Source organism: Bombus pascuorum, chromosome 4, assembly GCF_905332965.1.
Source record: "Bombus pascuorum chromosome 4, iyBomPasc1.1, whole genome shotgun sequence".
In the NCBI taxonomy this organism is placed as follows: domain Eukaryota; kingdom Metazoa; phylum Arthropoda; class Insecta; order Hymenoptera; family Apidae; genus Bombus; species Bombus pascuorum.
Window position 1 is genome coordinate 12,793,661 of NC_083491.1, and position 576,716 is coordinate 13,370,376.

Below are 576,716 nucleotides of genomic sequence, written 5' to 3' on the forward strand. Positions count from 1 at the left end.
AAACATCTAAAATGTAATTCGAATTATTTCGAGAGATTATTATCATTTATATATTCTTTTTCTTTTCAACGTTTAACTTATTCGTATTCATTTAGACAGAATTAGATATTTTATCCTGTGTTGCATTTAGTTTCGAATCCTTAAAACATAGAATGTAATATAATAATATAAATGAAATATGTTTGTAAAAAGTTAATTATGAAAAATAAATTTTTATTCACATTTAGTGTAAAGGAATATTTCTACAAAGAAACTGTAGTTGCTTCGTATAAAGCAGAATATTGCTTTAATTCTCTTCTTTACCTTAAGGAAAACAATGTTATGTTTGCACGGATGAAATTTTATCTATTTCATTTTTCTACCTTTATTTCTAGTCTTCACGTTTATTAAGGACGCAGTTATGAACATACCATTATACACCATTATTTCCAGGAACTCTATTAAGAAAGTAATTAATATTTGCAATTAAGCCAATTAACAAACTCATATGAAACGAAGGAACGAACGTAAATGCAGCGAAGGCAAATGTATTCTTTTATTTCATCGGACGAAATAGAATTACATGAGGATTTTCATTGGCAGCTTTATGACATTTTCGTGAATAAAAAGTGATATTTCTGAATAGGAAAGAATGTATTATCGTTGATGCTAATTTATCTCTTGTAACAAAAGATTTAAGAGTTTTAATGATATTCGCGCTCGATAGCTTCAAACGCGTTGTCGTTTGGTATTTCAAATGGATTAAATAAAAAGAAGAAATTGTGTTAAAAATCTTTTAAGAAATAAAAAATCTTCTAAATTTAATAAGAATATTATAAAATTAGAATGAAAAATGTTATGAAAATTGTTAAGAAAATTGTTTCAATCACGCAAATTAAGACTAGTATAAAAAGTCACTAGATTTTTTACTAATGAATGGGCCAAATTCAAGAAAAACAATGTTTTAAAAAAAAGTTCAATTAAACGTAAAAGTTACCACTTATAAGAGGCTATTATTTTTTACAAGAATAGGACGATGTAGAATTTATTTAAAAACAAATAAAAAATAGCTATGCAATAAAGTTTCGAAGCAGGATTATTAAGTTTATTACCATTCATTATTTCAAAGTTTCCTCCAAACGCTGTAGAACGGTACGTTTTCGGGAGAACCGCTAACGACTCGAATTTACGCACAAACGTTAAACCCACCTAGAAGTTTGTACATGCTAGGCGCAAGCAGTTGTCAGGATCATTTATTACAATTAAGGCACTATTTGACCGACTTAACATATTGTTTAACTGACAATAAAGCCAAGCTATTTTAGTATTCGAATTCCTAAATAAACACGAATATGAAATTAACAAAATATTATTCAATATTTTAGACTGACTCATTTTTATTTTAAGGAACAATATTCTTATATAATAATTCTTAATCGGTAAAAAATAAAATGAAAGTAAAGTGAAGAAGAAAATAAATTACACGTTCAAAGGAAAATTAATAAATTTCAAAACTTAAAACATTCATAGGAAATCTTCCGCGATGTGGAGAATTTTCGCCCAATTTAATATTTACAGTTAATCTACTACTATCATGATATACAATTTAATTTCTAAAGCATCACCTTCAAAAAAAAAAAAAAATTTTGTTTTCAACGTAAAGGACCATTCAAATAAATGTTATTCGCAAAATATTTTACTTTGACTGGGTCGTAAAAACTTTATGAACTAGGCACGTCAATTCCATTCCCTCCGCAGAGTTTATTATCGTAACATTCGCTGGCTGAAAATTATATGTGCCTGCTGAAAATTGATCGCCGAATTTTCCACGGTAGAAGTTTTCCATTCAGGCTTGGAGATTGTTAGCGCACAAAGCATGGATAGCTACGTCTCGATACTTCTATCCGCTTGCAAGTCCAGAAATGTTTCTCTATAAACTTGGCAATGACCCGATAAACTCCCTTGCGAAAGTACGAATTTCAAGTATTTTTCTAAAACTTTTGGTTACGTCTCTCCAGTCATTCGGAATTTCCCGAAACATTCTCCAATATTGCACTCTGATTTTTAAAGAATTGGATGCGACTTCTTTTAACAGTTGAAATCTATTTATTGTTAGATATAGAATAATTGCTGAAATTGGGTTTATTTTTTTCTTGAAGATACCTCATTGAATTCTTCTGGTTTATAATTATATATATTCTTTAAAACTGTCAATTTGTGAAATTTTAGCGTTTTATTATTTTATAAAAAGGAAGAGTAATCTTCGTTATCAAAAATGCTATATAATTAATAAATAAACTGCAGATTTAAATAGTTTGCCTGGTGAAAATCTAGTTCGCTTGAATTGATCAGAATTTTATTAAATAATGAAAAAATATACACGATAATTATTCTCTACCTTCCATTGGAACAATATTGGAAAAGTTAAAAATTTTCTGTCTGCATTTATGTCTCAAAGAATATTTACGATATAAACATTTATGTCTCGATGAATCGTTTAAATATTTGAGATTAATTATTGCACACGAAATATTTCTGGTCGTAGATATATCAAATGGAAAAACTGTTTCTCGGTGATTGTTTGAAATATTTCATAATTTTAATGGAAAACTCTTTACCCTTATCAAAAACTCTATTTGATAGACACAGGTAAAAGTATTTTGTTTAAAATACAAATATCCTATAGTGTTTATTACATTTGATACACAAGCTTCCAAATTGTTTAAGGGAAATTCTATTTATATTCAAATTGTTACTTAAGACGCGAAACAAATCTTAATATTAATTGATATCATGATATTCAAGAGGCTCAGATAAATTGCAGGATTCTGAGATTATATTTAGAAACAGTGGAGGACGACTATTACTATTGTATAAATAGTTTTGTTTGATTAATTTCTGATTTGGGATTTCACCTCCTAAAACAGACTTTGTAAATATCTAGTCTCTGAAACGTCAAACTTGTGTTCTCTGCCCCTTTTTCTTTCAACTTGTTTCACAATTTATTTAGTAAATTTTTGCTGATAGAGATAGTTGACATATAATTATTTTCTATATTATTATCTTTAATAGAAACTTATTTCTCACACCTATCAGAAATATTAATATCACATGTTTACTGAACAACGGTTACAAAAAGTATTTTTACTCAGTCGTATTTATTATATGTAACAAGTGTATTAAATTTTGTACTATTCAGTAACACTCTCATATGGCTATATAAATTTCATCTTATGAAATGAAATGTGATAGAAAACTCTTTGAGAAATAGGAGTATGTAAATACACAAACTTACAAATATTAGTAGATATCACTATCACATTGTTTTTAAATAAACTTTCAAGCATTAGTTAATAATATTACTCTACTGATAAAAAAGAAACACCAACGAACAGCCACAAAATTATCTACATTTACAAAACGATATTACTAGATATCACTATCACATTGTTATCACATTTATATTGTTGTTGTAATTAACGAAAGACACCAAATAAGCTACCATAAAACCACCATCAAAATGAAATTATATGCGCATACCATTCGAAATGCAGCCTATCCACTTATTTGGCCCGATGCGTCTAAGGGCAAGGAAGATGTATATAAGTACACCAGCAACTTATCGTCCGCTTAGCAGTTAATAGATGGAACAATTAGCTTGCTCTTCTACTCGACTGTTGTACGACATTTCGGAGAATTGGCTCTCTCCAGTGGCGAAATGTAGTGGCAACGTAACTCTAGGGTCGATGCAAAACGGAATAAAGTATCCTCTGTTTCCGCGGTATTCCCAGGGAAACTTATTACCGTACAATCGTGTGCCCGTGGATACAATTCATACAATATCCTACCGTGGTGGAACACAAATGCTGCCAGCGTACGGCTTGTCTCGTACACCACACCTTGGCTGGCGCATAAAAGCGGCACGTGTACGTCTATCGTGTATCGTACGAGTAAGTGGCATACTTACATAAATTGAGGGACACCGAGAGGAAAACCGGCGACCTCTCTCTTTTCCGCGTTTGCACATTTTTCTCTCTATCCCTCTATTTCCCTCTCTCTTTCTCTTTCTATCCACAGTTCGTTTCCACGTAGAATACTTTTGTAACATGTTTGCGAATAAACAAAACGACGGTAATCCCAGTGAACCGCTCGTGCGTGCAGTTCTCCTTTGTCGTTGGAACACCGTTTACCCGTTTCAATATCAGTCCGTAAACGAGATCCCGAGGGATCCGCGGGGCTCTCTGAATTTTTCCACAGCCGCTTGCAGAATTCCATTATGAGATGACTTCGAACAAGTACCGTTTCCACGTAGATTCCAGAAATCCGCACGGCCTATGCTAAATTAATATCGCCTAACTAGGGTAGAACTAGCTGAATCCTCGACAAACAGCGGCCAAGCTGTCCACCCGGAAAAGATAAATTTTATTCTTCGTTAATACGAGGGTTGTGAACGTTTCGTTTAAATTAAAAATACAAGAAATTGGCGCCCTGAGGTGCAAATTGAGAGCTTGTTTGATGTTATACGTATAAATTGTAGCGAATTGTGGAGAACTTGGGTTAAACTCGAGTTGAATTAATCGGTGCATATTAAAAAGTATAGCGGGTAATTTTTATTCGCCGCAAGCTGTTTTCATGGGTTTAATGGAGAACATTTTATGGACCAAAGTAAAGAGACAGGTAGTAGCTAGTTCGCGAACGAGTTAATGGAGTTGTGTGTGGCATTTTTAAAACTTAGTTCAGATGCAAAAGTGAATCTGATTAATATTTCTCTATTTATCAATAGTTAACAGATTTGTTTCGTGTATTTTTTTTATTTTTTAATAATTTAAAACAAATTTATTAAAGCTGTAAAGTTAATAATATTTTAATAATACAGGGTCTTTTTATTTAGTTTTGAAGTATAAACATATTTGAGAGGCAACAGAATATTTTCACGAAATTAATTAAATCAAATTATTCTAATTATGAAGAACATGATAAGGGTGGTTTAACTGCATTCATTATTCCTATTGTATTTACTTTCCTGCCTTTCAGTTATGTAAATTTAATTTTTTTTTTTAATAAATTAATTATAGAGCATATGCACCGTTTCTCATTATCAAGTTTTTCGTTTAAATACAAAGATACAGATATTGGCTTTAAATTATGTACGAAACATAAATTAAGCTCTACATACTTCTGTTAAATCGTTCCGCAATTACTGTCTCACCTATCATTCAGTAAATTTCCTCTAATAATTCAATTTTTACTGATTTTAGTTTTTAAACTTTTTATTAATTTTTTAAATTTTTGGTTTGTAAAAGTCTTTCTCAAATTTTGTATCATCTGTTATCGAATATCCTTCACCAATTATAGTTTGCTTCTTCTTTTCATGTTTCACAATATATTTATTTCTAAATATATTACATTTCTTTCTTTATAATCAATTGTTAATGGTTGATACATAGTTGATACGTAGTTGATAGAACGTACCTGTATATTAATTAACAGTTCCTTGCATTTCTAGATAAATTGTAAATATATATAATAAATCAACCTTGAAATTGAAATATTATATTAACCGTTATTAAGAAACGCCAAATTCTTATCATATCAAGCGAATTTCTGCAATCTTTCAACTCTTCAGATTTAATATAATATAATATAATTTTCTTTATAATTTTCACTATTTTAATGGATTACAATTTTTCCAAAAATTAAAGCAATTTTCATACATTTGACACTTCAAGTTCGTTCAGACCAGCAATGCTATAAGCCCAACAGAAATCACTTTCAGGGAATTTGATCACAGCCTGTGAGAAATGTCTTTGAAAGTGTTAACCGCTTTTTGTTCCTTTCTTTCGCGTCCCTTTGTCGATCATTCGTAGATCAAAAGGTTGATCCATGAACCCAACACCCAATGTGAATAACCTTGTCACACCCAATCTGCGGCAAGGATGCCTATACTCTAAAAAATTCTTTTTCGTCCGAAATTGCTGTACATTATTCATCTCTGCTAACAATAAGATACCGATTATCGTGATCAAAGATCGATAATAGGAAATAACGAACCTTCTGACTGTTGGAAAAATTGCTTTTCTAAACAAAATTAATTGTCGAATTTTTAAATCAATTAATTTGAATGAATCTTTTCAGGTGAAATTTTTAAATAAACTAATGAAATTAGTGTAACGAAAGAATGGGTAAAATTATTTATAACATTGTAAATAAGTATTAAGACGTTCGATTCGTTTAGTTTAATAGTTTAGTAGTGATCAAATATACAATATAAAATAAAAATTTTATATATGATTTCTTCCACAAATTTGTTTTCGTTTTTTCCCTAAGTTCTGCAGTTCATATCGATCGTTTATTAGAATTACGTTTCGCGATCCGAAAAATTTTGATAGTAGGTCTCTTAAGTTTTGATGGCAACTTTAAACTTCCTCTTACTGCTGGCTCGCCCGTTATTTGTAGCATCCCTAAATCACCGAGCTGCACCTTTCTTACGTATCCGGCCATAATAAACTGTTTCTCGCCTCTGATCTACGACAGCATGTTCCACGACATATTGTCTAAATGATGCTAACAATAAGCCCAACCGATTTAATTCTTGCACCACATTTTTAAAAACATACGATAAATATGGTGCCAACATTTTCCTCTTTTTATATGCTGAATTTTATGCGTTACCTTTCTTCGACTATTACAAATAGTTTGAAGATAATGAATATTCCAATTCGCAAATGAGAGTACGTGTTAAAATATTAAAATTATATTCATTTTATATAAATTTTGTTCATATTCGGCGCACAATTACGCAGGATCTATGTAACATTGATAAAAATCTCTTTCTATTCTTCCACATAAGGACACATTTATTATTAAGTAAGAGAAACTTCGAGTTTTTACGAGATTCTGTCTATTATACATATAAATCAGTTCAAGAATTTTCGTCTGCACGTAACACGAATAAAATAGTTGCTATGTCATACAGTACGATGAACGATTTCACTACACAGTTCTACAAAATGTTAATTAAACGATGTTCAAAAGAATCGTGATAAAGTAACGATAAATTTCATGAAAATACTTGAAATCCAGATAATGTGAAATAAATACTGTTGAGAAAAGCGTACTTGAAAATCATTGATTAATTGATTACGTGTATATAATTAATATCTAATTTACGCTTATACATCCATCGTGATCCAGTGTATCCAAAGTATTTAATTCAGAAAATTTTCTTCAACTTACAAAATCTATTTCCTTCTTGGTGGTATTAAACGCGTACTAACAGCCGAGGTATCTCCGCTCCTTCGATGAAATACGAGAAATTAGAGAACTGACCACGCTGATCACGTACAGTGGCCGGGACAATCTGTTCGTTCACGTTTGACAGTTTATGTCAGCCGCGTCATGTGTCTACGCGTGATCTTTCCTACTAACTTCGACACGATGTCAATCATGCTTGCTCACCGGGAATTCGTTTCCCAATTTCAAATCTCTTTATCGAATGTACCTTTAACGTTCAATCAAATGTAGAGATTTCAGATTAAAACCTTTAAGTCACCTTACGATTGTGTTATTAATTATTATAAATCGCTAAAAGTGTGTATATTAAAGAGTGAACATGATTTATACACATATAAATAGATATATAGACTGAAACATATTAATTACATATCAAGTTGTGACATATATTGTTCGTGTATGTAATAAATATGAAAACCGAAGAAATTTATATTACAATCCAATATATAACATAAGCATTACATTAATCTTTCTTGTTTTCAATTAATATTTTGCTCGAAATTTATTTTTATACAATTTTGTGATTATGTCATATAATGTTCGCTTTGATAGTAATTGGAATGCATACATATATAGTTTTATAGTTAATGTATATGCATTAGAACTATCGTATTAACCTATTAACTAGGGAAGACGAATTAAATCGTCGATCATAACAATATCTTTATTTAGAAATTGTCAATCATAATATTTTCATATACGAATCCTGTATTGTTCATACATGTCACTTAATTCCTTTTTCATTTGTAAAAATTAAACTTTAGTAGTAATCAAAAACGATAAAAGCACAGCGTTCAAGTCAATAAATTTAACCAATTTGATACATTGTTTACCATTCATTTCCCCTCTAAATTTACAAATATAGCAGACACCAATAGTCCATAGCGTTCAAGCAATAAAATATTTCTTCTTCGCTTGATATTTCCATCGTTTATCATCTCAGTTCCTCAACTCCAGTCAAAGCTCGAAGAAATTTGATAACTCCGACAGTCCTTTAGTTGTATATTTACACGAGTATGCGAAAGTCTCCGAAATGTAGAATGATATCAATAAAAAAATGTAAAATTTTTTTCATCGTACCAGGCTCAAGCTTTTCAGGTTCACTCATGAAATTCAGGTCCACTTGTGATGAAATATTGGTATTGTCTGTTTGGTGCGCAGCAAGCGAACGTTTTCTGCCCTTCCTACCCTTTCTGTTGCCTTATCCCCTTCCCCCTCTGCATTTTCCCTGTAGAATCGGTAAACGTGATAGACAATTGGGGGATGCTAGTTTCAAAAACGTTCTCTGCATCGCGTTCCAGTATAATCGAGCGAACGACAAATACAAAACAATGATGCATTCTGTTGAAGAGCCGCCCGTGATTTTTGAAGCATTTACAACGGATGCCCCGTTGAGCAACGCCGATACGAGAATGCCAACAGATTAATGCTAATTTACTCAATATTTACGTTCCTCCTCGACGCTACTGGCCACGCAACATATTTCCATTGTTTCACTCAGCGGCGTGTCAATATTGGATAGAGTCGGAATGGACTATTCGGATGTTTGCCACGGTAGTCCGCGTATATGCCTCAAAACCTGGCCCAATACATACCTACGAAACCTTCGCTTCCATGTTTTTTTCTCTCGTCATACGATGTTGTGTTCCTATCGAAACGTTGCACTGGCCGAACCAATCGAAATCACTCGGTCGATCATTTTTAAAATTACTATCTTGTCCATTTTATTCATGAGGGCTCTAAAGCATTTTACAATTAAGAATTTTGTATGTTGTTATTGAGAACGTTTCTTGAAGAAAAGAAACTATCTTTTCCTTTATTTTAGTATATATATAAAATATAAATATAAATGTATTTTATTGATTGAGTTACCTAGGAGTTTAAGTTGAAGTATTTTCGATATTATTAATTATAGTTTTACAAAATGAAAGTTAAACTACCTACTAAAGTAAAGTAACAGTTTTTAGACATAAGTGGGTTAATAATTTTCTCTAGAGAATCTCGAATTGCGTCGATTAATGTACTGAAATATATATATGATTCCATTTAAAACAAGGAAGTTGATTTCCACATGATCCCTACGCTCCCACCAACGTTAAAGTTAATAACATCAGTATATGATACCTTTAAAGTCATTCGATATTTATTTGAAACATTTTCCGATGTAAGTAATGTTTGGAAAAACATCCTGGGAAAATTAAAAAGTTAATTTAATAGTATTAAGGAGCAATACGTTAAATGAAACGGGATATGACGAAACTAAAAACGCAATTTTACTAACTTCTTTTTAAAATTTTATTCGAGATTTAATTTCTGTGCTATCTTACGTAGAGAATAAAAGTAGTCATCTTCACTGATAAATCCACCAAATTCTAAACACTTAACCCGGCTACTATTTTGTAGGAAAAAGGAGTACACCTATCTTAACTATATGTTCTATGTGGCATGCTCTCTGCAATAATTTATTCTATTTCACAACAGAATAAAAAGTTATTCAGGCGATGTGGTCTTACCTATCATAAAGAATCTCCCCCAATATACGCGAAGAAAACGAAGAGGAAATTTTTTGTCTAGGTCGGCGAACTTTATTACCTGTAAACAAAACGAGACAACGCGTTTTAACGCTCGGATGCTACATTGAAAGCAGGTAAGCGAAGGTAGAGTATAGCATAGGCGTATAAGATACTTAAACGTCAGAGATACGGTAAGCAATAAAAAGGGAATCATTCTAAGTACGAACCCTATAAAGCTTCAAATGCAAGATTAGCATTCGCGGAAAAACGTAACAATCGTTGTTTTCAAAGACATCGAATGAAATCTTCAAGCTACTAAAATTAATCCGTACAGACGCGACGTATGTATGCGATTCCATGAGTGTTCATAGAAATGGCAGAAAAGATGGGAGAAGCATTACCGTCTGTAGCAGGATATACTGCATACAAGATACAACTCCCGAGGGCGAAGTCTTCGATGCGCTCGAATAATTCAGTATCACTATTAACACGTGGTTCCCATTCAAGCTATTGATGTGTGCAAAATAAGTGACAGTGTCCATCACGTAGCCAGACGTAAATAGATTAAGCCTCGTTAAGAATAATTATGTTGCTTGACTATAAGACACTTCTATTTAAGCAATTTGAATACATACCACATTATATTATGATATGTTATATGATATTATGTTATACTATATTACGTTATATTATACCACATTAAATTATATTACGTTATGTTATATGACGATATAATATATTACGTTATATTACATTACCTTATATGATAACTCGTTATATTGTACCACGTTATATTATATAACGTTATATGATATTATATTATATTACGTTATATGATATATTATATTACGTTACATGATATTACATTATATGATATTACGTTATATTATATTACGTTATATCACATCACCTTATATCGTAACCCGTTATATTATATGTATAAATTATTCTGTTTCTTAGATTTATTAATATTATTTTCCCCATCATTAACATTTAGATGTTGTTACTTAAAAAAAAAATAATATACATAGAAGATTTGGATCCGGTATAATAGTCCCGTTTATTCGTATACACGCTATTATGTTTTTAAACTATTAGAAATATGAAGAACTGTATCAAGCGAAAGCTGTTCTCTTTCGAGGGACAACTAACTTAGCGCAATTGATCATTTTATAGACTATAACATAAAGAACATACGAAGGCTAGCAGCGTTTCCATTTCAGCATTTCATACAAAATGATATTTAAGCCAATTATATCGAGAAACCATTTAGGAGATACTTCGCTTTGAAAATTACGAACTCGTACTATTAGTGCACGAATATGACAATGTGTATGAAACAGATATCTTCGGGGATTGGTATCGTTTTGCGCAGTAGTATAGGAAAGTGCTTTTGTACGTCGTAGTACTTTGTTTCGTCTTAAAACATTTAGTGATAGTCCAAACTAATTAGTGATAATGTTATTTACAACTAACGAGAAAGTAGAGTTTGTACTCCATTGTTGTGACGAAAGTTTATCTTATTTCAAAGTTTGTGATAAATTTTATGAACGTCATTCTACTAGATCAAATTCGTTTATGATACTGAGAAGACATTTATAATTTCTTCTTACCATTAGTAGATATCTAATAATTGTCTACACTCCAATGTAATATAATATAACGTAATTTAACGTAACGTAATACAATATAACTTAATAAAATATGAGGTTATATAAGAGAACGTAACGCATTATATCGTAATACAACATAACGTAATACAATATAACGTGATACTATATATCGTAATACCATATAACACAATACTGTATAAAGTAATACTTTATAACTTAATACCATATAACGTACTACGGTATATCGTAATACTATAAAACGCGGTACTATATAACGTAGTACTATATATCACAATACTATATAACGTAATACTAAGTAAGCTAAAACTATATAACGTAATACTATATAATGTAATACAATATAACGTAATACATTATAACTAAATAATATATATCGTAATTCTATATAACGTAATACTATGCAATGTAATCCGTTATATCGTAATACTATATAACGTAACACTGTATAACATAGACTGTTATAACGTATTATAATTTATCGTAATATAATATAACCTGATAGGAAATAACGTAGTATAGTATAACGTGACACATTATAAAGTAATTGAATACCAACGGTGTCCAACGATGTCCATCGGTGTCCATCGGTGTCCAACGATATCCAAAGATGTCCAACGGTCTCCAACGGTGTCCAACAGTGACCCGAATTTTTTTTTGTGCGCGAGGAGGGGAAAATGCTGTCACGCATGCCCAGCGACCCGTATCGCTGGGTTATGTGGGACTCGGACAGATATCGTCGCCATATCCACTAAAAACCTCTCCTCCTTCCTCTCAGCTTCTTGGTCAGGCAACTCCAGCAGAACCGTTCGGCATTCATCAGGGTTGCCTTGTCCTGGCCCTATTTCTCATTCTGTGTTTAATTACAGTCGACCTCCTTTAAGCCAATTTGTTAGTTTTCTTTGCCTTCCATCTGTGTCTTGAAACTGTCTTGCGGAACTGCTTTCCCTACTCCGCGCTGTTGTTGCGCTCGTCCTCTTCCTAGCCGCCTCCATGGCCTTTTCCATTTTCCTCCTGTGACACATGACTGTTATGCAGAACTGTCCGAATTTCTTCCAGTTCTCGTCGTTGGCGGTCACTGTGGCCATGAGGTTGTCCACGTCTATCTTCTCGCCAAGGCTGTTCTCTAGTGCGGTCCTTCTCTCGGCCCATTTTTGGCACCCGAAGAGGACGTGCTCAGCGTCGTTGTTTGGGTCTGCGCAATCGTAGCACTTGCAGTCGCTATCTTTGCCTATTCTCTTCCTAAAGGCACCAAAGATTCCATGACCAGTTAGTAGCAGCATGGTGTGATGGTCGATGTCCCTCCTCTCTTTGGCAAATAGGAGCGCGTTGTGTATTAGCTTCCTAGTGAAATTCTCTTTCCTGTAAGCACCCCATTCCCTTTGATTCGTCTTGAGCCTCCTTCCAAATTGCCTCCAGCTCTTCCTTCAGTGCGCTGTCGTCTCCTTCGCCGATCCTGGTTTTGTGGATCTTGGTTCTCTCCCAGGATTCCCTCAGCAGCTTCACCTTTATGTAGATCGGTAGATTGCCGGTCAACACGCAGAGAGCCGCATGAGAGACAGTGCGGTAGACCATGGTCGTTATGCATAGGGCAGTTCTTTGCGCCCTTTTCACTATCTTCTTGTTCTTTCCGATTTCCATAGTGTCCGCCCACACCGGCGCACCGTATGTCACGATCGACTTCCGTACGTTGTAGTAAAGCCTACGAGCTAAGCTGGGCGGCCCATTGATGTTCGGTAGGATGCCTCTCAGAGCTCCGACCATCCTATCAGCTTTACCACAAACCGTCTCGATGTGTTTATCGAATCTCCTATTGGTGTCAATCGCGACACCCAGATACTTTATCTGCTCGACCGTTTCGATGACCGAAGTACCCAAGTTGAGTTTGATCACTCTCGGCACACGCATCCCGGTGATGAACATTATCTCCGTTTTATCCTTTGCCAGCGTGAGGCCGACGTTCGCGCACCAATCGTTGACAATCTTCAGCATGGCATTGACTTTGGCGGACGTCTCTTCGTTTTTCTCGACGGCACACGTAATGGCCAAATCGTCCGCGAAGGCGGTTGCCCTGACCATTCTCATGTCGTCGAGCCTCTCGAGCAGCCGGTCGTACACCAAGTTCCACAGGAATGGTCCGAGAACAGATCCCTGCGGTATTCCGGCCGCCACTTCATACTCCACCGTGCCAGGCTGGTTGCTCACTATTATTCTCCTCCCAGACAGATAGTTGCCGATCAATCTTCCGATCTTCCACGGGAGCTTCCTTCTATCGAATTCATTCATTATGCTTTCCCAGCTCAGCGAGTTGAAAGCATTGCTGATGTCCAAGGCGATCCTTACGCAGATTACTCGCATCCGTTTTCAGGTGTTGGCAAACTTCATCACGGGCGATGGCATCCACCGTGCTCCTCTTCTTTCTGAACCCGTACTGCCTTTGATGGAATGGATCCGCTCCGATGCATCTTTAGATCATTCTTTTTAAGTATTTCTTCCATATCTTGTTCATAGCTGGGAGTATGCTTATCGGCCGGTACGCGTTTGGAAGCTTAGGGTCCTTACCCGGCTTCCTGAGCAGTATCACTCTGGCCGTCTTCCAGCATTCGGGAATCCGTCTTGATTCGGTGATGCCGTTCATCACCCTGGTCACGAGCTCGCTCCTACGACTCGCTATCAGCCTCGCGATCTCGCCTGGGACGCCGTCGACTCCTGCTGCCTTCTTCGTGTTCGTTCTTTTTGCGATGTCCACGACGTCGCCTTCGACGATGATAGTGTTGTTGTTACCCTCCTCGTCGGTCTCAGCCTCTTCGCGTCCCTCGTAACGGGAAGGTCCGTGTCCTATGGTGAACAGCCTTTTTAGGACCGCTTCCACCATGTTGATTGGCATGTCGTTGGCTGGCCCTTTGTTCTTGCATCTCTTCATAACCGTACGATAGGGTTTGCCCCAAGGGTCACTCTCGAGGATCTTGCAATACTCCGCCCTTTTCGCCGGGCAGAGTGGCTCGTTTCGTTGTTGGGGTGGGCATCCCGACTTCCCCGATGATCTTCGCTATGTCCTCGTAGAACTCCAAGTATCTCCTCGTAGTTATCTTGGGTCCATTCTCCTGCTTCGCAACCCTGGTTGCTATTTGGTCCCCGGTCGTGGTTACCGAACGAGAGGAGGCCCTGGGATCGACCTTCCCCTCGTCGTTCGTCCAGTTGCTAGATGACCGTCGGGTCGAGCCTGGGACGCTACTCGAATCACCGACGGGGCCTGGAGGCTCCGAAACCCCCTGAGCCGTAAGTTTATTTCCCTTGATTGTCTTATCCATATTGTGTTTGTTTGATAAAAAGAGAATGTCCGTTAACGTAGCCGGTCGTCGTATAATCACTCTGTGTCCTTCCAAACGTATCCAAGCCGTATCCAAGGAACTTGTCAATGTCGTCGTAAACTCGTCGGTCGGGGTTCTATAGTCTTAATTTAATTTTTTATCCATGTGCGCGTCGATTATGTGTGTGCAAAATCCAATTTCTTCTGTCTTAGCTCGATACTAGTTAATTAAATTACGTTTAAATTATACGTTTATAGTATCAGTTTTACCGTCGAGTTCGGCTCTATACATCGAGTACTCCGCGACCCACTAATTTCAGCATCGCTACGAGTCGTCCATCTTGCGACTACTCGTAGCTTCAGCCGGCCCACCACTAGCAATATGGTGTCGCTTCACTAGCATCATGGCGGCGTCCAGAGTTCCTCGCACGCGTCGCGCACCACAATTACGGTATGCAAGAATGGAAATTAAAAGTACTCACAGTGGTGACTGGATACTCGTACAATTTTCACCGTGTCCTGTGCGCTCCTTCCTCGCCTCGATGCGTTCACTTCACTTCTACTAAATAAACTTCTAACTAAATAAAACACTTCTAATAACTCAAAATGGCCGCTCCACGTGGCACCGCGTCCACCTGGTTCCTCGTTTCCACATTTTTAATAATTATAGTTGTTTCAACTGTCTTTGCACAGTCACCGTAGGAATACGCTGTGTTATTATTTTTAATTGTTTTTAATTTGGTAGCCACGCACATGTCGAGTACTACCCTCGCAATTACCAATGGTTACACTTCACTTTGGCGTTTTTTGTTATTTTTTCGCGAAATTCAATCACTTCTTCACATTTGGCTGTATATTGACCGTCCACTAAACGTTACCTCACAGAAAAGTTACAAGAGCACACGCATAATTCGCGGATTACGCGCACAGGTACTAATTTGGGGAGCAAACCGAAAACACGTGCGCTCGCCTCCGCGTCTCCAACGAACTGTGAACGGTGTCCAACGGTGTCCCACGGTGCAGTCCAGTCTAGATCATCCAAAATTCTTTTCGCGACTTTTGGTGACCCAAACTGGACTGGTGCGTAGTTCTTAGCTTGGTATAGTTTTCCAAAGGTTAATCAACTGATTAATTTTTGGAAAACGATGCCAATTACCAGGTCTCACCACGTGGAGGTGACTACGCACGAGACCCGCCCATGATTTATTTAACATTATGCATCGGTCTCGACGTTCAACCTGTTGGCAGGAATGTCGAGTTCTGACTCTACGTGATCATGGGCCTGCGTATAGAGATAGCTGTTTCGTAGCCTAACTGCGAAACATATATCTTCAACGCAGCGGTTACACGAATCTCTACAAACGTAAAACAAAGCTTACACGACGCAATATCTATCTCACACACAACGATTACATCGATCAGTACAAACATCATACAATAATTCGCAACCCTATAGGAAACATTCCGTATCAAAGATACATTTGTCTATCTCGGTACGAAAGAAAAGAAATGAGGCTACTATGGAAAAGGAGATCCAACAATCAGACTATGAAAGAAAACGCGATCTCTCGATTGAACTAACAAACTTACGCGACGTACCCCCGTGCACCAGATAACCCTAAGGTTCAGCCTAACCCAAGCATTGACCTTCGCCCGATACCTGTCACGTAGTTTGGATCTTATCACGGTCGATGGTACATAAAGATGATACCAGTGACCAGCAAATGGGCCTGCGATTTAACACACTCCAACGGAAAATGTTGAACTCTGGGAGGGACCGCCGAACAGTATTACAAAGGCAAGGCCCCAACAGCACAGTGGGGTCCACCCCCACGGGTTCGATCAGAATTACGGAGGACGTGAAATGCAGGTTCCTGTTCAAGTACCGAAGTACCAATCGGACAGCATTGCGGACCCGAGACTCAATCGTCAACAGATTTACAAGTATCACCAGCGTGATCACGGTCGATGGCACTTAACGATGATACCAGTGACCATCAAATGGGCCTGCGATTTAACACACTCCAACGGAACATGTTGAACTCTGGGAGGGACCGCTGAACAGTATTACAAAGGCAAGGCCCCAACAGGACAGTGGGGTCCACCCCCACGGGTTCGATCAGAATTACGGAGGACGTGAAATGCAGGTCCCTGTCCAAGTACCGAAGTACCAATCGGACAGCATTGCGGACCTGCCACTCAATCGTCAACAGTTTCACAGGTATCACCAGCGTGATGACAACGCCCGTGATTCGAGGCGAACGACGAGCAGTCGTCGAGACAAAAGTTGTCCTTGGGCGACCTACGAATCCAAAGAGTTGTCCAGTGCACGTTGACCCGCACGTACCAGGGATACGCTCGAGCGAGTACGCCACGCCGCAGTTTGAAAGAACTGAGCGATCGCGAACAGATAAATCGCGGGAACAATTTTTCCAATGTGGTAAGTGAGGGGATCAAGAGCGACGAGATTTATATTTTTCGTTCCAAGATAGATAAGTATCTTTGTACGGAATGAGCTTGCAATGCACATAACATAGGTATCTATCTTATGATTAATTAAGGCTAAAACGCACGCATCCCACGGTGTCCTATGGTGTCGCACGATGACCCACGATGTCCCACGATGTCCCACGATGTCACTCGGGGTCCAACGTCGTCCCACGGTGTCCAACGTCGTCCCACCGTCGTCCCACGTCGTCCCACCGTCGTCCCACGTAGACCCACCGTCGTCCCACGTCGTCCCACCGTCGTCCCACGTCGTCCCACGTCGTGCCACGGGGTCCAACGTCGTCCCACGGGGTCCCACGGGGTCCCACGTCGTCCCACGGGGTCCTACGACGTCCCACGGGGTCCCACGTCGTCCCACGGGGTCCCACGTCGTCCCACGGGGTCCCACGTCGTCCCACGGGGTCCCACGACGTCCCACGGGGTCCCACGTCGTCCCACGGGGTCCCACGTCGTCCCACGGGGTCCCACGTCGTCCCACGGGGTCCCACGTCGTCCCACAGGGTCCCACGTCGTCCCACGGGGTCCCACGGGGTCCCACGTCGTCCCACGTCGTCCCACGTCGTCCCACCGTCGTCCCACGTCGTCCCACCGTCGTCCCACGTAGACCCACCGTCGTCCCACGTCGTCCCACCATCGTCCCACGTCGTCCCACGTCGTGCCACGGGGTCCAACGTCGTCCCACGGGGTCCCACGGGGTCCCACGTCGTCCCACGGGGTCCAACGTCGTCCCACGGTGTCCAACGTCGTTCCACCGTCGTCCCACGTCGTCCCACCGTCGTCCCACGTAGACCCACCGTCGTCCCACGTCGTCCCACCGTCGTCCCACGTCGTCCCACGTCGTGCCACGGGGTCCAACGTCGTCCCACGGGGTCCCACGGGGTCCCACGTCGTCCCACGGGGTCCTACGACGTCCCACGGGGTCCCACGTCGTCCCACGGGGTCCCACGTCGTCCCACGGGGTCCCACGTCGTCCCACAGGGTCCCACGTCGTCCCACGGGGTCCCACGGGGTCCCACGTCGTCCCACGTCGTCCCACGGGGTCCCACGTCGTCCCACAGGGTCCCACGTCGTCCCACGGGGTCCCACGGGGTCCCACGTCGTCCCACGTCGTCTCACGTCGTCCCACGTCGTCCCACGTTGTCCCACGTTGTCCAACGATGTCGAACGATGTCCAACGATGTCCAACGATGTCCCACGGTGTCGCACGTTGCAGTCCAGTCTAGATCATCCAAAATTCTTTTCACGGCTTTTGGAGATCCACTCTAGACCGACGTTGTCCAGCGTTGTCCACCGTCGTCCAAACATGTCCAGCGGTGTCCAACGGTGTCTGACGGCGTTCCGCGGCGCAGTCCATATTAGATCACCCAATATTCTCTTCGTAGCTTTTGATGATCCAAATTGCACTGTATTAGCGTAGTTCTTAGCTTGGTATCGAATTATTGTACAATGTCTGTGCTGATCGATGTAATCGTTTCCCAAAAGTTAATCAACTGATTAATCTGCGAAAGTTATTACATCGATCAGTACAAATATTGTACAATAATTCGCATCCATACTGGCAGCATTCAGTAACAAAGATACATTTATCTAACTTGGATCGAGAGAAGGAAAATGAAAATACCGATACTGCATATACAATTTAGAATCTTGCAAAATGGACATACAACTCGTTGTGCTAAACTTTTGAAGATATCGAAAGTTATAAATTGTGACGATGCCGTAATATACTTCTCTTAATAATGTGATATCAAGAACAATCAGACTATGAAAGAAAAATCATTTGGGACTCTAGCATATATATTTAATATGCTATGAGACGTTGAAATATGTAACTGAAATGTATTCTCTGTAAATTAATAAATCTGAAACAAACTCATTTACTGAATTTGATACATATAAAAGAAACAGGCATCTTTAAAACGAGAACATTTTATATATGAAAAATAAACTACTAATAATGGTCAATTATAGATCAAATTACTATTGATTAAATTTTAGCAAATATAGAGAATCATTTGTATCTTTTTAAACGAAAGTAGGGTTACGTCGAGAACAAGAATTTTAAGTAATTGAATTTAAACTGAATTAAAACTTGAAAATTTCATATGAAATAAGTAAGACGAGAAAAAATCCGATTATTATAAAATCACTTCTTTTGTCTTTTAACTTTCAACGGTATCTGTTATTCCCTACAACAACATAGTGACTTGCAACATAGTGAACCGAAAGATATGCGCATAAATCATATTTTGCAGAATTTTTGCTACAAACGTGACGATGATCGCGAATGAACTCTTGTTTCATGCAAATGAAATTCGAATATTTATAAAAATACTGTTACTCTTATGTTACTGTTAAAAGATAGAAAATATCGCCGCCGAAAGGATTCGAACAGCTATGGTTCTAAGAACGAACAATCATCAGCATTAATTCTAACAGCAATGAATTACATTTTTTAAAATATTTCAAGCCTTCGTAGCAACATTAAGATATTTCATTATAATACTTCGTTACGTGTTAAAATCGTTCACAATTTCATACATGTATGTATATATATTACATTCGTAATAAAGTACTGTATTTTAACAGACATGGTAACGTTAACGCTTTAATCTTTTAGCAGTATTACAGAAGTCTTTTAGCAGTATTTTCACTAATAAACGTACTAATAAGGGGCGCTGAAAAAAAAAACAAAGCAGTAGCCAGAAGGGCTACAAAGATTCGATCGTCTTCCACTCTATATAAACCCGATCAACACGCCGAGAGTGGAACTGAATGTTCTTGTTTCGCAACGCTAATTTACTACTAATATTTATGAAGCAAAAGATTCTCAAAATCAAACGCGAAGAGTGCTTTGTTATATCTGCAATATCAATTAATCTATCATTAAAATAAAAAAAAAGAAAAGTCTGAAAATTCCCGAAACTTGAGACGCAACACTAATAAATTTAAATCTACGCACTCGTATTTAAACAATACGCAACACTAATAGCGAGGGATCGTACTGCAACCATTTAGGAGGTTGCTGATGAACGATCACACTTGCACAGCTCTTGCAGCTGTATCGTGTGATCCAGGAACAGTGTCCGACAAATGCAGTCGGAGGGTTTGGGTATTTTGTAAACGCAACTCTACTTAACAAAACGCGTTCATTCGTTGTCGCAACGCTAAAGGGAAAAATAAGTAGAACTCGCGATGGAACAATATCGCAATGCTAACTCTTAAAGTGAATTTAATGAAAATAATTATTTAATATATGAAAAAGCTATTTTAAATATTCTGGTATTGCTACTTGCAATACTATAAAATAAAGTGAACACTTTTATAATCTAATTTTAAACAATAGAAAACAGGAAAAATTCTAAAATTTGCAAAAGGCAATCGCGATATCGTAATTCGCAACTCTAAAGCAAACGCGATTATCATTTTATCGTAACTCTAATTCAAACCGTAATCATATTCTCGCCACACTAATGCAAAGCCGCGATGTTATTTCGCAACTCTAATACAACCCGCAATTAATTTATCGCAACACTAATAAGAAAAATCACGAGTGGAGGGCTGACATATCGCAGTGCAACCATTTAGGAGGTTGCCGATGAACGATCACACTTGCACAGCTCTTGCAGCTGTATCGTGTGATCCAGGAACAGTGTCCGACAAATGCAGTCGGAGGGTTTGGGCATTTTATAAACGCAACTCTACTTAAGAAAACGCGATCATTCGTTATCGCAACGCTAACAGGAAAAATTAGTAGAACTCGCGATGAAACAATATCGCAACGCTAACTTTTAAACTGAATTTAATAAAAATTACTACTTAAAATATGAAAAATATTCTGGTATTGCTACTTGCAATATTATAAAAGTAATTGAAAAATAACATTTTTATAATCTCATTCTAAACAATAGAAAACAGGATAAATTCTGATACGTATAGTTCTATAGGAAATTCTAAAAATTCATAATAAAAATTGCAAAAGGCAATCGCGATATCGTAATTCGCAACTCTAAAGCAAACGCGATTATCATTTTATCGCAATTCTAATTCAAACCGTAATCATTCTCTCGCGACACTAATAAAAAGCCGCGATGTTATTTCGCTACTCTAACACAACCCGTAATTAATCTGTCGCGACACTAATAAGACAAATCGCGATTTGCCCAATGGGACGATGGACCGATACATACATCGGCCAAAAAAGCAAAAACTACTACTACTACTACTACTACTACTACTACAAATACTAAAAGCGAGCATAGTGACAAAGTAGTAACAATAATGACTTCCCATGCTCTGGATGACCCAGAGGATGGGGAGCCATTAGTAGTTGCCCTCTTGAGTGGCAGTTTGCCGGGCCTCTTCGGCTTATAGCCTCTTCTTTCTTCGGGCGCAATGCCCGCTGAAACTTAAATCTAAGCTCGAGTCTTCTAAATCGCAAACAAAAAAAAAAACTTGAAAATAAAAATATAAACCGCGGAAGCTGATTGAAGTGCACATGGACTGACCAACGATCACAGCGGTGATCGTTGCTCACTCGCATGTGCGTGCTCGAGCAATAAACGTTCGTTCGCCCACTCGCGACCGCGACCGCGAAATTCGAAAAATCGATAGGAAAAACCAGAGACGAGAGCATGCTCTACTCGTGCCGGTTTCACCGTCGATTTTTCAAATAAATTTCCAGAAACAGGTTGGTCACACGAAAACGTGCCTACCCGACCAGAGACTGTGCCAACCTGCCCGGCCCTACCTACTTATAATTAACAGACATACCAGAAAGTATACTACCTATCCTACCTAGCGCTATATTTAAAAAATGGCAAAACAGGCACACCAACACACCCGCTCCACGGTTCTCACACAAACGCCCGGGTGCAAAGGTCCTACACTAGAGAGGACGTCCCGGGACGCCTCCGACACCCGAGCTTAACACAACATGCATACTCTAAGGTACGTACCGTTTTCCTGAAATCGACTGACGAAGGCTAGTGACCATTGCGTAAAACGTGATAAACACGTCTGAGGAAATGATATCGTTAAAATAAATGTAAGTAAACTTGGAATTATAATTGTAATTTATGGCAATATTAAAAGCGTGGTTGCAGTTAATCGCGTGGATGATATTATCAGAAATTATGATTGTATCGAGACGTAAATTGAATCGATATATGTCTCGACATTTTTAGTATTTGAGATTGTAACGAATGAGAAAAAACGACGCAATTCCACGGCCTAACAACACACATACATAATGTGGAAAATACGTCGTGCACGATACACTAACGCGTCGTCAGTCGCTGAGAAATTATTACATTACTTAATTCTAGATCATCGTGCCCAATGTCTTTCTCCCATTCAAGTAGCACCTGGGCACGTGAATGAGATCCTGACAATGGGCACGGAAGGGGTTAAACCTGAAAATCCTGATCTAAAAAGATGATTAGTTTATGTAATTTTTATTTAACGGACTAACGTTCTTTGATTTTATATTTTACTACTTCGTTTCTGATTAAATCTACTTTATTAATTTAATAGTAACTAAGTAACTCTACTTTATTAATTTAACAAATTAGAGCAAAATTTTAATATTGCAAAAAAGGTAGCGTTAATTGAAAAGGATTGAGGCTCGATCAAATGGAATTATTAACTCTAAATGTATTATTAAAAAAGAAATAATCTCAGGCGATCTTTTTATCAAAGCATATATTCGAAAGTGCAGAAGCAGTGTTCAAAATTATTGCTTTGATTCAAAAATCTGCCTCTCGCGATGTGCCTTCTTGCACGTAAAATATCACACATTCTTGTACGGAAAAAATGAATTTTAACTCATATTTTAAATTCTAGCCAAAGTGAAATAAACGAACGTGATTTAATATTGTCACGATCGATTCATTGCTAAAAATCAAGTATATTTATGTCATACAGGTATATTCGTGTAGATATTTGCCATTTGAAAATATTCATACGGAATATTAACATGCATATTTATAAGTAACACGAATATATTCTCGAGTGTATATGTTTAATCTAATTATTAAAAAACTAATTATTATAATCGCGCTGTGCAAGAAGACCTATCCTAAATTAATAAATTTGAAAAAAGAATGTTACTACTCACGGGTATGAAGAATACCCGCGGTCACTATGCTCGCAAAAAATTCTACGTAATACAACCAGTCACTCGTGCCGATTCGGACCTTTCATCCTACGACATGATTGAGTGACCGGAGGAACAGAAACGCATGCGACTCACCGTTCGAAGCGGAGAAACAGAGGACGAATATCATCAGGAACTGTGTAGGGTCCAGTGGTGGAAATGGAGGTGGCGAAGAATCTGTTACAGAACAAAACACGATGAGTGATTGCTGATTATTTAAAAGGTTGGAGATAATGAAAAATGAAAGTTTATTAACTGTAGTAACTTTAGTAATAATAAAGATTGAAGTACTAATAAACTTTGGTAAGTATAAAAACTGAAACTCTAATATGAAAGTAAAAAATCTAGAAATTAAGAATCTAATGATTTCTGAAATACGTTAGTCATTTGTTTCATAATTCGGTATTAAGACTTTAACACTTATTTTATTTTAATGAAAGAATTACCCCAGAAGATTCTAATCTGCCAAATTTTCAATCAAATTGTATTTCTTAATTAATAGTGATCAAAGAAAAATATACAGAATAGACATAATTGAAGTACGATATGTAAAGATACTTACATTCCTGGCTTTTGAGCTACTGTTAGAAGATTCCCAAAGAAGGTAAAGAAGTTGAAGCAGTGGTATGTCTATAACCAAACATAAGATATCATTAATATCGTTAATACATAATAACAAACTCGAAACTTTACCAATAATTAAGAATATACTCTAATAGGTATGTAAATTGGGACTCTAATATAAAAGTTTGAGAACAAAACATTCAATGATTTTTTATGTGTATCGGACAGTTTTATTGTACTTTGATGTTAAGACTTCTTGTTTCAATTAAGGAGGACATTTACAGCTTTCTAAATTATCAATCATGTTTATTTTATAATTAACAGTATTTCAAACAAAATATACTAAATAGAACAAATTGAAATACAATATATAACACTACTTACATTCTTGAGCTCCTGGAGAGGCTTTATCCTCTTGAGGGAGGCACTGACTCTAATACCGAAAACGAATATTCAACAAAATAAATATATAAAAAAAGAAAAATAAATGACTACGTTACCGCGACCGCTTAAATTATGATCGGCGAACAAGAACTCTAATAGCGCGTACAAATTTGATTGATAAAATTCTATTATTTTCGCGTATGATTATTCGATCGAATTTGATCAAGACTATCGTGATTTTAAAATATTAAAAAGAAGCTATTACGTAGCAAACACTGACTCTACAACCGCATTGCGCGCGGTCACAAATATTCCCTGAAAATAAAGCAGTTTAGGGGTGGGGATGGGGGGGTGGAAAAGAAGCGAAATGTCGTTTCGACAATTTTCTTCTTTTCCCTATCGAACGTTTATTTAGAAAATACTGCTATTTTTTACATTTAAAAATTACTATTGAGAAATATCAGGACAAGTATGACAATATTAGTTGAAAATTGTGAGATATTTCTCGATCGCTAACAAATGCTTACGAATATCGTGAATGCAATGCAATCGCTTTCAAGAATTATACTGTTCGCAATTAGAATATGTACTGTGAATTTTCGTTATTAGAATACGAAATATACATTCCACTAATACACTATACTCGCGAGTTATAAATATTGGAAAATATTTGTAAGAATTCAAAAGTTTGCCACTAAATATACTTAAGGAATACTTGACAAACGCACGCGAAATCTTGTTTCGAAATATTTAAATCTAACTGTTACCAAGTTGCAAGTTTATGACGTTAGCAGTAGCAAATTCACATAATACAACAAAAGAAATTGAATTTCATAAGTGATTTATTGAGATATAACTCAATTTGAAATAATAAGACAATTCGTTAAAAATTCGTTTGAAATAAGAGAATGATTTCATAAATCGGAAATAGAACAATAATTTATTTAATCGAAGCTATTGACACAGCATATATAATTCTGCGTCTTGCGAAAGAAACATTCGAGTCATTGTACTAAACTGTTTAATATTCTCCAACATCACTATAATAATCTTCCCTTAAAAATGAAAAAATAAAAAGAAGCTCGGACAAAGAGACAATGAAAGACAAATCGCGACTCGTTCGTTCGCGATCTTTTGAAAGAATCAATGGATTCACGCGACGCACTCCCGTGCACAAAATAATCGCAAGACTCAGTGGCAAAGAAGAATCGATTTTTATATTTCATTACAAGTCAGATAAGTATCATTGTACAGAATGAACTCAGAATGGATTTGAGAGTCAAGACATATCCCACGTTGTCCCACGTCGTCCCACGTTGTCCCGCGTTCTCCCACATTGTCCCACGTTGTCCCACGTTGTCCCACGTTGTCCCACGTTGTCCCACGTTGTCCCACGTTGTCCCACGTTGTCCCACGTTGTCCCACGTTGTCCCACGTTGTCCAACGTTGTCCAACGTTGTCCAACGTTGTCCCACGTTGTCCCACGTTGTCCCACGTTGTCCCACGTTGTCCCACGTTGTCCCACGTTGTCCCACGTTCTCCCACGTTGCCCCACGTTGTCCCACGTTGTCCAACGACGTCCCACGATGTCCCCCGGTGCCCCCGCGGGGGGGTATTAGTCCAGTCTAGATCACCCAAACTATTTTGGATGATCAAGACCAGACTATATTCAAGTAGTTTTTAGCTTGATATCGTTTTTCAAATAATAATACTAATATTTAAGATAGTAGTTGGTGTATTATTATTTGGAAAACGATACCAATTACCGGGACCCACCACGAGGAGGTAACTACGCTCGGGTCCCATTTACATAAACAGTTTTTAAGCATTGGAAGCAGAGAAGTCAAATTATTTTAGAACAAAGAAGTATCGTGTATTGAAATTTATTAATTAGAATGGTTGTAGTACGTGGATTTGCATAATCATACTTGAATATTGAACTTATCATCAAAGAAACGAAACCATGCAAGATACCAATTGTAGTGCGTATGGATGAATTGTAAGTTGTCGCTGCTTTCGATTAAATTGCACTTGCTTCCTTCATTCCACGAATACGGTGCTGTTTCCTTGATTTTGAGCAGACATGGAAAATTACATCCCATCCATAGACACTCAATAGGTACACTCTGCGTTACCATTGTTTTTATATGAAATAGTGAAATGAGAAATTATATACTATATTTAAAATTAAAAAATAATGCTATATAGAAATCAAATCGCACTTCAGGGACTTGAAAGATTTCGTAAATATTAAATAAAACGAAATAAATCATTAATTTACTCACAACGAATTGATGGTATTCATTTAAATCAACGAATATAGAGTTGCTTCCAATTAATGGTACAACTGTTATAAATTAAGAGCATAATTACTTTGAATTAATGGGAGGATATGGTTATAAATTATTGGTATAATTGTTAAGAACTAATGGAGTAATTGTTTTAGATTAATGGCTTAAATATTAGAAATTCATGGCTTACCTGTATAAAATAACAGTTTAAATGCTATAAATTAATAGTTTAAATGTTGTAAATTAATAGCTTAAATTCATAAAATAACAGTTTAAATGTTGTAAATAATAGCTTAAATGTTGTAAATTAATAGCTTAAATGTTGTAAATTAATAGCATAAATGTAGTAAATTAATAGCATAAATGATATATATTAGTAGCTTAAATGTTATAAATTAATGGTTTAGATGTTGTAAATTAATAGCTTAAACCTTATAAATTAATAGTTTAAATGTTATAAATTAATGACTTAAATGCTATATATTAATGGCTTAAATGTTATTAATTAATTATTTAAGTGTTGTAAATTAATGGCATAGACGTTACAAATTACTAGTTGCAATGTTATTGTTTGGCTTTTTCTTTATTTACCTTATATTCAAATTCTTCTTCGACGTTCACTCTTCGGGAGTTCAAGCACCAAAGAACTCGCGCGCGACTTGCGTGTTCCTTATATAACTTGACAAGGTGTGGGGGGGGGGGATGTTAATCAAACGATGTTAATCAAGAGCGACGAGATTTATATTTTTCGCTCCAAGATGGATATGTATCCTTGTACGGAATGAGCTTACAATGCACCTAACATAGGTATCTATCTTATGATTAATTAAGGCTAAAACGCACGCATCCCACATTGTCCCACGTTGTCCCACGTCGTCCAACGACGTCCCACGGTGTCCCACGGTGCAGTCCAGTCTAAATCATCCAAAATTCTTTTCGCGGTTTTTGGTGACCCAAACTGGACTGGTGCGTAGTTCTTAGCTTGGTATCGTTTTCCAAAGGTTAATCAACTGATTAATTTTTGGAAAACGATGCCAATTACCAGGTCTCACCACGTGGAGGTGACTACGCACGAGACCCGCCCATGATTTATTTAACATTATGCATTGGTCTCGACGTTCAACCTGTTGGCACGAATGTCGAGTTCTGACTCTACGTGATCATGGGCCTGCGTAAAGAGATAGCTGTTTCGTAGCCTAACTGCGAAACATATATCTCCAACGCAGCGGTTACACGAATCTTTACAAACGTAAAACAAAGATTACACGACGCAATATCTATCTCCCACACAACGCAACATGTATCTCCCACACAACGCAACATGTATCTCACACACAACGATTACATCGATCGGTACAAACATCGTACAATAATTCGCAACCCTATCGGGAACATTCCGTATCAAAGATACATTTGTCTAACTTGGAACGAATGAAAAGAAATGAGGCTGGTATGGAAAAGGAGCCCCAACAATCAGAGGATGAAAGAAAAACCGCGGATCGCCCGGATCGAAAGTAATCGCGATCTCTCGAAGGAACTAACAAACCTACGTGACGTACCCCCGTGCACCAGATAACCCTAAGCTTCGATGGAAGCTCAAGCATTGACCTTCGCTCGATTCCTGACACGTCGTTTGGATCTTATCAAGGTCGATGGCACTTACCGATGATACCAGTGACCAGCAAATGGGCCTGCGATTTAACACACTCCAACTGAACATGTTGAACTCGGGGAGGGACCGCTGAACCGAATTACGAAGGCAAAGCCCCAACAGGACAGTGGGGTCCACCCCCACGGGTTCGATCAGAATTACGGAGGACGTGAAATGCAGGTCCCTGTCCAAGTACCGAAGTACCAATCGGACAGCATTGCGGACCTGCGACTCAATCGTCAACAGTTTCACAGGTATCACCAGCGTGATGACAACGCCCGTGATTCGAGGCGAACGACGAGCAGTCGTCGAGACAAAAGTTGTCCTTGGGCGACCTACGAATCCAAAGAGTTGTCCAGTGCACGTTGACCCGCACGTACCCGGGATACGCTCGAGCGAGTACGCCACGCCGCAGTTTGAAAGAACTGAGCGATCGCGAACAGATAAATCGCGGGAACAATTTTTCCAATGTGGTAAGTGAGGGGATCAAGAGCGACGAGATTTATATTTTTCGTTCCAAGATGGATAAGTATCTTTGTACGGAATGAGCTTGCAATGCACATAACATAGGTATCTATCTTATGATTAATTAAGGCTAAAACGCACGCATCCCACGGTGTCCTATGGTGTCCCACGATGTCCCACGATGTCCCCCGGTGCCCCCGCGGGGGGGTATTAGTCCAGTCTAGATCACCCAAACTATTTTGGATGATCAAGACCAGACTATATTCAAGTAGTTTTTAGCTTGATATCGTTTTTCAAATAATAATACTAATATTTAAGATAGTAGTTGGTGTATTATTATTTGGAAAACGATACCAATTACCGGGACCCACCACGAGGAGGTAACTACGCTCGGGTCCCATTTACATAAACAGTTTTTAAGCATTGGAAGCAGAGAAGTCAAATTATTTTAGAACAAAGAAGTATCGTGTATTGAAATTTATTAATTAGAATGGTTGTAGTACGTGGATTTGCATAATCATACTTGAATATTGAACTTATCATCAAAGAAACGAAACCATGCAAGATACCAATTGTAGTGCGTATGGATGAATTGTAAGTTGTCGCTGCTTTCGATTAAATTGCACTTGCTTCCTTCATTCCACGAATACGGTGCTGTTTCCTTGATTTTGAGCAGACATGGAAAATTACATCCCATCCATAGACACTCAATAGGTACACTCTGCGTTACCATTGTTTTTATATGAAATAGTGAAATGAGAAATTATATACTATATTTAAAATTAAAAAATAATGCTATATAGAAATCAAATCGCACTTCAGGGACTTGAAAGATTTCGTAAATATTAAATAAAACGAAATAAATCATTAATTTACTCACAACGAATTGATGGTATTCATTTAAATCAACGAATATAGAGTTGCTTCCAATTAATGGTACAACTGTTATAAATTAAGAGCATAATTACTTTGAATTAATGGGAGGATATGGTTATAAATTATTGGTATAATTGTTAAGAACTAATGGAGTAATTGTTTTAGATTAATGGCTTAAATATTAGAAATTCATGGCTTACCTGTATAAAATAACAGTTTAAATGCTATAAATTAATAGTTTAAATGTTGTAAATTAATAGCTTAAATTCATAAAATAACAGTTTAAATGTTGTAAATAATAGCTTAAATGTTGTAAATTAATAGCTTAAATGTTGTAAATTAATAGCATAAATGTAGTAAATTAATAGCATAAATGATATATATTAGTAGCTTAAATGTTATAAATTAATGGTTTAGATGTTGTAAATTAATAGCTTAAACCTTATAAATTAATAGTTTAAATGTTATAAATTAATGACTTAAATGCTATATATTAATGGCTTAAATGTTATTAATTAATTATTTAAGTGTTGTAAATTAATGGCATAGACGTTACAAATTACTAGTTGCAATGTTATTGTTTGGCTTTTTCTTTATTTACCTTATATTCAAATTCTTCTTCGACGTTCACTCTTCGGGAGTTCAAGCACCAAAGAACTCGCGCGCGACTTGCGTGTTCCTTATATAACTTGACAAGGTGTGGGGGGGGGGATGTTAATCAAACGATGTTAATCAAGAGCGACGAGATTTATATTTTTCGCTCCAAGATGGATATGTATCCTTGTACGGAATGAGCTTACAATGCACCTAACATAGGTATCTATCTTATGATTAATTAAGGCTAAAACGCACGCATCCCACATTGTCCCACGTTGTCCCACGTCGTCCAACGACGTCCCACGGTGTCCCACGGTGCAGTCCAGTCTAAATCATCCAAAATTCTTTTCGCGGTTTTTGGTGACCCAAACTGGACTGGTGCGTAGTTCTTAGCTTGGTATCGTTTTCCAAAGGTTAATCAACTGATTAATTTTTGGAAAACGATGCCAATTACCAGGTCTCACCACGTGGAGGTGACTACGCACGAGACCCGCCCATGATTTATTTAACATTATGCATTGGTCTCGACGTTCAACCTGTTGGCACGAATGTCGAGTTCTGACTCTACGTGATCATGGGCCTGCGTAAAGAGATAGCTGTTTCGTAGCCTAACTGCGAAACATATATCTCCAACGCAGCGGTTACACGAATCTTTACAAACGTAAAACAAAGATTACACGACGCAATATCTATCTCCCACACAACGCAACATGTATCTCCCACACAACGCAACATGTATCTCACACACAACGATTACATCGATCGGTACAAACATCGTACAATAATTCGCAACCCTATCGGGAACATTCCGTATCAAAGATACATTTGTCTAACTTGGAACGAATGAAAAGAAATGAGGCTGGTATGGAAAAGGAGCCCCAACAATCAGAGGATGAAAGAAAAACCGCGGATCGCCCGGATCGAAAGTAATCGCGATCTCTCGAAGGAACTAACAAACCTACGTGACGTACCCCCGTGCACCAGATAACCCTAAGCTTCGATGGAAGCTCAAGCATTGACCTTCGCTCGATTCCTGACACGTCGTTTGGATCTTATCAAGGTCGATGGCACTTACCGATGATACCAGTGACCAGCAAATGGGCCTGCGATTTAACACACTCCAACTGAACATGTTGAACTCGGGGAGGGACCGCTGAACCGAATTACGAAGGCAAAGCCCCAACAGGACAGTGGGGTCCACCCCCACGGGTTCGATCAGAATTACGGAGGACGTGAAATGCAGGTCCCTGTCCAAGTACCGAAGTACCAATCGGACAGCATTGCGGACCTGCGACTCAATCGTCAACAGTTTCACAGGTATCACCAGCGTGATGACAACGCCCGTGATTCGAGGCGAACGACGAGCAGTCGTCGAGACAAAAGTTGTCCTTGGGCGACCTACGAATCCAAAGAGTTGTCCAGTGCACGTTGACCCGCACGTACCCGGGATACGCTCGAGCGAGTACGCCACGCCGCAGTTTGAAAGAACTGAGCGATCGCGAACAGATAAATCGCGGGAACAATTTTTCCAATGTGGTAAGTGAGGGGATCAAGAGCGACGAGATTTATATTTTTCGTTCCAAGATGGATAAGTATCTTTGTACGGAATGAGCTTGCAATGCACATAACATAGGTATCTATCTTATGATTAATTAAGGCTAAAACGCACGCATCCCACGGTGTCCTATGGTGTCCCACGATGTCCCACGATGTCCCCCGGTGCCCCCGCGGGGGGGTATTAGTCCAGTCTAGATCACCCAAACTATTTTGGATGATCAAGACCAGACTATATTCAAGTAGTTTTTAGCTTGATATCGTTTTTCAAATAATAATACTAATATTTAAGATAGTAGTTGGTGTATTATTATTTGGAAAACGATACCAATTACCGGGACCCACCACGAGGAGGTAACTACGCTCGGGTCCCATTTACATAAACAGTTTTTAAGCATTGGAAGCAGAGAAGTCAAATTATTTTAGAACAAAGAAGTATCGTGTATTGAAATTTATTAATTAGAATGGTTGTAGTACGTGGATTTGCATAATCATACTTGAATATTGAACTTATCATCAAAGAAACGAAACCATGCAAGATACCAATTGTAGTGCGTATGGATGAATTGTAAGTTGTCGCTGCTTTCGATGAAATTGCACTTGCTTCCTTCATTCCACGAATACGGTGCTGTTTCCTTGATTTTGAGCAGACATGGAAAATTACATCCCATCCATAGACACTCAATAGGTACACTCTGCGTTACCATTGTTTTTATATGAAATAGTGAAATGAGAAATTATATACTATATTTAAAATTAAAAAATAATGCTATATAGAAATCAAATCGCACTTCAGGGACTTGAAAGATTTCGTAAATATTAAATAAAACGAAATAAATCATTAATTTACTCACAACGAATTGATGGTATTCATTTAAATCAACGAATATAGAGTTGCTTCCAATTAATGGTACAACTGTTATAAATTAAGAGCATAATTACTTTGAATTAATGGGAGGATATGGTTATAAATTATTGGTATAATTGTTAAGAACTAATGGAGTAATTGTTTTAGATTAATGGCTTAAATATTAGAAATTCATGGCTTACCTGTATAAAATAACAGTTTAAATGCTATAAATTAATAGTTTAAATGTTGTAAATTAATAGCTTAAATTCATAAAATAACAGTTTAAATGTTGTAAATAATAGCTTAAATGTTGTAAATTAATAGCTTAAATGTTGTAAATTAATAGCATAAATGTAGTAAATTAATAGCATAAATGATATATATTAGTAGCTTAAATGTTATAAATTAATGGTTTAGATGTTGTAAATTAATAGCTTAAACCTTATAAATTAATAGTTTAAATGTTATAAATTAATGACTTAAATGCTATATATTAATGGCTTAAATGTTATTAATTAATTATTTAAGTGTTGTAAATTAATGGCATAGACGTTACAAATTACTAGTTGCAATGTTATTGTTTGGCTTTTTCTTTATTTACCTTATATTCAAATTCTTCTTCGACGTTCACTCTTCGGGAGTTCAAGCACCAAAGAACTCGCGCGCGACTTGCGTGTTCCTTATATAACTTGACAAGGTGTGGGGGGGGGGGATGTTAATCAAACGATGTTAATCAAGAGCGACGAGATTTATATTTTTCGCTCCAAGATGGATATGTATCCTTGTACGGAATGAGCTTACAATGCACCTAACATAGGTATCTATCTTATGATTAATTAAGGCTAAAACGCACGCATCCCACATTGTCCCACGTTGTCCCACGTCGTCCAACGACGTCCCACGGTGTCCCACGGTGCAGTCCAGTCTAAATCATCCAAAATTCTTTTCGCGGTTTTTGGTGACCCAAACTGGACTGGTGCGTAGTTCTTAGCTTGGTATCGTTTTCCAAAGGTTAATCAACTGATTAATTTTTGGAAAACGATGCCAATTACCAGGTCTCACCACGTGGAGGTGACTACGCACGAGACCCGCCCATGATTTATTTAACATTATGCATTGGTCTCGACGTTCAACCTGTTGGCACGAATGTCGAGTTCTGACTCTACGTGATCATGGGCCTGCGTAAAGAGATAGCTGTTTCGTAGCCTAACTGCGAAACATATATCTCCAACGCAGCGGTTACACGAATCTTTACAAACGTAAAACAAAGATTACACGACGCAATATCTATCTCCCACACAACGCAACATGTATCTCCCACACAACGCAACATGTATCTCACACACAACGATTACATCGATCGGTACAAACATCGTACAATAATTCGCAACCCTATCGGGAACATTCCGTATCAAAGATACATTTGTCTAACTTGGAACGAATGAAAAGAAATGAGGCTGGTATGGAAAAGGAGCCCCAACAATCAGAGGATGAAAGAAAAACCGCGGATCGCCCGGATCGAAAGTAATCGCGATCTCTCGAAGGAACTAACAAACCTACGTGACGTACCCCCGTGCACCAGATAACCCTAAGCTTCGATGGAAGCTCAAGCATTGACCTTCGCTCGATTCCTGACACGTCGTTTGGATCTTATCAAGGTCGATGGCACTTACCGATGATACCAGTGACCAGCAAATGGGCCTGCGATTTAACACACTCCAACTGAACATGTTGAACTCGGGGAGGGACCGCTGAACCGAATTACGAAGGCAAAGCCCCAACAGGACAGTGGGGTCCACCCCCACGGGTTCGATCAGAATTACGGAGGACGTGAAATGCAGGTCCCTGTCCAAGTACCGAAGTACCAATCGGACAGCATTGCGGACCTGCGACTCAATCGTCAACAGTTTCACAGGTATCACCAGCGTGATGACAACGCCCGTGATTCGAGGCGAACGACGAGCAGTCGTCGAGACAAAAGTTGTCCTTGGGCGACCTACGAATCCAAAGAGTTGTCCAGTGCACGTTGACCCGCACGTACCCGGGATACGCTCGAGCGAGTACGCCACGCCGCAGTTTGAAAGAACTGAGCGATCGCGAACAGATAAATCGCGGGAACAATTTTTCCAATGTGGTAAGTGAGGGGATCAAGAGCGACGAGATTTATATTTTTCGTTCCAAGATGGATAAGTATCTTTGTACGGAATGAGCTTGCAATGCACATAACATAGGTATCTATCTTATGATTAATTAAGGCTAAAACGCACGCATCCCACGGTGTCCTATGGTGTTCCACGATGTCCCACGATGTCCCCCGGTGCCCCCGCGGGGGGGTATTAGTCCAGTCTAGATCACCCAAACTATTTTGGATGATCAAGACCAGACTATATTCAAGTAGTTTTTAGCTTGATATCGTTTTTCAAATAATAATACTAATATTTAAGATAGTAGTTGGTGTATTATTATTTGGAAAACGATACCAATTACCGGGACCCACCACGAGGAGGTAACTACGCTCGGGTCCCATTTACATAAACAGTTTTTAAGCATTGGAAGCAGAGAAGTCAAATTATTTTAGAACAAAGAAGTATCGTGTATTGAAATTTATTAATTAGAATGGTTGTAGTACGTGGATTTGCATAATCATACTTGAATATTGAACTTATCATCAAAGAAACGAAACCATGCAAGATACCAATTGTAGTGCGTATGGATGAATTGTAAGTTGTCGCTGCTTTCGATTAAATTGCACTTGCTTCCTTCATTCCACGAATACGGTGCTGTTTCCTTGATTTTGAGCAGACATGGAAAATTACATCCCATCCATAGACACTCAATAGGTACACTCTGCGTTACCATTGTTTTTATATGAAATAGTGAAATGAGAAATTATATACTATATTTAAAATTAAAAAATAATGCTATATAGAAATCAAATCGCACTTCAGGGACTTGAAAGATTTCGTAAATATTAAATAAAACGAAATAAATCATTAATTTACTCACAACGAATTGATGGTATTCATTTAAATCAACGAATATAGAGTTGCTTCCAATTAATGGTACAACTGTTATAAATTAAGAGCATAATTACTTTGAATTAATGGGCGGATATGGTTATAAATTATTGGTATAATTGTTAAGAACTAATGGAGTAATTGTTTTAGATTAATGGCTTAAATATTAGAAATTCATGGCTTACCTGTATAAAATAACAGTTTAAATGCTATAAATTAATAGTTTAAATGTTGTAAATTAATAGCTTAAATTCATAAAATAACAGTTTAAATGTTGTAAATAATAGCTTAAATGTTGTAAATTAATAGCTTAAATGTTGTAAATTAATAGCATAAATGTAGTAAATTAATAGCATAAATGATATATATTAGTAGCTTAAATGTTATAAATTAATGGTTTAGATGTTGTAAATTAATAGCTTAAACCTTATAAATTAATAGTTTAAATGTTATAAATTAATGACTTAAATGCTATATATTAATGGCTTAAATGTTATTAATTAATTATTTAAGTGTTGTAAATTAATGGCATAGACGTTACAAATTACTAGTTGCAATGTTATTGTTTGGCTTTTTCTTTATTTACCTTATATTCAAATTCTTCTTCGACGTTCACTCTTCGGGAGTTCAAGCACCAAAGAACTCGCGCGCGACTTGCGTGTTCCTTATATAACTTGACAAGGTGTGGGGAGGGGGGATGTTAATCAAACGATGTTAATCAAGAGCGACGAGATTTATATTTTTCGCTCCAAGATGGATATGTATCCTTGTACGGAATGAGCTTACAATGCACCTAACATAGGTATCTATCTTATGATTAATTAAGGCTAAAACGCACGCATCCCACATTGTCCCACGTTGTCCCACGTCGTCCAACGACGTCCCACGGTGTCCCACGGTGCAGTCCAGTCTAAATCATCCAAAATTCTATTCGCGGTTTTTGGTGACCCAAACTGGACTGGTGCGTAGTTCTTAGCTTGGTATCGTTTTCCAAAGGTTAATCAACTGATTAATTTTTGGAAAACGATGCCAATTACCAGGTCTCACCACGTGGAGGTGACTACGCACGAGACCCGCCCATGATTTATTTAACATTATGCATTGGTCTCGACGTTCAACCTGTTGGCACGAATGTCGAGTTCTGACTCTACGTGATCATGGGCCTGCGTAAAGAGATAGCTGTTTCGTAGCCTAACTGCGAAACATATATCTCCAACGCAGCGGTTACACGAATCTTTACAAACGTAAAACAAAGATTACACGACGCAATATCTATCTCCCACACAACGCAACATGTATCTCCCACACAACGCAACATGTATCTCACACAAAACGATTACATCGATCGGTACAAACATCGTACAATAATTCGCAACCCTATCGGGAACATTCCGATTCAAAGATACATTTGTCTAACTTGGAACGAATGAAAAGAAATGAGGCTGCTATGGAAAAGGAGCCCCAACAATCAGAGGATGAAAGAAAAACCGCGGATCGCCCGGATCGAAAGTAATCGCGATCTCTCGAAGGAACTAACAAACCTACGTGACGTACCCCCGTGCACCAGATAACCCTAAGCTTCGATGGAAGCTCAAGCATTGACCTTCGCTCGATTCCTGACACGTCGTTTGGATCTTATCAAGGTCGATGGCACTTACCGATGATACCAGTGACCAGCAAATGGGCCTGCGATTTAACACACTCCAACTGAACATGTTGAACTCGGGGAGGGACCGCTGAACCGAATTACGAAGGCAAAGCCCCAACAGGACAGTGGGGTCCACCCCCACGGGTTCGATCAGAATTACGGAGGACGTGAAATGCAGGTCCCTGTCCAAGTACCGAAGTACCAATCGGGCAGCATTGCGGACCCGCGACTCATTCGCCAACAGATTTACAAGTATCACCAGCGTGATCACGGTCGATGGTACTTAACGATGATACCAGTCACCAGCAAATGGGCCTGCGATTTAACACACTCCAACGGAACATGTTGAACTCTGGGAGGGACCGCTGAACAGTATTACAAAGGCAAGGCCCCAATAGCACAGTGGGGTCCACCCCCACGGGTTCGATCAGAATTACGGAGGACGTGAAATGCAGGTTCCTGTTCAAGTACCGAAGTACCAATCGGACAGCATTGCGGACCCGCGACTCAATCGTCAACAGATTTATAAGTATCACCAGCGTGATCACGGTCGGTGGCACTTAACGATGATACCAGTGACCATCAAATGGGCCTGCGATTTAACACACTCCAACGGAACATGTTGAACTCGGGGAGGGACCGCTGAACCGAATTACGAAGGCAAAGCCCCAACAGGACAGTGGGGTCCACCCCCACGGGTTCGATCAGAATTACGGAGGACGTGAAATGCAGGTCCCTGTCCAAGTACCGAAGTACCAATCGGGCAGCATTGCGGACCCGCGACTCATTCGCCAACAGATTTACAAGTATCACCAGCGTGATGACAACGCCCGTGATTCGAGGCGAACGACGAGCAGTCGTCGAGACAAAAGTTGTCCTTGGGCGACCTACGAATCCAAAGAGTTGTCCAGTGCACGTTGACCCGCACGTACCAGGGATACGCTCGAGCGAGTACGCCACGCCGCAGTTTGAAAGAACTGAGCGATCGCGAACAGATAAATCGCGGGAACAATTTTTCCAATGTGGTAAGTGAGGGGATCAAGAGCGACGAGATTTATATTTTTCGTTCCAAGATAGATAAGTATCTTTGTACGGAATGAGCTTGCAATGCACATAACATAGGTATCTATCTTATGATTAATTAAGGCTAAAACGCACGCATCCCACGGTGTCCTATGGTGTCGCACGATGACCCACGATGTCCCACGATGTCCCACGATGTCACTCGGGGTCCAACGTCGTCCCACGGTGTCCAACGTCGTCCCACCGTCGTCCCACGTCGTCCCACCGTCGTCCCACGTAGACCCACCGTCGTCCCACGTCGTCCCACCGTCGTCCCACGTCGTCCCACGTCGTGCCACGGGGTCCAACGTCGTCCCACGGGGTCCCACGGGGTCCCACGTCGTCCCACGGGGTCCTACGACGTCCCACGGGGTCCCACGTCGTCCCACGGGGTCCCACGTCGTCCCACGGGGTCCCACGTCGTCCCACGGGGTCCCACGACGTCCCACGGGGTCCCACGTCGTCCCACGGGGTCCCACGTCGTCCCACGGGGTCCCACGTCGTCCCACGGGGTCCCACGTCGTCCCACGGGGTCCCACGTCGTCCCACAGGGTCCCACGTCGTCCCACGGGGTCCCACGGGGTCCCACGTCGTCCCACGTCGTCCCACGTCGTCCCACGTCGTCCCACGTCGTCCCACGTTGTCCCACGTTGTCCAACGATGTCCAACGACGTCCAACGATGTCTAACGATGTCCAACGATGTCCAACGATGTCCAACGATGTCCAACGATGTCCAACGATGTCCCACGGTGTCCCACGGTGTCCAACGATGTCGAACGATGTCGAACGATGTCCAACGATGTCCCACGGTGTCCCACGTTGCAGTCCAGTCTAGATCATCCAAAATTCTTTTCACGGCTTTTGGAGATCCACTCTAGACCGACGTTGTCCAGCGTTGTCCACCGTCGTCCAAACATGTCCAGCGGTGTCCAACGGTGTCTGACGGCGTTCCGCGGCGCAGTCCATATTAGATCACCCAATATTCTCTTCGTAGCTTTTGATGATCCAAATTGCACTGTATTAGCGTAGTTCTTAGCTTGGTATCGAATTATTGTACAATGTCTGTGCTGATCGATGTAATCGTTTCCCAAAAGTTAATCAACTGATTAATCTGCGAAAGTTATTACATCGATCAGTACAAATATTGTACAATAATTCGCATCCATACTGGCAGCATTCAGTAACAAAGATACATTTATCTAACTTGGATCGAGAGAAGGAAAATGAAAATACCGATACTGCATATACAATTTAGAATCTTGCAAAATGGACATACAACTCGTTGTGCTAAACTTTTGAAGATATCGAAAGTTATAAATTGTGACGATGCCGTAATATACTTCTCTTAATAATGTGATATCAAGAACAATCAGACTATGAAAGAAAAATCATTTGGGACTCTAGCATATATATTTAATATGCTATGAGACGTTGAAATATGTAACTGAAATGTATTCTCTGTAAATTAATAAATCTGAAACAAACTCATTTACTGAATTTGATACATATAAAAGAAACAGGCATCTTTAAAACGAGAACATTTTATATATGAAAAATAAACTACTAATAATGGTCAATTATAGATCAAATTACTATTGATTAAATTTTAGCAAATATAGAGAATCATTTGTATCTTTTTAAACGAAAGTAGGGTTACGTCGAGAACAAGAATTTTAAGTAATTGAATTTAAACTGAATTAAAACTTGAAAATTTCATATGAAATAAGTAAGACGAGAAAAAATCCGATTATTATAAAATCACTTCTTTTGTCTTTTAACTTTCAACGGTATCTGTTATTCCCTACAACAACATAGTGACTTGCAACATAGTGAACCGAAAGATATGCGCATAAATCATATTTTGCAGAATTTTTGCTACAAACGTGACGATGATCGCGAATGAACTCTTGTTTCATGCAAATGAAATTCGAATATTTATAAAAATACTGTTACTCTTATGTTACTGTTAAAAGATAGAAAATATCGCCGCCGAAAGGATTCGAACAGCTATGGTTCTAAGAACGAACAATCATCAGCATTAATTCTAACAGCAATGAATTACATTTTTTAAAATATTTCAAGCCTTCGTAGCAACATTAAGATATTTCATTATAATACTTCGTTACGTGTTAAAATCGTTCACAATTTCATACATGTATGTATATATATTACATTCGTAATAAAGTACTGTATTTTAACAGACATGGTAACGTTAACGCTTTAATCTTTTAGCAGTATTACAGAAGTCTTTTAGCAGTATTTTCACTAATAAACGTACTAATAAGGGGCGCTGAAAAAAAAAACAAAGCAGTAGCCAGAAGGGCTACAAAGATTCGATCGTCTTCCACTCTATATAAACCCGATCAACACGCCGAGAGTGGAACTGAATGTTCTTGTTTCGCAACGCTAATTTACTACTAATATTTATGAAGCAAAAAATTCTCAAAATCAAACGCGAAGAGTGCTTTGTTATATCTGCAATATCAATTAATCTATCATTAAAATAAAAAAAAAGAAAAGTCTGAAAATTCCCGAAACTTGAGACGCAACACTAATAAATTTAAATCTACGCACTCGTATTTAAACAATACGCAACACTAATAGCGAGGGATCGTACTGCAACCATTTAGGAGGTTGCTGATGAACGATCACACTTGCACAGCTCTTGCAGCTGTATCGTGTGATCCAGGAACAGTGTCCGACAAATGCAGTCGGAGGGTTTGGGTATTTTGTAAACGCAACTCTACTTAACAAAACGCGTTCATTCGTTGTCGCAACGCTAAAGGGAAAAATAAGTAGAACTCGCGATGGAACAATATCGCAATGCTAACTCTTAAAGTGAATTTAATGAAAATAATTATTTAATATATGAAAAAGCTATTTTAAATATTCTGGTATTGCTACTTGCAATACTATAAAATAAAGTGAACACTTTTATAATCTAATTTTAAACAATAGAAAACAGGAAAAATTCTAAAATTTGCAAAAGGCAATCGCGATATCGTAATTCGCAACTCTAAAGCAAACGCGATTATCATTTTATCGTAACTCTAATTCAAACCGTAATCATATTCTCGCCACACTAATGCAAAGCCGCGATGTTATTTCGCAACTCTAATACAACCCGCAATTAATTTATCGCAACACTAATAAGAAAAATCACGAGTGGAGGGCTGACATATCGCAGTGCAACCATTTAGGAGGTTGCCGATGAACGATCACACTTGCACAGCTCTTGCAGCTGTATCGTGTGATCCAGGAACAGTGTCCGACAAATGCAGTCGGAGGGTTTGGGCATTTTATAAACGCAACTCTACTTAAGAAAACGCGATCATTCGTTATCGCAACGCTAACAGGAAAAATTAGTAGAACTCGCGATGAAACAATATCGCAACGCTAACTTTTAAACTGAATTTAATAAAAATTACTACTTAAAATATGAAAAATATTCTGGTATTGCTACTTGCAATATTATAAAAGTAATTGAAAAATAACATTTTTATAATCTCATTCTAAACAATAGAAAACAGGATAAATTCTGATACGTATAGTTCTATAGGAAATTCTAAAAATTCATAATAAAAATTGCAAAAGGCAATCGCGATATCGTAATTCGCAACTCTAAAGCAAACGCGATTATCATTTTATCGCAATTCTAATTCAAACCGTAATCATTCTCTCGCGACACTAATAAAAAGCCGCGATGTTATTTCGCTACTCTAACACAACCCGTAATTAATCTGTCGCGACACTAATAAGACAAATCGCGATTTGCCCAATGGGACGATGGACCGATACATACATCGGCCAAAAAAGCAAAAACTACTACTACTACTACTACTACTACTACTACAAATACTAAAAGCGAGCATAGTGACAAAGTAGTAACAATAATGACTTCCCATGCTCTGGATGACCCAGAGGATGGGGAGCCATTAGTAGTTGCCCTCTTGAGTGGCAGTTTGCCGGGCCTCTTCGGCTTATAGCCTCTTCTTTCTTCGGGCGCAATGCCCGCTGAAACTTAAATCTAAGCTCGAGTCTTCTAAATCGCAAACAAAAAAAAAAACTTGAAAATAAAAATATAAACCGCGGAAGCTGATTGAAGTGCACATGGACTGACCAACGATCACAGCGGTGATCGTTGCTCACTCGCATGTGCGTGCTCGAGCAATAAACGTTCGTTCGCCCACTCGCGACCGCGACCGCGAAATTCGAAAAATCGATAGGAAAAACCAGAGACGAGAGCATGCTCTACTCGTGCCGGTTTCACCGTCGATTTTTCAAATAAATTTCCAGAAACAGGTTGGTCACACGAAAACGTGCCTACCCGACCAGAGACTGTGCCAACCTGCCCGGCCCTACCTACTTATAATTAACAGACATACCAGAAAGTATACTACCTATCCTACCTAGCGCTATATTTAAAAAATGGCAAAACAGGCACACCAACACACCCGCTCCACGGTTCTCACACAAACGCCCGGGTGCAAAGGTCCTACACTAGAGAGGACGTCCCGGGACGCCTCCGACACCCGAGCTTAACACAACATGCATACTCTAAGGTACGTACCGTTTTCCTGAAATCGACTGACGAAGGCTAGTGACCATTGCGTAAAACGTGATAAACACGTCTGAGGAAATGATATCGTTAAAATAAATGTAAGTAAACTTGGAATTATAATTGTAATTTATGGCAATATTAAAAGCGTGGTTGCAGTTAATCGCGTGGATGATATTATCAGAAATTATGATTGTATCGAGACGTAAATTGAATCGATATATGTCTCGACATTTTTAGTATTTGAGATTGTAACGAATGAGAAAAAACGACGCAATTCCACGGCCTAACAACACACATACATAATGTGGAAAATACGTCGTGCACGATACACTAACGCGTCGTCAGTCGCTGAGAAATTATTACATTACTTAATTCTAGATCATCGTGCCCAATGTCTTTCTCCCATTCAAGTAGCACCTGGGCACGTGAATGAGATCCTGACAATGGGCACGGAAGGGGTTAAACCTGAAAATCCTGATCTAAAAAGATGATTAGTTTATGTAATTTTTATTTAACGGACTAACGTTCTTTGATTTTATATTTTACTACTTCGTTTCTGATTAAATCTACTTTATTAATTTAATAGTAACTAAGTAACTCTACTTTATTAATTTAACAAATTAGAGCAAAATTTTAATATTGCAAAAAAGGTAGCGTTAATTGAAAAGGATTGAGGCTCGATCAAATGGAATTATTAACTCTAAATGTATTATTAAAAAAGAAATAATCTCAGGCGATCTTTTTATCAAAGCATATATTCGAAAGTGCAGAAGCAGTGTTCAAAATTATTGCTTTGATTCAAAAATCTGCCTCTCGCGATGTGCCTTCTTGCACGTAAAATATCACACATTCTTGTACGGAAAAAATGAATTTTAACTCATATTTTAAATTCTAGCCAAAGTGAAATAAACGAACGTGATTTAATATTGTCACGATCGATTCATTGCTAAAAATCAAGTATATTTATGTCATACAGGTATATTCGTGTAGATATTTGCCATTTGAAAATATTCATACGGAATATTAACATGCATATTTATAAGTAACACGAATATATTCTCGAGTGTATATGTTTAATCTAATTATTAAAAAACTAATTATTATAATCGCGCTGTGCAAGAAGACCTATCCTAAATTAATAAATTTGAAAAAAGAATGTTACTACTCACGGGTATGAAGAATACCCGCGGTCACTATGCTCGCAAAAAATTCTACGTAATACAACCAGTCACTCGTGCCGATTCGGACCTTTCATCCTACGACATGATTGAGTGACCGGAGGAACAGAAACGCATGCGACTCACCGTTCGAAGCGGAGAAACAGAGGACGAATATCATCAGGAACTGTGTAGGGTCCAGTGGTGGAAATGGAGGTGGCGAAGAATCTGTTACAGAACAAAACACGATGAGTGATTGCTGATTATTTAAAAGGTTGGAGATAATGAAAAATGAAAGTTTATTAACTGTAGTAACTTTAGTAATAATAAAGATTGAAGTACTAATAAACTTTGGTAAGTATAAAAACTGAAACTCTAATATGAAAGTAAAAAATCTAGAAATTAAGAATCTAATGATTTCTGAAATACGTTAGTCATTTGTTTCATAATTCGGTATTAAGACTTTAACACTTATTTTATTTTAATGAAAGAATTACCCCAGAAGATTCTAATCTGCCAAATTTTCAATCAAATTGTATTTCTTAATTAATAGTGATCAAAGAAAAATATACAGAATAGACATAATTGAAGTACGATATGTAAAGATACTTACATTCCTGGCTTTTGAGCTACTGTTAGAAGATTCCCAAAGAAGGTAAAGAAGTTGAAGCAGTGGTATGTCTATAACCAAACATAAGATATCATTAATATCGTTAATACATAATAACAAACTCGAAACTTTACCAATAATTAAGAATATACTCTAATAGGTATGTAAATTGGGACTCTAATATAAAAGTTTGAGAACAAAACATTCAATGATTTTTTATGTGTATCGGACAGTTTTATTGTACTTTGATGTTAAGACTTTTTGTTTCAATTAAGGAGGACATTTACAGCTTTCTAAATTATCAATCATGTTTATTTTATAATTAACAGTATTTCAAACAAAATATACTAAATAGAACAAATTGAAATACAATATATAACACTACTTACATTCTTGAGCTCCTGGAGAGGCTTTATCCTCTTGAGGGAGGCACTGACTCTAATACCGAAAACGAATATTCAACAAAATAAATATATAAAAAAAGAAAAATAAATGACTACGTTACCGCGACCGCTTAAATTATGATCGGCGAACAAGAACTCTAATAGCGCGTACAAATTTGATTGATAAAATTCTATTATTTTCGCGTATGATTATTCGATCGAATTTGATCAAGACTATCGTGATTTTAAAATATTAAAAAGAAGCTATTACGTAGCAAACACTGACTCTACAACCGCATTGCGCGCGGTCACAAATATTCCCTGAAAATAAAGCAGTTTAGGGGTGGGGATGGGGGGGTGGAAAAGAAGCGAAATGTCGTTTCGACAATTTTCTTCTTTTCCCTATCGAACGTTTATTTAGAAAATACTGCTATTTTTTACATTTAAAAATTACTATTGAGAAATATCAGGACAAGTATGACAATATTAGTTGAAAATTGTGAGATATTTCTCGATCGCTAACAAATGCTTACGAATATCGTGAATGCAATGCAATCGCTTTCAAGAATTATACTGTTCGCAATTAGAATATGTACTGTGAATTTTCGTTATTAGAATACGAAATATACATTCCACTAATACACTATACTCGCGAGTTATAAATATTGGAAAATATTTGTAAGAATTCAAAAGTTTGCCACTAAATATACTTAAGGAATACTTGACAAACGCACGCGAAATCTTGTTTCGAAATATTTAAATCTAACTGTTACCAAGTTGCAAGTTTATGACGTTAGCAGTAGCAAATTCACATAATACAACAAAAGAAATTGAATTTCATAAGTGATTTATTGAGATATAACTCAATTTGAAATAATAAGACAATTCGTTAAAAATTCGTTTGAAATAAGAGAATGATTTCATAAATCGGAAATAGAACAATAATTTATTTAATCGAAGCTATTGACACAGCATATATAATTCTGCGTCTTGCGAAAGAAACATTCGAGTCATTGTACTAAACTGTTTAATATTCTCCAACATCACTATAATAATCTTCCCTTAAAAATGAAAAAATAAAAAGAAGCTCGGACAAAGAGACAATGAAAGACAAATCGCGACTCGTTCGTTCGCGATCTTTTGAAAGAATCAATGGATTCACGCGACGCACTCCCGTGCACAAAATAATCGCAAGACTCAGTGGCAAAGAAGAATCGATTTTTATATTTCATTACAAGTCAGATAAGTATCATTGTACAGAATGAACTCAGAATGGATTTGAGAGTCAAGACATATCCCACGTTGTCCCACGTCGTCCCACGTTGTCCCGCGTTCTCCCACATTGTCCCACGTTGTCCCACGTTGTCCCACGTTGTCCCACGTTGTCCCACGTTGTCCCACGTTGTCCCACGTTGTCCCACGTTGTCCCACGTTGTCCAACGTTGTCCAACGTTGTCCCACGTTGTCCCACGTTGTCCCACGTTGTCCCACGTTGTCCCACGTTGTCCCACGTTGTCCCACGTTGTCCCACGTTCTCCCACGTTGCCCCACGTTGTCCCACGTTGTCCAACGACGTCCCACGATGTCCCCCGGTGCCCCCGCGGGGGGGTATTAGTCCAGTCTAGATCACCCAAACTATTTTGGATGATCAAGACCAGACTATATTCAAGTAGTTTTTAGCTTGATATCGTTTTTCAAATAATAATACTAATATTTAAGATAGTAGTTGGTGTATTATTATTTGGAAAACGATACCAATTACCGGGACCCACCACGAGGAGGTAACTACGCTCGGGTCCCATTTACATAAACAGTTTTTAAGCATTGGAAGCAGAGAAGTCAAATTATTTTAGAACAAAGAAGTATCGTGTATTGAAATTTATTAATTAGAATGGTTGTAGTACGTGGATTTGCATAATCATACTTGAATATTGAACTTATCATCAAAGAAACGAAACCATGCAAGATACCAATTGTAGTGCGTATGGATGAATTGTAAGTTGTCGCTGCTTTCGATTAAATTGCACTTGCTTCCTTCATTCCACGAATACGGTGCTGTTTCCTTGATTTTGAGCAGACATGGAAAATTACATCCCATCCATAGACACTCAATAGGTACACTCTGCGTTACCATTGTTTTTATATGAAATAGTGAAATGAGAAATTATATACTATATTTAAAATTAAAAAATAATGCTATATAGAAATCAAATCGCACTTCAGGGACTTGAAAGATTTCGTAAATATTAAATAAAACGAAATAAATCATTAATTTACTCACAACGAATTGATGGTATTCATTTAAATCAACGAATATAGAGTTGCTTCCAATTAATGGTACAACTGTTATAAATTAAGAGCATAATTACTTTGAATTAATGGGCGGATATGGTTATAAATTATTGGTATAATTGTTAAGAACTAATGGAGTAATTGTTTTAGATTAGTGGCTTAAATATTAGAAATTCATGGCTTACCTGTATAAAATAACAGTTTAAATGCTATAAATTAATAGTTTAAATGTTGTAAATTAATAGCTTAAATTCATAAAATAACAGTTTAAATGTTGTAAATAATAGCTTAAATGTTGTAAATTAATAGCTTAAATGTTGTAAATTAATAGCATAAATGTAGTAAATTAATAGCATAAATGATATATATTAGTAGCTTAAATGTTATAAATTAATGGTTTAGATGTTGTAAATTAATAGCTTAAACCTTATAAATTAATAGTTTAAATGTTATAAATTAATGACTTAAATGCTATATATTAATGGCTTAAATGTTATTAATTAATTATTTAAGTGTTGTAAATTAATGGCATAGACGTTACAAATTACTAGTTGCAATGTTATTGTTTGGCTTTTTCTTTATTTACCTTATATTCAAATTCTTCTTCGACGTTCACTCTTCGGGAGTTCAAGCACCAAAGAACTCGCGCGCGACTTGCGTGTTCCTTATATAACTTGACAAGGTGTGGGGGGGGGATGTTAATCAAACGATGTTAATCAAGAGCGACGAGATTTATATTTTTCGCTCCAAGATGGATATGTATCCTTGTACGGAATGAGCTTACAATGCACCTAACATAGGTATCTATCTTATGATTAATTAAGGCTAAAACGCACGCATCCCACATTGTCCCACGTTGTCCCACGTCGTCCAACGACGTCCCACGGTGTCCCACGGTGCAGTCCAGTCTAAATCATCCAAAATTCTTTTCGCGGCTTTTGGTGACCCAAACTGGACTGGTGCGTAGTTCTTAGCTTGGTATCGTTTTCCAAAGGTTAATCAACTGATTAATTTTTGGAAAACGATGCCAATTACCAGGTCTCACCACGTGGAGGTGACTACGCACGAGACCCGCCCATGATTTATTTAACATTATGCATTGGTCTCGACGTTCAACCTGTTGGCACGAATGTCGAGTTCTGACTCTACGTGATCATGGGCCTGCGTAAAGAGATAGCTGTTTCGTAGCCTAACTGCGAAACATATATCTCCAACGCAGCGGTTACACGAATCTTTACAAACGTAAAACAAAGATTACACGACGCAATATCTATCTCCCACACAACGCAACATGTATCTCCCACACAACGCAACATGTATCTCACACACAACGATTACATCGATCGGTACAAACATCGTACAATAATTCGCAACCCTATCGGGAACATTCCGTATCAAAGATACATTTGTCTAACTTGGAACGAATGAAAAGAAATGAGGCTGCTATGGAAAAGGAGCCCCAACAATCAGAGGATGAAAGAAAAACCGCGGATCGCCCGGATCGAAAGTAATCGCGATCTCTCGAAGGAACTAACAAACCTACGTGACGTACCCCCGTGCACCAGATAACCCTAAGCTTCGATGGAAGCTCAAGCATTGACCTTCGCTCGATTCCTGACACGTCGTTTGGATCTTATCAAGGTCGATGGCACTTACCGATGATACCAGTGACCAGCAAATGGGCCTGCGATTTAACACACTCCAACTGAACATGTTGAACTCGGGGAGGGACCGCTGAACCGAATTACGAAGGCAAAGCCCCAACAGGACAGTGGGGTCCACCCCCACGGGTTCGATCAGAATTACGGAGGACGTGAAATGCAGGTCCCTGTCCAAGTACCGAAGTACCAATCGGACAGCATTGCGGACCTGCGACTCAATCGTCAACAGTTTCACAGGTATCACCAGCGTGATGACAACGCCCGTGATTCGAGGCGAACGACGAGCAGTCGTCGAGACAAAAGTTGTCCTTGGGCGACCTACGAATCCAAAGAGTTGTCCAGTGCACGTTGACCCGCACGTACCCGGGATACGCTCGAGCGAGTACGCCACGCCGCAGTTTGAAAGAACTGAGCGATCGCGAACAGATAAATCGCGGGAACAATTTTTCCAATGTGGTAAGTGAGGGGATCAAGAGCGACGAGATTTATATTTTTCGTTCCAAGATGGATAAGTATCTTTGTACGGAATGAGCTTGCAATGCACATAACATAGGTATCTATCTTATGATTAATTAAGGCTAAAACGCACGCATCCCACGGTGTCCTATGGTGTCCCACGATGTCCCACGATGTCCCCCGGTGCCCCCGCGGGGGGGTATTAGTCCAGTCTAGATCACCCAAACTATTTTGGATGATCAAGACCAGACTATATTCAAGTAGTTTTTAGCTTGATATCGTTTTTCAAATAATAATACTAATATTTAAGATAGTAGTTGGTGTATTATTATTTGGAAAACGATACCAATTACCGGGACCCACCACGAGGAGGTAACTACGCTCGGGTCCCATTTACATAAACAGTTTTTAAGCATTGGAAGCAGAGAAGTCAAATTATTTTAGAACAAAGAAGTATCGTGTATTGAAATTTATTAATTAGAATGGTTGTAGTACGTGGATTTGCATAATCATACTTGAATATTGAACTTATCATCAAAGAAACGAAACCATGCAAGATACCAATTGTAGTGCGTATGGATGAATTGTAAGTTGTCGCTGCTTTCGATTAAATTGCACTTGCTTCCTTCATTCCACGAATACGGTGCTGTTTCCTTGATTTTGAGCAGACATGGAAAATTACATCCCATCCATAGACACTCAATAGGTACACTCTGCGTTACCATTGTTTTTATATGAAATAGTGAAATGAGAAATTATATACTATATTTAAAATTAAAAAATAATGCTATATAGAAATCAAATCGCACTTCAGGGACTTGAAAGATTTCGTAAATATTAAATAAAACGAAATAAATCATTAATTTACTCACAACGAATTGATGGTATTCATTTAAATCAACGAATATAGAGTTGCTTCCAATTAATGGTACAACTGTTATAAATTAAGAGCATAATTACTTTGAATTAATGGGCGGATATGGTTATAAATTATTGGTATAATTGTTAAGAACTAATGGAGTAATTGTTTTAGATTAGTGGCTTAAATATTAGAAATTCATGGCTTACCTGTATAAAATAACAGTTTAAATGCTATAAATTAATAGTTTAAATGTTGTAAATTAATAGCTTAAATTCATAAAATAACAGTTTAAATGTTGTAAATAATAGCTTAAATGTTGTAAATTAATAGCTTAAATGTTGTAAATTAATAGCATAAATGTAGTAAATTAATAGCATAAATGATATATATTAGTAGCTTAAATGTTATAAATTAATGGTTTAGATGTTGTAAATTAATAGCTTAAACCTTATAAATTAATAGTTTAAATGTTATAAATTAATGACTTAAATGCTATATATTAATGGCTTAAATGTTATTAATTAATTATTTAAGTGTTGTAAATTAATGGCATAGACGTTACAAATTACTAGTTGCAATGTTATTGTTTGGCTTTTTCTTTATTTACCTTATATTCAAATTCTTCTTCGACGTTCACTCTTCGGGAGTTCAAGCACCAAAGAACTCGCGCGCGACTTGCGTGTTCCTTATATAACTTGACAAGGTGTGGGGGGGGGATGTTAATCAAACGATGTTAATCAAGAGCGACGAGATTTATATTTTTCGCTCCAAGATGGATATGTATCCTTGTACGGAATGAGCTTACAATGCACCTAACATAGGTATCTATCTTATGATTAATTAAGGCTAAAACGCACGCATCCCACATTGTCCCACGTTGTCCCACGTCGTCCAACGACGTCCCACGGTGTCCCACGGTGCAGTCCAGTCTAAATCATCCAAAATTCTTTTCGCGGCTTTTGGTGACCCAAACTGGACTGGTGCGTAGTTCTTAGCTTGGTATCGTTTTCCAAAGGTTAATCAACTGATTAATTTTTGGAAAACGATGCCAATTACCAGGTCTCACCACGTGGAGGTGACTACGCACGAGACCCGCCCATGATTTATTTAACATTATGCATTGGTCTCGACGTTCAACCTGTTGGCACGAATGTCGAGTTCTGACTCTACGTGATCATGGGCCTGCGTAAAGAGATAGCTGTTTCGTAGCCTAACTGCGAAACATATATCTCCAACGCAGCGGTTACACGAATCTTTACAAACGTAAAACAAAGATTACACGACGCAATATCTATCTCCCACACAACGCAACATGTATCTCCCACACAACGCAACATGTATCTCACACACAACGATTACATCGATCGGTACAAACATCGTACAATAATTCGCAACCCTATCGGGAACATTCCGTATCAAAGATACATTTGTCTAACTTGGAACGAATGAAAAGAAATGAGGCTGCTATGGAAAAGGAGCCCCAACAATCAGAGGATGAAAGAAAAACCGCGGATCGCCCGGATCGAAAGTAATCGCGATCTCTCGAAGGAACTAACAAACCTACGTGACGTACCCCCGTGCACCAGATAACCCTAAGCTTCGATGGAAGCTCAAGCATTGACCTTCGCTCGATTCCTGACACGTCGTTTGGATCTTATCAAGGTCGATGGCACTTACCGATGATACCAGTGACCAGCAAATGGGCCTGCGATTTAACACACTCCAACTGAACATGTTGAACTCGGGGAGGGACCGCTGAACCGAATTACGAAGGCAAAGCCCCAACAGGACAGTGGGGTCCACCCCCACGGGTTCGATCAGAATTACGGAGGACGTGAAATGCAGGTCCCTGTCCAAGTACCGAAGTACCAATCGGACAGCATTGCGGACCTGCGACTCAATCGTCAACAGTTTCACAGGTATCACCAGCGTGATGACAACGCCCGTGATTCGAGGCGAACGACGAGCAGTCGTCGAGACAAAAGTTGTCCTTGGGCGACCTACGAATCCAAAGAGTTGTCCAGTGCACGTTGACCCGCACGTACCCGGGATACGCTCGAGCGAGTACGCCACGCCGCAGTTTGAAAGAACTGAGCGATCGCGAACAGATAAATCGCGGGAACAATTTTTCCAATGTGGTAAGTGAGGGGATCAAGAGCGACGAGATTTATATTTTTCGTTCCAAGATGGATAAGTATCTTTGTACGGAATGAGCTTGCAATGCACATAACATAGGTATCTATCTTATGATTAATTAAGGCTAAAACGCACGCATCCCACGGTGTCCTATGGTGTCCCACGATGTCCCACGATGTCCCCCGGTGCCCCCGCGGGGGGGTATTAGTCCAGTCTAGATCACCCAAACTATTTTGGATGATCAAGACCAGACTATATTCAAGTAGTTTTTAGCTTGATATCGTTTTTCAAATAATAATACTAATATTTAAGATAGTAGTTGGTGTATTATTATTTGGAAAACGATACCAATTACCGGGACCCACCACGAGGAGGTAACTACGCTCGGGTCCCATTTACATAAACAGTTTTTAAGCATTGGAAGCAGAGAAGTCAAATTATTTTAGAACAAAGAAGTATCGTGTATTGAAATTTATTAATTAGAATGGTTGTAGTACGTGGATTTGCATAATCATACTTGAATATTGAACTTATCATCAAAGAAACGAAACCATGCAAGATACCAATTGTAGTGCGTATGGATGAATTGTAAGTTGTCGCTGCTTTCGATTAAATTGCACTTGCTTCCTTCATTCCACGAATACGGTGCTGTTTCCTTGATTTTGAGCAGACATGGAAAATTACATCCCATCCATAGACACTCAATAGGTACACTCTGCGTTACCATTGTTTTTATATGAAATAGTGAAATGAGAAATTATATACTATATTTAAAATTAAAAAATAATGCTATATAGAAATCAAATCGCACTTCAGGGACTTGAAAGATTTCGTAAATATTAAATAAAACGAAATAAATCATTAATTTACTCACAACGAATTGATGGTATTCATTTAAATCAACGAATATAGAGTTGCTTCCAATTAATGGTACAACTGTTATAAATTAAGAGCATAATTACTTTGAATTAATGGGAGGATATGGTTATAAATTATTGGTATAATTGTTAAGAACTAATGGAGTAATTGTTTTAGATTAATGGCTTAAATATTAGAAATTCATGGCTTACCTGTATAAAATAACAGTTTAAATGCTATAAATTAATAGTTTAAATGTTGTAAATTAATAGCTTAAATTCATAAAATAACAGTTTAAATGTTGTAAATAATAGCTTAAATGTTGTAAATTAATAGCTTAAATGTTGTAAATTAATAGCATAAATGTAGTAAATTAATAGCATAAATGATATATATTAGTAGCTTAAATGTTATAAATTAATGGTTTAGATGTTGTAAATTAATAGCTTAAACCTTATAAATTAATAGTTTAAATGTTATAAATTAATGACTTAAATGCTATATATTAATGGCTTAAATGTTATTAATTAATTATTTAAGTGTTGTAAATTAATGGCATAGACGTTACAAATTACTAGTTGCAATGTTATTGTTTGGCTTTTTCTTTATTTACCTTATATTCAAATTCTTCTTCGACGTTCACTCTTCGGGAGTTCAAGCACCAAAGAACTCGCGCGCGACTTGCGTGTTCCTTATATAACTTGACAAGGTGTGGGGAGGGGGGATGTTAATCAAACGATGTTAATCAAGAGCGACGAGATTTATATTTTTCGCTCCAAGATGGATATGTATCCTTGTACGGAATGAGCTTACAATGCACCTAACATAGGTATCTATCTTATGATTAATTAAGGCTAAAACGCACGCATCCCACATTGTCCCACGTTGTCCCACGTCGTCCAACGACGTCCCACGGTGTCCCACGGTGCAGTCCAGTCTAAATCATCCAAAATTCTATTCGCGGTTTTTGGTGACCCAAACTGGACTGGTGCGTAGTTCTTAGCTTGGTATCGTTTTCCAAAGGTTAATCAACTGATTAATTTTTGGAAAACGATGCCAATTACCAGGTCTCACCACGTGGAGGTGACTACGCACGAGACCCGCCCATGATTTATTTAACATTATGCATTGGTCTCGACGTTCAACCTGTTGGCACGAATGTCGAGTTCTGACTCTACGTGATCATGGGCCTGCGTAAAGAGATAGCTGTTTCGTAGCCTAACTGCGAAACATATATCTCCAACGCAGCGGTTACACGAATCTTTACAAACGTAAAACAAAGATTACACGACGCAATATCTATCTCCCACACAACGCAACATGTATCTCCCACACAACGCAACATGTATCTCACACACAACGATTACATCGATCGGTACAAACATCGTACAATAATTCGCAACCCTATCGGGAACATTCCGATTCAAAGATACATTTGTCTAACTTGGAACGAATGAAAAGAAATGAGGCTGCTATGGAAAAGGAGCCCCAACAATCAGAAGATGAAAGAAAAACCGCGGATCGCCCGGATCGAAAGTAATCACGATCTCTCGAAGGAACTAACAAACCTACGTGACGTACCCCCGTGCACCAGATAACCCTAAGCTTCGATGGAAGCTCAAGCATTGACCTTCGCTCGATTCCTGACACGTCGTTTGGATCTTATCAAGGTCGATGGCACTTACCGATGATACCAGTGACCAGCAAATGGGCCTGCGATTTAACACACTCCAACTGAACATGTTGAACTCGGGGAGGGACCGCTGAACCGAATTACGAAGGCAAAGCCCCAACAGGACAGTGGGGTCCACCCCCACGGGTTCGATCAGAATTACGGAGGACGTGAAATGCAGGTCCCTGTCCAAGTACCGAAGTACCAATCGGGCAGCATTGCGGACCCGCGACTCATTCGCCAACAGATTTACAAGTATCACCAGCGTGATCACGGTCGATGGTACTTAACGATGATACCAGTCACCAGCAAATGGGCCTGCGATTTAACACACTCCAACGGAACATGTTGAACTCTGGGAGGGACCGCTGAACAGTATTACAAAGGCAAGGCCCCAATAGCACAGTGGGGTCCACCCCCACGGGTTCGATCAGAATTACGGAGGACGTGAAATGCAGGTTCCTGTTCAAGTACCGAAGTACCAATCGGACAGCATTGCGGACCCGCGACTCAATCGTCAACAGATTTATAAGTATCACCAGCGTGATCACGGTCGGTGGCACTTAACGATGATACCAGTGACCATCAAATGGGCCTGCGATTTAACACACTCCAACGGAACATGTTGAACTCTGGGAGGGACCGCTGAACAGTATTACAAAGGCAAGGCCCCAACAGCACAGTGGGGTCCACCCCCACGGGTTCGATCAGAATTACGGAGGACGTGAAATGCAGGTCCCTGTCCAAGTACCGAAGTACCAATCGGGCAGCATTGCGGACCCGCGACTCATTCGTCAACAGATTTACAAGTATCACCAGCGTGATCACGGTCGATGGTACTTAACGATGATACCAGTGACCAGCAAATGGGCCTGCGATTTAACACACTCCAACGGAACATGTTGAACTCGGGGAGGGACCGCTGAACCGAATTACGAAGGCAAAGCCCCAACAGGACAGTGGGGTCCACCCCCACGGGTTCGATCAGAATTACGGAGGACGTGAAATGCAGGTCCCTGTCCAAGTACCGAAGTACCAATCGGGCAGCATTGCGGACCCGCGACTCATTCGCCAACAGATTTACAAGTATCACCAGCGTGATGACAACGCCCGTGATTCGAGGCGAACGACGAGCAGTCGTCGAGACAAAAGTTGTCCTTGGGCGACCTACGAATCCAAAGAGTTGTCCAGTGCACGTTGACCCGCACGTACCCGGGATACGCTCGAGCGAGTACGCCACGCCGCAGTTTGAAAGAACTGAGCGATCGCGAACAGATAAATCGCGGGAACAATTTTTCCAATGTGGTAAGTGAGGGGATCAAGAGCGACGAGATTTATATTTTTCGTTCCAAGATGGATAAGTATCTTTGTACGGAATGAGCTTGCAATGCACATAACATAGGTATCTATCTTATGATTAATTAAGGCTAAAAAGGCACGCATCCCACGGTGTCCTATGGTGTCGCACGATGACCCACGATGTCCCACGATGTCCCACGATGTCCCTCGGGGTCCAACGTCGTCCCACGGTGTCCAACGTCGTCCCACCGTCGTCCCACGTCGTCCCACCGTCGTCCCACGTAGACCCACCGTCGTCCCACGTCGTCCCACCATCGTCCCACGTCGTCCCACGTCGTGCCACGGGGTCCAACGTCGTCCCACGGGGTCCCACGGGGTCCCACGTCGTCCCACGGGGTCCAACGTCGTCCCACGGTGTCCAACGTCGTTCCACCGTCGTCCCACGTCGTCCCACCGTCGTCCCACGTAGACCCACCGTCGTCCCACGTCGTCCCACCGTCGTCCCACGTCGTCCCACGTCGTGCCACGGGGTCCAACGTCGTCCCACGGGGTCCCACGGGGTCCCACGTCGTCCCACGGGGTCCTACGACGTCCCACGGGGTCCCACGTCGTCCCACGGGGTCCCACGTCGTCCCACGGGGTCCCACGTCGTCCCACAGGGTCCCACGTCGTCCCACGGGGTCCCACGGGGTCCCACGTCGTCCCACGTCGTCTCACGTCGTCCCACGTCGTCCCACGTTGTCCCACGTTGTCCAACGATGTCCAACGACGTCCAACGATGTCTAACGATGTCCAACGATGTCCAACGATGTCCAACGATGTCCCACGGTGTCCAACGATGTCGAACGATGTCCAACGATGTCCAACGATGTCCCACGGTGTCGCACGTTGCAGTCCAGTCTAGATCATCCAAAATTCTTTTCACGGCTTTTGGAGATCCACTCTAGACCGACGTTGTCCAGCGTTGTCCACCGTCGTCCAAACATGTCCAGCGGTGTCCAACGGTGTCTGACGGCGTTCCGCGGCGCAGTCCATATTAGATCACCCAATATTCTCTTCGTAGCTTTTGATGATCCAAATTGCACTGTATTAGCGTAGTTCTTAGCTTGGTATCGAATTATTGTACAATGTCTGTGCTGATCGATGTAATCGTTTCCCAAAAGTTAATCAACTGATTAATCTGCGAAAGTTATTACATCGATCAGTACAAATATTGTACAATAATTCGCATCCATACTGGCAGCATTCAGTAACAAAGATACATTTATCTAACTTGGATCGAGAGAAGGAAAATGAAAATACCGATACTGCATATACAATTTAGAATCTTGCAAAATGGACATACAACTCGTTGTGCTAAACTTTTGAAGATATCGAAAGTTATAAATTGTGACGATGCCGTAATATACTTCTCTTAATAATGTGATATCAAGAACAATCAGACTATGAAAGAAAAATCATTTGGGACTCTAGCATATATATTTAATATGCTATGAGACGTTGAAATATGTAACTGAAATGTATTCTCTGTAAATTAATAAATCTGAAACAAACTCATTTACTGAATTTGATACATATAAAAGAAACAGGCATCTTTAAAACGAGAACATTTTATATATGAAAAATAAACTACTAATAATGGTCAATTATAGATCAAATTACTATTGATTAAATTTTAGCAAATATAGAGAATCATTTGTATCTTTTTAAACGAAAGTAGGGTTACGTCGAGAACAAGAATTTTAAGTAATTGAATTTAAACTGAATTAAAACTTGAAAATTTCATATGAAATAAGTAAGACGAGAAAAAATCCGATTATTATAAAATCACTTCTTTTGTCTTTTAACTTTCAACGGTATCTGTTATTCCCTACAACAACATAGTGACTTGCAACATAGTGAACCGAAAGATATGCGCATAAATCATATTTTGCAGAATTTTTGCTACAAACGTGACGATGATCGCGAATGAACTCTTGTTTCATGCAAATGAAATTCGAATATTTATAAAAATACTGTTACTCTTATGTTACTGTTAAAAGATAGAAAATATCGCCGCCGAAAGGATTCGAACAGCTATGGTTCTAAGAACGAACAATCATCAGCATTAATTCTAACAGCAATGAATTACATTTTTTAAAATATTTCAAGCCTTCGTAGCAACATTAAGATATTTCATTATAATACTTCGTTACGTGTTAAAATCGTTCACAATTTCATACATGTATGTATATATATTACATTCGTAATAAAGTACTGTATTTTAACAGACATGGTAACGTTAACGCTTTAATCTTTTAGCAGTATTACAGAAGTCTTTTAGCAGTATTTTCACTAATAAACGTACTAATAAGGGGCGCTGAAAAAAAAAACAAAGCAGTAGCCAGAAGGGCTACAAAGATTCGATCGTCTTCCACTCTATATAAACCCGATCAACACGCCGAGAGTGGAACTGAATGTTCTTGTTTCGCAACGCTAATTTACTACTAATATTTATGAAGCAAAAAATTCTCAAAATCAAACGCGAAGAGTGCTTTGTTATATCTGCAATATCAATTAATCTATCATTAAAATAAAAAAAAAGAAAAGTCTGAAAATTCCCGAAACTTGAGACGCAACACTAATAAATTTAAATCTACGCACTCGTATTTAAACAATACGCAACACTAATAGCGAGGGATCGTACTGCAACCATTTAGGAGGTTGCTGATGAACGATCACACTTGCACAGCTCTTGCAGCTGTATCGTGTGATCCAGGAACAGTGTCCGACAAATGCAGTCGGAGGGTTTGGGTATTTTGTAAACGCAACTCTACTTAACAAAACGCGTTCATTCGTTGTCGCAACGCTAAAGGGAAAAATAAGTAGAACTCGCGATGGAACAATATCGCAATGCTAACTCTTAAAGTGAATTTAATGAAAATAATTATTTAATATATGAAAAAGCTATTTTAAATATTCTGGTATTGCTACTTGCAATACTATAAAATAAAGTGAACACTTTTATAATCTAATTTTAAACAATAGAAAACAGGAAAAATTCTAAAATTTGCAAAAGGCAATCGCGATATCGTAATTCGCAACTCTAAAGCAAACGCGATTATCATTTTATCGTAACTCTAATTCAAACCGTAATCATATTCTCGCCACACTAATGCAAAGCCGCGATGTTATTTCGCAACTCTAATACAACCCGCAATTAATTTATCGCAACACTAATAAGAAAAATCACGAGTGGAGGGCTGACATATCGCAGTGCAACCATTTAGGAGGTTGCCGATGAACGATCACACTTGCACAGCTCTTGCAGCTGTATCGTGTGATCCAGGAACAGTGTCCGACAAATGCAGTCGGAGGGTTTGGGCATTTTATAAACGCAACTCTACTTAAGAAAACGCGATCATTCGTTATCGCAACGCTAACAGGAAAAATTAGTAGAACTCGCGATGAAACAATATCGCAACGCTAACTTTTAAACTGAATTTAATAAAAATTACTACTTAAAATATGAAAAATATTCTGGTATTGCTACTTGCAATATTATAAAAGTAATTGAAAAATAACATTTTTATAATCTCATTCTAAACAATAGAAAACAGGATAAATTCTGATACGTATAGTTCTATAGGAAATTCTAAAAATTCATAATAAAAATTGCAAAAGGCAATCGCGATATCGTAATTCGCAACTCTAAAGCAAACGCGATTATCATTTTATCGCAATTCTAATTCAAACCGTAATCATTCTCTCGCGACACTAATAAAAAGCCGCGATGTTATTTCGCTACTCTAACACAACCCGTAATTAATCTGTCGCGACACTAATAAGACAAATCGCGATTTGCCCAATGGGACGATGGACCGATACATACATCGGCCAAAAAAGCAAAAACTACTACTACTACTACTACTACTACTACTACAAATACTAAAAGCGAGCATAGTGACAAAGTAGTAACAATAATGACTTCCCATGCTCTGGATGACCCAGAGGATGGGGAGCCATTAGTAGTTGCCCTCTTGAGTGGCAGTTTGCCGGGCCTCTTCGGCTTATAGCCTCTTCTTTCTTCGGGCGCAATGCCCGCTGAAACTTAAATCTAAGCTCGAGTCTTCTAAATCGCAAACAAAAAAAAAAACTTGAAAATAAAAATATAAACCGCGGAAGCTGATTGAAGTGCACATGGACTGACCAACGATCACAGCGGTGATCGTTGCTCACTCGCATGTGCGTGCTCGAGCAATAAACGTTCGTTCGCCCACTCGCGACCGCGACCGCGAAATTCGAAAAATCGATAGGAAAAACCAGAGACGAGAGCATGCTCTACTCGTGCCGGTTTCACCGTCGATTTTTCAAATAAATTTCCAGAAACAGGTTGGTCACACGAAAACGTGCCTACCCGACCAGAGACTGTGCCAACCTGCCCGGCCCTACCTACTTATAATTAACAGACATACCAGAAAGTATACTACCTATCCTACCTAGCGCTATATTTAAAAAATGGCAAAACAGGCACACCAACACACCCGCTCCACGGTTCTCACACAAACGCCCGGGTGCAAAGGTCCTACACTAGAGAGGACGTCCCGGGACGCCTCCGACACCCGAGCTTAACACAACATGCATACTCTAAGGTACGTACCGTTTTCCTGAAATCGACTGACGAAGGCTAGTGACCATTGCGTAAAACGTGATAAACACGTCTGAGGAAATGATATCGTTAAAATAAATGTAAGTAAACTTGGAATTATAATTGTAATTTATGGCAATATTAAAAGCGTGGTTGCAGTTAATCGCGTGGATGATATTATCAGAAATTATGATTGTATCGAGACGTAAATTGAATCGATATATGTCTCGACATTTTTAGTATTTGAGATTGTAACGAATGAGAAAAAACGACGCAATTCCACGGCCTAACAACACACATACATAATGTGGAAAATACGTCGTGCACGATACACTAACGCGTCGTCAGTCGCTGAGAAATTATTACATTACTTAATTCTAGATCATCGTGCCCAATGTCTTTCTCCCATTCAAGTAGCACCTGGGCACGTGAATGAGATCCTGACAATGGGCACGGAAGGGGTTAAACCTGAAAATCCTGATCTAAAAAGATGATTAGTTTATGTAATTTTTATTTAACGGACTAACGTTCTTTGATTTTATATTTTACTACTTCGTTTCTGATTAAATCTACTTTATTAATTTAATAGTAACTAAGTAACTCTACTTTATTAATTTAACAAATTAGAGCAAAATTTTAATATTGCAAAAAAGGTAGCGTTAATTGAAAAGGATTGAGGCTCGATCAAATGGAATTATTAACTCTAAATGTATTATTAAAAAAGAAATAATCTCAGGCGATCTTTTTATCAAAGCATATATTCGAAAGTGCAGAAGCAGTGTTCAAAATTATTGCTTTGATTCAAAAATCTGCCTCTCGCGATGTGCCTTCTTGCACGTAAAATATCACACATTCTTGTACGGAAAAAATGAATTTTAACTCATATTTTAAATTCTAGCCAAAGTGAAATAAACGAACGTGATTTAATATTGTCACGATCGATTCATTGCTAAAAATCAAGTATATTTATGTCATACAGGTATATTCGTGTAGATATTTGCCATTTGAAAATATTCATACGGAATATTAACATGCATATTTATAAGTAACACGAATATATTCTCGAGTGTATATGTTTAATCTAATTATTAAAAAACTAATTATTATAATCGCGCTGTGCAAGAAGACCTATCCTAAATTAATAAATTTGAAAAAAGAATGTTACTACTCACGGGTATGAAGAATACCCGCGGTCACTATGCTCGCAAAAAATTCTACGTAATACAACCAGTCACTCGTGCCGATTCGGACCTTTCATCCTACGACATGATTGAGTGACCGGAGGAACAGAAACGCATGCGACTCACCGTTCGAAGCGGAGAAACAGAGGACGAATATCATCAGGAACTGTGTAGGGTCCAGTGGTGGAAATGGAGGTGGCGAAGAATCTGTTACAGAACAAAACACGATGAGTGATTGCTGATTATTTAAAAGGTTGGAGATAATGAAAAATGAAAGTTTATTAACTGTAGTAACTTTAGTAATAATAAAGATTGAAGTACTAATAAACTTTGGTAAGTATAAAAACTGAAACTCTAATATGAAAGTAAAAAATCTAGAAATTAAGAATCTAATGATTTCTGAAATACGTTAGTCATTTGTTTCATAATTCGGTATTAAGACTTTAACACTTATTTTATTTTAATGAAAGAATTACCCCAGAAGATTCTAATCTGCCAAATTTTCAATCAAATTGTATTTCTTAATTAATAGTGATCAAAGAAAAATATACAGAATAGACATAATTGAAGTACGATATGTAAAGATACTTACATTCCTGGCTTTTGAGCTACTGTTAGAAGATTCCCAAAGAAGGTAAAGAAGTTGAAGCAGTGGTATGTCTATAACCAAACATAAGATATCATTAATATCGTTAATACATAATAACAAACTCGAAACTTTACCAATAATTAAGAATATACTCTAATAGGTATGTAAATTGGGACTCTAATATAAAAGTTTGAGAACAAAACATTCAATGATTTTTTATGTGTATCGGACAGTTTTATTGTACTTTGATGTTAAGACTTTTTGTTTCAATTAAGGAGGACATTTACAGCTTTCTAAATTATCAATCATGTTTATTTTATAATTAACAGTATTTCAAACAAAATATACTAAATAGAACAAATTGAAATACAATATATAACACTACTTACATTCTTGAGCTCCTGGAGAGGCTTTATCCTCTTGAGGGAGGCACTGACTCTAATACCGAAAACGAATATTCAACAAAATAAATATATAAAAAAAGAAAAATAAATGACTACGTTACCGCGACCGCTTAAATTATGATCGGCGAACAAGAACTCTAATAGCGCGTACAAATTTGATTGATAAAATTCTATTATTTTCGCGTATGATTATTCGATCGAATTTGATCAAGACTATCGTGATTTTAAAATATTAAAAAGAAGCTATTACGTAGCAAACACTGACTCTACAACCGCATTGCGCGCGGTCACAAATATTCCCTGAAAATAAAGCAGTTTAGGGGTGGGGATGGGGGGGTGGAAAAGAAGCGAAATGTCGTTTCGACAATTTTCTTCTTTTCCCTATCGAACGTTTATTTAGAAAATACTGCTATTTTTTACATTTAAAAATTACTATTGAGAAATATCAGGACAAGTATGACAATATTAGTTGAAAATTGTGAGATATTTCTCCATAGCGAACGAATGCTTACGAATACCGTGAATACAACGCAATCGTTTGCAAGAATTATACTCTTCGCTATTGGAATATATACTGTGAATTTTCGTTATTAGAATATAAAATGTTACAAATTAATGGTTCAATTGTTATAAATTAATGGCTTAAATGTTGTTAAATAATAGTTTAAATGTTGTTTATTAATAGCTTAAATGTTACAATTTAATAGCGCGAATGTTATAAGTTCATAATTTAATTCGTAAAAGTTAAATTTTCCGATCTTCACGGTACGATGATTGAAATGCAAATGACCTCGCGCGCGGGTTATGGATTGCTCACATACCCGTTGATATACCTTTGGAAAGGTGCCAACAGTCGATCAAACAGAAACAGTTTGCTAATGTCATAAATATGGTTTTTTTAAATGTTATAAATTAATGTTCCAAATGTTTTCTTAATTAATAGTTTAAATGTTGCTAACTATTGCTTTAAATGTTATAAGTTAATACATTTAATGTTGCAAATTAATGTTGTAAATTAATGTTTTAAATGTTAATATAATATAATAAATTAATAGTTTTGTTAAAGTAATACTATATAACGTTTTATTAAATGCAATGTTTATATAGAACAGAATAACTATTTTACATATAACATAATAACTTGAAGTATCAACTGTAGAATTGTGCTCTGTTCTCTTGTACATCTCAAACAGGAATGAATTTGTTTTATTGCACATTCATTCATTCAACACATATGCGCTCGTCTCACGTTTTTCTACGTTTTCCTTTTGTCTTCTTCTCTTTCATTCCTCGCTCGTACAATATAAATGTACACACATCTATTTTCTAACACACCTCCTTATATTTATATTGTACACTTTGGTTTTACATATTTCTTTTCGTTTTACGTTCAGTAGTTGTCAAAATTTTTCATATTTTTCTCTGCACAAAGACTTTGTGAATATGTCCGCAATATTCTCATTAAATTTAATTTTAATTATATCAATTGTATTTTCTTTTACATACTCATGTACATAATGGTAATAAATTTCAATATGTTTTGAATTTTTCGTAAAATTTCCATACTTCGCTATATTAATAGTTCCGGAATTATCTTTGTAAATCTTTATTGGCTTATCTATCCGTACATTAAATGTTTTAACCCACTTCCTTTATAAATATTAATTCGTAATCTGCTTCTGATAATGCTATGTATTCAGCAGATGTCGGGGCTTTTGTTACACATTTTTGTTTTTTTGATTTCCAATGAATTACATTGCCATATAATCGAATTACATAACCAGTGGTAGACTTCCTATCATTAATATCACCTGCAGAATAATCTAAATGTACATAACAATCTAAAGTTTCAACCTTTTCATTTTTCTTATATTCTAATTTTAAGTCTTTTGTAAAATACGAGTATTTAAGTATTCGCAACGCACATTTATAATAAATTTCATTGTAACAGTTTTGAAATCTACTTAAATAGTTAACGCTATAACGTATATGAGGTCTTGTAGCTGAGCTTGCATATAATAATGCACCAATAAAATTTCTATACATAATATTACTCTCACATACATTATTCTTTTCAATTTTCAAATTCGTTTCCATAGATGTATTATATAATACCATTTTACAACTTATACTTGCTTACTAATAATTCAATACATTTTACTTTATTACTTACTAATTACTGTATAATTATATTCAACGTTAATTCCTAAATATTCTTTTATTTCACATAAATCTTTCATTTTAAATTTATCAGCTAAAAGTTTCTTTATATCTTGTATTTTCTCTTTGCTCATGGTACAAATCAATAAATCATCTACATATACAAGTAAATAAACAATATCTATTCCTTTCTTAAAAGTATATATACAATAATCTATATTACTCCTTTTAAATCCTAAATTTATCAGAAATTTATTTAAACATTCATAACAAGCTCTCAGATTCTTTCTTAAACCATATAATGACTTTTCCTATTCGTACCATCTTCGTATCTTTCGGTTGATTGACAAATATGTCAGAGATTACTTTACCATTTAAAAATGCAGTTTCTACATCCATTTGTTCAATAACTAGGCCCACTTTACAACAATAAAATAATAATATTTCTAACGTTTACATTTTTGCTATAGGAGGATATATGTCATCAATTACATCTGTTTGTTGAAAACCTCATACGGCTAACCCAGCTTTATACCTACCATCTGATTTTCTTGTGTAAACCCACTTTACATCCAAAACCCTTCTTTTTCATCTTATCAACTAATTTCCACGTTTTATTTTTATTTAGACATTCTATTTCTTTATCCATAGCCATTTTTCAATTTTTACAGTCATTACATTCAATCGCCTCCTCAAATGTAAAAGGAGTATCTACATTACAATAATTTACATAAATATTGTTCTATATATACTACTAGATATTTAATTGGTTCTTTTCTCTCACGTTTTGATTTACGTGGTATACGTATCAATTTTAGATTTCGAATCATTTTTATTTCACTTTAATTTTTTTTTGTTCAATTTCATCAGCGCTATCGAAGCCATCATACGATGATTCGTCATTTACACAATCGTTATTTTCTTCGTCTGATTCATCTAAACCGACGCATTTTACATCTTTGTCTACGATATCAACATGTCTCGCAACTATTATTTTATTATTTACAAGAACTCCATAACCGACCTCATTGTAATCTAGTAAAATTCCTATATCTGTTTTTTTCTCAAATTTAGAAATTCTTTTCTGTTCTAGTCTTCTTCGTAACAATTTCGTAACAATTTTTAATTAATCAGTTATGGACAATTATCGTACCAAATATCGTGGCTAGCGCGATAGAAGTCTGCGATTTTTCATATGTGAAAATTCTTTGCGATATCAATTCGTTCTCTAAGGAATTGCAGAAGATTCCTTAGATATTGTACTAAATTCTTGGTGCATAAATGTTCATAAATTAATTACGTGTGGCGAAAATTATGCGAAAATACGCCACGGATACTCGTTAAAAATTGAACAATTAGGCACAAATTCCAGTCAAAATCGACATAACAATATTCTCAGCGATCCCGTCTATACTATTCAACTCAGAAATGCGGGATTTTGTCCCAGAAACGGAGCAACAATCAAAAATTCGATGTATTAGAAAGAGACGTATGTCTGTCCGTGCCGCACACTAGTGCGCCCCTTACTACGATCGATGCTGCCATCTGGCCGATCTGGTTAAAACTGTGATAAAATAACAGCACTATAGAATGTGCGTGGAGGTATTTATCTCAACTCCTATTAGACAAGGAGAACTATATTGTGCGACAAGGACAGTTGCACTTCTCCCTTTAATTTTAAAATTATTCATTAATTACGCGTTTCCCTAGTAAAAGTAAAGAACACTCAGGATCGCAAGACGAAGGTAGAACCTCTGCTAAGATTCACGCACCGATTTCGACCGGAATTTCCCTTTAGTTATTTAGTTATGGACAATTATCGCAGCAAATGTCATGGTCACCGCAAAACGTGTCTGCGATTTTTCATATATGACAACTGTTTGCGATATTAAGTCACTCTCTAAAGGATCGAGGAAATAATTACGTGTGCGAAAATTCGAGGAGTCCTCCGTGGGTGACGAGGACGCCGCGGTACATGTCTGTGATTATGGATATGTAACAACTGTTTGCGAAATTAAGTCACTCAATAAGAAACTGAAGAAGCTTCCTTAGATCCTGTAGTACATGCTTCATGCATAAAAAATCGTAAATTAATTACGTGTGGCGAAAATTAAGCGACATAAGATAACGCGATACAATATAACGTAACATAACATCACGTAATACAATACCATGTAATACAACATAACGTAATAAAATATAACGAAATAGAAAATAACGCAATATAATGTAGCGTGATATAATATAACTCAATATAATACCACGTAACATAGTATAATGTAATATAATATATGGCAACATAATATAACGTAGTACAATAGAACTGAGGTGTAGAACGTGAATATGAACCTGATATGAATACTTGGTGCTTCGCTAAACAGTTTGCTTATTAACTCGACTCGCGACTTCTACTGACGACTACTAACTGACAACTGCACTGCTTATCCACATTCTGACACTTGTCACTTAAGATAGAACGTAATATAATATAACGTGATGAAACATAATGTAATATAATATAATTAATACAACGTAATATAATACAACGTATTAGAATACCACGTAATATAATATAACTAGATACAATATAACGTAATATTATAGAACGTATTACTATATAACGCAATATTATGTAATGTAATACTATATAACGTAATACTATATAACGTAATACATTAGAACATAATATAATATATGCTATTACAATATTACTGAGGTTCAGAACGTGAAAGCACCTCAACTGAGTACGCGTCGCCTCGTTCAACAATTAGTATACTTTCTTAACTAGCGACTTCTTCAGAACTCTCAACTCGCAACTGCTGCTGACGACTGATTACTGACAACTGCTGTGTTGATCCTATTGCTTCCCTTTGTCACCTTTCGATATCCCCACTATGCCAGTGTACATCCGCAATCATTGCAACGTACGCCAACAGTTCAGCATTTGAAAGAATGTCAAAACATAATACTATATAACATAGTACTATATAACGTAACACTATATAACGTAATACTATATAACGTAGTACTACACAACGTAATACTATATAACGCAATACTATGTAATGTAATACTATATAAAGTAATATTATATAACGTAATACCATATAACGAAATGCTATACAACGTAACGCGTTATATGGTAATACTATATAACGTAATGCCATATAACGTAATACTATATGATGTAGTACTATATAACGTAATACTATATAACGTAACACTATACAACGTAATACTATATACCGTAAAACCATATGGCGTAATACCATATAACTTAGTGTATATATTGTGTAATAGTATATAGTGTAATACTATAATATGTAATATTTTATAAGGTAATACCATATAGCGTAATATTATATAGCGTGTTTTGTTACGTTATAATGTATTACGTTATATTATAATACGTTATAATTTATTGCGTTGTATAGTATTGCCTTAAAATTTATTGCGTTATATATTATTACGTTATGTAGTATTACGTTATATAATATTACTATATATAGTATTTCGGTATTATGTGTTACGTTATATAATATTACGTTATAATGTGTTACATTATAATGTATTACGTTATATAGTGTCACGTTATATTATATTACGTTATATTATATTACGATATATTGTATTACTTTATATTATATTACGTCATATTATATAACGTTGTTTTGAAATATGTTATATCATGTAATGTTATTTTGTATTACGTTATTGTATTACGTTATTTTGTATTACGTTATATATATTATAGCAAGTTATGGTATACAACGTTATGTTATATTACGTTATATTGTTTTGATCCATTGAAAAAATTTGGGAGTAAAGAGGTGAATATCTTGCGGTATTAAAAATGGAATCTTTCCCGCTGCTTTGCTACTCAATTTTGTTGCCCTTTCAAAATTCATCAATCTCTTTTTGATTGCTTTTCATTAGAGCTTTTTGCTACTTTTATTAGAATTTCGACCATCTCATTAACTATCTAGTTAATACAAAATAATGGAAACTACGTATGCTTGATTATATCAATTCATATTATCTACTAATTTTTAATTTGTTAGAATTAACGAATAGGTATTATATAACAATTCTTTCCCTTTTCTATGTAAAGGAACGTGTCTTGGAATTTAAATAAAAATTTCACGTCTTTCTCCCAGTCAATGTACTTAATGTAGAAATTTCAGCATGAAGAGAATGAAATGTGTTACACATTGGGGCTCGCCTGAGAGAAATTTTTATGTCTTGGTCGATTTGCATTGTAAATTCGACCGCAGAAAACCCGCAGTCAGTTGCTAAATGAGATTTTAATGTCATAATGCAAGGCTAACATGCGATTGCATTCTAATAGCTTGCTCCAAGTACTGTATTTATTTCTTAGAAATAGTGAATCTTTTAATAATATATCAAAGTTGTTTATAATAAACTGCTAAACTTCCACAAATGTCTGTAAACTAATATTTTTAATACCATTAGGAATTTTTTAGAATAATATCGTTCTTATATAACATAAAAATATATTAAGTATATTATAAATAAACATAAAGATATCATAAGTAAATTAATGTCAAGATGATTTATAAAAAAAAAAAAAAAACTTGAGGAAAATGAAAAGCAAAGATGGCGTGAATAATGAAATTTCACGTTTAAATTAATGCAATATCTATTAAGAATCACACGAAGCAATCACATCCGATTTTATGCATATTTAAATCAAATGTAATGCAAATCAGCACCGCAGGCGCATCAAATGCTTTAAATTCATAACAATAATATTCATAACTTAATATGTGTCAAATATCTGGTCTTCTTTTTTTATCCAAATAATGCGTAAACTGAGAAAATGAATATTGAAAGAAAATTTTAACAAACTGAGACAATAATAATTCTTATAAATAAACTAGGACAACGGTGGAAATTACACTTGCAATTAGAAGGTGTTGAAAGTGTCACTTTTTGACGAGACAACGTTTTCTCTTCATTCTTCTTTTATTCTTCCCCTTGTGTCTTACGGCTTTGTCTCGTGCAGTCTCGTTGTTCTGATAATAATTAAGACGTGTACTGGAAAAAATAACGATTGTATTACAGTAACATGCAACTAAATTTAGAGTGTATTAAAGATATGCAAAGTACTTTACTTCACACGCTATTATGTCTTAATTTCTATAAAACTGCTTGTTGAAAAACAGATAAATTAAACTTTGCAACTTAGCTTCACTACTGTCAATTAGTGCTCGTTGTGTTTCAATCGATATTTTAATAGATATTAATGATTATGTCATAAACAGTTGTCAGAACTTGGCAACACTAATCAGAGTTCCTTGCGGCAATCTAGGTAAGCTCATAAATCATCTTCCAAAATATCAAGTTTATCTTACTTTCCACGTGAATACACCTATACTCACTAATAATAAAGCTCACATAATTATAAAATCACATCTTAACCGTCTAATTCTCGAACTTTATATTGCGATATGATACAGGTAATTTGATGGATTTTTGTCTCTATTGATACAAAATAATGGGTTTCAAGAGTTTATTTTGAAATATCTTTTTGAACGTAAAATATCTTTTGCTTATATCAGAAATTATTAAATTACTTTTAGTGTATTTCATAATTTTACTGGACGGTAGAAAAGTTTAATTTTGCAACGCAGTTCTTCGTTAAATCGAAAAACAGGAAATCTTTAAGACGACATTGCGTCTAAGACGCTTCTCCAAAATTAGTACAAAAGATCGACAAACGTAAACTGAAAACAGAGTTTAGACCCAACAAGAATACTATCGAAGCAAACGGAACAGATTCAACTAAAGGTTTGTTACAGTAGTATAACGATAAACCAACAACCATCCGAAGATCAGAATTATTCCAATCTCAGCCAAAACACAACTCGCAGCATCAATTTGTGACAGAGATAGCGTATCAAAATTATCTCTTGCCTTAGCACGCTGCAATATTGGTCGAGTTTACAACTTGCTACCTCTCAAGACGTACATACTTACAGCACGATAGTTACAGATTATATGTTACAATTGTACATTATAACTTTGGAAGGAGTGAAGAGACGATCATAGAAAAGGATGTACCGAATATATATGATGGATTATAATTCAATATTATTATAATTTGGCGCACAACATATGTATACGAAGATATATGCGCATATGTAGTTAATCGAGTGCTGGAAGTTTATCCACAGACTTGTTGACATTCTATTTAGGTATTTGATTATGCATCGTATGTTATATCGATAAATATATCATGATAAGGTTGAGCAAAATACTACTCTATATATACGTCCTTTATTTTTCGAAATTATAGGAACAAGTTCTTTGTTAATTCTTATAATCACGAAATAGAAGGTTAATTGATAAATTTAACAATATGTTTCACATTTCTATCGATTGCTCTATAAAAATAACGTTATGAATACCGAATGTATTGTAAAAATTGTAACCTTAGGAAAAGTAGAGTCTGAAGATAGTTCGATGCATGAATTCATATAAAAATATAAATAAATGCATTACACGCACACGAAAATCTTTAGATATACAACCGAATAGAACAATACGAGTCAACACACAACACGAAACGACTATTCCAATTCCAATTCCAATTCGCTACTTCAATCCATATTCCAATTCCAATCAACTACTACCCCGCATACGCATCTTCCACACAATACATACGTAGTACTTTGCGCCCCCCCCCCCCTATATGCCGTGTTTCTCTATTTTACAATCTCTTTTAGTCAATCCAGACAAACTGTGGAATTATTCTCAAAACATATTCGATCCTATCCGTTCAAAATCTTACTCTTTCATCGCGCTCTAATCTCTGGTATTCATTGTTAATAGTTGCTCGTATTTTTATTACTTAAAACGAGATCGATAGATCGTGGATATTTATCGAATATAAACTCGTATGTTCATTTTTATATTCATTTTTATGTTCATTCTTATGAACATAAACGAAGGAACGGAAACTGAATGGGAATTTCTTTGAACCTCTGAAATCTTATAACTCGTAATACGAGTGAATGTTTAGGATATATATGTATATTATGTATATTCTGCTTATTTTCGGGTATTTTTCCCGCAACTGCACAAATATCCATACTAAAAAATGATATATTCTCCGTTCACACATGATATGAAACGTGAACGAAGTATGAAAAAGTAAACTCCGAAAAATGTTGTGCACTTACTATTTGTACCAGGCTGAATAAGTGCATGGAACATTACGTTATTAGTAAATACGAATTATTAATTATTTAATACATCTATTCACAAATACTTCGTTCGTAATGATATTATACATCATCTCCTTTAAATTTTCTGGTCGGTAATAAAATATGTAATCGGTAATAATAATACGAAATATTTGAATACATTAATGTCACGAAATACAGAATAACTAATATGAGAAATTATTTAATTAAGTTGCTTCTATGTACTGTATTCTTACACGTAGTTCAATTTACATGCTTACGTTTATACTGAAATATTTTCTATAATTTATATGGTTTTTATTGTGTAAAATTTATTTTATTTATCAATCATATCACTGACTATAATATTACAATATACGATGCAATAAAAGTTATAGAAGAAATAAGCTCTAAACGAATTTTACAAACTCTATATCTGTCAAAAATCTCTATATTTTGTATAATGAATATTTTTTCGATATTGTATATTTACCTTTTATTTTTATATTTATCTTATTGTATAGTAAACTCTTTCGATTCCCTCTAGTACATGCTATTATGTATAAAAAATAGCAGTAAGTGAATGATAAATTTCCTTGATCCACTTTACGAAAGACTTTAATCTAACACCTTTTGTCATTTTAAATTAATAAATCCTATTGATCATTCATGAATCACGATACATCCTTCCGAAGCGAAGTTTCCTACACGTACATACAATAAAAGTCAGTATGATTTATCAAGCATTATTGCCAACAATCCTTTACAATTCAGGATGAATATTTATTGGTTATATTTTTGGTACCTTTCACTTAAATATTTCAGTATAGGATAAATTATTTTCAAAATCTCAAGCAAACATACATTTTGTATCTTTTTCGAACGTTTTCATACTCTTTTGACAAATATAGAATCGATCAAATTTATTTGTACACGTTATAAACGTGACAAATGATTACGGAGAAATATTTGCCACATCCTAAAATCATAAAATAGAGATTTAAAAATTATGTTATTCCACGAGTATTATTATTTTAAGTTTTAAAGGTAAAATAATTAACAAGAAATATTATGACATATAATGCGTCTAGGGAATAGATATGTAAGGATTAATAAAAATACTTCAGAACTTTTTCCTCTATTATGACATTTTTTACTGTAAAAAGAGCAACTTATGACTTCGTCTATTCATTGTGAAAAATTGTAATTTAATAAATCAACAAAGAATGATGTAACATTAATTTTATCATTTAAAAATTAAATAATTTATCAGTATATTATTAATTCAAGTTACAAGATATTATTCAATAAAGCACAAAGAACCCTTATAAACTGATACTACACTGAATCTGCTAATCATTAGGCGTTCTTATTGATTAATGTATTAGTGATAACGATTTAATGATCATATATATTATTAGCTAAATTAATTAGATAATGAGCAATCAAACACATCGATCATTTTACATATTACCTAGTTTGGATTTCAGTCTGTAGTACATCTACGTTTAACATATTCCACAAGTTACAGCAACATTTTCTGCTATAAGCAATATGATACATTGAAATGTAATATACGTATCATGTATAAATTGAAACATATTTCAACAAAATATACTGGTAATACGCAATAGATACCCAAAATATCATTTTAAGATTACAAAAAGACAATACTAGATATCAGTTTTATCTAATATTGAATCAAGCAACAGTAAATTTGTAAATGGTCAATCTATTTTTAGAGGTTTACCTATTAAATTTCAATGCATGGAGTACGCCAAAAAATTGTTTACCGCGAAAATAGAAAAGAAAACATCAAATTTTACTCTGGCGTGTGCAATCACGTTATAGAAAGTAAAACATTTATACAGACTGTTTGTTGAAAAAGGATCCAATTTCTCGTATGTACTATTCGAAATTCATTAACTGATGACTCTTAACCAGTTCAGTTTCCGCGAAACAATTAATCTAGTTGCAGATACGCGTTAAGTATTTGCATGACACTGACTCGGAAATATGCTAGCGTAAACTTTACGTTTTTTTTCATTTCCATTGTATAAAATATTCATCACGTACAAATTGCAACTGCAGAGGACAAATAATCACGTGAGAAGTTATTTACACTAGTTAAGGATTTTCCAACAATGATATATTCCTTTCCTCTTTTCAATTTATACCGGACTTATTTAAGAAGTTTCACAGCATCACGTTAATGAAGAGAATATGCCGCGCGCGAGCTGGCAATCCGAAAATTTGACGAGGAGCAAAGACGACGTCGATTCATTTGCAGAGAGAGAACGATAGGGAACTCGGTGCTTATAAGCACCTAGATCCTCGAACACCTTCAGACGAGAAAAAAGAATACTTAACAAAGTTCAGCAGGTCCCGAATTTTTTTTCGACTTCGTAGTATAACGCTCCTCGGGGGAGCCGTGGTAATTAGCGGGAAACGCAATTACGGGCATTTAATTAAAGCAAGTCGTCGTCGTCGTCGTCGTCGTCGTTCTCTCTTACAACCTCACCCCTTCCGACCCACCCCCAGAATCCTTCAACCCCCACCTCGGCCGAGTCGTTGGAGGTCGCGCCCTTAGAGGCCACTACCGAAATTTTAGCATTTTTTCAGTAAACGATATTTCGAGTCGCGAGAAGTTCGTGCCAACTCTCTAATTATGCGTCTGCGGCCTTTTATTCTACTATTTTTAACATTTCCTTGTTTTTCCTCGTTTTCTATATCGTCTGTTTTTGTCTTTTTTCACATTGCCCGAGGTGAACACACGATGAAGTGAAAACGACACTGGCACAACTAATCTCTAAATTCACTCTAAAAAAGTGTTCTGCTTAAAACGCTGCTCTACCTAGTTTTATCCTTTACCCGTCACCCCGCGCAGCGAAGGGAAACATAGCGCAATTGATTTTTAACCGAGCTACAATGTTTGTTTTCCCGAAAAAAACCACAGCTTTGTTATTTGCTCTTCGAGTGGCATGTTTACGCGTGATTAATCGCCCGGATAAAATTTAACCAATCATAAATTTAAAGACACGTACACCACCGTTCGCGTATGCCTCCGCGCTTTCGTCGATTTGACGTTACAGTATATGGATTTTATTAAATTGTATTTAATAATGAGAAATTAATGATTACAAGTGATATTTATCATGATCTTATGGTACTAACGGATTGTAAATTTTATTCATGTAATAGGAAGCTTGCGAATATACGAATTCTTCCGAACTTTAGCATTTAATATATCTTATCCTTGGGCATTTAATTTATTACAATAGTACTAAAATTAGATATTTATGTAAAAAGTAAGATAGAAAGAAATATAATATACAAATAACGTATTAGGACTAAATACTTCATTTTTTACTAAAATAACCAAGATGAAAATATGACGTATTACGTATATTGTGTATGAATCTGGTCTAATTTTTAATTAGAATTCAACAAATTGGTTTACTCTTATTCCATAGAATTGTTTTAATCTATGAAAAAGTAATATCTAGCGGCTAGTGTGGATAAGGGCAATTGGATAACAATAAAACGTGCCCTAGAGCCTTTTAAAAATTTTTTAAATATAACAGGCATGGCTTCGTCGTTATTTCATATCCCATATCAAAAATTTTCCATTTTCCTAGCTGTTAGTTGCGTTCTCGAATCTGTTGGTGAATAGCGAACTTTTCAAAACTCTCGTTTGTCAAAGTTAATTTGAACTAGTATAACTTCTGTAATTGTTTCGCTTTTGGTTACCTAATTGGATTAGGTCAGATGTCATATTTTATTTTCAAGTTTGGAGGACTTTGAGCCAATTTTTGCATGGTCGCTCCAAAAAATATTTAAACACTAATTTAAGTTTGAGTTTCCTGGTAATGTATCTTGGTTTACTCGTTAATATTATTAATCTATTAAGCACGAGCAAATTTTTATAAATAGTTCTCTTCAAATGCATAAAAAAGTGGCAAATGCAATGCAATTATCAATACGTGATGTCGCTCATTGACGACAGCCGTATTTAAAGGATTAAGTCACCTTCCGATTGTATTTCGAAATTGAGATAAAATAACAGCAGAATATGTTACGTTTGAACAGTATACGCGTTTCATAGAAAATCTACTGCATATTACGTATAAAACATAAATGTTGCGGATATACTACATATATATTACTATATTATTAAACAAGTTAGTGAAGTAAATTATCGTGTGAAACGTTAAAAATTCTATAATACTTTATACTATATAAAATAAATATAAAATGATATATACATGTATTTTATTTATAACTACGCTCACTTTACGTTTTTAATATCAGATGCAAACAAAATGAGGTTAATAAAATATGGGTGTTGAATATTAAAGTGTATTGTATATTTGGTTTTTCAGTCACGATAGGAACAACTTCCCACGTGAATACACTTCTGTACACGGAAACGTATTCATAATTTCATGTTACTATATTCTCATCAGAGCAATTCGCGGGAAAGAATAAAATATCTGTTGTTCGGTTTTTCTAACGCGGATTCCTAAAATTTATCGAAGCTTTTTAGTAACGCTAATGTCCAAAGTCACGATAAATTGTCATTTAGCGACCGAGATTATGGATACGAGCATGCAAACACCGGGATAATAGAGTATTACGATAATTACGAATGTTATTCATGTTGTTAAGCTCGTGTTAAGCTTTCTCTTTGTTCTCAGGTTGAAAGGTACGAGTAAAAAGCGATTACTATCCCACGCTGTGTAAATGTGAACTGTACGCTTAATTGAGCGATACTGATATATGTTTTTACACATCAAATATTCTATTTATATAAACTATACGCGTGGGAAATTGACACGTTTATACGAAACCATGTACATCTGAAGGCACTTTTACCAAAGTTAAGTGGAAAATACACGAGCAAAATGAAAATAATTTCTTTGATACTGTTTTTATGGTAGTAATATTATTATATTAAAGTAGTATTATATTAAAGATTTTTACTATTATTTCTATATTGATTACTTAAAATTAGTCAAATTATATATTATTTAAAATATTTGTATCCGATGCCTACATTCTGCGATATAAATATTTCACACGATTCGAAGTGTCAAAATCATAGAAGACATACGATCAGTGATTTCAGTTTAAGTATTCGATCTCTACAAACAAATTTGCGTGGAAACTGAAAATTATTTACAAGGAAAATTAATACAAAACTTATAATGTTCGATCCATTACTTAAGGAAATTCGTATTTCAAAAATCGGTTATCAATAAAAAAATATATAGGTAAAATATTTTGTTAAAAAATACACAAGTTTCATCAAGATCAACTGTTCGAAAAACTTCCTTACAAAATATCAAAATAATGATCGGTAATAATTTGTCATCATGAGAAATGAAAGTCACATCGCAGAAGTAAGAAACGGAAGGAAATAAAGACAGCTACTTATGCATGAATATTCATAATCTAGATGTTCTAATGTGTTAATTAACTAGCCAAGAGAACGGTGACTTAAAAATATAAAGCAGATTCTTGTCCACGAACATTGTCTTAGTTCATCGAACTGTTGTAATTAAGATGACTGAATGAAAATGCATCGTCACATTGGTAACAAATTCAGTAGTAAGCACCAGCATAGTCTCCTACTTATAACGCTAACGGAGAAGTGGGAAGCTGAGGGAAAACGGAGTATGTAACACTCCAATTAAGCTGAGGCATCAGTCTACAATGTCTAGAGTACTGAGCTTCACAATGAAGTCCTCCTGATGCCAGACACTGTAACGAGTTATAACGTTATAATGCCAAATACCGTATGCGGGTTCTCGCAACGTTTTCCTCGTTTTCCCATGGATCCTCCTTTGATCTTCTTACGTCCGATGAGAAATCAACAGAGGTACGCAAATACAGCTAATTATCGAACGATAATCTTGTTTTAAGAGACTATTGATTCAGATACTACATCACAGATTCAGATACTAGATCAGTTTCCCTTTGCCTCGTCTGGATAAATCGCAAATTACTATACGTCACGTATAACATGTGATGTAACATCACGTGCGAAACTTATTCACTGTAATTTCTGCTCATATATCTTCTGGCATAAATGAGTGGAATTTTGATAAAATGGTACACGTAGGTGCAATTTTACTGTGTAGCTATATATATACTTTCGGTTTTCATAAAACGTACGCTGTTCAAAAGCACAATATCGTTTGGGAGGTATAAAGTTTTTATTGTTAAAGGAAGTAAAAGAATTTTTAGTATTTTGTACTGCCGAAGCTTGATTTCAAGATCTGAGCGATTAAAATTTTTAGACTGAATTGCTGACACGAAGCGCTTAAATTCTACGTGATTGAATACTAGTGTTTAGAATAGAAACATGTTTAGAATATAATATTTGTGGTGTATCTATCATCATTTTTCTTATAGCAATGATACGCTCTAACGTTTTTGGTACTTTATCTAATATTTCGCTTCACACTGTCAAACAAAGCAACAGATCAAGATAAAAAAATTAATTTAAGACCAATATCTATGATTTCATTTTCTAATGGAATAGATAGAATTTTAAATCATCTAAAATATTCTTCATTTAATTTTGTATTTTAATATTGAAATAATTGCATTATAATGCAAATTCTTTAGAAAATAGCAATGCATTAATGTACTAGCGCTATGATTCTTAAACAATTAATTAATAATTGATAAAGTATATTTATAATCATAAAGGCAACTATGTACGGCTATGTTATTGAAAACAAAATATTCAGTTATTTCAGTATTAAAAAGAAAAAAGAAAAAATGTTCGATTGGATTGCTTGGAAGCTTCCATAAAAGCTTAGTTTGTCCTTGTTCTGTACAAAGGAAAATCCGCTCAAATTGTCAAAGCGACGAGACATTCGTCAGCGGCTGGTTGGGCGTTCATCAGCGCTTCTTATCTTGCAGAAGAAGAAAATTTTCGAGGAGGTAGGGAGACAAAGTGCTTTTTAGTGAGTCGTTTCGAGGATTAACGCTTCGTCAATCACGATGGTTTCGCTGAGACGAAATTTTTCCAAGGACTCTTAGCACGAAATCCAAACCAGCTACTTGAACAGGCCCAGGAATTTGTTTCCCCTTTTTGGTTTTCTTCCCTCCATCGTGTTCATCGTATCAAAAAGTTGTACTGTAATGTTCCATGGTATGTATATACCTCAACCATATTTTAAATGCTTCTTTTACATCATTATGCGAAATAACGTGCAAGCGGAATTATAAAGTGTATCCATACGATAGTATTAAGGTTTATTTCTATTAATTCTATTGTATTCTGAAATTTCTGTTTTCTTCTAAGAATTCAGGAATTAAATGAACATTGAACAATATTTAACATTTGTAATCGTTTGAAATATCACAAAATCGTTTATGACCAGCATGAATGTAAGAATATTCTTGTAAAATTACCAATTTCGTCATCGACATCTCAATATTGTTGAAGGTACAATTTAATTAATCCGCCCTGGAACTAGCAACTAGCTTGTATTTGTCGAAGTTTCGGATTCGGGAAAGTTCGTACTTTTTAAAGCGATTGCGAACCGATACAAGTTTGCGAGTCGCGTTTTATGTCGCGCTCCTTCGTTTTCCACTCGGAATTCATTTCGGTTATGGAGCAATTCCAGGAATTGTTGGCAATTTACGGAAACTTGTCGTTGTTCCCAGGAGGGGAGAGGCACATCGAGCCGTGAAAGAGAACTGATAAAAACTAGAGCTAAAACATTCGTAAATGCCACTTGCACCGAATTGTTGGATGGCGCCACACATTTTTATATCTGAAAACAGTCCACATGCTTTGGTACGTATGGAATTAAACAGCGGTGCAAACAGTTGGATTAATATTGTAAATTACTTTCTCTGTTATTAGTCTCTTTATATTTTTCGTGTTGAAAGTGAATTCGTGTATATTGGAGTAATTCCATAACGTGGATTGTTGTTTCATTTAAAAAATAAATACGTAAAGTAAGTAAACATTAAAATTGTATCTTAATTAATGGATATAAGAATATTGTGTACATTTTTTTGGCCTGGCATAACAATTCTTATGTTATGAATGTGAATCTAATTTATGCCAAATGTAACAGAGATGTAAGAAAGTATTATAAATTCTTCAAAACCTTTCAAGATGGACCAGCATTACTATTATAAGTCTCTCGAATAAAAGAGTTGAAACAGATACTTATAGTAGTTATTTCAGGATATCCAGGGCATATACATACAATATACATAAGTATACAGGAAAAATTTGTTATCTTATGTAAGTATTACTGAAAATGCTATTATATATATTTTAGCATTTACATATTTTATATATTATATTATTTTATTTATATAATTTTTAGCATTTTATAAATGCTATTATATATATTCTACGAAAGTCGATAACATACATCGTTAGGAATAATAATGTACCATTGTCATGTTTCGTATTTTTAGATATAAATTATTGATAAACACATTGATTTCACAAACATTTTACTTTCGTGCTTTTATTGTAAACACGTAATTCAATATTATGAAATGTTCGGTATTAAAATATATTATAAAATGTATTTTTCCTTTTGTCTTAATTAATGAAATCTTTTCTCCGCTAATTGATAATAATGTTGGCACCTTTTTTTTACAAATGTTTCCACGTATGATGAGTTTTTATTTTTCAATTCGATTGTGAATCCATTCGATGGTAGTTCTACTTTCTTAAAACATTAATAAAGATCTGTTTGGTTCCTTGACTCCATGATGAGTCATCATCTAGAATCCAAAAAGATTCTATGATTACGTGACCCGTTTGGTTACTTATGATTCAACAAATTTCATGACTTTCTACTGTAATAAATCGCGTTGACGCTATCTATTTCACATTGCGTACGTAGAATATCACATATATACACTATATATTTAACTTTGATATTTATTGACATTACTTGAGTAATCAAGAGGCTCATTAGAACGACATTACTTATCATATGTATACACTATATATTTAACTTTGACATTTATTAACATTACTTGAGTAATCAAGAGGCTCATTACAACGATTTAACGACAGTTAAAACTACCTAACAAAAAAATCGACTAATAGAAATACGTGTTTTATTACTATAGCAAATTAAATACTTCTAAGTAACAATTATAAAGCGGAACATTACGGTATTAATTAATTTTTTGTCACCAAAATTTGAATTACTGTAATATATCTACTTTGAACCGTGCAACTTATAGAATATTAATTTAATTTCGCAACATCATAAAAAACTATTTCATAAAACTCATAATTATTTTATTTTAGCAATACGAATTTATACTTTAACGGTGCCGAATATTTAATGACACTATTATTAAAAATGACTAGTAATATAAAAATAAAGTGGAAATCGGCTCGCATATTTGAGCGCTATAATTGGAATCAATTTTAATGAATCAAAAGCTTTGGAATAAATTTAAAGTCGAAGTACTTTTTACCAGCAAACCGCTTACTTCGATTCCAATTCAACGACTGCGGAGGAGTTCCTTGACGAGAGCTGATCAGAAATTCACCCGGTGTTTGTTTGTCAGCGAAACTTTTTAAGCAAAACGATCCTGACAAGGGATTCTCGAAACTACTAGGACTTTGGTCCTTTCTCGCCGTATTTCAACATAAGATCATATTCGTTCCGAATATACATTCTCTGTTCCGTCTCGTTTCAAGTCTCACGACTTTGAGACTTTCTCGCGAATAACTTTGATTGTCGATAGTTCCAATTTGCCTACTATCTCATGGACAAAAGTATCGATGTAAAAACGTATCTCGATGTTGGTAACTTTGTAGGGAAACTTTTTTTATTTTGTTTTTCCGAGGGAAGTCGTTTTCATACCTGTTTAGTACTTTCCACTGTCTTAAGTATATTAAAGCAACGTAGAAGGTGAAACCGACAAAAGTTATAGTTACGTGTTGGCGAATTTTAGAATTAATTTCTTATTGTCTCTGGTTATTGTTTATTGTTGGTTTATTATATTATATCTGGTTATTGTTTCTAAGTGTCTCTTGGTTGTTTTTACTTCATTATTAAACTTAAATGTACTTGCTAAACTTAAATAAATCCATTTCTTTTCAAGAATTTAATACTTATTTTTCAATTCTTTTTTATTTGTTACTTCAAGTTTGTCGCTAATCGTAATTACATCATTTGGTGAATGAGCTCTATGCTCTTAGAAAGTATTAGTTGCTATCGATATTTCAGAGGATTTATTTCTTGATGGGAAATCAACCTCCTTCTGCTACGATAATTGCAACGATGTCTTATAGAAAATAAAAATACATTTGGAATGCTTAAAAATATAATACGTATGCTAATAGTATATATGTGTCATTTATACAAATATGTTAATAAATTTCCACTTGAAATAATTATCTTTTTTGAGAATTTAATGTACAATGTTTCTTTATCCAACAAATAAATTCATATTATTTCGAAGGCTGGTTTCTATAATAATTCATTCTGATTCGATCACGTAACACTGTCAATGCAAATGACACTTTTGTATCTGATTTACAGTACAAAATTATTATCACATCTCCATATTACAGGAGAAAGTAGTCCTAGATTACGCAGTCAGTTAGGAAATACCTATCTTAATTACATGCGGAGCAATAATTTTCGAAATTTTCAGAATACCAAACGACAGCTATTATCTTCCGTAATTAGCTTTTGACATTCGAAATTCACCAATTAAATTCACTGCTTGGCGTTTCATTTCTATATGTACTTTCTCTAAACTGATTGACACGCAGTTTCAAAATATGCAGACTCGTTTTGTGTGAAACGCATGAATAATTAACTCAGATGTCTTTTCTTCGGTACACTTTGATCTCATAAATTCGATACAATCTACGATGAAACATGAACCCGATTTCACTCGTCGGAAATAAATCGTGACGGTATTTGCTCGATCTAGAAAATGTCTGAATATTATCTTACTTCTCTACATTGATACAATCGATTTCAAAGATTTGCCATGTTTATTTATATTTAATTAGAAATTTTAATATTTATAATTTAAGCACGAACTAAATTCAACCGCCTTCACACGATTCCTGTTGTTCCAGCTGTGTTTTTATATTAAATCGTATGTGCATAATTTATTTAAAAAAATTGAAGTTATCAAGGCGGAATAAGTTCTTTGACGTAATTTTAAAGAAAAAAATGTATTATTATATAACACAATTTTGCAAGATTGAAATTAATATATCTCGTGAACTAATAATTCTTTTACCATAAATAGCTTAATATTTTTTATAGTGAACGATGGTCTATCTCGAGTAATCCATTGAAAAGATATATGACTCCATTAACACAAAAAAAAAAAAAAAAAAATTGGCCTTCATATATCCTCTACGCATTCAATTTTTATCTGAAAAATTTTTCATATAAAAAGCAGTTTATAAGTAATTTAAGCTATACGAGTTAAGTGATTCACACCATAAATTTTATATAGTATCAATTAAATCTCTGTTAGCCTACAAACAAAATTAATATTACACGCAACGTCGTTTTGTATACATCAGCCTTCAAACTTATCCCAAAAATTTTAGTATAAGAACACATTTTTTGCAGAACTACAGGAAGTCAGTAAATATGCAAAAAACTTGGAGGGTTGTTCTTTTCAATTTTTCTCAAAGATCGCTAGGGGAAAGGAAACAAAAGCTGAAGTATTTATAAAAAAATCTTAACGAGTCTGTAATTAGTGTAATTACCGTTGCCACCATGCACTTAAGAGCTTGCGCAGTCTTAATGTCTCTGTCACTCGAAACACTGCCCATAATTCCTTTTAATATATCCTGTCTAGGAAAATGGAGAAAAGGGGTAGAAATGTAAAAAGTGGCAGTGCCGGTGCAGTATCTAGATCGAAGCTGTGAACGAGGGTCCTCTTCGGCGATTGCCAGCCAGAACGGATTACCTCTAATCTCTGACATTAGCTCCCTTTCTGCATCGACCGTGCTTTACACGTTTCTATGGGAATATGTCTCAATTTACTTTCTGCCTCCTTCTCTTCTCTTTTTTTTCCTTCTTGCCTACAGACGTTCGTCCGTGAATACCTGAATATAGAATGGAGGAAATAAATCTTTGTAACGCCTGTAAACGAGAATTCTTTGGAAGCTGCTAACTAGAAAATCGTATTAAAATAGGGTCTGAAGTTCTTGCACCCTCCTTCCCAGCGTATCCCATTATTTCATAACAAATTATGCTCTACTTTAAGTAACGCGTTTCGTATAAACTAATGCATTTGAAACAAGTTGGAAAGATAAATTGCTTCTTTAATTCAAACATAGTTTTTAATTCATCATAACTTTAATAATAATTTTAATTAATTGATTAATTAATCATTTAAAATTCAGCGAATCACACACGCAACTGATTTCCTTTTCTTAAATAATGAAGGTAGGTGACGAATATGTTCAAGATTTGAAAATTTGTCGATATCGATCGAAACTAAGTGTTATCGATTTTGCAAGGAACCAATTTCGGAGGAAAGCGGGTAAGACCAAGCGATTCATTGTCAAACGTAGTTACTACTGATTTGATAATCCAGGCTGTCGTAACGATAAGCATCAATCACGAAGTCGAGTCTCCTGTATTTGTACAATTGACAAATTTATTCTGACAAGGATTGAAAACGCGTTTATACTGTCGTGGTTTACTTCGCATCTTTATTTAGTATATTACAAATTTTATAATTGTTTCGTAATATTTATTTATCTATATTATTTTGTCATATCAATTTCAATATTCTTCTCATTAAATTGAATTATATTGTACAATCAATTATTTTATATTCTAAATTGGTTGCAGCTATTACAAATGTTCACAGTTCGTTATATTAAGTTATATAACATCTCATTATATTAAACTTAAATGATACGATCATTAAACTTAACATTTTCATATTTATTATAATTAATTAGGAATGTAATATGGAATATTATCGAATATATTATTACAACATATAATATTATAATATTAATTTATATACAAACTATGTTGGTCATTTAAACTTGTTAATTCACTGAAAATTGACTTAGTAAGAAACAGCTCCGAAAATCTTGCCACATTGCAAGGAATTAACTAAAGTTTCAAAGTGTGTTGTTATCAAAGACAGTTTGATACACGTGAGTCCTACGTACTACGTGAGAGGGATGAAAGAAACTACGTGTCTGAAACAGTGCAAGCAAGTTAATGCAAGAAAATGTAATGCAAATACAAACGACGTTACAAAGATAGATAGAATCCAAGATAAATCTGAAACTTCTTATGGTAATCTTCTTTATAGAAATATGAATGTATGATAATTATGAATAATTAATGGTTTATGTGATATTTCGTTTGCTTTCTCCAAATAATTTTTTAACAATGTCATTTTGTACTTTCTTTCATCTCGTTTCCTAGTATTTCAAGTTTCTAATTTCCTTTCTCATCTCATCAAATGACTGAATATAAATCTTCTAAAATTTAGGTCACGGACCTATTTATTACAGCATTTTGAACAAATTTCTAAACTAGAAAGAGTCATAGTCATAAAACTTTTACAGATTTCGTTCTATATAACATATATATACATATATGTAATATATATTTAATGATATATATGTAACATAAATTGCCAATTTTACGTATCACAATACCTTGGATGCAATGGCACATATAAAGATTAAAATATATTTCGAATTTTTATTTTTCTGAAATCGTTCACAATATCAAACAATATTTATAATATCCTATAATATATAGTATGCTAATATCATTATAATGTTTTGCAAAATATACATTTTACCAAAGAAATTCTACATAGTGAAATAATTACACCTGAAAAAAACTAGCCTTGACCTATGAAATATTTTTTTCGCGACCTCTCGCTTGTTTCGTGAGGACGTCTAAATGGCTAATGAAGTCTTGAATGGCTGTTCATTAATTTTATTTAACGAAATGGAAAAGATCGTGATGGAACGAGGTTAATACTACGCGAAACGTTGCGTAATTGGAAATATTAGAGCGTAAAAGATGATAGAGAAACTTTTACGGCTAATTACAGCAAATGACATTGGTGAAACGTAGATTTGGTCAATATATGTGACATTGGGTAATCGCTTGTTGTTCTTTTTAGAAAGACACATATGCGAGGACGATCTCGATCGTCAAAAAATTTGTACACCATCTTCACTCTGCCATAAATTTCGAATAAAGAACACAAGAGCGAAGGCGCTGAATCATTTTTCACGACTTTTGCGTTTATGTAACAAGCTTAACACATAAAGACGAGAATACCTGATTGCTTAGTATTACGTGGAATGCGTGGAACTTCCTGTAGATGGCCAATTTGCATAATTTAGTACATATGTTTCTATTCCTTACGAATTGTACACAAATTTTGGGTATATTGACATGATCCTGTGTTTGTGTTGATTAAATAATCGAATAACAGTTATCAATTTTGCTTGGCTATTAATCAAAGAGATTTGGGCAGTTACACGAATACTAACTTACAGTATTAGAATAACAGTATTGTAAGCAGGCGAATTATATAGGCAGGCGAATTATATATCGAAATTTCTTATATGATGATATTTATTGGATGGAAGAATCGTGGATTGAATAAATTTCCTTGAGATAGCAATAAGTATATTATAGATTTCTTAAAGTCACTAAAGTATATGCTCTGTGAATATTGGATACAATTTTACGTAAATTATAACTTATAAATATAAATATAGAACTAAAATATAAAATTTAAAAGTTTTAAATATAAAATCTAATTAAATAAAAATATAAATAAAATCATATCTAACCATAATGATCATTATTGTTATAATTGTTTTATGAACAAATTAACAGCGATTTCCGATTCGCTTCACATTAGCAGCTTTGTTGCACATTATGTTTTATGTCAAAATTTATAGAATTAATATAACCTTTTACAGATTAAACCATAGTAATAAATATTTCTCTTTCCTTTACGAGTGAGTTGACAAGTCGATTGAATTGTTGGAGTAATTATGGTACGTGTGTATGACATTTCCGACTATTGGAAACGGTACGTCATCATTGATGACATTGATTGTTTCCTATACAGATATTAAATTTGGAAGAAACATGTGAAAGTATATCAAAAAGTTGAAAATTATATTCTTTCATAGAAATTGAGAGCAATATCAATAATGTTTATTTGAAACCTCTAATCACCATTCTTTTTCTTTCATTTAACAATCATAATTTTGAACAAAAAGTACAATTTTGTTATCGAGAAAAGCAGCAGATTTGCACATAAAAATTCTCATAAATGGTAAGAGAATATATACTTAAGTTGATGTTAATTATCCTATCGTTTACTAAACAATTATGCAAAATCTATTATTCAACCATAGACACCGTAAATATCGAACGAAATATAATTTTAATATTTTACGTCAGTATAAAAGTTTGGGGGATTTTGTATCTTGCAAGTGAAAGGAGTTCTCGCGTGGCGTGTCACCGTATAAATACCGACGAATTTTTCCTCTAAGCCACAGTTCGATTCCATTTCTTAACCCAAGTACATCATGAAGACCTTCGTAGTAAGTAACAGCACCTTTATCCACATAATGAAACTAATCTAATCTAATCGAAACTAATCCAAATAAGCATTTTCTAACATACTTTCAAACTTGCATTAATTACAAAATTAATTTTCAGTTACTTGTTCTCTTCCATGTTCCCATTTAACTTTCCGTTAACTAACAGCTAAACACTTATTCGTTTTCATTAATCATTTAATCCTTTATTACTCACACACATTACATTCATTTAATCGCGCAAAATAACTATTTAGATAAAAAATGCGATAACATATATTTCCTTTCAGGCTTCTTTACTCGTCGCTTCACTTATCGTCGTTAGCGCAAGTGAATCCGTAAAGAAAGTGCAGAAACGTGGTCTTATCGGTGGCAACCATGGCTTTGGCGCATCGGGCGAAGTAGCTTCAGTTGACTCCGGATACCTCCCACCTGTATCTTCCGTAACATCTGTCAAGAAACCCTACGTGGTGTCCTCCGCTCCAGCCTCGTCCTATGGTGTCCCAGCGTCAGTGTCATCTTATTCTGCTCCAGCGCCAGTTTATGACGTTCCAGTCTCTGCACCAGTTCCATCCTATAGCAGCTCTGTTTCGTCAGTAGTTCCATCCTACACCGCTTCCGTCTCCGCTCCTGTTTCTATTCCAGTTCACGCTCCTGTTTCTGTTCCATTCCACGCTCCCGTCTCTGCCCCAGTCGCATCTTATGGTGTCCCCGTTGCTGCACCTCTTCCATCTTACAGCGCCTCCGTCTCAGTACCAAGTTCAAGTTATGGTGTCCCTAGTCTGTCACCAGCACCAGTTCACAGCAGCCCTGTTCTAGCTGCTTCGGTACCTTTGTCCGTGGGATCCGTCAGTGTACCTAGCACTTCTTATGGTGTACCAAGCTCCGTTGTTCATTCCGTGCCCTCTGTGGGAGTCTCATACAACTCAGCCAATTATCCAAGTAGAAATTATGGAGTCCCGTCAAGCTACGTTTCTGGAGGTGGACTTTCATTGGATTCTTTCAACGTGCCCAGCAAAGTTTATGGAGTACCTAGCTCAGGTAGCTATAGCAGTGGATACTCTAGTGGATCAGTATCAATTTCATCGTCGGGCAGCTTGGCATCGAGCTCTGCTCACGCAGCTTCCAATGATGGATATTCGTACCCTGCACCGTCGAAACAATTACTTCTCTAAATTGAAATTATATTGTCATGTGAAGTCAAAATGCAATGCAAAAGGAAAGTTTTATGAAGTTTTATATTGCATTTAATTGGTCGCAAGAAGCTCCACAATATGTAGTGTTATATATTTCACAATTAGAGATGAATCGTTGAGTTCCTTTACAAAATTATGATCGTAGTTTATAAATTCGATAAATAAATTGACTGTTCGCACGAAATTGTATTCTTCGTAAACTTTCGATACATGTGGTTTACGCAAACGATTGTACAATTCTTTATATATTTGAATAAAAAAAGTTGTACTATTTTCAATTTATGTTTCAATACTTTCCAGATCCTCAAATATAGTTTCCGTGTATTCATTTTGAACGAGGAAGAACGTTTTACCCTATCACGTAATTTTTTATAACTTTGTCATTGCTTGTCATTCACATATTATGATATAATATAATGTATAACTTACACGTTTATGGATTACTTTAATTTTCATCTCGCTCTTAAATCTTTATACATAAAGATGCAAATAAGTTCTTTCTTAATATAAATTTGAATGCTAAAAACGATAAGATAATCAAAGAAATATGAAATCCGTAAGATTCCATGAAGTTTGTATGTTCATTGAAATTTTCATTTAAATTGAGACAGGAAAATATTATCTTTTAGTATGATTTCATATGATCAGATATCCTGTTGGGAAACACTCAACACGTGTGAGAACTTTATCCTACAAAATCGTAATAAATAAGATTACTATTAATAGAATTATTATCGATTCTATAATCTTATTGGAAGGGATATAAATTTTGTATGCTCAAAAATTCCATGACATAAATTTTTATACAATCTTACATTACAGATCTTCTCAAGTAAACGGGCTTAATTCTTAAACTTTAAATCGTTAAAGATGGCTATAATCGTGCGTCGACTAAACCTGAGTATAGTCGATGAAATTTCAAATTAGCTAACCCTCATCACTCCAATACTGTCAGTTGGAGTAGCAAGCTTGCGTTTGGCAACATTGCTGCCAGTTCGAGTGATAAGGGTTAACAACCCTGCTCGAACATAGCATACTTTAGTAACCTTAGGCTAACTAAATATTTTTCTACGATTATTTTGTCCAATTTGCATATTATTACACTCTGTTTACTGCAAAATGCAAACTGACGACTCAACTGCCCTGTACAGTGACTGACAACCAGCTTCATCGTAGCAAAAGAATTAAACCGCAGACGATGATGGCTGGAACATTTCTGAGTTATATGTATAATTTTTGGTTTACGTTTGTATCATTATTTTACACAATTATATACACAGTTTTATTTTTTAAAAGACAGATACGGTTAGGAATAATTTGTAGGTACGAGTTCTATTTAAAAAATATAATTTATACATGTAGTTTCTTTTCTACCCTAATTTCAAAAACTGCAATTATTTATGTATTTTTGTGTATCTAATAAAGAAATCTTATAAAATATAAACCATGGAAACAGAAAAATGTGACCCAGTCATCCATCATCCACGATTCTCTATCCAAAAAATGCGAATAGTCAGAAAGCAATCTAGAGTTCAACAATCGTAATCAGACTTCGCACAAAGTTAGATTTTAGACGCGTAGATTCACGACGAAACAAAGCGAAATATAACATCAATTAGAAGTTTCAATTCAGTTTGTATTAACTAGCTTATGCGTATATTAGATATGCTATTACAAGCTATTTCAAGTCACCCTTAGTTCTTCGTCCCCACTTCTGGCAATCACCCTTCGTATCCCACTGGAAAGCCCGCGGTTGTGTACTTTTTCAGTTGCCTACCGCCATCTTCGTAACAGTATCTGTAGTCATGGGAGATGTATGTGTCACGCTCGTACTTCACCAACTTCTGCGAGTTGCCTTTTCCGCGAAGCTCAAGCGCGCACTCACACGAATGAACCCGCGCGTGCACGCGCGAACATCGAGGCGAAAGCGCGAGAATATACTTGTCATGTGTACTCCTGTCCACTTTTTGCCAGAAAACTGGCAGTCACGCACTATTTTACGACTTCTGCCTGGTATCTGAATTAACCGGAGCTTTTCTAGCTACGAGGCCAGCCTTGTATGCATCCCTTCCAGAAACGAAGAACATTCCTTGTATGTTGCCCCCGGGTTTACAATGTCGTTAAACTACCGTCTCTGATATCACTTCGTGCGCTCGTACACACGTGAAACTGGCTCTATCCGAGCTTCGAACGAAGAAATTGCGAGATTAGACGTAGAAGCCGGAAGTTTGTTTATAAACTGACCTGAGACGAGAAACGAAGCGGGAGACATTCTCCTAGAACGGTGTACTTCTGTTTGCACAATTTTAAATAAGTCTGTTACAGATGCGCTATAAAATAGTAGATATGGATTATTACCATACATTTCTAAATGCAGGCATTAAATGTCAAATATTTTTACATTTTTGAAAAAATTAATTATTTTTAAATTTGATTATTTTTTGTATGAAGATATTCAAATTCTTGTCCATTATACATATTGGTTAGCTATTAGAAATTTGATGAACATAATGAAAGGAAAGTTGTCATTTAGATCATTTATTTCTAGTATTTATATACACACGTACATACATAATACAGTGACAATAATATATTATTATGTTAATGATTAATGTATGCATATTTAACCACTAATTATTGAGTATAACTAATATATGGTTGTAAGGATTGAAATAACGGTTGAAGTGTGGAAGCTACTTTATTACAGATTCATTAATATGTGCTCATTAAAATAAAGCCTTTCCTCTTTCCTTACAAATATTTGTACGTCATTTCCAATTCGTCTGCGATATTTGCAGCAGTAGTTATAATTAAGAGAACCTGCATGTAGAAGATTCGAAAATAGGTATCTGGCTATAGTATACACGTAATGTATAAAATACAAGATATTAGTAGTCAATTATACTTAGCAGTTTTTGTTTTCATTGTTTCTTTTTTTTTTTTTTTTTTTTTTGTTTGAAAAACCTCGATGAAGGTTTATATATATATTCATATATTTAATTATATAATTCATATATTATATATATATATTCATATACATTACAGAAATTGTAAATTGCAATTTAATTATTGAAATAAACACAAATAAATACACCGTCGTAATACAATTTATTATTATGGTTTATGGTAATTAATGAATTCTTTCTACCCTCGAAAGTATTTAGTGTCCTATTTACATTAATATCCTTAATGTTTATCACGCAGTAAATTTTACTTTAATTATACTATTAATACATTTTCTTTTGACGTGGTCTTCTCTGATAATTCAGTTCTTCAAATTCTTCTATTTATGTCCTTCGTTGATCAATCCGTATCTTCCTCTTGTAATATTTTTAATAAAACACGTATATTCCACGTTTCTGTATTATATGCTTTTTAAATGATCATTTGCAACTTTCTAACCAACATTTTACTTTAAGTGATTAAAGGGGCACTACGTAATCTAGTTAAATTAGAGATAACTACACCCTTGGACAAAAAGATAGCACATGTGTGCTATCATTAATTTCTCATAGATAGAGTCCGAATTTCCCAAGTTTGACGAATGGCATATAAACAGTACCTTGTAGTAATAAGGTATATGAGCTTGAAACTGTATCTTCGCTATTCCTCTTGTATTTATCAACAATGATTGTGAAATCCGGTCGGCGAAATGATAGCACACTTTCAAAAGTTGTAGTGTTTATTATCTACTAAATTGTACAAAAATAAAAAACCTTTTAAAATTTAATAATGTGTGGATCCTCCCTTATTCTCCACCACCTCCAGCATTCGTTTCGGCAAAGAACGATATAGTTTTCTAATATAATCCAGCGATATATTTCTCCATTCCTCTTCAAGGCACTTTTTTAACTGATTAATACTTTCAAATTGCCTATTTTCTCTATAAACGGCATTGCTTAATTTACTCCAACAGTTTTCGATTATGTTTAAATCGGGGGAGCATGCAGGCCAGTCCAAAACTGCAATATTTTCTGTTGAAAAATATTCTTTCACAACCTTAGCGGTGTGAACTGCAGCATTATCTTGCTGAAAAATAAAATCTTGTCTCGCAATATGTGTTGCGTACTTTGCAATTTGATTTTGTATCAAATTACGATAGGTTATAGCATTCATCTTGCTGCGAATTGATATTAAATCAGTCTTTCCGTTATACCCAATACCTGCCCAAAGCATAATGCTACCTCCACCCATTTGACGCCGTATTTGTGACAATTTTTTTTTTCTTACATCATGATAGTAAAAATTGAATCCATCTGGGCCATCTAAATTAAATCTTTTTTTATCTGTAAATATAACTTTCCTCCACTTCTTGTTCCACCGTATATGTTCTTTTGCAAAATATAATCGATGCTCCTTGTGAATCTGCTTTAGAGCTGGTCTTCGTTTTAATTTCATCCGCTTTATGTGCGCGGATTGTTGTAGTACACGTCTGACATTCCGAGGATTAGTTTTTACGCCAACTTTTTCTGCAATTTCACGTGACGTGAGAAGCGAATTTGACGCGGCACGTAAAATTGCACGTTTTTCACGAGTACTAATCGCGGAAGGTCTCCCACTGCTTTTTTTTGTTCCATAATTATTTACATCTTTCAGTAAATTATAAATGACTTTCCGACTTCTACTGAGAACTTTTGCAATTTTAGAAATAGTAAAGTTTTCTTTCTTTAATTTCAAAACTGTTTGAATCTCTTCACTATTTAGCTGTTTTCCACGTCCCATTGTTTGAATCGAAATTTGTAAGGTTTCTAATGAAATTCTTCTACTTTTCACTACGTCTACACCACTCAGAATACACAGAAATACTAAGGAATGGAAACAAAATGCTTGGTGTGCTATCATTTCGCCGACCGGATTTCACAATCATTGTTGATAAATACAAGAGGAATAGCGAAGATACAGTTTCAAGCTCATATACCTTATTACTACAAGGTACTGTTTATATGCCATTCGTCAAACTTGGGAAATTCGGACTCTATCTATGAGAAATTAATGATAGCACACATGTGCTATCTTTTTGTCCAAGGGTGTACATACCCAATGGTAATGAATAAATACTTCGCTAACAATATTTGCAAAGGCATTATTTTATTACTTAGATGGAACAGACATTGGCAATTTGAAATGCGTACATCGTAGAAGCTAATTGTAAACATTTATCTAACGTGAAGGATTTAGGGCCACTGTAAATTTATTCGCAAGACCCCTGCTTAATTACACAGATTCCAAAGCATCATTAGCACCCTCAGTATTTAAGCTACACTGGAGAAGGCGAAAGTTTCAACTTCGGTCTAAGTTTTACAGATTTAGCTATACAAGTTGCCGGGCGAAATACTTTCAATATAATAAAGTTTAATTATTAATCCATCTGTTTTATTTAAATTGAATCTTTTCTATACATAAATGAATTGTACTTTCGAAATTTGAACGCGTTTGGATCAGGATGATGCTTCTCAAATGGTAATAGCAATATTACAGAAATTATTAGATTCGCAATCAGACTAATTGAAAGACTAAACATGAAGGAAAAGGACTGTAATTTCGGGACAAGTTAATATTAATTAAATTTACTGTGGTAAAGACACAGATTTGACTCTATCTTATTATTATATTCTAAAATTATGTGAATATCAGATTTTAATCTCTCTTTTTAAACAAAAACATTACTTCAAAATTACATTAATTTAATTTCAACTCAAAAAATTTCAAAAATACATACATTCCTTGGCCACTTACATATACATAGATTATTAAAGGATTCATTTTGATCCGTATGTAACGCACGAAATTATAAAATTCCGTATATCAAGCGGGAAAATTTGAAATGATATGTAATGTAGCAGAACGAAGGTGAAAAATTGTTACGGTAACGAGCGTGAGCTGATACAGCGAACTGTGCAGTGTAAAGTGTTAATGACACGAAATGAAAACGATTCGTCTGAGACTAGTAAATCACACCGGTGAAATACACTAACCGCCTGGCCATTTAATTACATACAACGTTGCCGTAGCATCGCAGCGTCAAACAGCCTGGCACAGTGGATCGTGCATCTAAATTTTTGCTTTGGACTTTATATCGGCAGTTAACGCGGATGATATACACGCATAACGCTCATCCAACGATGCCCACTAGCTTTTTGTAACCGGCCACCGGCTTAAGCTGTAACTACTAGCTCAACTTTTATACTGGTCCACGAACCTGCTATTTACGATCGCTATTTCGCAGCATCGCTAAGCGCGTTATTCTATGCTTCACAGTCCGACAAATCGCCAGTTAATGTTGATTTTTCTGACGTTCTTGTTATTCCATGATCGAAGTTACAGCACAATAAATATCCAGTAGAAGACATTCTCTGAATGGTCATCATTGATTTTTATGAAAGTTTCAAGATTTATATATCAAACTGGCAAGAATCGAAGATGCACTTTTTCAGTAGTGATAACTTGAGCTTATAAAATGAAACTTGTTAATCCTTGATTCATGGTTATTCTGATTTTTGTTTCTAAAAGTAGCAGAACCGATATACGTAAAGAGGTCTAGCAAGATTATGATGCAAAAGGTAATAGTTCCCACCCTGACGAAGAATTTTAAACGTAATTTTTTGTTTCGTCCAGATTGCTAAGTTATTACTACAAATCATGGTTTCGAACGTATATTAAAAACTTAGGTGCATAAAACACATATATATATATGTTTATACAGTATATACATAGTGTATATATATGTACTATATATATATATTCGTTGAATTTTTAATTCATACATAGCTATGTATTAGCGTATACGTATTTTAATATCCATAATTTTTAGTAGGTGAATGATATACATACGTATATAAGTATGAAAAATTAAAATAACACGAATCAGAATAGGGATATGTTAATAAATGTGTATTTAATATGCATTTAAGTGAACTTTATTAGTTCTTTTGTTCTTAGTTCAAGCATTGCAACATTTGTACGTAATTATTACGTTTATATCAATTTATTTTCTCATTAAGTACGAATGAACAACGTGGAGTAGATTAAAGGCAAGTAGAAATACAAACTAACAAGATAGTTGCTTGTAGGATAATTGCCTTGTAGATTGTAAACTAATGAACTAAATTACTTCTGAAATGCAGTTAGATCGCTTAACTTTTACTTAAGAAAACTCATTTTTTATGGCCTCTGCTGTTCCCCAGCTTGTTTTCTAAGTTTGTTTTAGTTGGCGACAGCGTGAATCACTTTCCTTGGAGATGTTGTCTGTTTACATCCTAAGGAGAGAAAGAGCGTTGAAATGAATTAGCTAATTACTATACTCCGTTATGACGTCGAATTAATGAAGTATTGGCTGTTATTTCATCGTCATAGGAATAGGCAAGCTGACAAACATAAATTTCATTACGGATAGATATCTAATTAATTTTGTCTAACAACATTTTCATATATACTATATAAATAAAAAATATTTTTGAAAATATGATTCAAGGGAAACTCTAAATACAGGTAGTGTCTAATTGTAAGATACCATTAGAGATCTGTAAGATGTGATTTGCAATATGTGATGAGTTTCTAGAAGAAAAATAGAATCTAATTATTGTGCAAGAATTTAACACCTCGTAGAAGTGACTAACAGATCGGATACGCAACACTTGAATAAAATATATATCAATTCATGAGGTTATGAGTATTCTGTGAAGCTGCAAGGAGTAAGAATATATCGAATTTCTTTTGTGGAAACGAAAATAAATTTCTGCATTTCAAACTAAAACTATTGATTTCCCGTTCTACCTTTATTAAGCATTTTTCATTACTACCAGTTAATATCACATGATTTCAAGATTCTGAATCTTTTCTTATTGAAAGAACTTGTACTTTAATTATGAAAAGTCGGAAAATCGATATTCATAAAATTTATTTACGGCACCTCGTGTTATATAAATCTAAAGTCGATGATATATTAGAATGACTGTTGAAATGTTTGTAAAACGCATAAATAACGTGAACAAATTATAAGCTCAATAGTATAAAAATATTGTAAGTATAAGATATGAATGAGATATTATTATAAATTAATAAAAATTATATTAATACATCTTAAATAATAATTTGAATAAAATATAACGTATCATCCATTAAAATACTATTTCGTAATTGATTCTTTCGCATTGATGGATATGATTGCATGTAACTTGTTCTGGCCTTTTAAACGTAGATCCTCGACCAATAGATGTCGCCAGCTGTACAAAAGAGTATAGTGCTCCAGAGAAGTTCGATAAAAAGATTGAAAAATGCATGTGTCTAAAACCACATTTTATTAAGTGAAAGTGACGAATTCTTTTAACATATTAACGATTACTATTAAAACAGAACAAAAATCATTATAACTTGGAAAATATGTCGTGCAATCAATAGCTCTTAATACGTAAACATAATTTATAAAGTAATATATATGTAAGGATGTTGAAATTATCAGATCTTTAGCTTTAAGACGAAAGTATATTATCGAAAACATATTGTAGCTCTAATTCTTAATAAATTGCGTCAAAACATTTATTTTCTATGCTATCGTTATGTAATTTCTACCCAAATACTGACATCTAAATGGTGTTATTGATAAACTATCACTGCCTAATAAAAAGCTGTTTTTTACTACTATTGGCTTACACGTAAGGCTGTAGATCTAGTAGCAGCGACACAGGCGTTTTCGAACGACATAACGCCACATGGGAACAGAACGCATGGTTTTATTGATTGTTTTGAAACAGTAAAATACACCGTAAACACCACGTCACCGTACTCGTAAACAATAGATCGGTATTCGTATAAGAGTTGCAGGATAGAACGACTGACGAACCAATCTGTTTAAATTTATTTTCGAATGGAATCAGCGTGGTGCGGAATGCGTGAACGTGACAGGTAACGTGATACAAATTCAGAATGGTAAGTGCACTTGAAAAAATCTGCCGGAAAAATTGATTTCAATCTCACAGGGAGAAATGAGCACGTACATGAAATATCGACGAAATTATGTCACTGCTTATCACCTTTCAATTTTCTGCTCTCTGTCCTGATACGTGAAAACGTAAAAGTAATATTAATATTTTATATTATCTATATTTTAATTGTGTACTATTTTATACGTATTAAATTTAATGTAATGTGAAAGAGATGTAGATGATTTATTAAACATGGGGACGAGTAGAGAAATGGATGTTGTTTCTCATTATCATCGTTTCTGATAAATTTAATTTATTATTATATTATGATTTTGCTATTAAACTTCTTCCGTATAAGCTTTTATTTCCACTACGCTCCATCATTGTACAGATTAGAGATAAAACAAGCATTTAACTAGAATCCACGGGGAATATATAAGTTTTACCCTACTCCATACATATGTAGTGATTGCTTAGGTTCAGAGGTCACATTTTATCATACGCAGTCAACTATCACAGTGCACGAATTCTATATATTCAAAAGGAAACCCCGAGAACACTTAAACAGAGATATTGCATTAAACCATTTATTTGTGCAAAAATGATTTAACATTTGACAATCATATCGTTCAATTTAATTTACATAATCCATTTTATAATTTTTATAACTTAACACAGAATAGTCAATAAATTTATACCATTAAGTCTAATCTAAGCCTATCTAACTTCCAATAGAAACACTGAAAAAGTATTGTTTACTATAATTGTGGATTTTAGTACAAGTTATACTGTTACGATTTTTAACATAAATTTTATTTTTCTTTTTTTCGCACAGTGAATAATCTACGAACATTTCAAAGTCTCGAAATTACAATAAGAATCATTGTTTAAAATTATAATCATTAAATATTTAGACAAGTGGAATTTTGTAAATTCTAAGTTGCCTAGTTAATTTTTTCGGAAGTTTAATATATTAGACGTCATCACAGGATCATATAAGCACATCGAAGGTGTCACACGAAGCAAATCCATTGTCTGTCTCGTAGTAATTTCCCATATTGCGGAAACGAGTTAATATATTGACAGGTAACTCATCTTTCAATCTCATCCCTGGTCCAAAAGCAAATTACTCGACCGAAGCGAGGAAATAGCGAGGTCTGCATTGAGGGGGTCCTTCGTGTCCATGGCACGCGATGTCATATCACGTTATTGAGAGCTACTTGTCACTCCCTGCTTTGGCGTCATAGCAGGACAGGACGTCCATGCGGATCATTCAATTAATTCCATCTTTACTCGCATAAATACCGACGATAACCGTAGGAAAGTTCTGTACGTCTACCATTGTCACTTGTCATTTGAGCACCATGTTATGAATGTGAACGGCGAGACATCTAAACACGAATGCATCTAATTATATCTGATATTTAGAAATCACCTACATATCAGTTGTGTTAACGGATCACTATTCACACGACTGCATTCATTAATTATATGTAAAATGAAAACAGTGACATTTACCTATTCTGTTCCTAATTTCTGTAATATGAAATGTTTTAGAAACTAGTAATTAGTCCATTTTCTATTTATATTTTTTATTAAAAATGACGAATATAGCTAACTGATGTACATAATAATTAAAAAATTTATAATTTGCAGAAATTTGTCGTGTGTGATGTATAACATCGGATGTTCTTAAGAATGATTTTAAATAAAATTAATATAATTTTCTAAATGTTAGTATACATTTAAAAAGCAATATGACTCCAATCCCCTTAAATTCACTACGCCATACATGTAATTTTTCTATGTATATGTTTGATATGTTTGATGCATTATGAAACATGAAAATCCGCAAAGCAGAATCTTTGACATTCTATCAGTTCATTTTTATGAAAAAGTTCCTATTAAAAGGCTTTCCTAGATTTTCAAAGTAGCAAGTTACTTTCATACATTTTATAAACTGAATATTGCATTAAATATGATAACTACATTATTATTAGTAATACCTTGCTCTTATCCTATAACGTTACGTATTATAACAATTTCATTCACAAAGGAATTTTTGTGAACTGTATCAATAGTACAAATTCTGAATATCATTCATCATCAATAGATAATTTTGAGAAAAAAAAAATCTATATTTCTATGCAGTGGAACGTTGGATAATGGGCTCTTTCCCTGTCACATTCACTGCTTGATGCAATTTAATTTTGTTTGAACGTAATATAATAGGCAGTGTGCGAGCCATTTATGTGGCAGGGTGTTATAGATTATTGGCTCGACGGGTCGTGAGTCTCATACCATTTCTGTTAGGCATTCATTTATAAATGCCACAATTCTAACAAAGACCCTGATTGCGATGTTCGTAGATAGTCATCGATGCTAACTCTCCTTCTCCCTAGCGTAATGCGTTCTGGGCGTGTGCACGGCACGAACATCGCTACTTGAAATCAACTTACCGCTCTATCTGTTCAGCGCCCTCGTTAAATTCAAACAATAGCCTTTCTTTTATTTGTATACGAATACGATTTCTGGATTTGCACATATAAGAAGGTCCCACAAATGAGAAAATGATTTTTACCGAATACTTTCTACCGTATCAATTTATAGTTACCGTATCAAATATATAGTTTTGAAAAATTATCTAAGAATTATTCAACTATATTGTTTTCTAATATTATTACGCGATCTATTGGGTTGTGACATAAATGAGCCTCTCAGAAACCAATTCTGTTTATTAATTTCGTAATTTCATTATACAAGCATATGATTAATATACAATTCACAAGAAACAAATGGCCATTCTATTCCTACGTTGACCCTGTTACGAAATTATCAATCACACGGTGCTCAATAGTTAACAAAGTTACAAACTACTAAGAACCATTAATACCACTTTTATTACTTATCTATATTACGTTTAATTTGACCCTAGTCTATTACTAACTTTCCAAAACGATCCAATATTATTCCGTGAAATTTCATCGTTCGAATTATAGAATTCTTACAGATCGAATATATTTTAAGGCAACGTCTTTTGCTGGACTATAAAGCTACCGTTTTTGCAGTGTAATGTACCCGTGTCGAACTAGAGAAAGAACGAGCAGGAGAAAAGAAAAGAAAGAGAGGAAGAAGAACGCGGCTGTTGCATCGTGGCAGCGCAGGAGCGCATCAACAGGATCTCGCTGGTCCAAGTTGCTTCAACTACCAGTAGTGGGGATGATAGAACACGTGGTGGGGATATGCCGGTTAATGGAGTGGGGACACGGCACGAAGAGACGAGTGGAGCTCCCTCTGGCGAATGCCTCGCGTCAGTCGAGCCGTGTATCGCGTCGCGGTGATGTCGTGTTGTAGTTGCGTATTTCGCGTATCTTGTTTCGAGCACTGATGACGCTTTGCTTACCGTGATTATGAGCGACGTGAATTCAGTGAAATCAAGTTCGACATATTGTTCCCGATATGTTTTGAAAGCAGTGAGAAGGAGCAGCGCGCGATAGAAATAACAGGCAGGTTTTATTGTGAACGCTGGACCGCGTGCTTTCCGACCGTGTCGGTCTTTCCTCTTTCGGAGTTTTCAAGGTTACGGTTTCAATACCGGCACGAACGATCCCGAAGACCGCCGTTTCTGTCTGCGGTTTCGGTCGTCCTCTCTCTGTCACTCACGTGTCCCTGTCGCCCATTCTAAAAAGAAAAAAGAAACTGGAATATAGCAACTCGTGTAATTTTAACGTTCGTCGATTTCTATTTCACGCGCGTAACTTGATATTTCCATGAATTTGTATCGTTTTTTCCCACCTGTACATACGTGATGTGTTTCTTGTTTACTGCTCCATTCAACTAGTTCCTCGTTGAATTTCATCGGAAACAGTGAAGTTTTACTTGTAAGCAAAAGAAAGTATTTCTAACAGGAAATCGAAGAGAGGTTACGTTAACGATATAACATTACTGGAGCGAAACTGTTGGTAGTTTCGTGAGAAGAGACTTCAAGGTCAGGAAGGAATAACCACAAGAGGGACGTGTCGGTATCATAATAGTGTTGGAAGAAAAGAATTCTTACGATTCGACTGAATGTAGATTAGTGTATGTTCTGTGATTAAAGCCATATTGTTTGTTTGACGTCTTCCATTCTTCTGTGAAAGGTACGCCAGTATACATTGAAAACGTGCGAGTTTGTATTATCCTTCGAACAAAAGTGCTACGAAAATCCCTAGCATTCGAAGTACGTATAAAGTAATAGTGGTAAATATCTGATAAATAAAAGATTTCTTATTGCGCGTGCTACATTATATAGGCTATAAACAAAGCCAATACCTAGCAGGTCGCGCGCAATAACATTCGTCAGTTGTAATTTGGTGTTCCGAATCGAGACACGTGCGTTTGAATCGATTGCGTTTAAAAGGATTAATACCTTGGATCGGTTGAATTTCTCTGCTATTCTCTCTTACCGACCGAGAAGCGTGCTTCGTGAAATAGAACGAGGCAGGGACACGGAGTACAATTACCCGCGTTTTTCTTTTAATTCTTAACTGTGCAGCGAGAGAGAGAGAGAGAGAGAGAAAGAGAAAGCGACTCGTAGCAAAGCAGAGGTTCGCTTAGAAGCGTTCGAAACGAGAGAGAGATCGTATCGGCGCGTCGAACCAGTTCGATCGTCCGCGCCTCGTAATGAGCCGGGGCACCGCACGTTGAAGATCGAACGTGACCAGTGCAGTAACCCTCCTCCCCCTCGCGCGCGTAGTCGATCGGTATTCTCGAAGGAGCCGTTAATCGAGGGTACCGCCCATTACAAGAAAAAGCAATCGGACCCGGGATCGGTTTCAGGCCGATTCGATAGCGAATATCATACGTGACTTCGTTCTTTCCCTGAAGACGTCGTCGTCGATCCGCATTCTTTCGAAGATGTCGCGGCGCGTAGTTTCGAGACAGAGCGCATAGGCAAGGAGGAGACAAGGACAGAACGGGACGAGATCTCGGAAAGGAAGTCGAAGGGAGAGACACGTGTACACGAGAAGAGAGAGAGCGGCGGGGGCGTGATAAAGCCCTCGCACTCCTCGCCAACGACAGACATGACGATGGCTAGCAACATTGTGGTTGAGTGGCTGCGCTCGCTTCACTTAGGCCAATATTCCGAGTCGTTCATCGACAATGGCTACGACGACCTTGAGATTTGCAAGCAAATCGGTGATCCCGATCTGGATGCGATCGGAGTGTTTAATCAAACGCATAGAGCTAGATTACTTCAATCGGTGAAGACACTGAGAGAAGAGGGTGCTGCGAGCGTTTACTTCACCTTAGAAGAAAGCAACGATTGTTTGTGCGACAATGTCAGCTCGAAATCTTCTAGAACGTCTTCTGAGAGACCGCTCAGCGATAAAGAAGCGCAGAGGGCTTCGCCAACTGCCAGCTCTTCGAGCGGTGGTCAGGAATTAACCAAGTTCGCGGACGAGTACGAGGAGGGAAAGGCGGAGCTCGTCAGAATCCCAAGGATGCAGCTACGGGTGCTGCTGCAGGAGAAGCTGAGGCACGACGGCATCAGGCTGGCTTGTCAACCTTACACAACACCGGTAAGTCAGCTTGTCCTTTTTTCCTTTTTGTTCGTTTTTCTTACCCTTTCTCTCCCTCTTTCTTTCTCTTTATGGACGTAAATTTTCTTCATCGCTATACCTGACTATTACGTTTAAGACAAAGTTAGTTATTTGCTTGCTATGGTAAAAAATGCCGCGAAAAAATTTACGGCTAGAAGCTCGGTACGATATAAGATGAGTTACATGGAATTCACGGAACTTTATCATCCTCGGAAGTATCTCGCTTTTTGATTTCTTTCTCTTCTTCCCTGAAATTTCTTTCACGTTTTTATTTTTAATTCCAACCTGTCATTGACTAGCTCATCTATAGCTTGTTGTAATAATAACTTTGCGATTTTTTTCACGGACGTTTACGAGGTAGTTTATTTCTTTCCTAGTTTCTTTTTTATGTGTTATCTTATTTTATGTTAGATTATTACGATATGCATTGTAATCTCGTATTAGAGATATTTTGTTACAAATGGATAAAATAGAACTTGACGTACTCTTTAGAAACAGAGTATGTTGAGCGAAAGAAGTAAATTTATAAGGGAAGGCCGAATTTGTCATCCTTATTAATTGTACGCAAATAACAAATCTATTTTTCTGAAACGATTGAAATGACTAATTCTAACAATAAATATAATTTATGGGATAAAATAATAAATTTAATGTATATATCTATGATTCTATGATCGAAGTTAATAGAAAAGGCAGATTTATAAATTATCGTTAATTATATTAACGCTATAATATTTTTGGTTATTTATGATCAATATCGGAAATACGAATCGAATTATCAAATTGTGAAATAACTATATGAATCAAGAGGATGTTTCAGAAGAAAAGCAAGATAATTCAGAAAACTCGTAACCCTTGTAGAGACACGCCTTGAGAATGTAGATAATTCTCTGATTCATTATTTCGTTATAGTAACCCCACTGCTTCGGATAAGACGCGTACTATAATTTTATACGTTCTACGATGTATATATGTATTCATTATATTTTTCCGAAGACACCGTGTAGTTTATACATTTTAATGAAACGTTTCATCATATTTTTGTTTTATATTTTTTATGAAAACAATGAATTAAAATAACAATGATTGGAAATAAATAAATATATATATTTCATTAAGGAAATTCTTCGTTTTTGAAATTCGAATCGTTTATGTACTTTTAATATATGATAAATAATATATGTAGCTTTCAAGCACGATTGATTAGCGATAAAAGCCTGTCTCAAATTTCTTGAAATTTAAATATGATAAAATTAAATATAATAAAATAAATATAAATGCGCGCAGTCGTCCTAAATACTGTATCAAAATTATATATTTATTTTGATAACTAGTATAAATTTTATTGAACGTTGGAGAAGATTCATTTACATAAATCGATTCCAATTAATATTTATAATCGGTTCATTTTTAACTATTTAACTGAATCGCTCGATGGTTTACATTTAAGTCTTATAGCGAATGCTGGAATTAAAAGAGAAATAAAGTTTGAAGAATGTAATCGTATTGATTTTTAAACTTTTATTCATGACTCGCACATTTGTGTTATGTAAATTTAAGCAGAAAAAAAGTAGAAAAGTGTGTGGTTCGATAATATTGTTTCAAAAATTGGAGTTATGCGACGACAAAGACAAATAACCGCATCTCATGCGTAATTACATTTTTTGTTTGTGAGTACAAACCACCCGGAATAACCACAGGCTTTACGTTTTAAAAAGCAAACAATTTTAAAAAAGCGTATCATATTTTCATGCAGCAGTAGTTGGGAACGGTATTTCTGAAGTTTCAATTGAAAAACAGCTAGCGAATATGAAACATATTTTCTTATCTAAAGACTGCGCATTGAGCGTTATCGGATCCATATACATGACGTCCGATTAAATTGCACCAGTTTGAATTCTATTTTCGATGTTTTAATCGTCCCTTTGTCTAATTTTTAGATTAGCAAACATAGATAATTATAAATTTGTACTCTTGTCGTAAGCAAAAATGTATATGTGTAAGTTATAGTTGTATAGGTTTTGTTTCCTTAAAGTTATTCTTATTATCTCATCAACTTTCATAGGACAAAATGAGTGGAACTTGTAAATTCTTCAATTAAAATGAATTATACATTTTGTTTACCTAAAATGTACTTAAAATTCGCTTGTTATTTTTTATAAAACTTTTTCTTGTCCTGATAATGTGAGGAATCATGTAAAAGAGTACGTAGTAAACGTAGCAATATATGTATATTTACAAAATGGACGTTAATGTTACAGCTACTTGTATAAATGTACAAAACTTCTTTGCGCGAAGATTCAAAATCTTTTGTTACCACGATTGAAAAAGGAAGGGAAATAAACAAAAAATTCATTCGACAATCACGGTAACAGAAGTTACGTCGATCATAGTGTCGTAAACTAATAAATTGTATTGTCATAGCACGTATTACCAACCCGACTACTAACGAAACTGAAATTGAGCTAAAGACAAAGTACACAATTGAAATGATTATTAGAACGTGACTGTACCAACGCGTTGTATCACTGTCATGAATATGAAGCGTGGCCATATTATCGATTTGAAATAGCTTTAAATATGATCGTAGTCGCTAATGATTCACATGGCTGGACAACGTCTTTCCAGTATCTGCCTGTGTTAATTAATCGCGCGAAGAGCTGAGTGCACTTTGAAAAAAGAAATACACGTCTGATATTGGTACATACTGTATAAGCGTGTGGGTAATTCTATCGTCGAGGATAAGTCTGCCATTACTTACGTCCGTTCCTTGACATTATGACCTCGTATTTACACGGCTGGAGCCCTATTTTACTGGTTTATGGTCGTGATGCTTAGCGCATTGGTAAAGGTACCGCGTAAACAAATCGTGGCAGCCGTCGAATTTGAATGACAAAAGGCCAGCTTTTGCGGAGACTGTAAATTACGTAGCAATTACGATTGTACCGCGGCCGAAAATTTACGAGCACGTATGCTACGTTTCGCATCCACACTCTCTCCTATTGGTTTCCGAATTTTAATTCAATCCCATCGCAATGGATTAACCGCTGTTATTCCAGTATTATAATCAATTTTACGAGTTTACGAAAAAATATTTGGGAGTTTTATGAGATGGATTTTATTGCTCGAGACTGTAAAAAGATTATCTTTATTATCCGGCCATTAATAAAGTTACTAGCTCGTAGAGTTGCCTGAGTGCAGACTGATCGATAGATAGATATACGAATAAATTATTGATAGGAACATCACAAAAGGTTTGTTAGCTGAGAATACTTGAGATAATATTCGTACGAAAATTCAGGTAGGAGAAGTTTCGCAGATTGTGTGTTTCGTAATTAGTAGTATATTTTGAAATGTAATATTGATTTTGCTTGTGAACAAATATCGGTTTAAAACAAATTTGACAGTATTGCAAATATGCATATTTAAATATACAGAGAGTTACAAATATTTATTACGCATAATGCATACTCAAATATTTTGATATTAGTTTGATGAGAAATAAAACAGAATAAGTGTGTAAATTCTAAATTACATGGATTAATATATAGGTCAAATGTTCTTTACATGATACGTATACAAAATTTGATACACAACGAGGATGTGAGACAAATAAATATTATTTTCGAAAAAAATTCGAGAACGCAAGTTTGTCTTTCAAATATAAAATACACGTGAGAAACATTTTACTCGTGTTCAAAAGAGCAAACGAAAAGTGTTCTAAACATCTTTTTTCGTTTCGCTGTACCATTTTTAGAGAAAATTCATTTTCTATATTAATACAAAGTAAATGTTATCGAAAATAGTACTTGAATAAGTTGTTTCGAAATATTAAAAAATATTACAAAATAATAAAAATAATAAAAATTTAATAAATATAAATAGTTAAATAACGTAGAACAATAAGGAAAAATACCCTTTATATTAAATTTTCCCTCGTGGAAGTGCTGGTGCTTGCGCGCAAATGATTGCAAAAGGGAAAGGAACGCAATAAAAATACCTGTTCTCTCTCAGAGCACGGTGGTCCGGTCGTCATCTGCTCCTTGTTCCCTCTCGATGCAGAATGCACATGTTCCTGTGGGCGTGCGTGCACGCGTGTAACCAAGGCTCTCTCGCGAATATATCGACCTTCGGACAAGTGATATGTAGGTACTACCTCCGACTTGGAAGCATACTTTCGTATTTATTGGTCCAATCCGGAAGGTTGGATTTGTTCGACGCCTCAACTGGGTATCTGGTCAATCAACATTCCAAGTATAGGGACCACGTAGTCAATCACGGCACCCGCGATACAATCAGTGCCACTATGCGCCTATTTATTTGTTGTTAGCTGCTCTTTCATGGTACAACTAGCAGCTACACTCGAGAGCACCGCAAGGCAATTTAAGAAAACTTTATTCTCGGAGAATAATGCAAAAGTGTGCAGTACAGTTGTAGAGGTTACGAACGAAATATGTACTTCCTTCAGAGTTAGTGAAAATTGGAGACTCTGGAATGAAATTTATTTTGTTTTTAAAAGTTCTGTTTATCTTGTACATTTTGCATATTTGTTTAAACAACATAGGTACAAAAGAGTTTATTTTATTTTTATTTGTATAAGTTTATTGCATGTCAAAAATTGTTTAGGAGAGCCGAAGTCGAGGTACCATTTTCTGTAAATAAATGTATCTAGCACGATTAGTAGTGTAGGATTTGATTCATTGTTTTATATAGTATAAGATCGTTTTCATGAAAAATATTGTCGTTTAAATTAGAATTTATCTTCATTAAATCCATACTTGTATTTTATACAACAACTACGAATGGTCGATCTAATTTGAGAATTGCAAACGAGAAATCTTTTTTATTTCGTTTTGACCAAATATTATGTACATTGCTTTAAGATCTAGTCTTCTATGCCTCTTAAGATCTGAACGAAGAATAAATTCAAATAACAAGTTGTAAAAAGTCGGAACATGGATTTAATACAATCAATTTCTAACTAAATGAAAATCATCTATTTATTATGAATTATTCATTGTTTGCTTGCAAGCACAAAGAGAGCTTTCATTGAAATCCAGCTTTGTTATCTCAGCTTGTATTAATGCATAATCCAAACATGGAATAATCAAGTGGTTGAAGTGTCATGTTGAATTGTATGGTGGGATAGCATAACGCGTGATTGTTGCTGAGACGCGAAACAGGAGAAATGCGCTATGATCGAGCAATTTAGTAGTTTCAGCTATTCCAGACAAGAGGAGAGAGTATGGCGACCGAGTTCATCGTATAGTATAACTGTACGCAGACCAGCAGTAATAGCGTTTAAATATTTGAGCAAATGTTCAATCGATATACCTATCCCTTAGCCAACCCCGTCACAGCTCTTTCTGAACCGTCCGTTTCCAGCTCCTTTCCTCTTTCTAACCCGTTCTACCTTGTAGGCGGCCGATCGAATACGTTTCCATGAAATATCAAACGCGACGAATGAGATTCTCTTATTCTATGTAGAAATAGGACTGTGAAAGAAAGGAAACACTATGTTTTAGATTTTGGACGATGAATATCGATATTCATCATTTTTCTTTCGTATAGAGAATGCAAATATAGATATCCCAAAGTAGAGATACGAGCAATTGTCGGATTTTTTTAAATGTTGTAATGTAGCCTGTTCCGATTGCTTATGTTAGAATTAATTTTGGGTAGGATACGATTCACCATTTTTAAAAGAAGTCCTTTTTATGAAGATGTGGAATTATTTAATTATTTTTAGGATATTATGATAGTTATACTAATTTTGCATTGACATTTTCTAATACTTACTTTAATATATATGCTCTTTTTTATGGGGTGTACGAAGCTTTTGTAGATAACTGTATATGTATATGGCGTTGCCTCATGTCATCATAAGAAGTAGATAACAATCCATTGCTACACATTGATACACGCTCTACTTTTAGAACACTACAATTTAACGGTACTCTCGTTTCATTAAAAAATTTAATGACGCTCTTATTACATTCTGTGGTGCACGAGAGAAACCATTCTATTCCAATCTTGGAAGGAGAAAGATATATTTCGTGTGATGAAATATAAATGAATATTTCCATGGTATATCACCCGAAGCATACATAACACGCATCTAGATCAGGAAAGTAATCAGGAAAATCTTGGATATTTGATAGGGCATACTGTACGTGTAAGAAATTTATGGTTTTCGCAGAAAGAGCCATTAATAATCTTTCGTTTCTTTCTCGATCTTCGCCTTCCTTCTCCCGCCTTCGTTTCGTTCCGCGATTTAACGATAAGATTTCTTCTTCTTCTGCTCGTATACGCGCAACTCTCCTGCATCTCTTCCCTCTTTTCCTTTCTTCTGTCGAAAGGAAGAAACATAGCTTTCCTCGACACCTGCGAAAGGCCAAGTTTGCCAAAACGTTAATGAAGTAGCATCGCTGCAAAGCGTCCTAATAAAGCACCAAGCCGTTCCGTTTCATTATAACTAACATTGTCCTCGTTGCATCTTAATGGTGCATAAAGAAAAGTATTAAGCATGATATTGCCTTCCAGCTGTACGTACACTATGCTTAGCAGAGAATTTAGTTTCAAACTAGATGCTGGATTTCGGCGTTTATGGCGTTACATGAAACGTTTTTATTTTTATTAGGACGCGTTAAGAGAAATATATGGGAATGTTACAATAATCTAATAGTTACAATATTACGATAGGTCAGCGGATACGTAGTATTTTTTTTATTATCATACCAGTTACACAAATTTGAGTATTGGTAAAAGAGATGTAAGGTGGTTTTACTTTGAGAAATTAGATTCTGTTAGATAGCCGGGTCCCTTAAGAATGGAGATACTTATGATTTTTATGCAAGACCACCATGATTTTTGTTTAATTTAGATTTTGAAATGATAATAGTTCTTCCAAGATACTTCCTGTAGTCTCAAATTCGTGATTATTTACTAATTATCTTGAAAAATTGGATGATTCATTTTAAAGATCAATATCTATTCACTTTTACCATTTTTTTTATTTTCCTTGTGTAGATTTAAAAAAACATTTTTTACATTTATATCATGCTATTAAAAAGGTGCAGCTATGAATTAAGATACGGGTAATAAAATCGTTACTTTAATCAAGTCAAATATAAAGTAAGCAGATACAGTGATTGGATTTTATTTTAGACGAATTTAATCAGATATTAATCTGTAAGTATTAGATTCGACTAGGAAACTAACAGAAATTGAGATTCGAAGAAGCACGAAATTGAACTTCGATCAGTGGCTCGAATCTTCAGCAGAGTGGCTCAAATCTTGATTAAAGCACCTGTAATTTAAATGTATAGACTTCGTTATTTTTCGTGCTGCCGAGAACATCACAGGGACACGGTAGAAAGAACGTAGCAGTGAAATTGATCTTTTTTATCTCTATCTTTTTCAAACGATGTCAGTCTATTTTAAATGAAATTTATCTTATTATATATGTTAATGAGATAAATATTCAATTATCGGGACAAAATTGCTTCCTCACTCATAAATATAGGAGTCTCCGATTACACACTCTGATAATCATTGATCAGGAAATCAATGTCTGTGCAATCGGGAGATCAGATAATTGGCGCCTGGATAATTGATCTTTAGATCACTGACCTTCTGGTACAATCGGTCCAACGTATTATACTATCTCATTAGCAAATAATTAATATGCAATTTTCATTCTACGTTATTTCAATATTAAAGAAATTTCGTACGTGGTATGAAGCGTCGCGCTGTTTAAAATGATATTTGTACAATAATATTTGTAAGGGATCCAAGCATTTGAAGTGATTTCATTTGTAACAGCTATAGGTAATTGTAATTTGTATAAGCAGCAAGGTAGTAAATTACTTTAAAAGTTAAAGACCGTATTATAAGGAACATCAACAGCTGTAAATTATTAATAATTCCTATTACTGAAAAATACATTTGTAAGAAAAATTAATAAATATCCTCGCAAAAAATAAAATGAATATCCCTCAATTCATAGGAAATTTGTTCATAATTGACGATAGAGTAGTTTTTCCATGAAATGAGAATTGAGTTCGCACATTATTTGTATTATCAACGAAATTCGGAAAATATGTGTCAGCATGAATAATTTTAACACTACTATATCCATAGCGCTATATCAGCATTATACATGTATTAATTATTACCACACGGCATCGAATGTGCTATTGAATTTTCTAATAACCACATTTTATTAATTCCTGACGCGATCGAAAGTAGCCAGTCGTCGTGCTATTGAGATTATATATTCTCTAACTTAAAAAATATCCGGATAGTCGTAATAAAATGCAACAAAATGGACGAGCAACGTTATGGAGACGGGACGATGAAATTTTTGTTTAAGACGAGCATTACTTGGCACTCTAAAAATCTGTTGTATTTCGAGGTAATTTAATTGCGTGATAAAACGTTTTCCTCAGGCAAGTGTACGCGCTGTTTGTTGGTGATGCTTTCAATGCACTTCTCATTGCCATTTTCTTCCTTTTATTCGTGCGTATGACAACGACACAAGTTTCGCACGAGTGTCTGAAAAATGTTTAACATCGTAATGTCATTCTGCCTCGTTCTCATGATAATCCAGCCGCGAAGTAGTGCATACACACAAGCATTTCGCATGCTGAAGCGAGACATAGGGAGATGGGAGATGAGAACAGGATTACGTTAGGTCAACCGTGTATATACACACATATACATCGAGCGTGCTTTGCCAGAGTTGCGCGTATATCTCTGAATGTCCACGATGAGAGTAGAAATCCCTTTGGACAGAGAGCCCTCTTTGATGTTTCTTTTTTGAACCCTCTTTCTCTTTCTCTTTATCTCTCTGTCTTTTTCATTTGCTTTTCACTTGAGTGTGGTCGATGTCCATCTTGCCGGTTTAATCTCCAGTAAAGATTCCTTCTCACCTATGCGCCGTTTAAACCACTCGATTTAAATAGACATTCAGGTAGTAATTTATATCTATTAGGATGAGTTAATCATTCTTCTATTTATTCATTCAAATACCTGTTTTCACGCTTCATTCTTAAAGTATTTCAATCTTATTCGGTTCTAACATCAAAAATAAAATTTTGAGTCACGTTTGTATGATGATATTTGTTACATGTTTTTTTTAACTTCATTTCTGTCAATTATGTAATTATTGTCAGATACATGTTCGATATTTTATATGTATGGTATATGTAGAAGCAGTTAAATTACGCCTTTCTTATAATTGAAAAATATTTTTTTCAAATTATAAAAGTTTCGATTACAAGGAATATAATCTGATGAAAGAAACTGATCTTTTGGGCGGAATCGAGGTTTTTTTAAAAAGATCTACATATGTCAATCTTTGTGCTAATATGATTATCATATTAACACTGCACAAGTGTAGTTGTGATGATAAATTTGACAAATACATGATATATTATTTATTAATTCATAAATCTCGGAGCGAATTACTATCCACATGATGTATCATGGCATATTGAAGTTACAAATTGAAAATTAATTCACGAGTATTGTATGACGCACAATAATTATAAATACTACCTAGGTATACAATATGGTTTAAAAATGTTAGCCAGTTTTTCTGCGTATAAATAAAACGCGTAACCCATCTCGTTAGAAATTCAAAAGGTTTAATCAAAAATAGCTGTATAAATTTCCAATTCCATTTTACCTGGATCAATTTCACTGGGCTTTGTTTTCAACGATGAATCAAAATCCGCATATCGAAGTAGCACAATGCTCATCAGTTCTGGGTAGGCTATACCTTCTTCGAACAATTTGCTCACTCCGCAAATTGGGTGCAATGCCTACTTATAGAATCGTAGTTCACTGTCCGTTGGATATCCTAATATTGGGCTTTGCAGCAGTTAGAAAATCAGATAGGACTGAAAATAAAACAGGGAAAACATTAGACGGATAATAAGAGGGAAAGGTAGGGGACAAAGGGAAGGAAATGAAGAGGAAAGAGCGCGTAAACGTACTGTAAGAACGGAATGCTTATTTACGAATGCATTATCTCGTCAGTAATAACCTTAGGTATATTAAATTGCATTACGCGCAATCACTGAGGGAGATAGAGGAAGTTTGTTCTTCCGTGTATGTCGTCTTTGTGCATTAATAGAATTTATTCGTTTCCTAGCTATTCTTTCACCCATTTTCTTTGTTAACTAACGATGACATAGGAAATAATTATGCGAAAGTAGAAAGCAACAAACTGTTTCTTAACTGTTACTTAAAGTTCGTTAATAAATGACATTGTGTAATTTCATATCGTGTATATGTGTAATTTTTGAAGCTTTATGTATAAAACAACAATAAAGGGGTTGCGATACGTTCATGTTTCTCTATCTTAATAATTATAAAATGGAGTAGGTTGAATTAATTCCTTTAATTAACAATTCTCAAATCATATGTAGACCTGCGTTTGCTCTAACTAACTTTGCCATTTAAATCGCTATAAGGAAGCGTAGAAATTCGAGTGCAAACATATGGTTACATTCTTTCTTCGCTTGCGTACATCTACGAAGTTAAAACACCGTAGAAACATTATATCTGTAGTGTTATATTAAGAATATTTCACCTCTAAAAAAAAAAAAAAAAAAAAAAGAGAAGGGGCTTATCAATAAGGTAAATATCACAGCTGATCGAATTAACAATCCACAAGACATGCATATGTAGAATATAACTAGGTTCGTGTCTCGGTCTACTAACTTTAACCACCTAAATCACCATACTAATACGTAGAGCATTCACAATGGTACCTATACAGAAAGACGAATCTGATGTCTGATAACCATGGGATAACATCAAAATTTAAGTGTAAATGTACGAGAACAGTTTTTCCACCTGCATGGATCTACATGAATGTAGCTAACTAACAATAAGTAGAAGCATTACCGTACGGACTATTCCCTCATCGAGTTGGTAGGCTGGCACGCAATGTATGCAGCGCTATCTAGGCAACATTAAGGACTCGCCGGGTTGTATTACGGTTGCCTGGTAATAAACATGTTTAATTGCAACGCTAATGGTGCAGGCGGGGAGCGTAGCCCAGTCTCTTGTCCCTGTAACAGTCTAAAGCCATTGCGTCGGCTTTGCTTTCCGCCAGAATGCCATCGTTATTGGTAAAAGGAAAGGAGGAGAGAGGGACATCGTTCGTCGATGTTTCTATGGGCGATCGATCGCACCGGAAAATACGATCAAACCGATCGGTGCACTGCGTTCTTGTTCTAAAAGCTTCACCACCACGACGTTTGCTCGGTTATCGAGGGGGTTTATGGTTCGTCGAGTGTTTGTATTCGTGGATCGTTACCAACACCGGAAGTTTCCTGTAACGATGGCAATAATTGTTTCGATAGAAGCTGCGGTGAACTTGGTGGCCACGCTGAAAGTGAAAGGTGTTCCTCAACTACGGTTAACTTTAAGTTAATTTCCTTGCTAATACGTTATCGATATTCGTTAACGGTACTTGACTCCTCGCTTCTTCGTTTTTCCTTGTTAAACGCTTTATTAGGCCAGACTTAGAACGTAGCTACCGAGTTTTCAACGTTTTATCGACTGTGGTCGTCTTTATTAGAAATAATGGTTACTAGCGGAATTTTGTAAAACGAGAGAGAAGGTTGGGTCGGTTTCTTCGAATTATTGTTTCTTTTAGATCTATTAAGATGTTATAGAGGCACTTTTTAACTCGCTATTTATCGTGAGCACCTATAAATTGCATTACTTATTTGTTTTTAGCTTTTACACAGACATTATTTAAATAGGTTCAGTACTTTTCCAAATCTGAGTGGTACACGTCTCTACATAGGAGTATATTCATGAAAGCAAGTTAGGAAATTTGAAATGAATTTCTCTTTTAGAATAAATTAAACCAGGTTTTTTCTGTGAAGAATAATTTTACATAATGTATCTACATGCTGCATTAAAAATGTTAGTGCTGGGAAAGATACAAATATAGCAGTGCATACTGTACTCACAGTTGTGCTCAGTGAAGTGGAAGAAATGCGATCTTAAGTGATTTGGCTTCATAGTGGTCGACTGTTATCGGGTCCGGTATATCAGTAGCGTTACGCACCGAATGCTGATAAAATCAGTAGCAGACATGGCACTCTTATCAGCAATGACCGATCGATCGTCCAAGAGGGTAGGACAGTCTGAGGTCTGGATCCACTGTGAAACAAAAGCATAGTCTCGTTAGTGGGGATTAAGCGAGACCCAAAGTAAGGAAGCAAAAAGCTCGGTGGACTAATGCCGAAAAAGGGGAAAACGGAACGAAAGAGGATCTTATGGCCAATGGATAGATCTTTTTGTAACAAAGGTTCCAAGTTTCGAGCGTGATTGCGATATATAGCGAAAAAGAGATGACAAAGAGTCGACTAATAGCCGAGTCTGTAACTTTTTGCAACCTGTAGGAGATTCAATATATAGTTTAAACTATTCGATAATTAAATATAAATATTTAGAATTAACGTATAAAATATATTAAATTTTAGTTTAGAAGTTAGAATAGTTCTAATTTGGAATTTTGAAATATTATATTGTGTTCTACGCGATAAATGATATAGATGATCTTTATCACGTAAAACACAGAATGTGGCGTAAAATAAAATATTCTAAAATTCTAGATTTGAAATATAAGACTTTGAAATATCAATTGTGACATTTTTATGGAAATTTTGACTTATAACGCAATAATATATAATAATACTAGTTGAGACTTGATATGAAGGCAGCGCGTATTTACCTTACTTTCAGTATAGATGATCGATAATTTTCAAACAATTGTTTCGAGTATTTGATCGGAGTTTTGTATTATGATCTGCTAACGATGTGTTTCATGCATATCATTTGTATGCTGATATGATTGATTCAGTACTCCGGAAGAATAATTTCCTCTATCGCATCGATGTTTTATGTATGAAGTAATGTCTGTTAAATCAACTCGTTGCCTGTTTTCATTGTAATCAAAGATCATCTTCGATCATTCTTCTTGCTGAGTATTTTTCAGTATAAAATTCTTAGTAAGAAATCCAGAGAATTGTAAAAACTACAGTCTACTATTATTTCAATACAGCACGCTGCTATTCACATTGAGGTATGAAATGAAGACAAAGAGTGCACGTTATATTTCACAAATATGCAATGTAGTATTAGAAATATCCATGTCAAGTACAGCTCTACATCCGAGAACAAAGGATTAATTTACCTTTGATATAAGACCGTTTTACTGTCATAAAATTCAAAAGGCATTTCTGGTTGAAGTCAAGCCCATGAAAATGAAATGTAGAACCTAAGCTGAGATTGTATCATTAGAAATTAAATATTTTTGTGAAGAAACTGTAATTTAAAAGGAACTAAAAATCTATTAACTAATTTTATAGTTAGACAAGTAGAAATATAAATATATTTCTCATATATTTCAGGGTAATAAATATCTATAATGATTGCAAAATTTTGTTCAGATATTCAAGTTTTAAAAATCGTAAGACAATTAGTCATTGATTCAAAAAATATATACCGAATATCTTTACAATACAGAGGACGTTTAGAACCAAAATAGGTGCAAAACTGACCACATTTCACTTAATAAAAATAAAACAGAAAGATATCTATATATACACGAAATTTTATAATCGTGCTTTGTTACGATACATTGTTAGAAATGCTTAATTAAAAGCGTTTAAAGTATTTTAAATGAATGCACGAAACGTACGTACAGCCGTAAATACGTATCAGAAATTAAACTGTAACTAAATTATACACTCGCAAACATTTTGCATTTTCTTTCCTAAATCCTTCTACTGCTGTATAGCTTTTCATAGTTATTTGTTTAAGCCTTCCATAGATTATTCCAATCTTACCCAAACTCTGTCTCTTTACGTGTATAAACTCGTTTGTGCAAAAGAGATGGGGGTTGGTTGTAGAAGCGAAATTAGACATTGCTTAGAAAACCTAAATAGTTTGACCCAGATACGGAATGCCTGGTGGCAATTCGTGCGGGATATGAAGTCAGATTATGTACTCTGAAAATTTCGCCTCGTTCGAGGCGTATCGAGATATACGTGTAATGGCTCCATTGTGAGGAGGATCGAATTGGCGCGTAACGGCATAAGAATAGTAGCAAGTCGGGAATCTTTAATGCCATTCCGTTAACCGGCCATGAATTATTACCGTTTCCGGGATAGTTTCGTACGAGGCTGCACACAATATATCAAGCTCCTTTAACTTCGTTTCGCGGGCAAAGCATCGACCAAAGACTCAGCTGCTACTGCCTGGATATCTCTCTTACCAAGCAAGATTTCCCCCGATTTGCGAACGAGGCAGATTTACTTCCGCCTGCCGAGCCGTGGCCCGCCAGAAAAATGGCAGTGTGGAAATCGGCGCAACTGCACAACCCCCGTCAGTCCATGCAATTTTTATCGCTCCAACAACCAGAGGAAGACGAAGCAGAGCTATTACTCGACTTCTGGCGAGCGAGGTTCTCCGGCTGTTTAATTACTTCCGTCAGGTTTTTTTTTGTCGTCCTCATAGTCAATCGCCTTTTCGTCTTTAACGAAGGAGAAAGAAATTTCTTTAGCTCTTAGAATACGGAACCTCAAAGGCTGTATACAGGGTGTTGAAATAAATGGAGGACGATCTTTGATGTTGTATTCTGCTCTTCAGGAATGAGCAAAGGTTAACATCTTCAATGCTAAGATTTCCGACAATCTGGTTACTTACTGTACATTTTATTGTATCGTACATTGGTTAATAAACTTTAATGTTGTTACAAGATATATCGATCGCGCCAGAAATTATTTTGGAATCAAAAAGTTAAATTATTTATTCGTTGAATTATTTATTTGTCACTTCTACATCATTTATCATAGACATTAAAATATAACCAATTATACAGGGTGCGCCGTTAGAATCCGGACAAAAGAAGTTTTGTGCAGAAAGTTGTTTATTTAAGTCAATACACAAAAACACATGAAAATGTTGTTATATCTCATTTAAAGGGTCCTTGCTGAGAACTTTTATTCTATGTAACCACCCTCTGCCTCTATGACCTGCTCTATTCTTGCTCTAAAGCGCGAGCACGCTGACTTCAACTGGTCGCGTTTAATTGTCGCGAATTCTGACTCGATAGCAGCTCGTAGGGAGTTGACGTTGGGGTGCCTGCATTTATTAGTTTGTCTCTCGATAACGCCCCACACGTAATAGTCCAATGGGTTTAGGTCGGGACTGTTAGGAGCAGCTTCGTGTTTTAACGAACACAGAATCAAATGACAACGGGCAAATCTTTTAAGCTTGGCGGCCTCGGAGAGCATCTGACGGACTTTGAGAACGTAGGAGGCATATCTAAGATCCTCTTGAGCTATTCGACGGACAATCGTTTCACTCACCCCCAAGACGGAGGCTAATTTTCGGAGAGAAGTTCCCGGATCTTCCAAAATCATGTCTTGGGCCCTTTGAATAATTTCTGGCGTCCTTGTTGATTTTTCCCTAACCTGAACTTTTCTCGCCGGAGAAGGAGAACCCTTCTCGAACCACTCTGAGGCTGCGTATCTCTTAGCAATGTCGTATACCGTCGATCTTGGGTAGCTAAAGAATTTTATAATTTCGACCGGCGTTCTCCCGGCGCGAAGACTTTCTATAATCGCCGCTCTTCTATCGTATTCCGGGTTTTGCTTAACGAGTTCTGTCATTTTGAGGTTATAGAAGACTTATTGACATATTTAACTAACTTCAGAGTCAATCAGCACAAACATCTGAATTCTAATATGGTGGGAACTACAAATTGAATTCTGTCCGAATTCTAACGGCGCACCCTGTATATCCTTTATCCTTAAACAATTAATTACTTTTCCAAGTTTATTCAACAACGATTAGGATTGGTTGTGATACGTATATCTACATGGACACATGAACGTTCATTGCGAGTAATGAAGAATTTTTTAAAGCTTATGCGTATATGGGTTTATTAACGCTGAAATAATTAAACGATCATTTTGTAGTTTTGAAGTGAATTGACTATAAACCTTCACATGAACATAAAATTACAAACAAAGAACAACCTAACATAAAATTTGCACAGTTTAATACACTCACTATAATCAGTATCATTATATGTTTTATGAAAATGCTCTTTTTTACCTATGGAAAAAATAGAATATACATAGTATGAAAGTTTGTTCTCCTATTTTTATGTCACAGCGTATAAATTGTATTTGCATTTTAGCGCGACAGGAAACTGAATGAAGTGTACGTTCGATGTCCAAACAAAATACGAATTACCGCGAATTTTCGATTCGTTCAATCGAATAATATACGAGCGGCACGATTTCGCCATTACGCGAACGTGGTTTGATTATATCTATCGCCTGCTATCGATCCTGCCTGATAATCTTCTTCACTGGAAGATCGTAAGGCACAGGGAATACGTATTGCTGGCACGCGTGAGTTCTCCCTGCGGCTCACAGCGGAAAGCTTTCAGTTAAAAGATCGTTTTTTCTTCACTCTTCGATTCTACTATCTCGTTTCTTTTAAGTGCTCTATCTCTACGAAAATATGTCGCTGAAAGATCGTACATTTGACAAATTTTCAAACCCCGGATCATAATTATAATGCTATTTCGGTCATCTAAATATCCTAAACTTATTTTTGTTCGTTTAAATTACTCTTGCTGGTTATTTACATTCTATTATTTGACAGAGTTGATTATTGGGTAATTTAAATTATCCAACCTCTGGTAGTCTTCAAATAAAGTTGTTCTAGTTTTTCAATAAGCTTTGCAAAGTTGAAATTAGTAATTTATTAAGTATAGTTGAACTGAAATATTTAGTTTTGACGATCAAGATTGGATAGACGGATGGTTAAACTCGTGAATTTCGTGTATATTCGTAAAATATTTTTGGTAACCTGTAACACAGTTGTCCTATACCAAGCGGTATAAGCATGGAGATGGTGATTCTACGTGAAAAAGCAAAGCGAAAACGCGAAATAAAATTTGTTCGTTTGGCGCTTCGCTTCCGAGAAAATCGAGTTTCAGAATTTGTTGGATACACGTGCATTTGATCGTCTGTATGTGACGGTAGTCGAATACATACAATGTAGTTAATATACGGTAAAATTCGTCAAGCAGGTGTACACGCGAATGCGTATGAATATTCAAGTTCAATTTTTTCAGAGAATCAAAAATTTTAATGATAAAATTTTATTGTACGTTTTTTATTTGTTTTTTTTTATAAATTTATTCATTTGTTAGTTTTATCACCAATGTATTGACCAAAACAGTAATATACCTCCCGTATATTCGATTACTATATCTATAGTAATACGAAAGTCGTCACAGCTCATAGAAAAAAAACATCTTTTTGGACATTTATTTGTTAATATATCAAGCGATAATAAAAAAAAGGTAGGTCGTAGTAGTCGTATAAAAATTTTATTTTATTAAAAGTAGCCTCTTTACAAGATGTACGAAGAATTTTATCTGCTGTTATATATTTGCTACATGTTCAATTTTTATCATTTATCCATCTAGTTTTATCAATTGAAGTATTTAATTGTAAAACGCTCTAAACACACACGTTGTCATAATTCACTTTCAAACATGCTCTCAATAATCTTCAATTAAGTTGTACCGTATAATTACAGTGGTTATATATTATTATATTAGAAAAAGTATCGCCACATATATCCTTATTTGCAAATGAATCATTCTTTTATTAGGTTCCACATTTCATTTTCATAAATGCTTGTAGTCATATAAAAGTATATATCGACCGATTTGATTAGTATGCAAATAACATAACGAACGCAATGATGTGCCAATACCGTTTTTAGCCGCTGTATAATTCAGCCAGTATGAACCAGACTTTACATAAAGTATGCATGTCACAGCTTACCTGTACGAGAAATATAGATATCTGAGAAGTTTGACGCATGAAAGTTTGCGAGTTCGTTGAGAGAATAGAAAGCCACAAACGCGCGAATTCTAGCTGCAAAACTTCTAAGTACCATTCCGCGCACGTAGAAATTCGTTTTATACCGTTTCATTCTTCGCCTTACGTACGAGTTTGTATAGTAAGGACATAATTAATTCTCGTAGATCGCGTTCACGGCTTCCGAGTCGAATTGATGTCGTTCGTATCACCGGTGCGCTTAATTTCAACGATATGACGAAATGGCGAATGACTAATTAGCGTGAAATACTATATAGATTATTCTATGTGAAGAATGAGAGACACAACCGTGGAAAAAAAAATAAATCGTTCACCATCGAACGTGATTCTTTTGTATTTATGCAGTTATGATGGTGATACACAAAACACGAACAATGTTACATAATTTCTTTTCGTATCAAAACCTACAGAATCGTCGCAACAACGATACGACAGCTAACAATAGTAGCATTGCAATAACAGCCATATAAACTTTTGTGATTTCAAGCTTTATTATCTGATTTTCGTTCAAGTTGTTAAGCTTAACAAAGATAGGGAGGTTCCACTAGTATTTTCATATTGATCCCGTCCTTTCTTCTTGTCGTTTTTTATCCTTTCAGTCATTCGGAAACAATTGCCTTTTCTTTCACTTTGATTAACTTTGCTTTTCTGTCGTTGCCCTTTAGATTATCTTGTTTGCCTCCGAATAAATTCCCGACATTGAATGAAATTTAATGTACGTAAAAATTGATAATGTGTTTGTTCAATTATCTTACGCACCACAATGCTGATTACTTGATAATGAATACACTTGAAGTTTATTTTCTAATTATTTATAATTAAAAGAACCGCGCCGAGTGTGCTTAAATTGATTTGAAGAATTTTACTTTACAATTATACATATAATACAGAGAGTTTTTAGTCTACTTTTACCGAAGCACGTCACATATAAAATGATAGCACTTGCTTACAATAATAGAGTAACAGGAAAAAACATCTGTTACTAGCAGACATCTGTTAAAATAACAGAATAATCGTAGAATTAATATTCAGATAGTAGGGTGTTCGGATAGTAGAGGTTCGCACAAGGAAGGCTCTACTATATTTGTTGAAAGCTAAGGAGAAAAGCCAGAAATGTCACGAAACAGCTTTATTGGGAAAATTAAATTTTGATACTCCAGTTCATTAGAAAAGGAACAAGATCTAATGAATCTAACTGTCTCGTTCATAAAACGAACTTCATATCTTACTTATCGTAAAAAAGAATGACTAATAAAATATTCATTGTTTTGCGGTAATTGTATTCTGTGCTTTATTTCAGTACAGAGTAGACATTCCATTGTTTTTAATCAACGCGCCAAATCGTTAACGCTATCTTGCACAGACATATTGAACATTATAATCGTCGTGATTGATAATTCCAGTTCTCAAACGAAATATGTTGTAAAATGGAAATGTTACCATGAAAAAATGGACGTTCCTCGTTTTCCCCTTTATTCTTTGTTTGAAAAGCGTAGTACTATCGCGAAATAAATAAAGCAGAGTGATTTAAATAGGCTTTCCATAAGTGGTAAGGATAATCTATACGGCGGCAGGTGTTGATTGTGCTCTCGGCATAGGAACGTGGAGACTGGTTTCACGCGTTATTGTGCCCGCGAGGAAACGATAATGGTCCTTTAACCTGTAACCTCAAGTAATTACGGAGTTAACTGATGCAAATTACAATAATTTGCGCTAAAGAAGTAGCGGTTCCTCTACCTTAGATCAGGCCTCGATGGCCTGGCCCTCTTGTACTCTTGCCACGCTTTTGTGTCAGTTCTAGTCGTTAACCGAGTCGCTTCCGGCACGGTTCAAACGTTATCTGCATTCTTTATGTGGTTCGGAGCTTCACCTATCGCCTCCAGCTGAAAACTTTCCCCTAACCATCCTCTATCGCGTTTCACATATTTCCCATATTTTTAACTACACGTTGTTTTAGTATATCTCCTTCCGAATCTGATAAAAGCAATTCAAGTTGCTTCTTTGAATATATTGATTTCATCTATGCTCATTTACGTTTATATGACATGTTTGTATTGTGTGATATATATTTGATCCTTCGATTTTGTATAAGTTCTTTGTATTTCTGAGCATTTTCTGTCGCTATTTTTTACTAACATATTTCTATCCTGTGAATTGGATCCCCTCTTAAAAGGAAGTTTATATTATTTCTCACTATTAGATAGTAGATTTTAGAATGTATTCAGTGCTAGATTTGTAATTTCGGTATGTAATTTTAGACATACCTACGACTATTTATGGGAGTCCTATCCTATAAATATATCCTATCGTACGCTATAAATTATTTTGACAAAATTACTTGATCGATGAGAGCTTTCTCAAGAGCATTCGCACAAGACTAAAACCATGTTATTCTAATCTATGTTGTACAAAGATCAACTGTACGTTCGAGTTATCAAATGTATTTCTTAAAAGATGTATTAACTAGATCTATTATATATCTAAGTCCATTAGCTAGCTCTGTCATAGTTTTGAATATTGGGTTGCTGGAGAAACAATGTTGACTTTTGATCATATTAAGGAAGTCAGACTCAGATGAATCATAATCACAGTTTACGATCAGTTCATTCCGTATCGAACAATGTTCTGCATTTATGAAACACTTGGTTCTTGTCAGACATTGGTATTAATACTGATTGAAAGTCTCAGCATGCCAGATCGACTAAGCACATACTCTTTGAGCAATGAATTACGCGAACGGAATGCGGATAGAAGGGATGTTATCGCGATAAAACGTTTCGCAGGCGATAACTTTTGGCTCGATGGTTGCTGAATAGTGGCTACGATGCGTATCTTAAGAACAATGGCCTAATATATCTGGTTACGTATGCGTAAACACTTTTCTGCGTTTCCGGAGGGTACTTAGCATGCTCGATATCGCTGTGCTGCAGACGTACAACGATAAATTGCGTTTTATAGCCACTGTGTACGTCACGATCGCTCCAACCGTCCTACCGATACGTGAAAAATGCTTGTTAAAGAGCTTGTTGCGATTCCTGTAATGATTTTTCGCGCGAAGTAACCGTTTAGCTATCTCTGCACGCAGATAAAATGTCTATATTGGTTTTATTTCAATTATTATTAACTACGTTATACTTTTATAACGAATTCATTTACATATATTCATTTGTTTTTTCTTTTTGTGAAATTGAACGATTATTGCTTCATCGATAAATTGGTCTTATTATTATATATAAACAATTGTGTTATAGTTTTGGTTGGTGGGTAAAATCGAAAATACTGCATTACATATGATGTTAGATTCTATTGGTTATGACTAAAATATAAATATTAAAAAATGAACCACTTCAATACTTATGGAGTTAAATCATAGTCGATAAAAGCATCGTGCGAATATCATGAATTATGGACGCAATTACGATCGAGCATTAAATGTTGAATTAAAAAAATATTTGTTAAGTGAGTATCAAGAATTTGAGTGTCAAGACGTGACATAAATTGTGGTTCTCTTACAAAAGTCTTTATGCAGCAGAACAAACGAGTTAGTTACGCGTTGAATCTACAGGCGAACAAGTCTGTGCTTTTCACGTTTGATTTGTAAACCGTATCGTGAGTTTCATAGGATGTTATAAGCCAAGGGTTAATCTGGTAGGCAACCTTCACGAGAAAATCATACACCATGTGCGCTGCACTTAAAATTTACACGAGAAGGGATTAATTCGCGTGATTCGATCACAATATCATCGAAAAATTTCAGAAATATAATAGTTCGATGTTGCCAAATTAAAAGAATATGATTATATAAATTATAGCTCCCAATTTAAATAAAAATAATTATAATTAAGTAATCATAATTTCCCGATTCAAATTATAATGAATAAATTATAGCAAATGAATTGATATGATGATTGTGTTGTGAATATATTGTGAATATAATGATGAATTATAGCGAATAAATTATAGCTTCTCAGTTCCTGATTATGAATTTTGATATGCCAGAAGAGTATGGTTATTTAAAAATTATTCCAATCTTTTCAACTTTTGGCGATGTATCTTTCGTAATTATTCGGTCGATAGAATAACAGCTTACAATGGATAATTCATTCGTATTCTACCGAGCAACTAGATCTCCTTTGGATGGAGTTCTTGCTTTGGTTATGGAATTGATATCTCGTTGCTGTCAACCTATTGTCCGCGCCGCATAACATTCTCGTACGCGATCCATTTCTCATCTCTTCCAACAATTCGATTGAGAAATGATACTTTCCCCAATTGACAGAGATGAGAGGAGCTGTAAATTGCCGATGCTCCATTCTCTTGGAACTTTTTTCGTGAAAATGACAAATACCGTATTGTCTATGGAACAATCCAATACTAGAATAATTAGAATTCTAATAATTTAGCTTCCATGAAGCGAGCCATTCGATATCGATATGGTCGAATATTCAACGAATTTAGTTTAATTAGCTAATTAATAGCCGTAGAACCGTCAAAATATTCTGCTTCACGAAGAAACAACGTTTGTTCAACCCATAACTGCTACAGCGAAATAGAAGTATACATTAATTTTCTGTGGGGTCACGAGAAAGAGTAATATAACATCGGGTTTGATGCAAATGAAATGGAAGAAGAATAAGTAAGACTATCATCGTTGAAAAATAAAATCCGCTTGCAATCCAATTTTTTAAATTTACTGCCTTAATAATGCGTGCATCGCCGATTCAAATTATTTGTCAAAGATACGCGTTATACCGCGTTGGCAAACGAAACGATTTATGAAAAATATGCATTATACTGTTGCTAACAAATACAGTGTTCGTTAAAGCAAGGAATAACTATATAATTGTGGAGGCATACATACGGAATGTTCGAGAAGATAGATATTAAAATAATATCGTATCCCAGGCTCTGAAGTTCAGCTGTCCAGTGAACTTTGCACTTCATACACGGGATTCAGCAGGCCACGGGGGTAATTAAGGTATACGGTCGATATAAATCACAGAGGAAAAGGGTAGTAAGGTCCCGCAGACCGTTTATTAATTTGTAATTGCGAGAGCTCCGCGTGTAGCTTTCCGAAAATTACAGGTCTGTCGGGACTCATTGCTACCACGAAGATTTAGTACTAACTAGATAGCTTCTTCCGGTCTCCGCTACCTGCAATGTAACCAAGTACACTGTACCCAGGTTAATATCAATACAACGAACTGATCCGTTGATGCTTTCGCACGCTATGTTGTAACAACCTTTTGTGCTACCTGTCGATCCCGTTCCCATGTCGTTATCGTTCTCGTGCTACATCATCGAACCCGATTAACCGAACCACTCGAACGTGACGACTTTTATGTTTCCCGATCGCTACACTTACCACAGGGGTGGAGCAACGAAACAAGCTGAAGTCATTATGCAAGATGACCCGTCGTGACTCTCGATACGAACAGCTGACTAGTGTTCTAGTATTTTCATTGTAGAACGAGTGTAATTTCGATGAGTCGTAAGTCACGAGGTTGATACTCCAATTTTATGTTTTACAGTGTGAAAGCTTTGAAAGGTTTCGATTAAAGCGATTGCCATTCTCTTTCCCATATACCGGATACGACTTTTCTTTCTTATCGTTAATTATTTTTCATATGACAGAAAAGTGAGATTGCGAAAGATAGCTTTACACGCGCCATTCAAAACATTTAAGGGATCGTTATTAACAAATTTCACTTTTTTAACTGTAATATTATATCGTAAATAGCAAATTGTCCTTGACTGTTTAAATTATTATTCAATGGATAGATAATCGAGTACCATAACAATTAATTTATCCCTGCATCACGTCACAAGGCCAAATCAGTTACAGAGGTGCTTTCATCCAAGAACATCCTCGTATTCCCATGGCTATGCAATTCATCGGATTTGAATGCCATTGAAAATTCGTGCAGCTTGATCAAATCTCTTGTATACATACATATCCTCAATCATCGCGTGTTATCCGATTTAAAGGTAAAAATCCAAACGGGGATAATTATTTAGAAAAATAGTAAGGACATAACTAAAGTGTATGATAGAACACTGCGTACAGGCTATACTATATTAAGGTTAAATATTAAGGTTAGTAAATAATAGCTTCTACAAATGAATAAGACGTATATTCAGTAATTTTAACGATGAAAAACAAACGAGAACATACTTTTATTAATTTTCTTTCATCGTGTATAATTATATAGCGAAGCGAGAAGCTGAAATGAGGTTTTGAAACAGGGTCAAGACAAGAAAATGTCATTAGATGAGTCGAGTATCTTCCATACTAATGATTGTACAACTATGCAACGCTATGCAATTTCAATCCGGCACGACACAGCGAATCTTGTATCGATTTCTCTTAGTAATCGAAACGTTTCGTAGAATTTCAATTTGCCGAGCGAAATAGATGAATGACATATCCTTCGTGATTTTTTAAACATATTAACCTTTCCTCTAATTGCCTGAGCGTGATAAATGTGATAAATAGGAAATAAAGAGTAAAGGAAGTAATATTTTCAAAGATAAATACTGTCGATATTGCATTTTGAAATCAATGAAAGCATTAATTATTATTTTATTCCTTTTGTTATTAAGCGAATAATGAAGGATCGTGGCAACCAACTTTAATGGAGATTTCTTCTTATATTTTTGCGAATATTTATCTGTTACATGGCAGGTATATAGAATCAATACGTATTTGAAATACCAGTCTTGTCATTAACTTAAAAGAAGAATATTTTCTGACTATTCAAGAAACGAGATACTTGAATCGAATACAAAATGTTCAAGTACCGTTCTTTCTGTTTGATTTATTTTCTCTTTCAATCTTCGTACTGTTTAAAAAGTCAAATATTTAGCTTGCTGGTAAAAGTAGATTCTCAGAGTTATCTTGACTCCAAGATTTCAAGCTTTCGTGAATGTCGTAAACATTACTACAAGCACTGTTATTTTTGAGATAGGGATAGGAGTTTATGTCGATGTTTCTGACTGTACGGATTGTGTGAACGGGTACGGAGACTGATACTCATTGTTTGCGAAACGTCGTCATAAAATCGGCATAAAACAAAAAGGCCTATTTCATGTGTCAGTGTTACTGGTATAATGTCTATGAGAATTGTTTACGAACATAATGGCTGTATCTTCTGTCATTAATATTATGATTACTTATTTAACAAGTCCATTTATGAAAATGACGATTAAAGGAATATTTGCAACTTTATAATTTTATGTTTATGGAATTTGCTTTATTGGAATAATTAAATTGCATATAAAATGAATTTACTCAATGTAATACGTTTAACTGTATATATTATTGCAAATGTATTTATCGTGGTTGAACTTATAGTTTCGAACGAATTAATCTCGCAATTAGAATAAAAAATTCATCCTGTCGTGTGAATAATATTTTCATATGCAACAAAAATATATGAAAGAAAAACAATCAAGTTAATTAATTATTAATAAAGAGAACATAAATTTAATTTATTCGTATGAATATTAACTCGATTCTGGTTTCAGACGTTTAATCGAACATAATATTCACACATATTATTGACCTGAATTTTAAGCAGCTTTCAAGTGCAATTGACTCTTTAGGAACAAATAACACTGTATTATTTGTTATTTGCTTATCACGGTATTCTGCCTTTTATTCCTTCTCTCCATATTTATTCCACTTTAATTTCTTTTTATAAAGAAGGAATAAAAATCTGTGAGCGCTATTTTATTTCTGAAACTCTGTATCAGATAACACTTGAAACGTACATCGAGATTGTAAACGGAGGAACAGTTCGTTCACTGTTAGGTAAATGGTTTGGAATAGTCGATTGATTTTGGACATAGAATGTATGAAAGTATAGAATTTCTAAAAGATACTTCACATTTTATCAAACACTCTTTGTCCTACGATTTATAAATTTGTAAAACTATTTATAACTGAAATAAATAATTTCTATATATCAGATATTGCCTGATTAATTTAATTAATAGCAGTGTAACTTTACATGAAAAATAATTCGTAAATATGGAATAAAATTATTTTCGTACGAATCTTTGTTTTCGAAAGAATTAATTTTTAATATTTATATAGTCCCTCTGCTTCTTGTACTAATTAATTACAAACCAGTAAATTATTAACTACAGAATATCCTATACAACTAATATGAAAGAAAGATCTTTTTTTTTCGTCTTCAGTACGATATTTTTACAAAAGGTACTTTGTGAATGGAGCACGTCGATCACTGTACTTTGATCAACGTGTATAGTGGTGAAAGCAGTTGTTTGAATACCGTAGTGGTAGCCGATAATGCAATGAAATCTAGAAATTTAATTAAGCACCGGCATAATTTCTCGTTAGATGGGAACGTTAACAACGTTCTCGACTGCGTTTTCGCCCTTTCATTATTCACCGTCGTATCAGCGGCGACGCCTCGAATGAAAATGTCACCGACCTCTTCACCCTTCGCTTACCACGCCTCTATCCTTCATCCTGTTCTCGAGTTTTACTATTCGCATCCTTAATTTCTTTACGACCACTCGTTCCTCCCTGCTTTTATATCATGATAACCGCAGGTCACTCGTTTTAACGACTTAAAGGACTTGATTATCGATTAAGGTGCCTCTTCGAGTCATATTTCTTATTCGTCGTGCTTTTTGATTAAATATACCTGTCTCTTTTTTAATCACGTTCCCGACTGTTATGACGATTGGTAATCTTAATGGAAAGTTTAATCAACTTGGAGATGAGATCAGCTTTTAATGTCTGATTAATTAAAAAATTTGTTCAACTATGATACCTATAGATTAATGTATTTGTATAATTATAGATTTAATGTTTAACTCCATTTTATGCGAGAAAACAAATTGTGTGAAAAGCATATAAAAAAATATATAATGCAAGCAGACGAAGAAGATTTTATCTGCATATTTTACAAAAAATCATTCAAATCCTCAGAAATGCATCGTTTGATTGTTCAACATTAATTGATGAAATTCGATGCTAACATTCAATTATTGAATATACCTAGTCCAGAACGAATTTTAGAAAAATACCACTTAAACTAAGAATAGATCGCTTTGTCATTATTCGTCATTTCAGTTACATAGGCGAAATAAAGAAAACAAGCAAATGGATCTTGCGTGACTTAAACAATACCATGAAGGCTTTAGACCAATGACCAATCGATATATGTAAAATTGAGAATTTAATAGATTCGCTAAACTGATAATTTAACGTATTTACAATTTTGAAATTTTTAATGTAACGTTGTAGTACAATTTATGATCTTAGATTACAACTCTACAGTACTCAAATTTGTTATTGACGAGAAACATTATTATGGATTGTAGACCATAGAATGTACTGGAATGAAGTGTAATATAGTCGTATCACGTGATCATTACTTATTATCATTTTCCAATGGGTGCACAGAATCTGTAATTTAGTTGGACATTCTTGTTCGTTGTAATGGTAGCTTCTATAAAGCAGATTGATTGATAGTCCAATTTCTCGCAATAAATGGTAATCTATGGTTAACAACGTCTCTCGTTATCTATTTAATAACTATAACCGAAGTCGATTGGTGGACGTAGTGTATCTACATCAGAATATCATAGTTGATTTTGCGCTATTGTACAGAAGCCAAAAGCTAAGTAACTATCCAATATGGCTATGCTTGCAAGATAGTAATTATCAAATAACAATACCCTATGAAGTTAGATGCATTCAGATTAATACTTTCCACTTAAATTTATCCATAATCATACATTTTCAAAGCAATATTTGGAAAAAGATACTAATTATGGACTACTAAGCAGAAAAAGTAAAGACGTTGAAACGTCTCTCAATAATAGAAGTATTATAAATAACGATATTCTTTAGAATTTACTGCATCCAGACTTTTATATTTTTAAATGATATCGTATACAATATTTACAAGCCGATACCAGGAAAGCAGGAAGTATCAGAATAGTAGAAGTATTAATAATAAGAGATGATTCTTTCCACTCGAATTTTTTTGATAATAATATCAGAAGCAATATACAAGGTGCTTCAGAAATTTTCCATTTCTAAACGGTATCGGTATGGCTTACTGGTAAAAGGATAAGAAAAAATAAAGTCCAGATTGGAAACAATATTTCATAAAAAGACTGTGAGTGTTTACGTTGGATAGTTTCAACGATTTCACGCCTATGGTTCTCATGAGTGTCGTTATCAATGTTTTTTTTTTATTTTCTTTTTTTGTTCTCTCCTCATCGTTAGTCTAAGCTGAAGCTTCCGTTCCCGCAGTGTCCATACATCCCTATTATAATATACGTCTCTATACATACAATAGCATACATCATGTTTATTGTCTTACTTTCCTTTCTTTCCGTATCACATATGTGTATACATATTCATTTTAAAATTAGTTATCCTATTGAATAAATTAATTGACAAAAACTAACAGTATACGATTATACAAATTCATATTTTTATAAGCATTAGCAGAGTAATTTTCTATATGTCTGCGTACTATGTACATTCTACGTATATAAATTTTTTATAGACGCACCATTAGGAAATTGGAAAAGAAATTTTTGTATATAGAGATACAGAAGGAGAAAAAGTTTGTTCTATTTGATGATCAAGTCTTTAGAAAAGGCTGTAGGTATATAGCGAAGCAGGTGCAAGTAAGCAGCTTGCACGATTCGCCGGTGTACCAGACAGATGTTACGGTTATGCAGCCAGCTCATCAAAGCATTACGTGCTTTACTGCACAAACTTCGTAAGAAAAGATGGAAGAATTTGGTACAGGCGAAAAAGCCATCTTCCTTCTTACGTTTTTGTAACTTGCCATCCTGTCTTAATTGAGATCATGATGAAGCATCAGAGAAAAATGCCCAGCTGCATTGTACGTTACCTTTATGTCTCTTCGCCATGGTTGTTTATAAAAAGTTATTAAAATAAAAACTCGCTTGTCACGTCAATGTTTTATTTGTACGTGTAATATGTTTTACTTTCGGCTATTTATGCGTTTTTAATTTGTACGTGGTTTGTTAAGAAATATTCATATGGGAATAGAATGAAGCTATACGTGTGGTTCTTCTGCGGTTTACTTTCGATCAAAAATACAAAGTACAAAAAGAAATTTTAATTAACGAACGTTGCATAATTTTATCTGAATACATTCTCCAATTATACTTTATTTAATGTAAAATGGAAAAATATTGGAGGAATGTTTAAATTTCGAAATTTCTTGCCAATTAGAAAGGAAAAAAAGAGATAAAAGATGGCTCTTAACCCGAATAAAACGATTTCTTTACATTCATTCCTTAACTGTACTTCATTTGATATAAAATGAAAAGATATTGCAGGTATGTTAAAAAATGTCCGCATTTATTGTCAATTAAAAGGCAGAAATAAAGAGACAACAGATATCGTTGCATCTTAAATTGCACGAAATAAAAAATTGCAGTACACACACACACATATAGTATGCAATTAATTCATTCTTTTTTAAAATGCATGTCTCAGTAATTGGAGTAAGCAATTTCGATATGATTTCAACCGCTTGACTTGAATTCTCCATTTTCATTAAATTTTTACGAAATAAAACGATGTGATAAAATTTTACCTCCGATATTTGGATTATTATTTGGATAATTATATCGAAGGCAAAGATATATATATATATATATATATTGAATCGATTTGGGAACAGAATGTTATCTGTTGCACTGAAAATTTTCTTGGCACGCTAAAAAACAAATTGAAATTGGATTTTTACACTTTTTATTTTGTACCACTAGCTTGTTAATTACAGAGTGACCGTCATGCATGTAAATCTCGCGATCTATAAGAGAATTTCACAAATTATTGCTTGATATATTTTACTAGATTAAAGCCATCTGTTGCATATAAATAAAATTATTTATTTGAACACAAGTGATAAAATCACATAAATATTTATATGTATAAATATAATGTATAAATATTTATATTACATATTTATGTAATATTGCACTAATATTCGGATTCTTTACGAAATACAATAGTTTTGTACAATGTGCAATTTTTCTTTTATTATATTGTTCTACTTTTCACATTAGATCTGGTATAAATTTCCAATGATATCTAAATTCATGCTGTCATTGAACTATCCGAAATTTGTTTCGAATTGCTGCTATATGGATTTTTCATTTTATTAAATATCTCTGAAAACGAGATGTTTATTTTTATTAAAAATTTCATCAATATTTACTAAACGTTATGAAATTTTTTGGGCTATATTGTCGGACGTGGTTTTATATTTTATTTTAATTTTTTTTTTATTTATGTTGCTCTACGACAGTTTTTGCTCGTTAAGTTTACAAACGCGCGCTATTTGTTGTTACCTGTAAGAACATTATTCTGCTACACTTGTTATTTACACTTTTGTTGACCATCATGAATCTCTTTCTTCAGCGAAGAACTCAGTGAACTGTTTGCATTTTGTAATAATTTCTTAAAGTAATATTACAACTTATTTTAAAATCCTTTATGGATTTTTAACAGTAGTAAATTAAATTTTTAAGCTGATCATTTTTGCGATTTCATAAAGATCACGATATATATATTTACATTCATATTATATATATTTACATTCAACTCTCGTTTAAATAATTTCATAGTAATCTTTGATACATTAAAAAATTTCCATGTCTAAATATTTTTGTCAACTTCTGAAAAATAACATTTAATCCAATACAAATTTGTTTGTAATTTCTTATTAGATATTTTATTATGTTATTTTATATATTTCTTCACAATTTTGGTAATCTTTATTTTCAGATACAATTTGAGTTAAAGGGTTAACTTTTTATAGCAATGTGTTTCTCGAGATTCTCGATAAATAGCAGACTCCAATTTTATGGGAACAGGTATGGGATAGCCCATACGTGACTTGTTGCTCGATGGTTATCCTAAGTGACCATGCAACACTTTTGCAATTTTAACGAGATCCGTGTATCTTCATTTATCGATATTGAAATGCGTATCCCAAAAATTTGTATTTTCTAAACGATAATCAAGCCTTCAGGTTCTTAACAATTCGGAAAGAATTTTTAAATTCCGCCGACTTATTTTTTATACTCTAATGACTGTTTCAGTCCCATTCACATTCGATATTTCATCTTGATTAAGCCATACTCGCTAAATTCAAAGACTGTTTATAATTTCGTTACAATCATAGATTTCTATAATCTACAACACGTCCGCGTTCACGTTTCTGCTAAGTTAAATTTTGATATAGAAGAGTTTATTTTATGTGCTGAAAGTAAAAGGAATGGAACGAAATACAAAGGCTCGTCATTGGAATCGTATTCTTCTCGGTTCAAAAGGAAATTTTTGTCTTCGTTAGACTTTCACCTTTCGGATCGCCTTGAGCGCGCATCGACGCGATTAGTAAGTGCAGTTACCAGCTGGCAGACAGATACTTTATCGAGCAGGTGGAAGATTGTTTCGGGGGCCGCACGTGCGTAAATGGTTAGGACAAGCCGCATCTCATCGTGGACCTGGAAAACACCTGAGCCGTGAGCTCGCTGTCCGGAGACATTAGTCACGCTTAAAAGGAACGCCCCAAGAGCCCCTTGCAACCGAGTAATCTGTGATCTTCCTTTGTCTCGAAATGCTCTTTGTTCTTAGTAAACTGACGTAATCAATGTCGTTGACCAGTGATGATAGAATTGCTCGTCACTGGTGCATGCAGATTTCCTACAGGGTGGCCCCATCTCTTTGAAATCTCTTTGACAAGCCTGTCAGCACAAATCTTTCGCAACAATTCCAAACCCTCCAGTTCTTTTCTGTTCTTTTCACCAATCTCAATCTCCTTTACTTGATACAAAATATCAGTGGTATTTAAGAGCCATTAATCAAACGATGTATTAATTTAATTGAGCTAAAAGGAAATACATACTTTTTTCTATTTACGAATTTTCGAATTAGGAATATTTTTTATAATAGATTTCACTTCAAATACACGACAAACTATATCGAACGTGCAGTAACACTTTCGTCAATGTTAGGTTAATTGGTTCATACAAATTATTTCAAATAATGTGAAAGGTAATAATGACAGACGTCTTTTATTTAGAAATTAAATCGTGCGTCATAAGCATGGCAAAGCGAGGTAAAAAATACGTATTGACATAGCTGGTCATCATGATGTCATGAAATTGAATATGGATATTATTTATGATAAAAAAGAATTATAAGCTTTTATACCGCTATGAACAACAAATCGAAACAAGGATTATTTAGTTGGTAAATTAAGAACCGTGGATATTTTATTCTCGTAAATACGATAAAAAAATCCAATTTAGCTTTCAACGTAAATCACACAAAGTTATTCTCAAATGTTAATATTCCAACAAGCTAATTAACTTTTAATCGTACAATGAAAAACACGAGTATTCCTCATTTTGTTAGACTGTTTGGATCCAAATAGACCACCCTGTATTGTCGAAGCAATGCAAGTAATATCTTCTGGCATTCTGTCTTATTAGCTACCATGGAACACGCGATAACACAATTGAATCGAGCGCTAAGTGATATTTATTGAAGAAAGCGCTTACTGTCTTTTCTATGGGGTCTTGAAATCCGCAGACTGCATTGAAACCTTTTTCAACGTTGTTCTCCTTTTTTGTTTAAGATTCATTCGTTTGCTTCTTTTTCATTCAAAGATTGACCTGCTTTTTTTCATTACGCCTACGCGCAGGAGAAAGCTTGTGCATTAAACACGCGTCAGAACGTTTCCTCATAATAAAACGATTGTTTTTTTTTTCCTCCCCACTAACCTGTTTTTCTCAGTTGAAAGGTATAAAGTGCGAGAGGATGAAAACCTGTGTTAGTCGAATCGGCATTCAGACAGGTGGGAGCGATTCTTTTGAAAATGCAATGCCTAATGAAGCATTTGCATCCTGTCGGGCTCTTTCGTGTACACGCTGACCCGTTTCTTTTAGCCGCAAAATTTACCGACAATTCTCAGTACGTATTTCACGCGCGTTAAAAGCAAGATTTTTAGCTTCGCGTTAATAACGTTTACGTAAAGTGAAGATGGCTGACGCAGAGTGTTGCTGCTTTTGACGATCGCTAGTAAAATTTATGAAAAAGACGACGAAAATATTGCGTAAGAAAAATTTCGATGCTTATAATTGATATAACAATTATGAACGTTATACACAGACTCGTAAACGCGAGAAATTCATTCCCGCGAGATTTTTAATGATTTAGGAAAATTGATTATGTATATTTATCCAATAAATTTTAATAAAACCTCTGCGTAGCTCAATCTCTATCTATGTTTGTACTTATTATATATGCTGAATAATAGAGAACACATAATGAAACAGGCCAATATTGCTTTATAATAACGAATTTCATCGAAACTCAGTATGAGGAATAAAATTATCTATTCAAATTACAATGAGGGATATTTTCAAAAATTTCTAAAGTAGTAAAATTTATGAATATCGTGTTTCATTGTGTAACCATCATTATTCAGTACACATCATACGCGAAAGATGTTAGATTTTCATTCAGCGGTATAACGTTAACAAACTTTATCTTAAATATTCGATTCTACGATTTTTACTTTTAAATATTGCGTCTGCCGCTTCATAATCATTGATTAAAACCTCAGCTCCCTTTGATAACACGCTAATAAATTCTTTTTTACGAAGTATTTTCTGTGTAAAATATATTTCTAATAGTTCCCTCGATATTTTGTTCTTTAATACGTAGTAACCCAGATAATGAAGCAGGTGAACACTTTGTAAAATATGTTATAAAAGCGTAGTAAAACCAAGCAATATTACGCACGATGTATTTCACATGAAATGCTCTATTGCTCTCTAAAAAGCTTGAAATTAAATTTCACCGTGGTTGGATAACTGACGTTTTCAGTTAAAGAAACCTTAGATCTCCTTTGTTTTATATGGTAGAAAAGTTTATCAGCGTTGCATCTAACGTGACTCACGTTGTCGTCACGTAACAACATTAATGAGAGTTCTTGCTACTTAAACGCACGAGCAACGTTTACCTGGTGTGTTGGCTCGTATTATTTTTTTAACTAGGCGCAGAACTTTTTCTACCTCCTTCTTCTTTACGATCCCTTGATGCAAAGAACGATTGCGTGGCATAAGGATAGTTAGAGGGTGAAGTGGTTTCGCTCACGGAGTCAGGGAATGAGGACGAACGAGAAAAGGGCGAAGATACGTGTACAAGGAGCATGCAAACATGCAGAAACCTCTCGTGCGGATGCCTTGGAGACCAGGTCGGATCACACTAATTAAATCATAGTCGCCGCTATCGTGCTAGCGAATTTCGACGTGTGTGTCATGTTTTCCGATCCTTTTATCTTTCCCCTGTTTAAACTCCTCTTTTTCAAGTCCCTTTCGTTCATTTCCACGAATATTCTTAGCAAAGTCTGTGAAATTAAACGTATCTCTATATCGAAATACTGTTGTACTGTTGTACACATCATGTACAACATGATGCTACAATATCTTGGAATTTCATTAGTAATGTAATGAACGACTATCATAACTACATTGGTAAACTAGTACAATAATTATATCGGTAAATTGTTTTTTCTTTTTTTTTACGGTCAAACATCCGTGAATTTTCGTAAGAAGAACACGCTTTTCAAGAAATTATTATTTCCGTTTTATCTTCATTTAATTATACACATTTAATTACGAAATACAAAATATATCTCATCATCTCATAACCGAGCACAATTAGTTTCATTAATTATCTTTTTTCATTTGCTTCGATTTAAAAAGAAATATTAAAGTTCATTACTCTCACATTCTGTGCATAAAAATCTCCCTTGTCTATTTTTTCTCCTGTTATAAGACTATTTCAAAGAGGCGCATTTAATATTCTAATAGCTGACACTTGGGAAAAAAGCTATGGAAGGAAGGAGGTTGTGCTGGCGAATACGTCAGAAGCAAAGTAAATAAGCTAGCAAAGCGGAAAAAGTAAAATCCTCATTGGTGAATCACGTCTGTGTCACCGTGTATATATATTCGTGCTCTGTGACTTTTTCAATTAAACCATCGCTACAGCTAGCGGTTAAATAAGCCCAGTAGGTGCCCTCTCGTGTATCTAGCTTCTTCCCTTTTGGCTCACGGTGGATTCTGCCAGAATCAACTAACCCAAATTAATTAGTTTTAATAATTCATGAATCGCGTTCAAATGATACATCTCTCTGTTCCACGGTTCGTTTCCGTTCCTGTAACTGAACACGGTATACAGGCATTGAAACTAGTACATTTTTCTCTTGATTGACTATTCATTTCGCCCTGGCTTTTTCACCGTTCTTTGCTCCCATTTCTACTTCCTCTCTCTCTCTCTCTCCCTCTTTCTCTCTCCAGTTCCGCCTTCTGAAGTGCATGTTACGCGGACTTGTCACGAGGCATTAATGGAACACGAGTCACTGGGACCGCACAACCTCGAAAAAATAATCCCTTGAAAATCCTGGCGCAGTGCGTCTGTACGAAAATTACGCGGCCAACGGACCGTGCCGAACGCACTCCACACTCGTATATTCATTCAATGTCCGAGTTCCAATTACGGTCGCAATTGCACGTGCCAGCTTCTGCTAACCAAAAGAATCTTCTTTCTCCCACTCTTTTGCCTTTTAAAGATTTTCTCCTGTTTTGCTTTTCCGCGGCAATCCTCTACAAAGTTATCTATTAGACTGTTGTACGAGGCACGTCACTTCTTAGTTAGCAAATTCGATTTTTAGAGATAAATGGAGCGAAAATTTTCAAAATTTACAATCGACTATAATTCAAAGGATTAGAAGGAATATGACAAGTCGCATTCCCCCTGTTTTATTGTAGAGCAGTTTGAAAATTCAATATATTATCAACCAATTTCAATTCTAGTTTACTAATTTATCTTAAATCCGTAACCTTACAATTCGCTAATATTGTTAATTAGTAGTTATTGCGCAAGCAGGTGCTTTTAGATTTCCAGTGTTTAATTTTCTAATTCATACATTGAAATTAGCATCCTCTATAGGTTACAAGTATTCCATCTTTTACGTATTGCACAACTCGTACAACTTACAAATGCTTCTTTTATAACTTCGCTTTCCAAGATACCGCTTATGTATACAGTTCATTTCTGCCCCTTGATTCGGGTTGATTTTTCTCATTTTCTCAACGTTTGCCGGATTCAGAATTCTGTTTGTACCTGTACACGTATATATGTTTAGGACTTACGTGGGACTTTACAGAACGAAGCTAAAAGCATCTTGCTCTTCGAAACGTTTTTATTAAAAACAAGCACGTAGGTAAAGCTATAACTTGTAGATTTTAATGCCTCGCAATATCCCTCGTTCGAATTTCACTTTCATGTCGCTTTTTTCTCGCTTTTGGCCAACATTCTTATTCTGTTCTCGCAACGGTGATTCGTTAAAAATGGAAAAACATGTATACCCGCCCCGGTCCAAAAATACCTAGCTGCCTATGCTCGAGTCTGCGGCGATATATCGTTCGACCGATGTATACGTGCCTTCACGTACGTGCACACATGAATATCGAGAAGCCACGGTATGCGCCGGGGATTTGGTAGCCTGGTTAAATGTCTGCCATCAGTGACGTGCGTGTGGAATCGGCAATAAAAGACTCGATGGAAAGAGAAAGGATATTTTGAAGAACTACCGAAAACCGGAAGAAACGCGAGAAAAGGTTCTGTATTTCGAAAAATACGTACTTTGGAAAATAGCGTTGTCCGATTTTTCGTGGATCTCGTTGAAATATATGGGATAGTGAAGGTTGTAAAAGGTTTTTCGATATTTTAACCAGTTAGCTGTTGCAATCTCTTTAAAAAGTATGTACTTAAAATATGTCGCAAAATGTAAGCGACGACGAGTATACTCGTAAAACACAGAGTTTGTGCGACTGTTATGATATAGAAATAAGTTATAATGAATTAAGTTGAAATGGCTGTTTTATTTTTTAATTTTATTACTGACGGGGCTCGTCATATCACAAAATATTGCCATTTCCTCATGACGAGTATATTTGAGAGTCAGCTAACTGGTTAACTTTACAGTTGTATCAAGGCATTTTGATATTCTTCATAATAAATTTAGATAATCGATCCGATACGATAAATCGAGTAAATTTGCTATTTAAAATAGGCGTGAGCAAAAATGTTCAATGCAACTGATTTCTTTATAGTATCTGGCTTTGATTTGGAAAAGGTGAATTTAGTCACGTCTGTATGGTTAGCACGATTTATCAATGCTATAAATTTATATTCTGAAAAAATATGAGTTAAGTTACTTTTCTTCTCATTGCATCGATTAAATAATAGAATTTAATTGCAAGAGGGAGAATTGCTTTAAATAAATGAACACAGGTTGATAAAGAGCTTGAAAACTGAAATAAAACAGAATTTCGTACCTTGTATCTTCCAACTCTTGGACAATACTATGTTCGAATAATCCCCGGACAGATTTAGAAAAATTTTATTTGGAATAATGAATAACCGTTTTATTCGGTGAAAGCTGATTCGTTATTCGAGAATAAATCTTTATTCGCTGTTGATTGTCCGAAATATCTCCGCGACAAATAAATTGTAGGATTAAACGACACAACGCTTTCGTATCTGTGTGTTAAACTTGGTACATAAACAGAAATAAACATGTCTCGAATCGAGACTTCAAACGGTTGAAGAAGACGCCACATTTTTACGTGGATAGCGTCGGTCGCGTCAAATGTAATGTCGGTGACAAACGGCACATTTATTTACAGTCTTATTCGAATAAATTTTTAACTAGCTAAGTCTTTATTCTAATAAAGAACTATTCATTATTCTGAAATAAGTTCGTTTTATTAATTTAAAGTTACATCTCCTGTTAAAATATTATCTTGATTTTTATGTATGCTACATACATATGTATTTAAAACTACATTAAACTTTCTGTCATTTAGTAGCATTTTCATATAATTATAGAAATTTGGCATTACGAAAATAAAACGTGTAACAGAATCTGACAAGAAAAAATTTCATCGGGAAATGAGCGTGTATAAAATAGACACAATATTATTTTATTATATGAATATTCTTTTATTTGAAGAATTTATTCAAAATATTATTTGCCTCTTCTTTTATCGCAGAAGGATATTTAACTGATGAAAAATGATGTACTTTTCATTTCTACTTTTCTCTTTATCGTAAAATTAACTATAAAATAAATTAACGGAGAAAAATCACAGTATTGGATGATCTTCTTTAATTCTATCGAACACTTGGGAGGTTAATCGACTTTCGAACGATGGTAATCAGTTTAATAGAAACTTCTACGGGCGTCAATTTACTTTTGTCATTCGACAACGAAGATATACGTAAACGAAATGGTATTCGGACCGGGCCACGCTTCGAATTCCAGTTGCAGTCAGGCTTCTCGTGAAACACATGGGTCGGAGCGGAGTCTCGTCGATTCACAGTACACTTAATTGGTCGCCAAGCTCGCGGTGCACCTTGGAACGCTTCCTCGAAGAACTTGCAGCTCGTTTCGGCGTGATCGCTTCTTTTGCCCTTCCTCCCTCTTTTCTTTTATCTTGGTTGCTCCCGGTATCGCGATTTTTCTTTCCGGATCTTCGGATCTACAGGCTCGACGGTATGCGCCGACGCGTGAGAACAAACGGGCTCCAACTGTCGCAGCTTAAGGTTCAAGCTTATTTACGCACGCTGGATTTTCGTGAATGTGATGGATGTAACGAAATATTGGACTAAGGGCGCTGGTTTGTTTGCAATTTTCGTGAATTCGCCTTTGCAATGAAATAATATACAAGAAGCAATATTTGGGTAACCGTTGCTGAAATATGACATGCTCTAATGTTAGTAAAAATAGTATTATTTTCTTAATAAACATTTTCAGTCCTGATAACTTTGGCATTTTTCTTTTATATTGTGTTTTTTCCTTTCAAAGTTACTCATTGTTGTGCACAGTTAAGAGTCTAAAAGCAGCTTCTGTTCCACGGTAGTCCAGATAAAATTTACTTTGAAGTATAAATTTTCTGCGCTATTCATTGTTATTAACAGACATTCGTATTAACAGATATTCATGTTTTCATGAACGCTAAAATACTAATATTAAAAAAATGTAACCGGTTTGTTTTACGTATTAAATATTGTGATCTGTACTTTGTATGTTTTATATATCCGTGCATGTTCTATGCATTCTGTGTATTTTCGCACCTTCAAATCTCTCATGAATAAATATAAATTCGCAGTCTAATTATTAATATAGACAGATTTCTCTTAGTAACGCTTTCGCAACTGATACACGTATCTAAATAAAGAAAGTATCGTCTACGATACTTTGATTTAAATTGCATTGTGAACTTGGGACGCGTCAAAAAAGATTCACTTGTGATTTACGTAGCTTAGGGGAGACCTGGAATACGAACTTCGAACTTTGAAGGGCAAGACCAGACTTATTTTTTGTTAAAAGGAGTGACACACGATGAATAATGATACGTGCGATAAGATTGCCACTTGGAGTAAAAGTGTTTCGTTACATAAGATGAAAATTGGTTAAGTCATCTTGTAGATCAGAGGTTTATAATTTGAAAGACATTCCAATTTATAGTTTACTAAACTAAATATAAAATTCTAGGAAACCAACAGATTCAGAAACAAAAGCTTTTAAAAGGACGCATATCGAAAGAATAGTTGATTTTCATCGTTCCACAGAAAGTACGCTTTCACGTTTCCATTAGGAAATCTCAGGACAAAGTTTCGAAAAGATCAAAAAGGTGCATTTATTCTCCCGTGGAAAGGGATCACTTATTTCGGCCAAGGATATAAAGCAGCGATTCACCGCGAGCGAATTCTGAGTTACATCATTATCCTGTCAAGGTTACCGTTTCGCATGAATCAGTTGGCGAAAATACAGTGACAGTGTCCCGTGATAGATGACATTGTACAAGGGGTGTACGCTCGATTCAACGTGGCAATAGTCACGCACCGTAGCGAGCTATCACGCCACGTTTTACTTTGAACTATGGTCTCGTTCCTTTCCGCCGCGGATGAGTCGTTACCACTATCCCCCTTGCCACCCCTTTTCCTCGTTTACGATCGAGTCTCTCAGCAGCAACCGCGGAGAACCCTCGCTTCTCGTTGCCACTCCCGACTCTGCTTCGAATAAATCACTGGACGCCTAAAGAATCGCGCTTACGATCTCGCTCCGATGCAAAGAATTGCTCTTTCTCTCTCTGTCTTTTTCTTCTATCGTCTTTTCTTTTGCCTTCGCTGTGCACGAACCTTTATCTTTTTTCCTCTCGTTCTCGAGACAGTATTTTCATCAGTTGGCTGAGAAAGAAAGATAAGGTGCTAATGTTACAGAACGTTCAAACTTCCAACGTAACACGGTCACCCTGTTTTTTTCTTTTCTTTTCTTTTTTCTTGAATGGATTTAAGAAATGGTAATTGAGCGCTTAGCCCTTTGCGAGATGTTTTATTATTAGCTTTCTTAATGATTGCATGGGTTGGAAGTAAAATTAATTTTAGCTTGTAACTGGTTCGTTGTAGGTCAAACCACAGACGTAATACTTCTTCCATATGGCTTTCATTTTCTGATTTGTCGTTAACCCTCTTAGTTGATTAATCGTTTGTTTATAATATAATATCGTTTCTTGAATCGTAAACTCTTTGGTGGCATCTGCAACAAGTAAGTATTTCCGAATTCTATTGATCTTTAGTTTTCTTTTCATTTTCCTCATTTGACGTTATCTAGGAGAGTATGTATGAGTGCATGTACATTCATTGATATATCAAACTTTTGGTAATTCTATCCAATAAAATAAACGATTCTCATGGATACTTTACACATATATCATCTAGTGCAACTACACGAAAGAATGACTTGGCCTAGTAGTTTCACTATAACTATGTACCTTGATTTAAGTCGTATAACTGCATCTAAATAGACAATAATTAATACAGATACTGACATGATAATGTACTTTTCGATAACTTTTTAATATAATTCATAATTTTAAATCATGTAGAATATACAATCGTATAGTAATCCATAGTAATTCCAAATGAATAACGATAAACAAAAATAAAATACGATATGGCAACGGTAACACCAATTTCCTATTGCAAACCACAAAGCAACAAATATCTACAAAAAGTTTCATAATGCAAGAGGTTGATCAATGCTCAGAACTTCTCCACGATTTCACCATCTGCAACAACCAGCTCCTTCTATCTACCCTGGAAACAATGTTCGTTTAAAATTCGATCGTTTAGCATCTTGAAACAATCAGGCTTCGACAGCCGGTTCTGATCGAGTTAGTTAATTAGTATTTGAAGCAAACAGGTTCGAAGTCGCATTTGCATGACAATCAGAGCCGACGTGAGGCGGTATAAACGCGATTGTATATCCGTGTTTTGTCCGGGTCGAAGTAAGTTGCGAATTTTGACTAGTTCATAGCTGTGGAGTGAATATTGGATTGCAAACTCGGTCTATGTCTATATCATGGTTGGGCGGGAAGGGCTAAGAAGAAAAGAGAAACTAATAGGAAGCTCTAAATCGGGGCAAGTTAGGTCGTAAACGCGCGTCTGTTCGCTGCCGTAAATGGGGAACGGGTTGGCTGAATGTTCGGTGGGCGAGTCAACGAGATACCTGGTTTTGCGCGCGTATACACACGGGGGAGCGAGCGCGCGGCATCGTCGTCGACGTCGTCTTCATCCTCTTCTTCCTGCGTTCAGGCCGGCCACGTTCTTCTTTTTCCTCTTTCTGGTTACCTCGTTCCAGAGTGTTCTGGCTCGGCTCGTTTCTCACGCTCGCCGATGGGTAGGCTGATCGCAACATCGGCCGATTCGGCCTCTTTCTTCCAGTATATACCTACTCGTATTCCCGATCCACTTGGCCAACGAAAGGGGAGAGCCAGACTTAAGCCCGTTAAATGGAATTAATAAGCTTTACTATGCATGCACCAACCCGTGAAATACGATACCGGTTGGTGTGCTCGTTAGGACGACCAGGGGAAGGCTTTGTGCCTTCAAGGCTAACTCGCGCTCTCCCGTCTCACCGAAACTACATTTTCGTGTCTCCTGTTCCACCCTCCATGTGTGACTATGTGCAAAAATGTAAATTCCCTTGCTCCACGCGTGATTATTTTCGAATAGTGGACATGCAACGATACAATAACATCAATCGTGTCATTATATGTGCGTGATGATTTATCTTTTTCTTTTTCTTTTTTTTTTTTGCGAATTACAAGCTCTTTAATTTCCCACTTCTATATTGGTGTTTGAAAAACTCTCTGTCTCGTCGTTCGTCAAATACATTTTTTACTTATCGTGATGCAGTCCGATGCGGTATCGTTTTGAATTAATAGAGTAAATCAATGTTTTTCTCTTCTCTTTTTTTATGATGACTTCAATAAAATATTAAATTAATGAAAATATTTTTTCCCGTAAATTCTCATTCATAGATATGGGTCTTGGAAGGTAATTACTTTGTGGAGAGAGCATAATTCTCACATTTCTGAAGATTCTGCAGAATTAAAGGCGAGGAACGGTCCGATCACGGTACAAGATACTCCGTGTCCGTTCCAGCACATTTGAGAAACTCTTTATGGGACTCATTTCTTGCAACCCAACGAATAATGTACGGAACATCCATCATCTTGATGTTTCATTACTTTTTGTATATGTAGAAGCAGGTTTTTTAGATTACGATATATACGTAGCGTTGCAGTACTTAACATTGTTTTTTTCAAATTACGCCGCTGCATTAACAAGAGAGAGTCTTTTTAGATGCACTAAATGTCCGTGTTACGTGATTCTGAAAAATATTTCTTTTGTCATCGTGGCTCGTCAATGTCTTTCAGAAACTTGCTGTGATTTCCTTTGATGACTAACAAAAACGTCTTATAATCCCTAGTTAGAGTAGTTTTAACGTGTAACAGATAAGAAAGAAACGTATCATTATATGAAAATTATAATAAAAAGTGCACTTAATATCGTCCTTTCAACTAGGACGCTGCATTAACAAGCATGAAAAATTCTTTACGTATACTAAATATCTGTTGTGCGATTTTATAGTATTATTTATATTTATAATATCTGTTGTACCATCATTGTGTTTCAACGCTTCTTAACCCTACTGCGCTCTTCGGATTATTTTAGATCCGATCGAGTTATTTTATTCTTAACAAGTTGTTTTAAATTTCAGGAAAGTATGAAAAGATCGTTACTGTGCATGATTTTTCATTTCTCAGGTTAGAAAACAATATGAAAAATTTCTTATTAATACACACGACGTCACGTTAAACATCTTCCTTTTAAACGTTGTAAATCCTTTTCGTTTGTTAAAATGAAAGTAAGATCGAGATATAATAGTTAAAAAGTCCTTAGCAGGGTTAAAAGCATTGAAAATCTGCTTGTTGAAAGAAGAACGGGATTGAAGCGGCGGCAGAGTTAAAAACCTCCAAAAGCTTTTACAATATCCATTAAAAGTAACCTAACACGTAACAGATAAAACAAGACATATCGTTGCATAGGAATAAAAAACAGATTCGTCGATTAAAACAGAATTAGCGTGTAACTTTCGTGAAGTAAAGCGAGAAGGTTTTTAAAGTTGGGGAAATTAAAGTTAGTGGAACAAGCAGCGTAGAATATTAACTAAGCTTAATTGATTTGAGAAAGTACACGTTGCCAGGTCCTGACTGGCGAAGACAATTGGGTCACACTCGAATGACTCGCATTACCAAGGGATTACGGGCACGGCCAGATGACTTTTACCTCTAACCAGCTTAGAAACTTTTCTCATTCCATAGAACCGCGAAAACTGTGGTCCAGTTTTTGTCTGACAGTTTCATTCGCTATGCAACTGACGTATTTCAGTTATCCAAGCTCCTAGCGTAGGGTGTGTAGGATCTTGCACGTTGGCATGGCGTCGATCGGACCTAAGAATTTTCGTCTTTTAGTCAGCCGCGAACTTCTCGCTGGGTTCTTCGCCTTCGCGAACCCACGTAACGAGAAAAGTCAAGAAAGTTGGGCCGCGATTCAGAGTCACGTTGCGATCGTATCTCGCCGAAAGATAAATCGCTTTCTGGGCTTTTTACGCGTCGCCTCGCTTCGCCTCGTCTTGTCTCGTCTTGTCTCGTCTGAGCTCACCTCGAGAATCAACTCCGAGACTCGACTCGATCCAACTCGACTCCCTCAACCAGCTTTCTAGTCCGCCCTCTTCTCTATCGTTACCGCCACGTGCGTTTCGTTAAAACTCGCGCCACTGAATTCGCCAAGTTTCTCCTACTTCGATTTAAAAGAAAATAGAAATGGAAATGTACGAAAATACAGAGAGAAAAACTCGCGAGTAGCGTGGATGGATATATGGAACGAATTGTGTGTAGGAAAGGAGCAAAGAGCTTTATCCTCTCAACGTTTTACCTTAAATTTATGTAGGGTGACATAAAAAGGCACCAGAGAGTTTAAAGGATTGTAGCAGCAAGATAAAAAGTGTTTAATTAATCTAGGTTCTAAAGCCGATACTTTTAGCGTAAATTGTAATTTGCATGTATATTTTTGTAACGCTTAATTAGCTAGTTCGATACGCACGTGATTGAATTACGACATTAAGTAGAAAATGTAAATAGACGTCAGAAAATACGAAACATGGTAGAAATATTCCAAGATATATATATGGGGTGATTCATAATTTACATATACATGAATATTGTATTCAAATGCAAGAAAGCCATAAAATTCATTTCTTACGAAAGTGGATATAAAGTTTCGTATCTTATACTATGGTTTCGTGTTAGCTACAATATTCTGTCCCGACAAGATATCGTTAATTAAATAGAAACCAAAAGATGGAATCCAACTATGAATAACAGAATTATATTTTGCTCCTGCATGATTAATTTTCGATTCTATGATCGATTAAGCATTTTTCAACTCTTTAAGTATTGCACTCCTAAGCGTTTACGCCCTTATTTTCATTAAACAAAATTAAAATAATAATTCAGTTTCCATCATCACGAGTAAACAAGTTTAAACAACAATGCTCATTTTTAGCTACCTTAAACAGTAAAATAGCCACGCTTGGACTAAAATTGAAAAACATTTTACGGACGACGATGGGACAAGATAAATGCGCGTCTTTCCCATTCTGAATTCTGGCGAAGAACGTTACTACGTTAAAGTTGCCACAAACAAGTGCGTAAATTATCGGTGAGATGTGCTCGCGTTGTGTAAATCTTTCCGCGTGTACACGCCGAAACATTTATCTGTCCGTGGCACGAAAAACCTTTAATCTGATAGATTAAAGTTTCTTTGGGGAGGAAGCGCGAAGTCACGCGGAAAGCAGCCACGAGTGAAAGACGAGAGGGGGAGGGGGCAGGATGGCGACGTTGCAAAAATATCACTGGCGACTCTCAGCCACACTCGCCTTCCTCGATACTATCGATTTCACCCCTGCACGCTCGTACGTTTTACATATCCCCGCGTGAACGTCGTGTTTTTCTTCCCCTTGAGAGAATTATTTCTTTTGCTTCGAGTGGTAATGCCATGGTTTAAAATCATGGCGCTACTTGCAAAAAGGTCCGTCGGAGAAATTCACGATCTACATCCGTGTGTCCTGGATTTTTTCTCTCTTCCGAATTTTCGATGCTTTCTTCCTTTTTCGCCACGATTTAATTTTGCGATAATTTTTTTCTATCTCATCGACTGTTTTCGTTCGAAGTAACAGCTTTCGGCAAAGACCAAGCGCATATAACTCGACTGTTCATAATCTACGTCAGATACCGATGTTCTGTTTACCGAGTTTGTCATAAACCCATTCGGATTTTGTTAAATAAATATGCTAAAATCTACTTATTTATCTCGTTTACTTATAAATACGTATCTTCTAGTAAAAAAGTCAGGCAAGCGTATTTTCACATTTTGCGATTAATTTTTATAACATTCTTCGAAATTCGTACGCTAATGAAAGACGATCGAATTTATTACTCGAATCAATACATAAAGAATCAAGAGAAATATTCACAATTCGATTACGCTAATCGTTTCCCCAAAGAGATACCGCCAAGATGGAAATCTTCCAATTTCATACGGGCCAAGCGCGTTACAATCCTGTACCAAACTCTTTAACGAGACGCAACGAGCAAAATTTAAATATCATGGGCTGTAACATCGTCGGTGAAATAACAATAATTTGAGATCCGCATCTGGTCAGTTTACATACTCGAATAATCCAATACCGGTTTCTGGTCGCGATGTTCGCCTCTCTGGTCCGCCGGAGGGCCAACGCACCGCTTGGCAACTTACCAGAAATTTATTTGCTTGCCCGACCAACTCGTCTAAGTACATCGATTCCACTTTCGACGCGAAACCTTGGGGAACCGTGAGATTTACGTAGCCAATTCGTAGTTGCTTTTGATGTTGCCACTATTGATCGACGTTTTGAGCTTCGTATCGTTCTCATGGAGATATCGTGTATGTGTGTATGTGTATGAGGTCGTAATTGATGATTTCATAACTTTGGTATCCAAGCTGGGCATAATGCGATTATGTGCCTTAACGTGCGCGTTAGAAGTTTCACCCGAAACGCTTATCCCGATAAAATGCAAATTTTCTCTTTTCCTCTCTCTCTCTCTCTCTCCCCCTCTGTCTGTCTGTCTCTGTCTCTGTCCGTCTGTCTGTTGGTCTCTCTCTCTCTCTCTCTCTTTGTATAGATATATGCGATGGAAATTAATTATTCGTAACAGCTACAGCGTTGGAGGGCAGCACCTTTTCCCGCGAGCTGATATTACGTTCGCTATAAACCAACATTGTCGGATCAAGGATCAAAGTCACGACTCGGAAATCGTTCTTCCACTGGCATAACGCGATGCTACACAGAGATGGAAAGTCGTAGTCACGAAGTTATCGACACGGTCACACCACGATGAATCCTCCTTGAGAGGAGCTTCTAGTAAAATAATTTAAGGTCTCGCGGGCACTCAGCCAAATGAGAATATATTTGGAATTTTCACGGTTCCAAGTTTTGTGGAATCTTTGATCTTTCTGTTTGAGAGAGTTTGGTTGATATATCGTGAATTAGAATTGAATTCTATGGGAATAAATGTTTACTCGAGCAATTATTTAGACACATATCTACTTCGTTCCTTTCTAATAACACTATTCGATTAATAACGCATATGGCAATTAAATTAATCTGTAACTTATAAAATTCCTAACAACATTACTTTGTAATTATCCTTCTGGAAAGATGATAAGTACAGATATGAATAGACAGGCTACTTACTTAACGGTAAATTAAGATCTAGAGAAGAATGACGACCACGTACATTATTTCTTTTTAGGCTCATCTTAGAATCTGCGATTATTTATACCTTCTGACGAATAATTTTATAGAAATAAATCGTTTGCTGTTCAAGACGTTGAATACTAATCGTGCATTGGAATAATATAATTGGGAAATTCACAAAAAGTGAAATTGATTAATTTCACTTCGTATCTATACACGTAATTTGGTACGGAACTGTACAAGTATCGTAATACGAGGGTGACTCAAATATAAACGAGACTTTATTTTTAAAATAATTTTATTCAGTGAAATAACATAGCCAAGCACATATTATTTTTCAACATAGTCTCCTGCTTTGGAAATGCATTTTTCCCAGCGGATTGGGAGATTTTTGATCCCAGCATCGTAAAAAGAAGAGTGCTGTGTCAGAAGCCAATTGCGCACAAAGGCCTCCACCGCCGCGTCGTCTTGGAATCGTTGTCCTCCTAGTGCTTCTTTAAGCGGTCCGAAGAGATGGAAATCGCAGGGCGATAGGTCAGGACTGTAGGGAGGATGATCAAGTGGAGTCCACCTTATTTCCTCTAATGTTGTGCAGGTTAGAGCTGCTGTATGAGGCCTGGCGTTGTCGTGGAGGAGAATGACGTCTCGAATCGGTTGGTTACGCCTTTTCGAACGATAAGCAACCTTTGCCTCCCTCAAAAGCTCACAGTAATAAGCAGCATTTATTGTGCGAATGTTCTCCTCCGTAATGCTGGTTCGAGGACGACGATGATGTTCCACATTTTCAACCAGTTCACGTCCTTCCTTGAACTTCTTATGCCAGGCAAACACGCGAGCCCTTGACAGTGTCTGATCCCCGAACTGTGCAGTCAATCTTTGCAGAATTTCTATTGGTTTGACGCCTTCATGTGTGAGAAATTTAATAATAATGCGTTGCGCAACTGAGAGGTGTACTTGTTGCTCTGACATCTTGAATACTACCGCCAAACGTGTCTGAACTGGACAACGGCCTGCTCTCCCCACTCCTGACATCCCAACCAATGCACACTAGAAGCGGCCGCTCGCTCCCTTTAAATTTACGCGCTCAGAAACAAAAGTCTCGTTTATATTTGAGTCACCCTCGTACATCGTTCTTATACGATTCTTATTGTAAGTTGCACTTCTGAGACTTCAATGTAGATACGTACGAAGAGAGCGGAAATAGCACGTTTGATACGTGCACGCACGTGCGTTACCAGTTGAACGTTGCGCGCTAATTACGCACTGACAACGTTCGCACAAATTTATACGAATTCTAATTAAAATTTCATTTCAACATAGCGAGGTGTAATAACCCCGGATCTGTATCGCCGTGGCGTTTTTTAAGCTGATGGCGGCAGCTGCCGGCGAAAACTAATTAAGCTCTCGTTTAACTACAAACACGAGTCGCGCTTTAAGCGATCGCTACCGCATCCCTTCCCGTTCACTCGGTAATTTCTCAAATTATCGAACGGTGAGCCCAGGTTCTCGGCACATTCGGCTCAACAAGCTGTTCTTCGATCAACATTGTATTATTACTCATTTCGTTTATCCATCTCATTTCAAATTTTAATGTAATCAATCGTGAAAAGTCCATGATTTATTGCGTATTGTAAGTAGAATTAATCGTTATTAAAAAATCGTCGACTAACGACAACAGATATTAAAATGGTTTCGTTCGTAGAAATGTTAGGTCAAATCGAAGTCGGTAATTTAGAAATACGGCAGAGTTTAATGATAGAGTTTAAATTTGTTACTAAGCTTTATATACTTTGTTATTTAAATTATTTTTAATTCGATGAGAAAGAAATGAATCTACAAAACGATAAAATATTTTTGTGGAAGCTTCGATGTGTAATTCGAAATTCTTATGTGAACGCTTAGTTAGTTAATTAATTCATTAATTTCAAAGCTAATAAAGACGTAAGATCGTATCGTAAGCGCAGAATTCATAAAATATATCGTAAAATTATTCGCAGGTATATGTAAATTTTGCTAATCTTAAATTTTTCGTTAAGAAGATTATGATACTAAAAACTTTTACTAATGTAATCAGCTAATATCCATGTTTCTTTCAAAATAGCATATCTTTCCGTATTTCACGTGGCTTATTCGCATAGGCTGTTCAAGTGTTAAACAAATTTTACGCATAATTTTCTAATAATTTACGGCAAAATATTTTCTATAACAAACGAGATGTGACATATATTTGCGTTGTAATATTCAATTGGAATTAATCAAGCAGTTTATGTTGCAAGAATTACCATATATGGTAATGAAACGATGACTGCACTGTGGGAGGGCTTCCTTAGGATAGCTCTAAAGGCCTCTATGCTATAATTTCAGTCTTTGGTTCTCAACTTTGATATTCCTGTTGTGTTTATATACACGAGAATGCTTTAGAACCATGTTTTAAAATCATATTTTATCGCATACGTTATATAAAATAATGTGGGATCGAGTAAAAGGTAAGAAGATAGAACATATTTTTATTTTACCAAGATATAATTTCGTCTGCTTATCTACGTGTTTTTCTTTTACTCATACCGTTTTCTTACGAAAAAATAAACTACATTATATCCATCTGGCTATTCCAGGTACACACATAGGTACGCGTACAAATATTCAATACATACGAGGTTACTCATTTCTCTTGTAACATACTGTTAGAGATCTAGGTCTATGAAGAGCCATAAAGAAAGCTTTATCCGATGAGAACGACAATACACAGAAAGTTATCAATATATGGAAATTATCAAAAGTAATACGCGAAATATAACAAAGTCGTTCATTAGCCATACATACGAAAGATAGCAAATGTATAGCAGTAAATGTAAGTATTGTAGTAAATGTGTAGCAGCGATATGTATTTATCCGAATCCATTGGGAGATGTTCAAGTATTAAAAATACAATACAAATCGGCCTTATAATATGGGGTTCGTATAATGGAAATTCATTAATTCTCTCCAATACCCGTAATGTTTCGTTCCTATAATAGGTGTTCACATTCAGATAAGTGAGGTTAATACGCGGAAGTTCATTTAATCGGCGATAATAATCTGTTATTGCTAATAAACATTTTACGTTATAAAGCTGCAAAATAGAGCGACATACATTCCATCGATTGAAGTACCAAATTTGTTTGGAGCGGGATTAAATCGTTGAAAAATAATTCTGCAGTGGGACCTTTCTTAAAGTGTCAAAACACAAACAATCGCTTTTCAATGGAGCGACGTCTCTTAATAAGATTAACGTTTCCACATTAGCAGGAACGAAGGGGAGAAAGATATTCGAGGGGTCGGACGATGCTTTTGTCGAAGCTTTTTGACAGCGATAAATAATCGGATCAAGCGTGATCAGGGATTTTCTGAGTCATTCCGACCACTCTCGCATCCCGGGCAATCATAGTCCCAGTCCATGTCGCGTTTTCATCGTTATTTCCCTATAATCTCCGTCCTTGTTCTGCGTGCGTGTGCGTATTCTCTCTCTCTCTCTCTCTCTCTCTCTCTCTCTCTCAACGCATAGGAAAATAAGCCGGAATCGTTGCATACATTTGCTACGCGTGTCAAGACATTTCTATAACTTTTGACAGCCGCCGTCGAAACGTTTTCCAAATCGAGTTTATTCCAACGACTGTTTGCTTTGCTTTTTTAAATTCGCGCAATGCAAATGCACGTAACCGAAGCTACGTTTCGATGTAACTTCGATTTCTGTCGATTGCTGACGAAACATTTCTAGCGAAAGCGGATATGTCCGAATTTATTCAAATATGTATCGTTCCATTTTTCTCGTATCGTGTTTTTAAATACACGTTTGATTTCGATTGAGCGCAATTGCTGTTTATCGCTGGTAAACGTATTTTTGTATAAATTTCTTTGGAAATATAGTAAATTCCATGTTTCTTGAATACACATGCGCTATTAGAGCGTTTTACTATCGAAATGTATGTAAACGTCCTACATTGTCAAGTTGTTGACTGAAAATCGCTTTCGAGATAAAAGATTTTAACAAAAATAACTTGTTTTGAAATGAGAATTTTTAATCTGAGGCAGTATTATACTTATTTAATTGCATTCTTTTTCTGATTGTAATATAAACTGTTGATTTTTGTAGAATCTTTTGCGATACAAGAGATAAAGAATTACAAGGATATTATTTTCGTAGTTATTCAATTGGAATTTAAAAAAAGCAATGCATTCGTGTTTTTGTTGCTTCGGTGACAGTTTGAACAAATGGTATATTTATAGGAGGAAATGATCCAAACATTTCTTATGGAAAAATATAACTTCGTTATTTGAAAAAGATGATCGAACTACCCTTTAGAGTTTCTTACATAAATATTATTTATAGCAAGCAAGCTATCTTGTATATGCCATCTTTTGGATATATGTAGCCCTGTAGAAACCCTGGCGGATATAGGAGCCCGAGAAGAAATATTAACGAAATAAACTGAATTAAGTGGTGTAAACACGACACTATTTGTCACCACAATCTGATTACACGAAATTAAGTACGACGCTTCTCATTCGAATGGCGTGCCGCATCGTCATGAAATACCTTTTTAAATCTTTTCTCCTTTTTTTAAATTCTTTACGACACCTTTGCTGCTTGTTAGACTTCGTGTGCCAAGATCGATATGATAAATTTAGTTTAGATGCTTTGTAAAAAAATATTTGTTCTATTATTACTTGTTAAAAATCATTCCTTATAGTAATTTGATGTTATATTTTTTATTATACTATTTATTATAGTATTTATTACAGCATTATTATAGTACCTATCATAGTATTCATTATATAGTATTCATAACTTTTATAAAGTTATCTATTTTCCACAAATTTGCATTATTTTGAAAATATAAATGTTCAGATATCGGTGCATTTAGAGAAAAATAATCGAACAATATTGCCAGTTGGTATTGTTTATATTTCGTTTTATTACTATTTCTTTTTGTCGACGTTTCTTTGCAATAATCTTCCCGAAGAACTTTTCTAAACGAATATGCGAATATAAACGTATCTTCGTGGAAGAATATCACGCGGATATTGTGGAGTTCAACGTGTCGATTAATCGAGACGATCGTATGTCGCATTTCGGTTTTATCGTGCTCGAGATACATTCGCACTGTGGTGGACCGCGGTCGATATTTGTAAGGGATTGCTCTGTATTTCATGGACAATGGGCATGTGGCAGGGGTGAATTAGGCGGTCACGTCGTTATCGGTGCGTTTCTGTAGCACTTTGTGCGTTCAGTACCTGCACAGTGCCGTGCCAGGATTAGAAGACTTCGAAAAAGATACGGTACGAACCAGAGACTAACAGAGACACGTCATTCAGATAATCAATTACAACAACTTCACAGTAAATAATAGATAGAATAGCAGAGTGAATAATAATAACAATATAATATAAAATACGATATAACATCAAATAAGTATACAAAATGTAAGATAAAATGTATAAAATAATAATATTTAATGTATAGTGAATAATATATTTAATATGTATATATATGATTGTCAATAATGTTAACAATCTGGACCTACCTTTCATGTAAACAATATAGATCCGGAAATCAACTTCAGCCGTAAATATCAAATATTTTCTAAATACCAAATGTTTGCTATGATAATTACTCCAATAATTACTAATTGTTATTTGCTATTTGATTATTCGCCTAATCTATTTGCGATGATGTTACACACAGTATAAATACATTCAGAGTAGATCACATGAACTTTACACACTGATACTTATTGTTTAAAACCAATCATTTAATTTCGAACATATACAGGGTGGTCCGGTACAATTGAGTACGAGGCGATTTTACGAGGAGAAGTAAGGCGAAAATAGAGAATAAAATTCTTTCATGTGGCGCTTCGTTTTCGAGAAAATCGAGTTTGAAAATTTGACAAGTGCACTTAAACTTGGCTAATTCCGGACTGAATAAGAATAAAGAATCGACAGGAATTAAACTACATGTGAAAATAAATAAGAAATGTAGAATAACATTTTTGTCAATGTTGAACGGAAAAATTTTATTTTACATTTTTTACTTATTTTCGCATGTATAATAAACTCCTACTGATTGGTATAAATACTTGGTAAATTTTCAAACTCGATTTTCTCAGAATCAAAGCATCATACCAACAAATTCTATTCTATATTTTTGACTCATTTTTTCACATAGAATCACCTTGTACCCGATTGTACCATCAGTTACGGACCACAAAATGTTTAAAAGTTCCTGAAACCTAAACGAACTAAATTGTAAAGGACAAAAATTTATTAATGGTCACAAGTGATCGAATATCTAAATAATTTTCTATTTCGACATTTCTGTCTCAACGATCTCTTCTTGTTAGTTGCGTCGCTCTTTTGGCAAACTGACGATATAAAAAGGAAAATAACAGTGTGCAAGAAAACCACGTGCACGGGAAGAAGAAGAATAATTGTAGAGGACGCAGATTTCTAGAAGGAGAATCGAATACACAACGATCTAAAGCAGGAAAAACGAAGTTGTATGGGATGTCACCGAATCGTCGCGTCACTGCTACGTGTTTTAATTTGACGTCACTCAGCACGTCAGTACCATCTGGTGTTGCGAGGCTTCTCGTCACCTCTCGTCTCGTCTAGGCCGCGCCAGTCACCAGGATTTAATATCAAACCACCCCGATCTGATCCTCTCGCACACTCGCCACGGACCCTTCTCGCTTCCCTGTTTCTGTCTCCGTACCGACAACGACCGTTGGATTTTCTACTACTGCACATGGATGCTGCTTCCATGTACCCTCTACTAAGCCGGATATGCATAATCGAACTATCGAAAGTGACGTTTATGAAAACCCGATCAAACGGTACTTGCCCTCTCACACTTTATGTCAATGTATCACGTGGTATGCGAGCCTTTTAAATTTTACTTCTTCAAAACGAATGTTACTGAATGACAAAATCTAACACCGTGAAATCACGTGTGCGCTATAGTTTGCGATTATTCGAATGACTTGATATGTTGATGAACGTTGCTTGAATAATTTAGATTCAAGACAATTTTAGTTTAAAATATTATTCATCGTTGCATTGAATTGTTAACAATAGCAAGAAACGCTTACTTAACTTTTGTAGTAGAAATCATACAACAGAAAATATGAGAAAATTACGAAGATAAAGCTAAGTATAGAAAGTTTATCCTTCGAATAATTATGACAAGTGTTGTATTTAATTGCGATGAAAAGTTCGATATGTTTTATCGTATTTCATCACCCCCTCCTTCTTGTTTAGCTTTGCCGATAGAGAAACAAACTCGATGCTCTTTCTTTTTTCTTCCAAATTTTTCATTAGAATTTCGGCAATGGTCAATCAAATCGGTTGAATAAAACCTGTTTTTTTCGATGTCACTCATTCGAAAAGTCTTTGGTTGATCAAGGTAGGTACTCGTTCGACATCAGTCACAGAAACCAATCGTTTGAAAATAGTCTCTCGACAGCAATCCGGTATTCGGGGACACAAGTCTTTCGAGAGCGATCATTCGAAACAGTGCAGTACAACGACGCTTATAGTTGATCGTTTGCAACGAAACACATTGCCAAACGATCATTGTCAGTTTCTCTTCAATTCCAACTGGTTGCCTAATATTGATTTGTGGAACAACCTCCCAGCGAGAGAATCTCATATCAGATTGATTAAATTTTGAGTTACAATTCTGAGAAGGAAACAATCCACGCGGCACCATACTGGTTGAGAGATTGATTTAAACCCTCGGAGACGTTTGGAACAGGAATTTTAACTCGTCTATTTGCAATACGAATAATTCAAGCAACGAAACTTTCGATATTCGTTCAATATAAAATATAAAATTACTTTATACGAAATTGATAAATCGAAATTTCCTAATAGCTAATAACACCGCACGATTATTATATTATCCGCAGACAAATATCGTGAATACATCTTTTTCAATATCCTTTGATATAGAGATAACATTTTCTTAGAACTGAACATGCAATAAATTGAAATTCAATCGTATTTCGAATGATATTTTTGCAGGAGAAGAAATCGCTTCGAAGCTGAAAACTCATTATGCATCGCGGTCACATTCAACGATGCTAAAATACAAACTTTCTTACATTCCTCTATTCCTTGGAATGCATTCGACGTCTGCAGGTTCTCGGTGAAAGAATGATTCCAGCACGTGACTTCGATAAATCGTCCATTCCGAGCCAAATACCGTCAATATTCTTTCCCGGTTGAACGAGTATATTCGGACGAATATGAACTACTGCAGATTCCTCTTATGTGAAATTCTTCGAGATTGTATTCTGTTCCAAAGAAAATATTTTTGGACATCATCGTGATCGTATCCCTCGTTATTTTTTGGCAAATGTTATTGTTATAAAGTATTTGGATACTTTAATACCCGTAGAGAAAGAACCATTCGTTGTTCGAACATCTACTATCCAAATGTCCTATTGTTCGAATCGTCTATTATTCAAACATTCAAACTTTGTAATAATTGTTGAAGTAGAAAGTGATACAGAAATTGCAAAAATCTACGATATCTCCGGAGTTCTAAGAACGTAGTTCGATGCATATTAACCTATTAAAATATTTATGCAATTTTGTAGCAAAGATCTGAGACCTAAAAAATTACTAGACCAAAAATTGGTAGGCTGGAAAATGCAGAATTCATATTTCTGTTTTAATTTAAATGAAGATCCCATCGTCTAAAACTCCAAATGCCAAAACAAACGTTTTATTTAGGACTCGTTACATATTCAATTTTAACAGAATGTCCGTTATGTTTAGGATATTTTTCTCTAGTCAGGATGATAATCGTACAGTGCTATTAGCTCTTGTATTTCCGCGGAGTTTACAATATTATTCCAGTGGGCGTTAAACCATCGAAGTTTCCGTCGGATGGAACGCAAATGGAATTCAAATATTTTTCCAGTGGTTGCGCTCTGCCGAAAAAAGCCGCGATACGCGGTCTCTTATGCAACAACGAACCGTAAAACGTGGGTGGCAAACGGGCAGACCGTAACGAATGAAGTGCGCCGCTGTAAAAATGTGGTTTTATAGATGCAGCTCCACATAATGTTCAAGTAACCGGCAGAGGATGGACCTTCCGCGAGAAAGACGCTGCGCGCCGTAGCTAAAAAGAGGAAGATGTACTGGTCGAAGAAAAAATGACGAAAAAAGAAAAAAGAAGGAAGAGGAGGAAGAAGAAACTCGTGTGGGTGCGCCCGTAAAAAGGAACATCGTGCACGCGCCTGCACGTCGTAATATCTGACTCTTAAGCGTCTATACACTCGGTCGAGTTCGTTTTCTTCTCTGGTACCGACGTCTCTGCTTCACCTCTTTTCCTTCCTTGTGTTGTCCCTTCTCTTTCCCTCTCTCTCCTTCGTCCCTCACCTTCTTTCTCTCTCTCGCTCTCCCTCTCTCTCTTACTCTCTCCTTTGCTTTCTCCTTTTTCGCAGCGTCTTGACTCCGTAAACCGACCATAAACCCTCGACGACAGCTTGGAATTTCTTGGCGTCACGACTTTACCAAACCGTATCGATCACCATTCTTGAGAAGCGTGGCAGCAACCAGCATATATGTATTCCTTATACACCTCTGGCTATCGTGTAAGCCCTTCATGTCCTTATTTTGAATGCTTTTCCATCTCGGGTGACTGCTAGGAATTTTCAATGGATCTTGTACTGTAAACCCTTTGAACTTTTTTTAATGACCAGTGTGAGCTTTCTTGAACATGATACACTGTTTAATGGAGTTTGAACGTTGTTGGACCGATTGGAACTTGAATATAGACGATAACAGGTTTCTAAATGTCGATCGGATTGTAATTCACATCTGCGAAGATGGATTTTACAAGTCTGATCAATAATCTTATCCCATTTAATTCGAAGGAATTGCAAAAAAGAAATCTATAAATTATTGTGAGCATAAAAGGTTTGGGGTTAACCTGGCTTCTAGGAGTGATTAATCTCGTTGTTCAAAGGTCAACTTTACATTTGATGCTCTTTGTAACCACACCTACCAATACCACGCAATCGAATCGACGCCTTTCATTTGACCATTTCAAAGGTTCCTCTTGAAATTTCGCGTGATCAGCGACGGACGTGATGTTTATCGGGAATCAAGTGGTATTGCAGTTCGATCGCAATTATATCCAACTATAAATTACGATGGTGATGAAAATTACGTCTGACGTCTGATGCCGCAGCTGCGTGTGGTCAGAGGTGCGAATTATTTGGGAAAATTAGGGTCATCGATGCGGTCAGCTGGCCGATTTTGGATGCAACGATAGCAAACGCGTGAGATCCGCGTATACGTACCTAATCCAGCCGCAACGAGAACAGTGGTCGAACAGTCGCGGACCGTTCTCTTGCATTCCCGTCGAATGCGCAATTATTCACGGAGCGATGTATGGCCTGAAAACAATGCCCTTGCCTCGAGTCGCTACCAGTGCCAGCTCAGTATCTGAAACTGAATCGCGATCCTCAAAATCGACAATTCGAACAAAATCCTTCGCTGTCAATTGCTCGAGCGTACAGTGCGGCATTTGAATGAGGACTCGGGGCAAAAATCAAAATTCGCTGGACACGTTCACGGGCAACGTTCGTACGTTCCGTAGACTAGGTTCGTAGTTCACGTTCATAGATCAGGTTCGCAGTCCATGTTCGCACATTCGCCGGCCACATTCGCCGGCTACGTTCGCTGGCCACATTCGCACGTTTCATAGTGCGATATTCGAACGAGGAGTCGAGAAAAAGATTAAAATATGTTTGCAATGTACAGTTTTCCTGAAACTTTATATCAGCAGATCCGACGCAAAGTGTGTTTACCAAGTCTTTGTGAATATTTAATATCTTGATTTCTTGTTTCTTCGTGTGACCACACACGGTAACGTTTAAGTAAAAAGTACCAACGCCAGGAACAACTTTCTTACTTTTTCATATCATGCAGAAATCGTTTATCCTCCCTTCAGAAATCCGCTCTTCAAGCAAGTCGAGATTACGAGTACATTTCACTAAAAAAGTAGAGTGTAGCAGTTAATAGCAGATAAAAAGTATATAGCAATGTAATATTGGGTTGTCGCAAAAGTTTCTTTCGTCAAAATTGTAAAACAAAAGAATATTTTCTTGGTACGGGGAACGATCAAAATTACAGGATGGTTAACAGTTTCTTTTTGTTCAAATTACTCTTTAAAGAAAGAAAGAAATTTTTTACTTGGATACTGAAATGATACGTATCTTTGCGCAAATTTTCCATATTTAGCTAAGCATAATAGCAAACACCATTAAACAAAAATTGACAAACGAGAATGTGTAATGAATGAGTGAGCTAATTTTCAAGCGATAAGATGTTGATGTACAAACAATCTTTATTATCTCTCTATCGATTTTTGGAGAAATTATTATTTACATTTATGTTACTTACCTACAGACCGATGATATTATTGGACAATATGATCGATATAATCGAGCAACGATTATTTCGATTTTTGTCCACTGCACGCCGCATTGTGGAGCATCGTGTTCGCTCCTTAGGTGAATGCTCAGGAAGCCTTGACCTCCTGAGAACAATGCTACATTCTGTGCTTGCTTATTAACCCTCTGGCACGATATAACAATTTTGGCTTGTCATGGCAATTTAACTCCTTGCCATTAAATGATGAATGTTACTCGTTATGGTAATTTAATTTATACAAATTATGATATCTAATAATCAGACTGTCGGTACTTATGCAAATTCGTATTTTCATGAATATATTTCAACCATGCTATATTCGTCGAATTTTTATATCCCAATCTTATCGTTGTTTCATCCAGCAAAAGGTCTTATTAAGACCTATAACTATTAGCAGTAGCTTTTTCGTATTTTCTTTAAAATTAAGACACTTTTAGCAATATGAAAACATGATCGACAATGTCACGAAAGTGACGCCAAAAATTCAGTAGAGTTAAAAAATGTAATCTAAGTAGAAAATCATTTTACCCATTAAAAATTATAACGAATATTATACTTTCGATGTTGTAGTGTGTATTTTTGCATCATCAAAATTTCTATATATATATAAACACGCAGTTTAGTAATAACATTGTACACAAAGCGTCCGATGACGTGCTAATCTCAATCGAATCGTACATCAAGGTGTTAACTTTTATCTAATCTGGTATAGATATGATCGTACGCTGTGCAGTTAAAAATTCTAAAAGGCTTTGTGCTCCAACATCGGCGAAATTAACAAGAAACATATGTTACAATTTCTATACATTGACACACGAAAGCGTTCGAATACGCGTAAACATCTTTTACAAATACATTATGTGTGTCAAGTGAAATATTTTGGGAAATGTACACACATAATTCTAAACATAATTCATATAAATGTTTATTGACATAAAGACGTATAATTCTTATATATTTAATGGGAGAAAAAGACGCAGATTTGCCACAAATAAAAATCTGATTTTACTCATTTTTATCGATTAATAGTATGTGATTGCGAAATGTTACGACGAATTCTACGAACAGCATTTAAATATTAATTCACATTATACGGGTCGTCGTAGCTGTGGTTTAAGAAGTATTAGCTCCACCTGCTAGTAAGCGGCTTAGCTAAAGCTTACCTGCTAATTAAGCGGTTTAACAAAGGCCACGTTAAATACAAAGAATATTTTGTACTCTTTTGGCTTTCGAAGCAATAAACGCTTCAAAACGGTAGGAGTTAAATTTATATTTGCACCGGAATTTTACCTGAATGATTCATGACAATACGCAGTATGAATGACTGCGTATTATAAACAAAGTGATTATATGCACGGTAACGAGAATTTAATGGAATTATCTCATTAACTATTTTCTACGTGCGTAACGATCAAATTAATTACTGGTTGACGCGACAATTCTGCTATACTTGTAACCAACTATGCAGTGGCGCAGTATTTATCGATAAAATAGTTTCGTGCGTAATACGGACAACCAAATACGTGTCTAACGACACTTAGGATTTTCCATTAGAATGCTTCCTCTCTGACTATTAATCGAACAATACGTTTGAGAAATTAATTCTTATTATAGTGATGGAAGATGTGCTTAATTTTTGAAATTGATTCATTTTTTTAATAGAATATAATTAATTGAAGGCCGTAGGTTACATGACAAACATGTTAAAGTCACGTTTCTCGTATTTTATGGAACATTAAAATTCCATATCATACCATCTTTTGATTCATTCGATGTTGGAATTAAATATGTTATTCCAATTGCCTTGAACACTTGAAAAATATTAACGAGATCGATTATACAAAATATCAATTAAGTTAAATTAAATTAATAAGTAACAATTATTCGTTTTTTGCAAAACACCGTGAATGTATTACTTATTTTCAGAAGGCTTGAATCCATCAAGTTACTCTTCTTCAATTGTATCATATTAGAATACTTCTTTTTAGTTATCGAATGCCGTAAAAGCAGGTATAAACGATGGGAATGTAACAAAGTGTTTAAGTGTTTTACATAAATATATTCGTCCAATTTACTTATAGCAAGTTCATTGCTACGAGAGAATCAGAAGACACACCTATTGCATGCTATCGATTAGTATTCCCAGCAAAACACATGCCGTCTCTACATTCATGAATACTTAATGACTATGAATAATTTCTAATAATTTATATCGCTTACTATCGAAGAAAGCGTCCAAATAATCTTAAAATTTTATCCTTCTTATGAAATAATACGTTCGTATCTAAAGTTAAATTTTGCAAATATTTGAAAATTGATGAATTCTATTCTCGCGAACTTCGGTATAAATAAATATAAATAAAAATAATTTTAAGGTTCGATTCGAAGCGAAATATAATACAAAATGTAACGTTGTTCTGTGATATCACGTTACTGTAGGTAACCGAGTTTGCGTGGGTGTCATGGAAAATAGGCTTAATGCGTGCACGGATATCGCGTGTACCTGAGAGGTATACATGCAGTTGAATTTCGAATTATGTCGTACAATTGAAAGCGCCACATTGAGAAACGATCGGTCACTTTACATGTTATGTAGCACGTGTTCGCGGCGACACACGTGTTACAGCTCACAGCCACGATCTAACTGCTCTGGCTCTAGTAATCGTGCGTATAATTACGCGTTTCAGAGGAATGCGAATAACCTGTAACTACTCGACCATAGACAATCGTAAATTTCCTTATATTTCCGGGCATAACTCGTTACAGATATTTGCAGATTAATCGTTATCCGTTCATTTATTTAAAACGTGTGGGTAAAATAAATTTTCTTCTGTCCGTTGTATGGGAAATTGTAAAATTTTACAGTTGAAAGCAAGAAATTCCAATTGACAAACGGAAGGAAATTTAATTACAAATATGTTGGTGCGGATCTTTTGTAACCACATCTACGGGGGAAAATAAAACTTGTTCTGTATATCTTTTTTATTTACAACCTCAAAGTTTACGCTGATAATAAAAATCTATCGATATCGGAAAAATGAAATTAATCTCGTGTCTCTTTTGGACATTATTTTTTTAATGATTTTTCATTATAGTTTTCTTTTTTATGAGAAGAGAAATGTGATATCGACTCGCTCTCTCTTAATTAATTCGACGCCTTTCCAAACAGAATTCAAATTTTGTTTATGGCCCGAGTAATGTATAAATGTAATTGGAAAAATAATGTTCCCTGTTCAACAAATTCCATCAAAATTACTTAGAAAATAGATAGCACTTTTTATGACAGTGAAATTATTTGAAATATAAGTTTTATATTGGAAGAATAAAAATGGGAACTACATCAAAAATATACATAAACAGAAAAAGGTATGTGACGATGTACATGCATTTTTGTATAAAAACATTCAAATTCCTCAAAAGGCGAAATCTATCAAATTTCCATTAAATATTAGTTGCTAATTATTTGCTAGTTAATCAATTTTTGGGATTAACAATTATCGAATCTTCCTCCTTGTCGACAATTGAAAGTAACACGGAATATAAGAAAAGAGATCCTCTTCGAGTGCAGCGCTCATGGCCAGAAAACGATGAGTCATAATCTTAATATGTATATGAGAAGTTAATAGTTAATTTTATCTTACTTGATCCTTTCAGTAGATTATCCGAATGAAACTTCTGAATGATCTAGGCAGTAATCCCTTTTAATACTGCAACGAGTTCTTCTGATACTTCTTAAGAAGCTCATAAAGAAATAATGGATTTATGTAAAAAGTTAGTGTCTAGGCTAAGAGGTTCTAAGAGGATGTTAGTCGTAAATACGAAGTTATTTTTAGAAAGTGATCGTATTAATCTTCATCATTTTATTTTTTAACCAACTTCCCCTCTTAGTGAGGGTAGTTTATGGAGATAGACATTAAACGGTCATTATTTTTGCCGCTTTTAGTGTTTTGGTTCCACGAAAGTCGCAAAAATATCAATACCTATGCGGTAGAAATGTAATTATTCGAATTAATCGTGACATTAGCCGTTTCGATAATTGAACTCTTCAGATAATCGAGTTTCTTTTGATAAGAGAGAGAGCATCGGTCATTTTCAACTATTTTATCAATATTTATATCAAATGCTAATAACAATTTTTTAATGAAAACGTAGTGTAGTGTACAATTTCTTCCAACTTCTGTTCTCACTTTTTTTCTATAAGAAACCATCCTAAATTTTTCTATTAATCGATATTCCATTAGTTAGAGGGTTTCATAAGCTATTGTATCTATATCTAATAAAAGTCAGTTTGTATATCTTATAAATATTGATTCTATTCGTATTGATTGGTTAATAATCATTTTACAATATTTCCCATAAATAAATTGCGTTTGTGACAAATTTAAAGTTGCAAAGATATATACCTACGATGCACATGATATGCAAAAAGTTTCAAAAGTAAACGAATATTCGCTATAATATATTCAATAGCCGAAACGTATTTCAGTTTCTTTAGTTCCATCCTAATGCATATAAAAATAAGGATTTGCATAAACACACTCAGTCTAGCGATGGCTATCGGCAGAAATATGTGTGCTATCATCTCGAGAATTTTTCTTCGTGAGAATTGCATGCCTACAACTAGGCATTTTAATTTAGTTCACGCCATAGTCACGCCATTCGGTGAACCAATTAATGACAATAACAGCACTCAGCTCCCCTTTGGCATCCCCCACTTTTATTCTGCGAAAGAAAGGCCGACCATTATCTCGAGACCAATCATGCATCGGAACATGTTCAATTGACATCGCGGCTTTTTTTACAGGAAGTTCGTTATCGTGCAATTTGCCATTAAGATGATTCATCGTTATGAATGTCAACTGAAATTCAGACAAATGGAAAGCACTAATCATCGGTTTTTAATCGTCACGATTTATCCATTATTATATATGCTAATTGCCAAATGTTTGGAATCGATTTTCCAATTATAATGCTGGAGTATGATCGAGAGTAATTGACGTAAGCGATCGTATTTAGGTCTTTTCTTTTCGATTCAGTTTTTTAATATATATATTTATTTTTATAGATAATACATTATTTTTGAATCCATAGAACCGAATCGCGTCCCTCCCTAATTTTCTTACGTATCCTTTCGAAAATTTGTATGACGTGGTCGACCTTTTCGAACCTGATCGAACGGCCTTTCGACATCAAAAAAAGGTTACACCTAAATATTTTAAAATTTATTTATACGATAGTCTTGTTCCCTTTCTCAATTATTTCCAATTTTTATGGAACGCCTAGTGATTTTGAAATTTCTGGCTGATGGTGTATAGATTTTCATTGTACATAATTGTCAAACTATGTGATACGATATTAATGGTTTATTATGTAATATTTAAGCAATCATTTCTAATTAATAATTACTGTTTCGTTCTAACGAACCATAAAATTGGCAATTTCATGTATCTATACGTTTAATTGACTTTACGCAATATGAAGATACACGTACTTGGTATTTTTAATGCAGGAATTTAATCGTATTCCGATTAATAAAACTCGTTGGTCAGGTTTGTGGTATCTTTTTATAGCGATCAATTCGCCTTCTACATGGTTTCCTTGTATCTAATTGACATGTTTCTCTTCGTTCGCGGCAAGCTAATATTTTGTGATAGTAAATTATTGAAGACAGTTCATTAAATTACTAAAACGACTTGGCATCAGACACGCACTTAACTTAATGACTTAATGTCGATTATTATAAAATTGTACGAAAGCTTGATGATTTATGATCTCATTAATTCGAACCTCAAGGCTGCGTTAGATGTTCGATGTTTTCTTGAACTGTTGCTTTAAATGATATTTAAATTGTTTTGTGTGTCGATAATTAATTCCCATGCTTTGAAATTCATTTCAACATTTTTAGAAATACAATTATCTACAACTCTTTCCATAAAAAAATATGAATAGACTATAGTATGATGCACAAAAGTGTTGTATTTAATAATTGACTAATTTGAAATAATTAAAAATTGTCTAATTTCACGAGTTTTCTATTATTTGTTGCAAATTTTAGTAATATTGAAATGCTTATAAAAATCCTCGTTTGTTTCAGGTAAGTTGCTACAGCTTCCAATATCCATTTATCTACCCAATTTTCGAGAACTGCGGTAAGTCAAGATACAATTGTTCCTCAATCTTAGGCTTTGGCTGCGAAGTTCAGGAAGTTACTCGACATAATCAATACTTTTCACGGTTGCAAAGTCCATCTATCGTTTTATTATATTCGATGTTTACCAGAATTATTGATAATAGCGTAAAACTTGTACCAGAGAAATTAAGATGAAAATGTACACGGTACAAGGAACAAGGTATTTGAAACAGATATTAAATCATACAGTGAAAAATAAGTATTAAAAATGTTAAAAAGTTGTCTGAAAGAAGGTAAAGCTATGCTTTTCTCAAGACAGCCATAAAGGAGAAATTAAAATCAATAACAACAGAAGACTTCGTATTTTATGGTTTATCAGTTTACATGTCCGTGAACTAGTCGTCGTAGTACTGCTTCCTTAACAACCGAAGCCTTATCGGTCATGGATCAGCCCGGCAAGGTCTAATTAATATTCATGACTCACTCGCGAAGGACAGTGTGGTTAATGTACGTTTGATTGGCGACAGTCTGCGAAACCAGTCAAGGCTTTCCTCGAAGGACACTTAACGTTTATTCACACGATATCCATATGATTTATCCTTGTTCGAATTATCCACGTACAACGAAATTAATAACTATATAACACTTATCAGTATTGAGATCTAAAATCGCTTTATATTTGTTGTATTATTTATAGCACACAGTTCGAAATTATTACAAAAAAACTTGTGAAAAGCTACTTTAACATTTTTTAGCGATAATTTTAAAAAAGATTCAACATTACATTGTTTGCAATAGTATTGTAAAGTCGAATATTATAGGAGAGAAAAATCATTAATGAATCCGAATGCACGGCAGGGAATTCGTTTGTATTCGTTGTTTTCTCTTAAAATTACGAAACGTAGTAAATTTATTACACCGTCATTAAATTCGCAACATGAATTTATAGGTACTCATTTACATCTGTATTGCGATTTTTAACGTGCGGTAGTGACGTTACTCGCAGTAGTAAAATTAAAATTCACAAGATTATGTCATTGGAAAGACGAAGGAGTCACGTTAATGCGGCCTTCTATAAATATAGTTGAGAACGGGAATATTTTGGATAAGGCTATCATTCTCACGCGAGAAAAAATTAAATTTAGTTGTAAAATATCGTTTGTAGTTGTAGATCCGAATTGAAAATTTTTTGATTAAATGTCGCGAGTATTGTAACAATATTGGGAAGATCTATACAAAATTCGTTTTCCAGAACAAAACTGTAGCAGATACGCTATACCAATTTGTATAACTAATTCAAAAAATCCCCCGGGCATTCGGGAATCACATTTCCCTGTATTGAAATGTTTGCCAGTAGAGATTTATCACGAAACACGCTTTAATAAATTGTCGAATTTATTTTGTTTTTAAGTATTTTCATTTTATTTTCGATTCACTCAAAAGTGAATTATAATATATTGAATTATTAGAAATAAAAATGTATATTAATATTATATGTTTGATTTCGAATGTTGCCGATTATTTGCGTCTTAATATTTAATTCTAATATATAATTAGAATAGATTAGGTAAGGGGCACGAATTTCGTCTCATGTAAACTTTTTTAGTACGTACTCAAAACCAAATTAATTTCGTAGTCTAAAATAATTGGTATAGTTACATTGGAAGCTTAGTAACGAAAATCTACAATGAATGTTTTATAATACTTCATACGAATAGAGTAAATATATATAATAGTATGTAATTATATATATATATATATATATATATATATATATATTTACATAAGATTATTGGATTATTTTATATATATATATATATATATATATATATATATATATATATATATATATATATATATATATAAGACAAACCATTAATCTATAGAAAAATCAAACATATATCATTTGTGAAATAGATGTGCCAGCTCATGGCATCATTTGAAGCACGCGGTGCATCCAACACACTTTCCTCCCCTCACATCGTTCGAAAATTGATTGCCACGTATAAAACAGGTCAGATCTTGATCTTCTAAATCCTCATCATCTGTTGAAGGGATGCCTTCTTCACTTTCACTTGATGACTTTATTTCGAATTTCTTTCTGGAAAACATGTTCCTAATTTCGTCTCTGGGGACGTAAGTAGAAGAGCGTAATTAGGCACAAAGCCCTTTCTTTAACGTAATTGACAGGAAAGTAACAGGGCAAAATTGCCGCTTTCGAACATGAAAGTAAAATCAATATACTATACATCGTCAAAAATAATTTACATACCATAAATTTTGCACTTTCCATAAAAGTGCACTACTCGCGAGAAGACAAAACGTTACAGAAGACTTTGCAAACGACGAATTCTTTTGTTTTTTATTTTACTTCTAACTAGCGGCGTGTCAATTTTAAATTTCAACTGCCGTTTAGGTTCGAGTATTTTACAACACTGCTTGATCAGGCGACGAAATTTGGACCCTTTACTTGACTTTTGAACCTTTTTTAATTTTTTTGCAATAATAACTAATAAGCGAAGATTGGTAACTAAATAAATCAGACTAGATGAATTTAAAGAAAATAATCTCACAATTTTGTCCAATAAAATAGGAAATTATTTAGACGTAGAATCATAACTATACAAATTTGTACAAATTTCTCCTACGTGAAATTAAAAATAGTTATACGAGAAAGACCACAAGACCCTATTTCAATGCACAAATATAAACATGTTTTCACGCAGGAGAGAATAGAAGTAAATACCTTGAGTGGTGTAGAATTTACGTTTATGCGTTTCAATGAAATTAGTTACGGTTAAACGCAAAAATCATGAGACAAACGTCTCACGTTAGTCCATCGAATGGACTATAATGATTGTACCAAGCGCGTCATTCTTAGAGGACAATGTTTTCAATGTTATTGCTTTTAATACATTCATGTATACGATGGATTATCTTTCGTCGATCGTTTTAATTTGCGGGGGCGTTTATGAGGCGCGACCACCTTCGAGTAGTATAGTAAGCGGCTAAACGAAATCTCTTACGTGCTGCCATTTGATACGCTCGATTTCAAACGTTCTACGATGGAGCGAAGGTTCAGTATAGCCGCTCATACCATCGTATAAAACGATTATTACTCGTCGTTCCTGTACTTTCATTGCTCCATTACAACCTCATGTTAAATGGGGAATGCTGATACGCGAATGAAATGCAACTTCTTACTTAGGCCAAAGAACCGAATAATGGTTTCTAATTACGCCGTTCCATGATATCGGTGCATACGTTTAGACGAACAAAAACTTTCCTGCTTCTGCTCCCATCGATGACTAAATAATCACAAACTGCGATTACGTATAATTACTTCGAATATCACGCTAAATTATCAAAGTACTTTTCCGTTATAAAATGTGCGTGGAAAATGGCAGAACGATGTGTACGTAAGTAAGCGGTTTATAAGCAATAAGGCAGGAATGTAATGAGGTAATCCTTTGTCTTCAAAGCACATGGAACGAATAAAAACGAAAGCTTGGAATTGCATTTGTCTCTCATTTAACAGAATTCGGTTTTTGCCCCGTGTTCGTTGAGTGTCCTTCCTTTATTCTCGTTAAAGCAAAATTTATATCGTGCGTCTTAAATCCTTTCAGAATGCGTACAACGAGTTTCAACAAGAAGAATAATTTCTACCGACAGTAGACAGTTATCGATTGTAATCGGAATTGGGTTTAAAATGTAACGACGGATGAACGTTGATTAATCAAGAACGCAGTTTGAAATTGAGACATTAAAAATTTAAAACGATCATATCGATTTTATGACAATATTAATTATTAGTATCATATTAAAATAAGTAGGAATTCGTGAACGTAAGAGAGCCATCAGACGTTGAAAAATACAGTTTTAAACACAAATTATTCAAGATAATCTTTCTTTACAGTAATAATTTTTAACGTTATATCAACTCTGTAAGAGTTAAATATTACTATAGTAGTTATGAGAGTAGAAATGCTCTTTTCTATATTCGACGATTTATTCCGAGAATTGATGCTACTAGTCGAGCTATAACTCGATAAAACATCTTAAATAAAAAACAACGTCACATCCATGAAGTGTACTTTACACAATAGGCACGACACGTTTCACTTGATGAAGTAGAATTAGTCTAATGCGCTGCACAGGGTCTTTTAAGTGTAAAGTTGAAGATAGAAGGACTTGACGTTTCATCAAAAGGATGACTCATCTTAACGCGTGTCTTATCGTTTTCGGATGGCGACTGCCGCTCACCCTCTCGAGACCTTTTCAGATGGGTGACACTTATTTTCAGTTGCCGGTGACTACTACGCCCAGACATATTCGTTCGATCGAAACAGCAATGTCATTGAATGCCACTGAAGTAGAACAAACGATAATAGCTTCAGAATAGAATCGCAATGATGATGTTAATTTAAAAGAAAAAGAAAAAGTATTATTTCTCTCCTAATAATCTCTCGTTCCTAACTAGTTTTTCGTTTTGTAATAGACTGTATATTTCGTGAAAATTTCGTAAATTGTAGTTTTCAACTGAAGATTTTTATTTCAGTTCTATGTGAATAATCTGTTGTCAAATATTTTGGAAATAAATAGATCGTAAATACTTAGGCGTAAAATATAAAAGTGCAAAATTATTCAGAATATACGTATTCAGAAATATATTAAAATATGAACTTCTATAAACCTTTACAATCTAGCTATATTACGCGGGAAGTAAATTCTATTGGGCTTTTCATATTTCCTGAAAAGCAACGAACTGTCAGAAAAATATGACTAACTCATTACAGGGATTATTTGATGGATATGCCTCGCTAAACGAACTCGCTTTTCCTTTCGTAGATAACACACTCACAGCATACACGTAAACGTATGGTTGCTTGTATTCTTTTAATTTGTACATCATGCGTCAATGTCAGCTTCTTAGCTATCCGCCTCGGCTGCTGCTTTTGCGCCAATGGACACTTCTCAGGCTCTTTGGTCTGGTGGACCAGCCAGTCTGCCTGCATACCATCCTAATAACGGGATTCACCAGTGCTAACGACACGTTTCTCGATCCATCAATGGCTGTCGTGTTCTCCTTTAAGGCGATACTCTTAAGGATCGCTCAAGTGACCACAATTAAGATGATATCTTGCAAAGCTTCTGAAATCAAGCAAAAATATCTTCCCATAGCACTTGATATTCCTTCGCCATGAATGCCTCATCTTCTACCTTAACGCGGTGGATGTGCTTATGATGTTTGAAATAATTTTCGTATAATTTTACAACAAAATTTCTGCAGTCGAAATAAATGCGTAAATTCTGAATGCAATGAAATATAATTCGTACAATATTGGTTTTGGTTTTCGATCGAGATAAAAGCGTGTATTCTTATATGGGTGATTCTACAAAAGTGGGAATTTTTCGTGACTCTCATTTTTATTTTTAAACCTTTTTTAAGGCTTTATTGACAGGATTGACAGCTAATTCGTTTATAGTTTTGTTTCTTAGATTTAATTATTATTATTCTCACTGTGATGTTTAACTGATAATTATCAAGACGGGTGTTGAGTTCGTTTATAACCTACGTGATTAGAAATTACTATTAGACGTACGATGTTGGATGTTTAAATTTTATAAATAATCCTTGAGAAAACTAATTGTCTTTTAAGTAATTCTTTGTGATAAAAGACATGAGGAAACGTTTGTTTTTTCAAGTAAAAGGTTTTAAATACACTTGAATGCACGAGACGTTTATTGAAATCTCAGTCCTCTGTACATAGTTTTTAAAAATATTCCAATAAATCAAATATAGTTATTTATTTGTCTTGCTGCTTTCGTATGTTTTCCGACATACCTGAAGTTTGTTACAGTTCATAAATTAAATGAAAAAGTGTATGTACAAAATCGCTGCCAAATATTTCCCAGTATAGAATCACCTACTTGTAAAGCTAATTTGTTAAAGCAATTTGAATTTTTTTAATAATTTAAAATAAAATGCCTTAGGTGAAAAGGTTACTGCAGAGATTGTAGTATAGTAATAGAAAGGTAACAATCATATATTAGTAATTTTCTTTCGTGACTAGTAAAAATGTAGGTTTAAAATTATTTGATGTAACAGGGATATAATGAACAAGGATAATTATACACGAAATTGTCGAAGAAATTTAATTAAAAATTCTCGGAGATGTCGAAAGTTACGCAACTTTAGGATAATAGTCTCCCTTCAGAAGCTATTCATGCTCAGAATGAAAGTGCCGGATGTAATCAGTCTTAGAAGCTGTTTCAAACTATTTTTCGTCCTACGATAATATTTATATCTCTACGTACATATAAGACTACATATTTTTAATTATTCCCAAAGAGTTATTTTTAACTGTTATTAAAATGTTTATATTTTTATATTGGTGTAAAGCAATATATTCCTATAAATATTGTTTATTTTTATAAAATACTAATTGTTGATTTTTGGTAAAAATCTGACACCTACCGAGAGGCAGATCGGAAATTACTTAATCGATGATACAACTAACCCTAATGTCCGACCATAATTACTAGGTTGCTTAATCGAGGATACGCGTTGAGTCACGTTATTACGTGCGACAATGGGGTGTTCCAAAATGGGCCGAGGAGCATGGTTGTTAGGATTAGGTAATTAGTACGAATTAGTACAATCGATCAAAACCTACTATCGTAGAGTTCTTATGTGTGAACGAGGGGCATTATTGGGTCGACCTAATTATATAAAGTGTATAATTTGCTAGACAGCTTAATTGAGAACGATTAGAAAATGTAAATAAAAATGAAATACAAACTTTCACCAATTATGGTCTTAACACTTATAACTATTATACTTATTATATTAATCGTGTCCGACTATTATTTCTCTATCTAATATTAACATTAAACTAACGTTAAATCATCCTGATAAATTTCAATAATCACATATGAAATTCAGTTATAGCAATAATGAGAAAAGACAGTTAAAAAGTTTAGTAATTTATCATGATGGTATTACAAAGCCTGTAAATTGAAAAGATTGTCAATAAAATTCATATAATGATAATGAAGATAATTTCTGATACCGTAATAAATTTTTATTGCCTCCATAACACCATACGTACTCTTCATTTCTATTCTATAAGTACTATTTTATTATGTCGTATACCTATTACTATAATATTTTGCTTTATCATAACATCATTACGTCGCCACCAACCGCTCATTTATATCAATTATTACTTCCTACTTCTCCACTCAGAGCGAAGAACTACAATTTCTTGTAATCAACTGCAATTTCTTCCAAACGAGAAAAGATCCAAGTATAAAGGATTAAATCGCTGAGACACTTCAATAATAGAAAATAAAGGGTAACGTGATATAAAAGAATCACACTATATCTAGTACTCGGTACATCGATAGAATTTCTTTGTGCACTTTCTTGAGTTCCTTTCCTTTCTTGACTCACAGTCAGCGACTTCGCCTTCTTGTTTCTGAACATCTTTCCACCATTTGATTCTTTTTATTTTCGCAAATCCTTTTAATCTGTTAAGCGTCAACGTTGCGTTAACGCGTGTTTCATTTATAATTTTATTTTACTCAATCCACATTATTAAGTTCTATTGAATTCACATTGTGATCATGAGAATAAATTCCAAAAACTTGCCCCACATTTTTCTCTAACTGTTTCTTACTCTTCTACTACTGTTTTTCCTCCCATCCGGATCCCCAAATTTTATAAAGCTTGAAGAAATTTAAGTACTTTATAACACTATGATGCTGACTTTTTATACCTCTGGTTTATATTGTACGCTTTTATAACACATTTATTATTCTAACATATTTTTTGCATTTTGACAACTCATTTTATCTACATTGACTCGGCCTTTAATGGATTCAGAAATTAGCCACTCGTTGATCCACGTGGGTGGCATTACGATTTTTACGATGACAAAACCGCAAACCGCTTCCCTCTTCATTTTATTTTACTTTGTTTTATTTTATTTTTGCAACGTCGTAGTGGGAGCTCTTGATATCCTTTCGAGAGATCGATTAGTCGAAAATGAAGAAATATAAGCTGTACAGCCATCGGTGAAGCTTGTTATTAATTTCCTCTGACAAGCAATGAAATGGTCAGCTGTATTTCCGAAAAAATACGTACCTCCATCTTATTTATTATGATTTATTGCGAAATACGCGTAAAGATAATTTATAGGCATCGCTACGGGCAATTTATGACGACGTCCGCGGGTACCGACTGTCATTAACATTCTCGGTTAGATTGTAAACATGCTAAAGAAAATTTACAGAAATTGTTTACCGCAAGATACGCTTGCAATTCGTGTACGTGTGCCTCGTGTAATATATCACGTTTGTGTTTTTAGAACCGTGAAAGCCAACGTTTATTGCTTAAAATCAATATATGTATGCCATAATGTAACGTTACTAATAAGTACCTACGTGATTATCATTTGTATAATCGTCGTATTATTTCGAGTTTGTACTTTATAGTATTCCTACAATTTGCTGTAACACGAGCATCATGAAACTAATTATTAAATTATTAATGAGACTATTTATAAAATGTGTTAAGAGTCAAAGAAGACATAATGCATTAAAATTTTACCGGAAACGAATACCATCATCGTTTACTTAAAAGGATCAACAAGTTGGCTTAAAATTTTAAATGCCAAATACAACACTGAAAGATAAGGCACTAGTATTCCAATTTTTCCTCTTACTTTCATGAAGTACAAATAGTCATTTCTTCGTTATAACATACACAGAAAAAAAGCATTTCTGTAATGTATTACTAAGATCATTTTAATACTTACAAATATACAACCATAACCGCACACTAAAATTTATACTGTGTCAGTTATAATACACCAATTGTAAGCATATTTATTTCAATTTTGCAACGTCTCTGCCGTTATAAGCTTTAGAAGGGCGTTTAAAATTTCCAAGAAACTGCATATGTATGTATTTTATATTCAACCAGGCCATAGCCTTTGTAGGCTCGTTACAACGTATCGAATTTCTGTTGTAAAAGTATCAAAGTATAAATAGAAACAAGATACTGTTATAACTTGCCTAAACTAGAAGCATCAGTGTCGAGGGATTCTTTTTGAAAAATAAAACAACGGCTGTTTGAATTTAACCGAGGCAACACAATAGGCCACAATCTTTATTGCCTTTCATCTTCATACAGTATAAAATATCCGGCGCACAATAGCAAGCCATCTAGAGGGCCGGCGCTGCGTGAAATGCGAATCTAAACGACTGGCGATCTGTGGACTGGTGCGCGCGCCTTATCGTTCCCTGAATTTTCTCCGGATCCATTTTCGAAGCCTCCGCCGTTCTCATCGTCAGCTTAATTCTCCCCCCTCCCCCTGTTCCAATCTGGTCCCCTTTTCTTTTCCCATTCTTCTCCTCTCGATACACGAACATTTTCTTCCGCGTGATTGTAACATCATAATGGACGGGCTGCCTTCAACCATCGTCCCTCGATTTACTCCAACCTCGCTTATTCGTGTCACGCGATCCCGCTTTATTTGTTCTCGATGATTTGTTATTATTGTTATTATCATACGATATTTCGATACACCGTCTGAGGAGTTTTAGTTTTCCTATAGGCTACGTAAAGAAATTTTCGTGGAATTGGTCGTTGGAATTTAATTTCCGCGAAGACTGCAAATATCTATTGAAGATCGAGAGACTACATCGATTAAACATAATTACACATAATACGCATACATTGTTGATAGTAATGGCCGCGTGGTTTATGCCGGTTAGGTAACCGAATATTATTATAGAAGTGAACATAGAACAAATTTTGACAAACAGGCGAAGCAAATACTTTAATGGTTCTCTATATTGCAGGACATAAAACTCACATTGAATTTAATTCTGACGTTTGATATAAAATTTATTTCCAATTTGGAAAACTTATAGTAGAATATAAAAGTACTAAAATATATGTAGATACATTTGTCATATTGTTTCTTGCATTTCGTTGAATGTTTAATGCTTCATACATTTGTCAGGAATGATTGCGGTTATTTTGACTTTTGATCTATAAAATAATACTTTGTTTGAATTATGATGAGAACAGGTGTATACCTATACAATTAGAACAATCGTCGTTGCAACAATAAATTTCTCTGTACATAACAACTTTGTTAATCTAGACAATGGAAACTAAATAATCGTTAGAACAAAGTAGTAGAGTCTGCGAGTAGATTAATCAAACTGTTGTAATTTGAAAACTGGTTAACTACTTTATACTCGCTTTCATGATGTCCGTCGTGTTACACCATCAGTTGTGTTCTAATGGCTGTTGTTGGAAAACGAGAAACCCGTAGCTTAAATCATTAATCAACCGATACGTCGCGCCGTGAGTAGCAATATGCATTTCATCCCTTAACTAGTTGCACTACCCCGTATTTCAATACGTATTACGCTATACGCATAATCGAGCATAAGTAATCCTAAACTGCAGCATAATAACATGAAATCTAATCATGCATTTTGTTTAGGAAAAGATAGAAGCGTATAGCACAGTTAAACATCTTGATGTAATCGATATTTTGCGCGTTGCAGAAAAAGAATAATATATAACATTAACGTTCCTTTTTTTTGTTTCTTTTATTGATGCAACTTGAATTACTATGGAGAATATTTTGAGATATATTGCACATTTTTCGCTACAAAATTTTCGTCAAAGTATAAGATTACAATCTTTTGATAGATGAAACATTGAATGTGGTTTTTGATAGATGAAACATTGTATAACAATGGAGAAGCAAGAAACCCAATTATTGAAATTGTTTAATTAATTCTTTGCTCCTCGAAAACAGAACATTCCTATAGTATATAGTTAATATTCTGCATTTCATTAAACTTATATTGCTTACGTTAGTATTGTAGTTTCGATAGTAGTTTCGTTGTCGCGTTTTCCCACGTTCAGTGTGATAAGAGAAAAAGAGAATCGTGGCCACATGCTTTCCTTCTATTTTTCTTATAAACATGCAGGAAAGTTCCTTCCTACTTCCTTGTGCAATGATACTTTTCGGAATGTTCGATAATTACAACGTGGAATACCAAAGCCTGCCTCGCGTATATAATCGAAATTCAAAAGATGGATCAGTCTCTATCGATTTCCGAAATATTAATTAAATAAAGAAAACAGACAGTCATTCCCGAAACATCCTATTGAGCAAACAGATCGAAGGGATTATCCTAATAATAATTCATATTCTATAATTATACACATAGTGATATAACTCAATTTCGCAACAGTATGAATATGTACATAGCAACATAATAATTTCAATAGATATAATTTGGGAAATTTGAAAACCAGATTTTGTATAGATTGAGCAAGTATAAGAGCGATATGCTTGCGCACGAAACCAGTCTGGCTATGTTTTCGTCGTAATGAAATGTTTTGCACGCCGGTACAATTCTCAATGAGTGGACCACCGCGGTGAAACGTTTAATCGATTCAGTATCTCGCGTTATTTCATACAGACTCCAATTGCGATTAATTTCGAACAGTAAATCGGATTACCAACCATATTGCTTACATGCAATTATGTGGTGTACTGAGTATACCAATTGGAAAATCGAATCTTGATGACAACTATTGCTTTGTTGGTTAAACTTTTCTTTAGTTACTCATTGCGAAACTGGAAGACTTAAGAACTTAAAATATTAGACTGTCCCAAAAGTTTCTTTGGTTTCGTAAGGAAATAATGGATGCACAATATTGTTGGTTTTATATTATTTTATTGAATTATGTATGATCTTATGTATGATCTGATTTTGTCTTATTACCACAAAATTGATCATACATGATTTAATAAAATAATATAAAACAAAAAATGTGCTTCTATTATTTCCTTATAAAACCAAAAAACTTTTGAGACCACCTAATATATATGTTTAAATATAATCACATAATATGATGATCCTATTCAGTGGAAATTTAATTTAAGGAAGTTATTGAAGTCTGTTTCATCAACAATTCAGGAAATATTTATTTTATTGTACAATTATGAAAATATTTCGTTCAAGCTACAGAGTATAAGGAGATTATATTTTTTCATTTTCAAGATTATACTATCCTTTATGTTCTCAAGATTAACATTATAAATTATACAAATTTTAACGTATATTAATCTCGTAACTGTAATATTCTTTATATTTGTCACATTAACATTCTATCAGAACTTATATAATTGTTCAACGTGTTTTGTGTACTCCAGACTATAACGTGATTTATATTTGCAAAACTAATATTCTACCACAAATTACATAATTGTTTAAAGTATATAAACGAATGAAAAACACCATATCTATATAAAAGGCGAAAAGTTTAACCATGATATTGGATACATCCTGTCCACGTATATGGCTGTACGGGATGAATATAGTTACCAACAGACATAATTACGGTACGGCAGTGTGTAATTCCTGCATACTCCTCCGTGTCCCGTTCTTGCAACTCTTCCTTCCCTTTTTTTGCACGCTCCTATAATTGCCTCGGCAAGCCGATAGAGCAGAGGTTCTTGTAATCACAATAGCACCGTCGCAAAGGACTGAGCCTTGGCCGGGGGCCCTTTCATTAAGAAACAAGCGGATCTTCTGTCTAAGCTGCTATTCCGGCCACGTAGGAAACGAAAGTTTTGCCGCTCTTTGTCCTGTGCTTTCCTTCCGCAAAAGAAATTAAGTAGCTTACATCGACGACATTAACCGTGCGTATCTACAAATATTTGATATCTACGGCAGCTTTTGATTTTCTTCCTAAATCAATTCGCATCAGAGATCACGATATGTACCAGTCTTGTTTTTTAGTGTTTAGAGTTTCTGTAAATTAAATTACGTAAGTATTTCTATTCGAATGGTATAACTTTCGACATTTGTTTCCCATCAATGTGCGTATCTGTTACATTCTTTTCTTTTTCGATCAAACATGCTGTTTAACATGCTGAAATAATAGGAATAACAAGTAAAAGAAATGATAATATTAATTGAATATTCAGAATAAAAAAAGGATCTAATTTTAGTTACAGATATCTTGATAATTAATTAACTAAATACTTAATATATATACGTGTAGAGTAATACTGGAAAAATATGACGGAAGTCTTGTAACATAGAAAATTGATTTTCTTAGGAATTCTTTATCTTAACTCAATTACGAAGATTTAATTAGTTTAAACTGGCAAGATGTAATTAAGCGATAAATGAACTCTTTTCTACATGAAAGGGGGCTCGAAACTGGGCAATTTTCAGAGATAATATTGATTCGTTTAAAGTGATTATGTTTAAACAGGTCCTGCAAAAAATATACTGAAACTTGTACAAAGAAGGTCTCCCTTTTTTTCTGTCTCTATCACAGCTAGTTTCAAATTCATATATGTACATTATGATTATATAAATATTAATAAATATAAGAAAAATATATATATGTATATATAATATATTCATTTATTCAAATAATTATAAATATATATTATATTTTTTTTTTATTTATTTAAAAGAGAATATGGTCTCAGCCAAAAAATATAACCTCTACAATTATCAAATTTTCGATACGTTTCAGTTTGCTATGTAAAAATTCTATTTTCTGTTTGTCAAAAGCAATTTAAACCTCTGAAGAGAGATAAGTCGTGTTAGCATACTATCTTCACGACGAAAGACATTAGTCTGTATATAAATAAGCTGGTGTAAATTTAGAAGGATTCTCGGACGAACACGTGTTACGCAGTGCACACAAAGAAGACGCTGTTGGACCACCTGCTTCCATAGGCAAGAGCCATTGGGGGAAAGACTAGCTCTCCATTATGTATACTAAGAATACTAGAGACTTTTTCTTTGGATGCTGTTTTGTCGTCTACCTGTTCGCCTCTTTCGACCTGTCTAATGCTACCATTACGTGTATCCAGACAATACTACTCTGCATGGAATATACACTTGAATACGATGTCTACTAGGCCAATATTTTAATGTGAATACTGTTTGCGTTTATACGTGGAAAGGGATGAAGAGATCAGTGATAGGGATTCTGTCTCGGCCATCAGAACGTGATGAAGATCTTCCCGTATTCTCTTACGATATATGTACTTCCGTTTTTCTGCTTTTTTAAATCAGAGGTTACTTGTCTTTAGATTTACAAGTATTATGAATCGTTTATTTATGAAGTATTGTTCTGTGTTTCTTAGTCAGAGGGACAAGCGAGTGTTCAGTAACAATAGCCTTTAACGAAAGTGTTTTTATAGAGATAAATTTTAATAATGTTTATTACGTTTCGTTTGAAAGTATGAATGGATTATACAAATATTTCATATACCTAAAACTACGGTGAATTATAACAGTACGATATATGGAAGTCATAATACAAAATAAGTTATTTAAGGTATAATCTTCAATCTGAAACGATATATGTTTAAGTCTTAATAACAGTAGTATTTACAGTCATTTGTTTACGATGTCACAGTCGTTATACCTAGTTATAGCTTGTGTGTAAATTCCAGAACATTCATGTTTGCTTTCGCTTGTTGTAAGTAGCAGACGAATAACTGTGGCGATATTGTAAATATCAATGAAGGCTTGACGTAACAAGAAATTAATTAAGGAAATTGTTTTCACTGTCGTGCTTTGTTTGTTTTACACACACGGCTGACTAATTAAACATTAACATGTAAGTAACTATTTATATAGTTGAATAAACCGCTCTGAGTCGAATATCCAGGACAAATAACAGGACTGTAACATAACGTTTAAAGCTCTACGTAATTTTGGTTATTATAAAACACCATTTACTAGCAAATTATTAAAAATAAACCTACCAATGTAACAGTCTAACTAATAGGAGATTAATTGCGATAATAAAGACAGACAATCGCGTGGAATATAATAAACTATTCTTTATCGCTAAAATATGAAAAAATCTTTCTCACAGGGGTAAATCCCCAACCCAGAAATCCAAAAAATTATATTTTAGCTATTATTAAACTTGGGGCATATGTAGAGGATATGTAGGTATGTACTACGCAATTTTTCTTCCTACCCAAATTCACTCTAAGGGGGGGAAATTGATCCTTGAAAATCCTGCTATTTGCCGACTTTGCGTTATGACTCGTGAACTATAAAAGACAGAGAGAAGTTTTCAGACGAAAGTTGTTTCTTTCAATTAGGCCCATCATTTCGTGAAAAATATATCAATTTCGTAGCGAGCTATAAGGCAAAATCGGAAAATAGCTGGATTTTCTGAAGTCAATTTCACTTCCTTGGAGTGATTTCAGGCAGCAAAGAAAATTACGCAATGCATACCTCTATATACGTATGCTCAAAATTTGCACGTGCGACTCAATTCAAAGATCAACTGAATCGAATCGAAGAAAAATTTTCTCCGTCGGAACGTTATTCAAACTTAGCTGTGGAGTACGAAATTATTTATAAAGCGGAATTACAATTGCAGGTCGGAAAATGGGAATGCGAAACAATCCCCTTCTCTCGCCATAGAGAAGTAACGTAATAAAGTGAATTAGCCATTCGAACTGGGCAGCATTTTCTGGTGGCCCACCTTTTGTTACAATTCGATACGATGCAGAGTGAAACTCGTAAAAAATGCATCGTTGCCTCTTGCCGCGGTATATCGCGTTCATCGCGTCACGGCTAGTAAGTCGATTAGAGGCAAGCGTTCGACGTTTCTTTTGTCCAAAACAGCTGATTCGTTCGACTCGATTTTACCCTCGGAATTCCAGCCGTACCATCGCAAACCACGTTCCTCTTTTCTCTCGTGACGCCTGCCGTATTGGTGGTAGTTTCTTTCCGCCCCTCTGACAACCCAACCCTCCTCTCCCTTCGAAACAGAATGATTCGCACCAGCAGAGGAACCCTCCCTCCCCGACCGACCTTCCGGAAATCAATAGTTACGCGAAGGACGAGTTCGCTAGGGGTACGCTCTCTCCCTTTGCTCTGTCAAGTTCTTAGGAAAGTTGCTTCAACAATTGCGCAGCATCAAAGAATTCGGAGCAGGAAAATCGTGAACGATTCTCCACCCTCTTCTTTCCTCTCTCTGTTTCTCTATCCGTCCTCTCTCTTTGATGGAAACTGAACGTTAATTGTGGGTGTAGAGAGGGTGAAATTAGAGAATTGTGTGTATAATCGATTTTTTTTTATTCTGTGGATTTGGGCTATTGATTTTTTTTCTTTATCGTCGATTGAATCAATTTTAAATTATAGATTGTTTAAAGTAGCGTAAGGATTATATATAGAAATATGTCTTTGATCGAATATGAATTTTAATCGAGGGGGTAGAGAGAGTGAAATTAGAGAGTTGTGCATATAATTTTCTTTTTATGTCTGCTGTGAAATTGATGAGTTTTACATTCGCTTAATAGTCGCTTTTATGAATATAAATACTGTAACACTCCAATAGACTTAGCAAACAATTCGAAAACAAAAGATTCCAACTATTAACAGCGTTTTCCTACTTCAATATACAACACCGATATTTCAGTCTCAAGTTATCGTGTGCTTATAACGATTACATGTTGATATCTACTATAGTAAATGCACCGATATGCCATATATGTAACTTTGTAGAAAAGACAAAACGTGTTCTTATAGTAAATATTAATTCGAAAGAAGGCGCATTGAATTCGAAGTACAAATCCTGTCACTTTTATCAACTCTAAATCTAATTATCAACGAAATACCAGACCAACGAAGACCGGAAGTTCTATTTACTCAATTTATAAAGATGAGGTGATTTTGTTGTAGGACGTGTAGGTGCCAAAGAAATAGTCGGCGATGTTTAACGATATATTTATTAACAATCCTCGCTGTCGATTCTTTACGCACAACACTCGATTCCAACTGACGATTTTCACTTCTCGGTTACAACTCAACTGTTTTCTTTATCCGATTCGTTTCTTTTTGTCGCCCCTCAATATTCCCACTACGCACGTGTTCGTTAGGCGTCTGCGATCTCCTTCTTCCACATATTCGGCGGAAGGACCGTAGGGATATCGAGGGCTCATTAGGTCTGTCGGTACTTACGCTTCGCTGATATACTTTGTACCGACGAAACCGTTGGAAAGTTTTGTTGTCGACTGCCGCTACAAGGATATTTAGACTCAAAATCAACGACGATTTTTTACATTCGAAAAATACGAAACATGTCATCGAAATGAGAAATAAATAAAATAATGGGAATAAAAATATATCTAAGCAGGAAACATAGACGTAGCAAGTGTATCGTTCAGGTTGAAGATGAAATTGGACTATTTCCAATAGTGTTGGAAGTAATCACAAAAAGGATCATGAAAGGGCCGTGTCCATCATTTTCAACTTCCAAGGGAGATTTACTTCGTTAAGAGATTAGTACAGTTCTGCGTCTTGCCTTCGATCTCCTTTAAGACGGTACAATTAATGATGTTTAAACTTTTCTAACTGCCGTCGGAACTTTACGTTAGAGAAAACGTCCGAGGAACTTTAATTAAACTTTCTCGGAGGACGGAATACCTTGAATTAAAATGTGATAGCGCGTAAAAACTCGGTTAAGTAATTAAACGTCCGGACAAATTTGCAAAGGGATTGCCGTCTGTTCTGCCGATAACCTTAATAACGTCTAAAGTATAACGTCTAAAGTGTAACGTCTAAGTATCAAGGATGATCTTGTTCGAATAGAATAAATTACAGAAATTTTTCATCTGCCCCTTTACGCCCGAGAAATAGAACATAATCGAGTTACAGTATTTCTACCACAAAGAATTCACTTCGTTGAAGCACTCCTTATTTGAATGTCAAGGGAGGTTTATATGTAGTTCGTTTCATCCTTTAAAATGAGTTTTCATGCAAATGATTTTTATTATCATTAAAAGTAATGTTACAATTCATATTTCCAATACAATAAATATACAATTGATCAATTACCATTTTATTCGCATGTTTATACATTGAAATGTTTTCTTATTACCAGTATTTCCGGTAAAACAAGCATGTCGCGCATTATTAAAATGATATCTCGTAATATCGAATTGTCGTTGTTGTACCTTGTAAAACTTGTTTGGAATGGGGAATTTATAGTAGTTTACAATCAATTCTGGAATGAGAATTAACCGACTTTTTATAGACGTAAAATCTGTTTAAACTTGGAAATTGAACTGATAGAATTTTCGTACTTGGAACTTTCGTACTTTTGAATCAGTCGAACTTTCGAACTAACTGAACTTTTCTGCTGAAAACTCTTATATTTCTCGATTTCTCGTACCTTGTATTTTTCTGACTTATGAAATCTTGTAACTTGCAATCTGCAGATCGTTCTTGTGGAAAATCAATAAATTACAGAAATGTATAATCATTCGACTCGGTTTCATACAAATTTTGATAAAATGTTAAGTATATACACTTAAACTACTAAACTAGATATACGTAGGTTTCTTTCCTTTGCATTTCTGCATGAACACAATGAAACTTCTTTCATTATTTAAAAGAAAAAGATACATCTAATAGGGCTATTTATTTTATCTCCGTTCCTTTTCAATTTTTTAGTAAAAGAATTTTCTTTTATCCTTAATATTCATGCAAACACTGGAGGTAGTAATTCACTTAAATACAACGAAATTACGTTTTTCTTATTTCTCATTAATCACTGATTTCTTTGGTATTTCAAGAATAAACATGAAACGCTTATGTTTTTTCTCATTCATGGGAACCAATGTCGTAAAACATTCAAAGCGCACTCATAAAATACTTCTGTAGATGTTACGTTGCACAACATTTTTCCATCTTTCTTCTACCAACCGGAAAACTCAGGTCAGCTTATATAACCCTTTCACCCTTTTGCGTATATGCAACATTATACTTTCACAATTTCTAAACTATAATAATTTATATATATATATATATATATATATATATATATATATATATTTTTTTTTTCTATATTCAATATGTTCTTATATATATATTACATGTACAGGGTGCGCCGTTAGAATCCGGACAAAAGAAGTTTTGTGCAGAAAGTTGTTTATTTAAGTCAATACACAAAAACACATGAAAATGTTGTTATATCTCATTTAAAGGGTCCTTGCTGAGAACTTTTATTCTATGTAACCACCCTCTGCCTCTATGACCTGCTCTATTCTTGCTCTAAAGCGCGAGCACGCTGACTTCAACTGGTCGCGTTTAATTGTCGCGAATTCTGACTCGATAGCAGCTCGTAGGGAGTTGACGTTGGGGTGCCTGCATTTATTAGTTTGTCTCTCGATAACGCCCCACACGTAATAGTCCAATGGGTTTAGGTCGGGACTGTTAGGAGCAGCTTCGTGTTTTAACGAACACAGAATCAAATGACAACGGGCAAATCTTTTAAGCTTGGCGGCCTCGGAGAGCATCTGACGGACTTTGAGAACGTAGGAGGCATATCTAAGATCCTCTTGAGCTATTCGACGGACAATCGTTTCACTCACCCCCAAGACGGAGGCTAATTTTCGGAGAGAAGTTCCCGGATCTTCCAAAATCATGTCTTGGGCCCTTTGAATAATTTCTGGCGTCCTTGTTGATTTTTCCCTAACCTGAACTTTTCTCGCCGGAGAAGGAGAACCCTTCTCGAACCACTCTGAGGCTGCGTATCTCTTAGCAATGTCGTATACCGTCGATCTTGGGTAGCTAAAGAATTTTATAATTTCGACCGGCGTTCTCCCGGCGCGAAGACTTTCTATAATCGCCGCTCTTCTATCGTATTCCGGGTTTTGCTTAACGAGTTCTGTCATTTTGAGGTTATAGAAGACTTATTGACATATTTAACTAACTTCAGAGTCAATCAGCACAAACATCTGAATTCTAATATGGTGGGAACTACAAATTGAATTCTGTCCGAATTCTAACGGCGCACCCTGTATTCTTTCAACATAATTTTTCAAGTTAATTAAATTGGTTCATCAATATTTATTAAATTTCTTTTTAATATATATATATATATATCTTCCTAAATCTGTAAATTTTTGCAATATTTGCAAAATACATGATAAAATTGCGATAAAATTCTTTCGCGAGATAATCTTTGCTAGAAGACATTGAAAATAGTTTTTAAAGGATCGAAAAAGGATGTAGCATAAAGTCACACTTTTTACATAAAACGTTTTGTAAACAAAGTATGCGATGCCCTTCGAGCTATCAGATAACATTCCATTCATCTGGTATTCGGAATATTTTTAAATTATTCGTGTCGCATAGAAAGGAGCCAGGATAAAGGATGGTATTTACTTTCTTGTTTCAACAAATCCTTGAGATTCTCGCTTATTACACTTGAAATTATCTCGCTTCTATAATTTTTTCACGTTCTTCCCGTTCTTGGTGCTCGTTCATGCTGAGTAATTCTTTGAAGAAAAAGAACGGCTTTATTACCATATTTTTCTGACAAATACGAACATGTGGAATTTCATGTTCGAGAGATGATTCTTTGCGTAGTGTATACTTTACAACTGGAAATATATTACTGCAAAATTTAATATATTCGAAATAAAAGAAATTTAATAAATATTGATGAACCAATTTAATTAACTTGAAAAATTATGATGAAAAAATACATGTAATATATATATAAGAACATATTGAATATAGAAAAAATATTTCAAATATTTAATTCGACATCGATGCTATTTTTTACAATTGCGTTTACGTAATTATTTGGGCATGTAGAACCTCGATTATCAGTACGCAAATTTTAAGAGGACGATCAAAACGTCGATTGAATAAATTTGGATCTTTTCCATTGTAAGAAATACCAGAAACCAAGAATAGTAGCTGAAAGAAATTAATACATTTCTTTTCAAATATTTTTGCTTCTACTTAATAAACTATATTTATAAAATTGTTAAAAATGAATGATTTCGTATGAAACTAGAATTATTTCGATATTCCAAGAACATATACACACGATATGAATTCTGCAAACAGTGTGTGTCATAATTTGTGTAATTAATATATCGTAGTATTATACGCACGTATTAATCAAATATTATAATATTAACTGCATAGAATTTAATGCTTACGGGGTTATTCGTCATTTTGATTCGACAGAGTAGAGAAATGCTTATCCCGTGGTTTCATATTCGCGTGGCAGTGTTCATTTGCGGAGGACCTGCATAACACACGTTTCTCCTTCTTGGGAAATGCGCCCACGTATTGTACAGGTCGAGATGGCAAGGTAGAATTTTTCTCCCTCGTTCCTGACAGAAGGTTCATGATCCGAGATAGAGCGGTGTAATGTGACGTTCGTATGGGTGGTCTGCGACGAGAGAACGATGAGACTTATGCCCAAGAGCATCGTCACGTCCTGACATTTACAAACATTACATTCTCATTTGAGCTTGATGTTTAAAGCTGCGCCATTTGCATCGCGATATTTCTTCAATTCTTGCCTCGCCTCAAAGGTGAGAGGTGATGTGAAGCGAAACTAACGACGGCTACTTAAAAAAAAAAAAAAAAAAAAAAAAAAACACCTCGTTGGTACCTGTAGATGCGAGATATGCAATCAGTCAAAGTCACGTACTCGAAATATACATGGCGAAGCTGCCTAATTAAATGGAAGTTTCAAACGCGAAAACGTGGAAAGGAATAATTCACGCTCATTTCTGGAAGAAAGTTTCCCGTAGATTTCGTAACAGTGTCTCATTTATTCCAATCTTTAATTCGATATATTATAGCATTAGACAGCGACGTATCGTATTTGATAGAATCTTCTATTTTCTATTATCTTCTATTATATCGCTGCGTCACTTTATCGCTTTCCACGAATTAAATAAAATTATTTATTTCACGTGTATGTTTGGATTTTTGTGTAAATGTAATGTCACGGAGTGTCACGGAGGCACTATTTGTATTAAGACGCAGATATGAACCATGAATATTTGAAACGCTATTTTATTCACTTCTATTTTCTCAGTATTTTATGCAGTCGGAGGCTGTGGGTGCGTTTATATTAGAATATCGATAACGAGTGAGGAGTGATTCGTGGAACGCGTGTGGAAATTGGCGAATACGTGCACCACGTGGAGCTCTGGAAGCACAAGACAAGAATATATGTATGATATGACGTATCTAGCATCTATAAGAATTGTCGCATCATTGAAAATTGAGAAGAGAGTAGATAGTTCAGCAATAGAATCGTTTGTGAATCGTAACAGTATCGTCATAACGTCATATCATCGTTAAGATTAGTGCAGTGTTGAAATTACATTTAAAAGTGATACATACAGTTTTAAATATCTTCTTGACATTACATCTATAATTTTATATTCAAGTACATTCCACCTACCCGATACCATAAATTCTACAAAATATAAAAAATTTGATTGACAAGTAAATGAAAAAAATTACAATAGCTACCTATTTGCAAATAATAATAGTTGGGAAATAAAAGAAAGGTTAACATGGTACACACACACACAGTATGAATTCGGCTCCTCAATAAACGAACGCTGAGCTTCTCATTGTCTTAAAATTCCTCTTGCAACACCGTGCCAACCACTTTTTCATTTAACGCATCAATATTATCATTACGTGTTTTCAAACGACCACGCGCACACACTTTCCTTTTGTTCTTATAATATATGCACTATTAACGATCTATAAATTATCTGCAGAATTCAAGCTTCGCTATCCATTTTACAATTCAAATGCGTCCGTTCACAAGAGAAATTTCTAATCGAAGTAGTTGTCCGTAAATTGGCTACGTTTTCGGATTACTTACATAAAACTTCCAATGGCATCGAATAAATCTTGTCCCCTCTGTTCTAGTTGGCTCGATAAAAGCGGGACTGAGGGGAAATTCGCGTAATAAAAGTCGATGCTTATCCGTGCATATTTTTCCTCGATTTCGCCAAATCAAAACAAATCCAATCACACGAAAAAAATCTCGTTCCTCTTGGAGCACCACTCGATCCGCCGTAAAACAACAACGAACCTCGGTGGTGGGTGGCCAAAGGGGTTCTTCTCTCCGCCCTTCGCTTGCCGCGAAGGAGGAAGTCGCGTGAGTGTAAAAACGTGTTTTGCAAATGTGAAACTGTCGGTGAGATTTCAATAACCATCCCATAAATAGAGCGCAGGATTTCGAGATCTTTGGTAAAAACCTCCCTCGATTTACTCTCCTTCCGCACGTACGTTTTCCCTGCGTCCCATTTTGGCATCGCGCCCATGTAAATGAAAACAAATACTTTCCCTGCGTGCGCCGCTTTTATTACCTTCTTGATGCATGCCTTTATAAGCAGAAGGAATGGTTATTATTTCACCAACTAGATCTGTATGTTTATATCCATATTTATATATGCATACGTATATAGAGTATATTTATAATTACGCTCTCGCGTGTCACCGACCTAGGCGCCCAGACTTCATTCTTACGCGGATTCGACTATGTAACCTGTTTAGTTGAATTATTATCGATTAGACCTTTTGGTATGGATTGTTTTTTATGTCACGTGCGTATGTGTATAGAGTGTTTGAAGTGGTTAGATATATATGTTTATTGCTTGAATACGTTTTTCACGATGGTGAAGGAACAATGCAAAAACTGAGAAAAACGTGTCAGGAACAATGCAAGGCTACGGAAAACATTGGCAATTGGTAGCTACAATTCTTCAATTTCACTGTTCAATGAAACAATTTTTTATCAGGTTCTATACATTTCATTTTCATAGTACCAGGTTCTTGTTGTTATGTGAAAACTATTAATAACATGACGCGAAATTTAATATGAACCTAATTCATTAGCAGATATATAAATTCTATGATAAATACAATGATGTACGAAGCCTGAAATGAAATGTGCTCTTTGCAACTGGTATAAGACTACTAAATCATAAAAAATCTATTCGGTTTGCCATTTGTAAATAAAATCCTATTGCTACGTTTCATGTCTTTCAAAAAGAAAAAAGATGGTTATCGATGTTGTTTAATGAAATGTTCGTAGATCATAACAATGGAATCTTTTCTCTTGCATATACTTACAGTATATCCAATTTATCTGAAAACGTGTAAATATCTCAAAAAATGTGATAAAGAGGAACATTTCAGGCGAATATTGTAGGGTATATTGCTGATATTTAGCTGGCACTGTGATGTACATTTTTGGATTTTGTTGGAAGAACGAATTTTTGCCCAGCAAGATTCAGAATCTAATTCTTTTTATGTATATGGTAAAACCTTGGTTGTGAAAATACCAACTGAAAAAAATTAGGAACGTTGGAAAGCAAGGATGTACTGAAAAAGATTATTACGAAGTTTATTTGTTTGGTAGGTTATTCTTCGGTGATATAGCTGGGGTTAAACCGGATATATATTCCAGATATATTCCAAATTTAAGCACACCGTGCATCACCCCTTGGTCTTTTATACTACAGCAGGAAGTAATGCGGGGAGAGTTAATGTTCGACGGGCCAAGAAAATTTTATTGGAAAACCCACGGAGCGTTTCAAACTATGGAAATCCATCACTCTCAGTGAATTTTCCTGTATTTCTGTGCTCTTTTCGGAACATTTGCTTTGATCCATCCTTTCCCCTTCTTGCATTTTCGGTGTGCCGGAACGAGGGGATATTTATGCATACTATGTTATTCCAACTTTTGCGGTTATGTCGATAAAATTCGGTTATTTAGGGGTCAGATATTTCTTCTCTTTCTTACAAATGCTAAGGTATAATATGGGTCGTAATATCGTGAAATTGAAATTACCATTTATTCCCAAGAAATCGTAATATTGTCTCTCATCCAACATGTAAGAACATTCAGGATTCTCATACGATAAAAAACGTTTTATATCGTTACAATGATATCTTAGTTAACGTTTATTTAATTTGTACTATTTATTTTTAACTAGGTGAACACAATTGTCTTTTACTTTGTTACTTTATATCAGATAGAGAATTTAAGCGATGTCGCTAAATTGACAAGTTTATTATAAAATACAGATTATCTTAAACTGTATAACTTATCTCAAAATTCTTATACAGTCTTACATGGTATCCTATTATTCACTGCTTGTCGTTAGTGCTATGTTAATACCACTTTAGTCTCTAAAGCCTCTAAAGTGAAACAATACTCTCAGATACTTGTTCCCCTCGGTTCTAGCTAGTCCTTTATAGTTGGGTACTTCAATCTGTACTGCGAATACTGGCATTCCAAAATTTAGTTAAACGGTTTAGCTATGGAATGTCGACAACGTCCTTCTATACATATATGTACGGAGTCAATGCGTAAATTATGTGAACGGATAATTATATAGCATTACCCTGTATTACGAACAAATTCCTATAGAAATTTTGGTATTACATGTGACACTAAGGGTATGAAACTACAACGTGATTCTCTAGTGTGACATATTGACATTTGTTTAATACGAAATTTAAAATATATAAATTTCTAATAGGTTCGAGAAATTGAATAAATTAATTTGTACAAATTGAATACAATTTTTATCTTTAATTCACTCGGGCTCACAAGTTTCTCTTTGTGGACTAGTATAATAGATATTCAAAGGAATTTTTTAATGTACATAATGTTAAAATTACTTTTATTATTTTTGTAATATAACTGTTAATGATAAGAATGCAGAAATGATTGGTTTCTATGCTGTTATTATTGTATTAATTATTATACAGATTTTATGACATTAAATGAAATTTGTTATCATTAGGTACATATTTTATATAGCTTGAGCGTATTTGTTAAAGAGACTCAACATGCGCCATATTATGTGTTTGTCATCGATTGATCGTCCGTGTCAGCAATTATCTTTTATTCTATACCATGCACAAGTCATTTATAAATAGATATATATCTCTTCCATAGCCATATAATGATCGAATCATACCCAGAATATTAATCGCGCTGTTGATCGAACTTATTATAAAAGATAAATTCTACTTGACTTTACCAACAAAAAGAATTGACACATCGTTTAACACCTTTCTACTTTTATACGTTGAACGTTGGCTGTTTGTCACTAAGCCATGGACTTTTATTCTTCCAAATAAGAACATTTCATTCGTGGTTCCCTTAAGTTGATAAACGACACCCATAAAACGTCGCTACGTTCGCTACTGTTCTTTAAAATAGCCGTTGGAAGAAAACAACCGCATCTTCTTGGAATCAGTTTCTCTCGTAAATACAGGAACGTTACAAGAACAAAAACGCGCAAGAAACATGGCTCAGCCTACGTTTGTATCACGTGAGGTAAACCGCCAGAATACCCAACATGTTTAGTACATTTTAGTATTTTCCTATTTCGTACGTTTTCTGCGGCAAAAATATTTACGTGTTTTTCCGTCATTGCTAACTTTTTCAATAAAATAAATAGAAAGGAATTACCACGGAATTTCAAGAAATATAATTTTTGCCTCTTTTGTATCGAATATTTGAAATCTAAACGAAGATTTATTTTTGGTTATTTTCAAGAAAGTAAAAAGACTTATCGGAGTCCTTATGAGCGTATAAAGAGGTTAACTTGTCAAATCTAATTTTCTAATTCGATAAATGTGAAATAATATTGCAAGAATGAATTGGCGCGATTATTATACGGAATATGGCATTAAGCTGAAGATTGTCTATTACACAAAAAAATTAAGCGGCACAGAAAGGTAAAAGAAGAGCTTAATGTCAATTGGATATGCGCGTTATCAAAATAATTTATTAACGATCTTATTTATTTCGACTACGAGATATTGAATTTGATACTGTGTATGGGACCAGCAGCCATGGCAATGTTACTCCATTAAGGCAAACGGTTTTTGAAGCTATTATTTCTCTCAGAACGCGATATCTTCTACTTCGTTTCAAAGGAAATACCGATAGAGCATCATTATTCTTGTTTGTGTTTACGTTTCATTATCCTTTATCAAACTGGTAACGAGTAGCTTTCTGTAACGAGCATTATTATCGCCTACTTTTCATACAAATACGTTGCATAAATCTAGAATACGCGAAATCACGTTCGTATACCTTCAATTCCTATACTTCTCTTGTTTATTTCAGATTAACCAATACAGTTCGATACTTATATAATACAATGACAAATAAATGATGTATTTTGAAATATGGAACCTATCAATGTTACAATTAAGAGAACAAATTTTGTAATTCTCTGTGAAATACTTCTACATTACAAACTAATTTATAGTAGTTTATAAACGTTTATATAGAGTAGTTTATAAATGTAAATTTACGATAAACTTTAAGAAAGAAAACGGGATGTGAAAATGGAGTCATATATACGATGAATAAATAATTCATATACATTTTATATATTAGTTTGTTTCTAGTCTGACCATATACTTAACAATAATAAAAAAAAAGACTTGTGAATGATACGTCTGAAGAGAAATAAGATTTTGTACGATTTTAGTAATTTCACAGAGACGTTATTTTAAAACTCCGGAAGATTTAAAAGTGAGGAAGATTGCAATGGATCGTAGATAATCACAGACATTATTTTTCAAGATAGTATAATATCGAAACGTCTTTTCTCCGTAACTTTGCTTTCATGTAGCTCGATTCTAGAAGAGCAAAACTTTCCACTGTATCTAATATTTTTCTTAACTTATATAGCAGACATGTATAGAACATGGTATATTGTGCAGAAAGCGTATAAAGTACAACAAATAAGTTGCAAACATGTGGTGTGTGCTTATATCTGTGACGCTTTCGAATGTTCAAGTACCCGCAGGCGAACTCTGAGCAAAGTCATCATGCTGTAGCTGTTATCATACGCGCTGTAGGCAACTGCGGTTTAACGGGTAAAGGATAGCAATCGTAGTATTGCTGCCTGAATGTGCTTCTATTTGAAGATCCGACCGTTCTTGGTGTTATCTGTGAATGAAAGTTGCCGTGCAAACTGAATAACAGATAAGTGGTAATTTCATTTTCCATCGGATCGCCTCGTCTTTATCTAACGCCATAGATTTAAAAGAACACTTTAACGATGATATTATTATGGTTTACTGCAGGTGAAATTGTTTTCTTCTGCAAAGTGTCGATCTGTCGTTTTTAAATTTTATATAAGTTACCAGCTGCAAGGACACGTCGTTGACACAAACACATCTTATTTGATATTTTACATTATGAGAATATTATCACGCATATATCGAAAAATATCAGATTTATTATAAAATAATCAGAAAGTAAAAGTAATAAAAGGCGTTTAATTTGTATTAAATATCAGCAGATTTTCCAATATGTATTTATGCGTGCCAGTGTAAGTAAAATATATCGTATAAGTAAAGTTTGAAACTCTATATCAATGGCTTTTTTAAGTAATCTAAGTGCAGCAATGTAACGTATAACGCAGAATTAAATTTTTAACGTAACCGAAGTGGAATTAATACTTTATGTAAAACTAAATCAGTTCCTCAAATATCTTAGTACGTGTTACGCGTTCATAATTTTTGACTACGCATGAAATTCTTCGTTCGGTTGATGTTAATGACGCAGAGATACGCGAAAGGAAACACTTTCGATATGGCGGCGAAGAATTCAATTTGACCGTGGTGCTCGAACTTCCAGATGGCTCCTTCAGTCTGGTCTCTCTTCCTTTTTTCATCGTTTTTCCTTGAACTCGTTTTTAATATTGCCCTTCTCCCGCTCCATTTATACATATGTATGAAGAAATTTTAATGTTCTTCCAGCGTATAGGGCATCCGCACGGCAAGCCGACATTATTGCATCTAACGCGTTTCGGTCTCCTGCACGTGGCACTGCCTCTCTCGAACAACCTGCAAGAATTTTTCCGCAAATATCTATTAACCTCGCCTTTAGGATCTTTCGTTTTATTATGCCACATCGTGGTTCGCGAATTTCAAATTAGTTCTTTCTGTTTTTCCTTTCTTTAGAACATTCTCCAGTCCAGTTTAAAAAAGCTGTTCGTGTAATTGTACAGTCGTGAACAATTTCAACAGTTACAGGCTTTCTCGAGCTTGTAATTCAAGACTCGTTTGAATTGCAAAATGGGTTACGTCGTTAGGTAGTGGTAGCTGATCTATCGATGTTATCAGGGTAACAATTCTACGCGTAAATGTTCGTTCGTAATTATGGATTTTGTTTTGCTGCCTTCACTTTTCCTACTTTCTGCATTCTGACGTTTTTTCCCGTGAATTTATAACCTGTATCGTGTCTGGTAAAATTATAGAGTGTTACATATAAAAAAAGTAGAGCAATTTTGGCGCAGGGTTCATTTCGTCAGGGTGTTAATACTAACTAGGTTAATGGAAAGTCGAGGAGAAAATGTTTAAAAATGTATACGTAGGATTATTCTCTGATTTGGAAGGATCGCAAATTGTTTTTCTCTATCAAAAGTATTTAAAATTACGAATATTTTAAGTTGAAAGTATTTTAAATTAAACGAGGAAAAACAGACGCGGAACAAAAAAAAAAAAAAGAACTTCAACTTCCTTCAGTTTCAAGGTGATAGAACATTTTAACGAAAGAGGAGCTACTGCCCTGTACCGAATAAAAAATTGCAAACTGACCTCTTTCATTCCCACCTTTCAGCTAGTATTTTCTATCAAAATATCACTCGTCTGCTGGCTGAAACAAAATTATAGTGCGTTAATAGTAAGATCGATAAGGTTCGGCGCAGCGTGCCGAAAAATAATTAATCACGATGAAAAGTTGGCTGAAAGTTGCGCGTGCCGGAGTAAATCGCCAAAAGGGAGAAGCTTATCTGTGGAAAAGACGCACGAAAGTTCTCGGTATGCAGATGGTTAAGTGGTGTCACAACCCAGTCGTGATTTATGTAGCGGTGTAAGTCGTTGAGCATTATGTAATTAGCAGTAAATCTGGTAATGCGCCGTACGCTACTCGACTGTTGCAGTAGTCGCTCTAATTTCTATGTTGCGAACCAATCGCATTAGTACGACGCAGCTGTGCTTATGTTCGCCGTTTTCTCCAGATACTCTCTTCCTCGACCTTACGCGTTCGCCATATTTAACTGGCCAAACAGTTACACGCGTCATTTAACCCTTCCTTATTCTTCGGACGTATCGAATCCATTCGTTTTTTAAGATTCTATGTCATAAAGAGATCTTTGCCGATCGCTAAACTTGATGTATCTTAATTCTTACAGATCGAAAATCTTGTAACCGTGTAATATTGTACGCAGTATACAAGATTGTAATAAAGAATGAATGTTCTTAATTGGATTGCGAATGTTTATGTGTTTCAGAGAAATTTAAATATGGAAAAATGTACATAGTATGCGTATTATGTAAAAGTACAACAATGTATTAAATGACCAAAATAAATATAGTAGTTATAATATTTAGACGCGAATAATAGAAATTTTTAGCAATGAAATGACCAACTAGAGTTGTGACAAAAATAGATACATCGTGCTATTGACTTTATATATCAAAACGATTTGGTAATAAGTCGTTCATGGCAATATCAATTTTATATAATAATACAATTTAATAATGAAACGTATTGAGCCAGGGTATGGTCGACATAAAAGCTGCTCTTGTTTGCAGTACAGTAATTTATATCATACACCTAGTTAACTTTATAATGACGCAGAATTAATAATAATTTTACGTTAGCAAATTACGTTAATATAAATTTTGTAAAAGCGAGCAATTAAACAGGTTAACGATACTGTTTGACAGGCGATGGTAATTGTAGAAAATACATATATCTACTGTGGAAGTATTTTCAACGGTATTATATTAATTGCGTTTCATTTGAATATCGTTTCGTAATGAAAGTATATCTCGCACGAGAAAAGCTAAAGCTGGAGGAAATGAAGTCTACATTTTGGCTTCTCAATCGTGTACAAATCGAGTGCATTTAGTAAACAGTATGTTTCAAGCATCTCGGATATATGTACAAAATTATTTCTTTAATCAAATATCGGTAACGAAGTTATAACCTGAAACAATTACATGTTCTATCCTGTATGTAATACTGCAAAAATATTATATATATAACGTTTCGTATATCTCGTAACCCTATAACCGAATATTTATTAATAAACTGCGGATATTTATAGAAATTTATATTTTTATGAACACATCCAAATGAATGAATCTTCTGCACAGATACGTTTTATCTATCTATCAAATATCACAATATTGTGTACATTTTATACATCTTTAAATTTCTCCCGTATTCTATTTGTTAAACTTATCCAAATTGCAACGCGTATATATCTATGCATTGAAGCTCGTTCCATTGAACGAGTTTCAATTCATATGGAAAAGTGGCATCTTTATTTGTTAAGTAACCATCCGATGTGTTTTGTAGACGTTGAACAACGTTATTCGAATTAATTGAATTCTCAAATACTCAACAGCACGGCTGGACAAACACTGGACAAACACTGGACAACCATACAAAGAGAATACGAATCCATTCCACAGGTAATTTATCGTTATCTAGCTTCTTCTTCGAGCATCGTTTTCGCCATAGCGATCGGTCCGACGTTTTCTTCTGAATCACCTGCACCGGCGCGTTCATTTCTCGCGCACGGACGATTTATTGGATTCTCATTCGGCGAACGTGGCTCCGCGAGAAACGCTGTCTAATTCGAATCGTTTCCGACGCACGAACGGCTGCCACGATTAATCGCTTTCATGAACAGGTGGATGTGGTCTCCGAGGCTACCAACAGCTTCCCCCGGCTTTTGTTTTCTCTTTCACTCTCTTCCTTTGTCGCATTAAGCCTGTCGACAGGTTTAATGGACGTGCTGGGACAATTCGATCCCCACCGCTATCGGAAAATGAGTTGCACGCCTTTACAACATTCTGCTTTAAACTCTTTCAACGATTAACCTTTTACTCCTCTTGATAGCTGCTTTCTCTTTGTAAAACGTTTAAATGCGTATTATCGTTCATTATTTAACAGTCACGAACATTCGTCCGTAATTTTTCTGCCTGGTATAAGATGACTAAATGATTCAGAAGTACAATAGCGGACAAAAGGAAAGATAAAAATTCATACTTGCGTATAATAATTAAATGACACATATATTTATTACACTGAATATTTGCCACCATGTTGAAGATAAACATGCGTGTTATATTTATTCATAATCTAATTCGTCTTGTCAGTTGTAACCGCCTTTTTTTCTAAAATTGTGACGTTTTTTGCACTGCTTATCCTGTAAATTTTCTTTTGTCCTTCTCTGTATTTTGATATTTATAGTGCATATTTATTATATTTAGTATAATGTATATTTTGGATATTTAAAAATGGATTATTATCCGTAATTATATTAGGTTTGCTATGGAGGTTAATTAACAATTAACAATTAATTGTTCTTAATATACAAAGACATTTTATTCTTAATTTTTCTGTTTACTATGAAATAATTAAATATAGTTCATACATATTCATAAATGTCTTGATATTTAGTGTGCGAGGATTGTTTGAAAGTGGAACAATGCTTATTTTTAATTCTATTATGTTGTTGTATAATAAATTCTGCTTCTGAAACAGTAATCGGGATTAATCGCTTTCGTGAACAGGTGGATTAAATCGCATTCACCCGTTATGAATCTTTTAAAATGGACAATAAAAACAATTTGTTTTAACATGGAAATTTTCAATGAAAGTAGAATCGGAACATGTAACAAGCAGAATCAGAAGAAGTTTATTTTCATATATGTTTATGGATATCGTGTTCATAAATATGTGGTGTAAAAATTAGACTAATATTCAAAAAGAAAAGTGTTCCGGAAATACACACTGATCAAGCAATACACAAGCAAGCTGCCAGTTTTTAAAGAAATAATTAACAGAACATCGATCACGCTATGTCCGACCATCTGCAATATTTAAATCGATGTAAAATATCTAGTGTTATATTCGTATATGCGAGCTTGTATTAAATAATTTACATTCAGATCAGTATCAGATTGTCCAAATATTTCCCGCTTCGTATAAAATCGAGAAGTAAAATTTAGGTTACGCGCATTTGTCTTATTTTTGAAATAAATCAAGTTCACTCGTTTGAGTAATTAATGGCTTCAACGATTAGAAATGACCCAATTACTTACCATATTTATACATTCATAATAAATTTACATCGTGCATCGGAATATTCAAATATCTTTTACTCTCTACAAAATATATAAGTAATTTAAGATTTAAATCCTATTCATTCGTTTCATCCGCAGTAACTAAGATTCAAATCGAACGTCTCGTTTAAGTAATCGGTGATTAGAACAATTAGAAGTCATGCTGTTAATTCGTATATTTATAAGTTCACATATCACATATGTATATATTCAAATTGTTTATAATTCGAATTCAATCGATTTATATGTATCGTATAGAACTGTATCCAAATAGTTGTAGAACGCGGAACGTGTAGCTGGCATTTTCATATAATAACGAGCCAAGGTAGGTTCGTGTAACCATATCGTCAGTGCAGCGCTCTAAACACCAGCAAGTCGTCAAATTATCGCAACTGCGAGCTGTAATACCACGGTGTTGCGAGTAAACGTTTAATATACAAGTAAAACATGCGCGTGCTTTAATAGCGCAACAAAGGTTAATTAGTGCCCCCACAGTTTTCATAACCACGCTCGTACGGCTACAATTTGCAATTACCAAGTGTGCACGTATATGCGATATTCGAAAGTAGCGCGCGTCGTCCTCGTCGTCGTCGTCTCCGCTTTGATCGGTAAATCTTAAAACCGAGAAATGAAACGGAGAAGTTTCACGCGACACTAAGGTATCGCTTCACACCAACGCGTCAGAAGCACAGCGGTGAATTTCTCACTCTTGGAGAATAAACTGTTGCAAGAGGAAGCTGATGGTTCAAGAGAATACGATGTTCTATAGGGTACCTACGACTAAATATGGGTTTCCGTCCTTGCTGTGAAGATTGAAAGCCCGCCCTGGAAACACTAACACTGCGACGCATCTCTCTCCTTTTCCTTACTAATGATATAGGACTTAATTGGTGCAGCACTCAACACCGTCGAATTAACGTAGAACCCAGTACCGTCATTAATATGATGTATTGCCAGCGCCCGGTTGCTCCTCCCCACACCTCTCTCTCCTTCACTTCACTTGACTCGACACAACACGACTTGACTTCACTTGATTCCACTTCGTGCACAGCTCTGCGCATTGGTATTCATCGCGTTCTTCTTTCCTCAATCCGCAAGAAACACGATTTCAACCGAAAACTGTTCCCAATCTCTTTTACAAATCTCCTCTCCGATTGAGATTCCACTTCGATATATGTTACTTCGCTGTATTCGGCGACAGTGGCACGATTCTCGACACGCTTGATACTGCTTGCACAATCAGACGCGTTACATTGGTTCGGTAATGCATTGAATATCTATTTGGAGTAGTTTAGAGGTGCAGTGTACTCACGTATTTATTTCTTCTTTCGATTGGATGTATCTTAAAGCAATTTTTACAGATGGTAGAGGTTTATTATTAGATTCTGGATGTTTATACACTTTTGGGGAATTTAAACGTAGAAAAATGAGACGAATGCGTGTGATGTGTGAAAATATCTGAAATATCCAAAGTCGAATACTTATTGCAATGTACGAAGCGTATCCAGAATATAAGACTGGCTGTTAGAGAAAAGCAGAAGCATTTTTCCAAAACGTTTCGTGCTTATTGCATTCTACATACCTCGAGCTACTTTCCTACATAGTTCTTACCAGTATTGAGGCTTGTCATAACGGGACACCAGTTTTTGTATCCCTTATAATTTCATAGAACAGTGCCGTCTAAAGTGGTACCCAGTATGAACATGACTTCCGAAATTCCAAACGGTTCTAGACACAATCTCGTGGAGAAATAACCGTAAAATTTGTAGAGAATGAATGAAAAGTAAGTGTCACATTGTTTGGAATTTCGGAAGGTCGCTCACGCTGGATGCCACCTTACTCCAGGTCCTAGCTACACGTTTAGGAGGCGTCATTCTATGAGGTGGGAATACGAAAGCTGGTGCTCAAAACCTGGTCACGACAAGTGTCTTAATAACAAAAATTACGCAGCAAAGTAGTTTAATGCTTAGAGAATGCAATGAATGTCAAAGCATTTGGCAATAAATTTCTGCTTTTCTTTAATAAGTAATCGAATATTACTTTTTGAATGCTCCTTGCATAAATAACGAAATCAATGCTTATTTAGTTTCTATTTTTTTAATGGCCTTTATAAATGCAAATTTGCATAAACAATCTAGTTATTATATTGAATGTTGTAATCTACCAAATTTTAAATATACGGTGTCTCAGTCTCATCGAAAATCTCAATTTTTTAATTATATATAATTACACATATAAAACTATAGCCAGAAAACTGCGATTTTTGCAGGTGGTCGTAACAGGTGGCCGACATGTTTGTATTATATTTATAATCACTTAATATAAAAACGTCTATCAAAATCCAGTTATTCGTTTTACATAAATATTTTGCTTTAATGCAATCGTATAAGACGTGCGAGCAAGTAAATTTAATTGTCTAATATTATTCGAGTGGTAAATTACAATTCACTTTACTACGATGAGTCTCATCATTTTTATATTATACAATTACATTATTCATTTAATCTTTTCTTACATTGTTCAATTTATCTTTCTTTCATAGATTCCAATTTATCTCTCTTAATATAAAATGTTAAAATCCTTTGCGTATATTCTCCATAGAGCTTCTAATTTTCATTTCGAGTAATAATTGCAAACTAAATGAGATTAAATTTGAAATTAAAATTTATATATGTGCAATCCTAATCTAAACTAATATGCACGCCTTCTACATTAAGTTATGCACAAGTAACTATCGTTAATCATAATTTTGTACTCTTTTCTTCATGAACTTCTCTATTTTCAATACGAAATAATTTTTCACTTCTGGAGTTTTTCCATTTCTCACGGTACTTCATCGCTTTTCAAAGTTGGTTCCTTTGGAAATTGATCTGAACCATAATAGATTACAACACGGATTTGCTTTTATCGACTTTAATACGGCTGTATTTGACTTCATTCGTACTTGCATATTCGGTAGCTGGCGTTCCCCTGCAAATTCGCTCTTTATCGATTCGACGAAGGTCGTCGAGGTGCGTACCGTAGCTAGATTTGCGGTTTACCGCAGGACCGCAGTTCCATCACGATTTTTATCATGACGATTGCCACACTTCGCGGTGTTTAATTATCCTTTAAAGCGGTCCGATAAGCAATTATTATCTAAATACTCTCGCTTTAATTACGCCGCGATAATAGTTCTCTGTGGAACCTATTCGTGTTTACATTATGGACCCTTTCTTTTATTAATTTTCATTTTATATTTAATAGAAAATAGCCCTTTTAATGTAACGTAATTTAATAAATTTAATATTAAATACTACATATCAATTATTAATGCAAAATATCACATAAGAGGATACAATGTTGAAAATTGGAAATTGAAATGGTTAATTATTGGAAAATATTTTATATTAGAAACATTTTGACGTATAAAACGAGTTGTAGAATTTTCAAAAATATTTTTTAGATTTAAAAGTTTGGTTTTAAGGTAATAGATCTGTTACAAACGTTACTTTACTCGAATTGAAAGCTTAAGAATTAATTCTGATATAATTAACAATTTATTTGATTTAAAAATTTGACATTTTAAAGACGAAATATAAAGTTTTTATTTTTTTTATTTTTCTTCAATATTACATTTATATGATTGAAAATGCTTATCGTAGCTGTGATAAAGCTTGAAAATCATCGAATAATTAAATTTTACTCACTCGAAATAAATCTAAGTTCCAAAGACTTTGTGCGGTAAGCTGCGATAAAATCTGCTTATTTTATCATTTCTATCATAAGGAGATAAAACAAAACTTTATTATAAAAGTAATTAAACGGGAAAAAAGTTAATTGCCAGTCGATTTAAAGCATTCTGCTTTGGGGTGATTCTCACGGAGCAAATATACGATAGAGAATGGTTCTAGAATTGGTGGAATTTAATTTAGATAAGTTACGAATGTGTTCGCATTACATCTTTGATAATCACCGCGTGCTTGTGTGGCTCTGTAAATCAGATTAAATTGAAATGGTTATATGCGCACAAGCGAAACTTCATAACAGAAATTCGCTTTCCTCGTTTGAACATCGAGCTGTAAATTGAAAACGAACGTCGTTGCATCCGTACGATTCGAAGTGTGTTATAATCGAGCCTCGTGAATTAAATTAGATAGCCGATAAAATTACACCACAGTCGAAACGTGCAGGTCGTATTTTATGTTCGGAGAAATTAAAACGAACCAATTCTTCGATAACGCGTTTAATGGACACGAGAAACGCGAATGGATGTATATTTCATATTAATTAATAAAATATGTTAACGTTTGTCATCTAAAACAATGATACTGACTTATCGAGAAAGTTTCATGTTTACATCTTGAACATAGTGTCACATTATTTTCTATATGAAATATAGTAATGTTTCTTATCTTGTACATTAAATTTTCATGGTAAAATCGAATAGTAATTGCTAATGTTTGCAGTTGTCAATGCAGTTATCAGCAAATTTGTAAATTAACATAGAAATGATTTATGCTAATGAAATAGAAAGGGAAAGGAATGTACGAAATGGAACGATATTGGATAAAATTAAAGAATACAAATAGAAATTGTTTTATATGTGTACTTTATTCCTTAAACTTAGCCCGGACAAACTCCCATTTTTCTTGATCATTAGAAAATTCTACAAGATTTTATTAACACAGTAGAGTTACTCGAAACATGATCTACTCTAATCAAAACCTTAAGAATCCTTTAAGAGGAAAATTAAAAAATTTCTACAAACAAATCCTACTACTTTACTCGTTAATAAAAACAGTCAGTTCCTTATACCTTAAAATTCGGCAAATTTTTCAATATAGCGCGTTACTTACAGAATAATGTAATAATAAAAATATCAAGAATTTGTATAAAATATTACAAGACAATATAATATTTTAGACAAATATTAAATAGATGACTGATCTAAGGGTGGAAAACCGGTCAAGAGATGTTGACTGATCTGAAGATGATGAACCAGTGAAGTTCGGTGACAATTCTGTCGCAGAGGAAAGCTATTGCTGGGTGTTGGTTGCCCCACCATCGGTCACTTACAAGTGGAAATGACCGTTGAACATGGGAAAAACTCGACCTTCCCATTTTTTACCTGAAGGAGCAATAACCATAAGGAACGTCTCAACTTGAATATATTTTATAACGATAAAGAGCCCTGATAATAAAATACAAATGTTTAGTTTTATTGCAGTTCTTTAGGATTATTGCGGTCCAACTAATTATATTTCCACAGCTAGTGGTCGTCTCGAACGAGAGATGGATTCTGGGTTACGTACAGAGTCACCGGACGTAACAACAATTAAATTGCAATATAAAACAACATTCAAAGTAAATCTCAAACTATCCAATATATCTACTTAATAGCCTCCAATCGGAGGAAATTTCCATATTTTATTCTTCTGACATTCATTTCTCGCGATCGTTCGTTTTTACGCGAGCAAAGTAGATTTTTCAATTTGTCGCAGAAATTGCTCGATATTCTGTATTTTCGATGGAGGAATTCTTGTTCCGCCATAAATCCATAAATGCAGTTTAGAAAGAGGAACATTCTCGAAATCGTATTCATTGGAATGTCGTCCCTTTATTTGCAATATCAGTTTGGTGCACGAGTACCGTCTATCGTTGACCAAGCCCAGAGGCGAGCGACATTCATTCTCAGCTTCAGGGAACCCTTGCAACATTCGCGAAGCCCACCCTTGTCAGGATGAAGTCGACCCTCGATACGTCCGATGAATTTATACGAGTGCTCGGCCCGACTCTCTTCCATGTCTCTTATTCCCTTTCCGACTTCTTCCTCTCTCTCGCTCTTTCTTTCTCTCTCTCTCTCGCTCTCTTTCTTTGTCCCTCTCTTCCTTTACTCTTATTCTCCATTTGCTTTCCTTCCGATCCTACATCTCGGTGACCCGAACGGTCGAACGTCTTTTAGAATTCCTTCTTCGTTCCCAACACCGATGCTTGTTTGTTCGCTTGTCAAGAGAAATGGACAGGCCATGTCGGTTGCTCCTCAGGATCTATGGAATTTGTGCTACAGAACTCGATCGCAGCTGTTACAGAAGCGTAATGCGTCGAGATCCCTTTGTCGTAACGATTTCATTGATTTCAACGGCAATTCGCCATACGTAAGAATAATGTCTTTCTTATCCTTTCTTAAATTAGTTCTAACGTTGCTTCAATATCGAAGCTCGTTAGTAGACTGCGGATTTTCACGCAATCATATTTTTGATACAGTAAATTCTCGGTAGAAAATCGTCTTATCTACTTTGGAAAAGACATTAAACTTTGAACATGTTTTATATATCTGCTCATTCTACATATCTGTTGCGTGTATTGCGTGCATTTCAGTATCCGTAAATTTCTTATAAATGTATAAAAATTCACAGTCGACTTGTTAACATTGTTGTACAGTTATTCGTTTATGTCTACGTCGTTGAATAAAAATTTGGTAATGTACGACCTTTGATGCAGTGTTGTGTAGTTGAATTTGGGGAAGAAAGGAATTTTGAAAGTAATGCAATCTCTCTGTTTCAACGAGCATAAAGTATTTTTATTCGCGAGATTTGTCAGATTATTATACTTTTGTTATTTAATGTAATTTTCAAAAGAACGAAGTATTTTGTACCGAGCAAATGGTAATTATAGCGTTCGGATAATATATGTGAACGACATATATCACTCGGTATCTTATTATATATTTCGATACATACGATTACATAAAAGTTATTTTCCTTTTTTAATTTGAATTTTACCTCGTATCAACTCCTTGATAATTAATTTGCTTTTATTTTCCTGTCAATTGGATTACGCAAAGGGAATTTATTCCGATAAAATCAATAATTTATACACGGCCAATGCAAACAATATATTTCTCATAGTAGAACCAGCACACGAACGACTTAATATTTCTCACAAACGCGATATACTAACTATATCAGTTGTATAACAGGCGAGCAAGGTAATAATTTAAGCGTTTCGTTTGGAATTATTTTGCTAAGAGGCACATTAATTTGGATTGCGAAAAGATTTATAGAGCGAGGAACACACGGCATCCTGTTGGGTAGAAATTGGCGAAAGTTTTCGACACGTTTAAAATGAAACTCGAATGCTAGAGAGCAACCTTTCCGCCGAAGAGTTACGCGTGCCCTAAAGCCACGCCGTATACGCTTGGTTAGATATCAGATCGAAAGTTCGTGTCTCTCCTATTTTCCGCGAGAATTTTCGGCGTGGATCACGGCTGCGAAATCCTCGGAGATTTCTGCGAGGTTACGGAACTGATCTCCTCGAGCGGAAAATTCGACACGGTTGCTCGATCAAGCAGACCGTCCGTAGACGATTAGGGAAAGCTCTGCCAGATAAACTGAGGGCAATTAAGCTTCCTTCTCTCCAACCCCGCTCGCAGCTTTTCTTCTTTGTTCCGTATGTTTAAATAAAATGCGCAAAGAAAATAACGTAGTTGCGAAGATTACCGCTCGAAAGCATCGGAACAGATTGCACACTCAATTGATAAAGCGATCTGGATTATCTTCAACTATATGTGCAAATAAATAAATTGCAGAGAAATTTAAGAATGTCGAAAGGCACGTTAAACAATTGTAATTCCTTGCGAAGCTAGTCAGCCAATTTGAAAATGTAGGAAAAAATGCATTGTGTTTGCGCAGTCTTATTTTATGAATTACAGATTATATTGACATTATACGAAAATCTAAGTTGTTTCTAAAATAGTCCTCAAGTGTCCTTTTACTGGTAAAATACACTAATTTTAAAGTAAAACTTGATAGAATTTAACTCTAACGAAAATAGCATCGTAATCTGAACGTAATCTGTCGTGACTGTCTGTATCTATTTACGATTGATATACTAACAGGGCCGAGTACTTGGTCGCTACACAAATACAAATTCATTGTATTTAAGAGGGCTTCTCAAACAATTTGAACGCTATTACGCTAAGACGTTGTGGGAAGAGGTGAAAGTGGATAGGAAGAGAAAGAGAGAGAGAGAGAGATGGCTCTGGCAAATCTGACGTCTAAGTGTTTCTTCGAAGGGAGGAGGAAGTTTGCAGAGTTTGGAGACATTGGCGCGCCTGCAATGAGTCTTGAATAGTTTTATGGCTCGTGCCGCTCGTAATGTTATCCTCGGCCCGTTTCTCTCTATCTGCTCTCGTCTTCCAATCCTTCCGGCTGTTTTCTCCGCGCGTGGATTTTCGTTGCTCCGCTCGCCTCCCATTCTTCGTTCGGTATCTCTTGCCTTTCAGCGACAGCGGGCCCGAACGAGAACGAGGAGAAAAGATGGTAGTAACAAGAGGGAAGAGAGGGGTCGAGAGTACGTGTGTCGCCTCGTCGCACAAATCCGCGATAACGAAACCCGCTACTGCTATCTCGAAGCAACTTCCCTTCCTGGTAATAAACTCGCCTAATTCCTGACCGCAACATCAACTCGAGTGCCTCGAGCACGGTCATTTCTTACTTCGCTGATTCTCACTCCGTTTCCGCCCGGTATCTCTTGCATGGCTACCTCTTCGTTTCCTATCTGCAAACGATCGTCGTCGTTCTCTGCTCAACAGACATGGTCGATTTCTTACTCGACGATGTGTTAGGTATTCGAGTTGGAATGGAAGAATCGGTTATATATGATGACTAGAAGGGAAGAAGTCTGTTTTGCTCCGAGGCATATTTAATCCCTTAGCAGAGATTCGAGCAAGTTGTCGGATATTATTTATTTTATTATTTATTTATTTACTGTAACGATTGTTTTTCGCCTTAGGATGGATTCCGGCTTACATTGTAATTGCTTATTACTATCTTACCTACTAATATACCAGTTATCAAATATAGTACTCCTAGTTTCATTTCTCAAATGTCATCGTACGTGACCCAGTTACTAATATTTTTAAAAAAAAAAAAAAAAAAAAAAGAAAAGAAAAAAGAAGTATGTATTTTCTGTATGTGATACTATATAAATGCAGGGAATCTTGAGACAATTGTTTCTTAAATCGTTCATTCCGAATTTTTAGTCATTTTATTGTACCGTCAAATAGTTAATTATTTTCACTAATAGTTGATTCATTGATGCACATAAGTCGTTCGAAATAAGTCGAAGCCACAATTTGAAATCTCGCGCCAAGAATTCGTGTTTTAAGCAGAGGTGTATTCTTTATTAATAATGTTATACAGAATTGAGAAAATTTTCTAATAAATACACTTATTCCTATGCGAGGCTGTATCGCTCATCTACTTGAAACACGGTTTATATTTAAGATTTCTATATTTTTCAATTTATAAAGTTGATCAATATAGTCCTGAAATGGCTCATACGTGAGATCAATGTGTTCTGATATACCGTTTCTATAGTTTATATCGCTAATAGCTTTTTTGACATAAAGAGGTAATACTTTTTTTATAGCGAATAGCTAGCTGAATCGATTTACGTAATAAAAATTATATGATTCTATTAAAAGGAACAAGTTTAATCTTTGTATGTTCTTCGTGCGTCCACGTATAAGAAAAGGGTAAAAATTATGTTCAAAATCATTAAATTTTTATCTGAAATATTTTTCATTAAAACCATTCCATTATTTGAAGTGTACTCTACATGATGTGTGCTCCATTTTGTATAGCAATTAACGAAGCTTAATCAAGTGAATTTTATTATATTCAACAAATAATATAGAAACGAAATGAGAAAGCTAGATTTTAATTCTTCGGATGTCAAACGTTGTAACTGATGCGACGCTGTTTTAGAACATAGATTCAATATTAGAAATTATCTAATTTCATCTAGTTAAAGGGATCGCTGATAATAGATTTATGAAACTCACGATAATTAGGAAGTTGGTAATAAAGGAATCCCTTTGAGCAGCTGTAACATTCCTGGTTTCAGATTAGCACCGTCATCCTTAGCTTCCATTTTCCAATTAAAATGTTTATTGAAAACCGAATTCAATAGAAATATATTAAATGTCTGTTCAACGTTCAATTAAACTCTGAGGACAATAGAAAGTAGCCTTTGTAGGAAATACAATACAATAGCTGTCGTAATACAGTGCCTGGAATAGATTGATTTTCAAAATTGGCTGATTAGATTCACTTTTTCGAAAGCAGTTTCTTACTAGCAAAGACATTCTGACATATTTTGACGCGAGGAATGATCCGTCTAGTTCTATCACGACAGCTGGTACAAATACATCGGAAAAGAAAAACTTTTCATAAATATTATGTGCAGAGAAACTTCGTCTTTACTTTCAAAGCATTTTAATTACCAGATCATTAATTAAACTTCCACACCAATGTGATTTGACTACTGCTATTTAACGCGTATTCTGCGTTTGATTATTATTTGCGACCAGGTAAACATCATCTAGCCTTTCTCAGTCTCCTGATTCTCTTCGTCGTTAAATCAAATACCCTGTTTTGCATAACTGTGCTGAATAATCGCGGCACCTTAACGATCAAATTATAACGATTTGCATTTCCTTTGTTTCAGGTAAGTAGAACGAACTGTCGCTCAGTAAACCTTCTGCCGGTGAGTTCTCAACCTTCATTCCCCGTGCTCGCGTGAGAAATTATCGAATTTTAATTACCACCGATGAATACGCGAAAGTTGCCAGTCGAGAATCATCGTATTATTAGACAATCTCTTTCGATGTTCTTCTATTCTGGCAAAGAGGGTTAATATCGCCGACGAGATTCTTTATTGGAACGTCGAAAGAGATTGTTCGGATTTCATGCGGCGGGACGTGTGTTTCCTGGTAAATCTGAAATATTCAGAGAAATGATAGAATTTGTATTGAGCTTAGAAACCTCTTATCTGAGTGGATGCATTTAATTTCTACGTTAAGATATTCGATACGTAGGAAGAATGAAATTTCAATATAGGTACGTTGCACTGGCTTTCAATTTTCTTCCCGTGCCTTGTTGATTTTTGGTAAAATCTTCTAGTAAAATAATGGTTAATGAAATAACGATGAAAATATTAAACATAACGGTGGAATATTTATTCTACGTTGCAAATGCCTCTATCGATATTTCTTAAAAATAACACTTAAGTTAATTAAATCCAATAATAGTGTACTTAATGAACTCTAAAATCCAAATATTACTTTTTCATGTTTCTCTTTCTTGTAATATTTTAAAGAATAATATAAAGTCGATTTGAAAAAAAATTGCGGGTATTCTTCTTTATTAGAATATGAAAGCAGACATAATGAAACAATAATTTAGGGATTTTTAATACAAACTAATTTCGAAGAAAAATAATTAAATCGTGGATTTTCATGCATTTATAGAAAATTGAGGGGTACAAAACCGTAAAAAGTGCACGTAACGTGTAAAAATATACTAACTGAATAGAACGTTTAATGTGTGAAATAAATCTTGTATTCCATGCTCTTAGTTACATTAACAGAAATGTGAAACCGCAATAAAAACTGCAATTTAGAAACGATTGATCGAAGAATTCAGAAACGCGAACAATGTAATTCGAACGAGACGTGAAACTTTCTATCGACATACTATCTACGTACATTAGTTACAGAGACAATGACGGCCGAATTTGGGATAGAAGAGAGATTATAGACTGGAAACTGTTAAACGTTCACGAACGATTTCAATTGAAGTTTCACAAAGGTTAGTTCAGTTATTACCGAAATTGTGCCAAGTGCAAACATTATCTCTTGACCCTCGAACGCTTCGTGCTAATTGGCAACATCCAGGGATGAATGCCACCCCCTGATCAGGCGCTGCCTATGCTGGGGTTTCGAGGATAATAATCGAGAGGCACACAAACTGCACCGGACAGCTCGTGTACTCGCCCTTTTCTCTACGAGCCTCTGTGTTTGCAGCAGCCATGTATTTCCCATGTGACCAGTGTGCATTTCGTGAATAGGTCACCCTACAAATCGTCGATCGCGTTGCTCGCGAGAGTCTGAAAAGTACCGATCTCTCGAATCACCTCTATTTTTTTTGTTTTTGTTTTTTTTTTTTTTTGTTTCGTTTTCACCGTACTTATAAATAGAACAGATCGATTATCAAAAAACCTTTTTTGCTGTGTTTTGATGTTTAAATAATTCTAACAAATTGTTGCTTTAATACATCCGTGGCTAATTTACAATAAAAATAAATAAACTATATATTATATAATAAATAATCGTTTTATGAATTATTATTAATCGAAGTATTATATCATATGTGTAATTCGCAAACCAGAAACATTCGTGTATACTCGTAGAGAGTTTAAATATACGAAAATGTACAAAATATCGTAAGATTTATAATATTTAGAGAATGGAATAAATTTCTAAGCGTAATGAAAAAAATATACATAATATACATAAAAGAGTGCGCAGTCTAGTAATCTATAATTATTACGTTACTTACAACATGAACTCACGAATTCTATTAAAGATAGAGTATCAGGGATTAAAAAAATTGATTTTATATGTAGTACAATAATTTGCATATAGAATGGTAATATAATATAACATATGCAATATAACGGAAACTAAAGTGATTAAAAAACAACACGAACTCCGCTGCAAGCATAATGATCGTTAAACATAATTATCAGAGAGAGATTATTTCCTGGCGGAATGAATATTCCGGCAGATTGGCACTTGGAGGACCAGAGAGATTGCCAAATTCCCATAGGTGGTGTAACTCGTGATCAATAATAATTATGCGAAGTATTGTCGCACCGGGTCCATCCTGGTCTACGTGTGTATGCACGGTAATGTAATCTTCCCCTCTTTCTCTATCGTTTCGAATGCTGTTTCGACGAAGAGTATAGATATAACGATCAAGGGGATCGGGGGATGAAAGGGAATTTCCACTCCCCTTTTTCGTCGAGGGTAAACTGGGTTAATTTCACACATAACAGGACCTAGCCATTGAGCTTGCCCGGCGAAAAGCAATTAAAACCTGGGAAACGTGGATATGCATTTATGGGAAACGACTGCTTCCATTTCCTCCTTTTTCCTTTATAATTTCTTCCCTTTTCGAATCGCATAGAAAACTTATGGTTTGGAAATATTGTTAGATATTTTCAAAATGATTTGGTATATGGAATTGTTAATCCTTCTTTGACAGTGTAAGGAAATTATAGAAAAATTGGAATGATCCGTTTAGATTAGAAAATTATTATTTCTTTGTCCTTAGATTTTGATATGTTGATATGATTGATTTAGATATGTTGCAGATTCGAATAAGAAAATTAGATATGGGAAACACGTATATATTTTCGATTTTTGATAGAAAATAGATGTTAACGATTGCACTACATACGATCACATTTAAAATGTTAAATTTATAGTATTATAGTTACGCTGTTAAAGGTTTGGACGTTCAATGGAACATGATATTCTACTTTGGACGAGTAAATTTTATTACTGATTTTCCATTTTCATATTTTATTATTTTCGTGTCAATTACGAATATAATAATTGTGCACTTATGTATCTATTGATTGGGTTTCTGACAAACAGATTTCATATGCGTCAATATCTTAATTCAGTTAGTTCTAAATGAAGTCGTATCATGCTAAATACGTATTTATTAATAAAACTGTACAGGCGTATCGATCATACGTGGAGAAAAATTGTAACTTCTCAATGGTAGATACCATTTTGTTTGTACACGTCACAATTTGTACACCTCACCTGTCTCTGTCAATCTTTCCTTGTTATAAAATAGGTCACGTGAAAAATTCGCCAAGTATTCGACAGCCAGATCAATTACCACTCATCGTCAGCCGCTTTTTGTGCAGAACATTTTCACGTAGATACAAGCACTTTGCAACGTAAATGTGTAGCAGATTTTAAAGTGTTTTATGAAAAATCCATATACCAGTTGCGATATTGAAAAAAAGAGAAAGGTGTAACTACATATTAATGACTTTTTAAAAATATATGATAAATTAATACAGTGTCTGACACATTACAAGCGGACGAATTTAATTTTATTAGCTTCAAAAATTTACAAAGGTAGTTTTCAATTTCAGATCAACCACTATAGTTTCGTATAGATTTTATTCTTTAAATGATTACATAGTTAATTGTTGAATCTTCGAATTAGGAAGAAAAAGCTACGCAAGACCATATTTGTTGAGTTATTCGAATAAGAAAATTCTTTAGAATTTGGGAATTTTTTAAAATTACAAGCTGAATGTTCGAAAATTGCCTAAATTGTGTAATTATAAAATTGTAGATGTAGTCGGCATGACAAATTTTTGAGAAATAGTTTTTTGAAGTGGCGCATGGAAAATAGAAAAATATATCATGAATCATCAAGAACACGATCAAGCATCGCTTTTTCCTGTACTTGCTGTGAAAATGATTAGAAATAAATGTATAATTTACAATCATCTCAAGGATGCAAATTATATTTTGCAATTCATGGTGTAAAATTTGTAAGAAGAAATTGTATCTCTTGTACAGAATCGGGCTAACTAATGTTTTATGCACGAATGCTGTTCTACTTTCTTTGTTTCTCGTTCTCTGTGCAATATCTATCAATCCCGCTATTCACTCAAAGTACCGTATTACATTTTAAAACGTAATTGCTATTAAATATAATCAATAAGAAATTAATTAACGAAATTAATAACATATTGATCATATAAGATTTCCGAAATACTGTCAATTTTGTGGCACGTAAGCTTTCCAATTTCAAATTAATTATGTTCCAAAATAATTGAATACTATGTGTTAATTTTATCATTGGAATTTATATATTCGGGCAAAGATATTTCGTAAATGCGTTTCAAATAAATCGCAGCAGTTCTCCTAAAATTAGTAAGCAATAAAACCTCGTTAGATGTTATACACGATTCGATTATCAATATTAGCAGAGATGCTATCAACTGCATTTCCTTCCTTCTTTCTGTCGTACATCAAGTCTGACTTCAATCATTGCAATGGAAATCAAACACGAAAATCCAATTTGAGGATATTGGAATTAGAATGGTGTTCTCATATCTGCTAGAGCAAACATTTGATAAAAGGAAGTTCGGCGAATAAAAATCGTCTTTGGTGTATTGAATACGGTTGAAAACTGGTCCGATGAAAGCGCAAAGTTAATAGCAGCCATGTTCGCGGTGCAATCGAATAAGAGCCGAGCACGAAGATATAATCGTATTGCCCAATTCCCATCCGTAGCGGTGCTGACAAATGACTCGTCGACCTGATTACTGTTGGGATTTTAACGCGAGCTTAATTAGACGCTGTACCTCCCATGACTGATCGAACGTAGCACGAAACGTGCAGTCTGCTATTTTTCCTCTGTTTCATGTTTCATCTCTTTAACACCACCAATCGTTCCCTGTTTTTCACTTCTTCGTTCCACGTCTCTCTTTCTACCTCGACATTAGTACACACCGCTGTAATACAATAAATATTTGGACATGTAGCGAAATTTGATTAAAAGATTTATATTTTGTCATATCGTTAATGTTATGGTAGAAGATTGTCTCTTTACTGTTAATTTTCTTTTTACTTTTAACCACAGGAGGACATCAAATGTATTGCTAATTTTAAACTAAAACGTGGAACATGGCTGTATTTGTCTAGCCTCCTGTTTATTTTTAGTAAATGATAGATGTGTTTCAATGGGTGTGTGTAGATTTTAGAAACTATTTTTCGTTCTTTAGAAGAGTTTAGCATTGAAGAGGTGCGGAAGTAATTCTCATGCAACTTCAATTGTTACAATTTCACTTATACTAATTAATATTGTCAGAGACGAAAATTAGATTAAAAAGTTTCATTTGAAGTATGTTTTATACATTTATAATAATGTAAAGGTGTCCGAATGTTTATAATTTTGCGTATCCGTAGCCATACATAGTTTGCAACATTATCGGAAATAATGAAAAGCGGTTGTCCGTGAAAGAATAAATTTTGTGTTGCGCGAAATGGGAAATGAAATGTTTTTAAACGAATTTTCTATCATTTACAGATATTTCACAATTTCACAATTTGGATGATAAATAAAACGTACATGTGCATCGAAATTATCAACGATTTTATTCGTCACACGATCTGTGAAAAATCAGAAGGGCTTTTGGTCAGATATCATCTACGATCCGTCATCGAAATCAGATCGTTCGGCTGATTATTCGCGTAGGACGGTATCATCAAATTTTTTTTTTTTTTTTGTTTCATACACAATACTGGCTAGCAGAAGATTCAGTATAGTACATACACAGTCATAAGTCACTGGTCGTTATTCGTATTTAATTAACCTACATCTGTCATATTTGCTATTTTGAAGTAACTACGCCATTTTTTAAAGTAAAATCTCAAATCGCCCATTAAATTTCTATATAAATGACATTGATCTTTTAAACGTCATTTTGTTATCTACATTTCTTTGTATCTCTATTATACGTATATTTAGTAATAGATGTATTTTGTTGAGTAATTATGCCAACGTATAATACCGTTGAGTAATTCACAATATATTCGTTTAATTGGAAATATTTCCTTCTTGTTATAATATCCCAGTATACCGTTTTTTACGCATTGGTACAGTCATACTAAACCAGAGAATTTTACGCTCTATTTCGACAACTTTACCAGGCGCAAAATATTGAGTTATATACTGCCATACGGTTCGATACTTTTCGTCGTGTGCGAGATGAACGATTCGCTCGACGATAAATCTAAACGACATGACAGATCAAATCGCGTACAGGGAATGTTAAAGACATGTATGTACGTATTCCTAGTTCTTCCATTAATATTTTCATATTAATATTATCTTCAGTATTAATGTCTTTTTATTATTATTTTTTTAATAAATATAAATAATAAATTAATATACGAACTTTTTCAGCACACTACGTGCCTAAAGTAGTTATTGTCCGCTTAACGACCGGAATTCCTTCTCGACAGTTAATTTTATTGTTACATATACACATTCCATGACGTACCCTCTTCCTGTATTTTCATTGTTATTATCGTTTATCCCGTATTATAATCTACGAACATTGAAATTCGGGGAAATCCGTTCTAAAACAAATTGTGCCGCGGGTTTGAATACAAGTTGCACAGGATCAAGGAATAATTTATTTCACGTACGATTCCTATTCAGTTCTTCCAAACATGATATCATGTCTTGCATATTGTAGTGGTATTCCTATGAAATATCTTGTTTCATTCGTTTATTATAGTTAGTCTTAGAACTATATTCACAGAGAATATGCTGTGATTCGTACATTCTTCGGTGACTTCAGATATATGATCGCTTTATTGAAAACTTTTGTAACTGAAATATGTCGACATGTAATATCTCTGTCTAAAGACATCCGACTTGTTTCATATTGGTATATGATTTTAACGGATTGTTTTAAATTTATTTTTAGCTTTATTTTTTTTATTTCATAATCGAAGATTGCTGGTAGGCAATATTGTAACTGCAAAAATTACAAAATGTTCTTTTATGTGTCTACATGCTGCTTTGTATGTCCTACACGCCAATGGGGATACTGTGGTAATTTAAGAGCAATTTGCATTTGTAAATTATTACTAATAGCGTTAAAAAATGATGCCGGTATCTCCTTTATATAAAACAATGTAAGTGTCATTAAACGATTAATATGCTTGAACACATAGACAATAAATATTGTCAATTTTATAATAATTCTTACTCCAAACATTATGAAATATACTTCTGTAATAGAAATAAAATAGACATCTTGAAAAAATATATATTTTCTTTTCTGATACAAGTTATCGAGAGACAAACAGGATTGATACTTACAGGGCTTGCAAATTTACAACAAAGAGTAAGTCTCTCAGGAGAGAAAGTGATAAGCTTTTCATCATATTCGTTCATGTTGAATTTTCAAGAAACACATCACTTAGGTATTTCCATAAATTTATTCGTCGCAAAAACATGACATACATGTACAATAAGTAAATTCTAAGGCAAATGTAAAAGGAAGCGTTCGTAACATCGTCACTTTTCTGTATTTCTCGATAAATATGTAGGACCCAATTTATAGATTTGATCAATTTAACTTTTGAGTTACTCAATTAGCCTTAAATTGTATCAAATAAAAAATGCAACACTCTGACAGGAAAAGAGTAAAGCGCATGAAAAATACACGCTGTATCTGTGTCGTACTGCATCGCTCAAATGTCAAAGTTTCGTTTCGTCAGTTTGTAATAAGTTAGAGGATGCTCAATGAAATAAACGCGACCTGCTATTTATCTTGCGACCGACGCGACGCAGCCCGGTGGACTCTGTTGAATTCGTCGTAAAAAAAAAAAAAAGAAAAAAAAAGGAAAAAGAAAAAAAGGAAAGAGAAAGTTAGGAGGAGCCGTTTCGAATTTAGCGAGAACTTTTTCTATTCCAAAAGCCAAGGGGCTCGGGCTCTCAGTAGGAGAAGTTGACCAAAAGTTTCTAGCTCACGTGCGAGGAGACTTCAAGTGGAAAGGACGAGTCGTTAATTTCGTCATTCGTCGCATCCCGCGGGCTCTGGCACGTTGTTCCTTCAGGTTTACAGGTCCTAACTTTTCGTCCTTAACTCGTTAATTAAGGACGAAAGCATGGCGGTGCACGAGAGATGGCTGGGACGGAGCCGAAGAAGCGAAGTTTTAATAACATTACCGTAATAATACCATCCGCCCCCTTGCTATTCCTTCTTGCAACGTGCCCTAAATTATCAAAGGATTCTGCGTCTCCACCCGTTTTCTGTACTCCATCCCCTCATCCATTTGTTTCACTCTCCCTTTCGACGAATGTGCCGCGCTCGCCTGGCTCCGCGCTCGTTCGAACTTCAAGCCTACCTTTGATTTTACAGAACGCCAACGCATGGCTCACTCGGAAGGGTTTGATAGTCGACCAAAACGAGGAGAAACTCGCGACTCTCTGTTGGAGATTTCGAAATTTTCTGCCCCTTCGAACGAGAAAGTTATTTCAGGCAGGTGCTCCTAATGGGAATTTATAACATCGTTTCTCGATTGCGCGAAATTCGTCGAACGTGAAATTTCTATTGTGACTCCGCCCGACCCACTGCAATAGTTTGAAACTGATCTACCTATCGAACCCGCCCAATATCCGATTAACAAATGTACCGTATATTTACGACGAATTTCGTGCGTCGGAATTGGCAGCGAAGGAGAGAAACGTTGATTGTTTTTGCTCAATTTGGGTAGCAAATGAAGTGGCGTAATTTGCTATTCGAGTAAACAACAGGTAATTTCTTTCAATGTAAGTAGAAGGCGATAGAAATTATTTTCGTTTTCGTGTTCGTGTTACGCGAAAGATATCATTATATTTCCGACTGTACGAAGTCACTATCCAATTTTATTGTCGTAAATCGTTTCATTTGAAGTTTAATGATAAAAGGTATATTATTACCAATTGACGTATATGTATGCCCTTAACTCGACACAATAATCCACGTTCTATTATAACCATATGCTTCAAACGCACTATTTTTCCATATTTAATAAAATATATAAAAAAGTCAGTTCATACACAGTACAAAATTGTAGAAAAATAATCTGAACGATTTATTTCATTCTTCTTGCATGTTTCTTGCTCAGGAAATGGGTTCTAAATGGACAAATAGCTCTACATTTTTACTCCGATTCGCCATATGTAGCTAGCTTTACTACCACATTTGAAACTGACCATTATAAACAACTCCAATACCATTCATCAATCACATCCGCCTCACATCGTACCGACTCTGTGTAAACAGGAAGTTCCAATACATGATCGATAGACTCAAGTTTCAACCAAACGAGATTTAACATACTTCTGAACCAAAGATATTGAAATTCGAGATCAGTGCACATCGAAACGTTCCTGGAAGTTATTTTGTAACTTTAAGCAATTCAATCTGAATACTTTTTACATTGATCTGTAGCAGATTTATCGATTATCGAACGTTTCAAGGTCGAAAATTTTGTTTACGTTAATTTTATCTTCTCTGTTATTCTCTCTAGATTCAAAGTCGTTCTTATGTTTTCCCAAATCTTCTTTTATTTATACAAGAAAAGTGTAATTGTGATACTCTGCTATTCTCGCGTTTAAAATTTCCTATTTTTATTCGCGAACAAAATAATACGGTGTCACGTATAAATGTTTGCAAACTTCAATATTCGTTTATTAGATTATTGCTTGTCACAGAACTAACATCGTCTTTCCAAATTAATTGAAATTCGTCAGTCCACTAGACAAATCTGAATCATTGATAACCATAGACTGCGGATATTCATACAAACAAATACTTTTACCAACGTGGCTAAGAAAAATGAAACTAAATGTAGTAAAAAATTATAACACACAACTCGCATTCGATGTTTTATACATTTTGTCGGGTTGCGTTCATTATGCAAATATTTGCATCTGTAAATTTACTAAAAATAAACATAAACATCCACAGTCTATTAATAAACCATTACAATAATCGATGCAATTCCAAACAATTCTTTTAAAAGATACTAAGATTAATATATGCTCGACAACGTCAAGTGGAACATGCAAACCTTGACCGCGTCTTGATCAACGCAGTAAAATCAAAAAGCCATATCAAGCAAAAACTGTCTTTGAAAGTCACCACGAGCGATATAAAAGAATACCAGATATTATTCCATACCTCCATTCAATTCTCCCCTTTTAGAAAGGAAGCGAGAAGAAGTGCCAATAGAAAAAGGGAGAGAGGGAAGGAGAGGGAGAAAAGGAAAGAAACGAAAAGGGGTAGCATTTGGCACCATGGAGAGATCTGGTGGAGGCGGCATACGCTATCAAGGATCATTGGCAAAAAAAAAAAAAAAAAGAGAAACGTAAACGCCATTTCGAGATTGTCGTGTTTCGCAGCTGCAACCTCTGTCACAGCTGCAAACCTTGCATCTGGGCCAGGTGATGTTGCGCGAAGGCCCCGGGCGCTCGCTGTTTCGAGCCTTTATTGTCCCACTTTTGCAATTAGCCACGCCGAAAGGAAAGCCATCTCGTATCAACAGGTAACTTCCTGGTATTGCACCTCCCTTGGTCGGTATCTTTGATAGGAACAAAAACGGCCAGAGTTAATTGCACCTTTCGCAACGGAACAACGGTTACTTTGTTACTCGACCTTTGCCCTCTGCCTACTTTCTTCCTAATTGAAAATCCTCGTTTCGCGAAATTCGATAGTATGTTGTGCTGCAACGTGAAATCCCGTTGCGTGTTCTAGAAATCGATACCATGGAAGATTAAAAGTGTCTGCGCGTTTACTATTTTGTGAGTAAAATGTAATTAATTTTATGAAAAGATTTCGGAACGTCCGATGAAGGAAGTACAGGGAAGAAAGAAAAATTTCATGAGTAGTAACCGTGCAATATCGCTTCTCACTTAACGGAAGTTGCCTCTCCATTTGAGAGACTAGTCTCAGCTACAGTCTACGCAAGAACTATCGACATTTGCCGTTAAGCGGTATAACTAATTATGAGTAAAGTTTGGCTTTCCCCACGTACGTACAGTTTAATGGAATCCGATAAATTTATGTATTTACATAGTTGAGTCGCATTACCTGAGAATTGGCAAATAAATTTAATTACATGATTGTTCAACTTAATTCATCTCTGTACGGATATTGATTTTGGTAGATCAGTCTATTTAATTTAGAAATATATATATGTACATATATATATCTCAATGTTGAAGACTTATTGTTAATAATAAGCAATAGCAAGTTGATTCTCTCAGCAGAAAATGAACTTTGCCTAACAATATTACTTGACAGTAATATCTTTCTGCGGTAATAATTTTTAACCGTCGTTGGTACTTTAAAAATACAACGATATAATCTTTCATATAAACGTATATTTCAAAATACTAAAGATCTCCGTATGAATTAATTATTAAATTCAAGATATTGGCAATACGGATAACTCGTTAACCCATTCTTTACGGTTAATGGACCGAATAACTGAAAGTACTTATGAATTTATTGTTATGTTTTTCCGTTTCATATTCCAATAAAACCGTATTTCCAGCATTATTGTACAATATTTCACGTTTTAATTTATGAAAATAGTGTACATAATATCGTAATGTTTTTATTGTAACGGTATAAATAATACATAAAAATCAATTACTGTTTTTTTTAGGGATATCAATATGAATGTACAACGATTTTATTTTCGTTAAACATCGAGCGGTGCGACGAGTCTAGATTAATTTATGATGTACGTAGGAGTTATACATTGTCACATATAGAAATATTTGCAGAAGAATGAAAACGTTTTGCTTTAATGTAATTAAAATTTTATAAATTTAAAGAGGCACGGTAATTAAACACGCGTTGTTAAGTAATTCTTTGGCCAAACATTCATATTTTCATCGTCATATGAATCTTCGTCAATTTGTCAATTGTCATTTAATTTTCATTTAATGCATATCGGATTGTAAGTAAACAAACAAAATTTATAATAAATTCTCGAAACAGTGTTACAATATAAAATAAACTAAAAAATCAGTTCTGAATATTTTCCCACTACCTTTGCCAATACTTCTACGATTTATATTTTCATCTCATACATATTCTATACAATAAAAGAGTATGCATGTATATCGTATTTTTGCAGGGCTCCTTTCGCTCAAAGTTCTATCTCTCTTTGTAAAAGATATTCCACCGATACTTAGACAAATATCTACCAATATATTATCCAACATTCGACAAAGAAACATTCGAAAATAGACAACGCATCGAGTATTTTTACGTTGTTGCGAATGTTATTTATTAAGCGCATTCACGTGATTTATTATATTATTACACTTATTACGAAAATGCATGACGTCTTTTTAACCATAGTGTTTCCTACGGATACGTCTAAAGAATGGGACACGTAGGAGGATGACTGGTACCAGGACAAATCTCCTCCTGTCTCCGTCTCCCTCCCCTTGAAATTACTTTAGTAGCGTAATAAAGAATTCCTCACTCGTCAGACATCCAGACAGCTATATTCTTTCCCTTTGTGAAACGATAATGAAGGCTTTCCGAGATTCTACGTGGCAAGACGGAGGTTAAAACGTGTGGGCGCGCTCGTTTCAGCCCCAGTGTACCTTAGAACCCGAGTCTGGAATTGAATTCAAATTCTCGAGTGGCTCGTGTTTGCACTGTAAACATTGTCTCACGATGTAACAGGCGTTGTTGTGTGTACGTGTGGCGCAACCTCGCAAGAAAGGGAGTTGATAATTGCGCCGAAGGTGCACGGGTCTGCTGCCACCGTCGAGGACAAGACCCTGCTACCAGCTTAAGTAATAAAGATAAACAGGATCGTGCGAACCAACTAATGGATGAACGATAGAGATGTGCTAAGTAAAGAGACGAACGAGAGAGGAGCGCAGATTTTTGCCGCAGTAACTACTGGTTGCTCGAGCAGATGAGACGAGCTGCATTTGAAAGAATTCTTCGAGGTTAATATCCTTGGAGAAGAGGCAAGTCCAGTTTCCTTTTGGATTAAGCTTTTTAACGTATATATATGTGGATCTTTAGTATATATAGAAACTAGACTTTCCAATTTGAATTAATCTTTTTAATGTATGTATATGTATTTAGTATGTATGGATACTAGGCTCTCCTCAATTATGTTGTTTAATGTTTGTGTATGGATTTTTAATATACAGGATATCGTTATTTTTGACACTCGTATATATGAAACGTACGTGTTAGTGAATTATCTCTACGTATCGGTTGATGATGTGAGAAACGTGCTTGTAATATATTTTCATAGTTATCAGTAGATAAGTTACATAGAAGATTGTAATTTAATAATGCTTATTTATGTACATTGCATTTCACTGTCAATTTGCGTTGCATAAAAATGATAAAGGTAGTAATGATGAAATCAGTTTCTTTTTGTACTACTTCAAAATGATGTTTGTATCGTTTTTAGCTGTAAACAAATGTTCGTGTGTGTGTATGTCTCTCAGGGCACAACATAAAAACGATATACACACATATCTGCTCTCCTATGATCTGTAAACAATTGAAGTACAAATAATTAAAGTACAAAGCCATGATAAATAGGACACAGAAGATTGTTTCCGTAGAAACTTACCTTCTGAAGAAGAAAGTAAAGAAAGAAATGGCTATATTGATGGAACAATAAGAGACAATTGCTCGAGAAAGGCAAAGGAACAGTAGAATATCGTCTTTATCACCTTGTTTCAATCGAAGCTATCGGCTTTTTGCTTCGCAATGCTTGTTTGATGATACGCCACTCCACGTTGTTATATTTCGCTACTTTTCTTCGATCGTGTAAATCGTCTTCTTTCTAGAAATCGTCATACTAAATGCTACTTAATTCCAATTATAGAATTATTAGATTTTTATTTTATAAACGGAATTGTGTTAAAGCTAAATTCAAAAGAAATGTCAGACTCTGATAAATCGGGATATTTCAATTGTCAGGTCCTTTAAAATTTGATTAAAGAATATTTCACAAATTAAATTTGAAGTATAATATATAATACAAAACACATAAACTGTAATAGTGATTTTCCTATACAATATTATCAACATAGTAATCTCGTTGAAGTAAATAAATTTATAGCAATCAGACACATTGTACTGGTCCAATTTTTACATACGGTTATTCACGTAAAAATGTTTCAAACATAAGTTACTGTGTTGCGCGAAAGACAATTTATAATGGATGCAAAGTTTGTCTAACAGGTTTGTAAGTTTGTTTAAGAAGTTTGTCCGAAGTTTGTGGGGCTTCCCTTCGAGATTTCAAGAAAACCTTTGTCATGCATCTTTCTTTAGTCAAACGTTCAGCCCGATCTCATGCGAGTTCATTGTCCTAGAACGAGGTCATCCAAGGTCGTTTGTTCATATCATTCAAGGTTATATATTCATGTTCATTTATACCAATATAAAACCAAAATAGAAAGGAAATTATTTTAACAGTTTGTCAAATCTATGAAATCTCATTGATTCGTCAGAATGTAAAACGATAAAATTCGATAAAATTTATAACTAGGGATTAAGGATTGCTACGATCCTTTAATGTTATGCTAACGATACCGCAATTCTAATCATCTTTTGAAAAGTGAATATCCTTTTAGAATCAGGGGAAAGCTACATTTCCTTCAAAATACACATTTATCCATTATTAAAGAAACTCCGGATACCTACTAACAAAACAGTACATGATACAGATAAAGCTGAACTTTAAAATATACTCTTCAATTTAAATTTCCCTCGGGCATCAATTAAGGGTCGAGACTAACATTTATATTGGTTATTTCACAATTAATTAACATAAATCTAAGAACTCTACTATCACGCTACATGTATACTTCCTATAATTATCTATTCATGTACACGACCATGTGAAATTCTGCGTAGTAACTCGTCCAATTAAGGTTCGATGTTTTTTCTAGGGTTAACCACGAGCAGCTAATTCCGTTAGCTAAAATTGAATACCGGCATCGCTCTTGGCAACCAACGAACGTTCCTTCAAACGAGAACCTGAACTTGATTTATTAGGAAAATCCATGGGTGCAGAGCGTATGAACGGAAGGAAGCGTCAGTTTGGTTTATCTTGCCCGATAAAATTGATTAACGTCGACACGACGGTAAATTAAAGTCGATACACAGCTCGCTATTATTAGTGATAAATTGCTGGTGGCCCTCTCGTTTACGGGACGCAGCGTAGCCACTTAAGTGGTGTCACGGCGGCGCTGTTTTCACGTAAACTTTAAGTTCTCATCTTCCTGTTTCTTGGTACTCGCCATTGGTTCTCGAACGGGGAATAAATGAGCTAGAGCTCGCGACAAGACAAGCCGCATGCCTCTTTCAGGTTATAAAACACTTGGCCGTGCGTTAACACCTAACCCTGCGCCATTAATCCTCCTGTTTGCGGCCGTGAGCTCATGTTAGAATAATCGGTTTGGCTTTCCTTCGCTGTGTTATAGGAATTCCCGGAATTGCAAAAATATATAATAAAATTATATGCACGTAGTAAAGCATTCTTGTTGCATTAGTTGTGCAGCTATGTTCAAACGTAATTTAGATTATTTATTGTAGGAATAAAGCTTGGTATTAGAATAATGTCATACTTTTATTACTTTATTGCTAGATGAAGCGTATATAGAATATATGTGTAGTAACAAGCAGATGAATAATCTTGTTAAGCTACTTATCGTAATATGCGATAATAGTTTTAAGCTGTTTATAAATAACGTATTCTAATATTAATAATATATTTAAATTCATATATATTTTTATATATGAATTTATTTATTGTAAGAGCGTTCAGATGATAAATATTATTGCGTATATTTAAGGTTCTCAACATTATCGTGGTTAAGAAACACTCTGGACGATCAATAGGTGGACGTATATTGTCATTACAATGTTAAGAACTTTGAATATTGACAATGATATTGATCGTTCGAACGTTTCTTGAAAGTACTTATCCATTAAGTATTAAAAGACATATATGGCTATTATAATATTGATAGAATTTTTTATTTTAATTTTTATCAAATTGAATTTGTAGATACATACTTATATTATTAGGAAAAGCTACGCAGGCACACACACACACACACAGACACACACAAAAGATAATTTTACAATATGAGTTTACCAAGTATAACGCACCGGTTTTATAGAACTGGTTCAAAAATTCATGAAAGTAACTTTTGGTAAAAACAGTTGCTTAACTTTTGACTATCTCGGTTAGCTAAATAGGCAAAGTTTCCCACCAAATCCACGATGTAGCGAAACTTTACGTTACTTTGGTCATAGTCCACAGGTTTCATCAGATTGGTTCTGGATCCACGTATTTAATATTGAATCACTATGTATATATTTAGTGCAGAATGCTATGTCTTATAATTATCCGTATTTTATAATTCGACGTCTTACTGTCTCTTAGAAAAATTAAATGAATCAACTTTATAAATAATCTCTCTGTCTCTCTTTCTCGTTCGATTTCTATTAGAATAATCGCTATTTGACGCTGATAAAAAGCACAAGGTATCACACCTCCTAATTTGAGGGTTCTTCGAATGCTTGGAAGAGTCGCTTGCGCATGCGATAAAGATCGATCGAACAAATCTGAAGACGTGCGCCTGAAATGCACGATAAACGATTCCTCTAGTACGATAGATTCTCCTAGCACTCGATTGAAAATTTACGGCGGCGTTTGAAGAATACGAAAAAAATTCACGTCGCTAGTCTACCAACAGCGACAGGCCGATCTCCTTTCTTTCTTTCTGCCTTCTCTCTTCTTTTTTCTTTTATAGGAATTATAATATTCTAATTTTACGAGGACTCTTTCCTTTACGACGAATTTTTCTTTCGCACGTTTATGCCAAAAGTAAGCTTTTATTTTCCATAAACCTTAGCTGCACAAAAGTGGACGCGTAAGATCGTAAAAGCGAAGTAGATATATCCAGAGCGTTAAACTTTTTCTTCTTCTGCATACGCCGATAGGACCTCGAACTCCAACTTCCGGCTAAATTTCTTACGTGAGATGTTTTTTTCTTCTCTCGAGCACGAAGCCTCTTTCTGAAGAGTTTTAAACAACGGGATGAAGATGGAAAAGGGAACCCTGTGTGTGTGTGTGTTGTGTGTACGTACGTGTTCAAAATCTCGGTTAAAACTGACTTCATTCTTCATTAATTTACAGTTTTCTTTCTAAGTGTATGCCCGCGAAGAATGTAGTTTCAAAATAGGAAGAATTTCGAGCATACTCTTAAGCTACTACGCTTTGAGCAATTCTTGCAAACGCTTTTTATTCGAAGACGCTGTTAAATCTTGCATAAGACCTTACAAAGAGCGATAGTATCTTAAAAATTTTATTTACGTGCCGCTTCTTCCTCGAATAGCTTGCCTTATTTCAAGTCTTCGTCGAGTGCATCTTTCCTGGAAAGATCTTGCATTTGTACCTTTCATTATATTTTTATATTTTCTTCAAGTTTAAACAAATTTAGGTAATCGTTGATTTCTTCTTGATAGTTTATAGAATCAAGAAGGGTGACACTATTCAGAGAAGCAAAATTAAAAGGACTAGAAACTGGCACCTAACACATTAAAAGTAGTTCTTTTCACAGGATGAAAAGGAAAACAATTTTACGAGACGTGAAATGGATATTTTCATGTGTCTCAAAATCGACGATTTTCTAGACGTGTCGAAATTATAATGTAAATCTACGACAAAATTCACTAAAATAAATTCAATGTACCCGAGTCTCTATTACAAAAAGACATTGAACGTCACTTTTCATTTCACTCCCAGCTCCTAGTTGTTGAATTAATTTCATTATTAATATCTGATCATCTGAATTGCAATATGATTCGTGCTACGATAAAATTCAGAAAAAGAAGTTAAATTTGTCTGCGCATATTTATTACGAAAGTATATTAAACGTCACCTTTCAGTCCATTCAAAACTTCTGCTTGTTGAATTAATTTCATCCTATAAACACTGACACTTCTAAAAAAAATTCCGAATCTTCGATGTGTTCTGAATAGACAAACAACCAAGAAGACCATATATTTTCCCAATGTCTGCATATGCATCTACGACAAGGAGATAGGATTGGAAAACAGGAGGCGCAGCGGTCATTCGATTATGCGCATAAATTAGCAGGCACTCTTATCGGACGGCGACATGCGGTGTAATCCGGCATCAGAAACGCATTAACAAATGTCAAATCAATGGCTGGGAGAAACTGCGAGTAATCCTCGCAACAGCGGCACGCTTTAGATGCCACAAATCAAGTTTCAACCTCCTATCTCGCCGCAGCGATTTCTGCCGGCTTGATTCTCCTCCTTCCTGCCTTTCCTTTTCCCCTTAGGCTTTTGCAAACGATCATCGGCAACGGTTTGTTTCTTCGCTGCCAACTGGTCTCCGATTTACTCGTGCAACGTTCGTTTTATGTCTCATTCGAAACTGAAAATAAATAGATTTGCTTCTATTCGAATATCGAAGTGAAATGCGCGCGTTTGCTTCGAATGTGAAACGATTCGAAGATATTAATTTGCGAAATAACGCGAGAAAGTATCATTTGGGCGGCAAGACCTAGCTGAAAATAAAAAGTAATATACAAAATAGGACCGTTTATTGTCAATCGAGTCGCTTATTTACCAAATCGGTTAACTCCACGAAACGAGAGGTAGAAAAATTTGTTCAAACTATACAGGATAATTAACAACACGACTATTGATGGCCTAAATGAATTGCAACTGAAAGATAAATTAAAATGAAACAAGGAAATCAAATAAAAAAGAAAGGAACGCCGATTTCAGAAAGTAGAATTTTAACCACTTTGGTCTGTGAACGGCTTCATCTTGAATTAGTGATTCTATACAGAAGATTTTGTAAACATACCTGTTTTTATGACATGTTTCTCGAGTTATGTCACTCGGACTTGGACGTCAGCAACTGTTTCCCAATTACCAAATACATATAAAATTATTAGTATTTTGTAATCTTTGATAAATCGATCAAATAAACGTTTCGGTAAAAGTTATCGAATTTCTTCCTTTTTAACGCGAGGTCGAAACACAGCCGAGTCAGATGACTTGCGATAAACGCGCTTCTTAACTGCCTGATCGAAACTATTCGCGGAACGTGTTTCAATCCGTTTGGCGAAGAATGTAATCGAAAGTTGCTTTGAAACGCGATGTCATCAGGGCTGGCTCGAGTTCACGAACTAACTGAAAAGATACAAGTGAGTCACGCGGACTAGTATCTTTAACGGATGCGTGAGGATTCTCATGGTCAGGATAAATGTTCGTAAGCGGATTTCGACGTACGGTGAAATACGCCTGTTATCACGGTAAACATTGCGAAACGTTCATTCATATTAGCATGTCGAAAAATATGACTTTTCCTGTAAATATTGGTCAGCAACGGGTTCCTCGTAATATCGCAAACTATAACGCGTCGATAGATACACGTTAAAATCCCAATATAGGGCATATTTTCATCGCTGAAAGTAACGAGCCGAACCCGTATCTCTGCACTGACATTTAATCTAGTCCTGATATATGGATAAAATTTTATTATACCAATCGACTTCCCCCCTCCCCTTCCCACCCTCTCACTATATCTCTTTCTCTCTCGAACGTAACCGATTACTCATTCCGAGCGTATTTCTCGCGTGTCAGCCTTGCACGGTTCTATCGATCGCGACTCAGCCAGCAATTTCATAGATTTAGTGGTCTGAGCTTAACACATTGTCCGTAACAGACTGTAATGGCGTTACTCATAAAATATTCACGGATCGCAGCTTATAATACGGGGAAAGCTGGCCGCGAAGATACACGAACGAGTACTTACACGTGGCTTCGTCCGATTCTCTGTCAAAATCGCATTAATAATACATCAATTAATTATCCGCTTACATCGGTGTACATGCGTGGGCTCGTCTAACGATTCCACAAACGTGATCAATTTTCATCGTGAACGCCGTGGCGCCTGGGCCTCGTCTACCGGAAACCTACCATTCATGCTGGCCAATACCCAATTCCTTCCTTCAAATATTAATGGACCGAGGATTTTTAGGCATTTACAGGGAATTTGCAACTGTAAGATTGTACGGACGTGCAAAGTAGAAAGAAATGTATGAAATATTCATGGTACAGCGTCTTCTACGATACTTGGTAAAGTAAAACAATTTTCTGCCGAGATACTAGTTTCTTAACTATGTTCTCGGAAAGGCGAATTTGGATATAAAGTCCACGGTCTAATTATTAATTACGACTCGCTTGGAAATTTATTCTCACTTTTTCTGCATTTCCCGCGGCGATGGAGCGTAACCAGATGCGTGAACGTAACAAGTACACGATGAGTTTTCCGATAAATTTCAGTCAGACACTAAAATGGAATTAAATAGGATCGTAGAGCAGATAAAAATAGTTATAAAAATAGCATTATCTGTAAAACGGTGTTGCTTAATGGGTTTATCCAGAAAGCTTATTGTGACATTTGAAAAAAAATTCATACAACGTTTCGTCAAATATCTTTTATTAAATTTCGTACATCTATTGGTTTTCACGGATATTGCTTTCCTACAGTATGGCCATTTAACTGGAAACGTTCAAATATCTGGAAAAATACGAATGATACACAAAAATGTTTCAGACAAAAATTATATATCAAGAGGACGTACTGTAATTTTATCTATTTGATCTCGCGATGCTCTTGGAACGTCTTGTAAAAGTGACATTAAAATTTTTTATCGGACTCTGCTATTTCTTTAAATTACATTATTACACATTTTGTACCTGTCATTCGGACGTCTCGAAACGCTATAAACTTATATCTTTCGCACCACTCGCATTATCGAGATAGGAACTTTCAAATTTGATAGAGTGATGCAAGGAATTGCCTAAAAGTTGTAGCTAGAAACTGTCTGACGGTTTTAAAAATATTAAAAAATCGGGACCTTGCAATTTCGGCAATGTCGCATCAGTATAGTAGTGTTATGAGAAGCATTTTTATGTGTCCCCGTGGATACATCGTGGATACATTGGGTAAAGGGTAATACGTACCGAATTTTAAAGTCCGTATCTCGATAGCGGGTAATGCAAAAGACACGAGTCTCTAGTGTTTTGAAAACATCTGAGTGTCAGTCACAAAAATTTGGAACAAAGGATGAAGGTATCCATTTGAAAATTTAAAAATTGAAAATAATGACTTTTGTTTGAAATATTTTTTCGTATCTTTCGTATTTTCCCAGACATTTGAACATTTTCAATTAAACAGGACATACTTAATAAGTATGTAAATTAAAAAAAATATATATATATTTATTTGGAGTATTAAACATACATGTGACGAGTAAAAAAGAGTCTTCATACGAGGTCCACGGCTTTCCTTTCACGGTCAACGAATTCATGGTAGCTAACGTTAAGGGGAAAGATTAAAAAACGAAATCATTCTTATTGACCATTTCTAAATATTTTGCCTAATTTACTTCCTTTAATGATTAATTAGTAGCGATATTTCTTATATTCGAATGTAACATTTTATTATTAAACAGAGATTTATATTGCGATCTAAATATACAATACATAACAACCATACTTTCTTGAAATAAATCATAAATTTTGTTTGCTTGAAAATAACGCAATATTTTATAGAGAGATATATTCGAAGCGCAGAGTAAATTTTTCTTCCTGATATTTCTACGTTTGCCAAACTAAATCTGTACGTTCGTTTTGTTGGAGATGAAGTTTGAAAATTTGATGAATGGAGGCATGCCCAATACATAGCTTGAGAACTCTTTCTCGTCGCTCGTTATATTAATATTACACGGGGTTAGGTGTAGATAACGAATACTAAGAATGATTAAGTTATCAAGAAGTACGCGAAGCTTAACTAGAAAACAGCTTATGTGTAAAGTTGTTCGGATTTCAGTTTTCAAGCCGGATAACGGAACAAAAGTGAACTAGACTGACTGTTGTTGCGGAAACTGTTTAAAATTTTCTCTTCCGGTGAGAACCACTTGTACCGAATATCACAAGGGAACCGTCTGTTTTATGTCCGTGAAGCGTGCGGATTAGTTAATACGTAAAACGTTTGCAAAACTAGGAACAAAAAACAAAAATATTGATACTCTTTGAGACAAATTATTACATATTCGAAATTGTTTGAATAGTTGAACGACGTTTTTAGTTATTTTTGCGATCAGTGTTGGGAATTATGAATGCACGGAACTCATGTGAATATCACCGAATATGTTCATGTTAGATAATACTCAAAATTATAGTTTGTCGAGAACTTCCATTGTATGGGATTATAAACTAACATTTGAAATTTCCACGTACGGTAGCAACAACTGTATCTGTTTGCTTTGCAAAGTTATTATTATACCGCAATGGAGTGTACGGCTTAAATTGCGAGCTTTAAAGATTATAAATGAATAACAATACCTACGTATAAAATATCTGATAAATCGTGTTTTTAGGATATATTTGTTGTAATATTTCTTTGTTGCTTTATTTTAATTATTTGAATAAATTTATCTGTTGGAAAATTACGGTTTCCCCGCAATTGATACAGATAAAGATGAATGTATGCATGTGTATATATATATATATATATATATATATATATATAATACAATAAATATATAATAAAAGACAATATATATAATGTGAGCCACTTTAAATGTTACATGATATTTTTCCTAAACTGTTGCAAACAGAAAAATATCGATTTTCCCTTGTTTGAATGCAGCAAACTTTTCTAAGTACTCTTTAAGAAAGATAAAGTTTAGAAGATACTTCCTTTTGAGAGGCCAAGATCACTTGAAATATTTTAAACGAATATGATCTTTCTTTATCGTGTTAAGAATCAAAGTGAATTTATTAAATAGAAAACATGTGAAATTTTGTGAATTTGATACTGTATTAACAACTTTTGTTAATACAGTATTAAATTCACAAAAGCAAAAATACCATAGATTAAATTCGTGCAATAAGTTTCATGCTACTATATATTTATTTGTTCATTCTTCTTTCTTATCCCTTAGAATTATTCTTCGTAATAAATGCTTTGGATACAGAGCGATAAACATGGTCAAAATTAATCGTATATTATCAAGTTTAATTTAAAACCGATATATAAGGCATATCTTTTTGTATCTTAGTATGTTAAGAAAGACGTAGAGGCATCATTTACAAACAAGATATATTTTTCAAGTGATACTCTCGAATAGCAAACCCTTGTAGTATGCTGATTAATTATTTCCAATTACAAGTGCTCGAATAAATGAGAAGAAAATTCATCCTTTTTCCCCAACGTATTCTTTCTTCAATTAAAAAATGTTTTCACCATGAGGGCAAGGCAAAGCCAGCAGCCAAACTAGATTATTTGCTTCCTCTACGGGGTGGCCGTTTTCCCGTGTGCATAATGGAAACAAATTGTCCTTGGCTGGAGAATCACGTCTGTTCGCGTTTCGTACTCTTGTCTCTCCCTCTCTCTCTCTTTCTTTCTCTTTCTGACTCTGCTCATCGTTTTCTTCTGTCACCTCTCCTTCTGGCCGCGTGTCGCATTTGATTTCGTCTGAATTGATGAAATAGGGGATGCGGGTAATGGATGCTCTTAATGAGAAAGGAAGATACGATAAAGAAAGGGGAGCCCAAGAAAGGGTTGCATGATTTTTATGTTTGACGACTGAGGGATCATTAAAAACTTGACAGAAGGGAATGCTCAAATAAAATTAGGGAAAACGCTTAAACGTGCCGAGATTTAATGCCGGTTGCTCGATAAGGGTTTATCTTTCGTGCGTGCAACGTCTTGTTAAGGTATATATGAATATAAAGAAGTTCAAGTCTCAGTGGAAATTATTTATAATCTTTGGCATGATTTCATAATGATTCGAACTTCGAAATACAAACAAATAAAAAAGTTATAACAATTGGACGGTAGTTCGTTGAAAAATTGCGAATTAGTCATAAGAAACACATTACTGTTTGTTCCTCCATTATATCTTTTACATCACTATATATTCATAATATTATTATTTATTTTTATATAAAATATTATGGTACTTACAAAGCACTAAAACACAGTGAGAACTTTTATAATTTATTTATGTTCTTACGCAAAATATAAATTCAGATCTTATATAATGTTAAACGATATATTTCTCTCAAATTTTGTATTGAGAATATTTAAATCACGATGTGAATATGTATATATATATACAAACACACACATTTACATAAGCAGTATACCGCGTGCGAGCTACAGTTGGTCAAAGTAACGAAATCGTAGAACAGAACAAAGCAAGATATTTGTTGTCGACGAATCCCCAAGCGTTTTACATTTGCTTTGTCTAGTTGATCTTCACAATGACGGATTAAATTCTGCTGTCAAGAATGCGGACTGATATTCAAAAAGATCGTCTGGACGTCAAACTTATCTGTCATTATAATAAAAAATCGCAAGTACCTCCTGTTTTGTTTGTGATTATTTTTTTTTTTTGGATATACAAATGTTATTCTGGTGCATCGATGACATCTGCCGGCAGTTACATACAGAAAATAATCATCTTCAACATTATATGAGATACATTTTTTTTTTTTTTTTTTATTTTTTATTTTGGTTATTTTACAATTTGTCCTTATGGACATTTGGTAAAGTGTTATGTCTTGTTGGTGAAGAAAAAAAAAATAAAAATAAAAAATAAATATAGCATGTGGGCGGCTACCCCCAGCGGGGTGCCAGCTTCGTTTTTTCTAAGTTATATCTTTTATGACATGAGATACATGAAAGGAAATTTATTAATACGATTGTTGTCTCGATTTGTGTTGTTTTCTGATACGATACATTAAATAATTAAAATATAGGTAATGGAAATCTTAATATTATATCAAAAGTATGATGTTTCGATATAATATAAAGTATGAATTTTCATGAGATCTGTAATTGGCAATTGGATACATTTTAATATATTCAATAATTAACGAATGTCCAGTAAAATTAGTAAACAAGTTTAAGTATCTGTCAGTGATTAAATTGATTGATGAACTTTATCCATCACCTTCAATGATATTAGCAAATGTGACTTTCCCTTTTATATTATTTGTTATTTACATCAAAATCTCTTTAATCTTCCTTTTCAATTATATTTAATACTTTTGAAAAAAATACTTTTTTGCTGTACTTTGATTTTATTTTATGATTTTACATCGTAGATAAGTGAGTAGATTGAATAGTCATAATCAGATAACCGTCTATTTATTCTATTTAACAAATTCTTTCTTCCTACAGTAATGAACTTTTCTTCTACCCGTATAGCTATACTACCAGATTAATTTTATTCGTTAAAAGTGTGAAAACTTTCTTAACAAAATTCTACCTGGAAAAATCTTCGCGCTACGGCACTGAATAGTAACTGGAAGTTGTTGGAAGACGAAACAATGTTTATGTGATTCAAATGTCTTGTTATTCGTTAGTGCTTGGCAGAAAAATGCTTCGTTAATTACATCATGGCGGCAGTAGCGCCTTCTTTCCCGTAACGAAGTCAATTTGCAATGTAGTTACAGTAAGACGACAAATCCAATTATTCGTACCGGCTTTTTGCACGGTCGAAGTTATGTTAATTCGTTGCATCTCTTACAGTTCACATTTCATATTCAAATTGACTAAATGAATTTCCAATTGACGGCGATAATTCATTTGCTAAAATTGCATCCCATAGACTACATTTACGAATCAGAAACAATGTTATAGTATTTATACAAATTGTACAATGTTCAGGAATGAGATATTTGTAGACATAAATAAATATCTATATCAGCTTATATATATTATATAAATATTATTCTATTTATTTTTGTAACTATACAAAAGATTCACATATTTTCAAAAATATATTATATAATATATAATATATTAAAAATTTAAGAAATTCTCTTCCATAATTTAAACTTTCAACGAATGTATAACAATTTCCAATGGATTTGCTTAAAGGGCAAAATATGAATAATTTTATTATATTAATGATGCAATTTTTATATTTAAAGTTCGAATTTTTGCTACTTAGGTAATTAAATTTTGCAATCTGTTTGTACATAACTCTAATATTTCTCTACGTGTTGAGTCCTTCATCTATCACTTTTCTCTCGATATTTCAATTATCCTCACGAATTCTTTCAAAATCATGTTTTTGTGTACAGAAAGTTAAGAAAGTTACCACCAATCGACTAGGGAACTTGGTAATGCGAATACACGCAACTAGCATAGCACGCAGTCGAATGTGGGAATGTGGTCTGTGTTTGTACGTAGCTGACGAAGAGAAATGACCGGCCAGGCCAAACCATAAATCCGCGTGCGCCGGATTAATCGTGACATGGAGGTGTTGGCGAAACTCGTTGCCAACTAAACTAAACTAATTTAAACTCGTTCAAAACTGGCGCCAAGACTAACTGTGAGCCTAAGGTGGCGCGAATTTCAATAAGCTATATTTTCGAATGCGACTGCTATCATTCGAACATCTTCACCTTGATAAGTACAATTTCGATTCTCCTGCAATAAAAATTTTAACATCTATTATAGGGTGGATCCCTTTATTTTTAACGTAAAAGAAACAATTTTTTAAACATAATTCTAACATGCGCTGATGCGTTTCTTAATTTACAACTTCGTGTAATAATTCTTTTGAAGAATTAAACAGAAAGAAAATTATTTCTTTAGATTGAGCAATTCTATTTTGGGTGATAATAGTTTATGATTTCTATAATTTATTTTAACTAATCTAGTTCAATTTGGTCTTACAGTGAATTTTTACTCGTCAGATTGAAATGAAAGAAATTATTTAATAAATGGAAATACCTTTCACAACAATGTTTTAGAAGATTATAATAATTTACGAAAAACAGTAAGAAAAATGGAGTTTCAAATAAAGATAGATCATTGTACCATCATTCGTCGCTTGGCTCAAGTACGAAAAGTAAGAAAGATGGACAAATGGACTTTTCATGAGTTAAACGATATACAAAAGTTTAGATGAATGGAGGCAGCCGGCAAAGTTACTTCAAAGAAATAAGTATTCAGAGTTTCTGAACATTTCACTATTAATAAATAAACATTTGTAGCTTAATAGTCGTTTTATATATATAGGAAATTATAAAATAGGAGTACAATTATCACATAATTTAAATTTCAAGCTATTTAATCTAACAAAGTAAGTAAAGTCAGTTTCAGTGGAATAAAGTTATAAATGTTGAAGTAATTACTTCAAGAAAAACTCTACATCTTTACATGTGTATATCCGTGATCTGGAGACCGCTGTTACGAAGAGAATAGAATTTAGTGAAACAAAAAAATTCGAAATAAGGAGAGGTCATATTATTGTGCCCTTGAATATAAATTATGTTTTGGATTACAAGGTCTAGAAACAAAAGAGCTATAAGTAGATTTCTATTACTGTTTCTTGTAGCCTTCAGCTAGAGCTACAAGGAGCTTTTTGGTAATGTCCTTTGCTATAAATATATGAATGTGCTCCCTATCATAGCTTTTTCTATTGTGTTGTAACATTATAAAATTGAAGATCTGGATCAGCATACATTATACTTATAATTATACCTTTATTTATTTCAATATATTTTTCTATTACAAATTCATCCATTCGTTCCTCTGTCAGTCACCCTCAGCAATAAACAGTCTACGAATATTTATAATGTAACTTAATGATAAATTTACCTCATAGTGTTCGAAACATTCACACATAATTCGTTCATAAATTTTATCTTCGCAATAACAACTTTTAAGAAACCATTCAGTAACTTGTTCGATTATTTTCTAGAAAAAAGTTAGTATTAGATCGTAAAAATGAACTTGCTTTGATTTTTATATTATCCATAGCTTCCAAACAAAGCAATGATCATTCAAATTCAAAATGAAACTGAATAATTAAACTATAAAGCATAAAACATATAGTAGGAGTATATCATTTTATGACAGGTACTAAGAATTCAAGTGACATTTGAAGAGACGACATGAAAAACGAAGGTCAATTCATCTTTGAGAAAACGCACCGTCATAGTGGTGCTTGGTCTGAAAGAAACCACTATATTTCATTCATGAAATAAGGTGATAACAGAAGATCGAAAATGACTGCAGCATGTATTTTTAATGGAGATATATACGAAGAAAAGGGAGATGTAATAGCGTCGACGACGTAGAGATGCTATAATTCAATAGCGCAGAAAAGTCATCCCTCGACCATTTTAATATGGGAAACGGTGCGTTTTCCTATGGGACTTTATTACATCTCCCCTATGTGAAGAATACTTTTTCCATGATAATATGATGGCATGAGATGGCTCTTGGATTCCCGAACACCTTGATTATTATCTATTGCACAACTACATGTTCTAAAAGCCAGGAAGGTATATTTCAATATTTTCAGATCACGATTTAAATATTTTAATCAATTATTATCGAATATTTTTATTCGCAGGTGTGTGATTAGAAAGTTTCTGGTTTTATTGCTGTCACGGCAGAAGATTTTGACCCAACAAGTTTCCAAATTGAGAAGCATTTAATACGAAAATATGCCTGCTAGCTCTTTAATAAGCTTTGGTATTTTCTTGTCTAAAACACGAAATTCTTTTATCTATGTCACATTTCACATAAATAACATAAGAAAAATAAGAATAGAATTGGAACCTTTTCCAACTTTTGTAGCTTTTAAGAAGTTTACTATTTTAACCTCTCAATTTATAATATTAGTTCTATTATTTTTAACGTAATTCATCTACGATGAATAATCCATTCCACTTCGGGAAGAATTGCTACGGTACTTTAGATTTATGACAAAAATCCACCTAAAGGGGGTTAGTAAAAAATTTTTTAAAAAATTTTTACATAAATTCAAGAATTTTCAGTACGTACGGTTAGTGGCGCGCTTTTTGGCACACTCAACTATCCATGGATTAAAAGCTTTTTGATGGAGTTACCGAGGCATAAGGGACTGCTGGCAACTTCGGTAGCGCGAAGTTTCAAGTGTTTTGAGCGGAAGGATTTCGGAGGATCGAGCTGTTACCCCTTTTAATTTCGTAGGCTTCGACGCCTTCGCCTAAAACACGCGATAAAGGGGCTCGTGTCGCGTTTCCTTCACGGTTACTCTCATTTCACTCTGTTTATTTCAGTGTTTTCATTATGTAGGTTATTTCGTTTAACTACATCGTCACAACATTTTCTTTTTATTTCCTAAAACTGTTAACAATGCTTCGCAGACGTCATTACGCCTCTTTTATTCATTTTTATTTATGATTCACTGACATGGTTTTTATTGTAACGCTTCGTTTAACCTACGTCTTAAACGAAAAGTTGTAAATAATTCCTCTGCGAATGAAACATCCATTTTTTTAAATTATAAATGTTATCATATGAAAGGCATAAGCATAATAGGCCAATGCATAATATCTCATTTTTTTCTATTCGAACGATTATTAATATAACGATATAATAGATTTCCTTGAGCAATCTGGAATGTCTAATTTCTGGCGGAATTCTGCGATTACGAAAGTTCCCAAAATCTAGGTTTGGCTTAGGTCGTTAAGCGACTTGCTGTATCGCACTGATTAAAGGTGAATTCGAAACAACATTTTCGGTCAGACAAGTTGATTGTCGACTATTGGCCGTTAGAGGTTAATGCTCTCTCGCAATTTGGCACGGGTAGAGCAACCTTCTCGGGAACAAAGTACATTTGATGCAGTAACATCGTTTAACCTTCCGCTGAGAGAAAGCTGTGAAAAGAAATACAAAGCAAAGAATCTGAAATAACAGTACGAAGATTTTTAGTCATCGTATAGGAAGCTTAAAATTAAAAAATAACGAAATTTTGTTATTTTTTCCAACGAAATTCAAATGTTTTCCCTTCCCCGTTTTTAAACTGCAATTTGACGTCGTAATTGAAATTCTTATTTATTAGACTACTGTTACTTTGTGTGTCGTTGAGATTCTTACTTAACTTTGTTTTTACGCTTACATATTTACATTCATCTACGAGATTCCAATCTATTTCCTTCCCTGCTTTTTAAATTTACCGTAATGGAGATTTTTATTTATTAATGTTAGTAATTTGTGTATTGTTAACATTGTTACTTAAATTTTGTATATATGCTTGTATACTTACATTCATCTACAAATACATATTTAATATTAAATTATTTGTGTGTTACAGGTAAGTCGCAGCACTTGATCATCCTTTAGAGGCAAATAGCAGCGGGTAAACGTAATTAAAATTTTACATATAAATTTATACATTTATGTTTAATATATCGCAGTTATTGTTGATTTGCATACTTGATTATCGTGGAATCATCCCTACCTATCGGTGAAATTGCTTGTACAAACATACTGCTTGGACATACAAACTTTGCGTTACTTATAACTTCAAATCAACGATTAAATACCAATAACTCTATTCATGGGACAATTAGAAAGAAATTTATATTTTGTACATAATTATAATCCTTAGAAAAGTCACATGCTTAGCAATATTACTATATATTATTAGATATGACGAATAATTAAAATTCGTTCACCAGCTGTTAACAGATCCAAGAAATGTATATATAATAGATGCAAGCAACAATCTATGAATGTTTAACATAATCTTATCCATATTTCTTTGTTCGTAATGATATTATTTGATTCATATAAAAACATCTTATGCTAGCTAGCATAAGCCAAGTATCTGTGTTAATTAATTATAACCATCAATGAGAACAATACAACTTTAGATACCAGTACATAAAATCCTCCAGAATAAAGAGTTTCGAACTTCAAAAAACGTGCCCAAGAAGTTTGCAGCCAACAAAGTAACAGTTTCTCCGTGTTGAAACTTCCGAAGCATATGTTGTTATATATTCTAATTTATTCTTGTGGGACGGTTACGTTTAACTACAAGCTTATCTATAGCGGCGAAGCCTACGAAAGTTGTTATCCCGTAAGCTCTGGATATCGTCGAAGCGTTTTAATCGTTTCATGGTCGCCGAATCAAGCTTGGAAACAGCCACAGCGTTTCTTATCCAAGGTTTCTGCGGCGTCTTCGGATGGTTAAGCGGCAAATAACTGTCTGAACCGACAGTTAAAGCGGCGGCTGGTGGTCCCAGTCTCTCCTATAAGGACCCCAAGATCGGGTACCTGGTGAAAATGGCTCGGTTGTGCCTGTGCACCGAGTAAACGGCTCCTGGCTGCTAACTTTATTCCCAACACGTGAGATTAACTCGACTCCAGGGCCTGGTGACTTGCGCTTACGCCCTTCCCACATCTCTCTCTTCCTGTAACCCCTTAACCTTATTAAGCCTGAAGCCGAGCTAGTATCCTTTCGAGACCGTTCGAGAAATTGGGACGGTGGTGAGTTCGCTTCCGGAGGTTCGTTAAGCTGAAACCACTGCGAAACCACCTACAACCACACCAGCTATAATCTTCTTGCTTCTTCGACTTCGTTCTTCTTCGCTTCCTCTCTCCTCCTTTCTCTTTTTCCACTTTCGTCGACCTGTTCTTTTCTTTTTTTCGTTGGGGTTCGTGGTGCGCGCTTCTCCCTACTTAGAAACGATTCGACCGGATAGGACGTCGTCGACGACGACCTTTCCAACAGCAAATGCAAACAGCAGCGAAGCCTGGCTTCCCGTGAAACGATCAAGTAAATTAGATCATCGAAATGTGGGACAGAGCAAGAAGACGACGAGCTGAGTCGCCATGTAAAATGGAAATTTTCTTATGGTCAATGAACGAGTCAAACAAAGTCGAGAGATTTTTGTTCAACCGGATGATGTACTTACCGAATATTAAGGTGGAAATGCAAAAATAAACGGTTTCTGGGAGGAGGTATTATTCTTCTGTTCAATTTCAGAAAGTTTACTATTTTTGAAATATGCACACCATCCTATTTATTATAACATTTGCATAGTAATTAATTTGGTTCAAGTATATTTTGTTCAAAATATATTTGGTTCAACTATACTATTTTCGTATTATTATAAAATTTAATACTATGAAAATGAAACTTGGAACCTGATTAAAAGAACCATACAAAGACATACCCTTCAATCTACGATAATATGGGTATGTACAATTACTTTTTGCAGTCACTGCATGATAATTAACAGATACGTGTACAGCTGACATAAACCTGGCAGAAATTTTCAAATGCGTAAAAAGAAAAAGAAATCTCGATGTAGTATCTATATCTTTACACGTACTATTCGTAGAATTATAAAAACGCAAAGATATTCGCAGTCTACTAATAGCCTACTGCTTGATGCCATGTCGATACTATAATAAAAAATTGGTTGGTATTCACTGTCAGTTAGTTGTAACTACTTCCTTGGCTAACAAGTGAAGAATCATAAATTCTATCGTTAACCTATAAATCGCTATAACATTTCTTCGCGTGCATCATGAATATCTCCGTCAGAGACGTCAAGCAGGAACGTCATATATTAATCGATCGAGGTCGTTCAAGCGTGGACATACCATAGGGAACACGTTTCGTCGTGTTGCCTTTCACTTCGGGTCTCGGACCTAATGTCCCTCCCCTGTGTCTGATAGTCTCTCGCAATTCGAAAAATCGATCGTTATCACGAAGGAATCGCGATAACGCAATTAAGTTGCCTGGACCGAAGGCACCTTTCTGCTCTCATACTTGGCATTTAAATAAAATCAATTTGCAGGAGCGTAGGCAAATGTTGACTCAAGGCATTTCAATGTGGCTAACTGCACGAGTGGAGGGGCGAGAGCTCTCCTGCCGCAAAATGGAGGGAAATTGTAGGTAGGAACGGGCTCTGCCCGGCGTTTCGAGCCATTTGCAAACCAAATTGCCATTATTGATGGTAATAACCATACAGTCGAGACCATCTCTCCCCTGGTCTGGTTTCTTCCCCTGGCGATCCCCTTACGCTCTTCAGATCTATCGCCGGTTGAAATGTTAACAATATTCTTTTCTGTCAATACCCCCTCTGCTAATTCATTTGTCCATACGTTACGTCCACTTCCAATTTTCCAGGATTTTTCAGTTTCCCCACTGTTTCGCGTTACGAATTCGTAATATCCGCTGCAGTGACGGTGTATTAATTTTGCAGCTCGTTCGGTAAACAATTTAATAACAATCAGAGCCTGTAATGGATCTCAGACACTGTCGGTATCCTACAGAGCTGCAGCGCTATTCTACATTTCTTCTCTTTGATCAGATAATTGTGCAATTCGTTCAAAAGCTAATTTAATAACGATCATAGTCTGCGATAGATCTCAGGCTCTGTTGACAAGGTGCAGAAGTACAATGGTATTTGAAATTTTTCCTCTTTAAACGAATAAACAGGTTAAATAAGAGAAACTACTATATAGAAATGATAAAATGATCAAACGACAAAAATAATTGTATATTAAAATTTATATTAAGAATATAAAAAAAATTTCGTTTGTGTAAATAGATATCAATATTGAAAAAATCACGGCAGTAGCTAACATTGAATGTTTAATTCGAGAAATTTATCAGGCTCAAATTTGAAAGGGAGGAATGCTGGAAACGCTTAAAATCTTTGAAACTGTCTTATTATACCGGCAACGAGAAGTCCCAGAAGATGTATCGAAGCATTAAGCTCGTTATATTCGAGCTGTTGTGCAGTAACATAGCTTAAAATATTGAAGCGCTAATGGTATATGTATAACTTTACATACTGGTGGTTAATAGTCTAAAAGCTACTTAACATTTCAGTTTCAGAAAGCATTATACACGTGTAGATAATGAGCACCTTTGTTTTTGCCGCTGATAGAAGTGTTGCAAAATCTTCGAGATTATTTATTACGTTTTTGTTTTCGATAGAATTATATGTTTTTTAGATATTTTACATAAATTTACATAAATATAACTGGCCTTTTTGAAGAGAAAAACAAACGGCTTCAAGTGATAAATATGTCAAACCATCGAGTCAGTTTTACTGTAATAAAAGTAAAAAAAAAAAAGGTATAAGAAACTCTTATACAGAATTCTTTAACTATTATAATTCTACTTAACAAATTTCACGACTGTTTCCTATTACGATGGTATAGCTCGACCAAATATATACTTTGGAAATACAATAACAAGTAATAAACGATAAAGATAACATATATATATATATCTTTTTTTTAGTCTGTCTTTTTTCTAAATCAACTTGTTACATAGAGTAACGTATTTCAACATAAATTTATGTGCTGGTATCATTTATATTTCACTCCATAAATTTTGCAACAATTCACAAGATTTCGTTCCACATACGTTACCTGTTTCTTACACTTTATTCCAGCGTTGAAGTTTCTCGTAGAATTTTTGTAAGAATAGAGTTATATATTTTATTATATACGGATTATAACGTACATGGATACGTGAGGAGCAATGATCCGTTTCAAGTAAAATGAATCAGGTTATAGCTCTGTTCCAAATAAAGGAAAGAAAAAGTCATAAAAGAAAACTTTGCATTATTTAACGACTTCTACTATACTGTCACAGAATTTTTTTTTCGCTAGTATTGATGTACCTGTAAAGAATACCGTCTTTTTTCTCTTTTCTTTTTTTTTTTTTTTTTTTTTTTAGTATTATAACACTGATGAATACCAATGAATACAATTTTTCTTCACGAATCGATTTTTTGATTTATTCCATGTATAAAGAGCGCGAGGCGATGTTATTGAAAATTAATTTTTTTTTCGAGAATGAGGCATTACGCGAGAAAATATTATTCTATGTTTTCGAAATATTTTTCTTGCGAATTGCTCACGTTTCTCCATTTGGGTATTAGCCAAGTTCACGTATACGCTTGACACATTTTGAAGCTCGATTTCCTCAAATATGAAGATCTCGATTTTTATTAAAATTTTATAATTCTTGATTTTTCTCTTATTTCTAGGTCTGATTTCAGTTACTAAATTTAAGTGCACTCTACGAACATTCTTCTTAAAATATGAAACATGTTCAGATCTCAAATGAAATGATGATTTTTTAAAGTAAATGAATATTTTATTCTTTTATATGTGTGATATTCTTATCTCTTAGAAAAATGATATAAAAAAGTTTCTTTCGCCTAAAATACAAGATTCTTCAAACTTTGAACCTTCGAGTATGCTGTACTATATATAGAGATATAATAAGTTCTTCTCGTTGCTGAAATTCCTTTGAGTCTTGACGATGGTGTATCCTACGAAAAATACTTAATTACTTCTCGGATGAAGTAACAACAAACAGATCTTTAATATAACGCTTTATGAAACAACCCTAGAATCTCTTTTGAGGTAATACATTTGAACGACTCTTCACAATCTGGCTTTTATGACATCTAATCAATATCTGTCTCTCTTGTTTTTATCGTCTCGCTATCTTAATGACGATCCTAAACCATCTTCAAATTGATAGCAGAAACACCTTGAGCCATTTTCAATTTAGAAACGTTTCAAATCAAATGAAATGTCGAACACCAACATACTGGAGAATTCCAAGTATTTTCACGCGAGAAATCATCTAGATCGCATTTTCTGTCTTTTCCACCCAAGTTTTAGTGGACATTTTTTTTAGATAGGCATCATAGAAAACAAAAGGTCAAAACGATCAGGCGACAACGTCAGGTTTTCATAGAAAATTTGACGTTTGCATTAATCACGAGTATCGTTAACGAGCTCGAACGTCATTGTAGCCGTCAGTAAAACATTTATCGTTTCCATCCGGCCACGATCATAGGTTATTAAATGACGATTTATTATTAACGATGAATTTATTTCCTAGTAACTGTACGCATTAATGCTAATTATACGTAATTGATCGACGCAGCTGTATTAGTTTTACGTCTGCCTCGACCACGTAAATTCGGACGACAAGCTCTGTTTGCTATTTAATCGATAAACACGATTCCATGATCAAAACAGAACAGCAAGAATTTGTTCGATTCGCGTATTGCTCGATGCATTGACTGCTTTCAGTTTACATTGTTGCGTGAATCAGAATTGAATCTCTAAATGTCGCCAATTTCTCACGCGTGGTTACTACGAAATAGAGTTATAACCTGAAATAGATATTGGAGCACAGGACAATTCAATTTTTGAACATTGTTCCGCTAGAATATCACAGTAATCGCTAACTCTATGGATGTAAGTTTTGAAACTACGTGTTTTTTTTATTTTATTTTGTTTTTTACAATTTGTCCTGAAGGACATTTGGTAAAGTGTTATATCTCATTAGTAAATAAAAAAAAAAAAATAAAATAAAATAAATATAGCATGTGGGTGGCTACCCCCAGCGGGGAGCCAGCTTCGAGTTTTCTAAGTTATATCTTTTATGAGAAACTACGTGTTGAAAAACTTTTTGTTCGTCATACCGTCCATCGAAGATTCCATTTCGAGATAACCAAGAAAAGTTTTATTATATTTTTGTATCGCCTTCGATTTTGTTCTTAATTATCCTATAATTACTTTATTCATATGTAAAAGATGCAATTCAAATATTTCAAGGTATCTTGAGAAACGAACACATGTTAAACATTTTAACTAAGGAGAAAAGTGTACGTGTCTATTGACATTTTAACTGCTGAAATATAAGCGCGTGCGTTTAACTGCAATTTTTTGATCATGTCACTAAGTTAACAAACAACAATTTAATACCTTTAATATTTTAATTGAGCAATATTTTGGACATTCTGAGAAGCATGAAACGATATGTTCAGGTTCAGAGTTAAATAAAAATAAAAAGATATTCGTAGGACGAAGTTCATTGACGTACCGAATATTAAAGCTGTTTTCCTCCGAAGGATAAAAGAACGTGACCTACTATGTTCATTCTCTGTAGTTCTCAAGTGTAACATTGATACACAATTCATTCCTTTCCTTTTTGTAAAAAGAAAGAAAAATATTTTTTCAATCATATACGATAACATGAAATTACTCAAAGAAATAAAACGCCTCAACAGCTAAACTTCCGTAACAGGCGGCATTTTATCGGCCTGAACGTAATCTTAAAGCGCTTCCTTTCGATAAATCGGAAACACGGAGTTTCTTGGCGTCGGTACATCCGGTTACGGTCTAAAGAAGCGTAGAGACACGTGACCGTGGCTAGGAAGAAAATGGTTAAAAACGAGAGAAAGAGAGAGAGTTGTCTCTCGCGTTCGTATATATCGGGCGCGATTTCCAAGCGCAAAAAGCTGAAATGGAGTTTGCGTGAAAAGGTAGAAGGGGTGTAGGACTGTCGACGATCCATATTTTACAAGAGCAAATAGGAAACGCTTGAGCGGGAGATCTCTCTCTAAGGGAGGTGTCTCTCTCTTCCTCTCTCTTTTTTATACGCACATATACACATCATTTCCTCTACACACTCACTTTCTCTTGATCTCACAGCAATATGCTGTGATTTTTCGCTTTGCTCTCTTATACTCTCTCTCTCTCTCTCTCTCTCTCTCTCTCTCTCTCTCTTTCTCTTTCCCTTTCGCCTCTTTCCCTCGTATCAATATCTTTTCCCGGCCCTCAGAGTCCGATTCCTTTCTGATCCTCGCACTCGTGCTTCTATGACTTTGGTATCGCGAGTAAGCTCGCCGCAAACTCGTATCGTGTTGACTCGAAGATTGAATACACGAAAAGAGCGACAAGCACGAGCACACCACTGTAGCTGCATTTTCTACTAGACCATCGAAGAAGCAACACAGGCTGCCGTTATATACTAACTATATCTTCCTGGCTTTGGAGATGTGATTTTATGGATGAAATATGGTTAAGGTGTATTGGCGTAGTATTATGGTTCTTTCCTTTAGTACAGATAAGCAAGAAGACTTAAATGTTCCTTCACATTGTCGAAATAGTAATGCTTTAGCGGTATGATACGTTGATATTCTCTAACTATCGTGACTCGAGTCGATCAATCTTTTTCTCTTGTTTATTTTTTTATTTACGCGGAAAGAACTCATTAATGAAATATGTACATGTACGAGGTACAGAGTAGTGTAATCATAAATATTAACAGTGATAAGACATATATTATATAGATAGGATAAGACATATCAGTGGACTTCGTGAGCATTATGATCATTTATGTTCGTTCGATTAGTTGGAATAACTACGTAAAATACGATGATATGCAACACACGGTAATTCAGAATGGCGTAAGTTTCTGGATGGAACGTTAAATATAAATTTATCATTAATATCAAAGTAGTTATTAGGCCAAAATACGTGATACGACTTCAGCCACGGATTCCACCACATCAGGATGTTCAAAGACGAATTGCAAGAATATTTATCCATAATTCTCGAAATAATCAACCCTACGTTTATACACATAACATGTTTTTCTTACTTAATCCCAGAGAACCTCTTTACAAAGATTTGCGCACCGACTATTTAATATTTTTATATAAGCTAACTATATTTCAATCGCTGTATATCATATACCTGCCATATATCACGCGAAAGTATATGTTAAAGTTGTTCATTAAAGTATTATCATCCATAATATTGCGTGAAAAGTCTCAGGCGACTACATTTAACAAAGCATTGGCAATTTTCGCGCAGCATACGGCTAGATCTCGGCAAAAGTCAGACCCGACAATGGCGTCCGAAAGGAGCTTATTCCCTAAATATCTTTTCATCCGATTGTATCACGTATCCGATATAGTTCTGCGCTTTTCAAGAACCCATCTCGGTCTAGTTAAAAGATTAAAAGGCAAAGAGTCGAAAGTTGTAGAATGGAATAAGCGAAAATTCTATTATGGTATTAGCCTGGTTCGAGAGCCAAAGGCAAATTGATCTTGCAAGTTGTCCATTTCGGTTGTGGAAGCGCAGGCAACGATGATGGGCGATGTGATCGATCTACTCTCCCGGCTATTCGTAAAGAGAGATTCGGAACGTCGGAAGAATTAACAGTCAGAATGCGAAACCACCTGTACCCGGACGCTAATCTAGATCCGAGAGCTAAATTGCCGGCCACCGATATATTCTGCCACGCAATCGGCCGGCTCGAGGGAAGAGTATTGCGTCCTGAGCCATCTAAACGTAATCTAAACCCGGCATTCGAGTACAGCCGTTAAACCCGCGGTAATCAAACGCGCCTCTGGCTGTGTCGGCCAGCATGGGTGAAACGAATCAGTGACTTGAGTTCCTGGTACCAATACTATTATCGACGATTCGAATATAACCTCGCTGATCGTCCTGGTAAAAGAGGAAAGAGCCAGACTGGACTGTGGAAATCGAATCGACAAATCTCTCCTTCTCTCTCGACCTCGTTCTATATCTCCTCTGTTGGCTTTACTCAGCAGGAGATTTTAGATTCAGTCGAATTTGAATGAATCCCAATTCCAAAATTGTCGGAAATTAACAATAGATAGAATATTCGTGGCAAAACTCTGGCGAATAATGAACTTTCGGTTAGATGCTGATTCTTTCTGGCAAATAGCGAAGTTCTGTTTTTAATTAGTGGTTGCACTGTTGTGTGTAGTGGAGATGATATTTTTCTTTTAATTTGAACGGAATTGTTTCGTAGTTTTGATATGTCGTCATGTGTTTTTGATACACTCGTAGATATGTAGTTGGAATTTGTTGAGTAATCACTTGTTATTTTTTTATCAGAATATATTTTTCGATACAGATGTTACAATATGTATGATTACTTCGAAAGTTTAGATTATTCCGAAAGTTTTTTCGTTTTTATTGAATTATGTATAATTCATTTTCTTCTGAATAAATTATTTTCTCAGAACGAAAGAAACTTTTGGGACAAACTTATACTTATACACCTAAAACTTTCAGTCATATTTAAGTTTCTGGAATCTTTAATGTAGTTTTGTCAATAGTGTTGATATTGTGTATGTAATATGCACACATGTAGAATTAAAAATATTGAGTAAATCCTGAGTATATTTTTTTCAGTTTCTGTCGTAGAATTTATAGTAATAAAATATCAACAGCTTTATTGTTTCTTTCTTCCTGTTCAGTCCTTCGTTGTCTCTTACAGTTTCTTTCCTAGCTTTTCATAAATTGGAAATTTATTTTAGAATTTCCGATACCTGCATAATCCAAAGGTGCCCTCAAACAATCAATAGTGTTATCAATATTTCAGGGTTTTCAATATCATTGTACAATATTAACAACATTGTGTCGATGATATCTCATATTGATCTGTTTAGCCGAGTACCTTGAAGCATTGACAATATCGATAGTCTGAGGTGAGGCGAACAACAAATTAGTATGAAAAAGATCCTTGCACTTAAAAATTCTTCTAGTCTGTCTTTTAATTCTTCGTTCGTTAAAGGATCAATATTTTCAGTGCTTTTTTAATATTTTTGATATATCTTACAACAAATTCTGAGCTTAATATAGAATGTAAAAGGTCCATGCGCTTAAAAAATTCTTTTACGTTTACAACCTACCAAAACTTTTAAAAATTGAATTGTATATACACATCCTGATAAATCCATCGGTATCGAACGGTAGGGTAGGTATCGGTAGGGTACGGTATCGAACTAGGTACGTAGTTCTTGCCAGTTAATACGTTCATCGCATGCAATACCTACGTGGAATTTCTAAAGCCTGCCGCAACATAAACCGGATTCCAAAAGTAACTAATAAAAAGAGTTCGTGGCCTATTGATGATCGTGCTTCACCGATCATATCGTATATCACAAACTGTCTTCGGAGATCGACCAACCCCTTTGTCATGCCAAGTAGTCGACCCCTCCTTGGGAGTCTCTCATATCAGCGTTGCAATGTTGCGAACGATAACCATGAATAATCTCTGCTTCGTAGGCGACAGAGATATCACGTTTCGCCTCGATTCATCTCCTGTTCCTGTTTGAACTCTAGAGGGATCAGTCGAGTGACACTGAAGAACTGTTTCACTCTCCAATGCGCTTCGAACAACGCGCTTCGACGATTGCCTGGAAAATTACCTACCAGCTTTTATCCCCTGCTTCCCCTTCCTTCTCACCTGATTTTTCTTTTATGCTTTGACAGAGGATAGAAAACTTTGGCACAGTCATTGATTGATGAGGATATCACCGGTGAGAAACCTGTTTTTTTCATACTTTGAAACTTAAATTATAGATGGAAGCGAATTGGCCGAGAAAATTCTTGGTTTCTTTTAATTATTCGCGGCCACACATTTTTGCAAAATTTCATAATCGCCGCGATAATGGGATAGCTTGCCGGAAAATGGACCCATACGACAAAGTAATGAATCGAGCAAATTGCTTGGGAACTTTTAGTTATGTAATATTGATGACTATCTCTTAAAAAATTTTATTTTTTTTGTGTTTACAAAATGAATAATAAATTCAATCACTTGATTTTGTATTTTTACAATTACAGTTTTTGCAATTTCGCAAAATTTATAGCCACCTTTTTTGGTTATTTCGACGAGCACTCGAAACGTTGAAAGCCTCTATTTTAAAAAGTGGATTGTAACGAATGTAGCTGTTGTAATTGTTTTATTTTTGGCTACTTCGCCAAATCGAGTTGAAATGCGCGTTTAGATTTTGCTACAGTTAGAAATAATGGAATGAAATATAAAATTCTTAGTACGATTTAAACACACGGTATTTCTCTGGGAAAAGTGTTTAACAAATACAGCGGGTTATATTTTTCAAACTAATATCTAGCATTAATTACAAAAATTTTCACTTTCTTACCACAACCATGAAAAAACAACGTGAACAATTTTTCATAACAAGTTAATTTAACATCTGTACCCGTTTTTTGCCGTTATTGTTTTCTCAAAATCCTTCTTAAATTCTTTTTAGCCTAATTAAGGAACGTTGATAAAAATTTATTTATCATTAAAGAAGTATGACTACTACAATAATATCTTGGAGAAATTCTAAAAAGTTAGAGCAAAAAACGAACAGGATAAGATTTTTAAACCTGAATAATATATTCGAACGTATATCTTGTCAAGTATTGGTGGATCATTGACAGGTACAGGTGTACTTGGAACGATGGTGCAAAAGCACAATGTAGTTGGCCATTTCGACGATTTAGCCCGCTGATTGCAAAATCGGAATCGGCTAGTGGATTCTCCTCGATTGGCCCCTTCGTTGTAACGTACGATGGAAATCGGCCCGAAATTGCCGCTTGCCAATCTTCGTCCTACGGCCGGAACGAACCAGAGAAATTGAACGTGTTCGCGTTGACGAACGACTTCTCCGCGTTTGGAAAATGAGTTGCCTCGCTCCTACTTGCGATTGTGTCACCGATCTTCCTTTGATAGCCGTCCTCGAAATTGGAATATAGCTGTGATAAATCGTCCTGTAAAAATCTGGTTCTACGTTTAACTTCGACCAGTGTTATATTTTATTTTTCGCTATAAAGAGGAACAAGCCGTAAAATAGAAAAGTAGATAAACATATAGCGATAAATCTTTCTATAAAATTTGATACATGTTTGTAAAATTTACGATTTTTTTATTATTTTCTTTTTCTATAAAGTATTACTTTACAGTCAAGTTAAAGTTTAAATAAAAAAAGAAAGAAATTTAAATTTTCTTCTTTTTTTATAAAAGATAGAGACAGTGAAGGGTGAAAAATAGTGGAAATATTTCTATCTTATCGTTAGATGAAAGATTCAAGGAAAGGCTTACGTTCCTAGAAATTCTATAGAAGTAGGGTGAACTAAATCTCCGATTTCTTTCACCACCTGCTACTCACAGGATTCATTTCCGTGTTTATCGTTGGTTATTCGTAATTCCTAGTAGAATTTTCATCTGGAAATTTTATTTCTTCTCTCGTGTTGCAATTATTTCAAAGAAGATTATAAATCAACGCATTACACCGTTTAAGAAGAAATTGATATTCTTTTAGAAATATGCGTATTAATTCGAAATGTACTATTTTATTATTCATGTCTGTCCTTCTTTTATTTCTTCTGTTATATTTGTTTAGATTTATTCATTTACAACTAAAGCGATCGAGCTTATAAACTTAACATAAATACATAGTAGAACAGACAAATTTGTCTTACACATTTTATTCGATTAATTCTCTTACGTGAAATATCAAAATTAAATGTCAATAAATTAAAATGCTAATTGAATTTTGGTCATTTTACGCATTCAAACATCGAACGATTGTAAAGATGTCCGAGCGCAGCCACGTTTCAAGCAAAATAATTTAGAACCTGCTTGTGAATGTTCCCGCAAAAGGACTAAACCGAGAATGAACAGCTTGTACGAGATGCGGTAACACGAACGTTGTTACACCGTGACTGTACCAAACCAGAGGAACAAAACTTAGTGACAATCATGAACGGCCCACTGAATTTGTACACTTATCCAATCCAACCGCTTATGCCCATTGTGCTTGTTTCGTCTACCATTATCATATATTTCGAATGGTATCGAACTTCCTCGATAACTGACCGTGCGCAATATCTACGATATTCGCGCCATTGTTTCTCTGAAATCTTTACTTCCGTTGTAATTTCTTGTAACAATAGAAACATAGGTGTTAACATAACTAACTTTATATCTCCGTACGGTTGGGGACAGAAGTACGTGGACAATGACAGTGGACAATGAAGCTTAATCGAACTGGTACTAGTGTTGCGTATTTAAATTTTATTTGCTACATACATTCTTTTAGTACATAGATTATTTAGTAAATAATTGAAATTAATATTACACATTTTTATGTGAACAAATCATATTTAACGAAACTTAAGGGTGAGGATTATAAGAATGGTCAAACTCAAGATGTTAGCATATAGAACATGATGACTCAAGAATCGTAAGATAAAGATAACACCAGTTAAAGAATAGAATAGTAGGATGGTGACTCAATTGTTTAGAAGCAGTATATTACAAAGTAATAACTGAAAGTACAGAAATGCATTACAAAGTAGTGACAGAAAATGCAGAATAGATTAAAGTAAAATAAAATAGCTTATATTTGGAATAAGGACTTTTGTCATCGCATATGTAACTGGAATTTGGAGTAAGATCTTTTTTAGTGTATATGCAATTTGGATATGGAGTAAAATCTTTTTTATTACAAATCTATAGGAATTCCTATATGGCGATATTGTAGACAATTTTGGAAGTAATATAAAATATTTTTTATTGCAAATTTGTAAGAATTTCTATATGCTTAATATCGTAGAACGATTTTGGAGATGGCATAAAAAGGATGAAAAAATGGGAAAGGACGCAATGGATGCAAAATAATATTCGACTAGCTAATGCAATTGACTGCGGCATCGAATCTCATTTATATAAGGTCCTATGTTGCCAAATATTTAGAATATGTATTCAAATTATAATTAAATTTATAATTATACGAACTACAACAGGTACACAGTAAAAGCTTAAATACTTAAAACCGAATGATATAGATTGATATCATCGCGCAATATCCTGTATGCCAACAAGATCCGACTTTCCAGTGTACGAAGAGCATGGGAAACTAATGAATGTTAATCGTAATGCAATGCGGCTGTTTGGTACTCAAATTAATAATACCTATCGTTCTGGTCTTAAAGTATAATTACCAGTATCCGGCCATTGTATACGCTTAACTAACTCAATAACTGTTAACGACTAAAACAATTCAAACACGAGGAAATCCCAGCCATTTTTCAATACAACACGTCTACTAAATGCTTCAGTTCCTCATATAAAATTCATTTAGAAATCAGCTTTATTTTTTTTTCCTTTCGTATATATGTATATTCAAATATATCCTTTCTACGAAAAGCTCTCTAAAACGCACGCTAATTAATAATTGAGGATATAGTTACATACATATTAACGAAATTGTGACGTGTTTTATTCTTGGTTAACGTTTTTTTTTTAAATAATACAATTTTGCGTGTGAGATATTGTAAATAAAATAATAGGTATTTCTTAACAATTAGCAAAGTCATTTGTCAAATGTACAAGCATATAGTGCACACTTGTTGGATACGTATTTGTAATATTTGTGTTGCGTTTATAATAGTAATGGTTGCTTGGGAAGGAATTCGTCATTACTATTGCGTTCATGAAATAAAATAAATCGTTCGTGAAAGAGGAAGAGAGAAACTACGTATTTCCAGAATTATTTTATGGAAATGTTAATGCAGATAAGCAGAGATCGAGAAGAATGTTAAACGTTTGGTGAATCGAAATCGACGAAACGATAGAAAACGGTGGTGCCAAAACAGAAGTCTATATACCGATGTCGATCGAACCATGAGTTTCCATACGTTTACGTATGTAGACATCGTACATATCTTCGCCGGTAGTCTCGTGTTATCGTAACCGCACAGCTTGCTCTATTCCACGGCTACGAATACCTAGTATCTGGTATGCAAATTTATCGGCGAACCCGCATAAGTTTAGCATACATTTCTTGTTTTCGGCCGAAAGACAAAGAAATACGACGGAAAGAAGCGGCTGCTGAACAGAAAGGAATGACGAAGAAACTAGAAAATGATGATACACAGTAGGTACACACACTTTCTAATTCCTAAAATGCTCCACAAAAATGTAACTTCAATCCTCAATTACGAAGACTTGAGTTTTCACCCTTAATAATAATAGAAAGAGTACGTGTCACATATATCAACGCAACTAGAACTATATCTGGCATATGATCGAAACCAGCGTAAGACACTTTGGTAATGTCTCTTTATTAAAACATTTCTTCTATAAATCTCCTTTATTGCTATTTCATGCTGCTATTTGCCAAATTAAAATCTTCCAGTAGACCTGAGTGACATTTCAAATGCGTCAGGTCATTCGTCTCTGACGAAATTCTATTTTCTCCACGACTAAATCTTAAAATCGAGAAGAAAATTTAGCGCGCACCAGTCAAGTCAAAAGTTCCACTGGAGTAACGAAATGCTTTATCGCGAAGCTCATTGAAACTAGTGCACTTAATTTGCATGATGACGGAGAATAAGAAAGAAACGTACGTTGCATCAAATGGTACACGTATCCTCGAGCTGTGTTTCTTCCTTTTGTCTGCGCCGGTCTCACCCTGTCACTCGTTCGTAAGAGAGGGCGGGGAAGAGAATCGTGAGAAGAAAAAAGGGCCGAGTCGAGAGTCTCATTTGCAGTTTTGTTTATTATGCGGTCTCCGCGAGAGTGGTTCGTAACAGGTCAACGATGCGTTCAAACACAAAGTCCAGAGGAACGGTGCTCGCCGAATGAAAAATACAAACTCGCATCTCTTTCCACTATTTTCACGAGGCCTTTGTTCGCGGATAATTTTCAGAGTGGACATTTAAAAAGAGCACACACGAACGACGGCTATTAGCAGGCTATGTTTGTTCTATACATTTTCATCGTTCCGCGGAAACAATGGACAACGAAAAAATTTCGCTCCGGGAATATTATAGGCTAACGATGTTTCACGTCCGTTTAATCCAAACCAAAATAAATACTGCTCGCAAAAATATCGCGGGATATAGATATTCTGCGTAGATATGGAAAAGCTTCAGGTATCTGTGTATCCATTTTTTAAATAAAAGTTAAATTAAGTATATAATGATATATCAAAATATGTGTATTCGTTACATACAAATTTTTTTGGTTGCTTCTCAGTGGTGATTATTCTAAAAAGTTTGCAGTTATGTATTCGATGGACGTTTTCAGTTTCGATCAAGTATTACAAACATTTCGAAGTTCTCGTTTCTTCCCATATTTTATAAAGCCTAAAAAAATTCAATAAAGTGTCCATCTCTCTAATATAATATCGAAAGGTTAATTGAAAGTTAAATTAAAATTTATCACGGGTGACATTGCATCTCCTACGAATTTTGTTTCCATCATTGAAAACAATAACTTTCTTACTTTTCATTGAATATTGCATATAGTGATAATAATGATTGTATTTGTTTGAATTTAGTGATTTCTAAAATAAGAAAAAATTATTTTCGTCTTTGATAGTATTAAGGTGATTTTCTTTCATCATATCTTTTAAGGGTTCATGGAAATAAATGAATATATCTTTTTGCGAGTTGTAATTTTTACGAACATGTACATATATTAGACTGTAGTGTAAAAAAAGGGCACATTTGGCATAATTAATCTACTCACGAATCAAAAATATTATTCCTGGCATAAATTTTAAATGTAGGTTTTAACAAGTGGAATCAAACGACATATAAAAAACGAATGACGAGCTCAAGTTCGGTGTAAACCTCATTGAAAAACGAAGCATACGCCAGACATACTTGTGCAAAATACGCGTGTTTGCTGTCGTTCTATCGCGAATCCTCGCATGTCCGCGACTCATAAATCGGTTCAGTGATTAAAGCGCGCTTGCACATACACCAGCTGATAATCAACCGATCGAAACGGCAAGAAGAGTTGTTCTGGCGAATAAGCAGCTTCACCGTGATACGTTTTGCGCGCTTTCTTCATTTCTGTATGTGCATTCAGCCGTATTCCTCTAATAAACCAACAGAGAAGTAAAGAGAAGTTAAAGGATATATTCGAGAGATCATTTAATCTTTCGTTTTTTCGTAATAATTCAACACGATGACTTTCTGTGGTTATACTATAATTTAAAAGAAGGAGAGACTTGCTGTAATTAACCTACTTACGGATTAAAAATGTTATTCGTCATTACGAAGTTTAAATACGCTCTCTAGCAAGTAGAACTCTACCACGATTCATTTTCATAGCTTGGAAAATATAATTAATTCTTTATAATAATCAACAGAGGGTATTGTTTTATGAAAAATAGCAGTGGACTAACTTACACCGTTATGATTCTCAGCTTTCCGTATGTTCCAAATACAGTAGAATTAGAAATACGTGATCAGACAACTCTTTTACGTAGGTTCTTAGACCCTAAGGTTTAATATTTTCATATTTATTAATCCTAAAAAGGAAATGATATTTCGTGTATCTTCTGTATGATCATTACGAGATTAAGTCCTTTTAAAGTATCATTTCACCTGGATTTTTAACATACTATTTAGCTCATAAACCAAACAATCGTCCACAATTAGTACGAAAAATTACACGAATAATGTTCTCCTGGACCAGAACTTCTCCCTCGTTGCATCATATTAATTCCACTAGACTAATTTATTTACTGCAACATGAAGTAGAATTCCAGGAACGAATGGAGAAATATTAGACGCGAATTAATTTACAATTAAAATTTACTCTAGAATAACCCGTTCGAAATAAAAATATGTAATTCACGTCAATTATTTCCAATCGTAAGCGTGATTCTATGTTACTATTCGTTTGTTTTCACTTCCCTTATTCTCATTCTACGTTGCTTTGACTTTGACCGTCCTTGACGTTCCTTTCAAATATTAATTCAGTTCAGGATGTTGGTGTCATGACTGATGGAATGATATTCCATGGAATCTCTGTAGGCAGTTCTGGCTGTTCTGCAACCACTGTCTACAGCAAAATACTATTCGTGGTTTAAAAATTCACCACTATGAGGAATAAGTGCCTAATTCATAGTGTACATAACAAAATCACCTTCCATGTCACAATTTTAAAAATAGACTATACCCTTTTTATTTGCTCCAGATGATCACATGTAGAAATCTATAATCAATATAGAAGTTGCGTCGACAACATGAACAATTACGAGGTGTCAAAAGGGACCCAGGTGCCTATGTGACTAATGCGTTCGTTAATTACCGTGACGCAACCTCTCGTTTATGATATGCCAATAGGTAAGGTAGCTAAATATACAATAATCTATAATTTCCAAGCTCCTGATATTATCAGGACAGTGCCTCTTTCTTGATACCTCTAGAAGCCAATTGATTTCATCTCTCCATATTATCATTCAAGCTGGACTTTAAAATGTTCTAATAAAATTTAATCGCGCCAACTGTGATTAATAGATTAGCTGTCTCGATCATGCACGAACGATGGATTGGGTAAACGTAATACTAAAGCGTGTGTTTTATAGTATGTAACAGAATCGGTAATGTGCTGTAGAGATAATTGAGGGCGTAATGCTACTTGATTATGCGTATTGAATCAAACATTAACGAGACTGTTAGAGGTACTTGGTAAATCAAGCTAACAGAAATCAACAAACAGAAATCAAGCTAATAGAAATTTAGGAAGATGGAATATTAGTTAGAACGCTATTAACTAGTGAAATGAAATGAATGAAATCAAAGGAATAAAGTATAGATTTTATTACTTCACATGAAATAACCTATAAAGGATATAAGAGGAAGCATAACAAATTGTAAGACTTAAAATGGTTTCAAATTGATAATAATTTAAAATAATTATCAAGTATATCACCTATTAATTTGCTTATAGTAAAATTACTTCACTTATAATACACATTTATAATAATATATAAACTACATCACTTATAATAATATTAAAATGAATGCATACTGTCGTGGAAAATAAATTAAAAAACGACAAGATATGGAAAACTGCCGTGGAAATAGCGACGGCAGATTCAGTGTAGCACGTCTGCGACTCCCAGCTTCCTGTCTCGAGGAGCAATCTTTTCGAGATACCGGCGCAAACGCGGAAAGTCACGTGCGTATGCGAGCAGGTAGAACCGAGTTCATTAAAATTTACGACACTTAATTTTAAAGTTGCAACCTCTGTGCTAATTATTGTTCGCCGAATACCACTACGAATTTTCGTTACTGATAGCTTTTTGTTGTAGCAAGATTAAAATCTGTCTCGCGTTGCTTTACTATCAGATACTTCGTTATTTAAAACACTCTGCTTCTTTTATATATATATATATATATATATATATATATATATATATATATATATCTTCGATTCTATGTAGTAGTTATATTATTTAAATATAGAATTAAATTGGCAAGTTCAGCAAATGAGATAAATTTTATATACATATACGCATGAAAAAATAACTTGAATTTTAAATAGCTTCAATTATTTCTCATCACAATGTTAGACTTCTGTGATTTTTTAATTCGCAAAATTGCTAAGTAGAATTTTTAATATTTAATAATTTAACATGTATTGATTTCTATATAAACGATAAAACTGACAGACTTTTTTGGATTATAAAATGTAAGAAATAGAAATATCATATTCCTAGATTAATAATACAATAATTTACTAATATAATTGATTTGAAAGTTTACATTTCAGTTCATATTATATCGAATATCTGTAGACAAAGGTTAAATGAATATTTTAAACAGCAAGATTGGCTAATTGATCATCACTTCGCATCAGCCATCTCAAAGGAACAGCTTTTCTAAATATCTTTATATTTCATTTCAGACATTGCTAAGCAATAAGATCGGTCAGATCGGTTGTTATTCAATTTCGAATAAAGCAGCGCGCATGCTAAGGAACAGAGAATGAGACGGAGAATCATTAAATGAGATATTTATTTACTTCTTGCGAACCTACGCAACATCATTATCTTCTCTTTTTTGATTAATGCTTTCTGTCGTCCATTTTATTCCACGTAACGTACTGTTCTTTATGTCTGTTTCCCTTGTCTGTCTTTTTCTCTCTGTCTTACTTATAACTTTCCGTTTATCACATTCTGCCTTTTCTGTCTGGCTGGCTAGATGTATCTATTTTTCACGATTCTTTTCCTTTCTCATCGTCTCTGTCTGGTTGTCAAATTGGCGCACGTGCACCTTGGAAGTTGAAAGTCGCACATTTTTGAAAGAACGTCACGAATAACAGGAAGCGTAATTGTTCGAATACGAGCTCATTGCGAAAGTTTCATTTATGCTTCGATGAAATACGGAGAATGTTGCACTGAGTCATCGACTAAATGTCCTGCAGATTTGCTATATTCTTTGACGATATGTACGTACAGTGTAGTGAAGCACATCTTGGAGGCTTTGTCTCCAAGTAACACAGATCGATAAACTTGAATAAATTAAATTTTTGTGCAAATTTAATTACAAGATACAGAGAAATTGTTTCATACCATAATTGGTGGAATTTGATGGAATATTTTTTCGATAGAATACGTTATATGGAATTTTCTAAAGATTTTTCAAAATTGTCTTAGATCTATCAGACATTTTTATTTTAGGTTTATGGATCAAGCGAAATGAATACTTTTTTGCATTTTTGTCAACTATAAACTTTCACTGTTAAACACGATTTACACAAAATATTAAATATTTTATTCTCTAATTTGCCACGACTTTTCATGTTGCTCGACGAAGGTTTTCAACTCTTGTTATTGCGAACTAATGTATTCAGAAGCAAGAGCATTAAATTGGCAATCCTTTCGTGTAATTAAAACAACATTACACAAATTATGTTAAAAAGAATTACCATGATTTCTGTCAGAATTTTAATCATACGCAAACGAGGAACTATAATTCGATAATAAGCAGATTCATTTGTTAAAACGCAATTTGAGGGAAAATGTTGAGACAATTGTTTCCGTTGAGCGAAAAATTGCATGAAGTTGTCTGTTAAAAAATGAAAAAAAAAAAAGAAAAAAAAGGAAACGAAACTGCACGACGATATAGTTTCAACTGAATGCACCAGACGTATAACACGACGCGTCGATGACACTTGGTCTAGGTGCGATGCGCATCTCTGACGCGTGGAGTGCACATACTATGCAGCGTGAAAGCTCACTCACGTCTGAGATTTTAATTCACGGAAGGACCAGGCTGTACGTGATAGTGGTACGTTGAAAAAACTTTTATGTCACTGACGTGTGCTATCGTCCCGTCAAGATTTAATATCGTGCAACTATACTGTATATTTTTAGTTTTCGTTTTCCACCTAGAAAAACGATCGTTGTGCAGCCATGGACATAAAAATTTTGATATGTACATATTTAACAAATATACGTTTCTTTCGAAGGATAATATTCCTTTTGATTGAAACGATATATATAGTCAATGTTATAGACAAACAGAAATTGTATTATTATTAATGAAGCTTAATAGAGATAGCAACAAATTTGAAATGCTATTTCTCTGGGAGTATTGTAAATCTTCTTTCTTTTACTTTTCATATTCTCAGTGTATCCATAAAATACATCAAATGCATTAATCTAATACAGATAATTCATCGTACCTTTTCTATTTTCGTTAAATTTATGATTTCATTATATTTTTATATCATGACGTATCTCGGTTCGTTATTTTATTGTTTCAGATCTCCCATGTTTCTATATCTCATATATCTCGTATCTTCTATATCACATTCCTCATTTTATACATAACGCTGAAATTTAATATATATATATATATATATATATATATATATACCTTATTTTAAATACTCAATCTAATGAAATCAAATATAACAAATATATCTACCTGTACTGGTGTACTTTCTTTTTAACTTTATCACAGAAATTCTTCTGTAGTAGTTGCCACGTCGTTCGAATAATAACCAAGGTTGATGATAAATTTCAATAATGTTGTAATATATGCACGTACTAGTACCTGTCTGTATAAAGATATATTCTTACACGCATAAGGAAAACGATATATTTTATGCGATAAACGTAGAGCTAGTTAAAGGAAGGTGGTCGATTGTAGGAGGCAGCGAGCAAATCGGATTCAACCGTTATTGCTCTTTTGAATCGAAATGCCACGGTGATATCTCTTCTCTCGGCTGCTCTACGTTTCCTCTGCTGTACCTCTCTTTTTAGTATTCTGACTTTTCGCCCCTCTTTTCTCGCCTCTCCGTATCTTCTTCTCTTACTTGCCAAGGTTCGTCTTTAAATCTAGGAACGAATGCGTCTCTGTCCGGATTACAAATCGAAAGCGGTTTAGCTACTCGCCTTTCATAAAGAGCAAACCAACACGTACGCACCAGGACGCACTCTCGATCCAATCTCTGTATTCCTAGGCTTTCTCTCTTTCCACTTTGTTTTCCTTCCACCTGTGTATTCGTCCTTCACCGTTCCGTCTTCTTCTTCCCTCCGTTGCACTTTTACATGCTAGCAGCAACCTCGCGGCTCGATTATATGAGAGAAATAAATCGAGTTCTACGTGAAGCGACTTGACGATTCCCTAGGAATTCCGACGCTAACCGCGGCCTGGTAAAGTCAACTTCGAAGAATGTTAAGTGGGTCTTTCCTAGTGACGAATACTTCCTTCTTATTTATATTCATCTGTTAGGTTCTGGTCTATGACGTTCCACACAATCGCCCAATTTCTTTTTCTTTTTTTTCTTCTTTTAGAAAACCAAGGTTTTCTTAGGATACAGTAATTTCTTAACTAATAATATTAACCTATTAAGCAGGATTTTGTTTCAATTTTTCGTAATCAACTTGTATCATCGAATGCTATTTTTTTTTAACATTGCGACTGCTACAGAGAGTTCCGAGGATTCACCTTACAGTTTCTTCGTCTCTATTTTTCCAAGACTTTTGCAATTTTATCCTACGATTTAATTTATTGAAATAGACTATTGTATTACCTGGCCTTCAATGGATTAATGAATCGATGAATGACGAGCTATAGGTAGTAAACTTCCTTTTCATATTTTTACAATTTTACGTCAAATATGATAGTTGTAATACTGTGTAAAAAATGTCGTTTGTTTTATTGTTAAATTTGTTCCAATCGTGGAAGGGAATTTGTAGGTACTACGTAATAATTTGTAAAATTTTATCAATAATTCGATCGTATATAGAGATCAAGGAATTCGTGTCACGTACTGAGTTATTGGATTTAGTTTTGGTTTATTTAGATACTTAAGAGTTGACGATGATATATTTTTATTCAAATTTGCATTTTCCTATGTAATGCTTAAAAAGAAAAACGTATAACTGTTGTATAAAAATCGATTCTCTGCAATTTGTACGTATACTAAGCTATATAACAGTATGATACTTACGGTCCAAACGTAATAACTAGAAAATATTGGAAATTACAGTGGAAAGGATTCTCGGAAGAAAGTAATAGTGGTATCTTTTCTTCCTCTAACGAAACGAAATACTAGCAGGTAGATCAATGAAATAAATTGTTGAACTGCAATGCAACAGAGCGGCAAAACAAAGCACTCGGTGATTTCTGAAGTACCGCGTAACGTGACTCGGGTGATTCAACGAGCTCATAACATTATTCAACACTCATCGTCTTCTCGTTTTGAGAAGCGAACGTTGGTGGATAATAATCCTTGTACGAAACGAAACATGTACCGGTATGAACGTAACGAAGAGCCTGGGTCTCTCGAGATAAGTGGAAAGATAAGCGGGCAAATTGTGGTATAGAATAACTAGAGACGTGGAACGTATGGTGCAATTCATATTATTTTATTAAAGGAAACTTGTTCAACTTGATACAGATAAACGCAATCTGTACCAAAGGAAACATAGCGCCTAACAGGTAGAAAGATTTTCTTCCCTGATGTAATATTCATTTCGTATTAATCAATTTGGAACGCTTGTAATAATTTCAAGTTTGAGTACAATCATTTTCTCAGATAACAATTGTAAAATTGCAAGAGTTTTATAAACTACTGAACCAGGAATTTTACGGACAAAGTTGACGGGATGAGATAATTTCTCAAGTATTTTCATCGGCAAAAGCAAAGGAAAGGTTTTCTTCCATGACACAGTATTCAGTTCGTACTAATCAATTTATAATGGTCGTAATATAATTATACGACTGCAAGAATTATATAAAGTAGTGAATCAGAAATTTTAATAATAAAGTTCAAAAAACTTATCGATAATATGAAACTATTTGCGAGGAGGAGACAATTTCTCGAATATTTTCATGGATGAAAATGAAGTACAGAAGCAAGCAAGAAACAAAGAGAAAAAAGATAAAGTATAAGCTACTAGAAATGTTTCATGCGTTGCTGATAACACTTGGAAGAATAGAGATGGAATGTATAGCTTCAGATAATAGGACATACCTTTCAAGAAATTAGGAAAAAATGTATGTTTTATCATTTTTATCTTGTAGTGATCAAATCTAGCGAAGGAAAAACTGTTACGTTCTACGTGTTTTCATTATATTTCATACAATTATTTCAAAATTACAGTCCGAGTATAAATTTTGTAAGAAACCAAAAGTATCAAGGCAAGCAATACGTACTTCTAAAATAATTTCATTTTGTTATCGGTTCTTCCAAAGCGCCACTTCGAACGTATTGGTCCTCGAGCTTTCCTATAAGCTCGTAGCGACTTGCACCCAGATCCCACACGTATTGCCATAATCGACATTACGAAATTGCATAAAGCAAATGAGCGAAGGTCAAAACCGCGAGATATCAAGTAGCGAATGTGTATGAAAATAAAGATCGTCGAGTGTGCAATCCAGATAAATAATGAAACAAAGCAGTGTCGGGAGTCGGTTGGTAGCGGCCATAATATGACTCAGGTGCTCCAATGAAACTATAATATTATCCCGCGCTCTTCATCTTCGCGCTTCAGGCAAGCATAGATTACGTGGGTGCTAGGCATTCGTGGTTTCACTGCAGCGCAGTGTGTGCATCGCGGAAAGAGAGATCTACATCGCATCCCGCGACACATTAAACGCTACCGATCTAAGAAGACGGAGGGTTGCCCTCGGAGCTTCCTGTGCAGCCTGCAATATTGCCAGTGACTTAAGCCTTGGAAAATTGGCTCATTTATCTCGCTCGTGGGGACACCAAGCGACGCGGGATCACGCTTGGAAAAACATTTCCGGAAAGATGCTTCCTATCCGCGCGTTACTTCCTTCACTTTCCCTTATCCAACTATGTAGACTATTTTGCATTATACCGGGCAACCAACACAATTAGATTTCCTGTTAAATTGCTGATTTCTTCGACCTTTGCCAGGGGCCGAATAAATCAGCTCGCTAAAACATGCATCTGCAGCTTGACTTGCGGCGATTTAACTGCTGCAGACGGTGTAATTAGATTTCGTTTTTGTAGAATGATCGTTAGAATGTCACTTTTTTTTATTAATATCCCGAAGTGCAAGATGTTTAGGTCTTGAAGCGAGTTGCGATCATTTAAATCATTTTCAACGCTACTGAACTTTTTAGAGGATCATATTGAAGTTATATATCGCTGTTAAAATGTTATTAACGAGATTAACTAGATTAATAGAATTTGGTTCGTCGTTAATTCATAATTTTTAAATATTAATACCTTTGCATTCGTGAACAAGGTGTCTCACAATACACGATTTCGTTTACATGACGCCATAGACGAGAATTCTTATGTTAGTCTCTATATTTTTACATGATACGCGTATATTTTATTAACAAATCCAGTGTTGGGTTTCGTCCTGTCGTTAGATTACTTTTTGGAGAAATTCAACTTTGTTAAACGTCTTCTTGCTGGGTGATAAATGTTTTTCGAAATGAAAGATCTTGGTTTTGTTGATTAAGAAAAATGTAGATTACTAACGTTATAATGTTGAGATAATTTTAGCTTGCCATAATGAGTATGCATTAGTCGTAAAACTAAATCCTTGTACGTACAAGAATAGCTGCATTTCGTGATTGCAGCTTCAAGCTGCATTATAGATTCAAGAAAACTGTGGTCGTAATATGAATTACAAAGTGAATTTAATCCTTTTACTGCAATCGAATATTAATAGTGGTTTTAAATTACATTAACGTTCAGCTTTATTATCACAGGGCTGTACTTCATTAACGCTCACGCGAATTCCTTTACCGTGAAACGATTCATATTTCACTGTGAAATCATATCTGAAAGAAAAGATTCTTGGCTCATCTATTTCATTTGTTTGCAATTACATCAACCATTGTGATAGATTGTCATCCATGATTCATATTCAGTTGAAATTATAGATCGAATTTTCTATCACTTCTAAAAGAGATTTGTTTGTTTTAAAAATTATAGCATTCGTTATATTTGCTTCAAATTTGTTAGACCGAAAGAAGAGATCTGTAAAATTGATAACAAAACCGAACACAAACATACATCACAAACCTGCTAATATTTACTATACGAAGATACAAGATTGTATTCTAACGCGAAAATAATCTCCTTCTTTCGCCGTACAAGACCAAGATTCTACCATTTAATAGAGACTCGAGTATATCCAGCATTAGTTTTCCAGTTGTTACCAAATAAATCGAATTGCTCGTTTACCGTTACGAGAAGCACAGGTTTTAGTCCAGGAAGTAGCAACGTTCGTCCCTTTTTTCGTTCCTCGAGCGTTCTTTTTCTGACCGCAAATTCTGCGAGCGGTTAACGGTATAAATGAAAGCCAGAGACCAGTGAGTGGTCTTTTTTCGTGGCAAGGGGATGGAAAGCCTCCAGTGAAGTCCGTAACGCGACGAAATATCGGATTCGAGAGTTCGCGAGCTCATTCTCGAGTTCGAGAATGCGTGGCGAGTTTGATGAAGCGAAAAGGATGGTTAAGGACAACCGAGTGAGCGGAAACGCGGAACGGGATGAGTTACCTCTCTGGAAGCTTTCAACTTTCATCTTGCCTCTTCCTCTTTGCCTCCCATCGCAATGCAATTTTCGTCCCGCGATGTAAAAGTTTTTACAAGGTTTTCATTCCAATCCTTTTCCGAAGTTACCTAGAAATCATATTCTTTTTCTCTTTCTTCTGTCTTTCTTCCGAAACAGCGTGACTTCGACTTTGACAAATTTTCCAGTCCCTGGCGTCTAGTATGAATGTTCTATACGAATCGGTCACAAGTCATTTTTTCTTTCGTTGACTTAAGGTATTTACAATCGATTCATCCGGTGGAGTCTCAAGTAAATTTATTGATTGTATCGAGGCGTGCGAAGTAACTTATAATGATTATATCAGATAATTGTATTTATACATGAAGTTGTATATGATCATAGCTTGATACATATTAGATTTAATTAGTATATCTGTGACCAGAACCCATGATAAATCGACTCTGTAGATTGCTTAAAAGAATGACAATTATACACATTTTTTTTAAAATTCTCTTTGCAATTTATAATTGTTTATGCTATTTCCTTGTGATAAAGAAACTTATAAAGATAAGATTTCTTTATTGAGATGTTGATTATTAATTATGTAGATATACGAATACATGTTTTACATACTCTAGAACCGAAAATAAGGACAATTTTGGTAATCTGGGTGTTACGACCGTTCGCGGGGGGACGCGGTCGCGAGGAAAACGCGTCAGCGAGAGGCGTAAATTCTCGCTACGATTCGGCTAATCGACGTCGCGAAATAGTCGTTCCTCTTATTTCGATTAAGATAACAGGGGTGGTTCAATGAATGCAACTGTAGACTACAGTTATATTATATATATATTTCCACCAGATTACAACACTTACAGCTTAGACAGAAATTATCTGACTTCGTCGTGTCAGAAAGTACAATGATTGACCCGAGGGTTGATAGAGTTGGCGTGTTGAATGCCGAGAACTTGTTAGAATAGTAGACTTGACTGCCCGATGAGCGAAAGAACCGTAGAGTTGACTGGCCGAGGTGTGTAAGAGCAGTAACAGACCCATCTTGTACTATTTAGGAGGAAAGCTCGATGTGGGTGTACCTTTTTGAACTAAGAACGCGGATTCGTTGTTCACACTTTTCGGTAGAAAGGTGAGGGTAACGATCCGCGATGCCCATTGGTTATAGCCAATGTTAATAAATAAAATACGAGGAAAAAGTCTCCTGCAGATGTAGCTCATGGGTGTCATGGTTTGTTCCTGGGAAAAATCAGCTGTTTCGCGGGGCACATCTACTTTCTCCGTAATTAGGAAGAGCGTGCAACAAACCCAAGGACCGTTCAGAGGACCATCCATAAACCGAAAATACTTATGTGAATAGAAGTTAAGCAAAAAAAATTTGGTTTATGGTGGTTCCTTGGGTTTATTACGGGTCAGTGTAACGAGGGGTAGGCCTTGGCGGCCAGACCGAGATGGACGTCGTACGGACCATCTCGCGCGACGTAACACTGGGATTGATTGACGACGTATTGAACCTTGAAATTGTTTCCCTGTACAGAGCAAGAAATGTGACTTCTTGCGTCCATTTTTATCGTCGAAGGGCAGAAATAAGATTCAATTGAATTAATACGTAGCATTACGTAGCGCGTACTGTAAAATATTTCACTGCGAGAATATACATATTTTAACGTCAAAAAGATTAATTCCTCTACGCCTCGCGTAATAACGAAATAAATTAAAATTGTGTACGAAATTCTACCCTATTATTCAGATGCTGTTTAATTTGTAAACATTTAAACTTTCTAGCTTTGGAATCACACAATTCATTTACAGAAATAGTATGTGAAATGAACCTGCAATAGTTTGATACAAATCATTCAAACACCATATTGATCGATTTCATAAGTTGAAAAGTAGAGAAAACTGATAATGTTACGAACACTATCTTTTAAATTTATCGTAGAATTGACTACTAGTTATATCACCCTCTCATGACAAATGAACTGATAGAAATAAGTTAATTATTCTTTCACGACCAAAGATTAAATTGAACAGATACTTATGAAATGAAATTCAAAAATTAATAAAAAATCGAATTGATTAGCTTGATTTCACTTCATATATAATTCGGCTTTTATTAAGCCATTCCTCTCATTGTCCTTATTAGATACAAATATTTTCATGTTTAAGAAAAGCGTTCGTAACAAACTTTGTTTCAGTTTTGCGTGATATAATCAAACTACCGTATAAAGTTGATTAAAAAAAAAAAAAAAATATGACTGAAACATTATTGGTGAAAGTGACGAACAAGAGAACAGCCGAGTTCACGAGTTTTCACTGATCAGAACTGCTGAGGGGCAACCGCTACTGTTTCGTATGTCTCAGTGCTCTTTTTTTCAACTTTGTGTATCTAGTCGAGGAGCATTCCATTTAGCTCATCATGCCCCTCGGGAATTCTGCAACTGTACACGGCAAATGGCCGAGCAGCTGTATGGGGGTTGATTTCTCCTTCACCATTACTTCGGGAATGACCCTGAACGGTCAAAACTCGTAAACTTTATAACACTGCCGGGAAGAAAGTTTCGAACAATGATACAAATTTGAAGTTTTGTACAAGTTTTGCAACAATAGTTTGTACTTTCTTTGCACTTACTACTTTTTCTTGTTATTTTTCAATGTGCAGAAATACTTATGGACTTACAAATGTAGTTTACGCGAAGATGTTGGAAAAGATATTAATTCGATGGACAAACTGTTTCTTGCGGGTTGAAAGCTTTTAAAATTTATGTTTTACATTTCTATTGTTAAAGTCATTTATGAATTCTTCGAATAAAAAATGTAATTTACAGAGTATTTCCTTATTTCTTTAACCACTTGAAAGATATTAATCTTCGTTACATCTTTATAAATCATGATCAATTTGAGATCACATAATAATATGCGTGTATGTTTATTTTTTTGAAAATTCAGAGACGATTTAAAAGTATGCGCTAATCACAATTGTGAATAAATGTATGAAATCTCTTTCATAAATTATTTTTAATTATTTAGTTAACCTCAACGCTCAGTATCCAACGATTCTTTTAGAATGCTACTAAATAATTATCTTTTCATCTTGGCTCAGGAAATTCGTTTCTGAACAGATTAACGTGTCTTCGCTATCGTCATTTACATTTATGTATAACAATTTTTTCGACAATAATTATATCTGATAGTGAGGTAAATTTAATTCACAGAACAATGGATTAAGCGATAGAAATTATATATAATAATAATAATAATAATAATACAGCACAACAGATATAATATTGTAGATTAAAAATAACAAAACAGTGTTTAATATTAGAGAAAAGGAAGCGGAAGTCCAAATACCGAAGAATCTAGATCACCACCGAGCATAGAAATAATTCAATAAATAAACGTCTGTCTCGGATTCATTGTACATTGAATGATTAATTGACAATTCTTTCGGGTTCCTTATCTGAAATAGATTCAAAAATCTGTACCATCAGACGACCGATTTTAATTGAATTCTCATGAAAAATGGATAATTTAACTCTACCAGCCAGTTCGATAGCGTGTCGATTAACTTTCTCGTTCCTTCATTCGTTTTAGGCTTTCGTACCGGAACCACCTATAAAGTTATTTCGGTCGAGAGCAATCGCATTAAAAGCGTTTCTCTTCCTAGTTTTCCAGGTATTCTATCCAATAAAAATTGAACTTCAAGGATAGGCTATTTACGATTTTCAATTTCAAGTTTTTGTACCATTCGAAGGATGATTTAAATGCATCAAATATCAAATATTTATTGATGTTTCACATGTTTTATGTTTATTATAGTTAAAGTTATAAGATAGAATATTATACTGTCGAACATGTGTTCTGTATCGGATCTCGAGATATAAAATGAAAATTCAAAATCCAATATGTTTGAAGTTAATTAGATACATGTTACTAAAGCTTTCAGAAAATATTTAATTTATCTTCCCTTCGCATGATTATGCGTCTCTCTTAATATTTTCTTTGCATTTCCATCAGAAGAATCTGAAATTTCGTGAACCAAGCATGAAATTATTTACTTTATAGCGATGAAAGAAGCGGTATTGAGAAATATAATACAAGAGAAAGTTCCTCGTTATTTCTTTCCAGATATTGTACCATTATTACCTACCATATGTCGTCCATAATCTTTGAAATATATCTTACTGTTTACCTCCATATTTTTTCTCGAAAACATTTTAATTTCATTTAATCTTGCTTTCTTCACGTCTTCTTGTATTACTACATTAAACAAATCAATTAAACGTACATTGGAACCCAGCTTCACTATATTTTCACGTAAACTGTCGCAACTTTATAAAATATAAGCTACAAAATCTTTTGTTCTGGATTTACCTAAAAGTACAGTTTGCGCGTATATGATTCTACATGATCACGTTTGTTCCGAACAAAAATAGGCAGTCGTTCTTCGTCCCTTATTCGTGTAATTGGCGGAAGTCTATGAGGACTAAAGCCTGCTTTGACAACCTGAGAGCAGAGACTTATCAGCGAATCGTTAAAACTGCAAAAGTAACTCCATAGATACCTAGTGTCGATAACTTTGTGCCGCTGCTCGTGCAAGCAAGTACACGCTACTACGAGCATAAAATTTTAATTAATAGGAATGTCTTAATTAAGTGATAAGGAACTATATCCGTGCTCGACTAGCTTCTTGACGTAGCTGCGCCTTAAGTAACCGAAAGAGTAGATATTTTAAGACTGAATTGGGCCTCATAGTTCTTTGATGTTAAATCTTGCACGATCCATTAAAACTGAGCACTTTGTAGACAAGAAAGTATAGATAGAGCAAAAAATTAGTTCTCTCTCTCTCTCTCTCTCTTTCTTTCTCTCCCTTGAATAGAAGCTGTATGTGCTTAAATTTCCTCTAAATTCATAAAAATAGAAAATCTATCTTCTGCAATAGAAAACCATTATTCGTAGTTTTTTTAAATCAACGGATAGCTAAGGAAAATTAAATTAAAAAAAACTAGAATTTTACACAGTTACTGAATTTTATTAATTTCATTGTATGTCAAACAAATTTACAGTATAATGTGAAATATAGCGTCATTTGCAATGTGAATTGGAATTGTATAGTAATTTTTTATCAAATCTATGTATTATACAGTAGAGTATTACAAATGGTATTGAATTTTAATAAATTTAATGTTTTTAATACTTTTTTTTACTCTTTCACTCTTGATTTAGCAAATTCCCTTAATTATATACTAAAGACTAAAGTATATACTAAACTTATCGATAAGTTTATTTGTTTCCAATAAAACTTATCTAGAATTGGAATACAATATGTTCTTTTTACAAAACTACCTGAAATGGCACGTTACCGCTATTGATGAAATAAAAAATAATTTTTCTCACAGACTAAAAACGAAAAATTCGATCCCGAAAGTGTCAATTATTGACTATCTTAGTTTCTCTCCTTACAAAATTATTAGAATAAAAGAAAGTTGAACCTAAACAGAGCGTTTTGAATAAAACAATAGTACAGAAAAATGTGAATTAACCCAAAAATATCAAGGTATTCCATGTTGAATAAGAGTTGTTAGTTAACGTGAAATTTTAATGTCTACGGTAAACTTTACTTGGTATAGTTGCCTTTGGCATACAGTGAGTGTTTGACTTTATGTAACTACATTCACCTTTACGTCAGAAGATTATGAATATCGTTGCTAATATAATAAAGCGTTTTCGTTAGAATCTTTTCATAATAATAGCAAATATTGCTGCAGCATCTGTATACAATTATACAACCAAATTTCATCGAATAGAAAATTTATTTAATAATTGATACGATGTTTCATATAATTATTGTATTTGCTAGATGAATTTCGTATAAATATAGCGTTGCATATTTTTGGTTCACATAGGAATGGGTTATGTTATAAAATTCCAGGAAGCAATATCTAAACAGTTTGATTAATTCCAAGGAAGGAATGCGTTATATTGGCAGTCTTATGTGCGTTCTCTGAAAGGAACGATTATGTTTCTTAAACATCAAAGGCTCTATATACTTGTGACGTTTTGCATTATCGAATTACGTTTCAATCGATAATAAAAAGAAAAGATGAAAGTATTGTCGTGTAGTTAATATATGAATCTTCGATGTTTTTTTACCTCTTTAATTATTTTAGGACCACGTAATTCCAGAATCGATACTTATCCGCTACGCAGCAACTGAAATGCTGTGTTTCAGTAAAAACAATTCATCGTACAACTATTTAATGATAACAAATAATAATGGACAGATGCATTTATTTATCTGTATATATATTATACACGAAGTACGTACATATTTTATATATTCATGTGTGTAAATATATTTCAATTTTTGTCTCGAGAATTATATCTCACGAGAACCTTTAACAAGGAATCATAAATTTTGCAGATCTATCGAAAATGTTAATAGTCGCTATTTTTTATTCAACATTTCCCTATTTAAAGCTGGCACCCCGCTGGGGGTAGCCGCCCACATGCTATATTTATTTTTTATTTATATTTTTTTTTCTTTTTTTTTTTCTTTCTTCACCAACAAGATATAACACTTTACCAAATGTCCACAAGGACAAATTGTAAAATAACCAAAATGAAATAAAAAAATATTAAAAAAAAAAAAAACATTTCCCTATTTACCGTTTCCACAAGATTTCAAAATACATGACTTTGCGTTGCATGTAATTCCTCGCAGAGCATACACGCGGTTCGTCCACGGATGAAATCGCATGAATTCAAAATGACGAGGAAATTACATAGATTGCAAAGTCTTGGGACGTAATGCCCTTAGAAATTTCTTTGATCGCTTAGCCATAAAAGTGTAGTGGGGCTACGCAGGCAGCGTGAGAGAGAAGATCGAGAAATAGGAGTAAAAAGGAATGTCATAATCTCGAGCGAGCAGGAAGAATGTAATATAAGGAAAGGAGCGACTAGGCCAGAGGAGAAAAAAAAAAAGGACACGATATCATTGCCGGCGGCATCAATTAACGTCGATTGCGATCGGTTATAAATGCGTTTATAATATGCGCCTCACGCCCAATGCCGTGTGGGATATTTTACGTGGAACGCAGGAAATTATACAGGTGGCTGCCTCGTCTCGTCTCTCTTTTCAGCCCTTCTCTTGCGAACTTCTGTTTTCCACTTACTATCTCTCTTTGTCTCTTGTAGTCCACGATGTCACGTATGCTACGACAGCCCTATAGAGAGATGGAGAAAAACAGTGAGGGTGCGAAGGAACGATGAAGGGAGAAAGAGGGAGAGAGGGGGATAGAAACGAACGAGAATAGGAAGGAACGAGCGAGAGAGAGGAATGAAGCACGGAAGGGATGGTCACTGCCTCACGGTCTACATTTTACATAATTTCACATGAGCGTGTGTGTAATGAAACAGTAAAACGCCTGTTCTGAGTAACGCGCAGTAATAATGTATCGTTGGTTTGCCTGATCGTTCTTTTTCCATTGCTGGACTAGCATTAAACTTACAAAATTCGGGTCATATTTAAATAAGAAATGCGTGACTTTCGCATGAGCCTAGTGTACTGATTATACGCGTGATATTATGTGTATATAGAAAACATAATAATCTGAGAACCAGTTCAGATGTGTTCCTTTATGCTTTACTTTTTTCAGTACATTGTAATTTAATCTTTCACTGGCAATTTCCTTTTGTTGCAATTTTTTCATTCGAGAAATCAAAGAATTATAAAACTTATATGAATGATTCGTTTTATATCTGACACGAACTCTCGCTATTTAACGATTCTTCATTAAATATCGATATCTCCGAACCTAGGAAACAATAAAAATTCTCTTTGAAGTCTGGTCGGTACAAGGGTTGTCTGATTTCCCAATAGACGGCGGCAAAAGTGCAATCGCTCGTAAACTGTTAGCCCGAGAGTGGAAATAGAATTCAAGAAAAGCTGCGCTATTATAGGATTGTCTTGCAGACAAAAGAAGCATATCATGCATGTGATTGTGATGAAATATAAATCAAATTGTATTTAATTAAATTGAACGAAATTATTTGCGTACTTTTTTTATTTTACCCTTAAGGTTTTCTTTTCTCTCTTATACGTTTTACAAATCTAAGACGTTTTTACTAAAAATTTCCATATGAGGGAAATTTCTGATAAACTGAAAGAGATTTAGAAGAAACTACAACGATACATATATACATATTTGTATTTGTAAATTTTTATGGATATTAATATATCAGATACAGATTGGTAAATAAGTATTTAAATAGTTCCCAATGTTAGGATAAATTCTGTACAAATACCGAGCGACATACTTACTTGCATTCGATACTTCCAAAATCTTCATTCGTTTAAGATTTATCAATTTGTTCGTATTTGTTCACATCTGTACGTTTTTCCATCCAACTATCCGCTTATTTCTCAATCTGTTTTCCATCCTTTTTTTTTCTTCCTTCTCGCGTATATTTCCCAGCCGCGGAAAGTCTTCTATCACCGAGATTAATTCTTCACTGGCTGTCCTCATCGTTGACGCGTTGCATCAGACAACAATGCGCGTCGCGCGTTTTCAGAATCTATACCAGTGGTCTACGTATACAAGTTGAAAACTATCGATCGATATTCATACACACGGCATTCAACTTTTATTTTATTCTTTCTCTTTTTTTCTTTTTTTGGTTTCACCCATGGCAAACACACGTTCGTTTCTCAAACAATATTGCTTTCTTCTGACTGGGAATGAAACCGAGCCACCGCCACCGCCATTAGATCGATCCCTATAGCGAAACTACGAATGCCTGTAACGTGCAATCGCGCGTAAATATCTAACACAGATACCGCTGTTACTATTGGGAAATTTACTTAACGGTTTGCACGGTTTTTTCGGCCTCATTGTCGCGAACAATCGAGATTACCGGACTGAACAATTAGCAGTTAACGGGAGTATGCCGTTAGCTATTAATGCTGCCGGTTAATCGATAGCCTATCTGCGATTCATGGCTCACCGAAGGTGCGGTTCTCACACGCACGCCTCGTATTTTCACTCTAAATGCGCGATAACGTGAACCAGCGTTGAATTTTTAATTGCAGCGTCGCAAATAAATCGTGATAGGTACGTTTCAAACAATTTCGCGTCCTCCTGATTACCTGTTTACTAATCGTAAATTTACGTTTCCCGTTAGTCGACGCCACCTGTCACGTTATTCCATATTGCTGTACTTTGTTAACATGATATAACTGGTTGCGATAAAATCTTTTGTAAACGCCAATATGTCGTGACCAGTTAATTTCAATTAATTCAATTAACGATAAAGTTTACATTATTATCCGTGTCGAGTAATCTTTATGATCAAATCAATTATCAGGAACATTTGTTTGTTTCGTAATTTCCGCAACGATGTTGCGTCTATCCTTCCGTTCATATGTTTCGCGAACAAATATGAATCCCTTGAAATGTAATAAAAAAGCTAGGAGATTAAACATTGGATAAAGAACTAAATATTAATTCGATAAACAGTTGATAAATAATAAGAATTTGTAATTATCGAGCTGATTTAATGAAAATAACATATCTCTTTAATAAAAATAACACGCCTATCTCGAATGTATAAGTTCCCAAGTGAAATTAAGAAAGTAATTTATTAAGGACAATATATATCTTTAATGAAAGTAACATAGGTTATCTCTATCAAAGTTAGTGTATAAGTTTCCAAATATAACTAAGAAAATAATTCAATAGAAACAATATATTTCTAATAAAAGTAACATAGATTACCACCAGTATCAGAGTTAATGTATAATAGGTTCCTAAATATAATTAAGAAAGCAATTTAATAAAAATAACATATCCCTTTCCGGAAAATGCACAGAAATTAACACGTTATTACCGAGCAACAACTGTCGAAGACAGCTTCTTGACCCGAAGCTACTTAGATCGCGTCTCGGTTTTCTAATGGAAATACCACTGGGTTTAATGCTTAGTGGATCTGATTCCATTTAAATCGTCGCCGTGCCAGGCAATTTCTCGAAGAAGAGGGGGACAAGTGGTTTAACTTTATTTTCAGAAATTCAACAAGATGATGTCTCAAAATATAGGGATGAGGGATATCGTTGTACCCCGTTGAGAGGGTGGAATCTCTCTCTCTCGTCTGGGTGACGCGGCTTCTGATGTGGTTGCATTGTAGTTGAAATTGATTTGGGAATAGGTTGTCGCCAACCTTTAGACTGATACGTTCAGGCATCAAGCTATGCGCGGGAGGAAAATATAGCCTGGATTTATCGTTCGTCTTGTCTGTTTCGTTCAATCGTCTATTTTGACGTAGTACACTTAATTTTCAGAGATTTAGACATTTGTCGTGTTTATTGCGTGTATTGTGCTAACGTGATCGTGTGAAGTAAATTTTTCATATTAAATATTTGGTAAAAGATACTCTAATATAGGTACAATAACATTTGATTAAGAAATACATCAGAAATAAATATGAAAGAAATTTATTGAATATATATGTATAATGATGTTATTTAAATCTAGATATAAATGGATTACAAAAGTATGATTTTTGTTTTTTTGAACGTAAAGGAAAATGAGAACAGAGAAAATGAAATGGAAAAGATATGAAAAACGGGTTGAGATAGTAACTGAGATTTTCGAGGGCTTTGTAGTCAAATATATGCGAAAATTGGCCACGCTTATATGAAATTGTGAAAAATGTAGATAGAGAATAGAGAGATACGAAGGAACGTATAAATATAAAATATTATAGAATACGGTATAGCACAATATAACGTTAGAATAGAAATAACAAAGATGTGCTTAAATACTTATTTCTTTATTTGTTTCAGGTAAGTGTCTTCCACGTTAATAGATGAATTTTATGGTGGTAAGTAACTTTGAAGTAATATTTAGTAGAACATTATTTACCGATTTTACGTTTCATTTGTTTGATATTAATAAATGTGTATTTTTTATTCTGAACTAGTAATGGAATTGGTAAAAAGAATTATTACATGAACTGTTTATATTAAACCCAAGAAGAATGTCATAATCTTCGACTAATTTAAAAATTATCTACATTTTCATTAAAAGATGTTACGAGCTTTTTAGACAACGTAACATCTTCTCTATAAGTCATTATAATTTTACATTATGAATCTCAAAGCTTCTATTCGATCCCTTAAACGTGAATTGTTATTTTCGTTTATAAAAATCGTTACAAGTTTCTTCGATGCAGTCACTTTTCGAACCAGATGACAATTAGTATTGTCTAACCCTCGTAACAAATGAGTTTAAAACAGTTCTGTTAATTGAAATGTTTTCCATGAAACATTAAGAAGAAACTTCTCTTTACAATACGTATAACGAAATTCTCTCTTAGTAGTAATACTACGTTCCAGCATTATATAATGCAGTTTCCATATTTTATTCAGCATTCATTAAGCTATGTTCACCAGACCGTAATATTACGGTTGTGTGCGTAAGATATTATACAATTTTGTGGTACAATTAATTGTAGAGGCTTGTGACGTGTACAGTGCGTGAACATTTGTTGCGCTTAAGATGAAAAGTGGATAGAAGACAAAAAACGCGAGAATAAGAAAGGTGAGAAAGGATGGCAAAGGGGGATTCCCAAAAGAATGCATGATTTTTTTTTTTAGTTGTAAAAACAATGTTTGTAAAAAAAAGACACTTTCTATGTAAAAAGGAGAAACGTTTGAATTAGGTAAAAAATATATTCGCCTCGAAAATTTGTTCGAAAAACGCGAATTTGTCGCGAAATTAATCTGGAATATTTTCGTTTTCTTTTCTTTAATATTAGATTTAAATATGGAATCAACTTCAAATCTTTCACTTTGTTCATATATATATCTTGAACAATGTAAAATTATGGCAAGTAAATTTTTTAAAAATTATATTGAATTTGTGAGATACGAAGTTGAAGCGTGGGCTACGAAAGAATAAAATGCTCAATTAGAGCCAACCGTGGTAGGATATAGAAGCAGTTACTGCATCTGTAAAACACATTTAGAGAACTATTACGAAACAATTAACTCGGTATAGGAGTAACAATTGATTCTGCGTACAGTTATCGAATATCGAACTTTTTAACTGCATTTAATGCTTCGAACAGCGATGCGAAACATGTAACTGAAGTAAAAACAGTGTAATTCATTTTACCTGTTAGATGTATCAGAAAATAAGACAGTGACTATAATTGGCAGATATACAGATTGTGATCGAACGAGCCAAAATATAACTAAATAGGTAGTTTAAAATCATTAGATATATTTTTCATGGCGTTCAAGTGACAAATGACGTAAGTGGTGAAATTAGCAGGAACAAATTTTCTTATTTTCGTTATAAATTTTCGCTTATAATACTGAAGTCGTTTTATCATTTTAGTTTTTTAATTTGCAAGAGCGTTAAACGCAAAAACACGAGTCGAATTACCGACATATTACACGATCCGACGATGTTCTCGATACATTGCACTTCAAACTAATGAAGTGCACCTGATATTTGGCGCGCTAGGTGGTTATTAAAGCTAAGATAACCGTGCATTGGATGGATTTAAAGGTAATTACAAGTTCCATGTTAGTTGGTTAATGAGGAAGAATTTACGGTTTAAAACTACTATTTATGGGTAATAATAGCGTAATATTGACAGCACTAATCGCGAAATAAACGGCGTATGTTTAAGGTTGTAAATAATAATGCAGTTATTACAGTGAGAAATTGGCGATCAGTTTTAATAAGCTTTGAATAATTAAATTTGTCTGAATTGAGCTTCTAATGTATACTATAATAGAAACTTTCAAGTGGAATTAAAAATTCAAAATCGAATTTCATTTTATATTTGTTCTAATATTTACGTTATAATCGGTGTAAAATTTTCAATATTTAAAAGACGAATACAACTGACAATACGCCATTTGGTATCAAAATTGCAATGCAATTTCTTAACTAAGAATCGGTATCTTAAAAACTGAAATTGATCAAAATCTACAAATTCAAGATTGTTCTAATTTTTCTTATTACTTTTTCTTTTACCTTCTTTACCTTCTTCACTTGACTCTAGCAATCGGTAGAAATTTTCAAAAGACATTTAATCAAATATTCTAGATCAAGTATAGCATATTGCGTTTTCTGAAACACATTTCTCTTATATCGATCGAAGCGATATATAATATATTCGTAGAAACTTTTCGTTTCAAAACCTTTCCATAAAAAACGAGAAACACTGGCTGAAATCATCAATAACGAGCAGCTCTGTTTATTAGACGCAATGGAAATCATCGCCAACACCGACGATATATACCATATACCTGTATTAATTTGCAATTTAAACGACGCATTTTCTCCTCGATTTTTTAACCGGAAGCAAATTCCCTCTGTGGCACGATAAATCTGCTCGTTATTCAAATTTCCCTGAATGTTACTGGCATCGACAAAAGCCGATTGCGTGATTTAATTCTAGATCGAGGTCAAGGTACATAATAAAAATTGATAACGATTCATGCTCGTTACAAATTCCCAGTCTGTGAATATAAATGAAAATGCGCGTGCACGGCCCGACAATCTCGTTTCAGAATTCCGTGGAGAAAAAGGAAGGTGTTTGAACCGCGATCGCGTCGGGACACGGTTTCGTGTAATTCTGAAAATTAGCTTCGGTTATAAGTACTATTTTCGGTCGTTTAATCCGTTTCGTAACACCGTGAAAAATCTTCTAAACGAGTATTTTTGCTGATTGGACGATCGACGCGGAGCGATCAAGCCCAAAGTATTTAGCACCCAGCAGCAGTTAAACGAGGAGAGACACCTATGCGTGTTTCGCGGCCATTAATGCCGCCACTCCTCTCCGCCTTCGTGTATCGATACACACACCAGGGCAGGATCAGCCGCGAGCGATGGTAATTCTAGGATAATTCCAATTTCGAGTGGTGATTTTGTTGCGCAATTCGTGTCGAGGAAGGAATACGATATCACGAGCTGCAATGGTAGATCGTCATGCAAGCCGCTCACCGTTCTTCCGCCTCGTTAACGACGTAACTGAATTTTTATCCTCCATTTTTCCACTGCCGAGTTTCTCTCCTCTGCTCCTGGTCCGTACAAGATGCTTCTCTAGTGTCATAGAAACGTGCTTTATCCTGATAAAAAAGTCGCGTGAATATAATCTCGTGAGTATGTGTATGTTGGAATTTCTCAGAGTTGGAGAATTTTTAGATGAAGATATACGGTGGCAAGAAAAAATATATAATTGTATTTACATAGCCTTATTCTCGAATGAAATTTAATTGATTAGTATCCAGTCATTGTACGTACTCTGTAAGACTAGGAAGTAGTACGGGAATGTACGTTATCAGACAGATCCTTAAATTTATTTCTTTGGTTATTGACCTATACCTTTGCTAATTTTGTTATTAATTAGAAATTATTGCTATTAATAGTAATTGATTCTATTTGATGAATTTTTAGTTAACGAGTTTGTTAAAGTAACAAAATTGCAAACTGCCATCTTCTCTCGGTAGGATTCTCTTTAATAAATATAGTACAGAAAGGCTTATACGTATAACTTTTCATGTAACCAAGTTATTAAATGGTGTACTAGATAATGAAGAGTGCAATTGTTTCCGTAATAAGAATAAGAAAATGAGCTTCACTAAAGAATAAATTGCATAGACGAGCTGCGTAATAAGGAACTAAACTGTTAGGTAAATGCAAACTTTAAGTAATTTTACTTTTTGCAAAAAATTTAATACAATATATTTTTGTAGCATTTATATTTTCTTTTTTCAAGTAATCATTATCTTAATTAAATTAATTCTCTTAGTAATATCCTAGTTAATGTTTATGTTAAATCTATCTTAAATCTACCTTAAATATATAAATCTATCTTAAGTCTATCTCAAATAAAAATATTTTTTATTCTTCAAAATATTCTATTTTTCCATACGCTGTATACTTACAATGTAGGTTTAGGCAGGTCTTTCTTAAATTTCTCTGGTTTTATAAGAAAGCGTTGTAAATCCATTTTGTCGCGATTAATCATATATTTTTATGTACTTTTACTTTGTTTGTGAAGTAATTATATATAACCGTGGAATTTATAAGTTAAATCGAAACACGCTAACCCAAATGTGTGTCATAGTTTGAGAGATATAAAATCATAGGATGAAAATCACAGTATGAAGATATCGGAAGATCTCCAATACTCGTAGATCTGTCGCGGGACTTATTTGTAGGAAAGCAGCGCGGATTCGACAACTTCCTGTCCCGCCGGAAAAGAGCTGCTTCCCATTCTGAGATATCCTGACAGTTTTATAGTCGACACTTTCCACGTACGAAATAGCGTTTTGTTGGAAGAACGTGCTCGGAACTCAGCATCGTGATATCGAACGGAATTCAGTGTCCGACGGAGGACCCTGTGTCCTCTACAATTGTAACCTATTTTAGTCTAGCACTATGACCCTCTTCTCCACGCGGAGAATTTAGAGAAGTTATTCCACCGACACGATTTTCCGTCTAAGTATCCATCCTTTTGTACCAACGAGATTCATAGCATTTTGATGGAAGAAATGTCTATTTCATTTGCGATAATAAGATAGAATAAGTCAGATTAGGATTTAAAAATGTATACTACTCCTTAGTTATCTTATCGTTGGTGCATCTTTTAAGACGTTCTGTTTATATCATCGAACGAACATTAACGAAGTTTCGCGAGGAACGTTTTATTCATTTACTTTAAGTGGAGTATGTCAATCTTCATTTGTACGCTTTAGCAAAATACCTATTTCAAGTTCGATATTTAAAGAACTGTATGCGATAAATAAACAGATAACATATTCGTACGAAGTATAGTTATAACATAATCTACAAGTGTTTTTAATTGTATTTAATTAAATTAAGATATGAAGCGAAATGTATGTAACATTGTATTTTCCAAATATTTTCGCGACAGACTGTATAAGAATATTTAAGGCGGAAATTTCAAGATGACGGGTTTGTTTGTGTAGTACATTGAAATATACAAGGAGCTTGAAGATTTTCCGGCCAAACTTTATGAAGATATTCTACGGCCATACATAAGGAAAACATGTTACGTAAGTGTTGTATAGATCGTTTGAAGTTTTATTAGAAAGTTATGATATAGACATTTGGTAGATGTCCACTACGTTAGATAAATCTAATTTTTTATACATCTTTAAAAATAACGAAGATACTCAGAGTTAAAGGGATTTAAAAACAAGAGGGCAATAAATTGTACAAAAATATTTAAAGAACGTGTAATTAATTAACAAAATGCCTTAACAAACTTTCGAATTTTTTTCATAATAAATATCCAAAGTAATTGTTTATTTCAACCTCTTTCTCAACAAACATAAGGAACTTTAAATACAAAGTAGGACCAGCAGTCGATTGTCAAATATCAAACAGTCTGAAACTTTTGATATTCCATAATTCTATAAATATAATTCCATATACCATTAATTTTCTTCGTTTTAATTTAAACGTAAACCTAATACAAAACCACGTAACCACATATAATAGTGTATCGTTTATAAGTTGTGAAATATATCGTATAGACAGACCTACAAATTGTCAATACGACACATCTATTGGAGAATGTACGTATATCAAGAACCCTCGATGTCGACTCGATATTAGGCCATATTTCCTCGATCCAGGTGGCGGTTGCCCAAAGTCAATTTAATCGAGGAATCGTGTACAGGTACCGGTATTCAACGGCCGATGTCCTCAGTAAGCCAGTTTGCAATAGCATATCCAGTCTGTCTCATTCTGCTCTCAGCAGAAAAAAATGCTGCATATCTAAAGTTGAAATCGAAACTGTTCTTTTACGACGTGGTCTGTAATCTCGCTACAATTGAAAAACATATCGAGGTATTTTACTTGAGCACGATTTTTCTTGGATATTTTACGGTGATAATTTTATCATCTTATTTTTGGGTTTTTTGGAATTGTGAGATTTTAATATATATTATGACTATATTAATTATACGCGTTCTTCGTATAATATAAAATCCCCGTCAATTTTTCCAAATTTTGTATTTTGAAGATGATATTTGTGTTATTTCTAATTTTTCATTCATGTTAAATAAAGATCGATACCATTTTTCCTATCTTTTTTTTGCACAGTGACCTATGTTGTTTAATTTACCTGGTTTACTTAGGTAGAAATTAATTTCACGTAAATTCGAATTCTTTAGAAGAAGTTTCTCATAAACTTAGCGGTGAAGTAATTGCTTGCCATGTTAATCTCTATCCATATTTTATGTTAATCCCTATCTCAATCCCATATCTGCGTGTTAATGTTTGAATTTAAAGGTTCGACAGACGTAAAAGGGAAACCTTTGATTCTATACTGGGATGGTGGTGAAGTATAATTGTGCAGAAGAGGAAAAGGAAATCACTTTAGACCTGACGACTAGTTCACGGACTTCCTTAATTACAAAAGAAAGCAGATGAAAAAGTCGTGGAAGTTGAAGAGAACGAAAGAAAACGTAAAACTTTCGTTCAAACGCGAGAAGTGTCGATACTTGTCAGGTGAAAAGGATTCTGAGAACTTTTCTTTTCAATTTTCATTGTGCTGATATAGCTTATTGCTCCACTTTCGTTATTGGTCTCGTTCCATCCACTTTGTTGACCTACCGCTCGTGATTATTCGTCGAATGAGAAGTAACGAGAAAAGTGAATTTTGTTTACTGTTAACATTGTATCGACCTTCTGATCTAATAAAAATCTAAATCCATTCCGGCGTCACAAAATCGATAAAGAGCTCGTATTTTGATTTTCTTTTCCATTCTCTGATATTGTAAAGTTTCTGATCTTTACATTTATTCTTCCTTTCTTTTTTTGTTTTTCTTCTACTCTGTATATTGACACATTAATTGGTTTCACGTATCTTTAATGTCAATTAATTATAGAATAAAAATATTTAGCTAACTTTCTGTTTATAAATTTAACATCAATTATATTCGTTTTTATGGCTTTTATTAAATATTAAATTTGGAACTTCGCACAGTTACTTGAACTTTAATGAATAGATTATAGAGTATGAATAGCAAGTTCAGTATATACGTAGTTCTTATTGCATATTGGCTAGACATAGTAATCGTTCGAGACTTTTGTGACATAGCAGCCATAGTAGAGGTATTCCTGCAATCAACGTAAGGACTGTTTCTATAGCAGTTCAGGAATGTCGATTCCACAAATCGTCAAGGCGCTCCCTGTAACAGTGCCTCCTGCAGCAGCTGGCGAATTCCTCTGCCAGAATATCTGTCTCCATTCAATAGCCAGCAAAAATTATAAAAATTAAAAAATGTTTTGCAAATACTGTCTATATTACTCTATATATCATACTATTTTCCATAAATATTAGAACACTTACTGTCTTTATAGAGAATATTATTCCTAATATCTATCTTTTCATATCTATTTTAATACATACGATTAATTTCTAAATTTGTTGCGTTTCATTCATTGAAAATGTTCATCACATCGTACATGTATAATTTCTAAAGATAGATTTTTTAAATATACAAAATAGTATTATCAGAGCCAAATTTCTACTAAAATCGTAAAATTTATATTACGTTTTCTCTAGTATGTATCGTTTCAAATTCGTAATTTTTATAATTAGGTATTAAGTTATGATAGCCTGAATTATACGCAATGCGTATAAGTATCCTTATCGATTAGTTCATATTGTAGGACTCATTCAAATTAGATCAGTGTAATGTATGCACAAAATTTAACATACCTATATATGTTATGTACAATACCTATTGTTATATGTATAATTAAACGTAAACCGATTATTTCACAGTAATGTATCATATTATCAATATTAAGCAACATCCATTGAATTCTATTCAGTCGGTATTAATGTGAAAAATATGGAAGATTCCTTAAACTTGTTACAGCATTTAATACTTCAATAACACATAAAAATTAGAAAAATAATTGCGTTATTAGAAATACATAGAAGCGATTAAATTATTTTATTCTATCGTATTACACATTTTCCTTTTGTAAAATGCATGATACAAAATCAGGCTTTTTAAAATTAAACAAAATATATCTCTAAAAAATCTGTTATCACTTTTTCGTTTTATGCCATTAGCGAGGCGAAATGAGATCTACGTAGGAGCAATGTGAAAAAGAAGTCGCAAACTAAATACGCGAGGAAAGATCAAGAATTTTAACTGAATTTCCTTTTTGGTCAAAGCATTTAAAAAAACGACTTTAATTAAAACAATATTAAGATTTATCTAAAACACGTAAAGAGAAATAACATCCCATAATCTGGATAAAGTTATAGAAATAGACACAGAGTGATTTAGTGCATTATTAATTAAATTTCATATTAAATTCGACTTCGTTTCTTTTTTTTTTCTCTCTCTCTCTCTTTTTTCATTCTGGTCCCGGGCACAGATAAGAGATACATGTAAATTCCATGAAAAATATATGTGGTATATAAAATAATGCTAATTTAACGTACTTTTATATAATCTGAAAAAACGTGTTGAAAAATCAACACCTGTGCAAATAAGATATTACTGCTCTGACTTTAGAAATAGCAATTTCATTTATAAAATTTTGAAATTTTAAAGAATTGCTTTAAACGCATTACTTTATCAATATCAGACATTTTCTCTTCTGCTCAGGCAATTAAAATTTTTCTGACGAAATTATTTTGCAAAAATAATATTTTAGTTTGCCTCGATTTCCATTACTGATGTTTTCTGCTGTCAAATTTATATCAATGATTTATTTCTGTGTTGTTAAAGTATTTTTGAAAAGTATATCTAATATGCATACACACGGACCAGCAGTCCACGAAACTGGAACAAATCATAAATCTTTCCTGGTTGCAATTAGAAAAAAATGTTACAGAGGAAAGATGAATGATTCGAAAATGGCAACATTTTTAGAACCATATCTTTTTTGCAAGTGCATGTGCATTTTACCGTTACACTGTTTTTTGAATGACGCATTTTTTTTTTTGTAATACGTAGAACAAATACGCTCTTTATTCTTACAGAAATATTGGATAAAAATATTGGTACTGATTAATCAGAAATAATTGATTTATAATAAATTTTCATTAAAACAATGGTGTCAATAACACTGTAAATAAAATATGATCCTTATCACCACCCTATTGTAGTATAAATAAAAATATAATTACTATAAAAACATAGGGTGAATTAATAGATAAGATAAAGGTTCCCTAGTTAGTCATAGTGAAATATTACAACTGTTTCAACAGCTACGAACGTGTTTGTGTATCGTATGTTTACATTATTTATGCCGTGATACTGAAAACGGATTATTCATAACTGATACCGAAAGCAGGAAGTAAGGCTCAGAAAACATACAGACTTTTAGAATTTATTAGCCAAAGGATTAACATTTTTGCATGACTAATTAATTATAGTCATAAATTGATTTCGAAATTTTCTACCAATTCTTTCACCAATAAAATAAAAATAACTTTTTTATTTAATAAATATCATATGATATATGATATATGTATCGTTTTTAAAATTAATTTTACAGATCTTGCATATTCTCGTCTTACGTGTGCTTGCCATTAAATTCTAATGAAGTCGATAAGTATGAGACACAATATATACCTATGTTTCAACTCGAAACTCATTAACATAACTTCAAAATTGAAAAAAATAAATTCAGGATAAAGACACCAAGAAACCGTATTTAAATAAAAGTCGCTAATATAGTAGAGATCATATATAAAAATTGTGCGTGCAATTAAAAATGTGTAATCCTTAAATATCATAAACCCTCGCTAAATATTAAAATTTTTTCAAAGCTACAGAAAGTCTTCCAATTTCTCAGCAAGGATGCAACTACGTATTTAGAATACACCATATCCAATTACGCACGAGTCTGCGAGGTTCTGAATAGAATCAGCTTTGAAAAGAAGCGTTCTTTTCAAGTGGAAATTCGGTTGTTCTTAAAAAGAGCAGGACCTGTACTTAACGAATGGTTCGTAGATGGATGAGAGAAAATGGGCTTCGGGTGGAACCATGATACATTGCTTACCCTATGCTGTTGCAGATAATCGCGGCTCATTAGGTTGGGTATTAGCTCATTAAGCAATAAACCTACCTAGCCGGCTAATTGGCGACAGCCCCACTCTCTTCCGGTTCGGTCGCTAGCGATCAGAGAGGAGCCCAACCGCCGTCGATCTCGCCAATCCCCAAACTGTATCGTCCGTCGTAAACGGGTTCCTCATTAACTTCTCCTCCCGTACTGCTATCCCTTGCTCTCCTTTCCTTCGTTGTACCTCTCTTCTTCGATATCATTCGATCATGTTTCCTTTTTTCCTTCCTTTTTCGTTTATTTATTACGTCTGCCGCATCTGCTACACTCTGATCTTCTTTGCTGCAATGTTTCCATGTTCGAATTTATAGGAGTAAAAAGAGGCACTACGTTTGAACAATTTTTCGTTGAGTAAATATTTGGATTACATGTGTCTAAACATATTATTTTGAACAGGTATCGAGCATTTGCGATCGTATGTCGAGTTGGACAGAATATTGTGCTTTGATCTTTGTCAGTTTCAATTTGTTAGAAATGTTCCATACACGTATGCGTCGTTCAATTGTGAGATTCCAGAGTATGAAAATAAAGCCAAATTAAGAACAGTTTCTGAAATAGCTTACCGAATACACTATCGAATCAGTTAGGATTAAATATCGGTTGGTTGATAAATTTGAGAAAGGTTGATAAAAATATGCATCTTTAGAAAGTCATTTTCTCTCATGCTTTGAGACATGTAAAACAATGAAAAATTAATTTTTTTGTTTTTAAATGAATGCATTATATACGAACGTTCTTATATTGTAGTATAAAAATTTAATGAATTGTTACGTTAAAAGTTCCATTCTTGTATCATTATATGATTTTTCAAGTGATTTGACCTTTTTGTATTCCTTTGTATAGCTTATTAGTTATATGTTCTATATTAATATAAAAAGTTTCATTAAAACAAAATTTCCTTTCCCTTGGAATTGATATAGTGTTTATAGCAAGATATAGGTTTTAGAGGCTGCTTTTAATTAAGTAATTATATTGCTAAATCAATTTGATCCCCTTAATTTCCGATTAGTTAGAACCCACTAAATGTCAGCTCACTGATTATTAAATGTCAACCGATTAATTATCTAATACCGACTGAGTATCTAATTCTACTACTAACTATACAATTACTGAATGCTATTTAAACCACTTAATAACCAATCAGTGTCCACTGTTCTCGCGGCCGTCCTATCATTACAGTGTCTGTCCATTGTATCTGCATCTTCTGAAGAGTAGAGCACTGGTTATCCCAAATTTAGTCCTAATATCGGATTAATCGGATTTGTGATACATTTTTATATCACTGAAAACGTTTATTTTTAACATATCGTTAGGACAAATTTGAAATCTTGAAATCTTAAATTATATATGGCTTGCAATGTTTCTATCATTGTTTTTTCATGATGATTATTTATGACATTCTTTCTTATCTGAGTTACTTTAGAAAAGAAAGAAATAGTGACTCTTCTTCTTTCGTCGAAGGGAATTACATTTACGAAATGATAAGAATTGAAATATTAAAAATATCAAATTCTAGATTTTAAATAATTTTATAAATTTCCAGTGTGTGAAACTTTAAAGTTTATGGCGGAACTAGTTCCAAAGATCTGCTTTTCCGACTAGGTCAAAAAGCAAAGTTCCCGGAAAAATGTGTTTATGGTTGTAAGTAAGCAGTAATACCGGACTTACGTGTAGTCATTTTCAGGTTGTGTAACAGTGCCATTTATAAGAATTTCAAAAAATCTCCCTGCCACAATATTTTAGACGCATGAAGCTTAAACTTAGGAAGCAACACGTCGAAGAAATTTATTCGATCTTTTTTTCTAACCAACAAAGTCGCGCGCTTCTTTATAAAATTATAGTAGTAATAATAACAATAAATCTGCGGCATTGTGTGACGCGGTTTAAACCAGTTCCATATATATACTCCGGTAAGGAGCAACCAAGAAAACGGATTCAACGGAGAAAATAGAAAGTCAAATATGCAGCGGTGATGCAATTGTTTTTCCAATATCTCGTGAAGGGAAAGACAAATGCCTGGTTCCTTTTCCTTTTCGAATCTATACGCCACAGGCTGGAATATTCCAGCATATATCTTAAAAGAAACTTGTTTCTTTGACTTGGTTGTGCACGCATCGGTAAACATCGTACGAGGAATGCAAAAGAAAAGACGAACACGCGAACGAATCGAGTAGTAGGATTCGACCGGTCCTTGGTATAAGTATTGAAAGTCAAATCAAAATAAAAATGTTTCTTAAAAAGATATTCTTAACCAGTGGCTATTATTCTGCAACGGAACTCGTTTATGGCTTGTCCATAATAGAAAATTAAATTGCGACAGCCTAAGAACAGAACGTTATATTAGTGTCACAGAATAAGATTCATGAACCGTTAGTAAGAAACATAAATCCAATTTTATTTTATATATACTGTAATAAACGTTGTACGTATATAGTTAAATATTGTTAGTTATTGACATAGTGATTAAAGTGTAACTTACATCTTGTGATTATAATATTTATGGCTTGATGATAATATAATAGAAAATTAAGTTAAAAAGATCAAGGATTAATTTTTGCTTGTCGGTGATTGTGAATTTGCCGGGTGAATTTCGACTCATGCAGATGTTTCATATTAATTATATATCTTAAGTTACATTTGTGTGTTACTAGTCTATGAAACTTCTATTTCTTACGCAAATTTTATTATCATATATTTTTAGCTGTATGAATATAAAGTAAGATATTTCACGTTCGTGACAACAATGATCCAGCCTTTCATGGGTGAAAGTTAAAATCACTTTCTCGCGATTATTACAAGGTAACAAGTTAAGTTAAGGATATTAATTTATGCGACAAGACTAACTAATTCAGAAATTAATTTATGTGACAATAAGTCGTGCTCCGTGCAGCCCAGAAAATTTAGAGGTAGTTTTTCATTTCCTACGAGAGGACTCGAAAGAAGCATTACAATCATACAGTATAAAATATGAAAATAGAAGACTCCAGCACGTGCACGCTGTCTTTCTTGCGTCTCTGCGACTATATGACTGTCGTATGTAATATTGGGCAACTAAATTATTAACTAAGTCAAAGATATGACTTAACAAGCGAATTTTGTTCTCGATGAGAAATAAATTAACAAAAACAGCGGTCTACTAGTTATGTCTACGATACTACGATACAAGTGAACGCCGCACTGCAGCTGTCTTTACCAACCTTGCATTTCATTTATACTTCCTGCAATATGCTCGTGTACTCGTTTTTCCCTTCTCGAAATTTGCTGCTACAGCACAGACGCGTTGTCTGTGTACCGAGAAACGTTTTGCTAAAATCCTGATTTAAGGTAAACAGCAGCGTATTTCAATTAAGGTTATGTTAATTTGCAGGCGAGATTATTCACTCTAAATTCTTCTTTCGTACATTTTATTTACATTCGGTTTTATAATTTTAGTTCGTTTTATTTCTATTTGTAACGTTTGTAGGTCTATTAGGTCTAAAACATAGTGAAAAAATATTGCTTTTGATGTCACGACTGTTGCTCAACTTTCACGTTTCTGTCAATCACGTACTCTAGCAACGTCATGCTCTTTCATTTCCGACAGCTATTGATGTATTATAGACTCGAGACGCAATACGTGCAGTTTACAGGCTTATAACCCGTGTACCTAATTTTCTTGTTGATTTTTTCCTTGTGTCTGTGTCTAAGCTTAAATAACAGAATATATTAGATCGTCCGAAAAGTTCTTTCGTTTTATAAGGAAATAATGGATGCACAACATTTTCCGTTTTCTATTATTTTATTGAATTACGTATGATCAATTTTGCTCTATGAAGATAAAGATCACAACGTTTGACAGATTAGGTTTCATGTTTGTATAAAGATGCGTTGTTGTGAAAGACGTGTCTGTAAAAGAAAGACACTTTTCGGACAACCTAATATTTTGAACAGTTCGTAATTAGAAAAATAGTAGTTAGTATACAATATTATATTAAGAAATCTTACATTAATTATACATCTTTAGTTATCTGATCACGTCAATTAAATAAGACGTTTAATTTAAAAATTGTTCAACTAACAAGAGAATTTGTGATCTGCTCTGTCTGCCGATTTCAAACGAATTCTTACGATGGAAAAAGTGCAGCTATGAGGAAGGCTACAGCCAAGTTCGCCATAAAAAGAACTGGATTAATTAACGTGGAAGTTTGTAGTCTCTGTTCTTTGTTCGCTTACCTAGCATGACCCTCATCTTGTTCGCCGTCCGGCTCTCCTGCTGTGATGTTCACACGGGCGACCGCTTTTTACAAAGACCTCTATCTTAGGAAAGGTAACTTCGATTCTTATCATTGAACGGAGATTTGCTGTCGTTTTTATTAACACTAATGGAATATTCTCGCGTGATTAATTACGTAATTAGCCATCTAATTAATTATTGCTTCCGCGTAAAAGCGTCCAGAACAAGTATATATCTTGTTTTCGCAAGTTTAGCTATTAGTAATTTCACGTATTTTTTCAAATTAATATATCATACGATAGTATACATCCTAGGAAATATGGAAAATATTTCTCATCCAACTAATGATTATTTATTATTTTGTAACAAAAACGTTAATATGTACAGAAGTTGAGTCAGCTAATCTTCAATATCCTTAAATTCAACCTCAAATTTCGCACGGAATAATCAAACTTGTTTTTATATGAGACCTATTATGAGATATAATATAATATTACATTATATTATTATATTTGACGAAAGAATAAACAGTAAGTAAGTACAGTACAGTACAGTAAGAAAAGCTATCAGAAACGAGAAAGTGGCTGAAATAACTCTAAATGAGTCCAAATAATCTGCCTTCAAATATACCTACATAGCTACATAGTTCAGAAGCGAATTTTATGGCAGACTTTTCTCAGTCCTTCGGACCTTTTTTCAGGAAGTAAACTATAATGTTCACGAAACGTTCAACGAATGTTCGAATGTTACAATGTACTAATAAAAACGTGTCTAAAATCCACAGAATCACAAGTATATCGTCCAATCATCTTGAGAATTTAATATCTAAAATACATAATTATTATCAAGTAAAATTACAAGATGCACCGATAGTATGTAGCGATAGGATGCAAGGAGAGATTTGCATTCGTCGAGTGTGACAGTATCGAGAAATTTTGCGAAACGATGACGCGTAGGTAAGCGGCAAGTAGAAACAAACGAGGATTCTGTCAGCGACGTTTACAGCCGTAGGGAAAAGCACCGGAAGACGACGTCTCTGCCAGCTCTCCGACCTCTCGACCTCTCGAGAGGTCTTTCCAACATTGCCAACACCACTGTTGTTCGTCGCCGCGGTGAAAGTATTTCCATACTTCGCAAAACGTATATTCAGCCTGAAAAGATATCAGCAAACTTTTTGATTTCGTCTCGGCGCCGCGGACTGGGATTAACTCTCGTAAAAGTGCAATTTGTATTCCCACTAGGAAATCTTTCCATCCTATTCTAGAGCTTTTTCTTCTTCGTACTCCTTTTCAGGGGGGGCGGGGGTTATATGGTCAGACAGTTTCCGAACTCCAGTTCCTCTCTGTTTCACGAAATTCGTTTCACCAGCGCAATTTGGTCTTTTAAGAAGAGTGATAAATACCGATGCAAATTCGATCAAAGTATAGAGAATGATAGGAATACAAAGTTTCTTCGACTCTATAACTTTAAAAGTATCCTATACACGTGCTTTTGTAGATGGATTTCGACGTATTTGATAATATGCAAAAATATATGAAATATTCAAAATTTAATATCTATTCATTACAATGTTTGGTAAGTGAAATAGACAGCTGCCTATGTTCTACTCTTTTAGTTACCTTCATAAAGATATGAATTTGCATAAATATTAGTGTCTGTTTCTGGTATTTCATTAGCATTGTAATGAGTATCGCGATTATAATTAATAGATTTTGAAATTAATCTGAATATAAAAATTATAAGAAATTTAGTATAAATATAGAATAATATACAAAAATTAATATATTATATGAACAGTTATTGTTAAATGCTAAATGTCGTCTGATCGAATGTCGTGAATTATTTGTGAAAATGAATATAGACAAATAATTGGCAGTTATGTTTTATATAATCCATACAAAAGGTTTCATCGTATATATTACTTTGTACTGGAAATACGAGGAACATATTAGTTCCTTTTAACACAGGTTCGATTAACATAACGACGGAATTGCGACGGTGCTTTGAAATAAAATACATTATCCATATCAACATGTTTTGTTATTCGTATTGAAGTCGATTCGAGTTTGCGCACATAGAGCAATAAAAATGTGTAAGGTATAAACAGCTGCATAGTAAAGACACAGACGCGAACAAAAATTATTTGCCATGAAAAGTAAACTCAGAATCGTACAACAGTATGCGTTTGTTTGTCGGTATTATTCAACAGAATTCCTGCGAGATTCTCCGTAACAATAGACTATTTCCAGCGTAATAGAAATAAGTACATATAGGAGGATTAATATTTTGAGACTAAAAGATTCAAAAACGATACGAATAAAATATAGACTATTTTATTCCAAACAAAAAAAACATCGTTATCAGAAAACAATATGAATGTGTTTGGAACGGGTGAAACATCGAAAAAGGAACGAACAATCGATAGCGAACAATCGTTTAAAGAAATAATACAGTCGATTGTGTTCCAGGAACCATTATTAGATTTTGCACGGGCGAGTATCTGGAAATCCGCGAATGCCTCGACATTTATATCCTCTGATCGATTGAACAGTTCCGATCATTTCCGTATTTGTTATCGGGCACATGTGTATACGTATGTTCTCGAATCGCTGTTGCATCGAAACCGGCTGTTAGTACGACATTCAGATTGAAAAAGAGAAAAAGAGCCGGACTAGGACGAACAACCGAGAACTCTAGCGCAGACGTGAAGAGAGGAAGAGAGACGAGGAGGTTAGGTGCACCTGCGCATTTTTCAGCACTACTATGGCAATTAATTAGCCCTTTCTCTTTTCTACCGGTATTTTCACGCGCACACTTTTTACTCCTCTCCTTCTTTCCCGGTTCTTTCCACTCCATTCGACTAGCTAGCCTGACCCATAAATCAGCACGTGTTTGCACGCTCCCTGTTTGTCGCATAGGTACACGGCTGACCCGAAATTCCAGTTTAAACCATTTGTGCAACCTTTCCGTTCCTCTCAGTCACTCTTCGCTTCAATCGTACGCGTATATTGTTTGTCCCACTTCTTTCTATTTTTCTCTGGCTGCAGTTTTCTCTTTCTTTTTCATACACAATCAATTTCCCCATTTTCTTCGCCTTTTCCTATTCGATTTTCTATTTGACAAGTCTCTCGTCGCGGACCGAGACGACATGGCAGCGATCAAAGAGTCTTTCAGACGAATTGCTCCGTTTCTGAAAGCTGTTCTGCTATAATTCTCCAGCAAATTAACTCGTGCAGAGCAATCGATTCGCATCCTGCGGGGGGATCGGCACAATAGAGTCGGAAAAAGGATTGGTTTACGCTCGTGCGAATTAATATCGCGGCCAAGCTACGGTGTAATTTGATTATTATCGCTGATTATTTGTTACCACAGGTCGTCTATTATCTATTGCCGTGGATGGATTGTGGATGTTTGTGCGTTTGTGGGATATTTAAAAGTATGAAATGTATAGAATGCATATAATGTACGAATATATGCAAGATATTTAATAATTAATTGATTAATCGTCGTAATATTTGGAGAGCGAGATAAATTTGTATTAAGATTCTGTTTTTCGTAATCGTATTGATGAAAACCTGAATTTGCAAAAACACTTGGAATCTATTCACAGATCACTAGACTCTTGGAATTAATTCTTACAAATTATTTAATTTTTGAACAAAGATAAATCTGTACATTTCTATATTTTAAAATATTAAAATAACAGTAAATATTAAAATGACAATAAATATTGTAATAACAGTATCCATAATCACATGGATTTTTGCATGAACATCTGCAGTCCAATCATAAATCACTAAGCACTTAACAAATTTAAAGTGAATTAGTACTTGCAAATTATGTAAAGCCTGAAAGAGATAAATTTATGTGTATAAGATCTATCTATGTCCTTTTGCATATTACTATACCATTATATTATTACATATTTCTACACATTCCTCTATACATTTTCTGCAAAACCTTTTATACGGAACGTAATGCGAGTCGCTAACAACAAGTAGAATAAGACTCTAGCGACAGCCTATAATAGACTTACTTCACTCGCACAGTATCTAGAAAGAAGCAGAACTTGACGATGTCAAATGAGGTAAGCTTCTTACTACATTCGACGCATACACTTAAACTGCTTACCACAGTAAAGCCTGTTTCCGCATACAGTTTAAATCTCCTGGATGTCTAGCTTTTTACCACATTCAACATAGAAGTCAAACTTCTTACTACAAAAAGTCAAACATCTTTCAACATATACAGGGTGTGGTCTGTTAGAAAGAGCATATTCTGCTTGTAGAGCACGTTAAAATTATAGAATGAAATTGTTTCATTCTTAGAATCGTTATCAAGAAAATGGAACTCTGAACATTTGTTAAATACCGAATTTAAGTAAGAATATTGACATGGGTATGATAAGAATGTATAAACGAATTAAAATGAAGGATCTATACTACAGAATGGTTGACTTAATTATATTGAAATGTATATATACAACGAATAAATATTGAAATAATTTTCAATATTAGAGAGAAAAGACAAATCATTGTATACGACAATTGTGAGCGACTGATATCTTTTTACAACACACTTTTCAACATTCTTACGTGAAATGTATTGATATCGTGTTAATTAAACTTAATTATCATTAGCACGAATTTTAAACGCTGTATTGTAAAAAACAAGAATTTTGAATTTTGCGTTATAGAAATATCTCAGTGGTACAAAATCTGCAATTGAGGGATACGAATATTTATGGGACTCGTTCTCTGTTATGAATTTTATAAGATAATTATATTAAAAGATGTTGGATCAACTGCCCTGAAATTGGCGAGTAAAATCTCTGAAGAAACAGGAAAGCGTATCTTGAAACAATCCAGCAAACACTGAAAGGAAACTGGTATAGCAGCGCAATTTCTAGGAAAAGAACCATTCATCATTGAAGCGAATAGTGTGAATTTTACGATGCAGCTTAGCTATAAAATGAAATGATGGAAAGATTTAATTTTCGCTGACGAAAGTACATTTAATATTTTTAGCTTGAATGAACGAGTTCTGGTATGACAAAAGCGAAACACAGAAATAAATTAAAGAAATTTTCGAGCTACTTTTACACGCGATGAAGAAAGCGTGCTCGTTTGGAGCTGCATTTAAACGTCTGCTGTTGGAAGATGCCCATGGCTCAGAATATTTTGGACAAAGCAACTGTTTCTACAGACTACTTAGATATAATTTAACACAAAGTGTTGTGCAAATTAGTCAACACTAAAATAATTTCAAAGTTACTGTAACAAATTCATTCGATCTCTTCATATTGATTAACTTTCCCTAAAGTGTTTACAATATGTATATGTTCCAAACAATTATGTTCATGTTTTTTGTAAAGGAAAACGAAGCTTAAAGTCAAAAAATTGTATTCAAACATATAGTTGGGTTCACGTTGTCTGAAACAATGAAACAAAAAAGTCAACACAAATTCCACGAAAAGCCAAACTTAATGAACGTGAATTGAAATCGTAATTTACTCGCAGTTCTATTGTGGAACTATGTAAAAAGACGTTGAAAGTTTAGCATTGTACGGCGGTACGAACATTAACATTGGCCCTGAAAAAATGATTATTTGTACATCGATCTTTGATATATTTTTTTCTTTCTGAAAAGATTATCTTCTTTATGACGTGATAATAGCAACTTCCAAGTTACTTGTGCGTGAGAACATACGCGTTTAAAAATAACAGACTATAATATATTCGCAGGAAAATTACTTTTCTATCGTTTGTAAAATTGTGTTTTTCCCGCATTAACATTCGAAATAAATATATTTTGGAGCATGGCCCAATAAAGTGTCTACGTTAAAATTACCATACATGCAATTCTATAGCCTCGTTCTCAGGATCATAATTTTACGTTCCCAAGGTACTACCCCATAATTTCCGGCGTAACGAATATTCCGTGCCCTGGTCGAACTGATCGAAATCAGCGTGTGCAGCGTTTCCTGTAACGCGGACCTAAGCGATACTGACTTACCACACACGCAAAACCATGTATATAGGGAAGCAACGATGAGTTGGAGTCACCTCTTCGAAACTTATGTTTACTAATCGGGAAATAACATTTGTTCAACTTTATTTAGTTAATTAACTAAATATCTGTATGTACACGTCGAAATTACTTATACATCCATAGTAACGTATCACAACAATTTCCGGAATTGTTTTAAATTACTGTTTAGAATTAATTGTTTATATATTCAACAAATCTGGAAAATGTATTCGAAGGACGTTCCTATATTTTCCATTCTATAAGTATCTTATATTATACCTTTTGTATGTTAATCATTGTATTAGTTAAGGAAATAACCAGAATTAATTAAAATGATCAAAACGACCAGTTTTTAATTTTTTCAGTCTTATTGATTTACTATATAATCCATGTCGGAGAATTTGAATAATTTTGTCTAAAGTATGTGGATAAAGAATTGTTTTTTTCCATATCTTTCTAACTTTAGATTCTTAATTCGATAAGTATAAACGAATATTTAGCAATATTGTTCACTAAGAACGCGTTATACGTTTGAAGAACGATTAATTGGAGCGGGAAATTACGAGGAGTGTGAACCGTTTACTATTAATTTATGTGCACGCGAACGTGTTTGTTTAAAGACCTATTAAATCATACAGAATATTCATAACGTTACGGGGAAATTGCAGAGGTATCGAACCAGGTTATTCTTTTTTTCTTCGTAGACGTTCCGCGAATACATCGACTGTTAAATGATTTATGTAAACTCGCTGTCGGCCTGAAAAAATTCCAATAGACTAAAAATTGATTTAAAAGTAATTTGAAAGTAAAACAGGAAAGATACGATCGAATATGCAATTCGCTCGATTAGAACGTGTACAGTTAATTACTTCTTAGAATATTGTACGCTCTCTCAAAGCTGATAGTGTTATATAGATTCAAGAGAAAAAGAGTATAACGTGAATATGATATCACATCTGGTCTTGCATGTAAAATAAGCTAAACTCTATTACACACGAATATAATTTTTTTTTACAAAAAAAGGTTCCTTATTGTAACATTTTAGTCTTAAGAAAAAAGTAATTAATTCTTCAATTCTTTAATCCTTTGTGATTCATTTGATTGGAGTGTATCAAATTCTTCCAACGAATTTACCATACTATCAAAATGGTAAAATAGCATGCACCAATATTAGTTAGAAAAGTATAAAATTTCCAATTGTGTTTAATTGAAAATTGTTCTTTTTTTACACGCGAGTAGATTTAATAATTTTTCATTTTGTTAATGAAACATCTGTAATATAACTCGTTGAAAACATATTTACACGTTCAAAAATGTAGATACAGGAATTTATATCTGGTATTGTTTGCTGTTGAGACGATGTTTCGCGCAAAGAAATGACACAGTCTAATTATTCGCTAATATACGTTGTTAGTATGTTCGTGATGCTTAGATTGTGTGAAGAATTATTCCCCAGCGATGAGATTGTATCGGGAGAAATATTTTTAAGAAAGTATAGGACAAATGAGTACATGGTATGTATCAGAATGGAGAATTTTCGTAGCGTGGCAATTACGTAAGAGAGAAGGAAGACAGAAGGCCCGGCTAATAGTAAATACAGGCAGCGATGCAAAGTTTGCATGCCTACAAAGCTATCGCGTGAGACTCATTTGCATTGCACCTAGACTCTCGGTATCTATCATCTGAAATTAACACTGTCAGCCATGCTTTCCCAGATTAGCTTGCTTTTATGTACACACACTAGGTTACAATTAAGTCACTAATAGTAATGTGTGCGCGCCTATACACTTGAGCCCGTGTGTAAGAATTCATGAGCCGTGTACTTAACAGGAGAACTTCTGCAATCAGAGGATTTTGTTTTGTTAGTTTTGGTAGCTTTTATATAGTGTACACTAAATTTAAATCTATCGGCGTATACCATTTTCTTCTTGAATTTTGCATTTGAAAGAATACTTTGGTGGTGTTCATATTAAAAAATTATATTAATACGAGAATCGATACTTATCTTTTATAATACAGGCCACAAGTAATCTGTAGAATTATGACATTTATATAGCAGTGTTTTATAAAATACTTACATGACTGCATTATTTGCAATCCTTTGATTTGTCTATTTCCATCATTTATAAAATACTCTGAAAGATAACTATATTTAATTGAAAATTTCGTGTATTTTCATAGATGAATTCAATTGATTTTGTTATCAATAGAGCGCACATAGTGACTCGTCAAAGTATTTGGACACTTGTAAAAACCGTTTACAAATACATCGTATGCGTAACACTAAGCAGTTAGAAGTTCGATTAGAAATGTAATGAAACATGATTCTCATGATTCTATTGATAAAATTTGAAACGAACATAAAAATTAGAAAATATTTATTGCAAGCATACATTTCGCGAAGATCAGTGAGATATTTGGACGACCAATTATTCAGTATATTAATAAACCACAAAATTTACTGAGACTATCTTTTGCACTAATTATATATTTCAGACTATTCATGCTATATACAAATTTTTTAAAAAGTGTACGCTCGCAATAAATGCCCTGCAACTCTTTTCGTACTCGCTTTAAATTTTATCAAAAATATCACGACGGTCTCGTTATAATGTTAATGAAACTTTAAAAATGTGCAACGCACATGATATATTCATAAAAATGTTCAGTGGTAAATCTTTCGATACTTTCGTTAGTCATTCCGGATTAAGCATCTGTTAAATATTTTTCCAACGCAAGGTCATTTAGTATTGAGGAAATGACGCAGAAAGAGGTGGAGATGTGGTGGCACGTAATTTTCAATCCTCCGCAAAATGAACCACTAACGAGTTACTGGGCTTGTATTAACATAGGGCACGTTTCACTGAGGGATTTGATTCCGCAAGGTAATAACCTCGGCACGTTCGCCCTGCCAAAGCTTGCCACTTACTTCTTGCGCGTTTCATATAAGCTCGTTAGGTGTGTGGTATTGTGAAGTATATACAAGTGCATGATGTATATAGACATATATATCTATATATATACGTGTGTCACACCTCGGGCTAACAACTCTGTTGGTGCGATCATAAAGCAAAGTAAACAGCACACCATCCTAAGTAAATGGAATAGCCTTCGTGTGTCCCCGAAACACAAGAGCATCGTAAAGTTTCCGCGTTTCGTTCTTATTAATCTGGAAAACAAAATTGTCGCCGGCAATGAGTTCGAGACCCGGGGATCGCCTCATCCAGCTGTTGCCCTCGATTTTGACACGAGTTCACGTTACTCTTTTTTTTAAATTAATCGGTTAGCGGAAACGCGAGAAATTTTTAACGATTTGCTATAAAACCGTACAATGTGCACACGGTTGCCGTGTGAATTTACGATTCCTGGTGTACCAGCGTTCATTCCGTTCCATATCGCATTATCCGGTGCAACTTTAATAATTTTGTGGAACGCGTTCGGTTTAGTGTATTGTTCGTAATGTAATAAAACTCTCTTTTTCGCTGGGCATGCTACGTTATGAGCCCGTTAGCCGTGTTTACTTGATCAAGCGATTTGGGAGGAATAAAAAACATTATTCCACGCGAAACGTCGTTATGGTAATGATAAAAATAACGATGATTATTGAAAAAGGAATATTTTATATGGAAATGAAGTTGATATTGCTGGTTTTCGCAGTCAGCAGAGAATCGTATATACGTATACAAAATACACATGTGTGGTTTATCGATGTCAAATGTTCTATCGTTGTTTCTATTTTTCGACATATTAAATCTTCTCTATGTGAGATTACACTTATTGATTTTTCTGAATTTATGAAAAGAATAATGTTTTTCCAATAATCTGAAACAACGTACAGAACAATGGAGAGATAGCTTTAGATGCGCGTAAGTAGAATGAGAGGCTGCAGTCAGACAGACAAAGTTTATTTTCATTGAAGCGATTAAAATCTATTCAATTAATAAGCAGATATTATTTCTCAGTACATTATACGTTATATATTAACAGACAAATTCGAACAACAATTAGAATACATTATTTTCTTATCCTGTTAAATCACTCAAACTTTTAAAAAACGAATGAGTAAATCGCATAAACCGATATAATAAATTCACTGAATAAAATGATGATAAAAAAAAAGACTAGAGTTCCTGTTATTGTTAAACAATTAATTTAAATCTCTTCCTCGTTTCAAGTAACCTGTTGCTTAACCTAATTCTAGAGCATACTTCAAGTAACATTTGTTATACTATTAACAATGTCCCAAATTTAATATTATATAGTTATATATATTAGATGTTAAACAGAATGTCCAAAAAACAATTTTAATAATTTCTTCAATATTCTGAACAGGATATGTGCATGTTAAATTGTTAAATATATTATTTCGTTTCTGATAATTAGGATTTCTAAATCTTGCTCTTTGAACAGGTAAACCATCCAACTTGTTTTACCACTGTCACAAGCACTGCACTGAGTACTGCACTGTTTTCTATTTACTACTAACAATTCGCATCCGCAGTGAAAATAAATCTAAATAGAGATTGTCCCCGAAATTAATCGATTTTGTGGTTGAGTTGAGACACTAGAGCTGTATAGTTATAGATATGAACATCTTTTAATAACAGGATCTATATTTTTTTCCAATATCTTTAGGATTATAATATATAAACAGCCGCCAATTAAAATTTATGATATAAAATAAATATGGTATAAATATGGAATATCAATGTAACGTTTTCATATGTTACTAGTAGATGGGTAAAAAGTATATGATCTGTTAACCATTGTAGATTATTTTCAATAATTTCTACACCATGATCATGAGTATTATAAATATAAATAGAATATTATATATTTTACAGAATGTTGAGAATGCATTCTAAATAATTTTCTATTTGAAAAACAAATTTCCCTACTACGAAACATTAAAATCTTCGCGCTTATTTAAACAATTAGAATTTCTTTCTTTTTATACGTAATATAAAGCAAACATAACGTTTGTATTATAAAGCCGAGCCAACGATTTTAATTTTCATATCGTAAAAAGCATCGTAAGAAGAGTTAAAATTAATAGAAGTTCGTTAATTTGCATAAAAGTGGAATTACACCGTGATCGCCTAAATTTAAATACATATCCATAAAAACGTAACATTTGATACGTAATTAGAAAATTTGATGGGGTGCTTCTGTTGGATATATTCTCGTACAATTACGAAACCGCGGAATCTCAGTAATTATGTTTACCTTAACGAACGAAATTCGACGTAATGCATCCCTGTAAATCGGCGTGCTGCAGCATTAAATTAAGCCGCGAGGCTGTGGCTCTGTCCGTCACCGCCGATATATCGATGTCGAGTAAAATGATCTTCCATGCCCGATTTCACGTATCCTATCATGCAGCTAGAACTCGTTTCTTCCGCGATATTTGCCGATTAGAGCTCGATATATCACGGTGTTAAACCGCATCCATAACGTTTATGGATGTCCAATTCTCCCTGCGATTAGCGTATTGCAGATAATCGACGCTCATTTCCCGATTGTCGAAAACAATGAACGACAAATTAGGAGACGTTAATGTCCGATTAGGATTGCATGATGTTTGGTACCTGTACTATCGAACGTGCTGTGCACCGGATGCTTTCAAAGGAAGCTTGAATATCATGCTATGAAGAATTGAAGTTAAACAAGTAGAAAAGTGATATTCTCTGCCTGGAATTTTTATATTTGGGACTTGTGTTTTTAACTCATAAACATTTAGTAAAAGACAAGTTGATCGATAATTTTTTTAACTTTAGTCTGACAATAATCATAGTTGTATTGTTTGAAATTTTAAACGACTTCAACAAAATCAACAAGATTAGTTAATTCCACCAGGCAATTACATAATGATTTTAAAATCCTTAAAATTCTAAAATTTCTGCGTTGTTTTGCAATATTTTTGCTGTGAATTAATATCAAAAAAGATGAAAGTATCCAATTTCAGCAAAAGAAATCCTTTAAACACACGAAGAATTATCATATATCGATTAATGGCGCGTTATATGAGATTCTGATAGATTCTTTTAAGTTTTTTCTACTAGAACTAGTCAAAGAAGAGATAAAGAATATAGCCGGGATATATTGAGTGAGTGAAATATCTCTTAGAGACCTACGGAATAAGTGTATCGAATAGGAGTAAGCGAATCTTCCAGGGAGGACGCTGCGCTCGTAGATTGGAACCTAAGCTCGTAATCGCACCAATTTTACGGATATTTGCTCGATCAATTTCTGAATCGTGAGAAGATATATTTATCGTATCTTGGGATTCTTACAGTTTGATAAAATCAAGAGCGAAAGGGAATTATTTAAAAAGCGACGACTACGTGTACCTACCTATTCTCAGATTTTTTGCTCTTATCTGTTAAGTTTATTAATTCACAGGATTTCAGAAATTAAATTTTATTATCTTAGACAGTGAACTTAGTTGGTTCTACTTAAGCATTATATTTTATTATTAAAGAAAGTTTTATAACGACATTTGTTTTAGGCTTAGACATCGTATAATTTATACAGAAAGTTATTGATAACTATTCTGTTGAAAATCATGGATTATTAAAAGATACTGTTTATTATTAAAATATTTTTTAAAAATACCAAATTTGTGTCTTAATTGATTAATTCTGTATACAGAGTGTTTATATAAATATGTGAGTGTACTGTAATATATATTATGTGGCTTTGTTATAAATGTGTGTGCTTATATGGTTGATTCAAGATGCCAACAAAATAAAAAAATGTTTATAGGTACAAGTATCGTATTAAGGCTCGTTTTTCGAATTACAAACAATTAAAATTTGTCCTAGAAATTCCTAAATTCGTGCACTTAGCTATGGAGGAATCTATATAGATAGCTAAAACAACGAAAAACCAAGATTTAGACAACGATAAAAATGTAAGCTAAAGAGAAGAATAAATTTCTTTGTTGGATGTAAAATTACTGATACTTACTCGTGATAGCTGTCTCAGTCACCGGTGTGTAATTGAAGCAATTTCACGGATACTTCTCCGTAGCTAAGTTGAGTCCCTTTTCCAAAGATAATGACTAAGCCACAGCTGGGTAATCGATCTCCGTCAGATTGTCTATGCCGTCCTGTCGCTCACCAGTGTGCTCGAAATCGTTCAGCCGAGTACACAAAAGAAGCCACGTAGGTTTTCCGTTTTCTGGCCACGGTCAGGTTAAACGTCTTTCAATTCGAAATGTTCCTCCTTTTCTTGTCGAAGCGAATTGCGCTTCTAAGTGACGAACGGATAATTAACAGTTCTTTTACAAATTGGTGCCAGACCTTTCTACACTTCTTGATGTTTTGTAACTAACGAGAAACAGTAGAATAGCAAGTCTCAGAAGAATTGAAGAAAGGAGACTGTTATTGTCAATTGCGATTTAATTACGTTGATACTATTATGTCCAAATTCGTTTAAAAAGAATATTTGTATACCGACACAGAAACTTATTCGATTCTTTTCTTGCCTATTTAAATTGTAGATTGCCATTCTTTTTATTTATTCTTCTAAATGTAAAACATAATTGGTTTTATAATCGATGTTATAATAACGAATAATATTAATAACATGTTTAAGTTAAATAATGTATTAACTAATATAAACCAATCTATTTTTTTTTTCTTTTTGTTATAGGTAAGTTGTATTCTCTTGATCGACATTTGACAACGACTTTTCGGATGACAACAAATAGAAGGTAAAATAATCTGGTTAAGAACTGAATTTTGATTCTCCAGCGTATTTCTGTACACCATCTTCACTTCGTACTACAGAATCTACGATATACAGTATTTATAAATTCATCAATTTAATAATCAAGTTTTTTGTGATAATGAGACAATTCCTGATTAATATTTCATCATAGTTAAAATTATTATGCTGTTGATCATTTTACATAGTTCAGTATAATTTCAAGAAATTGTTCTATATTCCTTATAATATCAACATTAAATTATTACGTGATCACTATATCAATTCCAAACGAAGTATATAATACCGTAAGTACTATATTAATCGAAATAACGTCATTGCGATCCTCTACCAATAAAATTCTTCGACATAAAAAAAAAAAGAATGATATCCAACATCAGACGGTAGAAACGATCGCGTCCATGCCAATACTTGGCCTATGAAGAGAAATAATATTGTTTCTGTCGGTGGCATTTCTTCTTGGAAGAATAGATAGAAGCGTGAATTCCTTTGCCAAGAAGAAGGAAATAAACCAAACCGTGAGCCAATACGATGAAGCCTGACAATACAAAGAATGTTCCAAGAAGAACAAGGGAAATGTCTCTTGGGCTTCTTTGGCTAAGAAGAAACTATTAATCCATTTGCAGCGGTATCAACGCGATACCGGCTGCTTCTAAGCACGGAAATAATCCAGCTGGTATTATCGTCTACAACGGCGCCATAGACGATTTTTTTTCAGGCGTTCAATGCGTAGTCCTTGTCTATGTATAGCGCATGCAATCTTCCACGTTTTATACCGGAATTCATGAAATTGGTTTGGTACTAACAGTTAAAAGGAAAATATGGTGGAACCTCGAGTGCTTAGCCGTTCTACAGGATAATATTAAGATATCGGAATTGGTATCGTATTTGGAGGATATCTGCTTAAAATTAGAATTTACGACTGCACTTTTTAAATTATTCCTTGATTACTTCTGCTTGCATTTATCGTTGTTTATATGTTTCTTCGATACAAACGGAACGTCCATTTCATTTTATTCCCTTAAATTGGTTTCTGTTGTGGCGATAGGTATTTAAAAATATTTATTTCCGTAATTCGATCAAATTACGATACAATTTAATTATTAGAATATTATTATGATATAATTATACTATACAATGATAATATTTATATGGCATTGTATACTAAAGATCTGATGCAGTGGACATGTTTATCGTTTCAAACTGACATTCAGAGTTTTTAAACTTTCGTTGAACTTGCTAATAGTTAGCAATTGAACTCCATTAATATTTAACTGTGAATGTCATTCGCAACTTAGTAAATAATACATTTAAATGATTTTCAACGCAATCTATAAAATATCTAGAAAATTCATTCCCTATTGCGGTCAAAGGATTTATCTTCAACATTACCTGACATCTTAAGTACAATGAATACGTATCTTATACGTACATAGACAGCCGCGTATATCCTTGAATACGTAAAAGTCCTCGATTCAATAATTGACATATCGGTTTATTTCTAAAATATCCGTAGCTTCCCTAGAACGCAGGAAGTAACATCCCTCCCATCTGAATCCAAGGATTTATCCTAAACACCTTTGTCTGGGGTTGGAAGAAGCAGCAGCCGGGTCTATACTACTCCATCTTCAACATCCAGACTAATTGTCGTCTTAGCATTATCCGGAAGATCCTCGACTGGTACATGTCCAAAAAATCTTTTCAGTGCGTACATACCTATGTATACATGCATATACATATATACAGAACGAAATACATATATACGTGTTCGTATACATATAGATAGACTGTCTCGAGCAGCCACTCCGCTTTTTTCTCTTCCCTGAGAAGGCAGCTTCGGCACCGACAGCACCGTAGCAGCGCCGGTAGCAGTAACATAGAGAGACGACGTCGGCGTCGGCGTCGGGCGGCATCTCTCGAGGAAGGGCATTGTTTTATTCCGACCGCGTAGCAGACACTCCTCACACCCCCGCGCCCATGCTTTCCTACCCCTGACTGCCACTCTCGACAATTTACCCCCGTCTCGACCCCCTCTTCGCTTTTCCACTCTCTCCTCAATTCCATCGCCTACCTCCCCCGCCTTGGCCACCCTTCCGATAACGCCATGGCTTAATGACGCCGTGCTCGCCTCAATATCGCATTGCGTATACCCCAGAACCTAACCGAACTTCTCTCTCTCTCGTTGCTCCCGATGCGTTTTCTTTTCCTTCTTTCCTCGCTGGCTTTCTATCCCTTGTTCTACTTCTCGTTCCTCTGCCCCTTGCTCTCTTCCTCTTGTTATAGAACTACACCCTCGTCTCCATCAATGGAGACCGGATCTCCTCCCCCTCTTGCTCTCCCTCCTTTTTTTTTCGCGCTGCCCGGCAAATATTTCGGTAAAGCCAGGTTTAATATGTGGAAAAGCTAGACCGGATATAGCAACGGCTTATTGCCAGTTGTTATTTTCGGTCGGGGTTATAACGGGATGGCCGATCGCTGAAAGGATAGACGCGACAGGGGGATAGCCGAATAAGGATCGCGGCACTGGTCCCCGATACACTAGGATAGATCGTAAGCCGAGGTAAGCAAGCTAATTTCAGCCACTGGAAAGATCTGGTTTAATGAGAATTGGATATTGCAACGGATATGTGTGTCTGTGGCTATCTATATATAGATTTACACGGTTACGAATTGGCTGCGCGATTTTTATGTAAACTCGCGTGTTGACAGGCTCAGTCGAAGACATTGAAATCGTGCGAGGATTCGTTTCATGTGCTAAATATTCTAACAAGTATTGTACTTTGGATAGTTTATATACCTTTTGCATATTATATATATTCTACTCATATTTGCATTTTAAAGAAGGAAGATCAGGTTTGATGAGAATTTGCTTTTGAAATAGGCTGTGGGTTTGTTGTTATAAGTAGATCGTACATGTTTATGTAAATTTAGACGGATTCTTATGCAAATTGATATGTTTATGAACATAATAAAAGATTGAAATTTTGTGTACAAGAGCTAGGAAAATTATAGGCAAATGTGGCTCTTAAATAACTTGATGTCACACACGTCACACGAAGAACACTACGCACATTATTACTATATTAACTATTTACTTTACAATCGTATGAACACATCATTCAATTTGCGAAGACTATATCGTTTTCATCCGATGACAGTGTTTCTTATTACAACGTTATATAGTTTAGCTAAAAACGAAGTAAATCACGCACATTGTTATTAAATTAACCAATTAGTGTACCAAATATTCGTTCTCGCTGTTATTTGTCGACATATGTGAATCAATAAGATCGGGTTAAAGTATCTGCTAGCGTCGAATGGTGAGCAACAAAGCGTGAATAGATGCCAGGAGAAAATGGTCCATCAGCGCGAGGTAGAAAGCTTCTTGCCAGCCGATTTTGTCGAAATACACACGAGCATCGTTTGTTCCGTGACCCGATCCGCTTGCATCCGTTTCGAAAGCTCTCTTCCAGCCCCTGTCGCCATCATCGCCACCTGCTCACTCGGGAATAACCGTTTTACGAGCGTATCCACGCGGAACTCGTGTATACGCGCCGGCGAAAAAAAGCGGTAAACCGCTTTCACTGCTTGCGGATTGAAATGTCGTGTCCGCCGCTGAGCCGACTACGCCCAGATGCTACCGGATTCCCGATAACACGAATTAGCGTACCGCTTCGCCTTCCGTACATTTTTTTTCCTCGGAATCAGTGCCTCATCGCCGGTATAGAAAAGGGGATTTGTCACGCGAGACAAATTGACAGTTCCGTTCTGATCGAAATGATATGCCTTACAAGCTTTTGCATCCTGATCTCCCTACAGATTGAAACTATTCATTTCCTTATATTCTTTTTTTTTTTTTTCTAATCGTACTAGCGAATATAAATAGAACATAAAACGTATCTTGCCAAAAAATATCGTTATATCGAAAACGTACGTTACATTACGTATTTCTTGTTATTTCACTGATTATTTATTTTAATATAATACATCAACACGATTTATCTTCCCCTCATATGATATTTATATGTAATTTCTAGGCTAATTGATAAATAGAATTTTATTATTATTTTCTCTAGCAAAACTAATTCTATTTCATTCTAATTAATTCTGATCAAATATTATATAGCATAGACACGGAATTTCGAATTTCTCCATTCTTTTGCCCGCGTCGACGTATTTAATTTGCGAGAGTTTGGCCCTCGTTGCAATCGCACGCGATATTCTCGCGATGAGGTTTGCGAGTCTTCGCATCGAAAAGGATTTACACACAAAGGAAATCTACGTATCTATTCTCCTGTGCTTTGGGCGTTCTTCATTTCCTTCCTACCTCCTTAAATCGAGCCAGTAAAGGAGGGAATGAATTAATTAGGTCGAAAATACTCGAGAAATGACCACCCACGAAATTCAGTCGGCTTCGCTTGTGAAAACCGTTAGCGCGAAACAAATTTTAGCCTTTCTCACTTGGAGAGTTACGAAATGTTTCAGGCGTGAATTATAACGAACAATAAAAGAGAATCTGGAAAGAATAATAGCTAGCTGAATATATGGTTGGTACGTTTTTTAATGCATCGAAGATTCTTTAATTAAAAACCACAAATGAGAATTCTGTAGTTAAATATAATAGAAATATAATACAGAAAATAGTTACTTACGTGTAGAATAATAAAGGTGAGTAGTTGTCAACATAATATAATATTATTAAGGTTTTAAACGTATTGAAGCGTGATCCAAGATATATATTAGAAAATATCAGTCGATATTGGGACAATATTCCATATTAAAGTGTTTTACGAATGTTACTCAGCCACGTAGCACTGCGACAAATCGCAACCCAAAATGAAGGACATAATTAATGAGAGTTTCATGAAGACGGTGATATATGACGTACACAGACATTTTGTTGGTTTAGACATTTTCAAAATGTCGAGGGTGGGCGTTCAAAATGGTCAGTCACGTTAAATAGTGAAGTCACTCAAAAGTTATTTTGCACATTTGGCATGACATTTAAACTACAGTCCTTCAATAGCCAGAATGAAATTCTTATTTATTTGCTGTTGCGTATTCATTAATGAAATAAATATCAATAAAATGCATATATGCTACGAGTTAAATTCTATATATTTTTTAAAGTCTACAATGAATTTCTTCGTTGATTTTGTTTACGCGATGGATATCGTTTGAAAAAAGATTTTGAAGATACAAAATGTACCATTCCCGAGTCATGTTCCTTAATTTGTTCAAATGGATGAGAAAATGAGGAACATTATGTTGTGTAATTCTACTACCGATCAAAGAATATTCTCTTGATATATGTATAGCATAATTAATTTTTCCAATTATTAATTTCGAAAACATTTGAGCCGAAAACAAATCTAAAATGTCGACGGAATCCTTAATAGCAGAATGTTCTGTGAAATTTATAAACGGCTAAATGTTCCTCTTTGCTCAATGCATTCAAATGACACGAAAGCGCAATCAACGGAAATGCTTCAAATGACGCATTCAATCAATGACTTCTTTTAATCGATTTGAGCATTTGCATTTCTCTGTACTATTTATATTTGTAATATTTTCAAGAACAATATTTCATTCGAGGAACGTGTTTCAGCATTTGAGAAACACGAAGCAGTGACGTATTCGTTAATTTCATGATCAAACTTCTATATTATTATTATAAATATTTAATATTGTCACATAACAACGCAAGTTATTTAATACGTCGTTATTAAAATAGGTAATCAATTTTTTATTCCAGGCATCAATTAATTAATAATGTTCTGTGTAATGTTGTTTGCAAGAATAAAAGGGGAAATATACACAGCATTGTGTTTTATATAAATTACATTTTGAAGAGTGTAAAAGAAGAAATTTGAAAATAATATCAGAATTTTGCAAAATATTTAGTGCTGAAGAAGATCTATATTCATTTATCTATCATTTTAATCATGAGCTTTGGTAGTTTACGAAACGAAAGCAATCTGTCAACAGGTGATAGCAGATTAATATCATATATCTTTACCTTGATAATATACGAAGCTTCTTTCCTTCTATTGCTCTTTTTGTGGGAAAAACAATAGGGCGGAATTTCATACAAGAAAATCGTGAGAATAATTGCGTTCGCCCATGGTATTAAATATTCTCGCCTGACGTCTTTGTTATAATTAATCTCCTAATTAAATGGAAGAGCACCGCGGAAATCGGCAAAAATGACGGAACAGAGAAAACCTTCACTATCCTAGAGATACGTCGGCTCTTGATAACCTTTCGTTTCGTTAGAGGATTGTGTTTATAAATTATTATTAGCGGAAATTACGAGCGCAGATTTATCCCGCCAACGTTAACATTATGCAAGCATAATGTGCCGTGTTATAACATTTTCATCAGTTTTCGAGACTAATAGCTTGCTTCAACATGCATTTTTAACGAGCGATAGTGTTTGGTCAAAGTCTGTTTGTTGATTGTATGTCAAATGTATCTTATTCGTGTATGTATAATCGTTAATTTTATCAATAAAATGATAAAATAATTACGAACTAAAGAATTATTTACGAAGAGTTTTGAAACTATCGATACTTTGAAATATTCTTTAGATTAAGTTTTCAGATTCTAATTAAGTAGAAAATTAATATACAATAAAATATTTGATATATATTATTACTGAGGATATAAATTAATATTATATGATAATTTTATCAGCATCTTGACTGTTATAATTACTATTTACCAGTGTACGTATGAGTGAACCTATTAATGTAACCAGATTAAAATTTGTGCTATTTTTATATGTTTCAACAATGCTATTGTTCTGCTATTATTATGTGTTTCAATCAAATACACGGGATACCAGACAAATTGCGATTCGTATTTTTTAAATTTGACAACTTAGAACGATAGAATTAGCCAGCAAGTATATTTCAATAACATAGTATCCGTTACGTAGCTGTTAGACTAATCGACAAAATATCAAAAGTAAAAAAACGAATTTTCAATCTTCAAAATATTTCAATCTTTAAAGAATCCTACGATTATGTTCTAATATTACAATATAATGTCTACTTGTGTATTCTTCTTCGTTCTAATTGAATATTGAACATTAAAAGGTAAAATGTTACCAATCAAAAGTACAAAATGAGTCGTCCAAAAAGGGTTCGCAAAACACAATATCCATAGGAGTGGTTGTTTTTTATTTGCCGGTCACGTGGTGGTGTCATTCGATGAAGTGCAGTGTCATGGACATGTCCAGCACGACTGTATCTTTCCAGTGGCTGCGTCGGAAAGCGCTGCCCTCAGCTTTCTTGTGTTCTCGTGGCACGTTGATCCTCGACGTGATGTCGACGCGGCTGATTCTCCTTTCCTCCCTCAGCCAGTCTCGTCTCTTCCCTTTCCTCCGTCTTCTATGTACACTTTGTTCAGGTGATGGACTGAAATAGGTCTCATTCGAAACCTCGGCAGAAAGTTAAGAGTGTACATACACCGGCAACTTCGTCGTTGCTTTTCCAACCGTTCCCTCCCCTCTGTTCCTAACAGGGCTAGGCTACGAGATCTTCGACCCATCCCAGCTTCAACCTGTTCGTACAGTGGCGAACTTCAACGTGATCGTTGCTACCGCGATCTTTTTCTCTAGCTTCGCTATCAGGACCAACGAGACTCTTATTCTCCGCAACTGATGCCATCGCTGGTTCGTACGTTTAGCCAACTTTGTCGAGTGAAAGGTGTATGTAAGGGAGGAGAAGGGGGACAAAAGTACGAGAAAAGGAGAAAAAGTAACTGGGTGAATAAGAGAGAAAGGGATAAAGCGAGAAAAACCGTGCAATGTGCATTGCTTATTCGCGACGTGCAGTGTATATGCGCCGCAGCTGCCACGGATTCCGGCAAGCAGTAGCAAAGTTAGCTGGCTCTAGCCATTTTTCCATGCCATTAACAACCGACTGAAATGACCTCTATCAATGGCTTTATAGCGGTTGCCTTTTATTCCCTTTTCGTACGCTACTAACCCTTGCGTCTTGTGCACAACTTCCTCCTTCTTTCCTCAAGAACCTGCCAACTATGTGTCACTACATCGATGCCACTTCTTCGCTATATCTTCCTTTTCGATTTCTCCGTTTACGTTTCTGTCTTTTAGAGGAATTTATTAAGAAATTCCCGTTCAAGAGGAGATCGTATCGGATGCTTTAGATACGAGGGTTTGATCGTACGAATGGGTTAGATGATTTATTTTTGAAATGGGATTTTACTTCTGTCGATAGACTTTATGGTTTACATCATAGTGAAATTAATCGAGGCTCCTGAATATCTGCATTTTGTCAAGATTATCGTGGTTGAAAGTTTTGTTTCTTTTTCGTTCAAACTTTCTGTTTCCTGATTTCCTCAGGTATTTCCAGTTTCCTGTTTATTGACCTCTCTACTTTGTAGGATCTTTTCTTTACCTTTACATTGCGTCGCCTCGAAAGTACAGATGTGGCGTCGCAGGAGTAGGAATGGATTTTCTCTCGATTTTTCTTTCTTAGTGCCTTTGCCGCCTTTATACTTATCTATCATTGTTAGAGTTCGCCTTTTATCAAACTCTAGTTAAAATCAATGATGGTAGTGCAATATTTTTTATTCTGTTTAATGCTATTATGCTACTATTTCGTGATTATATATTCATACAAAAATTAGATAGAACAAATATCTGGTGGATATTTACATTCCTTGATACTTTAATTTATTTCTTCATGAAATATTGAATTTTGTCGGAATTCCGTATACTCTTGTACAAAAACGGAAAGAAGTGGAAAAGTGGAAACGTAATACAACGACATACAATTTTTTAATTACGTGCACGGTAAAAGTATGTAATATACATATTTTTCTTGCATCAAGCTTCTATCCGATGCAATTTAAATGAAAAAGTAGGAACTGTGGGAAATAACTCGCAGGTCAAGCAAAGGTGGTTATTCCCAGGATGTATAAATAACTGATATAAATTTAAACATAATTGAGAAAATTTCTGGTATAATTATCTTCCATTACGATAAACTATGTGCAACAGCAATGGAGAAATTTGCGTATTTGTAGCTTACACCCATCGTTACCTTGTTATTACTGTTGAACTACATTTGTGTCTTAAATTATCCGCTTAAAAATCATCTAGAAGACTACATTAAGTATGTTATATAAATATATTTAGTTGTAGTTAATTCAAGGTAGGTAGAATCGTAATTTATGGTAATAAATTTGTATGCAAATATGTAAGTTGAAAATACAATAAAATTGTATCATACAATATTTTGTTCGTATCGTGTAAAATTATATCCTGCCCCAATAAAGGATTATCAACTTCTGTAAAAATATTAAGATATAATAGTGAAGGTGACTTCAAATAAAATAAATAATAATAACTATTATTATTATTATTATTATAAAAGTTTTATACTATAACTTTATAAATATCCATAAATTTTATAAGTGTATTTATAAACGTAAAACTTAATATTTCAAATAACGTGATTATCTATACAGTTGGTTACATTGATAGTAACTTCGACAGTAACTTTGATAAATTTGAAAAATTTGAGGTAGAGCAAATTGTATGATATAACACTAAATACGATTCTTCAAACTTTATTTTAAATGGTATCAATAATATTACTTGATTTTTACTTGTATGAAACGTGAAATACCTAACTGAATAAATCTTTTACGTATAGCATTGTGGTACGGTACATGCAGGATATGTTATTCGATATTTTTCTATGTAATTATTTTATTCGGATTAATTTTTCACAAAATATATTTTTCCCTATAATACATTCTTTGTCGGATGAATTAATTATTATATACTTTTTTAATAGATTTATCCGATGGAAATCATATTTAAATCGTATTTAAATGTATTTCCTTCAAGCAAATTCTTAACGTACCTTCAATAATAGTTTTAGCATGTTTAATATAAAATATGAGAATTCCAATCCTCATCAGTAGATGACTGATGGGATGATGGAAATTATGGTTATTACCTACTTGTTATCGAATGGTTATGGTTATATGAAACTCGAATGTCGTATATTTGTCTCGCTTGCTCGCATCATAGCATGATCACCCTCTTCATTGCACCAAATCTCATTAAGACAATACCATCCCTCGGGTTAAGTAATCACGTACAGACCTGTACTGTGTTCACTAATGCGAAACTATCGTACATTGGAATTCTCTGAACAACCATGTTGTGTATGTAATTAATCTCAACGTTAACAATTTTTCACGTGTTTTATCGACTCATCGAATATTTAGCAAAACAGAACTTGAAAACGTATATCAAGAGAAATGAAATAAATAAATAAAACAAAACTGAAAATTAATGTCTAACTTTTCAAAAAAATTCAGATATAGGTTTTCGCTTTCCATATTTGGCAAATTGACGTAGTAGAACATAAAATTTCAAACGTTTGGCTTTGTAGCCAGAAATGGAATTTTTTAATATTTTGCCTCCATTGGCGATTATATGATACCCTATATACATATGTCTTGTATTTTATTGGATGTCATTTTCTGTTATCGTGCATTTCATACAACTTTTATTTGATTCCCTTAGATATAAAATTCTGTAGCTAAATAATTTATATTGATTCTTTTCTGTTTTTATAAAACAGCTATAGATCGAAAACTATATCTTATAGCAACAATATGATTCTAAAATTTAATTAATCATATCATCTTCAATGCAAATTTTTAATAAGTAGGCTACGGATTTTTATGCATTTATAGAAAGTTTGAAAATGTGAAATTCTCCATAATGCACATAATATGAAAAAATATATATTTAATCAATTAAACAATTCTTGAAAGAAGAAGCTACGTTTTATTTTTTCAATTATACTCTCAAAGATATAAATTTGCATAAAACTTCAATAATTTTGACAATGTCCCTTGCAGTATCAAATTAAATTTTATTTTTAAAGAAGCCTTCTCAATTCCTCCCCATCGCTAAATGAGTTTTATTTCGGTAATTTATACTTGTAACGCGAAGTCGTTACCTTCGCCAATCCTCCAGATACTAATGCACGTGATAAAATGTTTTTCTCCGACACAATTTAGGAGAAGCAGTCGTGAATCTAAATGCAGAGAGAAGACGACCCGACGTGCGCGTTCAAAAGGAGTAGAAAGAAAATGGTGATGAGTGATAGCTCGCGGCGGAACTCGTAACTATTATTTCTGATGGGAAATTTTAGATGGCAACTGGAGATGATCGCATCGAGCCCGCAGCATCCCATAACTTGCCAATATGAACACTTCTAACTGTCGTTGAAACACGAATACACAAGTTGAAGCATTACGTGGTGGCAAGACCGATTGTGCCTCGCTTCGAGCTACTCCCGATAAAGTGCGTGTAATTTGTGGTCGACCAGTTTCGCCAAATTACTGGAAACTGTTCGAGCATCGAAAACAAGCCTATCAACATCGAGGGGAAAGTCTCTGATCTCCAATTGTTCGATGTTTCGGTTCCAGATTTGTTCATCAAAGTCCGCTTTGAGTTTCGAGTTTCCTCTATTTCCAGATTTCACTCGGATTACCATTTGTGGTTTTCGCCATCGATAGTATTTTTATTTAACTCGCTGCTGTGCAATGACACATATTGATTTTTAACAATACGTCAGGTAGTTGTATATAACATATTGTTTGTAGTCGAATCAACTTTATGGTTTACAAATGGTTCTATGCAATGGATTATATGCAAATTTATTTCTTGCGAAATAACTGTTTACATTTTTCCAAATTTAGGTTCTGGAATTAAAGAGTTTTTTCATTTTGAAATGATTAAGTTGATGGAAAAATCTGTGGATATTTGTAAAAATGAAAATGAGGGCATGATAAAATGAATAGGAAAAATAGCAAAATTTCGTGTTTAATCCTTATGGTTAATTTTAGTTGCAATTATTTCAATACAAAAATTTAATATCCTAACTAATATCATAGTAATATCCTACTAATTTGCAACATCAATTTTGAATTGGAAAAAATTACATTCTAGAATATATATCGTACATAATTTATAAATGAATGTACGATAAATTTTATAACCATTGACTAAAAGAGAACTCGTAATTCGACAATGTACCTCTTTATCAACAATAAGCAATAAATTCATTAAACTTTTAGCTACTGTAAATTAAATGTTAAATATAAATACAAAGTGCTTTATATAACTTATAGTTAATACGTATCAACAGTTATCAATCTCAATTATTTATTACACCTACGAACAGTTTTGTTTTCTGTGAAATATTTTTATCGAATCTCGTTTGTAAAGAGATATTTTATTATATTGCTAGTGGTTCGTAAAATAGTAAAATATATACGTGATATATTTTAAAATCGATTGATAAACTGTAAATGTGTATGTACACATACACGTACACACATACACACACACATACATATACATATATATATATATATATATATATATATATATATATATATATATATATATATATTGTTACTTGACAATGGTAGATCGATGTAAGAGCGGATTAACTTGGTTAACCATGAGGACGCCTACGTCACGCTTCGTGAAATTCTACGAGGTTGCACCTGTGCTTCCTCTAACTGTGACCACAAGTGTAAACCCGCCTGCGGATACGTGGAAGTCCTACTAACAACCATGCAAACGAATCGTGGTCAACATTCGTCGTCACGTTTGGAGCGATGGCTAGATTACCAAACGAACAATCCGATTTCAAGAAAATCATGTGCTACAAATAAACGTATTATTCAACTATTTTATTTTTCTTTGAATGAAACTTTCAGCATCTGATTAGTAAATTATCATAATGCTTTCTAGATTGTTTTATTTACTTTGCAGTTAGTTCTGTCTTAATTTCACCTTTAACCTTATTGAATAATCTTCATTTTCTGTTATAATTATAGTGAATATACAAATTTATATTCTACTATTTTCTATATGTACATAATAATAATATTAGTTCATGTCCACTGGTATTATTATATTTTTTAAACAATCACTTTTTTCTATATTTTTACCATCCCTTCTTGTATATTTTTAAATTAAATTATCTTGCATTGCTCAGTTTTACACATTGTTAAATCACAAAGCCATTGCGAATGTTTCTTTCTGCGGCTTTTAACATTTCGTTTACAAGAATTTGTATAAAATCCCTACACTTGAAAAGCTTAATGTGCTAAAATTCTCAAAAAATTAAAATTCCTATCCACGCTACGGAATTACATTTTTATCTTTCAAATTCCCATCAATTACAAATCTACTGTACCAAGTCATAAAATTTCAATTCATTATCGATGAATTCCGAGTGGTAAAGGGGGCGTAAATTTCAATTGCGTTCCGAGGTTTCCCAGGTTGAACTGTGAATTCGTTTAGCGCAGGAAGTCAAGAACCAGCTTGTAAATCCGTTTCCTCAGCTGGAGGTTTCCTCACGGCCGTGGCTTTTTCTAAGGCTAAAGTTTCTAATCCAGACTACCCCTGAGGAAAGTGTATGCATAATGGCAACACGTGTAAAAGCCTCGAGCACCCTCATCGGCCATTCCTTCTACAATTCCCCCTACGATCGTTTTTTCCCTTGTTCAACGGTGTATCTTTCTCTCCTTTCTCGCTTCAAGTGGAAAACAAATTCACGCAAATTCTTGCTTTGAGATGTTTTTACATCCTAATCCTGGTTAGTCCGCGAATCACACGATCGTCGGTTTACCACTTCATCCGTAGGATCGAGTTACTCTCCTGCAATCCCGCATTTAATCGCCGATGTTCCATGGGTTAGCGTAATAATTGATTAAGAAGAAATAATATAGAGAAATTTCTAAAGAATATTTATCAACTTAATTATTAATCCATAAATAATTAATTGTAAAATGTTAATTTTAAAAGAACATTCCGAATTTGTATATGTATATGGGTTTTTCTTGTTACCTAATATTTTTACGTCTGAAGCACCTGAATAAATATGTCTGTCTGTCTAGTGCAGTCCTTATCTACTTTGAATCGTTTGATTCGATCGATTGTACGTTTTGCAGATTCGATTTTGAACAATTTCAAAGTGATCTACATTTGGAAGTAGACTATCTAACTCGTTATTAATCACGTAATAAATACGAAATATATCATGCGCATTTATAGCTCGAGGAGATATAACTTCTGCTCGGCAAAAATTAACAAGTTTGTTCAACTAACGTTAACATTTCCAATTGTAATTATCATAATTCTCTAGCGTGTATAGAGCTTTATTTGATACCGTTTACATTATTAGTTTTCTATAATGCTAATCCCTATCACACGATTATTCAACTTATATTCTCATTTCTGATATTGTTTCCCATCAAACCTATAATACACGATACTCTTTTTCATTTTCTCGGTATTACTTTAAAGATTTATAATGTCTTGCGATATAAGACACGTTTCGTTATTCTGTGCAAAATGCAAAATTGAATATGTAAATGTTGAAGCTTGAGAGAAGCGAATAATCCTATCTAAACTGTATAATATTAATCCTCGAAACGGATTTAACGATGGTAACGATGGTAACTGCATCGGTGCGATGAGTCGGTTGATTGACGTAGTTTTCCTAAAACCGATTCGTAGCTGTGATTCATAGAGCACGTACACCGGAGAATAATCATTAAAGCACGCGGAAAGCATATATAGAAATACGGGCGCATAACGTGAGCGCGGTAACAGATGTAGTAATTCACCAGGTTGTACACGTTCACATAGAGGCCGTTAAAGGAGAACTTGTGCAAACGAGCAGCAACTCGCGCTTTCTCCGCCATCGCTGGTTATATCGTGCGTTTCCTTCCCTCCGCTATCTCATCGTATTTTTCTTATTTCTTTTTCCTTTTTTTTACGCCTTATTTGTTCCTTTCGTCGCGTTTCCACTCATCCACTGCCTGTACTAGGCATCCTGCTTTTCCTCCGGTTTCTTCCATTATCCCGACACGTAATACAGTTTGATTTATTCGACCTCTTTGCACTTCTCACTCAACTACTATGTTAGATAGCGAAAATTTTCTTTTTTGGTTCAAAGAAGAAGAAGAGAACAGCGCTATTTGTCTTCTTCTGTTTTCTGCCACTCTACTTTCCTTTCGTTTCCTTTTTTTTTTTTTTTTTTTTTTTTTTATCACGAGAGCATTGCCATGCCTAGCAATATTTCACAATTACGCGGGTTTATGGGTCACCATAAAGATACGGGGTGCGTGTCGGTCGCGTGATGGCTGACCTGACTGAATTTTTATTGCAGCCCTGTTCATGTTAGACTTATCCTTCGAGGACGCGCTCTCTTCTCAACTTATGCGGTTAACTTACCGCGAGTTTTTCTGTTAAAGGAGAATATTGAAGCATGTTTCGTGTTATTACGCGAAAAGTATTAGGGAATTCATAAAGTTGAAGTTACGATGGATTGTTAGGAGTTTCCAGTAATAATTCTTTATTGTGGAAGTAATAAGAATTGACGTTACTCTAGTATATGACGCTGAAGTCGTAGAACTTAGTCTCCATTACTTACATTAAATATATAATAATATTTTTAGTGGTTATTAAATTCTTAGTGCTAGTACTTAAACTGAACTATGATTTATTACTTTTATCAGTGCCACTAAAGTTTTAAGTGTTCTTAATAACATCTCGATGATATCTACAAACATTCGAATACTAAAAATATACAAGTCATTTCTCTAAGGATCAATTACAAACTTAAAACGCAATTTATGTTTGCCTCTCTTTGAAATTTCAACAGCAAAATTAAATTAATACACTCTTCGAAAAAGCTACAAAAATGTACAAAATGAACGCAACCAAAGATCCCACCATCAGAATTCTACATAAATTCGTATACTGAAATACGTACTAAACTATGTAGTCGTTAAAATGCATTAGAACCAACACGCTATCGATTTGCTCACATTACACAACGAACAAAAGGTAGTACCTGTAGGTGCCCACGGGAACCGGAGGGTCAATACGAAACGCAATCCCATAACATACGATAATCCTAAGAATATATGTACGTACGTGTATACCTGTACGTCGATCGTTTCTTCTGTTTCCTCTTTCGCCACCAGCTCGCGTCTCTTTGCGAGACTCATGAAGAGCCGACATTTACCGGCGAGATGCACGTTCGCAACATGAGAAATTTAGATTACCGGCCCGACCCACTCCATTACCTTCATTCAGAGGCGGTCGTAGCTTAACGAACTACCGGTATACCTACAGACCTACCAGTCAGCCGGTAGAAAGGTCTGTCGCACTTCCCTCTTTCGCCTTCAAAGGGACGCATTCGGTCGCATCACTCTTCCCTTTCTCCCTCTTACTTTCTCTCTTTCTCTCTTGCAAGCATTCTACAGGGTGTTTCATGTAGGATAAATAGGATCATCTAAAAAGAAAAAAGAAAGAACGTTTGAAGTTAATGTTGTATCATATTAGAAGATATATGTAACAGTGGAAAGAATTTTTTAAGATAATTTTCTTTATCAGATTTTGAAAATATCGGTAGTCTTTTATATGGAGTCTTGTATTTCTTTGTACTCAATCAGTGCACATTTTATTTTCGAGTATCGAGTGGAAGATGTATATAGAAATTGCAAGATACTTCTTGCATCATACATTTAATAAGAAATTAGTATCCAGTATAAACATTCATCTTGAACATTTAATAAGCGTCAAATGTGGTTCCAATGAATATTCAGGCTTATTAATACAATAGAAAATTGACTATTTAAATATATGCTCTGCGAAACATGCGCTAAATATTTTGTAGCTTGCATGTACATTTTCAAATTGATTTCAAATTTTAACAATATGTTCATTGCAATAGTCTCTCTACAGCTCGAATGAAATTGTGTAATATTTTGTATGAGATACATAGTATATTCATAAAGGCTTTCTACATGTGTTTGAATATTTTTGTGAGCAACGGTATATGATCTACTTTGCGTGATCATTGAAAATTTAGTAAGTTTATGGAGCGTAGAATAAAATTAAAAGTAACATAATTTATCTATCCACAAGAACACTTTATAATTATAAATGTGTTTAGAAAATAATGTAACTTATTTTATATAAAACAAATGAGACAGAGTAAAAAAATTAAGTGGAAATTTCATCTTATTTCAATATATTATTTTAACTGAGACATCCTGTATATCTCTCCTTTCCTCCCCGCTTTCTCTATCCTTATCGGCGTGTCCTCTCTATCTCTATCCCTCCTTTTAGGGCTATCTCTTTCCAGCGAAAAATCTGAGGCAATTCGCGCGTGAAATCGAGTTCTATCTGCAGTCAATGGCTGGATGGGAGAACGAGCGGTTTTAGTTCTTCGGTTTGAAAATTTAATTTTCGATTAAGTGCCGCACCGCGCGAGCTTCGCGACGGAACGGCCGATAATGAACGACCTGATATATTGAACGTAGGCTATAGTAAGCGGCCAATAGAAATTTATTTCGCCTCTCTTGTCCCAAGAATGATCATTTCGTTTGAGTATATTAGTCGTTAATATGAACCGGATGAAGATTAATTATTATCGGATAGGAAAGTATCAGGTTTACGAGGGTTAAACGTTCGTTGAACGTTCGATCGATAGTCTATCTGGAATATTATTTAATGTATACGCTGGTTAATCTTGGGGAAAAAAGACTTATTTCTAGATGTGATTTCGAAAATAGTGGTTCTTCGTTAAATAAATCGGAGTATAATTTTCTTATTCTAGGACAACACATTACTCTCACTTGCATGGGTAACGTAAAGGTAAAAAAATGGGTAAATGGATACACTATGTTTTTTAAAACATTGAATTGGGAAAGCAAAAAATAACATTTTGTGTTTGTTTTTAATTTATATACCCGGCGTGCTTAGCAGACTAGTCGATGGTTATTGTAATTAACAAATGATGTTTAATAAAGAGTAAAGGAACAAGATATTTTGTGAAATATTTGCATACATATATCTATTAATTAAAAGCTGAAGAGAAAATAGAATGTTCAGATTATCAATTTGATCCAGATTTATGTTTTCGTATATATCATAAATTTATGGCGTTCAAAATTTTCGGACGAAAATCTACAGAGTTTTAAATAATAAATATACTGCAACATCTCTGTAAAAAATGAAAAATTACTTTGATTGATATAGTGGCACACAAAATTTTTTATTGCAATATTACGTTGATATACAGAGTGTTCCATAAAGTAAGATTTCTTTAAAATAACGTTTTCTAAGAATTATCAGATTAAAAGAACGTTTGAATGTAAGATTTCTAGAAAACAACGTTAACAAATAACTCATTTTGTAGATCAGATTACAAAAAGAAGAGTACGAAAAGAAAATTATTTTCTATAATACGATACGCAATATCATTATCAGGTTAATAGTAAAATTAACTGTGACATCATTGCCACAGTATAAAAGATAAGAAATACAAGAGTTAGACAAACAGGCTACATTTTCTGATAAATAATCTTGCTAGATAACGTAGCTACGGCAAATATTCTTACTCCGATTTCAGAGACGGAGTAAGAGTCTAAGCGCTATCGATATGCAAAGCTGACTGATAAAGTGTTTATACACCTCAGGGGAACTTTATTCATAAAACAACTGGATATTGGTTAAGCATCTTGTGCAAAGTGGAAAATCGTTTTACCTGTCAGAGATTAACTTGGCGAAGCATTCGAAGCCTTGGGGTAAAGCCACAAGAACACTCGAGCCGCGACTTAACGATTGCCGATTCTCGAATGGACGATCTTCCCTATAGAATAATCGGCGATACAGCCATCGCGGGACACGTATTAGCCGCGAGCATCTGCATGTTTAGTACGCATAGGTATCATATTTCCCGATCATTATTGCTTACTCTCGTTCCTCCCTGTCTCTTATCTTTTAAATATTGCCTGTGCGATAACTAGTGTCGACAAAATGCAGTAGCGATGCGCTATTCATGCGCTGAATTGCAACAGTGGAACGCGGTGGAGTTGTAAAGAGATACCAGGTAAAAAGTGTAGCGGAATGTAAAGAGAACTTTGGCGAATTTTTGAATGAAACGCGTGGAATACAGATATTTTGAAATTAGAGTAGTCACATTTTTATTTTATTTATTTGTTTCAAATTTCTCGTCATTTGAAAAAAAGAATGTATTAAACGAGAAAATTATCTGCTTTTCGTGAAAGTAAAACTTGTCTTATATTCTTGACAAATTTCAAAGAAATCGTCCTTCTATTAGGTATTTCCTTGGTTTCTTACGAAACTTGATGGACCAATCCGTATCTTTTTTAATAATAAATTTTTAAGATTACTTTAAAGTTTGAAGTATTATTTAATTGTTTACGCTGATTACTAAATTATGTTACGTTCAATTATTTGATTCCATGTTATTCAATGGATGATTCTACTTTCTACATATACAACGGTGAACAAAAGGATTAAAAAATATGCGGTATGAAAAAGATCTATAAAACAGAATTATTTTTAACAAGAATAAGGAACAAATATAGGTAATATATATTCCAGAATAGATGGGTGTTATCAATATGTTTGATATTTATCGTTAATATAAATGTTATCAATGTTCATAATATACCGATTCCAAACAGTTTTTTCTCTGCCATTGTGGATAATGCCAATGCGTGAATAAACTGCACGTGTCGTCACCACATGCATCCTACATTGAATATATATGTGTACATAATACGCATTTATAGAGTCTCATTCAACAAAATCATATTATAGATATTTTTTCAGATTGAGTAAATGTGACATATTGTAACGTCATATGACACATAATTAAGTCGTTCTGCATTACACGTTTCACGTTAACTCGATCTATATCGTATTGTGTATATAGAGCACTGTAAAATGGCACGGTGCTTTTAACCATGACAAAAGGGTTAAAAGTCTCGTAATCTTCACTTTGATATTCACGATGAAGGGGTCGTAGGGGTTCATCAGCGAGACGAATTTACAAAAATGTTGCAGAGAAAGCTAGGCGTATAAAAGAGAAGGATAATTGTTCTCAATTTACGGGCATCTAAAGAGATTTTCGTAAAAAAGTAAATGTTGTCCGCCAGGTTAAAGCGCCATTTTCGTGCTCGCGCCGCGGCTGACAGTGATTTAAAAGTGTGGCTTTTTAATAACGTCCACGTTAATGTACAAGAGCGTGACGCCCTTTGCTGGATTAATTGAGTTTATAGTTAATTTTCGACGGACCTACCTCTCCACTTTAATGGCCGTGCTACGCCCCTTTTGCGGCCTCGTGTGTGCTGAGTTCGCACTTAGCTTCTGCCGTCTATGAGCCACCCTCTGCTCCGCGTTGTCCGCGTGATATCGTATGCACACTGCCGCATGAAACTTTAATTGTATCATTATGTGTCGAAAATTTGTTCGTACCCTCGGCTTTAACCGATACTCCGTCCCATGAGCCTCGCAAACTTCTACATTTTCGTTTCGTGTTTCTTTGCACGCAACAATAAGACAAGGACTCCACACAGCGCTATACGTCGTTTTCTTCTCTTCTTTTATGTTTTCTTTTATTCTCCGAATACTATGAATTTTTGCTGTAATCGAGGAAAGCATCAAAGGCGATGGACCATTTAAATGATATCTGTAAAACGTTGCGAAAACGTTTAAGTGGATTGATAATTGACAAAGAATTTTCTTAACAACGGTGAAAACTTTCAGGTAATTAAATTGAATATATTACGAGCGTAAAACGTATTCATATAGCATTGTTTAAATTTTTTTAAGATATGTGTACAGCTTAGAAATCTCCAGAATAGATTTTATAAAGAAGACACTAATTGCGTCAATATAACATTAAGGGATGAGAAAAATTTACTTATATTTTTCTCTTCTGATCTTAAATAGTAACAAAATATAGCGTGTTATTTGAAAATAAGGTGTAAGAAGTAATCACTTAACGTTACGCAAATACGATAAGTCTCGGCAAAACCATTCCACTCATCGCCTTGTCTAATTAAACATGACTTCAGATTACAGGTAATACCTTTCTTCGTTTCAAAGTAACTCGGAAGCAGGCAACAAAGTATGCTACGGTACCGAATCAATTCAGGCCATCTCTGCTTTTGCAGCAGTAGTTATAGCTCTATTGCCCGGCACTGTAACTTGCAACTCGATCTGTATCTTATATGCAAGATCGAGGGAAGAGGTTCGCGAAGGAAAGTATATTTATTGCAGTGTCTTATCATCAAATGAAAAAAAGCGAGCAGCAACAAACATAAGAGAAAATTTCTTATTCGAATATATGCGTACATTTTTCCTTCAATTTCTTCGTGCACCTTCTACTTTTTCTTATTATCACCTTTTATCTTTACCTAAATGTATACTCCATTGTAATGATTCATTTTTGCCACGCTATAATTTCTGTTGCAAGATATGACGCCTTTTGGCGAGAGATACGCAGAACAATGACGATACTCGTTACATGCAGTGATAATAAGACAAAAGAATAACTATTCTTAATATAAACATTTATTACAGTTAAATTAATAGCATTAAGTAAAAATAAATGTTTGAAAATAGCTGAATTGAGAAAGACGTTGGAATTAATCAATAATATAAAGGGTCAAAGGTTTGATATAAGTAAGAAGGACTGTAGCCGATGTGAACATGAATTATTATACAACCATGTTAAGAGCTGCATAAATTATCAAATATGCTGTGCGATAACCTAGGAATAATTCGAGAAGTTGACAAATGACCGTAGATATCAACGTCAACATGATATTCGAAGTTCGTCAGTGTTCCCTTTGCAGTAGTATAATAAATCTTCCTTTACGAGTTTAAACTTGTTATTAGTCATTTTACAAGGTGTTACCAATGAATATATTACTCGTCGTACGTTTCTAAATTTTCTCCAACCAATATTAGCCTTGGGAATGAAGTTAAAGTGATTTCACAAAATCTAATATAGAAACATGTTTCGACAATCTACCATACTGTGCTTTGTTAACGAATTTCATTTTATTACAACCAAATTTTTATTTTTTCCATTGTTCCCATTAACAAACCTACCCTTTTTTAATAAAAGAAAAGAAAACGAAGGTACGTCTATTGTAATCAAAGAAAACAAGAATTCAGTTTTTCATTACGATTCCATATTAATTAAACTCAAATGTTCGAAAATTAAGAATCAAAAGTTAGACTGAAAAAGAAAAAAGAGAAAAGGGGGGTGAACAATATAACTCTATCGTAGAATCTTGAGGAGCGGTGGTGACCAACGTGAGTTAACTGAGAGTTTCAGCTAATAACAGAGGAAAAAAGCGGCAGCAGGCAATTTCGCATTCATCTGGGTAAATTACACACCCCGCAAGATTGCACAGGCTCGTTCCTTCATGCCGTATTCGACTTCCTACGTTCCTCCTTTTCTATTCCCGCTTTTGACTGGGCTAGCAAGGACCGGAAGCCGTGTTCCACACGGACGTCCGTCCCTTGGTCGGCTCGCGGCCGAAATGCCATGAATTATAACCACGGCATAACAGCGTGGCTTTCAGAAAATCTAGCAGGAGGAAGAGGGTGAAATGGCTACGAGAATATTCCCTGTTGCGGTTGAAGTCGCGAATCCTACGGTGACAGCGCCTGTCGTCTTTTTCTTATACTAAACGCAAACTAGCGAAACAATTTAGCGGTCGCGGACTCGTACAAGCTAACTTTTGATATGTCGCGTTAGGGGTTGACAAGATCCATTGAACCACACGACAACCACTGTACAAATAATAAACGATACGCCTTTCATGTTTAAGAAATATATGTTGCATCGCTTTTAAATGAAACCATTTCATTTCAGTCGATTTATGTTGTGATATAACTATATATACTTGTAATATTTAAACGATAATTCGTTGTTTCAATCAATTTATCTTGAAGAAGCTGAGATGGTATTACTTGAATCAGTTCATGTTGCTTCTACATATCTATACGCTCGAAAATTATCAGACACCTTTTATTTTTAGCAGGAAATCAGTTTTTCGTGTAAGTTTTATCCAATTGCCCGCATTTTTTTTAATAAACTTATTATACACGAGCTTTTTCATATAAGGAGTCATATTTCTTCACATCTTTTAATTATCGCGTAACATTTTCTAGTTTCGAGGCACATATATAATAGTAATTGTCGCTAATCTTCCAGGTTTAACAACTACAAAACATACTTCATAATAATTCGCTAAAATACTTCCAAGGATGTGTGTTTAAGGTTATGAAATTGAAAAAGTTGAAAGAATCTTTTCATTTTCGATGATTTTACGATACAGTAACCAAATCGGTGTTCTGCTGGATTCATGAAATATGTCAGTGTGTTCCAGGGTTAATACGAAATTTATAAACATTTTTTCAAACAAACAAAGGAAACGCTTTGAAAGAGTTAATTGCCAACGAAAGGAAGAATCGCGCTTGTGTTTCAGCGAAGTTGACCAAGAATAGATACAACGCGTAACGATAAAGGGAAGAGATATCGAACAAAAGAGAGACGAAAGTTAGGAAACGTCGAAATGCTAGAAGATTTAGCGTCCAAAGGGCATGGAATGAACGTCAACGGCAGCGAGCGAAGAAGGCAAAAGAGAAATCCTTCAATAGCTTATCCGCTCGACCAGCCAGCTGTCCATCTTCCTCCTTCCCTTTCTTCCGCTTCCTTTTCCTTTCCGTGGTTGCTGCTGCTTTTCTCTTGGCCTCTTGTGCCTCTTCCATTCCGCTGTCTGAACCCACATCGTTATCTCGATGGACGTACGAAGGCGGCCAATCGTAAACCTAATAATCTTGGTCACTTCTGACAAACGATGCCGTCAAAATGTAATTCCAACGCGCTCACTCACTCGCTCGGTCACCCTCGCCTGGAATTCCAAGTGGCAAACCCGGCCGATGCTTTCCTTCGCGATCCGTGTCCCCCTCGTCGTTCTTCTTATTCGGATTTTCTCCTCGTTCGCAGTTTTCGTCTGCACCCGTCTCGGTATCCCTTCCTTCCTTTCTCTCTCTCTCTTTCTCTTTCTCTCACCGTTTTCTACGCTACTTCTTCGTGGCTCGTTTTTACCAGGGCGAGATTTGACAAGCGAACGTGACTGCTACAGGCTTTACTTTCTATCCCTTCGTGTTGGTAATCGTTGATTTCACCTCATATAGAAAAATTCCCGATTACATTTCCACTTACTTCGTTCAGCTATTCGAACAATGCCTTGCATTCGTTATGAGAATCTGGGTACATATGTAGATATCTGATTTGCGTATGGAAGGTTTACATGTTTGCACAGTCGGGTATAGAATTAGATGGCTGTTGTGAAGATGAAAAGGTAGCAATATCAATGAGACTTTTTTTATTTATTATTGTACTACAGCCTATATTTATAAATAGATTTTGAATGAAATAAACGAGAGAGGATAAACAAAATTGAGTAGACGTTTTATTTTGTTTGAGTACATTAACTTTAGTTATAGCTGTTGTAACAACTTTTAATTCATACAATCTTTTATTGTATATATCTCATAGGTTAATGAGAAATAATACCGAGAATGTATGATTTTGTCCATAATAATTAGTTTTTCAATAATGTAAAATACAAAATAAAAAATATGATTTCTTATACTCTGTTATATTATAACCATTTATTAGAGTATTCCTGAGAAAATTGAGAATTATTTTGTTCCTGAAAATAGAGTTAGCCGCGAATGTTGCCTCTAGCCGTGAAAGGATAAAAGTCATGCAACAGAAACAGAATAAAAAGAAGAAATAGTTCAAGTCACGTCCCAGGTTACGGTAAAGAAGGCATTCCACTGGCATACGAATGTCACGACTCACAACCACCAAAATTATAACGATTCCCCCTTTTCTTCCTTTTCTATTCCTCGGTGCCAGAGTCAGCCTGAATAATGTAGAGTCGCGCTCTTTATGAATTTTTATGCATACCAGCAATTGGAATGCATCCGAGTTTGTGTTCTTCAGCTATGGATATCAACTTCTATGTATATCAATTCACAATGAACATCCAACATGTCTCTACGAAAGTTTGACATCGTATTGAACTTCTCGTGTTTTAATTGACCAGATAATATTAACCAATTCGAGTGAAGGCAGTCGGTTAATAAATGTGTGAGAAAATCTGAAGATCGTGAGATATAATTTCCCAATTGAGGATAAAAATTGTAAATAATTTTCCACTTTCCGTAATATTAGTCTATTAAAGAATATTTCTTTATATACTAAGATTATTAATTTGTTCCTTGTAAACAATCAAAAGGAAGACACAAAACTCATGTTCTTATATTTTTCCTGCCTTGCAAACGATGAATTTTGCAAAATTAAGATTAGAATTCTAAATTAACCGTTACAAATATAGTATCCTAAATGCCATAACATATAGCGTCATCATTACGCTATATCTCCATTAAATAGAAAGCCGGAAAGATATTTTTCTCTTGTACTATATTTTTCTTGTACTTGCTGGAAATGCAAAAAAATATTAATAATTTCAAAATACGTGATTATTTTTTAAATTGTTGGTTCTAGATTCTTCGTAATTTTATCAAAAGTTTAATTATTATCCATCTCCATAGCTCTTTCTATAAAGGATAAAAGATTGCGCTGATTGGTCTATTAAAAATATACAATTCAATTAAAAAAGCTAAGGATGGCTTTAAAATTTTTTAGTTCGCCTACATTTCTGAAGCAAAAGTATGAATTACGTAACGCATCACTCGAAACCACTTAATTTTGCTTAGTAAAATTTTTCTCTATTTCGTAGCGTTTTAACGCTGCCCCAATTGCGAGAAACGCTTTTTGTACTGCTATAAAACGTAACGCTCACATGACGATCACGTTGGTTGTCAGTAAAAAATTCTTGCATTGTTTTAAATGCACTCAAGCATATTATGAACGATGCATTCCTCTGCTCATTGTCACGCTGGAAGCCCGTACATTTTAACAGAACGACCTTTGACTATCGTTAAACAGGAATGTCACTCGTTACGCGTTCGTGTGAATTGAGCCTTAGATAATCATTTCCGACGAGTTTCGGCGATATTCAAATATTATATTTCATATTCACGTTAATTTGATATTCGCGTTTTTATTGCGGATGAAATATTTTAAAAGTATGTTTGTTTATAAAATTGGTGTAGTATTTAGACATTTTAACGAATACTATATATAGTATCGCGAAATGAAATACAAGAGTGGGTGATTTTATATGAAAAAGTAAGATGAAAATATGGGCTTGCGTTTTTTATATGAAAATTTATTTCTGAATAAATTTATGTCGAAATTCATTATGTGCCAGTGCTCGCACTTTATTTATCTCAAAAATTAATAAATATTATGCAGAAGTTTCACATTTATACAAGGTGTTCAGCGAAACAAGGTGCACGATTTTTCAAGCGTTTCTGATAATCTAACGAAATAATGTTTGAAACAAAAGTTGATCTGTTTTGAATTAGCTATAGATTGAAATACTTAAAAATGATCAAAAAATTCTTTTCTATGCAAGATAAAGACCACCTTGACCTTTTTAAATAGCATTATGTATTTATTATTTATTTATGTATGTTTATTATTTTATGTATTTATTTATTATGTATTATGTATTTATTATTAACTGCCCAAATTGTATTGGTTTATAGTCATCTGAAGGTTATAGTATTGTTATATATCATTGAACTCGTCTTAACATTAACTACAATGCTATGAAAACAAAAAAACATCATGTCATTTAAAAAAGTCAAGATTGATTTTATATAGACAGAAGCATTGTTTGACGATTTTAAGTATTGCAATTTATTGCTGATCCAACATAGATCAACTTTCGTTTGAAATATTTTTTATTTTATCGCAGGTGCTTGGAAAACTGTGCGCACAATTTTGTTGAACGTCTTTTATAAACTCTTAGAATATTATTATATTGAAACACATACAGGCAGTTACGAAAATCGAATTCTATGTATCTGATTTACCAATAAAACGAAGAACACACTTCGTCATTATATTACAGGGAATATTAACAACAACAAAAATATGTAAATAACGTTGATTGGAACAGTCACTTGTGCGAGTGAATTACAAATAGTTTTGGTATCGGTGATTAATAATCTTGTAGAATGTCGAAGCTTTATGGAAGGGAAGGGGTGTGTACGCGTGAAATTACATTTCCCCGTGCACGGAGAAATTTGGAGAAAATATACTTGTTCGATGGAAGCCGCATTGGAACGTGTTATTGACCGTAACCACGATAACGTACCGTGTTTAATCGCGGCCACCTCGGTAATTTGTTTACGATATGCGCGCTCCACTCACCTGAATACGTCCATCGAAATTGTATTCCAGTGTCAAAGCAATATTTGCGGAAAATTCGTGTGCGAAAACCACAGATAATTATTCATCAACCTCTCTCCTTTCTATTATTGACTAAAATTTATTTCTCATTGAATTTTTATTGCTTGTCCACATAAGAAACTACACGCTTCTTATTACTCAACAACATATTATTTCATTGTAAATTTAAATTCCGACAGATGCCCGTAGAAAAATTAACTTATAATATGCATAACTAAATACAACAATATCCTTTTGATTTAAGGTGTTTTCAAGAAATTTTAGAAACTTTAAAAACTACGAAAATGAAATTGAAATTTAACTAAAATAAATCGAACAAATAAAAATAAAAGGACGTAGACTAATAACAAATATAATGTATATATATAATAAAACGGTAGAAGACTGTCTTTTCTAAATAAAAAAGCATAAAACAGTCATCCATGTATACTCGCGTAACGTAAAAATTATGGAACGGATTTTGATGGAGCTTTCTGTGTTGCATAGCTTAGTATTGGGACAAGAAAATAAACAATATTTCATCTCGGTCTGTTTTGTAGACACTGAGAAATAGTACAGCATCTGAGTTACATACACTTCTATATTTAGCAGAGGTCAGGCAACGATGGTTATTGTTTGCTTCGTGTTTCTTCTGAAACCGAACTTTTTTATAATATAACGATATAATATAACCTACATGTTTTTTATACTGACAGTTTTCATTTATTTTCCGTAGTAAAGAAATATTATATTTTATAATATAATATAATATAAAAGATATGTAGGTATTTCATTTATAAAATATCATCTACTTAAAAATGGTTAAAAAGTAAATACAATATTAATATATAATTGAAAATTTTAATTATTTCGACAACGGTATAATTAGCCCTCAAAAATATACGTAGAAGAAAACGTAGACTTTCTTGTTGAAAGCCATACGTATTTTGGTAGAATTCGTTCGAGCAGTTTCAAGATATTTCAACGGGGATCTCTTCTGCGCTAGCATAAGTGGATCGAGCAGGAAAATCTTTTCTCGAGATCGTGTCCCGTTTCCTTGCGATTGTCGTTACCAATAAACTCTAACTGCACCTTTTACACGGAGTTTGCGATAGCGGCAGCTCCGTAAGTCCTCGCAGTAGGCAGTAGAACGATTTGGGAAAGCTCGGTAAGAGTTCTTATCTGTCCACCACTTTCAGGCTCTTTCTCTCTCTCTCTCTTACTTTCTTTCTTTCTCTTCTTTCCCTTTTCATACGTTTCGTCTTTCCTTGTTCTCGTTTCGCAGCTATTGTGATAACCATTTACATAAGGAATCCCGGAACTATGGGAGCCAGTTACCGCAGACGGTATACCCGAAAGACAGGAGACAGAGAGAAAAGGTTGGTTCTCTCTATGGAGAACAAAGTCGCTGCTTTCCTGGCATCTGAATCTTAACTTTTGGCCAAAATACAGGAAGGTTGAATTCTGCCTCTCTGTAACCGCGGGCACCACTTTCCTGCCTGAACTGTTCTTGGCTACCCGTTTCATTGGGAAATCCTCTTAGCTCCGGTCTTAACGAGGCCACCGCTGACCGGGATTTTAAGCTAATTGAATAATTTTAGTTTTCGTCTGTACCAAATTGACCCCCGTGTTTTGCGTTACAAATCAACTCCGAAATGTACATATACACGGATGAAGGTTTCTTTCAGGATGTGAAAGTTAACTTAATCGGGGTGGGGACATGAGGATTTGTAGCTTAAGGTCTTTCATGTATATACAGCTACTTATATTAATTTGAATACAGCATTATCTCGCTATTTGTTGCTTTACAACAGGGGATGATATGAATATCGTATTATTTGAAATCCATTGTACAATTAAACATTATTGTTAGAAAGAGGAAATCGTTTAGGTATTTTCAAGCTGCAATATGCAACACGATATTTAAATCACCCTCTCTTGTATAAAGCGACAAATACCGGGATAGTACTGCGTTTGAATATGAATGTGAGTGACCGCAAATACTTATTCTTGATTATGCTGCTTGGAAAAATTGTTGATGAGAAAAGAAAAAATTCTCAATTCTTGTGTTTATATCTCATTGCCAATATTTCTACATATTGGAGATTTTGTATTATCGAGCAGAATTTAACATCTAAATCAAATGTAAAATAGGATCTAATAAAAATATAAAATTATGAAAGAAAGAAATGTTTAATAATTTGTTAAATATTAAAGTAACGTTATATGGTTGAAGTATTACTGGCAATAACTTATCCAAGGCTGAAGCAAGAGAAATATAAAAGGTCAGTATCTGTGACATCTTTATGTAGAACATAGATGGATTCCAGCAGTCATACCTTGACCAAACCTTCAATAGGTTTTCATTCGAATGAAATGGCGCAATGTGTGTGAGAAGCGTGGCTGTTTGATACGGATTGATGGAGATGCGCATTATACACGAGTAGTAGCATCAAAATGCGAAGTGCACTTTACTCGATAACTCTTGACCCAGGAGGCAAGAGAAAAAAATTGGAATTCAGAACACGTTGTTAGGTTTACGTGGCCTCTGCTTCAAATGTTTTTCTTACATATTACGAAACATTTAAGCGTGTTTTACAAACTATATATATGCACTTGTCATTAAGCTTTATAATACTTATAAGGTGATTCAAGTAAAATTAGACATTTCTGCGACATTCAGAAACAGAAATTCAAGAAAAGAATGCAATTGACATTATTAATAATATTGAACTTAGTTATCCAAACTTTTAAATTCACACAAGTTCGCTTCAACTCCAAATTCTAAGGTTGATATTCTTGGTATGAATTAAAGGAATTATAATAATTAAATTAAAACTTTCCAAGAATTTCTAAGTCCAGAATTATGCAAGCATTTGTACGAATACTACATTACGTACATACTCTATTTAAATCTATCTAAATCTGTTAGCTTCTTTGCATCTGGAACTCTTATCAAACATTCATAATCACTATAACTTAGATATCCCAAATTTCTTAAAATTTACGAAATAAAGATATCTCCGATTCCGAATAGGTTTTTGGTTTTTCATAATTTCATACTTTCAATTTGACACTTATTAGAATATCATTATACGTTATTTAATTATTGTTGCAGCTTAATTTCTGTTATATGATCAATTTTGCAATAACGAGGCCCAACGTAACTACTTGTTACATAATCAGTCTCAAGAAGCTTAAACAAGCTTTAGCAGCTTTCTGGGGCGATTTTCCACTTCGGACCAGATCCAGTCACGGTGATTGCGTTTCCTCCCTCGCTTCGTTCTTCTAGCTCCTCTTTCGAATCCGTCGATTCAGTCAATGTTTATTTAGCTTCCCCTGTATACCAATCGAGGGCTACAAATTAAAAGCAACGCCGCCGATGATTCTGAAGAGAGTTCCCCTCGATGTTCGATTTTGCTTTTCCTATACAGCTGTGCCCAATATTCGTTTCCTTCTTAACTTCTACGTTTTCTTGATCGAGAGATCTCCTTCGACCGACACTGTTTCGTATAACCGAAGAATTGGAAAAATTCTCTCGATGAAAGCAAGTATACCGATATGGAATTTTTTAAAAGAATGGATCTCTAAGAATGAAACTCTCTGTGCATCAGCGAAAAATTCCAGCAAAGTTATGAATTGATTCCTATTACATCCACACTTTAGGTTAAGACACTGAGTTTTGGTAAGAAATTTGTTCATTAGGTAGCACGCACTCAGTTAGTTAATTATCAATACGATTCATCCGTTCAATCATTTAAACTAGCTTCTTAAACTGCATTCGGATATCTTTCACAATTTTCAATCGATTTTCGTGTCTCATTAAATAAAGTAACATAAATGTTCTATTTCAAACGTTTCTCACTTTTACGTTTAATTTCAATTTCCTAATCTTCTTCAACCTATAAGTACTACAAAGATTTGTGTTTAATTTGAGTTAAATTAATTAAATTAACAAATTTAAAGTAGTAAACTTTAATTTTTATTATATATTTAAATTAATTGCCATTGTTCATACGAAACGCACAACGAAAGAGATACGTTCTAGAAAATGCAAAAGTATACAAATAAAAATTACTGTAAAATTAAATACATTATCTACAAATTCCTGTATATCTAAATGATACCAATCGAGGCTGAGCATTACATTGACTTATTTCGTTTATTTCTTTAACATACTGACAAATACATTTTATTCGAATGATAATAGCTCTGAACTACTTTTGAAGCAAAGAAAACGTTAGAGAAAGTTGTATATTTTCTGATCACCAAGATATTGTCAGTGCTCGAAATAATCTCGTAGGAGAAAACGCGATGCATTCTGGTTTTCCTTTTGCATAACCTATGGACATAGCTTATACGTTTCACCTGTCATTATACGCGTCTATCCTCATATATCCAGTGGCATGATGTACATTTTGTTGCTTGGTGAATACTTCTGTAATAGTAAGATACGCTAGTATTCAGGCATTCATCCGCGTGCCTCGATTCTGACAATGATCGCAGCTAGTATACAATCGGGATGCGATCCGTAACGATAACAGGTCCACGCACCACTGGCAATTTACCTTGCGAAGAAATATTACGACCCGCTCAGTGTGATTGCCAATACGCGAAGTATGTCATGTGCGAAGATTCAACCTGCAGATATTCATCTATACTTTTCATACAGCATTCGTTATGTTCGATACTTCTACTGCTGATCAAGAATTGTTTCCAAGCATGTAAAATACTAGACACACTAGCGTATAGTAATTTTAATTTCTGGAAAAAATTCGATAAAGTTTTGTAGACAAAAGTTTCCACGCGAAATACATTTTAAATAATACATTCTTGTTTCATATTATAAGAAAGTAACATTTTAGTTTCATTCGCGTGAGAAATTCGGAAATGATATAAAACAATTTTAGAGTTCTCCAGAAGTTATCTTGAAGCGACTAGTTCAAAAATTAAATGAATCTTGGGAAGAACTTGTAAATGACGGTGAAGGATACTTAGTTGATTAAATCTATAGAATAATTATAGAAATTTATAGATTTACATTGATAGATGTTGGAATTATGAGCAACGTTGTAAAAGTGTTGCTGAATCGTTTTGCCATGTTTAGGTTGCTATGGCTATATGACTTTATTTACTGTTAACATTTAAGCGACTAGACTGGTAAAAAATTCCAACATATAACCAACAACCCATAAAGATAATGTATATTAAAAAAAATTCGTTATTAAAAAACAAAACTTCAATAAATTTGAGTAGATCTTTACTGAGGACAGAAATGATTACAACCACATTTTATATATTCTAGATTTTTAATTGTTTGTTAGGTGACATATTCGTACTTCTTCGGGATTTGATCATGTTTTAAACACTACGTTGCGTCTTGTTCCTACCTTTCATGAATATTCCCATTCGCTACTTCATGGCAAATTTGAAATTCTATATCTTCTATACTTTTCATTGTCCAAATACTTATGGACGATAATATGCCACTTACCTTCGACTTACAATTCTTAAAGTTTCTCTTTCTTAACATCTCTGAATAATTTTGGATATACTAAGTCGCTGGGAAAGTTCGTTCAAATTTTGAAAGAATTTGGTCGACACAGAAAATCATGTTAAAAAGCTTTTCGCCGAAACACCTGAGAGGTTTTGGAAAAGGTTCGAAATGTAAGTCGGAACAAACTTTCCGATCCACACAGTATAATATATATGGGGAAAAAATTTGTCAGTCTTAACAGTCGCTACAGTTCTACAGATTCTTCCGCTAATCTTCCAAAAAGATACTGAATAAAAGTTTGTGGATAGTGAATCGACAATAGCCTATGTTATACAAAATTACCGAAAATCTTTCATCGATTGAAAAACATTCCATGTATTGATTCTTACAGGGAAAATATGTGCTTGTCCTTTGGGTTTTGATGTATGTTAGGAAGACGATGCAAGTAATAATTCGTCGTAGGATGATAGGATGTCGCGCCCATTTGCTTCGAGGAAGCGTTGACGTGCATGATAGTGGTCAGCCAACGTGTACGGGTGGTCCAGAGAGTACGGCGAAGTTTCCGTTTTCCATATAAACAGGTTGCGGTGGTTCTACTCGCGGCGGTGACTCCGCTGTAACCTAGACACAGGGTAAGCGTTAAAGCGGTATCAGTAATTACCAGCGTGTTGGCAAACAGCTAGGCCAGGAGCTGCTGTGCTTCAGGAACATGTACGCGCAGACATCCTTCCCTGGTGACGTCAGGAAACTTTAAGTGCTGCTCTTGCGTCTCGATTTTAACGATGTCCACTCGCCACCGCTGATATTTACTGCTTTGATTTTGAATGAACGAGCCTCGAGTGGAGATCACCTTCCTTTTCTACGAGCTTTCGTTAAAAAAGCACAGCAGTGGCATAATATCATGGCAATATTTGTGAAATTTTTAAGAAACTGATAAAGATGCGCGTATATTCTAATATCAATATTAAATAAGAATAGAGCATCCGTTAATAAAAATTTGATTAACGTACTGACTTTTAAAATTGTTTCTCTGTAAAGGATGAAACGTGCGACTTATTACGTTCGTCTCATAGATTGTCAGTATGATCTTCACTTAAAATCGTACTTTAGAAATGTTCGGTTCTACTTGATCAATTACTAAAGATACTCTCACGTCGTGCAACAGTCACACGAGTAATATAAATTATTTACGAATGGAACCACCGAATACTTAGACCAACCTTGGTATAATAAATGAAAACAGGCATAGACAATCGGACGGAGGTGGGACCAATTGAAAGAAGTTTTACAAAATCGAAAGATTCGCCGGTAGTATGCAATATTGAAGTAGTTAGAAAGTCTGAGGGTTTGGCAGAGCGAAATGCGAGAGGGGATGAAAGTTTAAACCGGTGACCGCGACGTTTGCACGCGTAAAGATCCCTCGACTCTGGAAGCGGGCCGCTCCGTTTCCGAGGCCTCATGTATGATAGATGATCGTCCAGCCTTGATCACCGTCACCCTCGCAGTCTCGATGCATTGTTAATGTCGATGGTGTCCCCGTCCTGTCTATTTTCTGCTCACGATGCACACCTTTACCTACGCAACGTTGCCCTACAACGAGAGCAGAAAGCATTTGTCCATAGGTCGCGCGAGCAGGCCCAGCTTTTCGCGTATAATACACGTGTAGACAAGCGCGACAACCGCTCCGCGACGTCTTTGTGCTTTCGAAAGCTTGCCCGGAGGCTTTTTCCGAAAGAGGGGTGCTCTATGAAATATCGTATTCATCGTTACACCGACCTTTGCTTCCTCTCTGGCCCCCTCGTCCTCCTTTCCAGCCAGCACCCACTTCTCTCCTATGTTTCACCCCACGAGGGAGACGCCCTATAGTGCGACAGAGACAGACAGGAGTCGGCCATGTGAAGGTAAAGTACAACAGACGCGACAGGGTACACGGTGACTAGCGTGTAGGGAAAATCGATCGCGAGTGCTACTCGGATAGAGGCCTCTCCACCGTCTGATATCGCTCTGTAGCTTCTACAGACGGACAGTTCCTGTAATGAGCATACATGGTTAGACCTGCTGAATGATAGATACGGAGTTAGACCTTACACGTGGAATAATTACTATACGCAGTCATGTTTGCCTTTCGTGATTGTCTGAAAGTTTCGGGTAGCAATACATAGTTGGGATAAGAGTAAGATGAAAGTAGTGGATGATAGTTGGAAGATTTGTTCGTAATAGAAAATGATTGATCAAGAAAGCTTTTGCAGGGCAAGTGGTTTATAAAAGTGTCGCAATAGAATGTAAACTATAAACGAAAAAACGAGGATTAAGTTTGTATACATTTACTAATCAATGCATACTTTATTGCGCTTTTACTTTAACATATACATATAGCGATAAACTTACTAAAAAATAAAATGCTTAGAGATGTATGTCCAGGGTGTCGTCTATCAATTTACTAGAAGATAAACGATTAAACAGTGGATTAAGAAAATGTATTTCGTAAAAGGAAATGGGAAATTGTAGTTAGACGTAAAAAGATGCGATTGAATGGATATCGAGTGAAGCTCCGGTAGAGGTTTCCGTAGGTGAAAAACTGGAATGACGTTATCGCTCTTTCAACGAGTGTGTTTTCAAACTGGCGCGCATCAAACGCATCTATCATGTCCCCGTAAACGAAGGATTTCACGGGCAGGGACATTCGTTTCAATGGCAACGAGTTCGAGGACGAACGCCTGCCCCTCTATCCTCACCGATTTTCACGAGACCTGCTGGCTGTTGCAATCTTTCTCCCTCGTTTTTTTATTGACGCATCACTTTCGAAAGCGATAAAACGAGTCTTTCAAGGAGCTTTAAAACTTCCTGTACGGATCACGTTAACGATGTCTGTAAAAGAAAAACGATGCAGTTCCCCGTTATATACAGTAATTCATGGAAATGAAGCACATGCTATACGTTCTTGTTACAATTGGAACATGATGTAGTAAAAAGTTAAATAATTTTCTTAATGGAATTGTATGTTCTGTTTCGTAGACAAATTGATTACACGTACCATGATACATACGTTATTACGGTATACTAGCGTTTAATAGTTTCATAATACTTGTTTACTTTGGACAGAAACCTATTCAATTACAAGAAAACGGAATTTACAAATATTTTATTCTTTATGATTATGATATTTATATGTAGACAAATATTACTGGAGGCTAATATACAATGACAAAATTCATGTACTTAATTGTCAAATTTTTTGGTACTATAATATATTTTTATTTGAACAGTTGATTATCTTCAGATCTTTTTTAATTTTTAGGGTAAAAATCGGATAATAAAAGGCTCTTGTGAATTGGTAGAAAGACCTCTACCACTAATTCAAATAGTCGTATTTGAAACTGATGTATTAATTAAATTGTTTAACAAATAATAATGTACCGTCTATGCTATAAGTTACAAAAGATAGCATACACTATGGGGAGACGAAGAATTAATAATTATCACAATATTCTTTTTCCATAAATATTTTTCAGAAGTACTTTAACCATTCTACCATAAAATGTCAACTACTGTACTTTTTAGCAACAGCAAGAAAAAGACTGAGAACCGTTTCCAACCTCTCATAAGCTACCTTTAGGTACGACTCTTTCCTCGTAACTTCCCGCTATCGTTGGCTGGCGATCCCAAAAATCGAAAGAACGATTACATGCCGCGTCAGCGCGACGCAGGAACAAAAATAGAAAGATAGCTAAGTTTGCTGAGCCAAGTTGGCCTCTGCCGGCTGTCCCGTTCCGAATAATTGATCGAACTAATTGTATTCTCAGAGAGGGAGTCGGCCTTTCGAAGCCTCTCTACTAGATCCATTAAGAAATGGGAGAAGTCTTGGATGCAACGATTATGTCCACGAGGCTTTGTGACAGACAGAGACAAAAGGAAACGAGTGGAAGCGGAAAAGAGGCAAGGAGAGATATGTAAGGAAGGGGAGAAGGATGGAATAAGGAGCAGAAGTGGCAGGCACATTGCCAGCCAACCAGCCATCCAGTAGACCCAATCTTTTTTAAACGCCCCACTCATTCATCGCGGCCAGACAGTCTCACGATTATAAAGCGCAAATCCTTTTATTCCGCAGTTTCGTTCCGCCTCTGCTCTTATTTTTTGCCACCAGCTTCCGCTTCTTCCTCGTCCTGGCCTTTTCCTCCCTCGTCTCCTTCTATCTTCTCCCGTTCCGGGCCTCTGTCCTTCTTCCTCCGCCGATATTGTCCCCAGTCGCGAAGGTTATTTTATTATCCAATTACTCTCATTTGCTTGGCAAAAGGCACCACCATCGCTTACGAAGGGAACGAGCGCAAAACGTTAGCCACTTAATTAGTAGTCCGCTGACAGATTCGGGTACCACGTCGTTGCCCGGTCACGGGATGCAAGAAGAGGAGAAAAGAATTCAGAGGAGCGAAAGGTGCGTACGCTTGGAAAAAGGATAAAGGAGATAATGAATTCTTCTTGACGCTACCGTGGCATTCAGTTGGGAATTAAGAGATTACGTTTCGACGACAATTCTGTGCGTGTCTTTTAAGGTAAATTAAAATGACGTTTCCTCTATTTATATTTCAGCATCGGCTGAAGATTATTCGTTGATTACGATAGGCTTGCTTCCTTTTCTGCGGATAGGTAATTCATAGTTGTTTTATATCTTTTTTATTATTCTTATCTATTGCCGATTACTATCTGTTAATAATTTTTTATATTTACCTTGTTGTTAGATAGAAGTTCTTATTGGTTAGGCTGTGAATATTTATGCATTTGTTGGAAATTTGAAGGTACAAAAATTTACAAAATGTACATAATGTGCAACTATTGCAAGAATATATAAAATATCTGAAGTAAAATACACATTATAACATTTAATAGGTAAAGCTGTTACTAAATAACTATACTATTAAACTATGATGTCTCGATTTAATTAATTAAATCTTCTACACCAGATTAACGAATTGCGATGCACACTATATGGCATATAATATGATTTTCAAGTTTTAGAAAGTTTTATACTATATTATCAAAAGCTTATCTATAACAAATAAACAACTGGAAAACAAATATCAACTAGTAATTTGAACACAATTAGAGAAAATTACTCTCCGAACTGCTGTATCTACATTACTCGAACAAATTAACTTTTTCTAAACGATTTAACCCTTTCTCCCTGTATTAAAGAAACATGTACATTTTTGTTACATAATATGCAATTGCGTGAAATGAAAGTTGCAAAGAATCGATACAAGTAAAACGTATCACAGGCATGACTGGTTCCTGTCAACGGAGCACAGAAATCTAGTTTATTCTTCTTGCTCTTGTTTCCTTCTTGTTTAAAAGTTGAACTCTGTGGGCGAGAAGATCCTGGGAGGAGAGAGAAGAGACGCTTTATATATCGTTAGAGATTCAGCATATTTCGTCTATCCATTATTCATTGTCGGTCGGCTTGCCTTGTTCTTTTGTTACGTACTTCCTGCATCAGGAATCTACGGTGTACCAACTGCGTTTTTGTCCGCTCCTGAAGTCTTCTTAACGCGTACATATGTATACATACAACCGGCAGTTGCAAGAGAGAGTATCGTTTATTGAATGAAGTTCTTACGTCCGCAATTTTTTCCACAAAAGAATAAGTTTCTTTTCCCACTAACGTCTAGTTCCAGCAAACGATATGAAATTCATTGCAAGCGGACTAAACTACCTTCGACGTTGCAAGAATCGTTTCCAATCACTTGCAGCCAGTTACTCGCTATCAACATCTTCCCGAGTTCCTCAAATTCATCGTTTCTTTATTTCGACGAATTGAAATTTCTACGGTATTGAACATCGCGAATGTTTTTCTATAGGAAATTAAATTCCCACCATTTTTATGCATTTATGGGAAATCTGAAGGTGTGAAAATGCATAGAATGCAAAAATATATAGAATATTTACTTTTGTAGCGTTTTTTATAATGTCTAATAGTTAAACAATTTCCTATTTAGACTCCTCTGTATTTTCAGTTATATAAGAATATGAATTTACATGAAAATAATAAACCTTTTTATAAATATTGATTATATTAAAATTTATTAATTCGATATTATTTAGACCTATATCGGTTCATTACATTAAAGTATGCTATTTAGAAATACAAATTTTATTACATATATAATAAAAACATTAGAAATTATAGAAATGCAATAAAACATTCTCTTTCTTTATTATGTTTTCATTTATCATCGTAATTTTGCAAAGGATCGATAAATTCTACAGGTTATAATTAACTCTGCAATCGATAAACCGAAATTGAATAATAAAATACTCTTTCCTGCTAAAGAATTAACTGTGGAGTCAAACAGGGAGTGTGAATTGTTATAGAAAAATAATAACTGTAAATTATAACAATTAATTACATCATTTGAAACATTATTAATGTTAATAAAATAATAACTGATCTAGCTGAAAATACGATGTTCGCTCGAAACATATCTTTTAAATATAAAATTTAATAAAGGATTAAAAAGTTTGATATTAAATGGTTTTTATGGACCAAAGGTATAACACACTTATCGAATTATTATTATTATATTTGAATTAACCATTGTGAAACGATAATTATTCATTTCTTAATGTACGAAATTGAAGATGTTGAATTAAATAGAATTATAAAGAATTATTGGATTGCCAAAAATATAAAATATTATTAGGACATTGTGTTACTATTGTAAGAGTATGTTTTCGTTTGTATCTGGACATTTTACTTTCATGTTTTTGCATTCTCTCTACACGTTATACAACGTGCACATAGCAGAATCTAAAATATAAATGAACTCTGTCGTTTTCTTTCCTCGCGAGTAGATTGCATCGAAAATTTAAAATTGAACAGTCGGAGGACATGCGAGGACGATTTTCCTTTACCATTGAAATTGACTTGAATCGGATTCTGTTTCGAAACCTGGCCGAATACGTGCACCTATACCAGTCCATGTCTACTAGATCAACGCTGCAATGAAATGATTTTCTAGCACGTGGAAATCTTTTCGCCAGTGTGATTGCTGTTCTCAATCTGCGGTAGATCGGACCGATAAAAGTTTAACGAGAACCGCCGCCTTCCTACGATTTCATTTCTTCTATGCCGCCATAAATATGTCCCGCGACACTTTCTTTGCAATTTTTCCTAAATATATTGTGTCATTATTTTAAACATTTGGATGTAGAATGTTGTAGTTTCAATATTTTGAACATTTATCTTTATACGTTTTTGTAGTTTAGTATATTACTATTATACTTTGTCATAATGTATAATAATGTTATACTTTGAAATATTGTACAGTGACTACAAAAGATAGATATTTGTATACCATTGCATTTACTATAGCATCTGTAGATTATTAATTGGGCCAAAGTATAATAAATTTCGTATCGTCTAGTAATAAGGCTACAAAATATCTTGTATATCTCACAAAAATTCATTTCGTAAAGAAATGATAGTATGTATAAGTACTTTTTGTAAGCACTGTACGTCGTTTTCATTTTAACAGTCAATTTATTAAATGATTATTTATTAATAAAACTCAATATTCGATAAGCCTATTTTTAACACTTATTATATGCTTAAAATAGATCACGCTGTATAGTAACTTTAATATATATTTAATAATTAATATGTTTTAACTTCTATAGAAATGTACACACTGCCTTCAAATTTGGCCAATATAATCATGACATTCGTATTTCATTATAGTGCTAATGAAATTTCAAGATATTTTGTATAATACAATATATACGTAAAGTTTATTTATGTACAGTAGATATTTCAAATACATTCGTGAGCCATTCTACGTCATTACATGAAACGGCGGTGAAAATAATCGGATCGTAGAAAGGAATGGTACAAATCCAGTCTCGATAACGGTCAGGTAGAGCAAATTCCGAAAAAGAGTCGCCGGTCAGCCGTGAAATAATTACACCACTAGACCGGCTGCAGAAATCGAACGCCGATGCAAAAATGATTTATCGGTCTTAACTGAGCGGCCAGTTCCAACACATGATCGCGATTACATGCGTGTACGTAGCTTCAACGATTGTTTCCCTCGGTCCATGGCAATTTCCATTGTTCGTTGGGGCAGGCGTAGCGTTGCGTATCGCGCGAATCCGCGCGCTCGTGGTAAATAACAAATGGGTCACGTCTACCGCGTAACCATGATCCATGGAAGTAGTCAGAATGAGAGAAAGGGAGAGAGAGAGAAAGAGAAAGAGAGAGAGAGAGAGACAGCTACGATAATGCCACGTGCAAAGCGTGTTGATGTAGTCGCATTTGGAACGCAGCGGAAGAACATGCGCGTGCAGCGGAACTGCGTTCCATTCTATGGCATCATTCGAAATTTAATACGATCCTATAGGTACTCGCTCTCGGAAAATCCTATAAGGATTTTCGATCTAATGATCTTCCGTTCGAAAGGATCTCGCGACTCGTGTCAACACCCCTCGAAATATATACAGGATGATTCCGAAATCGTGTAACAACTCGTAAAAAATAAATTGAATATACAATCGGGGACAAAAGTAAGTGGACAGATAGTGGAAATAGCGAAGATTCGTATGACTTGTTTGGTATAGACAAATGTAAATATTAACTCGAATTGTTTATTACACAATCTATGTGATACAAGGATATATAACGAATAAAACTTGAATATATACCGTTAATAGATACTAGCTCGATTAAACTCTATGCTTTATTCATTATATTTATTTTAATGAAACATTAAAATTACACTACACGGAAGTAAACGAAATGTGTCGTGAAAATCATTTATACGTAGATTGAAAATAAAGAATTCGGCAATTTCATTAAAAAATTATCGAATTTCTAAACAGTTCGTGCAGTTCACTCGACGCAAAATAGAGAATTGAAGTACGATACGGAGGCCTGGCACGCTCGCTTTTGGATAATTAAAATAAATGTTTCACGCGCTGACGCGTATAATGTCTGTATCTTTTTCCGCGGATTCTGCAACATTATTTTGTGTTCTATGCACGCTAGCGCTTGATAAAACCTCGGTCAATTTATTCTTCTCGCGTTGACTCCATTAAATTTGTTTTATAAAAAGGGCCGACTTTTCATTGCAAGTGGCCGGTGACGAACTCGAAGAACAGCGTGAATTTATAATGATACTACGCACATCCTAACCCCAATCCATTTAAGAAATATGAGATACACGTGTGCACAAAGATGTTTGATCTGTTCGAATAAATTGCGGGATTCTTGATTAAGTGATTAATGGACTAATTTGTTTGGAATTAATAAAAACTCTGCACTGTTCCAAACAGAATGTTGAATCGATATAACAGCATGCTCGGAAAAAGAAATCGCTGTATTTTTTCAGACAGTGCAATCTAAAATATCTGTAGCTTTTATCGGTATTTTATTTATTCTACACTTTGAAGTAATATAATAAAGTAATATACCTATATATTAGACATCACACACTTTCCATTACATATATGCAAATAATAATAATTTCAGTGATTTTCAAAGATAGTCTTTTTAGTCTTCCTTTTAACAAATTTGAGAAAGTATAGAAACAGTTTCATATTGATTTAATCCCTTACATTTCTCTTTAAGAATTTTGACATAAATGCGTTAAAACAAATTTACAATGGACTATAAATTAACATTTTGCTTTTGTATATATGATAATATTTTTTAATATACCCAAAAATATAAATATACCAAAATACATGTATACTTTGTCGGCTTATTTTTTCCATTCCGATTCTCTATTCCATTGTGCCCTCGATAGTTTCTCTACTACAGAAAGCAAATCGGGACAATCGAGTTTCAGAGCACACAAAAAGGCGTGTAAAAATCATAAACCGGAACAATAGTTTTCAAATAACGATATCTCCTTGGTTAGTACTATTTCAAATTGTATAACCTCGGTGCCCTCTCTCTCTCTCTCTCTCTCTCTCTCTCTCTCTCTCTCTCTCCCTCTCCATGCTCTTTCTTGAAAAACAAGCTGCTGAAATTCGAAAAATTTCATATTCACTAGATGGCGCGTATCCCAGTGTACCTTTGAAATTCGATTTCCAGTGTTCGTCCACGGGGTTAAAGAGGAGGTTGGCGATGAAAGAGATGAAAAGGGTGGTTGAGTCAGAAAGGAGAGGTGTGAATTTTGGCGGCTGCGGTAGTTATAGCATTAATGACTGTCTAGTTCAAAGGGAATTTGAAGATGAATTCAGGGAGCCGTGTAACGAGAACACCACGAACGAGGTAGACGCGGGACTATGTATATTAATGCATCCGTCCCAACAAACTACCAACGATTTTCAAATGCTAAACACGGTTTTAATTCATCCTTCTTAAGTTCTTTTTCTGTTCTTTTCACGACGCACCTGTGGATAAAAGGAAAACTGCAAGGCGAATAATTAGTTGGACGGTGTTTTACTAACGACGAATGTCTCGATCAAACGTGAACAGTTGGGTAACGATCTTAGGTTTGCAATTCAGCATTCCAAACATATCGTTTGATTTCCTTTGGATTGAGTTCTGAAACTCGCATTTTCTTGTTCGATGTCTACATTTGATTAGTTTTCATACTATTCGTTGTTTCGGAATGCATACTTTCGAACAAAGAAGAACGTCGAGTACGTTCTGTAAACTTTATGGATTTGTTATCATGTGTGTCATGTCATTCTTAATAATAATTTGTTTCCGTATGAAAATAGCAGATTGATGTTAGAAATTCAAGAACACCGAAATGATACATGTATTTCATTTTGTATATTTATTATTATTATTTCTTTTTTTTTTTTTTCTAGACCTCGGATAATATTTCTTTCATTTACAAGTCTCTCTTCCTTCTTGTTACAAATAAATTAAAAGGACGAAAATCGATCAACTTGAAACTAATTTATCTTCATTATCTTTTATTTCCGTGACTATAGAAATTTCTGACGAAAGAACGCTTCAGTTAACAGCTTGAGAAATCTCGTAAAAATAACAAATTGAAAAAATATATTGAAAGAAGTGAATAAACCGAAAGGGAGAAGACCCAATGAGAATTTCTTGTGATATACACGTACATATGAAAAACGATCAAGCCAGCACGATCGGTGCACTCGTTACCGTGAAGCATCGTAAAACGCACCGCGTGACGATGAAAAGATCGTTAACACACAGCCGAACATTTTATTAGCACTTCGTTCCGGATCAAAGCCATTAATGGCCGTCCATCGATTCCATGGTCCCTGGTGTCAATCGACTGGAACTGGCCGATGTTGAAAAACGCGTAAAACTGCAACCAATACTATCCATGCGCCAAGTAATTATTTCTCGTTTCACGAATTTGCGCAGGTACACTATGAGTTTACATATCGTATCGATAGAATTACATTTTAATTAAGTAAATATTTAACACCCGTGTTATTTTTTACATCAAAATTGCTGTTTTTTCAGTAGTAAACTGATACGTATGATTTCTGTTTAAATATCATTGTGAAATAAAATGTTTCGAAATATCTAAAAATACGCAAATATTTGCATTAAACTATTATAGATATTTAAAACCGCTGTTAAAGCGTTTTTTAATTGGTGTATAGTTTTCAAGAGAATTAAACAATAGAAGATAAAAAGTAATATTAAAATGTGAATACCTAATGTATGTGGAGTATGTCTGACTATAGACGATCTTATATCACTTAAACCACGTCTTCTATGTTTCAACGTAAAATAATTTAAAATTATTGTTGTAGATATTTTTAGTCAAGAACACTTGTTTAATTTACACCCGATATTGTGTTCGACGGAATGAAATCGATATAAAATAAGAAACAGTATTAGAAACCAGTGTGTAACGTTTGTGAAATACGTTTAACTATAGACAACGTCGTATCACTTAATTTCTGTCTTTTACATTTGTTACGCCAGTATCTACATTAAGATATTATAGATATCTAAGACTGTCATAGACAGTCTTTTATCACTTAATAGAAAGTAGCATGAAATCAAAGCGTAGCGAATTCGTTATATGTCTGACTATAGATAATCCTCTGCTACTTGCAAGAAAACGTTGAATTCGCTTCGTAGAAAATACATAGTACGAGTATATATCGGACTATATACGATCTACCACTTAAACTCTATTTCCTACATACTTTTTCGCGTGCCTTTATCGTTGAATCGAAAACGAATTCCAAGGTTCCCGTGCAGGATCGTGTGAACAAGGATAACATAGTATTCAATTCACAGGTCGCTACGTGTGTCAAGACCATAACTCCACATTAAGATAATTAAACGAATTAGAACGTGCAGCTTGAGACCTCGAATTTCCTAACTTAACTTTGTGCGGTCACTTTGCAAGTTCTAAGCTAATATTTGGGATGAAATTTGAAAATGTGTTGCATCTACTCGCATTGCATGCAATATTCAGTGATGCATTTAGAAAAGTATATAATTCCTCACTAACTTTATTATCTTGTACGAGTGTAAAAATATATTGTATCACTATTGTATGCTTTAATATGACAATATTTTTTGATAAACACAATTACGCAGTGTTGATAATCCTTTAGCAGTTGATTAGAAAGTTGTGTTTTCTTATTGCAAAAAAATGTTTTATAGTTTTGAGGGCTTTTCTATATGCAATTTTTTCTATGAACTATAAATTATCAGACTATAGCATAAATCATGTAATCTCAGTACATTGATATAGTATTGGATATTAACTATCTGGAAGCATTTTTTTAATGATTTAATTTCACTTAATGTATTAATTATTATATCATTTTGAAATATATAGAATTAGAATACGTAAAGATTTGGTGAATTCGTAATTTATGATATGTATCATATGAGATTAATATTCCGAAAGAACAATTTTCTACAGTATTGCAAAATTCTGTTTAAACAAGTACAAGTTTCCAAAAAATAAAATTCGATCTTTGTATAGCGTGACTAAATGAATAGTTATTTCGTAGTGTATGAGATTTCATTTTGGTGGAACAATCGTTACGAATTGCTCGTCGAGCAGTAGAGCACTAAAACTGTTTACTTGGATGGAAAAGTTCGCGTCACGGGTATGCATTTACTGTAAAACGATATTGCGAGAGGAAACAAACAATTCCATATAGATTTCTACTCCCATGTTTTGGCAAAATTGATTGGAAATCGAATGATAAAATCCACAGTTGGAGTGGAACGCTGTAATCTTCGGGGATCTTGCTTTTTTACGAATTCTTTACTCTCTACACGAATAATGGAATGTAATAACATGAAAATGTCGAAGTAATTAAATGAGATGTAATTCAATTTTTTTCTCTTTTGTAAAACCCTCATTTTGGATGGTTTTGTAATTATTTTATGGAACAATTACTTCTCGTCATATTTTTTCAATGACTCTTTGTCTTTTTTCATTGTTATACCGAATAAGTTTTACCTTGCAAAGAGAAAATTCACTATAGGCAGGATTTCTTTAACGTTGTTTTCAAGATTAATAATTTTTATGCACAACATTGGGTTTTATATAAATCGTATTTACAAGTAGAATAAATGTAATTTAAAGTTTTAAGAAGAAAGTCTTTTGGTGTATTTTTTAAATTGAAATCTTTGCGTAATTTGCAATACAATGTAAGGACGTATTTATTGAAAGAACTTATTGAAATTAAGTTTACTTATGTTTGTATTGCGACAATAAAGATATTCTTCCCTGATATAGTTTTCCTATATTTAAAAAGAAAAGAGAACGAAATAAAAACAATTATCAAATGTTCGTGAAGAATAATTGGAATATATTTGATTTAGTATCTTCCTGACATTTTTACTACCATAAAAGATAGGGAAGTACATCCGTTTAAACAGAGGCGTATAAACAGAGTTTACGTGTAAGAGTGATAATGAAACACTCTGCATCGTGTTCGATAGTGTAACTCGTGTTTCGGGGCGTGAATCAGCATCAAAGGTACAGGTCCAGAATTTAATGTTACCTTCGGTGAAACGGAACATGAAACCTTTAACCTAGATTCTTTGAAGTCGCGTTTCAACACATAGCTCACACCTCAACTAAATTAATATCTCATTAGAAAAACTGCTAAAACGACGCGATTACTATTTTGCCGTAATTAATTTGCAACAAAATGTAATTACTATTAATATAGTATATATAATTCCGAAAATTATGATCTAATTCCACGTGGAAGTTATAAAATTGAAGAGTATAGCCGAGGAGTTGAAATGTAAGATAAACGATGTAAGTGGCAAAGGATGAAGACTTGCTATAAGAATAAAAACGAATCTACCTCGATCTTTCCTACATCTTACATTTCCTTCCTCCTACATGATTTTATGCATATATCTTTCACGCATTTTTTCCCACGTTAAAATATTATAGATACGGAAAATTGCTGCTAGAGAATCTTTTAATCAGAAACTTTCCTATTTTCCACGAAAAATTTGTAAAAGTGAAATAATATAAAATAAGAAGTTGTATTGAAAATTATTATATTTCGTATTGGCATATGATACGTATTTTTATGTGTCACGCAAAACATAATTGCCATTTATCCAATTTTGATTTTAAGCATTACATTTTAATAAATTCAGTTCAAGATTAATGATATTTTTATCAAATAATGATAACTTATCACTGAACGTTCAAACTTTATTAAAACAATGAAAAACGCGTTCTATAAATTAAATGTCATCGCTAGGGAGGTTGGACATGTACAAAACACGGTTGCGTTGACCGGTTTATGAATAAGCTAGGATTGTAGCGGAGGATCGTACGGACCGGTGTATGGCTAACGCTGGAAGCCGAATGATAGACTAACGTGGATATACCAGTGGCACACGATCACTGAGAGCCACAAGGTAAGCTTTCGTCGACGAACCGGTGTATGGCTAACACTGGGGACCACTGAGGAAAACGTGGGCCAACCCCATGGCACACGTTCACTAGGAGCAATTTGGATTAAGGATGGTGGACCTTGTAACCTCCTATCAGCTAGCATATCTCCACTGGCAAAGGTACACCATCATGGAATACCCGTTGGTTTACCTAACGAAAACTTTCAGGATTATTGTTTAATACGATTTACGCGAAGTAAAAATCAACAAAAATACATAGACCATCTAAAAAAATAACAAGGATCATTTATTATTAAATCGTCGTGTAAATTCGATTTAGTAAATAGTGTCAGTAGCTGTTTTAGGACTTGTGTGTTTAATACACGGATACAAATAAGGATATTGCATGGGTATTATATATAAATCATAAAAATATTTGAATATTTACTATAGAAATATTTTACTGATATATTGCGCGTGTTATAAATATTTTGAAGCTTCATTGTATAAAATAAAAATATATTATATTAAATAAGAGTTGTGAATTTTTGAAATACATGTGAACAATCATTTATTTCGAATTATTCTACGCATATCCTTGTTAAACCAAAATAAGCAGAACAGAAAATTTCTAATACAAAATTTCCCAATACATAAGTACAAGTTTCAGACTTTCTTTTACCCGCTACTGTACAAATAACATTCGACAGGAATTTGTCTTTTCTTCATATGGATTGTTTATTATCGACGAAAACTACGTAGTATGTGTAGCCGAGGGAAAAATTTTGACAGCGTGACACAATCCTGTGAGGTGAAGGAGGGATCACCGGAGGCGAAGTAGGGTCGTTGCCGAATTACTACAGTCATTTTTGCTGGTGGCGAAGCGATTTGCATTTAAACAAGCCAGGCATATCCCTGGGGATTGTGTCGAGGCAGTCGGGTGATGGGGACGTCGTTGGATCCGTCTGTCGTCACCTCGAAACCAAAAGCAGGATCAATTTACCAAGTATCGACTTTACTGCGGTTTTATTATCCTGTTTACTGTCTTCTTCGTACCGTTTACTTCGCCACGACCACACGGCGACCTGTTAATCTATGTACCCGCGCACAGACAAAGACGAGCAAGAAGTTGCCTTCTTATACATTTTTATTGAGCTATTATTCTACCGTAATGTGAATCCATCGATAGAGACCCACCGGTATAACGCGAGACATCGGGGAGGATAAAGAGGCCTGTCGTTTCCTGCTTAGCTGAACAATAGAAGGAAGAGAAACCTATGGATAGTTAAATAGATTCGATTGTAACTGGAATGGAAGGTATAAGGAAGAATGGGAGGTAGAACGAATGCACGTGCGGATAAAAATCACATTACAATCAAACATCTGGAACTGTACGGCTCGTTAGGCATATGTGGGCAATATTAACCCTGTTGTGCTCCTTTCTTCTTTGTGTTTGTATTTCTTTAGATATCTTCTTTCTTTGGAATACGGTAGAAACGGATACAGAAGCTCGATTATCCCAGGTAATGTGCACCGGGTCTATCACGGATAGTCGAAAACGCCGGTAATATGAAAAGGTCTACTAGTGTTCGTAGATCGTATAAGATTATTAAGAACTTTCGATAGTGTCATGTTGTACATGTATCTAGGTTTAATTAATTATCTAGTCGCTTGAAAATTTGATTAATTGTTTTATCAATACCAGACCATTTATACTTTCACACTCTCCGTGTTAGAATTTCAAAAAAGAAAGCTCGGATAATACTCGGTAAAATTATATTGAATACCAGATATTTAAAAATTGTCTATATTCTATGATAATGTTTGTTGCAATATATTTGGGGTTGTACAGACACGAAGGAATAGCAAAAATTATTTTTAACTAAAGGCAAGATGGTTAAGATATCCGCCATTATCATAAATATGTACTCTTTCAGATTATCTGGTAATTTTATTTATTAAATTGTAGTTTTTTTTCAAATTAATTTAAATTATATTAAGTTTTATTTTGTGCACTAATATTCATTCAGATATTATGTTTACTATTAATATTTATATACATATATAAGTGAAGATACCTACTCATATTACTGGAGGTTCTAAAATTGAAATAAGAATTCAAATTTGGCACTCATTGTCAGAGAAGACTGCATCATAATTAACTATATATCTTTGAGTTTAGTTGAACGAATAATTTTAAAAAGTATTTATCCAATATAAATTACTCAAGTAATAATTTAAACAGTTACTGTAATCTTCCGTTCTTCGACTTGAAAATATTAACAAACATTTTATTTTACCTGGTTTGGAGGAAAAGCGTAAAAAAGGTATTGACTGTACGTAAATAACATTTTTTTGTTGATCGTATTAATAGGAAAAATAAGTGATACATATGTGTTCTGCGTACTTACAAATAAATTAGAAATAATAGCTCGATATAAGCTGTGAAAACTCATTATATGCTAATGTTCGCTTAAATTTTACGTGTTCCGAGGAATTACGGTAAAACCTGTAAAATAGTGTTGCAGTAATTTACAGATAGTCATGGGTCGTTAAAACACGTGGGAAACTTGCAATGTACGAACAAAAGATTTTTTCATGGTATATGGTAACTTAGTGACATTGTGCTTCGTATCATTTACGTTGTTGGGAGAGAATGAAAAAGGAAATCATTGTAGAAACTAAAATACGTAAAACTCGTATAAAAAATATTGAATAGTATCTATCAACAAAATAATTTGAGTGTTCTATGCACATAAGACGATTCCAAATGTTGTAGTTGTTCTGTTTGAACTGAAAACACATTATAACTACAAAATAATAAATGTTGAAGTGATCGCCACTTCTAAAAAAACTCTACATCTGGTCTTCGGTTTTTTCAAGCGCTGAGGTCGTCGATAGCGCATAGACAAAAGAATGCGTCGATGACAGACCATAAGCGGTACACGTGCGACGTTGGCTTCAGGGTTCTTTTAGTCTCAGGGTAACATTGCTAGCGTGTGGATCTGGACCAGCTTACATTGTATTTCACACTTTGTACTTTAATATTCACAATATATATATACTTACAATACCTTATAATTTACCCACGCGTTTCTTTAATTCCACATACATCGAGTAACCTTAACAATAAAGCACAATATAATTACAAAATTTAAGAAAATCGGTTGAAAGAAGTATTAGACATGATAATTAAACCGCTGATTTTTGTGCGGAATTTCATATTTCTGTGAAACATAGTGATTTGTTTCGCTTACTGAAAGCTATGACGAGTGCTGTACTTTGAATATTTTATATTTTTTCCTATATTATATGCATTCTCTAGATTTTTGTGCTTTTGTATTTATTATAAATGCATAAAAATCCGCAGCATAATGACGATGCGTCAGAGATATCCTGACGATCGTATACAAATTTCACTGTCTCACTTCCCACTGCTATTGACATCCCTGCTCGTAACTTGACCTGGAAACGTCACTTGTCTCTATACGACAATTGCGACACGGAAAGATTGGTTACTGTCGAAATACACACGGTGGTTTCTATTCAGAGCGAAGACAGTTTACTTATTACATTTACTACCATCGCAAACTTTACGTGACGAACTTCTTCGCGCTCAGAGATAACACGATAAAACTCTTGGACCGAGCGCGAGATTACAGGGATTCCACTACTGGGACTTCGTGGACAGTTGACACATATAAACGACTAACACGTTAGAATTTTTTCTTTTTCTAGCACTTACTCGCGATGTTTTATATTTTCTGATATAGAAGTTTCTATTTGTAATAACAGAAAATAATTTATAATAATGATTTCTCTTGGTTTCTTCCACTTTGTAAATGAATCCGTTCTGCTGTTGTGTATATTGAAAAAATCTTCGACAAAAATAGTTTAGAAGAAAAATTTCTTACGGCTACATAAACGTTGAGTTTTAATATTTATTCAATCTTGATATTCCACGGTGTACGATGACGCGAATGAAGTGCAAGTGAGAGAACAGATTTATAATAAAATGCTTGGAAAATAGAAGCAGAGAAAAGCGAATAACTTGTACCAAATATCAGCTGGTGTCGTAACACCTATGGCTAGCGGTATATGCCACCAAATAATCGTCGTGAAAATTTAAAATCTATAAAAGCAGTTCATTGAAAAAATTTATTGAAAAGCTCAGCGTTGGATGAATTTCCTAGGTGACTAAATAATTTCTTGGCAGCAGTTACTTGACCTGTATCACGTTACGTTGTAGTCGGTTTATTTTGAAGGGCCGAGAAACCAAGAACCAAGTGCACTTTCCGTAAAAGTATGAATTATCACGAGGCTCAGCAGGCAATTCGCAGAAATTCTAAGTGTGGCTATAACAAATTAGCTTGAAGTAAAAATTGCGGCAGCATGACCTACCGTACTATGTATTACGTTAACGCGTGCCGCGAAGAACTGAAAAGTGGGGCTTCGGAAGCATCAAAGGTGGAGTCAGAGTTGAGTAGAGTACCACTCTACTTTCTTCTGTTCCGCTAGCTAACTTCTCGTCTCTGAACACTGCTAACCCTCCGCTTCTATCTTGTTAATACAGTAGCGTAATAGCACGTGTTCTTCAGATTTTCAAACTTATTTTCATTATTCAAACGTTTTAAATAAAAAATTTAAAAAATCTTTGAAACGGAGCTGTCACAGTTTCCTTTAAAATAGTCGATGCACTAAAAGATTGGTTAGATGGAGTAAAATATTTTCCAAATGCTAAATGTGTGTTTCCAGAAACTTGAGTGGTAGGAAATTATTATACTATTATATTTCATATTTTTTTCATTAGAGAATTTATAGATTAGCTTGAATTACATAAAAGAATAAAAGAATTAAATATATCTTCGAAGTAAGTTATTTATTATTGGTTATGCTTACTAGTTATGTAATACTTTGAAATCAATAGTATATTTATACGTATATTTCTGTTTGTACGATTAACTAGAAATTGGAGGTGTCAAAACTATCTCTAAATAACGATAATGAAGGCTATTATTATTAAATAAAACAAAGACTATTGTTACGTCATATTTTGTGCTTTCTTTTTATAAAATGGAATACTGTAATTGAGCTAATTTAAAGCGAATCCAATCAACTTGCTCCAAGTCGGAAACGTAACGAGAATAAACAGCATGGTCCGAGGTAAGAAGAGATCCAGTTAATACGAAGCGTCGTTGTCGTTTTCGTTTTAATGTTCGACTCTGTAATTTCTGAGGTGGTTATGCAAATCGGGACGGAGAAGAGACCGGGCATAAAGCAACAGTCACGAGCTGGGAGCACAAAACGACGGTCAGGATTCTCCCTTTGCTCCAGTTAATTATTATAATGAAGCGTCGTGCACAATTTGTGTACACAATGTATTGTTCTCAATAAATTGTCGGATCTACGATACACCTAGTTTATATGCATGCATCGTCGACAGCTAGACAGCTGAACTATATTCACTATATATATATTCACTTTCCGACCAAATAAATGCTTTTATTTGATAGCCTAGTTACACAAAATCAAATATCGCAATTAGATCGTTTCATATCCCTTACGTTGGAAAGTAACATGGAGTAAATCGTATTTAGAAATAAACAATATTTGTTCTACCCCTAAAAGCAAAAGCAAAAGGGAAACAGTAATTTTTGGACTTCGTTTTAGATTGATAATATGAATGAAAGAAAACCTTGTGTCTTTGATTGATTTTAAACTGGATGTTAGAAATAGTTTGTGTATATAAATTTTTCGAAATCAAATAAAAATTCAGGTACGTATCTAGATAAATTATTCTGAGAAATATTCCAAGGAAAAATGAAATTACTAGAGTTATATATAAGGTAAAGATATAGAAAATAATGGTGTCGAGTGGTAGAATAGTGAAATTCTTTTTAGCTATCGCGATTTATGGACAATTATTTCAGTCAACCACTAAAAAATATTTCTTCCAGTAACACAAAATATTTGCCGAATAGTCTGATATAAAATAAATTAGCAACTTCGTTCTAAGAGTATTTTTTTCAGTTTTAACATGTATTCCCCTTTTCGGTGTTGTCGTTAAGTTGACCGTCGTTCAGTTGCAGCTGCATTCAAATGAACGAATATTTCGACTTAATTAGTATCTCTCGGTGAATATTCGGCCAGGCCTGTGTAACGTTTGGCGGAGCATCGTACGCATTTACATCGACCCGCTGCTGTACGCAGCTCGAAATATGCAAAACAGATTATCTAGGCGACTCGGTTGCGGCCAGAATGGATAGCACGTATCTACGTGCTTACGGCGAAGTCGTTAGATTATTCATTAAATTCTCCCTTATATATGTATATTTTGATAGTTATTCCAGTTTAATAGGGAAGCAATCGTTAAATAAACTCGGGAGTTCATATAATTTGCAGAAAAATGACACGGCGCTTGTTAGAAGTTAGTACATCTGACAATGGGTCAATGTTATTGTAGTTATACTGTTTGTAATAAGAAACAAATAATTTAACGAAAACAACATCAACATGAAAATATGGATATGAATGTTCCAGCTTCTCTTTTTTTTTTTCGATTAAACGCTGTTATTCTGATATTCTATGGATACGGTAGCTTAAAGTTTCCTGATAATAAGAATTTTTAATAAGTAGTAAATTTTCTAATACTAAAAAATAATATTATTATGATTAAATAAATGGTGTTCAGACGAAAGGATATAGGTTTCGGAAGCATCGGATATTGATGATGTACGCTTAGAAAATGTATGGCTTTAATGTGGACCTATTTTAAATTTCACGAAAGCTTCTATTCGAAATATCTCCTTTACGTTTTCATACAACAATAATGTTATTAAATCATCAATCGATATGATTGCAATTTTATCATATTTTTTTACTAAACAATCCTTCACTCTTTGAACTAAACATTTTTTAATCTTTATATATATATATATATATATATATATATATAAAGATTATATACATATATATTACATATTGTACATTCAGCTACTATGCGACGAGCGTATTAAAAATGTATTACACGGAATGCGGTGAAAGACGTTAATTTACTGCAAACGAAAACAGGAATACTTTAACGGCAAAAGTCCCTTTGGAGATATTTCACGGAAGAAATTCTCTTTTGATCGTAATTTCTTTTGAAAGTGCTCAATGGTATCTTTACCTGAATATCCAATTTCTCTGTTTTTTTAGTAAAAGAGAGAAACTTTCACCTTTGGAGATGAAACGAACGTTTCCACTTCTCTAGATAGATTTCGTTGCGAAGTATCGATGACATGGTTACCGTTTCCTTCACTACTGTTTACCGGTTGGCAAGATGGAAAGGCAGAAGGAAGGTGATCCATTTTATCTCTCAGAAACACGGCCATCTTCCCTCTTCCTACCTTTTTCCTTATTCAGCGAGGCGTTATTGAAATTTCATTTAGAAGGTATTGACAATTTTCACGATGGCTTGCAGCCTGATGCTATTTAAGCAAAAATCAAAGCCCGACCGAACGAGGTCATTCATTCTGTGCTTAACAAAAATATGTCGACGCGAGAACGTTTTATATTTTTTCATCGTTTGTATCTCATGTCTTATATTATTATCTTTAATTTTCTTTGAAACTTTACGCATTAATGATCGAGTTACGAGTCTAAGGCAAAATACATTTTTAAATAAAATAGACTAGTTGTATAACGTTATAGAGAAAATAGAAAAGATGGTAATTATAAAACGTAGAATATGGTTGAATTAATCCTAATAAGATACGATATAGTAGCGGATGTGCATTTCTCTAAAACGAAATGAACAGATCGGTATAATTGCTTGCGAATGAATGACAAAATGGATTATCAACCCCGCTTATACAGAGCATCAGACTTTCCTTATTCTTCACAGCACCAGATTTGATTCCAGTTGAATCACTGACCTGACACTTCCATACTGTCTCTAGGGGATCAGCTCAGTAACGTACATGTACTTTCGCGCAATTCGCTGGGGAAATTCAACCATCTATTTCGACGGTGCGTAAACTTTTGCGAAGGATCCCTCGATTCGTCGATAGACGAGCCGAAAAGAGGATAGCTACCCCGTTGGATGACCCTACAGGGTTCCACAGGCTTGCACGAGATACCTATCAGGGACAATGGAGATTGCAAAACCGGCGGAACACTGCATTTGCAATCGGCAAATGCGTTTTATAGTAAAACGGCTACATTCGCCGAAACGAATTTGAAACGTAAAAGGCAGATATTGCTTGCGTATATGTTTTTACCATCATTCATCGTGGCCGTACACCGTTTGCAAGTGACGGCGTTTATGATATGGTTGTGGCAGAGTATCTGTTATTTTTTAGTCGAAAGAATTTTTAGCTTCACCCTGTGTGCACTTGGTTAACAGAAATAAAATATATTTCATACTCGAAAAAGGGAATCCAATCCGGTTTTCTTTAAACGTCTCCGTTTTCTAAACCACTATTTTTCAAATTCAACTTTTCAAAAAAAGTCTCCTTTATAGAAATTAATTTTTAGGAGTCTTATATTTTCGATATTCCGTTCTTTTTAGTTATAATCTGGATGATATCTTGAATTTACTCGCTAGAAGTTGAGAGAAGAAATACAATGTTTTCGTATATATACAAAAGTTTAAAACTACCTTCTGAATTTCATCTATAACGTATATAATATAATATTTTACTAATCTTAGTATTAACCTGAAATTAATTGCTACAGATATCGTTAATAACTTTTTACATCGATATATTTCTTACCAAAGAAGTTTCTGAGATAACAAACTGATATTATTTAAAAATTCGTAGATTCTATTGAACTTATAATGACTCGAAATTTTTGATTCGTAATGTATACTATGGCTGTTGTTAAATGATCTTCATCAACACTATGTTTAAATGTAGCACGAATTTGATGGCTTATAAAGAACATGTTTATAATATTTTCAAACGCAATACTATGTAGGTAACTTGTAATTTAACTTTTGAAGCATCGGATTTCTCTAAGAGAATTTCAAGTTGTTAAGCAGAATTAGTTGAAATCGGAATCAATTAGACTTCCGAAGTCAGTTTCACAAGGGGCAGCCAGGCTTCGAATAATCTCTAGTTAATCATTCTATTTCCAAAGCACTTAGACTACTCTCGGATTAGCGAGTAATTAGAGAGAAATATCATAGTTACAAGAAACAGTTCGTTTATTTTTAACCTACTACAAATAATGCATGCTTAATCATCTACGTCAATCTGAATTTAGCTATCTTGAAATAAAGTTTCACCAGAAACTCCTGAATATTATTCTATTTCTAACAGCATAAATGATAACTTTGTTATTAATATTATTTAATATTATTATTTGTTAGTAATAACTAGCGATGACATCCTATAATTTGATCGTTTTTTTCACTTTTGAAGAATTTATTGTTACTAAAATATAGCTACTCTGTTCTCGCTTATTTTTCTTTTTTATTCAAAATATCTTTATATCAAATAATAATGTTTGATTTAGCGCACTGCTTATTATTTTTTTTTCTTTTCAACTGATTCTATTGAAATGTTTATTAAAACTCACATTATAATACAGAAGTGAGATAACAGAATGAGTGTTAATAATAAATGAAAGTTTCTAAGAACGTTATAGAATGAAATGAAGATATCTATTGAAATATATTTCAAAATTTGTTTACTATAAGCTCGTATCTTGCAGAGTCACAAATCTCTACTCATCTGTAAAACGTTATAACCGTCAAACAATTTAATTCATTATCAATCCGTCTTTATATCTTTTATTGAAATGAGTCTTTCGATTAAAAATCTGTTCAAGCTGGGACAATATAAATCTTTAATAACGCGACGTATGTACGTGATCTGTATTTTTACCGGGAAACGATCGCCAAGAACGTCAAATAGAAAGCATACGTACGACGCGGTCGTCATGGATTTTCCACAGGTACTCGAGGAAGCTCGTGACTAGCACGACATCGACTTCGAGTGTATATTTTGAGACCATGTTTACTCGGTCATCAAGCCAAACTCCCTTGACGGCACTTGCCACCACGATTTCCTGATTTCCCCAGAAATCTTGTCATGAAGCAGTATACCTACTGAATCTACTTGCGTTGGATTACCTCCCCTTCTTAGTCTCCTTCCTCCCCTTATTTTTTCCCTCCTCGACGCAGCCGCAATATGTACAACGTACGAATTTTATTAAATTTCATATAATATAACCGTATGAAATTATTTACACTTTATAATTATATCATAGACATTTTCAGTAATATATATATATTTGAACAAAAATGCTATAGAAATTGAAATACAAATTTCAAACAATTGAAACAAAGTATTACCATTAGTTTCTTCGTTATAAATTTAATTAAAAGCTCCAAAATTATCCAAATTTGTCCAAATTTTCAGTTGATAATTGATGATATTCTTCCATAAAATATTTATATGCCTTTTCGGATATTACTTTTTTGAAATTTTTGGAGAAATTGTCATACGTTTGCTTCTTCGATATTCGCAACAGAATTTACGTTATATCTAATAAATATGTTCTTTTAAGAAATATTAACTGAATCTAACTTTCCACTAGTTAGATATACACCCTTGGACAAAAAGATAGCACATGTGTGCTATCATTAATTTCTCATAGATAGAGTCCGAATTTCCCAAGTTTGACGAATGGCATATAAACAGTACCTTGTAGTAATAAGGTATATGAGCTTGAAACTGTATCTTCGCTATTCCTCTTGTATTTATCAACAATGATTGTGAAATCCGGTCGGCGAAATGATAGCACACCAAGCATTTTGTTTCCATTCCTTAGTATTTCTGTGTATTCTGAGTGGTGTAGACGTAGTGAAAAGTAGAAGAATTTCATTAGAAACCTTACAAATTTCGATTCAAACAATGGGACGTGGAAAACAGCTAAATAGTGAAGAGATTCAAACAGTTTTGAAATTAAAGAAAGAAAACTTTACTATTTCTAAAATTGCAAAAGTTCTCAGTAGAAGTCGGAAAGTCATTTATAATTTACTGAAAGATGTAAATAATTATGGAACAAAAAAAAGCAGTGGGAGACCTTCCGCGATTAGTACTCGTGAAAAACGTGCAATTTTACGTGCCGCGTCAAATTCGCTTCTCACGTCACGTGAAATTGCAGAAAAAGTTGGCGTAAAAACTAATCCTCGGAATGTCAGACGTGTACTACAACAATCCGCGCACATAAAGCGGATGAAATTAAAACGAAGACCAGCTCTAAAGCAGATTCACAAGGAGCATCGATTATATTTTGCAAAAGAACATATACGGTGGAACAAGAAGTGGAGGAAAGTTATATTTACAGATAAAAAAAGATTTAATTTAGATGGCCCAGATGGATTCAATTTTTACTATCATGATGTAAGAAAAAAAAAATTGTCACAAATACGGCGTCAAATGGGTGGAGGTAGCATTATGCTTTGGGCAGGTATTGGGTATAACGGAAAGACTGATTTAATATCAATTCGCAGCAAGATGAATGCTATAACCTATCGTAATTTGATACAAAATCAAATTGCAAAGTACGCAACACATATTGCGAGACAAGATTTTATTTTTCAGCAAGATAATGCTGCAGTTCACACCGCTAAGGTTGTGAAAGAATATTTTTCAACAGAAAATATTGCAGTTTTGGACTGGCCTGCATGCTCCCCCGATTTAAACATAATCGAAAACTGTTGGAGTAAATTAAGCAATGCCGTTTATAGAGAAAATAGGCAATTTGAAAGTATTAATCAGTTAAAAAAGTGCCTTGAAGAGGAATGGAGAAATATATCGCTGGATTATATTAGAAAACTATATCGTTCTTTGCCGAAACGAATGCTGGAGGTGGTGGAGAATAAGGGAGGATCCACACATTATTAAATTTTAAAAGGTTTTTTATTTTTGTACAATTTAGTAGATAATAAACACTACAACTTTTGAAAGTGTGCTATCATTTCGCCGACCGGATTTCACAATCATTGTTGATAAATACAAGAGGAATAGCGAAGATACAGTTTCAAGCTCATATACCTTATTACTACAAGGTACTGTTTATATGCCATTCGTCAAACTTGGGAAATTCGGACTCTATCTATGAGAAATTAATGATAGCACACATGTGCTATCTTTTTGTCCAAGGGTGTAACTAAGATAAATAATAGAATCTTATCAATCATTCACATATTCATTTAAATAGCATTAAAGTGTATTCGTCCATAAAGATTTTACGCATTTCTACCTATTACATTTCATTCCACTTAAAAATTTTATCAATTCAAAGATAACGAATAAACTGCAATGCTATAGACACAGATGGTACCTACGTAGAGATTTGTTCCGTTCACTGAGTATTATAGCGAGTACTTTACTTTTTTCTATACATTTACTCACACTTGGTTGGAATTTTTCATAAATTTATATAAAAATAAATTTATAAAAATCCGTATCTAATAATGAGCGTTCAGAATGCATTCGATTCAACCGAAGTCCGAAACAGATTGTCAAGCTTCGATGTTTGAGCGCAAATATTTTTCCGCAAAGTGACGAATGTCCGAAACGGTGGATCATGTTTGAGGATGGAGCACGCAGTTCCAATATTTATAGTTTTAAATCACGTGTCAGAGACGATAGCATTACGAAGATTCGTGAATTCAACAAACACGCGATGCAAAAAAGTTCGTTGAAGTTCTCGAGTGCACGTTAAAAAACCTAGGCAAACATGGTAACATGGCAATCTGCAAATAAGTGTCACGTTGAAACCCATTGATTGTTTGGAAGAGTATTTTCGTTGGCTGAATCCGCGTCTGTAAAAAGTTATGTTCGTATAAGCGGCTTATATCTTTATCCGTTGTGATGTATTCAATTTTCTATACATATTTCCATGTATTCGTAGCATACGCTCTTTCCATATTTTAATATCAATGAATCTGGAATCCAGCAGCTTTCGAAAGCGTTAGCCGATATGGAACACTGCCTAGAACACTGTCTCCGATAAAAGTTAAATATCACCATCGACTACAAATACTTCGCTGTTTTCCTTTCTCTTCTTTCGCTCGTTCCCATGCAGACACTAAAACTGTTATTTGCTAGAAAATTTCGATATTTAACAATTCGAAAATCCACTATAATACGATAAAGAAAGAAGACAATTTAGACGATCATAAATCAAATACGAGAATTATACTTATATGTAACTTACTTTACTCAGCTTTAAAATTGTTATTCCCGAGTAATTTTTCTTCAAAGCAAATAAAAGATAAAATCAGGTTGGAAAGAATTTCTTCAATGCGAATACGTGTACGCAATTTCTACGTCGTTTTAAACGTCGCGTCTCGCTTAACAGACTTTTTTTGAACGTTCTTAATTACTTGGCCAAAAAAAAAAGACGAAGCAAAGGGTCGTTAGCCACCATACCTTGGACGAAATCCTCAAGAAACCAGCCGAAAATGTGTTTCGACTGAAGTTGGAAACTACGAAGGGAAAAGTGGCGAAGAAAACGGTTGGACATAAAAAACAAAATGGACTCGCAGAGTTTGCAGTGGAAACGACATAGCTCAGATGATATTTCAAGATAGTTGCATGGTTTTAAAAATGAAAAAAATGTAACAAAGAAAATATTGAGTTATTCCTACGGGCTCTTTTGAATATCTACTCGCGAAACTAATTAAATTAATAGGCAGAAATTGATTTACAAATCATAAGTTGTTGAATGGGAATTTTTATCGTGTTTGTGGTTTTAACAATGTCCAAAAAGATTCCAGTCTTTAAATAACAATTAAAAAAGAACAAATATTCTATATAAGTTTCTCCAGTGAAATTGAACAATGATTCTGTGCTTTTTTCGCACAGTACACATGCATTTTTCAAACTCGTTTTATTTACAGTTCCTTTATAACAAACTTTCAGTGTTAATCCTCCTGAACCGATTACTTGAAAAGCCGTTTAGCAAGCGGATTTGTATTCCTGTTATGTAATCGATGGTTTTCCCCTGCAGATGTAATAATTTGTCACAAAGTTATACAAGAAAAATCATATAGACACCTAAACTCTGGTACGTTTCATTATATCTGTTTCTCAAAAATATCTGTTAAAATTAATAAAATGAAAAGTTAATAAGTTTACGAGTTAACGTCAGAAAGTTCGTAATATGTCATCCTTGCACACAACACCATCTTACGATGAAGAAATAATCATGTAAATAATTCTCTTCTAAGCATTTGTTCTAAATTCTCCAGTATTTTATTGCACCAAGAAACGGTTAACCTTATTCATAGTATGCATATATTATTTATATATTATATATTTTTATGATGCATATATGTGCGTATATCAATCCATTGAACACTACACGTTCGTCTGAACTACCCCTGTCTTTATCTCCATAATTTACTCTCCTTTGCATAGACATTTTACAAAAAGACGAAAATTATGAGGAAGCGACTTCTTTTAAAGAAATCGAAGATGTTTGAGAAGGGGAAACGCAAGAAAGGAAGAAAGGAGGAGGATAGTAGAAGAAGGTAAAGAGAAGGCAGCCTTTGCTTGGTAAACCAAATCTCTGAGGAGTTGAAAACACCGAGGCTATTCCACGCACGTATCATCGCTCCCGTCTGCAACCGGGTTCGACCCTCTTCAACTCTGTTCGCCCCCTGTCTTCTAAACCCCTTCCCAAGGAACAGCCAAAAGAGACGGGCCTCTCGTTCCCCTGGCCTCGTCATATTTTCATCTTTTTCCACTCTTTTGCTATCTTGTTCGTCCTTTCTCGCCACGGTATCGCGTCTCAGACGCGAAAATGGCCGGTCGGCGCAGGCCGAAACGGTTTCAGCCTTTCTGAAAAATGCACCAACGTCGCGGACCAACGTGTACATACACAGGATCACACACGTGCATGTTTCCTCTCCCGGGAAAGTATTTTAGACCTTGAAAATGCATGATATCCGCCAGCGAAGAAGAGAGACTCGACGAATCGATAACCGCGTACACAATGGCCAGACTCTGCTTATCGGCGCTGTTACACGTGCACCATTCGTGAGCGATGGGAATTTCTTTATGAAAGAGCTAGCAGAGCCTCCGAGCGGGATCGAAATATAAGATCGCCACATTTTCTATGCTTCCGTACGTAGCCGGCTTCTTTGAATTTTCACGGAAATATGCAGGTCCGAAACATACTGCGATTCCGCGTTTTATATTTGATGTTTGACGTGATTGGACATGGATTTTTATGCATTTATGGGAACCTTAAAGGTGGAAAAATCTACAGGATGTAAAAAGGCGTATAAATTATTCAAAGTAGAGTTATTTTCTAGAAAATAATTTCTTATCGTTTGAATAAGTTAGAACTGCTTTGATAACTGATAAATTTGAAAAGAGGCAGCGAATTAATTGTTGAGGTTGACTGATAGAATAACGAGTGGATGAATTTGTAATAGAAACATATATTGAAATAAATGAAGATATAAGTATAAGTATAAGTATATGCTGATCCAGATCCTCACTTTTACAGTGTTGCAATACAATAGAAGAAGCTATGATACGGAGCACATTTATATATTTATAGCAAAGGACATTACCAAAAAGTTAACCTTGTAGCTCTAGCTGTAAGCTACAAGAAGCAGCAATAGAAATCTACAATTGTAATCCGAAACATAATTTATATTCAGAGGTACAGTAATATGGATCTCTCCTTATTTCGAATTTTTTTCTTTCACTAAATTCTATTCTCTTCGTAACAGCGGTCTTCCGGTCACGGATATACAAAAGTAAACATGTAGAATTTTTCTTCAAGTAATTACTTCAATATTAATTTTGACATCTAGTATTATTTACTAGGTGAAAGAAATCAGTGTTTAACTCTTATGTTAATTATGTTCATAAAATATGAATTTGCATAAATATATTTCTAACAAGGTTCAATTGATTTATACTCTCGGTGTCTCAATTTATAATATGAAACAGTTTATATTAAATTTTATATGAATATTTTTTGCAAAAGAGAAAAGCTTCATCTTTTACAGAAAATAAAAATATCAATCATATATTAGCGTATATTGGTAACCAAGTACAAACAGCATCGATTGTATCACAATAGTATTGATTGGTTTACGAACAGTTTCATTGATATAAACTTATGTTTCAGACAAGGTGTAACAAATGGTTGATTGTAAAAAATTAAACAAACTGTGATTATTTTCAATTGCACGCAAGATATATGTCTCCGTTGTGTGCATTGTTAAGAGAGCGTTACTTTAGCCAGTTCGTTCCATTGATTCTGTCGTAGGGAATAAAGACAAATGACCGTAAAAGAGACGCGTCGAAACATTACCTAAGTGCATCACGTCAACCGAGCTAATTTGTAATTATTCATTGTGAAGCTATTGTTTGACGAAGAACTTTTACACCATTATAACGAAGAACAACAAAATTATCTAAATATCTTACAAGAATGTTATCTAGTGTACACGTTTTCTGTAGATTTTTGTCGATTAAAAATAATACTTTTGTATTTAAATACCATTCACTCTTAAACTAATTTCAATTTAAACTAAATTAAGATTGGAAGATGAAAGTCAAATTTGATATATATATGAACTATATATATATACAGTTCTAGTTTAGTATATTGTAATAAATTAAGATTTTGTCAGAATCATTACAACAGATTGATCATGAGTATTATTAAGTTTAGTTTTTAGAGCATATTAAAATAAGAGTTTCTTTAGGAACGTAAGAATTAATTATTGAAAATATACAATATAATTAAGAGACATTTTTCAATTAGCTACTAAATATTTCTTAAAATAAAAAAAAAAAAATACAGAATTGACGAAACCAATATAATATCAAATCAATGATTTATTCCTGTCACAAAATAATAATTGCTGCTAAACAAGAAAAAGATTTCAATTTAAAAGATATGGTAAAAAATTACATATTAATAAGCTTTCGAAAGAAACGATTTTTGTTTTTTACTGTGAGAATCAATAGAATTTCCTTGACAGTGGAAAGAATTCATCGAACGAAGAGTCTCGCCCTCCGCGTAGTACTTTAGACTTTTCTCTTAACAAACTTCCGGAAAGCAATAATTTCATAATTCTTACGTACGGATTAATTCAGTGAGAAAGTTCACGAAGAACAAGTCTGGAAAAGAGAGATAGACATAGAGAGAGAGAGAGAGAGAGAGAGAGAGAGAGAGGCTGGTATGCTGTACTGAACGACAGAGAAAAAATTGTTAGCTGGTCCACTAATTGGCCAATCCAGTAAATCTTTGGCGAATCTTAAAATTTCGTAAGAAGGACCGTGAAAAGTCTTTCTTTTTGGGCGGTAAGAACAGGAGAAAAGGGCATGAAAAGAAGTTTAAGGCGAACCCGTGGGAAAGTTGGGAAACGGAAGTTGGATGGCCGGACTCAGGGTTGTACGAGCGAACGAAGTTGAGCAAAAATTAGTGTCGCGTAATTAACTCGGAGGAATAAATTCGCATTAAAACGGCGGCCAGGGACGCAATGGGAAGAACGAACACCAGTGCAAAGCAAAAATCGCGGCCGTAAAAATTAACCGTTTTAAACGTCCCGTCGTGTAACAAATGAACCTTCAGACACACTCGTTTCTTCTGGAAAAATAGAAAGAAATGCCTGTTCAACCGCTCGTTCTGCTCTTTACTGTCCCTCTTCTTGGTTTTTCGCCCCTTCGTTCGACTTTGCGTGAAATACCTTAAATCATGGTCATTGTAGTTTTGTCATTTATATGGTATCCTATATACGTCATCACTAGACTGTGCGTTTTTATGAAAATTATATAATATTTTTCTAGACTCAACTGAAAGACTGAAACATAAATAGAAATTTATTTTATCCCACTAATATTGTACATTCTTTAATATAAAAATTAATACAAATTAATAAAAATATCACCTAGAACGGTTTATTATTAAATGTATGTATTGGTGCGTTGAATATTTTAGTATTTTATTTGGTTGATATCCATGTTTTATAAGTATCATTATCTGTTCCATTATTATGTCTTCTTTATTTCTTACACATATATAATTTATCATAACGTAACATTGTGTTATACTTTAATTCATTTGTATAATTCCATTTATTATAAGCGCTTCTCATTCAAGAGTATCTACACGTCGTTGTCGTAACGTACTACATACTACGCACATCACGTGACTAGTTCATTCATACGTATGCTCTGTTTCAGCCATTCAGTTAAATTTCTCGTGCCTAGTCCTCTTCGCTCATTCAGTCAATTCGTCAAGCTACTTCTGAATTACACTTCTAACATAATCGTCCGTCATTCAAAGCAATTGTATTAATTTATAAATGCAAATACAAGTATCACTTTGATTAGGTGATACATATATCATCCTTACTTTTTTTCGTCATTATTCGAATGTTATATTATTTTTAACAGATTTAAACTTCTTTTAAAGGAATATAAATTGATGTGAAATTATTAAAACCATGCCAGTATTTAAAGGAGATATTACTTTCCAATATGCTCGACGTACAAAATGCACACAATTGGTTCAATATATTGGGTATTGGTTAAAAATATCTGTCATGCAACGACCAGTTGTAATATATTGAACGAATTCAAGATTCGTTTATTCAGTTTATCGTGAATTTATAATACATCGATGTATTCGATTGTTCAATTATACGTCACAGGTGAACCCTTTGGAATTGAACGCTGTTGACCCAGTAACCTAAAAATATATAATTTAATCAAGTCATTAATTCAAATATCAATAAAACTCAACGTTCTTATTATAATAAAATATCCAAGAAATTGAAAGCTATGCTCATTATCCATATTTAATATTCATAACATACTTTTATCCATTTTTATTGTTATTCATAGGCTGGTAGAATAATTCATCAATAAAATTCAACTCGATCATTGTAATTGTGCTATTCAAAAGAGAACACATAGAATTTTACTATTGAAAAATAAGTATGTAGGTACATAGAAGGTTTCATGAATAAGCTTCCATTCGTTACAATTAAAGCATCCCCTGGAAACTCTATCGCTATATGTACTCACAATTCATATTTAGTCTTCATATACATAAATTCATCATCCAGAAGAGAGTAAAAGTAGATATGCATAATCCACATACATACAAGGTTTCACATTTTGTGGTCTGGTTATTCGCGCCTTCGCGTTAAAATCCTGGCGATGTTGCTATTGTAAATACATTGTCTGAGCGCAACACCAACAGGAAAACGGATTCCAGGACGTGGTAATGGCATTACGTGCACAATCAACAGGACCGAGCTGCAAATTGAATAACGCTGCAGTGTCGACTGATATGTATCGCGTCTCAGGCCAAACCCAAACATCTTCGTCGCGTACACGCTTCCTCTATCTTCCTATTTTCCTTCTCCCTTCGATTCTAATGTTCTATCGCCCTATCTTCTCTTCTTCGGTTGGTCTACTACCTTGATCTTATTCTCTTTACACGAGGATCGTGATACGGGAATACCTACGTGTCGCAGACATTGACTCGCAACAACTCCACTCACACTACTTGTGTTCCGTGACCCGTAATCGGATTGGAAAAATTTTTCCCTATTGAATTTCACGTTCACGAAATTCTTTCTACTCAATTCCAACAAAAGTTCAATTTCCGAAGAAGAAAAATAATCGCGAATTGAATCTTAAATCATCTTATTTGATTATTAATGTTCTGTTTATCTGAACGTGTTGTTAACACTTTAAAATGTTTTACGAAGGTAATTGTAAAATTATTAAATGTATCCTTTTAGTAAATTTCTCAATTTCACTAACCAGATACATGATTAATATTCAATTTAACATAAATGAAATATATTAACAGTATAAAAAAATGTCACAAGTAATCGTCAATTCTAAGGTGAAATTGAAAGAAAAATGATTTATTTGCAGACTTGATTGTCATGGCTTTTGAGTGACCGATATATCAAAGCGAGACAAGAATAAAGTTTGACTGAACATCGATCGATAATATTTTGTCGCGTCTGTTTCTCTTAATACTTCAATTGTAACACGAACTTGTCAATATTGAAGCTAGCTGATTACCTTCAATCACGATATAATCGTCAATTAGGGAGGACTGACGATTAACGAATAGTTCAGTTAAATGGAAACAAACACTTTAACTTTAATCGCATGGTATTTGCGCAATACATCGTTTGAATGTTTAGAAGCAAATGATTTATATGTATTGTCATTTTTTATCGTACAATCTCAAGATCTACTCCACAATCCATCACGTTCCATCCATAATAAAAATCCTATGAATAAGAAGGAAAAATAAAAATCGCACTAATATCCACCAAAAATTTTAACGATTTATCTATTCAATAAAATATATCCGAATCCTTTCACAAATATCGGACACGTTAATTTATACTTTTCAAGGTAATAATTTTTCAGACGGCTTAACAGAAACGGCCAGATAGTTGGATGTCGTTTCTTCCTTTTTGCTCGATCGTATCAAACGTGTCGGCAAGTAAATTTCAACGGGTAGGCACGCGCGCGAAATTACTTTGTGTGACTAACACCGTTTCCATCTTCCTCTCTTTCCGTACTTTGTCCCTTGCGCCGCCGCTTTTCCCTCGATCCCCTTTTTTCTCGGGCGGCAATGTGTAACCCGCACCCGTGAGAATAATGAGAGAGAAACCCACGGCCAGACGGCGTCTCATTAAAGACGGCACATTCAGGTGTCAAGTTTGAAATTTTAATTAGTAAAAAACCAATCCAATTCCACGTCGCGTCTAGCTCAACCCTTTCTCGTTCCTCTGCTTTTTCTCTCGCTCCTGCGAAGCGACCGACGACTGCTCCATCTCAAGCTCTCCAAACCATCGAACGTTTCAATTACCACCGGATCTGATCAGTTTTTCCTGCAAGCTTACAACTTCATGTTTTAACGCTCGCACGTCTACGATCCGAGACGTCTCTGACACATTTTCAACTACTTATGACTTACCTCAGGTAAAACGATGTTTTTATGGATCTGCCGCGAGTCTTGAAATTTTTAATTTCGACCTTATTCTCATTTCAGCCAACGAAAGTATTACTATATTTGAAGAAGATGTCTAAGAAAAATTCATATGAGACACGACGCGTGTTAGAAGATCTTTAGAAAAGAAATATTGAATTATACATACGTACAAATCTGTATCAAGGTTAACAAATAAGCTAACATCATTTGTATCTATAAATTCGTCTCTTAATAGTTTATCTGAATAAAAATATCAATATAATTCCACTAAAAAAGCAAAGAACAGGTTATATTAAACTCTATAAAATCAATCAAACTAACCAATATATAAATAAACGTTATATTAATCATCATAAGAAATTATACATATTACAAGATGTTCTCCTGATAACTGAGTAAATTCTACTCAAAATAACGTTTTTCTTTTCTTTTAATAGTGAATAACTCAGAAAATCATTACATGCAGAGTTTCCAGTGTTGACATAAAAAAACGTCAGCTTTTTAGAAAAGACGCTTCAACAATCAGAATAAGGAGATAATTCTTGAAAGAGAACAGAAGAGTAGGTTTAAATATGTCTACAATTACGTAATGTGACTTGTTAGCGATTTATATTTGTTCTTAAGTGAACTTATTCCAGAAGGAAACGACTCTATTGTCAGGACTGAAATGTGCAATCTAGTCCCAAGATTGCAGTAACACTTAAAGGTCTGTCATGTAAACGGTAATGACGTGTATTCTCGTTGTGTAGGTTAATTAATGTTTGCGTTACTCGCGTCTGTAGCTAATTATCTGGCCGGCACTCGTAATCCCATCTTATTACCTGGATACGAATGACGTAAGTCTACGCCCGATTCGAATCTCAAGAGTCTTTTAATGACTCTTCCTCGTCGTTACGAGTCAATCGTTTTTCCAATCGAAAGTGCTTTGTTATCTTCGGTTAAACCAGAGAAATATTCTTCTTCTAGTAGTTATCGATTCTTTCATCTTTTCGATTTCATAAAAGATATACACGAAATATTGTAACAATTATATTCAGGATATTTTATATATATATATATATATTTTTTTTTTTTCTAGCATAGTATGTTCATTTTTACACTTTTTAATTTCTCATAAACGTATAAAAACCTGCAGTAATTATATTATTTTTTAATTGTAATTGTTTCCACTTCAATAGGAATCGTCAAAAGTTATTGCAGGAAATAAACCATTGCTTGGTTCTTGATGTGTTAAGGATAAATACAGTGGAACGTTTATAGAATCAATACGTCGTCCATACCTTTCCTTCTTTATTCCTTATATTTTCCTTATTTTAGTGGATCTATAGGCTATTATTTTTCCTTATTTTATCGGATTCATGGATTATTCCTTTTTTTCTTACTCTATTGGATTATTGGATTCATGAAGCGATATAAATATTCAGAAACAATGTATAATATAATAGAAGCTTTTATACTCGATATTGTATAACTTTTGTAAATGTTTTTAATGCCTCTAACGGTAACAGATATATTCTATGTGATCGAATTTATTATTCTCTTCTGTGTTACGTATATTAATATAGAGTCAATGGGAATACAATTCTGGATTAAGCAGTGGAAACACAAATTAACGTTTTCATTGACGTTGTCAGGCTAACGACAGCGTCGAAACGCCTTGTTTCATTACTCATTCAATAAAATTGCCGGTGTATACCAACCACAGAACAACAGTAACACTGTCAGGGTGCACCGTTGTCCTCTATTGTGCATCCCCATATCCTTTGATGGCGCCGTCCGTGCATTGTGGATTGCTTTCGTTTCACACAATATGTGACGGAACGTGTGGTCAACTTGTATACAACAGTCAATTTTGTTTTGCACGTGGACTCTGATATTGAGTAAAAAAATGTGCTTGCACTAAAATTTCCGCCGCATCTTCTGATATTCCGCTCCGATATTGATAATTTTCTAAACTGAAAGTTGTATAATCGTGAAATAACGTTTTACTTCTTCCTTAACGATTCGGTTTTATAAAAGATATTCGATTTGTGAAATTTCTACAGTTTCAATGAATCGAAATTTTGATTTTACAATTAAGAGAAATTTGAATATTTAATTGTAAAGCATAATTATAAGCAACATTATGCTTAAGTTAGTAGATGGTTTCGTTTCAATTGAAGCTAAAATCATTGTCGATATAATTTAATGCACAATCAATTATTCAGTGAAATTCAAATTGCCTGAATGAAAAAAAGGAATTACAATTCTGATTTGTGTCATATCATCATTTGTTCTCCTTTTATAAACTTATGATTAATCTTCCTCACAGTTTACGTTTCTACGTAATAATATGTAACAATTGATTAATTATAGTAATTATTGTTAACGAACAAATTTACTCTTTGTAACTGACAGGGAAAATTAATCGGATTTTTATCACTTGCGTAATATATAATTTTACAGTTTCGCTTTGCGGCAGAATTAATTGTAATTATATAATTTAATGGCCGGGAGTCATAGAAATTGTTCAACCGGTCTCTTAAACTGTGAAGTAATCTGTGTATATCCTCCTGTAGGCCTGACATGGATTTTACGCTAATCCAGTAGTGGATTATACGTGACCATGGACAAAACACATTAAATACTCTCGCTTAAATTGATATATATCGTTCAATTTTGTATTTCATGATGTAGTTCAAAATTTTCAAAATATAATTTGCAAGCTTTAAGTGTGTATAATAGGTGTATTAAATATAGTCAAATTTCCATTATATAAATTAATAAAAACATTTCCCGATAAGAAAATTTTTTTCTGATACATTAATCTTTCAGAAACAAAGTTATGCAATTAAATATTCAATGAAGGAAAGAATGTTAGAAATAGATAAAAAAGATGTCTTCTTTATTTATAAATGAGACAGAGATTCATGTAGTATCCAAATTAACGTGAAATCTGTGACAAACTTATAAACATTATTAAACTTTAGAACTCGATCCGTAATTGAGAATAATATTTTCTGAACAAATAACTGTTATTACTGACAAAGGATATTAGAGTTCAATAGAATTTTACACAAAATGAAAAATGTCATAGCTTTTGAAAATTTTTTAATTAATATATAAACATTTGCAGTTTACTTCCTATTTTTTGTAATAATGGATATTGCTACGTGTAGATTTGCCTACGCAGAGAGTGGCAATTTTGAAATTCTGCAACATACCAGGCAAGCTAGATAAAAGTTTTAATTTTGCCTAGTGAATAAAAATTCGAGTCTACGATTGCCATACACTTTCCTAGTATTACAATCGCCAAATCGTTTTGAAGGAATTTGTATAATACATAACTAACGTTATACAATAGAAAATATTTCAAATAATTCAATAGATAAAATTCGAATATTATAATGACGTATTAAATTCGACAATTTTACTTTGACATTCTATATTCTTCTGTATTACCGAAAATAAAGCCTATAAATTTGTTATTTTATTTCATTGTCTATACATATATTCTACGTGTCACCGATGCATTTCTTGAAATTTGAATTATTTTTCTAAAATATATGTACATATAACTGCAAACTCTTTTCTTTTTCCTTCAGGTTTTTGATCTTCCAGTTTGATTTCTTTGGTATAAATTCTAAACCTTAATTGTTAATAGTTCCAATACTAAGATAATAATAAAAATATATGACACTACATTTCGTTTTTTAGAATACGAGTCGCTTTGCATGTAATCTTTAACACGGTTGAGGAACAACTGCATCGAATTGCGCATTTAGTTAAGTGAAGGCGAAAAGTTCTCGTAAAACTACCACTTTCATAAAACTCGAAGGTGTAATAGAATATATTAAGGAAGCCATTCGGATTAGTTCCAGGCATCGAACCAGGTTTCGCAGTAATATTGGCTGCTCGAAGCGAAGGAAGATTATTGAAATGGCACATTTCGCAAGAATTAATATAAATTCATGCATAGGTTTAACGACACTCCGAGGCCAGAAGAAATGCTCGCTGGCTGCTTCGAACAATATCTGCATAATTAACGCAATCAATTTCTGAGCGCTAGACGGGCTTGCGACTAATTTCATATTCCGCCCGAGAATTAAAAGCAGAAGAATAAGGGAAGAAGGGCATTTAACTGCGAACAAGTCGACGCTGGTTCAATTTTCATTTCTATTCCGTAGAATTACATTTTCGCCCGATCTTATCTGCTTTTACGACCTTTAATCATCCACATCCTCAACACAAGGGGAAAAAGAATTCTTATTAATGCTTCAATGAAAGAATTCCTTGCCATGGAACGTTGCTCTTGAACGAATTTGCCGTATATTTGAGAATTATAGCGTAAATGTTGGTAAACTGTAAGAAAGAAACATAATATTTCTCTGATTAAAGTAGTATCTTCGTCACTAGAAAAAATGCAAATTTATTCTCGAAATATTCAAATTGCTAAATGAGTTTCTCAGAAGACAAACTTATACAACCTCACTTTTTGTTAATTTTTTAATTTCATTATACGAGTACACGATTAATATTTGATATGCGAAAGAAAAATGGTTTCCTTCCATAAATTCATGCGCGACGAGAAAATGATACGATATACATAAAATACATTCCAAGATATATAAAAAAAGACAGAAATATTTATAATATCGTTGCTTTTTTATATTTGTATGAAATTTATGGAATTAGCCAATGTGGCGTCTGAACAATTCAAATAGGACATATTAAAACTAAAAAGAAACTATTAAACAAATTTCATACGTAAAGAGAAGAAGAACCAAGATATATTTTAATACATTTATAGTTAAATGATTAACTGGAGTAAAAATCACAAAACCTGAAAAGAAAAAGGTAACTAATTTCAAGACTAAACAGTTTTTGACACTTACATCTTTTTAATATACACAGTACACCATTTCTTTTTATCTTCACGATTGTGAATTCATAACATATGCAAGAGGCGTTGTGCATTAGTAATATGACAAACACAGGCAGTAGTCTTCCTTAACAACGTCTCCTTCGCGCGAGGCACAGCTATACACTAAAATAAACAGAAGCAGAAACGCTTTCATCACGTCTACAAACACAGCGATGAGAGAAAGAAGTCGAATCGCCGAAAAGTTTCAAAATTTTCGTCCATCTCGATCTCGTCGTTGCCACTTATAAAAATTAAAAAGCTTCTTTGTTCAAGAATCGCATCGTGGAGGCACGGTGATGTTTTGATCAGACGGCCGAGAAGGAAAAATCTGGAGGAGCAGAGCGAAGAAAGACGACGACGGGCAAGAAAGTGGGAAGGAAAATCGAGGTCCAGAAATCTGACAGCATCTTTTCTGAACGTAGAGAACCGCGTCGCTTTTAGTTGGTATTAACGGGCTTTGAGCGTGTGGACCAGTCGCACGGAACTATCGTGTCGCGACAGGACACTCTCTACCGAAGAAGTTACAATGGCGGAAATCTCGCGCGAGAAGCCGGAAGGAAAAGAATAGAAGAAACTGGCGAAAGAGACAACTGAGAGACGAAACAGAGATAGAAGGGAACGAAGCTGTTAGGCAAAGAGGGACGGGGGAAAAAAGGGATTTTTCCGGGCTGTACGTAGACTTTAGCACGGTTAGAATAGGGGAACGAGCGCTAAACTGACAATAGCACTTTTTTAAAGGTGCGCTGCTACATTTAACAATGATACGATCCACGCCTGCACGATGCCGCTTTCTCTACCAGTTCAGTACTTTTCATTTTCCCCGCTGTCTTTTCCTTTTCTTAACCGTTCTTCGCAGTCGTATACACTCAAACGACTCGTCCAAACTATCCTCTCATGCCGCATCCCTTCTATGTATACTCATTCGCGCTTTCACTCGGTGGATCATCCATTCGCCGCTCGGAGAAACCCCGTGACAGTTTCTCGGGACCACGGGACTCAGCCTATCTTCGAAACGGCTCTTCAAACAATGGGCAATGCATTTTTCTGATTAAAATTTAACGATGCGACCGCGGTGTATCGAGATGTGGTGAAAGTATCGCTGACACAATGAAATATCGTGATAGACTTTTCGATCCGATAGGATTAGGGTATTTGTGGTATTGACAATTTTGAAATATAGCGAAAAATTTGCTAGTCGTTATATAATTATGAAAAGTTTCTTGTGTAGCCATAGTTACATATATAGATTGTAATATCTATTTATGAAATAATTTATTAACAAATCGTGACAAAACGAATTCTCCTCGTCGTTCTTCTGTGTCAGTCGTTTCTTCTGTACAGTCATCTTTTTTCGTGTTTAATAGAGTTTTCAGTATTGCTTCTACGTATGTGTGTTTATCGTTTTATAGTTACTGTTTTGTCTCATCATTGTTTTGACGATTTAGTAACATCGATATTTTGTGTTCATATTTTTTAAATATTTCATGTACCTATAGAAGTTTCATCAATGCGATTCTTTGTACCTGTTCGTAATTCAGAACAATGTAATTACAGCTTCAACTTTCCGATGAAATACGATAATCCTCTTATTTAACGTAACATTTTTTCTCTGTTATTAATATTCGTGTATCTGATATTACTGCAAAATTTTGCATTAATTCAATGTTCCATCGGTATCACCGATATATTGTGACACAAAAAGAATCATTTTACGGTGGTACGTTATATATTTTTAGAAAAGAAGCGAAAATCCATAAGATATACGTTTTCAGTATTCTCAAAGAATCGCAAGATGATACTGGAGACTTTGATTAAAATGCAAGTGTCAGCGAGCATGTTTAGAGCGAAGAGAAGAAGGTTCTATCGCATCGCAGCATCAGCAAACTTTCTTCTTTGCTTCTCTGTTTTTGCGAAATCTTTTTTTTCGAACATCCTTAACTTCCAGGTTTCGCAAACATGCCACGCAGCCTCTATGGACAGAAAGCTCGAGGAAAGGAGAAATAGAGGCCTCGAGCTTTGTGAAGGGTACGAAACACGGAAGGAGCCACGAGTAAAGGCGAGTAGAGACAGAGGAAAACGAGAACACAGGGACAAGAGGTCAAAGAGGAGAGAAGGACCTAAGAAGGAAAAGAAGGAAGACAGATTGCGAAGAATAGAGGGTTGGTTGGGCAAGAGATTAAGGTGGCCACTCCTAAGCCTGGCGCCAAAAATCCTGACGGCACAAGCTTTTCGCAGAGCTCGAAAGGAATGAAATACCTACCACCTTTTTCCCTTGTATGCCTTCCCTAGGCCAGTCTCTGCTTCTTCGCATTACTCGCCGACCTCTGCCCTCTTAACTCGTCGTACCCTTCCGACTTTACTTTTACCTTGTGTCACCTCGCTGCCAAAAATCACGACTCAGGCCGTTCTCGTTTGGACTAATGGTCTTCGTGCCTGAAATATCACGTCACAGAGTAATCCAGAAATTTTATGCAATAATATATATCTTTGAAAATATAGCGTTTTTAACGTAGACATTTGTTTTATTAGGTTACGTTAAGTAGAACTGAAATGATAATAATGGATCACTAATTGTAATGTTAATTATGTTGAATTAGATTAACTTCTGTGTAAGAATTGATGAGCTGACTTTGATGGTGGTGTAGGTCAAAACTTTGAGAACTTGGATTTCTTTGCTTTAAACATTATTACAAATCTTTAAAGCGTTATTTTCTATGCATGTATATAAATTGTGGTTTATTTATTAATTTTTTAAAAAATATATTCATTGATACACATACATATACATATAACTTAGGTAAATATGGTAACTGGATATGAGTTAGATTCTAGTACAATAAAAGGTTCAGGATAGCATGGAAGACAAAAATTATTACTTGCCGAATATGAGATTTATATAATTTTTTCATCAAGTAGCAGATATAAATCCCTAAAAGCTTTCTGTTAATCATTTCATACCGTTAATACTACATTCTCTGCAAGATATTGATTTTTGTAACTGGAAGTATTTCTACGAATATCCGTGGAATTTTTAATATTTAAAATTTTTTCAAATCCGAATGCGTTTGATAGATCGAAAAAATGTGCCATGGTAAAATTAATATCCTGAAATTTGATACGAGTAATTTTTCTGTTAATTACGTGCTCCAGTGTATACATAGAACTGAAACAGCTCCTTAAAAAATCGAATAAATAAATCTTAAATCAACTCATCTCATCGTGACGAGAGTTTTCAAACTTAACGCGATATTATCGTTCTATTATTAATAACGGAGATACACCGAGAAGTGTCGTAACCCTAAAATAGCCAAAAAGTTTCTGAAAGAAAAGTTGACAGATTTTTGACACGTGGCGTACAGTTTACGATTCATAAAAGAGAAATAACCGGCTTGGAAGTTCGAAACAAGTTTCTCCGGTATTCATAAAGTTGGCCACACGTATCAGCGATCTCGATTTTCCACCTGTCTCGTCCCGTTAAAACATTTCCTGTCTCTGGTACCGTGCAATAAAATCGGGAAAAAAGAGAGACCGAAAAAGAGGGAAATAATAAATGCACGGTTCGTTGAAGTCCGTTGTTTACACGTTTCGGGCTGGTGGTACTCGATTAACGATGAATTTGAATGACGTCTGGCGGCAGAAGATCCCGATTTTCGGCTCACCTCGATTTTCGCGAATTACATTTCGTAATTGAGGAACGAGGACGGGAGAGAGAAAGAGTCAAGCAGAGTAGAGCAAATGAAGTATATGTAAATAATGAGGGTGGGAATGAATACGTTGGAGGGACTGTGGCTGCACTAATGGCGGGTGCAACGGCCGTTGAAGGGCCACCCGAAAATAATTCCGTCCTCTATCCTACCAAGAGAATCCCCCTCAGGCCGCCCAATTATCGTGAAACGCCTACCTACTATTTCGCGCTTCAGGCTTAAGCAAATGAAAAGCGACGCTTGTCCCTAGACTATGCGACCAACGATAAATCTTGGCTAAAACAAAACAAAAAGGATCGATGTTTTCTTCGCCAAACTTTTGTCTTGATCTTTCTTAATATCTTTTATTTCTCGTATTTCATTTTTATTTTAATTTCTTTCTTGTCTCTGCAATTATTGTTATACGGCATATTTACACGGTACTCGGGAATTGTTGTATACAGATTTTTGGTTGCAAAATTTTACACGAGAATTTATACACGGTTTTAGTAACATTTATATGGGAGGTAATTTTTTGAAAAATATTTGACACATGCTTTTTTTATCGTTTATATCGGTCGAATGAAAACAACCATCAAAATCGGGGATTGAAACTATTTTTTTAAAATACCTTGGAAACTCGAGGATGCAGAAACATTTCCCTTTCGAATTACGCGTTAAATAGAGAATTCGGTCGTATAAAGATCGTAAATTCGATCGTCAAGTAATTTATATGGAAAGTTGTAAATTAATTATCGTATAGATTAAACCAACCAACGTTTAGAATTGTTTCAAATTCTATTACTTATTCTTGGTTATAATTAATCATAGACTAAAGTTATTATTAGTTCCCAAACTCATAATCTGGGTAGTCCTTAGGTTTCTATTTGTTGATATACTACGCAACTGTTGCAGACTGAACTTAACATCGCTTAACATCGTAATAGAATTATTAATTTCTATTTCTATAATAAATGTAGAAGTATTCATACACACAAGGAGACACATATAATAGAAAGCTTTTCTATAGTAAGCGTTCCAAAACCTCCGTCAGCCAGTGTATCTAAACGTAACAAGTAATACGGTGACTGTCACCCTTTCTTGTTCCGATTTCTTCTTTTCACGTGATTCATTATCGGTGGAAACTTGTATTGGAGTGTACGGAAAGGCAACAGTAGGAGGATTTCTCAAGGATTGAATCAGCAGAAGTTTAACGGAAACAGTATTTCGTGGTACTTTGCGCGCAATCACTACTGCATATATAAATGCGATGGAACTTTTTGAAGCGAGTCAGCCTTGGAACGTGCATGACGATCCAGCAAGACCGTGAAAAGGAGATGTAAAGATAGAGAAACTTGGGCAAGGAGAAGCAAAGGAAGGATGAAGAAACGATGAAAGAGAAGATGGGGGTAAAGTCGGTCTTACAGTGCGCGGTTAAACTTCGTGAGCGAGGGAATGGTAGATGGCAGAGGGGTAGCTTCTTGACTTTTCAATTTTCTTCCACTTTTCTCTCGTATCTATTCCCAAAGTTCTTAGCAACCAGCCGATTTAAGCGATCACAACTAGTCAATAGAGTTTGATTTGCCTGCAGACAAGTAATATCTGGAAAAATTCTGACAGCATTTGAGAAGGTTATCGTGATCAGCTAGATTCGCTTCGTTCCATTAAAACAATTTGATATCATTCAGACATTTCCGATTTTTCTTTGTTTTCGTAGATAAAAGTAAACTGCTTTTGAAACATTTAAGAATTAAATTAAGTGAACTGCATATTTTAAGAATTTCTTAATCTTAATATCAAAACACGACTAGTGCGTAATTTTTTAAAAACCAAACAATTAATGTCGATGGAATTGATAGTTTTATATTCCGTATGGTTCTAATAAATTTCTAATAAATAGATAATAGATAGATTTCTAATAAATTTATTAACTATAAATTCATTAACTATATTTTCTATAAGAGTTAAATGTAATTCTAATCAGTGCATTTGATAAAGTTATCTGTCGCGTACATTTGTCGCTTTGGTTATGGCAGGAAATAGTTTATTCAATTTACGCCTGAAGACAGCCCTGAAGTATGAAATCCGGATCGGTCGAATACAAAGCTGGGCTTGTCGAACAGTAATTACGTTGTTTAATGCTAATCGACTGGTTTGGTTGTGAACAGGACATGTTCGTTTGTCATTTGTAACGATTGGGATTTAAAATAAGACTATTAGTCCCTGAAGGAAATAAAACTCAACAAGAAATTATCATTCCAGTACCTTGTCTTACACATATACTTACACGTACATACACGTACATACATTTCTGATACTGACTCACATTTATCCATTATTTATGCAACTATCAGTTTCTCTCAAGAATCTACAATTTTGATTACTAATTACCGATGATCATTTTGTTGTCCAGTTGGTAAATTTATCATGAAACAGTCTATGTAATTAGAAATTCCAGGTACATATCTACAATTAGAAAATTAGATAGATCGACTGCAGTGTAATTAGAACTTCAGGTAAAGCTTTAGCATTTATAATTGAAAAGTAGGTAAATGGGAATTAAGTTATTATACAGTTATTTTATTTGAAATTGTCATATTACGAAGCTTTTTGAAAGATGGTCGTAGGAAATGGAAAAGTTCTTTAAGATGGCATTCGTTCTATCGCCATATTGCTAAAAATGTTTCCAAGGATCTAGCCACGAAGTAGAGATGGCAACGATATGGCTTCTGGGTAAGAGGATTCTGAGGGATAGCACGACATTTACCTCGAAAGCTTCCTCATGATATTATTTCTAACATAGCGGAGCTTCGAGTAGGAATCTGTTGCCAAAATTGTGATGGAAATAAATGAAAATGATTATATCGAACGAATATTATTAATCTTATCATTAGAATGCGGATATTTATAAACTTACGGAAAATTTGAAAGTAAGAAAATGTACAGAACGCAAATACTATACAAAAATATAAAACTTATTCAAAGTGCAGCATACTTTATAATACAGGTTATTCCTAGTTGACATTTCTTTTTATTATTTTCATGAAAATATAAATTGGAACATTACCTCCGTTATAATCGTAGCGCCGAAATAGAAGAATAAACGAAATAATGAATTCACCAGTTGTCGCTATTAAGATAGTTTCATGCAAACAGGTGAAAAAAATTTCTCAAGAATTTATTCGATATATCTACATATAATTTCTCCTACCTTGTACATCTTATCGAAAAGACAATATTTGTAATAGCTGAAATACTTTTCAAGATTCGTATTTACCTTCGTATTTTCGTCCTTTTCAACTCCCCGCCGAGCACTTCTAAAAGGTCATTTTAAAAATATTCCTTTAAGAGGAGCAAATAGTCGGAGAATCGGTCTTCCTGCTCAGTAATGAAGAGTATCAACGATAAACTTATCAAAGACTGTTCAAATACCAGATCGACGTGAAACAGAATCGAATGATTCGTATCCCGGGGAAGATCGGCTGAGTTGATAAACGAATGAATGTTTTAATCACCCCTCGATTATCCGTTCATGGATGAAATTTTAATTTACGAGGCAGGAAAGTTCTAAAGAGTTACGCTCTCCGCGGAAAATTCGTTCGCTTTATGTGCTCGCGCCTCGAAAGTTTCAGTTTGACCGTTAAGCCCCCGAAGGAGAACGACGAGGACTGAATGGGAAACAGAGAAAAACCAAAGGGGAGTGAAAAGGGGAAGAGGGACTGGAACAAGAGCCCGAAGAGAAGTACGAGGCAATGGGTTCGTCGTATCAAACTGGTAGATTGGAATTCTAATTAATACTCGCAGATTATAGATAAGGACGCGAGAAGAGAGGAATCGAGGTGAAATAGGAAGGAAAGATGGTACAACTATGATTCGTTCCTCGTCCCTTTCATCTTTCACGCCTCTTCGTCGTCCCTTTAATACATTCTTCAACTTGCCAACTTAATCCTCCGGATGAATCACTGTTTCACAAATCTCCTATTTTCTGCAAGATATTCCTCTCTATCTACATACTTTTATAAATAATTATAAATTATAAGTTTGATTTTGCTTAGCAATCTTCCGTGACAATATTATAACCGTTCAATTGAATACTAAAATAAATTAAAAGTTATTTTACTGTAAATTATCTACTTCTATATCCTGTATTTTTATTGTCTGACCACTTGGACTCATCATCTTTTAATATCATAATTGTATCAAATTTTTAAAGTAATGGTTATTTCAAGAATTATTTAATCGTATGAAACTACTATTTAAACCTATTCAAATTGATAAATAAAATTAAGAAGTAAAATATGTTATCACTTTCTGAAATCAATTTTGTACAAAGTATCTTTTAATAACCTAATTTACATTAATCTTAATTGTTTTCGTCTTTGAAGATATGCATCTTTATGTTCTGAGCATTACCAATGCAGATTTTTATTTTTCATTAGATTTTAGTTATTACATTCGATTTTAGTAGTAGCAACATTGACAATAGCCTTCCATTTCAATCAACACTTTTCCTTATAGGTACCAGGATTAAATAAAACGAATAGTTGTCCCAATAGAAACTTAAAATACTCCAATAAGCACGTTTTGAGGAACATTGTGAATAAATTGTACTGCAGTGAAAAATCTTGACACTTGACACTCTTGTGTTTGACGAGTTCATTCCGCTCTCGATTCATCGAACGTCCATAAGCCAATACGTATTGCATTGTATATACCAATGTACGCTCTGCAGATCCCATTGTATGCATTATTGACACCTGCGTTTATCTGACAGTACAGTAACGATCGTAAATATTGAAGAGGCTAGATCTTGATATTTTGATCTCTCGTTTTGATTGATTCAGCATCCCGAGTAAAACGAAACGTGCTCGAAGCTACTTATACAATTTTGTATCTGGTATTTTTATCACGAGTAGTATCGTCTGGCTCGTCAGCCAAATATATTTGTAGTGAATTTTTATTCGAATAACTATTTTCCGTAATTTTGAGTCACACTGTAAACTTATTTATCGATCACAATTTTTATGGGAATGATATATTTATTAATTAGATAAATGTAAAAACAAAATAGTTTTTGTCACATGTGTCAACATTTTAGAATAGGATTCAAAAACAGGATATAAAAGGATAACAGCTGATAAATTTGATTAGTTTTGAGACGCTATACTTATACAAAAATGTTTTAGATTTCTAACGAATATCAAAATGTAGCGATTTCATTAAAAAATTCGCATAACAAAATTAATGATTGCATATAAACTCTTTTCATCTTTGTAGATAATACAAATTCTAAAATTTCAAAATGCAATTGTTTCGTAGAAATATTTACGATCAATATCGTTTGCTAAATATTTTTCAATTCCAATTTCATATTACTAACAGTTCTCTCAATATGGCTACAATCTTCAAAGTATCCATTGAATCGATTCGAACAGATTTAATATAAAACCAGGAACAGTATACGAAAAAAGAAGATGACAATTTTGCGATATTCATAATACGTACAAATTGTAGTATTTAAATGTAGGGAATATCCGCAATAACGGAAGAATATTTGACAGTCTGCGAGATAGCCGACAACGTCGAGCATATGGATAGCGACGCTCCGAGTGTAAATAAAAGGAGACTCACGCCAGACAAAGTATTCTCCTTCATCTCTTTCTCCGCGTCTTCAGTCCCTCTTCCGTCTTCCTCTCTTTCTTAAACTTATGAAAGGAAAGAACATAGCCAACCCTTCAATGGACGGTACCAAGCCAAATCGAGAGCCAGCAAAAGTGGAATTGTGAAATATTAATGCGACTTCCTCCAGCGTTGTACGTTGATCCTCTGCTCTTCTTCTTCTCCTTTTACTTCCTCCTCTTCTTCATCTTCCTCTGTTACTTTTTCTTTCTGCTCTTTCTCTCTCTCTCTCTCTCTCTTTACCTCTCTTTTCCTCCGCTCTGTTTTCCTCCTTTCCTTCGTACTTTAGCATTTCCCGCGACTCCGTTGGTGCTCGTTGCACACACGACTACCTTTTCCACCTTATCGTATAACATGCCGACACACAGAACAACGAATATCACCGGCTTTCCGTGTGCACCAGGTACATAGGTCTTCAGAAAGCTCCGTCTGGAGAAATGAATTTGTAAATCGATCGTCTTGGAAAAGAAATTCAAAGATTTCTATGTTTTAGGGATATAGTTGAAACTCGTACTTTACTGTATTTTTGCGCATATGTCATAAAAAAATAGGTTTTTCAAATATATCAATATACAATTAAAGCGTATTTTTGTAATTCGTGGCATAAGAAAGTTTAGGGAGATTCTATGGTCCAAAATAAGAAAAAAATTAAGAGTAATACAAGCACATTAGAAGTTTTACTTTTTGAAAATTGACTGTGAAAATTTTGTGGATATACGTGAATTAGATTAATTTCGAATTAGACAAGAGTGGACAGTTTGTAGAAGGAAAAAAGTATTTTTACTCAAAGTTCTGGGATTATGAACCATGGTGTATAAATCACAACTTCCAGAATTCATGCTCTCAGGTGTAAACCGCGTCATTTAAGAAGGTACATTTTTATGTTTCACCAGTGTTGTGCACCTTACTTCATCAACGGTCGAGTGACACATTAATAATGACTGTGGTAATTATAAGATATGATATCAATGTGTCTTCCAACTCTTGAGAAAGATAACGAAATATTAGGATATACTCTGTCAGCAATAAATATTACGATACTTGTCCTCGCCATCTTCATTTTCTAATTATTTCATTATAAATCTGCAATTTCATTGCCATCGTATGTATCGTACAATATAAGATACTAAGTAAAATAAAATTTGTTACACGTTGCCAATAAACGTAACGATGAGATGTCTTGATATTCTACTTATGACAGTATATATAATGTCCATCAAATGTGGTTTAAAAATTTGACCGTAAAAGCTCGATATTCTCGATTGCAATAAATCATGAGAAAATTCATATTGTACCACGAAAATATTCTTCGAAAGGTACTTTGCTAGTTAACATCGCTAGATTCGAAGAAATTAAGTTCGTAGCAATTAGTGTATCATATAGGTACATTTGAAAGGCACGCTCCTTGATGTTTCGTCTTTTTCGAATGGCTGTTTCAGGAAGGTGAGAGGGGATACTTAGAGGGACTGGCTTCAAGGTATGCAGACCTCTTCAGAACGCATTACGGAGACGTCCTGGAACCGCTTGAGGAGCTACGCCGCCGTGAAACAAATGCTTCTCCCAGAATGCCCAACACTCAACTCACTACCAGTCATTCACAGCCCATTTACGTGCCCGGAAAATACTCGGTGAGTAAATCCGTCTCTTTCTTTCGCTTCTTGATTTTCATCCTGTCCTTTCTATTTATCTTTTACGACTCTCTCTTCCTTTCCCGCTTTTGTTTCTTCGCTTTGTACGAATTCCCCCGTTACATATGCCACTATAATTACGCCTATTTTTCCGTTCCACCGTTAATTATAGCTCGTTCTAAAGTGCATAATAGTTTTTAGTCATGTAAGATCACGCGATAAACACGGGGCATTCTGTTTCTGTAGGAAGAGAAAGAAAATGTTACGGTTGACTTAGCTTTTCTCAACTTCATGTAGTTTCGTAGGAATATCTATTTTCTAATTGCATTTAATTATTAGGTCGCGGATATTTATGTCAATTCGTATTTTTGTAATTGAGAAAGTGGAATCTAAGTAGAAAATTGTCGTACGAAATATAATATAATTATTGTATTAAATGTAATACATAAATTAAATATCATAATGAATGCTATATTTTGGATATTTTATATATCTTTGCATTTTCAAATTTTCCATAAATACATGAAAGTCTGTACTTCATTAATTATATCCTGTATTATTTCTATTTTTATAAGAATCTATGAAAGTTGTTGCGCAAGTTATCGTAATTGAAAGAAATTAATTGAGAAGAAACCGGGAAGAGAAACGAGGTTCTTTATAATATAAAATACTAGTTCCTCTATGAAATATATGAATTTGTATCTGTAAGTCCGTTATTATATTATGTTCTGTTTTCGAGAAAAGGGATAAAAAAGTAATTCTCTTTTAAAAGAATTCTAAATACCGCTCTCAAAAGTTACTTAGTGTAGTTATCCAAATATCTTCAAGTAGTATACAAGCGGTTTATCCAAATTCAGTGATATATATCAAATATAAGCCAGGCGCTGATCTTGAAGACACAGAAATCTTAAAGGACTCGACTCTTAATTCGAAGTGTCGTTTATACTTCTAGCGTTTTCCCATGTCACTAGGATTGAAAATACCTGGATTTATTAAACACGTATCACTCGATAGGGAATAATTTAGTGACATTACATACTTTCTCTTTTACTCTTCAACTAAAATAATGTTAACAGAGATCAAAGATTTCTTAGCATAAAATAATAATAGAAATACATATGTAGTTTGACAAATTAAAAAATTTCACTATATTTAGCGTAAACACATTCAGCGAATTCGTTGATCTAGTAAGGAATGAAAAACACGCGTTTTAGCATAACTACCGCATGCTAGGATAAATTCCTTAAATAGTTTCATCCGAAACGAAGGACATATAGTAAATTGTTGCAGAAATACGCAACAGGTGGATTTTCTGGTGAATGACTGTAGTTCGACCGAATTGCTTATTGAATTTTGACATTACTACATAATGTAACGCACCGCCAGGGAATATACGGTGTTTGTATTAAGGTATCGCTAATACACGCTTGATTAGGCTTAGCATTGCGTGTTAAATACATGTACGTGTTTCATGTGTAATATCGTAGTATTTAATTGCGTACACCATTAGTTGAACGCGTCATTCAAGAGGGAGATTATGTTTGAGTTATCCTCATGATTCTTACGTGACATGAGATTACAAATGTCATTCAATATTTGTTTAATATAAATCTTAATAAAATTAACATTTGTTCCGTAGAACTTACGTATTACCTTTTTTAAAAGAGATAAAGAGATGTTAATCATAAAATCAGAATAAAGTAAACAAAAATTCTAAGCGATATTTAAGTAATGTTGTTTTTTATTTGGCAATAGCGTTTTTCTTTATCGAGTTTTACAGCATGCGCATACAGTATAAGTAGCAATTATTTCATGTAACAAATAATAGCAAAATGAGTAAAACTTGCAAGCAAAATTTATATGAGGTTTGTTTCCATCTCAGAACGTACAATTAATTCTATTGTTACTCTTCTAGTTGTTATGGCTATATAGGTGGGAATTATGCTTTAAGCGTTTGCGATCCTTCTTATGAAAAAAATTGATTCAAACGCAGTCATTGATAAATGTATATAGAAATTGAGGCTCTCTTTGAAAAATTACAAGCCAAATGGTACAGATTGCTTCCCCGCTGGAATTGTGAATCCCAACTTGTGAATGATAAGTAGTGTGCCATTCTAATTGCGAATATTGCCCGCGCTAAATTAATACGTTTGCTACGAAAAGCTAACCGTTACATCTCTCGTACTTTGTTGTAATAGTTTTACATGATATGGCGCACAATTTCACTGATGCACATGCAAAGTGAACTAACGATGGATAAGGTGAACGTTTTATATAATGCTTAACATCGATGTAGGCTTATTTGGTTATTTATTGTAATTACTATATCCAGGGATTTTCTTATTTAGATTTTCTTATTAATGTGATCAAGAAGTAAGAATCCTTGCTGTTAAATAAGATATAAGAAATCAGTTTAAATATGTAGATTTCTTCTATAGATGAAATTTATCTTTCTCAACAAAAGTACAATTACGGCTTAGTTAATTTGCAACTCCTTTTTTATTACAATTGACTGATATGTTGCGTAACTTGTCATTAGCTACTGTACAATTTTAAATATTAATTGCTTAATTGGCGAACAATTTTTATTTATTAAATTTCTTTGATTTACTGTAACAAAAAGAAGAATTACATAAGAATACTTAAAGGAAAGAAGCAAAGGTTTGGAAGAAAAATAAATCACTTACCGAGCACTTAAGTTCTGTTCTTTGTAAGAGGGATTTAGCGGTAAGTAGTTCACAAGAACTAAACACTTTCCATCGTGGAATTGAAAGTCCTCCGGGGGCAACTTGCCGAACTGGTTTAAGGGGATTAACCGTGTAGATCCATTGATCCTGTTTTAAATCAGTTATTGCTCGATGCTCAGGGTTTCCACGTGGTTAATCGAGTTTTCTATCGATTATCGATTAAGGCTAATCTTTTCAGAGATCTATGGAGTTATGATCTCACGGAGTAATTAAGTATACCGTAATAAAATCTTTGTGTATTCGAAAACGTGCTTTAATAATGGAGATCTATTGCACTTTCTTTTATTTGTCTTTCAAATTATTATTAAACTGTGGTAAATATTTGTACCTCTATGAGAAACTTAAATATACGCGAACATATAGAATTATTAATTTAAAGGAAATATTTGGAAAATTTGAAAGCAATTTCTAACTAAATATTAAAAAATTATAAGAAGAATCATTGAATGACACTATTCCTTTTCTTCTTCCCACTATAAATTCTAGTATCGCGCAAGCAAAAATTCTTTCAGTAGAAAAAGCCAGAACTAAAGAATGTCCCCTATTTTTGTCCAGCCCTCGAGCTGTCTGAGCGATAAGGAAGAGGACGAAATCTATGGCTTTGGATACGGAGTATTCAGCAGGCAGATGCTTCAACAACGACAACAGAAACTTGCTCTTGCCGCACAAAACACCACTGCAGTAACGCCAGGTGGACATCAACAGCCTTATCAAAGGTAAGCTACGATTATTCTACATTTGAGAGATACCATTCTTATCTATAATATATTCTGAAAGGAAAACGGATAGAAAGACTTTTGTCTTAGCGATATGTTAAAGCGATAATTAAACATCGAATGTAAGTTTGTAGCAAATTCTAGTAAATAGTAAAGTATATTATTGCTATATTTTTTAATAGAAAATTTCAATTTCCATCTTGGCGACTGTATAAGAAGATAGTAAATGTTAATTCTAATTACTAATTCGTCACCAATTTGTAGACTTTTGATAAAATTCACATATTGCTGCAGCTTCGAAAGTGTCCGAATACTTACGAACGATAACATATATGGATTTTCGATGAAATTTGGAAATTATATGTTTGTGAGCTTTGTTTACAAGCTACGGTTAGATTGAATTATCCGAATACTCATCCAAGCAACTAATCACGAACAATGCTTAACTGGTATGGCCTCTTTATTATACATAATTGCCCATTGTTAAGTGGCTTACCTGATCCGAAATACCATCTGTGCGCACCTTTACGCCAGCTGCTTGATATTTAATTGCTAATTAACCAACAGACTGCTGCGCACACTCTCCATTTTCTGTAGTTCAGAATCGTGAATAGAGAAAGAGACAAAGGAGGTCGTTATTAAATTCCATTATCTTGCCGCTGGCATTATCTGTTTTCGTGCACGCGCGAATAACCACGGTCCTGAGCCTGTGAACCTGTATTATTCTCTTCTTGCAGCCACGATAAGCGTGTTTTTGTGACTCTCTCAGCTACACTTACCTCAGGCAGTTCTCTGACTTTGCTAAACCACGATAAGCTCGGACGATTTGCTCTCCTGAAGATTCCAGACTTTATTTACTTCATAAATACATTGCCATTCACTACCGAATCAATTACTGTGCATACCGAATTAATTCCCGCATTTTCATAATCCTTTGGTATAATTGCCTCGTTTCTTTCATTGTAGAAAAATATATAAGGGAAAGAATTTAGATCTATTATATAAACTCCCATGTGACAATTTATTGCATTTTAATCTAAAAGTAATTACTACAGAAAAATATCAAAAAAGAATTTAGGCGATTTATTGCATTTTAATTTAGAATTAATTAGCAAAATAAATTTAGATTTATAAACAATTCACTGTGATTTATTGCAGTTTCATTTACAATTAATTGTTATATTAATGTTACATATTAAAGTTATATTGTACAATTTTTTTATGGAAAGGGATTTTAATTTTTAATCTTGAAAATTATCTTCTTTAATAAACATATCGTACTAAATAGCTTCGTTCATAATGATTTTTATTTACCAGCTTCAACAAATTTATATATTGATTAGATATTTCACAAAAATTTGTATTAAAGTGTCTATAGTGTAGTTTTATCTACGTATCTACTTACATTGTAAATTGTAACGAAAAATTAAGTTGCTGTGAAAATAAATTCCTATATTTTAAAGATAAAAAAATTTACATAATATTACATGAAGGTTATACACAAGTCTTGTTTGAAAGCAAGAATGTTATTGTTTATACAGTGTCTGTGGAATCTGTAGATTTTAATTTAAAATTAATTAATGTCTGATGTAGTCTCGAGAATTTTCCATAACTTTGCCTGAGCGTATTTTTAATTTAAGGAGTTAATGAAATATAAACCTGCACGAGATGCTATTTCGTAGAATAATTATATAAGTGGGCATCGGAGTTCATCCAATTCCTGCGTGCAATTAATTATTCGTCGGTGACGATCGATTGACGAGCATTCTACTGTATTAATTATATAATTCTGTACCTTAGTTCCAGGAGTGTTATGTGATGTGCTATTATTACATATACGATAACGAAGTATAGATCGATCATTTTATTGTTCACAAGATGCGTTAGATATTTTAAAATTGTATTTGAACACTTCCAAATATAAAAAAGCTGCAATAAATTGCTTTTTCTACTATAACAAGTTTGTATAAAGAAATATATTTCATATTTCTTCTTTTCTATTCGTTAATCGATTATAAAACATTACACAATTTTATAGAAATTATATTTTAAGCTTAATATATTGAAATGTAACAATTCTTGAACTCATGAATTCTTGAATATTAAATATTTATAATTGCTTATAGACCTGTTTTTATATACCATTTAGGAAAATAATGAACAATATGAAGTTTCAAACATAATGTAATTTGTCATAAGATATTATTCGCAGTCTGTATAATTCTTTGTCAAATCAAATGATTGGAGTTGTTCAATAGCATAAACAAACGGAGCATAAAATACTCCAACCACTGAGCATCACATACCTAATGATCCATGCCGTGTTATACAGCACTCGTATAACTATAAATTCACCTAAAACGCGTAAACTTCCACCTAAATCTGAATATAAATTGATTGTCAAGTACCAACTAGTCTCTGAATACTAATTCCTGAATCATTTTAACTATAACAATATAAATTAATGTAATGAAACTGTAATAATATAGTAATCACAGATAGATTTCATTGTTACAGTACTTAATTATTTATTTCTTAAGTAGATGAGGTATTGTACAATGTCTTGTACGTTATTGTTAGATTCAGCGTAACACAAACGATGATCATAGAATTCATTAGCGTCAAGATACACGTGTCTGATTGACGGATGGATCCTGTTTACTAATTTATAGTTGTAGATACGACCGTGGGATCTTCGTTTGTCACATGGTTAATGATGCATTCCGCGATTGCACACCAGCTACTTCATCATGTTTAAAAGATTAAGTTTCGTTAAAGCCTTTTTCGCAGTTAGATTTATAACCGTTACTAAATCGCGATGTTTCCATGTTCCGTTTTTATCCTAAAATCGTTTACGATCAAAATTAGGCGGAAGCGTAGTGTTTTTAACTTTCTGCTTTGTAATATCCGATCTTCGATTTAGATTAATGACGATAACATTGAAAATCAGAAATAATATCGTTTTACTGATAATCAAATCTCCACGTGAAATCCGTGAAATCAAACGATCTTTATATAAAACGTTTCTTCGTGTCTCAATAGCTAAAGGTAGATCTAACACATTTAAAGTTTTGAAAGTAAGAATTCTAAAGTTTTAAAGGTCTTTAAAGTACAAAAAATTGTAAAAAAAATTCGAAATATTCCGGAAAAATGTAATATCTAAAAGTCTAGACCACAGAGTCCCAATAAATTCTTCTCTTTTTCTAACTGTCTTGACGTTATGTAATTTGTTCTCCCGCTTTGGATGTGTTCTTGTAAAAGTTTTATTAAGTGGAGAAATTCACTCCAGAAAAGTTATGAATTTTCGGACGGTGTCTCTTAAGGCATTATCTACGCCCTCTGGGACCATCTATCCATTAAAGTTCAGGTATGCATTGTGTTCAAATGCTGATAGTTATGAAGTTCTCTACCGGAGATCGTCCATTATCGTCGCCATGTGTGTTCAGTTCTTGCTTGCAACTATAACATTACTATTCATAATTGCTGTTCAAATGGAAGATATACACGCCTGTTCTTATTGCTACTAATTGCAAGAACTGTCCTTTAATTTTCTTTTCCTTTTTTTTATATGAACCTCTCAAAAACCAAATTGATCAAATCTACTAGCACTGAATTTTTGTGTTCCATTACACAGATAATATTTACATAGATACAGGATTTATATTCAGTCTTTAAAAAACAAATTGTTCTAGAATGCCATTTATCTCAAGAGAATGTCATAAATAATAATAAATTAAATAATTTAACGAGGTAAATTTAAGAAGATATTGTTTGTAATATTATTATTTTTTTAATACTTTTTATTATAATTTATGTTGAATCGATCATTATGGTTTTTGACCAGCTCATACATAGAAGAATTCCAATTTAACGAATTTTGTACTTTCAAGAAGTGTATATATGTGTGTAGCAGAATTTGGTTTCAATGTTAAATTTAATTTAAATTCTTCAGATTCAATATCACTTATTACAAATGAAAACCACAAACGAAAAACCTTTTACTGAATTTCTAAGCTGTGCTCTTGTAAAAAGCAGAAAATGTGCCTTACCGTATTTTTTCCCTATATTTCAAATATGTATGATATTTCAATATTTTATATTTCTCACTATATTATTGCAGTACGTAATTAATACTGACTTCGGCGACTATTAAAAACGTCATACAAGAAGTTGATAAACCGTTATGATTTAATGTCGATAATTAGGCATTGAAGCCTAAGTGATATAAGAAAATCATTATTTTATAACGGCGATGAATATATATAATAATATAGTAATGATCCTGATCTTATTAAAGGTTACAATTATCTACGAATATTATTCTTTCATTAGTCAGGTTGTCGTGACTGAAACTATGATATCGTCAGGAATTCCATGGACGATCGTCTGCTTTCGACGAAGTAATGATGGAAGCTACGATTTATGCGTAAATTCATCCGTTATTACAAATGTATCGCGCGTGATTATACTCGAATCACGTTAATGCAACATATTGAATACGTGCCGTTTCTACGTCTCTATCCAAATGTCCTCTGCACTGTTAACCATATACGTGGCTTTTTTCTGGAAAAATTAAAAGTACGTCCATTAAAAAATTTTATTCAACAAATTATACTATAATGAATAAAATATTAATTACTAAACGAAAATCTATTTGTCTCTCCGTTTTTAATTAATATTCATATATACGTCCTTTCTATGTATATATATTATTGTATAAGGAAATTTTATAGGAAAAAGAAAATTTCAATGCGAATTTCTAATTAAATTTCAGTTTAAAGTAAATTTTAGAAAATGAGTGTAATCACAGATATGAAATTAACGTGCGACTTTTGGAATGAAAATTTCCTTTTTCGAAATCTATATGTGATATAAATATAATATGTATTTGAAAAATATTACTATTTTCGAGTAATTGCGATCATATCGTTGAGGATTAACGATCTTTTACAAATTCGTATTTTTATTTGTGCGTCTAAAAGAATAGAACTTAGAAGTAAAAATTTCTTTTGCATATTAACTATTACACTAAACCGTAGATGTTTCTGCATGTGTAAAATAATTTGAGAGGTCAAAAATTCAGAAAATGCGCACGATACGTAAAAATATATAATATATGCAAAGTATGAAACTCATTATAATACTTCATGGATGAATCATTATTAGATTCCGTCAGTCTAATTCCATTCATCGAAATATAAATTTACATAAACATCCACAGTCCAATTACTTTTTGAATATTTTATATATTTCTGCATATTACGTGTATTCTGTAGATCGTTGTACTTTTAAATTCCCCAGAAACACCCAAAAATCCGTAGTACAGTAATCAGATACCAGCAATAAACTAGATGGTGTAATGAACATTGTCCGCTCGCACATAAGCGATTCAGGAACAGTTCGGACAAGGGGTCACTCGAAGTAATCGTCACATCTTGCTCGACATAAAGGGAAGAGAACGGTAGAGTTAGTAGAGCTAGTGAGTGAGCGAGAAAGGAGACGCGAGAGGAAGAGAGAATCATAGAGTGGTTCGAAGAGGGGTTGAACAGGAATCGCAACATGGTTTGTTTGTTGAGATGTTAGCTTTTCGTCAAAGGGCGCTATTAGTATGCGGTTAGTATTACAGAACGTTGTATCGGGACACATGGATGCCACGTTACCATCTATTACCAATTCTCTGGCATGTGGACTGTCGATCTAGCCGATACTCTCCATCTTCTCCCTTTCCTTTAGCCATACGCATACGTTCGTGCCCTCTACGAGACTTGGCTTGTGTTCCCAACGATAGATCTCTTTGTAGAACGATCGATAGAATCGGGGACCAGTTTCGTCGATCAGACCAATAAGACGATTAGTCTTGCTGAACACGATCCTTGGTGCTAACCGGAAATCATTGTGCGCGCATTCCAGCATGATCTACCGTTCGAGATCACCGAGACCCCTTTACTCTGCTGAGTACTTGGAATACTTGGACAAATACCGTGGCTTAAGAGGACAAGATGGCCTGTACCTTGGATACAGCCGCCATTGCCATTTGTTGTTTCTCGCGCCGTGTCATTTGCTCAGTCAGCGCGGAATATTTTATGGCATGTGGTTACGCATCAAGGTACATACGGTTGTTTTATTGAATAATCGAAGTGGTTTCACAGAACCGAAATTAGCGTAGGGCTTTGGAAAATTTCTTTTAATATTTTATTCGTAGATGTTTTTTCATGCACATGTGAAAGAACTTAAATTTGAAGATTGCGAGCAAAAGGTATGATAAGAAATGTTGAAATCCGTTAATCGATTTCATATTAGTGCAACTATTCCTTTGTCCAGTTTTGGAGCTAAATATGTGTTTTTTGTACTCTTTAAAATTTTGAGTATATTGTATATATAATATATTGAATATATTGTAATATATTATAATATTGGAAATATTAAGATACAGTGCTTGTCCTAATAATTACGTTTTCAGCTTCTAAAAAAGTTTGTGTCAACTTACTAGATATTTTTGAAAACCTTGCATCTTTTGAGTTAACAGTTTGTTTATTCTCAATTACGTCATATTAAAACCCTCCTTTTCGATCATAAAGTAACATTTAAACCAGAAAATCTCTCTTGTGGTCTCCAAATATTTACATATATATTTTTATTATATTACTGTAATTCTAACTGGCCATGTATAGTGGTATTCATCTCCATATTAAAAGTCGATAGTGTTCTAGAGTTAATATATGTATAATGAATCTCTAACTATGTACAGACAATTCAAGCTAAGAGAAGATCGGAAAAAATTGGTATGCTATACAAAAATTAGAAATGGCAAAAGTTTCTTTCTATGTTTGTAATTTTCGATCGCTGCTTCGCTTTTAAAATGAAAATTGCGGAACTGTGGTTGGTAACCAACAAATTAGGACGCAAATAGTATCGCTGTTTTAATTGTTAGCATATTTTAACCGTAATTTTCCTCTGTTCCAGTTGTCTGAGCCCAAGGTCTGCGCTGTTCTACGAGTTCCCGCCTAACGGTAAGTCGCTTGGTTGCACGGACTTCGTAGGTTCATTTGTCACTGTTTAAGATTTAAAAGAGACTCGGAGAAAACTCCAGTTCAGTAATTCTACGAGTGCCTTTCATTTGCCAAGTAAAAGTAGGACGTATTCATTGTTTTAACCGGCAAAGACAAGCAACTGGATGAGAGTACCATATTATTAACAGACTGGCCCTATTCGTGTTGCATAAATTTCAAACGAATCTTAGTTCAAGATGTTGTTAGACTGAGATATCTCAAGGAACAGGAAATTTGAGAATGTATATGTGAAAGGATAACATTTTGCTTCCTTGATGTTTATAGAAATTCTTGTCGAAACTCCAATGATAATAACAAACTTTTAGGAAGTTAGTCTATCTTTTTTGATAACGTATAGGTGCTCTAAGATATTTCGTCGATTTATGTTTCAGAAACTTGTTAAGTAGTTGGTTAAGCATAATATGTTCATAAGTAACTGGTTTGGAGCTATATTCTGAGAGCCATATTTATTTTTAATTAAAGTAAGGTGAAACTGCGTTAATTGTATATATCTATTAAAAACAACCAGACAACGAATTGTAGAAATATCAGGTTGTAATATATATTCGTCTCGTTTTCTCCGATTAATATAACAGAATAATGCAAATAGGACGAATGTATATTACAACCTAATATTTATGAAGTAAGAAATTTTTTAAGTTTTTATAGCAAGAAAAGGTAGGAAATATTCTAATGTTTTTCTGAATTGGAATATGATACATGCATTAGCATTTACGTTTGAGGTAGCAATCGATTCGATGATTATACAAAAACATTTCTGTTACAATTCATCGTTTTGATTCGATTTTCAAACGACGTATTTTAAAATTCGTTGGGTTTTATATTTCACAACCGAAACAACAAAAAATGTATATATGTTTTTATGAACCGTTTCCCTTGTTTCGATTGCCTCTGCGTGATTTCGTGTTTGTCAAAACTTGGGATCACTGTTTGATGAATACGACTCACAGATTTAAATATCAGGATTAGAGCGATATATTTCTATTTTTTTTATTTTATTGCCTGCATTCTTGTTTTTAATTTTTCCCTTATATTTAAAAATATATCTAGTTTATTATATCCTATATGTAACACTTGCATGGAAAAGAAGAATGAAATGTAATAATTTCATACAAAGAAATATTAAATTCACTTTGGTTGGTGTATAAAACATTTCAAATTGGCACGCCATTCTGATACTCGTATATTCATATAAACAATGACTTTCGAAATAATTTGAAATGCGAACAGTCATTGTAACGATTCATATGTATGTACTATTCTCTTAAATGTGTTGGTTTTTACATCTATCAATCTGTTTAACGTACATCATATCCCAAACCTTTTATGAGTACTTAATACGCAACACTGTACAAATACTGAAAAACAAACAGAGAAGGAAAAAATATAGCCAATACTTTGTCAAATACGCAAGAAGTTTCTATAGAATACGTACATACAAACAATTTACATATATTACACATTAGAAAGATAAACGATTTTCGTTAAACTTGTAGGTCTATTGTCCAAAATCTGTTATATCAAACTATTAAATACCTTCGTATAGAACAGAATAACAGAGACACAGGCTGCAACCTTTATTTAAAAAAACTAACTTTCATTTTATTCAGAATTCCTAGAATGAAAAGTATTCACGCAGAAATATGTTCACCATTCAAAGTAAATTATAATTGAATATAGGCATTTAAATAGAATCGCAATTATTTCACGAAGTTGTCCGTTCTGGTTGACCTTTCAATTTAGTTTTGCGATGTTCTTTAATGGAACAGCATAATCCGTATCGTATTATCAAATGCGGTGGCATTGTAAAGCAAACAGTTATGGATATCAGTAGGTACAATAAGTGGTCGCGAAGCAGAGTTTTCATCCGCGAGAGAGAAAGAGAGGGGGGCAGAGAGAGGGGAAATATTTGGTCTGAATACAGTCCCGGAGTTATTTAATGCGTTGACTAAGGTTCTACACGGTGCATGCATTCACCGAAGCGGTATAGAGGCTTATTCCAAGAAGGAACGTTGCTCGTTCGTGCACGTCACTCCCAATGAAATATATCTAAATGGTGCAACAATGGGCTAGCGCGCTCACGATGGTACTCGGCCATCTTCTTTCCGTGCTACCATTCCAGGGAGACTGCATCGTTATGCGAAGTTCGCCACGCGCCTTTGAAATTCTCCGCTTGGCGGAGATCGGTCCATTTTATGCGTGCAGCTGCCTCCGCATATGCCTAGCCTTGCGTGTCTTTACTCTATACAACAATGATGTCCTGTATCTTATCTGTTCGCGGATTATGCGAATAGCAATAGCCACGGACCTACGTGTTTATAACGGTGCGCACGAATTGCGTCTAACAGACAAAGCACTACGATATAATTTTACCGTGAACCACAAAAATGTTTGTATACGTCCTTCTTTTTCGAAATATCTTTAGACGCTGATGCGATGCACTGTAAGTCACGGTGTCGTATTCGATACGAGTATGCTAATTATAAAAATTAATTTTTATTCTTTCCTTACGTCCGTAATTTTTCTGCATTTCATCAGGTACTTTCTCGTTTCAAATCGAAACATAAAATAGAAATATCAAAGTACACTCATAGGCCACAGTTAGAACTAAATCGGAAGTAAATTTTTGATAAGCGTTAAATTCACTACTTAAAATTTGAAGTAATTCATGAAAACTTTAAAGTGTGACACTTTTTGGCCACTATGGAAATATCGGATTCCTGACCTTTCTTACCACGATTTCAAAGTGGATCAATCGGTGAAAATCGAAGAAAAAAGAGCGGAAGAAACGTCTTATCATCATCCTAGGTGTATAAAAACACTTCAATCCACAGTCGATTTCCACGGCTGCAGCGGTGCAGCAGGAACGCTCTGGAACGTAGTAATATCGAAGGTAGACATCGAGCACGAGAAATAAAATCAAGAAGAAAGGCCGAAATGGCCGCGTCGTATCATTGGAATTTTTCAAGATATCGAAAAACACTTTAGATCCCATATTGGAGAGGCAGTTGGCGCGCAAGCCAAGGAGGTTAGCATTGATATTTCATTTCTATTGACTTTACTTTCTATCCTCGTTCCTTCGGCCTTACCATTTCCATTGCTATGAATATATAATTAAGAGGAACGTCCTCTCGTACTATTCGTGAACGTACAGTGGCTCACGAAGGTATTTCAACACTTGCCACAGAAAACGTTTATCTATCTATCTATATATATATATATATATATATATATATTTATATATATATTGCACGTATTATATAAAAGATTTAAAAATTTCATTGGATCAATAATAAGGCACGACTGTTATGATTATATTGGAAAGTATTGGGTTGAATGTTGGACTGAATATCTGCCGGCTTTATCGGAGTCCGTGAATAGATATGCGTCGAAATAATTTGAAACTTTTCATGAGATGTATATGAAGTAATTGATTAATATATCGGTATCTGTTTATATTGTTTAATGATATTCTATCCAAATATTTTAATTTCATTAGCAGTTGATGCATATTAAGGCGATTTTCCATCAAAATATACATACAGTAGAACTATTTTCAATATTTGCATAATATGCATTAAAAATAAATATCCAGTTACATAAATGTTCTCGCGAAGTTTTCGTTTAGTCCTTCAGAAATATTTCAGTTTACTGTCGTCAAATAAATAATAAGTAATTCCAAAGTCTCTGGAGAAATGTGTGATCTAGCAGTTCTGTTTTAGACAGTTCGACAAAGACAAATCAGATTAGATCAAGAACGTACTCTAAATGGTATGCGTTTAACAGTAATTTCATGTAAGAGGCGTCGATGTCGGATTGTTACAGGCCTTAGCTGCTGTCACCGAATACAGTCAGCTACCGAATTCAAGCATAGACCAAAACTTGCGAAGCTTGCCGGAGTACGCAAACACGTTCGCTCAGCTTGCTTGCGTGTTGAGCGAAATGCTTCAACTGCGACAAAGCAAGTGTTTGTTTTAACTGGAATCCAAGAGATGGTTAATTGCAACAACACTGTGCAGGAAAAGACTGAGAACAGTGGATTGGATTGATTTTTCATAGAATTTAAAATATTTTATCGAAGCTACACTGCACGGAATAATCGAAGGGTCGTTACTTTGAACGCTTTCATTCTATTAATCAGGTTTCAATATATTTACGTTTGATCACATTTATTTACGTTGCAATTATTCACAATATATTACAAATTTATTCGTATATATCAACTTCGTTCGTAAAGAAAATTGATTTTAAAAACAATCATTTTAAAAAAGGACAGATGCAAGAAGTTGATATAAAAATTTCAGTGAGATGGAAAACGATCCTCTAATCATTTTGAACAGTGTACTGTTCGTGAATAATTAAAAAAATATCAATGAGCAACGAATTCTTGCGAAATTGTGCAGGTGGTACAGTCTTGTCGCGGAAGCAAGTCTGATGAACTGCTTATTCTTACATGTGCGTTTTAATAGTGAACACATCAATGCTCTTTGGGGCTATTAATTTCTGCACCTGTTCAAGGAAGTTCAGCTGTTCAAATAAGGAATGAAATAGCCAACATGTATTTCCTCGAGGACCATAATTTCCCCTAACAAATACATTATAGAATCGTCACGTATATTGTATACAAAAATTACACTGTAGCTTGAATTTTCATTTTATACATTTAATTTATAACTACGTGTCTATGATTTTAATGATAACTTGTTATATAAATGATAAACTCGTTTGCAAATGTAACCGGGAAATACTTATTGTTGCTTATGTATTCATAATACTTCCTTACTTGTACTCTGAAAACTACGTGTAATTACAATGATTTTTGTTTAATTTGTAATATTAATTGTCATGTTCGAAAAAATTTTTTTATATTTATTTATTGTACATATACACATACATATTTCGTGTTGCGTTAGATATAATATTCGTTGTAACTTTGTAAAAACGCGTTATAAAATATGGCCCCTCTGTTGAAGAAAGTAGAAAAGCCCGCCTTATATCTATATATAGGACAAACTATTTTGTACCAGTGAGCGTGAACGTACGTCTGAAAGTTTCGGAGTGAAGAGAATCCGCTTGCAAACTCGTTATCTTAGCAATCATATACAGGATATACAAAAAAATTCACCGAAAGTCGATGGAACCGTTATTGCGAGTGTAATTTCTTTGTTCTCTGTTATTTTTGTCTCAAACTTATATCGAATTGATCGGAAGCTTCATCGTCTCTACAGAACGATCCATTGAAAACCACTCAACTGGTTATATATTTCTCTTCGTTGGTAAAGGCCCTTTTTCGATTATTTTCTCGTCTTCGGCTTTCCTCGTTTACTCCGCAGGAAGTACCATCAACCTTTGATCTATCTTTGATGCAATCTGCTTTCGTTTTAAATAAAATAAATTATTCATCTTTTCGTTAGCAAATCATCGATATATATGAGCGATTTCGAAATCAAATTCTTCTATTCAATTTCTTTGAAGTTTGTTAAATTAAATTATTAGAATACATAATTATTGTTTAATTCATCCAAAACGATTAGTCTCGATCGAATCGATCCATTTTTCTTCAAGAGGAAATGCCAAGGAATGTTGTAATATTTTCTCCAGGTTTTAAAAAATATTTTACCGAAGAAATTGCGAAATAAAAGTTAAAAAATCCTAATTTATGTCTTTACTTGTTATTTAGAATGATCTGCAATTATACTAACTGATAGAGAAGTAAATGTCTGTAAAGCTTAATTTGAGTTTTTGGCACCCAACGCGGCGTGAATATCTGCACGCCCAAATTAAGGGAAATTCCAACTTGTTCCATAGTCGCTTGGCACGCTAGGCAATCACGGGTACCACTACGTACAACTAACTGGTAGAACAATGCTGTCATAAACCACCTCCCTCCCTTGAGGAACATTTTCAAAATTCAATACAACCTCATCGCGGTCAGTGTGACCGTGTCAATCAAAAAAACGATTAGGTGCTTTATTTTGAAGAAATTTTCACCTCTATGACAAACATGCGCAGAAAAAGAAATGTCATATAGTCAGTCATATAGTCATGATTAATCACTAATAAACGCGGAAATATATATATATATAATTTTTAATTAATATTCAGTACTCCTTCGAATTACAGAGTCGAATGTCATACGTTGTATTTATAAGATTGAAAATAATCTTCGTATCTCGATAAAATAGTAAAATAATAAGAAACTAGTTGTTACACTGTATCTAGTCTTGATACCATGCGACATTTGAAACAAAAGGATTTCATATAACAAAGTATTATAAGTAGGTAACATACTACGATTATCCTACTAATGTTGAAATGTGTGAAGTTTCAATATTTGAAATTTTTGCTTAAAATCGTTGTAAAATATTCAAGAAACTAGAGAACACGAAGAAAAAATATCCAATCGTTCTATGATATTTTCGCCAGAAAATAAAAAAATGTTTATATCTAGATACTCGTTCGCGCACGCTATAGTTAAGAAAGTAAACGGTCACGCGAATTTTATATATTTTGCCCTGGAAGTCGTGATGGATTGAAATACACTGCATCATACATTTAATTTCTGCAAAATATTATATCGCATTTGCGCGCTTGTTTTCTGACAATATTGCCAAAGTCATTTTCACTGTTAAAAGTTCAATAGTCCATGAAATTTTATCAGTCGTAAAAGCTCAGTAATGTGGGTCACGGATGATTACCGTGCGAATCAACGTGTTAAACGAATGCGGATACGAATATTTCAGAAATCGTTCATTTCAAGGGCGGTTCACCTGTTATTTACAGTGTCGCAAATAATCGAATGAATCGGAGTTGGCCGCAACATCGCTGTCCATTAATGGATAATTCAGGCGTGCCGTTAGTTACTCTACCTATCCGATCCTCTCGCTCTATGCTGCGACAGTATATTGTATTAGCGTCAACACATCCGTTTATTAGCACCGACAACAGCACCACCTAATTAGCTACCTTTGCGCCATGAACGTTAGCTGGAACGAATTATCATGCTTCCAACTCGATGCTTATCGTCAAGCTAACTCACCAGATCCGCCAGATACACCTCTGATATTCGTGGTTGCTTCTCTTACGACACACCTAACGTCTATTACTTCACTTGATTACCTAATCGACATGATTATCTGTTTCGGTCAAATGGTCAAATACGTTAGTAGTAATTGGTTGTCATGTAGCAGTCGCTGCGCAATTAGGTAATGCCCTAGCCATTGTCATTGCATATTCTGATCATCTGATCATCTAAAATCCTTGATTCTATATGGATGTATGAGAAACTTGGCTAAACAGCGTGGCAAATATTTAAATCGGTAGCAATATCTGCGTTTGGTATCAATCTCCTTGACTCTTTCGACTTCGATAATGTATCTATAAGTAGTAATCTTTGAATTAGTCAGTTTTGGGATACCGAAGTAACAAAGTTATCATCATATAATTATACCTATATAATTTTTCTTATGACTTTATAAAAATATACAACTATTAATGCAATTAATGTACTGAACTATCTATCTAGATAGCGAATTATTTTAATAATATATCCTAATTTTCTAAATTTCCCGCATAATATACAGTTCGTACGTTTACTTAAACAGCGCGATAGAATAATTAACGCGTGCTCGCGTTTTGTTGGAAATTATTTGCATAAGGCGAGGAAACAAATGAGTTTTCCGTGTAATAATCAAGGCGTGTATTTCGTGAATTGCAAGTTAGAATTGTATCAGCACGAATGACGGTTTGGCGAGTGCATGAGTCCCAGTGCAAATCATAAAGAACTTTTAAGTCAGACTTTATGCTCCTTAAATCGCCTGTTCCCAGCTGTTGGGAACTTGTCGGCCAGTTATAATTCCATAACAAATGTCTCTAGCTTCATTTCGAGGATCATTTGGTCAAAGTAAAAATAATATTTGATTTAACGGACCTGCGAGACTAAATAAACAATCCAATTTATGTGCACTTCGTCTAGCACAGTTAGAGAATATTGTTTCCTCTGGCTACGAAAAAGTATAGAAAGCTAGATTTACATCGAACTGTAATCTCTTTTTGCAGTTCTTTTTTCATGTAACTATTTTAGAGAAAGAGTTTTTCTAAAATGTAATATATGTAATATGTAATCTAATGTAATATGACCATATAACTCTCTATGAGGAGCTTTTTTCTTTCGTATTTAATGAAAAAAATAATTATAGTAGCAAGTGTCAGCAAATAATACATCAATATTTTATAAATAGTATGCTTAAAACAATCACGATAGATAGTCGAAAATGCATTCTGATTTAAGTCGATATCAAAATTTGTTCTGAAGATATATTAGCATTTAGTATAACTGCAAGTCTATAAAACTATAAATGATAGACTGCAATAGTTTGACCAACATCTTTTGCAAGAAACGCGTATGTTTAATAGTAGCAATAGTTAAAAAAAAAAAAAAAAAAAAAAAAAAAAAACGTAGACACTGTCTGTCACTGAACCACGCACTGTTAACCAAGTTGTGATTGGTTAATGACATGGCATGAGTGAGAAGTCCGAGAGTGTGAGAGAGACAGCGATAGAGAATTGTTAAACAATTCGGCACTCTTCTAACGACGATATCTCAACAACGGAAAGTATGATCGAAATGGAACAAAAAGCATTTCGCAGAGGAAGGTTTACTATCTTTGATGACTCTAACTTGATTCGCAAAGTTTTCATTAGTTTTGTTACAGTAATTGTTTAAAACTTTAGTAATTCTAATAGGTGTTACTTTTGTGTTTAAGGTTTATCGGAATAAATATATATATTTCTTAGACAATGTCGTTCATAATGTTATTAGAGAGCTATGTGAATATTGAAAAATTTCGAATAAAATATCAATAAGGTTGGTTTTAAACTTTTTAGACAATTGAAAAATCAATTAACGAAAGTGAATACTTCTTTACGTATTTGCGAAAAATTTGTATGTTTAATAGCAATTAAAATTTGATCGGAAAAATAAGAATATTTGATTAGAAAACTGGATGCTTTATCATACTTCTAACAATAATTTTTATTCTTATTTTGACAATCAATGGAAAATTTTTCAAGGAACTATAATTTTTTATCCGTTTATTTATAATAAACTTGTTGTCCGTATCCATTGTAGAAAACATACATTAAGTTTTTAAATGAAGTAGACTGCGAAAAATCGTCTGACCTATCCTCGATACCGCCTACTGGGCTACGAATCCACCAGAAGCCACTACTATTCCGAGGAGGATCGTTCCTATTTTACCAAAGTGGATAGCGAACAGGCAGGCAAGAACGATACATGTAAAGAATACAAGAGACTCGCGGGACTATGGGGTCGGAATGTCGACTCGTAATATCGAAAATATATAGCCGTGCCTGTAACCACAAGTCATGTTCAATCGAATGAATCGTATGGAATAAAAATAAACCTGCCCATCGGAAACGAAAGGTCCAATACCGTTTTCTTTATCGCAGGGGGCCACCGGAACGGGAAGCAACACAGCGAAGGAAGAAGAGACGTCGAGCAACAGAGTAAAATGTAAAAGGTCAAAATGAAAGGTCGAGAAGAGAAAGAAGGAAAAAGCTAAGAGAAGCCGTAGAGGGGCTCGAACAAATGTTCCTCTCCGACACATGCATCAAATTTTACAGTTGCGTGAGAAATAAAGCCTGCTTGCTCAGCGACAAGCAACGATAGAATCACTTAATTTTGTCTTTTATCGAATTTCTGTTATCTGTTAATTCTCTATAAAAGAATAATCTTTTATAGTTCTATTTTCTACTTTTTGTATATTTATATTCCAATGATTTGTATTGTATTTCTACAATAGTAAAGATTTCTTTTTTTTTTTGTTTTTTTCTTTTTTGAGTAAAGGTAGAAATGTGTTTGTCATTTTAACTAGTTTTCAGATCGTTGATAGTAAATAATGGATAGAAACTTAATTAGTACGAAACTCGATCAATAATTTTAATATTCTTACATTGTAAGGCAGTCGTCTGACAGGAAAATTGAAAAATACGTGAAATAAAATATATTATATGTGTCAACGATATATAATCTGAAACGAAAATTAAAATATGAAAATTAAGATTAAATAATTTAGTCGAAACCCTTCTGAATCATTTATAATTAAGTAAGAATAAAAATATTTATTATACCATTAGAGGTAATTTATTATCTATATAAATAGAAAGTAGACTTTTTAACGTTAAGTAACAATTAATACGTAGAAATAGGAGTTTTACGAAACATCAAAGTTGAAAGAAGCCCTTAAACCAAGCGAAAGAAAAAGAATTAAGGTAAATGAAAGCAGAAAATGAGAGGAACGAGCAGTGGATGATGCTGCCTTACAGTCTGACGGAATTTTTTTCTAGCAGAGCGTTCATCGCAGTGTATTCTTTGCAACGCTCTCATTATACCTTTCTTTTCGGTAATGCAGCAGAAACTGGTAAACGGCTAGGTGAGAACACTTGCTCTTACGTACACGTATGCTAGGTGAGAACAGATAGTGAGGTGGACCAATGCTCTTTTTAACGCTACTTGACTCAAATGATAGGATTCAGAAAATACAATAAAACTATAGAATATTAAATGTTACGTGCATGTTGTAAGTTTATGCAGATGCATTATAGTGTGTCGAATGATCATCATCTACAAATTTAATCTTTTATCAATATCATTCTCTATTTTCATCGTCCGTCTCTATTCTCATAAAATAAATTATACCACGTCGTATAGAATATTCTTAATTCATCAGAAGCTCGAATATCAGAAATTATGTATTAATGTAATGAATTTCGTTCTTACAAACTTTTCATTTTATTGTAGAATAGGAAATAAAATTAAATTAAGGTGTGCGAATTGTAATAACATTACGATATTGTAGAATGAAATTATATACTTCCAAGTAATTGTAAGAATTTCCACTTTTTGCAATAAAAGATGGTAATTTAGAAACTTCTATGCCCGATTATTTACTCAGTCTACTGAGACTGAACGATCTTTATCTTTAAACTTCTGAGCAAGCCCATATTATACATCTAATCGTAAGAAATGAAACTTTTCAAGTGAACTAATTTCAATTCGGACAAGTAGAAAATAAAACTAACATAATTCGCAATGCTTACAACTTTAAAATAAAATCTAACTCTTACAAATACAAACAATCAGTACTAAACAAAAATAAATAGATCGTCATTTATCCTTATAAAATATAAAAACTATCTGTATCTCAGCTAAACCTTTTCAGTTGTTAAATTAGTATCATAAATTCTAAAACGCAAGTAGGAATCGAGATGGAGAGTGGAAGGCAAGCAAGACATTGCAGAATGGCTGCATAAGAAGACAAATACAACGGAAGAGTTGGTTGCGTTACAGCTGGTTGCATTCGTGACATCTTGGCGTCCCTGAATTTTGACTTCATATTCCTGTGTTGTTCGTGGCTGTTTCGACCTTTCACCTTGTCTCGCCTTGGCCCTCGCCGAACTTTCTACCTTACCGCATCTTAAAATATCTGGGTGTAGCTGAGTGAAAAATTATCCAATTCCCAGAGATTCCTTACCAGAGGTGCGAAATGCATTTTCTTGAGTAATGGCCAAAGAAATTTCTTATAATTCACGCATGGCGTACCTTAGTATTGTTTCGCGTATATGACATCCACGAACTGCGCTATAATAACTATAACAATAAAGAACTATAAATGAACGAAATAAGAATTCAAAAATGTTTTGATATATTTCCGACAGAAATACGATTTTCATAAATACATGATCTCCCCGTTGAGAAAGAAACAAATACTACTACATCGTGCATAAATCTGCATAAAATTTCGAATAATTGGAATGAACTTCGTGTTCTATGTAAAAATCGTTGTATATCATTTGAACAAAAAAAAAAAAAAAAAAATGATCAGAAAGTAATAAGTAAATAATATTATAGTCAATAAATCTGTTGAGTCTTTAAAATGTTAATAAGTATCGCGTCTAGCGATTAATTTATCACTAACTGGTACACTTATGTGAAATTTACACAGTACTTTTATGAATCGACCAAAATGTTGGAATACCTATGTGAAATAAGGTATATTGAAATCTTTCATGAATCTATTTATACATTTATTGAATATTTAACATATTAACAGTTTGTACAGAAAGAATGTACTATTTGTCTTACATATTGATACTTTATATGTACAAGCTCATAGCATGATGCATTTGAGATAGTTAAAATTCGGTTTGTTATGACACCGAACGATGAGATTAAATTTTTCACAGTTTGGAAAGACTCATCCGGTGTTGTGGCGCGATTGGTTTTTCATTTAGTCGGCAATAAAAGTTTAGACAGTAACCGCACGTGTAACCGAGACTCCGATAATTAGTTCATCGGGAGGAAGACAGAGAACAGAAAATGGTAGAAACGGTGACCAACAAATTCAATTGCTTCCTCACGGGTATACCCTTGATTATAACTGGACCACCAGGGAAAAAGAAGCTGGCAATGATATTTGCTCCCGATTTTCGACCCCCGGCACGTTCCTCCGTAAATTACGGGCAAAGTTTCGTACGCCCTTTTCACCGCTATGTTCTCGATTTTCTGCGTTGTACCTCAACGCGAGAAGAATTCTCCGAGCTGACGAAAACGGGTTATTAAACCTTATTCCCTGACTCTCTACTCTTTTACCATCTTTCTTTCTTTCCCTCTCACACACACATACACATACGCTATTCCTCGCGTCTTTTTGCGATTGAACTTTTGCGTTTATTCGACTTTTCTGAATTATTTTAGAGCAACTTGCAGCTAAGAAAGTTTCCAGCTGTTTCCAAACTTACGTGCCACCACGAGATCATGAGAAGGACGAGGTCAAGAAGCTTTCCTATGTATTCTGCAAACTCAGGTTTATACACGTGTGGTCAGAAAAATTCCAAGTCCGCTTAGCTAACCCTTTGACAGTGTAATAAAGTAACGAAGAATTCAGAATTAAAAAAACAAATATTTCTTTATGAAAAATATTTCTTGCGTTTCTGTTATTAGGTACAAAAAACACTTTCAACTTTTTATAGGATTCTTCCTAGACACAAGTCAAAGAATTTATTTAAGATTTAAGAACTCGCTGTCTATGTGCGGGTTAGAAAATGAATTGTATACTTCGAATTTAATGATTATAAAACAAAGCATCTAAAATGTCAGATTGTATATATGAAATGCCTATTTTAATAATTCTTACTTTACTGAATTCTGGAGAAAATACGTTTATATAGATAAAAGCTAAAAAATTTAAATCGTACCTAAAAGAAACAATTAGCAGTTTTAAGATGTTAAAGGTATTTGTTGAAAATTAATAGGATCTAATCTAATACTCTAGACACTTCGTACTATTATCATACTTATTAATTATACCTAATAAGTAGACTTATTCCTCCAATATACATAGTGAGTTTTTTAATCTAATTTAATATTATAGATACTCTGTTAATTAGTATTTGAAAGCAAACTTACTTTTTTAAGAATAACTTTTCTCACGTAACTTAAGCGCACTGTATATACATTAGAACATAGCTCAAGCTTTCTCGGATCAAATTTCTTTTGTTCGCGAAAAGGGGTAATATCCATTTGGTGTTAGCTTGAATAATGTCTAGGGAAAAAATGAGCAAAAATGAAGAAGTAGCCCGAGGTTCTGATAAAGGTGCGCCGCGAAACGAAGTAAATTGTTGAGGAAGAAGAAGAGAAAGGAGAAGAGGAATGGCATTACACCAACCGTGAAGTAATAGAACTTTGTGTCTACATAAGAAGAAAGCGTTGCGACGAAGGGAAGAAAAAAGGAAGTGAATCTTAATATCGCTTATTTATTCATACTTATAACCCCGCTTTCGCCGCTCGAGGATTTTCATAACAGGTTTGTTCTCCTTCCCTGTAAAGTCTGCATTATCAGCGCGCACGTTTTGAGATTGTTCATGTTCCGCTTATGCAAATTTAGCAAATTGTGTCCTGTTCGTGTGGGATAAAGTATGCCATACCAGTGAGTCATTTCGACTGCTTCATTATTATCAATATTTCTTCTTTTTCTTCCGCGTTCCGCCTCATACTTGATGTAACACTCTTATTAAATAATCGTATACTATGAACAAATTACGCTGTGAAATTTGGTAATTTAGTGACATCAACGTTGAACGTTTAGAATTTCAATGAAACAATAAGTAGAAAAGAAAAATGTAAAATTGCTAGGAAATCTGGTTTATGAAATCTTTCTTCTAAGAAGATATTTATTAACCATCAAAATAATATTCTTTGTTTAATTAATTTGAGGTGTTTCCAGATTTAACCCTTCTTTCTCAAATAAAATTCTTGGTTTTACATAATTTTACTATAAAAATGTATTAGAATTTTTAATCGATAGTATGATTAAAATTTTCGAAGTGCAGAAAATTAACAAAATATATATCCTTTCGGTTCGTTACTACGAGAAAAAGTTATATAAGGATAAAGATCCTCTTGATTTAGTAGAATAATGCCAATCAGTTTTAACTCGGTCGCTTCACGAAACTTAAATTTAAAAATTATCTTGCAGTAATGGGAAAGATGCATTGATATCGAAAAAGTAACCTTAGCAGTTTATAATGTGGCTTTTTTAAGAACTTCATCGAGCCGCGCCGTAGCGAGAGTCAGATTAATACCGGCTTAAAATGGGCCACCTTTAACGACATCGAATAAATGAACAGAGAGATAAATGACGAGAGTATGTCGATATTATCGGACTATCCATTTTTCACTTTCTCGATATCGCACCCGTGGTACGGTAGCTGAGTGGAAATCGTGCTATTAATTATAACGTGATAATGAGTAGAAATATACGACGACGGTCGATAGATTTCATGGAAAACTATTCGAGCTTTAAGAAGATGAGCAAAGAGTATCAATTGAATTAGCATGAACCTACAATAAATCTCTCTCGCCTAATGAATAGTTTACTTTAGAAAATGCAAAGCGAGAAGCTTTGGTATACCTTTCAATTGAGTTAACGCGACTATGTGTAGGTTGTGGATATTTATGCAAAATCATGTTTTTGTAAAAATAAATAAAGGAGTAGAACCTAGGTAGAAATTTGTTTTGCCTACTAAATATCATAACCAGCTGCTAGACTTTGCATACTTTATGTACTTTTGCATGTTATGCGAATTCTGTGCATTTTTAAATTTCCCCCAAATGCATAAAAATCCTCGGTCTACAGACGCGCAAGAGCTTTTGAATATATTCCATCCCTTCATGGTGTATGTTCCCTTTTGACTCTCACTGTATATACATGTATGTCGCGTTTAGTTAATATTGGATGCTTCCTTCCATGACCACTTATACTTTAGAGAAGTGTATGAAACTCCAACAAATAATACTTCCGTGATCTAATGTAGACAGTTGTATGTATATCGTACTATTGAATCCGCAATTTATTTTCGGTTGATCTAGCAACTATTAGCAGAATAGTTTGGATTGCGAGTGGGTATATGGTAAGTTCGTAGCGTGGGTGTCACAGCACGTGACACTTAGGATGCAAGAGCTGTAGAAGTTGAGAGGGGAGGATGGAGTATGGAAGGAGGGTGTGAAAGCTGGATGAGTTCCAAGGCATGCAGGGAAATAGTTTTAGTTACATTGCTGCTTTAAACTAACACGTAGGCACAACGAAGAAACTAATATTTCCGTTTTTTTATTTAAGACACGTTTTTGAGAAACCAGTGGTTTTTATTTCCTCGCGTAATAATTTATAGTAGAAATTATTACATATATATATTGAAAAATATTTCACTGTTTTGTTATTGAAATTTGAAATTACGTGGTTATAAATTTTGATTTCTGTGACAATTTTTCAAAACAGAATGTTACAATTCGTCCGAAAGGTTTGATAAAAATTTACTATTTCATATTTTATTTCATTGTTAATAAATTGAAATCGTAATATTTGGAATTGCACTGCATAATAATAATACATTTTCATATGTTGTAGTGATGTATTATACTTTGAATTCAAGATCGCTTGTTTGATTACTAATTGAAAAATACACAACTGCTCGTGTGCAGGTGTTGAGAATAAAGCACACAATTTGCAAGGCACACGGGACGTGAAATGAAAAAAGGAGATAAGAGCAGTGGGTGTAAAGTCTGGATGAGCTCCAAGGTGCATGCTTGAAGAGCGTGACATATATGGACAATCGTTCGTGATCAAACTTGACTTTTCTCTTCTCTCCTGTCATCAAAAACTACGTTTAGAATTCTTAAATTTATCTGAATAATTGATTTGTTTCACTTTTCTTCATTTACAATATATCTAATTTTGTTTTATGCTTCACTAACAAAACTACGTTTCCTCTAATACTGACCTATATCATCAGGTTGCTTAAATAATTTTTAATTACTTTATTCCAAATATTTCTTAAAATATTTCTTCGCTAATTAGATACTTTTTTTAACCCTTTGATACTAAACTTACTAATATCAACTTCAATCCAAATTTATACAAAAATAGGTTTTACGATCTTCACTAGGGGAAAGTCTGAATTTCATTGCTATAGAGGTTTATCGGCGTGCAATGGCTCCATTTCCTTCTCCTCTTCTATTTTCTAGGTTCTCGGTAATTTCGAAATTTTATGACTAATCATGCCACCTGACGTTTAACTTTCCACGCACCAAAAAGTAACATAAGGGTTGGAAAGGGATGTGAGATGAGACGAGGGTGAAACCTGGATGAACTCCAAAGCGTGCGAACGGATAATGTTACAGGCACGAACGATCTCAGTTCGGTGAAGCTGAGAGTCCCGTCGAGAGACTGGAACATCGTCATTGTCTATTCTTCTCCCTATTTGTCACGCCTTTGCTTTTGCGGCTGATACCACGCGTAAACCAGTGTTGTTGCCATGACGACACCACGCCGAGTGCTCCTATGTACGTATACAGTGGGTCAAAAAATGTTTGTGTAATATATTACGCGAGTATAAATATCATTTCCAAATATTAAATAACTAAATATATAGAACTAAATTAGAAAATATCGGAAAAATCCGTGAAAGCTTGAATTGGAATAGTTTTAAGAGATAAATCGAACATTAGATATTACACAGGAAAAAATATTTCAATTCTTCTTGTTTGATAGGAAATATCATATCTCGTTGAATAGGAAATATGTAAAAAATAAAATGAAACGTATCCAAATATTCTATCAAGCAATTTGCAAAATGTAATTTTAATATGAAATTAAAATTATATCTACGTAAGAAATTTATTGAAAGACTATTTTTCTTCCATTAGCGTTGAAGTTTTCAATTTTCGTCAATAAGTTGACAATATATGATACTTTAATTGATAACTTGCGAAATTTCGCTGAATTATAATTTTCGTTTATATCTCTTAATACTGATCTTGATATCAGACATAAATATATAAACACATTTCCACATTAAACTTCATCCAATTATCATCCGAAGAAACATTATTTTCTATAATATCATTCTTTTACATTCATCTTATGTGTATTATATTTTAATTACAGTACGAATTTATATATATATATATAATTAAAATATAATACACATGAGATGAATGTAAAAGAATGATATATATATATATATATATAAATAATAATATATATAAATATATATATAAATATAAATTATTTGCCAAGTCGTTTAAAATTAATTTCACGTTTTAGTTAACTATTCCACTACCTATCCTATTAACTTACTCAATTAATTGCTTAGTCGATTATTCTCGATTTAAAGCTCACCGTGCAGTGCGAGTAACACGTAAAAAAACTTTTTTGACCCATTGTATGTACAGTAGCGGACAAAAGTTTAAGACGATGATTTGTAAACCGGATTACAAACATCTTATACGCATATTGTTCTTCTATTCGGTTTGTCTCTTTGGAATAACGTAGCTGTATGTTTGACCTTCGTAACCTCAGACAGTCAGTTGTTAAATACAAACAATGTAGGAGTTACAACAGTTAGTTACCGCCTAGCACTTGGAAACAGTGGACATTAGTTTAAGACGATCTGTGTAAAACGTGAGTACGAGTACAGTTTTTGAACACTTTGATTCTGGAATGTCAAAATCATTGTTTAGTGTACCTTTTATTGCTTAAAATTCATTTAGGTAGGAACAGACTATGGGTAAATCAAAGAATTTACTTGAAAACGAAAGGGAACAAATCGTAAGGCTGCGAAAGCAAAGTAAAACCTTCACCGAAATAGCAAATATAGTGAACAGGTCAGAAACAGCTTGTAAACAAGCTTGGTATAAATGTTTAAAGACAGGCATGTATTGCGATCAACCGAAAAACGGAAGACCACGGAAAACAACACCGAAAATGGATCGCCGGATTCATCGATTGAGCGAAAAGGATCGTTTTCGTAGTGCAAATAATATTGCTGCGGAGATAAACTATGAAAACGATACACAAATTAGTGCTAGAACTGTTAGGAGAAGATTAGAAGACTTTAACTTAAGAGGACGAAAACCCCAAAAGAAACCACTGCTGAGTTCTAGGAATCGAAAAAGACGACTTGCATTTGCTAAAGCTCATAAGCATTGGACAAGTGAAGATTGGCAAAAGGTATTGTTTTCTGACGAATCGAAATTCAATCGCGTCTGTTCTGACGGGATACGGTACGTTAGACGTCGAATTGGCGAAAGTTTGAAAACACAGTGCGTTTTAAAAACTCTTAAACATGGTGGTGGCAACGTTATGGTGTGGGCGTGTTTTTCTCGAAGCGGCCCTGGTCCGATATGTCGTATCAATGGAATTATGGACCGTTTTCAATACAAGGACATACTCAAGAACACAATGTTACCTTTTGCACGCAACAATATGAGTGATGATTTTATTTTTCAAAATGATAATGATCCGAAGCACACGGCTCGGGTTGTGAAACAGTTTTTTCAAGAAGAAAATATCACCGTGCTGCCGTGGCCGTCGCAATCACCAGACATTAACCCAATCGAGAATTTGTGAAGCATCATAAAAAAGACAGTACAAGGTTATAAACCGAAAAATTTAAATGAACTTTACTCTACGATTGAAACAGCCTGGAATAATATTACGGTAGATTAATATAAAAAATTAATAGATTCTATGCCAAGAAGATGTACCGAAGGGATAAGAAATAACGGATATTGAACAAAATATTGAATTTAAACAAAAATTGTGTATATTTTTTAACCAAAAATTAATATTTTTTGTATAGTCTTAAACTTTTGACCGACGAAATATTATACAGATTTCGTTCCTTTTTTATAACTTAGCTATTGAGCAAAATATCAAAATGAAATTTTTTTTCTAAGTGTACAAACAAATGTACAATTAGTTAATACCAAAAGTAGAACACCGTATTTATATTTTTTATGGAAAGTAAATCAATTATTTATTTCTTCCATTTCGTCTTAAACTTTTGTCCGCTACTGTATGTACATAGCCATGAACGGCGTTTTTTCATCCCCCATTCTCGCACGAGCGAGGGAGTCGGCTCGGGGGAAGAAGCACTTGTGAGCTATGCGGAAGTGTAACGTCACGAGTTCGCACGAAGTGAAAAGCGTCTAGTTCTCATTCTCTTTATTGCTGTCTCGGTTTTGTTCCATCGCTCGTTCTATTCTCTTTCCTCCTCTCTTGTGTTTCTTTCTATTTAATAGCCACTTTGAACTCTCGCGCGACTCGTCGCAAAAGCTGTTACGTGATTAGTAACGGATCAACGTTTCATATCCTGGGATTATACGTTCGCAGAATACATCGAAGGATAGATGGCTTAAGCAATTCACTGTATATTCGATTTGATGAACGTCTATATTAGTTTTTTAAAATTATCCAGATCTTTTTTTTTAGATTTAAAGCGTGAAAGAATGCGTGTAGCGTGGGAATCAGATTAAAAGAGAATATTAGCGTTGAGATGCTTTTTACACATAGAGTGTTGAGGATGTTAATTCTCAACGTAAATTGACAAGTTGTGGATTATAAATTTCTTCTTTACAATTTGGTAATTCTCTATTTAATTGCAATCACAAAACTTGCAACATTTAGAACTATCTTATAAAATACTATTTTTTATTATTACTAAACTTGTTACTATTATCTGTAAAAATTACATCATTAATACTCCTATCCTACGAGAAAATCCACACAACTCATATTTAAATATACCTCACTAGATCGTAACAAACTTTACCAAACGTACATAGATATGCCACAATTTAGTTTTAGTAGAAGCGAAACGAGTCATTAAAAGCCAGAAGATCGCTAGATAAGTGAGCTATTATATCTGTAACGTTGACAGATATCTTTATTACCAGAGGAAAATGTCTTGAAACGGTGCACATTGCGCTTATCTAATATTAATTGAAACCAATGACGTGCAAACAAAGATCGCTGGTTGTGCGATCTACGCCCGCGTCGCCCTAATTAGTTCTCCAACTATACAATTACGTAAAGACTCGAGTAACTTATCTCACTCTTCAGTTCGTTCTATCTTTTTCCCCTCGTAGAGTCACGCGAGGAGATGAAAAATTGCGCGGAATGCAGATATGTCCCTACGGTTGCAAACGATATCACGCGCGATCGCGATACGACGATTGTCACCCGGATGTCCCACGCATGCAAAACAGTCGCAATTAAGCGGGCACGATTTGCATACGTGTATTGTTATGCCGGCCAAGGGACGGACAATGGGAAAAGAGAAACGTAGAAGAAGGAGAATAGAGAAATTACGGTACGCCAGAGATAAAATGTCACTCGATGTGCAGACATTAATTATGAATTCATGATAATTGGACGCCGCTCTTTCCACGCTACGCGAGAAAAAGTAATACCTGCTATCTGTTGTATAAAATGATAGAACAGATTTGTTGTTTAATTTAGTTAATCATACTATTATCATATTTTAAAACAGGCTAGTGATATAATTTTAATAATTCAAAACGAAATTGTAGTATTATATATCACAATTAAACTGTTTGTCCCTGTTTATTGGAAATATTGTTCGTGATTTATTTGGAAAATCAAAGGGCGAGTAAAAATATTTTTGTTCTCAAATAACTCAATGAAAAAAAAAAGAAGGGGAATCAGTTTTACTTGCAATAGGAGACGGATATTTGCGACAATGAATCAAATCGCTTCATCCTATTCATTGTGAATATCATTTGCGATTTACATTTAGGAAACTGAAGTTCAATAAGAATAGTTTTATTCATTCATTTTCACGTAGAAAATCGGAGACTAAATAAATGTATCTTTGTCGTTTTTTAAACCAACAAGAAGAGTGAATTTTATTTGCGATACAAGCAACGTATTTAATAATTGCTCAATATAAACATGATCTATCCGTATTTAAAAACTCGAAGACTAAAGAAAAATATTCTTATTCCCTTATAAGTGAACAAAACGAAAAATGAATTTTATCAGTGGAAGGAATACTACATTTATAATAATCGTGAATTTCATAGACATTTTATTGCAATATTTTGGTAACAGCAGTCTAGACAGAACTCTATTTGGTGTTTCTATAGGACGTAAAAATATGTCATAGCTCGTTTCTTTACCATATAAGAAGTTCTCTCAAATCTCACGAGGGTCGCAGCGAAGAACCAGTATTACTTGCAAAGTAAAATTTACTAGAACATCGAAAAGTTCCAAGTTTTCTCATTTGTGGTGCTTTGTTTTATGATTCTTACGTGAGAGGCGAGCGACACGAGCTGTAAAGTGGCAAAGAATGATGTTAAAAGCATATACTCGTATCTTTTTATTACCACTATCTTCGATTGATGTACCCCTAAGAAAGTTAAGCTGAGACCGCTTTATCGTCTCCATCGTGTTATGGATTGTGTCTTTTCTTCAATATAGCAGACTTAATTTTTTACTTGCTTCAGAGTACTTACGCTATAAAATATCGCGGCTATGCATTTATGATTCGAATTACCATCAATAATTCTATGTGATATTCAAAATCTTTTATGATCCTGCGTATTTCATATGCATTAAGTGAATAAATAAAGTTTTTCACTACAAGAAATATTCCGAACAAGTACAGTTTGGTTTTTTATTTATGGCTTTGGCCTTGCTTGATAAAATATAAAATAATTCCTTCTATTCATATAATACGTTCATTGACGCTTCACGAATAATATTATATACACTATTCGGTATTTGATAGTGCAATTTTATATTCGACATTTTATTAATCAGCTAAGTGATTAATGCATTTGTTCTCGATATAGCTTATACTATTAGTAGTAATTAATTAAAACAAAAATTTTACCGGCACTCGAAACAAAATTCGGCTGTAAGAGGATTAATAAGATTATACGAGTGAACAATATTCCGTAACAGTATTACATCGTATTTTCTGGAAAGTAATTACAATGAGAATAAAAATGAATGGTTTGCTACAGCGTCACCAACAGTACGATAACAGAACTGTGAATCGCACTCGGTAAATCGCGTTACCGTGGCCGCTCTGTAATGGTATGCAAGTCGATTTTTCTTTTTTCTAGTGGAATTCCACTTGATTGCAGCCGGTGATTCAATTGCGCGTTGAGAAATACAAGCAGAACGTGCCGTCGCGTTAAAAGTATACAAACCCAAGTGCTTGGAATTACCATCTCAAATTATATCAATATTATTACCTTTACAATAGCAAAGAACTGAATGGAAGCTGAAGATGCTTAACTTTGAAAGATAAGAGACTATGCAGAAAACGAGGAATTCCGAGACGAAGGTGTTACAACTTATAAATCTTCATTTTATTGCGAGCAGATTACGAACGTTTATTTACGAATGAATTCCTGAAAAATTGAGAAATGTAAAAGCGTATTTCTATTGCAGACATAGTATTCATTATAATTAGTAGGTGATATAAATCTGTATTTCATTTCTTTAGCTGTATTCAAATCCGTAATCTAGCGTAGAAATTATGAATTAGTGATTTTACGGAAAGAAGACGGAGAAGTTTTATCGAAACTATTCGCCCCTTTTTGAAGTTTCATTTCGTAAATAAGAGATCTTGCTTTCGCGAGGGGCACTGCTTGTCGGAAAAAGAAGTTCTCTTGGTATATTGGAAGTTTTGTCACAATTTATTACTGAACGTCAAGTTCAATTTTCTGTATGACCACCTTTCTGATTGATGAAAAATTCGTACAGCAGACTCAAGGATGGTTAGTATCTTTCCAAGTATGTGATCAAATTTTCACAAAAATGTTTTATTTCTTATAAATTCATAAACTTATCTTCCTGAAAATTATAAATGAAAAATTTGTATAAGATTGGAAGAGAAGTTCTGAATCTGGAGATATTATAGAGAAAAATGAAAAACTTGCTAGATGATCGATATTATGATATACACAATATAATTTATGGCTACACATAGTAGGAGAAATGTGGAACTTTATGCTATTATAAAACAAATAAACGATTATATTATTATTAAAATAAACACATGAAGTTGTTACACATTTTCTTAAATATTTGTATATTAAATATTTGCGTATTGTATATTAAAATATTGTATAACGATGTTTATGTTTCTTATCGTTTTCTTATCGTTACAGAACAAGGACAAACTACGAGCAAGAAGAAAACAACATTTTCGCGACTACTTCGAGGACTAAAGACGCACAGGAAGGAGAAACAAGCACAAGCTCAAGGTTCCCCGAGGCATGGACGCGCAAGAATAGGAGTACCACAAAGAGTAAGTGTGTATCTATGTAGAGAACCATAATCCCACTTCACGGCTAGGGATGCACAGAAGCAGCTATTTACTACTGTCGATTCAGATTTCCTGCGTATTCTTCACCTAACTACAACTTCTACAAACCCTTTGTTCGTAATTTAAACTTCGTTACCTTGCTGTATACGCGAGATTTGTAATTTCACTGAAAATGTTTAGCAAATAATAGGATTCAGAAAAATATTCATGTTTTCTAGCTGAATAATTAATTTTTAAATTACTTTAAGTATTAACAAATTTTGTTTCATCTGAGAGAAATATATTATTCTTTTTCTTAACTGAAATGATATAAATGCATATATATAAGCGAGAATATTTTTGTTTTCATGTAAATTATAATTGATTGGACTTACGTATAATTGATATGCATGTTTATGAATGTATCTTCTTAATCCTACTCTATCTTACTCTTTAAGTTTTCTTATAACAAAATTATTATATTTCCATATTTCCAGTATTCTCTATTATATATTTCTTACCATTTTTGTGCATAATAAAATTTGTATAATAAAATGAATCAATTATTGATGGAATCATCTAAGAATGTCTTACATAATCATAGAAGATCAATAATAATGATATAGTATTAAGAATCATGATCACGTGAATACTCCTTTCCATTTACTCTTTTCTACGATTAAATATATGTGATAAATATATACGATAAATATTAATAAAACATTTTTAAAAGCAATGGTTTTATAAGAAATGTAATACACTTGAAAATAAATGAATATCAACTAAGAAAGCTTACTTAACAGGTAATTCCGATCATTTTTTAATAATAAAATTATACTATACTTTAAATCAAGTCTTTATCAAGTAATTACTTTATTAAAAACTGAAAACATCTATTAAAATATCACTTAAATATTTCATTGGTGTATACGAACCGTATTTAAAAAAAATTTTCTTTTTTTATGTTCACCACCGAATTTTGATCGTCAGTTTCGTTTAAAGCGATAGTTTGCATGAAGTACGTAAAACAAAATTTCCTCGCGAAAATTTTGTTTTTTATTTTCATTTTTTTTTTTCTTTTCTTTTGTTAAGCTAGTATTTGTAATTCTACCTACGAAGCCGTGGCAGGGAAACACGGAACACGACCTGTCGGTTCTCTTTTAATTTTATTTCACGGGTAACTTATATTTACGCAGCCGTAAAATCGAATTCATATATCTATCCTAACTGCAATGCGTCGGAACCTCCTCACTGAAATTGAAATGTTACCTATTGACTATTTAAAATCATTGTACCGATTTATCTTTGTCTGAAGATAATTGCTTATTATTACCTACTATATAGATATGTGTGTGTGTTGGCGCCACTGACTATTCTCATCGTGGTCACTAATAACCTTGGAAGGTGTATGTGATTTTAAATTTGTCATAAAAAAAAGCTTGTATATACTAGATTCGATTTTTTACTTTATACAACGGGGGTCACAATTCGCATTTTTTGAAAAACAGAATACCTACACCGACACGAATATCATATGAAGCTTCTGGAACAAGAATATCGACAACTGATATCAATACACTGAAACACGATATATGACGATATTCTCGGCATTGTACGTCAAACTAATGACATTTAGTTGTTTCTTTTTTTTTTTTTTTTTTTTTTTTTTTTTTTTTTGTTTGGGACATGGTTATTGATGCCGAGATAACCGTAAATTGATCAAGTTAACAGATAATCGCTAGATCGGATGTCAGTTAGTTGACGTGAAAGAGCTTCGTATAGTTGAAAGGACTTGTGTGTTCATGTTAATGCCATGATACGAGGATAAATATAGCGTGTAACACTGTAAAGCTGTAATTATGATATTCTGATCTTGGTTTCTCATTTATACCCTTTGGAAAGTTAAAACAGAAACTTTCAACTCTTATTATCCAATCAATGAAAACCTCCGTAACATTGTGGATTCTAGGATATAGTTTCTGCTAAATGGTAATGTCCATAATTTAGATGACTTATCATTTCATAAAGTTGTCAATATATCTACTGATACTAACTGCTTTATACCAAACTATATTAATATACAACCTGTGGATCGTATTACATATTAAATTATATAATATCCTTCCACAAAAAAAAAAAAAATATTGAAAGTATATGAAAATATCAAAATTCTAGTAATTTTTTATTCACAAAGCAGAGAGATTAATTCTTTACGACTTATAAGTAAATACTTGATCTAATGTTGTAATAGATTAGAAGATAAGAAATTTAGTGGATATATGGGTTGATTGTACTATATATTTTGGAAAGAATTTGAAAGACTTTATTTTAAAGAATACTATATTTTGTACACGGAAAGCGTTAAACGTTTTATCGCGGCAACCAGTAATTTTCATCGTCATCCTTTTCATTAATCAAACGTCGGAAAATTACTGTGCAAGTAATTTGCCTCCCGTGCTGAAACTTGTAATTTTTTTATTCACTTTCAGAACCGATTGCCTCTACAATTAAAGCCTACGCTTGCGCGATGTAGTTATTCTCTTTCTGTCGTATCCTTTCCGCTCTCTACTTTGACCAATTTTCAGTTATTTATTTCTCTTCTTTTCTTGATTCTACGATTATTTTCTTCCATATTATTAAAATCAGTACAAATGCTGAATATTCCATTAAGATAAGGATTCAAAGAAGATTAGTTCAGAATTATTTCAAGAACAGAATAAAATCCTTGTAAAATTTAATATTCCTATAAATTGTTATATTATTTTGTGATTGTTTAAAGATTGTTTAAAGTGGTTTAGTAGTTTTGTTATGTATGATAATTTTATTCATCAAATTCTTGATTAAAAGCCGATATCAACGACAGACGAGAGAATTATGCACTAACACATGGGAGAACCGAATATTCGTTACTTCCGGTTCATTGATAAAGATATCGATGCCCATCAACGGAGTGAACCAGCTCCGAAGCCTCAGAGAATTAAAAATTTCCAAGATTTCCCATGTGCCGCCGATTTACTAAATTCTTCGACGCTGACAATTTAGACTCCTGAGAATACAATTCATCAATACGACGCTGACATTTAATTTTATTTAATACCTTTTAAATTATGCTTCTTCAAAAGATTATATAAAATCTTTCCTTTTTCTAAATATAAGTTGATTTAAATGAAGCATTAAATATACTTATATAATTCTTTTATGATTTAAAAATTTTATTACGAAAGTTTTATTAGGGAGGTAATAAAATTAACATAGTTAAAATAGTAAATGAAGTTCCAATCATAATCTGTTTTCATAAATAGATAGTCGGGCATAAAAAATTACAATAGAATAATATATGCTTGAAGGTGCATGATATTGTATTACATATGAAATTCCATGCGCGCTCTTCGCCAGAATCGCAAACTGGGTCAAAGAACTGGTTTCAAAAATGGGAATCGTATTACTCAAACGGCTATAAAACTTGTCTATTTCGTTCTTTACACTTTATTCGAGCGTTACTAGCATTGTTTCCATTTCTCTCTAAACGGTTGAATTTGAATTTAATAGTGCACTCTTATACAGTACTATTAAATTTTACTGTATGTTCTTAATAGTTTATCTTCAACTATGTATGTACAAATAGAGAATTTTCATTAAAAGCTTCGAAATATTTTTTCCAGCAATAAAGTTAACATTACTTTAGGCAACAATTTTGGAAATTAATTGCAATGTGGATATGATTAATTGGAATTGAGGAAACGTATTCTATATTTAAATTTTGACTCGCTATAATTAGTTATTATATGTGCATTACTATAGTTAGGAAATAATGCCAACCAAATAGCTGCCGTGTATTTTTTAATAGACTGTCATTCCGTTTTCAAAATACTCCATGATGTTTAAGGAGAATTGCTATGGGATTTTTCAAATAATGTGCAGAATTTTCGTTTAAAATTCGTAATCTGTTAGAGGACTATTGGTATACACCTTAGTTCTCATTACTAACACTAAAGGAAATAATCCAATAACATGGAATTATTTTATTTTAGAATATCTCACGAAATAACAATCTTGTGTTTTCACGCGAGGATTATCTTAAATTACAAAGAACAAGGTGCTCCCATCTGATATGATATGAAACTAAATATTAACCAAGTTTGAAATAATTCCAAATTTCAACAAATCTTAGACTCTTCAAAACTCTAAATTTAGTTCTAATAAATTCTAATAACTAACTAGCTTTAAAACTGTAGCTTCTGCTGAAGAATTTGTGGGACTTTTTTTGTCAATATCTCTCTGTAAGTAGGCTCCTTTTATCCAGGAAGCAGAGTACGACAGGTACATCGTGTGGTTCACACACAAAGATCACTCGCACACCTCCTAGTGAGCACTCAAAGACATTCCTCTCGCTTTGACCTTGGTACAAAGTATCACGAACCATGATAGTACTTGGAATGAAATTTCCTCGAGAGCCCTCGATAAAGCACTTGTACGCGAACAGAGGCTCGTTTTGGACTCTCAGCTCCAAAACCACTGACCATCGTACGATCAGCAGACTACTCTACACTAGGCCACAAATTCCACGACTTAGCACAGTGAAGAACTTGTCTATGATGATTATGCATTACCGCAAAGATTGAATCATGCTCGGATGATAAAAGGAATCACGATATAAGCCGCGGCAGAGATGTGGTTTCTATCAGATGGCCAAAGGAGACGGCGCATTAGAGTTGATCATACCATTTCTCCATCGTAGAAGCACTTTATCTACTATCGTTTAATTCATCTACTATCTACTTCCTTTTGAATTTATTTTACATTTTTGTTTATCTTTACATTACTTTTGTATTTTACCGAGTATAGTTTAGACGTAGTTATATCTGAGTGTTTATTATTTTGCATTTTTATTAATTTGTCATAAAATAGATTGAAAGATAGAGGAAGATTTGATTAAACGTGATTGTCTTTAATTTAACAAAAAATTTCATTAAACGAATAATGAGCTATAATTCCCTTTTTGATCTTATCTTATATTGTATATAGCACATTGAATTTTCAGTTAGTTGTACGTGTATGTGTTCGTCATTATTAAAGCAGTTCAAACATAATTTTAACATTCAGACATCGCGCAAGTATCATAAATTGATCATCAAAATCAATTGAATGAAATTGAAGATACATTGAATAAAATTAAATAAAAAGTTAATTTCTATAGTATAGAGTGCAGAATATTATAACGTATTTGTTACATGAAACTCATTCGAAACATCTTTTAGTATTTTAAAAATTACTTTCGTATCATAGAGCACTTCTTACCTACTAAAGCAAAATCTCGTATAATAAATAAATCCTCGTCTATTCTAATAAATAAATAAATGTATATATCTTATATATATTAAATGTAGCTTTCAGCTTGTTTTATACATTTATACAGTCTGCATTATTATCATAAATAGCATATAGACAGGACAGCCACAACCCGTGTATGAATTCGCTATCGTAACCACAGTCCACGCTACGTCTCGCTGGCTGGCAGGATGTCCTGGTAGCTGCAATGGAAGGCAACCGACGAGTTCTCGGAGGATACGTGCAGAACCGTGATTCTGACCCCAGAGCAGAATATCGTGGACTGTCAACAGTAATACGCCTGTCTCTTGTCCACGCCACTGACCACACATTGCCATTCGTCTTGTTTTGGCCTGACTGCTGCCAGTAACTCAATGACGCATATGCAAATCCAATGATAAAATATACATTTACTTTCATAGACATTGTAAATACGTCTATCCATTGCGGAAGATTCTCTTAATATTACTACACAGCCCTGCGTAACAAAGAACGTTAATTTGATAGTAAAAAATAAAATAATTTTATAAATCCTAGTCTGGTTTTAAAAAAAGGCTAAAATCTTATGGAACCTAATATTCATAAAATTATTTTTCTCTAAAATCTAAATGAAAATAAAGTTATGTTTCGACTTCTTCTTGGAAATCACTTTAATCTCATTAATTTTGATGCTTCTTTTTAACAGCCCATCCGTAAAAGAGAAAATTGCAAGATTAGCCTGATGATATCAGAGGCTCTTTTAATATTTTACAGGATAATTTCAGTTGCAATTGTAAATTGTAAACGCAATAATAGTTTCTATAAATTTTTAACTCGTAACCCAAGCCGATATAGCATGGTTTTCATAAAACTTGAAACACAAGTTTACCATCGAGAAGAAAGTGCTTAATATTTTACGTCTGTGTAAAGCACTTCTAATAGCCAGTAATATCGCGCCATTGCGAATTCGTAAAATTCTACGCAACCGTGAATTCCCCTTTGAATACTTCTAAATTTATAAGGTATTGTTGATTTTTGCTTGTTCAACGACGTACAAAATGTACAGATGTAAGAAGCAAAAACAAAATCGTAGATACTGATTAATATTTTGCAACTATGCAACATTTTATTTCATTTATATTAACTCAAAAATAATTGAAATATATTATTATAAAGATATGGATTATTATTCACTAATATTATTCAGTAAATAAAATTAGTTTTAACAACATAACGGTCTCATAACATCATAGCTACACTAGCGTCATGTTAATGTCAACCTGGTAACCAGAGTTTTCTATAAATAGAAAATTAAGTATTAATATGGATAAATTAAATTTAGTTGTTACAAGTGTTATGTAATATAGTTTATTTTTAATGAAATGAAATGGCACGTAGAGGTTTTCTAAAAGAAGAAGATATTATGTCCAAAGGAATTAACTCGTGGTTAACAGGTAAACTATCTGTGGACGATGTATATCCATTTACCTATTCATGTGTTTGTTTACTTACTTATTACTTTCACATTTTTACTTTTCGAATACTCAAAGTTATCGACTTTTACGACAAATATGAAATAGATTATATTTTTAATGTTTTATTCTTAAGGAAATGAATCAAGTAAATACTTTAAGAATAGAGATAAACGCAGAATTTGCAATTGTTAAAAATACAAGCTTATTATTATTTACAGTTTGTTAAAATGTATACATGTAAGTAGCACCCTTGTGCGCACTAGCTTACCTCCAACATGAAATTAACTCTGAAAACGACGGAGCAGCACCAGGGGACGTACTGTGCGGACGGAGAAGTTTTAGAAGTGGAAATTATTTCAAACTTTCGATGTCTACATTTCGCGGAGGAACATTTAAACGAAATTTAAACTATATGATTAAAGAGAAACCTCATTTTCTGATCATTAATATATATATATATATATTTCGGAATTGTAGAAAAATTATTTATAAGTGCATTATTTACTTCATTCTAAAATGAAATATATTTTTACTATGATAATTCCAGTGTATCATATCATATCGGACAAACTGAATGTTTTCTAAAACATGCTTCTATCGAGGAATATTTGTTTAAAGCTTGTATTAAACAAAAATAATAAAAAGATTTACATAAAAGATTGTATAAACGAAAAAATTTATGGAAGAGTGTACTTAAACATAAATAAAATGCACTAGATCGCTTTATATGCTAATACTAAAGTTCGTAAGGGCGTAAAATACACTCATGTCAGTTCTTGACCTGTTACCCAAGCCATTGCATTAGAAGAATCGTTTCTGTTTTCGACATCCTCGTTCAAAATATAGAGAGGGATAACTTGAATAGCAAAGGAAGTGTATCTTTGATTTTTGTAATGTAAATCATGCTGTATTATTTAAAATCCAAATAAAATATTATTAAATTGAGTAAAAGACTTTTTGTTGCTTTCTATCGTTTTATTGTATGTAGTATACATTCGTGTAACTGACCACAAAGTAATTGAGCATTTGCGTTTCCATAATTTTGGTTATTGTTAGTGCTTTAATTCCTTCTTTTTCAAATTTATATTAGAATACCTGTCTAAATTCTTGGAAGTATTAGTCCATAATTAGGAAAATTATTGAAAAGTATTACAGGCTAGTTAATAAAATATTATACCGCTTTATAAGTTTTAAAGAAATACTGAAGTCACATACAATAAACAACATTTGTAAAATGTACGAGAGAAACATTGTTAATAAGATAAGCGTATTATGACAATGTCATCAGATAAATCAGAGCTCTCTGCTTTTTCCTCAGTTTGTTAGAAATGTTTATACCGGACGAGAGATTTACATAAGACAAAAAAAGAGAAGGCATCACAAAGAATAAATATATTTGCCAATGGGAAAGAAGACTACAACTTGAAAATGATGGGAATATTTTTTAATCGATATATTTAATTCGACTCAACTGTTACTTCTCATGATGATTTCATTGATTTTTAATTGTGAACCGTAGTAGCAAATCGATAAATTCGGCTCAAATCGAAGGACTACTATCGTGTACATTTCATTAGTGTTCGTAGAACATCGTTTAACTTAGGGCAAGAGAATTTGGAATGAGTATGAAGCCAGGAGGGAGCGCCGAGTTCCAAACGATAGTTTGTTGAAATAACAAAACTTGGATTGATACTCGAACAGTGCTTAGACCGTCTTAAGGACCTGTTGTCGATCCTCATTGAATCGCCGCTAAATAATCCATGTGCTAAATTTCAGTTTAAGACTGTTGTAGTCCGGTGTGAAACAATCGTTAACTGAGATTGATGATTAAATTTTAGCTTATTTCTATCCTTGCATCAAATGCAGTTTATTTGCGTAGACAACGTTTCGTAAACACTTAAAAAGTCTAGTAGCGTTTAATTTGTATTCTGATCAATTTAAAATCAAGTCAAATTGTAAAAACTACAAATAATTTGTCATTTTATGAAATAAAATATAGTCATACGTAGTCATACATTTAATGACATTTTGTAATTTCAGTGAAATCTAAAAGTGAATAAATTCAGTTAAAAAATTTGTCACTAACTTTAGCAAGTATAACAACTTTGTTAGGAGCTTCATATACTTAAGTTTTATTAATTCTTACTTTACTGCCAATCTTAAAAGTTTCTACTTAAACGTTCTTCGAGGACAATGGAATTAAATTATGAATAAAGAAATAAATAAATAAATATTATTACAAAAAAATAGATTAAAAATATAGGTATTTTATGTAATATGATACTAGCAACATTCGATTGCTTGAGTGAAAATTTACACTTTTACTCATATTTAAATTTGCACAGATTATGTGGATGAGAATGAAGACTGAGAAGTCAGAGGATGAAATTCAATGATTTCTATTGTTCATTGATATCACTCTTATTATACATCTTAATAATGGTTGAATGGGATCTCTTTATAACTGGTTTCTGACGTCCAGCTGTGCTTGACGTATTTGCATCATTTTTAAGATAAAAGTCCGTCAATTTCCCCGTTGAAATTATCTGTATGTTCTTTGTATGGTATTTCCAACAAATTATCTGAGTGTAAAACTGTGTAACGTCATTAGAATAAAAGCCAGTCTGTTTGTGCCTCCTTATATACACTAACGAGAATCTTCATTGAAACGTATTTTCCATGATACTATAGCTTATGCTTTGTACTTCAACTTCTTTTCTTTGCCTTCGTGACATGTATACGCTATCTTGGTTCTCTTACGTTTCAGTTAAGTGGCCGATATGGACGAAATAGCGCCATGAGGCTGCTCTACACCAGCTGCCACTGTATCACAATTACCAGATAGTAGGAATTATTTAGCGATGTCATTCGTCCCCCCCCCTTTCTTCTTTCTTTTTCTCTTAGATATTATTTTAGGCTATTGTAGTCGTTTTACGTAGTAATGAAACGCGTTCTTATACTACTTTCCTTATACACGAAAATATAACTTTATATTTGATATTAGTTAAAATTATATATATATATATATATATATATAATTATGCGCTTATTATCCTAACGAGGAATATATTTTTTTCACAGAAGAATTCGTAAGTTGTGTTATACAATTTTATTTCAATTCTTATTTATCCTATTTGCTTTATAGAAAAAAGATCTTTTAAAAGATCACCAACAAATGATTGAAAATTATAAAAATAGTTTCTTCCACCCTATAAACATTAAATTCTATATTTACTTTTCTCTGCAATAATCGTTGCAAATCCCAAATCCCCAAAATACTATGTTCTATTTTGAGCCAATTGTGTAATTCGTACTGATTCTATTTCCTATACTAATTCAATATCCTAAATCGCATAGTTGACAGAAATGATTAAAATTTCTTGCAAAATCAAAGTTCATCTATTCTATAAGCGTACTCTGTATCCCGAATTCACTTCGATCTGCAACTATCGTTACATTCAAACCCGTAAGATACGAATCAAACAATTTCCGTCCACTGGGACCGTTTTTATCGCGAAGTTGGCATTTTCTACTCGTAAAACGAAATTGTTTAACCAAATGGTATAGCGTGGAAGCGTACAGGCAGCGAGAGTTCCATTTATCCCTTGATCAGCTCTTGAAAGCACTCGATACGCATGCTCGAAACGGCTTCACGCAATAACGGCGAGATGCGCTTTACGGCCGTGGCACAATCTTGCGTTATCACTGTTATCAGTGATCCACAACTGGCCAATAAAGTGGACGAACGCGCGAATGTAGCCGTCGATTTTATCGCTCGAGAGATCGTCCTAGCGTCCTAGTGGCAGAATATGTTCCTGTACTAGGTTCGCTCGTATTCCTAGGATACGATAATCACACGAATACCAGCCTCTAATGTCTACGAACGACCTCGAGGCAATGCATTTCAATGCACCGACAACCTCTACGCTTGATTCCCTGTCTGCCGACTGCTGCGCGTTTCTAAGTGATTCCGGATTGGCGAACTAATGACTGTTTCATATTCATTGGCCGCGCACCGTTACCACCCTGCTGCGCTTACACGTCGCATCCTCGTAACGCTTTATCGCTTCTGCTTCGTCTTCCTAATCTTTCACGCTGTTTCTAGACTAATCTTACATCCTCGGGATGGTTAAACTGTGGTTACGATCGGTTACATCAAACCAGCTGTTGATTGCAATAATTGAACTTGCTCAAATACTATATTGCCATATGCAGATAACATACGTTGACTTCATGAATTCAAAAGTAACGAAATATATCGCGTTGAATGTTCCGTCATCGTTTCCAAGATCAAATTTTTTAAAGTCATTTATGAAAAATGTAAACATAGCTTACGTCGCAGTCCATTCAATGGTTACTACGTGGCTGTTTCTTCCCAATAATCCCAAATTATGGTGTATCGAAAAATGTTGCGGAGAGTGCTAAGAGGATCCGGTGCCCTCCAGTGTTTTTTATCGATGCACGTTGCACAGGGTGGGAAACAAAAAGAAAGAAACAGAAAAAAAGGAAGGGACAAAAGCAAAAAAAAAGAAAGGGACGATAGAAAGGAAAGCGACGCAACCAGACCGCGACAGCAAAAGGTGGGTGTTTCAGGTGCGATCGATATAGTACATCACCCTCGTCGTCTCTTGAACTCTTTTTCCTTTCTCTGCATCTGTCTTTCTCTTCCCTGGATCTGCGCGTCTTCGTCACCTTTTTCGAGCCTACAGAATGGCCGTCGTTCAGTCTCTCTTTTCAGCCTCGGCGTGAATCCTTCCTCCGTCCTTTCCCGTGCAGCAGCACGCCCTCTTTGTCTTCGCCTGCTGCGTCCCAATGAAAGTCTCAATGTCACGGTCCCTGTAATTTTCTTGTCTGAGCAGTAGCGCGTACAGCTGAAACCGGAGGCGTATCCAACGTGCTTTTCGAGCAGCCTCGTTCTAATTAGTAAATGTACACGACCAGATGAAACATCGATAAAGGAAAAGAAAGAAAACAAAAAAAGAAGGAAGATAGAAGAAAGAAACGTCAGAATTGTGCCGCCTTGTGCGTGGAGACTCGTGCCGTGTCTAGTGTTCTCGCGGTGTGGAGTTGCGCACGGTTCCACAGTACCGCACGCACGCGGCACGCAGTTCATACGACGTCGTCGTCGTTTCCACGGTGAGATTTCTCTAAAGTGGGGTTGATCGATTGCGGACTGTCTAGACGGTTCGTTTGAACGCGTTCGTGCTCTTTTCAACGCGCGTCACCGTCGAATCGCATCAGCGAAACAAATTGGTGGCCGCCGTTAAAGGCGAATTTTCCTAAATTAGTTAAGCCGGACAACAAAGCCTCCTAATGACCAGAAAACCCGTTTATACGGCGTTTCGGCCGTTCTTCTTAATTCGGTTGCGATCATGAATATACAATGGCTGCGCGAAAGTATTTGGACCGTCTATGAATATATTATAAATTTCATTAGCGCTATAATGGGACCAGCATGATTATCGTGATTATATTGGTAAAGTTTGAAACAGGTTTGGAAATTTGATGCGAATCTATATTTCGCAGCGATCACAAAAGTATTTGATCAATTATAGTCAATAATAAATTTTGACCTGTCGCTGTTACTATAGTCAATTGCTATCTTTTATTTGACCCTTATTATTCTGTCATGTAAAGTTTCGTTTAGAAAATATGTTATGGAAGCACGAGGAAATTTATAGTGGAATTTGCAAAATTTCTCTAGTAGAGATATAGTAGAGTAAAATCTTTGAGAGTTACAATATGTAGCAACTTTTAATATACACTACTTATTATATGTTTAAAGTGGTTGTTCATATTGTATACTAATTTTTTTACTAAATATATGTTTGTAGTAAATATTTCGTAACTTCTAAGTAAATTTTCATATTGGTTTCAAATTTTACTTATATAATCATGACAACCATGTCTCGTCATATTGCTAATGAAATTTCAAAATGTTTTATATAACACACACATATGTGTTCGAATTTGAAAATTCGGAAAGGTGGTCCTGAATGAACTAAGCAACTTTACTTTGACGCAGTTCTTTGTATCGATAAGAGTAAATAATTTTTAGATAAGCAATCTACGATAAATAAAATACTTTACATAAGTAAGGAATTCTTCTAGTCCGAAGAAACAAACTTAGCTAGTTTAATTTTTGTTTACTCGTATTTAAGAACGTAGTTTTGTTCCGCTTCACTCGGTAAAGAAATTTCCAGCAGATTCCTCTTCTTTCATGAACTGTGTAAACGTTACGATTGTACAACATATTTATACAATTTTCCGGAGCAGGGACGATTTGCTTTGTTAAAAGGAAAAGTTCCGGCGGTATTCATTTCGTTGCTGGATAAAAAAACGCGACTCGTTAGTACAGAATTGCTTACATAAAACTCAAGAATCTAACATTTTGAGTTACTCGGCTACGGCTACACATCTCCTTGCTGTATCTGTATAATAATTCATCTTTGCGTAGAACTTCTTCATTCTAATCTCGAGCAAACTGTAATATCGTCATAAAGTCCAACAGAGCGGAGAGACGTTTTCTCGTTTAATTTTAAAACTATTTTCCAAATTTCATGAAAAAGCTTCTAATAAGAAATAAAATTGTTATTCCTCGTTTCTTACATGTTTTTCGACAATGTTTACTCTCTAGGCGATATTATAACGAACGAGGTAGTCCTAAACAAAAAACTGTTATTTTCTATTTTTTAAATTCTTCTATCAAAGCTTACCCTTTTGACGATGGTACTCAAATCTAAATAAACAAATATATACGATAGGTATATAGAAAAGAAGCGATAGTCGCAAAAAAAAAAGCGGTAGAAAAAATCATTATTGGAAATGATAAAAATAAAAGAATAAGTAATCGAAAGAAAATCGGGCACACTGTGTTCTAATTGCGATAGTATAGACATTGTTGTCTCTGGTGCTAACATCTGCAGACAGCAGAATGGCAAGGCTAAAACGACTAACGAAAAACATGAGCGCTAATGACCAATACGGTTCGCCGGTCAGTTTGTTAGGACGTGTGCAAGGATAAGTGTCGATCCTTGATTACATGTCGGAGATGGAGCACGAGCGATTGAGAAAAGTGTGGGATAAACGGTTTTTCTGCGGGGAAAATGGACAGCCAGAAAGCACCGCGCCGATAAGCAATTTCCGTGAGAGTTGCAGAGAAATCCGAGCTTCCAACCTTTCCTACTTTCTACTACGTTCGCGGCTACGTTTACAAGGATGCTCTTAATGAACTATTTTTAACGATTTGCGGATTGAAAACAAATAGTATAAACACAAGCATTATAAATAAGTACTTTATTATAAGAAAATATACAATAGATTTTAGGATTTCTAATGAATGAAGATTCCTTTATCATTTTCTTTCTTTTTCCAAAAGAGATTGATGAATATGTTGGCAAATACAAATAGTTGTATATTTCGCTATTTGATTCCTTATGCTAATCATTTTCTGACGCAAGTTCACTCTGGTTGATAAATCTTAGAAAACATCTTTCATTCTTCGAGACCTTACATGTATAATCTTTTTTAATAATGTGTCTGACGATTTCATGAATTTCGATCGACTCGATAAACGTGCTGGAATCCGTAAAATGGTGTCGATTGTCAAACAACGAGGTTATTGAGCTTCTGACATGCCGCAAGCCGAAAAGAGAAAGATATAGTTCGTAGGGATTTTAAACAAAGTACGACAGCAGGGAAAAAATCGCCCGAGTGAATATCCTATTTCTTGTTCGTATTTTCGGTTCCTGCTCAGTCCCTTGTGGTCATATCGTAGAGATCCATGGTTTAAAACCGCCCCAAAGTCACGCACGTAAACCTTACTCGAGAAATGCTCTTTAAAATCTCTGCGGTGAAAACCGCATGAAAATCCGTCCAGTGGGTTCTCGTGATTAGCCCAAACACACAGATGCTTACCTGGAGCTTTATTTTACAGTATGTATAAAAGATAGATGAAGTTTTGATATTTGTTGTAAATTATAAATTTTAAATTGCACGTATTTTTCTAAATAAAATTCTTAATACTCCACCTATATCGCATAGAATGTTAAATTAAACGAGTTCTTACAGTATAATCCATCCATGATTTTTTTCAATTATTTATATATATTTTTCACATGTTGTTTTTTTATAGCTATTACTATGCTTATCATCTACACGTATAAATATAATAAAAAACGTGAAAACCACCGTGATCACGCAGATGTATATTTACACATGCAAAATTCAGCGTCGGTATTCGTTAGTAAGATGACCAAGAACAGCTAAAGGAGAGGCCAAGAAAGAAGAGGGTAGTTTGGTTTCTTTAGTGGCGAGTGCCGTCCGATGGAAGCTTTGAGATTCACAATAGGTCGGCTTCTTACCACGACAAGACGCCGGGCCGCACTTTCGAGTCTGCTTAATTAAACAAGATATCAGTGCTAGCCTTCAGGGCCTCTGGCGAAGGTCCTTTTCAATCCTTTCGTTTCCTTCCCCTTTTTCTCGCCCTTTTTCTTGCGCTACCCCTTGCTTTCTGCCACTCTTCTCTATCGAACTCTTCAACCCGAACTCTCAGCCAGCTCTTTCCACGTGTTCGTTTCCTTAATGACGACTTCTTTCTTTTCCTTCAATATTTTTCTCTCTATTCCCTTCCCTTTTTTTCGTTTGCTTTAGGCTCGATTTTAATTTTTGCTTGCGCTCTTCTTCCAACTCGGCGTAATTTTCTGTATGTTTATCTCTTTCCTTTAACTTACGCTCATATTAACCGTACTATGAATACAATTCGTACCGATGATATTTTCTGCAGTTGTCTTCTATCAGTGTTTCTACATATTCAATAATTATTATTTATTTTTGCACTTAATAATACAATTCATTTTGTGAAATATACGAATCACGATGTCTAATTATGTGCGTATCATAAACATGCGATACAAATTAGAATATTGGATCATTGGACGTGAAACATTTTAACTGTATTTGTTGTGGCACGAAATAACATTCATTTCAAATCAGCAACCATTTGGAAGCTTTGCGACCTTCGAATAAAGTTGATCATTTTATTGTGAATTAAAATAACCGTGTGCTGCGCAATTTATTAAGTACTAATAATAAGTTACATGACGTGAATTTATTAAGAAATATTTATGGAGCTCCGTTCGTTTCTCTGAAAATATCTTATGTCTTATGTCAATGTTAGTGTATTCGTATCGGTGAGTTTGTGCTGTCATAGTTTTTTGTTCGATGTATTTGCGAGGGTGCAATTTTTTGATGCGTAAATGGAAGAAGACAAAATGCACTTTCTTGCCCTTCTGAGTCGCTTCAGTAACTGAGTGGTGAACAATGGATACAATTTAGCTGGTAACTGCACGTGACAAACACGTGCTGTTCCAGGACATGACTTCCAGGATTATTGCTGGTCCTTTATAAATCCAACTTTTTACGACTAAAAGTAATCTATAAAGTCGTTCTATTTCTAAAATTATATGTCCAAAAAATACTGCACTGCTCAATGTTATTGTAATAAAAGACGATATCAACTACTCGCAAAACATTTCATGTGTGCTTGCATATTTAGTTGACTACAATTGAAAATTCCGATAATGTGAGTTAACGAGTGCCTTCAATTCATTTAACTTGAAGAAATATATCGAATCTTCTGTGATAAGAAATACAAGACACCATTTTATGAAAAATGTCAATACGACTCAATTATAATATATCATAATACTACGCAAGTTATTTTGAACTAGCAATAAGTCACAGCACCATGATTCTCAACTGGACACTCAATAATCAACATCGTCCTTAATAAGCTAGCTCTTTTAACATTTTGACAGTAATTGCGCGAACCATCAAGAGAATGTAATAAGAAAATTATCATGAGAAACGTCCAAACCATAGAACGGTCGGTCTATAAATCTGAGATAACTCATTGTCAGATAAGTGGTAAAATATTGCTTTTAAACGAAAGTAACCGAATTTATCAGATACCTCAGTAAGCAAATTTATTTCAGAAATATAAATTAAACTGTGTTTATTTGATAAGAGAATTTACTGTACGTTTACGATTAAGAGAATCGCAATTAAATACTAAACCGTTATCAAAATAAATCAATGTTCACGATTAACATGTAAAAAACAATACATTTTGGATGAATAATTCGTTGATTGTGCATTTCCTGTGTCTCGCGTTTAAAATCGCCGATTCCCGATAAAAGCGTAGAACGAAAATGAATCGCTGCGCGTAAATTATACGGTCGAGATTCAACGCGTTAATTCATTACTGAATTACGTGCAATTTAAATGTTACGCGTCGATCAGGCGCGCATGGACAGCTAGGTTTAGAATTGATCTCTGAAAACTGCTGCCAGTGCACGTTGATAAATTATAGACTATCGAACTGATAAAATATTTTTGTGACTTGAATTTAAAAAAAAATGATTTAGGAATTACTTGGCACTAGTGGATTTTGAAAATGGACCAATAAATTGCAGGTTATTTAGATTTTTAACTTTTAACTGACCTTCTCTTAAAAATAGTTTAAAAAAATTGTGTTTTTAAAATATTTAGAAAGAAAAATGAACAGATATTAAAATACAGCATTATGAGAATAATTTAAATCATTATTGAACGTTACGTCTCTGAAGCAATAAATATACGAGAATTAAATATACTAATTGAATGAGTAATGGGAATAAATAGATTTGTCTACAAAATATGAAATACAATTTACACCATTATAATGTCGTCGATTACTAAAATTCGCAAAAATATATTTATTGGACTTCTTCAATTATTTTCTTGATACTATTATTTCCTATGTAGCAATTATGTTTTTTTTTTCAAACTATCTTGCTAATATGTATTTCCTTCGATTATACTTTGATTGTAGGTTTCGAGCTTTGTAATTCCTGTTATTTCAAACAAAATAATAATTTTGTCTAACTATCTGATTAATATCTTCTAAAGTGTTAATACTTTATTTCTATAATTCTTAATTCTATATTTCAGGCAAATTCGCAATAATATAAAATTGCAATCATATTGCGCGTGAAAAACTATTGAAACTGAAGACATTCAATCTCTCAAAATGTTTGTTAACATGCATTTGTATGAAGTATATTAAGTAATTCACAAACTAAGTTCACACATTGGTATAGAGTATCTAATTATCATTACGAGAATGTGCTTTTAACTCGAGAATCAAAGTTCCGCAGTGTTTACTACATTATGCAGTTATGGTTATAAAGAATCTAAACGATAATATGCTTAGTCATCCAACTGCTTGGCTAACTATGTTCTCGCTTATCTGAAGTTTCATAGAGGAAAGCGTGCCGTTTAAACGGTTCAACTTTAATTAAATCGGTTACAACCAATTACGCGTATATTATTCCAAAAGAGCTGTTTTGCCAACATAGAAATAACCTCGAAACGAGTTGCAGCTACTGCGGCAACCCATATTACAATCTGAAAGTTCTATTATGCGATCTAAACTAATTATTTATGTAGATTGTAAGGTAGAAATAACAATGAACAATGCAGTTGAAACAAAAAACTGTATTGGCGTCATATTTTGTATTTTACTTGTGTCAGTCGCGAACAAAGCTGTTATCAAATTTTATTTTATGATATAAAATTAACAATAATAGAGTAGCATAGCTTATTCTATATTTATTTAATCTCTGATCACTTATGGATAAATCCACTTATTCTATCACTTATTTGGTATATTTTATTTTTCTTTAGTTTTATATCTGATGATTTATGGATAAATCTACGTATTTCATCGCTCATGCATTATTAAAACAATTCATCTTCCTTTCCATAAAATGTACATTGCTTCGATAAATATAGTCTCAAAAATTCAACCTTTTGTAAATATAGTATACTATATTTAGTATTAACAAGTAATCTATTTAAAAAGAACCTATCAAAGTTGAAGTCAGGAAGAATCAATCCAAATATTAAACATCAGTAAGATTAAACAAATTTCAAAATTCTATCCTAACTATATTCTGTGTTTAATCTATACCATACAATATTTATTATAATTTTGTTAGGATAATTTTTTAATTGCAAGGACAAAGGAAGACAGAAAAATATGTTTAATATTATTCTGTAAAAAATTCGTTAATGAAAGCTTAAAATGACATCTAATAGGAATATGCAAACAGGAATATATTAACGAATTCATTGATATCGGGACAGATAGAATAATGAAGAGCGACAAAATGGATATATGTACCATTTGTTCAATTGTCGTGACAAAACGTACTGAAATCGGCATTGTGAGCTACTTGTCGCAAGACAGCTTACTAAATTTGTATGAAATATGATTGCATACTCATGACATATATCTTCCATATCGCGTAAAACATTTTGACGAGAACCATAGCTCTTTCCGTGGCCACGCCGTTTCATTTGCATCGATGTATCCTGAACGATTTTCTGTATCGGTCGAGAGATACCTAGATGTATATATGTGTGTGATATTTCTATGTCCAGATATTACCCAAAGTAAAGTACTATTGCGCACAAAAAATTTGCTTCTTATCTGTATTTCATACTTATCTGTAGACTGCGGATTCTTATTCATTTGTGGGTAATTTGAAAATGCAAAAATTTCTTTTTAATTACATCAAACAATTTCCATCCACATTCAATTTTTTAAATTTCTTATTTATATTCTATTTCTTAAAATTTGTCGGCTATATATTATTGTAAATTATATTCAAACAATTCTTTTCTCTATGCTTTTCATTTCTACAAATTGTATTCATAGAGATACAAATTTCTAAAAATATCGGTAATCTACTTATCAATGGGGACAGTATTTTGATGCATGTATAAAAATTTAATACCACGAATGACACAAACGTGACACAAATGTGACAATAGAAGGATGAATAATAGACGTCGAGTCAACCACCTTGCAAGAAATCTTATAGCTTGCAAAGAATTTAATTTTCCGTAGAAACGAATGTTAAGATTACTTTTCTACGAAAGAAAATAAAATTTTTACTGTTCAATAAGGATTTGTTTCGGTATGGTGTAGCACACGTTTTATCACGTGGAAATCCACGTTACCACGTCAACAATTTTCCCCGCAGCGTGTCAACGTCACATGGCCTAACTCGTCGCCTGTCTCGCGAGACATTAACGTGAGCCGTCGCGACGCCACGTCGTAGATTCGAGTTTTATTAGGTAGTTACGATATACACACATAGTCCTCGACGTGTACGTAGTTTTGGTGACGTTTGCAGAGATTACCCCCATCCTTTCGGTAAACAGAAACCACTGTCACGGTTTTGGCATCACATACTATCTAGCTTCTTTATAACTCGTACACCTTATGTTCCACGTACCACTTTTATTTCCTAACATCTGGCTTGTGTAACTATTTACTTTTTATCATTTTTGTTTATGGAACGTACGTATTTGTTTCTTTTTCTTTATAATATGATAGTCTCACATAACTAGAAGTTGTACGATACATTTTAATTATTAACAGAATCGTGCTTTAGGAAAAATAAATACTGTTTAAATGATACTATCTTATTTTCTCAATTTTCTGGAATGTGTTTAATCGAGTCGTGAAAAAATTTCTGAATTTTATCGATTTTCAGATTCACGAGTCTAATATAGTTCATTCTTTTTGGAAATTCATGCAGGATAAAATCAAAAGATTAAGACGGGATAAATTCATATTATTTACAAATAAATTTATATAGGTTTTCCCATTTGAAATTTCTAAGTCGACCCTCGTTTCAGCCCCTACGGGGTATGAATATGAATCAACTCTGACACATATGTAAAGGCCCCTAGGACCTATAAAATTTGAGCCCAGAAAGATTAAAGTCAGTGGCGTAGTTTCCGAATTATTGAACTGTTTCCAGTTATGCGAGCAACCTTGTAGGATACAGACGAATTCACAAGAGGCGACTGATATTTTATACTGAAGCAAATTACTAAATCATACAATAGACAAACAACTAAATCAAAAACGATATATGATAAACTAAATGATCATTAATGTTCTGACAGATTAAGAATTTAAGAATAAATTGATTGATGTAAAAAGAGAGCTGAAAAGTTTTTGATAAGATAACATTATCGATATATAAGAATTGTAGATCTGTTAGGTCGTCTGAAATGTTTCTTTCGTTTTATAAAGATGCACAACATTTTTCGTTTTATATTATTTTATCGAATTACGTATGATCCATTTTGTTCTATTAAAATAAAAGTCACAACGTTCGACAGATTAGGTTTCATGTTTGTATACAGATGCGTCGTTGTAAAAGACGTGTCTGTAAAAGAAAGACACTTTTCGGACAACCTAACTATTATGTCGGATAAGTGCACCATATGAAGTTTTCGCTATTTTCTTGTTCTTTCAAAAATAACGAGTTTCTTCGCGAATTTTCTCATAAGAAACAAAATAAAGAATGAAATATACCTTATATTATCGTATCGGTCAATTCTTTGTCTAGTTCATTAATATCTGTTTAAGTAAATAAAATGATCTTGTACATGTATCTTACATGTATCTCTCTTATATGTATCTGAATGTTATATTATATGTGTATTGTCATTTTTTAAAAGTTTAAACAAGCAAGAAACACTTTACATTTAATTGTAATTTTAAGTAAAATGTACAACATTGTCGCAATACCTTCATCAGATTTAAGAAAGCCACAGATTTCTTCGCTGCAAAACGCTTTTACCTGAGTGACATGTCGAGGCTCGTGACTAGAATCTCTTTGCAATACCTGCCTGGGATATCGAAGGACGTGCATTTCGTGCGGTCGCTGCTTTTGTAATTTTGAACTGGAAACCGCGTGCCTCGAATAACGTGTTCCTTTAAGAAAATTTTCATGTAGTAACATTCTATTCTATGGCGTTTTTGAATAGAACGATTCACCTTAATTGTTTCATAACAATCAAATATCACAACTATCACATGTATTGTCATTATTTTTATTTCAATTTTCCAGATATATTCTTTCCAGTCTTATTTTCATAATATTACAACATTGTATAAATTTCTTATATATAATATCGAAAAATGAATATTATATACTGATTTCGTTAGAATATAATAAGATTATTTTTTTAACAATTTAGAGTGCTGCTTTAAATGTTATAAATAATAAAATAATTTTATATTTATTGAAAGATGATAAACGCGTTAAAAATGTTATGATAATACTATTTAATATATCGTACAAATAAATTATTGTTCAGCTATTTTCTTTGAGAAATTATTGTATTGTATAGGAACGATACCCAATACCCATGAAAGACCTTACTGGATTCTTTATTGACAAGCACTTTTATTTTAGAGCCCTGACTAGAATTTTTGCGGTGCCAGCTTCCAATATTGAAGAACACACGCTTAGACCTAGGTGTACGTTTGGTAGAATTCCATCTTGAATTTGCTACTTCCGCTATTTTCATAACTTTGCCCTATCTAATTTTTTTCGTTCCATTTATTATACTTACCATGAGTTCAATTTAATTTTATGAAATCTAAATTAATTTTTTTTCCATAAAAATACACATGGAAACTGTGAATTTTGAATTAGAAGAGCTGAACAAATTTGGTAATCGAACAAATTTTATTGATTTTATTTGATTTTTATTGATTACTGATAAGTTCAATTTCATTGTGTGATTGGATTGCATAATTTATTTCTATCGCTTCAGTCTACTCGACACTTTTCAGAAATGAAACTTCTTTATTATAATAACGTATTGTACATTTACTTCCGACGAAAAGAATAGCAAGTGTTATATACGCATATCTTTGTCCAGCTAAAATTACTTGTTAAATGTACTGCAGCAAATTAGCTATTTTTCGTATTATAGTGGTCTTAGGATTAATATCATGGTATTAGATACCGTACAATTACACTAATTATTGTAAATTGGAGCGAAGGAAATTGTCGCCACTTTCATTAATTTATCATTTCTTGGTGTAGTCTCGTAAAAGTTACTGCGAAAAGAAATGAGATAAAAATGTGAGTTGTTAATACAAAGTTATTTTACGAACTTCAACATCGAATTTATAATCGAATAATATTTCCAAAAGGGATCTTGTTCCTCGTTAATTGGAAAATTAACAATTTGAACGGGTCAAAATGATTAATTATTTCTTAATTCTGTATTAATTTTAATATAAAAATACTAGTGATCTGTTTTCAAACTTTAGCAAAGCTTTACATAACAATATGATGGTCCATTATTAACATAGTGACGAGAAGAATGCACTACATAGTACATAAATAACTTATTTATCTCGCCTTTACTTTTATACACATTTCAATTTGCAACTAATTAATTAGTGTTATATTGCGAGACTCGTTCCTTAAAATTTCTTTTATACATAATTACTACGAAATGAATGAATAATTTAGATGTTTGTTGCGAAGTAAAAAGTACAAAGACCATTGAATGGACTGATGGTAGAAGATAAATTAATCTATTCTATTTAAATGATTAAAATGCTCTCAATATACCTTTTGTGAAAATTTCAAGCGATTTTATCCTTTACTTACCTTCTTATTTCCAATCCCATTTTTAATATAAGTGAGTCCGGGAAAAACAGAGTACGCATCTAATTTCAAAAATATCCGTTAGGCGTGCGTCTTTTGAATTGATTTAATTAGAGCTCTTTCAATTAAATTTAATTAAACATTCTTCAAACAAAACAACAAATTGATGATGATTTTGAGAACTGGAACGAAAATGTATGCATCGCATACAGTGAAAACTATAATGATTCAACGAAAGAAGATGACTGTATTAAATGTGTTGTCTTTCCTCGATGGATTCATGAAGGATGTCCGATATTTAAAATCATGCCTGAGCATTGTGGCAAAAAAGGAAAAGAAAATAACAAGAGTTTAATAAATAACTTTCATAGTATTTAAAAATGTTTTTTATATATTTCTATAAATAATATATTTTGTACTTTTGTAATAATAGTAGTTGTGATAGTAGATAATAATAGAGTCTTCTTCTCTCATTATTAAAAAACCTTTTCCAATAAAAGTAGTTACCGCAAACCAATTTCATGAGCGATTATAAGTTATGTGAAAATGACCCATCTCACCCGTAGTGTAAGGAATGGCCCAGCAGCTGAAATTTTATTTTCCTCTTTCTGTAGTTATTTATGAAAATATTATGCTGCGATTCTTACATACTTCAAGAAAGATCGTTCACCACATAAACCCACGAGCGAAAAATATATAATATTCCTAAAATGCTCGATTTTTGAACGTTTCTGAAAATCTAATCCATCTCTACCATGTTTACTCCAAATAGTAGAAAATTTTAATTTCTAGAAATAAAATTTGAGATCCAAGGACGACAAGAACTAATGAAACACAGAATGACTGAAAAATGAAAGACAATCGTTGAAATTAACAAAAGATACTTCAGTCACTATAAATATCTTAATTTTAATTTTTGTTAGAATCATACAATTTGTATATAAGTTTTAATATTTATAACATAATATACTACAGTGTTTTCGCTCACCCTCTATATTTATCTCAGTAATTTAATTTAACAGTAAGCTAAGGAAATTCCAGAAATCGAAAGTTGCCAAGTATTTGTTAATATCAACTTTACGAACCAAAATGTTTCAATATTACGTAACCGACTATTGCTGCACTTTTCCGGTTCAATAATAAAATTTCGCTGGAAGAATTTTAGGTGTGCTATAAACTCGTAACACACAGTTTGTTGGTTTACACGAGTCAAAGCTCATTGGCCATACTGCGTCTAATAGCGAGTTCTAAAAGTTAAGCACATTTTCCAGTGTTGGGTAAGACAAGCCCTCTTTTAATACACAGATTTCTCCGGGGTTTTTATCCGTTGCGGCTCGAATTCCTAGAATTAAATTCTCGTTAATGGTGCATGTCTATGACGGATTTATACAGGCATTATCCTGTTGATGGATTTGAACCGCATGATAAAACTGTCGTTGTCCACTGGCGTCTAGTTTTTATTCACCTCCAAGAACCGAAAACTCATAAATTGCAAGGTGACCTGTAAAAGTTTCGCTTAAACGTGAAAATTCACGAATGAATAAATGGTTTCTTTAATTAATTAATATTATAGTTTTGTTTAGGTCGAGTTCAGACAACAGGATTTATTATTGAGCATTTTATATTTATTATAATTAATCTCAGAAGTCTACGGATTTTATAAAAAGACTATTTGTATTTAAATAAGGCATATTTATATAAGGTCCTATAATAATATATATTTCCTACTATACAAAATAACAAAAATCTAAGAAAACAGAATTTTAGTTATCTCAGTATAAAGCACATTAACTTTGTAGCACCTTTTATTAGAATAAAAATGATTTTTTTGGGACGAATAAAATTAATGAAAGTAAAATATGTAGCGAATACTATACCTTTATGAAATGCATAGAATATAAATTTATATATTAGCTTCATAAAATAAAAATAAATAAAAAAAAATTTATAGATTATATATAAAAAACATATAGAATGTAAATATTAACGAAGGAATGTAAATTTTAATTAACTATATTGTAGAATATAGTACTTATGTAAAATTCGTCGTGTAAATGTAAATTTGTCGTGTTCTGATTTTTATTGCTACGTACCTTGTTTCTGACAAGAGTTGACAGATTTTTCAAAAGTAGCTTCTATGTTGGTTGTATAATATATTCACTTTTCCTCCACCTTAGCTATACATATGGCGTAGTATGGTAAAAGTCAACATGGTGCCAGTAAACAGGGAACAATCACGTAAATTCCCAGTCTTGTCTCTTGGAATTATTCAGTCTTAGGGATTGTACCTCTACCGTTGTATTTGCGAAGTTCAGCCTGTGAACGCAAACAAATGGTTTTAATCCGTTTAACATAAATGCCACGCGGTTTAATTAAATTTCAGCCAGGAGATAATAACCTTTGCGTTCGTGAAAATGTTTTTTTTCTCTGTCCATGTCACACCTCACGAATTTTGATTCCCTGTTTTGCAATTGTCATTTGTTCCTTTTTGTTCAACCTTACTCAATTATATTTCATTCGTAATTATTACCGTTTTTGAATTTTTTAATTCTATTACTAAAATATTTATGATATTTTTCACTGTCAAATTAAGATATTCTGATGAAGAAAGTGTTCCATTATTGATAATTATTAATTATTATTATTATGTTCACCATAATATTTCATTACCCTTTCATTTTTTAAATATTCTGTATATGACATTTATTATTTAATGTCCCATATAATTTCGCGGCAAAGATGAATTTTCTAGTTAAAATCATGTTCGCGGCAGAACGCTCTTTACAAACGCCTAGAACGTTTTGCCTCAAGTTATCACTGTCAAAATACTCCAGTTTCTGTCTTAATTATTCGACTAATGATGTGCAAAAACACTATTTCATACTTTCATTATGATTTCTAATTACACGCTCCTTAAATAATTTCGTATACAGTATTTTGGTTTCATTCGGTTATTGTTGGAATTTACCATTCTGTAGCGTAATGAAATAAAACGATTATATCCTCTCATGATTTATTTTTTATTTACACTATCACAAATGTCGTAGAATAATTCATATTTAAATAAAGACAAAGTTATAAAAATCTATATGTAAGAAAATGTTGTTGTATGTAAATTTTAAATAATTTTGTATTGTTCGATTTGTTAATGATAGGTGGACACGCCAGATAGTGTTCTGCAAAGTGGATTAGGCTTGGGACCAGATATGGGACACACAATTTTGCGTTCTATGGTGGATCCAAGAGATTACGATCGATTAAGATATTTGCAAATGAACGGTGGTCAGCCAAATAGCTTCGAGGAAACCATACATAGGGTATGATTTTCATTTATATGTTATCATTTATATGTATCATTTATATTTAATAAATATTAAATGATAACTTATAAGTTACAGTTTTCATTTTATCAGAGATAATGGAAAATTGAAACATAAAATTTAATTAATAATTTTGTCTAATTTGTTCGTTTTATTAAACATTATAATTTTTTTTAAGAAAAAGATTGCGAGTTTTTTGTTATTTTAATTATCAACGTCTTTTGTTATCTTAATTGAAATTGATTCATCTAGGTACGTTTGTTTTATATAAAATTCTTTAAAAGTTTTCAAATATTTGTTTGTACTATTATTGAATTTTTGGTCAATACGGTATATAGTGAGGACTTTACTGGTTTGTATTTTCCAGCTGAAGGTTCAAGAGGCGCTGAGAAAGAAGGAACGATTTCATAAAGAACACGAAGAGGTGAGTGCAATTTAAATTAAAGTTCACTCTTCCCTTTTTTTTTATATACTAATGAATTTTTGTTTGTACGAATATCAAAGAAAGGAAGTGAGTTAGATTCAATTCATAAGAGAAGCGAATAAAAGCAATAAGCATGATCAATTTAATGGTGCATTAGTTTAGCTAGTTTTGTTATCGTTCTTGTCAAACGTAAAAGCTTATCAACCTTTATAACTTGAAAATTATATTATTTTCCTCTATTTTGCTCTTAGTATTATCTATAAGATATAATTAATCGTAATGATTAATGAACAATTGACAATTAAAGCGTAATCGTATAAATGATATAACAAATCATTATATAAAGACAATTATTTTATCGAATCACAGCATATTACGAATGCAACGTATGTATATATCTTTCTCAAAATCTCATCGAATAAATTTTGGGAATAATATAGAGACAATTAAAACGAGGATGATTTAATTGTCGAATAATTTAAGAACAGAATTAATTTAAAAATAATTTACACAATAAATGGCAGCAGAGGGTGATAGAACTTATTAAAAACCCAATCTGCCCTCCGCAATCCCCTACTAATTTTATTTGAAATTGATTGTGAGAAATAATCTAGCTGAATTTTTAGACTTGAAATCCTGCATAAACATATTGATTTTTAAATACTTCGATTCTACTTTAATACAGTAATGAATCTTTAATCATGAACATTTCGAAAAATATAACATATTTTCGCAAATATTGAGTATACTCCTATAACAATACTATAACGGGCTATTTTTGTATAAAAAGAGGTTGAGTATGCAAAATTTCAACTAGATTAGTGATGAAAATATTTTGATATATCTTGATTAATTATATTATTATATATAATATATTATACGTAATATATTACATATTATATTATATACAATACATATATACATAATATAATAAGCAGTAAGTGGTGTGATAATTATATCAAAATTATCACATGAAGACAAGATTGGTGTACACTTTGAGTAATAAGGCCAGTCTCGCAGAAGATTACTGATAACTTTTTAAAAGCACTAATCCCCTTTTCCTCTTGTTCGAGTGAGATGGACGAAACACGTGTGGAAAGAAGTTGAAACTCGTAAAGGAGCTCGTAGCTCGAGAGGGAAGTCGGAATGGTATCGTTGAAGTTTGCGGAAAGGACTGGTCAAGATTTGGGACGGGCAACGTGAGGGACCAACTGGATCATCTGGGATTATTTGACAAAAGTTTCTAAGCTGCTTCGTAATAGCAGAGTTTGTCATCCAATTTACTGACTAAAATTCAATACGAAGTTTATCAAAATTTCTTTACTATATTAACTCATTTTATTACTATTGATTCATCTGAGAAACAAATTTTCAAAACTGATTGACTTTGCTTTTTACACATTTTTTTAATCACTCTTATACCTATACATTTTCAGATTGGTTTGATATTTTATCTCGATTTTCGATATTGTCTAGCTGTTTTTTTATACACGTTAGTTATTTTTAAAAGTAGCTTCGTCATTCACTTCAATAATAGATTACGAAATAATGGAATTGTTTCTGGTATGGACTGGGAGTTGCATGCGTAGGGGTTGTTTCTGCTCAAGTAATTCTCGAGTTAACAGGTTAATTATGTTTCAACACCTCGATTCCTACACAGGTGTGAATTCGATGTGTCCGACCATAACCATCACGCTTGCGAATCACATATGTATGATCGATGCTGTACCATTATCATCAAGTGCTACCCTCGTGGGTTCTTAGTGTTTCTCGTGCCCATTTATGTTATAACTATTAATTTAATTTGTATTAAAATATTTATAATAAGAATAATTGTACTTATTACTATGAAACATATAATAAATCCAGGTATATTTTTAGTATCTACATTTGACATAGAAAAATATTTGGGTATTTATTACATATTCTGTTACTTATAATAATTATAGCTTACTATAAGTTACTTATAAGAAAACATAAAAATAGAAACGAAGCTAAGATACTAATCCACGTTTGTAAGTACTAACATATCTTCGTTGAATATAATACCGTCAAATATTCTTCCATGAATAGTACTCAAACAATAAATTTCATTAGTAGCGAAATTAACAGAAATGCTTTATTTCTATTGGAAATCTTAATTTCTGTCACTTATCTCGTTTTAATCGTTTGTCATCTTAACTCCGTCTAACGATCATCCATCATTTGTCATTAGCAAGTATTATAAGAAAATAACATTATGATCCAACTTCGCACTTCTCACTGAATTACTATCCGGAAGGTCGTCTATAGTAATGTAACTGTATACTATGTATGTACTATATAATCGCAAATAACTCTGAAATAAGAAATAGCTTCTCACACTAAACAAATGACACGAATTATCCGCGTAAAAGTTGAACTTACGCGTCTAAAATGTCATATCAATGACGCGTATAATACTTGGAACAAGAAAAGAAGCAGAAAGTGGAGAAAGGGGAGAATGATGACGAGGATAGTTGACGAGGTGGTCGCCCACGGGATTATCCCGCAGTTTCTCGCGTGGCAAAGGAGAAGTCAACCGGTTGGTGGAGAAAATAGAAGGTAGGGAATAGGGAGGGAAGAAAAGAAGATCCTCCCTAGGGAGCAGTAAACCTTCGAAGGTAGAAGTGACACTAAAACTTTTACACGGATACAGACCTTTATTTCCATATTGTTCGCAACCTCAAAGGAAACTCTCCGTTTTATTTCTTCCTGTCTTTTTCTGCCTGTTTGAGTAGCCTAGGGCCAAGAGAAGCCAGCCAGTTTCGGCTAATTTTGGGGGGGTCCCTTTTCAATCCCTTCAATTCTCTGAAAGGACCAGGCTAACTTTTCTCGCATATGCGTGTATGGAAACGTCAGTTTCGCGTAATTAAAATTCGGATCCCGCCTGCCGTTACTATAAACTGTATATGTAGATGCGATACAACGACTACCCTTCGTTCTTTCTCCGTTACAAACTTCCTGATGAACGTTGGCAATGTTTCGTTTTAACAATGTATCCTCTGGGATGGACTATTGTACACGGAACTTTATATTTTTTATAATATTATATTTTGTTTCTGTGCTTCTTTTAACTTATTTATTTTAACCTTTCGCGTGATATAGGCAAACAGCGTAGGAAAATAAATAGAAAAATAATAAAATATATAAATTACTATTATCTATAATTTTACAATTTGGCAGATTTGTAGATTTTAAACCCTACGTAATGTATATCGATGAATCGATATGTGAACACCTTTTCTTCTACGGTACGAGGAACAACCATCTAGTCACACAGAAAGGCAAAAATTTATATAATAAGAATTCGCTAATTTCTTCGTGGCCTATGAAGAAAGTTTCGTTTGCATAATACACTAATAAATGTGGTTCGAATTCAACCAACTTCAAAAAATTGCAATAGACGAAATTGTCTATAGATGGTTCAGATTCAGTTAATTTAAAGAACTTCCAACAAACGAAATCGCTCATGACTAAATCAGATTTAATCAAGTTCAAAAATTAAAAAAAGAAAAGAATGACGTTCAGATAAAGAATGTTCTATTATAAATAAATAAATATATTTTCATAATCGCGCAGTGGCGAACCAAGATTTATATAATAAGAGTTCAGAGTAGTGGGGTCACCGTGCTGCAGGTTCAATATTTCAAAATATTCCAACAAATTTTCCATTATAAATTAATGTATATTCTAATCACGTAGTCGAACGGAGATTCATTCACGCCCTCGTTATTGTCCTGTTTCAGATACTGAGGGACATCCGGCAGGGTTTAATGCAGCTTGGCCGAGACGGACGGGGTCAGCTCCCTGGAGGTAAGTACGTCAAGGAGTGTAACCTCTAGCTAGTTGTCGCCTTGTCTCTCTGCAACTTATAGCCCAGTCTCCTCGAACCAACCAGGCCACGTCTTTGGTATGTTTCTGTGTGCGTGCTTCTGTTATAGTACACGACCAGTGTGTCTACCTTGAGCAGAACTTGCACGTGCCAGCCAGTCTGAGAATCGACTCCCAAACGCCTGACACTTCGTACGTTTCACCCGCACCCTCTAGGGACTCATTTAACGCGTTCGTTCTACGGCGTCTCCCCTTCTGTCCCTTTTCCGCTTTCTTTTTCTTTTCAAGAAATCTCGGTGCACTGAAACGAAATTGCCGCCGTAGACAAAAATTCTCTTAAACGGAAAAACTTTTGAAGGAATATCTTCTGTTTGTTTTAGGATCTGAATGAAAGTTTAGGTTAATCTTGTTCTGAGATGTCGAAGACGATATGTAAATGTTTCTTCTCGTTCTACTTGAAAGATACGTTGCAACTCTTCTAGGATTCTCAATCTGCTTTTATTCGTATTATAAATGAATATTAAGAATCAAAATTAGTGTGCACATTTAGGATTTTGTTGACTTTTAATAGCTTTCAATCAGGTAACACGTTGTAATTATTTTCAGTAAAGTACTAGCATAAATATTGAGTAGCTCACGTGTGTGAAACATTAAGAATCCACTATCAATCCAAAGATTTATAACGTTGCTTTAATTTTTTGGTATCATTTTTTTTCAGACAAATTACATCATTGAATACTTTTTTATTTATGAAAACAAATTTCAAAGATATTCTTAACATGTCTTTCGTTGTTATTTCTTCTTTCCCTTAGCTCTTTTACCTTCATAAAGTTTATATGAAATCTAAGTATTGCTAGCATTATGCTAAACCTTCTTATTTACATTCATATTCCTTTTTAAATCACAAAAATCTTTTTTACGTTTTATCTCTAGTTATGTAATAATTGTCGGTAGATTTCTTATACCTATAAATTGTTTGTAGCTATAACGACGTTATTTCTAATTATTCAATTATCTTCCAATAATACTCTGTTTAAGCGATTCTATTTATTCCTACTTATATGCATTATTTTACTACTTGATCCTATAAATCCTATAAATCAACCTATCTTCTCCATTATGAAAGTATATGAGAAAAAGCACTTGATCAAACATAATAACAAATATCGGGTGTCATAAAGAAGATCGAATAAAGTATCGAGGGTAATGTTTCCAGCATCCTTTAAATTTCCTATTACCGATTTATCACTGACTTGGGGAGTTTTATTCGCGATCACGTAGTCGACGAAGGCAATAGTACCAAGCCACGAAGCCCCTTCTATGTTCTGGCTAATCTCGTTATCGTCAACAACCGTCGACTGCTTTCTCCGCGGCTCGTTTTCCCGATCCCCTCATTTTTTCTCGCGCCCACACGCACGTGCACGATCCTCAGACGCTTGATTTCGCTCAGTCTTTCGCACCAGCAACGGCACTCGAGGTCTTCTCGCGTCTCGAATTACCACGCATTAGCGCCATGCTACACTTTACCAAACGAAACACCGTGCAATTTCTCCGAGAAGAATTTTTACCATCCACTATTGCTGCGCGAACCGATAAAAACCGTTTGATAAGTCGATGCTAATAGAATTTCTCTTTCGGAGTAAGAATAAAATAGGAAGAAACAGAATGGAGGTTCAAATTGCTTGAGAGAAAGGGAGCAGTAAGACTGGCTTTATTAAATTACATATCTTTTTTCAATTCGTTTTTTAATATTATTGTTGAATTATCAATTTCATACAGTATTTTTTTATATATGGGCCAAATTGATCAGCTCTATTTTTTATCAATTTTCCAATTTTTTTATATAAGTGCACGATTGACGTTCAATTTTGAGAAAACGAATTATTTATTTGCGTGAGATCTTTTTTTAAAAACGTATGAGATAAATAATAGCAAATTACGAATTAAGAATTTATGAAATTGATCAATTTGACTTGTGAATGATTTATATGCTTAACAGGTGTTTAAAGTACGCTCAAGATTTGATATAGATCGTAGTAGAGACAGACTTATTTTTCTATATTTAAAGTTAATTAAAATCTTGTATTTTCATTGAACAGACCGAAATTCTAAAATTTTTATATTATTATATATCTACAATTTTATTTTATTTATATATTTGTATTTTAAACGTAATAAATATCTTTTAAATGAAGTTTGGCCAGTGTTGCGTTCGATATCAGCAAACATGTATTTTGAATTAAATGTAGATAAAAATAAATACTTATTGTCGTCGTTTAACTACAAATTCACTGATATTAATATTAAGAAATTAATAAAAGGATTTATAATATTGCTGCTTTGTATTTCAAGGTAATGACAAATGTATTTTTAATGTTCAGATGACACTTACATGTACGACGAGGATGCACGTTGCGGAGGAGGACTGGGTTTGGGTCCTGGAGGTCAACATTGGTATGACGAACCTCCATATGAGTCAGATCCTGAAGACTTCCTCATGGGAGCCAGCGGTGGTCCTGTACCAACAGCGACTATTCAAAATGGAAGGTGAAGCCTGCAAACATATTTTTAATCGTATATAACAAAATACATAAAATTTGTGAATAGTGCTAGTCCTATAGTTTAATAACAAAACGAATAAGAACCATACATGTCTATAAAACGTACTTGCAGATTATTTCACGATATTGAAAATTTTAATGTAAATTTCTCATAATATTTGATTCAATTAAGTATTACATCTTCAATATTAACGTATACATAACATCAAGTATTATTACGCGAAATCAAAGGAAGTTGGTAAAAAGTTAGAAAACAAGTATTTTCTCCAGGCTGCCTTTATGTTTCTTGTTCAAATATAAAACAAGTAAGTTTTAATGAAAGCGGTCTTTTTCAACTTTTCTTCTTTAACGTTCGCGTCATATTTTAGAAATTATTTTTAAATACAATACAACTTTTGTATGATGTGGAATAACGTAACACCTTTGTTAAATAATATAAGCTTCAAATAATATTTTACATGTTTCCTTTCATTCTTCATTTTAAAAAATTTCGATGTATTGAATAATATAAATTTCTTATGTAAGTAAAATGCTTTTAATTTCACAATATATTACTTTTTTATATTAGTTTTTCTAAATGGACACGTAATAAATGATTAGTGATTAATGATAGCATAAAGCATAAAATTGTAGTATAGTTCATTTTTAAGGATACAATTTTGAAACTAATCGTATGTAGAAGAAATTTTCGAGAGCTTGAGAAAATGCTTGTATTTTATTTCAGAGTATGTTTCACGCTGAATTTAAGGCCAGAAAACAGAGGTGAGGGAATTATTTCGCTTCGAACTGCCGGAGACATTAGTCTCCCGCGAGATCGTTCCAGGAAAGGTGCAACTTCGACAATGCGAGGTCTTATTGTGCCACAAGGTCATAATAATCCACCAGCTATCATACCACTTACGCACTCGAGGGCTTCTCGAGAAAGTGGAGACTACGCGAGTAGCGATGTCCAGGTAAGTTCGCATAAAGAAATCCCTTTCGAAAGATACTGCATATAGTCTTATCACAGCAACAAATGGTGTGAACTCTAAGGCGACATTCAAGCACTTTATACATATATGTAGCTCGCGATAACGCAAATGGTCTTCTTAAGCACTCTTCGTAAAACAGTTCATGGAATTCTTATTTTAGAGGCAAATTCAAAGGATTCTGGTAAAATATTGTACAAGAAATCTTTTCCTATATTACAGTATTTTAAACAATGTAAAATTTATATTTTGTGTTATAATTGGTTTAATAGCATCAAAATATTGTATATATTCCTCTTGTACTTTATTACATACTATGAGAATTGTATTATTAACATATTAGTAAATATATAACATAGAACTATAACGCTTTAAAATCAAATATTGCTAGAACATTAAGTAAACTGAAGAAAGTTTTTATCAGTTATGAACAGATACGTAAATCGAATAAGACACGTATCAAACGATAGAGTTTTATCTATTAATTTTGCTGTTTTACATACGAGTATGTACGATTCGATAAACTTTCCTGTAGTAGCTTACTATGTATGTTAAATTTACTTCGCGTTTATTTCCAAATATTGACATCGTAGATATGTTGGAAATCTATCATAAGAGAGAAATAAATCCACGATTCAATATCATGTTCAATTCAAATTTCACGTGTCAGGGGAAATTATACGTCTAATAATATTATCTTCATCCTGTCTTTGTCATCGCGAGGAGATGTCAGAATCATTAATAGTTACGCCGTATACTGTTACATGATTCGTTTAGTTTTTAGAATGTAGCGTATGAATTTAAAACTGTCGACTGTGTCGGTGGACACGAGAAACGAACAATAACTTTATAAGAATGAAAATCAATATATTACATGTCAATTTTCAATCTCATCTAAATAGAGACACAAAATGGTGAAAAAATTCAGTTTCACCCAAGATCATTCCAATATTTGCCAATTTCTAATATCGAGGTGTGATTACATTTTCCAAACCACTACCTTCTCGTTTACTTAATGAAACCGAACCAGAATTGCATACCGTTCCATTTACTTCGTATACGCAATACCATAGTCGAAACTTACGGATAGATTTCGATCGTGGTGCTTTTACGCAAGCAGTACGTACACATACAGGGAACAAGCATCAACATCTTCGAGTCTAGAATCGGAGATTTCTGCAGATTAGACGCATAGCTAAGTAGACGGGTCTGGTATTCATGAATATGGATTTTTCCTACCGGTTAGCTGTGTACCATCGAGGCTTTCGTCTTTACTATGGTCTCGCTAGTACTATTTATTAACAAATCTGCCTTTCTCTCTCTCTCTCTCTCTCTCTCTCTCTCGCTCGCTCGCTCGCTCGCATTCACGTACAAATAGATAACTGTGTAAACTAACACAGTTATGTGTGTATCTATGCGAATCAAACGATACGTCCTGTTCTCGAAACACTCTTTTCGTTGAGTTCGCTTAACGAACCGAACATAACGAATTGGATGTTCTGAAATTTTGCAAATCGAATATTCCAAAACTGCAGATACCACTGTTTAAGTCAAAAATGCATTTAACGAAAAACATTCTTTTTCAGTAGGCTTTGGTACCTTTTATGCGTATTTATTGTTACATAACTAAAGCTATGTTGGAATATTTTTCTTTGAATGGATTTCAGATTTTGTATACTTAGTATTTTTGGTTATTATTGAATGTGGAATATTAAATATTGGGATTTGTGTAAAAGTAAAGAGTAGAAAGGTGTTTTACAATATAATTAATTTTTATAATAACCTAGTAGAGATTATAGCCTTACAAATTTAATTCGTTGCAAAGAATTTGATGTACGCAGTTTCTTAGATTTCCCTTAAATTGTATTAACATATGAAATTTAATTTAAAGCGTTACCTATTCTTATGAATTTATTGTTATTTTTCTTCTATTTCAATGAATACATTACGAATTATGAATTTCAATCTTTTATTTTCATTACAACCTAACTGTTTCCCAACAAATTTTTTGCTGGTAAAGTTGACTCACAAGTGGTTCATCTTGACCTCCTTATTGTTGACGTCCATCGCTGCATTTGTACAGCACAATATTGTAATTAAAAAACCCCACTTTATTTATATTGCTTAATATCATTAATATTATAATAAAAAATCCAATTTTTTATTGTTAATACAGGTCAATTATCTATTTATCGTTGTAACTAATTTATAAGTTTATACTATTAATGAATTTGAGTTGTGATTAACTTTAAGTAGAATTCTTGGGATGAATAATCTGACCGTGGAAGCAGAATATGCAGCTCCAGTTTCCTATTCTGACATCTAGGCAGAACTGACAACCTCATTCTCTATTTCTTTCCATACATATACTCATACATTGACACGTCGAATACTAAGTGTATCATTAACTCATGCAGATATGCGTAGCCTGCAGTTGCTATCTACTTGTGTAACATGCAATTTCTTTTTATTAGTGGTCTAAATGGTCGCCACGGTTTTACTGCTTTAAACAATCCAACTACACTTTCTTACAAGCAACTTCGGTAAATCATGCAAATTAGAGGTATTAAGTAAAAATGCAACGAACCATTAGGAATCATTTTTTCACTTTATAATCATTTGTACAAAATGGATTTCTCATCTGTGTAATCGTTTACCTTTTCTTGTAAGAAAATATTATTTCTATTTAATTCAAACATTTTAGAAGTTACTTATGCTAATCATTTAAACAAAATATCAAGATTTCTCATACTCTTTTAGGATTAAAACAATTTCTTATCATACTGCTTTTTTTTTCATTTTCCCATGCTCCTGGAAATTATTTTCGAACTTAATTTAGCTTTCGTCTTTAAATAAGATTACTTTTGTCGCTTGTTCAGTGAACTCTTCGAATAGTATCTAAGTATTTAAAAGTCTAACATATTCGAAATCCAAACAGTCGATTGCCGTGTGATTTATTAATAATTCTGTTACTGTCAAAGTATTCGTCTTTATCGAATCATCGCAATAATCAGTGCTGTTTATAGTACTAGTATTATTGTTATAAATAATAGAAGTATTATACGAAGACAAGAATAACGCACGAAACGTATGACAATGATTATCATATTAGCTTAATCTATCAAGAATGATAATTCTATATCATGTTTACAGCTACTTACAATTTATCACGTAAGATTTCACAAGAACTTGTGCAACACCTGTAAGATTTCTTTTCATATCAAATTCAACGTTTTTAGTTTCTACCAACGAGACAAAGATTTGAGTGTGTTTGAATGGAAAAGAAAGTTTTTTCATACGGAGACTAATTGATAGCCGTGCTTTATGAACTTCACGGTGAATGGCTGAGAATGCAATTTTCAGAAATTTAATTCAAAGTTTTGGAACATCTAGTGCGCTGCTCTCAGTTTCTGCTACGTATTAAGGTGTCTTATCGCAAGTTGTACGGCCCTACGATATTAACAATATATCAGGAGTTTGTACATAAAGGCATACTTTCAATTCACAAGAGAATGCTTTATCTCAAGTTTTCCTTGGGGCATGTTTCGATGGAAATTTGATACATTTTATTTTTTGCTATTATAATACTTTAATGTGATTAGGTTCTTACGCTTCTACATGTACATGTAATACGTCAATTATGTTTTTACACGAAGATTATTTTAATAAAAAAACAGTTACCTCTAAAAGTGTTTTGTGGTTTGAAATAATGTTTTAATAAAATAAAATATTTTCATGCAATTGAAGGAATCAAAACATTGAATAACTTGTATAAATATCAAAATATCAAAATGCTGGATGAATTTTATACAAATGCAACTCAAAAAATCAAGAGTCCGATCGATTCTAAAAATCTATAAAACGTTTATTGGTGTTATCAACACAGTTTTACGTTCTCTCGCGGAATTTAAAACATTCAATTCAGGTCCATCAATCCCTTCCATTTTCTTCTTTAAAATTACAAGAGTGTTGCTTAAATAATGAGCCAACTTATGTTTCAAATTATGCTCTGATTCTATTGAATAGTTAGTATTTCTATAATTCTAAATAAAATTGATAACAATTAATTTAAATCAATTAAAATAATTCACGAAATAATATTAAATGGTTAGTTTAAATAGAACTCTTCTTAAAAGTAATAAATAAATTCAAAGATAATAAAAGAAATCTCCAAGAGAATAGGTAACTTACTAAAATTGGAAAATTTCAATATTAATACTAATCAGGATACATCGAATGGATAAAATAAACCGACACAAACAATTTAAATGTGACCTAACTTTATCTCCTACGAAGCTCATGGCATGCACATCTTTTGGGCTGACCCTCGTTTATGCACGTATAGCAACTACTTTATTATATTCACGATACATACTGTAACACGTTTTGCTGTACTACTCGATCTACATTTATATATTACATGGTATCTTTTCACGTTTGATTTTGAACTAGCATTTTTTCTTTCCATAACGACTCTTGATCTCCTCTTTCTCTAACGAGCATTTTACGTGCTACTAGACAAAAATAGAGCCCGCTTCTCCTTTTACATATCCATGAATTAGAATTGTCTCTGCGAGTATCAACATTTTAGAGCCGGAGTAGCGGCGAGGAAGGACTATCGCCGAGCCAAAGCAGCGACTACGAGGATCAAGAAGAACTCGAGAATCAACACTCGGCCGCCGTACACACAGTACGTGACATATACAAGTCCTCCTTTCACAAAAGTGTCTCCTTTCTCTCGAATTTTCTGTCCTTTGTCGTTTCATTTTTTTTTTTTTTTTTGCATCAATATGTTTGCATGATTCGTGGCTATACTTAGAACGAGTGTTTAAATGTATGGTACATAACACTAACCAGCGATGTTTATTCTTGCTGAACTGATGCATGTTCGAAGGGTTTGTAGTAAAGTTACGTCGGTTTTGTATGAGATGCGATAAACGTGAGATGATTTGTTCGTTATCTGTTTTTACTTATTTTGGAGAAGATTATTTTGCAGTAATTGTTTTTTTTTCTTGTTTGGTTTTATATTAGTTAATGGACTGTGATTAATTATTCGAATTCATGTATTTATGAATATGATTAACACTAGAACTACCAAAATAGCGAGAAGGTTTAATACGTAATTATATTTTAGATTTTTGTGTAAAGAATTATGGATTTATGACGGTGTATGTTTAGGGATTCGAATAATTTTTGGTAAAATATATGGATTTCGATTACTTTGATACAAATTTGATCGCTAGTTCTAGTGTTAAAAGCATTATAATAAGCATTTCATATTGAATGTTTTATATATTTATACATTATGTATATTTTTGCATTTTCAAATTTCTTATGCATAAAATTCCGTGATCTACAGATTAATAAGGGGATGAATGACGCGAAGTACTCTCCAGAAGATAATTAAACATTATGTATAATCAAAACATATTTAAATAAATATTAAACTATTTGTTATAATAAGTATAAAAATATAAATATTATGTCATAAGTAATTTAGAAGAAAATTCTTATTGAACAAGTTGAAATAAATTTTGAATTTTGAAATCCAACCACATCACCAATATGAAACTTGCTCATTTTTAAGATTCAACAATTATTCAAGAATCAATTGAATAGGTCAAAACATCTATAAAAATGAAAATGAAACCGACTTTATTTTTCTTTTAACTCAACATACTATAATTTTGGTTATTCTAAAGTTTACTATACATAGACATCTAGGATAGTTCCTTCCTTAATTTCTTATATCTTACCTATTCTCTGGGGTAAGTAATTTATTCACATTATTAATATTCATTTTCACTCATCTGGTTGATCTTTTGTACAAAGCTTATATGGCAATAACATTTAGTCATATTTGACCTCTCTGCAATAATTTTTGTAAAACACACGATCAATTTACTCTCCAAAAAAAGTCATTCCCTTTTAAATCTCAAACCAGATCGGTGAAGTCGATATCAGTTCAAAGTAGAATTCATCGCATGCATGCTTTTGTCATTCGAATTTGTACTGTTTCATTGAATTACTTGCCAGATACACTTTAACCGAGTAGCTAGCGTTTCGTTAAAGACGTACACATATCGAAAAACACAAAAGTGGACGCTTTTGTACATTATCACCAAAGTATACAGTTACACAAGTGCGTCTACTCCACCGACAAGTCGACAACGACGTCAGCTCGAGGTCCGTCAGACTCTGTGAATCTTCCACGGTCGTGCCTTACGCATAATCGTTGCATGTTCTCAGTACCACAGAACGATCTCGTTTGAATCACAAAAAAGGATCTAAATCTCAGTCCCTGTTGTAAAAAGATTTCATTGACAGACTTTGCATCGATCATCGAGGAACTACGCGAAACGAAAGGCCTAGAATTCGTAACGTATGGCCGAGTAAGGTGCGTTTAGACCAAACGAGCAAAGACACAGAGCGAGAGCATTTGATTGTGCTCGTTTAGTTAAACGGTCGTCGAGCAATCTGTTCGTAAACTTATCACCAGAAGAGCTAAGAATACGTCCTTTTCATATTATTATTCGACCACTGGTTATATAAAAGTATACGTGTCTTTTTTTCTATTGATATGTTTTTTGCTCCTTCGGATATAGAATTTTTTGTAAAAAGTAATTATAAATCGAAATATAGAAATTTGATATATATGTGTACATAAAAATAGCGTTCGCTAGTGCTTCAACAAGAGATGTAACTCTAAATAAATAAATAAATGAGTAAAGAGTTTATATAATTCAAAAGAATTATATAAAATTTATGCGGGAATTTTCGTGTAATCTGAGATGAAGTGGAAAAGTAAAAATATGGAAAAGACATATCTTTATGCGATCTATACAAAATATGTTAATATGGATGCTAATATGCTGCCACACGTTACCATATCATGAGAAAAGCAAAATGCTAAAATTAATCTTCGTTTCTCCATAACTCCAAAAATACGCCATTAATATCTCATATCCGATGAATGAAAGAAAAAAAAAAAAAAATAAAAAAAGAAAGAAACGGGCATTCGTTGCGTGTAAGTCTTCGACCTAATTCACGTATTACCATTATGAAGTTCCTCTTTTCATTTCCATCGATACAAGCAAAAAGTCGAAACGATGTTCGTTATTTTTCAATGTTATGCAATCGTTCGTTAAAATTTCCAGTCGGAAGCTAGCGCTTTACTTGAGGGCGATACGAGGGCGGGGATCGCAGGACGAGCACGAAATTTGAGGCACGACGTGCAACGGAAGATTTCAAGGCTGCGTCAGGATCGCACATCATCCGAAGCATTCCCGTGCAGCGCGAGCAGCGTGGAAAGTCTTCCAAGCGGAAGTGGCTCGAGCACGCAGGCACTTGTGCGTGCAGGAAGCAATCACAGCTCGATATCCTGCGAAGACAGGGATGCTATCAGTCCAACGTCTATCGGGCCTGTACTTTGCAGAGCCAGGGCTCTGGTCGATTATACACCTAGCCCTTATGACAAGGAAGCACTAAAGTTTAAGGTTTGTTTGCAAACTATTATCACAAATGTCTTGACCGTTACAGAACTTTACATTGCTTATTTCTATATTGTAGTATAATTTTTATACAAGTAGCTTTCATAATCTTACGCTGGTAATTTTTCAAATATAAAATGTATTCATGTCATTATATTTTGGACTGTGTATTTTCATGAATTTTTAGGAAGAAAATTCTTCACACAACGTATATAATTTGCAAAAATGTATAAAATGTCTAAAGTAGAACTTTTAATCTGGTATTTATAGGTTTTATTATGCTAACATCTGAGGTCCAATTATATTTGTTATTTTATTATAATAAAAATTCTGAGATTATTTAAGAGGAAAAGAAATTTACAATTGAGTGATTTTGTAGGGATACATCATAATATTCATTATATATACACGCAAATATTCATGATATACAATAGCTCTCAGATTAGTTTAATCACAGACATGTTTGCATGTGCGCTCCTGTATGTCTGTGATTGATATAAATCCTTGAACAAGCACATATTCATGAATTACATCTCAATTAATTTGTTTCGTTTAAATGGCTTTCAAGTAATTAATTATTGCGCGATCAAAGTATTATAACGCATTATGTTAAATCGCCATATATATATTAAATAACACTATACAGTATCATTTCACTATCGTTCAAAATCTTGACATTTGACACTTTCATGACGCAAACTAAAATGGACACTTCAAATGAGCAGTTTATTATTTGTACCTTATTTTGTTCAATATGTTCGTTCCCACGTCCTAAGAACGTATTAATGGGTAAGTATTGATAATAAATAAACCCAAAGATTGCATTTAGTATAAAACTCACAATAATTATCTGTAACTGTCAAATTCACATATTGGATAGCAAAACCTTCAACACTGTTTTACTATCCTCGATTTTTCTCTTATTTTGAATCATAGAATCTCCGTCACCCTACTTGTACCACGATTTACAATCCACGATATATATTTTTCTTTTTATACCTTTATATCATAAAACATCGAATCGATGATAACGTATAATGTAGAACTCAACTTTTTATGAGACGAAGATATTCTTGAAACTCTTTTTATGACAATACATACGTTCTTCACGAATAAACCTTCGCATAGAACATATGAAATAACTACTTCAATATGAATAAACTTATAGTAGAATTCCATTTATTCGAACGAAATTTTAATTCGTCTGCAATTAAATGATCTTCTATTTATTGCACCCAGTTATCCAAACGTGAACTATTATTATGCATATAAAGAAAAAATCATAGATACTTAGTTGCAATCAGTTATATTTGTCCGTCGATGGTTTCGAGTAAATACTTATATACAATGACTATATATAGTATTTATATATACTCTTACTTTTCAATGAAGTGTTTTTTAGGTTCCACATATAATTTTCATAGTATAAAATGTTTGTAGTGATCCAAAGGTGCTACTAACCGATATGAAATTTATTATAATTGGATCGAATTAATTGGCAAATAGATGCAATAATAAATGCACTGGGGAGAGGGATATTTTTTGCAACCATTGTAGATACGGATCATATTTTTACCCAAGTAGCAAACCCAGCTGAAACACGCATATTGATCAACTATAGATCGCACGATACACGTACACCCTTGAAAAGAGTTCCTGTGAAGTATCGTTACTGCCAGAACTCGATGCTTACCTCCTAGTGAAAACAAACCCTTATTTCTCCTTTCCTCGATATTCCTCAGTCCTACATGACTTCACGATAATATCAGCTAGTGCGAATAGAAATACAAAGCGCCGAATCTGTTGGTTTCTTCGAATTAGAAGGCGCAAGAGTTCTCAATGTTTTCTCACGTGGAAAGCACCAAGCAAATTGCAACACGGTTTTTGTTGCAGAAGGGAGACATCATCGACGTGGTACAAATGAACAAGAGCGGCCTGTGGAAGGGTGTTTTGCACAACAGGATAGGCCACTTCAAGTTCATAAACGTCGAGATACTAAACGACAGGGTTCCAAGGCGCGGAGAACCCGAAGGCCGGGGGAAGTGGGGCCAGAGGTATAGGCAGAAGCCTGGTTCCGTTCAAGAGCTCTTGCAGAGAATGAATCTTCAGGTAGAGAGCAATATCTTGCCACGGCTCGAACAAACTGATTCGCATTTGCATCGCTTCGAATGCAAAGCAGGGAACCTTGCTTTTATATGTTTCTTTATTTCCTGGACTTCTCTCTTTTCATCCATATCCAACCTTCGCCCTCCCGCTCCCCTCGTTTCTTGCGTGCACCTTTTATACAGCGTACAATACACAGCACCACTGAAACGTCGCGTGTTCCTTTTTTTCGTCGACACTTTCCTTTTTTATATCCATCTGTTTCTTTCCATCCTTATCTTACCTCATCGATTCCATGTTTTCTCCCCTTTCCTTGTTCCTCCTTTTTTATTGGTCGGTGTTTTTAGTGATAAATGTGTAGATTCTTTCCTCGTAAATGGTGATATGGCGGGTGTTAGGAGATTTGTATTGGCATCGAGATTTAAATCTGGTACATTTTAAAGAGGATGTTATGTTGATTTAAAAAAAAACAAACGAGATGATTCAGATATAGTGGTTTTGTTTGGCAAAGAGTATAATAGTATATCGCAAGGAGAATATGTGTGATTAAAACGTATTACATTCGCGAATATAGTAGTTTGTTGGTGAATTGGACGTAGGAAGATTTATATTTGCTTCGAATTTCAAGTCCGGTTCATCTTTAAATAAATATCACGTTTGGTTTAAAAACGGTACGAAATGATTAAGACATAATATTTTTAGTGAGCAAGGTATAGTGTATCGCAATAAGAATATATGTGATTAAAATATAAATATATATAATATATATGGGCTGGCATCATTATCTATCATTTAGTGGAAAAAAATATATGTAAAATATCAAAACATGTATATGTTATAGTAAGAATAATATATAACAATAGTAGTATAGTATGCATATCATAAATCTTATAATAGCTTAATTTTTAAATGTAAATAGTTTAAAGTAACAGCAGTGTCCTGTTTCAGACAAAGACATTGATTAAATAAGACAAACTAAAAATATTGAAATGTTGAATAACCTGTTTTTCCAGGAACACATTCCTGTATTTGTATTTAACGGATACGAGGATTTGGAACTCTTCAGGGAAATTGAGGCTGCGGATCTTGATTACTTGCGCATACATCAGCCAGAACATCGCGCGAAGATACTGACAGCTGTGCAACTATTAAATGACCTTCAATGTGAGTTATTATATCAGATCGTTTAAATTCTTTATTTTTGTAGATCGTGTTTTTATTTTATATTTATTTATTTATTTATTTATACAAGGATACGCACCATTATTTTCCTATGAAGCGTTTCATTATCATCAGGCTTTATGTACTTTATTTTCGTAATACGAAAATTTTCTAGCCGTACTGAATGATACAGAACTTAATATACTTCGACTTAAATGTAAATCTTACAATAAATACTTCTTGTAGCTGCTGTATAATAGATAACAAAATACATCATCGCCATATCTCTCACTAGATAATTTACTTCTCCTCGATAACTCATCATTAATTCAAACACTTCGTCCAAAATCAAACATTACTCCGACCTAATCCAAAGTCAGTTATCCCGATCACTTACAACTACACCCGTACCTCGGCCACTTCTAAACGCGCAAAACCAAAGGTAAAATCCGAAACTGTACGTTGGTTTTTGTTCTGTCCTAATAGCCGGAAGCGAAGGCGATTTAGCTTCGAGCTCGGAGGGCGACGAGGTGAGTCGACTGGTCTTAACCTCTGGCCAGACATCCGGCCATTGTTCACCGTTTAATCGCCGCCAGTTCCCGCGGGACTCCGGTTGTTACGACGCTCACAAGAATTCTACCAGTCGACGAACCGTAAGCCCGGAATCGACTACGACTACCAAGCTGCCCAGAGAGAACAATCTCGACGCTACAGCATCCACGAAGAACGTCAGCGGTGTCAGCACAGAAGGGAGCACTGTTTCCGATAGCAAGGACGACTTTCATCCTAACATACCAATTACTGGCAACGTAACTGGCCAGAAGGAGGGCCAGTTCGACAAATCGCCATTGCTCCGTAGCGGCAACGTCCGGTTCATCGCGAAGAGAGGGAATTTCGGCGAAACGGTGGTGATAGAGGATACTTGCGAGAGCGGGCAGAAACTCGGTGGCATGGTGAAGTATGTGGTTGGCAGCGGTGACCTTGGCCTCGAAGGTACCGGCAATATCACCGGTTTGGGCCAGAGGGGTTGCCTCAGTGAGAAATCCAGCGATTCCGGTGTTAGCTCATCCAGCATCAGCTCGGCTCCGCCACCAAGAGATAAAGTTCTCGCCAATGTTGCGTCGGATTCACCTACCAAGAATTTTAGTAACTTCACCAGGGCATCGCCGACTTCCCAGCCAGCTACCAATAAGAGTCAAAGCGGTGAGGCTAGTTACCAGTAGAGAGCAATACGAGTGAAGTTCGAACGAGACTTATAGAAATTCCCTTTTGCCTTCATACTTTGCACCCTTACGTGTTTCTGTAAATTTCCATTTGCAAATTATTGACGCACTTACGCGCCGTTTCACGCGGAATTTGGACGAATTTTATAGATCAACGCGACTGTACAATAGCGACTAGAGAGAGTTCTTCTGCCGCGTCATAAGTACTCTACACTTAATAGAGGTTAGGATATTCGACACGAGTTTAGATAGGTGGACTGATAGCAAATATATCGTAGAAAACAATTTTGGTATCAGAATTCTTTGTAGGTTCGAATGTTTTGATGAGCATTCGAAGATATATGGATATAATTATTGAAAGTATGTGGTGTAAGTACAATGTATCAGTAGAATACAATATAAAGATTGGTATATCGGTACATCTTGTTTTAGCTCGTTTGATAAGTTCTAGCTATCCTGTAATATACCGAAGTTATTGTAAAAGATAATAATTATCTATCTAAAATTTGGTTTCAATTAATCAACCTGCTTGAAAGGAAGCTACCCGATGCAAACGATTTCATTTGAAAGGGGATTTTAAGTCAAACAAAAATTCACACTGATTAAAATATTTCAAGTTACTACTTATATGTCAGGTAACTTGATGTTACAACTTGAATTTAAGCAACTCGACTAATCTCATCGAAACTTAAAGAAGAAATCTTTGCAGAACGGTGACTTGTTGAAGCTTATTGAATATAACTGATTGATTATTAGCTGAATTATTGAATATGACTGATTGATGATGAGATTGATTATGTAATAATATTTAACATTTTAATTGATTTATCAAGCGAAGATTTATATCAGAAAGCATGAAAATGGTTGTAATTGAACAACGAGCTTAAACGCAAGATGTATGATTCGTATATGAATCTTTTTATTGTTTTGCGCCTTGAAATCAGCGATACAATGCTGCTTGACGTCCAATATATTCCGCGAATGATGCAGTGCAGGGTTTCTTTCGCTTTCATTCGAGCTTCGAGTCGAAAGAAATAGCATGGTGTTTCGCTAACTTTTATTGCCTTATCGATTCTTTGTCCTCGTTACTTTATAATCAAAAATCTGCCGCCTTCTTAAACGAGAATCTCAGCTTTGTTTCGATATTAGATTAGAATATTACGTGATTATTCTCGTTCTGAATTTTCATAACTCTCATTATCGACGAAAGAGATATAAAAAGACAAAATGAGACAGAAAGAAAACTTAAGTATCTTTGACGAGAAAAGCGAGCAAAGTGTTTCGACGTTTGTACTTGTACGTGAATGGAAAGAATTTGGCAGTAATGTTCGACAGAAAACAAATGAAATGCTTGCCATGTCACTGCCAGTCATTTCATGATCTCGTCTATCGTTTTCGACGCTCGTATAATTACTAATAATAATATTGTGATAAGATTGCATTTACGTCTAAATAATTTGTAAATAGGTAAAAATACGCAATAGAAAGATTCGTCTTTGCAATTTGTATACAATACTAAGCTACGAGAACAGAGACTAAAAGAGATGTTTAAACGAGAAAAGACACGTTGATCCGTCGATTCTACTCGACGTTGGGCTTTGGTCAGCTATTTAATCCTTTTCTATAAGAAGTGGCTGATTATTAACCAGAAACTTCTAGATTAAAGACTGCCAACACAATTTAAACTTTTCCATGGGGTATGGTGTTTATTCATTTTTTTCTATGTTCGAGTCTGACTTACTTTAATTTCATAAGAAATACATACGTAATTTGCAAATTGTACATCGAATGCAAATATGAAAGCTAAGTGATAATCGTAATGATTTGTCATTAAATGTTATAATTTAGAAACTTTTTTTCTTATTGCCAGTTATATATATGTATATATATATATATTGTAGCTTTTTTCTTAACTAGAAAATATTTGAAATTCGAGTGTAATCAAGTTGGGTAAAATAGTGGATTATTAGGTACTTACAAAATTTAAATAATATTTTTCCTTCCTCCAATTAAATTTTCTAATTTTTATAATAATGATAATAATAATAATAATATTTTGTTGTAAATTGTATAAGTTCTTCGTCTTTTTGTTTCAAACAAATAATCAATTTTATTTAGAGGTACTGACTCGAATCTTTGAGAAAAAGGTAGTCAATCCATATGAAATTGTATAACGAGTTGTTAAACAATTCATTATCGAAGTTCCTTTTACAATATTATTTTGTCCAATTTTGTAACACAATTGACTTCATCGATATTGTCTATTCTTTCGATGCTAATATTTTATTTGAAAGAACTACATTATTAGTACATGATCGACAATCCCCATCATCGATGCAACTTAGTTCTTCGACAAGATGGTAAATCTGTACATGTGTACATTGACTATACCTGCAAAAGAGAGAAAAAAAGACGTTCAAAGTTATAAAGTTTTTGTATGTACATATACAGCACGCATAGAAACCTAACGATGTTTTATATTGATCCAACCCTTTGCCAAAACTTTAGACTATACAAATCTCTATACATAAATATACATATGTTACATATATCATACCGTTGGTTCTTATGTATATCTTTTGTATAGTGTAAAATGATAGACGAATTTAAAAAAAGTATAAAGCGACGCAGTACGAGATCAGGAATGAAAACCGATGAGAACTCGTGAATAAAAAGAAAACAACAAGAAATTATCAAAATGGCACGATTATCAAAATACAGTCTAAGAACTCTATTATACTGTAAATAGAATATATGAAAATATATATTCGTTTCGAAAGGATAAAAGAAACACACAAAAGCGATTCGATGACTATCCAAAATAGCGGACTGATGAACAAATGTTAGAAAATCTTTATATAGGCTTTTAAGATGCATGTTTACCTTCTTCATTATTATCGATTTACAAGGTAGTTGTTAGAAGGTTTATCCCTTTTTGTAACAAGTCTGTTACGCTTTTTCGTACAACCATTGATGAATAGAGTATCGATTCTCTACGTAGAAACGAAACTTTCTAGGAATACGTGAAACTCTAAACCGTGATTTGACTCCGGCAGATCTCGGAGAATAAATAAGTTGACACACGCTGCTTCCATGATAATAGCGATTGTTTAAATACGTACTTTATCAATATACCGCATTAAGTGATTTGTATTGCAAGGTTCGATTATGTCCAAGCGACGAGACGAAAGTTGATTTACGTTGATCTTGAACATGACATCAAGTGAAGTTGATATTTCCAACGGAGACGCTATACGAAGAAAGAGAGAACAATTTTACGAATTTTTCGCAGAACGAATTATGAAGCCAAAATCCTCGTTACTTCTTGTACACAAATTACGGTAATGGTATAGTTTGTCCGTTCCATCGAGAATAATATTACGTGTAGAGGACGAATAAAAAAAAAAAAAAAAGGAAAATATATATAAAAATAAAAAAAAAAAAATAAAAAACGTAAGAACGAAACAGTAAGGCATGAATAGCGGCGACGAGTGAAACTAAATGGAAAAAAGGAGAATGAGGAAGGAAGAGAGAATGGGAGAGTGCATGGAAAAAATGTTAAAATTAGTAACGTTTTGAGAGTATGATTAGATGCAATACAAATAATTTTATTAGTTCGAGAAAAAGTACGCAACATTTGATGTAAAAAAGGTCAGATTTGTTATAAAAATAGATGCAGTGAATTATAATCGAAATAAGTAATTTGAAGAGATAGATACGTGAGGGTAAAGGTGTCTTAGTAAAAGCATTAAGTGTGTTTGCGATTCGGATTTCGTGCGAATGTGAAGTGAAACGAACGGACGGTATCCATCTTGATCTAAACGATCGATTAATCGAGAAAAATGTGTGGTCACCGTGAGGAAATTCGACGAAAGCACGGTGGTTTAAGAGAGTCGCTAAATCGCTAGTGAAAATGAAAATAAAAATTATTAAGCATCTACTTAGCGGTCTAGTCCATTTTTTCTTGCAAAGTTTACAATTTGATGCGATATATGTATAATGTACATAAAGTAAGGAAATAAATGAAAAAAAGGAAACAGAATTAGAAAATGGCAATCGCGTCAGCGTGAGTTGCTGAAACCTTTTTATAAGCTGATTTTATATTTATTAATTAATTGCGGGTTTTATAGAGGTAACGAATTCGTAATTCTTATCGTTTCTCAGTTCTTGTATGGTTTCCAACAAGTGTTAATTTATTGACTGTGAATAGAAATAAAATGACGGAAGATTCAAACGAACGACGTTGTTTTTGCTCCCCAATCTCTTATCACTTCTATGTGTGATAATTATTATAATCAGTTTGTGGATGTTCATGTATTTATAGGAAATTTAATTGGAAAAATATGGAAAAATATATGATATTTATAGTGGAGTGCTTCTTATATTTAAAGAATGAAACAAATTTTTAAATATGATTTATGATTTTATGATATGATATGAAAATATGATTTTGCAGAAACATCCACAGGCTGCAGAGTATATAAAAGTATAATTCTATGTAATTCAGTATTTATAGGTATAATCACATATGTAAGTATCCTAATCCATTGCCAACCAAATGACAATGAATCAGAATTCTATGTTCAGAAAATAATTTTTCAAATAGCTAGATATTGAGTCGTATTATAAATTATATCAGCAATTGGTCCAACAATGAAGAAGGAAGCTTCGAGTAACGGTTGATTCATCCTTTACTGGTCCTTTACTGGCAACTCTAGAAACTTTATACATTGGTGGTTTGCCTCGATCTTTACAAGGGGTTCTCTCTAAGTGGAAACTCTTGAAAATGAAGTTGTTTCTTGTATTACACTCGACAGTGGCAATTCGATTATCAACCGTGTTATAATTAAGACGTAATATCCTTATACTTGCTGGAAGTTGATCAATGCACTTCGCTCTTTCGAGTATAAAGCCACTTAAACTTATCATATCAGTTTACTGTAATTTTGTATATTTAGATTAAAGTTATAATATAGACTAAAGTTATAATATATTGTTTAATAATAATAATATATTTATAACTTTGGTTAATTCGATTGTTTATTAAAAATATCAAAAAGCGATAACACTTTCATTTCTTCCATTGATTCAAAATGACAGTTGAAGTATACCATGATAAATAAAGAATGTATCTAATGGGGATAATACAGAGGTTTTCCAAAAGTGATATAACAATGGTACGAAACGGAGGAGACAGTAAGTTCATAATTCATTGAAAAAGCATTAGATCAAATGGAGAATGGAGAGATGAACAAGTAAAAATGTACCAATACGTAGGTACTTCGTTTCGGTAGAAGGGTTTAAAACAAATGAAAATAAAATAATCAAAGCTGTGTGATATTCTCTGGGATATTCTAGTACCTTTATGGGTTTATGGTTTTCCGTAGATAAACCCATATTTACGTTTGTTATCAGAAATATTGATAAAGCGCCAAATATCCCAGAATGTCAATGTGCAAGGTGGTTAGGATTGATTTTGCAAAAAGTCTGTTGCATTTAATCCACTATCAGAATACATTAGGAAATTCATTATTAGAATTTCATGTAAAATGTGCCGCACAAATCATAATGTAGTGGACATTATGAAAATTATGAATTTCCACTGTTTTATGGAATATCAAGAACTGGCAACTTTGTAATCGCATAAGTGATCACGTAATATAACTTTCGAGCAAATTCTTTTGGATCAAAGATAGGAAGATGCTGTCAAAAATGCAAACATTCGAAACTCAGATGAAAACAGAGCACACGGTGTATAATAAATTAGGAACAGACAATGTCAAAGTTAATCAGAAGAATTTAGTCGTATTGTTTCCATTCGTTATTCACTCGGTTGTGAAAAGACATTTCTCAGATTATACGTGCGAGCTTTTAGAGATGAAAAATGCAGAAAATACGCTGTCAGAGTGCACAGTTGGTCTTTTGAATGGGGGCTCGTTCACCGAAAAGTGTGTCATAAAAGGCATGCTCGTCAGTCGAATGAACTTTCAAAGAAAATGCGATAAAAAGCGTTTAGTAATGTATGTAAATGCACCCTGCGAGAATCATTTCGAACGTTATGGCATGTACGTGCCTATTCGTAACCTTTATTTGAGACCCGTAAGAGAACTCGAGTTACTTTTAGTATAGTAGATTATGGCGGTAATAATCCGACAAGTTTCTTTTCCACGCTAACAGCGGCTACCGCGTAAGTAAATTCGTTGCCCGTTGGGGTTGAAATCTAATTTAACTTTTAAAGTCATCCGGCGAAATTACAATGATTTCCGACAATACCGGATTGCCGCGTGTGTGTAACTTTCTTAACTTCCCCTTATTCGCCAATTTTCTTCGAACGATGAGACGAATAATTGGAAATATCTTCAGCCTCTTCCGAGATTTTCTCGGAAAAACGGAATTTCATTTTTAAATATTTGGTATATAACTTAAGAACTGATTATCATCCTTGTTGATATATGAAAGAATATGTTAACAAGAAATCATTAGTAAAAGAAATTACGGTTTTAAAAATTTATCTACAAATAGTTAGTATTAAGCGTGAAATACATAATAGTTGTATTGTCCATGATTTGTAAATTTAGTCTCTTTTGTGTGTAACTGCGATTTTCGTCCCTATAAATACGCGATAGTATAAAATTCTTAAAAAAGCTGATGCTTGACAAAAATTTTTATTCACAATGTTTGGAGTCTCGCATTGAATCATGGGTATAGACAAAGTGTGTCTAAAATACTCTTGTAAATATACATGTTTGTTTCAACTTTTAACTATTTAAACGGTGGGGGATTGTTGTTGCTTTAAACTTCGGAAGCGCAACGCTTCATCTGATTATTTCTGGAATGTAATTATTAAATTTCATGTATTTTGATTTATTTCAGTAGCCTTTATAGAATCCTGAGTTCAAAACTGCATTCTTTTAAAACGAGAGTTCATGCGCCGCATCGTTTCGATCAGGATTATTGCAAATATCGTAAAATGTAATATTTTACACCAAAACTAACCACAACCCATGTTCAATTTATTCTAAACCAAACTGGACGCTGTAGAAATTAATAAAAATGAGATCCTCTAGCTAGAAATAACGAATAATATCTTTATGTTTATATTAATTATGTTAATATTTTCAAGTTTCCAAAAGTTGTCATTACTGCAAGACAAACTCTTGAAAATCTCACACAATACCACCAAAGTCGAATTTCTTTCCACGTATTACCTTCTGCTGTATTTTGCGTCGTTTTATATTATTTAAAAACGTAATACATAAACGTTCACCTCTTAAACGAAAAGGATTGTTTTATTTTACTGGATTTTTATTTTAAGTATTAATTTTTAACTTAATATTTAAGAAAGTACAAACACCAATTTTGCTACACACAATGAAATACAGTCAAGTACAAATTATGTATTCGTAATATAATTCTATTTTCAATTTAAGGAAGGAGACAATATCAATTTATGAACATAATCGTCTCAGTTCCTCTTTCATCTATTAATAAAACATCGCCCAAAAGATGATATGTTAATGTAATGGAAATAAGTGAACATTTTATATTATTTCATTTAAGTCAGTATAAAATGTATTTATTGGTGCATCATGATATATTTTATTTCGTAGATTGCAAGTCACCATATAATGTTTGCTGCTAATACATTAATACTTTATTTATTGGTTCGTCTAAAACATTCATTGTATTATAGTGCTCGCATAGAATGCTTAACTGCATTCTGTGATTACCTGATCTTAATCTCATGTGTAGTATTTTCATACTGTTACTTTTACACCATCGAAATAATTGAAAAATATAACATTGGATAATCATCTTCTATTATGCTTTATGAATAAGAGAAAGATAATCATCCTTTATTTTGTTTTCTATGATTTATTTTTTTTGACTTTAAGAATTATCTGATGATAATCTTTCTCGTTATATACTCTAATAGCGTACACTAACATGTTACGGAAAAATCCTATTTTATAAAACATTTAAGCTCAACACTAATATCTTAGTTATTAGTGCAACTTCTTAACTCAAAGCAATGTAAATACTCACCCCCTATTACCCCAAGGAAATGACGCTTCTTACATATTTCAGTTCCCTTCCACCCAAGAAAAATTGTACTCGAAGAAAAATCAAAGAGCCTCGTAAGATTTTCCTGTGTTTCCATTTGAAACTAAAGACAGTACCCGCAAGTGGTAACATCCGATTCGTGTGCCCAAAATTTGAACTGCACTAACAGTAGTAAGACTGGGACATGTCTGGAAAACTGAGTTCTGCCGGAAACTAGCACCGACCATCGCTTGTACCTAGAACTGGGTAAAGCCGTGGTCAAGAGACATCTTCAGCCATAAAACAGATGTGTAGAACAACAATAGTAGTGCAGTCTCAAGCGTTCCTAAGACTTAAAGACGCGCTCCACGGACCATGTAAGTGGTTCAGGACGTCCGTACAATTTGCAAGTCTTCTGTATAGTCGATGGAAATGCAGACGTACGTATAAATGCTTGCTAACGTTAACGAGTGTTTCCGAGAAGTTTCCGTACTTCAAACTATATTTGTTGTCCATAGCGTTCGGTAGAAACTGAAGACCATCGTCTGTCTATCGATCGACGACAAATGTTTGTAAAAGAGCACTTGTTCACCCTGAGAATTCCAAAAGGGATTCATCAGGAGCGTTTAGTAATATTTTCAATAGTTATGAATTCATATTAGATTATCAAGTACAGATTAATACAAATGCTTGTCAATGTTCGTGAATATTTTTATACCAACTTCGAAAAAGAAGAAAACTACCTTAATTCGATGAGGATATATTTTTTCCTTCTTTTAGTAGAATTTATATTTTGCCTGTAAGTCTTTTAGAGTTTGTAAGATGTTTCAATAAAGATACAGTGAAGTAGACATTCAGTGAAAATAAAACCTATCGGTATTCGAATTATCTCAAATTTGATTGTGATTATACGATTCCAAATAATTTATAGAGTGTCCTGTAACAGATTGTAAAAACTGATAATATTCGCTTTTGATGATTAATGACTATAAATTTTAATAAAAACTTTTCAAAGAATAATATTGTCCAACACCTGCGCTCAAAGATGAATCGGTTTAATAGTCACTTTGAAATCTCAAGGATACTTAGAAAAAATATTCCTGTCGAAACATCTTTTCAAATAACAAGAGATAATTCCATAAAAGGTTTGGATAAACCTCTACACATATAGCTGTGAGTTTTCAAGAAATATCTACGCAGGGTCGATGCGGCTTGAAAAATACGGAACGTCAAATACTGCATTATAAATCGAGGAAAATGGATATGTAGAGTAGAGTAAAAGGAACAGTATTTCAAATTATATATTTAAGCGTAGTTATTGAGGCTTCCACACAATTTCATGAGGAACAGTATTTATTTTTATAATTTAAAATACATTTCATATTACCTTCGTAGTGAGTTACACCCACATTATAGCGTCAAATAAATTCATATTACAGCATAACAACTTGTCTTGTTAATTAATTGGATACTCAAAGGCAGAATCCTGTTAAAGTTTAACAACAAACCACAGCCTGTTGAATAACGACTGTCCTGTCCAGATTACACGTAACAAGTTCATTACCAATAATTATTCAAGTTACGAGGAGTTTGATCACCAGCAAGTATCCCTTAACAATATTCTTAAACATGTTCTACCAGCGACAAATACAACATCAAATAACATGCAACTAGATACTATGAAACGAAAAGTAAGATGATTCGTCTGTTACAAATATATAAGATTGTCATTCATAATTATGCAAAAGATTTCAGATGTCTACGGACGTTGCTCGAATAATTGAAATCTCAAACACGTACAATTATTAACCAATAGTAACCAAAATCGATTAAGACAAAACATTTCGTCAAATATCGAGCTTCCATTTCAAATTATTCCCAATTACCGGCTAACGAAAAAATGGGAAACCCAAAGAAAACGGATTCGTCGACATTTCATTGTTAAATGCGTGTACTTTGAATAATTATGAGTATGATTCAAAATATCATATATATATACACATTATACATAAGATATATATGTAAGAAATATATAGGCAGATAGCTTGAATACATTATACCGTAATATAATATAATGTGTATAACATTGGGGTTAGCTTGCAGTTATGACAAGAACAAATAACATAATACTATATAACATACTATGTTATAAAGTAATACCATATAATGTTATACGATATAACGTAATGCTGCATAACGTTATACGTCAGACCGTAATACCGCACAACGTTATAAGTCATAACGCATTAGCATATAACGTTATACTTTAGAAAGTAACAGCATAAAACGTTATAAGTTATAACGTAGTAGCATATAACGACATATGTTATAACGTAGCAGCAAATAACGTTATAGGTTATAAGCTAATACTATATAACTTTATAAGATATAACGTAATATTATATAACGTTATACGTTATAACGTAATAGTATATAACGTATATGTTATGCCGTAATACCATATAACGTTATACGTTATAAAGGAACAGTACATAACGATATAAGTTACAACGTAATAGTTAATAACGTTAGACGTTACAAGGTAATACTACATAACGTTATACGTCATAAGGTAATACTATATAACGTTGTACGTTAGTACGTAATAGTATATAACGTTATACGTTAGTACGTAATAGTATATAACGTTACACGTTATAAGGTAATACTACATAACGTTATTCGTCATACGGTAACACTATATAACATTATACGTTAGTACGGAATAGTATAAAACGTTATACGTTATTACGTACTAGTATTTAAAAGTATACATTAGTACGTAATAGTATATAACGTTATATGTTATTACATAATAGTATATAACGTTACACGTTATAAGGTAATACTACATAACGCTATTCGTCATACGGTAACACTATATATCGTTATACGTTAGTACGGAATAGTATAAAACGTTATACGTTATTACGTACTAGTATTTAAAGGTATACATTAGTACGTAATAGTATATAACGTTATACGTTATTACATAATAGTATATAACGTTATACGTTATTACATAATAGTATATAACGTTATACGTAGTGTACGTAATAGTACATAACGTTATACGTTAGTACGTACTAGTATATAACGTTATACGTCATAAGGTAATCCTATATAACGTTATACGTTATTACGTAATAGTACATAACGTTATCCGTTATTAAGTAATAGTATATAACGTTATACGTTAGTACGGAATAGGATATAACGTTATACGTTATTACGTAATATTATATAACGTTATACGATATTACGTAATAGTATGTAACGTTATACGTTATTAAGTAATACTATATAACGTTATAAGTTAGTACGGAATAGGATATAACGTTATACATTATTACGTAATATTATATAACGTTATACGATATTACGTAATAGTATATAACGTTATACGTTATTAAGTAATAGTATATAACGTTATACGTTATAAGGTAATACTACATAACGCTATTCGTCATACGGTAACACTATATAACGCTATACGATATTACGTAATAGTATATAACGTTATACGTTATTAAGTAATAGTATATAACGTTATGCGTTATAAGGTAATACTACATAACGCTATTCGTCATACGGTAACATTATATAACGTTATACGTTATTACGTAAGAGTATATAACGTTATACGTTAGTACGGAATAGGATATAACGTTATACGTTATTACGTAATATTATATAACGTTATACGTTATTACGTAATAGTATATAACGTTATAGGTTATTACGTAATAGTTTGTAACGTTATACGTCATTACGTAGTAATATATAACGTTGTACGTTATAAGGCAATACTACATAACGTTATACGTCATAAGGTAATACTACATAACGTTCTACGTCATTACGTAATATAATATAACGTTATACGTTCGAAGGCAATACTACATAACGTTATACGACACAAGGTAATACTACATAACGTTATACGTTAGTACGTAATAGTATATAACGTTATACGTCATAACGTAATGGTATATTACGTTATACGTCATTACGTAATGGTATATAACGTTATATAATATTACGTAGTAGTATATAACGTTATACCTTATAAGGTAATACTACGTAAAGTTATACGCAATAAGGTAATACTACATAACGTTACACTTCATTACGTAATAATATATAACACTATACGTTAGTACGTAATTGTATATAACGTTATATGTTAGTAAGTAATAGTATATAACGTTATACGTTATTTCGTAGTAGTATATAACGTTATACGTTATTACGTAATAATTTATAACGTTATAAGTTAGTACGTTGTAGTATATAACGTTATACGCAATAAGGCAATACTACATATCGTTATGCGACACAAGGTAATACTACATAACGTTATACGTTATTACGTAATACTATATACCGTTATACGTCATTACGTAATAGTATATAACGTTATACGTCATTACGTAATAGTTTAGAACGTTATACGTTAGTACGTAGTAGTATATAACGTTATACGTTATATGGTAATCTACATAACGTTATACGTCATTACGTGATAGTATACAACGTTATACGTTCTAAGGTAATATTACACAACGTTATACGTCATAAGGTAATGCTATATAACGTTACACGTTATTTCATCATAGTATATAACGTTATACGTTAGTATGGAATAGTTTATAACGTTATACGTTCTTACGTAATAGTATATAACGTTTTACGTTATAACGTAATACTATATAACGTTATGCGTTATTACGTAATAGTATATAACGTTATACGCTAGTACGTAATAGTATATAACGTTGCACGTTATAAGGTAATACTACACAACGTTATTCGTCATACGGTAACACTATATAACGTTATAAGTTAGTACGTAATAGTATATAACGTTATACGTTATAAGGTAATACTACCTAATGTTATACGTCATAAGGTAATACTACATAACGTTCTACGTCATTACGTAATATAATATAACGTTATACGTTCGAAGGCAATACTACATAACGTTATACGACACACGGTAATACTACACAACGTTATACGTTAGTACGTAATAGTATATAACGTTATACGTCTTAACGTAATGGTATATTACGTTATACGTCATCACGTATTAGTTTATAACGTTATATGTTAGTACGTAATAGTATATAGCGTTATACGTCATTGCGTAATAGTAGATAACGTTATACGTTATAGCGTAGTAGTATATAACGTTATACGTTAGTACGTAGTAGTATATAACATTATACGTTAGTACGTAATAGTATATAACGTTATTCGTTAGTACGTATTAGCTTATAACGTTATACGTTAGTACGTAATAGTATATAACGTTATACGTCATTACGTATTAGTTTATAACGTTATACGTTAGTACGTAATAGTATATAGCGTTATACGTCATTGCGTAATAGTATATAACGTTATACGTCATTGCGTAATAGTTTATAACGTTATACGTTATTACGTATTAGTATATAACGTTATACGTCTTTACGTAATAGTGTATAACGTTATACGTTAGTACGTAATACTATATAACGTTACACGTTAGTACGTAATAGTATATAGCGTTATACGTCATTACGTAATAGTATATAACGTTACACGTTAGCACGAAATAGTATATAACGTTATACGTTAGCACGTAATAGTATATAACGTTTTACGTTAATACGTATTAGTTTATAACGTTATACGTTAGTACGTAATACTATATAACGTTATACGTTAGTACGTATTAGTATATAACGTTATACGTTAGTACGTATTAGAATATAACGTTCTACGTTAGTACGTATTAGTTTATAACGTTCTACGTTAGTACGTATTAGTATATAACGTTATACGTCATCAGGTAATACTATATAACGTTACACGTTAGTACGTAATAGAATATAACGTTATACGTTAGTACGTAATAGTATATAACGTTATACGCTAGAAGGTAATACTCAATAACGTTATACGTCATTACATAATAGTATATAACCTTATACGTCATTTCGTATTAGTATATAACATTATACGTTAGTACGTAATAGTATATAACGTTATTCGTTAGTACGTATTAGTTTATAACGTTATACGTTAGTACGTACTAGTATATAACGTTATACGTCATCACGTATTAGTTTATAACGTTATACGTTAGTACGTAATAGTATATAGCGTTATACGTCATTGCGTAATAGTATATAACGTTATACGTTAGTACGTAATAGTATATAGCGTTATACGTCATTGCGTAATAGTATATAACGTTATACGTCTTTACGTAATAGTGTATAACGTTATACGTTAGTACGTAATACTATATAACGTTACACGTTAGTACGTAATAGTATATAGCGTTATACGTCATTACGTAATCGTATATAACGTTACACGCTAGCACGAAATAGTATATAACGTTATACGTTAGCACGTAATAGTATATAACGTTTTACGTTAATACGTATTAGTTTATAACGTTATACGTTAGTACGTAATACTATATAACGTTATACGTTAGTACGTATTAGTATATAACGTTATACGTTAGTACGTATTAGAATATAACGTTCTACGTTAGTACGTATTAGTTTATAACGTCCTACGTTAGTACGTATTAGTATATAACGTTATACGTCATCAGGTAATACTATATAACGTTACACGTTAGTACGTAATAGAATATAACGTTATACGTTAGTACGTAATAGTATATAACGTTATTCGCTAGAAGGTAATACTCAATAACGTTATACGTCATTACATAATAGTATATAACCTTATACGTCATTACGTATTAGTATATAACATTATACGTTAGTACGTAATAGTATATAACGTTATTCGTTAGTACGTATTAGTTTATAACGTTATACGTTAGTACGTAATAGTATATAACGTTATACGTCATCACGTATTAGTTTATAACGTTATACGTTAGTACGTAATAGTATATAGCGTTATACGTCATTGCGTAATAGTATATAACGTTATACGTCATTGCGTAATAGTATATAACGTTATACGTTAGTACGTAATAGTATATAACGTTATACGTCATCAGGTAATACTATATTACGTTACACGTTATTCCGTAATAGTATACAACGTTATACGTCATCAGGTAATACTATATAACGTTACACATTGGTACGTAATATAATATAACGTTATACGTTAGTACGTAATAGTATATAACGTTATACGCCATCAGGTAATACTATATTTCGTTACACGTTACTACGTAGTAGTATATAAAGTTATACGTCATCAGGTAATACTATATAACGTTACACGTTAGTACGTAATAGTATATAATGTTATACGTTAGTACGTAATAGTATATAACGATATACGTCACTACGTATTAGTATATAACGTTATACGTCATTACGTAATAGTATATAAAGTTATACGCCATTACGTAATACTATATCGTTATATGTTATTACGTATTAGTATATAACGTTATACGTCATTACGTAATAGTATATAACGTTATACGTTAGCACGTAATAGTATATAACGTTATACGTTAGTACGTATTAGTTTATAACGTTATACGTTAGTGCGTAATAGTATATAACGTTATACGTCATTACGTATTAGTTTATAACGTTATACGTTAGTACGTAATAGTATATAACGTTATACGTCATCAGGTAATACTATATAACGTTACACGTTAGTACGTAATAATATATAACGTTATACGTTACTACGTAATAGTACATAACGTAATACGTTAGTACGTAATAGTATATAACGTTATACGACATCAGGTAATACTATATAACGTTACACGTTAGTATGTAATAGTATATAACGTTATTCGTCATTACGTATTAGTTTGTAACGTTATACGTCATTGCGTAATAGTAGATAACGTTATACGTCATAGCGTAATAGTATATAACGTTATACGTTAGTACGTAATAGTATATAACGTTATTCGTCATTACGTATTAGTTTATAACGTTATACGTTAGTACGTAATAGTATATAGCGTTATACGTCATTACGAAATAGTATATAACGTTATACGTTAGTACGTAATAGAATATCGTTATACGTTATTACGTATTAGTATATAACGTTATACGTCATTACGTAATAGTATATAACGTTATACGTCATTACGTAATACTATATAACGTTACACGTTAGTACGTAATAGTATATAACGTTAGACGTCATTACGTAATACAATATAACGTTACACGTTATCACGTATTAGTATATAACGTTATACGTCTTTACGTAATAGTGTATAACGTTATACGTTAGTACGTAATAGTAAATAACGTTATACGATATTACGCATTAGTCTATAACGTTATACGATATTACGTATTAGTATATAACGTTATACGTTAGTACGTAATAGTATATAACGTTATACGTCATCACGTATTAGTTTATAACGTTATACGTTAGTACGTAATAGTATATAGCGTTATACGTCATTGCGTGATAGTATATAACGTTATACGTCATTGCGTAATAGTATATAACGTTATACGTTAGTACGTAATAGTATATAACGTTATACGTCATCAGGTAATACTATATTACGTTACACGTTATTACGTAATAGTATACAACGTTATACGTCATCAGGTAATACTATATAACGTTACACATTGGTACGTAATAGAATATAACGTTATACGTTAGTACGTAATAGTATATAACGTTATACGTCTTTACGTAATAGTATATAACGTTATACGTCAGTACGTAATAGTGTATAACGTTATACGTCATCAGGTAATACTATATTTCGTTACACGTTACTACGTAATAGTATATAAAGTTATACGTCATCAGGTAATACTATATAACGTTACACGTTAGTACGTAATAGAATATAACGTTATACGTTAGTACGTAATAGTATATAACGTTATTCGCTAGAAGGTAATACTCAATAACGTTATACGTCATTACATAATAGTATATAACCTTATACGTCATTACGTATTAGTATATAACATTATACGTTAGTACGTAATAGTATATAACGTTATTCGTTAGTACGTATTAGTTTATAACGTTATACGTTAGTACGTAATAGTATATAACGTTATACGTCATCACGTATTAGTTTATAACGTTATACGTTAGTACGTAATAGTATATAGCGTTATACGTCATTGCGTAATAGTATATAACGTTATACGTCATTGCGTAATAGTATATAACGTTATACGTTAGTACGTAATAGTATATAACGTTATACGTCATCAGGTAATACTATATTACGTTACACGTTATTCCGTAATAGTATACAACGTTATACGTCATCAGGTAATACTATATAACGTTACACATTGGTACGTAATATAATATAACGTTATACGTTAGTACGTAATAGTATATAACGTTATACGTTAGTACGTAATAGAATATCGTTATACGTTATTACGTATTAGTATATAACGTTATACGTCATTACGTAATAGTATATAACGTTATACGTCATTACGTAATACTATATAACGTTACACGTTAGTACGTAATAGTATATAACGTTAGACGTCATTACGTAATACAATATAACGTTACACGTTATCACGTATTAGTATATAACGTTATACGTCTTTACGTAATAGTGTATAACGTTATACGTTAGTACGTAATAGTAAATAACGTTATACGATATTACGCATTAGTCTATAACGTTATACGTCATCAGGTAATACTATATTACGTTACACGTTATTACGTAATAGTATACAACGTTATACGTCATCAGGTAATACTATATAACGTTACACATTGGTACGTAATAGAATATAACGTTATACGTTAGTACGTAATAGTATATAACGTTATACGTCTTTACGTAATAGTATATAACGTTATACGTCAGTACGTAATAGTGTATAACGTTATACGTCATCAGGTAATACTATATTTCGTTACACGTTACTACGTAATAGTATATAAAGTTATACGTCATCAGGTAATACTATATAACGTTATACGTTAGTACGTAATAGTATATAACGTTATACGTCATCACGTATTAGTTTATAACGTTATACGTTAGTACGTAATAGTATATAGCGTTATACGTCATTGCGTGATAGTATATAACGTTATACGTCATTGCGTAATAGTATATAACGTTATACGTTAGTACGTAATAGTATATAACGTTATACGTCATCAGGTAATACTATATTACGTTACACGTTATTACGTAATAGTATACAACGTTATACGTCATCAGGTAATACTATATAACGTTACACATTGGTACGTAATAGAATATAACGTTATACGTTAGTACGTAATAGTATATAACGTTATACGTCTTTACGTAATAGTATATAACGTTATACGTCAGTACGTAATAGTGTATAACGTTATACGTCATCAGGTAATACTATATTTCGTTACACGTTACTACGTAATAGTATATAAAGTTATACGTCATCAGGTAATACTATATAACGTTACACGTTAGTACGTAATAGTATATAACGTTATACGTTAGTACGTAATAGTATATAACGTTATTCGTTAGTACGTATTAGTTTATAACGTTATACGTTAGTACGTAATAGTATATAACGTTATACGTCATCAGGTAATACTGTATTTCGTTACACGTTACTACGTAATAGTATATAAAGTTATACGTCATCAGGTAATAGTATATAACGTTATACGTCATCAGGTAATACTATATTTCGTTACACGTTACTACGTAATAGTATATAAAGTTATACGTCATCAGGTAATACTATATAACGTTACACGTTAGTACGTGATAGTATATAACGTTAAACGTTAGTACGTAATAGTATATAACGTTATACGTTAGTACGTAATAGTATATAACGTTACTCGTCAATACGTATTAGTTTATAACGTTATACGTCATTACGTATTAGTATATAACGTTACTCGTCATTACGTATTAGTTTATAACATTATACGTCATTACGTATTAGTATATAACGTTATACGTTAGTACGTAATAGTATATAACGTTATACGTTAGTACGTAATAGTATTTAACGTTATACGTTAGTACGTATTAGTTTATAACGTTATACGTTAGTACGTAATAGTATATAGCGTTATTCGTCATTACGTATTAGTTTATAACGTTATACGTTAGTACGTAATAGTATATAACGTTATACGTCATCAGGTAATACTATATTACGTTACACGTTATTACGTAATAGTATACAACGTTATACGTCATCAGGTAATACTATATAACGTTACACATTAGTACGTATTAGTTTATAACGTTATACGTTAGTACGTATTAGTTTATAACGTTATACGTTAGTACGTAATAGTATATAACGTTATTCGTCATTACGTATTAGTTTGTAACGTTATACGTCATTGCGTAATAGTAGATAACGTTATACGTCATAGCGTAATAGTATATAACGTTATACGTTAGTATGTAATAGTATATAACGTTATACGTCATTACGTATTAGTTTATAACGTTAAACGTTAGTACGTATTAGAATATAACGTTCTACGTTAGTACGTATTAGTTTATAACGTTCTACGTTAGTACGTATTAGTATATAACGTTATACGTCATCAGGTAATACTATATAACGTTACACGTTAGTACGTAATAGAATATAACGTTATTCGTTAGTACGTATTAGAATATAACGTTCTACGTTAGTACGTATTAGTTTATAACGTCCTACGTTAGTACGTATTAGTATATAACGTTATACGTCATCAGGTAATACTATATAACGTTACACGTTAGTACGTAATAGAATATAACGTTATACGTTAGTACGTAATAGTATATAACGTTATTCGCTAGAAGGTAATACTCAATAACGTTATACGTCATTACATAATAGTATATAACCTTATACGTCATTACGTATTAGTATATAACATTATACGTTAGTACGTAATAGTATATAACGTTATTCGTTAGTACGTATTAGTTTATAACGTTATACGTTAGTACGTAATAGTATATAACGTTATACGTCATCACGTATTAGTTTATAACGTTATACGTTAGTACGTAATAGTATATAGCGTTATACGTCATTGCGTAATAGTATATAACGTTATACGTCATTGCGTAATAATTTATAACGTTATACGTTAGTACGTTGTAGTATATAACGTTATACGCAATAAGGCAATACTACATATCGTTATGCGACACAAGGTAATACTACATAACGTTATACGTTATTACGTAATATAATATAACGTTATACGTTCGAAGGCCATACTACATAACGTTATACGACACAAGGTAATACTACACAACGTTATACGTTGGTACGTAATAGTATATAACGTTATACGTTATAAGGTAATACTACCTAATGTTATACGTCATAAGGTAATACTACATAACGTTCTACGTCATTACGTAATATAATATAACGTTATACGTTCGAAGGCAATACTACATAACGTTATACGACACAAGGTAATACTACACAACGTTATACGTTGGTACGTAATAGTATATAACGTTATACGTCTTAACGTAATGGTATATTACGTTATACGTCATCACGTATTAGTTTATAACGTTATATGTTAGTACGTAATAGTATATAGCGTTATACGTCATTGCGTAATAGTAGATAACGTTATACGTTATAGCGTAGTAGTATATAACGTTATACGTTAGTACGTAGTAGTATATAACATTATACGTTAGTACGTAATAGTATATAACGTTATTCGTTAGTACGTATTAGCTTATAACGTTATACGTTAGTACGTAATAGTATATAACGTTATACGTCATTACGTAATAGTATATAACGTTACACGTTAGCACGAAATAGTATATAACGTTATACGTTAGCACGTAATAGTATATAACGTTTTACGTTAATACGTATTAGTTTATAACGTTATACGTTAGTACGTAATACTATATAACGTTATACGTTAGTACGTATTAGTATATAACGTTATACGTTAGTACGTATTAGAATATAACGTTCTACGTTAGTACGTATTAGTTTATAACGTTCTACGTTAGTACGTATTAGTATATAACGTTATACGTCATCAGGTAATACTATATAACGTTACACGTTAGTACGTAATAGAATATAACGTTATACGTTAGTACGTAATAGTATATAACGTTATACGCTAGAAGGTAATACTCAATAACGTTATACGTCATTACATAATAGTATATAACCTTATACGTCATTTCGTATTAGTATATAACATTATACGTTAGTACGTAATAGTATATAACGTTATTCGTTAGTACGTATTAGTTTATAACGTTATACGTTAGTACGTACTAGTATATAACGTTATACGTCATCACGTATTAGTTTATAACGTTATACGTTAGTACGTAATAGTATGTATATAGCGTTATACGTCATTGCGTAATAGTATATAACGTTATACGTTAGTACGTAATAGTATATAGCGTTATACGTCATTGCGTAATAGTATATAACGTTATACGTCTTTACGTAATAGTGTATAACGTTATACGTTAGTACGTAATACTATATAACGTTACACGTTAGTACGTAATAGTATATAGCGTTATACGTCATTACGTAATCGTATATAACGTTACACGTTAGCACGAAATAGTATATAACGTTCTACGTTAGTACGTATTAGTTTATAACGTTCTACGTTAGTACGTATTAGTATATAACGTTATACGTCATCAGGTAATACTATATAACGTTACACGTTAGTACGTAATAGAATATAACGTTATTCGTTAGTACGTATTAGAATATAACGTTCTACGTTAGTACGTATTAGTTTATAACGTCCTACGTTAGTACGTATTAGTATATAACGTTATACGTCATCAGGTAATACTATATAACGTTACACGTTAGTACGTAATAGAATATAACGTTATACGTTAGTACGTAATAGTATATAACGTTATTCGCTAGAAGGTAATACTCAATAACGTTATACGTCATTACATAATAGTATATAGCCTTATACGTCATTACGTATTAGTATATAACATTATACGTTAGTACGTAATAGTATATAACGTTATTCGTTAGTACGTATTAGTTTATAACGTTATACGTTAGTACGTAATAGTATATAACGTTATACGTCATCACGTATTAGTTTATAACGTTATACGTTAGTACGTAATAGTATATAGCGTTATACGTCATTGCGTAATAGTATATAACGTTATACGTCATTGCGTAATAGTATATAACGTTATACGTTAGTACGTAATAGTATATAACGTTATACGTCATCAGGTAATACTATATTACGTTACACGTTATTCCGTAATAGTATACAACGTTATACGTCATCAGGTAATACTATATAACGTTACACATTGGTACGTAATAGAATATAACGTTATACGTTAGTACGTAATAGTATATAACGTTATACGCCATCAGGTAATACTATATTTCGTTACACGTTACTACGTAGTAGTATATAAAGTTATACGTCATCAGGTAATACTATATAACGTTACACGTTAGTACGTAATAGTATATAATGTTATACGTTAGTACGTAATAGTATATAACGATATACGTCACTACGTATTAGTATATAACGTTATACGTCATTACGTAATAGTATATAACGTTATACGTTAGCACGTAATAGTATATAACGTTATACGTTAGTACGTATTAGTTTATAACGTTATACGTTAGTGCGTAATAGTATATAACGTTATACGTCATTACGTATTAGTTTATAACGTTATACGTTAGTACGTAATAGTATATAACGTTATACGTCATCAGGTAATACTATATAACGTTACACGTTAGTACGTAATAATATATAACGTTATACGTTACTACGTAATAGTACATAACGTAATACGTTAGTACGTAATAGTATATAACGTTATACGACATCAGGTAATACTATATAACGTTACACGTTAGTATGTAATAGTATATAACGTTATTCGTCATTACGTATTAGTTTGTAACGTTATACGTCATTGCGTAATAGTAGATAACGTTATACGTCATAGCGTAATAGTATATAACGTTATACGTTAGTACGTAATAGTATATAACGTTATTCGTCATTACGTATTAGTTTATAACGTTATACGTTAGTACGTAATAGTATATAGCGTTATACGTCATTACGTAATAGTATATAACGTTATACGTTAGTACGTGATAGTATATAACGTTATACGTTAGTACGTATTAGTTTATAACGTTATACGTTAGTACGTAATAGTATATAGCGTTATTCGTCATTACGTATTAGTTTATAACGTTATACGTTAGTACGTATTAGTTTATAACGTTATACGTTAGTACGTAATAGTATATAGCGTTATACGTCATTACGAAATAGTATATAACGTTATACGTTAGTACGTAATAGAATATCGTTATACGTTATTACGTATTAGTATATAACGTTATACGTTAGTACGTAATAGTATATAACGTTATACGTCATCACGTATTAGTTTATAACGTTATACGTTAGTACGTAATAGTATATAGCGTTATACGTCATTGCGTAATAGTATATAACGTTATACGTCATTGCGTAATAGTATATAACGTTATACGTTAGTACGTAATAGTATATAACGTTATTCGTCATCAGGTAATACTATATTACGATACACGTTATTACGTAATAGTATACAACGTTATACGTCATTAGGTAATACTATATAACGTTACACATTGGTACGTAATAGAATATAACGTTATACGTTAGTACGTAATAGTATATAACGTTATACGTTATTACGTAATAGGATATAACGTTATACGTTAGTACGTAATAGTATATAACGTTATACGTCTTTACGTAATAGTATATAACGTTATACGTTAGTACGTAATAGTATATAACGTTATACGTCATCAGGTAATACTATATTTCGATACACGTTACTACGTAATAGTATATAAAGTTATACGTCATCAGGTAATACTATATAACGTTACACGTTTGTACGTAATAGTATATAACGTTATACGTTAGTACGTAATAGTATATAACGATATACGTCACTACGTATTAGTATATAACGTTATACGTCATTACGTAATAGTATATAAAGTTATACGCCATTACGTAATACTATATCGTTATACGTTATTACATATTAGTATATAACGTTATACGTCATTACGTAATAGTATATAACGTTATACGTCATTACGTAATACTATATAACGTTACACGTTAGTACGTAATAGTATATAGCGTTATACTTCATTACGTAATAGTATATAACGTTACACGTTAGCTCGATATAGTATATAACGATATACGTCACTACGTATTAGTATATAACGTTATACGTCTTTACGTAATAGTATATAACGTTATACGTCTTTACGTAATAGTATATAACGTTATACGTTAGTACGTAATAGTATATAACGTTATTCGTCATTACGTATTAGTTTATAACGTTATACGTTAGTACGTAATAGTATATAGCGTTATACGTCATTACGTAATAGTATATAACGTTATACGTTAGTACGTAATAGTATATAACGTTATACGTTAGTACGTACTAGTTTATAACGTTATACGTTAGTACGTAATAGTATATAGCGTTATTCGTCATTACGTATTAGTTTATAACGTTATACGTTAGTACGTATTAGTTTATAACGTTATACGTTAGTACGTAATAGTATATAGCGTTATACGTCATTACGAAATAGTATATAACGTTATACGTTAGTACGTAATAGAATATCGTTATACGTTATTACGTATTAGTATATAACGTTATACGTCATTACGTAATAGTATATAACGTTATACATTCATTACGTAATACTATATAACGTTACACGTTAGTACGTAATAGTATATAACGTTATACGTCATTACGTAATACTATATAACGTTACACGTTAGTACGTAATAGTATATAACGTTATACGTCATTACGTAATAGTATATAACGTTATACGTCATTACGTAATACTATATAACGTTACACGTTAGTACGTAATAGTATATAACGTTATACGTCATTACGTAATACTATATAACGTTACACATTGGTACGTAATAGAATATAACGTTATACGTTAGTACGTAATAGTATATAACGTTATACGTTATTACGTAATAGGATATAACGTTATACGTTAGTACGTAATAGTATATAACGTTATACGTCTTTACGTAATAGTATATAACGTTATACGTTAGTACGTAATAGTATATAACGTTATACGTCATCAGGTAATACTATATTTCGATACACGTTACTACGTAATAGTATATAAAGTTATACGTCATCAGGTAATACTATATAACGTTACACGTTAGTACGTAATAGTATATAACGTTATTCGTCATTATGTACTAGTTTGTAACGTTATACGTCATTGCGTAATAGTAGATAACGTTATACGTCATAGCGTAATAGTATATAACGTTATACGTTAGTACGTAATAGTATATAACGTTATTCGTCATTACGTATTAGTTTATAACATTATACGTTAGTGCGTAATAGTATATAGCGTTATACGTCATTACGAAATAGTATATAACGTTATACGTTAGTACGTATTAGTTTATAACGTTATACGTTAGTACGTAATAGTATATAACGTTACTCGTCATTACGTATTAGTTTATAACGTTATACGTCATTACGTATTAGTATATAACGTTATACGTTAGTACGTAATAGTATATAACGTTGTACGTCATCAGGTAATACTATATTACGTTACACATTAGTACGTATTAGTTTATAACGTTATACGTTAGTACGTATTAGTTTATAACGTTATACGTTAGTACGTAATAGTATATAACGTTACTCGTCATTACGTATTAGTTTATAACGTTATACGTCATTACGTATTAGTATATAACGTTATACGTTAGTGCGTAATAGTATATAACGTTACTCGTCATTACGTATTAGTTTATAACGTTATACGTCATTACGTATTAGTATACAACGTTATACGTTAGTACGTATTAGTTTATAACGTTATACGTTAGTACGTAATAGTATATAGCGTTATTCGTCATTACGTATTAGTTTATAACGTTATACGTTAGTACGTAATAGTATATAACGTTATACGACATCAGGTAATACTATATAACGTTACACGTTAGTACGTAATAGTATATAACGTTATTCGTCATTATGTACTAGTTTGTAACGTTATACGTCATTGCGTAATAGTAGATAACGTTATACGTCATAGCGTAATAGTATATAACGTTGTACGTTAGTACGTAATAGTATATAACGTTATTCGTCATTACGTATTAGTTTATAACATTATACGTTAGTACGTAATAGTATATAGCGTTATTCGTCATTACGTATTAGTTTATAAAGTTATACGTTAGTACGTAATAGTATATAACGTTATACGTCATCAGGTAATACTATATAACGTTACACGTTAGTACGTAATAGTATATAACGTTATACGTCATCACGTATTAGTTTATAACGTTATACGTTAGTAGGTAATAGTATATAGCGTTATACGTCATTGCGTAATAGTAGATAACGTTATACGTCATAGCGTAGTAGTATATAACGTTATACGTTAGTACGTAATAGTATATAACGTTATACGTCATCAGGTAATACTATATTACGTTACACGTTATTACGTAATAGTATACAACGTTATACGTCATCAGGTAATACTATATAACGTTACACATTGGTACGTAATAGAATATAACGTTATACGTTAGTACGTAATAGTATATAGCGTTATTCGTCATTACGTATTAGTTTATAACGTTACACGTTAGTACGTAATAGTATATAACGTTATACGTCATTACGTATTAGTATATAACGTTATACGTTAGTACGTAATAGTATATAACGTTATTCGTCATTACGTATTAGTTTATAACGTTATACGGTAGTACGTAATAGTATATAGCGTTATACGTCATTACGTAATAGTATATAACGTTATACGTTAGTACGTAATAGTATATAACGTTATACGTTAGTACGTATTAGTTTATAACGTTATACGTTAGTACGTAATAGTATATAGCGTTATTCGTCATTACGTATTAGTTTATAACGTTATACGTTAGTACGTATTAGTTTATAACGTTATACGTTAGTACGTAATAGTATATAGCGTTATTCGTCATTACGAAATAGTATATAACGTTATACGTTAGTACGTAATAGAATATCGTTATACGTTATTACGTATTAGTATATAACGTTATACGTCATTACGTAATAGTATATAACGTTATACGTCATTACGTAATACTATATAACGTTACACGTTAGTACGTAATAGTATATAACGTTATACGTCATTACGTAATACTATATAACGTTACACGTTATTACGTATTAGTATATAACGTTATACGTCTTTACGTAATAGTGTATAACGTTATACGTTAGTACTTAATAGTAAATAACGTTATACGATATTACGCATTAGTCAATAACGTTATACGATATTACGTATTAGTATATAACGTTATACGTTAGTACGTAATAGTATATAACGTTATACGTCATTACGTAATACTATATAACGTTACACGTTAGTACGTAATAGTATATAGCGTTATACTTCATTACGTAATAGTATATAACGTTACACGTTAGCTCGAAATAGTATATAACGATATACGTCACTACGTATTAGTATATAACGTTATACGTCTTTACGTAATAGTATATAACGTTATACGTCTTTACGTAATAGTATATAACGTTATACGTTAGTACGTAATAGTATATAGCGTTATACGTCATTACGAAATAGTATATAACGTTATACGTTTGTACGTAATAGAATATCGTTATACGTTATTACGTATTAGTATATAACGTTACACGTTATTACGTATTAGTATATAACGTTATACGTCTTTACGTAATAGTGTATAACGTTATACGTTAGTACGTAATAGTAAATAACGTTATACGATATTACGCATTAGTCTATAACGTTATACGATATTACGTATTAGTCTATAACGTTATACGATATTACGTATTAGTATATAACGTTATACGTTAGTACGTAATAGTATATAACGTTATACGACATCAGGTAATACTATATAACGTTACACGTTAGTACGTAATAGTATATAACGTTATTCGTCATTACGTACTAGTTTGTAACGTTATACGTCATTGCGTAATAGTAGATAACGTTATACGTCATAGCGTAATAGTATATAACGTTATACGTTAGTACGTAATAGTATATAACGTTATTCGTCATTACGTATTAGTTTATAACGTTATAGGTTAGTACGTAATAGTATATAGCGTTATACGTCATTACGAAATAGTATATAACGTTATACGTTAGTACGTAATAGAATATCGTTATACGTTATTACGTATTAGTATATAACGTTATACGATAGTACGTAATAGTATATAACGTTGTACGTCATCAGGTAATACTATATTACGTTACACATTAGTACGTATTAGTTTATAACGTTATACGTTAGTACGTATTAGTTTATAACGTTATACGTTAGTACGTAATACTATATAACGTTACTCGTCATTACGTATTAGTTTATAACGTTATACGTCATTACGTATTAGTATATAACGTTATACGTTAGTACGTAATAGTATATAACGTTACTCGTCATTACGTATTAGTTTATAACGTTATACGTTAGTAGGTAATAGTATATAGCGTTATACGTCGTTGCGTAATAGTAGATAACGTTATACGTCATAGCGTAGTAGTATATAACGTTATACGTTAGTACGTAATAGTATATAACGTTATACGTCATCAGGTAATACTATATTACGTTACACGTTATTACGTAATAGCATACAACGTTATACGTCATCAGGTAATACTATATAACGTTACACATTGGTACGTAATAGAATATAACGTTCTACGTTAGTACGTAATAGAATATCGTTATACGTTATTACGTATTAGTATATAACGTTATACGTCATTACGTAATAGTATATAACGTTATACGTCATTACGTAATACTATATAACGTTACACGTTAGTACGTAATAGTATATAACGTTATACGTCATTACGTAATACTATATAACGTTACACGTTATTACGTATTAGTATATAACGTTATACGTCTTCACGTAATAGTGTATAACGTTATACGTTAGTACGTAATAGTAAATAACGTTATACGATATTACGCATTAGTCTATAACGTTATACGATATTACGTATTAGTATATAACGTTATACGTTAGAACGTAATAGTATATAACGTTATACGTCATCACGTATTAGTTTATAACGTTATACGTTAGTACGTAATAGTATATAGCGTTATACGTCATTGCGTAATAGTATATAACGTTATACGTAATTGCGTAATAGTATATAACGTTATACGTTAGTACGTAATAGTATATAACGTTATTCGTCATCAGGTAATACTATATTACGTTACACGTTATTACGTAATAGTATACAACGTTATACGTCATCAGGTAATACTATATAACGTTACACATTGGTACGTAATAGAATATAACGTTATACGTTAGTACGTAATAGTATATAACGTTATACGTTATTACGTAATAGGATATAACGTTATACGTTAGTACGTAATAGTATATAACGTTATACGTCTTTACGTAATAGTATATAACGTTATACGTTAGTACGTAATAGTATATAACGTTATACGTCATCAGGTAATACTATATTTCGATACACGTTACTACGTAATAGTATATAAAGTTATACGTCATCAGGTAATACTATATAACGTTACACGTTAGTACGTAATAGTATATAACGTTATACTTTAGTACGTAATAGTATATAACGATATACGTCACTACGTATTAGTATATAACGTTCAACGTCATTACGTAATAGTATATAAAGTTATACGCCATTACGTAATACTATATCGTTATACGTTATTACGTATTAGTATATAACGTTATACGTCATTACGTAATAGTATATAACGTTATACGTCATTACGTAATACTATATAACGTTACACGTTAGTACGTAATAGTATATAGCGTTATACTTCATTACGTAATAGTATATAACGTTACACGTTAGCTCGAAATAGTATATAACGATATACGTCACTACGTATTAGTATATAACGTTATACGTCTTTACGTAATAGTATATAACGTTATACGTCATTACGTAATAGTATATAACGTTATACGACATCAGGTAATACTATATAACGTTACACGTTAGTACGTAGTAGTGTATAACGATATACATTTTTTGGTATTAGTATATAACGTTATACGTTGTTACGTATTAGTATATAACGTTATACGTTAGTACGTAATAGTATATAACGTTATACGTCATCAGGTAATACTATATAACGTTACACGTTAGTACGTAATAGTGTATAACGTTATACGTCATCACGTATTAGTTTATAGCGTTATACGTTAGTACGTAATAGTATATAGCGTTATACGCCATTGCGTAATAGTAGATAACGTTATACGTCATAGCGTAATAGTATATAACGTTATACGTTAGTACGTAATAGTATATAACGTTATACGTCATCAGGTAATACTATATAACGTTACACGTTAGTACGTAATAGTATATAACGTTATACGTCATTACGTATTAGTTTATAACGTTACACGTTAGTACGTAATAGTATATAACTTTATACGTTAGCACGTAATACGATATAACGTTGTACGTTATTACGTATTAGTATATAACGTTATACGTCTTTACGTAATAGTATATAACGTTATACGTTAGTACGTAATACTATATGACGTTATTCGTCATTACGTATTAGTTTATAACGTTATACGTGAGTACGTAATTGTATATAACATTACGCGTCATTACGTATTAGTTTATAACGTTATACGTCATTACGTATTAGTATATAACGTTATACGTTAGTACGTAATAGTATATAACATTATACGTTAGTACGTAATAGTATATAGCGTTATACGTTAGTACGTAATAGTATATAACATTATACGTTAGTACGTAATAGTATATAACGTTATTCGTCAGTACGTATTAGTTTATAACGTTATACGTTAGTACGTAATAGTATATAACGTTATACGTTAGCACGTAATACGATATAACGTTGTACGTTATTACGTATTAGTATATATCGTTATACGTCTTTACGTAATAGTATATAACGTTATACGTTAGTACGTAATACTATATAACGTTATACGTCTTTACGTAATAGTATATAACGTTATACGTTAGTACGTAATACTATATAACGTTATTGGTCATTACGTATTAGTTTATAACGTTATACGTTAGTACGTAATAGTATATAGCGTTATACGTCATTACGTTATAGTATATAACGTTATACGTTACCACGTAATACGATATACCGTTGTACGTTATTACGTATTAGTATATAACGTTATACGTCTTTACGTAATAGTATATAACGTTATACGTTAGTACGTAATACTATATAACGTTATTCGTCATTACGTATTAGTTTATAACGTTATACGTTAGTACGTAATAGTATATAGCGTTATACGTCATTACGTCATAGTATATAACGTTATACGTTAGTACGTAATAGTATACAACGTTATACGTTATTACGTATTAGTATATAACGTTATACGTCTTTACGTAATAGTGTATAACGTTATACGTTAGTACGTATTAGTTTATAACGTTATACGTTAGTACGTAGTAGTATATAACGTTACTCGTCATTACGTATTAGTTTATAACGTTATACGTCATTACGTATTAGTATATAACGTTATACGTTAGTACGTAATAGTATATAACATTACATGTTAGTACGTAATAGAATATAACGTTATACGTTAGTACGTAATAGTATATAACGTTATTCGTCATTACGTATTAGTTTATAACGTTATACGTCATTACGTAGTAGTATATAACGTTATACGTTAGTACGTAATAGTATATAACATTATACGTTAGTACGTAATAGTATATAACGTTATACGTTAGTACGTATTAGTTTATAACGTTATACGTTAGTACGTAATAGTATATAACATTATACGTTAGTACGTAATAGTATATAACGTTATACGTTAGTACGTATTAGTTTATAGCGTTATACTTTAGTATGTAATAGTATATAGCGTTATACGTCATTGCGTAATAGTATATAACGTTATACGTCATTGCGTAATAGTATATAACGTTATACGTTAGTACGTAATAGTATATAACGTTATACGTCATCAGGTAATACTATATTACGTTAAACGTCATTACGTAATAGTATACAACGTTATACGTCATCAGGTAATACTATATAACGTTACACATTAGTACGTATTAGTTTATAACGTTATACGTTAGTACGTATTAGTTTACAACGTTATACGTTAGTACGTAATAGTATATAACGTTACTCGTCATTACGTATTAGTTTATAACGTTATACGTCATTACGTATTAGTATATAACGTTATACGTTAGTACGTAATAATATATAACATTATACGTTAGTACGTAATAGTATATAACGTTATTCGTCATTACGTATTAGTTTATAACGTTATACGTCATTACGTATTAGTATATAACGTTATACGTTAGTACGCAATAGTATATAACATTATACGTTAGTACGTAATAGTATATAACGTTATACGTTAGTACGTATTAGTTTGTAACGTTATACCTTAGTACGTAATAATATATAGCGTTATACGTCATTGCGTAATAGTATATAACGTTATTCGTTTGTACGTATTAGTTTATAACGTTATACGTTAGTACGTAATAGTATATAACGTTATACGTCATTACGTATTAGTTTAAAACGTTATACGTTAGTACGTATTAGTTTATAACGTTATACGTTAGTACTTAATAGTATACAGCGTTATACGTCATTGCGTAATAGTATATAACGTTATACGTCATTGCGTAATAGTATATAACGTTATACGTTAGTACATAATAGTATATAACGTTATTCGTCATTACGTATTAGTTTATAACGTTATACGTTAGTACGTAATAGTATATAGCGTTATACGTCATTACGTAATCATATATAACGTTATACGTTAGTACGTAATACTATATAACGTTATTCGTCATTACATATTAGTTTATAACGTTATACGTTAGTACGTAATAGTATATAGCGTTATACGTCATTACGTCATAGTATATAACGTTATTCGTTTGTACGTATTAGTTTATAACGTTATACGTTAGTACGTAATAGTATATAACGTTATACGTCATTACGTATTAGTTTATAACGTTATACGTTAGTACGTATTAGTTTATAACGTTATACGTTAGTACTTAATAGTATACAGCGTTATACGTCATTGCGTAATAGTATATAACGTTATACGTCATTACGTATTGGTATATAACGTTATACGTTAGTACGTAATAGTATATAACATTATACGTTAGTACGTAATAGTATATACCGTTATACGTTAGTACGTATTAGTTTATAACGTTATACGTCATTGCGTAATAGTATATAACGTTATACGTCATTACGTATTAGTATATAACGTTATACGTTAGTACGTAATAGTATATAACATTATACGTTAGTCCGTAATAGTATATACCGTTATACGTTAGTACGTATTAGTTTATAACGTTATACGTTAGTACGTAATAGTATATAACATTATACGTTAGTACGTAATAGTATATAACGTTATACGTTAGTACGTAATAGTATATAACGTTATACGTTAGTACGTAATAGTATATAACATTATACGTTAGTACGTAATAGTATATAACGTAATACGCTATAAGGTAATACTCAATAACGTTATACGTTAGTACGTATTAGTTTATAACGTTATATGCTATAAGGTAATACTCAATAACGTTATACGTTAGTACGTATTAGTTTATAACGTTATACGTTAGTACGTAATAGTATATAACGTTATTCGTCATTACGTATTAGTTTATAACGTTATACGTCATTACGTATTAGTATATAACGTTATACGTTAGTACGCAACAGTATATAACATTATACGTTAGTACGTAATAGTATATAACGTTATACGTTAGTACGTATTAGTTTGTAACGTTATACCTTAGTACGTAATAGTATATAACGTTATTCATCATTACGTATTAGTTTATAACGTTATACTTTAGTACGTAATAGTATATAGCGTTATACGTCATTGCGTAATAGTATATAACGTTATACGTCATTACGTAATATTATATAACGTTATACGTTATTACGTAATAGTATATAACGTTATACGTCATCAGCGTAATACTATATTACGTTACACGTTATTACGTAATAGTATACAACGTTATACGTCATCAGGTAATACTATATAACGTTACACATTAGTACGTATTAGTTTATAACGTTATACGTTAGTACGTATTAGTATACAACGTTATACGTCATCAGGTAATACTATATAACGTTACACATTAGTACGTATTAGTTTATAACGTTATACGTTAGTACGTATTAGTTTATAACGTTATACGTTAGTACGTAATAGTATATAGCGTTATACGTCATCAGGTAATACTATATAACGTTACACATTAGTACGTATTAGTTTATAACGTTATACGTTAGTACGTATTAGTTTATAACGTTATACGTTAGTACGTAATAGTATATAGCGTTATACGTCATTGCGTAATAGTATATAACGTTATTCGTTTGTACGTATTAGTTTATAACGTTATACGTTAGTACGTAATAGTATATAACGTTATACGTCATTACGTATTAGTTTATAACGTTATACGTTAGTACGTATTGGTTTATAACGTTATACGTTAGTACTTAATAGTATACAGCGTTATACGTCATTGCGTAATAGTATATAACGTTATACGTCATTGCGTAATAGTATATAACGTCATACGTTAGTACATAATAGTATATAACGTTATTCGTCATTACGTATTAGTTTATAACGTTATACGTTAGTACGTAATAGTATATAGCGTTATACGTCATTACGTAATAATATATAACGTTATACGTTAGTACGTAATACTATATAACGTTATTCGTCATTACGTATTAGTTTATAACGTTATACGTTAGTACGTAATAGTATATAGCGTTATACGTCAATACGTCATAATATATAACGTTATACGTTAGTACGTAATAGTATACAACGTTATACGTTACCACGTAATACGATATACCGTTGTACGTTAGTACGTAATACTATATAACGTTATTCGTCATTGCGTAATAGTATATAACGTTATACGTTAGTACATAATAGTATATAACGTTATTCGTCATTACGTATTAGTTTATAACGTTATACGTTAGTACGTAATAGTATATAGCGTTATACGTCATTACGTAATCATATATAACGTTATACGTTAGTACGTAATACTATATAACGTTATTCGTCATTACATATTAGTTTATAACGTTATACGTTAGTACGTAATAGTATATAGCGTTATACGTCATTACGTCATAGTATATAACGTTATTCGTTTGTACGTATTAGTTTATAACGTTATACGTTAGTACGTAATAGTATATAACGTTATACGTCATTACGTATTAGTATATAACGTTATACGTTAGTACGTAATAGTATATAACATTATACGTTAGTACGTAATAGTATATAACGTTATACGTCAGTACGTAATAGTATATAGCGTTATACGTCATTACGTAATAGTATATAACGTTATACGTTAGTACGTAATAGTATATAACGTTATACGTTAGTACGTGATACTATATAACGTTATTCGTCAGTACGTATTAGTTTATAACGTTATACGTTAGTACGTAATAGTATATAACGTTATACGTCATCAGGTAATGCTATATTACGTTACACGTTATTACGTAATAGTATACAACGTTATACGTCAGCAGGTAATACTATATAACGTTACACATTAGTACGTATTAGTTTATAACGTTATACGTTAGTACGTATTAGTTTATAACGTTATACGTTAGTACGTAATAGTATATAGCGTTATACGTCATTGCGTAATAGTATATAACGTTATACGTTATTGCGTAATAGTATATAACGTTATACGTTAGTACGTAATAGTATATAACGTTATACGTCATCAGGTAATACTATATTACGTTACACATTAGTACGTATTAGTTTATAACGTTATACGTCATTACGTATTAGTATATAACGTTATACGTTAGTACGTAATAGTATATAACATTATACGTAAGTACGTAATAGTATATAACGTTATACGTTAGTACGTAATAGTATATAACATTATACGTTAGTACGTAATAGTATATAGCGTTATACGTCATTACGTAATAGTATATAACGTTACACGTTAGCACGAAATAGTATATAACGTTATACATTAGCACGTAATAGTATATAACGTTATACGTTAGTACGTATTAGTTTATAACGTTATACTTTAGTACGTAATAGTATATAGCGTTATACGTCATTGCGTAATACTATATAACGTTATTCGTCATTACGTATTAGTTTATAACGTTATACGTTAGTACGTAATGGTATATAACATTACGCGTCATTACGTATTAGTTTATAACGTTATACGTTATTACGTATTAGTATATAACGTTATACGTTAGTACGTAATAGTATATAACATTATACGTTAGTACGTAATAGTATATAACGTTATACGTCAGTACGTAATAGTATATAGCGTTATACGTCATTACGTATTAGTTTATAACGTTATACGTTAGTACGTAATAGTATATAGCGTTATACGTCAGTACGTATTAGTTTATAACGTTATACGTTAGTACGTAATAGTATATAACGTTATACGTCAGCACGTAATACGATATAACGTTGTACGTTATTACGTATTAGTATATATCGTTATACGTCTTTACGTAATAGTATATAACGTTATACGTTAGTACGTAATGCTATATAACGTTATTCGTCATTACGTATTAGTTTATAACGTTATACGTCTTTACGTAATAGTATATAACGTTATACGTTAGTACGTAATACTATATAACGTTATTCGTCATTACGTATTAGTTTATAACGTTATACGTTAGTACGTAATAGTATATAGCGTTATACGTCAGTACGTATTAGTTTATAACGTTATACGTTAGTACGTAATAGTATATAACGTTATACGTTAGCACGTAATACGATATAACGTTGTACGTTATTACGTATTAGTATATATCGTTATACGTCTTTACGTAATAGTATATAACGTTATACGTTAGTACGTAATACTATATAACGTTATTCGTCATTACGTATTAGTTTATAACGTTATACGTTAGTACGTAATAGTATATAGCGTTACACGTCATTACGTAATAGTATATAACGTTATACGTTAGTACGTAATAGTATACAACGTTATACGTTATTACGTATTAGTATATAACGTTATACGTCTTTACGTAATAGTGTATAACGTTATACGTCAGTACGTAATAGTATATAGCGTTATACGTCATTACGTAATTATATATAACGTTATACGTTAGTACGTAATAGTATATAACGTTATACGTCATTACGTATTAGTTTATAACGTTACACGTTAGTACGTAATAGTATATAACGTTATACGTTAGCACGTAATACGATATAACGTTGTACGTTATTACGTATTAGTATATAACGTTATACGTCTTTACGTAATAGTATATAACGTTATACGTTAGTACGTAATACTATATAACGTTATTCGTCATTACGTATTAGTTTATAACGTTATACGTTAGTACGTAATACTATATAACGTTATTCGTCATTACGTATTAGTTTATAACGTTATACGTTAGTACGTAATAGTATATAGCGTTAGACGTCATTACGTAATAGTATATAACGTTATACGTCATTACGTATTAGTTTAAAACGTTATACGTTAGTACGTATTAGTTTATAACGTTATACGTTAGTACTTAATAGTATACAGCGTTATACGTCATTGCGTAATAGTATATAACGTTATACGTCATTGCGTAATAGTATATAACGTTATACGTCATCAGGTAATACTATATAACGTTACACATTAGTACGTATTAGTTTATAACGTTATACGTTAGTACGTATTAGTTTATAACGTTATACGTCATTACGTATTAGTATATAACGTTATACGTTAGTACGTAATAGTATATAACATTATACGTTAGTACGTAATAGTATATAACGTTATACGTTAGTACGTAATAGTATATAACATTATACGTTAGTACGTAATAGTGTATAGCGTTATACGTCATTACGTAATAGTATATAACATTATACGTTAGTACGTAATAGTATATAACGTTACACGTTAGCACGAAATAGTATATAACGTTATACATTAGCACGTAATAGTATATAACGTTATACGTTAGTACGTATTAGTTTATAACGTTATACTTTAGTACGTAATAGTATATAGCGTTATACGTCATTGCGTAATACTATATAACGTTATTCGTCATTACGTATTAGTTTATAACGTTATACGTTGGTACGTAATGGTATATAACATTACGCGTCATTACGTATTAGTTTATAACGTTATACGTCATTACGTATTAGTATATAACGTTATACGTTAGTACGTAATAGTATATAACATTATACGTTAGTACGTAATAGTATATAACGTTATACGTCATCAGGTAATACTATATTACGTTACACGTTATTACGTAATAGTATACAACGTTATACGTCATCAGGTAATACTATATAACGTTACACATTAGTACGTATTAGTTTATAACGTTATACGTTAGTACGTATTAGTTTATAACGTTATACGTTAGTACGTAATAGTATATAGCGTTATACGTCATTGCGTAATAGTATATAACGTTATACGTTATTGCGTAATAGTATATAACGTTATACGTTAGTACGTAATAGTATATATCGTTATTCGTCATTACGTATTAGTTTATAACGTTATACGTTAGTACGTAATAGTATATAGCGTTATACGTCATTACGTAATAATAAATAACGTTATACGTTAGTACGTAATAGTATATAACGTTATATGTTATTACGTATTAGTATATAACGTTATACGTCTTTACGTAATAGTGTATAACGTTATACATTAGTACGTAATACTATATAACGTTACACGTTAGTACGTAATAGTATATAGCGTTATACGTCATTACGTATTAGTATATAACGTTATACGTTAGTACGTAATAGTATATAACATTATACGTTAGTACGTAATAGTATATAGCGTTATACGTTAGTACGTAATAGTATATAACATTATACGTTAGTACGTAATAGTATATAACGTTATTCGTCATTACGTATTAGGTTATAACGTTATACGTTAGTACGTAATAGTATATAGCGTTATACGTCATTACGTAATAATATATAACGTTATACGTTAGTACGTAATACTATATAACGTTATTCGTCATTACGTATTAGTTTATAACGTTATACGTTAGTACGTAATAGTATATAGCGTTATACGTCATTACGTCATAGTACATAACGTTATACGTTAGTACGTAATAGTATACAACGTTATACGTTACCACGTAATACGATATACCGTTGTACGTTATTATGTATTAGTATATAACGTTATACGTCTTTACGTAATAGTATATAACGTTATACGTTAGTACGTAATACTATATAACGTTATTCGTCATTACGTATAAGTTTATAACGTTATACGTTAGTACGTAATAGTATATAGCGTTATACGTCAGTACGTATTAGTTTATAACGTTGTACGTTATTATGTATTAGTATATAACGTTATACGTCTTTACGTAATAGTATATAACGTTATACGTTAGCACGTAATACGATATAACGTTGTACGTTATTACGTATTAGTATATATCGTTATACGTCTTTACGTAATAGTATATAAAGTTATACGTTAGTACGTAATACTATATAACGTTATTCGTTATTACGTATTAGTTTATAACGTTATACGTTAGAACGTAATAGTATATAGCGTTATACGTCATTACGTAATAGTATATAACGTTATACGTTAGTACGTAATAGTATACAACGTTATACGTTATTACGTATTAGTATATAACGTTATACGTCTTTACGTAATAGTGTATAACGTTATACGTCAGTACTTAATAGTATATAGCGTTATACGTCATTACGTAATAGTATATAACGTTATACGTTAGTACGTATTAGTATATAACGTTATACGTTAGTACGTAATAGTATATAACATTATACGTTAGTACGTAATAGTATATAACGTTATACGTCAGTACGTAATAGTATATAGCGTTATACGTCATTACGTAATAGTATATAACGTTATACGTTAGTACGTAATAGTATATAACGTTATACGTTAGTACGTGATACTATATAACGTTATTCGTCATTACGTATTAGTTTATAACGTTATACGTTAGTACGTAATGGTATATAACATTACGCGTCATTACGTATTAGTTTATAACGTTATACGTCATTACGTATTAGTATATAACGTTATATGTTAGTACGTAATAGTATATAACATTATACGTTAGTACGTAATAGTATATAACGTTATACGTCAGTACGTAATAGTATATAGCGTTATACGTCATTACGTAATAGTATATAACGTTATACGTTAGCACGTAATAGTATATAACGTTATACGTCATTACGTATTAGTTTATAACGTTACACGTTAGTACGTAATAGTATATAACGTTATACGTCATCAGGTAATGCTATATTACGTTACACGTTATTACGTAATAGTATACAACGTTATACGTCATCAGGTAATACTATATAACGCTACACATTAGTACGTATTAGTTTATAACGTTATACGTTAGTACGTATTAGTTTATAACGTTATACGTTAGTACGTAATAGTATATAGCGTTATACGTCATTGCGTAATAGTATATAACGTTATACGTTATTGCGTAATAGTATATAACGTTATACGTTAGTACGTAATAGTATATAACGTTATACGTCATCAGGTAATACTATAGTACGTTACACATTAGTACGTATTAGTTTATAACGTTATACGTCATTACGTATTAGTATATAACGTTATACGTTAGTACGTAATAGTATATAACATTATACGTTAGTACGTAATAGTATATAACGTTATACGTTAGTACGTAATAGTATATAACATTATACGTTAGTACGTAATAGTATATAGCGTTATACGTCATTACGTAATAGTATATAACATTATACGTTAGTACGTAATAGTATATAACGTTACACGTTAGCACGAAATAGTATATAACGTTATACATTAGCACGTAATAGTATATAACGTTATACGTTAGTACGTATTAGTTTATAACGTTATACTTTAGTACGTAATAGTATATAGCGTTATACGTCATTGCGTAATACTATATAACGTTATTCGTCATTACGTATTAGTTTATAACGTTATACGTTAGTACGTAATGGTATATAACATTACGCGTCATTACGTATTAGTTTATAACGTTATACGTCATTACGTATTAGTATATAACGTTATACGTTAGTACGTAATAGTATATAACATTATACGTTAGTACGTAATAGTATATAACGTTATACGTTAGTACGTAATAGTATATAGCGTTATACGTCATTACGTAATAGTATATAACATTATACGTTAGTACGTAATAGTATATAACGTTACACGTTAGCACGAAATAGTATATAACGTTATACATTAGCACGTAATAGTATATAACGTTATACGTTAGTACGTATTAGTTTATAACGTTATACGTTAGTACGTAATAGTATATAGCGTTATACGTCATTGCGTAATAGTATATAACGTTATACGTTATTGCGTAATAGTATATAACGTTATACGTTAGTACGTAATAGTATATAACGTTATACGTCATCAGGTAATACTATAGTACGTTACACATTAGTACGTATTAGTTTATAACGTTATACGTCATTACGTATTAGTATATAACGTTATACGTTAGTACGTAATAGTATATAACATTATACGTTAGTACGTAATAGTATATAACGTTATACGTTAGTACGTAATAGTATATAACATTATACGTTAGTACGTAATAGTATATAGCGTTATACGTCATTACGTAATAGTATATAACATTATACGTTAGTACGTAATAGTATATAACGTTACACGTTAGCACGAAATAGTATATAACGTTATACATTAGCACGTAATAGTATATAACGTTATACGTTAGTACGTATTAGTTTATAACGTTATACTTTAGTACGTAATAGTATATAGCGTTATACGTCATTGCGTAATACTATATAACGTTATTCGTCATTACGTATTAGTTTATAACGTTATACGTTAGTACGTAATGGTATATAACATTACGCGTCATTACGTATTAGTTTATAACGTTATACGTCATTACGTATTAGTATATAACGTTATACGTTAGTACGTAATAGTATATAACATTATACGTTAGTACGTAATAGTATATAACGTTATACGTCAGTACGTAATAGTATATAGCGTTATACGTCATTACGTATTAGTTTATAACGTTATACGTTAGTACGTAATAGTATATAGCGTTATACGTCAGTACGTATTAGTTTATAACGTTATACGTTAGTACGTAATAGTATATAACGTTATACGTCAGCACGTAATACGATATAACGTTGTACTTTATTACGTATTAGTATATATCGTTATACGTCTTTACGTAATAGTATATAACGTTAAACGTTAGTACGTAATACTATATAACGTTATTCGTCATTACGTATTAGTTTATAACGTTATACGTTAGTACGTAATGGTATATAACATTACGCTTCATTACGTATTAGTTCATAACGTTATACGTCATTACGTATTAGTATATAACGTTATACGTTAGTACGTAATAGTATATAACATTATACGTTAGTACGTAATAGTATATAACGTTATACGTCAGTACGTAATAGTATATAGCGTTATACGTCATTACGTAATAGTATATAACGTTATACCTTAGTACGTAATAGTATATAACGTTATACGTCATTACGTATTAGTTTATAACGTTACACGTTAGTACGTAATAGTATATAACGTTATACGTCATCAGGTAATACTATATTACGTTACACGTTATTACGTAATAGTATACAACGTTATACGTCATCAGGTAATACTATATAACGTTACACATTAGTACGTATTAGTTTATAACGTTATACGTTAGTACGTATTAGTTTATAACGTTATACGTTAGTACGTAATAGTATATAGCGTTATACGTCATTGCGTAATAGTATATAACGTTATACGTTATTGCGTAATAGTATATAACGTTATACGTTAGTACGTAATAGTATATAACGTTATACGTCATCAGGTAATACTATATTACGTTACACATTAGTACGTATTAGTTTATAACGTTATACGTTAGTACGTATTAGTTTATAACGTTATACGATAGTACGTATTAGTTTATAACGTTATACGTTAGTACGTAATAGTATATAGCGTTATACGTCATTGCGTAATAGTATATAACGTTATACGTTATTGCGTAATAGTATATAACGTTATACGTTAGTACGTAATAGTATATAACGTTATACGTCATCAGGTAATACTATATTACGTTACACATTAGTACGTATTAGTTTATAACGTTATACGTCATTACGTATTAGTATATAACGTTATACGTTAGTACGTAATAGTATATAACATTATACGTTAGTACGTAATAGTATATAACGTTATACGTTAGTACGTAATAGTATATAACATTATACGTTAGTACGTAATAGTATATATCGTTATACGTCATTACGTAATAGTATATAACGTTACACGTTAGCACGAAATAGTATATAACGTTATACATTAGCACGTAATAGTATATAACGTTATACGTTAGTACGTATTAGTTTATAACGTTATACTTTAGTACGTAATAGTATATAGCGTTATACGTCATTGCGTAATAGTATATAACGTTATACGTCATTGCGTAATAGTATATAACGTTATACGTTAGTACGTAATAGTATATAACGTTATACGTCATCAGGTAAAACTATATTACGTTACACGTTATTACGTAATAGTATACAACGTTATACGTCATCAGGTAATACTATATAACGTTACACATTAGTACGTATTAGTTTATAACGTTATACGTTAGTACGTATTAGTTTATAACGTTATACGTTAGTACGTAATAGTATATAGCGTTATACGTCATTGCGTAATAGTATATAACGTTATACGTCATTGCGTAATAGTATATAACGTTATACGTTAGTACGTAATAGTATATAACGTTATACGTCATCAGGTAATACTATATTACGTTACACATTAGTACGTATTAGTTTATAACGTTATACGTTAGTACGTATTAGCTTATAACGTTATACGTTAGTACGTATTAGTTTATAACGTTATACGTTAGTACGTAATAGTATATAGCGTTATACGTCATTGCGTAATAGTATATAACGTTATACGTTATTGCGTAATAGTATATAACGTTATACGTTAGTACGTAATAGTATATAACGTTATACGTCATCAGGTAATACTATATTACGTTACACATTAGTACGTATTAGTTTATAACGTTATACGTCATTACGTATTAGTATATAACGTTATACGTTAGTACGTAATAGTAGATAACATTATACGTTAGTACGTAATAGTATATAACGTTATACGTTAGTACGTAATAGTATATAACATTATACGTTAGTACGTAATAGTATATAGCGTTATACGTCATTACGTATTAGTTTATAACGTTACACGTTAGTACGTAATAGTATATAACGTTATACGTTACCACGTAATACGATATACCGTTGTACGTTATTATGTATTAGTATATAACGTTATACGTCTTTACGTAATAGTGTATAACGTTATACGTCAGTACGTAATAGTATAAAGCGTTATACGTCATTACGTAATAGTATATAACGTTATACGTTAGTACTTAATAGTATACAGCGTTATACGTCATTGCGTAATAGTATATAACGTTATACGTCATTACGTATTAGTATATAACGTTATACGTTAGTACGTAATAGTAGATAACATTATACGTTAGTACGTAATAGTATATAACGTTATACGTTAGTACGTAATAGTATATAACATTATACGTTAGTACGTAATAGTATATAGCGTTATACGTCATTACGTATTAGTTTATAACGTTACACGTTAGTACGTAATAGTATATAACGTTATACGTCATTACGTATTAGTTTATAACGTTACACGTTAGTACGTAATAGTATATAACGTTATACGTTAGCACGTAATACGATATAACGTTGTACGTTATTACGTATTAGTATATAACATTATACGTCTTTACGTAATAGTATATAAAGTTATACGTTAGTACGTAATACTATATAACGTTATTCGTCATTACGTATTAGTTTAAACGTTATACGTTAGTACGTAATGGTATATAACATTACGTGTCATTACGTATTAGTTTATAACGTTATACGTCATTACGTATTAGTATATAACGTTATACGTTAGTACGTAATAGTATATAACATTATACGTTAGTACGTAATAGTATATAACGTTATACGTCAGTACGTAATAGTATATAGCGTTATACGTCATTACGTAATAGTATATAACGTTATACGTCATTACGTATTAGTTTATAACGTTACACGTTAGTACGTAATAGTATATAACGTTATACGTTACCACGTAATACGATATACCGTTGTACGTTATTATGTATTAGTATATAACGTTATACGTCTTTACGTAATAGTGTATAACGTTATACGTCAGTACGTAATAGTATAAAGCGTTATACGTCATTACGTAATAGTATATAACGTTATACGTTAGTACTTAATAGTATACAGCGTTATACGTCATTGCGTAATAGTATATAACGTTATACGTCATTACGTATTAGTATATAACGTTATACGTTAGTACGTAATAGTAGATAACATTATACGTTAGTACGTAATAGTATATAACGTTATACGTTAGTACGTAATAGTATATAACATTATACGTTAGTACGTAATAGTATATAGCGTTATACGTCATTACGTATTAGTTTATAACGTTACACGTTAGTACGTAATAGTATATAACGTTATACGTCATTACGTATTAGTTTATAACGTTACACGTTAGTACGTAATAGTATATAACGTTATACGTTAGCACGTAATACGATATAACGTTGTACGTTATTACGTATTAGTATATAACATTATACGTCTTTACGTAATAGAATATAAAGTTATACGTTAGTACGTAATACTATATAACGTTATTCGTCATTACGTATTAGTTTAAACGTTATACGTTAGTACGTAATGGTATATAACATTACGTGTCATTACGTATTAGTTTATAACGTTATACGTCATTACGTATTAGTATATAACGTTATACGTTAGTACGTAATAGTATATAACATTATACGTTAGTACGTAATAGTATATAACGTTATACGTCAGTACGTAATAGTATATAGCGTTATACGTCATTACGTAATAGTATATAACGTTATACGTCATTACGTATTAGTTTATAACGTTACACGTTAGTACGTAATAGTATATAACGTTATACGTCATCAGGTAATACTATATTACGTTACACGTTATTACGTAATAGTATACAACGGTATACGTCATCAGGTAATACTATATAACGTTACACATTAGTACGTATTAGTTTATAACGTTATACGTTAGTACGTATTAGTTTATAACGTTATACGCTAGTACGTAATAGTATATAGCGTTATACGTCATTGCGTAATAGTATATAACGTTATACGTCATCAGGTAATACTATATTACGTTACACGTTATTACGTAATAGTATACAACGTTATACGTCATCAGGTAATACTATATAACGTTACACATTAGTACGTATTAGTTTATAACGTTATACGTTAGTACGTATTAGTTTATAACGTTATACGTTAGTACGTAATAGTATATAGCGTTATACGTCATTGCGTAATAGTATATAACGTTATACGTTATTGCGTAATAGTATATAACGTTATACGTTAGTACGTAATAGTATATAACGTTATGCGTCATCAGGTAATACTATATTACGATACACATTAGTACGTATTAGTTTATAACGTTATACGTTAGTACGTATTAGCTTATAACGTTATACGTTAGTACGTAATAGTTTATAACGTTATACGTTAGTACGTAATAGTATATAGCGTTATACGTCATTACGTCATAGTATATAACGTTATTCGTTTGTACGTAATAGTATATAACGTTATACGTCATTACGTATTAGTTTATAACGTTATACGTTAGTACGTATTAGTTTATAACGTTATACGTTAGTACTTAATAATATACAGCGTTATACGTCATTGCGTAATAGTATATAACGTTATACGTCATTACGTATTAGTATATAACGTTATACGTTAGTACGTAATAGTATATAACATTATACGTTAGTACGTAATTGTATATAACATTATACGTTAGTACGTAATAGTATATAACGTTATACGTTAGTACGTAATAGTATATAACGTTATACGTTAGTACGTAATAGTATATAACATTATACGTTAGTACGTAATATTATATAACGTAATACGCTATAAGGTAATACTCAATAACGTTATACGTTAGTACGTATTAGTTTATAACGTTATATGCTATAAGGTAATACTCAATAACGTTATACGTTAGTACGTATTAGTTTATAACGTTATACGTTAGTACGTAATAGTATATAACGTTATTTGTCATTACGTATTAGTTTATAACGTTATACGTCATTACGTATTAGTATATAACGTTATACGTTAGTACGCAATAGTATATAACATTATACGTTAGTACGTAATAGTATATAACGTTATACGTTAGTACGTATTAGTTTGTAACGTTATACCTTAGTACGTAATAGTATATAACGTTATTCATCATTACGTATTAGTTTATAACGTTATACTTTAGTACGTAATAGTATATAGCGTTATACGTCATTGCGTAATAGTATATAACGTTATACGTCATTGCTTAATAGTATATAACGTTATACGTTATTACGTAATAGTATATAACGTTATACGTCATCAGGTAATACTATATTACGTTACACGTTATTACGTAATAGTATACAACGTTATACGTCATCAGATAATACTATATAACGTTACACATTAGTACGTATTAGTTTATAACGTTATACGTTAGTACGTATTAGTTTATAACGTTATACGTTAGTACGTAATAGTATATAACGTTACTCGTCATTACGTATTAGTTTATAACGTTATACGTCATTACGTATTAGTATATAACGTTATACGTTAGTACGTAATAGTATATAACATTATACGTTAGTACGTAATAGTATATAGCGTTATACGTTAGTACGTAATAGTATACAACGTTATACGTCATCAGGTAATACTATATAACGTTACACATTAGTACGTATTAGTTTATAACGTTATACGTTAGTACGTATTAGTTTATAACGTTATACGTTAGTACGTAATAGTATATAACGTTATACGTTAGTACGTAATAGTATACAACGTTATACGTTATTACGTATTAGTATATAACGTTATACGACTTTACGTAATAGTGTATAACGTTATACGTCAGTACGTATTAGTATATAACGTTATACGTTAGTACGTAATAGTATATAACATTATACGTAAGTACGTAATAGTATATAACGTTATACGTTAGTACGTAATAGTATATAACATTATACGTTAGTACGTAATAGTATATATCGTTATACGTTAGTACGTAATAGTATATAACGTTATACGTCATTACGTATTAGTTTATAACGTTACACGTTAGTACGTAATAGTATATAACGTTATACGTTAGCACGTATTAGCTTATAACGTTATACGTTAGTACGTAATAGTTTATAACGTTATACGTTAGTACGTATTAGTTTATAACGTTATACTTCAGTACGTAATAGTATATAGCGTTATACGTCATTGCGTAATAGTATATAACGTTATACGTTATTGCGTAATAGTATATAACGTTATACGTTAGTACGTAATAGTATATAACGTTATACGTCATCAGGTAATACTATATTACGTTACACATTAGTACGTATTAGTTTATAACGTTATACGTTAGTACGTATTAGCTTATAACGTTATACGTTAGTACGTATTAGTTTATAACGTTATACGTTAGTACGTAATAGTATATAGCGTTATACGTCATTGCGTAATAGTATATAACGTTATACGTTATTGCGTAATAGTATATAACGTTATACGTTAGTACGTAATAGTATATAACGTTATACGTCATCAGGTAATACTATATTACGTTACACATTAGTACGTATTAGTTTATAACGTTATACGTCATTACGTATTAGTATATAACGTTATACGTTAGTACGTAATAGTATATAACATTATACGTTAGTACGTAATAGTATATAACGTTATACGTTAGTACGTAATAGTATATAACATTATACGTTAGTACGTAATAGTATATGGCGTTATACGTCATTACGTATTAGTTTATAACGTTACAAGTTAGTACGTGATAGTATATAACGTTATACGTTACCACGTAATACGATATACCGTTGTACGTTATTACGTATTAGTATATAACGTTATACGTCTTTACGTAATAGTGTATAACGTTATTCGTCAGTACGTAATAGTATATAGCGTTATACGTCATTACGTAATAGTATATAACGTTATACGTTAGTACGTAATAGTATATAACGTTATACGTCATTACGTATTAGTTTATAACGTTACACGTTAGTACGTAATAGTATATAACGTTATACGTTAGCACGTAATACGATATAACGTTGTACGTTATTACGTATTAGTATATAACATTATACGTCTTTACGTAATAGTATATAACGTTATACGTTAGTACGTAATACTATATAACGTTATTCGTCATTACGTATTAGTTTATAACGTTAAACGTTAGTACGTTATGGTATATAACATTACGCGTCATTACGTATTAGTTTATAACGTTATACGTCATTACGTATTAGTATATAACGTTATACGTTAGCACGTAATAGTATATAACATTATACGTTAGTACGTAATAGTATATAACGTTATACGTCAGTACGTAATAGTATATAGCGTTATACGTCATTACGTAATAGTATATAACGTTATACGGCATTACGTATTAGTTTATAACGTTACACTTTAGTACGTAATAGTATATAACGTTATACGTCATCAGGTAATGCTATATTACGTTACACATTAGTACGTATTAGTTTATAACGTTATACGTTAGTACGTATTAGTTTATAACGTTATACGCTAGTACGTAATAGTATATAGCGTTATACGTCATTGCGTAATAGTATATAACGTTATACGTCATCAGGTAATACTATATTACGTTACACGTTATTACGTAATAGTATACAACGTTATACGTCATCAGGTAATACTATATAACGTTACACATTAGTACGTATTAGTTTATAACGTTATACGTTAGTACGTATTAGTTTATAACGTTATACGTTATTACGTAATAGTATATAGCGTTATACGTCATTGCGTAATAGTATATAACGTTATACGTTATTGCGTAATAGTATATAACGTTATACGTTAGTACGTAATAGTATATAACGTTATACGTCATTACGTATTAGTTTATAACGTTACACGTTAGTACGTAATAGTATATAACGTTATACGTTAGCACGTAATACGATATAACGTTGTACGTTATTACGTATTAGTATATAACATTATACGTCTTTACGTAATAGTATATAACGTTATACGTTAGTACGTAATACTATATAACGTTATTCGTCATTACGTATTAGTTTATAACGTTATACGTTAGTACGTAATGGTATATAACATTACGCGTCATTACGTATTAGTTTATAACGTTATACGTCATTACGTATTAGTATATAACGTTATACGTTAGTACGTAATAGTATATAACATTATACGTTAGTACGTAATAGTATATAACGTTATACGTCAGTACGTAATAGTATATAGCGTTATACGTCATTACGTAATAGTATATAACGTTATACGTCATTACGTATTAGTTTATAACGTTACACGTTAGTACGTAATAGTATATAACGTTATACGTCATCAGGTAATACTATATTACGTTACACGATATTACGTAATAGTATACAACGTTATACGTCATCAGGTAATACTATATAACGTTACACATTAGTACGTATTAGTTTATAACGTTATACGTTAGTACGTATTAGTTTATAACGTTATACGCTAGTACGTAATAGTATATAGCGTTATACGTCATTGCGTAATAGTATATAACGTTATACGTTATTGCGTAATAGTAAAGAACGTTATACGTTAGTACGTAATAGTATATAACGTTATACGTCATCAGGTAATACTATATTACGTTACACATTAGTACGTATTAGATTATAACGTTATACGTTAGTACGTATTAGTTTATAACGTTATACGATAGTACTTATTAGTTTATAACGTTATACGTTAGTACGTAATAGTATAGAGCGTTATACGTCATTGCGTAATAGTATATAACGTTATACGTTATTGCGTAATAGTATATAACGTTATACGTTAGTACGTAATAGTATATAACGTTATACGTCATCAGGTAATACTATATTACGTTACACATTAGTACGTATTAGTTTATAACGTTATACGTCATTACGTATTAGTATATAACGTTATACGTTAGTACGTAATAGTATATAACATTATACGTTAGTACGTAATAGTATATAACGTTATACGTTAGTACGTAATAGTATATAACGTTATACGTTAGTACGTAATAGTATATAACGTTATACGTCATCAGGTAATACTATATTACGTTACACGTTATTACGTAATAGTATACAACGTTATACGTCATCAGGTAATACTATATAACGTTACACATTAGTACGTATTAGTTTATAACGTTATACGTTACCACGTAATGCGATATACCGTTGTACGTTATTACGTATTAGTATATAACGTTATACGTTAGTACGTAATAGTGTATAACATTATACGTTAGTACGTAATAGTATATACCGTTATACGTTAGTACGTATTAGTTTATAACGTTATACGTTAGTACGTAATAGTATATAACATTATACGTTTGTACGTATTAGTGTATAACGTTATACGTTAGTACGTAATAGTATATAACGTTATACGTTAGTACGTAATAGTATATAGCATTATACGTTAGTACGTAATAGTATATAACGTTATACGCTATAAGGTAATACTCAATAACGTTATACGTTAGTACGTATTAGTTTATAACGTTATATGCTATAAGGTAATACTCAATAACGTTATACGTTAGTACGTATTAGTTTATAATGTTATACGTTAGTACGTAATAGTATATACCGTTATACGTTAGTACGTAATAGTATATAACGTTACTCGTCATTACGTATTAGTTTATAACGTTATACGTCATTACGTATTAGTATATAACGTTATACGTTAGTACGTAATAGTATATAACATTATACGTTAGTACGTAATAGTATATAACGTTATACGTTAGTACGTAATAGTATACAACGTTATACGTCATCAGGTAATACTATATAACGTTACACATTAGTACGTATTAGTTTATAACGTTATACGTTAGTACGTATTAGTTTATAACGTTATACGTTAGTACGTAATAGTATATAACGTTACTCGTCATTACGTATTAGTTTATAACGTTATACGCCATTACGTATTAGTATATAACGTTGTACGTTAGTACGTAATAGTATATAACATTACATGTTAGTACGTAATAGAATATAACGTTATACGTTAGAACGTAAAAGTATATAACGTTATTCGTCATTACGTATTAGTTTATAACGTTATACGTTAGTACGTAATAGTATATAACGTTATTCGTTTGTACGTATTAGTTTATAACGTTATACGTTAGTACGTAATAGTATATAACGTTATACGTCATTACGTATTAGTTTATAACGTTATACGTTAGTACGTATTAGTTTATAACGTTATACGTTAGTACTTAATAGTATACAGCGTTATACGTCATTGCGTAAGAGTATATAACGTTATACGTCATTGCGTAATAGTATATAACGTTATACGTTAGTACATAATAGTATATAACGTTATTCGTCATTACGTATTAGTTTATAACGTTATACGTTAGTACGTAATAGTATATAGCGTTATACGTCATTACGTAATAATATATAACGTTATACGTTAGTACGTAATACTATATAACGTTATTCGTCATTACGTATTAGTTTATAACGTTATACGTTAGTACGTAATAGTATATAACATTATACGTTAGTACGTAATAGTATATACCGTTATACGTTAGTACGTATTAGTTTATAACGTTATACGTTAGTACGTAATATTATATAACATTATACGTTAGTACGTAATAGTATATAACGTTATACGTCATTACGTATTAGTATATAACGTTATACGTTAGTACGTAATAGTATATAACATTATACGTTAGTACGTAATAGTATATAACGTTATACGTCAGTACGTAATAGTATATAGCGTTATACGTCATTACGTAATAGTATATAACGTTATACGTCATTACGTATTAGTTTATAACGTTACACGTTAGTACGTAATAGTATATAACGTTATACGTCATCAGGTAATACTATATTACGTTACACGATATTACGTAATAGTATACAACGTTATACGTCATCAGGTAATACTATATAACGTTACACATTAGTACGTATTAGTTTATAACGTTATACGTTAGTACGTATTAGTTTATAACGTTATACGCTAGTACGTAATAGTATATAGCGTTATACGTCATTGCGTAATAGTATATAACGTTATACGTTATTGCGTAATAGTAAAGAACGTTATACGTTAGTACGTAATAGTATATAACGTTATACGTCATCAGGTAATACTATATTACGTTACACATTAGTACGTATTAGATTATAACGTTATACGTTAGTACGTATTAGTTTATAACGTTATACGATAGTACTTATTAGTTTATAACGTTATACGTTAGTACGTAATAGTATAGAGCGTTATACGTCATTGCGTAATAGTATATAACGTTATACGTTATTGCGTAATAGTATATAACGTTATACGTTAGTACGTAATAGTATATAACGTTATACGTCATCAGGTAATACTATATTACGTTACACATTAGTACGTATTAGTTTATAACGTTATACGTCATTACGTATTAGTATATAACGTTATACGTTAGTACGTAATAGTATATAACATTATACGTTAGTACGTAATAGTATATAACGTTATACGTTAGTACGTAATAGTATATAACGTTATACGTTAGTACGTAATAGTATATAACGTTATACGTCATCAGGTAATACTATATTACGTTACACGTTATTACGTAATAGTATACAACGTTATACGTCATCAGGTAATACTATATAACGTTACACATTAGTACGTATTAGTTTATAACGTTATACGTTACCACGTAATGCGATATACCGTTGTACGTTATTACGTATTAGTATATAACGTTATACGTTAGTACGTAATAGTGTATAACATTATACGTTAGTACGTAATAGTATATACCGTTATACGTTAGTACGTATTAGTTTATAACGTTATACGTTAGTACGTAATAGTATATAACATTATACGTTTGTACGTATTAGTGTATAACGTTATACGTTAGTACGTAATAGTATATAACGTTATACGTTAGTACGTAATAGTATATAGCATTATACGTTAGTACGTAATAGTATATAACGTTATACGCTATAAGGTAATACTCAATAACGTTATACGTTAGTACGTATTAGTTTATAACGTTATATGCTATAAGGTAATACTCAATAACGTTATACGTTAGTACGTATTAGTTTATAATGTTATACGTTAGTACGTAATAGTATATACCGTTATACGTTAGTACGTAATAGTATATAACGTTACTCGTCATTACGTATTAGTTTATAACGTTATACGTCATTACGTATTAGTATATAACGTTATACGTTAGTACGTAATAGTATATAACATTATACGTTAGTACGTAATAGTATATAACGTTATACGTTAGTACGTAATAGTATACAACGTTATACGTCATCAGGTAATACTATATAACGTTACACATTAGTACGTATTAGTTTATAACGTTATACGTTAGTACGTATTAGTTTATAACGTTATACGTTAGTACGTAATAGTATATAACGTTACTCGTCATTACGTATTAGTTTATAACGTTATACGCCATTACGTATTAGTATATAACGTTGTACGTTAGTACGTAATAGTATATAACATTACATGTTAGTACGTAATAGAATATAACGTTATACGTTAGAACGTAAAAGTATATAACGTTATTCGTCATTACGTATTAGTTTATAACGTTATACGTTAGTACGTAATAGTATATAACGTTATTCGTTTGTACGTATTAGTTTATAACGTTATACGTTAGTACGTAATAGTATATAACGTTATACGTCATTACGTATTAGTTTATAACGTTATACGTTAGTACGTATTAGTTTATAACGTTATACGTTAGTACTTAATAGTATACAGCGTTATACGTCATTGCGTAAGAGTATATAACGTTATACGTCATTGCGTAATAGTATATAACGTTATACGTTAGTACATAATAGTATATAACGTTATTCGTCATTACGTATTAGTTTATAACGTTATACGTTAGTACGTAATAGTATATAGCGTTATACGTCATTACGTAATAATATATAACGTTATACGTTAGTACGTAATACTATATAACGTTATTCGTCATTACGTATTAGTTTATAACGTTATACGTTAGTACGTAATAGTATATAACATTATACGTTAGTACGTAATAGTATATACCGTTATACGTTAGTACGTATTAGTTTATAACGTTATACGTTAGTACGTAATATTATATAACATTATACGTTAGTACGTAATAGTATATAACGTTATACGTTAGTACGTAATAGTATATAACGTTATACGTTAGTACGTAATAGTATATAACATTATACGTTAATACGTAATAGTATATAACGTTATACGCTATAAGGTAATACTCAATAACGTTATACGTAATTACTTATTAGTATATAACGTTATACGTTAGTACGTAATATTATATAACATTATACGTTAGTACGTAATAGTATATACCGTTATACGTTAGCACGTATTAGTTTATAACGTTATACGTTAGTACGTAATAGTATATAACGTTATACGTTAGTACGTATTAGTTTATAGCGTTATACTTTAGTACGTAATAGTATATAGCGTTATACGTTATTGCGTAATAGTATATAACGTTATACGTCATTGCGTAATAGTATATAACGTTATACGTTAGTACGTAATAGTATATAACGTTGTACGTCATCAGGTAATACTATATTATGTTAAACGTCATTACGTAATAGTATACAACGTTATACGTTAGTACGTAATAGTATATAGCGTTATACGTCATTGCGTAATAGTATATAACGTTATTCGTTTGTACGTATTAGTTTATAACGTTATACGTTAGTACGTAATAGTATATAACGTTATACGTCATTACGTATTAGTTTATAACGTTATACGTTAGTACGTAATAGTATATAACGTTATTCGTCATTACGTATTAGTTTATAACGTTATACGTTAGTACGTAATAGTATATAGCGTTATACGTCATTACGTAATAATATATAACGTTATACGCTAGTACGTAATAATATATAACGTTATTCGTCATTACGTATTAGTTTATAACGTTATACGTTAGTACGTAATAGTATATAGCGTTATACGTCATTACGTCATAGTATATAACGTTATACGTTAGTACGTAATAGTATACAACGTTATACGTTACCACGTAATACGATATACCGTTGTACGTTATTGCGTATTAGTATATAACGTTATACGTTAGTACGTAATAGTATATAACATTACACGTTAGTACGTAATAGAATATAACGTTGTACGTTAGTACGTAATAGTATATAACGTTATTCGTCATTACGTATTAGTTTATAACGTTATACGTCATTACGTATTAGTATATAACGTTATACGTTAGTACGTAATAGTATATAACATTATACGTTAGTACGTAATAGTATATACCGTTATACGTTAGTACGTATTAGTTTATAACGTTATACGTTAGTACGTAATAGTATATAACATTATACGTTAGTACGTAATAGTATATAACGTTATACGTTAGTACGTAATACTATATAACGTTATTCGTCATTACGTATTAGTTTATAACGTTATACGTTAGTACGTAATAGTATATAACATTATACGTTAGTACGTAATAGTATACAGCGTTATACGTCATTGCGTAAGAGTATATAACGTTATACGTCATTGCGTAATAGTATATAACGTTATACGTTAGTACATAATAGTATATAACGTTATTCGTCATTACGTATTAGTTTATAACGTTATACGTTAGTACGTAATAGTATATAGCGTTATACGTCATTACGTAATAATATATAACGTTATACGTTAGTACGTAATACTATATAACGTTATTAGTCATTACGTATTAGTTTATAACGTTATACGTTAGTACGTAATAGTATATAACATTATACGTTAGTACGTAATAGTATATAACGTTATACGTTAGTACGTATTAGTTTATAGCGTTATACTTTAGTACGTAATAGTATATAGCGTTATACGTTATTGCGTAATAGTATATAACGTTGTACGTTATTACGTATTAGTATATAACGTTATACGTCTTTACGTAATAGTATATAACGTTATACGTTAGTACGTAATACTATATAACGTTATTCGTCATTACGTATTAGTTTATAACGTTATACGTTAGTACGTAATAGTATATAGCGTTATACGTCATTACGTCATAGTATATAACGTTATACGTTAGTACGTATTAGTTTATAGCGTTATACTTTAGTACGTAATAGTATACAACGTTATACGTTACCACGTAATACGATATACCGTTGTACGTTATTACGTATTAGTATATAACGTTATACGTCTTTACGTAATAGTATATAACGTTATACGTTAGTTCGTAATACTATATAACGTTATTCGTCATTACGTATTAGTTTATAACGTTATACGTTAGTACGTAATAGTATATAGCGTTATACGTCATTACGTCATAGTATATAACGTTATACGTTAGTACGTAATAGTATACAACGTTATACGTTATTACGTATTAGTATATAACGTTATACGTCTTTACGTAATAGTGTATAACGTTATACGTTAGTACGTAATAGTATATAACGTTACTCGTCATTACGTATTAGTTTATAACGTTATACGTCATTACGTATTAGTATATAACGTTGTACGTTAGTACGTAATAGTATATAACATTACATGTTAGTACGTAATAGAATATAACGTTATACGTTAGTACGTAATAGTATATAACGTTATTCGTCATTACGTATTAGTTTATAACGTTATACGTCATTACGTATTAGTATATAACGTTATACGTTAGTACGTAATAGTATATAACATTATACGTTAGTTCGTAATAGTATATAACGTTATTCGTCATTACGTATTAGTTTATAACGTTATACGTTAGTACGTAATAGTATATAACGTTATTCGTTTGTACGTATTAGTTTATAACGTTATACGTTAGTACGTAATAGTATATAACGTTATACGTTAGTACGTAATAGTATACAACGTTATACGTTACCACGTAATACGATATACCGTTGTACGTTATTGCGTATTAGTATATAACGTTATACGTTAGTACGTAATAGTATATAACATTACACGTTAGTACGTAATAGAATATAACGTTGTACGTTAGTACGTAATAGTATATAACGTTATTCGTCATTACGTATTAGTTTATAACGTTATACGTCATTACGTATTAGTATATAACGTTATACGTTAGTACGTAATAGTATATAACATTATACGTTAGTACGTAATAGTATATACCGTTATACGTTAGTACGTATTAGTTTATAACGTTATACGTTAGTACGTAATAGTATATAACATTATACGTTAGTACGTAATAGTATATAACGTTATACGTTAGTACGTAATACTATATAACGTTATTCGTCATTACGTATTAGTTTATAACGTTATACGTTAGTACGTAATAGTATATAACATTATACGTTAGTACGTAATAGTATACAGCGTTATACGTCATTGCGTAAGAGTATATAACGTTATACGTCATTGCGTAATAATATATAACGTTATACGTTAGTACATAATAGTATATAACGTTATTCGTCATTACGTATTAGTTTATAACGTTATACGTTAGTACGTAATAGTATATAGCGTTATACGTCATTACGTAATAATATATAACGTTATACGTTAGTACGTAATACTATATAACGTTATTCGTCATTACGTATTAGTTTATAACGTTATACGTTAGTACGTAATAGTATATAACATTATACGTTAGTACGTAATAGTATATAACGTTATACGTTAGTACGTATTAGTTTATAGCGTTATACTTTAGTACGTAATAGTATATAGCGTTATACGTTATTGCGTAATAGTATATAACGTTGTACGTTATTACGTATTAGTATATAACGTTATACGTCTTTACGTAATAGTATATAACGTTATACGTTAGTACGTAATACTATATAACGTTATTCGTCATTACGTATTAGTTTATAACGTTATACGTTAGTACGTAATAGTATATAGCGTTATACGTCATTACGTCATAGTATATAACGTTATACGTTAGTACGTATTAGTTTATAGCGTTATACTTTAGTACGTAATAGTATACAACGTTATACGTTACCACGTAATACGATATACCGTTGTACGTTATTACGTATTAGTATATAACGTTATACGTCTTTACGTAATAGTATATAACGTTATACGTTAGTTCGTAATACTATATAACGTTATTCGTCATTACGTATTAGTTTATAACGTTATACGTTAGTACGTAATAGTATATAGCGTTATACGTCATTACGTCATAGTATATAACGTTATACGTTAGTACGTAATAGTATACAACGTTATACGTTATTACGTATTAGTATATAACGTTATACGTCTTTACGTAATAGTGTATAACGTTATACGTTAGTACGTAATAGTATATAACGTTACTCGTCATTACGTATTAGTTTATAACGTTATACGTCATTACGTATTAGTATATAACGTTGTACGTTAGTACGTAATAGTATATAACATTACATGTTAGTACGTAATAGAATATAACGTTATACGTTAGTACGTAATAGTATATAACGTTATTCGTCATTACGTATTAGTTTATAACGTTATACGTCATAACGTATTAGTATATAACGTTATACGTTAGTACGTAATAGTATATAACATTATACGTTAGTTCGTAATAGTATATAACGTTATTCGTCATTACGTATTAGTTTATAACGTTATACGTTAGTACGTAATAGTATATAACGTTATTCGTTTGTACGTATTAGTTTATAACGTTATACGTTAGTACGTAATAGTATATAACGTTATACGCCATTACGTATTAGTTTATAACGTTATACGTCATTACGTATTAGTATATAACGTTATACGTCTTTACGTAATAGTGTATAACGTTATACGTTAGTACGTAATAGTATATAACGTTATTCGTCATTACGTATTAGTTTATAACGTTATACGTTAGTACGTAATAGTATATAACGTTATTCGTTTGTACGTATTAGTTTATAACGTTATACGTTAGTACGTAATAGTATATAACGTTATACGTCATTACGTATTAGTTTATAACGTTATACGTTAGTACGTATTAGTTTATAACGTTATACGTTAGTACTTAATAGTATACAGCGTTATACGTCATTGCGTAAGAGTATATAACGTTATACGTCATTGCGTAATAGTATATAACGTTATACGTTAGTACATAATAGTATATAACGTTATTCGTCATTACGTATTAGTTTATAACGTTATACGTTAGTACGTAATAATATATAGCGTTATACGTCATTACGTAATAATATATAACGTTATACGTTAGTACGTAATACTATATAACGTTATTCGTCATTACGTATTAGTTTATAACGTTATACGTTAGTACGTAATAGTATATAACATTATACGTTAGTACGTAATAGTATATACCGTTATACGTTAGTACGTATTAGTTTATAACGTTATACGTTAGTACGTAATATTATATAACATTATACGTTAGTACGTAATAGTATATAACGTTATACGTTAGCACGTAATAGTATATAACGTTATACGTTAGTACGTAATAGTATATAACATTATACGTTAATACGTAATAGTATATAACGTTATACGCTATAAGGTAATACTCAATAACGTTATACGTAATTACTTATTAGTATATAACGTTATACGTTAGTACGTAATATTATATAACATTATACGTTAGTACGTAATAGTATATACCGTTATACGTTAGCACGTATTAGTTTATAACGTTATACGTTAGTACGTAATAGTATATAACGTTATACGTTAGTACGTATTAGTTTATAGCGTTATACTTTAGTACGTAATAGTATATAGCGTTATACGTTATTGCGTAATAGTATATAACGTTATACGTCATTGCGTAATAGTATATAACGTTATACGTTAGTACGTAATAGTATATAACGTTGTACGTCATCAGGTAATACTATATTATGTTAAACGTCATTACGTAATAGTATACAACGTTATACGTTACTACGTAATAGTATATAGCGTTATACGTCATTGCGTAATAGTATATAACGTTATTCGTTTGTACGTATTTGTTTATAACGTTATACGTTAGTACGTAATAGTATATAACGTTATACGTCATTACGTATTAGTTTATAACGTTATACGTTAGTACGTAATAGTATATAACGTTATTCGTCATTACGTATTAGTTTATAACGTTATACGTTAGTACGTAATAGTATATAGCGTTATACGTCATTACGTAATAATATATAACGTTATACGCTAGTACGTAATAATATATAACGTTATTCGTCATTACGTATTAGTTTATAACGTTATACGTTAGTACGTAATAGTATATAGCGTTATACGTCATTACGTCATAGTATATAACGTTATACGTTAGTACGTAATAGTATACAATGTTATACGTTACCACGTAATACGATATACCGTTGTACGTTATTGCGTATTAGTATATAACGTTATACGTTAGTACGTAATAGTATATAACATTACACGTTAGTACGTAATAGAATATAACGTTGTACGTTAGTACGTAATAGTATATAACGTTATTCGTCATTACGTATTAGTTTATAACGTTATACGTCATTACGTATTAGTATATAACGTTATACGTTAGTACGTAATAGTATATAACATTATACGTTAGTACGTAATAGTATATACCGTTATACGTTAGTACGTATTAGTTTATAACGTTATACGTTAGTACGTAATAGTATATAACATTATACGTTAGTACGTAATAGTATATAACGTTATACGTTAGTACGTAATAGTATATAACGTTATACGTTAGTACGTAATAGTATATAACATTATACGTTAATACGTAATAGTATATAACGTTATACGCTATAAGGTAATACTCAATAACTTTATACGTTAGTACGTATTAGTTTATAACGTTATACGTTAGTACGAAATAGTATATAACGTTATTCGTCATTACGTATTAGTTTATAACGTTATACGTCATTACGTATTAGCATATAACGTTATACGTTAGTACGCAATAGTATATAACATTATACGTTAGTACGTAATAGTATATAACGTTATACGTTAGTACGTATTAGTTTGTAACGTTATACCTTAGTACGTAATATTATATAACGTTATTCATCATTACGTATTAGTTTATAACGTTATACTTTAGTACGTAATAGTATATAGCGTTATACGTCATTGCGTAATAGTATATAACGTTATACGTCATTGCGTAATAGTATATAACGTTATACGTCATTGCGTAATAGTATATAACGATATACGTTATTACGTAATAGTATATAACGTTATACGTCATCAGGTAATACTATATTACGTTACACGTTATTACGTAATAGTATACAACGTTATACGTCATCAGGTAATACTATATAACGTTACACATTAGTACGTATTAGTTTATAACGTTATACGTTAGTACGTATTAGTTTATAACGTTATACGTTAGTACGTAATAGTATATAACGTTACTCGTCATTACGTATTAGTTTATAACGTTATACGTCATTACGTATTAGTATATAACGTTATACGTTAGTACGTAATAGTATGTAACATTATACGTTAGTACGTAATAGTATATAACGTTATACGTTAGTACGTAATAGTATACAACGTTATACGTCATCAGGTAATACTATATAACGTTACACATTAGTACGTATTAGTTTATAACGTTATACGTTAGTACGTATTAGTTTATAACGTTATACGTTAGTACGTAATAGTATATAACGTTACTCGTCATTACGTATTAGTTTATAACGTTATACGTCATTACGTATTAGTATATAACGTTATACGTTAGTACGTAATAGTATATAACATTATACGTTAGTACGTAATAGTATATAGCGTTATACGTCATTACGTCATAGTATATAACGTTATACGTTAGTACGTAATAGTATATAGCGTTATACGTCATTACGTCATAGTATATAACGTTATACGTTAGTACGTATAGTATACAACGTTATACGTTACCACGTAATACGATATACCGTTGTACGTTATTACGTATTAGTATATAACGTTATACGTTAGTACGTAATAGTATATAACATTACACGTTAGTACGTAATAGAATATAACGTTATACGTTAGTACGTAATAGTATATAACGTTATTCGTCATTACGTATTAGTTTATAACGTTATACGTCATTACGTATTAGTATATAACGTTATACGTTAGTACGTAATAGTATATAACATTATACGTTAGTACGTAATAGTATATACCGTTATACGTTAGTACGTATTAGTTTATAACGTTATACGTTAGTACGTAATAGTATATAACATTATACGTTAGTACGTAATAGTATATAACGTTATACGTTAGTACGTAATAGTATATAACGTTATACGTTAGTACGTAATAGTATATAACATTATACGTTAGTACGTAATAGTATATAACGTTATACGCTATAAGGTAATACTCAATAACGTTACACGTTAGTACGTAATAGTATATAACGTTATACGTCATTACGTATTAGTTTATAACGTTACACGTTAGTACGTAATAGTATATAACGTTATACGTTACCACGTAATACGAAAATACTGTTGTACGTTATTACGTATTAGTATATAACGTTATACGTCTTTACGTAATAGTATATAACGTTATACGTTAGTACGTAATACTATATAACGTTATTCGTCATTACGTATTAGTTTATAACGTTATACGTTAGTACGTAATAGTATATAGCGTTATACGTCATTACGTCATAGTATATAACGTTATACGTTAGTACGTAATAGTATACAACGTTGTACGTTAGTACGTAATAGTATACAACGTTATACGTTATTACGTATTAGTATATAACGTTATACGTCTTTACGTAATAGTGTATAACGTTATACGTTAGTACGTAGTAGTTTATAACGTTATACGTTAGTACGTAATAGTATATAACGTTACTCGTCATTACGTATTAGTTTATAACTTTATACGTCATTACGTATTAGTATATAACGTTATGCGTTAGTACGTAATAGTATATAACATTACACGTTAGTACGTAATAGAATATAACGTTATACGTTAGTACGTAATAGTATATAACGTTATTCGTCATTACGTATTAGTTTATAACGTTATACGTCATTACGTATTAGTATATAACGCTATACGTTAGTACGTAATAGTATATAACATTATACGTTAGTACGTAATAGTATATACCGTTATACGTTAGTACGTATTAGTTTATAACGTTATACGTTAGTACGTAATAGTATATAACATTATACGTTTGTACGTATTAGTGTATAACGTTATACGTTAGTACGTAATAGTATATAACGTTATACGTTAGTACGTAATAGTATATAACATTATACGTTAGTACGTAATAGTATATAACGTTATACGCTATAAGGTAATACTCAATAACGTTATACGTTAGTACGTATTAGTTTATAACGTTATATGCTATAAGGTAATACTCAATAACGTTATACGTTAGTACGTATTAGTTTATAACGTTATACGTTAGTACGTAATAGTATATAACGTTATTCGTCATTACGTATTAGTTTATAACGTTATAAGTCATTACGTATTAGTATATAACGTTATACGTTAGTACGCAATAGTATATAACATTATACGTTAGTACGTAATAGTATATGACGTTATACGTTAGTACGTATTAGTTTGTAACGTTATACCTTAGTACGTAATAGTATATAACGTTATTCATCATTACGTATTAGTTTATAACGTTATACTTTAGTACGTAATAGTATATAGCGTTAGACGTCAATGCGTAATAGTATATAACGTTATACGTCATTGCGTAATAGTATATAACGTTATACGTTATTACGTAATAGTATATAACGTTATACGTCATCACGTAATACTATATTACGTTACACGTTATTACGTAATAGTATACAACGTTATACGTCATCAGGTAATACTATATAACGTTACACATTAGTACGTATTAGTTTATAACGTTATACGTTAGTACGTATTAGTTTATAACGTTATACGTTAGTACGTAAGAGTATATAACGTTACTCGTCATTACGTATTAGTTTATAACGTTATACGTCATTACGTATTAGTATATAACGTTATACGTTAGTACGTAATAGTATATAACATTATACGTTAGTACGTAATAGTATATAAGGTTATACGTTAGTACGTAATAGTATACAACGTTATACGTCATCAGGTAATACTAGATAACGTTACACATTAGTACGTATTAGTTTATAACGTTATACGTTAGTACGTATTAGTTTATAACGTTATACGTTAGTACGTAATAGTATATAGCGTTACTCTTTATTACGTATTAGATTATAACGTTATACGTCATTACGTATTAGTATATAACGTTATACGTTAGTACGTAATAGTATATAACATTATACGTTAGTACGTATTAGTTTATAACGTTATACGTTAGTACTTAATAGTATACAGCGTTATACGTCATTGCGTAATAGTATATAACGTTATACGTTAGTACATAATAGTATATAACGTTATTCGTCATTACGTATTAGTTTATAACGTTATACGTTAGTACGTAATAGTATATAGCGTTATACGTCATTACGTAATAATATATAAAGTTATACGTTAGTACGTAATACTATATAACGTTATTCGTCATTACGTATTAGTTTATAACGTTATACGTTAGTACGTAATAGTATATAACATTATACGTTAGTACGTAATAGTATATAACGTTATACGTTAGTACGTAATAGTATACAACGTTATACGTTACCACGTAATACGATATACCGTTGTACGTTATTACGTATTAGTATATAACGTTATACGTTAGTACGTAATAGTATATAACATTACACGTTAGTACGTAATAGAATATAACGTTATACGTTATTGCGTAATAGAATATAACGTTATACGTCATTGCGTAATATTATATAACGTTATACGTTAGTACGTAACAGCATATAACGTTATTCGTTTGTACGTATTAGTTTATAACGTTATACGTTAGTACGTAATAGTATATAACGTTATACGATAGTACGTATTAGTTTATAACGTTATACTTTAGTACGTATTAGTTTATAACGTTATACGTTAGTACTTAATAGTATACAGCGTTATACGTCATTGCGTAATAGTATATAACGTTATACGTCATTGCGTAATAGTATATAACGTTATACGTTAGTACGTAATACTATATAACGTTATTCGTCATTACGTATTAGTTTATAACGTTATACGTTAGTACGTAATAGAATATAGTGTTATACGTCATTACGTCATAGTATATAACGTTATACGTTAGTACGTAATAGTATACAACGTTATACGTTACCACGTAATACGATATACCGTTGTACGTTATTACGTATTAGTATATAACGTTATACGTCATTGCGTAATAGTATATAACATTACACGTTAGTACGTAATAGAATATAACGTTATACGTTATTGCGTAATAGAATATAACGTTATACGTCATTGCGTAATATTATATAACGTTATACGTTAGTACGTAACAGCATATAACGTTATTCGTTTGTACGTATTAGTTTATAACGTTATACGTTAGTACGTAATAGTATATAACGTTATACGATAGTACGTATTAGTTTATAACGTTATACTTTAGTACGTATTAGTTTATAACGTTATACGTTAGTACTTAATAGTATACAGCGTTATACGTCATTGCGTAATAGTATATAACGTTATACGTCATTGCGTAATAGTATATAACGTTATACGTTAGTACGTAATACTATATAACGTTATTGGTCATTACGTATTAGTTTATAACGTTATACGATAGTACGTAATAGTATATAGCGTTATACGTCATTACGTCATAGTATATAACGTTATACGTTAGTACGTAATAGTATACAACGTTATACGTTATTACGTATTAGTATATAACGTTATACGTCTTTACGTAATAGTGTATAACGTTATACGTTAGTACGTATTAGTTTATAACGTTATACGTTAGTACGTAATAGTATATAACGTTACTCGTCATTACGTATTAGTTTATAACGTTATACGTCATTACGTATTAGTATATAACGTTGTACGTTAGTACGTAATAGTATATAACATTACATGTTAGTACGTAATAGAATATAACGTTATACGTTAGTACGTAATAGTATATAACGTTATTCGTCATTACGTATTAGTTTATAACGATATACGTCATTACGTATTAGTATATAACGTTATACGTCATTACGTCATAGTATATAACGTTATACGTTAGTACGTAATAGTATACAACGTTATACGTTACCACGTAATACGATATACCGTTGTACGTTATTACGTTTTAGTATATAACGTTATACGTCTTTACGTAATAGTATATAACGTTATACGTTAGTACGTAATACTATATAACGTTATTCGTCATTACGTATTAGTTTATAACGTTATACGTTAGTACGTATTAGTTTATAACGTTATACGTTAGTATGTAATAGTATATAACGTTACTCGTCATTACGTATTAGTTTATAACGTTATACGTCATTACGTATTAGTATATAACGTTGTACGTTAGTACGTAATAGTATATAACATTACATGTTAGTACGTAATAGAATATAACGTTATACGTTAGTACGTAATAGTATATAACGTTATTCGTCATTACGTATTAGTTTATAACGATATACGTCATTACGTATTAGTATATAACGTTATACGTTAGTACGTAATAGTATACAACGTTATACGTTACCACGTAATACGATATACCGTTGTACGTTATTACGTTTTAGTATATAACGTTATACGTCTTTACGTAATAGTATATAACGTTATACGTTAGTACGTAATACTATATAACGTTATTCGTCATTACGTATTAGTTTATAACGTTATACGTTAGTACGTAATAGTATATAGCGTTATACGTCATTACGTCATAGTATATAACGTTATACGTTAGTACGTAATAGTATACAACGTTATACGTTATTACGTATTAGTATATAACGTTATACGTCTTTACGTAATAGTGTATAACGTTAAACGTTAGTACGTATTAGTTTATAACGTTATACGTTAGTACGTAATAGTATATAACGTTACTCGTCATTACGTATTAGTTTATAACGTTATACGTCATTACGTATTAGTATATAACGTTGTACGTTAGTACGTAATAGTATATAACATTACATGTTAGTACGTAATAGAATATAACGTTATACTTTAGTACGTAATAGTATATAACGTTATTCGTTTGTACGTATTAGTTTATAACGTTATACGTTAGTACGTAATAGTATATAACGTAATACGTCATTACGTATAAGTTCATAACGTTATACGTTAGTACGTATTAGTTTATAACGTTATACGTTAGTACATAATAGTATATAACGTTATTCGTCATTACGTATTAGTTTATAACGTTATACGTTAGTACGTAACAGTATATAACGTTATTCGTTTGTACGTATTAGTTTATCACGTTATACGTTAGTACGTAATAGTATATAACGTAATACGTCATTACGTATAAGTTCATAACGTTATACGTTAGTACGAATTAGTTTATAACGTTATACGTTAGTACTTAATAGTATACAGCGTTATACGTCATTGCGTAATAGTATATAACGTTATACGTCATTGCGTAATAGTATATAACGTTATACGTTAGTACGTAATACTATATAACGTTATTCGTCATTACGTATTAGTTTATAACGTTATACGTTAGTACGTAATAGTATATAGCGTTATACGTCATTACGTCATAGTATATAACGTTATACGTTAGTACGTAATAGTATACAACGTTATACGTTACCACGTAATACGATATACCGTTGTACGTTATTACGTATTAGTATATAACGTTATACGTCTTTACGTGATAGTATATAACGTTATACGTTAGTACGTAATACTATATAACGTTATTCGTCATTACGTATTAGTTTATAACGTTATACGATAGTACGTAATAGTATATAGCGTTATACGTCATTACGTAATAGTATATAACGTTATACGTTAGTACGTAATAGTATACAACGTTATACGTTATTACGTATTACTATATAACGTTATACGTCTTTACGTAATAGTGTATAACGTTATACGTTAGTACGTATTAGTTTATAACGTTATACGTTAGTACGTAATAGTATATAACGTTACTCGTCATTACGTATTGGTTTATAACGTTATACGTCATTACGTATTAGTATATAACGTTGTACGTTAGTACGTAATAGTATATAACATTACATGTTAGTACGTAATAGAATATAACGTTATACGTTAGTACGTAATAGTATATAACGTTATTCGTCATTACGTATTAGTTTATAACGTTATACGTCATTACGTATTAGTATATAACGTTATACGTTAGTACGTAATAGTATATAACATTATACGTTAGTACGTAATAGTATATAACGTTATACGTTAGTACGTATTAGTTTATAACGTTACACGTTTGTACGTAATAGTATATAACATTATACGTTAGTACGTAATAGTATATAACGTTATACGTTAGTACGTATTAGTTTATAGCGTTATACTTTAGTACGTAATAGTATATAGCGTTATACGTTATTGCGTAATAGTATATAACGTTATACGTCATTGCGTAATAGTATATACCGTTATACGTTAGTACGTATTAGTTTATAACGTTATACGTTAGTACGTAATAGTATATAACATTATACGTTAGTACGTAATAGTATATAACGTTATACGTTAGTACGTAATAGTATATAACGTTATACGTTAGTACGTAATAGTATATAACATTATACGTTAATACGTAATATTATATAACGTTATACGCTATAAGGTAATACTCAATAACGTTATACGTTAGTACGTATTAGTTTATAACGTTATATGCTATAAGGTAATACTCAATAACGTTATACGTTAGTACGTATTAGTTTATAACGTTATACGTTAGTACGTAATAGTATATAACGTTATTCGTCATTACGTATTAGTTTATAACGTTATACGTTAGTACGTAATAGTATATAACGTTACTCGTCATTACGTATTAGTTTATAACGTTATACGTCATTACGTATTAGTATATAACGTTATACGTTAGTACGTAATAGTATATAACATTACATGTTAGTACGTAATAGAATATAACGTTATACGTTAGTACGTAATAGTATATAACGTTATTCGTCATTACGTATTACTTTATAACGTTATACGTCATTACGTATTAGTACATAACGTTATACGTTAGTACGTAATAGTATATAACATTATACGTTAGTACGTAATAGTATATAACGTTATACGTTAGTACGTATTAGTTTATAACGTTATACGTTAGTACGTAATAGTATATAACATTATACGTTAGTACGTAATAGTATATAACGTTATACGTTAGTACGTATTAGTTTATAGCGTTATACTTTAGTACGTAATAGTATATAGCGTTATACGTCATTGCGTAATAGTATATAACGTTATACGTCATTGCGTAATAGTATATAACGTTATACGTTAGTACGTAATAGTATATAACGTTATACGTCATCAGGTAGTACTATATTACGTTAAACGTCATTACGTAATAGTATACAACGTTATACGTCATCAGGTAATACTATATAACGTTACACATTAGTACGTATTAGTTTATAACGTTATACGTTAGTACGTATTAGTTTATAACGTTATACGTTAGTACGTAATAGTATATAACGTTACTCGTCATTACGTATTAGTTTATAACGTTATACGTCATTACGTATTAGTATATAACGTTATACGTTAGTACGTAATAGTATATAACATTATACGTTAGTACGTAATAGTATATAACGTTATACGTTAGTACGTAATAGTATATAACGTTATACGCTATAAGGTAATACTCAATAACGTTATACGTTAGTACGTATTAGTTTATAACGTTATACGTTAGTACGTAATAGTATATAACGTTATTCGTCATTACGTATTAGTTTATAACGTTATACGTCATTACGTATTAGTATATAACGTTATACGTCAGTACGTAATAGTATATAACATTATACGTTAGTACGTAATAGTATATAACGTTATACGTCATTACGTATTAGTTTATAACGTTATACGTCATTACGTATTAGTACATAACGTTATACGTTAGTACGTAATAGTATATAACATTATACGTTAGTACGTAATAGTATATAACGTTATACGTTAGTACGTATTAGTTTATAACGTTATACGTTAGTACGTAATAGTATATAACATTATACGTTAGTACGTAATAGTATATAACGTTATACGTTAGTACGTATTAGTTTATAGCGTTATACTTTAGTACGTAATAGTATATAGCGTTATACGTCATTGCGTAATAGTATATAACGTTATACGTCATTGCGTAATAGTATATAACGTTATACGTTAGTACGTAATAGTATATAACGTTATACGTTAGTACGTAATAGTATATAACATTATACGTTAGTACGTAATAGTATATAACGTTATACGCTATAAGGTAATACTCAATAACGTTATACGTTAGTACGTATTAGTTTATAACGTTATATGCTATAAGGTAATACTCAATAACGTTATACGTTAGTACGTATTAGTTTATAACGTTATACGTTAGTACGTAATAGTATATAACGTTATTCGTCATTACGTATTAGTTTATAACGTTATAAGTCATTACGTATTAGTATATAACGTTATACGTTAGTACGCAATAGTATATAACATTATACGTTAGTACGTAATAGTATATGACGTTATACGTTAGTACGTATTAGTTTGTAACGTTATACCTTAGTACGTAATAGTATATAACGTTATTCATCATTACGTATTAGTTTATAACGTTATACTTTAGTATGTAATAGTATATAGCGTTATACGTCAATGCGTAATAGTATATAACGTTATACGTCATTGCGTAATAGTATATAACGTTATACGTTATTACGTAATAGTATATAACGTTATACGTCATCACGTAATACTATATTACGTTACACGTTATTACGTAATAGTATACAACGTTATACGTCATCAGGTAATACTATATAACGTTACACATTAGTACGTATTAGTTTATAACGTTATACGTTAGTACGTATTAGTTTATAACGTTATACGTTAGTACGTAAGAGTATATAACGTTACTCGTCATTACGTATTAGTTTATAACGTTATACGTCATTACGTATTAGTATATAACGTTATACGTTAGTACGTATTAGTTTATAACGTTATACGTTAGTACGTAATAGTATATAGCGTTACTCTTTATTACGTATTAGATTATAACGTTATACGTCATTACGTATTAGTATATAACGTTATACGTTAGTACGTAATAGTATATAACATTATACGTTAGTACGTATTAGTTTATAACGTTATACGTTAGTACTTAATAGTATACAGCGTTATACGTCATTGCGTAATAGTATATAACGTTATACGTTAGTACATAATAGTATATAACGTTATTCGTCATTACGTATTAGTTTATAACGTTATACGTTAGTACGTAATAGTATATAGCGTTATACGTCATTACGTAATAATATATAACGTTATACGTTAGTACGTAATACTATATAACGTTATTCGTCATTACGTATTAGTTTATAACGTTATACGTTAGTACGTAATAGTATATAACATTATACGTTAGTACGTAATAGTATATAACGTTATACGTTAGTACGTAATATTATACAACGTTATACGTTACCACGTAATACGATATACCGTTGTACGTTATTACGTATTAGTATATAACGTTATACGTTAGTACGTAATAGTATATAACATTACACGTTAGTACGTAATAGAATATAACGTTATACGTTATTGCGTAATAGTATATAACGTTATACGTCATTGCGTAATATTATATAACGTTATACGTTAGTACGTAACAGCATATAACGTTATTCGTTTGTACGTATTAGTTTATAACGTTATACGTTAGTACGTAATAGTATATAACGTTATACGATAGTACGTATTAGTTTATAACGTTATACTTTAGTACGTATTAGTTTATAACGTTATACGTTAGTACTTAATAGTATACAGCGTTATACGTCATTGCGTAATAGTATATAACGTTATACGTCATTGCGTAATAGTATATAACGTTATACGTTAGTACGTAATACTATATAACGTTATTCGTCATTACGTATTAGTTTATAACGTTATACGTTAGTACGTAATAGAATATAGCGTTATACGTCATTACGTCATAGTATATAACGTTATACGTTAGTACGTAATAGTATACAACGTTATACGTTACCACGTAATACGATATACCGTTGTACGTTATTACGTATTAGTATATAACGTTATACGTCTTTACGTAATAGTATATAACGTTATACGTTAGTACGTAATAGTATACAACGTTATACGTTATTACGTATTAGTATATAACGTTATACGTCTTTACGTAATAGTGTATAACGTTAAACGTTAGTACGTATTAGTTTATAACGTTATACGTTAGTACGTAATACTATATAACGTTATTCGTCATTACGTATTAGTATATAACGTTGTACGTTAGTACGTAATAGTATATAACATTACATGTTAGTACGTAATAGAATATAACGTTATACTTTAGTACGTAATAGTATATAACGTTATTCGTTTGTACGTATTAGTTTATAACGTTATACGTTAGTACGTAATAGTATATAACGTAATACGTCATTACGTATAAGTTCATAACGTTATACGTTAGTACGTATTAGTTTATAACGTTATACGTTAGTACATAATAGTATATAACGTTATTCGTCATTACGTATTAGTTTATAACGTTATACGTTAGTACGTAACAGTATATAACGTTATTCGTTTGTACGTATTAGTTTATCACGTTATACGTTAGTACGTAATAGTATATAACGTAATACGTCATTACGTATAAGTTCATAACGTTATACGTTAGTACGAATTAGTTTATAACGTTATACGTTAGTACTTAATAGTATACAGCGTTATACGTCATTGCGTAATAGTATATAACGTTATACGTCATTGCGTAATAGTATATAACGTTATACGTTAGTACGTAATACTATATAACGTTATTCGTCATTACGTATTAGTTTATAACGTTATACGTTAGTACGTAATAGTATATAGCGTTATACGTCATTAGGTCATAGTATATAACGTTATACGTTAGTACGTAATAGTATACAACGTTATACGTTACCACGTAATACGATATACCGTTGTACGTTATTACGTATTAGTATATAACGTTATACGTCTTTACGTGATAGTATATAACGTTATACGTTAGTACGTAATACTATATAACGTTATTCGTCATTACGTATTAGTTTATAACGTTATACGATAGTACGTAATAGTATATAGCGTTATACGTCATTACGTAATAGTATATAACGTTATACGTTAGTACGTAATAGTATACAACGTTATACGTTATTACGTATTACTATATAACGTTATACGTCTTTACGTAATAGTGTATAACGTTATACGTTAGTACGTATTAGTTTATAACGTTATACGTTAGTACGTAATAGTATATAACGTTACTCGTCATTACGTATTGGTTTATAACGTTATACGTCATTACGTATTAGTATATAACGTTGTACGTTAGTACGTAATAGTATATAACATTACATGTTAGTACGTAATAGAATATAACGTTATACGTTAGTACGTAATAGTATATAACGTTATTCGTCATTACGTATTAGTTTATAACGTTATACGTCATTACGTATTAGTATATAACGTTATACGTTAGTACGTAATAGTATATAACATTATACGTTAGTACGTAATAGTATATAACGTTATACGTTAGTACGTATTAGTTTATAACGTTACACGTTTGTACGTAATAGTATATAACATTATACGTTAGTACGTAATAGTATATAACGTTATACGTTAGTACGTATTAGTTTATAGCGTTATACTTTAGTACGTAATAGTATATAGCGTTATACGTTATTGCGTAATAGTATATAACGTTATACGTCATTGCGTAATAGTATATACCGTTATACGTTAGTACGTATTAGTTTATAACGTTATACGTTAGTACGTAATAGTATATAACATTATACGTTAGTACGTAATAGTATATAACGTTATACGTTAGTACGTAATAGTATATAACGTTATACGTTAGTACGTAATAGTATATAACATTATACGTTAATACGTAACATTATATAACGTTATACGCTATAAGGTAATACTCAATAACGTTATACGTTAGTACGTATTAGTTTATAACGTTATATGCTATAAGGTAATACTCAATAACGTTATACGTTAGTACGTATTAGTTTATAACGTTATAGGTTAGTACGTAATAGTATATAACGTTATTCGTCATTACGTATTAGTTTATAACGTTATACGTTAGTACGTAATAGTATATAACGTTACTCGTCATTACGTATTAGTTTATAACGTTATACGTCATTACGTATTAGTATATAACGTTATACGTTAGTACGTAATAGTATATAACATTACATGTTAGTACGTAATAGAATATAACGTTATACGTTAGTACGTAATAGTATATAACGTTATTCGTCATTACGTATTACTTTATAACGTTATACGTCATTACGTATTAGTACATAACGTTATACGTTAGTACGTAATAGTATATAACATTATACGTTAGTACGTAATAGTATATAACGTTATACGTTAGTACGTATCAGTTTATAACGTTATACGTTAGTACGTAATAGTATATAACATTATACGTTAGTACGTAACAGTATATAACGTTATACGTTAGTACGTATTAGTTTATAGCGTTATACTTTAGTACGTAATAGTATATAGCGTTATACGTCATTGCGTAATAGTATATAACGTTATACGTCATTGCGTAATAGTATATAACGTTATACGTTAGTACGTAATAGTATATAACGTTATACGTCATCAGGTAGTACTATATTACGTTAAACGTCATTACGTAATAGTATACAACGTTATACGTCATCAGGTAATACTATATAACGTTACACATTAGTACGTATTAGTTTATAACGTTATACGTTAGTACGTATTAGTTTATAACGTTATACGTTAGTACGTAATAGTATATAACGTTACTCGTCATTACGTATTAGTTTATAACGTTATACGTCATTACGTATTAGTATATAACGTTATACGTTAGTACGTAATAGTATATAACATTATACGTTAGTACGTAATAGTATATAACGTTATACGTTAGTACGTAATAGTATATAACATTATACGTTAGTACGTAATAGTATATAACGTTATTCGTTAGTACGTAATAGTATATAACATTACATGTTAGTACGTAATAGAATATACCGTTATACGTTAGTACGTAATAGTATATAACGTTATACGCTATAAGGTAATACTCAATAACGTTATACGTTAGTACGTATTAGTTTATAACGTTATACGTTAGTACGTAATAGTATATAACGTTATTCGTCATTACGTATTAGTTTATAACGTTATACGTCATTACGTATTAGTATATAACGTTATACGTCAGTACGTAATAGTATATAACATTATACGTTAGTACGTAATAGTATATAACGTTATACGTCATTACGTATTAGTTTATAACGTTATACGTCATTACGTATTAGTACATAACGTTATACGTTAGTACGTAATAGTATATGACATTATACGTTAGTACGTAATAGTATATAACGTTATACGTTAGTACGTATTAGTTTATAACGTTATACGTTAGTACGTAATAGTATATAACATTATACGTTAGTACGTAATAGTATATAACGTTATACGTTAGTACGTATTAGTTTATAGCGTTATACTTTAGTACGTAATAGTATATAGCGTTATACGTCATTGCGTAATAGTATATAACGTTATACGTCATTGCGTAATAGTATATAACGTTATACGTTAGTACGTAATAGTATATAACGTTATACGTCATCAGGTAGTACTATATTACGTTAAACGTCATTACGTAATAGTATACAACGTTATACGTCATCAGGTAATACTATATAACGTTACACATTAGTACGTATTAGTTTATAACGTTACACGTCATTACGTATTAGTATATAACGTTATACGTCATTACGTCATAGTATATAACGTTATACGTTAGTACGTAATAGTATACAACGTTATACGTTACCACGTAATACGATATACCGTTGTACGTTATTACGTATTAGTATATAACGTTATACGTCTTTACGTAATAGTATATAACGTTATACGTTAGTACGTAATACTATATAACGTTATTCGTCATTACGTATTAGTTTATAACGTTATACGTTAGTACGTAATAGTATATAGCGTTATACGTCATTACGTCATAGTATATAACGTTATACGTTAGTACGTAATAGTATACAACGTTATACGCTATTACGTATTAGTATATAACGTTATACGTCTTTACGTAATAGTGTATAACGTTATACGTTAGTACGTATTAGTTTATAACGTTATACGTTAGTACGTAATAGTATATAACGTTACTCGTCATTACGTATTAGTTTATAACGTTATACGTCATTACGTATTAGTATATAACGTTGTACGTTAGTACGTAATAGTATATAACATTACATGTTAGTACGTAATAGAATATAACGTTATACTTTAGTACGTAATAGTATATAACGTTATTCGTTTGTACGTATTAGTTTATAACGTTATGCGTTAGTACGTAATAGTATATAACGTAATACGTCATTACGTATAAGTTCATAACGTTATACGTTAGTACGTATTAGTTTATAACGTTATACGTTAGTACATAATAGTATATAACGTTATTCGTCATTACGTATTAGTTTATAACGTTATACGTTAGTACGTAACAGTATATAACGTTATTCGTTTGTACGTATTAGTTTATAACGTTATACGTTAGTACGTAATAGTATATAACGTAATACGTCATTACGTATAAGTTCATAACGTTATACGTTAGTACGTATAAGTTTATAACGTTATACGTTAGTACTTAATAGTATACAGCGTTATACGTCATTGCGTAATAGTATATAACGTTATACGTCATTGCGTAATAGTATATAACGTTATACGTTAGTACGTAATACTATATAACGTTATTCGTCATTACGTATTAGTTTATAACGTTATACGTTAGTACGTAATAGTATATAGCGTTATTCGTCATTACGTCATAGTATATAACGTTATACGTTAGTACGTAATAGTATATAACGTTACTCGTCATTACGTATTAGTTTATAACGTTATACGTCATTACGTATTAGTATATAACGTTAAACGTCATTACGTAATAGTATACAACGTTATACGTCATCAGGTAATACTATATAACGTTACACATTAGTACGTATTAGTTTATAACGTTATACGTTAGTACGTATTAGTTTATAACGTTATACGTTAGTACGTAATAGTATATAACGTTACTCGTCATTACGTATTAGTTTATAACGTTATACGTCATTACGTATTAGTATATAACGTTATACGTTAGTACGTAATAGTATATAACATTATACGTTAGTACGTAATAGTATATAACGTTATACGTTAGTACGTAATAGTATATAACATTATACGTTAGTACGTAATAGTATATAACGTTATTCGTTAGTACGTAATAGTATATAACATTACATGTTAGTACGTAATAGAATATACCGTTATACGTTAGTACGTAATAGTATATAACGTTATACGCTATAAGGTAATACTCAATAACGTTATACGTTAGTACGTATTAGTTTATAACGTTATACGTTAGTACGTAATAGTATATAACGTTATTCGTCATTACGTATTAGTTTATAACGTTATACGTCATTACGTATTAGTATATAACGTTATACGTCAGTACGTAATAGTATATAACATTATACGTTAGTACGTAATAGTATATAACGTTATACGTCATTACGTATTAGTTTATAACGTTATACGTCATTACGTATTAGTACATAACGTTATACGTTAGTACGTAATAGTATATAACATTATACGTTAGTACGTAATTGTATATAACGTTATACGTTAGTACGCATTAGTTTATAACGTTATACGTTAGTACGTAATAGTATATAACATTATACGTTAGTACGTAATAGTATATAACGTTATACGTTAGTACGTATTAGTTTATAGCGTTATACTTTAGTACGTAATAGTATATAGCGTTATACGTCATTGCGTAATAGTATATAACGTTATACGTCATTGCGTAATAGTATATAACGTTATACGTTAGTACGTAATAGTATATAACGTTATACGTCATCAGGTAGTACTATATTACGTTAAACGTCATTACGTAATAGTATACAACGTTATACGTCATCAGGTAATACTATATAACGTTACACATTAGTACGTATTAGTTTATAACGTTATACGTTAGTACGTATTAGTTTACAACGTTATACGTTAGTACGAAATAGTATATAACGTTACTCGTCATTACGTATTATTTTATAACGTTATACGTCATTACGTATTAGTATATAACGTTATACGTTAGTACGTAATAGTATATAACATTATACGTTAGTACGTAATAGTATATAACGTTATACGTTAGTACGTAATAGTATATAACATTATACGTTAGTACGTAATAGTATATAACGTTATTCGTTAGTACGTAATAGTATATAACATTACATGTTAGTACGTAATAGAATATACCGTTATACGTTAGTACGTAATAGTATATAACGTTATACGCTATAAGGTAATACTCAATAACGTTATACGTTAGTACGTATTAGTTTATAACGTTATACGTTAGTACGTAATAGTATATAACGTTATTCGTCATTACGTATTAGTTTATAACGTTATACGTCATTACGTATTAGTATATAACGTTATACGTCAGTACGTAATAGTATATAACATTATACGTTAGTACGTAATAGTATATAACGTTATACGTCATTACGTATTAGTTTATAACGTTATACGTTAGTACGTAATAGTATATAACGTTATTCGTCATTACGTATTAGTTTATAACGTTATACGTTAGTACGTAATAGTATATAGCGTTATACGTCATTACGTAATAATATATAACGTTATACGTTAGTACGTAATACTATATAACGTTATTCGTCATTACGTATTAGTTTATAACGTTATACGTTAGTACGTAATAGTATATAGCGTTATACGTCATTACGTCATAGTATATAACGTTATACGTTAGTACGTAATAGTATACAACGTTATACGTTACCACGTAATACGATATACCGTTGTACGTTATTACGTATTAGTATATAACGTTATACGTTAGTACGTAATAGTATATAACTTTACACGTTAGAACGTAATAGAATATAACGTTATACGTTAGTACGTAATAGTATATAACGTTATTCGTCATTACGTATTAGTTTATAACGTTATACGTCATTACGTATTAGTATATAACGTTATACGTTAGTACGTAATAGTATATAACATTATACGTTAGTACGTAATAGTATATACCGTTATACGTTAGTACGTAATAGTATATACCGTTATACGTTAGTACGTATTAGTATATAACATTATACGTTAGTACGTAATAGTATATAACATTATACGTTAGTACGTAATAGTATATAACGTTATACGTTAGTACGTAATAGTATATAACGTTATACGTTAGTACGTAATAGTATATAACATTATACGTTAGTACGTAATAGTATATAACGTTATACGCTATAAGGTAATACTCAATAACGTTATACGTTAGTACGTATTAGTTTATAACGTTATATGCTATAAGGTAATACTCAATAACGTTATACGTCAGTACGTAATAGTATATAACATTATACGTTAGTACGTAATAGTATATAACGTTATACGTTAGTACGTATTAGTTTGTAACGTTATACCTTAGTACGTAATAGTATATAACGTTATTCATCATTACGTATTAGTTTATAACGTTATACTTTAGTACGTAATAGTATATAGCGTTATACGTCATTGCGTAATAGTATATAACGTTATACGTTATTACGTAATAGTATATTACGTTATACGTCATCAGGTAATACTATATTACGTTACACGTTATTACGTAATAGTATACAACGTTATACGTCATCAGGTAATACTATATAACGTTACACATTAGTACGTATTAGTTTATAACGTTATACGTTAGTACGTATTAGTTTATAACGTTATACGTTAGTACGTAATAGTATATAACGTTACTCGTCATTACGTATTAGTTTATAACGTTATACGTCATTACGTATTAGTATATAACGTTATACGTTAGTACGTAATAGTATATAATATTATACGTTAGTACGTAATAGTATATAACGTTATTCGTCATTACGTATTACTTTATAACGTTATACGTCATTACGTATTAGTACATAACGTTATACGTTAGTACGTAATAGTATATAACATTATACGTTAGTACGTAATAGTATATAACGTTATACGTTAGTACGTAATAGTATATAACGTTATTCGTCATTACGTATTACTTTATAACGTTATACGTCATTACGTATTAGTACATAACGTTATACGTTAGTACGTAATAGTATATAACATTATACGCTAGTACGTAATAGTATATAACGTTATACGTTAGTACGTATTAGTTTATAACGTTATACGTTAGTACGTAATAGTATATAACATTATACGTTAGTACGTAATAGTATATAACGTTATACGTTAGTACGTATTAGTTTATAGCGTTATACTTTAGTACGTAATAGTATATAGCGTTATACGTTATTGCGTAATAGTATATAACGTTATACGTCATTGCGTAATAGTATATACCGTTATACGTTAGTACGTATTAGTTTATAACGTTATACGTTAGTACGTAATAGTATATAACATTATACGTTAGTACGTAATAGTATATAACGTTATACGTTAGTACGTAATAGTATATAACGTTATACGTTAGTACGTAATAGTATATAACATTATACGCTAATACGTAATATTATATAACGTTATACGCTATAAGGTAATACTCAATAACGTTATACGTTAGTACGTATTAGTTTATAACGTTATATGCTATAAGGTAATACTCAATAACGTTATACGTTAGTACGTATTAGTTTATAACGTTATACGTTAGTACGTAATAGTATATAACGTTATTCGTCATTACGTATTAGTTTATAACGTTATACGTTAGTACGTAATAGTATATAACGTTACTCGTCATTACGTATTAGTTTATAACGTTATACGTCATTACGTATTAGTATATAACGTTATACGTTAGTACGTAATAGTATATAACATTACATGTTAGTACGTAATAGAATATAACGTTATACGTTAGTACGTAATAGTATATAACGTTATTCGTCATTACGTATTACTTTATAACGTTATACGTCATTACGTATTAGTACATAACGTTATACGTTAGTACGTAATAGTATATAACATTATACGTTAGTACGTAATAGTATATAACGTTATACGTTAGTACGTATTAGTTTATAACGTTATACGTTAGTACGTAATAGTATATAACATTATACGTTAGTACGTAATAGTATATAACGTTATACGTTAGTACGTATTAGTTTATAGCGTTATACTTTAGTACGTAATAGTATATAGCGTTATACGTCATTGCGTAATAGTATATAACGTTATACGTCATTGCGTAATAGTATATAACGTTATACGTTAGTACGTAATAGTATATAACGTTATACGTTAGTACGTATTAGTTTATAGCGTTATACTTTAGTACGTAATAGTATATAGCGTTATACGTCATTGCGTAATAGTATATAACGTTATACGTCATTGCGTAATAGTATATAACGTTATACGTTAGTACGTATTAGTTTATAACGTTATACGTTAGTACGTAATAGTATATAACATTATACGTTAGTACGTAATAGTATATAACGTTATACGTTAGTACGTATTAGTTTATAACGTTATACGTTAGTACGTATTAGTTTATAACGTTATACGTTAGTACGTAATAGTATATAACGTTACTCGTCATTACGTATTAGTTTATAACGTTATACGTCATTACGTATTAGTATATAACGTTATACGTTAGTACGTAATAGTATATAACATTATACGTTAGTACGTAATAGTATATAACGTTATACGTTAGTACGTAATAGTATATAACATTATACGTTAGTACGTAATAGTATATAACGTTATTGGTTAGTACGTAATAGTATATAACATTACATGTTAGTACGTAATAGAATATACCGTTATACGTTAGTACGTAATAGTATATAACGTTATACGCTATAAGGTAATACTCAATAACGTTATACGTTAGTACGTATTAGTTTATAACGTTATACGTTAGTACGTAATAGTATATAACGTTATTCGTCATTACGTATTAGTTTATAACGTTATACGTCATTACGTATTAGTATATAACGTTATACGTCATTGCGTAATAGTATATAACGTTATACGTTAGTACGTAATAGTATATAACGTTATACGTCATCAGGTAGTACTATATTACGTTAAACGTCATTACGTAATAGTATACAACGTTATACGTCATCAGGTAATACTATATAACGTTACACATTAGTACGTATTAGTTTATAACGTTATACGTTAGTACATATTAGTTTATAACGTTATACGTTAGTACGTAATAGTATATAACGTTACTCGTCATTACGTATTAGTTTATAACGTTATACGTCATTACGTATTAGTATATAACGTTATACGTTAGTACGTAATAGTATATAACATTATACGTTAGTACGTAATAGTATATAACGTTATACGTTAGTACGTAATAGTATATAACATTATACGTTAGTACGTAATAGTATATAACGTTATTCGTTAGTACGTAATAGTATATAACATTACATGTTAGTACGTAATAGAATATACCGTTATACGTTAGTACGTAATAGTATATAACGTTATACGCTATAAGGTAATACTCAATAACGTTATACGTTAGTACGTATTAGTTTATAACGTTATACGTTAGTACGTAATAGTATATAACGTTATTCGTCATTACGTATTAGTTTATAACGTTATACGTCATTACGTATTAGTATATAACGTTATACGTCAGTACGTAATAGTATATAACATTATACGTTAGTACGTAATAGTATATAACGTTATACGTCATTACGTATTAGTTTATAACGTTATACGTTAGTACGTAATAGTATATAACGTTATTCGTCATTACGTATTAGTTTATAACGTTATACGTTAGTACGTAATAGTATATAGCGTTATACGTCATTACGTATTAGTTTATAAGGTTATACGTCATTACGTATTAGTATATAACGTTATACGTTAGTACGTAATAGTATATAACATTACATGTTAGTACGTAATAGAATATAACGTTATACGTTAGTACGTAATAGTATATAACGTTATTCGTCATTACGTATTAGTTTTTAACGTTATACGTCATTACGTATTAGTATATAACGTTATACGTTAGTACGTAATAGTATATAACATTATACGTTAGTACGTAATAGTATATACCGTTATACGTTAGTACGTAATAGTATATACCGTTATACGTTAGTACGTATTAGTATATAACATTATACGTTAGTACGTAATAGTATATAACATTATACGTTAGTACGTAATAGTATATAACGTTATACGTTAGTACGTAATAGTATATAACGTTATACGTTAGTACGTAATAGTATATAACATTATACGTTAGTACGTAATAGTATATAACGTTATACGCTATAAGGTAATACTCAATAACGTTATACGTTAGTACGTATTAGTTTATAACGTTATATGCTATAAGGTAATACTCAATAACGTTATACGTCAGTACGTAATAGTATATAACATTATACGTTAGTACGTAATAGTATATAACGTTATACGTTAGTACGTATTAGTTTGTAACGTTATACCTTAGTACGTAATAGTATATAACGTTATTCATCATTACGTATTAGTTTATAACGTTATACTTTAGTACGTAATAGTATATAGCGTTATACGTCATTGCGTAATAGTATATAACGTTATACGTTATTACGTAATAGTATATTACGTTATACGTCATCAGGTAATACTATATTACGTTACACGTTATTACGTAATAGTATACAACGTTATACGTCATCAGGTAATACTATATAACGTTACACATTAGTACGTATTAGTTTATAACGTTATACGTTAGTACGTATTAGTTTATAACGTTATACGTTAGTACGTAATAGTATATAACGTTACTCGTCATTACGTATTAGTTTATAACGTTATACGTCATTACGTATTAGTATATAACGTTATACGTTAGTACGTAATAGTATATAATATTATACGTTAGTACGTAATAGTATATAACGTTATTCGTCATTACGTATTACTTTATAACGTTATACGTCATTACGTATTAGTACATAACGTTATACGTTAGTACGTAATAGTATATAACATTATACGTTAGTACGTAATAGTATATAACGTTATACGTTAGTACGTAATAGTATATAACGTTATTCGTCATTACGTATTACTTTATAACGTTATACGTCATTACGTATTAGTACATAACGTTATACGTTAGTACGTAATAGTATATAACATTATACGCTAGTACGTAATAGTATATAACGTTATACGTTAGTACGTATTAGTTTATAACGTTATACGTTAGTACGTAATAGTATATAACATTATACGTTAGTACGTAATAGTATATAACGTTATACGTTAGTACGTATTAGTTTATAGCGTTATACTTTAGTACGTAATAGTATATAGCGTTATACGTTATTGCGTAATAGTATATAACGTTATACGTCATTGCGTAATAGTATATACCGTTATACGTTAGTACGTATTAGTTTATAACGTTATACGTTAGTACGTAATAGTATATAACATTATACGTTAGTACGTAATAGTATATAACGTTATACGTTAGTACGTAATAGTATATAACGTTATACGTTAGTACGTAATAGTATATAACATTATACGCTAATACGTAATATTATATAACGTTATACGCTATAAGGTAATACTCAATAACGTTATACGTTAGTACGTATTAGTTTATAACGTTATATGCTATAAGGTAATACTCAATAACGTTATACGTTAGTACGTATTAGTTTATAACGTTATACGTTAGTACGTAATAGTATATAACGTTATTCGTCATTACGTATTAGTTTATAACGTTATACGTTAGTACGTAATAGTATATAACGTTACTCGTCATTACGTATTAGTTTATAACGTTATACGTCATTACGTATTAGTATATAACGTTATACGTTAGTACGTAATAGTATATAACATTACATGTTAGTACGTAATAGAATATAACGTTATACGTTAGTACGTAATAGTATATAACGTTATTCGTCATTACGTATTACTTTATAACGTTATACGTCATTACGTATTAGTACATAACGTTATACGTTAGTACGTAATAGTATATAACATTATACGTTAGTACGTAATAGTATATAACGTTATACGTTAGTACGTATTAGTTTATAACGTTATACGTTAGTACGTAATAGTATATAACATTATACGTTAGTACGTAATAGTATATAACGTTATACGTTAGTACGTATTAGTTTATAGCGTTATACTTTAGTACGTAATAGTATATAGCGTTATACGTCATTGCGTAATAGTATATAACGTTATACGTCATTGCGTAATAGTATATAACGTTATACGTTAGTACGTAATAGTATATAACGTTATACGTTAGTACGTATTAGTTTATAGCGTTATACTTTAGTACGTAATAGTATATAGCGTTATACGTCATTGCGTAATAGTATATAACGTTATACGTCATTGCGTAATAGTATATAACGTTATACGTTAGTACGTATTAGTTTATAACGTTATACGTTAGTACGTAATAGTATATAACATTATACGTTAGTACGTAATAGTATATAACGTTATACGTTAGTACGTATTAGTTTATAACGTTATACGTTAGTACGTATTAGTTTATAACGTTATACGTTAGTACGTAATAGTATATAACGTTACTCGTCATTACGTATTAGTTTATAACGTTATACGTCATTACGTATTAGTATATAACGTTATACGTTAGTACGTAATAGTATATAACATTATACGTTAGTACGTAATAGTATATAACGTTATACGTTAGTACGTAATAGTATATAACATTATACGTTAGTACGTAATAGTATATAACGTTATTGGTTAGTACGTAATAGTATATAACATTACATGTTAGTACGTAATAGAATATACCGTTATACGTTAGTACGTAATAGTATATAACGTTATACGCTATAAGGTAATACTCAATAACGTTATACGTTAGTACGTATTAGTTTATAACGTTATACGTTAGTACGTAATAGTATATAACGTTATTCGTCATTACGTATTAGTTTATAACGTTATACGTCATTACGTATTAGTATATAACGTTATACGTCATTGCGTAATAGTATATAACGTTATACGTTAGTACGTAATAGTATATAACGTTATACGTCATCAGGTAGTACTATATTACGTTAAACGTCATTACGTAATAGTATACAACGTTATACGTCATCAGGTAATACTATATAACGTTACACATTAGTACGTATTAGTTTATAACGTTATACGTTAGTACATATTAGTTTATAACGTTATACGTTAGTACGTAATAGTATATAACGTTACTCGTCATTACGTATTAGTTTATAACGTTATACGTCATTACGTATTAGTATATAACGTTATACGTTAGTACGTAATAGTATATAACATTATACGTTAGTACGTAATAGTATATAACGTTATACGTTAGTACGTAATAGTATATAACATTATACGTTAGTACGTAATAGTATATAACGTTATTCGTTAGTACGTAATAGTATATAACATTACATGTTAGTACGTAATAGAATATACCGTTATACGTTAGTACGTAATAGTATATAACGTTATACGCTATAAGGTAATACTCAATAACGTTATACGTTAGTACGTATTAGTTTATAACGTTATACGTTAGTACGTAATAGTATATAACGTTATTCGTCATTACGTATTAGTTTATAACGTTATACGTCATTACGTATTAGTATATAACGTTATACGTCAGTACGTAATAGTATATAACATTATACGTTAGTACGTAATAGTATATAACGTTATACGTCATTACGTATTAGTTTATAACGTTATACGTTAGTACGTAATAGTATATAACGTTATTCGTCATTACGTATTAGTTTATAACGTTATACGTTAGTACGTAATAGTATATAGCGTTATACGTCATTACGTATTAGTTTATAAGGTTATACGTCATTACGTATTAGTATATAACGTTATACGTTAGTACGTAATAGTATATAACATTACATGTTAGTACGTAATAGAATATAACGTTATACGTTAGTACGTAATAGTATATAACGTTATTCGTCATTACGTATTAGTTTTTAACGTTATACGTCATTACGTATTAGTATATAACGTTATACGTTAGTACGTAATAGTATATAACATTATACGTTAGTACGTAATAGTATATAACGTTATAATTTTGTACGTATTAGTTTATAACGTTATACGTTAGTACGTAATAGCATATAACATTATACGTTAGTACGTAATAGTATACAACGTTATACGTTAGTACGTATTAGTTTATAGCGTTATACTTTAGTACGTAATAGTATATAGCGTTATACGTCATTGCGTAATAGTATATAACGTTATACGTCATTGCGTAATAGTATATAACGTTATACGTTAGTACGTAATAGTATATAACGTTATACGTCATCAGGTAATACTATATTACGTTAAACGTCATTACGTAATAGTATACAACGTTATACGTCATCAGGTAATACTATATAACGTTACACATTAGTACGTATTAGTTTATAACGTTATACGTTAGGACGTATTAGTTTATAACGTTATACGTTAGTACGTAATAGTATATAACGTTACTCGTCATTACGTATTAGTTTATAACGTTATACGTCATTACTTATTAGTATATAACGTTATACGTTAGTACGTAATAGTATATAACATTATACGTTAGTACGTAATAATATATAACATTACATGTTAGTACGTAATAGAATATAACGTTATACGTTAGTACGTAATAGTATATAACGTTATACGCTATAAGGTAATACTCAATAACGTTATACGTTAGTACGTATTAGTTTATAACGTTATACGTTAGTACGTAATGGTATATAACGTTATTCGTCATTACGTATTAGTTTATAACGTTATACGTCATTACGTATTAGTATATAACGTTATACGTTAGTACGTATTAGTTTATAACGTTATACCTTAGTACGTAATAGTATATAACGTTATTCATCATTACGTATTAGTTTATAACGTTATACTTTAGTACGTAATAGTATATAGCGTTATACGTCATTGCGTAATAGTATATAACGTTATACGTCATTGCGTAATACTATATAACGTTATACGTCATTGCGTAATAGTATATAACGTTATACGTCATTGCGTAGTACTATATAACGTTATACGTTAGTACGTAATAGTATATAATGTTATACGTCATCAGGTAATACTATATTACGTTACACGTTATTACGTAATAGTATACAACGTTATACGTCATCAGGTAATACTATATAACGTTACACATTAGTACGTATTAGTTTATAACGTTATACGTTAGTACGTATTAGTTTATAACGTTATACGTTAGTACGTAATAGTATATAGCGTTATACGTCATTGCGTAATAGTATATAACGTTATACGTTATTGCGTAATAGTATATAACGTTATACGTTAGTACGTAATAGTATATAACGTTATACGTCATCAGGTAATTCTATATTACGTTACACATTAGTACGTATTAGTTTATAACGTTATACGTTAGTACGTATTAGTTTATAACTTTATACGTTAGTACGTAATAGTATATAGCGTTATACGTCATTGCGTAATAGTATATAACGTTATACGTCATTGCGTAATAGTTTATAACGTTATACGTTAGTACGTAATAGTATACAGCGTTATACGTCATTGCGTAATAGTATATAACGTTATACGTCATTGCGTAATAGTATATAACGTTATACGTTAGTACGTAATAGTATATAACGTTATTCGTCATTACGTATTAGTTTATAACGTTATACGTTAGTACGTAATAGTATATAGCGTTATACGTCATTACGTAATAATATATAACGTTATACGTTAGTACGTAATATTATATAACGTTATATGTTATTACGTATTAGTATATAACGTTATACGTCTTTACGTAATAGTGTATAACGTTATACATTAGTCCGTAATACTATATAACGTTACACGTTAGTACGTAATAGTATATAGCGTTATACGTCATTACGTAATAGTATATAACGTTGCACGTTAGCACGAAATAGTATATAACGTTATACGTTAGCACGTAATAGTATATAACGTTATACGTTAGTACGTATTTGTATATAACGTTATACGTCTTTACGTAATAGTGTATAACGTTATACGTTAGTACGTAGTAGTTTATAACGTTATACGTTAGTACGTAATAGTATATAACGTTACTCGTCATTACGTATTAGTTTATAACGTTATACGTCATTACGTATTAGTATATAACATTATACGTTAGTACGTAATAGTATATAACATTACACGTTAGTACGTAATAGAATATAACGTTATACGTTAGTACGTAATAGTATATAACGTTATTCGTCATTACGTATTAGTTTATAACGTTATACGTCATTACGTATTAGTATATAACGTTATACGTTAGTACGTATTAGTTTATAACTTTATACGTTAGTACGTAATAGTATATAGCGTTATACGTCATTGCGTAATAGTATATAACGTTATACGTCATTGCGTAATAGTTTATAACGTTATACGTTAGTACGTAATAGTATACAGCGTTATACGTCATTGCGTAATAGTATATAACGTTATACGTCATTGCGTAATAGTATATAACGTTATACGTTAGTACGTAATAGTATATAACGTTATTCGTCATTACGTATTAGTTTATAACGTTATACGTTAGTACGTAATAGTATATAGCGTTATACGTCATTACGTAATAATATATAACGTTATACGTTAGTACGTAATAGTATATAACGTTATATGTTATTACGTATTAGTATATAACGTTATACGTCTTTACGTAATAGTGTATAACGTTATACATTAGTACGTAATACTATATAACGTTACACGTTAGTACGTAATAGTATATAGCGTTATACGTCATTACGTAATAGTATATAACGTTGCACGTTAGCACGAAATAGTATATAACGTTATACGTCTTTACGTAATAGTGTATAACGTTATACGTTAGTACGTAGTAGTTTATAACGTTATACGTTAGTACGTAATAGTATATAACGTTACTCGTCATTACGTATTAGTTTATAACGTTATACGTCATTACGTATTAGTATATAACATTATACGTTAGTACGTAATAGTATATAACATTACACGTTAGTACGTAATAGAATATAACGTTATACGTTAGTACGTAATAGTATATAACGTTATTCGTCATTACGTATTAGTTTATAACGTTATACGTCATTACGTATTAGTATATAACGTTATACGTCATTGCGTAATAGTATATAACGTTATACGTTAGTACGTATTTGTATATAACGTTATACGTCTTTACGTAATAGTGTATAACGTTATACGTTAGTACGTAGTAGTTTATAACGTTATACGTTAGTACGTAATAGTATATAACGTTACTCGTCATTACGTATTAGTTTATAACGTTATACGTCATTACGTATTAGTATATAACATTATACGTTAGTACGTAATAGTATATAACATTACACGTTAGTACGTAATAGAATATAACGTTATACGTTAGTACGTAATAGTATATAACGTTATTCGTCATTACGTATTAGTTTATAACGTTATACGTCATTACGTATTAGTATATAACGTTATACGTTAGTACGTAATAGTATATAACATTATACGTTAGTACGTAATAGTATATACCGTTATACGTTAGTACGTATTAGTTTATAAAGTTATACGTTAGTACGTAATAGTATAAAACATTATACGTTAGTACGTAATAGTATATAACGTTATACGTTAGTACGTAATAGTATATAACGTTATACGTTAGTACGTAATAGTATATAACATTATACGTTAGTACGAAATAGTATATAACGTTATACGCTATAAGGTAATACTCAATAACGTTATACGTTAGTACGTATTAGTTTATAACGTTATATGCTATAAGGTAATACTCAATAACGTTATACGTTAGTACGTATTTGTATATAACGTTATACGTCTTTACGTAATAGTGTATAACGTTATACGTTAGTACGTAGTAGTTTATAACGTTATACGTTAGTACGTAATAGTATATAACGTTACTCGTCATTACGTATTAGTTTATAACCTTATACGTCATTACGTATTAGTATATAACATTATACGTTAGTACGTAATAGTATATAACATTACACGTTAGTACGTAATAGAATATAATGTTATACGTTAGTACGTAATAGTATATAACGTTATTCGTCATTACGTATTAGTTTATAACGTTATACGTCATTACGTATTAGTATATAACGTTATACGTTAGTACGTAATAGTATATAACATTATACGTTAGTACGTAATAGTATATACCGTTATACGTTAGTACGTATTAGTTTATAAAGTTATACGTTAGTACGTATTAGTTTATAACGTTATATGCTATAAGGTAATACTCAATAACGTTATACGTTAGTACGTATTAGTTTATAACGTTATACGTTAGTACGTAATAGTATATAACGTTATTCGTCATTACGTATTAGTTTATAACGTTATACGTCATTACGTATTAGTATGTAACGTTATACGTTAGTACGCAATAGTATAGAACATTATACGTTAGTACGTAATAGTATATAACGTTATACGTTAGTACGTATTAGTTTGTAACGTTATACCTTAGTACGTAATAGTATATAACGTTATTCATTATTACGTATTAGTTTATAACGTTATACTTTAGTACGTAATAATATATAGCGTTATACGTCATTGCGTAATAGTATATAACGTTATACGTCATTGCGTAATAGTATATAACGTTATACATTATTACGTAATAGTATATAACGTTATACGTCATAAGGTAATACTATATTACGTTACACGTTATTACGTAATAGTATACAACGTTATACGTCATCAGGTAATACTATATAACGTTACACATTAGTACGTATTAGTTTATAACGTTATACGTTAGTACGTATTAGTTTATAACGTTATACGTTAGTACGTAATAGTATATAACGTTACTCGTCATTACGTATTAGTTTATAACGTTATACGTCATTACGTATTAGTATATAACGTTATACGTTAGTACGTAATAGTATTTAACATTATACGTTAGTACGTAATAGTATATAACCTTATACGTTAGTACGTAATAGTATACAACGTTATACGTCATCAGGTAATACTATATAACGTTATACCTTAGTACGTAATAGTATATAACGTTATTCATTATTACGTATTAGTTTATAACGTTATACTTTAGTACGTAATAATATATAGCGTTATACGTCATTGCGTAATAGTATATAACGTTATACGTCATTGCGTAATAGTATATAACGTTATACATTATTACGTAATAGTATATAACGTTATACGTCATAAGGTAATACTATATTACGTTACACGTTATTACGTAATAGTATACAACGTTATACGTCATCAGGTAATACTATATAACGTTACACATTAGTACGTATTAGTTTATAACGTTATACGTTAGTACGTATTAGTTTATAACGTTATACGTTAGTACGTAATAGTATATAACGTTACTCGTCATTACGTATTAGTTTATAACGTTATACGTCATTACGTATTAGTATATAACGTTATACGTTAGTACGTAATAGTATTTAACATTATACGTTAGTACGTAATAGTATATAACCTTATACGTTAGTACGTAATAGTATACAACGTTATACGTCATCAGGTAATACTATATAACGTTACACATTAGTACGTATTAGTTTATAACGTTATACGTTAGTACGTATTAGTTTATAACGTTATACGTTAGTACGTAATAGTATATATCGTTATACGTCATTACGTATTAGTTTATAACGTTATACGTTAGTACGTAATACTATATAACGTTATTCGTCATTACGTATTAGTTTATAACGTTATACGTTAGTACGTAATAGTATATAGCGTTATACGTCATTACGTAATAGTATATAACGTTATATGTTAGTACGTAATAGTATACAACGTTATACGTTATTACGTATTAGTATATAACGTTATACGTTAGCACGTAATAGTATATAACATTATACGTTAGTACGTAACAGTATATAACGTTATACGTCATTACGTATTAGTTTATAACGTTATACGTTAGTGCGTAATAGTATATAGCGTTGTACGTCATTGCGTAATAGTATATAACGTTATACGTCATTGCGTTATAGTTTATAACGTTATACGTTAGTACGTAATGGTATATATCGTTATACGTCATTGCGTAATAGTATATAACGTTATACGTCTTTACGTAATAGTGTATAACGTTATACGTTAGTACGTATTAGTATATAACGTTATACGTTAGTACGTAATAGTATACAACGTTATACGTTATTACGTATTAGTATATAACGTTATACGTCTTTACGTAATAGTGTATAACGTTATACGTTAGTGCGTATTAGTTTATAACGTTATACGTTAGTACGTAATAGTATATAACGTTACTCGTCATTACGTATTAGTTTATAACGTTATACGTCATTACGTATTAGTATATAACGTTATACGTTAGTACGTAATAGTATATAACGTTATACGCTATAAGGTGATACTCAATAACGTTATACGTTAGTACGTATTAGTATATAACGTTATACGTTAGTACGTAATAGTATATAACGTTATTCGTCATTACGTATTAGTTTATAACGGTATACGTCATTACGTATTAGTATATAACGTTATACGTTAGTACGTAATAGTATATAACATTATACGTTAGTACGTAATAGTATATAACGTTATACGTTAGTACGTATTAGTTTATAACGTTATACGTTAGTACGTAATAGTATATAACGTTACTCGTCATTACGTATTAGTATATAACGTTATACGTCATCAGGTAATACTATATAACGTTATACGTTAGTACGTAATAGGATATAGCGTTATACGTCATTACTTAATAGTATATAACGGTATACGTTCGTACGTAATAGTATATAACGTTATGCGTCATTACGTATTAGTTTATAACGTTACACGTTAGTACGTAATAGTATATAACGTTATACGTTAGCACGTAATACGATATAACGTTGTACGTTAGTACGTAATAGTATACAACGTTATACGTTATTACGTTTTAGTATATAACGTTATACGTCTTTACGTAATAGTGTATAACGTTATACGTTAGTACGTATTAGTTTATAACGTTATACGTTAGTACGTAATAGTATATAACGTTACTCGTCATTACGTATTAGTTTATAACGTTATACGTCATTACGTAATAGTGTATAACGTTATACGTTAGTACGTATTAGTTTATAACGTTACACGTTAGCACGTAATAGTATATAACATTATACGTTAGTACGTAACAGTATATAACGTTATACGTCAATACGTATTAGTTTATAACGTTATACGTTAGTGCGTAATAGTATATAGCGTTATACGTCATTGCGTAATAGTATATAACGTTATACGTCATTGCGTAATAGTTTATAACGTTATACGTTAGTACGTAATGGTATATATCGTTATACGTCATTGCGTAATAGTATATGACGTTATACGTCTTTACGTAATAGTGTATAACGTTATACGTTAGTACGTATTAGTATATAACGTTATACGTTAGTACGTAATAGTATACAACGTTATACGTTATTACGTATTAGTATATAACGTTATTCGTCATTACGTACTAGTTTATAACGGTATACGTCATTACGTATTAGTATATAACGTTATACGTAAGTACGTAATAGTATATAACATTATACGTTAGTACGTAATAGTATATAACGTTATACGTTAGTACGTATTAGTTTATAACGTTATACGTTAGTACGTAATAGTATATAACGTTATACGCTATAAGGTAATACTCAATAACGTTATACGTTAGTACGTATTAGTATATAACGTTATACGTTAGTACGTAATAGTATATAACGTTATTCGTCATTACGTATTAGTTTATAACGGTATACGTCATTACGTATTAGTATATAACGTTATACGTTAGTACGTAATAGTATATAACATTATACGTTAGTACGTAATAGTATATAACGTTATACGTTAGTACGTATTAGTTTATAACGTTATACCTTAGTACGTAAAAGTATATAACGTTATTCATCATTACATATTAGTTTTTAACGTTATGCTTTAGTACGTAATAGTATATAACGTTATACGCTATAAGGTAATACTCAATAACGTTATACGTTAGTACGTAATAGTATATAACGTTATTCGTCATTACGTATTAGTTTATAACGGTATACGTCATTACGTATTAGTATATAACGTTATACGTTAGTACGTAATAGTATATAACATTATACGTTAGTACGTAATAGTATATAACGTTATACGTTAGTACGTAATAGTATATAACGTTATACGTTAGTACGTAATAGTATATAACGTTATACGTCATTACGTAATAGTATATATCGTTATACGTCTATACGTAATAATATGTAACGTTATGCGCTAGTACGTAATAGTATATAACGTTACTCGTCATTACGTATTAGTTTATAACGTTATATGTCATTACGTATTAGTATATAACGTTATACGTTAGTACGTAATAGTATATAACATTACACGTTAGTACGTAATAGAATATAACGTTATACGTTAGTACGTAATAGTATATAACGTTATACGCTATAAGGTAATACTCAATAACGTTATACGTTAGTACGTATTAGTATATAACGTTATACGTTAGTACGTAATAGTATATAACGTTATTCGTCATTACGTACTAGTTTATAACGGTATACGTCATTACGTATTAGTATATAACGTTATACGTAAGTACGTAATAGTATATAACATTATACGTTAGTACGTAATAGTATATAACGTTATACGTTAGTACGTATTAGTTTATAACGTTATACGTTAGTACGTAATAGTATATAACGTTACTCGTCATTACGTATTAGTATATAACGTTATATGTCATCAGGTAATACTATATAACGTTATACGTTAGTACGTAATAGGATATAACGTTATACGTTATAAGGTAATACTCAATAACGTTATACGTCATTACATAATAGTATATAACCTTATACGTCACTACGTATTAGTATATAACGATATACGTTATTACGTGTTAGTACATAACGTTATACGTTCTTACGTATTAGTATATAACGTTATACGTCATTACGTAATAGGATATAACGTTATACGTTAGTACGTAATAGTATATAACGTTATACGTCATCAGGTAATACTATATAACGTTACACGTTAGTACGTAAAAGTATATAACGATATACGTTAGCACGTAATACGATATAACGTTATACGTTAGTACGTATTATTTTATAACGTTATACGTTAGTGCGCAATAGTATATAACGTTATACGTCATTGCGTAATAGTATATAACGTTATACGTTAGTACGTAATAGTATATAACGTTATTCGTCATTACGTATTAGTTTATAACGTTATACTTTAGTACGTAATAGTATATAGCGTTATACGTCATTACTTAATAGTATATAACGTTATACGTTCGTACGTAATAGTATATAACGTTATGCGTCATTACGTATTAGTTTATAACGTTACACGTTAGTACGTAATAGTATATAACGTTATACGTTAGCACGTAATACGATATAACGTTGTACGTTAGTACGTAATAGTATACAACGTTATACGTTATTACGTTTTAGTATATAACGTTATACGTCTTTACGTAATAGTGTATAACGTTATACGTTAGTACGTATTAGTTTATAACGTTATACGTTAGTACGTAATAGTATATAACGTTACTCGTCATTACGTATTAGTTTATAACGTTATACGTCATTACGTAATAGTGTATAACGTTATACGTTAGTACGTATTAGTTTATAACGTCATACGTTAGTACGTAATAGTATATAACGTTACTCGTCATTACGTATTAGTTTATAACGTTATACGTCATTACGTATTAGAATATAACGTTATACGTTAGTACGTAATAGTATATAACATTACACGTTAGTACGTAATAGAATATAACGTTATACGTTAGTACGTAATAGTATATAACGTTATACGCTATAAGGTAATACTCAATAACGTTATACGTTAGTACGTATTAGTATATAACGTTATACGTTAGTACGTAATAGTGTATAACGATATACGTTATTACGTGTTAGTACATAACGTTATACGTTGTTACGTATTAGTATATAACGTTATACGTCATTACGTACTAGTATATAACGTTATACGTTAGTACGTAATAGTATATAACGTTATACGTTAGTACGTAATAGTATATAACGTTATACGTCATTACGTAATAGTATATATCGTTATACGTCTATACGTAATAGTATGTAACGTTATGCGCTAGTACGTAATAGTATATAACGTTACTCGTCATTACGTATTAGTTTATAACGTTATACGTCATTACGTAATAGTATATAACGTTATACGTTATTACGTAATAGTATATAACGTTTTACGTTATTACGTATTAGTATATAACGTTACACGTTATTACGTAATAGTATATAACGTTATACGTCATTACGTATTAGTTTATAACGTTACACGTTAGTACGTAATAGTATATAACGTTATACGTTATTACGTATTAGTATATAACGTTATACGTCTTTACGTAATAGTGTATAACGTTATACGTTAGTACGTATTAGTTTATAACGTCATACGTTATTACGTAATAGTATATAACGTTACTCGTCATTACGTATTAGTTTATAACGTTATACGTCATTACGTATTAGTATATAACGTTATACGTTAGCACGTAATAGTATATAACATTACACGTTAGTACGTAATAGAATATAACGTTATACGTTAGTACGTAATAGTATATAACGTTATACGCTATAAGGTAATACTCAATAACGTTATACGTTAGTACGTATTAGTATATAACGTTATACGTTAGTACGTAATAGTATATAGCGTTATACGTCATTACGTCATAGTATATAACGTTATTCGTTTGTACGTATTAGTTTATAACGTTATACGTTAGTACGTAATAGTATATAACGTTATACGTCATTACGTATTAGTTTATAACGTTATACGTTAGTACGTATTAGTTTATAACGTTATACGTTAGTACTTAATAGTATACAGCGTTATACGTCATTGCGTAATAGTATATAACGTTATACGTCATTACGTATTGGTATATAACGTTATACGTTAGTACGTAATAGTATATAACATTATACGTTAGTACGTAATAGTATATACCGTTATACGTTAGTACGTAATAGTATATAACGTTATACGTCATCAGGTAATACTATATAACGTTACACGTTAGTACGTAAAAGTATATAACGATATACGTTAGCACGTAATACGATATAACGTTATACGTTAGTACGTAATAGTATATAACGTTATTCGTCATTACGTATTAGTTTATAACGTTATACGTTAGTACGTGATAGTATATAGCGTTATACGTCATTACTTAATAGTATATAACGTTATACGTTCGTACGTAATAGTATATAACGTTATGCGTCATTACGTATTAGTTTATAACGTTACACGTTAGTACGTAATAGTATATAACGTTATACGTTAGCACGTAATACGATATAACGTTGTACGTTAGTACGTAATAGTATACAACGTTATACGTTATTACGTTTTAGTATATAACGTTATACGTCTTTACGTAATAGTGTATAACGTTATACGTTAGTACGTATTAGTTTATAACGTTATACGTTAGTACGTAATAGTATATAACGTTACTCGTCATTACGTATTAGTTTATAACGTTATACGTCATTACGTAATAGTGTATAACGTTATACGTTAGTACGTATTAGTTTATAACGTCATACGTTAGTACGTAATAGTATATAACGTTACTCGTCATTACGTATTAGTTTATAACGTTATACGTCACTACGTATTAGAATATAACGTTATACGTTAGTACGTAATAGTATATAACATTACACGTTAGTACGTAATAGAATATAACGTTATACGTTAGTACGTAATAGTATATAACGTTATACGCTATAAGGTAATACTCAATAACGTTATACGTTAGTACGTATTAGTATATAACGTTATACGTTAGTACGTAATAGTGTATAACGATATACGTTATTACGTGTTAGTACATAACGTTATACGTTGTTACGTATTAGTATATAACGTTATACGTCATTACGTACTAGTATATAACGTTATACGTTAGTACGTAATAGTATATAACGTTATACGTTAGTACGTAATAGTATATAACGTTATACGTCATTACGTAATAGTATATATCGTTATACGTCTATACGTAATAGTATGTAACGTTATGCGCTAGTACGTAATAGTATATAACGTTACTCGTCATTACGTATTAGTTTATAACGTTATACGTCATTACGTAATAGTATATAACGTTATACGTTATTACGTAATAGTATATAACGTTTTACGTTATTACGTATTAGTATATAACGTTACACGTTATTACGTAATAGTATATAACGTTATACGTCATTACGTATTAGTTTATAACGTTACACGTTAGTACGTAATAGTATATAACGTTATACGTTATTACGTATTAGTATATAACGTTATACGTCTTTACGTAATAGTGTATAACGTTATACGTTAGTACGTATTAGTTTATAACGTTACACGTTAGTACGTAATAGTATATAACGTTATACGTCATCAGGTAATACTATATTACGTTACACGTTATTACGTAATAGTATACAACGTTATACGTTAGTACGTAATAGGATATAACGTTATACGTTATAAGGTAATACTCAATAACGTTATACGTCATTACATAATAGTATATAACCTTATACGTCACTACGTATTAGTATATAACGTTATACGTTAGTACGTAATAGTGTATAACGATATACATTATTACGTGTTAGTACATAACGTTATACGTTGTTACGTATTAGTATATAACGTTATACGTCATCAGGTAATACTATATAACGTTACACGTTAGTACGTAATAGTATATAACGTTATACGTTAGCACGTAATACGATATAACGTTATACGTTATCACGTATTAGTATATAACGTTATACGTCATTACGTAATAGTATATAACGTTATACGTTATTACGTAATAGTATATAACGTTTTACGTTATTACGTAATAGTATACAACGTTATACGTTATTACGTATTAGTATATAACGTTATACGTCTTTACGTAATAGTGTATAACGTTATACGTTAGTACGTATTAGTTTATAACGTCATACGTTAGTACGTAATAGTATATAACGTTACTCGTCATTACGTATTAGTTTATAACGTTATACGTCATTACGTATTAGTATATAACGTTATACGTTAGCACGTAATAGTATATAACATTACACGTTAGTACGTAATAGAATATAACGTTATACGTTAGTACGTAATA

General features: G+C 33.2%; 3 protein-coding genes and 1 long non-coding RNA gene across 6 annotated transcripts; 2 read left to right on the forward strand and 2 right to left on the reverse strand.

Moving 5' to 3' along the window:
* Positions 1–12,279: 12,279 nt before the first annotated feature.
* On the reverse strand, positions 12,280–12,699 carry LOC132906126 (uncharacterized). Its single transcript, XM_060957996.1, has one exon. The coding sequence runs from the start codon at positions 12,697–12,699 to the stop codon at positions 12,280–12,282; it is 420 nt and encodes a 139-aa protein (XP_060813979.1).
* Positions 12,700–15,725: 3,026 nt separating this feature from the next.
* Positions 15,726–57,251, reverse strand: LOC132906481 (uncharacterized). 2 transcript variants are annotated; one of them, XR_009657989.1, is made up of 9 exons: positions 57,156–57,251; positions 51,220–51,305; positions 48,230–48,305; positions 39,140–39,225; positions 33,506–33,591; positions 30,504–30,589; positions 27,503–27,588; positions 18,411–18,496; positions 15,726–15,798 (listed from the first exon to the last, which is right to left on the reverse strand). It is a non-coding gene; the product is annotated as an uncharacterized LOC132906481 (long non-coding RNA). The 2 variants fall into 2 exon arrangements; XR_009657988.1 differs by lacking the exon at positions 15,726–15,798 and having other exon boundaries at positions 18,376–18,496; positions 27,513–27,588.
* A 30,689-nt stretch (positions 57,252–87,940) lies between these two features.
* On the forward strand, positions 87,941–89,363 carry LOC132906235 (uncharacterized). Its single transcript, XM_060958236.1, has 2 exons — positions 87,941–88,071; positions 88,359–89,363. The coding sequence occupies exons 1-2, from the start codon at positions 88,057–88,059 to the stop codon at positions 89,241–89,243; spliced, it is 900 nt and encodes a 299-aa protein (XP_060814219.1). The 5' UTR covers positions 87,941–88,056; the 3' UTR covers positions 89,244–89,363.
* A 12,102-nt stretch (positions 89,364–101,465) lies between these two features.
* LOC132906234 (SAM and SH3 domain-containing protein 1-like) lies at positions 101,466–478,067 on the forward strand. Of its 2 annotated transcripts, XM_060958233.1 has the most exons (15): positions 101,466–103,746; positions 392,987–393,175; positions 396,478–396,638; positions 403,602–403,648; positions 427,275–427,414; positions 453,887–454,048; positions 454,419–454,475; positions 458,243–458,309; positions 460,709–460,874; positions 461,613–461,841; positions 466,448–466,546; positions 469,014–469,352; positions 471,240–471,455; positions 472,463–472,613; positions 473,097–478,067. In XM_060958233.1, the coding sequence occupies exons 1-15, from the start codon at positions 103,249–103,251 to the stop codon at positions 473,831–473,833; spliced, it is 3,258 nt and encodes a 1,085-aa protein (XP_060814216.1). In that variant the 5' UTR covers positions 101,466–103,248; the 3' UTR covers positions 473,834–478,067. The 2 variants fall into 2 exon arrangements, with proteins under 2 accessions (XP_060814216.1, XP_060814218.1); XM_060958235.1 differs by lacking the exon at positions 466,448–466,546.
* The last annotated feature ends 98,649 nt before the right edge of the window (positions 478,068–576,716 follow it).

Bases quoted from the DNA above. Each gene is read 5' to 3' on its own strand.
- LOC132906126 (XM_060957996.1), bottom strand. From the start codon at position 12,699: ATGCTGCTACTAACTGGTCATGGAATCTTTGGTGCCTTTAGGAAGAGA.
- LOC132906234 (XM_060958233.1), top strand. From the start codon at position 103,249: ATGACGATGGCTAGCAACATTGTGGTTGAGTGGCTGCGCTCGCTTCAC. The intron at 103,747-392,986 runs GTAAGTCAGCTT...TGGCTGTTTCAG, and splicing joins GTCAACCTTACACAACACCG to GAAGGTGAGAGGGGATACTT. The intron at 472,614-473,096 runs GTGAGTTATTAT...CTGTCCTAATAG, and splicing joins ACTATTAAATGACCTTCAAT to CCGGAAGCGAAGGCGATTTA.